This window comes from Cupressus sempervirens, chromosome 8, assembly GCF_028749045.1.
Source record: "Cupressus sempervirens isolate cs-2001-9-10 chromosome 8, ASM2874904v1, whole genome shotgun sequence".
Classification (NCBI taxonomy): Eukaryota; Viridiplantae; Streptophyta; class Pinopsida; order Cupressales; family Cupressaceae; genus Cupressus; species Cupressus sempervirens.
Window position 1 is genome coordinate 487,375,384 of NC_143125.1, and position 576,716 is coordinate 487,952,099.

At 34.9% G+C, this 576,716-nt stretch overlaps 4 protein-coding genes across 6 annotated transcripts; 1 reads left to right on the forward strand and 3 right to left on the reverse strand.

The window, feature by feature from the left end:
• The first annotated feature begins 1,676 nt into the window (after positions 1 to 1,676).
• On the forward strand, positions 1,677 to 73,827 carry LOC149543329 (uncharacterized). Of its 2 annotated transcripts, none has more exons than XM_089798156.1 (13): positions 1,677 to 2,398; positions 7,934 to 8,089; positions 17,742 to 17,858; positions 17,959 to 18,043; positions 50,081 to 50,189; positions 50,354 to 50,421; positions 50,574 to 50,699; positions 50,879 to 52,104; positions 52,812 to 53,015; positions 53,230 to 53,290; positions 60,817 to 60,930; positions 72,945 to 73,058; positions 73,197 to 73,827. In XM_089798156.1, the coding sequence occupies exons 1-13, from the start codon at positions 2,310 to 2,312 to the stop codon at positions 73,281 to 73,283; spliced, it is 2,556 nt and encodes an 851-aa protein (XP_089654282.1). In that variant the 5' UTR covers positions 1,677 to 2,309; the 3' UTR covers positions 73,284 to 73,827. The 2 variants fall into 2 exon arrangements, with proteins under 2 accessions (XP_089654282.1, XP_089654283.1); XM_089798157.1 differs by having other exon boundaries at positions 1,697 to 2,392.
• Positions 73,828 to 167,118: 93,291 nt separating this feature from the next.
• Positions 167,119 to 395,932, reverse strand: LOC149543330 (protein serine/threonine kinase). Of its 2 annotated transcripts, XM_089798158.1 has the most exons (17): positions 395,679 to 395,929; positions 359,955 to 359,989; positions 359,761 to 359,832; positions 357,362 to 359,638; positions 301,104 to 301,431; positions 300,682 to 300,897; positions 300,477 to 300,549; positions 300,139 to 300,344; positions 299,984 to 300,046; positions 299,571 to 299,806; positions 299,293 to 299,404; positions 298,542 to 299,045; positions 205,358 to 205,668; positions 171,395 to 171,641; positions 171,206 to 171,279; positions 170,794 to 170,929; positions 167,119 to 167,742 (listed from the first exon to the last, which is right to left on the reverse strand). In XM_089798158.1, the coding sequence occupies exons 1-17, from the start codon at positions 395,832 to 395,834 to the stop codon at positions 167,593 to 167,595; spliced, it is 5,196 nt and encodes a 1,731-aa protein (XP_089654284.1). In that variant the 5' UTR covers positions 395,835 to 395,929; the 3' UTR covers positions 167,119 to 167,592. The 2 variants fall into 2 exon arrangements, 1 of the variants encoding a protein (XP_089654284.1); XR_016355617.1 differs by lacking the exons at positions 167,119 to 167,742; positions 170,794 to 170,929; positions 171,206 to 171,279 and adding an exon at positions 172,054 to 172,136 and having other exon boundaries at positions 171,514 to 171,641; positions 395,679 to 395,932.
• LOC149543331 (uncharacterized) lies at positions 293,456 to 295,191 on the reverse strand. The gene is made up of 4 exons (XM_089796260.1): positions 294,651 to 295,191; positions 294,415 to 294,539; positions 294,044 to 294,320; positions 293,456 to 293,936 (listed from the first exon to the last, which is right to left on the reverse strand). The coding sequence occupies exons 1-4, from the start codon at positions 294,870 to 294,872 to the stop codon at positions 293,550 to 293,552; spliced, it is 1,011 nt and encodes a 336-aa protein (XP_089652386.1). The 5' UTR covers positions 294,873 to 295,191; the 3' UTR covers positions 293,456 to 293,549.
• On the reverse strand, positions 376,806 to 378,065 carry LOC149543332 (uncharacterized). The gene is made up of 4 exons (XM_089796261.1): positions 377,968 to 378,065; positions 377,732 to 377,856; positions 377,361 to 377,637; positions 376,806 to 377,253 (listed from the first exon to the last, which is right to left on the reverse strand). The coding sequence occupies exons 2-4, from the start codon at positions 377,773 to 377,775 to the stop codon at positions 376,867 to 376,869; spliced, it is 708 nt and encodes a 235-aa protein (XP_089652387.1). The 5' UTR covers positions 377,776 to 377,856; positions 377,968 to 378,065; the 3' UTR covers positions 376,806 to 376,866.
• Positions 395,933 to 576,716: the final 180,784 nt, after the last annotated feature.

Here is a 576,716-nt window from a genome sequence, read left to right on the forward strand (position 1 = left end):
GTGTCTGATGTAGGAACATCTTGGGTTCTTGGGCGATCTTGCATCAACCAAAAATATATCCTTTATTTTGTTCTAGTATGTTTTTCGTAGATAAACCCTTACTGTTCATATTTATTTCTTTTACAAAGTTGGTTCCTTAACGTGGAGCTAACATGGATCTCTTCCCTATATTCATAAAGTTTAATTATACTTTGTGTGGAAGTTGTCTTTTATCTTTGCTTGAGGCTTTCTCTTTGTTGACATATTGAATAACATACAAATATTGGCTTCAACAAAGTTCATATGATTAAGCAACATCCTGTGGCTTTGTGGACATCTCCTTGGATCATGTGTAGACCTATCCTTACACTCATAGATGTTTGTTTGCTTAGCTATATGGCCGTTGATTTCCCCTTTGAGGCAGGGCCTATGTTTTGTAATAAATGTATCTTACAACTGACTTGTGTGTCATGTTGGGTGTACATTTGTGATCTAGGATGTAGTGGGGTTATTAAAGATAGATATAAGGAATTAGATTTAGAAAGAAAGATCTTCTAATCTCGCTCATTGCAATTCTATTGTGAAGGTTACAACCAGATAAACCTTATGCCTGCCACACTGTAAGAGTAATATCTCAGTAGATCTGCATTGGAAAATAATTTATTTGATGTTCTTCTAGCTTTATGTTATGCTTCTGTGTGTAACTCTTGTAGGGTGTTTGGAGAGTGATTCCTTGAACAATTCCCCATCCTACCTTGCATCATTATCCTAGAAAACATTTATTCTATCTCTCCTAAATGACACAAGATAATCCTTTGACCCACTCTTGAAAAGGAAAAAGCTCTTAGAACTTTCCTAGCACCACAATCTAAGAGTGATAAATGTGAAAATATAAGTGGAAAACTATGCTTAGTTCCATGCTAATCTTATCAAAGAAAGGATATTTAGAAACATCCAAATTTGCTAAACATTTAACAATGCAATTGCTCTTTATAACAATGGATTCTAATTGTAGCCTCAATGTTGATCCCAACAACATTAGTTTTTCTAAAATGTTATTGAAGTTCTAATTTGATAAACTTTTTATTTAAAATTGATAATTTTAGAACTCTTAAATCTCACACTTTTACATTGCATTGAACTTCTAATTACTATCCACTAAGAAGTACCAAAATATTACTTCATTATTTGTCTATATAACTAAGAAACTTAAATTTTTAGAAAAATGAACCTTCTTTAACAAAATTATTTGAAAATAATATAATAAACATACAAATACCACTAATCTTAAATTATTTTTAATGACCTCATCAAAATTAACTTAATAAAATCTCCAAAAGAAAAAACCATTTACCTTTTAGATGTCTTTCTTTAATTTTAGCTTACCCCACCAATAGATAAGTGGGGTGCCATAATTTTTTAATTTTTTTAAATTTTAATTGAATAAATACTTAGTTCAAACTCCTATAAGATTAAAACTCTACTGGTAATAGATGCACAAAAACTTCACATGTTAATTTGTAATTTTTAATGATGGTCAAGTTCTTATACCAAAACAAGCAATGGCTTGAACAATTCAAGCTATAGATTGCATATAATGGAGAGCTGTTTTTAGCTTCCTTTGACTAAAATGTCAAACAACTCCACAACATAAGTACATATGATTCAAAATGAAGACACCAGCAATAATAAAGGTGAACATTCCCTATAATTTATCGAAGTGATAGTATGGTAAAACAATGAAAGGGGTTTGAATAAGCAAAATGGTTTGCCTAAAATTCGCTTTATCGAATATCAAATTTTTTTTTTTTTACCGACGAAGTACCAGAGTATTTTGAAAAAAGAATCTTTTAAAAAGCCCTACAACCATATACCTAGTCATGGATTCTTCATCTGAATAAATTTTTTCGTTTCTTGGGAGAATACTTCATCTTTCAGACGGATCATATTAACTTTTTAAACTGGTTCGCTTAACCTAGATTAACAATCAGAATAACAGGACATCCATCCCTAAAGCGGAAAGACTTCTAATTCCCCGGCAGAGCGTGAACTACTTTTTCCTTGCGTGGCCCTTCTTTCATATTTTTAAGCATAAAGCCCAGTTGTTTTCTGTTAAAGTCTGAAAAAATAATTTACCCATCATTTGCTCACTCACTTCCTCGATCTTCAAAACTGCTGCAACGAACCGTGATAAAAGAATCAAAAATTCATATGCCGAGGTTGTGAGACGTATTGATTGAATATGTGGATGTGGGTATCCAGAATTTAGGTGGATTCATTAACCCATATCCATATATTTGATTGTATTATGAGTTTTTGGGTAGATTTGGATGACAGAGAAAGAAAAGGATATGACGTCGTCATCATCACCACCAGAAGGAGAGACTGCTCCAGCGGAATGCCCGAGTGGAAGGCACGTGTAAGTTGATCCACATGAGCCCACTTCATTTTTGTTTTTGATATTACCAGAAAAAATAGGCCTTACACAGGCGAGCGCGGATTGTTTCAATGGTAAATAATTTAGATTGAGAGCAAATAAATGAAATGTTTTATGATTCCCTAGTTTTGCTCACTTACAATTATGTCCATGGTTGCCCTCATTTAGGTTTTGCCAAGTTATTTTTCTTTTCTTAAAGATGAATGTCGTTTGCGGATTTCTGTCCACATATACCCCTAAACGCTTTGTACCTCTTTTCCAGTCGGGGCATTCCAAAAAAATGGTTATAAATTTCCTTTCTCTGTCTGGCTATTTCAAACAATTCTCCCCAAAGTCTTAACACGTTGACACCTACAGAGGTAGGTTTGTCCTTGCCAGAAAACAAGCAAACAAGATTGAAATTACGTGAATGTTTACAGATCCTAAAAATAGGCCTGCGGGCCTTCTAAATAAAGCCGTAATAATTGCCAATAAAAGGAGTGCCTAATGCGTCTCCCATGAAAAGAAGAAAAAAGGTCTACCCTGATCTATGGCAATTATAGTTACTACTTCAGATTTAGTTGGCAGCTTAGATCAAATGAATCTGATAAACAGTAGTGCCATTCAATCAGAAGGTCTTTTCACTATAGTATTTTCTCAATCCTTGCGAGAAGATAAGCGACGTAAATATGAAGTGAATGTCTGCAAATAACTGAATCAATAACTCAATGAGTCTTGGAAGTATGTAGGATACACTCCAAATGGGAGCATCTCCTACAAGCAAAGCGAAAAAAGGGTTATTGAGATCTAGGAAGATATTAGCTAAGAATTTCTAATGTAATTAGCAGCTGGGTTCAAATATTATTGTCTGAGATGCTCTTCAATCAGAAGGGCTCTTGAAAACAATATTATTTTGGATATACTTTTGTTACAGAAGCTGATGCTTTGGGAAATAACTGTTTTTATTTTATTTACATCAATGTTTGGAATGCACACCATGATCCTTTTATTTAAAATCAAGATAAAGAGGAAAAGAGTGCTCTGGTGATCCATCATTAAGGTAGGAGAGGAATAAATCTTCTTGTGATCCATCTTGAGGACATTTTTAAAACAAACAATACGTACATCAATATTTTTTAATCATGGAGTGTGATCCAAAGTGTCGATGCAAATAATATAAACATACTTATTTCCAGAAGCTATCAGATTCATACTCATGGATGATAAACATCTCATGTTTGTAAAGTCTAGGTACCATCCAAAATCAATTAAAATTAAGAAAGTTATGATATAGTCCTTTATGGTCTTGACTCTTGAACTTGCATTTACCTCCAATATAGATTTTTTCAACTCATAAACAATTATAAAAGTATTGGCTTGGCCCTTGAGTTATTGAAGTAATGAACAGCAATCCTTTTGGGCAACCCTCAACCGTACGGATTGATTCATAATGGATCACCTTATCAACAACCAAATATGTGCTTAGAGTTATGATGAAGAACAGTAGTTATGTAAGGAGGCATGCTACACTAGAGGAACTACTCTACTCTACAACCATGAAAGATGAAGTTCAATTGTCTTTCAAGGTTTTTATTCTAGAAAATGTTGGTAGGATGTTTCGAGTGCCACTGCTTTTCAATTATGATACTTATTCATTTTTTTGATGCACCATAAAAAGGGAGGGCCTTGAGCATATACCTGGAAGGGGAAGACATGCTGCATAGTCCTTTTTTCATAATAGACAATCTCAAGTATTTCTTTTAAGGATAAGCTTTCTGGAGGAATCCATCTTGGATTAGAAATACTGTGATGGGAAAGAACCATGACGGGTAAATTTTTCATCGCTAAATTTGTAGTTGTGTATGGTGAGGAACATTTACATCATTTACATCCTTAAGTGTGGATTATTAAAAGGTGACATTCATGTCATGTAATACTGGATTAAATATATGCCTTAGAGTCTATCATTGGATCAAGCATGACATTGGAGGACATGAAATCAAAGAACGCATCTTATTGTGAGTGTGATGTAGCTTCTGACCACAAATTGTTTTGAACACTGTTTCGTACCAAAACAGTTATTCATGAAAAGTTATATTGGTTGCTTTGCCTGTTGAGTTCTTTATTGTGAGTGTTGATCACTATTCACTATTTAGTGTAGTCCCCTTCTTGTGTTATTTTGTTCTGTACTGGCTGACATATTTATATTCAATTTGCTGAGATAACTGTTTTGAAACTGAGGAAGATTTTTTGTTGTATTTGGATGCACGAGTGCTAGGCATACATATTTTGTAACTAGCAATCAAAGACCATTCTTTATAATCCTTTTGCAATTTTTGGGGAACTCCATAGTCGTTTAGCACATCATCTCTCTTGTATCATGAGTTGATTAATATTAATGGGCTTTGCCTAGACAATTCTGTCTGACTTGTTTCACAAGGCTGTCATTGAGCTGCAATTAAGACTATTCTTGTGCACAATTTCAAATACAACTTGTAGCCTGCCTATACTTGTTTCATGTAAGTACCTTTCCTTGTAACATCCTGTTTTTCCAGCCTTAACTAACAACTATCATATCATTGAACACAGTTACTTTTTAATATTCATGAGCATGAGAAGGCAGTTATAACAGCTATATTACATGTTCATATGAAAGAGATTAACGGTTATAACCGAATAATGGAAAAATCTTAGCTAACAATTGAAGGAGCATTTTACCAACAAATGCAATAAATATAATTTCCATTATAACTAACTGTTACTTAATGGAAAGAGAGATCATTTTCTACTAATAAAGATACATCACCTTTCATAATCACATGAAGACTGCTTTGCAACTACTTTACATGTTTAGGTGGAAGAAGATCAATGGCTATAACAGAATAACTGAAATGAAAATAACTGATTAAACGATATTAACCATCTAACATATCTTCAACTTGAAATGGAAAATTCATAAAAGTAAAATACATGTTATTAGAAGTTATTAGAATGTAGATCATATCTCTATTTTGTGCAAGCCTTGGCATTTGGTGGAGATGAGAAGCATTGTCAGCGACTTAACCTCCCAGCCGCAGACCCTTAAATAAATCCCCACACAATCTCTATTGAGAAAGTCCCTCCCTATCCTGGGATTAGGCATGGGACACCATTGTTTAGCCATTGAGCATCCTGGTGTTAGAGTGATAACCCACTGTTCTACTAGACAACAAGATCTATACAATGGACTACCATGAGCTGACCCAGTTTAGAACTTTTTTATTACTTGCTTATTTGTTATTGATTGTTCTTTGTCTCACCATTCAGGGATATACTCGTGGTTCAATGGATATCAATACACACCCTGCATCTCGACCATGCTGGTTTTCCTTGATGAATGTCTGGGGTGATTGCCTAACATTATATATTCACGGCAAATGCATTCTGCCCAACTTGGGCCTATGGCTTTTCAAATGATTCAGAATACTTGACTTTCATAAGAGTTAAGAGTGCTGAAACTTTATAAATTCACAGCCAATGCATTCTGCCTGACCTGGGCCTATGGCTTCACAAAAGATTTATGCTACTTTCTAATTATTTATTGGTTCTTCTGAAGAGTGCTGTCCCTTATCTCAGAGACATATGGAAAATACCACTGTATAAGCTTGCATTGATACGAATTCCTTTTAAACAAAGTTATGAAATGAAATCAATATTCTGATATGGGATCAATATTCTGATTTATAGCTTGCTCTTCAATACTTAAGCTTATGTACAGCCATCATGAGAAATAAAAAATACTTCTATCGGGTTTAGGTTAAAGATTTCCGTCTCTACCATTTAAGGAATCAAACTTCTTATATCTAATTTGAAAGAATATTAAAAGAATGCATGACCTGATCGCCACTTCCTTGTGATAAAGGTTGTTGTGATATCTGGTTTTTCCACTTGCAGAAATATAATCAGAGACCTTCCAATTGTGAAGCCCCAATCTTGGCTCACGACACTTGAAGCAGTTTACACAAAAATAAACTAAGAAATGGATGGATTGCAGTCAATATGACTGTGGTATGATGGGAGTATCTCCAGAACAAACTGCAATCATGAAATGCGCTTGTACAAATAGATAGAGATTGGAATTAACTACAGAGTATACCCACTATGGAAAAGCTTATGATAGCTGAGCTAAACAAATCTGAGGGAATGATAGCAATAGCAGAGTTACGGCGCCTGGTAAAATAATATGGAAATCTGTCCTTTGTTATTAAATCCCACCGCATATAACTTGCTCTTCCCCATGCTTGGTTACAGGGAAGATCAAGATAAAGGTGGCGATGAGAATTACAATGGAAAACAAGGAGCCATCGGCTTAAGTGGCTATCACATAATATTGAACTTGGTCACCGAGGTGACATAAGGCCCAGTGAGGCAATCAACTAAGTGACCACTCATGAAATAATATTAAGTCCATAGCCAAGGTGGAAAATAATGATAACTTTACCCTCTTAATTTTTTTAATACAAGGACATCATCGTACCTACCTATACTTATATGTGTATCTACACATACACATATACATTCGTAAATCCTAAACATATGTATTTTAGATATACGTTCACTTTAAGTAGGTGTATATATATTAATTGATTTATACACATATACATATATATGTATGTATGAGTATATAGGTATCATGGTGTCATTATATTAAGAAACGCTTTACACAACAAAAGGCTCCAAAAATATTCCAAAATATTAAGGTAACAAATTTGTTAATGCTTAGTGATTTTTCTTTTATTATTTAATGATATATGTTAATTGGTTAGCTCATGGTTGTCCCTTAGTATATGCCTAGCCGTTTTTCCTTGCTCGTGGTGGTTTAGGGCTCCTACCTATTTGCTCAATGGCTAGTGGTGCCCTTGTGTCTAATTCCTTATCTGGCAATACTTTCCCCCCTTTGCTGCATTCCTGCAAGAGAAATTTATCACGGTAGTAACATATTTCTCATCATTTTATGGAATCAAAATTATCATAGCATATGATCATAACAATTAACTAATATTCCAATTTCCCATGAGATCATAACCAATAACCCACACTTCATTTTCATATGAAACCATAATGAATAACTAATTTAACCAATCACTCAACTTCTCACGAAGCCTCAACGGCTATAAAGGAACATTTAAAATTGAGCCAAAAATTGGGATGTAACATTCCTATACAACATTGTAAATTTCTTGAATTGAGTTTTTCTTTACAAGTTGGAAAATTGTTGTGTGCTGAATTTCTATTGCAGGGCATCAGTTACTTGAGTTCCGATATCCTTCTCAATGTTTATTTGAATGATTAAATCCTTTTTTGTCAATTATGTGATAGAAATGTGCAAGGTATCATTCTTTGCTCTTACACTTTGTTTGATAAAGTTACATGCTGTTAAAAATACTGTTTCTTTTCACACTTTTGACATATCAGTTATGTTCGCCTTCACTTAGAAAAGCATAGCCTCTCATTTTATTTTTTCATGTCTTAATATATCTTTTATCTTTAACTTTGCAGGGGAGATAATGTTCTAAGGTTGGTAGCATGGAGGGAGATATCACCTCGTGTAAAACGGCCTCTTAGGAAATTATGGGGCGAGACAGCCAGATGGACTGTCAGTAGCTGTAGATCAAGATATGAATTGGTGGATGCAAAGCATGGCCTTATTTCATGGTAATCTCTTAACTTGTCAGCCAATCTCTTAACATCCTTCCCTTGTGCATCACTATGTTCTTCAAACATTTCTTGACACTTAAAATGCAACTTGACCCAACACAAACTTGGGTTTTACTATATTTTTTGTCTCAACAATGAGGAAGGATTGGACTAAAAGGGTTAGCCAGCTGCCAGGCTATTGATTTTTGCCAGCAGGTGTTAAAAATTACAACAGTAATAAGCTTACACATCTGATCTTTTCAAACAAAGATCATACATGTATAATAGAGATGAATGTTGGAGTCTCAGTTTTCTGAAGGAAAATTCATCTGCAATTAGATTTTCAGCATGGGATTTGTTTTTAGATCTGTTGAAAATAGTATCATGTTAGTTTGGTGCCGTCTTACCTAAACTAATGCCTTGCTTGTTTATTATTTGCAGTTTTTAGAAACTAAGTTGAAAATGTACTGACTTTTGTAATGTCCATGCAATATGGTCATATGAAGATAGCGCAATGAGATTTTTCTGAAAACTAAGTTTTTGTGTATGAAAGATTGGACCACTAAATGAATCCTCCAATAGGACACTGCTTTTAAATATCAATAAATATTAAGTAATTCTCAATTTCATGGGCAGTATCACCAGCTTATTGCTGGGACCTTCTACTCCCTCCCTTTTTTCATTGCTGAGATATTCTACTTTGGTTGCCCATTATTTTCTCTAGCACGGAATTAATATGCATGAAATAAATGCACAGATGGAGAACTTCTGAGAGAGCTGTTGATACCTGACCAAACTAAACTGTCTGTGATGCTTACTGCTCTAAGACAAACCCTTTCATATTATTCTGCTTGACACAATCCCTGGTTTGATAGTTATGTGGAGATGTGCAGTGTTTCCAGCTGCCATTTTTGAGGGCAAGTCAGCCTTAATTGCAGATGTTCAAATCCAAAGCACGTCCCTGACAAATCAGTTATTTATTCTCGTATGGTTGTCGGCTGTTGCTTTAATAAGCCTTGGTATATGTAGATAAGCTGTAATCTGAGTTGTGTGGCTGTCAATCTTGCTTTCTCCAAGGCCAGTTTGATTGGCAGAAAGACCTTGAACAGTCTCAGAACACGGAAAAAATACCAGACTCTTTGTTTAGTCAAATATACATCCACTAATCAGGATCATCTCAAAACATCTAATTATGCTTGTCTCATAAATATTTCCTCGAGTTTGGTTGTCCTAGCAATAATCACAATCAAATAAATGTCTCTGTTGAATTATACATTCCTCTCTGATTAGATAAGGAGTTTGAGGAATTGAAATGAAAAAATTATGGGATGTGTGAAGAACGAGAAGGGAAGAAAGTTGCAGATTACTGGAAGAGCCAATTTGTCCTGTTAATGGGGTAGTCATAAGATCTTTTCAATGATTAAGTGGCCTTGATATCTGGCAGCATTCAAGTTGTAATTGAGACGTCTTTCGTGACAAGATGTAGCTTTGATGATCCCTATAAGATGAAAACGCTGCAACATGTTTGGTCTTGTAACCATAAATAGTTCTGCAAATGATATAGTAATTACTAAAATGTCATGATTGAATCTTTGATAAATCTGAAAAGCTTTTACACATGCTTTTAGCATCATATCCATGATTTTACATGGCTTTTTTGCAAGGAATTCCAAAAGCAAAAGTTAAATAAAACTGCACTTAGATAAGGAAAGGACATTTTCTTCCATTATGCTAAAAATAAATTATAAAGCCATAAACTACAACCATTGTTTTTCTCATTAAGTAGATCTCTTTATATCAGATAATCGGATTTACCAATTTCAAGTTTGCAAATTTTGACAGCAAACAAAGTCTCTTTTATATAACAGAAGTACAATAAACTAAAGCAGGTGTGGATCCCTTGAAAATGGTAATCATGACAATCTTTGCATAGACTTATTTGAAATTTCTGTATTAATTAGAACTCAGGAAGTGCATTGAAGAAATAGAAATTCAACAGAGAGAATAAATTTAAACAGCAAGGAAAACGAGTGAAATAACTGCCAAAGCTGATAGTGTATCCACTTTATTAGCACAAGGCTTATTGATGCTGGATTAAGGAAGTGATACACATGCAAAATACCTTGGAACTGGGCAATCAAAATCTTCCTCGGTTAGAATGGTTAAGCTGCAGCTAATGGGAGTTTGGTGACAATCCAAGTGAGATACATGTACAAACAGTGATGGAGATAATAATAGAATTTAAATTTAATGATAATAATGATTTTAAAATTTTGATCATTCTGCATTGCTAAGAGAAAATTGCTCCTAATTTCTACATAGTATTTTGAAACTTCTATATAGAAGCTGTGTCTGTGCTAGAGAAGTTTGCTTGCTTATTGCATTTGTTGCGAGTCCAAGTGCTTCTTGAAAATTCAGGATGCCAGGCTTAGGTTGAATGATTGGAAGCAATTGAAGTTTGATGGTTTGCACTTTATACTAGCTGGGCTATATGATGCCAACTATATCATGGATGCCAAGCTGAGCTAGAATATCTAGATGATAGGCATTAGACCTACCAACCTGAGGAATGGTGAAAGGTAATCTCATAGGCACCAACTTTGGATTTAAAACTTGTTCTTAGCCTAGTGAACTCGAACCCTAATCACCAATCAGGGAGAATGAGGTACTCAATCAACATAATCTAGGTTTGGTGCAGGTGTAAAGCATGGCCAAATTTCATGTAGAAGCAGCTTTGTCTTACTCCTAGTTGATGAGACATATTTGGAGAAAGAAGAGCAATGAGGGTCTCATATGATACAAAAGGTGGAAAGTCATAATAGACATTTAAAGGAGCGTGGTTGTTGTGATACATTTAGGCAGTCTAAACGGTGGAGCTGCAAGAATCTCATATGGTGCCAATGGTTGGAACCCATAATAAACATTGAAAAGAGAGCCTCTTTGGGATATAGTGAGTTGGACTGCAGCAGCGATGATTTTAGTTGGAAGGCCTAGACGAACTGAAAAAACATCACTACCAATATGTATTCCCTAAGCTATTTTAACATTGGAGGCTTATGAAAAGAGTGATAAATATGTTGAAAGCAGTGTAGCACCAACACTGGGGTATGTCGGGACAATGGGATGAGTTTTTGGGACGGGGGGACAATTGGACTCAGTTTCAAGATGACGGGGGGATGGCTAGGGGATGATGACAAGGGGACAGTGGGGCAGGGAGGGGTGTTGTATACTTATCTTATAGAACTTGAAATGCTGATTATGAAATGATGTTTCAGTATAAAATATCAAACTGAAATACTTGAACATGGCAAAATTGCAACACGAACTAGAACCATTGAACATTCAACATAGTAACATAGTACATACCCAATAGTAACATTCAAAAAAAAAAAAATCAAATAGAATTTTTAGTACACATCTCAACAGGGGCGTGGTTGCTGAATGGCGGAGGTGAGGGTACTTGGGTACTCCAAGTGGCATGGTTGAGGAATGGCAGAGGTGGGGGTACTCAGGTACTCTAAGTACCTGGTGCACGGACATCTCGGGGATGAGTACTTTGAGGTTTGGAGGGGGGTGTGAGTCCTCAGATTTTACTGGCTGAAAGCTAATTTGCACACCAAAACATTCTTGGGAGGAGCATGATTAGGCATCCTTGAGTAGAAGTTGATTAGTGGTGGTTGGGAATACAAAGTGAAGTGAACTTGTATGATGACCTATTCCTCAACTTATAATTAAGTAATGGTGTTTGGTTGATCACCATGGTCTATTGCTGCAGAAGTTGGATTGTGTTGCTGTAGCAGTTAAGTTGCGAAGTTCCCACACACTAGAATTACTTGAGACAAATTAACCTCTCACAAGAGAGAAAACGACAAGATTAGCTTGCTTGATTATAAATGCTCGAATGATTTATTGAATATCAAATTAATAATGAGATGTTTTGCTTACAATGACAAGGTTGAGACATAGGATTAGACAAGAGAGTACGAGATGCTCCTTGAAACTATGATACGAGACAACTAACTTTGACAATTATTAAATGTCCCAGGATTCCAAATATTAAATGTCAAAAGATAAGATCTTATGACAACTAACACTGTCTTGAAAGATTTCCTAGGACCTAAGCATACTCAAGTATGTAAATATATCGTGCTAGTGAACAAGATAGGTAAAATGAGAGTGGCTGGTCCCTCCTTGATCCATCAAAATGGAACGTACAATATGCATTGTAGTTTGCAATAAGAGATTGTTTACTAACTTATGATTGATCTCTTAGTTTCCTTTTGCAAGGACACATTCCTCTAGTCTATCTTCGAATACCAATTTTCGGCTTTTGCTAAGCTGGAAGGATTGCTGCCTTCTTGAAGTTAAGGACAAGATTTTTCTTTATAAATGATCACGCTTGTGATAATCACAATAATTTCTCCATTGCAAGTCAAAGTTGTTAGATTATTAATTGAAACAGTGAGAAAATTTTTAAAACGACAAATGATTGGTTGGGCTTTAGAATACTCTTTTAGTGGTTGGCCTTTATCTTCAAAAGAAGATGGCAAGTATGCCCCAGCACTTGTGATGAGAACAATACTTCTTCTGCTTCCCATTGCGATTGGAAGGAACCAGATCATCAGTAGAGCCACGCTGAAGAATTTACATTCTTTGATGATGAGTTGGTAGGGACAGAAAAGCAGGCATATGGCAAAAGATGATGTTTGTTTTGAGATGCAAATGATAGGTTGACCTTTGGAATTCATTTTTGTTGATTGGCCTTCACCTTTAGTACAAGTTGAAAAACATTTGTCATTTATTTTAGGAAGTAATAGTGAAGAGCTCTAACTTCTTAAGAGGAACAAAGAAACACTTCTACAAACATGATGCAGTGATGATTGGATTGATCAGTTTTCGAACTGATTGCACTAATTCCTGACAAAATTGACTTGTTCCTAATACACTTTATTGTACCCATAAGGATAAAAGTACTTTTGGCTTGAAGATTGCTCAAGTGGCAATATCTGGCCCTTTTTTTTAAGCTGGGCATGTGGTTCACTTTAGGCAAGTGATTGATTGTTCATATCTACTACAACAATTATATTGCAGTGTGACTTTGTAAAGACCATATCTATCTTGAAGTGTGTCTCAATTAAAATAATATCTCCCAAGTTATTCTATTTCTATTTTAACATTCCGATCTAGATATTGTAAATATCCTGTACAATAGTTTTTTTTCTATAATTTTTATGTTTCCTATTAGAATCATCTCAGTTGTAAACTCTATAAGAAACACTTTGTTCTTTGTTAAAAACTCATCCAATATTTTACCAATTAGTTTGTCTAATATGGTATTAGAGCAGGATTTTTTTTTTTTTTTTGAAAGAAATTTTTACCCACATTCGTGCTTGTTTCTGCTCCCATGGTCCATAGGTCCCTTGGACCAATCTGCATACATCTCTTGTTCTTTGAGAGCTTCATTTTTTCCTCTTGGGAGCTGTGTATCAGCATCCATCATTAATTATTTGCATCTACAACCCGATCCCTGCAACTCATTCAATTTTTTTGCATATTTTGTCTCTGTTGTCTCTACCTTTAATGATGTTTTTTTTGAGGCATGAGTGTTTAGATGTACGAGAGTTTTTCAGATGCCTTTCACTGACCGTTGGTTCTCTTTTTCAACCATATCTGGGTTGTTTTTCTTCTGCAACCTTTTGAAGCTGCCTGGTTTTCCATCAATAGGTCTGTTTATGTTTTGTGAAGATGTCTGTGTCTGTTATTGTCCATAGTCTCTGCAACTCAATGACCATTTCCACTGGTCACAACTCCATGGTCTTTTTTTAATATGAAAAATGACATTTTCTTCAGAGTTCTACAACTGCCTAGCGTTTTTCGGACTGTCAGATTTCTTCTGTGGCTAGGGCATCCAATCTCCACCATTTTTTGGTTGGTTTTGTGCACAATTTCTCTCCAAGTCGCAGCAAAAGAGTTTCAATACCTGCAATATGTGATTCCTCATATGTTCTGCCTTCTTTTTGAAGATTTTTGCAGCCGGCTAGGGCTTTCTTTAAAACTCTCATTTTATTATGGGAATCAAAATCTAATTTCAGATTCTTGGTGGGTTTTTCAAGGCCTCAATTAGGTTGCTTTCAAATTTTTCTCAATGTCTCATTTTGTGTGCCTCAAATTTTGTGCCAGCTGGAAATATATTTTGTTTGGTGATTCTTGGTGGGTTTTTCAAGATCTAAATTGGGAGTGTCTCAACTTTTGCCAGCCCTTCCACATTGACATCTGTGCCTCTATTTGCCTTTGAAATCAGCATATTCACATCTATAGATTCAGCCATCTAGTCTTCTCGTTTTTTGTGTCTCAAAAAGCGTGCAATGGCAACTTTTACCAACATGAAGACTGTAAAAAAACTCAATGGCAAGAATTGCAATACTTGGAAGCAATGTGTATGATGACAATTTTTGAGTACAAGTGTCTTAACAAAATTGTGTTCGACACGACTAAACGTCTCGGGGAAGCATCCAAAGAGCATGATAAGTTTTGATGAGCAAATTTAGAGAAGTTCATCAAACTTTCCATCATTGATGATCAGTTCCTGCAGGTTCCTTGCTGTTAGAATTAAAGAGAGAAATAACAATTACATGTAAATATATCCAATATTAGAAAATAAATAATGCACATAGAAGAGAACACAAGACACAAAGATTTAACGTGGTTCACCCAATCCGTGGGCTATATCCACCAACGGCGAGTCCAATGTTCTTATTATCTATTGATTACAACTTGATTACAATTTGCAATCCCTTACAAATTAATACCGCTGCAAGAAGCTACTATCTCATCATACATTATGAAATCTCTAACGCTAAGGCATTTTATACAAGCTTTTTGCTGCTTGCAAAATTATGGCTAGAGTAAGTCATCCAATAAAAAAAATAACAGCCGACACCTTTTGCAATAGTAATTCATTTTTGGGGGAATTTGGATTTGCTCTGCCCTAGGACCCCGCAAGGGGCACTGCTCCTTGACCTCCATAATAATAATCTTGGGGGAAACCACGACGAATTAAGGGGGAAAATTAACCTCTGAGTCTGATTAGGCTCGACAACACGACAAGAGTTTCCTCTGGTAACCGATTTTGCATACTTTGTCGAATTGGACTTAACTAACGCTGAAGATGGTATGATGATAGATGGATAAATTAATTATAACATAATCTAAAGCCATTTCTTTTGTGCCAATGAATGTTACAAAGGACCCTGTTGGCATTGCATACATCAACAGACAATGAAAGTTAGAAGATGATCCCAATTAACTTTCGAGGAAATTCAATGAAAATGGGCAGGATGGAAAAAATAATACAAAGAAAATTAATGAAGGTATAAATCAGACTGCAAGAGAGGTGTCACATGGAAGAAACAAAGAAAAAAATAATATAGGAATATTGCTACATTATCGGATATGTCCTAAGGCCCTCTGCATTGGATGCAGATGCATGCACCTGTACGCTTGGAGGCTGATTGGTATATTAAATAATTTCTGTCATCACTGTATCCAACCACATTGATATAAAAGAAGCACTATTAACTTGATAGCTATCATGCCATCTGAATTCTGACAAAGGAGAATCTGCAAAATATATTATTTTGTTTGAAACCAACACAAGTGGGCAAGCATAAATTTTTTAATGATCAACGGGCTTCCAAATTTGAACCATTCTATGGAGGTTAAAAGTATACTTAAGCAACTCCTGTAAAATCTGGTAATTATCATTGATTGTCAGATATTATTCACTGAGTCTGTTATCCGAGATATAGTTTGTCTTATGAAATGAAGCTATAAACAATACGGCAATGACAGAAATTATTTAATATAATTTTGTTTTTTAAGTTAATAAGAATTTATCATTTTTTTATTTTATGTTTTTTAAAATAAAGTTTTGCATTTTTATTTTGCTTTTAATGTTTTTAAAAAATTAATTTAATAATTACATTTCTTAACTATCACAATTCTCTAATTTTTTTGATATGTAATACACACAGACACGTGCATGCATGTGCGTGCACACACAATTACACACATTTCTGAACTATCAGAATTCTTTAATTTTTTTGATATGTAATGCACACAGACACGTGCATGCATGTGCGTGCGCACACAAATACATCCAAATCCTCCAATTGTTTTTTCCACACATCTGCATAGTGTGTTCTCGTATCTGCATCTGAATTGGTTACTAAGGAACAGTGTTCTGCAATGGGTGGAAAAGGAAAAATTAAATAAACTTACCTCGTCTATCTATATGTAAGAAACTCAATACACACCAAGCTTCAATTGTTATACATCAGTTACCCAATCTGGTACTCATTTTGCTTTACGTTCTTTAATGCAAATTCGATTCTTATCAGATAAAAGTGTAAACAATAACTCTCGAGTCTTCAACATGTTCTTGTTTGAGCTTTGTGTCATATGACAGCTGATTGATTTGCTATTTTTGATTTAGATTTGAATGCTTTGGATGTTATATTTACTTTGTAATTGGCTAATATTTATTAATGTATTAAATTTTTATAAAAGCAATAATGATATGATTTGCTTTAAAATTTACTGATTCGAGTTTGATTTTTAATTAAGAGTTTTGAATCTTGACGCTACTTGCTGTAAGCAATTTGTTGGAGCTGCTTCTAGCATAACTCTGTACCAGTGCATCCATAAAAACATGATGCATTGTCTCTGTCCACAACAGTCTTATGTTGTCATAGTTCAATATCTTTGCTCTTTGGTATGTCTCTAGTAAAGCAACCAGCTCGAGCCAGTTAATATATACTGGAAGTGTGAATATCAAGTTTATAGCAGTCAAATTTATTTTTTTGCATTTAAGTCAAAGAATGTTAGAAAAACGATAGAGCTGCAAGTGAAAGAATATGAAATTGTTTTATTTCTCCTAATAAAACCCTAGCTACTGCAAAATTTTTCTTGGATCTCCCCACTAAAATGACAAAATACAGGAAGAATGGGGCCAAGTTGAAGTTCAAAGAATCTTGTACTTTGGTATGTGGCTGATTAAATTACATCTAGACAGTTGGGAGATCAGGGAATGTATATTGTGTCTTTTGGTAAGCCATTTATAGTGTAACTCATTTTAGTGGGGGAAAACAATAATGCCAATCATATACTAAGGGGTGGCAGCTGATAGCTCAGGTTGTGGTCTTCTCACTATCGTAGGTATACTGGTTCATAATTCCTTGTGGCAAAGAACTAAGCAGTGGTGAATTTATCTGGTTTGATATCGGCTTTCAGAATTTCACTCCTAAAAAGTGTAGTTATGGGATCTTTTCTGTCTCAGGTGTTGAAGTTGCTTCTTGCATCCTTATGGTTATTTTCCCTTTCCTGTTTTTGTGTTCTTTTTGCTTTGGATCGTATTGAAGATCTACTATACAGTCACTATGTGTCTTGATGGTGAAATTATGCAATGGTCAATGTGATGATTGTTCATTAAATTTCCGTTGCCTGTCTGAGCAATCATGTGTTACTAAATTGCAGTCTATTTTCCCTATTTCCTACTTGTGGTTAGCTGAACAGATGTAATTTCCTAGATGATTGTAAGAAATATATGATGCACGAGTGGGAAAAGCTTCAAGATCTCATGCAAGTTATTGATTTTACTGTCTTATTCCAGGACGGAGGCAGAATCATTGAGGCATTGTTCTGCTAAGTATTGCACTCTAGTACCCCCTCCTAGGTCTACAATTGCTGCTGCTTTCAGTCCTGATGGGCATAGGCTGGCCTCCACACAGTGAGATCTGTTCTCTATCAAATTTTAGATGGAAGTTTCTAGTTTGCTGTGTGTTGACTTTGATGTAACCTAATTGGTCTAATGTTGTTTCTTGCTACAGTGGTGATCACACAGTGAAAATAATTTGTTTCCAAACTGGGGGCTGTATAAAAGTTTTAAGTGGACATCGGCGAACTCCTTGGGTGGTGCGTCTTTTTCAATTCTTCAACTGTATTATAAGAACCGTGGCTTGTAATTTCATTATTAAATTATTTGTTATCTCTATGAGTGGACAGCAAACCAGAAATCAAAGAATATTTAGTATTTTGTGCAGCTTTTTGTAGCAAGAGTCTCAATCAATTAAAAGGCACTAGCAAAAGAAGATATTGAAGAAAGGAATATCTGCACTACAGCAGTCATTTTTTGTTGTCAAAGAATTAGGTCACAAACCTTTGTTATACAATTGGTTGAGTTGTAGCTATGGATATACAACGTGCTACCCAAGTAATCTTTTGAACAAGTCTTCCTAAAATAAAATACCTCCTAAATTTCACTTATGCTTTTAATTCGTGTACAAGTTTGTCCATCCATCTTTTCATTAAGAATTACATTATCTGATACACATATCCCAATACTCAATATAGTACCTGACAAGAGACCAGCTCCCAGCAGTTTTGATACTTGGATTTACATAGTTGAGGGCCCTGGTTAGTATGGGTATGACAATACTAGCGACAAAGTCAAAGCCAAAGCCAGTATCAGTTAGCGGAGAGAATTGAGGCTACGGAGTTGGTAGAGAGGTCCAGTGATGTGGTAATGCGGTTAGAGCCAGTAGTGGCTAGGGACGGATTAGTAGATCTGTTGAGAGGGGAGACAGTTGGTTAGAGATTCTCGAGGAGATCATAGTGGACTCTTGGATTACTCAGTTAGAGCTTACACCCAATGGACCTCCCTTTTCAACCTCTGTGGAGGCAGAGGCGTTTGAGAGAGTAGATGAAGTGGTGACATATATACTGGAGTTTGCAATAGGGAGGCGTGCTCAGGAGATTGAGCAGTATATTGTGAGCTAAGGATTCTCTACCTTAGAGATGCTAGAGATCTTGTAGAATGGAGAGTACCAATTTTCAACAATTCAAGCTGGATTCATGGTTTGCTTTTGTAGGTAGAGCAGAGCATTATACAGATATACTATGAGCTTGGGAGGGCTGAGTAGTTCAAAGCAGTAGCTGAGGCTAGAAGAGTGGTCAATGTAGCAGCTCGAGAGGAGCTCACCACTTAACTGGATGAGGTAGGTGCATAGTTGGCCTTGAAACTGGATAAGTTATCACATCGACAAAATCTAATCGATGGCTACTTTGGATGAGCAATACTGCCAACTAATAGCCACTTTGGAGAATCGACTTGGGGTAGCTCTTGAGGTGGTTGACAAGAAGAGTAAGGGGATATTAGAAGTCACCTACATGGTGAAGGGTGCACTAGAGCTACATAGGCGTGCTGAGAGAGACTTGCACCACAGGACGAAGTAGGTACACGAGTCAAGAGCATGACTGACTTCCTTTACACTGTCATCAATGCCTTTTTCCTTAGGGATGCTTTCTCAGTCCCCTTCTACTTCTTGAGTTGTTTTCTTTTCTATAGTTGGTTTAGTTGTCCTCATTTGTTGTATGTTGTCTAGAGGACGACTTTCTTTTTGGGGGGATGATGTCGAGTAATTACGAATTGTTAGTACTTGTTAGTTAGTTGAAGTTGTAGGTAGTTGGGATGGTTACAATGCTTTGTGTTGCAAGTCTTTAACCCTTATATATGTTGTGTATTTACATCCAAGAGACATGATATATCATATGAGAGGTGTTGTTGGCATTATTGTATTTGTTTTTTGTTTTTATACTTGGTGTAGACATTGTAAGCATTTGATGAATTAATAAAGAAGCTTGTGAGTTCTTCTGTTACGTTACTAGTTATTCTCGTATGCATCAATTGAGTCCCCACTAGGTAAACAATTGCTTCGATAACTCACGTCTATGTGCATATGATATAAATAATTTTGCATTTTAGCATACACAAAAATGCCCAAAGGCTACAAGTTCTTGTGAAAATCACAGTGATAGTTAGAGAATTTTGAAACATAGTGATAGAAAGTTTGATGGCCACCTATAATTTGCTTCAGCCAATGGGGAATCAAAATCAAAGTCGAAGTCAATGCCACTATGAGTACGAGAGGTTGGCTTATCTAATGGAGCTCCAAGTAATCCCTCTTAAGTCTTGTCCTCATCAATTTGGGTGACGTCCTCTGAATCAACTTCTCATAATAAAGTTGGTTTTGTTGATATTCCAAAGTCTGGCAATGTTGCATTTAACTCAATTGCTTTAGGCTGCCCCCCTTCAACTAATTCGCTTTCATTTAGTTCTTCCCTCCCAATATGCTCACCACTTTCTCTATTGCTGGTCATTTTGTTTTGTGTTTTTTTTGCAAACTAAAAATAAAAAATAAAAATCATAGGAAATCATACATTTCATTGATATTACCTAGATAAATAAATTGAAAAATAAAAGAGAAATGGAAGATTCACTTTCCTCTTTCACTTTTGATGCTGGTTGTTTGCTTAATGCTCCCCTTCTAATGCTGGTTGCTGCCTTAATGCTTGGTGGTTTTCCTTTATTATTTAATGATATATGATAACTGGTTAGCTCATGGTAGTCCAAGGTTTACTCTTGCTTGCCAAGTTGTCTATCCTTAGTCAAGGTAGTTAGATTCCGTACTAGATGGTTCGTCAGTGGATTTGGTGCCCCATTCCTAACTTCCATTTTGGCAATAGTTCCCCCTTCATCTTGCTCTTGCAAAAGGAAAATCCTAGAGTGATAACATATTTCAATGATTTCAAAATATCAAATAAATTTCAAAATATCACAATCATTTTCAATTTCTATAATATTCATTTTAAATTTAAGTATAATGATTAATTAACATGGCACATGGAATTCAAGTATAACAATTAACCAACATGTCATATGAAATAATAATGAACAACCTATTACAATAATAGATAAGCTTCTATTATTAGTTAATGGTTATCTAAATGTAATCTATTGTAAATATTAGAATGTTTCTGATATTAGTTAGTCTATAGTTATTTGTTAACTTTCTTTAGCTTTCTTTTAGCTAGAGTAGAATGTTTCTATTCTTTACGATCATTTCCTAAGGAAACATCGCTTTATTCTTTTGTATGTATTGACCTCTAGCTCTTTGTTAATATCAAGCATATATTTTCCAATTACTTCGTAATATGGTATCAGAGCCAATACTCTAATTTTTTTTGAAAATAATCATAATTTCTTGGTTGAAATTATTTGTGTTTTAATTTTGAAATTATTTTCATGCATATTTGATTTCAAAACCTCTGGTTCGACTAGGGTTTTTTGCTAAAAAATACGCCATTTTGTCTGTGACTCCCGCGATTTTTTCCGGTCTGCAAACTAGTGCCCTTTTATCTGCAACTAGCACGATTGAATCCTTTGAAAATCAAGGGTTATTCTCTGCTGTTCACATGGAGGTTTGTTGGGTGTCATTTCTTTGCAACTCACGTCCTAATCTATTTTCTCCACTCACGTCCAAATTTCTCTAAAAGTCGCGTGTCTATTTTGTGGCCTATTTTTTCCATTTTAAAAAAAAGTGGTATTTTTTTGCCTATTTGGAGGCCTCTAGGTTTTTAACAAACCTTTGTCAATTATTTGTGCCCAGATTTTGCAATTTTCTCTGCAAATCTGTCATTTTTCTAAGCTTTTTTTTGCAGCCAGGACTGTTTTTGTTTGAAACCCTAAATTTCTGTACCAGATCATTTTAAAAAAAGAGTCTTCGTGGGTATTTCAAGAGCTCAACTAGGTTGTCACCCTTTTTTTGGGGTGCGTCGATTTTCGTGCGTCAATTATTGAGCTAGTAGATCCAAAATCCGACAACATATTCTTTTTGGGATTTTTGAGCTCTCTTTTGGGCACCTCATCATTTTTTCTAGGTCTTTTGTTTTTTGCCTCGAAGTACGTGCCTTCACACAAATTTTCACTTTTTCATTGAAAAGCGTGCTGTGACATCTCTGACTAATATTTTGCTTGAGGGAAATCAAAAGTTCAACGGTCAAAATTATGGCATGTGGAAACAGTGGATGTTAACCATCTTTGAATATTGCAACAACGATAAGGTGGTTCTGGTTAACAACAATCTTCTCAATAGAGGTCCTCTGCTCTAGCTTCAGAAGCCTTCAGGAAAAAGAACATTCAATGCAACTATTGCCACAAGTATGGGCACCTGAAGGTTGAATGTCTATTACAAAATTTGCTATTACACTTTTTGACAACTTTGTGCTCTAGATAGATTAACTATTAACGGAGGGTATTTCAATAATAGATAAGCTTCTATTATTAGTTAATAATTATCTATTTGTAATCTATTGTAAAATATTAGAATGTTTCTAATATTAGTTAGTCTGTAGTTATCTGTTAGCTTTCTTTAGCTTTCTTTTAGCTAGAATAGAATGTTTCTATTCTTTACAATCGTTTCCTTAGGAAACATTGCTTTATTCTTTTGTATATATTGACCTCTCGGTCTCTATTAATATCAAGCAAATATTTTCTAGTTACTTCGTAATACAACAAAAAATTTCATTTCACACGATCAAATATTTCAACATCTTTACCGAACAATTGACTTCTTTACATGAATTCTCAAGGGCTATGAGATTATATTAAATTAGGCAAAATTTGGGATGTAACATACACCCCCCTCCCCTTGTGTTTCATTGTCCTCGATGAACTTTGCAAGGCAAGAAAACATTCTAACTATAACATACATAAATCTTAAGTCACAAGGTTCATGTTCAAATTCGAGTTCGACAACTATGAACTTCAAATGAAGTTCAACGAGTCAAACAAATCGAAAAAAATTTCATTATTAAATTAGCCTTATGGGATTTTCAAAAAAATAAAAATATAAGTTATTTATTATTATATGCTTGAGTTTCGTTATAACAAAACAAATTTTAATATTTTAATGTTGATAAAGAAATTAGTATTTTAATTAAGCAAATTGTAAATTTAATATTGATAAACAAATAAGTTATTTATATTTTAATTGTAAATTTAAGTTAATAATAGTAAACATAAATTAATAAAATACAATAACATAAATGAGACTATTTTACTTGTATTCAATTTTAATATTGTAAATCTAATAATAAGTTACAGTAACATAAATTAAAATAAATTATATTCAAACTAAAACACAAAATAAAAATCTTATTAATATAAGCTCAACCCTAAAAACACAATAAAAATCTTGTTTGTTCATAGCCTGGTGGCCGTCAACGAAACATGATCCGAACAGTTGATAGGGAGTTGTAGAGTGAAGAACAGGAGTCTCTGCAAACATAGGAACAACGGACAAAGTTGAGATTGCACACGGAAAAATAACGAATGGGAGTTAGACACCAAAACAGAATTGTAGAAGTTAGAGAAATGACGGATGAGAGACAGGATTGCAGAGATAGCCATCGTCCATGGTTTACAGAAGTCCATGATTTGCAGAGTCCACAATTTCAGAAGTCCAAAAGTGTCAAAGGTTTGCAGACAAATTTTGGGTGAACATTTACGATATATATATATATATATATTTAATGGGTTTGCCGAATTTTGAACCTAAAACTGAAAATTTGGCGAACCTTGTGACTTAGCATAAATCCATAACACAATAATTTGGAGTTAAATCATAATTCAGGTTCTTGGAAAAAAATGTGGAAACTTTTGGAAGATCTCATCATAATCTTCCCAAGTGGCATTTCCTTAGTATAGTGGCCCATTGGATGTTGCACTGGGTTATATCTGACTCCACAAGTGAAGCTTACGAACCTTGAGTATTTTGAATGGTTCTATTTCCACCACCCTTGGGTCTCGCACCTGCAAGAGATTTTGGTCAATAACATGCTCATGATCGGTTATATATTTGTTAAGGTATGACAGATGAAATTAAGCATTCTGGCAAGGGTTGGAAGTAGAGCAATTCTCTAGACTACCATGTTTATGACTTTTAACACTTCAAATAGTCCTACATATCTTGGGGCTAATTTGGAGTTTCTTCCAAACTTGATAGTGCTTTTTAGTGGTTTAACATTCACGAGAACTTTCTCTCTCCTATCGAGAATTCTCTAGGGATCCTCTTTGCACGTGCATAATTCTTTTGTCAGTCATTTGCCTCCTTCAGCCTCTGTCGGATTTGAACAACTTTTTCCTCAACCTCTAGAAGCATCTTGGGCTTGACGAAGATTCAGTCCTCAATTCTATTACAATTCACAAGGGTTCTGCACTTACGCTTGTAGATAGGCTTGAAGGGTGCCATCTTAATAGCAAACTGGTAAGAATTGTTATAGGAGAATTCCACCAGTGGAAGATTTCCCATTGATATTGACAATCCATACAATGTACCCTTAGGAGATCTTATGGTACTCGGTTTACCCTTTCTTTCTGAATGTCGGTCTCTAGATGGTAGGTGGAATTGATTTTCAATTTGGTTCCCAACTTTGAGAACAAAGTTTGCCAAAATTTGGATGTTATCCTTGTACCTCTATCAAATATAATCTTTTTTGGGACTTCGTCGAGTCTGAGAATTTCTCTCACAAACTTTTGAGCAATTTCTAGTGCTCCATCTGTTAAGTTACTTGGAATAAAATGAGCCACCTTGGTTAGCCTATCCACAACCACTAGGATGGTATTATGTCTGTTTCGGGTCATACGTAGCCCTTTGATAAAGTTCATGGTTATTATTTGCCATTTCCATTTTGGAACCTCATTCGGGTGTAATAGCCCAACTAGGTAACGATGCTCTACCTTGACCCTCTCACGCAAAAGGTATCTTGCCACGTATTATGTTATTTCTTTCTTCATTCCTTTCCAAAAGTCCAAGGGTTTCATATCGGCCAACATCTTAGTCACCTTAGGGTGTCCTTGGGTATATACATCCTACCTTTATATCTCAAGAGTCCATCTTCTTCTAGTTGGCATCCTCCATATTTGGGGTCTTGAGGATCCCTTTGAAGTGCTTTACAAATTTCGTTATAAAGATCATCTCTTGGCAGACCTTGTAGTACTTGCTCCTTGAGCCCAATATTTATTGCCACCATGGCTGATATATGCCTTCGCTGACCCAAAGCGTCTGCTACCTTATTCTCCTTAAATTTGATATAACTGATCTCAAAGTCATAATCCGCTAGAAACCCTAACCATCTTCTTTGACAAGCATTGAGGTTAGGCTAGGTGAATTTGTACTTCAGTCCATGATGATTTGATCGGGATTCAAATGGTTTTCCAATTAGATAATGTCTCTACATTTGTAGAGCATGAACAATGGCTGCTAATTCCAGATCATGCGGTGCATAATTTTGTTCATAATTCTTCAACTCTTGGATTCAGAGGCAATGACCCGGTCTTCTTGCATCAATACGCCTCTCAATCCTTCTCCTGATGCTTCTCTTATAACCACGAATTGGCCCTCGGGATGAGGTACCCTAAGTACTAGTGTGCTAGTCAATTTATCCTTAAAGTATTCAAAGTCTGCTTGGCATTTTTCAGACTAGATAAACATCTTCCCTTTCCTTTGAAGTGAGGTGATGGGGTACGCAGTTCTAGAGAAATATTTGGCAAACTTTCTATAAATCCTACTAAGCCCATGAAGCTCCTAACCTCTGACACATTGTTAAACACCGACCATTCTATGATTGCCTTGATCTTGGTAGGGTCTACTACCATTCGTTGGGTGATATAATATGCCCCAGATACTGGATTTCCCTCTGATAAAATGAACACTTGGATAGTTTCCCAAACATCTTATGTTTACGTAGTCTCTGTAAAACTCTCTAGATGTCTTTGGTGTTCTTCCACATTTTGAGAGTATATGAGAATACCATCAATAAAAACTAACACAAATTTATCCAAACAGTCCTGGAATATGCTATTCATGGGATTCATAAAAGCCGTTGGGCATTGGTTACCCCAAAGGGTAATACTGTGAACTCATACTGGCCATAACAGGTTTTGAATGCAGTTGTGTGAATGTCCTCTTCGTTGATCTGAAGTTGGTGATAACTCGATCTTAAGTCAATCTTGGAAAATACTATAGCTCCCCTAATCTAGTCGAATAGATTGTCAATTTTAGGAAGTGGGTACCTATTCTTGATGGTGACCTTGTTAAGCATCCTATAATCTATGCACAACCTCATAGTTCCATCCTTCGTCTTGACAAACAACACAATTTCCCAAGGTGAGACACTTGGTCGAATGGGTTTCTTATCTTGCAAATCTTGTAATTGCACTTGTAACTCCATTAATTCGGTAGTGGTCATTCGATAGGGTGCTCTTGATATGGGCTTTGCTCCAGGCACCACGTCTATGGTGAAATCGAATACCCATGAAGGGGATAGGCCACACAGATCTTCTAGGAATACAACCCGAAAACTCTTAAGATATGGATACTTTTCCTTGAAGGATTCATTTAGTTTCTCTCAATTTCTTCTTCCTCGAAAATGTGCTAATAAGTGGTTTCTATAGGGTCCCTGATGCAACGGACAAGTGTGATGTGGCCCAACCAAGTTCACAAAGTGAAAATGTGCAAGGTAAAGGCTACGTTTCCCAAACCCACAAACAACAACTATCCACTCTACAACTTCTACACCCTCCCAATGGCTATGGTGGATGTATTTCACTTATCTAAGATGGATTCGAGAGGTTCCAAGTGGTTTCAAACCACCAACCCAAACCTAGCTCTCAAATTCCTCAAAATTGCCTAGTAGGCCTAATTGCCCCCAACTAGGTCTGCAGCGAGAAAGATCTGAACTTTTCTCCAAACTTTTCCAAATAACTCCTCAAATAAAATAGGTTTTAAGATACCCATTTCGGCCTTCTTCAACATATGTCAAACTTAGTATAGGTTGTTTTGGACCAACAACCAGATCCCCAAACTTGGCACCCTTTTAGGCATAAAATATGGTGATTTTACAAAGCAAGTATATGCTGCCCATACATCCAAAGCTTTAGACTTTCAACAGTCCTCCAAAATGATCCCAATCAAAGGAAAATAAAATCAATTTGACTTCCCAATCTCTGAAAATAAGAAACCCCCAATTTGGCCTCTTACAAACCCTCAAATCTAGGGCTTTCTCAATGTGTGACCTCCCAAGTCAATATCAACCAACTGAAGGTTGATTCACCACGTACAAGGAATATGTAGATGATATCTATTATTAAAATACTCTTTTCCAATGGATAGATCTTTGGCTGCTACACTCCAGGCATGCATTTCATGCACCTACAACCACCAAAAACCCATTAGAAGCCTCCATTCATGCAAACTCCTGCCCCATCATTGTTAGAATGATTATTTACATTAGGATACAGGTTCATTCCATGGGAATCAGATTCTTACATCCATGGAATGACAAAATGCTTCCAAAGTGCCCAAAACTTGCACAAATTGTTGCAAAAGTTGCTTGAAATCAACACTTCTGGTAAAATGAAAACCTATTTGTCTTAATGCACTAGAAATGGTTTAGATATCATCCCAATAGGTTGAAAACATCAAAACAACAATTAGAAACCAATCCAAACAAAAGATCTAATGCAAAATGCTAAAAAATGGAGTTTTTATTGCATTCCAACTACCAAATCCGTACAATTGTTGTGAGGTTTTCACACCATCGGCCCAAAACTTTGGGGACCCCCCCTTTTTTTAATCGCCTTGGCAAATTGTTGGATTGTCCAACAATTTTTATTTTTTTGAGAATTTTGAGCCTTGACACCTTCAAGCCAGTGGGAGGGACTTAGCTTATTTTCACCCGTTTTCAACTTGATTTTCCAGAGCAACCAATTTCATCCTTAGGCCGAACAAATTTTAAAGAACAACTGTTGGCAGGATAAAGTTGTGAATTTTGTACTAAGACATTTTCTTTTGAAAATTTGGATATAATTGTACAAATTTGGATAATTTTCAAAAAATGAAAATTTTGTTAAATCTGGTCTTTTGGAAAATCTTCAATTTTTTGGTGAAGAGAGATTAATTTTGTGATGATGAAATCAAATTGCAAAATCGATTTTTAGGCTCTAAGAGAAATGATTTATTTGTGTTAAAATGCTAAAATTGCTTAGCTAAATCGATTAGAATTAAAATTGCAAAATTTGGCTTTAATTGGATTAAAATTGCCTTGAAAACTTTTTACTCTTTAATGAAATTAGTAATTTAATATTGAAAAATGGCTTTTGGCCAGCCAAAATACAATTTTAATGAAGTATTAATTACTAAATCCTCATTAAATGGAAATATTTAACATCTCCAACGCACCATTTAATTTCTTTTTGCAATTTAGAACCAATTGGCAATTTTAAAAGGCAATTTTCATCATGACAAAATTAATTTTGGTTAAGTATTTAATTGTGGGCCATAATTTTGCATTAATTATTTGTTTTTCTTTCCCCCAAGGTCCAAGTCGGCCAGCTTGGAGGGAGTAAGAAAGATATAAGAAGAGGCCTCTCTCCCATTTTTTCCTCACTTCTCACTTCTCCTTCTCAAGGTGTTGGCGATTTTGCAAGAGTAGATCTGCACTTTTCTTACTTGGTGAATTTTGTGGGAGCTGAATTTTGTGGAAGGCAAAATTTGTGGGAGCTAAAATTTGTGGAAGATAAAATTCTGATTTTCAAGAAGAACTGCGATTTTTGCCCTAGGTTGGGCAATTTTATTTGGAGGTGAATTACATGGTAAATTTCTGATTTGCAAGTGGATTTGAAGTTCTTGAGATCTAGTCCTAATTCCGAAAAGTCACTGTACGATTATTGTTTAAGGTGAATTTTAATCATTTAGAGTTGAAAGGGGTCCTTAAGCTGACATCCTTCTTTCGTTCGAGTCTAAGGATTGCTTCCCTTGGTTCTACTTGCCTTCTGGTCCACCACTCTACCATCTCGTAATAGGGCGACGATTATGGAGGATGTTAGTGCAAGTAAGAATCCCAAGTGGACAAACACTAAGAAAGACGGAGGATATGATGCCCAAAACACCCTTCTCGAAAATGAAGCGAATAACTGACACCAATATCGATACAGTAGACATGATACAGATGAAGGACAGACTAAAGGGAGGACAATCCCCCTTGGCAAAGAGGATACAGAAGGCGGTTGCACATCACAGTGCAAGCGTTGCCACTTCTATTGCAACCATGATGAGCGACGTTGGGATGGCACTTGATTTTGAGGACATCAGAGAAGGGATATCAATAAGACAGATTTTGGATCGAGGTTGGATGAGTTAGGAAAGGTTGCTATCAAGGAAGCATCTAAACACCCTTTCCTCTCTCAATGCTTTTATTGGATTTGCGAAAGAATATGAGAAGGATCATGAAAAGATAGTACAAGCAGCAAGTAGTGTGGCAAAGTCAGCGAAGCTCAGGGCGAAGCACATACCTTGTCCTCCTATAGAGGAAGTTAACGAAAGGCTAGCTAAGTTCATTGCCTTAGCTAAGAAAATGAAAGAAAAGGGAAGGTTTATATTAGATCATTTAATGTAAGCCCAAGTGGCAAATTTCTCTTTCTTCTAGAATAGGACAAGTGTCTATTTCTAATTGGCCACCATTTTGGTGCCTTCTCATTGGTTGCCACTTTTTGCGTTTTTTTCATTGGCCCATTGATGAGGTGGCGGCTTCTCATTGGCCGATGGGGTGGCAACCCTAATTAGGGTTTTGAGGATCCAATTTGGATTGTTGATCTTGTTTTGATCTCTACCGTTCGTTGTATTTTTGAGGCCATTTGCTCTCATTTGTAAAATGTTGGAAAAATTGTTGCTAAGATAATACCAAAATCGCTCTCTTCTTCATTGTTGTGACTTGCATGGTGATTAAGAACATTGGGTGTTATTCCATGTTTTCTACTTACACATAGTTAGATTTCCTTTCAAATTGTTAAAGTTGGTTGCATTTGAAGTTGTTTAAGTGAGGTTAAAGTAGATGGATAGTTGTATGGTAGCATTGGTAGATGATTGATAGGGATCAATACTAAACCACTAGCATCCTAGTGGCTGGTTGGGAAGCCTTGTGTGGTAAACTAGTTCATTTTCCTTAGAATCATTGCATCTATGGAGGTGGGGCCGTTGGTTAGCCTTCATTAGATTCGATTCCCGTCCATTTGCTAACCTTCCATTCATAGGAGTAGGAGTAGAATAGTGAGTAGTTGGGTAGTCGAAGCTTAGAGAAGGAAGTTAGAGAAGTAAGTCAAGTATCATAATACATCCATTCACCTTCCACCACCATCGCTTTCCCATCAACATTATCATTGGCAGACACATCCTCCATCATCACCACCATCAACATTATCTGCTCCCACATATTTCACAAACCAAACTACCATCACCTTCATCCTACCAAAGTCCAAGTCATCCTCGAATGAATAGCGTAAGGCCGCCTACGTGATTACCAACAAATCACATCGATAAAACTGAGCGAGTATCCACAAGAGTAAGGAACATTGGAGTTATTCTCATATCCCATGAGCAATAGCTTTTCAAGAGAGGAATTGTATGTTTGATACTCTGTATCGGATATTCAATTACTGTTATGTAAGTGATACAAAAACTCGCATCAACAACAATGCCTTCAATTTGATGATCCTATGCCTTTACTAGGTTGTATAAGAGGAAATACAACTTCCCCAACCATATTCCATTGGTTGGAATCCATAACAATGGTCAAAACACTCAAATACTAGTTTTCCCTCCTAATTCAAAATATAGCCGTTAAGACTTTAAATTTGAATTTAAAACCTTATTAAAATGTTTTAACTCATACTTTATTGCTTTCCGGTACTTAGGATTTGTTCTAATACCCCCCTAGGACCTATTTGATCCCTCTAACCAATCTAGATCCCTTGTTGGCACTATTGGCCACCCTTACATCATTTTTATGCCTAAATCCTTTATTAGGATCTTTAGGACTTTTCAAGTTAACATTAAATTGTTCATTTCATTTAGCCATTATAGGCTTTAATACATTCCAATCCACTTTCAAGGATACCATAGATCCTTTGCTTTTGTTTGCATCCAAGGTGTGTCTAGATGTTTGCCTAGGTGCTCTTGGATCATTCCCTCAGGACTTTTATTTTTATTGTGAAAATTTCACACCCTTTTCTTCTGCATCTTTTAAGCTACATGGCCGAGATCTGACGAGATTTTACCTCACGCTTTATTCCTTGAATGTTTATGGGATTTCCCTGATCATCTAGACACTCCACTGTCTTGGCAAGACAATCCACTTTTGCTTTGTGCTCATTGAGCCAATTGATGCAGGAGCATCCTGGGTGTAAGAGCAATCTTGCATCACCCAAAAACATTTCCTTTTTGTTTCTTGGATAAGGGTTTTCTTAGTGTAGAATTGTTATTTTTGGAGGCTTGCTACTTAGTAATTTAAGTCATACGAGCTCAGTATGTCCTCATTTCAGAGGTGGATGTTCATCTTGGATATATCAACTTACTAGTTGAGGCTCAGTGCTATATCATGAGTATTTGTGGATTTATTGTGGATTTTTGGTATAAAAACTTCAGGCTCACTGTTGAAGACCCAGGGCTCCGAAATGGGGTCGATTGAAGCTAGCACGATTTAGGCCTTGTAGATCACAAGTAGAGGATTTCAAAAAGTGGTTATAATAGCCAATCAGAGCAATGGTTCAAAATTTATGGCCTTCTAAAGTTGGGCCGACCAAAATTTCCAAAATAAGAGACAGAGGTATATTGAGCCGACTCTATATGTAATTTTAGGGTAGTTGGTCTCAAGGGTTAGGGTTTGATGTCTAGAGACTTCTGGGGTGTTGTCAAAATCCCTATTTAAGGAATGCTTGTACATTGTATAGGACAACTCTAGGTGATAGTTCGTAGCTCTGTGTTGCAAATTATTGTAAGGAAGATGCCCATGTGGGTTTGCATATTGTATTTCAAAATTCTGTAATTCCGCATTTGTGGCGATAATAAGAAGCCCATATTTTGTTCTTGCGAATTGTTGTTGTTTCTTTGTTTTTGTTATGTTTTTGTGGTATTAAGGGGAGCACCTTTCATCAAGTGGTATCGGAGTAGGATTTTCGATTGTAAGGCAGTTGCACCAGGATTGTGGTTCGAGCTGAGCATATAGATAAATCGTCGACTGTGAGGCAATTTGTAGTAGGGTTTCAGTGGAATTGGGAAAAATGCCTCTACAAAGAGAGCGTGGTGGAAGAGTCGTAGGTGTTACCCCTGAGGGTTTTAGAGCCCTCCAAAGACAGATGCAAGCTTTGGAAGAACAAATGCGTGGAGGAATAAATCTTGCCGTAAGAGATGAAAGTGAGAATGAAGGCAAAGAAGAAGAAAATGCTGAAGTAGAGGTGGTTTTGAACCCAGAAGAAGAAAGACTTTTCAAAGCCATCTCCAGATTGGAAAAAGACCTATATTTGAGGTTTCCACATTTTTGGGAAATCTTAACCCAGAGGAGTTGATCGAGGATCAATGAATTGGAGGAATACTTTGAGTATGAAGATATTAAGGATCCTGATAGGGTCAAGTTTGTGAAGGCAAAACTTAAGGTTTATGTGAACATCTGCTGGCAAAGATTCAATTTGAGCAAAATAGAAGAGGAAAGGACAAAATCATTAGATGGGACCAAATGATAGCTAAATTGAAGCGACAATTCATTCTTGTGGATTATGGCTTGAATTGCTAAAGAAAATGCAAGGTTGAAGCAAGTGGGAAGATCTGTTCAAGAGTATACTAAAGAGTTCTTCCGAGTTCTCATTAGAACCGGCCATGCAGAAGCTGATATGGAGAAAGTTGCTCGTTATCTTAATGGGTTAAGAGCAAGCATTCAGAAGGAGCTGAGTCTGGTTCAAATGACCAGTATTGAGGAGGTGTATCAGTTTGCCCTAAGAGTTGAAGAGAAGCTGAGCAAAAAGTTTGATAACAAGAATAGTGGAAGAGGTCGCGATGGAAGATATGGCAGACGGTCTTATGGAGGCCGAAATAATGATCAAAAGAAAAAGGATGAGGTGAGTAGTAGCAGTCAAAACCAAAGGGGAAGCAATTGCAATTGTTTCCATGATCAGAACAACAAAGATCAGAGAGGAAGAGGGAGAGGGCAAGTATCTGGAAGAGGAGGTTTTCATGGCAAATGCTTTCACCATGGAGAAGAAGGGCATAGAGCATTTGATTGTTCCCAACGCCAAGGAAGGAGAGATCAGAGAACAAAAGGCCAGGCTAGAGTTGCGCATGTTGATGAAGATGCCAAATCATCCCATTCTGAAGGTGCTGAAAGAGAAGTCCTAGTTAATAGGAGAGTCTTGCTAAGTGGTGAGAATGAACTTGATCAAAGGAAGAGTTTGTTTCACACAAGCTGCAAATGTGAGGATAAGTGTTGTAATGTGATCATTGGTGGAGGAAGCACTGACAATCTGGTGTCAGAAAAAGATGGTTACGAAGTTAAACCTCAAGATACAGAAACACCCGCATCCATACCGTATTAACTGGTTGCAGGATGACCACAAGGTCATGGTCAATCAATCAGTAGTGCCTAAAGAAGTTCAAGATTAGAAGCTACCAGGATGAGGTGCTTTGTGATATCATACCTATGGACATATGTCATATGTTGTTGGGGAGGCCGTGGCAGTTTGACAGGCATGCTGTATTGATGGGCGAACAAATACCTACACTCTGACGAAGGATGGAGTAAAACATAAGTTGAAGCCGTTGAAGGAGAAACAAGAAAAGGTATGTAGTGCTTCCAAAATATGTTTTGTTGATGGAAAGGAGTTTCTCCAAGGTATGAAGCATGAGCATATGTGTTTTGTCGTAATCCCAAAAGATGGTAAAGAAGAAGTGGAGGAGGTACCTGCAAAAGTTGCAGATTTGTTGGGAGAGTTTCCTGATATTGTGTCAGATAATGCACCTGATGGATTACCCCCATTGAGGAAGATCAGTCACTAGATAGATTTGATTCCAAGAGTCGGTTTGCCAAACAAGGCAGCGTACATAATGACACTAGCACAAAGTGAAGAGTTGAACAAACAAGTTCATGAGTTGTTGCAAAAGGGGTTGATTCGAGAGAGTCAGAGTCCATGTGTTGTACCAACAATATTAGCACCAAAGAATAATGGAGAATGAAGGACATGCACAAATTCGCGGGCTATCAAAAAGATCACAATCAAGTACAGATTTCCATTGCCAAGGATGGATGATATTATGGACTGTTTGAGTGGAGTTGTGTATTTCACAAATATAGATCTAAAGAGTGGGTACCATCAAATTTGCATCAGAGAAGGAGACAAATGGAAGATTGCGTACAAGACAAGTGAAGGATTGTATGAGTGGTTAGTCATGCCTTTCCAATGCACCGAGCACTTTCATGAGGCTCATGAATGGGGTACTGAAGTAGTTTCTGGGTAAGTTAGTCATTGTTTCCCTAGATGATATATTGATCTTTAGCAAGACATTGGAGGAGCATTTCATACATATTCGTAAGGTGTTTGATAAATTGGGGGAAGAAAAGTTGCTAATAAATCTAAAGAAGTGTAGTTTTGTAAAGGAGTTGGTGTACTTCAGATTTGTAGTATCAGCAAAAGGTTTGAAAATGGACCTTGAGAAAGTGAAGGCTATCCTTGAATAGCCTACTCCAAGGAGTGCGATAGAGGTAAAATCTTTCCATGGATTGACTAGTTTTTACAGAAAGTTTATCAGAGGTTTTAGCAGTATTTGCGGGCCTTTAACTGAAACAATGAGAGGAGATAGGAAATAATTTAAGTAGACTGTAGGAGCAGATAAGAGTTATAATCTATTGAAACAAAAAGTTACAAAACAACCTGTTTTAGCACTTCCTAATTTTAACAAGGTGTTTCAAGTAGACTGCGATGCTAGTACTACCTGAATAGGATCTAGTTTGAGCCAAGTAGGTTGACTTGTTGCTTATTTCAGTGAGAAGTTGAATGATGCCAAAAGAAAACATTTTATTTATGATCATCAAGCTTTGTAATATTTGAATAGTCAAGGAAAATTGAACGAAAGGCATTTGAAGTAGGTTGAGTTTTTGTAGAGTTATACATTTATTTTGAAACACAGGAGTGGGAAGTCCAACAAAGTTGCAAATTCTCTTAGTAGAAGACAAGTTTTGCTGACAGAGATGCAGATTGAGGTGGTTGGGTTCAAGGAACTCAAGAATTTGTCTCTAGAGGATCTTGATTTTGGTGAAGCTTGGAAGGCTTGTACAAACCCTGTTACACTTGACAGAACAAAGTGGCTGGATTTCATAATCCAAGATGGTATGTTGTTCAAACGATGTCAATTGTGCATTCCCATAAGTTCAATGAGAGAGAATCTCATCAAGGAGAAACATAGTGGAGGGTTGGCTGGACACATTGGTAGAGATAAGACCATTGCTTTGGTTGTTGAGAATTATTATTGGCTACAGTTGCAATAGGATGTGAAGAAGTTTGTACAGAATTACAGAGTATGTCAGATGACAAAAGACATGAAGAAGGATATTGGTATGTATTAGCCATTGCCTGTACCAGAGAAGCTATGGGAGGATGTCAGCATGGATTTCGTTCTTGGTTTACAAAGGACACAACGAGGGCATGATTCCATATTTGTGGTGGTTGACAGATTTTCAAAAATGATGCATTCCATTCCTTGTAAGAAGACCAATGATGCTTTTCATGTGGCGAAGTTGTTTTTCGGAGAAGTGGTGAGACTACATGGTTTGCCAAAGATTGTAGTTTCAAATTGAGATACCAAATTTGTTGGGTATTTTTGGCGCACATTGTGGAAGAAATTGAAAACAGATTTGAAGTTCAGTTCATCACATCATCCATAGACTGATGGACAAACCGAAGTTGTGAATCAAAGTTTGGGGAGTTTGTTGAGATGCTTGGTTGGAGATAAACCAAAGGGCTGGGATCTGATTTTACCAAAGGCAGAATTTGCATACAATAATTTTGTCAATAGAAGTACTAGTAAATTACCATTCCAGTTTGTATATGGGAACAATCCCAGAAATGCTTCTGAATTGAGGCAATTGGATAAGGGAGAAATAACTAGTGTTGAAGCAAAAGAATTTGGTGAACATTTGAAGAATATCCATGAGGAGGTGAGGAAACACATTATTAAGATGAATACACAGTATAAAGCTAAGGTAGATTTGAAAAGGTATAAGGAGTTTCAGATTGGAGTTGAAGTCATGGGTCACTTGAGAAAGGAGCGTTTTTCAGTGGGTACATATAATAAGTTGAAAATGAAGAAGTTTGGCTTGTGCAAGATCGTGAAGAGGCACTATTCTGGAAATGCCTATGAAGTGGAGTTGCTTGCTGAATTGAATATTTCACCAGTATTTAACATTTCAGATCTGACAGAGTATTATAAAGGAGGTGATGGAGATGAAGTTGTAGAAGCACAATGGAGTATTCCAACAGCTAGTTCGGTACAAAGCAGATTGAGGAGATATTGGACAACTGTGTTGGCAAAAGTACAAGGAACAAAATTTATGAAGAGTACTTGGTCAAATGGAAAGGGAGGCCAATAGAAGATTCATCATGGCTAGCAAGGGAAGAGGTTAACCTCTTTGGTTTTCCTTTGAACACCTGAGACGTGACGTGGTCACTTCTCAACGTACCCTGGAGAGAGCAATCTTTCTTCACCCAAATTTTTTTTGTTTTTGGTTTCTTGAATAAGGGTTTTCTTAGTGTCGAATTGTTTTTCTGGAGGCTTGCTACTTATTAAGTCAAGTCATACGAGCTCACAGTGTCCTAATTAAAGAGGCAGATGTTCATCTTGGATATATCAACCTACTATTTGAGGCTCAGTGCCATATCATGAGTATTTGTGGATTTATTGCAGATTTTTGGTGTGCAATTTTGTATAAAAACTTCAGGCTCAGCGTTGAAGACCTTAGAGGCCTCAGATGGGCTCTAAAATGGGGTCAACTAGAGCTTGAGGTAGGTAAACCTTGTGGATTAGAAGTTGAGGATTTCAAAAAGTGGTATAATAGCCAATTGGAGCAACGGTTCAAAAGTTATGGCCTTCTGAAGTTGGACCGACCAAAATTTCCAAAATAAGTGTCGAAGGTGTATCAGGTAGACCTTATATGTAATTTTAGAGTTAGTTAGTCTCAAGGGCTAGGGTTTGATGTCTAGAAACTTCTTGGGTGGTGTAAAAATGCCTATTTAAGGAATGCTCATACATTGTTTAGGATAGCTTTGGGTGATAGTTTGTAGCTTTGTGCTGCAAATTATTGCAAGGAAGACGCCCATGTGGGTTTGCATGTTGTATTTTAGAATTCTGTAATTCCACATTTGCAACTATAATAAGAAGCCCATATTTTGCTCTCACCAATTGTTGTTTTGTTGTTTTTGTTACGTGTTTGTGGTATTAAAGGGACCACCCTTCAACACCAATTTATCCCCATGATAATATCGTAAGACCCTAGAGGTGCTACGTACAAATTAATCTTAGTAGAGAAGTTCAGAAAGTCTACCTGACCCTCAAATAGACATTGCTTTACCCTAGTGCTTGTCTAATTTGCATATTCGATAGTCCAAGATTTGCCATAACTTCAACACTCTTACCCAATCTACTCAACAATTTTGGGAGATAAAACATTTTGTTGCACTTGTATCAATTAATATATAGATAGGGCTTCCATAAATCTTACTAAGAGTTTCTATAGGGCCTAGTTGTTGTTCAACTTGAGGTTGTCCTTTGCTTGTAGATGGCCTGCTGCAGAGGTAGTGGGGGTCATGGCTGTTTGTTGGTATTAAACTTATTGGGATATTGGTTAGCGTAATGGTCCCCACCACATGTAAAATGTCCCCTAGGTGGTCCCTTCTTTTCATTTCCTTTGTTGTTGCGGTTATTACTGGAGTTACCCTTAAACTCCTTATCGTTGTTTCCCTTGAATTTTGGTTTGTTAGGCCTGAAGTTCTTAAAACTCTTTTTATGTGGCCGTGTGTCTGGACTATCAGTGTTCTAGCTAGTATTCCTCTTGTTATCTTGAATAGAATCAACCTTTTGATTTTGTGCTCTTGTCAAGTGGCTCTCTCTCGAGCTTCTTCCATTGTTCGTGGAGCAAGGACATCGACAACTCCCTCGATCCTATTTTTTAAGCCCACGGGAACTTATTTTAGCAAACGTGTGAACTTTTCTCAGTACGTGTGTACTATCAAACCCCCTTGCTTGAGATCCTAGAAGTTGAACAATTTCTAATTGTAGAAGGTTTGGGCAGCCATCGATTTTTGAAAATGGAGACGAACTTGTCCCAAGTGATTTAAGTAGTCTTAATGTTGAGCTCTATTTTGGTGTTTCCCCAACAAGTGGTTGCTTTGCTTGAGAGATATTAAATTCCCCATATTGCTTTGGATGTCTTAGAAAAGCTCTTGATTTCAAAATATTGCTCCATTTCAGTTAACCAGGTCTTTGCGTCTTCACTAGACTCGAAGCCTGTGAACCTAGGGGGTTAGATCTTCTTGGGGGTCGTGGTTGTTGGTTGGTATTAAACTTATTGGGATATTGGTTAGCATAATGGTCCCCACCACATGTAAAACATCCCTTAGGTGGTCCCTTCTTTTCATTTCCTTTGTTGTTTCTGTTATTACTGGAGTTACCCTTAAACTCCTTACCATTGTTTCCCTTGAATTTTGGTTTGTTAGGCTTGAAGTTCTTAAAACTCTTTTTATGTGGCCGTGCGTCTGGACTATTAACGTTCAAGCTAGTATTCCTCTTATTATCTTGAATAGAATCAACCTTTTGATTTTGTGCTCTTGTCAAGTGGCTCTCTCGAGAGCTTCCTCCATTGTGCGCGGAGTGAGGACATCGATAACTCCCTCGATCCTATTGTTTAAGCCCACGGGAACTTATTTTAGCAAACGAGTGAACTTTTCTGAATACTTGTGTACTATCAAACCCCCTTGCTTGAGATCCTGGAAGTTGAACAATTTCGAATCGTAGAAGGTTTGGGCCACCATCGGTTTTTGAAAATGGAGACGAACTTGTGCCAAGTGATTTAAGTAGTCTTAATGTTGAGCTCTATTTTGGTGTTTCCCCAACAAGTGGTTGCTTCGCTTGAGAGATGGTAAATTCCCCATATTGCTTTGGATGTCTCAGAAAAGCTCTTGATTTCAAAATATTGCTCCATTTCAGTTAACTAGGTCTCTGCGTCTTCACTAGACTCAAAGCCTGTGAACCTAGGGGGTTTGAGCTTCTAAATATCAGTAAATAAGTCACTGGCTATCTCCTATTTCTTTAACTGTGGCCAAACTCTCCTCTTGGCCTCGCCCAATCTAGGCTGTCATTTCATTCATTCTCTTTTTCATAGTTTCTAATTTTGTTTGTGTATCTCTCAAAACCTAGATCAATAGATCCGAGGAGTTCTTAGGGTGGCCCTGTTGGTCACCTGATTCTCTATAGTGTTTCCGTAGCTGGCCATGGTTTAAGTTTGAGTTTCTTGAAATATAAAATTGTTTCCTAATCAATATCATGCTTGCTTTTGTTTTCAAAAGTAAAATGTATCTGACTGCTTAGAGTGATTTAAGTACAACAAAAGAAAAGAATTGCGAATTTGCTCATTTTTATTGTTTTTGAGATAATTTTGCTTGTTGCAAGCGCAATTACATTATTTACAAAATTTCGTCTTTTGAGGACACAACAAAAAAAAGAAATAGGTTAACATAAATTGGAGACTCTATTCTTGGGTATTTAGTCCATTTTCATCTTTGGGCTTATCTTGCCCTTTACATGGTTTATGATAGATCATAAGAGGATTGTTTTGTCTGGCATTCCATGCCTTAATAAGCTTGTTTCTTGTTGTTGCCTTCTTGGCAGGAATCCCCTTGACCCTCTCTTTCTTGATTCGCTGCAATGCTTGAGCTAAGGTTTTGACATGTTTCTTGCAAGGAGTCATTCGGGTGTACATCTTGCTTCACAATTAAATCTATATTTTCAGTTTTCTTGTTGGTTAAAAGTGTGATGAGCCCAAGGTTCTGATACCATATGTAACATGCTATTTTCCTGTAGCCAATTAATCCATTAATCATATGTAATACCTTTACAATCATAATTGAAGGAAAGGAGTGATAGTTATAACAATTACTCTACACATTCACTAGAAGAGGAAAATACGAGCTTACGTACACTTTATATTTCATATTACTGAAAAATAAAATGACAATTTTAATCTAGGTTCACATGAAATACAGTTAAAACTATCTAATGTAGAGAAATAACATAATTAAATTAGATGACTATATATCTATTAAATGAAAAAGCAGCGACAAGAAAATAAGTACTTGAGAGGATGCTGATAATGTCCCTGTGTTGTGCAAGCCTTGGCATTTGGAAGAGATGAGAAGCATTTTCATTGGCTTAACCTCTCAACCGCAGACCCTTTAGTATCCCCACACAATCTCTACCGAGAAAGGCCCTCCCTACCTTGGACTAAGCACATCTTGGTGAGAGTGTCAGCTGGTCAGCTGATGAGGCTGTGAACACCTTCTATCAACCTATCTTCTAACTGCTCGATCACAACAACATTCACGCCACTAACCTACCTTAGCCAAGGATTTAGGTGGGCAATATATAAGCTTGATCACCCATCGCTCGACTTGACAACAGGAATTAAACAATAGACTACCATGAGATGACTTAGTTATTTATATATGATTATTGTTACTGATTTATGTTTATCATGTAGGAGTATTTCCATTCTTACCCTTCATCTCGACCATGCTGGTCCTCATGTATGAATTCCTTGGTGATTCCATAAGTGGAAATTAGTTATTGATTATTATGCCCAATTCTGGCTATGGCATTATATATGAGAATTATAATTCTTTCCAAATTTATTCAATATCATACATATGTCAGAGGTCAGAGGTATATTGACAATACCCCTGTACAAGCCGATACTCTTTGACAGAGATCAAATAAATTACTCATGCATACTCGAAGTTGGCATTTTCTCATATCAATACAAATAAAATAAAATAAATAAGAAGGTATACACGGGTGAGAATCACTTCCAGTCCTCAATTATTAGTGATATTGTTTCTTCTTTTGATAAACTGAAATTGATTAATCTATTTCATATTTTCGGAAGAAGCACAAGAAAGGCAAACATAAAACATGACCTAAGAATAGCAAGGTTCGAGTTGAGCACAAATCAGAAAACAATCACGGCTGGATATAGGCCAGTAATCCTGTGCATAGAATGGTTACAATAGATTCATCCTGCAATGGATGCTGCCAGTAGAGGCTTCACGATAATAAGCATTGATGGTACTGCAGACTTGAAATGGGAGAAGAGAGTGATTTCCCATAATGATCGTAGAATGTAAAGGCACACCGAATGCATGTTCAGTTACAAAAGAAGTCTGAGCTGGCAAGGTGTTCAACAAAGCCATCGGTTCAAATACGATAAATTATAAGGAACAATTATATGGTCTGATGGAAAAATAATCATGAGCTGGCCACACATGAAATAATAATAATCCAAAGCCAAGTTGAAAGATTAATAATAGCTTCACCCTCTAATGTTTTAATGTAAGGACATCGTCATACTTACCTACAGTCATATGTGTATGTAGACATACATGCATATATTCATAAATCCTAAACATAAATATTTTGTGTATATGTTCAAAATAGGCGTATACATCTTAATTGACTTACACATATATACATATATATGTATGTAGATATATGAGTATATATAGGTATCATGGTGTCAGTATATTAAAACATGCTTTATAGGGCCGAAGTTTCTTAAGTTATAAAGGTCACAAATTTGTTAATGCCTAGGGATTTTCCTTTTGTTAAATTTTAAAATATCACATAATCATTTCCAATTGACAATACCCTTGTACAAGCCGACACTCTTTGACAGAGATCAAATAAATTACTCATGCATACTCGAAGTTGGCATTTTCTCATATCAAATTAAATAAAATAAATAAGAAGAAGGTATACATGGGTGAGAATCACTTCAAGAACTGGATTAGTAATGATATTGTTTCTTCTTTTGATAAACCAAAACTGATTAATCTATTTCATATTCTGGAAGAAGCACAAGAAAGGCAAACATAAAACATGACCTGATTATAGAAGGTTCGAGTCGAGCACAAATCTGAAAACAATCACAGCTAGATATAGGCCAGCAATCTTGTGCAAAGACTGATTTCAATGGCTTTTCCTGCAATGGACTCTGGTAGTCGACAAATTGGCTCACAGCTGACGGAAACAAGTATACGCCAGCTTGGATTAACAGTAACTGTGGAAATTAGAGGCTTCACGATAATAAGTATTGATGGAACTGCAGACTCGAAATGGGAGAAGAGAGTGATTTCCCATCGTGAGCGTAGAATGTAAAGGCACACTGAATGCGTGCTCAGTTACGCAAGAAGTGTGAGGTGGCAAGGTGTTCAACAAAGCCATCCGTTCAAATATGATAAATTATAAGGAACAATTATATGGCCCGATGGAAAAAGAACCATGAAAGGTGGCCACGCATGAAATAATAATAATCAAAAGTCAAGTTGAAAGATTAATAATAGTTTCACCCTCTAATGTTTTAATGTAAGGACATTGTTGTGCTTACCTATACCCATATGTGTATGTACGCATACATGCATATATGTGTAAATCTTAAATATAAATATTTTATGTATATGTTTAGAATAGGCATATACATCTTAATTGACTTACGCATATATACATATATATGTATGAAGATGTATGAGTATATATAGGTATCATGGTGTCATTATATTAAAACATGCTTTACATGACAGAAGGTTCCCAAACTATAAAGGTCACAAATTTGTTAATGCTTAGCAGTTTTCCTTTATTATTTAATAATATATGATAACTGGTTAGCTCATGGCAGTCCAAGGTTTTCTCTTGCTTGCCAAGCCGTCTATCATTAGTCAAGGTAGTTGGATTCCGTACTTGATGGTTCATTAGTGGATTTGGTGCTCCATTCCTAACTCCTGATTTGGCAATACTTCCCCCCTTCATCTCCTGCAAAAGGAAATTCCCAGAATAATAACATATTTCCATGATTTTAAAATATCACATAATCATTTTCAATTTCCATAATATTCATTTCCAATTTCAAGTATAATGATTAACTAACATGTCACATGAAATTCAAGTATAATGATTAACCAACATGTTATATGAAATAATAACAAACAACCAAAAATTCCATTTGACATGATCAAATGTTTCAACAACTTTACCGTACAACGGACTTCACATGAATTCTCAACAACTATGAGATTATTTTAAATTAGGCAAAATTTGGGATGTAACAATAACTTTCAAAAGGTGAAGTGTTGTGATTATTCATAAGGGTTGGGAATCTTCAATAGGGTTGTGACTCTTTGAAAGTGTTGTAATCATGAAGGTTGTGACTCTTCAAATGGTTTATGATTAAGGTTTGTGACTTTTCAAAAGAGGGTCAATTATGAACGGTCACAAATCTTTTTAAAGGCATAAATAATTGACCTTTCCCACACATGGGAAGATATAAAGGAGGAGGATGATCAAATGAAAGGGGCGAAACAAGGATAGAGGAGATCTAGTGCAGTTTTAGAGCAAAAGTATAAGGAGGGATCTGAAATAAGACTTGAGAGGGAAGAAACATGGGAAGATATAAAGGAGAAGAAAGATCAAATGAAAGGGGCAAAACAAGGATAGAGAAGATCTAGTGCAGTTTTAGAACAAAAGTATAAGGAGGGATCTGAAATAAGACTTGAGAAGGAAGAAGAAAATAAGAAGGGGATATGCAGATCTTAAATGTGATATGTGTTGATTTGAAAAGTAGTAAAGCCAGATTTGATTACTGAGAGAGGTGAACAGTGAATAAGAAGTGAAGGGGAAGTAATTGTTTTCAAACAGATGTATCTTTTCGTAACCAAAGGGTTTGACCCTTTTATAAGGGCATTAACAAATGAAAGTATGGGACTCCCTACACTCGAAGGAGATATTAAGGAGGAGAATGTTCCATTTGAGTATGAAATCAAAAAAGGAGAGAACTAGGAGAATATATTATTTTGAAACGCAACAATGAAAAGTAGTATTAATACCTCGCAAAATAGGTAAGTCCTGCGGTGGAATGGACCATGCTACATCATACAAAGGCAAGGGATAAGTCTTGCGGTGGAATGGGCCATGCTGCATCATACGCAAGAGTCTTGCGGTGGAATGGGGTTGAGCTACATTATACAAAGGCAAGGAAATGAGGCCTGCAATGGAATGGGCCATGCTACATCATATAAAGGCAAGGGTGCTGTGGTGGAATGGGCATGAGTTGCATCATACAAAGGCATTCTTTGTGAAGGATAGTCCATATAGATTAATTGTTGTGAGAATCCATAACTATATAGACAGATTATATTACACTAACAATATAGTCAGTTTGCATATACTTATTTCTTATTTGGTGATTGCAAGTCCTAAATCAGGGTTTAGCTTGTTAAAGGGCATTATAAATGGTGAAGTTATATCTCTAACCATCTTAAAATTCTTATTTTAATGGAATTTGTGATTCTAGATTAAAAATTAGGGCAATTCCAAAAAGGGGACGTTACAACGGATAACCATTCAGCCTACCTTATTTGAATGACCGGAGAATCCCTGGCCAAAATTATGATTGATAAAAGAGTTCTAGAAAATTGAACTATTAAAGAGCATGTTACAGCCTTCTAAGTCAGCATTAGGTATTGCACATAGAGGTATGAAATGCAGCAGTTTCACTTTGACTTTTGAAAACATGGTTTATTCCATTCTCATTAGAGATGGGTTCTTGTGAACCACTACTTCTGAAACCTGGGTCAATTTGTTTGATTCAAGACTACACAGTTGAATCCTGATAGCAATATCACAATTTGATTTACTGTGGAAAATTCTCTCCTACTTATCAATTGATGAGCTCAAGGGGCTTTATAATGAATGGTACAAATTCTGTTCTTCATGGGAAAACAGCAGGTCAACCATTTCTACTTACAGTAAGGATTTTTGTAATAACCACCCTAATTTTTTGTTTCGAATTCTTGCCAACATAAAGCTTCAACATAAACAAAGCAATAAATGATAAATGGGTATTAATTTAACAATGCCGATTACAATATCTGGGCAATACAATGACATTTACTTCAAGCTCAACACCAGCTTGCTGGATTAAAGCATTAACATTGAAATACATTAAAGCAACTTAGAACAGATAGGGAACATTGCAGGCCCATTAGAGCAGAAATAGAAGTTTCAGGACTTTTATGTCACTCTTATAGGGAAAATCTATCACTTTAAGCCTTTAGGAACTCATCTATGTCTAGTCAAACCTCTAAAACAAAAACAAATAGAAGGGAATGTGCCAAGCACTGTCAAAGCTGCCTTCAAATTCACCCACCTCCACATAACTGTTTTCAGGTCTCAAATATAACCCACAGCAGGTGATAGCACTTCAAACACTCATCAACAATGACATACAACATTACCCTAGAGCCCCAGTGACCCTAGTCACCAATCAATAGGGATGTTAACATACAGCAAGACTGATATAAATTTTCAGTCTATTCTGTCACTGAACCAACAATGGAAACAGGGGCGATAGCCTTACAAAATTCAGAACTTTGCCAAAAACTGTGAATAAGTGCCAAAACTTGAAAAATCAATTACCATAGACAAGGTATCCTCCAAAAAGAATGAATAAGTTCCTAAAACAAATTGCCCCAACTTGAAACCCTCACACCAAAGTAACGAGACTCGGACCCGGGCCTGACTCTGCAAGGGTAACTCGACTCGTGTCTCGGCTTGGACTCGCCGGTGACTTGGAAAAGTGACAAAACCCTTGACATTTAGAGATTTTTAAGGATTTAAAGAACATTCCATGCACCCATTATTGAATAAAGCTGAAAGACACAATAACATGATGAAATAGAAGGTAATTTGGTCACATACATAAACATACACTGATTACATTGATAAGTACAAAGGTAAATACTAAATTGTAGTTGAAGGAATAGCAAAAATAGATATATAAAATCCATGAAACCCATCAAAATGTATATCAAATCCTTGAAATCCATGACATCAATAGTCATCATCAAATGTTCCAAACATGCGTTAAGATAGACAAAAAGTTAAAACAAGTCTATAGCTATGATCCTAGTCCTCATGCTCGTCCTCACCCTCAGCCTCAGAATAATCTATAATGTGCCTCCTAGTAAAGTGTCAAAGGTAGGTGTTGGATGACTGATTAGCCATAGCCTCTGCCTGTGAGGTGCCACTAGGATCAGCTGTAGCTCTCTGCTCCTCTGCTGTCATTAAAATGAAACTAGCAAATTTTTTGTTTATTTGGCGTTCAGATTTGCTCAGCCGTGGCCGGGTCAGGAGAGTCATGTAAGTCTCTCAAGGTGACCTGCTGAGCCAGGGTTACGGGTCATTTTGATCTGGCTAGAGCAACCCGACTCGGTTAACTAGAAGGCGGCCCGACTCATGGTGAGTCTCGTTACTCTGCCCACACCATGACTACCAGGAGCCTGTTTGGTTGGCATAAACATTGGTGCTGCTTCCGATACCGCCAAAACTGCTCAAAACTCTCTGAAACAGCCACTGAGGAGCAATGAAAGGCTGGTGCCTGATAACAGAAATGGAAAATCAATACTAAAATCCACTCATTATACAAACAAACCCTTGTACGGAAGCAATGAAGTAAGAGATGGCTGCAGAATAGGCAGAAAAGCGACCCAGCAAACCTGTACTACCAGCAAGGCATTTCTCCAATTGCCTAAAACAGAGAAATAGCAACAGTTCTGCAAGCAGCACTGTTAAAGGACAAACCAAAACCAATCTGAAAGAAGGTGAATCATACCCAAGAAATTTACAGTTGAAAACACTAGGAAAATCTTCATTTTTGGAACCCCAATATATAACTCTGAAAATCAGTGGTGATCCCTGAGTAGAACCATTCTAGACCATCTAGATTGTCCAATGCTTATCAAATCCAAAAATAGTGATCCAATGAGGGTTTTTTGTTTCTCACAAGTTTGAAGGAAGAAGACACACGTTCAATCTAGCAACCTTTTTCTGTGTACTCTTCAACATGCAAATTTGAGCCCAAACATTCTTTAATAGCTCTGGAAGGAAAATATAGGCCCATTTGAAATTTGAAATTATTCATTTCCCACCAAAAACACATTTCAAATTAACGAAGTAATTGTGTAAGCTCCCTTTCCCTAGCTGTGCACTTGAGGGGCCATAAAGTGACTATCTAAAAACATAAATAAGCGATAAAATAACGCTAAACATTCAAACTTAAATGCATATTTAAATACTCTCATCTGAGTTGCAGAAAACACTGCCAAGGCATCAAAAACCAAATTACTGTGCCCTTAAAGAAGTTTGGAGAACATTTCGAGAGTTTGAAAATGCTTCAGAAAGTGTATGTGCAATTTATAATGTTATCTGGGCTCAAAGTCATCAACAGAAACTAAGAAAGACTGAACCTCTGCACTGCAAGAAGGTAGTTCTCCCCAGCCCTCTTGAAACTTACTGGAAAACTCAGAAACTGGGCAAAACTCGCAGAACAATCTTGCTAAAAGTGGGGAATTACAATTTTTGTAAAAATACGCATTATAGAATGGGTGAATCTGGAACACTTGCTAACTGATGTCTTATGAAATGTGCTAAGGATTATGAGTAACTTGAGCCAAGACAGAAACGGGAGTTAATCAGATGGGACCAAAGTAAATGCTACTGGAGAATGATCAAATGTTCACATGCAAGCCTTTGATGCTAGAATTGTATAGCATACCAGATATTTATGGATTGTTAATGAACAAGGAATCATAAAGAACTTCAAATAGTTAAATTCCTGTTGAATTTTCTCGCATTTAGTTGCCATGGAAGAGTGGCGAATTGAATTCTTACTGGCAGAGAGTGTGCAATGAAACATTTGATCACTGAACAAATGCAACTAATAAATTTGTCAATGTGCGAGAACAGATTTCGCAGTACATGTTTTGAGAATTAGAGAAGCATCAAGTGATGAGAATGAACAAAGGCAACCAACTGCAAAGAAGAAGAAGAAGACAATGGTGACAACCTATGTTGACAGAGTGAAGGCCTAAGTGGAAAGAAGGATTCCATTTTGACGCTGTCTTAATTGACCCGAAAGGGAAGCCATATTGTGCAGGGTTACGATCACCATTTCTCTGCACCAATAATATTGTCTAATATGTAGATTAGTCTTGGATATGCGATCTGCAATCTGGCACCAAGGTGAGAATTTTATGAGTCTTTGGTGAATGAGTTTATAATAAGACAAGTGAGTATTACTGTTGGTGCAATTGTACGTTTTTGAGTAAGTTTGCTTGAATAGTTTGGGATCCAGTTGAATATTCCCACTTTTAAATATTAATAATGAGATAATGCCTTAATTGACTCTAATTGCCTTAATATGTAGCTGTGATGCTTTTCTTGGCTTTCACTACATTTGAAAAGGTTTCAATAGAGATGGCTTCAATTCTATGTGTGTCATGTAGTGTGAACAATTCGGTATTTTTTATTACAAATCTTTTATTTTGGAATCAATGGTAAAAGATCAAGTTATAAATGAAAACAACACATGGAATCTCAGTTGCTAATTTGGATTCGGGGACAGATTCGGGTTTGGGGTTTGGGTTCGTGAGTAAATATATGTGCATTATATATACAAAAAATTAAGAGAAACCCGTGGGTCCTCCTGGGTTCGTCGTGGGTTCGCTACAGGTCTGGGCAGGGTCCACCTGGGTGGACCCACATTCCAAAACGTGGACCCTACCTGGACCCACAGCGAACCCGGACCCACACGAACCCGGATTCAGATCCAGGCAGCTGGGTCCGAACCTGGTAACTAAGCATTGAATCCATTTGGTATGAAGAGGAAGGTACAGTCAACCTGAAAACCAACAAGATTCAAAAAGGTTTGGTATCTTTGAAAAAACTCTTTGATTTACATGGAAGAGTAAGCATTAGAATGAAAATTTTGAGAAGATGCCCAAAATAATAAAAATCAACTAATTTGGGATTTGAGATAACATTGTGTGGAACCATGTAATAGATTAATATTGTAATTAGATCCACTATAATGTTCCATGGGCAATGAATTTCTAAATGATTATTGAAGGACTCTTTAAAGCAAAACTGAACAGTAAATTAAATGATATGGACACTCTTAATGACGATGGGGTGGATCGTCCTTGGTCAGTCATAGCTTGCAGAACAGAATGCAGGTCCCAATCTGTGAGGGAGAAAAAAATTGTTGCCATCTGTGCAGTTTGGTGCTTCTTATTCATCTGGTCAGAGCTTTCTTGTATGATTTGTTATCAGATGGCTTCCCATCCAATGCCAGAGGTGTTATTAGATTCATGTTGGTCCATTGGGAAAGCCATTGAAGCAGCAGAGGACTTCAAAAATATGGAGAGTGATAATATTGAAAGGAGAAGAGGCTGTCTGAACACTTGGCAAAGGAAGTCAATGCACTTGGAGACCCGGTGCTAGATAGTTATGCTATTAAAATTCATACCAGAGTTTTCTAAAATTCGCAGCATAGAAAACAAATCGAAAGGCTATCTTACTGAAACTGATGCCCTTTCCAAATTTCAAAACAAACCCTTGAAATTGCTGTTCCCAGAAGCAGCTAAAAAAAGAGAAATGTAGACTCCTCTTGAGGCAATAGAGAACTACAATGAACATGCCCAACTTAGTAGTCCACAGAGAACAGAGCCCTAATACTGAGAAGCCCAGCACATTGTTGTCACTGTTATAACTTTTGTGCTAATGGTAATAAAGATATATAAACGGTTGATGGCTTAATTGCTAAAGACTCCCTTTTTATGTGTGAGAAAATCTATGGTGACTCACGCAGATTTGACTTTCCTTGGATTTATAATATAAGGCTTAAAAATAAAGATTTTTTCTTGAAAAGTATAAATTTTCTTAGTTGTATCCTCTGGTTATTCATCAAGAAGTAGGGTAATGGTCATATAGTTCTTGCTGAATGATTTTCTTTGCATTATTGTATTCTTCGGGAAATTTTTGTTTTAAGTGGGCACTGTTGATTTTTGACCTTGCCTAGGGTAAGACCTCTCAAGTTTTTGGTTTGAATCTGTCTTTGGTTTGGAAGTGATTGCAGGTTCGTTTTCATCCATTTCGTCAGGAAATTCTTGCAAGTGGAAGTTTGGATCATCAAGTACGCCTTTGGGATGCAAATACAGCAGAATGCATTGGTTCACGTGACTTCAGTAATATAATGCGTCTATGGATTCATGTTGAGTTTTGTAATTTACTTTATTAGATTAGGTTTTACTGACATAGTGCAAGTTAGTATTTGCTACTTCAAAACTCTCATGACTTGCAGTGTTGAAAATATTGCAGTAAATAATTGGTAAATTCTGTTGTGTTGTAGATCGCCCAATTGCCTCCATTGCATTTCATGCTCATGGGGATTTACTAGCTGTTGCTTCTGGTCACAAGGTAATAGAAATAGGCATTGAATTTGTATTTCTGTAAACAAAGGCTGTCTTCAAAATCAGTAGAACATGGACTTTACTTGTATTCTTTATTTTGTTTGACTGAACTGAGTTGAGCATTGTAGTTGGATACTTACGTTTTTAACAATTCACCAGTTATATATTTGGCGTCATAGTGCAAAAGGAGATGCATCTGTACCAATGATTGTACTTCGTACTCGTCGGTCTCTACGTGCTGTGCATTTTCATCCTCATGCTGCACCAATTTTGTTAACTGCTGAGGTGTTGAAACTTGTCTCTTCTAATGTAATTTGTTATTTGAAGAAATCAATCTTGCGATAGAGTTGATAATGAAAACAGAAGGAAAATAAAGGAAGTCTGCTCAGTAATTTGGTTACAAGGAAATAATGGATCGAATCATTTAGTTTACATTTAACTAAATCTGGCTTTTTAGCTTGCAGGTTAATGATCTTGATGCTCCTGATTCTCCAATGACACTGGCTACATCTCATGGATACGTACGATACCCCCCACCTGATGTATTCTTCACACCTGTCAATATTGGCAGAGATTCTTCAAATCCCATTTCTACTCCTAGTTTAGGACCCTTGATGCCATTTCCTCGCCTTCTGTGGCCTCATGCCACTATAGGCTCAAATAACATGACTCTTTCACAATCTGATGGCTTGCGGGTTGATTCTAATGCAAGAGATTCTGAAGCTGAAAACACAGAAACATTACAATTGGTGAGAGAACTAGATTTGCAAGCAAGGGGTACTCCTATGGAAGTTCCAGAAAATGCGAATACTTCTACTTTTACTGGGGAATTGCTTTCCGAATCGCTAAATCCTGGCAGAGGTTCTGAGAACATGACTAATAGTAGGCAGCATAATGAGCCAGAAAACACTGTCTATGAGTCTGGGGTTGACATGTTGTTGAGAGCTGCAGAAAGGCATATGACGGATTATCAAAGGGATTCTGTCAGTATTTCAGATGTGTCTAATCAAACTGGAACTTTAAACAGAGCTGAGCCTGGACATGAAGAACTTGGTGAAAGCTCAATTTCCAGGTCACCTTCAAGCCAGGAAGGTCAAATGATAAGATCAAGTTCAATTCTCTGGCCCTTAAATATTTCTCAAAATGTTAATGTTCAGCTTCTTTTAGGGGGTCGGCAACTTAATCAGTTTCTTCCTCTTGGAGATCAGCCTGGTTGGGAGTTCTCTTTCCTGCAGGGGTGGGTGATGGGTCAGACACAAGCTGGTTTACATCCAGTCCTACCTACAAGTGGCCCTACACACATGCAAGCTATTCCATCCGATGTTCGTATCACTGTTGCAAATCAGTTACAACAGAATGCTTCAGTGTCATTGGCATCAGCTACACTGGCTGCTAGTATGCCCACAGACAGAATTCATGGAAGGTCTGCTGGGCGTCATCGATCACGTTCCCGATTACACTCTCAGGCAAGTAGTGGGTTGGGTTTGCATCTTGGAACTGAAAGTGCACAACCAATTTTGAGTACCGCTGAAGCTGCAGCTGCACATGAAGCTTTTGCTGCTACTGCTGCAGCTGCCGAGCTACCATGCACTGTTAAGTTAAGAATATGGCCATATGATATTAAGAACCCCTGTGCATCGCTTGATTCAAAGACATGCCGCTTGATCATACCACATGCAGTTTTATGCAGGTATTCTATCAATTCACTTCACTGCGTTTCAGTTGCTGAGAATTTTAAGTTATAATGGATAAATTTGTGATGTTAGCTATGAAGGCATTATTGGCTTTTAAATAATTGTGCAATGTCTATGCAATATGAAGCTATAAATACTTGGAAACAAGTGCTGTGCAACCATACCATATTATTGTAGAGCTGAACATCATAACATTTCCATATCCTGCATTGAATTTTCTTGTTATGTTTGATATGATTCAAACCATTTAGAAATCCCTTATTGTGCTTTTTGCAACACTGGCTGGTCTTATTATATATTAAAAAATGAATTTGTTTTCCATGTCTGTATTATGTTATGCAAATTTTTCTTTATACCGAGACTTTGAAATTAACTTTTGTAGTCAGCATATTTGATAACTTTTTCACCTAAGAAGGATGCTTCAGATGTTTATTTCTGCATTTCACAGTTTATAATATCAAAGCAAAAAATACTTGGATGCAAGGCCAACCCCTGTCTGATTTTTCTCTCCTGCTGATGAGCTACTCCTTTGAGTGCTAAACTAGTCCTATCACTTTGCAAATTGACCTTGTCTTTACATGGAATTATCTTGTAAAATGCTATTTACATATGAATGATCTGTATTACATGCTTGATGTAATTCTAACTGATAACTCATACTTCAACTTAAGGATAATTTATGTTTATAATTTGGATGATACAGTGAAATGGGGGCACATTTTTCACCTTGTGGGCGTTTCCTAGCTGCTTGTGTAGCGTGTGTACTTCCATCTCAGGAGTCTGATATGGGTCTGCTGTCTCAGTCAAATTTTGGTCCTGGAGGGACAGCAACATCTCCAACACGGCATCCAATATCTGCTCAGCAGGTGGTTTATGAGCTTCGTATCTATTCACTTGAAGAGGCAACGTAAGTGTCACAGCATACACACATGCCTTTTATTACTGATAGAAGATTAGAAAATGATACAGTAATCTGCTATATAATGTTTGCCAAAGTTGAATGCCTGCGAGTATAATTTATTGATCTGTTATTCCATTGTATGGTCTTTTCGGTTGTCAGTATTATTTGACTAATGTTGCTAACATGTGTGCCTGCCCCAAATTTATTTTCTCTGTTGCAGATTTGGAGAGGTGCTTGCATCAAGAGCTATTAGAGCTGCTCATTGTCTTACATCAATCCAGGTAACTCATCTTTGTGGTTAATCTACAACCCAATAATTTAGAATTCTCTGTTGTATTTATGTGCTTTTGCTGCTTGCTATATGCTTTCTAGGTCTTGTTCAAATGGAAGATCTTAAGTTTGTTTGATTTATGATTATGTTAATGTTTATTGTATTGGCTATTCATTGTGACCTGAAGAATGGTTTCTGAATTTGTTATTCCTGTTAAAGAACTAGCTCCTTTTACATTAAATTGTGTGTAAAGTATTTATGCAGAAATAATTAGACTGGCTTATTGATTTAGATCCTTGTGGGCTTCCCTTTTCAGTTTATTCTTTATTCATCTGTGAGTAATTGCTAGTGCTCCAATATCAACTTGATTTAAACGTATGTCAGACAGAGGCTCTGTAGAACCCTTAGGCAAACAACAGAAGAACTCACCTTGAAGAATTTCAGGAAATCCTTTACAGTGGTGCACACACAGATTATTTAAATAAGTGTTGTATTCTCAGAGTGTAATGCCCCATCTGGATCTATCCACAAAGAGAGTCATTAATGCTATTAGCTGTTTGGTATAATAATCCTGAATCTGATCTTGGTTCGTGCAGTTGCTCACAATGATATTTTCTGATCTGAATCTGTGCTTTTTACTTTACCGCTGTGCATACTTCGATGTCCCTTGATAATTTTTGCTCTTAAGCGTTTAGTAATTTGCCAATAATATCTGCTCTCAAGGTTTGAAACAATCTGCTTAAGTCTTTTTTGAATAGAAATAATATGTAATGTCCCCAGTTGGGACCTTACCGGACTTTAGAATTCCCTATTAGAATTTTGATTGGTAATATCCTTTATGAAAGTACTTATATATTCACTTCTGCCTGGTCAATATATCTTTACTTGTGTGTGTGTGTTTACTCCATGCCCTTTCCTATTTCAGAATTACTTCCTTTTATATATTTCAGTGGAGGAAGTTGCAACTCTTCATCTAGCAAAGGATGCAACTCTTCAACTAACTATGGGGTTGGCCCTAGAACATCACCTATCAATTCTGGTTGTCCCTTCAATGCATGGGGGTTTACATAACTAATTCCAAGGCAGTCCTATATAATTCGCTTTAAGTTTATTCTTTATGAGGCCGGCCCTACCGAAAAGATTGTTGCTTAGAATTTACTAAATTCCCATTAATTAGGTCTCCTAGGGTTATTTGAAAGGTTGGCATTCTATTGATTTATAGCCCTAATGTCATCCATTAAAGCTGCAACCTGTCTTTTCAGGGAAGGGGTGACAAGGTATACCCTTGGGTTCTTGAAAGTCTATTTAATCGTGTTAAATGATCTCTTGAAACATTAACAGATCTTGAGTTTAACATCCTGTGCTTCTACAAAATTTTGCTGTGCCACTATTCTATAAGAACCTTTTTTACTAAGTAATTTCTTAATCCTTTGGGAGGTAACAATTTCACTTGGCGTATCCTTATAAGTTACTTTTTTCTATTTGAACTAAAAACCATTATTAATTTTGAAAATTAAAAGACGCCATTACCAATTGTTTAAGTCATTGCACACTTAAAATGACATTTGCTTCCATTCAGGATAGCAAACATATTGAATCTAGCTGATAATTTTCCATTTACAGATTTTTTGTTTTATGATGTCCATACAACTGTGAGGAAGTCGTTTCCTATTAGCTATCATGACCTGTAAATTAGAGATTGAATACACAAATCAGTGGAGCTCATTAGCCAATTCTGAAAATAAAACAACACTAAAAACTATATTAAAAATATAAACGATGCTTTGAAGTGCAAATACAACTTTTGTGCGAGATTTTCCTTGAGAAATCATAGATTTTTTGTCCTCCAATCTCCAAGAATTCATGGTGTTGAACAGAAATACTTGTTGTTGAACACAAGTACTGAAGCGGCGAAGAAAACTGATAAATTGGTAATGATAACAATTGGAGTAGTAGTCTGGCTCATTTAGAAGTTGGGGCAAAGATCTTATAGCCCCAACATGTAAGGATACATAATCATATTTAAATACTCAAAATAGGCCCTTTAAAAGAAATTTCATAACCTCACCTTTATTCTTGGCTATTATCAGATGGTAAAAATGATCTTATTTCACCCACTTACAATTGGCATAAAAATAATGAGATGTTCCTTCAACATGCAAAAGGATAACATTTTATTTATTCAAGATTCTTTCCCAAAATAAGCTCTTTGTAACTCCCTCACAGATGCTAACTATAATTCCCAATCACGAGCTGTAATAGAATCTGTCATAACCCTATCTTACAATCTATCATAAAGTAGAGATGGCCAAATGCTTTGTGAGTTACAATATTCTCTTACGATGGACTCCCACGCCCCATTGGACAATCATTTGGTATTATTAATATTCATTTGGCTCTTTCACCATATTTGAGAAAAAAAAATTAACTCTTGTGAAACCCGGGGACTCACACCCCTCCCAAAACATTGAAGTACTTGTCCTTGGGACGTCCCCGTGTTGGGTAATTGAAGTACCCGAGTACCTCCACCTTCGTCATTCCACAACCATGCCATTCCCGGGACATTGAACTTGAATCTCTATTTGAATTTTGATTTTCGAATGCTACTATTGGGTATGTACTATGCTACTATGTTGAATGTTCAATGATCTTGGTTCGTGTTGCAATTTTGCTAGGTTGAAGTATTTCAATTTGGTATGTTATACTGAAACATCATTTCATAACTATCATTTTAAGTTCTATATGTATAGTGTACAACACCCCTTTGCCCCTTGCTGCCATCCTAAAATTGAGGCCCTTTGTCCCCTTGTTCAAAAACTTATTCCAGTGTCCACAACGTATCCCAACGCTGGTGTTACACTGATTAATTCAGGTCCATATAATTGAAATTAATTAAAATATTTTCCTTGCAATTTCCCCTTAGTAGTGTCCCCTTTTGGGATGACCATGTACCATGCCCTAAATTTTCAAATCCAAAATGAAATTGGAGAATTAATATATCTAGACATGTATTATATCGTGAATAAGATGAGATAAGCGGTATAAATTTCTGAAGTTTTTTTTCTCTTATCAGGTTTATCTCTTAGCTCAATCTCCTTTATAAAATGGAACTCTTCTAATTAGTCTGTTCCCAAAATCTGAATAATACTCCTTTATTGTTGCCCCTTTTGTTCTTGGATGAAATCTCCTTTTCTATTTTACCGGTGGAATGGTCACCACCTTTCATTATAATTGGGTCACCACTTTTCATTGTTGCCTTTTAAAATAATATTTTGCTTTCCAAATTGTTCTCCTCAAACAGTACATTCTCCCCTTTACATCTTCCAATGTGGGGGAGAGTCATACCTCTTCATCATGCCTGCCCTTTGCAAAGGTCGCAAATTTTCACAAGTATTACTCTCTGGATTAGTCACAACCCTTCACCATTTATGTGCTTTGAAAGAGTCACAACCCTCATAATTGTCCTCCTTTGAAAGAGTGACAAACCTTCATAATTATTACCTTTTCAAAGAGTCAGCACCCTTCATAACTTTTATCATTTGAAGGAGTAATTTTCTTATTTTCTTTACCTCTTCTATTAATTCTTCCTTGCTTGGCATCTTCCCTTTTCTCCTCCTTCTCTCCCCTTTTTATATCTCATGTTTGAGGGAGATAACTTTTCATTTTATGCCTTTTGACCCTTCATTAACTTAAGTAAATTTTAATTGTTATATTTTAATTTTTTAAAAATTATTATTAATAATCATTAAATCCTATTTAAAAAAGGGAACATCACATCGTCAACGAGAAATATAGGAATGATCTTTGTGCCGAAAAGATTAAATTAACTAAACAAGGGACATTACATATACTAAGAACAAATTTGCTCCTAACTTTTCAGATCATATATGGTTGTATCTTATATAAGAACACAATACTTCTTGTATCCAAAACCTAGAAGGAGAAGATAATAATACATTTATGGTTATTCACCTTGGCTTTTAAAAGACATATTGATAGGCGAGAGAGCTTTTACTTAAAGCATCTCAAGGAGGATGTGAGTGGGGATATTAGAGAGTGCATGACTTGCAAATGGAATAATTTCGAGCATACTTTCCAGCAGGTTGCTACTTCCAATCATAAATGGGAAAGTATATCAATGGATTTTATGATAAGCCTTCCTGAATTAAATATCAAGGATTGTATTTTTGTCCGAGCAAATTGTTAACTAAATACACACATTTCTTCTCCTTTTCTGTTGGGTTTTGAGCATAATAGGTAGTTAAGTTTATTTTCAAACAAGTAATTTGTCTACATGGCTCACTCAAGTCCATTTTTAGTGTTAGGGCTAGCAAATTCCTCAACAACTTTTGATGGGAGTTATTTTTGCTTGACTAGGACCAAACTTACTCCTAATACAGGACCAAGCTCACTCGTAGTACCAATTATCATCCCTGGATTGATTTTTAGACATAGTAAATATGTTTGTCTAATGGTACTTGAGGAACTATGTCAGAGATCAACAAACAACATTGATGAAGTGTTTTCATATTGGAGGGCAATGCCATAATGCAACTCACTACATGTCCATTGGCATGGCATGAAATTATTCATGACCTATAGTATGATGCATTTACCTTCGCTATTTGGTGTTCATTGAAAACATGATACTAACATTGGTTACTTGTAGTGTATTTGAGACATTTTGAGGTTTTGATGCCATTTAAAAATCATTGGTAACATGCCCAAAATCAACAGAAGCTATATAGAAAATTAATACCAAACACAGAGATCATTTGAGGTTGGATATATGGTTTTTCTCTGCTCGCAACCATGTAGGTAGACTTCCATCAAGTAGAGGTTGAAAGACCTAAATCCCACTTTTGTGGACCATACAGAGTTTCTAGGAGATTTGGTGAGATGGTCTATAACATGGAGTTGTTAGTTGGCAGTTGGATTCACAATATTTTCCTTATGTTTAACAAAAAAAGCACTAGACCAACTCATTGTACCATTAGTTGATTTGCTATTCTTAGGTGATGAAGGGAAATTCATATTGGTTAGAAAGGTTGTAATTGACTCATGAGAGAAGAAATCCTAAAATAAGATTGCCATAAGATGTTTAGTCGATTGAAGTAGCTTTCACAGGGAGGATGCTACATGGGAGGTGTTAAAAGATACTTGAACATCCAACACTGCATTGCTTGTGGGTAAGCAAGTTAGGAAAAGGTGGATTTGTAATGTTCCATAACATTGAATGTGCGCTTTGTCTGTGGTTGGAATGAAGGGGTCAATGTTGTCGATCTTTCATTTACAATGAAGCATCTAACACATTACCAATTAGAATAGAACAAACAAGTCTCTTTATAGAAGCAACTAAGTTTGTCAGTTAGGAAATCACTTAATAGAATAAGTGATTGTTTTAGGTTTTGATCTTATATCTGTGCACACATATTAGCTAATTTAACTATTTGAGGGTTATTGTTCAGTTAACTAGCAATAGTTTAGTGAGTTAGTTTTTTTGTTAGTTGATACCAATTATTGATTGATTTCTGTGATTGGGTATTGTTGGGGATTTGAGAATATAGAAATCCATTAGTTAAAAGAGAAGATATGTTCCAAAAACTGAAAATGACCAAAAATTAGCTTTAGGAAGTTGATTTTTTGCTATAACAGCTTAGTCATTGATGACAAAACCCTTTACGCGAAGCGTATGTGTAAGGTTTAGATTTTTAATGCTTCCCTCACTAATTTGCATAGTTACACCACCCTACGAGACGGGGGGACAAGTCTTCGAGACGAGGGGATAGAGGGACCTTGATTTGGGGACGGCGGGGGAATGGTGGGGGGATGATAGCGGGGGACCGGGGGGGGGGGGGGGCGGCGGGCGCGGCGGCAAGAGGAGTAGGGGTGTATATAATAGACATATGGTACTTAAAATGCTAGTTATGAAAAGATGTACTACAATTATACAATATAACTTGATATAATCATATAAAGATGTAAAAACCAGTAAACTTAAACAATAAAAAATTAAAATTGAAAATTGCATTGAAGTTTTGAACTGGAACATGATGATTCATGATCAAATGACAAACAAACAATGAACATTGACATTGAACATCAGCAAATATTAGTTTATATATCAATCTTCAGATCAATAGTATGAGTATCTAGATTCTACTATCTAAAAGTAATCAATGATCATATGAGTCATGACATAAAGATGATTACAGTAAGTATCATGTGCCATGAATCATGATATCAGAATAAGTATATAATATTATAATGCAAACAAAAACTACAAGTCTCCCTGCACCCACAATAAAGTAGACTCCGTCGCGTCCCCCCACAATGAAGGAGACTCTGTTGCGTCCCCCCGCACCCATATAGGAGACGTCTCCCCATCTCGGAGATGTCTCATTGTCTTTGGTGGAGGTGGCATAAGTGGTGCCACCTGAAATGCCGAGACGCCGTCCCCTCGTCTCGGGGATGTCCTCATCTCTGAGACGGCTCCGTTTTTTGGGGGGGGGGGGGGAGACGCGTCCCCGTGTTACACTAGATAATTGCAAACTCACCCCCCCTTTCATAGTCCTCAAGCTGATGCTCCAACATATGTCCTTTCCAATTGACACTAACTTTAATAATTATTTGTAAATTCAACATTTGTGCTTGGTAGAATAAAAAAGAGAAAGGTAGTGAGAAAGGAAGTATCTTAGAACAAGAAAAAAAAATAAAAATAGAGAGATAGACAAAGGAAATTGAAAGTAGAATGGAATGGCAATTGAAAAATGAATATATTAAGGAAAGGATACAAGGAAAGATATGCCACTTCAAATTTGCTGCTCCAAATGCACTATGGGCTCCTCCAAATGCACTGTGGGCTGCTAGAAAAATGCACATGCATGCACAATTTGATCTTTATTTGTTGTACAAATCTGTTGGCAGTGTCTTGCTACAATGTCTTCTTTTTGCTTTCTGTGATTTTTTGCCTTTGTCAAGGATGCAACTTGCAAGTGACGCCTCTTTCCTTTAAATGCATTCTTTTTTGGACTTTTCAGGGTTTTCAGTCATTTTTTTGGTAAAGAATTTTGAGCAGTTATTATGCAGCCAAGTTTGATCCATGGGATTTGTGAGGCAAGTCCAGTGAGTTATTTTGGCTTGGCTAGGCTTGTTGATTGGGCCAAGTACCTGACAAATCTTGTATTAGAAGTTAGATTTGTACTTAAAGAATTATGAACATGCTATTAGTGTATTAATTGTATGCTTTTGCCTTCTGATGTGGTTTGCATTTTTCATCTTGTGATTTTCTGTTCCTGTCAGCTCCCTGGATTAACAAAAACAAAATAAAGAAGAAGTATTAAATTTTAATAAAAATTCAAGGATTTATTTATCCTACACATTGTCTGGTTTAACTTCTTATTATAGGCTGCCAGAAGAATGACACATTTACATTTTGGTTTATTATTTTTAATATATTCCATATTTGTATTACGTTCTTGCCCTCTGTTGCAGTGCTTTCTAATTAACTTGGTTTTTGTAAATGTTTCATGACAGTTTTCACCAACATCTGCACATATACTTCTAGCTTATGGTCGCCGTCACAATTCTCTTCTGAGAAGCATTGTTGTCGATGGAACCGACACTGTACCTATCTACACAATCTTAGAGGTTTGGTGCTTTTATGTACTGTAAAAATGGAGCTCAACATCCAAACGGTGGAATATGTTAAATTGGATAAGTTACATATTTAATTATTATCAGCATTGGTTTCTTCCTTCTCATCAAGATGACACAATGAATTTCACAGTATCTAACAAGGATCATGTCATGCAGTCAAGAATTGTTGCTGTTGATTGCCTGTAAAATCAAGATTTATTGTATATGATTTTGGATGTGGTTTTGGATATGCTTTTGTGAGTGGTTTATTGTAAAAGACTTCATGTGCATTCTTGAAAATTGCTATAGATGAAATGTAGCATTTCTTTTGCATATTGGTTTGAATTAATATAACTATTTAGTTTGGTAATAGATTGGTTGATTTTTTTTGAAATAATTAATTTGTGATATCATATTTACTTGCCAAATTTGGATCCATCCCCAACATTAGTTGAAGCACCATTAGTAGTGAAATGGTAGAAATCAGGTTAACTAACAAAGAGACGCTGTTACAAATATATGATGTTGTTGTTTACATTTAAAATTATATAATTTGAGCCTGTTCATTATAGCATGAAAGATCATATTTTTAACGCTTTAGTTTTCTTTCTGCATATTGTTTTTGATTAAGGGTAAAACAGATTTTGAAGGGGCCTCAAAACACTATACTGACTTTGATGGGATTTTTAATCCAACTGCAAACGGTTGCAAAAGATAGAACACATGCCAACAACTCCCCTGCAATTAGCTAAAGAGCAGCAACCTAAAGGAAGTTAAATATGAAAAGCTCCAGTTGCAACAGCAGAATGCCGAAGCGACTAAACCGAAGGGTTTTGATAGCCTCCCACTACCTGATCAATGGGTTTTGAAAAATGCTCCCATAACTTTGATACAATCAAAAGCTCCCTTTTTATAAAGACTTCTCCTCAATAGGAGTGAAAGGGGAGAAAACAGGAACAAAACCAACATCAGCCCCCATCAGCTAGCACTCAATGAAAGGGCAGCATCAATCCGCTTGCATCAGAACACCACCTCTCCTATGCAAACCTTCTCCACTTCAATAGGAGAAGCCATGGAATGTCTCCACCTCTATAAGAGAACTCTCCACCTTTGTAGGAGACTAATTAGAAGATGATAGGGAAGAAGAAAAATAGGCCCTCAGCAGAAAATTAGTAAAGTTAGGAATGGGAGCCCTCTCAACATTCACCAAAAAAAGCACTTCTCTTCCACAATAGAAGAAGAGACCCTTAACTTAAAATAGAAATCTAGAATTGGCCTAGATGAGGCCAAGGCAATCAGATAGACCAAATCCACAGGCTCAAAATGGGCATAGAAGAGAAGCAAAAAACTATCATATCAAAGAAGAGAAGCAAAAAGCTATTGTACTTCAAGCATCAAAGCTGCTGAAAACTGACAAGCTCTTGCCGAATGACATCGGACCAAGAACCGAGGGAGAAGCACCCCTACACCCAGCACTCTATACTCACCACTAAGAGAGCAGCAAACAAGCCTGCATTAGAGGAAGAGCCAACAACAGCCAAACCACATTCAATCAAAACCAGATCAAATAATTCTCATTGGCAACCACAAACTTCCAACAAGGGTAAGGGTAAACCACAACCCTGCTACGACATGACCATTTCCACTCCAAAGAATTTGAACCAATATAATCACCTCAGATCCAACAGCCCAAGTCAAAAATAACCCCCTCCTTTCCACAGCAACAAAGAATGAAGCAATGACAAAAGCCCAAATGACCTTGGAAAAGGCAGCCTTCGCAATCTCCTCCTCTGCCCACCAAAGAGACAAAAGCACTACTGGAGCACAAAAGTATTGCCCAGGTAAGTGGTAAATAATTGAATGAATTAATGAATGAGCAATATGATCTTTTATAGTTTACAAAGGTGCTGTTTCTATTGCTAAATCATTAGAAACATTCTAATAATGATAGCATAATAACAATATTAGAAACATTCTAATATTTACAAGATTTACAATATTGATCATTAAAATAATAAACAAGATACTATGGATATTTTATTCTAATACCCTCCCTTAATGGTCAATCTGTCAACACACCAAGGAGCACCATGAACTTAATAAACTCATCTGCAATGAGGGACTTGGAGGTGAGAATATTTGCAATCTAATTCACTGTGTGAACATACTACAAGTCCACAGATCCATCTTCAACCATTTGACAGATGAAGTGACAATGAATGTCAATATGTTTAGTTCGCTCATGGGAGATTCCATTTTTGGCAAATTTGAGCACCTCTTGTTTTTCGCAGAAGGGGGGTGAAGGGCCTACTTGAGATATATGGATGTCAAGAAGCATCCTTCAAATTGAGACTGCCTCCCAACCTCCTTTGACTGTTCCCCTGTATTTAGTTTCATTATCGCGATTCTGCCCAAATTGAAGACATAACTGAAAGTGGACTTTTTGTCATCAATTGAACCTCCCAAAATAGAATGTGTAATTGATGAGTCTTGGATGCACTTCAGGTCTAGTGGTGGTGAGACATATCAAATTGCCCATTAGTTGCTTGAATGTGGATTCATTATCAATAGGAGAACCAGATTTGGCCGGCAACCCCAGACCAAACTCTGTAGGTGTAGTTGCAGGTTTGTCTAGCAAAGCCCTTGCATACTTAGACTGAGAGATGAAGATGCCATGAGATTGCTGCCAAATTTCAACACCTAGGCAATAGTGAAGAAGCCCACGTCGGTCATGTCAAAAGACTGACATAAATTCTATTTGATTCCTTGAATTAAAGATGCCTGAACTACTGGTGATTATAAAAAAATCAACATATATATCCTGAAGGATATGTCATTTCTAGTAGTCTTGACATAAAGATGGAGTCATGAATCCTCTAGTGACCCTGATTTATAAGGTACTTATCAACTTTCATGTACCATGCACGAGGAGCCTGTTTGAGGCCATAGAGTGCTTTCACCAATTTGAGTACCTAGTGTTCTTTATCGGAAACCTTGAATTGAGAAGGTTGCATCATGTAAACCTCTTTTTGAAACTCACCATTCAGGAAGACACTCTTTACGTCCATTTGATGGACCTTCCAGCCACATTGAGTTCCTAGGGCGAGGGCTAATCTGGTGGTTCTTATCTTTGCTGTCAGAGCAAGTTCCCTTCTAATCATTTCCTTTACACTGAGAGAAGCCTTTGGCAACGAGACAAGCCTTGTGCTTATCTAAAGTACCATCAACCTTGTAGTTGACTTAATAGACCCATTTGCATCTGATGGGTGACTTTATAGACAAAAAGTAGTGAAGCCTAACCAGAGTCTATTTCTTGATAGCTACGATAGGAGAGCGGTTGACAAGCTAGACAATAGCGTTGACTATGTCAGTCCAACATTTCTTTGGAACACTTTAGCAATCAAGCATAGATCTATCAACTTGGATGATTGTGCGGTTTCTTTGCTAAATAACACCATTTTGCTGAGGGGTGTAGGGTGTTGTTGCATGGTGTTTTATGCCATGTTTACAAAAATTGGAGAAGGCAGAGGAACACAATTCTCCGCCATTGTCAGTTCTAAGAGTAACGATATGTTTAACAAACTTGTTTTCTACAAATGCTTTGAACTTTTGAACAAAAGAAACACCTCTGGTTTTTGATGATGGAACTATAGCACTTTTTATGACTGAAATCAACAGAAAGTAAAAAAAGTACTCGAAGTTGAAACACTGATATGAATATGGATGAGTTGTGAGAAGCTCTCTAGGAATCACCATTTCAAAACGAGATGCGATGTTGCTTCACAAATTCCATGGCTTTGGGTTTGAGTCTCCGACAGTCCAATGACAAGATCTTCCCGAACAAGCTGAGAAATACAGTCCACATTTAAGTGCCCATACTGCTAACGCCAGTGTGCTAATAGAGGAGCACGGGGCTGCCATGGCAAGCTCCTGAGAGTCACCAGAGTCAACAAGTTTGAATAGACCATTGTCCTCAAGACCCACAACAACAGTAGACTTGGCCTCCCTATCAATGATGCTGCACTAATGTGAACTGAAGGTTGTGTCTAGCCGAGAAGAATGTTTTAGAATTTGACTAATTGGGAGAAGGTGAGTTCCATTCTTGGAACATAGATCATATTGAGAAAAAATCAGTTTCCTTTCTCCAGATTGGATTTGTATATTGCCCTTTCCAATAATGGTTTACTCTTCCCCTTGAAAAATAGCTGAATCTGAGAGTGGTTGAAAATTTGTGAGCCAATTCCGACGATGAATGAAGTGGCAGGAGGCAACCAAGTCAATATACTAGGCAAAATATTTTACATGATCTGTAGGTCTTTAAGCCATGAAAGCGTTTAAGGCAGACTCAATTTTCTCAGTTTGCTCTGCTATATTTGCTCTAGACCATGAACCAAATTGCTTGGCTTGCACAACTAAGCGTTTACGACACTCCGGCTTCATATGACCAAACTCATAGCAGTAGTTGCACTGAATATGTTTATTCTTTGAGGCTTCTAACTACCGAGCAGAGGAATTCTGTCGAGAAGATTGATAAAGCTGAGAGCTGGCTGAGAAAACTTGTTCGTGGGATGATGAACTAGTATGACTGTCGAATTGCCATTTCCAGCAGTCTTGTTGTAAATGATCAGAAAACATCACGTCAGCATGAGTGGAAGCAACGTTGAGAGGCTCAACAAAGTGTTCATAGGAAGACGAAAGGCTTTTCACTGTTATCACCACCGTGTCTTCTTCCACTCTGCATCCAATTACATTCAACTGGTCCCAAATGTCCTTGAGTTTATTGAGGTGAGCTTTCCGAGACACCTGCTCATCCAACATGATTGTGAACAGCACGTTCTTTAACTAAGTTATCGGTTCGAGTTTGATTCTATGTTCATGTTTGAAGATCTGGTTCGCTGGCACGACAAAATTTTGGAAAGGGGTCTGGGTTTGTTTGGGTTCGTTTGTACAAAAACATGTAAAAATTATATATATACATATTTATGAAGTCTAGAAGCATAAGCTAAAATTAGAATGTCAAATACTATCATAAAATCATATGATTTAAACAACCAAAACACCATAAACTTTAAACTTGTATTCATAGCATCATGAATCGTGGTCATACCATCATATATGTTCAACATCATCAAAGTTTCAAAGCATTAAAATTAAATCATGATTCGTAACAGCAAGTTCAAGTAAAATTAAGTCAAAACATTATAAAATTTGCAAAAAAATGCACTTTTTGGCCGTCCACAGTGCCCCATTCGATCAAGTTTGACCTTGTTTCGATCTGGGCAAGCCAAATTGGCCTGGGTTCAAACAGTAGAAACACGTTTGAACTGGGGGTCAGATTTTCGAACCCTGTCCCACTGGGTGGACTGTACCTGGACTAGGTACCTGTTTGAACCCAGGCCTGATCTGGAGGGTGTTTAGGCGAACCAGGGTAACTAAGTTCTTTATAAATGCTTGACTCTTATCAGAGGTTTCATGCAAATCTTTTAGATGGCTTCAAGTTTCTGCAGAAGTTTTGCCAGAGGGAACTTGCGACTAAGAGTTTATGGAGCATAACAACTTCTGATTTTGGCTCATCAAATTTTTCTGCTCCTTGCCTCTATCTGCGGGACAATTGGTCTTCACAAAACAATTTTGTCAAGACATCTATATTCAAAGATTGTCATCATATGTTGCTTTCAGGTATTGTAGTTTCTGCTGTTGATTTTTTGACTATCCTCAAGAAATTTTTTTGTCAGAGATGCCATAATTAGAGACAGGTCAAAGGTGGTTGATTGGATGATAGCATGAATATCAAGGCAGAATATGTTCATTGTGTGAGATCGTGGAATGAACATATACTGAGATAAAAAACATGCATTGATTTCAAGATTGACTAGTAGATTCCCAGAACAGATCCCAATGCTGGAATTTTGAAAGATCCAGGTTTTTTTGACAGAGACCCAGACGAGATATAAAAAATCTTAGGAAAACCCAGATAATAGATTTCTCAGAAAGTTTTCTGAAAAACCTTGCCATGGGCTTTAGAAAGTTTGCAGCAATGGCGTCTGAAAGAATTACCAAAAAATGACTTCAGAAAGTCGGTAATGGCGTCTGCCAAAAAACAATAACCCAAGAAATGTTTGTGTGAGCCAAAAAACTTAGGAAACAGGCTGGACATCGAATAAAACCCATTGGGTTGTTGCTGTACTGGCTTATCGATGTCTGTTTGAATGTAACATGGGTTGCAGAAGAAAGAAAAACAACATGCCAAAAAATGACACTTAACAGTGGTCGTACGACACGGAGAAGAGAAGAAGACACTGGCTGGAAGATGGCGGCCATGATGAGAGAAGGCACAGGACAGGGTTAACAAAACCCAAGAAAATGGAAAATGTGTTTCCAAACCCACGAGAAAAACCCCCAGAAATCTGCAAGAAAAAAGAGCCTTTAAACACCAGCAAAAGATGCTTAATTTGCAGATTAATTAAGAAACAATTTTGAAAAATTTAAAGATTAATTTCATAAAGAAATGACAATGGAAATTTTCTGAAAAATTACTTAGCTCTGATATCATATTACACAGGTGATTGATAAATAACTGAATGAATAAATGAACGAGCAAGACACTCACTTATAGTTTACAAAGATGACTTTTCTATAACGAAACAATCGTCGTTATTAGAAAGAATAATAACAATATTAGAAACATTCTTATGTTTACAAAATTTAGAATAATCCTAAATAAGATATTACGGAGATATTATTCTAATGAAGAGAGCAGAACTCCCAATGCTAAGAATGATAAAAAACAGGCAGACACCCCTTGCAATACCCTTAAAACCACAAGGGCACCGGGCACCTTGGTTGTCTAGCTATCCTGCATGTTGGGGTGTTCTAGCTTTGGAGTTGGAGGACTAGCTTATTGGGTTAGTGAAGATGTAGTACTTGGTCATTATTGGGTTGTTGGTAGTTGCTGTGTTAACTGAGTGACTCGGTTAATGAAGATGTTCGGTGATGCTTATGGTACTCGGCGTACACTGGGAGCTTGGTTCATACTATAAGGCTTGGTTATGCTTGGTTGCAGTGTTGAATGAGTAGCTCAGTCGATGAGGGGGCTCGGTTATGTCTGGTGGAATGCTGACACTCGGCATGGTTTTGCTTTGATGCTCAGTTTGGTCTTGGTTTTGTGTTAATCAAGTTGTCTGTGGTCAGCCGACTTATGCATTTAATTTGGGTTATATGTATTTAATTTCTGTTGTGAGACGACTTGTGGCTTGAGGGGTGTATTTAATGTAAAGATTTATTTAATTTGTAATTGGCTAGGACGATCTGTGGCTTAGTTGGGTATAAGTAGGGGTGTTTTGTGGAGTCTTAAGTCATTAATCATCTAGCTTGGAGAAGAGGATGTGGCAGAAGAGCAAATTTTGAAAAGGGCTAGTAGCTGAGGCTTGATAAATAAGGAGATTGTTTGGTGGGCTTGTGAGCACAAGTTTAGATCTCCTTGGGGGTTTCTACCAGAGCGTGGATTTGGACTAGCTAGTGTTGGGATTGGATCTTGAGGGATCTTGCAGAACTGTTTTTGTAATTGCTATTGTATTTGGCCAAAACTTGGAAGGCCTTATAGCCGGGCGCATTGCATGTAAATAGTTATTTTATGAATAGAGAGTTGCATTTGGTATCAGATTGTGTATCTTGTTGTTGTGTTTCCGCTATGTGATTATTTGCAGGGGTCCGGATTACCTCTAGTAGGGCTACCCTTGGATTCTCGCTGCATCAGATGGTATCAGAGTAGAGTTGTTCCTGAGTGTGTAGACTGAGCGCCGAAGTTGAGACTGTTTGCACTAGGACTTGGGTGAAGGTTGGAAGAGAAGGTTGATCAGGTGGAGCTAATTGATCTTCGGGATTTGTGGATTTGTTGTAGAGGGTTTGCAAGAATCTTGGAAGATGGCTCCAAGAAGATTGGACCCTAGAGCGATTGATGATCTTAGGGATGCTGTGGAAGAAAGGATCTCATAGAAGATTAAAGTAGAATTTAGATCTGGGATGGCACTAATGAAGAGTGATATGATAATTGAGATCATAAGTGCTATAGGTGGTGTACCTTGGCATGTGGGTACTAAAGATGGTTATGAGGATGTTGTTGAAGACTTTGAAGCGTTGGATCAAGTGGTGAGGACAAAATTGATTGTGTAGAGAGACCTATTGGAAATATGGCTGGTTAGTTTGCTAGGCCTGGACTTCAGTTAAAGTTGAAGTATAAGATGGAGGTTTCTAATTACTCAGGTGTTTTGAATCTTGAAGACTTGATTGATTGGATTGGTGAATTGGAAGATTACTTTGAGTTAGAGGATATCAAAGATCCACTGAGGGTAAGGTTGGCACAAATTAAGTTGAAAGGACATGCTGCTCTTTGTTGGAAAGAAATGCAAAGAGATAGAGAGGAGAAAAGGTGAAATGAAGATCAATAGATGGAGGTTGATGGTAACTAAGTTGAAGACTAAGTTCATTCCTGCTGATTATGAACTTGAGTTGTTCAAGATGTTGCAGAGTTTGAAGCAGAAAGATATGACTGTGAAAGATTATACCAAGGAGTTCTACAAGTTGACTATTCGGTTTGGGTATTAGGTTTGAGATTCAATATCTAAGATGAGGTTGGTATGTTGAAGATTGATTCAATTGGGGATGCTTATCAGTATGCTCTGAAGGCAGAAGATTAGTTGAAGAGGAATGGTCAAGGTAATTCTAGAGGGAAGGAGAAGCAAGACTACTCGACAAAGGTTAAATCGAGTTCAGAAGATGAACCAAAACCTGTTGATCAAAAGAGAAGGATACTTGTTTCAGATGTCATGATGGACATAGAGCTTATAATTGGCCTCAGGCTGGTGATTGAAGAGCTATTGTTGTGAATGAGGCTGAAAACCCTAACAGTGAACCTGAGCAAGGAGAGAATTTACTAGCTCGTCAAGTACTGATTGGTTAGAGGACATTGGACTCTTGTCAGAGGAGTAATTTGTTCAAGACAAGTTGTAAGTCTGGTGGTAAAGTCTATAATGTGATTGTGGATGGTGGTAGTATAGATAACCTTGTTGTTGAGGAGATGGTTCAAAAACTTGGTTTGAAAAGAGTAAGACATCCTTGTCCTTATAGGATTGGCTGGTTGCAAGGTGAGCATGCTTTGGAAGTGAGGGAGCAGTGCCTAGTTGATTTCCAGATTGGGCAGTATATGGATCAAGTGTTGTGTGATATTGTGGACATGAACAGTTGTCAATTGTTGCTTGGTAGACCTTGGTAGCATGATTGTAGGGCTGTGCATGATTGTGTCAAGAATGTGTTTGCTGTTGAGAAAGGTGGCAGGAAGCATTCACTAATTCCTTTGCAAAATGAAGAACTCAGAAGTAGGAACCTGAGTAGTGGAAGCCGAGTTGAGTTGAAGGATTTTGAGAGGGTTAGAGATCAGTGTGGAAGGCAAACCTGTAGCACACCTAGGATGGATGTGAAGAAGCAGAAAAACAAGGCAAAGAGTGTACAAGTTGAGGACTTGGAAGATATGTATGTGAAGAACCAATTTGTGATTTATGTGCTGAATCTCAGAAGATGTTCTTCCAGTTATTAAGAACATCTTTTCGAACTTGGGGTGTCTGATGCAGGAGCATCCTTAGTTGTCTAGCTATCTTGTATGTTGGGGTTGTTAGTGAAGAGGTGGTACTCGGTCATTACTGGGTAGTTGGTAGTTGCTGTGTTAATTGAGTAACTCGGTTAATGAAAATATTCAGCGATGCTTATGGTACTCGGCGTACATTGGGAGCTCGGTTCATACTACAGGGCTCGGTCATACTTGGTTGCAGTGTTGACTGAGTAGCTCGGTCAATGAAGGGGCTCGGTTATGTTTGGTGGAATGCTGACACTCGGCGTGGTTTTTCTTTGATGCTCGGTTTGGTCTTGGTTCTATGTTAACCAAGTTGTTTGTGGTCAGCTGACTTATGCATTTAATTTGGGTTATATGTATTTAATTTCTGTTGTGAGCCGACTTGTGGCTTGAGGGGAGTTTTGGCAAATTTAAGTGATTGATCTTGTATTATGGCACCACTTGATAGCGAGGTTAACATTGGAGTGTTTTCTGATGCTTAGTCTCCATGAAGCTTGGATAGAACGATTAGACACTGTGTTCAGTTTTGGTGACTAAATTGGATAATATTTTCATGATTTGTCACGCTCTTGGCATTCTCAACATCATAATATAATGGTTTTATAAGTAGCTTACAGTTTCTATCGGTACCTTACCATTCTTAGCTGACTGACCATTCTAAGTCGAGAAATACATATATTTGAGTGCAAGTTGTGGTTCTGACTCTAGTAGAGATCTACTGTGTAAAATTTGTACAAGTGCAGACCAAATACTTCAAGTGACCCATACTTTCAAGACTTAAAGGTAAGGAAAAGAGCCTTGATATTCGTAATGGATCCATAGTTTGAAATTTTATTAGTATATGTTAATGAAATTACTGTTTCAGAGCATTTCTTTTAGTAATTAGTCACTTGAAGTCTTGCATTACATATTAATACAGGAGTTGAGAGCCCACCGTCTAGGGGTGAACTGGTGACCTCCATACAGGTCTTAAGTTCCACTCTCACCTATATATGTGGCCTGGCGCACTTTTTATTAAAAAAATAAAAATACAGGAATTGACCACAAGATGATACATAGGAAATATAGCAATTGAACACACCTTTTCATTATATTTAAGACATGCCAAACTATACTGATTTAGAGTGCAATTTTTCTGTTCAATTGAGTACTCCAAATGAAATGATATATTTAACAAAATAAAATTAATTTTGCTTTTCCATACATTGTTTATAGGTCATGAATTACTCACCACTTGGATCCTTTTGCCTAGATGGAATGCACAAAATTGTTGTTCATGTGATAATTTATTGCTTCAAGTTTAGGACACAATCTCAGAATACAGGTAGATTTAAGCATGAACTGCTCTCAAGTTATAACTTGTTGGTTCGAGTGATGCATGTTTCCATAAATCTTTGCAAAGAGCAAAATGTTTCAACCACACAGGTATCATGGTGGGGAACCTCTGTAGTATTGAATTCAAGCTTCACTACTCATGAACTGGACCTCGGAAACAAAAGTCAGCTCAGTGGCCCATCATTTATGAAGCTACTTTTTATGATATGAAAAACTAGTAGAAATCTATCTTCTATTTAATGAATCTGCCTTTCCTCGAGCTTATTTGTTTAATAATGCAAATGATATAGACATGAAAGGCAATCAGGAATCACTGTAGCATACTCTTTTCTTCTTTTCTTATTGGTTATCTGAATGGTGATAGAGGTTACACTTAATGGATGTTTTTTAGATCCATGTTTTGTTTAACATTGATAATTCACTATAACATAAGTTGGTTGCTTTAATATCACCAATTTTTTGCATCAATATAGTATCAACTTTATGTAAAAATGTAAACATAAGCTATGTTCAGAAACCACGTACTGCCTAAGATACATCATGCAGATTCTCTTGCATCCCCAGTTGTAAAACAGATGGTAAAAAAGCCTGTGGGTCTACTCACAATCTTTTTTTTTTTGCTAGTACACCTTTAGACTGTTTATAATCTAGTATTTTTAAAATAGGCTTTGTTATCATTGACTACTACTAGTAATCCGGTCTTCTAAAGTCTTTTTGGAGAAGGATAATGCATGTTTTGGTAGAAAATTTAGTCCCGTTAACTTCTAGTGAAGGGTTGTATGGATTATTTTATACTGACAATTTATTGGGAAATTCATGTCTCTTCTATACGAATTAACATATTGATTGGAGGAGATACACCAAATAAAATTTAAGAGATACTTAATATGGTAAGTTGTGATGATGAATAAAGCATTTTACTCCTTAAGGGTGATTTAATAAGCAATAATATTTAACCTTATAATAAAAAAGAAAATCCATTGTGTTTTCAGTTTTGTATCATTTTGAAATTCTCAGTTGCAATAGTGCATTCACTAAGAAATATTTTATTATGATTGTTTTGCAGATTTACAGAGTTTCTGACATGAATTTAGTAAGAGTTCTTCCAAGTGCAGAAGATGAGGTTAATGTTGCATGCTTTCACCCTTTAGTTGGAGGGGGACTAGTATACGGAACAAAGGTTGAATGCAAGATTTAGTATTTCATTTTTTTTCTCAGAATTTGAACATGATTTAAAGTTGGCTAATCGATTCCAGTCACTTCTATTCTACCATACTTCCAGATATGAATTACTTTATGTAAATGCATGTCTGTCCAGGAAGGAAAGCTACGAATCATCAACAACAGTTCACTACATGCTGAAAATGGCACTGGCTATGAAGAAAATGTGTTTGAAGAAGGATGAAATGGAAGTAAACTAAGAATTCTCACGAAATTACATGTTATCGTGGAACAGAATATGTGCAGTTATATTCATATGAAGTTAATCGGCTCCTGTTGCTGCAGTTCAGCTTCTCCTATTTGACTGGTTTTTTAATCAAAAATCATGCTAGCAGTTTCCAATAGAGCATGCCATAAAATGCTGGATGAAAGCTGCATCTTTGTTTGGAATTTGGAATTTGTTGTGGAGGTTCGTAAGTGCCTCTCATTGTATCAGTAGATAACAAATTAATGAATTCCGAAAAGGAGATGGCATGATTCATAGAGGGGGGGAAAAGGACATTACAGAAATGTCTACCTGTGGAAGTCTGAAAATCTAGCAAACTAGTTTTAAGATTGTTTGTATCATTGTGTGCTAGAAATGAAATTTCATTCGCAATTGTTCTGTTGAAACTCTTCATTGTTTGCTTTTGCAGGCGACCTACTTTCGTAGATGTTGCAAAGCAATTAAAAAATGCATTTTGTACAGAATTTCATTATCAATTCTATAGTTTCCAACTTCCCTGTAAGCTACTACAGATAGAGATTATTATGTGGCTAAGTTTGTCAGAATTTTGAGGATGGTGGCATGAGAATCATTGAGTTTTTGGTTGATCTTATGTCAGCTGTATACCCTTACAATTTCAAACAGCATCACAACTTGCTCATGAGTTTGGGCTACAGCTTAAGGGGGGGGTTTAACTCATGATTCACATACGATGCTACATTGTATTTTCGTGATGGAATCTGCTTTATATTTAGAAGCATGCATCCCAGCCATTATTCGGCATGGGACTTTACCTCAAGCTATTAGAGGATTATTATGGTAAGTGCAATGATATTCCTTAGCTGGAAATACCTTTAGAAGAATTTTTCCTCATATAAAGGAAATGGATTTGTCATGCTGCTTTGACTGTTACTAGGTTGATCTTAACAAACTAACTTGGGCCATTAATTGAAAACCAACCCCGGGTTCATGATGCCTAGGCAATCTTATTGTTGTTTTCTTAGCTAAAGAAGCAATGGGTCAATGTTCATAAAGGTTCAGGCTTTTGATAACCATCACGGTGGATTTGTTTTGTGAAGCATTGGGTATTTGAGAATCATCCTGGGGGATTCAACACACCAACTTGGACTGTTATCGGAAATCCTCTGCTCTTGATACTGTGGGTTTATATTGTTGTTTCTTCATTTAAAGAGGTTATCAAGGTCAATGGTTTATGAATCAAAAATTTGCTTTATGAGATACTTGGGATTTGATAATTATGTCGAAATTCTTCATAGATCTTTACTGTATAGATTTGACTGTGCCTCTTTCATCTGATTTTCGGACCAAGCCTGCTCTACTAAAAGTTGGTAACTGGGACCAAGCAACCCCCGTGCCTCTTTCATCTGATTTTCAGACCAAGCCTGCTCTACTAAAAGTTGGTAGCTGGGACCAAGCAACCCCTGATGATATGTAATCAATTACTAGATTATGCTTTTGTCAAATCGTGATCAAAGTAAACATTATTCATACTATGCCACTTGAAATTTCATTTGACGATAGTGGAAATCCTGCCAATATGAGTTCAAAAGAATTCGAGTGTGGAGGGTGAATTACATGTCATAAACAAACATGAACAAAAAAATATCACTCTGCATAAACACTTACTATCATGGAAACTTTAAAGCAAGGAAAACGGGGAAGTGGCAATTGTACACTTCCATGGTTCCTTGGAATTTTAAACAGTTATGTCTCATTCCTATCCCCCAGTGCCCTCCACTGTCAAATATCTGCAACCATTAATCATGTGAATTGTCCCGGAACTTCTCTCTTTCTTTGTATTTTTATTCTCTTATGCTACTATTGAAGATGCTTTACCATGGATTATTAAATCCAATCTCATATGCTTAAAAAGATTTTGGATGGCTTTGTGCATAGGAACACATTAAATCAGAGATAATCAATCGTCAAGTTGTTTGTTTTATATCCTTATGTCTGCCATCAACAAGAAGCTGCCTTTCCAGCAAATTGATAGTTTTGTAATTAGCACAATAGGGAACCAGTGGTTTCTAATTGCCCCTTCACGAAATCTAGTTTTATACCACTTGGTCTTCAGATGTGTTTCGAGTCTAAAACATAAGGAGTAATTCCCCATCTTGTTGCATCTTCCTTAGATCTTTGGGATTACTTGGGCTCACTTTTTATTGAAGCTGATATTTGTTTTCTTTTAAAGTGGAAGCATCACATGTTTAAGCTATTTAACACATACGATGTTCTCCATATCAAATATATAATAAACATAGTGACAATCATAAAAATTGCAAATGTCTTAACTTATAGATATAGATTAAGGAGAAAAGGATGCCAAGTTAGCACAGCTAGTGAGATAGAAAGTCACGAGAGGAGAAATGAGGTAGGGACTTGTGATACGTAGGAAAGTGGAAATATGGTCCAATCAAGCTCTAGAGAAATTGATCATGGTTTCAAGGATATGGCAATCATTAAACCAAAAGATTAAGATCAGAAGGCGGAGGCAACGATATTTTTATTTTGTAATGTCTAGGTAAATGCATTTGATTTGGAGAAACACATAATTGGAAAATAGAGTCTACAAGGAAGGTAAAATATCTGTGTAAAGGCTTAATAGTGCTATTCAATTCTGTCAGTAAAGAAAATATATTGCAGGTGTTTCATGTCTTTGCGAAGAGTTGGTCTTTCAAATGTTGGTGTAGGTTGTATTTCATTTTGATAGTTTATCATGTAGTTTGCAAGGTAAAAATGATTGTATAAGGGTTTGTAATAGTGGTATTTAATAATGCCAATAATTGAAAATTTACATCAGTTATGTTTTTGGGAAGACTTGGTTTGTCTAATGTTGGTGTAGGTTTAATGTTTTTGGAAAGACTTGGTTTGTCTAATGTTGGTGTAGGTTCTATTTCATTTTATTAGTTCATTATATAATTTCTTGTGTCTACTTTAACTTTCTTTGGCTACTCGATGTTATTAGATAGCAGATGTAACATCATTCCTTGGAAGTTGGACATCTTCGTTTAGAGGTTTCCATATTTATTTGCTATTGGCTTAGTTTTTCACCTCTTTTGTATTTCTTATAAATGACCCTCCATTTTTTTATCTCATAACTTCATCAAGGGAATGACATTGCTTTCTTCATTTGTATTGTATTTTAGTTTCAATAGATTTGTAACTAATTTGTAGACACTCGGTTTTCATTATGCATTGTATTTTTGTTAAATCTAACATGATATTAGATCCATGATGTTTATGTTTAGTTATATTTCTTATTTTTGTTAAATCTAACATGATATTAGATCCATGATGTTTATGTTTAGTTATATTTCTTATTGAAAAACACAAGTGATTGCATTTACATGAATAATATATCAAATTAATTCCTAAATTATGTATAATCCATTAATTTAAAAAATCCCAACTCTTACAAAGTATAAATAATCACTTTGAAAATGATCTTCCATACAATACGAGTATAAAAATAAAATAAAAGATGACTGTTACCACTATCACTTTTCAATGATGCTCTAAAATAAATGGTAGAGTGCGTTTGGCATGACCATTGTGTTCTAGAGGTTTGAGATTGTTGATATGGATCTTTGTTTCATGTACATTAGACATTGAGAGGTCATCTAACATTGATTTCTCGATGCATGTTTTGTATTGCCTCTTATAGGTTGTATAAATAGAGTAGATTAATAAGTTTTTTTGCCCACTATAGAAAATCCGAAAAGGAACAAAACTTAATGGATGATTGTCTAATCGTTGGAATCCTCTAGTTCATTTGTATTGTGCACGATGTTCGATTGGATTGCATGGTTTGTATAAGGCACAATTACTTTTTGTAAATTTTTCCAAGAGGGTTAAAAGTTTGTTTGCATTGTTCAAGATTTATGGCAAAGTTTGAGATATCTACTTGGTGTATCTTGTACCTACGTGGTTCAATTATTAATGTGTGTTGTGGTCAAATCTAAATCAACAACTAGGGCTTGTCAATCACTTCATATTTTTTTATTGGTCTAAACATCTTTGAAGAAACTATTGCCAACAATTTTCTTGCTCTTGGATTTTGATGTTTTTCCTTGGCCTTATTGGTTCACCTCTTACTAGTAGAATTTGTTTGTACTTGTCTCTTGGATGTACACCATTGCCAAGCACTTGAATCACCATCAATTGTACCATCCTGAAAGGTGAGCATGTACTTGGCATCTAAAAATGTGGGAGTGGGGAAAGAATGAGGTTATTATGTATCGAATCAAGGAGAGTCAGAGATTATGTTGTCAAACCCTTAGGAAATAGATCACTGTAATGTTTGTCAAGAGTACAACCTTGACAAACTCCATTTGAACAAGAGATCTTAGCTAGATCCATCACAAATTTTGCGTTCAACTCAAATCCATCAACCTATATGAATGAGTTGCATGATCAATTGTCCTTGTAGGGATGACCACCTTAGTATCCTACATCTTTTGGATAGCTACCTAAGTAGGAGAGACAATTTAACAAGCCTTATGTTTCCATGATGAATAATCTAAATGACAGAAATCAGATTTTATGATTTATCAAGATTAAGAAAAGCATCATCAATGGTACCATATTGTTTTGATTAAGTAAAAGCAGGTTTTGAAAGGACTCGAAACCTTATACAAAGGGACAAGAAAGATATAACAATGAGAATCTTAAAACAAGTGTGAAAAACCAACTGACAAAATAGAGGGACACACCAAAGTTCCCAACAAGAGGGAAAACAACCCAAGAGTCCACAGACCACCAAGATTTACATTTTGGTCCAATTTTTTGTGAACATAAAGACATATCAAAAGAAGGTTTGGAGGATTTGCCTTTTTTTTTTCTTTAACTGAAGTCCAACCATCCTCCTTCCTTGCAACTTTCTACCAATCCTCACTAACCGCCAAAACCCTCGCAATAGTGTTTTGAACAAAGTTAGCAACATAAGGGATAGCAACAACATTCTGACTCAAAGCTTCCAAAGGGACCAGAATAGCAGAGTCAGCAGCAGGAGACAGATCAACAACAATATTTTGAGTCAAAACCTTCATAGGGACAACATGTGAATCATTGTAGACATCAATAGAATCCTCATCCAAAGTGAGATCAATATGAGAAGAGTTATCCAACCCATCCACATCCAAAGCTACTTTTTGAACCATATAGTGATCATTTGAAACCCCCAACGACCAAGAAGGTGATTTCTTTGATCCAACCTTGTCAGAGGAGCATCAAGCAATGAGATGGACGGTTTTATGACATTTCCTACGTATAAAGGGAATACCTTCATAATCAAAAAGCTGAATCCAAGAACCACTTGAAGAAGCCAACTTCAACATAGCAGGGAGCCCCTTATAGACATCCATCTCTACAAGGATGTGAGCATACGTTGTCCTGTAAACATTAGAGAAGACCAAATCAACCAATAAGAAATCTCCAAGGGCTTCCCCCACAGCCTCCAAGACTGAGTCCTGGCAAAAGTGAAGGGGAAGATTCGACAACCTAACACAAAAAGGAATCTTATTAAAGGATTTAGTAGTTGGATTAAATGTCGAATACCAAGGTTTGGCCATCAAGGGGAACCTTTCATTCCAAGAGAATCCACAACACATGATGGAATTCTTGTTATCAACATTAACAAATTTCACAATGAAAAAACCCCTTGCTACAGGGTAAATCTGAACTAAATCCGAAATGATTGGTTCCCAAACTCTGGAGATCCAAGCATGCAAATCCGAGAGAGAGGGCCAAAAACCATTAAAACGGTAGTAGCAGTGAAATCATTCACATATGTGTTGATCTCATCAACAATGTCTGAATTAAGATTAAGCACAATCATATTACTTACAAGAACATGCATAGCCACACGACTAACCATAGTCGGACAAAACCCCTTCCTCCAAACCAGAGCATTAATACCTGCTTAAAAATCAACCACATCTGCATAAGAGATAGCAAATCTCCCCACAACAACTCGAGACACATCAGGGAAGACATCCACAACATGAACAGTTAGAGAAACAGTTTTAGGTCTTGCAGCAACAACCCTAGCCACAATAGGAGGGGGCGCATGATTCAACCGGGCCACAACAGATGGACATGAAACTTCCACACCAACATTGGCTGGAGAGCAATGGGCGAGAGTAGGAGTTTGAATCACCGCATGGGCAGGAGCAGGAGCCATCGCAGAGCCACAAAAAAAAATGCTTCTCTAATTATCAATGCTACCATATTGTTATAAATTGCACTCCTATGCAATTTCTTGCTTACTTAAGCCCCATTAGACAATGCAAGATCTTTTGCATAATTTCTCACTTATTGTAGTCCAATTTTTTGCATATTCCTGATACCTCTATTGAATTAGGACCTCTACTCATTTTAAGGGTCCATTTTGAGTGGATAAGGGTGACTTGGGAGGAGAAGGGCAATTAGAGAGGACAAGAGTGATTTGAATTGTGTAATAGTTATTTGGTTTAGAGTAAGACCTTTTCAAGTTTGTACCTCGAAATATTTAGGAGAGCTATATAAATATGGGTACCTCCCTCATTTTGGAATTCGATGAACTTAATTAATTTACAAGCAAGCAATCAAGCATTCAAGCCGTTTCATACCACCACATTCTTCAATTTGGAAAGCTTCAACATCATGTATTTTGTAATTCTCTTTTATGTCTTATTGGAGTTATGCTATTGTATCAACACTTCTATCACATTCAAAGAGCAATACATAACTATTTCTTCCTATTTCATCCCAGATCTTGCATTTTTCAATTTGATTTATGTAGTTGTAGTTTCAACATAGTGAAGTATAACCCTATTTTCTTTCATTACATTTGGCAAACCCAACTTTTTACATCTTAATTCTAATTTGGATGTTTAGATTTGATTTCTATGCATCATATTATTGTTACATTTCATGCATTTAGAGATCTAGTTCATATATTGCCTTACATCGTGTACCGTCTTAAATTGGACACACTACAATTTAATGAAGGTTTAGCACCTATTAATGTGAGATCATCAATATCCGAGTCTTTCATCTCCTCTTCCCTTTTTCGTCCTTACTCCTAGGTAGGATTGGGGTAAAACCTAATAGATCTTCTTTAAAGCTCCTATTTTCATAGTGTTAAGCTCGAGGTAGGATCTATTTCCCCTAGGTCCTTTTTTTTCTTTTTCTTCTATGCACTTGGAATCCACTCCTTGCATTGAAACAAGATTTCTCAAAATCTGGACCTGATTTTGGGATCCCAAGACTTGTTTTGGTGCCCTGAGACAACCTTAGGGATTTGTGCACCTGATTATCAAGGTCACATTGCGCTCCTCACCGATTAGGGTGTAGTCTGCCCCTAATAGGCCAATGGGGGGTGCAATGCGCCCCTGATGAGGCCCTATTTTTGACCCTTATTTGGGTCACGTATTTTGGGATGTTTAGGTGTTAACTTCTAGGTTGGTCAGCCGACAGGAGTTAGTTAATTCTGAGCTCTATATAAACTCTTCCATTTCCCCATTTTTACTTCACGCATTCACAAGTACAAACACCCAAGCTCTCAAGTTCTCAAGCATTCTTGAAGCATTCAAGGCATTCAAGCAATCTTTCCATTAAAGATCAAAGATTCATGCATTCAAGCTATTGAAGGAGTTTTATACAAGATCATTTGAACTTTGAAGATCTCCCTTCATACATTTCAAGATCCTTTGTTCCATCTTCTATCTCCATTTTTTCAAGATCTACAAAGGTGGATTTCCAACACATACATTCATGAAGGTTTTGGTTTCACTTCAATTTCCTTCCTAGGGTTTTGAGGTTAAGTCAAAGCTAATACATTTACATATTTGATTACATTTCAAATTCTAGAGTACATTCAAAGATTTACATTGCTTCATGTTAGAGCTATCACTACTATTTGCTAGCATTCCATTTCAATTATTTTAATTCAAGGTTAATTCCTAAACTGAGGTTTGAATATTTTAAATATCAAGTTAGCAAGATTAAGAGTGTCTTTGGTTAGAAGATATCCATGATTTTGATATCACATTTGATATCAAGAGTATTGGTCTCCAAAATATCGACATATGATATTCACCATATACTCAATAAGGTTTGATATCACATCTGACGTTATGAGTATTGGCCTCCCAAAATATCAATGATATTCACCAAATATTCTTTGAGTATTGACCTTCCAAAATGTTGAGATGCAAGATATTCAACAAATACTATAAGTAATGACCTTTTTGAACATTAGGTTGTGTGATATTCACAAAGTACTCGGTGAGTAATGGTCTTCCAAAACATCAAGACACGTGATATTCACCAAGTACTTTGTATAATGGCCTTCCATAATATCAATATACATAACATTCACCATGTACTAAAAAATGTTTATAAGGTATGTGCACACACATTGTTATAATGGTTACCATATAGTCACGAGATATATTCATGAATCACAGTCCTCTTGTCTACATCAATTTATTGATCATTGAAGAATTACTCTCAATATGATTTACTCCCTCTAAATCAAGATGATCGAGATCACTGAATCATATTCTTTATCTACTCCCTCTCTTTCAAGGTTGCTTGAAATGTCAACCTCCCTCCGAATCTCAATCTCCCACTTTTTCCCTCAAGATCATTCTTAGAAGAAAAGATCAAGATATATAGCTCGTATCAAAATAAGAAAGAGACTACCAGAATACCCAAGGATAATAATTCTGCATAATAAGATCATTTCAATATAATATAGATACAACTTAAATCTATATTTTCAATCTATGTTTTCTTATTAATGATTATATATCCTTGATATATTCTCAATATACAAATATTCATTATAAAAATATTTTACTTTATATAAAGTTTGTTACTACCTATATTTTTAGTTATACCATCTCATATAATTTAACTACAATATAATTATTAATAATGACAGATACACTTATCAGATTGGTGTCCACTGTCTCTTTCTCCTCTTTAAGAATTCAAGGAATTTAAACAATGAAAAGAAAATCATATTACACCATAAATATACTTACCTTAATTTACCTTCTTATGAGTGGACCACAATACCCGGTACCTTGCTAGCAACCTCCACTATATGTGGCCGCGGGTCTCATTCCTACTTAATGGGGTGACATGGCATCTTGCGGTGGAGTAATTACAATCCCTGTGTCCCTGCTTCACAATTGTTGTATGAGATTTCTCAGTAAATGGTGAATACTGACGCTATTCATTCTAACAGTTTAGTGAACATTTTTCAGTACATTCAATCACCACCTCCAATTGGTATCTCGCCCCTTCATGATTTATGTCCAACGCAATTCATATGCTACGCACAATTCTCGAATAGATAAGGTGCTCTCATGGACTAAATGCGGAAATCGAACCTAAATAAGGCGGTGTAGCTGCATGGAAATTGCACTTAAATAGGGGGCTTTAAACAAAAGTGTTCGTGGAGATCACACACAAGCAAGGTGAGGACATGGGACATGGAGCAGAAATATCAATGCAATAAGGCGCCTCGAATGCTAGCGGCGATGAAGACCAGATAGGGAGCCTGTTCTAATTTCCTTTGTATATATATAATTGTTTAAGAATATCCCTCAACTTTATATATATTTTCCCTGACGTCTTGTCTGCAGTCCGTATTCACTGCTGATACATGTAATGTGCACCAATATTCCACAATTTCCTTATATCTCTCTCACACGTCAAATCCTTAGTTTACTTTTTAAGTGGTCCGGACGCTTCGTGCTTCCCAAACAAACAGCCTTCCCAGTTGTTTGACCATCGATTGCCCAATTAAACTTGTCGTCCTTGTCTGTGGTGAGCGAATGTTAGTTCCTCGTTCACCTTTGGCAGCAAACGTTAGTTCCTCGTTACTATCCTCTGCCTACGGTGATTTGCCCGCGTCTCTTCTTTGTGCGGGTTCCACACTGATTGTATCATGCTTCTTTCAAACTTCATTTCCAGGTCCCTTTTATAATGGATTTTCTATTTTCCACAAATCACAACACACATGAATTGTGCTTCTCATCGGACTTTTACTTGTCCAACTTTGGCATCCTTTCAAGCGTTGAAGTACACAACCTGCAGATGTCTGTCTGGTCTAGATGTATTTGATAGACAATGTGAGTTGAGAGGAATGTGTCAAAATAAGTGCTTACATTAAAAAAAAGACCCTTTCTAGACTTGAGTGATGACAATCCATTTAGTTCAACAACCACAAGATGAATCTGTAATTTTAAAATGACTCTACGTGAGAAACACTATTGTCCTTCGCTGGATGAATAAGCATAGTCACCATCTAATTCACTCTCTCATCTTATCCTTGACCGAAGTTTTGAATATCCCATCCACATTAATTGTGAAACCACATCTATGTCCCCTGGTCTTCCAATCATCAATGATTATCACAAAAAACTCCAATTTATTTGTGATTTCTAGATATTCGAATCTGTTTTGATACCATGTTGAGTTTTTGAGGACCGAATCTGTTTTGATACCATGTTGAGTTTTTGAGGACCGAATCTGTTTTGATACCATGTTGAGTTTTTGAGGACTGTTGCATATGCACTAAGCACTGCGATAATATTTGGTATGTGTTTTCTAAATGACTGTGACCTCTTATTTAAATGAGGACAAGCCATGTCCATTCTGAGGACATGTCTATTCATTAATTAGATAATTAATATAATAAATATTTAATCATTATTATTGTTATATATATAATATTAATTTCTCTCCTAAAACGATAAACTTATATATATACATTATACATTATAATATATAATTATATATAGGTTTATCTGACATAAGCTACCAAACATCGACAATAGAATATATGGATTCTGAGCATGGCTTAGAGTACTTTACCCAAGCTAAATGCTTGGTATGCTTTCTAAGTCATTTTCAAATCTATGTATTGTTACTTTATCTCCATCTCTCTTTGTATACAGAGAGACATGCTAAATCTCATAATGGGTAACAAATAATTTTTTTCTAAATTTCATTAATGTGTAACACATCCAGATACATATTTGCTAAATTGTATATTTGGGTAACACATATCAACTTGCTAAGTCCTAATATAGGTTAAAAAATTCAAACAATATGCCAAGTCCCATACATAGGTTACACATCTTTTACACATGACCATGCCATGGTGATATGATGGATGTTGATCTATAGATGGAAATTTGGTGGGTTGACTAATAGGTTACCACCCTATGAGACCATTCAACACATCTTTTGTAGCAACTCTCTTGCTGATTCACAGTAGGGTGGGCACTCTACCGGACGAGGTAATCATTCGATACTCTCTTCTCTCTCTTTTGCTTTCATGTAATAGAGATCGATTCAAAAGCTATGTTGATTAATGATATTGCTCTTGCATTTCTTATATCATCACTTATGCTCTTGTAATGGTTTTCCAAATATGATATTAGTGGAATAGATGTTTCTTTAGCCGAGGTTTCTCTCACTAGTTGATTTGGACTTTTTTTTTACTGACCACTTTGTTATGTGTTTGTCCTTTTATTTTTTATTTTTCTTTGTACCCTTGTGCATGGATGTCGATTTAGGACCCTTGGTCTTTGGGACTTGTTCTCTTAGATTAAGTGTTGTCCTATCTCGTCAAAATTTGTTGGATTCTTCTTCTCCTTTTCCTCTTCTCTACTTTATCACAATCGTAGCCCAATCTACACTTTCGCTAAATTGGGGGCTAAATGTACTATCTTAAATTGGATGCACTCCAATTTAATGAAGATTTAGCACCTATTTAACACAAGATCATAATTCTCCTTGTGTCTTTCATCTCTTCTGAACCCTTTTCTATCCTTCTTCCTAGTTGGAATTGGGGTAAAACCTAATAGATCCTCTTTAAAGCTCCTATTTTCACGATGTTAAGCTCAAGGCATGATCTATTTCTCCTAGATCTTTCCTTTTTGTTCATCTATCCACTTGGAATCTACTCCTTGCATCGATACCCTTGGGGGTTTGTGCACTTGATCATTAGTGCCAGAGTGCGCCCCTGACCAATGAGGGGCGCTGTCCTCCCTTGACGGGGCAATCAGGGGTGTAGTGTACCCCTAATGAGGCCCTCCTTTGGACCCCCCTTTTAGGTCCGGTGTTATGGGATGTTCGAGTGTTAACTTCTAGGTTGGTCGAACTATGAGAGTTAGTCAATTCTGAGTTGTATATAAACCCTTCCATTTTCTCATTTTCACATCATGCATTCACAAGTACTAGCACTCAAGCTCTCAAGCATTCTTAAAACATTTAAGCTATTGAAGGAGTTTTATGCAAGATCTATCGTTATCAACATTCAAGATATCCCTTCATACATTTCAAGATCCTTTGTTGCATCTTCCATATCCATTTTTTCAAGATCTACAAAGGTAGATTTCAACCACATACATTCATGAAGGTTTGGTTTCATTTTGATTTGCTTCCTACGGTTTTGAAATTGAGTCAAAGCTATTACATTTACATACTTGATTATATTTCAAATTCAATAGAATATTTATATATTTACAATGCTTTATGTTAGCTCTATCACTACTATTCGCTAGCATTCTATTTCAATTATTTCTATTAATGATTAATTCCTAAACTGGGGTTTGACCAAGGTTAACCGCCACCCCCCCAAAAAAAAATAAAATCTCTTTGTTTTATAGGTTTTAGGTATTGAATCGACGAATAGGTTGCGGATCTAGATGCCCTTTTTGGCTTTCGTTGGATCTGTAAGATCAAAATCAACGTCACACACTATCATCAAGGTTCTTGTTAAGATCCAATTTACCCCTAATAGTACTCCAAAAGATTTATGGGTTTCATATGTCTCGTAGATTCCAACCTAGATCTCAAGTTACGACAATAAATTTTCCAAGTTTATGTTCTATAAGGTATCATCTTCTCCTTTCTATTTTTATATTTTCCATTTCAACATTGCTTTATCTATATTTTAACCTAAATCCTCTTAAGGTGGGGTTGAGAGGGAAGAAAATCCGAGTTATTTATTTGTTTTGTATTAGGGTTTTCTATTGATACTTCCGTGCGTGTTGATCAAATCCAATCAAAGGGGTGTATCTTAGTCTTCCATATTTCACACTTATGTAGGGTTGGCTTGCTTCTGTTTTCCTACCCTACACATCCATATTTGCATATTTTATTAAAAAAAATACATTTTGTGAATGTAATTATTATCTTCCCCCAAATTGGATTGCAACCATGAGGCCATTGTCATGCAAGAAGACACTATTACCACTTCTTTTGAGGATATTCCTCCTAAAATGTACCTCCCTTATAAGAACACTTTGGTGCAAGATGATACTCTTCGGCTATAAGGATTTAGGATATATGATAATTCGCTTTATGAACCTCTCAATGATTCCTCTCCCGAAGTTTATACCCCTGATGAGGACATATCAATGCACTACATTATAAACACTTCTCACAATGATCTAACTATTTGGGATGAATTATTGGAGAATGGCATTGATTATTCTCTTGACACGTACCCCCTCCGCGAGAGTACCTTGGCCCAAGAAAATGATATTGTGGTAGAAGGTACTGTAATTTATAATTCTTTAAAGGGCGCCTCACTTACTAAGCATTTCAATGACATCCTATCTATAGATGAGGCTTTACCGGATTATGTTTTCCCCTCTCCTAAATATCATCTCACTCATAAGGATATTTTGAAACAAGAGGATGATATTATAAATATTAAAATAACCTTCATGTTTCTTTTTAATGCTCACTATTGTATCTTATTATATCTTTGTAAATATTATAATGTTTCTAATATTTAGATGTAGTCTAGAATAGAATGTTTCTATTCTATTCAACTCTCCTCTTTGTATATATAGATCAGTTTGATCTCTGTTTATTTCATTCAAGTATTCCGCCACTTACATTTGTAACATGGTATCAGAGCTAGGGTTTAAACCCTCTATGCAAATCGATTGAAAAATTGTGCCTTCAACTACTGGCATTCTTGGAAAATTGTGGATTTTTTTTCTACAAATTTTTTTTTCTTAGAAACCCATGGCTTAGTCTGTAAATCACAACTCTGAAGGTCATTTTTTCAAATCTGGAGGTCATTTTTTCAAATATGTTCACACCCAAATCTCAAAAAGTGGGATTTTTTTTTTTTTTTTTTCAAAAACGGGTCTGCCTATCCCTATTGGATATTCTGTTCGCGTTTCAGCTGTTGGATTTTGTTGTTTTACCTGCAAACATCATTTTTCTGCCTTTTTTGACCTCTTTGGTCGCTGACTGTTATTCTGCTCGAAACCCTAGTTTTTTGACTTAAAATTTTTTTTTTGATCACATATTCTTGGTGGGTTTTTTGAAATCTCAAATGGGTCTTCATCAAATTTTTGTGGGTGCCTCATTTTTTGTGCCTCAATTTTTGAGCTAGCAGATCCGAATTCTGACAATATTTTATTTCTGGGTTTTTCGAGCTCTTTTTTGGGTACTTTTCCAATTTTTTTGGGTCTTTCATTTTCTCACCTCGAAGTTTGTGCCATTTGAAATATTCACATATTATAAGTATCTGTATCAGCAACATCAAAAGTCAGACTCAATTAAACAACAAGCCAATGCTACCCAACACTTAGAGAAGAAAGAATCTATCTACCATGCCTTTATGGCCAGCATACCTGCAAATCATGTGAAATCTTCTGCCTGGTACATCGATTTTGGTGCCTCCCAAAATTTCACTCATAGGCGTGATTGGTTTGTTGAATTCACTCCCTATTCTGACTCAGTAATCTTTGGAGGCGGCAGAGAATACAATATTGTCGGCAAGGGCAATGTTCAGATTCAGTCTGGAGGAAGAAAACTCATGTTTTTCAATGTATGTTATGTTCCTGGCATGAAACATAATCTTCTGTCTGTTAGTCAGATTATGAAGCACTCTCCTCAGTTGGATGTCATTTTAAGTGGAAATAAGTGTTCGATTATTGATCGTGCTTCTCGCACTACCCTTGCTTTCGGTCTTGAGGATCATGGTATTTATGAGCTTGTAGATTCAGGCGATTCCCTTGTGCATGCCTTCATCGCCGAATCATCCGCTCTCAGCAGTCTTTGGCATCAACAATACGGTCATTTGAACATTCAATATCTAGCACAACTTGCTCGGGATAATTTAGTCCATGGCCTACCTAATATTCAGACCCAAAACCATCGCATTTGCAGAGCTTTCCAAGCAAGGAAGCAACATAGGACACCATTTAAGAATGGTGAATCATGGCGAGCATATAGAGTACTCCAGCTAGTCCATGCTGATGTATGTGGTCCTATGAATACTCCTTCTATTACTGGGAACATGTACTTTTTACTCTTTGTGGATGATTTTAGTCGCAAAATGTGGGTATATTTTCTTAAGCAAAAATTAGATGCCTTTCTTGTATTTCAACAATTTAAAGCTCTAGTAGAAAAAGAGTTTGGTTCCTCCATCCGTACTCTTAGGACCGATAATGGGGGGGAATTATGTTCTTCTGCTTTCTCTACCTTCTATACTACTCATGGCATTAGACGTCAGTTCACCATACCTCACACCCCTCAGCAAAATGGTGTTGTAGTGCATCAAAACCGTACCATCACAGAAATGGCTAGGGCTATGCTAGAACATAGAAATGTTCCCAAAAAATATTGGGCAGAAGTAGTATCCACAGTTGTCTACCTTCTTAACAGGTCACCCACCCTTGCAGTTAATCATAAGACTCCTGAGGAAGCCTAGTCTAGTCGCAAACCTAGGATCAACCTTTTGGAAGTTTTTGGCTCTCTAGCATATGTATGGATTCCTGATGCCAAATGCACTAAGTTGGATTCCAAAAACTTGAAACTTATGTTTACAGGATACAGTCACACACATAAGGCCTATAGACTAATTGATGTAAATACTGATCGTTTAATCTTTAGTCGTGATGTTGTGTTTGATGAGGAATTTGGACCATTTCCGCTCTTTGACTCCCCACCACATTCTGAGATTCAGTCTTCAGCAATCTCTGACTTGGGTTCTTTTATTTTATATGAGTCATTTGATGCTATTGATACACCACCTTAGTCACTTCTAGATAATACAACTCTTGCTCTTGCTTCTCATCCAACTATTTCGATAGCATCTGATATTGGCTCCTCGACTCTTCGGCCAAAATGGTAGGCTCAAACGATTAGTGATCTTCGTCCTGATGAACTCATTGAGGGTAGAACCTCCAGAAATAAGAGCCTTTAGCACAACACAATTAATATAGCTCTTATGGCCAATAGCCACAGTATCCCTGAGCCCCAAATATATGCAGAGGCCAAAGGAATTCCAGAATGGGAACAAGCAATGGATGCTACGCTTCAGAGTCTTCAAAAGAACCATACTTGGGTTCTTTCAAATATCCCTCCTAGGAAGAAACCCATTAGCTGCAAATGGGTCTATAAGGTCAAGTACCATGCAGATGGTACCTTGGACAAATACAAAGCCAGACTTGTTGCTCGAGGATTCACCCAGCACGAAGGCATTGATTATGAGGAGACATTTGCACTGACAACCAAGATGAGCACTATTCACATTCTTCTTGCAATTGCAGCTCAGTATGGTTGGAAAGTTCATCAGATGGATGTGAAGAGCGCCTTTCTCAATGGTGAATTACAGGAAGAAGTCTACATGAAGCAACCCCCAAGTTTTAAGGTTGTCGGTTCAGAACACAAAGTATGTAGACTCCAGAAGGCCCTCTATGGTCTTAAACATGCCCCTAGGGCTTGGTACATAAAGATTGATCATTACTTGGTTGCTCAAGGATTTCAGCATAGTCCCTCAGACAGTAATCTGTATATTAAACACTTTGGTAATGATATTCTTTTTCTTATTGTCTATGTGGATGATTTGATCATTATTGAAAATTTAGAACATTTGATTTCAGAAATCAAACAGGATCTATGCAGAACTTTTGATATGACAGATCTCAGATTGCTTCATTATTGTTTAAGTATTGAGGTTTGGTAGACTGACAACAATATTTTTTTGTCTCAATCCAAGTATGCCAGAAGTTTTCTTGATAGGTTTCAAATGCAGGATTGAAAATCTGCCTCCACTCCTATGGAGACTGGTCTAAAATTGTTCGCACAATCTATTTCTCCTCCTGTAGATGAAACACTCTTTAGGCAGCTAGTAGGTAGTCTCATCTACCTTACTACTACTAGACCTGATCTCAGTTTTGCGGTCAGCTACATCTCATGATTCATGACAAATCCCAAGACTAATCATTGGATTGTTGTACATGGTACTTCAGATTATGGTATTCTTTACACAAGGAGTACTACTCCTTAGCTTAGTGGATTCACCAATTCCAACTGGGCCGACTTAGTTGATGACAGGAAATCTACTTCTGGCTATGTGTTTAGTATCGGATCTGTAGCAGTTACTTGGACCAGTAAGAAGCAACAGGCACATGCACTCTCCTCTATAGAAGCAGAATATAGAGGAGCTGTCAAGGCAGCTTGTGAAGCAGTTTGGCTCCAGTAGATGCTTGCGGATATGCATATTCCTCAAGCAGGTTTGACTTCCTTATTTTTAGACAATCAAAGCGTACTCAAACTTGCCAAGAACCCAGTGTTTCATGAACGAACCAAGCACATAGAGCTTCATTTCCATTACATCCGACAATTAGTAGAAGATGGATCTATTCAGTTACGCTATGTTCCTACCTCAAAGCAATCAACAAATATTTTCACAAAACCCCTTGGTCCTGACAAGTTTGTTAAATTCAGGGGATCTATTGGTGTAGTAAATAGATTGAGCATTAAGGAGGGGTATTAAAATAACCTTCATGTTTCTTTTTAATGCTCACTATTGTATCTTATTGTATCTCTATAAATATTAGAATGTTTCTAATATTTAGATGTAGTCTAGAATAGAATATTTCTATTCTATTCGACTCTCCTCTTTGTATATATAGATAAGTTTGATCTCTATTTATTTCATTCAAGTATTCCGCCATTTACATTTGTAACAATAAAAACCTTTTTAGTGTCACTTTGCAATTGCCACATGTAATGCCCCCTTTTTATGTTACTTGGATACTAAGTGAACTAATGAATACAAACACACATATACAGCTTAGGCTATTGAATTATGAATGTTAGTTAATGCCGTATACATATGACTAGTAATTCCTAATGCTATGATAATGAGATGTTCTAATGAAGCATAATTTAGTAACACAATTTAATGATAGTAGAAATTCAAATTTGAATTATGTAATGGGAAATGAACATGTATATGTACAACTATGAATCGAATGCCACAATGGAATACAATGGATAATTGTGTGACTATAATATTAGATTGAGAGCTACACACACACACACACATGCATGTATACATATACATACATATACACACACACACATATGTATATATACACACATATATACATAATTATACATAGATGGATAATTGTGTGACTGCAATATTAGATTGAGAGCTGTGTGTGTGTGTGTGTGTGTGTGTTGATATACATTGTGGTCTATGTTGTTATTACATGATGATCTGTTGGCATGATTTCCATCTCTAATATTCTAATATAAATTATGCAATCTCTATTCTAGAGTCATATATGATACATCAAATGTATTATATGCTCTTGTTTGGTGGTCTTTGATCTATAATAATAATGCTTGCACTTTCTCGTAGGTTGCATTAACAACAAATTCTTGTGACATATGTAATTTCTAGGTTGATGTCATTGATACCCTCTTTATAGATGTTCTTCCTTGCTTCATGCATTCTTCTAACAACAAGTGTTATTATGATGCTTTAACTAGACCATTTATGCTTGTTGGTAATATTCACCTTTATCATTGTAAATTGCCAACCATACTTTTCTATGTTTGTTAACCTATTTAAAATGAGTAATCTTTGTACATATTCTTGGTGCCATGTCATTCATTGCATATATCATTTGTAATTAAAGTGACTTCATGTCTTTAGTCGATATCCTTATAAGTTTATTGTTATGGTTTATACTATTTGTACAAACTAGTAATCATGTTCTTTTCATAGGTTATTTGGCTGTGGATAAGATTAAATATTTAAATTTATTACATATTTAATTGATTAAGAAATCATAAGTTTAAATCGTAATTAAAACTTATATAATCACATTTTTTTGGGATATTGAGTTGGGGATATTACACTAACCTAAATGGCACATCTATAAATGAAGTATTGATGAGTCATGCTCATTCTCATAGGCTACTTTTTGTCAACAAGGAAAACTTTCATACTTCTATGAATTCCACTTTAGAGAGTATTAAACCCTCTCCTCACAAAGGAACATTAGTGCGATACACTAAACATGTTACTTCTCTAGATCCTTCTTCCCCTCCTAAATCTTGTTGAGATATGATTAAAAAGATAATTGTTGAGAGAGATTATTAAAAGAAGAAGATTGTTGAAGAAGACTATGTGTTTCAATCATTGTTTTGTCACTAATGTCAAACTTGCTATTTGCTGGTAAGATAATTGCTTATAAGATTCAAGTACTATCATTTAGTTGATTGATGAAGAGGATTTGATTAATAAGATGTAATAATAGCACCTAGAGGAAAGGTTGAGTTATGATTATGTAATGAAGTACAAGGATCAATTAAGACAGTGATGACATGATGTATTGATAATCTACTTAAGGTTACAAAGGCTGGTTACACTTAGAAATTTTAGAAGGACAAGCTACACAAAGTTTGTCTGCCAAGCTTGACCGAGTGGATAGTAGGTGCCGAGAAAAGTTAGTGCAAGCCAAGTAGAAAACTAGTTGGAATCAAGTAAAAGTTCATTCTAGTGTATGTCGAGAAAAAAACTTGATGCTGAGTAAAGTTTAGTTGATATCGAGCACCAACAAACTTTAGTAAGTGCTGAGTAATTTCACAATAGATGCCAAGCAACATAGTATGTGTATAGCATCAGAAGGGTGATGATGCCGAGCTACTAAATTATTTAAAAGATCAAACATTCGATGAATCTAAGCTGACAAGTTTGTTTTCTTGGATTTTGTGAACTAGGTGGAAGATAAGGTTGATGAGCTGGTGGCACAAAATTTGAGGTGAACCGTTTTAAGGCAAATTCAAAGTAGATTATAGGAGACGTTTCTAGAAGAGATATGAGATATGGGGTAGATACATTGTATCCTAACTAATACATTCAAACACTAAATTTGGATGATGGAAAATGAGTGGCAAAATATCTTAATTCTTATTTATAGGAATGTCTAGTCATGAAGTAAAGTTGTCATGTTTGAGAACTTAAGGGAGATAAGGAGTTAAGGTTTTTGCTTCATCAAGTGACCTAAGAGGAAATCTACAATGACATGATAAGCAAGAAGGCTTAATGAGAAGAATGCTTGAAGGGTAAATAAGCTATCAGAGCTGAAAAGTATGAAGGCCAAGTAGAATTGAGGACTAAAAAAAGATCTATAATCTCCAAGAGAAGTTGTAAGTTGTATTAGATCAAAGCTCTACTGTTACTCTCTAACCATTGTATCCGTCTAGAGTAAATCCTTTGGATTAAGGTTGACCTAACAATCATTTGTAAATCCTTTAACTGGGTGGCATTCCAAGTGAATGGCCTAATGTCCTATAAGAAAATTCACTTCTAACAGGGTGATTGAAATCATTTAACAAGGTCACATTTAACAATGTGTATTGTAACCTTTAACAAGGTTGGCCTTTCAAAGGGCATCACTTTAGAAGAGTGAAAACGAGTAGCATGTTACTGGTGGTTTTTCCCAAATTGGGTTTCTACGTAAATCATTGTGTCAAGTGTGTTGATGAATCTATTATATTTCATGCTTTACATTTCTGCAAGTTGATTTGATAGTAACCTACAAATTTTTAGTGATTGCATAATCTTATGGATGCATGCATGAGTATAAATGTTTTATGGGCTCACTAATCTGTGAAAAGTTTTATTTATACATCTAAACCTTGGATAACTGATTCACCCCTCCTCTTAGTTATTCTAAAGTATTCCAACAATTTGTACCATAGCCATCTACTTAAGAGAGCTAGTTTGAAAGTACTAGAAGCACAAAGATCAAGATGTCTAAAAGAGAAGTACTCAAGCTCAATATATATAACTTTCTTGAATGACAAAGTTTGATGAAGCTACACCTTGGAGAACTTGGAGATCATGCACAATCTACCACTTCTGCGGAACATGTTGATTCTTTTGGTACCCCAACTGCTGAAGATATGAGGAAGAATAAAGAACACAACCATGCAATGCTGGAGATTGCCTCTGCCCTAACTTATACTGAATTTGATGATATCAAAGGTCTTGATAGTGCAAAGAAAATGTGGTATGCACTATCTACCATCTATGGAGGAGACACCAATGTTCTTAGGGCCAAAGCTGAAAGCCTCATGGGTAAGTTTGATGAAAAGAGAATGGATAAGGTGAGAATATTGCTCAATATGTTGAAAGGATAAAAGAAGTGGTTAATGCAATAAGAGGAGCAAATGGAAAACTAGATGATGAAACTATTTTAAGCAAGGTTCTGAGAACATTGCTACCTATATATACTATTAGATTTTTTGCAATCCAAGAACTAAGATGTATTCCAGGGAATAAGCTATCACTTGAAGGTCTGGAAGGTAGACTCACTACTTTTGAGCTATCTAACTTTGATAATTACAAAATTAAAAAGATTGAATCTTCTTTCAAAGCTAAGGTGTCATTAAAGAAACTTGATGAGAAGAAGAAGAAGAAGAAAAAGAAGAAGTATGTGTCTAGTGACAATGATACAGATGAGGAGGATGTTGAATAGCTTGAAGCACTACTAGCAAGAAGATTCCATAAAGGTAAAGGAAAGTTCAAAGGTAAGTTACCAATCATTTGTTTCAATTGGAATGAGGTTGGTCATATTGCTATTAAATGCCCAACTAAGAAGAACTATAGAGGTGGTGACAAATACAAGAGTAGAAGAGATGAAGACAACAAAGATTACAAAGACAAAGGCAAGAAGTCTTGCTATATTGCTAAAGAGAATGATTTTGATGAACATAATGATGAGGTGGTATATGTTTCAATGAAGGATGAATCTGATGAAGATGATGCAACTGCACTTGTGACTTGTGTGAACAAGAATGATAGATGGATCATTGACAAAAGATGTTCATATCACATGATTGGATACAAAAGTAAGTTCATTACCCTGAATTTTTATGATGGAAATAGTGTAAGATTTGGTAATGATGCACCATGTTTGAGAAAAGGAAAAAGTTCTATCAAAATCACAAATAAAATTTCATGTGACAATGCTTACTATGTTGAAGGACTAAACTATAATTTGTTGAGTGTGTCACAACTGAACAATCTGGGATGTAAGGTTGAATTTGAAAATAAGATTGCTAAGATATATGACACAAATGGGAAACTGATTGGAAAAGGTGATCAAACTAGAAGTAATCTATTCTATCTTGATATAGAGGATGCTACTTTTCTTGTTGTAAAATTTGATGATGTATGGATATGACACAAGAGGTTATGTCATGTTACTTTTGATAACTTTTTTAGTATCGGTAACATGACTTGAAAGTTAGAGGTTTGCCTAAGTTGAAGAAGCTTGATAATGTAATGTGCAAACAATGCCAGTTAGGCAAAATGACAAAGTTAAGTTTTAAGAGTAAAAATTATACTTCTAAAGGAATACTAGAGATTTCTCATATTGACTTATGTGGACCAATTGAAGTGCAATGCTACAAGGGAGATATGTACATAATGCTATTTGTTGATGATTATTCTAGGATGATGACAGTTATGTTTTTGAAATAGAAATCTGATGCTTTTCAAATGTTTAAGCGACACTTAGCAAGAATTGAAAAAGAAATAGGTACAAGTCTGAATGTTTGAGATCTGATAGAGGAGGATAATTCACATCAAATGAATTTGAAATGTTCTGTAATGATAGAGAAATCAAAAAATAAACATCTTCCCCTAGAACCCCTTCAGAAAATGGAATAGCTAAAAGAAGGAACATATCTATAATGGACTATGCTAGAACACTCATGATGGAGAAGAATGTTGCTTTGAAATATTGGAGAGAAGATGTAAGCACAACTGTCGATACCTTGAATCATGTGCAAATCAAGAAAGGTACTCATTCAACACCTTTTAAACTATGGTATGGATACTCACCCAATGTAAAATACTTTAGAGTATTTGGAAGTAAGTGTTACATTCTTAAAGATGTTAGGAATGACAAGCTTGATGCAAAAAGTGAAGAAGGTATATTCCTAGGATACTCCACAAGAAGTAAAGCTTATAAGTGTTTGAATACTAACACTAACAAAATTGTGGAAAGTGCAAATGTGAACTTTGATGAATATAAAAAAGTATACGAGGCTGAACCTATGAAAGAGCAAGAAGAATACAAATCATTTGAATACTTTTATGAAGGAATGCTTGCTGAAGAAGATGCTACAAATCAACAGCAGGTTATAGTGACTGCCGAGTCACACCCTATGAATGTTGAGCTGCACTCAAGAGTCGAGTTACATTTAGATGCTGAGCTACATAATGAAGAGGATGCACATTCTAATTCTAAGATTAGTGTACATGGAAGAGATGCTGAGATACTTGACAAAGATACACACAATGATTTAGAAGTTGAAAGAAAAAATGAAGAAACAAGAGCTGAACCAAGATTGTCTAAGTATGTCAAAACACATCATCTTATTGCTCAAAACATTGGATATGAAAATGCTAGAACAATGACAAGAAACAAATTGAGAAGTGAAACATGTTTGCTAAGCATGAAGTAACCCAAATTAGTAAAGATGCACCAGAAGATGTTGACTGGTACAAAGCCATGGAAGAAGAGATTGAACAAATAGAGAAGAACAAATCATGGAGTCTATTTCCTAGACCAGAAAAGGAAAATGTGATTGGTACCAAGTGGGTATTTAGAAACAAAGTAGATAAAAAGTGAAGTCACAAGAAATAAAGCAAGATTAGTTTGCAAGGGATATGCACAAGAAGAATGAATTGACTATGGAGAGACATGTGCCTCTATTGCTAGATTGGAAGGAGTAAGGACTCTACTTTCTTATTCTGCATACAAAGGTTTCAAAGTTTATTAGATGGATGTCAAATCTGCATTTCTAAATGGCATATTAGAGGATGAAGTTTACATAGAACAACCAAAAGGTTTTTTTGATGTTAATAATAAGAACATGGTATGTAGACTACACAAAGCTCTATATGGTTTGAAACAAGCACCAAGAGCATTATATGAGAGATTTCATAATTATCTTGTGAAGATTGGATTTGAAAGGACTGATGATAACAATAATCTGTACATGAAGACAAAAAAATGCAAAAGTATTTTATTATCTAAAATATTCATTGATGATATCATATTTGGAGGTCAAGATGCTTTGTGTAAGGATTTTGTAAATTAGATGAAGCAAGAATTTGAAATGTCTATGTTTGGAGAGATAATTTTTTTGTGGGTTTGTAAGTATATCAGATGAAATATGGTATATATATCACTCAATCAAAGTATGTCAAGGAAATATTGAATTTTTTTGGGTAAGAGGATTCCAAACCAGTAAGTACACCTATGATGATAGGACAAAAATTGTCAAAGAATGATGATTTTGTTGAGGTGAATCAAACAATGTACAAGTCTATGATTGACAAATTGCAATATGTAGTACATAGCAAACCTGATATTGCATTATCTATAGGGATAGTTGCAAGATTCTCTACTAATCAAAGGGAGAATCATTTAATGGTTGTGAAGAGAATAATGAGATATCTAAAAGGAACAAAAGAGTTTGGTCTATACTACAAGAAGAATGAAAAATTTGAATTGAGAGCCTACACTGATGCTAATTGGGTTGGAAACATTGATGACATAAAGAGCATCGGTGGAGGAGCATTTTTTTTAGTCAAGAGACTAGTTACATGGACTAGCAAGAAATAAAGTTGTACTTTACAATCTACTGTTGAAGCTGAATATGTTGCTGCTGCTATAAATTGTACAAACATTGTGTGGATCAAACAACTACTCAAAGGAATGAAGGAAGAAATCACAGAACCAATGATATTTTATTGTGATAATACAAGTGCCATCAATATATCAAAGAATCCAATGATGCACACAAAGACAAATCACATTGCAATCAAGTATCATTACTTGAGAGAGCTAATTCAAGATAAAGAGGTGAAGATGGAATATGTTAACACAAAGGAGAAAATTGTTGATATCTTCACAAAACCACTACCTAAGGATGCTCATGAGTATCTAAGAGGTAAATTAGGGGTGATACCCCTATCAAAGGCTATTTAAGTGACAAGAGGAATGTCCTACATAAAACAAGTTGATATTCATATGTTATACATTGATGTAAAGGATCTTACTTTAGGAGCTGCCTAAAGTAATCACAAAATTAAAAATTCAAATCAGTCACAAGTAAGGTGATAGAGGGAGAAACTAAAGAAACTGCAAAAGCCTATATCTACATATTTAAGATGACAAGTTTTTGGCATATATCTTCGACATTGTTGTCAAAGAGTGAGATATTCTATTGATCAAGAGCCAGAACATATAAGGATATATTCTATTGGTCAAAGAGGGAGATAGATCAAGCCAGTATGATTAATGAGAAAGAAAGAGATATCAAGAGATTGAGATTTTTGTCACAAAGATAGAGAAGAATATAAGATAGAGGGAGAAATTAGAAATCCTAATCTACCCAGTCAAAGCAAGTTATAAGAAAGAGTGAATTTTGTAACCTAATTAGAAAATGGAAGTTGTTGATAAAGGGAGAGATATCAATACAAGTTTTCCTTTTGGTATTGTCTTATTGTTTTAACCTAGTCAGTTTGGTTGATTTGGTTGATCAATTTGGTTTGCCATTAATGCCAAAGAGGGAGATTGTTGAAATCTGATTGAAAAGATCATTGTTCAGAGAGATAATTGAAAGAAGGAGATTGTTGAAGAAGACTATGTATTTCAATCATTGTTTTGTCACTGATGTCAAACCTTCTATTTGTTGGTAAGACAATTGCTTATAAGATTCAAGTGCTATCACTTAGTTGATTGATGAAGAGGATTTTTTCAATAAGAGATAAAAATAACATCTAGAGGAAAGGTTGGGTTATGATTATGCAATGAAGTACAAGGATTTGTTAAGACAATGATGACATGATGCATTGATAATCTACTTAAGGTTACAAAGGCTGGTTACACTTAGAAAGTTTAGAAGGACAAGTTACACAAAGTCTGTCTGCCAAGCTTGACCGAGTGGATAGTAGGTGCCAAGCAAAGTTAGTGCAAGCCGAGCAAAAAATTAGTTGAAACTGAGTAAAAGTTCATTCTAGTGTATGCCGAGCAAAATAGTTGATGCCAAGTAAAGTTTAGTTGATGTCGAGTACAGTAAACTTTAGTAAGTGTCGAGTAATTTCACAATGGATGTTGAGCAACATAGTATGTGCCGAGCATCAGAAGGTTGATAATGTTGAGCTGCTGCATTATTTAAAAGATTGAAGATTTGATGAATCTGAGCCAACAAGTTTGTTTCCTTGATTTTGTGAACCAGGTGGAAGATAAAGTTGATGAGCTGGTGGCACAAAATTTGAGATAAACCATTTTAAGGTGAATTCAAAGTGGATTGTAGGAGAAGTTTCTAGAAGAGATATGAGATATGGGGTAGATACATTGTATCCTACCTAATCCATTTGAACCCTAAATTTGGACAATGGAAAATGAGTGGAAAAATATCTTAATTTCCTATTTATAGGAATGTCTGGTCATAAAGAAAAGTTTTCATGTTCAAGAACCTAAGGGAGACAATGAGTCAAGGGTTTTAATTTATCAAGTAACCTAAGAGAAGAGTCTGCAATGACATGTTAAGCAAGAAGGCTTAATGAGAAGAATGCTTGAAGGGTGAATAAGCTATCATAGATGCAAAGTATGAAGGCCAAGCAGAATTGATGACTGAATAAAGATCTGTAATCTACAAGAGAAGTGGTAAGTTGTATCAGATCAAAGCTCTACTATTACTCTCTAATAATTGTATTAGTCTAGGGTTTGGATTAAGGTTAACCTAATAGTCATTTGTAAATCCTTTAACTGGGTGGCATTCCAAATGAATGGCCTAAAGTCTTCTAACAAGGCTCACTTCTAATAGGGTGATTGAAATCCTTTAACAGGGTCACATTTAACAGTGTGTATTGTAACCTTTAACAGGGTTGGCCTTTCATAGGGCATCACTTCAGAAGAGTGAAAAATAGTAGCATGTTACTGGTGGTTTTTTCCAAATTGGGTTTCCATGTAAATCATTGTGTCAAATGTGTTGATGAATCTGTTATGTTTCATGTTTTACATTTCTCCAAGTTGATTTGATAGTAACCTACAAGCTTTTAGTGATTGCATAATCCTATGGATGCATGCATGAGTATAAATGTTTTATGGGTTCACTAAGCTATGAAAAGTTTTATTTATACATCTGGACCTTGGATAACTGATTCACCCCCCCTCTCAGTTATTCTAAAGTATTCCAACAAATCTTATCACAACCATAAATCTCTTTTGAGATAATACAATATTATGTGTTTCATTCACAATCAATCTCCTATCACAGCTTTGAGAAAAGATGAAGACCTAGATGATAGCACTTATTTTGAACCTCATACATTGGACGTGAATATGTTGATGGAAATTGAGATTAAGCCTCTTCCTACAGATCCCTACATAACACCATTCCATAGACTTTATGATGAAAATCTTCCATACCCCAAATTGACAAATGTATTATGAAAATGGTTATGCCATGAATTTTAAGAAAGGCTATAGTGGACAAGATCTTGTAAAGATGGAAGACATTCTTATAGATGTTTTAGAATATATTTGACAAGGTCTCAAATGTTTAACCCAAGAAAATATTCCAAGGTCTCCTTCCAATTTGTCATTACCGATCTTTTTATTAAAAACCATTATAGAAGATCATTTGGTCATAATAAAAAAGAATCTTTTGGAGGCTTAAATATAATAAGAACATGAAATTTCCCTTTCATAACTTTTTAAAACATCAAAAACTAACTAATAATGATGTTTAATATTTATTTAAAATTTTATTGTTATAATATTGATATTAATTATATTAAATTTAGGCAATTTGTTCAAGATTTAGAAGATAGATGTATTATTTCTCTAATAAGGAACTTTATACCTGTAATGCCCACCCATAGTTCAATTTTTGGTTTATGTTGTTGTACTCTTTTAAACTGGTTTTCATGTGTGTGTATCAATTTACCTAGTGCTATTGAGGATATATTGTACAACATTACAATATGGATACATTTATACCACAAGACTTTGCTTATATATTATATGCTTTCAGTGGTTGATTATGATTATTTTCATCATGTAGTTACTTTACATGCTTTTAGTTAATGATTAAAGTTGTTATCATGTATGCACAAGGTTTTATTGATTACCAAATCCATACTTGTATGTGGGGTTATATGTATGTTTTACTTTTTTGATTGATGTGTTTGTATGGTTGAGGGAGGGACTCGTAGTCACTTGTATGCAAGATCTACATGATGGATCACTTCTTGCCGCTGTTATATATAGATAGATATGGACATGCTTGTCTTAAATTTCCAAGATGAGCATGTCTTATCATAATAAATATATAGTAAGGAAGGGGAGATATTAATCAGGTCTAAGTCTCAACCAAAAACCTTGTTTGTCTCAAAATAGCGAACAAGTATCATTTCTACTACCTAACTGAATTGTCAAGTGACATAAAATCAATAACTTTTTCCCTTGAATGTGGTTTTGCATTGTATGAATTAGTCATCTTTCTTGCTTTGGTTTGTCAAGTGTTGTACTATTAAATATAAGATTATGTTTATTATGAGAGTTAATTAAATGCTTATATTTAATTAAAAGACTTGGTTGATTATAGAAATGGGGAAATTTAATTGTATTATGAAAATATTCAATTTAAATGCATAGTAATTTAATATGTAATACATGGTGTATTACCTATTAATGACATACCATAAATATTAATTTACAACAACAAGATATTAGCTATAAGTTGTGAGTGAATATAGTTAAAAGGAAAAATAAATCAAAATATCATCAAATGAGATATTTTTGACAGTTAAAGTCAGATTTCATCAAATGGGGTATTTTGAGGAATAAAAGTCAATAAATAAATATAAGCAATTTTTATTTTAGAAAAGTTTTCCTAGTTAGGTTTCAACCTTGGAAACCCTAAATGGTAAAGATTGTCTATCACAAAGTAATTTTGGTTCATTTTTAAGAGAAGGGAATTTTAGAGAACATTTCAGGTAACTTTGTAAGGAGGATTTTTAGAGCTTGGATTGAAGAACATGAAGAGTCCTCAAGTTTGGAAAGCTTTAGAGTTTGGGTTTGGATTTTCTTTTGTCTCATATTTTACAATTGGTGGTTTGAGGCAGACTTATATTTCTCTATTATGTTTGTAAATTTCTAGAGAAAATTGATTTTCGATTTTGATTTGTTTGAGAAAACTTAGAAGAAAAGAGATAATGGTTTCTTGTGAATAACAGTCTAATATCTGTTAGTTAAACCCATAGGTTTAATCGAGAAAATATTTGTTTCAATAGATCTATAGGAAGATTGAAAAAACAAAAAACTATATTTCATTAATTTTCTCCAAAAAGAAAACTCTAAGTTAATAAAAGGATTCCTTTATTTTTACATGGAAACCTTATAGTTATAGTTTTAAAAAAAAATATAAAAACACAAAGAAAAGAAATATTCTTCTCCTACAAACTTTAAATAATAGAGCTTTAAAAAAATTGATAATTAAAAAAATTAGTTGAATTTTTTATTAAAATATTTAAAAAAATAAAAAATAAGATAAAATTTTGAAGAGGGTTTACCCCTCTCTTGGCCCTCTCACCCATAGGTTGTGGTTGAAGTCCAACAACCATGGTTGCTACGTAGACCACGGGCTGGCCAAGCTAGTTGTGGTTGCTATAGGTCATGACAACTAGACAAGCAACCATGACTGCATATAAAACCTATGATTGCGGGGATGCGAGCCTTAAAAAGGCTATAGGCCCAATCCATAATTTTGGTTTAAAAAATAATAAATAAAGAAAATATTTTTAAAAATGAAAAATATATATAATTTAATATATATAAGTATAATATATAGTATATATTATATATATAATATAAGTATAATATATAGTATATATTATATATATAATATAATTATAATATATAGTAGACATTATAAATTATATATAATACAATTATAATATATTTTATGTTATACATATAATATAATATATTTTATTAAATGTATTTTTTTTTTTTTTTTTTTGATCGATAAAAGGCCTAAGCCAAATAATTTTATTAATTAAAAATTTATACATTTTTCCCTTGTTCAAAATGGGCACTAGTAGGAAAGAATTGAGTCAAGAAAGCCTTTAGTCTTGCTCGGGACTTTCATCCTCTTATTAGTTTACATAAAAAAGATTGGGTCATACGCCATTTTACAATTTTTTTTGATTGGGAATACCTTTCTATTTACAAATTTGTTTACACTATGAAGATTTCTTATTTTATTGCATATATTTACAGCTATCCATTATCGATGGATATCCTTCTTTGTCTAATAGATTTTTAAGTCTTTCTTAAATACTTGGTTGAGCTTGCATACACTCATTCTCGGGCAAGATCATTTCTAGAGTAATTCAATGATATGATACCTTTTTATAATTCGTGTGAAAATGAAAAGGGATTCTTAATCCATATCCACTTATTAATCTTCCAAACATAAAAAAGAAAATATCAAAAGGAATTATGTTGACATTCATTTAATATTTATGTAAGATGGTTTCTATTGTACAAGTTTAATCAATACTTATTTTCCTAATTATTCATTTAATAGTTTATAGATATCTTAATCCTACTTATAGTTTTACCTAGCTATTTACATCACTCCCTTAGCATAAACCAATTGGTATTTTTATGATTTGCCAAAATAGAAGAATAGAATTTACTTAACCTTTCTAATATTCTTGAAATTGTCTTAAAAATTGTAGTCTAAATTTACTAATTAAATAGGATCTTATGTAGTATTATATTGGACCAATAAATTTCACATCTCATCATATCTCTCTAAGTGAAATAATTTAAGTACTACACTTGAAAGTAAATTAGAGACTACTGATCTAAAGACATTTGTTTCTAATAGGTGATAAATCTTGACAAACCAAAAAAGTGATTCTCTGCTGATCCAAATATACTAATGCAAAAGCATTAACCAGTGAAGGAAAAAAAACACAATCCTTATAGAGAAGCTATAGAAATCCAAGGTGAATCCTAAGAAAGATAAGAAGAAAAGAAAAAAATAAGGAATGCTTAAAAGGAGACAATGAACAAGACAACAAACCCTACCCCACTATGCAAGAATTTACAAGAACATACAAAGACAAAGATAACATAGACTAAGACAAAAACAAACTGCAAAAGCCTCTAGAGGAATCTCAACCCTGTTAGTTAGGTTTTGGTAAATCTAGTTAAATACATATGAGACCTAATTATATCTTCATTCCTTAAGGATAATAATGGATGGGTATGCCAAGCTACCATTTTAGTCTAGCCTATTTTATGAAAATCACTTTACCAATGTTTCTAATAATGCTTTAACTAATAGATTTTGATAAACTAATAAGATTATGTTTCAAACTTTCCTATAAAATATATGTTTCAACTTCTAGTTCTTGATTACTATTTGATCCATGAAAATAAATCTAAATTTTAGATATTGTATTTTTCTTATACAATCCTTAGGGAGGTAATAAATATTACAAATATGTACTTAGAATTTCTTTGAGAAAAAATGGAATTTTCCTTAACTAGCTTAATTGTTTTAGCCCTATTTCTGTGCTACTTCAAATATTATGAAACAATTAAATATTTTAATGTATTGATTGTGTAGGTATGCTATATGTGATCAAGTATTTATCTGAACCAAACTCTTGAAATCATTTATATAAGGATCAATCATTACTTAGATATTATTGCTATGAGTGCATTTATCTTTAGTATAATCTAATGGATATGTCCATCAATGCCCTCTAATCCCTTGTTTTGTTTAAAATTAATTATTTACATTCTCAGATCTTTATAGGGTTATGAAATTTATTAAGATTAAAGGATAAATATTTACCATATTTTCATGAATATTCCTACTTTAGGGTAATCTTGTTATCATGGAATGAAAGAAGCTCTCAAGTGTTCTACTTTTTTGATTAGTTTAATACTTTTCCACTGGAACTAATTTCCTGAATTATATCGAATACTCACTTAAATTACAAGAAAATAACCATTTTATTTACTGTCAGTTGAAACATTCCATAAATAAGTTTCAACCAAGACTCGATATGTTATAGTTTTTTTTCCCTTTATAGTAGTCTAGTTGGCATTACATGGTATTGTTTAATTACAAAAAAATACTTAGTATATCTGATATACATACTATTCATATGACTAAACCATAGATGGTAGATAAGAATTGATTATATCACCAAAACCTATAAGTCACAGCATATACGTGATAATGACTTTCTACACACATACACACATATACTATCAAGACTAAAAATACCTTACTCTAAAAACCCTAAGCTTAATAAAAGCCATACTATTTATAGGACCCAAACTTAAGAGCTACCAAACCACTTCCTACTAAAGTACATAAGATCATACTAAACTTTGATAATATCAAAAGAAAAGTGCTTAATCCTGAACTTATAGATGCTTTACTATAATATGATCCTTATTCGAGTCAAGTTTGAATGTAGGGATTCCTTCAGCTTCATTAACTACTTCATTTCTACCTTTTTAAATTTTGGTAGCTTTGCATATATGTGGGATGCTTAGTTCAAGTTTTTTTGTTGTTCGTGAGATCCATACTTGGAGAAACTTTAATCCAAGATTCTTTTGCAAGCCCTCACTTCGAACCATCATTGCTCAACTGATACATTCACTTTTTATACATTTTGATTTTATATTTTGATACAATATTTGACTGATTAGACATTGATCCATATTATTGATGCCATGTGATGTTTACCATTTTTTTTTATACTTATGATGCTTTGATGACATTATATATATGCATGCATTTTGATAGTTCATTTTAGTAATATAAATTGAATCAAGATTATACCTAGTATACTTAGATGAATTATGGTTAAAATTTTAGAAATTGAATTGATGGATACGTAATGGTGTTTCAATTATGAAAGTTATTTATATTTGATCATTGTTTAGAAATGAAATTTGAAATGTTTAGAGTTGAATTTAATTATACAAATGAAATTGATATATGTGTAATCTTCTTGAGATACTGATATTCAAATTGAATGCATAGGGAATTAACCATGGTACTAAATTAGAGAACCAAAGGCTAAACCTATATGCAAACAATGAAGCCTAGGTTTAATCTATTGACAGATTCAAACCTCTTTGTTATGTATTTTAATTTATAAACATAAATTGGATGTGTGTATTAGATTAAATTTATTTTTTTAATTAGTGACATGTCCCTTGTAATGTGTAATGTGCTTTATGATTTCACTTGACACTTGTGATGTCTATGTGTAAATGACATGTCAATTAGGGTTTGGCAAGAGACACTTAGCCTAAAACTAAACCTAATAGAGTACTTAAGATAATTCCATTTGTTAAGTGCTATTATGTGGAGTCCCATCAAATAGAATTTGAAATTAAAAAACTTTGTTTCACATTTGAGGGTTAAAAAGTGGTCTTAGGAGGTCATTTTAGTGGAAATTATGTGCCCATATGGTAGTACTATGAGTTAGGGACCTATTTTTTTCTACTAGAAGACCTATAAAACTTTAGTGACCCTCCATGCAACCCATTTTTCAAAAGTTGCAAAAATGAAGAAGTCACATGACCTTACCTTTGTCCACACACTTGCCCAAGTTTGTATTTATGAGAGGAGACAAGAAGGAAGGCTAAGGACTAGGAGTCAACTCACTCTTATTTCTATTGGGTGGGTAGGAATTTGGAGGTATTTTTAGAGGGTCTTGGACAACTTAGTGGGTGTTAACCCATTCTCTTTTTTTAGACACATTAGGGTTTTGAAGATTGGAAACAAAATGAAAGGGTCTTTTCTCAACGTGTCATTTCCATAACTTTGAGAAAAGATGGTGATTATTGCCAAGACAAACTCTATTATTTTTGTTGTAGATTAGTATGTAAATGAATTCATAAACATGTTTTTGTATGCATATATTGTATGTATTGTTGTTCTTGTTAAGATATGAAAATATAGTTTGAGTTCTTGGTTTCTTACATTTTTTAGCATATTTTATTCTTGGGTTTGAAAGATATTAATCACCCTTGAGAGGGAAGACATGGCCTTGAGTGAAGGGTCTAGTTGGTGTCTCCATTGTAGTGCAGAGTCTCTTCTCATGGAGAAGAGGTAAAAGAAGCATGGACTATGAGATCTTTCTTTCCATTGACATTTTGATATAATTTGAGGGTGATAAGGAGAGAGATGAGTATGAAGAAATTTTGATTTGTATGAGCCTTGAGAAGACATGATTTTGGTTATGTTATCATTGAAATCTTCTCTTTGGTTGGCCCATCTTTGCCCTCTTTCATGGGTTCTTAGATGATACCATTGTGAAGGCTTGGTTAAGGGTTTTTTGTTGTTATTGTGACACTTTATGCATTGTGAGTTTGGTTGTGTATGTATCCCCTTGGTTATCCAAGATCAGTAAGTGGTCTCATAGAGACTTAGTGATAGACCAACATTGGGGTAAATAATAAGACAAAATTAACAATTTATGATAGAATTCAGCTTGGTCTATACGTGTCAATCCAAGAGCGTAAGCTTCTGAAAGGTGTCCAAGAAATATGCCATCAAGGGATAGTAGTTGTGAGATGAGGTATTATGAATGCAACCATGACACTCAAAAGAAAACTTGCAGCAAATCAAAATGATTTTGTGATAGGAACTTATAACAAAAATATTGTATTATAAAAATAAGTACAACTCTTAACAAATTATCAACTCACAATCTAATTCATATGAAATGTTATTATACAATCAAATACATATATTGACCACATAAACTAATATACTATGATTAAATCCATACCATATAATGCTAAGTTAATTAAAATACAAATGAAAACTAACTTAAATGCACTCCATACATAAATAAAACAAGATGACCAGGTAACTTTGGAGTGGGTCCTTCCTCTCGAGCTGCCTGGTGATGAAACAAAGTAGTAGTCTTAAGTCTCTGTAATCATATAGATATAAACTTTATATTTTAGAATGGTCAAATTGGCTATACCACAATTTATTCAGCAGAAGGATAGACACATAGAGCTACACCATATATAGACTATAATCTAGATAATAAAAATAAAACAAATAGTCTACAACCTTATTTAGAGGTTGTAAGTACTTACATTGAAATAAAAAGAACGATGGTTATTCATGCCAAAACAAATTTGTTTCTATTTGCTATAATTGTAAATTATCGAGGAGAAAAGATAGGAGATTATGCTCCAAACAAGTGTTTGCAGATTTCCTCATAATGGGAATTGTTCAATGTAAAACTGAAAATTATCATTTCATAGGATAATTATGAGGATAAGAATCAACAAGGTTATGCCTGCCTAGAATTATACCAATGTGTGGTCCAAGAATCACACATTGAGGTATATCAAAAGCATTAATGAAAATTTATTAGGAATCAATTAAGAACTAGACTAGTCAAGGAATTCCCCCCAACTTAACTTCACACTGCAAAGGCATGATAACACTAAGATAACCAAAGAAATTAGGTAATCCATTGAAAATACCTTATATCATCAATTAATCAAATATTTAAAAAATTCAATGGGTATCCCCCTAGATCATGAGATCATAGGAGAATTTAAGGACTTTAGTAATATAATAACATTTTCCAATGAATGGTCATCATAGGACAATACAAGGAATAAAAAGTGATATGGATATTTACTTTGATTATTTTTGAATTCATGATCATCCATTAATAACTTTATTGTGTTTGGCTAGTAATACATAGAATCCCATAGAAATGTGTTGAATCAATTATCAATGGTCCCAAGTCAACAAGGACGTGAGGAATACACAATTTAACCATAGGCCTCCAAAGATTAGTATGCATAAGTACAAAAGTAATAAAATATAGATCTTGGAGAATCTGACAACACATTTGTGGAATAAGGAAAGAATATGGTTTAATATTTCTCAGTGTATGATAAATATCAACACACATAGTTATGAGTTTGATGATTGACTCATGTTGAAGTATGACCTCATTTGTGTTAATTTGCAATTCACTAAGTAGAAAAGAAGAACAAGGTTGATTATAATTCAATATATTATATCATTCTTCTAATCCATTTAAACCAAAATCACATCTCATATGTGTATCAATGCATTCCAACGTTGATTTACCAATTACAAGCACATCATCAAATGGTAAAGGGATTCTTGGGAGTTTAGTATTATATTCCATTTCAACAACCTTATTATGAAGTGTGTTATAAGGCATATAGTTTCCCTTGGTGGACATTGTGGAGTGTAATGTGAATGAGATAATGAAAAGAATTTTTGAGAATATAAAGTGGATGGGATTAAGGAGGATGGGTAAAATAATGATGGTAAGGATGGATATGGTGGAATATAAGAGGGATATATAGGTTGTTTTGTGCATGCATGATTATATTCATTGTGCATACTAGGTGGAGAATTATGTTTTTAATAAACATGTTGGCTATGTAATGAAATAGAGTAACAATATATGTTACCAACATAATGCATACCTTGATCTTCTTGGGTTGGTATTTGAATTTTTTTATTGATTACAAGAAAAATTTGTCCACTTTCACCCTTATTATGGTGAGACTTAGAAATAGCTTGTATTGCATTCACCATGTTCTCGTTGTTGTTCGGGCATATGCATTGATCATCTTTCCCATAGCAATTATAACAATAAGTGGTTAGATTTTCATCATCAAAATCATATTGTTCTAAGAATTCATCAATGATATTTTCTTGGTCATACATAAAGATACAATTTGTACATACCTGTGGTGATGGAAGATCAATATCTTTTAAGATGCATTCATTAGGTAGAGAGGGTATTAAAATATCACCTTTTGTTTACATGATTTCTCCACCAATTTCTTCATTTGTTTTTAAATTTGAAAGCAGGGGTTTGGGGTTAGTAGCCACCAATGGGGTCAAGGGGCAACGCCCCTTGTGGGGTCTTGGGGTAGTGCTCGAGGTGTGCTCCTTGTCGTAGTATAGGGTGGGGTTGAGGGACAGTGCCCCCGATGCCAAGCACATTTTGCCTCTTGTGTTCCCTTCAAATTTTTCATTTTTGAAGAAATTTTCAACCAAAATTGATATACTTGAACAACCTTGAAAATGCATTACTTTTAACATTTTTCTTCAAAAGTATCTTTTCTTTACCAATAGCTCACAACAACTAATGATAATATAAAATTGAATTTAATTTATAAAGAAGCTAATGAATCTAATGTCTAAGGCCTACTTGCAAACTCTAAAACAAAACTCTAAAGCAATGCATCTATATGATTTAGGCAATGCAGATTAAGATTAATTACTTATGCAAGGCTAGTATTTGCAAAAGCTTTCATCGTAAACACATTTTTCCTACCTCAATTCATCAAATTAACATACCTTTGACACATTTCCCTAGCAATGACACCAAAATAATAGGTCAATACTGGGGTAGATAATAAGACAAATCAACAATTTATGATGGAATTCAGCTTGGTCTATACATGTCAATCTGAGAGCGTAAGATTGTGAAAGGTTTCTGAGCAAAGGGATGATAGCTATGAGATGATGGATTATGAATGCAACTATGACACTCAAAAAACAAACTTGTAGCAAACTGAAATGATTCTCATAAACTTACTGAATTGGAAACAACTCGTAACAAAAATATTGTATGATAAAAATAACTACAACTCTTAACAAATTATCAACACACAATCTAATTCATATGAAATGTTATTATACAATCAAATACGAATATTGAACACATAAACTAATATACTATGATTAAATCCGTATCATATTTAATGCTAAGCTAATTAAAATACAAATGAAAACTAACTTAAATGCACTCCATACATAAATAAAACAAGTTGACCAGGTAACTTTGGAGTGGGCCCTTCCTCCTTAGCCACCTAGTGATGAAACAAAGTAACAGTCTTAAGTCTCTATAATCATGCAGATATAAACTTTATATTTCAGAATGGTGTATTCGACTATAGCACAGTTTATTTAGTAGAAGGATAGATATATAATATTTGCCTCATATGTTGCTTATATATATAGAGCTACAATAGATATAGACCTGAATATAAATAATAAAAACAAAACAAATAGTGTACAACCTTATTTAGAGGTTGTAAGTAGTTACATTTAAATACAAAGAACGATGGTTATTCATGCTAGAACAAAATTGTTTCTATTTGCTATAATTGTAAATTATCAAGGAGAAAAGATAGGAGATGATGCTCCAAACCACTGTTCATAGATTTCCTCACAACGAGAATTGTTCAATGTAAAAACAAAAATTATCATTTCATAGGATAATTATGAGGATCAGAATCAGCAAGGTTACGCCTTCCTGGAAAGTGTTGCAACTTCCTTTATCTCAATGTTTTAGCTCATATATATTACTTTTATTGTATAGAGGTGCGGTAGACACATGAAATGAATAGATAAGAAGCTGACGATTTAAACTATTGAACAATTGTCAATAGTATCTATAGGCGATAGGAAGATTTTGAAGCAATAAGAAGATCTATGCCGCACATCTTCATATTGTGATAATAAAGATTAGTAAAAAGAAATCAATAATGAATTTTCCATATTTTGATCCAAAACTTCATTAAATGCTACATATATATATATATATATATATATATATATATATATATATATATATATATATAATCATATGCAATGTAAAATAGTAAAATGAAACAAAATGGGATGGAAATGGAATAGGGAAGTAAGTAGGAAAGTGCATAAAATGGATTAAAATATGACATTAAATAGGTTGTAATTGGCTCTCATCACCTAGGTTGGGAGGTGAACACTCTATGGTTATACTCAAGTTTTTTGGCACATTTGTAGAAAGCTTGAATTTTTTTGAATCTCTCATTGGATTCATATGAAAGGAAAAGTTCATTGTATTGTGATCAAAACCTTGTATTGAAGAGTTCTCCATTTCTTACCATTGTTTCAATGTCTTGCTATTTGTTGAGAGATAAAAATTCCTCTCTATTGTCATAACCTTTGTATGTATGTATATTTAAATTTAAAATAAAGAAGTATTCCTGTTGAAATTATTGACTTGGAAATCTCATGTAAATCTCCTTATTGTTGTAGTAGTAATGAAAGAAAGGAGTAAGGTTCCATTGTGAAATTTACATGATAATACATTGAAGATTTAAGGATGTTCATGTCATTGTAAATTATAGCTCTTGAAATGAATATAGGTGTACCTGAATTGGTTGCAATTTGGAAGTAATTATAATAAATTGATCTTGCATGTTGTCTTCAATGTTATAGTAAAAGTTTGAATATTTCAAAATATTTTTATCAAATAAGAGACTGTGTTTTAGATTAAGGTAAAAGCAAGTTTTGAAGGGGCCTCGAAACCCTTTACATCTAAGAGAAAGATAAACCATTAAGCACAACCAGGTTATAAAGGACCTGAAACCAGCTAAACAACTAAATTAGGTTATATAGGGACCTGAGACCAACAGATGAGACTAGAAAAAACAACCAAAACAATACTGGAACCTAGAAAGTCAACAGACTGGAACAACAACTTGAAAAACCTTCCAAACCAGTATCCAATGAACCAGTAATACAACTAGTTCACCATCACAAAAAACCATACATCATAGGGAAACAAAAGATTTTCCTTTTGATATGAATTTTCCCTTACCCAACCGAAGGACCCTATCTAAAGGGGGGGCAGAAGAATTAGACTTCTTCCATTTAACCACAATCCAACCATCCTCAATCTTCACATCCTCAACAACCCAAGCCTCAAAAGAAAAAGACCCTAGGAACCTAAGGGAAGCAGAAGCTGCAACAACCTCCGTCAAAGAATCAGACGACGTCTGACCCCTAGGAGGGACATCCGAACTAGGAGTAGAGACCAGAGCATCCACCTCCACCACCAGCTTGGAAAGAAAGCAAACCTTAGCCACAAAATCCTCAGTAGCATCCAAGGAAAGTTCCACTAGAGCATCCTCCTCATCCACCGACTCAGAGCTAGCCTTAGCCTCAGAATCCTGAGGAGCAACCAAGGAATGTTTCACCGTGTAGTGCTCAGAGGAGGCCTTTGACCACCAAGAAGGTGGTCACCTAGATTTGGAATTCCTAGCAACACAACGAGCAGTAACATGACCCGTCAAGTGGCATTTCCTGCATCGAAAAGGGATACCCTCAAAATCCAACAATTGTGTCCAAGAACCCCTTGGGGAATCCAAGAAAATTGCCTCAGGAAGGCCCTTAGAAACATCCAAGTCAACAAGAAAGTGAGCACAGGTCGAGTGGAGAATATCTGAAGTGTTAGCATCCACATATAAGAAATCCCCAATAGCATTCCCAATAGTTTCAAAAATTGAATATTGCCAAAGATGTAATAGAAGATTAGGGAGTCGGACCCAAATAGGGAACTTGTTAAAGGATTTCGAGAGAGGATCGAAATCCATGTGCCATGGTTTGGCCATGAGAGGAAATCTGCCTTGCCAAGAAAAATTATTGCAACACAAAATTATCTTTCTGTCATTGGTACTTTGAAACTTAACTATAAAAAAGCCTTTGGCACATGGGAAGATGTGGACTTTATTATTGATAAGTGGCATCTAGTTCTTGGAGATCCATCCATGTAGATCAACAAGAGAGTGGCAATAGCCGCGGAAGCAAAAAATGGTAGCAAGAGAAGAAAGTTCTTCTACCATATGGAAAATGTCTTCAACTGATTTTGGATCTAATTAAACCCTAATAGGCTTTAAAGAACTTATAGGAGAAATGTGAGAGGGACCAGATGAAATGGAAGCACCATGTAAACCAGCTTCATAGGCAACCAGGTCTGCAAAAGACCTACATCCAGAACCAGGAGACCTTGGACGAGGCACATGAGACACAAGGGCTAAATGAGGGGCAGACAAAGCCCTACCCCCACCCAAAGATGCAACCAAATGTGAGGTAGATAGAACATTGCCCACACCTACATCACATCCACCATTATTAGCACCTCCACCCAAACGACAGGCAGGAGCAGGGACCACAACATTTCCTGAAGGGGCGGGAGAACTATGCACAGGAGATCCAAAAATTTGAACAGAAGGAGCGGGGGCCATTGAGCGGGAGCAAATAAGAGACTGTGTTAATATGCTTGTTTTAATCTAATTCATTTCATGTCAATAGTGTAATTGAGATAGGTTATTAAATCCATCAACCTTAATAGATTAGATGAAATGAATACCATCATAGTAAGTTCATCCCTAAATTTTAACCCAATAGATTCAATTGATTAAATGGACTTATTAGACTAAATAATCAAAACAATTAAATTGTTGCATTTGGAACCATTGTTAAAATAGTGCTTGAAATCTATAGACTCCTAAAATAAATTAATCATATAGACACAACAAGAAAAAATAAAAAAAAAGAAAAAGTAATAGAAAAAAAAGAGTTGCAAAAAAAATACCCCAAACTTTTTCTGAGAAAATATGCTCTTTGGGAAATAAATTAAATCATTCTCTATCAAAAGGCTCCTACTAAGAATATTCCTAAGACATTCCCTTCTATAAGGAAAAAAAAAACCAAAGATAAAGCAAAATATACTCTAATGTTTAATATATGACTTTTACAAACTTATCAAATAAAAAATATAATATAAAATTTATTTGTAATGAATGTTGGCGAGGGGGGATGTGACTCCATGTGGGTCCCACCTAACTCCCACATCCCAACACTCTCCTTTCTCTTCCCTCATGCCATTTTCCTTGGTAGAAAGTTCAACAAAAAAAGGTTTTAAAATGGATATTTATATTATGAGGAGGTACCTTGGTTGGAGTGGCCCCCAAAAAATCCCCTTACCCCTCTTGAAAATTGGTGCTCCCCTCTCCTTAAAAAATGCCGCCCAATATTAATTGCAGTCTTCTCCCCAAAGAAAAGGTTGCCCACTTGCATTTGGGTAGGTAATGAGTTAGGGGGTAGAGTAGGGTTAGGGAGTAGATAGTAGAGTGGTGGTGGTGGTGGCGGGGAGGAGTGAGTGGTTAGCGAGAGATTGAATTAGTAAATGGAGAAATTTATTAGATTTAGTTGTTAATTTAGTTTGTTTTACTAGTTAGTTTAGTTAGTAAATTTATTGGGAAATGTTAATGGGTAATATATATAGCTTTCCTTCATCATTTGTTAAATTTAATTAATGTAATTTGTAGGTGATACTAATTATATTATATATTATAATAAGCTTCTTATTATTTAATAGAAATGTTATTTTTGTATATATATTTTTAAATCATTATTTTATATAAAATTTAATAGTTGTTTTAATACATCATTTCATATGCATTTAAAAAACTATCATCTATATACCTTTTGATACATAATTTGGGGACTAATGTAAGTCCATCTTATGCGTATTAATTTTAAAATGCAAATTATATTGTTGAGCACTAAACAATAAATCTTTTAAATTCTGTTGACATATGTTCCTATTGATGACATAGAGAGTGCCACATTAGGCTTACCACCTTATTAAGGAATGGCTTCATAAGCGATAATTACATTATAGATAAATATTTAATTGAAATTTGATATTGTGGTAAACAGGAAAACTTAGAGCATGATATTTAAACCTAGAAAATGAAAATGATGTTGAAGTTGATGAAAGATCAACCCCATAGCTCCCAAAATCACCTGCATGCAAACACCTGTCATAGAAGAGAGAAGAAAAGAGCTATGGAGGTTGAAATTGCCAGATCCATAGATGAGACATTCTTGATGAGCAAAAGGATAAATTGCTATTATAAATAATGAATGAATTGGTTTAATTACAAAGAGAGATTGTCCTTATAAAGGAGATTGAAACCTTGAAAAGGTCTAACCTAGGTTGAATCATAATAATTAATAAAAGAATTAATTATTAGATGCCTAAAGTTTAGCTTACGTAGACTAGAGTTAATTAGGAAATATCTAATTACTCTAGCACCCCCCCTTAAGATAAACTTAGGGAGTAGCTAAAAAATTAGAAAACTACTACTAAAAGTAGATTTAGGTCCTAACAACAAGGCCTAATGATGTACCCAAGCACAACCAAATTTTTGAAAAGAGGATAAATATAGAAAACCACATGGGAAAAACCCTAATCCAAAAAGAGATGGAAAACATGTTGAAAGAAACTAGTGAAGGACTGAAGAAGCCTCCAAACCAAAGAATATCCCAGAAGACAGGAACAAAAGATGATCATGAAGAACACCACTGAAGCATGTAGAAGCTGCAAAGCTTTGTCAAATGTAACTGCCAATTTGAAGAACCTCACTAAAATAGAACCTAACCAAGTAGAGAAGATTTTAATTTGCATTGAATCAGGAGGCACACAAAGGAAAAAAATTGAACTCAAAGATATAGATGACATGTAACACCAAATCTTGAAGAGCTGATCAATCGAACCAAAGAAGCATGAGAAGCAACAAAAGAACCCCCCTAATGCAGACACGAGTGAGGTGACATGCAACTGGAAAAGTAGGCAAAAAGAACTGCATGTCAAGGAACCACCATCAAGATGCATAGAAGAATACATATGTGTGTACTAAGGTGATTGATCTCAGAGACATCATGAGACTAATGTCACAAAAGGGACATTCACTAGACAAAGAAAGATGACAAACAAAGGCAAAACATCAACCCTTATGAAACTTTAATCAAAGTAGTACATGTATAATATGGCACAAGATATGGTGAATCCCAAGAATACAATAATCTTCATGAGTGTCCCCAGATGACACTGCTCGAATCAAAAGGCAAAAAAAGGCAAACAATTGAAACTAAAATACAGATGCAATATGACACTTTATCTCAGTGCATTTGCAAGAATGCATACAAATGATTTCTAAATAGACCATAAGAGACATACGACTAATACAATAGATAGTACAAGTCATAACAAATCTTTTGAAGCAATGAAATCGATCTCCAAACCTAAAACAACCAAGATATCTACTATAATGCAAAAATGCAAAAGACTGAATAGAATATTCTTGAAGAAGAATCTGGAAAAACAACCAACCTTACTGAAAAGATCTTAGATAGACCTTTCCAACGATATAAAGATTTCTCAAATTGGATATCGAATGCTCAAGATATGTCTCCTAGAGTGCAAAACTATACCCCTAACTTTGACAACAAAAAATGCCAGAAAAAATGCATCAAATCTAAAAAATCACCTGTACCATTGTGACATGCTTAGAATCAACCTTTTGGCAATATCTCATTTTCAAAAAATGGAGTCCATATGTTTATGAGATATGAGAAAAAAACACAAAGGTAGGTCCAAATAAATCTCGAGGAGGTTGTTGATGCAATGTTGATATGGCATTGATGTCAGCAAGTGATGAGCCCAAATTTGACAGTCAAATGACCATCGAGGAAAAAAAAAGTTTGAAAAATGACTCATACTGGATAAAAATATCTGATTGCCAAAAAGAAGACAATGTATGAAAAACACTGTCATTGATTAAAGAGCCAATAATGGAAAGAACTGGTCGCCAAAAATCATGTATTTGAAAAGAAAAAAAACCTGATCCACATGCATAAAGATAAAAAGAAATACCACCCTAAAAAAAGAAATACCACACATATGGGTAAAAAAAGAAATACCAAAAATATTGGTAAAAACTGTACAACCTCAAAAAATGGTGATCTCAATGTGAAAAACTGCCTATGTCATCTCCAAGCGTAGGGGTAAAAATACCAAAAAATGAAACCACCACAATAGGAGGATACATGAGAACTTATGGCCAATTAGAAAATGGCCACGTGGAGTCCAAGGTGGAGGTTGCGGGGTCACATAAAAAAGTGTGTATCATCTCCATAGAATAATGCACACCAAAAAAAAAGGTACTCCCTAGATGAAATGTGTGGGGACTACTAGCTGACATGGCACAATAAGCACTCAAAAAGACATGCAAAATCTCCAATCAGGATGGCAACATTACTGACAACTACACTCCAAAGGGGACACAAAGTGTAGGCACAAAGCTACACAAAGCTGAAGGTCCTCTCAACATTGAGAAGTCTGAAACCACCCACAAAGGGCCTAATCTACCAAATGTATGCTAAAAAACTAGGCCGTACCTCCAAAAATATGTGATAAAGATTTGTTGTAGCCAAAGAGGTACCATATGGCAGATCCCATATTTTGAGCGAGTGGCAAAAAAGAAGCAGCATGGACATAGGCATAGGTGCGTTTGGGATCAGGGGCACTGATTGAAAGGACAGATGCAACGTCATGTACAACAGGCATGGTGGGGGGCATGAAGCTATGGGCATTGGCATCAACATATATGGCATCTACAAAATAGTTTACCAATGCCAATGCCCATAGCTTCATGCCCCCCACCATGCCTGTCGTAGAGTATGCTGCGTCTATCCTTTCAATCAGTGCCGCTAATCCCAAAGGCACTTGTCAAGCTCGTCAAACATAAAATATATGCAATTTTATTGTAAATTATTTATTTTTGAAATGAAGAGGATCTATATATATATATATATATATATATATATATATATATATATATATATATATATATATATATATATATATATATATATATATATATATATATATATATATATGAGATATCAAAGTTAATATTTTACATTATAATATAATAAGATTTTATATTATAATATACATAAAAATGTATTTTATTTTTTTTAAAAATTATGTTCAATTAGAATTAAAAGTAACTAAATATTCATAAGAAATTTTAAATAAAATAAGGTGTGATTAATCTTATTCTTATAATGAGTTTGAATAAAATAACAACTTTAATTATAAGCTTAAATAATATTATATTTAAGAATTAGATTAAAGTTCACTTTTTATATTATATTTAAAATAGTTTTTCTTATATATTTAAAATTAATTTAAAAATTAGATTAAGGTTCAAGTTTTATATTATAATATTTAAATGTAAAATAAATTATGTCTATTTCATACTGTTGCAACATAACATAAATCTATAGGTAATAACATTTTGTTAACTTAATAAATCAAAGGCTGTGTTTCAACTACTATACATGGATGTTTATTTGGTTCAAGTTATCCCTTCCTTATTTAGACTTTTTTTGTTAAGAAAATAATACTTGTTAAATAGACTATGACTCCAATCATACAAATTTATGAAACAACAAGACATAATTTTTCAATTACTAACATTTAACAACTCTCCAATGTAGTCTTCAACCCCTATAAGTGAATGTATAGTTGATTAGAAGTTATCGTGTCTCTATTTAGACTTTTATTGCAAAGAAAACATTAATAACTAAGTATACTATGATTCAAACTACACAACTTTACGAAATAAAAAGATTTTTTTTTTGAATTACTAAGATTGAACCTTAAATACTCTACTAGCCTAGAATAGTCCATGCGTAAAAAAAATATAAAAAATATAAAAAATAAAATTAAATAAATAAATAAATAAATAAATAAATAAATAAATAAATAAATAAATAAATAAATAAATAAATAAATAAATAAATAAATATATATATATATATATATATATATATATATATATATATATATATATATATATATATTGGAGCATTCTTTTGATTGCTATGTATTTATAGATAGTCCTAGTTAACTAGGAAAATATTTAATAATTATAAATAATAAATTTGTTAAGATAATAACTATAAATATTTTTAAATTGATTGAAAACTTAATATTTACATATAAATAATAAAATTATTACAAGTTATTTATATAAGTTAATTATTAAAAAAAAGATTTCAGAATAAAATAAATTTTATTATATATTTAAATTTACTTTAATGAGCTATTTTTTTAAAACATTCGCCTGAATGTTTTTCTAGTTAACTAGGACTATCTATAAATACACAACAATCAAAAGAGTGCTTCAAAAGTAATTATATATATATATTTTTACACATGGACTATTTTAATATAATAAAATTTATTTTAATGAGCTAATTTTTTTTAACATTTACCTGATTATCATAAAATAACTAATTCTTAATAATAAATTGAAATTCTTAATTCGGATGAGCAGCACACATGACAAATTCCACTTTGAAAGGACAAGTGATTGGCACAAGCGTGTGAGTGGCACCAATATTCAAGGTAGAGTCCAAGGCATAAACTAAAAAATGCTCCTAATCTAGAATTCATGCCCATAAACATTCAATAAAAATATGCGCCCAACTCCTCCCAAATTGCACACTAGCCAAGAAAATATCCACGCGATCAAAAAATGCCTCCAGAGATGTCCAAACCATGTGTGACTGCCGACATTATAGGGATTAGAAGGCACCAGTCAGACCTATTGCAAAATGTGCCAAATTCCAAAACTTTGTGCCCAAGCTAGGTTGTCATTAGATATACTACATGCAATAGGGGCTTGTGAATCAAGGCAGGTGCATTGCATGGGCGATGATGGGACTCGCACACAATAGTCCAGGCCTACACATTAAGATTTACAGTGGACTATGCATCTATTAAATCTTCAAGTCCAATGATGGTAAGTGCATGTCAGATTGTAGATGCCCTCTAAACATATACGTTCTTCAAAAGAAAGAAATGATTGGGCTCGCAAGTGGAGGCTGCGAGCTCATTGAAGGGTTGTTGAGGTGGTGCTTCCATAACTTCAAAAAAACATTTACGCCTCCAAACAAAAAAGAGGCCAAGCTCCACCAAATTTTGTGTTGGGCATAAACCAAAGCTATAGGTACAAAGAGGAGACATGGAGGTTGTGTGAGGCCTGCTCAAAAATCATGCCCATGTAAAAATGACCTTAGTACAATTTTTTTTTTGCCTCTAATTTCAATAATGTCCAAACTAGATGTATTTTATATAGAAATGGGGGTTTTTGAGCACTTCGAGTTCAAAGGGGATGTTCATTTTAGCTCAAAGTTCCTAAAAAATAAGTGACCTCCTAGATGTAATAAAAAACTACTAAAAGCTCAGATCTAAAAACCGATGCCAAATCTCTCAAGAACATAATAGAGGCACAAAGATATGGAACTTTGATAACATGTTGAAGTTGATGAAAGATCAACCCCACAGCTCCTAAGAATCACCTGCATGCAAACACCTATCACAAAAGAGAGAAGCAAAAAGCTATGAAGGCTAAAATTGCCAAATCCATAGATGAGAAATTCTTGATGAGTAAAAAGATAAATTGCTATTACCAACAATGAATGAATTGGTTTAATTACAAAGAGATATCATCCTTATAAAGGAGATCAAAACCCTAAAAAGGTCTAATCTAGGTTGCATCATAATAATTAATAAAAGAGTTAATTATTAGATGCCTAAAGTTTAGTTTAAGTAGACTACAATTAATTAGGAAATATCTAATCACTCTAGCAAATGAAACTCTTCACACATGCATTAGTCCATCATCAAACTATTATCTAGCTGGTAAATGTTATTTGAAACCCAAACCTGATCTTACTTTTTTGTAGATGTCCATCCTTGAAGCTTGTAAAAATTTAATTCTTCATTAACCTAGTTGCTACTCATCCAATATTAGTGTGTAGATAACTTAGTCTTACCCTTTAAAAAAAATTGTTGGTGTGTTTTTGCCTTGCATTTTGGGCATGACATCTTTGAAGGAAATCTCCAAACAATTTCTATTATCCTCTATGATATCATGCCATCATGGAAGAAAATGTAGTGTCACCCCATCTCTAACCATGTATGATGTTGGAATAAGTATATGGGAAACAAAATAATGAGGGGGGGGGCGGGGGGAGGTAGGGAGGGTGAATCAAGATCTTAGACTTTTACCTTCAAAACCAATAACATAAATCCACACCTAATTCATCTAGTAGATCTACCATAAAAACTAAAATGTTGTAACATAAATGAAATACATCACATCCATAAATAGTATAACACATAACACAATGATTTGGTTACCCATAAACACTTCAAGATGAAGGTAAAACTGGGGTGGGGATGAAACCCACAAACCTTCATTGTTGCAACAATAACATTAACCTATTAGGGTTACAATGTTTAATCATAAAATATGATCTACCTTGTGAGGAGTCTACCTTGTTAAAAGCTTAAGAGGCTTTTAGGTCACACCTTGTTAAACACTTTTACACTGACAATGAAGTAAGGACTATGTTAGGAGGTTTACATAGATATGTTAAGACCACTCTGTTAAGAGATTTACCCTATCTCAATTAACAATAAATGATTCAGTACATGACCCTTGGTTTACTCTACAAACTGATCTTGGGTCTCCTCTTGACTGTATCTATGATTTGATCTTCTAATATGATAACTCTATTCTATCCTTCACTGCCATGATTTCTCTCTATCTTCTCTGCTTTTAGACTTTGCCTTCACTCCTTCACATGCGCATAAGGATACTTGTCCTTATCTCTTCCTTCTTCTTCATATATAAATTTATGATTATAGGGTTAGAATACACCTTAAATAGATGTCATATAAAGGTTATAGATCTTGATCGACAACTTACACTTCATCATCTTTTTCCATTTCAATCCCATTTTCTGATTAGTTGAGTTGCATGCCTTGGATCATTACCTTCTATAATGACATGTAATCAACTCCTTAGCTGGCTCTTCAAATGTTGAATGTTATAGAAAAGTCAGCGAAAAAAGTTTACATATGAGTTTGTGCCATTACAAACTTATATGTCAAAACTAAACTAGTCGGCAGGTGAGTGCTTTGATGCTTGGTCATATAAACATCTTCATGCTATTACTCAGCTTCTATATACTTGTTTTCTTAACTCTTAGTAACTTGTCAACATGCTTGGTCTCTACTATATTGCTTAACTTGTTCATCTACTCGGTCGCTACTAAATACTCTGCAATCATTGTTCTGCTCCATATAAATGTTGGATGCTCAACCTTTACTACATAACTTAGTCATAGTGATGGCCTTGTAATCTTGCCTAGTAAATGACTAAGTGTTTGGACACTAATTGACAATATAATCTTAGAGATCAATAATATGATTGAAAGCTTTAGTGCGCTTAGAGACATTTGTATGTTTTAGTCTACCAATAGGACACATCATGTAGTCTTTAGGGTGAGGTATTTCCATGTGATTATTAATATTAATTACAAAATTTCATAGTCCCTTCAACCAAATATGAGCAAAATTTTCCTTGCAAAGACAAATGATGTCCCATGGTTTAATCTTATCCCTAAAGGAACATGCTATAAAGTTGCCTATTACTTCACTATTGGATCTCCATTTCAAGTGATAGTTAAAATAGTTTTCTCCAATAGCTCTTTTAATTTCCATCCATGTAATATCATCAACCTTTTTTAATTATTATACTCCATCTCTCTAGTTTGACTATGTCAGTGAATGACATAGTCGTATCTCGCTAGTGTCGAAGAGATGGATCGTTGTTTTCATACTTGAGAACTGCAAAACCTAACATAATAAATGATACTAATCCTAGCTTGGGAGAAAATAAGAAGAGAAGATGGATCAAGTCTGTGTAGAATCTTAGAATAAATAGAAATATACCAAAACTGTCAGAGAGAACCAAAAAATTGAGATACTACCATTAAAATGAGGAGAATGTGAATTCATTGGCTCAGTAATCATGAAATGTTGGGAGATCTATTGAGTGAACAAGATTAAGAAAACCTATGCTACAAGGCATATCTACCAATGATTGCGAAGACATAATTGTCCAAAAGAAGTAAAAATAAATACTAAACTACTCTTGATATAAATAATAGTTAATAAATAAAGATTAAACTACTCATAAGAAAGCTCATAAACTCTGCACATAAAAATAAAGGTAAAGAAACATGATAACTAAGGAAAGCAAATTAAAACTAGATGAAGAAGAATAAAAACTAAAGATGAAGGTAAAAGAAAATAAAAATTAAGATAAATATTAAAAGTAAATATTAATGTTAAGCTTTTTAATATTAATATTTATTATTTAATAGTGTTAATAAATGAGATGCATTCATAGATCTAATTTTTAAAATTATAACTTGATTGGGGAATTAATATTGTATTAAGATTTATAATGAAGCTCTTTTCACTATTTAACAAATATTAATTTACATTCAATTAAATTTTTATTAAATACTAAAAAAATTCTTATTTAGTTAAAATTGGATATTTTGTAGTTTAATATAAAAGTGAATTGGACATTAATAACATTATCTTTATCCATGGTAGGTTTTTATGCTTTTATGAATATTCTAGTAAACAAACTAGTTGTGTTTAATCAACTGGTTTTGGTAATTTATTTTCTGGTACTTGTGGTTTAAGTACACCTACTAGGAAAGTATAACCAAAGGGTCAGATAAGTTTAACTATTTAATGTTATGTTTATATCTTAATGTTTTATGATGATTTTTGTATCTTTGATCATTAATCTCAACCCGCTTTGTTAAGTTCATATCATGTGAATCCATGAATTTTTTTTACGATGTTTTGGTTTAATAAATCATGTATAACTTTTCAATTGTTTTGTGGAAAAAAGATCATCGATTTGAATGAGACTTTTATATAATCTCTTGAATCATGAACCTAGATTAGGTAATCTAGGTGTATATAGGGAGAATAGCTTACATTGAGGGTCGACCCACTAAGTGGACAACCATGGAAACCCATTGTAAGTTACTTATTAAAGTGATAACACAAAACATGAATGAGTTTTAAATGAATTAAAAATATATTGTGCTTCACCCATGTCTTGAGTGCTTGTAAAGGCTAGGATGGGAGTGAGAGAAGATGCTTGACCAAGGTCTTTCATAGTTAGTAACCTTGTCCATATGAGAGGATTACTAATGCTACATAGAGGGTTACTTTATAGTTGACTCATGTGATGATATTTCCTCATATACATCTTAGGTTTCCTTCATGTGTTGTTTCCTCTAGAAATTAGAGTTATTACCTTTAGTATACTTGTAGGAACCTCTGTGTAGAAAGCTATTAGGTTTCCCATGCTTTGAAACCCTAATACATTTTGTGGATTACTATCCAAGAGGTTCTTGACGTTATCTCCTTAGCACAGTGGGAGTGGACCACTTAGGTTCACAAGGTTGGGTGATATTTGATTTTCTTACCATATGAATTTAAGATGGATTTGTAGTAGTGTCAGTGCTAGAAGATTTCATGATATATCTATATAATCATGCTCATAATACTTGAAGACAAGTTCCTTTTCTCTTGATTTATTTATTTCATGTACATTGTATAAAAAGGATCCTTATGGATATTACATTTTATGTGCACTTAGATTATTGTGGTACAACCTACGACTTGTGTAGAGGATATCATGCATGAAATTAATTTAATTATATAATTATATTGTTAATAATGGGTCATGCAGTAAGATCATATATTAGTAAAAATTTATGGTTGTGTAATAATGTTCTTGCAATTAACTTAGAAACTCAACTTAATTTATCAAAATTTAATACATGTGATTCTTTTTCTAAGAACTTTAGGGACAAATAATCTATGTTGGTAACAGAATTATGTAAATGTAATACGTTATCATTATATTGCTTATGTACTTTACTAAATGCTGTTGTATAAAATTGTAAGAAAAATAAATATTTAGTCAACTTAGTGAATTTATTAGGTTAACTTATCTCACCTCCCAAGTGACACATTACATCTGGTATTGGAGCTAAGGTTTGAAACTTTGGAAACATAGTACGCCATTACATAACAAGTTTTCAACATGCAAAAAATTAAACAAAAAAGTTAGAAAACAAAACTTGTCACTCTTAAAACTTGCAATTCAAACTTGAATTCTTAAGACTGTGCTTTTTAACTTGTTTATTTTTATTGATTTTAAGATATTGTTCACTTTCTGATTATGCCTACTTAAACTAGATCCATTATTAGAGGCCATAATTTAGGCTGTAGTAGGGATCATAGAGGAGGTGGACATTATAGATATCCTATAATCCATAGAGAGAAAACATTTCAAGAAGAGAGAACAAAGAGAAATAGTGGAGAGACATTGAATCAAAGAAATTGGAACTAGGTAGTTACTTTGTGCAAATTTGGAATGTCTATCTATACTTGAGAGAATCGATTATGGAACATCCTAACATTTTGGGAATAAGGAAAGACCTAGATGTAGAAGTCCTAAAAATATCTATATAGATGATAGAAATTAGTCTATCAAGGCTTCACAAATGAAGGATCTTTCGAGAACCAAGCCTCCCAAATTCAATGGTTTGGGAATAAGGTATGATGTAGAAAACTGGATGATAACATTGGATATGTGTTATGTCATGCAAGAATTTGACACCAATATCAACGAGAGGTTTTCCATTATGCATCTAGAGGTGTTTGTAGCTAACTGGTGGAAGTTCAAGGAAGAGAATCTTGATTTTTGAATGAAGAATGTTACATGGGAACAATTCCTTGAGAATTCTTGAGAGAGGTTCTTATCTAACTTGTGCCACCAATAGAGGGTTGATGAATTTCAAAATTTGAGATAATTGGAAATGAAAGTACAAGGGTATGAGAAATTTTTTTTTGAGCTCAAGCCCTATGATGGATCCCCTTTGATGGTTCAATACTTTATTTGTGGACTCAATGACCCTATTATTGAGAAAGTTAAGGCATTTCAGCCAAAGACCTCAAGGATGCTATTCTTTAGGCTAGATTGGTAGGATAAAATATTTAGTTGGGACATGGTGGTTTAGTGGGGGTACCATCTAGTGGACCTCCCCTCTCAAGATCTAGAGGAAACCAACAATAGAAAATAATAGTGGTAGGAAGACCTCTTTCTTCAAAGGAAATCAGGGACAACCACATAAGATATTCTTCTCTCCAACTTAGAGTGGGGTTGGTGGTTCTCAATCTAATATTTTTTTTCCACTTCCAATGTAATAAGTCTTACCAAATGAATCAACCTGCACAAAGTACTCATTTGGTTAGAAGAACAGGGAGTTGTAACACCCTGCCAAGGAACCCAAAAGAAATTAACCTAAAGTTTCACTAAGTTTGTCAAACATTTTTTTAAAGATAAAGATAATAAGCAACAATAGCAATAAAAAAAGAGATAAAATAGTGGAAACAATAACTCACATACATACAACTATCATAAATAGGTTACAACTCTTAAGGGTCCCATGACATTGGATCACATTTAAGTTTCATTAATAGTAAACTTAATATATAACAACTCCACATCATGGAATAATCACAAGTACAAATCCATTTAAACAACATACAATTATATAAGGTTCCCCTTGGCAATAATTAGAAATTCTTAATCATCTGCTGTACAAGTCACAGGGTATGATAAGATCAAAGAATATACATCATCAATAATATACAACATCTCATAAGATCTTTGATAATCAAGTATAATACAATAGGGAAAAATTATCCAACAGAAATACAAGATTAGATAGAAAGGAACAACTGCATAAGCACATCCAACAATGACACCCAATGGTTGGATCTCAATGGTATAAGAAAAATGCAATACCACCTGACTTCATGGAACCTAAATGACTCACTCCCACCATGCTGAGGAGATAAAATAAAGTCCCATACATATATCAAAATTCAAGTCAAAACCAACATCTAGGTCAAGGAAACAACTAAAAACAAACTATCTCAAAGGGTACCAAGACATAAGTATTAACTAATCCCTGAGGCATCAAGACATGTAGGAAATCTACTATGTAAGTGGGCAAGTGTCATCGCATGAGCCAACTCTAAGGTTACCCTAACAACCTCGCTAGACTTTGACCCCCTAGTGTTTCTATGCGACATCAGTATCCTTTCGTACAAACAAGACATACTAATGAGTCAACTCTAAGGTTACCCTGGCAGTCCCTTAGGACTCCGGTCCCCTAGTGACTTTATGTGGTACCAATATCTTATTAATTCATTTTAAACCCATTTAATTAAATGTTATCACTTATTAAAACAACCTACAATGGGTTACCCAAGCAACCTCTTTAGGGCTCCGGCCTCCATTGCAAGCCACTTCCTAACATGACATACAAATAAACTACCCTAAGCTCAACAAAAGCATAAGGTCTCATACAACCATAAACCAAACATCAGGTCTTAAACAAGCAATTGGAAAGTACTAAAATATCACTGACCAAAATCATAGATTTCACCAATACAATCATCCTAACAGGACTGATCCAAAATCAAGTACACATATACCAAACCATGTCATAACATGACATCATCAAAAATAAATCACATAATCACCTCAGTCCTATACAAGCAACTGGGAAGCAATCCAAAGATAACTGATCGAAGACTCAAAGGTTACACCAGAAAAGTCACACCATTTACTTCAGTTCTATACAAGAGAAACTAGAAAGCAATAACAACCAATAGATCAACCTCATCAAAGAAGACATATGGCTACGTCACAATGGTCAGGTATAAAGATCGAAACATAACATCATCATAGAACAAACTCCCCAAGCCTTTGGTAAACATCCTAATTGGTCAAAGTACTAAGTCAACTTGAACCCAACATTAATAAACCAAACATCACATACAATATATACAAAAGTAGCTTTCATAATTCATTGGGTTTTGAGAACACAAAACTTCAATTTTTACTATAGGTTTCCAAGTTCTCATTTTTTGTTTTCAAAACACAAAGATTCAATAACAACAAGGGTTTCAATTTTCTTTTCCAATTATGACTATTTATAGAGTTTTCAATTTCAATTAGGGTTCACCTTTTTGTTTCCTCAAAGTATTATAATTACTAAGGTTTTGAATAATAAAATTTCCCTAGTATTAGAAATCATTTTCATATATCTGAACCATATAAACACATCCAAGCTTATAAAAACAAACATTAATTCTCCTAATTTTTTTTTTTTGATTTTCAATTTACTTAAAATTTTTATTTAAATAATAAAGTAATAAATCAAATTTCCAAATAATCAAATTAATTTTTACAATACTTATTAAAATTATTAATAATAATTATTATTATCAATTATTACCAAAATAATTTTATATTTATTAATCTTTGGAAAAAAAAATTTAAAACATAAACCTGCTAAAAACAGAAACTTTCCAAAAATGGAAATCTGCTAAAAACAAAAACTTTCCAAAAATGAAAACCTGCTAAAAACAAAAAAAAATCCAAAAATGGAAACTTACTAAAAATGGAAACTTTCAAAAAACAAAAACCTACTAAAAATAAAAACATTCCAAAAATGGAAACCTACTAAAAATGGAAACTTTCCAAAATGGAAACCTACTAAAAATGGAAAATTTCCAAAAATGGAAACCTGCTAAAAATGGAAACTTTCCAAATGAAAACTTGCTAAAAACGAAAAAATTTCAAAAATGGAAATCTACTAAAATGGAAACATTCCAAAAATGGAAACATTCTACAAATAAAATTTTTCCAAAATGGAAACCTTCTAAAAATGCAAACTTTCCAATTATGAATCCTAAAATCCATCAAACAACGTCTTTAAATCTAAATTCATTCCCAAATGTCTTTCAAGAAACTAAGAACAATAAATTCATAAAAAAGGGTTTCAATTGTCAATTTGTTTACAAAAGTTTTTGAAAATAGAGAACAATAAAGATAGAAACAAGGGTTTCATATTCTCAATTCATATATCAAAGTTTTTCAAACAAAGGTTTCAACCCAAAGGAAGTTTGAAAATAGAAACACAACACACACAGAGAAGACATATATTTTCAATGCAAGAACTACTGCGGAAAACTCACGAGATCCTACCTGGATCTGATACTAAAAAACAAATGCACCAAACACGCAAAATTTTCCTTCTCTTTCAAAAATCCTCTTCTTGATAATCGGCTCCTCCAAACATATCTATGGAGAAATGAGCTCTGCTTTCCTAATAAAGAGCTTTTCCCCAACTTAGGGCTTTGATTGTGCAATCATGCAAAACCCCTTTTTACTTTATTAATTTATTACATTTCAATTTTTATGCACAAGCTTTATGTAATTTGATTAAAATAAACTTTATTAAATTAATGATTTCTCATTCTTATTAAATCACGAGACGTTTTAAATAATATATTTATTAACTCAACTAATAATATTATTCAGAGTTAATTATTTAAATAAAACTCCTAAAAAATTATTATTAAATTAAATAAATACAAATACGCCAAAATTATAACTTTTATCGAATATTTTAAGTTTAATTCTTTTATTTAATTAATTTCATAATTAATTAAATATAATTAAATATTGAATTTTCTTTATATTTTAAAAATTAAATTATCTTTTAATTTGATTTAATTATAACTAAAAATCACAACATACCCACAAAATTACATACGCCAACTCAACTGAAGACAAAGAATAAAGTCAAACTAGAAGGTCAAAATCACAAATTCATGTCACTTGATGAATTCAGAATGTAAACAACTCAGATACTTGTCCTACTTTCTAGGACAATTGGCTTAGGTTAGGATTTGGACTCAAGCATTATCTCCCCACTTATACCATTGAGATACTGCGATAGGGTACACTTATCCTAGCAATTTGAGGAAATCAATACTCAGAACCTATAATCTGCATAAAATTCATGCATGTACATACACATATATTCTAAACTAAACACGCAATGGCGAGGAGTGGTGCATCGTGTAGATCTTGACTAGCAAGTGACTATGACTCCCTCCCTCAACCACATCAGAAATGTCAATCATAGAGTAAAATAGACAACTACACCATACACATGTATGTATGGGGTAACCATAGAACTACATATAAATTATTCATCTTACTAATCATCATGAGATAATTGAAAATCACTAAATGAACATACATGTATCATCATTGAAATAATCATAAACAGATGAAATAACTAACTCATCGAATATATCAACTAAATATGAAATACATTTAAACTAACCTGGTAACTAACATTTAAACTAACCTGGTAACTAAGTACCGATAATCATAAACATAAATATAAAATAGGCCTAAAAGAATCTGACAATACAATCAGAAAAGTCAGCTAGGGGTAGGCATTACATCCACTCCCCCTAGACTTAGGCTTACTTCTGGAAGCCTACAAGAAAGACAAAACTAAACTAGGGGTAGGCATTATAGGAGTCATCAACCATATAGTGCACCACATTCATGAATTGATTATGATAGAGGTACTGGGTATTTTTTATGCAGATAGTTTAGGTACATTACAACTAACTTCCCTTAATGTGCTTCACAATAATCAAGACAAAAACCAAAAATATTTGAGCCTACATTAGGTGATGATGGTAGGTCTCACATAGTCTTTTTTGTAGTAAATCATCACCAAGAAGAGCATCAGGACACTATTATTGAGACTTCAACTTCTATGAGAGGTTATTTTTTAATGATTTGACTCGAGAGCTAAAGTTCATTTATATCTCCTTTGATTGTCTAAAATGTGAGATAGTTGTATTTAAACAAGACAAAGGTTGGAAAGTAGAGTTAAACTCAAGAGAAAATGTAGCCACAAGTTTTGTAGTACACAAGTGTGAGTTGAACCTAGATTCATCACTACATTCGATATTATATGATCCCTCTTGGATCACATGATTTTGTCCTAGGAATGGAATGACCTATCTCTCATATTGCTAACATAGACTATAGTAAAAATATTATTTAGTATAAGGATGATAAGGGAAAAAGAAACTTAGATTATAGGTATTCAATGACCTATATCTATTTGCAGGATCTCCACGAAGAAACTTAAGAAAAGCATGGAAAAAGGTTGTCAGATAATTGACATATCTATGATCGAACTTGATGAAGAAGAATTTAAGGAAAATACTATTGATCACCCCATACTCCAAGATTACATTGATATCTTTCCTAGTGAGATTATAGGAATGCAATCAAAGCAGGATATAGTTTTCTGTATTGATCTTATTCTAGGAGTAAAACCCATTTCAAGAGCTCCTTGTTAGATGAATACCCAATAGTTGAGTGAGTTGTGAGTTCAACTGGAGGACCTTTTGTCTAAGGGCTGCATTAGACCAAACGTTTCTACATGGGGAGTTCCTATAGTCTTCATTAAGAAGAAGGATGGATTCATTACACCTGTGCATAATTATATAAAATTAAAAGAGTAAGGATCAAGAACATGTATCCTTTACCAAGGATCGATGATTTATTTGACTAGATTAAGGGAGCCAAATCATTATCTAAAATCAATTTCAAGTTGGGCTACCATTAGTTGTGCATTCATGACATAAACATTCATATGACAACATTCCACACTCAGTATGGTTATTATGAGTTTACAATAGTTCCATTTGGTTTGAAAAAATGCTCCCTTAGTCTTCATGTGTATAATGAATAAAGTATTATATTATTACCTTGAACACTTTGTACTCATGTTCTTGGATGATATTTTGATATATAAATCCTAGGAAGAATATGAGGAACATCTATGGTTGGTCTTACAGTGCCTTAGAGATATATTAAACTATATTCCAATGTGATAAGTAGGAGATAATTTCCTTAGCAAGTCAAATTGTGATAGTGCTATGATATTGATATTCATATTGTGCCTCACCCTTGTGAGAATCACCTAGATCCAATGAGTGCTAAGTGTTCCATTTATTTCATGAGAGATGGATTCATGTTGAATCACTACTCATAAAACATGGGTCAATGAGTTTGACTCAAAGAATCACATAGTTAAATCCTGATAGCAATATCACAATATATTCCAATGTGATAAAGTACAATTTATTTTAGTCTAAGGTATAATATTTGAGACATGTGATCTCAAGTGAGAGTATCTTAGTAGATCCCTTCAAAATTCAAGCTATCATGGAGTGACTGACACCCATTAATGTCTTTGAAGTTCATAGTTTCATGGGTTTAGTTGGTTAGTAATGTATATTTATCTAGATTTTATCTAGAGTTGCATATTCCATCACTTCTCTCCAAAGAAAGGGGAAGATGTTTATTTTGAAAGAGAAGTGTGAAGATGATTTCCATAAGCTTAAGGGGTTTTTGACTAGTGCATCTATACTAGTCATACCTGACCCATTAGGTGATTTTATGGTGTGCATAAATACTTCCTTAGAAGGGATTGGAAAACTCCTTATAGAAGAAAGATATACAATTGTGTATGAGTCTCACAAGCTCAAGGATTACGAGATGCATTATCTCATGGATGATCTTGAGTTGGAATAGTTGTTCATGCCTTTTTTAGATGGATACATTTTCTTTTGGGGCATCATCTTGAGCTTCATATTACTCACCATTGTTTATAGTATATCTTTACCAAAAAATCTAAATGCTAGGTAGAGGCCATGGATGTAGTTTCTCTACATGTATGAATTTGATGTCAATTACATATATGGTGAAAAAATGTATTAGTTGATTCTTTGAGTTATATGAAACATGTTATATCAACTTTTACTCTTGGTGTGGATTTGAGGGGACATATACTCCAAGAACTTCCTATATATATACTTGGTATTCAGAAGTAAGTGCATACATAAATTTAGGTAGACCTTTAGAGGGATGATTCCCTAGGTATGTGTTTCATTCAAATTATCTTGTATGTCATAAGGGTTGGATTTATATACCCCCACTAGATGAGATTCATACATTGATTTTATTTAAGGCTCATGGTACACATTATTTGACACATCTAGGTGTCAAGAAGATGTATTTGCACCTTTGAGAACTATACTATTGGTATGATATTGTAACCCTAGTATTTACTCCACTGAAATCTCAAAATTTTAAGTCAAATGGGTAGAGAGAATTAAATACCACAAATTTTGCACTCTCTACTCGAACCAACATTTACTCTCTCTCCCCAAACCAAAAATTTTCAAAAAGGTTAAGGTTTAAAGTTGGAGTTGGGGAATTGGAGTTAATAGTCAGACTCTCTCTCCTTGAACCTACATTCACTCTTTCTCCCTAAACCTTGACATACCAACAAGTTTGAGTTGAGATTTGAATTCCACCCCAAAGTTTTCCTAATCCTAACCTGTATTTTCCAAGAACCCAAACCCCAAATGTGAATAAATACCATATGGAGTTCATGGAAGATATAGGCAGTAGTGAAAATGAAGACCACACAAATTTCATGCACAAGATCTTTCTTTTGACACAAAATTAGAGTAGGAATAATCAATTCCAAGCAATGAAAAATAATAGAACACCTACAGATAGATGAAATTCTAGTTGCTACTTTGATGAGGAAAAATATTGTAAATCTTGATATGTAAATCACTCGGTCAAACATCAATGACACTATTTTAAGAAGACTAATTTTGTATGAGAATATACGATATAAGGATAACCCAGTTGTGGTGAGAGAAGGAAATTATTTGATTACATGTAAATGTTGAGAAGAATATCAATGGTCTGAAGACAAGGTAGAAACTTTAGGGACACAAATAAATTGTTTGATAGAATGCTCTCTATTGATGAACGTGCATATGAGAAATACATACAGAAGTAGTAAAATAAAACTTGAGTAAGCACCATTTTAGAATGCAAAATAGATGGTGAAATGTGAGAACTGTAATGAGGTAGTAAGCTTCTTAATAGAGAGCCTAAGATTGAGATTGGAATGCCAAGTCTGAAAAAATATGTCTGTAGGTTTTCATGTAATACCTCTCTAACCGTAAAAAGTATAAGTAGAGTTTGATAATAGTATAAGTGAACATGTTGGGGGCTAAGGTTACTTCTGGTACTTCTTGATTTCAAAACTTGATAATTCATGCATATAGGTAGAACTATAAGAATGGTACCTATCTACTCAGAAGTCTATAATCAACTAGGTACTTATGTTATAATACATTTAGAAACATTTTTATACTTATCATACACACCCTTGTTCTTTATGATGTTAGATATTCCTTTAAATTAAACACTTGACCATTAACTATATCATTCTTTAGGATATTAGGTATATGGATTATTTGTATAATGCAAGTGAAATTTATGGAGTACAATGTTGCTAAGTAAATTGATCTATCCCTTTGTGAATCTTTGACATTTTTTCATGCAAATTGACCATATCCATTCTATTCTTTCGCAAACTAGTTGCTTTACTTGTATGACGTGAAATGGATAAGGGATTCCTTCTTCAAAAAAAATGAGTTTTGGGCTATGCGGAGCAGCATCAAAAGTGTTCTTCTGGCTTATTTTAGACCATCTTTTGGGCACTAGATCACTTCTATTTGTATGCCGATGTTAGCTTAGGTGGAATTACTTGATAAAGTATCATGTAGATGTAGTTTGAGTCATTTGCTTTTCATTCATTGCCTGGAGCACCTCACAGGTAGATTTTTTAGGTCCTATATATTGAGTACAAGATATAAGTATTAATGGAGATCATACTTTCTTCTCATCAGGTAATTCACTTAGGACTACCTAGTCATGTCCCTACATCACCTAGAAATTGATTTTCAAACATTCCCACATGGATAAGCCTTACGAAAGATGAGGAGAAAAGAAATCTAGGGGCTTTCTATACATGATCTTTGACAATATTACATTGATTTACACAAGCTAGAAATCTCGAAAGGGGGAAACTGTTGCAGATAGAGAAATGTACACCAACTCCTAGACAAAGACCATATTAGACTAGAGTTTCAAAAGGAAGACAAAAAATAACTTGTTGTTTTGGAAAACTTCCAAATAGGTTCGCATGAGAGAATTCTCCATGAGTAAAGTTTGACAACTTGATTCAAGAAAATGTAGATAACAGATGAGACTTTTCTTTTCTTGGTGAGACAATGCATTATATTAATGATTTTTTGACAAGTTTTTGGATACTATTTTGCCAAAGTCTTGCGTGAGAATAAAGAAGTTCAAAGGCGAGAAAGGACCCTAACCAAGTGAGGAAATAGAATAGAAAGTCCACAAATCTTGACTCACACAAGATTATGAAGAAAATCGAGCAAGGAAATAGAAGGATTGATAGTTTGACCAATTTTTCAGACAATTTTGATGGAATTTTTCAGATCTTAGATTGGTTTTGACAAATTTCAAAGTTCTCAGTTTTGATGGATTTTATAATGATATGTTTGAAAAGTTTCACTGGGTAAAAGCACAAACTTGTGTCTCCCTTTTGTAAAGGAAAAGGCTAACAAAAGTATAACTGTTCACCTTCATTGACATAAAATTGGTATTATTATTTTTAATACAAAAATGAAGTAAACTAATGAAATGTGTAGAAATACATGGAGTTTAGGATTCTAATTTTTAATAATGATTTGTAATAAGAATTAATAATTTTTCTTAATTTTTATAGATAATTTTTTAGTTGTTGAACAACACTAAAAAATAGGGTTCTAGTTCCCACCATAAAATTATATGGAAAAAAACTTATTTCCCTTTGATCTCAGAGTATGTTATAGATAATATATATAGCTAGAAAAAAAAAAGAAGGTTTTAGACCTATGTTTTCTCTTTTATAATGATTCAAATTTCAACTCTCCTAAAATCGATAGTTTTCATCTCCCATCACATTTTTCAAAACAAATCTATTCTAACCAGGAGAAAAATTATACATTCTAAAAGAGGACTCTCTTCTAGAATGTTATATAATTTTTAATTTTTTTTATATGATTTAATATTTTTTTCTTTCTCAAAATTGACATCTTTTCTGGTGTTAAAATGTATGCTTGTAGAAAATTTTAATTACAATATACTATATCTAATTAAAACACTATAAATTCTATATGAGAATATTCTTAACTTTGAGCTTTATAAAATTATGTTTATATGTTATTAAATAAAATATCATAAAAAATAGTAAGAGTAATTGAAATGCAACTTTTATGAAATAATTGTATTTCTTTAGTAATTGTATGCAAACTAGTATAAAACATGCATTTAATAGACATTTTCAATTAGAAAAGTGTGAGAGCATATATAACTTAGCTAGAATGAATTTATCTAGATCATATGTTTGAAAAAAAACTATTTTAGATAGAAATACTCAAATTCAATTGTTCTGATAAGTCAGCTTGAAAGGTGACACAACTTTGTACTTTTACCCCACTTTTGTAATTATTGTAAGAAAATAGTATAGACACAAGTAGTAGTCACAAACAATCCAACCTAGGTATAATATAGTGGAAAATTTTCATATCTTGGAAAATTTGAGGTTTTGTTGGTGTTATTTTTGGCAATTTGTGAGCCCTTCCATGGTTTCCCTAGTCGTCAAGCTTTTTTGGGTTTACCTCGTTGCCTAACATTGTTGGGTTTAGTAATCACCAAAGGCAAACTTTATGTTTGAGTTTTTTCCTAGCGGTATTTTCCTTTCACGCAACCGACCAGGTAATGCTAATCGGGTAATGTTCACTGAGTTTCAAGTTTCCATTTCATGTAGTATGGGGGAATTCGCCAACACACTTTCATTTTACCATGGAGGAGTCGGCTCGTTTGACCAACACACTTTCATTTTGCCATGGAGGAGTTGGCTTGTTTGGCATGGTAAATTGGTAATTGATTTGTATAAATTTGAATTCGCCCAAGCAATGAGACATTCACTAAATACCACTGGCACTCCATCAAATTTTTGGTAGCGCAGGACACATCACGAGCACGACTTAGACTCTAGAGATAGCTTCCACAAGTGGTGGTAACTGGTATGTGCTGTAAAATACTCTCCTTGAGCTTATCTAGTTTAATGTAATAAGAAGCTTATCTACAGTTTCCTTTCGTATCTCATTTTCATTAGAAATTTTTCAAAAAGTGGATGCAATGCTGCAAGTTGGTCGCGATGTTAATGGTTTTTAAAGCTTGCATGCATGGATATTGACCACCTTTATTTCCTTTTCCGTGGAATGTCAATTCACCAACTATCAAAAATCAAATTTGAAATTTAAGTTTTTCTCTTTAAGTTTCAATTCCTAGTTTGAAAGTAATACTGCTTATTCTTAGGGAAGTAAACATATTGTCAATGGATTGAGATGTGATCAAGGGAAGGTGAGTCTCTAACTAATATTGCTCAGTCTTAGGGAAGTGAAATTGAAGGGATTGTCAATGGAAGGCTACATGTTGATAAGGGTAAGACCCCCAAGGGTAGTGGAGGGATTAATCTTACATCAAAATGCCCAAAACTTAGAGATACTACCATAAAGGCTTTCTTTGGAATTGACAATGTTTTTGGTCCACCAACTTGTGCAACTACAAGTGTAGAAGGAAATCAAAATACCTCACCACCACTAGAAGATTAGGTTGTTATTCAATTAAATCAAAATACATCAAACGAGGATAACAATGTTCAAATAATAGAAGATGCTGTAATAGAAGATAATATTGATGTTGGTAGGAAGAAAAGAAAAAGGAATGTAAAAATGGGGTGGGAGTGGGAAATGAAAAGGACTTTCAAGGTTGATTGGGTAGCAAAATACTGGTTTATTGAACCAGTCGCAAACAATGATGAACCACCAACAAAATGCAGGTGTACAATTTGTACCTAGAAAATTAAAAGAGAGAAAAAAGCTCGACACTATAGAAAAACATAGTGGTAAGGTTTATGAAAAATAAATCATAGATGGAAAGGAAGTAGCGACAGTGAGATGGAAATCAAAGGAAGAATGCCTTCATGTTAAGTATACCATAGACTATGAAGAGTATTTCAAGAAAATAACGGTAATTAGTAGTAGCAGTAGGGGCAATCCAATGAAGGATGGGCTTCAACATGCAACCAATGATGCAAACTTGGTAAAGACTATTCAGATGAGTTTTATTTTTCATATTCTATCTAGAGGGTGTCCTATGAGAGAATTTTCAGAATATAGTAATTTATTATCTTTTTTGAGAGTTCCTCACTATCCTATGTCACATTGGTCAATATACGCTAGATGGGAAATGGTAAGTTGTCTTGCTGAGGTGGAAAAGAAAAATGTATAGGAAAGAGTAAAAGAATCCAAGTTCATTTCATTATCCTTAGATGAAGTCACTATAGTAGATAACACTGCTTGGGTCTGTATGCATGTATATATTGTAAAAGATCATGTCCATCAAGCTAATCTACTTTGTGTTCGTAAAATGAGGGCCAATTAAATTGTAAAAAATTTATATTTAGAAGTTAAGAAAGCTTTGAATGAAATTTTCGGTATGGATGACTTGACAATTGCAAAGAAGTTAGTGTGTGTCAAAGTTGATGGAGTTGCAATAATGCAAAGGCAAAGGACTGGTCTTTGTGCAAGACTAAAAACTAGTATTGCACCTTACATGCTTGGCATACACTGCATGGCCCATCGAATGAATTTAACATATAAGATTGTAAGTAGTTTTCCTACAATGTTAAAAGTTGAAGATCTAATCCGTGAGCTCCACTCCTACTTTTGCAGAACTCCTAAATGCTTTGCAGAATTTAAGATTTTTTCTAAGGGAGTAACAACATGAAATAAGATTCTTAAGGATGTTGAGACCAGATGGATATCTTTGCATAGACCAATAGAACGAGTTCTAGCAGAATATCAATCCTTGATTGGAGTTCTATATGAGCAATGCCTTCTAGTAGACAAAGCTCCTGATTTGCTAAATAAGTTAAGTGATATAGAGAACCTATTAACTTTAGCTAGTCTTCTCCCATGCTGGATTCAATGAAAAAACTTGTTAAGAAAGCCCAAGATAGAACTATGTATATTCATGAGTATAGTGATTTACTTAAAATGACATGCATGGCTTTGGATTCTTTGTATTCAGATCTCTTAGGTCATAGCCCAATTTTTTCAAGGTGGGAGATAATTACAGATTTGAATCATGCTAAGAATTTTTTATGATTCAATGGAAAAAATGAGCTATGTGTGTTTGTGAAAGGATTTGAAATACCAATGCACCAATCTAAAACAACCAAGAGAGGCAGAGTACTGCCAGTTAGAAAGGATGATTTTGACAAGATTGTTAAATCTGTTAGTAAAAATGTGAAGTCTATTTCCTACCAACTTTCAAGTGAGATTCGTGAAAGATTCCCTCAAGAAGAAATTCTTGAAGCCATGAGTTGTGTGTTTCTTCAATTTTGGAAACACTTCGGACATAATCCAAGTGATGTAAAGTTGTTTCATAATAAACTTGACAAATTGATAACACATTTTTCAAAGCATACAAATTGTAATGGACAACTAATACAAGGAATCTTAGATTCAAATAATCTTAAAAAACAATGTAAACTTTTTGCATCATGTATGAAACATCAGATGGAAAACTTTGAGAATCCATTCGATCCTAGTGCAATAACAAGGCTTTAGAAAAGGATAAGTCAGAGTGAATTATTGCGTACTTCAATATCAAAATATTTCAAACTTTTTGATTTATGTCAAACAATGATATTAGGGTCGGTGAAAGATGAGAGAGTTTTCAGAGCATTGGGGTTTTTGAAATCAAATGTCAAAAACAAACTAGACAAAAATTTGGAAACTTGCTTGAGGTTGTTTGTAACTCAATACAATGTTAGAGATTTTCCTTATGATAGGTCATTGGACATTTGGAATTCCACACGTTAAAAGATGAGGCCTTTGCAACACTACAAAAAATGGTGGTGCTACTGCTAATTCCAACATAAATGATGAATTTAGGTCTCAAAGTCAGAATAAAAATGAAGATTTTACAAATTTTGAATACTCGATTCAGAATGAAGAGGAACCTATTAGTACTAGTCAGTTTTAGGATCTGAAGTCCATATGGGATATAGAAGCATCACATTTGAGACTGAGTCAATGAAGTGAATCATGATTTAGCAATGTAGTATTTTGTTCTAAGGAATTTATAGCTATACTCTACTTCAGTTCTTCCATATTCAGTCATATTACAATTACAATTTACAAAAATTGAGTTCAAGATTTTTGTTACTCTATTGTTGACATAATGTTATTTTGTATATTTCTCTTGATTTAGTTGTTTGATAATAAAAATAGAGATAACAGAGATGTCTGCAAAGGCCATAATATCAACGCAAAATATGACACTTTTCATTAACAATAACATCAAACTGTGATCATAGAGAACTATTGACTAAAAAACATAATGGAAATACAAAAAGTTGGAACAATCTGTGCTCTTAAAGAAAATTATACTTAATCTGAAAAATAACAATAGATCAGACCATTTCTAAGCCTTGGGAACTCATATTTATATCAATTGAGTTGTAACAAGCTTTAGGCTTAGAAAGGTTCATTACAAAAGACAAAAGATAACAATGATTAAGGTAATCATTAAAATTTGTTGAAACCTTTTGTATCATCTTTTAACAGAAAAAGAGGAAACAATTACAAAATGTGACAAGTGGCAAGTGATCATTAAGCTTGTCTTCCAATTCTAACTGCAACATTACCCATAGTGAATGTTCTGCAAAGGTAAGGTAATATGTTATGATGAACAACTTCTCTTTGATATTCTTCTGCAATACTTGTCCTCCAATTGATTCCTCGGGGCCACCATCTTTTTTGCTAATCATCTTCTACTGAAGGGATTGCCTTGATATCTGTTATAACCTCCCAGATGGCAATATTTGTATCCACAATAGGCCATGCTGTATTTCTAATTGCCTCTAATTCACTGATGTTTTTAGTCCATTTTTCATGTGTGATGGCTTTACCCTCTCTAGTAATTTTGTTCATATCTGCTTCAATTTTGTATGTGATATCAATCATATCATATACAACTTGAGCACTTGATTCACCCCTTGAAAATGCTAGAAATCTTGGATGTTCTAATATTAGATCAAAAGATTTAGACCACTCCTACCAAGATTTGACATACCCTTCCTTGTTCAAAATTGTTCGAATGTAATCTGGGGCACCCAATGCTATGCTTTTCAATTTTCCCCTTATTCCTTGGATCTTACCATTGAAGAATGAATTCAATTCTTTAACTTGATTTATCATTTTCTTTATAGGAACAATGATCTCCTTGGGTAGTTCCTTTTTCTCTGTGAGTAAAGGAACTAACCTATCAAAGAACTGAATGTATGGCCCCCACTGGGAAAATAATGGAGATAATAGTGATAAAGCCTCGGAGCATTCATATTCATTACTTTGCAGAGTATTGTACATACTATGGACATTTACAGAGGCTCTCTTTAAAGCAGTGATCCTATGAATCAATAACTATTTCATTGTCCTAATCTTAGCATCCTTGCTAATCTCAAACTCATCCACATCCATATGTGTTACTAGATGTGGTTCTTCTGCTATCTAGTCAGTTTGAATATTTTGGTCTTGTACCTCCCTTACTGACCTTTCTTCTCTTTTCAGATCTACATTCTCCTTTTTTGATTCCTCCAAAGCCTGTTGCAGAACATATGCTTTTTTCATTTCCTCTTCATACTTCTTCCTGGTGTCAAGGCACTTTTCATATGTCTGCACCAGTTGTTCTTGAAGAATATCAATCTTGTTCTTGCTTAGCATAGCAGCAATGGTTTGGAGTTTGTAAGTTTGATCTAAAGAAGTTGAATGCGCATTCCAAATAATTGCATTACCTGCCAATGTCTCTCTAATTTCCATCAGGGTAGGCTTCTAAGATTTTGGAGCTATACTCCAAATAGGCATTGTCTTACTATCTATATTAAATCCTGCCCCCTGCAACTCACCAAATAGATTAATCTCCTCACAAGAGATTGATTTTTCTTGTCTCCTGATTTGATCAAGTAGGAATGATGAACTAATATCCCATCCTAGGAAAACTATCATACCACTCCTTTGTACCAATTTCCTAACCTCCTCTATAGTGAGGCTTTCACTGTTAGGATCATAGGCTTGGAGCTTCTGCACCATTTTAGACACTTTTTCATATGTCTCTACGTTTTACATGCAAAGGAAGTTCATTCTGTTCGAGTTTATACAATTTTTTTTTGAATTCTTCAATCTTGGTAAAATCATCATTCTTCATGAATTCCTGAGCCTATATAATTCTGTCATCCAGCACCATGGACTACAGTTCTAAACTATTTGGTCTCCTCTCCTCTTGAGTAGCTTGATCAATTAAGAACTTTTGTCTGGCATCATCAAAATACCCAGTTCCTTTTGGAAGCACTTGTAAGGATTTCTCTCTAGCCTTTTCCGGAACCTCAATCAATTTTTGTTTCTTCTTGCCCCTTTTATCCCAGTCTAAAGGGCCAGGCTGATCTTCTTTGTCACTGATTTCCAATACAACATCTGCCTCTGGCGAAGAAGGGTTTACCCTATCTCTAGCACTTTGAGGAACTTGAGCCATAATGTTATCAAACTCCTCAATACACTTATCAATTTGTAAAAAATAGGGTAAATCAGAATAGAATCCTTGGAAATTAGGATCTACTTTCATCATTTCTTCCTCTGTTGAGAGGTTTTCTCTCCACTTCTACATCCTATCAACACAAACATCTTGATCCAATTTATCCCTAGTGACATCCTCTTCCCAAAATTTCCTTCCAATGACCACATTATAACCCCTCATTTGTTTAAGAGCACTTTTAAAAATGTTATATGGGTCATAAACCCTAGTGGGGGCAATGGGGAAATTTAACTTTCTTAGGAAGGCATCAACTTCCTTAGTGGCCTCTTTACCAATTTCAAAATCCCCTACTTTGAAATTTCTACACAGAAAAGACCCCTTTTTGATGGTTGGCCCTAGATATTCTCTATTCATGGATAACAACTGCCAAATTTTTTTCACTACATCCACCCTCTCTGGTACATATCTTGGCAAGAAATGAGGGGGTTGGGAACAACCAAAAATTCTAATCAATGTACATTTTTCTAATAAAAAGGTACTGCCCCAATCATGATCAATTGGTCCCTCATCATCAAAACACATAGTTGGTCTAACAATCTTCATGATTAACCTAGGTAATCTTTCCAATTTTGAACCTAACATTCTATGAATAGTTGCAAAAAAATCATTATAAAAAGAGAGGGAATTAGAAAAAGAGTAGAACCTCTGCCATAATCTTGTCCATCTTTGAATAGGTAATGCCTCTCCAAATTCGTCCAAAGCTTCAATGAAACTGGAATCCACATGGCCCACATTGTAGAAGAGGATGAGATGCATAAGCAATGAGTAAAGTAGAAATTTGAAATTGCCAAGCTCACTTTGCTAAGCTGTCACCATCTCCCGATGAATACTATCAGCAATGAATGTTCCAAAATCATACCCAACATTAGTATGTGGGTCCTGAATGTCTAGAGCTATCACATACAATATTGGGGAGGCATCCATGGATCCATCTACTGCCAATACTTTGTTCAACCCAAAAACTATTTTTTGAAAGTATGAACAGAAATATGACAAGGGTATAAAATTAGTAACCTTTCTTAGGAATTCTCCTTTCATCTTGTTTTCCCTCGGGATATGTCACAACATTGCCTATTTTGTATAGGAACCTTTCTATCTCTGAAATGTTGCTTCCAATTTTTCCAGGTCAATAGGAACTGACATGGGACCCTACAAATCAAATGCTTCAGCAAAAGCATCCTTACTTAACGTATAGAGAATGCTCATATCCTTTTTATGAAAGGAATGAGTGGTTGGATTATATGCATTACAAGTGCCTTGATAAGGTCAAAATCCATGTATACCTCTGGCATTATCAACTTATCCAGGTTCTTCATCCATGGATTTGAGATGGGAACCTTGTTCACCCTATTCTTGTAAAAGTACCAAAACAATTCAGTTCCATTGGTGTCCGGTACTTGAGCATCTTTATAGAAGCTGTAAGGGTCTCTAAACACATGGACATTAGCACTTTGAGCATAGGAAGATTTAGGGAGAATCTTCAACCATTCTTCTACAAATTTGGCAGATAATGAAACCTTGCTCCCCTTTGCAGTACCCTTCTTTACTAATGATTTTGCTATTTCCATTCTGATCTTACTACAAATTCTTTTTGCTCTATTAGCTTTGGATATCTGAGAATTCAATTCGCCTTGTAAACCTTTTGCTTCAATAACTGGTACTTGAATAATCCTTAGATGTTCAGCTTAAAGTAGTACTAGTTTTCTACAACTTGGTGACGACGTTAATGGCTTTAAAAGCTTGCATGTGTATGGATATCGACCAGTAGTAAGTATCGCCTTTATTTCATTTTCCTTAGAATGTGAACTCATCAACTTTCGAGAATCAGATTTGAAAACTTGTTCCTTTGTCCTTTCAAGCTTTAAAATCTTATGAGTTGTGAAACCCTTCTTTTTGCACTCTATCGCAAGTAGTTTAACTTAACCTTGAATTCTTCTCGCGAAACTGTGAAACCCTTGTTTTCTTTTCTCAAGCTATCATAACCGTTAAATCAAACATTCAATTTACCCTTGCGATCCTACGATAAGCCTTATATCCTCTTCCCTTGCAACATTGTGGCCTTTTCTTTACTAAAGACATTAACCATTGCGAAACGACGAACATAAGTTATCGTGGTTTTGCAGCTTCCTTTTAACCCTCCTAGTTTATCCTTGCGATGTGGCAGAAATGGCTAATGAGATTCCCCTTCTGTTGTAGCTTCAGAACTTAAACTTTCCACATCACGATCTCACAGCTATCAAAACCCATTTCCTTCTAACTGGTGCGAAGTGGCGAAGACGGCTTCATCTTAACTTTTTATGGCTTCGCAGCATGACCATATCTTTCTATCGAAACCTTAAAACATGAAAATCCCTGCCATCATGGTCTCACAGTTGCCAAAAGTATTTTCCCTTTAATCACTACAAACATACAAAAATTGCCTGAATTAACATTTTACGATCTCACAACCAACAAACTAACTGCCTGGAAAAAACCTCTGATGATGCAATCTCCCTTTTTCGCGACTTCACAACATAAAGGTTCACCATCATTTAACTGCTAATGTCATGAAATCTCCTTTTTGCAAAGTCACAACATTAACTCCTCCTTTATCTTTTCAATTGGCAATGATGTGATCTCTGCCCTCCTCGCAGTTTTGCAACACACAAAATATTAACTTTCACTTTGACAACAACATTGCGATAGACCTGCTAAAGCCTTTCTCATGGTTTTGCAACTGCAAAATTCAAACTGATGAAACCCTTTGTGAACCTCCAATGCCATCGACTTCGCTAATTTATATATTTTCCATCTAATACAATGTAATGATTCACCCAAAAAATTAAAATTTTACTATGATTATTATTTTCTGTTTGCCAATGTATATTTTTTTTGTGGTTTTAAAATAACACAATTCACCTAGATTTTACACATTGTTTGAGAGACTGTGAATGATTCACCAATGGAGATTATTATTTTTTCTTTGTAAACTATTTTTTTTGCCATAAAAAAAATAAAATTATTGTCAGGTGTTTTACACCTTTTGCCAAGTTTTTACACCTTTTTTAAAGGAGGGGTTTCTTAAAGTATACCTTGAATCCAACTGAGGAGAAATAAATTTAGAAGGACAAGGGAGACTTGACATGATCTGGACAATTTTGACTCAAAAAAAGACTTTCTTTATCCCTTGAAACAAAAATTGATAGAGAAGGGAAAAACCTTGTCTCACAACTTGTGTATGCATTAACCTCACATAGTCATGTCACCCCCTAGAGGGTGCCTATATTTTTTATTTTCCAAGGACTCAATAACAAATATGTTCAAAGGTTTCCCTTGAGGTAGGGGCCAATTTCATATGCCACTTTCAAGCATCCAAGTGCATACCTATGGTGAGAATCTATAAGAGAGAATCTTCCCCCTCCTTGCACAAAGATTATGCCCACTTTCAGAGGTGAACCAAGTAAGAAACTAACTACAAAGTGTTTACTAGGTTTCCATTCACATTATCCCTTGGTGGCTATGCAAGAAAGATTTAGGCTTCTCAACCACACCAAAATCTAAATGTGTACACCCCTAGGAAGTAGGACATAGGAAGTGGTGCCACTTATTACAACAATCATAACTTCTTTAAGATATGAGATATCAAGAATCGAGAGGAAGAAATTAACATGGCTTTGGAATATTTATCTCTACAAAGATTCTTTATTATAGTGAGTTAGAATCACATACAAAAAGAGTGTGCTCACTTCAATCATTCCCAAAGGTTGAGTACTTCGATAGGTTTGCTAAAGGTGACTCAGAATTGATTTGGATTCAAGGTTCCAAGTTTTTGATTCTCCAAAAAGGGAGAAGAGCATACTCCTCGATCTCTTCACCTCACCCAAACACACCAAATAGATACATCTTCGAGCTAGTTTATCACCTCAAAGCATCTAGAAGCTTCTAGGTTTCTGATTTTCCCAAAGGGAATAGAGCATACTCCCCTCACTAAAATATTTGTCATGACACTCACTACCTTCCTTTCCTTCAGAGGGTACCATCATTCAAAGGGGTCTAGGTTTTTAATTTACTCTTGGGAATAATTTCCAAGTAGTAAAGAGCATAATCCTCTATCCCTTCATCTAGAGCTCTAGAGAAGTTCACAAGGCCTAATTAAACTATGTGTAGAAAGTATAAAAAATGGGACACACTATTTTTTTTGGTTTGAATTTGTCTTTGAAAAATGTCCTACAATTAAACCATTAGCAAGTTTACATATGTTTCAAAAGCCATCTTGGACATGCATCCTCTAGAAAACTGTTATTTTATTTCAAAAGTTTGAATAAACCACAAAGAAAATATAGATTAGCATGCTCAAGAAATGATAAATTAAAAAATATTTAAGTATAAATTAACTAAATCAAAGTTACTAATGCCAAGTCTTGCACAAGACTTTTCTACTTCCAGGCGAGCAAACAATCTCCCAAGCAAGACAAAAATAGGTCCTACACGAGAGAATGAAGCTCCCACGCAAGATTGTGTTCTATCGCGTGAGATTATAGAGGCATTTGTGCAAGTCAACTAAAATCTCATGTGAGGAAAGGAATTTCCAAGTGATATTTGATGATAGAGTATTGAAACAAAAAGAAGAATGATAAAAATAACTGTTGATGAGGCCAGAAAAATGATTTTCTTGCCCCACGATCGGTTCCAAAAATGCATGTGCTAAATATAGGTGATGTAACATTAGGTCTAGCTACTCCCAAATCCTTACCTTTTAAATGATTTAATTAGTATTGATACTAGCCTATTAGGGTTCCTTTAGTGCCCTAATCACCAATGGGCCTTCATTCTATCCTCTAACCACTCTCCACCTAGTTACATGAATAGTTAGGGTTCTTTCCTTACACAAACACCTCTTCACAACTCATTGCTGACCTTGTTCCTATGGTTTTTTGACCAAATCCTTCATCCATGTAGAGTGAGTATTTTCATCAATAATCTTGGACTCCCCTTGAACTTCTAGACACCAATCTTGCAAGATAAATCCAAGTTCCTTGCTCCTAAGTCAAAATTGCTTAAAACAAGGCTACTAGGATTAGCCCTCGAACATTTTGGGCTTTAGTTATGAATTTATCCAAAGGAGGTAACAAAAAAACTTGATATCCTAATATAACCTTTTAGGAAATGTTTAAGATTTTGTAAGTCTCAAATTTTTGAGGTGTCCGTACATAGGAAACCAACTTTCTAGCCTATCTTTAATGATTTCATATCAATGTTGACTAGTATGGTTAGGGTATGTTCCTTCCCCCTTCAGACCATGTTATGGAAAATTTTCCCTCGGTAGGATTTGACCTTACTCAAATCTCCTTCAACATCACTTGGTTTAAAGTATCAAACACTTTCAAACCCCAAAACTCCTCATTTGAATATGAGATTTGCCTAAAAAGTACAACAAACTTGCCTATTTAAGAAATAATTTCAAACCCTAATTAGATGAACACTTACAACCTAGCAACTGGAAGATAAAAGTTTTTCACAAACACAAGCAACAAAAATCCAACACTAGATTGGTCTGCTCAATCCATTTGTCCGTATAAGTAAATCAAATGCAACAAATTGTCATAATTTTAATTGGAAAAATGTGCATTCACTTGCTCAAACTTGCTTATTACAATTCCCAACCCTTGGGATGTTTTTGAACTGTGTTTTTATAGGGTCTCAAAGAGGTTGTAGGTGGTTGGAATAACCACCAAGTTCTCCTTTGCACTTTGCAATTTTCCTACCAAAAAGTTGGTAAGGAGCTTCTCAAAAAGTTGCACAATCTTGACAACTTTTTGGCTTCTTTGATCAACTTTTCTCTCTCACTTGGGAACCCCTTGACCTATCTAAATTGAACTAAACATGATGTCTATTTTTTTTTTCCCCTTACAACATCAATAAACATTTTTTAGGTCATTTTTGCCTATTTGATCACTTTTTGTCAATTGTTGCTCAACTTGACATCTTTTGACAACTTTTGGCTTCTTGCTTCTCAAATGGCTTACTAGGAGTCCTCATCCATACAATGGAGTAGAATCATGTCATAATTGAAAAGGTGGGTTAAGAGAACACGTTCTTCAAACTTCTCAAGGTGCTAGACCTATATCTCTTGACAAAAATTGAGACTCATCAACACACCAAAAATACCTCCTTAACAACTCCTAACTCACTCACATCCTTGACTTGGCTAGAGTCAGTACAAGCCCAAACTAAACCAACTACAAAACCCAAAATGAAAACTTGGACTAGGACTAGGTGCTCCTACGCCATACTCCCTCAAAAGAGAGAGGTTAATCCATCCTTGGATCAACGCCCAACCTATTGAATTTTGATTCTCTAACCCAAGTAGCATCAACATCACCTTTTCCCAACCACTGGATGAGATGTTCCAAGTAGGCCTTGGTCCTAGTTTTCTTGTAGACTCTAGAATCCAAAATATTTTCTTCTTGTATAGGGAAAGGAGGAATAAGCTGAAGGCCTGCTACATCTTGTATCACCTCCTAGATACTTTGATCAACATCAAGATCAAGTCCTTTGTAAGCAACCAAATCTGCAATATTAAAAATTGGTGACAATCCTAGGTCTGTAGGCAACTCAATATTATATGCATTTTCTCCATATTTGGAAAGTATCCTACAAGGACCTAACCTCCTCATTTGGAGCTTGAGTGGTGTCCCTTTTGGAAATCTTTGTTTGATTAGATGGACCATCAAAAGATCCACCTTTTGCTTTAATCTGTCAACATTTTCAGTCAATTCCTTCCTTACACTTTCACAAACTTCTCTCATTGATTGGGAAAATTCCTCAGCATAGCTACTATGTGGATTGCCATCTTTCAAGGTTCTCAACTCAAAAAATCCTCTAGGATGAAAACCATAAACTACATCAAAGGGATTCTTACCTGTTAACTTATTCACTGTATCATTATAAGCATATTCATCTTGCCCAATGAGTTGATCCCAAGTTTTTCCCATACTCCTTTGTAAGGAACCTCAGTAGGTTCCCAAGACTCCTGTTTGTAACCTCTATTTGACCATCAATTTGTGGATGATACACATACCCAAAAGACAAGTTAGTGCCCAGTCTTCTCCACAGAGTTTTCCAAAGGTGGCTCATAAACTTGGTGCCCCTATCTATAACAATACTCATTGGCAGCCCATGAATCCTAACCACCTCTTGGAATTTTTTTTTAGCAATCTAACAAGCATGATGGATAGTCTTGCAAGGAACAAAGTGAACCATTTTATTAAACCTATCCACAATCACATAGATTTTATCATATCCATGCCTTGTTTTGGGTAGACCAACTAAAAAGTCCATACTTATGCATTCCCATGGTCTACTAGGGATTGGAAGTGGTTGGAAAAGATCAACATATGAGGATGTCTTCTTGGCTTTTTGGCACACTATGCAACTCTCAACATACTGCTTAATGTCCCTAGTCATCCTAAGCTAAAAATGGAACCTAGTGACTAATTTTTGAGTCTTGTTGACTCCAAAATGACCACTAAGTTCCCCATTATGCTTCTCTTGGATCAAATTTTCCCTCACTGGCCCTCTAGGAACACAAAGTTCTAGGTCATTCTACAATGTATAATCAAAAAATTCACAATGAAAATTATTTTTAAACTCCTTGCATACCTTGTATATTTGGGAAAAATCTTCACCATCAGCATAGAGATCTTTGAAACTGTCTATACCTATGCTTTGAAGTTGAATTTCTTGTATGGTGAGGAGTCTTCGACTCAAATCATCAACTACTTTGTTATGTACTCCCTTATTGTGTTTGATTGTAAAAGTGTAGGCTTGCAAATATTCCACCCACTTCATATGATTGCTTCTTAGTTTTTCTTAAGAACTGAGGAAGCTGAGAGCTTGGTTGTTTCAATACATCACAAATTCCTTTGGGAGAAAATAGTGCCTCCACTTCCTAAGAGCTTGGACTAGAGCATACAACTCTAGGTCATAAGAGGAGTACTTTCTCTTGGCATCATTGAGTTTCTCACTGTGAAAGGCCACTGGTCTCCCTTCCTATCTTAGGATAGATCCAATGGCTAAATTACTAGCATCACATTCGACTTCAAAGAGTTTATCAAAAATAGGAAGTACTAGGGTAGGCAATTCTACTATTTTCTTCTTAAGTGTTTCAAAGCCTTGATCTACTTAAGGGGTCTACAGGAACTTTGTCTTTATTCCTTGCTTGATTGTGTCCAATATAGGAGCACATATGCCACTGAAATGTTTCATAAATTTCCTATAATACTAAGCTATTCCATGGAAACTTCTCACATCCAATGCATTCTTAGGAGTAGGCCCACTTAGGATGGAATCTACCTTCTCTTGGTCCATTTTTAGGTTACCCTGAGATCCGACAAAGCCAAGATATACTAACTGCTACTTCATGATGTCACACTTCTCCAAATTGATCATTAGTTTTTCATCATGCAACTTCTTAAAAAATAATCTGCAAAATGCCTAATATGCTCCTCTTTAGTTTTGCTAAAAATAAAGATGTCATCTAAATAGACAACAAAAAACTTACCAATATAATCTGCCAACACATCATTCATCAATCTCATGAATGTAGATGGAGCATTGGATAAACCATAATGGCATTAGAAGCCATTCATACAAACCTTCATTAGTCTTGAAAGATGTCTTCCTTTCATTGCCTTCATTTGTCATGATTTGATGATAGCCACTTTTCAAGTCTATCTTGGTGAAATACTTGGCTTCTCCTATAAAATCCATTAGGTATTCAATTCTAGGTATTGGGAACCTATACCTAATGGTGATTCTATTTATGGCTCTAGAATCTGTACAAAGGCTCCAAGTTCCCCCCTTTTTGGGTGCTAAAATAGTAATGACTGCACATGGGCTAATGCTCTTTCTAATTAAGCCTTGGTTTAGGAGCTTTTGGATTTGTTTGGCAATTTCCTCATTTTATTGAGGAGTCATCTTATAGGAAGCCTTATTAGGTAGGCTAGCTCTTGGGATAAAGTCTATTTGGTGACTAACAAGCATTTTTTAAGACAAGGTTGTAGGTTGTCCATCACTAACAATGGCCTTACATTCCTCGAGTAATTCTTGCACTTCATTTGGTATATTTTTTTTCTTGGTAGTATTCCCATCCTTAGGTTTTAAAACTAGTGCAAACAAAACTCCATCTCTTTCCTCTAGATTTTTCAAGAACTCTTTGTCACCAACCATAAGCACACTGGGTCTTGAGGCCTCCAACTCTCCTTCTTCTAGCAAGGATTGGATCTTGAAAGTTAATCCATACTTCTTGAATGAATAAGAGTTTTTAGTCCCATCATGTATAGCCTAATTATCAAATTTTCATGGCCTTCCAAGTAGAAGGTGGCATGCATCCATGGGAAGAATGTTACATAATACTTTGTCCTTGTACCTTCCTATAGTGAACTCCACCCATGCTTGTTATCCAACACGTATATGTTGTCCTTTATTTATCCATGTGACCTTGTATGGATTTGTCTGAGGGATTCTTTTTAACTTCAACTTGCTAATTGTCTCTTCATTGATTATATTATTAGTTGATCTTGAATCAATGATAAGTCTACATACCTATCCCATGATCTTACATCCGATCCTAAAAAGTGCTCTACTTTGATTGGCTCCTTAATCAATGTCCTCCTAATCATCATATTCTCCCCTTCCTTTGATTCTAGGGGTACCTTAGAGTGCTTGTTGCTGTTGTTAGATTCCTCTTGAACATAATTGACTCTCTTTGTGGCTCCTTGGGAAGTTGAGCCTTTTTAGGGCACCTATACGCAAGATGTCCTAGCTTGTGGAAATGATAACACTGCATGGTAGAAAAGTAAGAGTCTCTTCCTTGGTTTCTGCTCCTTCCTCTCTAACTTGTGTTAGAGCATCTACTCCTGCTGAAACCTCCTCTTCCTAAACTCCTTGTTGTTCAATTACTTTATTGTCTCCTTGTGTCCTATAGTTTGATCCTCTTCCTCCATAGTTTCTACCTTTTCCATCTCTTCCCTTGCCTCTTCCTCTAAAGTTTGAGTCCTTTAAAAAAAATATTATTCTCTTCCACTTTCAAAGCAAGTTGGAATCATTTATGGATTATTGTAGGAGTCCACAAATTAATCTCTTCTTGAATACTCTACTTCAAAACCCCCTAGATACCTAGCTACCTTGATGGCCTCATCTTCTTGTATTCTTGATCTTAAACACAAATTTTGGAACTCTTTAGTGTAAGTTTCTATATCCATGTCTTTTTTCTTCAAGCTTTGTCTCTTCTTATGAAGTTGAACCTCATAGTCTTCTAGTAGGTATTGCTCTTTCATTTTTGTTACCAGAGCATTCCAATTTGCAATGGGCTTCTTTCCCAAATTTTCCCTCTCTTCTTGGAGGTACTTCCACCATGTTAGGGCTGATCCTCTCAACCTACAATTGGCTACTTCAACCTTTTGTGCTTCACTCACACCTTCACATTCAAATTGATTCTTCATTCCTTCCACCCATTCCATCACTAACTCAGGGTCCATCTTCTCACTGAACATAGGAACTCCTTCCAAGGCCTTTCCACTTAGGGATTTTATGGCTTTTAGGAATGGCTCCTCATTAATAGGAGGGTCAAGTTCTGGGATAAGGTCTTCTTCTTCATCAACCTTTTCTTTACCCTTGCTGCTACTTTCACCATCCTAATCCTTCTTCTTAGCTGCCTCAACAACTTCTTCCAACTTAGTCATCATTGCTTCCAAAGCTTCCTCAAGGATCCTGTTCTTCTCCTTTTTCTCACCTATCTCATTGGCCAATTCTACATTGGTCACCATATTGGAACCTCCAAATGATCCTACAAATTAAAATATCTACCCACAAATCCCACTCTTCTTACTTCGATACCACTCTTATGTAACACTAGGTCTAGCTACTCCCAAATCCTTACCTTTTTTAGGATTTACTCAGGCTTGATACTAGCCTATTAGGGTTCCTTTGATGCCCTAATCTCTAGAGGACCTTCATTCTATACTCTAACCACTCTCCACTTAGTTACACCAATAGTTGGGGTTCTTTCCTTACACAAATACCTTTTCACAACTCATTGTTGACCTTGTTCCTATGGTTTTCTAACCAAATCCTTCATCCATGTAGAGAAAGGATTGTCATGAATAGTCTTGGAATCCCTTGAACTTCTAGACACCAATCTTGCAAGACAAATCCAAGTTCCTTACTACTAAGTACAAATTGCTTAAAATGACGCTACTAGGATTAACCCTCCAACTTCGGTTTTTGGGCTTTAGTTTTGAATTTCTCCAAAGGTGAAAAAAAACTTTATATCCAAATACCCTTTTGGGAAATATTAAAGAGTTTGTGGGTCTCAGATTTCTAAGGTGTCCATACACAAGAAAGAAACTTTTCAGCCTATCTTTAAGGGCTTCATATCAAATGCTGACTGGTCTGGTTAGGGTATGTTCCTCCCCCCTTCAAAACATGTTATGGAAACATTTACCTTAGTAGGATTTGACCTTACTCAACTCTCCTCCTTCTACATCACTTGGTTTGAAGTATCAAAAACTTTCAAACCCCAAAACTCCTCATTCCAATATGTGATTTGTCTGACCAAGTACAAAAAACTTTCCTATTTAAGAACAAATTTCAAACCCTAATTAAATGAACACTTAAAACCTAGCAACTACAGGAGAAAAGTATTGTACAAGCATAAGCAACACAAATCCAACACCAGATTGGTCTTCTCATTCCATTTGTCTATACATGTAAATCAAATGCAATAGATTGTCTTAATTTTAACTAGAAAAAAATGCATTCACTTGCTTACACTTGCTTATTATAGTTCCCAACCCTTGGGATCTTTTTGAATGATGTTTTTATAGGTTCTCAAAGAGGTTGTAGGTGGTTGGCATAACCACCAAGTTCTCCTTTGTGCTTTGCAATTTTCCTGCTAAAAAGTTGTCAAACAACTTTTCAAAAAGTTGTACAACCTTGATAACTTTTTGGCTTCTTTGAGAAAATTTTATCTCTCACTTGAGAACCCCCTGACCTATCTAAATTGAACCAAAAATGATGTCTAAACATTTTTGTGCCCTTAGAACATCATTATGCATGTTTTAGGCCATTTTTGCTTGTTTGACCACTTTTTGTCAATTGTTGCTCAACTTGACATCTTTTTACAATTTTTGGCTTCCTACTTCCCAAATGGCTTACTAGGAGTCTTCATCCATACAATGGAGTAGAATCACATCATAAATGACAAGGTGGGTTAAGAGCACACCTTCTTCAAACTTCTCAAGGTCCTAGATCTATGTCTCTTGACACAAATTAAGACTCATCAACACACCAAAAACATCTCCTTAAAAACTCCCAATTTACTCACATCCTTGACTTGGCTAGAGTCAATACAAGCCCAAACTAAACCAACTATGAAACCCAAAATGAAAACTTGGACTAGGACTAGGTGCTCGTGCACTAATAGGCCTCTACTTTCACCACACACTTCAACATGATCATTAGTTTTTAGGTACATCCAAGAATGAATATGAGATTTCTTATCCTAAATGTTTGAACAAGGTGATTTTTTGCATTCTATCTAGATAGGGTTTTAAGTTTTGCTCTTAGAATCAAGATTTCATTAAGCAAAACTATTTTAAGAATGAAGGATTTAATCTAGAATGGATGCAAGACTAAGCTAAGAAATTGAATGCAATTTAAGCTATATAAATGTGAATTAGTCTTAGAATAAAGTAAGAAAATCTAAGATAAAATGTATACGTTCGTAATCTAAATGAGTATGAAAGATAGGAAAGAAAATGATAGAAATGAAATCCTTGAATGTGAGAATATTTGAGTAGTCAAAATGCCAGAGTCTCATTACTCATAAATTGCATCCTCCTAAATGGGAGACATAAGTTCTCCTTTTATAGATTCCCAAAATCAAGCAACGATCAAAATTGAATCAAATGAATGGTGGAGATTTGATGAGAGTTCAGTCAGAATGACAAGTTTTCTTTTAGAGGAGAAGCTTTTAAGAGTTCAAAGTAGTTATCTGATTGCTTTTGGAGTAAATGATGTAGTTAGTTGATTTGTTTCCTTTTCTGATTTTAGTTGACTCATTCTTTCCAATTTTGAATTGAAGGGAGGATTTTGGAGAGAATATTTGATTTATTTAGATTAAATATGTCCTCATAAGTGCATTTTCCAAATAAGTTGAATAATGAAATTCAATAATTAGGATTAGGGCATTTAATTAAATCAAATACATTTAATTCCTTAAGTGTATTAGCTAAAGGGGTGAACCAATTTAATTTAAAGTACTAGGACTTATAATTAAATTAATTAAATTAAAGGGGTAATTTAGCCAAATTAGGTCAATTATTAGGAATTAAATAAGAGTATGTGATTATTGTAGATTAATGGTTTTCTATAATTGATACTTGGATCAAACAAAGTCAAGTGGTCATAAATGCCTAGTACATTAAGACTTTGTCAATCAAGAGATTGGTGATTTGAGACAAATGCATCAAAATTGGTTTAGATGTCAAGGTGCAAATTTTGGGGTATCACAATTAGGGCCACATAGGTATGTATGAACTAGATCTAAAATCCCATTTGTAGTATATGCTTTGTTCCTCAAAGTAGATCTTCTTTGATTTCCCATCATGCATTCTTTACATATTGCATTAGTAGGATTCATCAACTTAGGAAAATATTCAACATTGGAAAAATTGATCTTCACAATGTTATCAACATTTACATGACAAAATATTTTATACCATGGACATATATCATCAATCTTAGCAACCAAACATCTATTTTTTGCATAATTCAAATGAAAATCATTACCTCTAAACTTATTTCTAGGTGAAATCTCTATTCTATATTAATTTGTGATATTGCACATTCCATCCTTGAATTGTCAATTATATCCTTAAAAAAAAGTTGTCCAACACTCAAAATATTATTCTTTAGACCATCAATAAATAAGATATCAATATAATTTTTACCATCAAGAGTTATAGAACCTCTTTTGGTAATAAAACAGTGAGTGTTATCACCAAATCTAACAACACCATCATCATATTTATCTAGCTCCATAAATTTACCCATATCTCTTATCATATGGTGTGAACATCTATTATATATTACCCATTAATCTTTCTGTTCAACATGAGTCAATAGGGCCTTTGTTAGTAATAATAGTCCACACAACACAATTGGGGGCGAGGGGATTTAGTTGTATGTAATAATTATAAACTTCGATTTTTAAACAATCATCAACAAAGGATATAATAGTGCACAACAAGATGAAAGCCAAGACAATTTCACAAAGATTCTTGTTCTTAAGGAAAACATGTGAAGGGGAAAAACCCTGATGGGGATGATACCCACAAGATCATGCATTAATATGAAAATATCCCTATTAGAATTTAGTACAATACATCTATTACATCTATCCCTATTAATTGATAAGTCCCTGTTAAAGGATTGAACCCTAGTTAAAAGGTTCCCAACCCTATTAGGAGTTGATGAGAACAAAAGAATCACTTCCAAAGCACACCACTTGAAGAGAGAATGTTGAACCCACCTTAAAGAAGACTCATTATATGAAATGTATAGGTTAAATCCACCTTAAAAGATTTGTAAATATGAATAATGAACTTATTTATGACAACACACTTGTCTTAACAATTTCAATGAAGTAAATTTATGAATGATATCGGATTCCACTCATACATCTAGGAAAGCATGTAACAATCCTTCAACTCGTCTTTGATATCTAGCTTCAAGGCTCACACATATAATCTCATTCAATACATTACTTACATTATAATAAAGGAATTACTTTACTTTATACAAGTAATCAGGTCTACATGTTAGGGCCTCCCTAATGCACAAATAATTAAATAGACCCATGCTAAGGTACATATATCACCTTTAACAATTATATAACAATTACAATTATTAAAATACACAACATGATTCACAATTAATGCTTTCCAATTGAAACAATATGCTACACCATCATCTTGACTCACAAAATAAATAATCCATACACCACACATTAGAAATTGTCATAGCATAAACCAAATGAACCACAAATCTTGAAGCATGTACTATTCCAAGTCTTCTATCATTCTTTATACTCACAAGACTTAAGTCCATCTTGCCAATAAGTTATCCCCAAAATACAACAACCATGCATGGCATATTTCCCTTTCACTAGCCTATAACCAATCTTCACTAGAACAACTATAACTTAGATAATTACATCAAGAGTTGTGAACATAGACATAATAACACATATGCAAGTTCGCATACTCAGGAATATCGTATATTGTCTATATGGTTCTAACCAATAACATGTAACAAACAAAATCTAATTCTATCTAACTCCTTTATGAAAATCCTAAATATATGTTGACATAATGGAAAAACATGTGAGTCAACAACCATTTAACAATAATTCCAACTCAACAATCTCCCTTATCATTAAAAATATCCGCAATACTTAACAACCGTTTCTAAAATTATATGAATTTCATCCTAATAGCAATGAAATTACTTGCTTCCTCACTTTTTGTAGATTCATCATCAATAACACCTTCACTACTAGAATAATAATATTGCTTGTAATAATGATGGTTAAACTTCCTAGGTTTATGTGCAGGAACTCTCTCAAAATATCTTGATCCAAAATGACCAATCTTATTAGACGAAAATATTTTAGGGGCAACTTTTTTTCATACTTATCTTTACCTCTAGCCATCCTTTTGGAAATCAAGGCATATAGCTTTTCCATCTTCCTAAATATCTTCCAATTCCCTAGCTCAGCTACCCAATCTTTTAGAATTGGTAGAGGAATTTTTTTCTTAAATCCTTAGAAATAGTAACTTTAAAAGAAAATTCAACATTAGGTAAATCATCACATAATTTAGTCATTTCATAAGAAGATAGCTTACCAACTAATATAACACTTGTCATGGTACAAATATGTATGATCTCCTCAATAGGTGAAAATTTGGTATCATAGAGTGATGACAATGCTCTTAGTATCTTTGATACATCTTATCTTCGGTAATGGTTCCACCAACACATATAATTCTACACACAATTTCTATTACCTTTTTACATAAGTTCTGATTGTTCCATCTTCACACATCTTCAAGGATTCCATCTTTTCTTTTAGACATTGTATCTTTTCTTGCTTCAAAATTTCATCTCTTTCATAAAGTGCTTCCCATTTCGTCCATACTTCATTAGAAGGATCAATAAAGACACTGAATAATACTTCCTAAGATATCATATTGTTGTAGATTTGCTTCATATTAGCTTCAGATGAATTGTCTAGATAATTGAGAGCTATGTAAGTCTTCTTTGTAATGTTCCAATACTTAATTTCCATGCAGATTAGATGAGCCATCATCCTTCTTTCCATAGTGTATAGTTAGTTCTATTAAACTTTAGACTATCCTTCATAAAGTCTCCCAATGCATTAAATCTCTTCAAGTGGTTAAGCTACGAAAAGAGGACCAAATAATTCTAATACCAATTTTTGGGAATAACAAAGCACAATACACAACTGGGGGTGTGGGGTGTACTGAATGGGTTTTAGTAATATTAAAACCTTTAAGAATTCATCATAGCATAGACCTATACAACTAAGTGCAATGAACAAGAAATAATAACATAACACATGACAGTAGATTTGTTGACATAAAAACCTTATTAGGAGAAAAATCACGATGGGGATCAAACCTACTAGATAATATACTAGCACATATAAATGCTTTTAAAAAGTTTACAGGGAATGCTCATGCATTCAGGCACTTTCCAAAAGATCATTTCTCAAACACAATAGGGAAACAACCATAATTTGAGAAATAATTCAACTATAAGGAGGTAAACAACTCCAGTTTGGGCAACAATCCAAAAGATGGACTAAAATCCACTATGGATAATAATCCACCGGAAAAGTAAACTAATTAATAGCATTAACTCTACCAATATAGTTCCCATGAAGTGCATCATCGCTATTAGATTCGACACAAATATAAGATCATTGGCTTTCCTAGGTATCTAGGCTTTTCATCAAACCCTCATTCACAGTCCCAAGTTAGCATCATAACCACACACACACACACACACACAAACACATAGACAAACACTTAAGTCACAAAATAACTCCCTTCTTAAATACAAGTCACTAACTCTCCATTAGGTCAGCCTAATAAGAGTCCTCAACTCGAAATAGATCATATCATCTAATACAATTCCATATATGTCAATTAGGACATGTTTATATTCATTACAAACATTAATCAACACTTTACCACAACAATAATCAAGCTCATTCATCAAAGCAACACATTTCCTGATTGAGTCAACAAAGAAACACTTCACCATATTTTGTCCAAATAAAAATCTATCTTCCATGTCTTCAATTCACAAACAAATCCAGTGGTGAATGTATATCCATGGCAAAATATCATCACTAGATTTTGATACCAAGATTTGGTTGCACCAAAAATTTACTAAAAAAGTCTGATAAATTCACAGTACCATCTGCAAATGAAAACATCAGTATATGTGATGACATACTTATCATCTCAACACATCCAAGAACATAATTCGATTTGCACATGTCTGTATCCTCAAAATTGTATCTTTATCTAAATGATAGTGTAGAGATCAACTCAGAAACATTGTTTTTTAACATATATTCACATCAATGGCAAAACATTAATGTCAAGCTCCAAATTGAAGTAAAAAGAAAAAATCCCATCAGGAATATTTCTCAATATACAACAATATTGACTCCCCTCACCTTAGAACATTCTTGAGTACTTTTTTCAATTTCACTTAAAATAATTCATTTATATTAGAGAATAAAGTGACTTTACTTATTATCTTTTAATATTTTTCCTTAGTCACTTTATTAGATTTTCCAAAATTAATTAAAGATTATTATTAATCTTAAAATGTATTTTACTAGATAATATAAAATAATTGTTTAAACAATTGCTTCATTGCCAACTTTATCCTAGAGGAATATAATGAGCTAAACAATCTCCTAAAATACTAACTAAAGGGGACATTATATTGCACAACAATTATTACTTATGAACTTATGAATGCCTTATTTTAGCCATTTAATAAAAAGATAAGAACTAAATAAACCTCAAATCTTCAAAAGATATCCCTCTAAATTTTGTTCCAATCTTGTAGCACTTATAGATTGAACATAGTTAAATCCTATTTGAAAACATTAAATGAAGAATGATATTGAATTACTAGAAAAATCACCTCATTTATGTTTCTTTCATACACTAGATTTATCTTCACTAAAAATGCACTAGTCATTAGTTAATTGACTTGGGTGGTATTGATTCATATAGCAACTAGGCTATGTTAGACGAGGCCCCTACATTAACAAAAAATAAATTAGCTAATTTCAAGATAGAAGAAAATGAGACTGCCACAAATAGATCAATCAAATAAATTTAATTAGACGACATCTAATGATGTTGAGCCCAAAGGATTGTCATTACCTTCTACCTCGAGGGTGGAGTGCAATTAGACCCCTTGAGTCTATACAAATAAATATATTACAATTGTTGTGATGTCATGGAATTGCATTGTTTATAATAAATTTTAACAATACAATGCATATCAATTTTGGTATTCATATGTTGAATTGAATTGCATGTTTTATTCAAATTTTTAAAAAATGATGCAATTGTATCACGTTTTTGCCGTAATGTTTTTGTATTAATGTTGAAATTGTTGTATATTGTAGTAAGATTTTAGAATCTTGACATCGTTAAATCATCAGTTTGAGACCTTTGAAAAATGATTGTAGCAGGTGCTGAATCTAACCCAAGTGTGACTAGTCTTGCCCTTGCTCACACAAGTTTGGTCGCTAGGAAAGATCGCATGGGACACCTCCTCATATATTAAAAATACAATATAATAGGTATCTTGATAAATAGTAATGAGGAAATTTGAACTTTCTTAAAACATAAAATCTTTTTCTTAGTAAGTATACAAAAGATGCATTGCATCTAATTCCTCACATTTAGTAAAATCTATACTACATTTCTCAGTTAAACAACATTGTAACCATAATTATTTATGCATTTTATAAATACTAGATATGTTTGTATAATGGTTTTGCAAAAGACTAAATGTTTCAAGTTAAAATTAAAGTTCCATATACAAAAAAATTAGTCAAGGATAGTTAAGAGGTCAAATGACCTACGATGTTGAATCATATCAATGCTAGCATAGATGTTCATGGTGTTTCACCAACAATTACCATTCAATGTTTTCAACAAAAGGTCAATGCATGTGATTGAACAAAGTGTTGACAAAGTAAATAAAGAAGAAGCATGCACAGATATATAGACATTGTCATATAGAAGCGTTGGGATATATCTTGCCTTTGTGGAGTGAGTGCTTTGAGAGACATAAGGAGATAATCAAAGAGATAAGTAGTTGTAGAAGATGAGCACAAGAGAGATAAGGAGATCCAACGACCTGAGCAATTGAGAAAAATGGTTGTGGATGGATAAGGAGTCAAGGAGATATAAGGATGCACTCAATTGACCAAATCGATAAGAGGAAAATGTACAAATTAGCATCAAACAAATTCAAGAGATTTTAATATTTTAGAACTTGCCTATACCACCATGGGAATGAGGTCCACCAATATGACCCCACTGGTTTATGGCTTTGGAAAAAACATTCACTAATAAAAAAAAATTATAATATTCATTATTAATAATATCTATTATATAAGTAATTATTCTTCTATCTTGATGTTAAGAAAGAGCCTTAGCATGAAACATCTAAGCATGCTATCCTTAGTGGGTTAACTAATACCGCGTTTGTCAAGATTATGCATTGTAAAACTACAAAGGAGACTTGGTATAAATTACAAAGAATCTATGAAGGTGATGTGAAAGTAAAAGAGATCACAGGGCAGAATTTTATATATCAGTTTGAAGGATTAAAATTGAAAGACTGCGATAAAATAGTTGATAATATACTAAGATTGGATGAATTGATTACTGTTGTAAGAGGGCTTGGTGAGAATGTTTTAGATGAGGTTATAGTTAGAAAGATTCTAAGATCATTGACAACAATATATGATTATCAACTATTTATTAACTAATTAAATATGATAATTACTATAATAACTAATATCATGTATAACAAGGGATGCAAAGCATCAAAGTTCTTGCCTAACATGGGTAAATTTGACAAATTAATGCAATATCAATTTATATATTTTCACTTCAAAATAAATACTAAGAGCTTTCAAAATGGTATATTGGTAATGAATCAAGTTTTCAAAATGATATATATATATATATATATATATATATATTGATAATAGAGAAAGAAATGATTTTAAAAACATCTGCAATAAAATATCCCACTTAAAAAGGAGGACCAGGGTTAAACCTAACATATTATAATAATATAAGCTTAATGTAGAGAACTCATCCATTGAAACAATTGTTATAGTTCAAAATTTTGAATTTGAGCAAAGCATGTGCCTCAAAAATTTCATGCAAACACATTCTTTGAATGTATAAATCAATGCATTTTTTGACTTCAATTATTGAATGTTGTCTCCATTGATAGGATTGAGAAAAGATTAGCTTATATAATATTTTTCAAAAACTAAAAAAATAACTTATTAATTAAGTACCATAACACTATGGACAAATTGTAAGCAAGGATCCCATCTAGGATGGTAAGCAAAGAATTGATAATTTATTTAGTTGGGCCTGATTTATAATTATAATATTATAAAATTAAAAAAATTATAATATTTTTAATTGCACTTAAGCATTCCATTATTTATAACACATTATTATTCGTAGTACTGATTATACTATTTATTATAAATTATTATATTTGTTTAATAAGTATTAATTATGAGGCAAAGGCCTACAGTGCAATAGTAAATTATGAGTCTACATGAACTTAGTACATGATAATAATTAATTTCAACAAATAATAATAAAATAAAAAATTATTTATAATTATTTCATTAATATATCTAAATTATATTACATTCTTATTATAAAAACCAAGTAACTTTACCATTCACATATTGTCAAAAGCACTACATGAAATGGAATAATAAAATGACTATTGTATGACAACAAAAGAAATACACACATAAGAAAAATTGGTCAATCTATTTTAGTTCTTGTTTCTAGTTAGTTGATACTTTGATATTTAAAAAGTTATGTCATCCTAATAAGTGTAGAGTATTGTTATCTAATAGAATTAAAGATAACACAATGTGTATATTTGAAAAGAAACTTGAAAAAATAATAAACTAGAGAAAATTTAGTAAACTTATTTTAATTTTCAATGGTGATTGGTCTATACTTAGACATTTAATTGAATCCAAGAGAACACATAAGCATTCCTGCCGGCGGCTTTGCCGCACCGGCTATCCACCACTATCTCACCTAGAATCCCTTCCAGCTTGCCCCAAATTGGTATATTGGTTTGGATACTAGCTGTGTCTAAGCCTTTGTCCGTACCATTCTATAGCAAGTGACTTGGTAAAGAACCATAATTGTTGCCTCCCTATGAATATTCTGTCTATTTTGGGTGAAATTTATAATTTTTAAGAGAATGGAAATATTATTATTTGCCAAGTTTTGACTAAGTGATCAAATCCAAATCAAACTCAAGTTCGTTGAGTTTAAAAGAGTTGTGAGCTTCCAAACTATGTTATAATCAACATCTCATTAATACAAATAACACAACATTTTATTTGTAGAAGTCTTACCATTCAGCAAGGTCGGGTGGCTCAATAAACAATGCCTTTTGAGAAAAGAGGGGTAAAACTTTATTAAGCCAGAAAGGATTACAACAAGGAGAGCTCAACAAGGAACTCTGCCCTGATCAACAAGTTCATCAAATTCTCATAACAGATCAAGGGGTAGCTCCCCCCTATCCATAATATTCCAGCCCGGTGCATGAACAGAAGCCCATTTAACCAAACAATCAGCAGCTACCAAACAATGCCTTTGAATAAACAGTTGTGTACACGATATTCTCAAAATAGCAAATACCAGACTAACCAATAACTTCGGTTTTAGTACTCAATACCACTGTTTTATATGGTGACTGAATAAACAATAAGCAACATGAACATTTTATTACATTCTTATAAGTCTTACCATTCAGCAAGGCTGGGTGGCTCGATAAAAAAATATCTTGAATAAATGGTTGTGTACACCATACTCTCAAAATATCAATGCCAAACTAACCAATAATTTTGTTTTCTGTTGTTTTAGAATGTAATGCATAAGGTCAAATCTGCAGATATTGTACTTGATAGCTCTTGGTACAACTTATTCAGCGAGGAGAACATTGAACAATTAGATGAGCTCATCATCAACTTGCACAAAAAAGAACCAAATTACTGAAGTTGGTTTAATGGGAAGGTTGTCCCATAGGCTATGTTTAGCCTCATGGACGCTAAAAATTCATTGATCTATCTGTCTAAATGGTTATGTACATGATACCCTCAAAACATTAATGCCAAACTAACCAAAACATTAAAGAATACTACAGGGAAAGGCTTGCTATGGCATTGTCAGATTTTGTATTTCTTGTCATTTTATTATCTCAGCTCTCAGTTCTCAGCTCTGTACTTCTGGTCACCATGTAGTGTTGCTTGTAATCAGCTTTGTATTTGCTGATTTGTCAGCTGTTCCGGTCATCATGTATGTTCTTGTCTATGCTGTTTTATTCTTCTTTGACAGTCTTTTGAGTTTCTTTCAGTTGTAAATCTAACCTTTTAACCCGAAAAAATCATAGCTATCACAAGAATAACATCATTGTCTGAAGTTTGATCAAACATTAGGTGGATTTATGTTAAGAGGACAACATTTTTAGTCTTCTAATGTTTAGGTTTTTTGTGCATCTTTCTGCAAGGTAAGACTCAAACTGGAACATCCTATCAATAACTATAATGCATAGCATTTTGACTGACGTAAAATTCATATTCATATGAGCTTAATGCTGTATGTAACCACTGACCATGAACCATCTAATACCTGAGCCACTAACTACACCAATATTCTTAACCGGACACTTGATCGCATCCTCGTCAAGCCTCATTCAACATTCAAAGCTTGGCCTTGGGGTTATGTCATAGATGAATCATTATGTACATGATAATCTGGAAACCTCATTGTCAATGCTCTGATTTTATCAACAATAACATCCTTCAAAAGCATAATCAATCTCTCTTGATATAGTGAAATAGCTTGAAAAGCCATTATTCTCATACAAATAATACAGTATACTAGTGTACAAGAGAGTTTCAGGCACCTGCTGCACATCAATTGGACCTTTTTTAAATGAATAACTATTGCTATGACTAAATATAAAACCCAAAACACAACAAACAGCCCAGAAATCATGGAGAAAATCTCTTCGCATATGCATACAAGTGGCATTCTGTGATCAAGTAAGTCCAGACAGAGTTGGCGGATATATTTGGAGAAAAACAGTCTAGCAACTTTTTTACAAGTCAGTCTGGACCATCCAAGATGTTCAGTGGCTGCTTCCATCTTTCATTTTCTTTAAGACTAGCAACAGACTTTCAGGTAACCATCTTCAGTACCAACAAGGAATAGCCTTGAAAAAGGAAGAACATTTATGGTTGATATAGCTGACAAGTTCTTCATTGCACGGTCTGCTGAATACAATTTCTGTGGCGAAATGCGTTGCTGTTGGTGCTGCTAGATTAAACAGGATAGAAAATTAAAAGTTGAATTATTCGAGAAGCACCAAGCAATGACATAAATATTAAAAATTGAATATGATAGAAAAGATATTCAGGAATTTATTATCTCCAATACATTTGAACATTACAACAGAAAAATGCTTAAGCTTGTAGTAGTGAATTATTAGAGATAAACAACATGCGTATTTGTGTAACTATAATTGGGGAGACTAAATATCACAGCTCATAAATCAGCTTAAGATGAAGTTCTGCTGCAGTGTTTGCAGCCAAGCATGAATAAACCATGAATTCACATAACATGTAGCTTTATCTGTGGAAATTGAAAGATGAACAGACTAGAGAAACGGTTTAAAACTTTAAACAGTACAAATGAAAGTGAACTCAAGACACAGAAAATCACGTCTTTTATGAATATTTTAAAAACCTCTTCTCCTCTAATATGGTACTATTAAAGAAATTGAGGAATGAAAAAAATCAGCACCAATTAAGATTTTAATAAGTAATGCCCAAAGCTGGAGGATAATGTCACAAGAGAAGATATTATCCCCGGAGTGGAATGGCTTACCAGTATAGTTCTACAAAGTCAGCAAGGATTAGATGATTCAACATTTTAATATTTTATCCAGTTGTAACAGAAGTTCATGGAGTAAGGGCATTACAGGATCATGTGAGCAAAGGAATAGTCAAGTGATACCTCAAGAAGGGCATAAGCAACAGTGTAAGTATCGGATATCTAATAGCCTGCTAAATGCATCTAAAAAAGCTTGGCAAGGATTTTGTATTATAGGCTAAAGAAGTTTCCCCTAAACTGTTTTGATACCCAGACTAGATTCTAGAAGGAAGACATAGGGGAAAGGACCCAGTAGCTGCACACCCTAACTTTGTGCACCTGCAGATCCTAAACACTATGTTGGATTTCAACAATTTTTTCAATGTCTCTGTATACAAGTTAACTGCTTAATGGGTATTCACGGATCTCTCTGTAAATACTAAAGACCATTGAACACAGAGTGGTCAAAAAAAGGTATTTCCAAAGTGTCACCCAATACCTTCTATGTTGTTGCACCAATAGCTAGTCACTACAAAATGTCAGTACTTGTGGCCAAATGTCTCAAAAGTCCTTACGAAATGTCCCAATAGTGGTGCAAAAATGGGCCAGTTACCAACCAAAAAAGCTAAAAAGTGGTCAGCTATTAGTATGTGTGTGATCATCTATAAGTAAATGTGCTCACATTTTTGGGGCTCCTCTAATATTAGTAATTGGGGTATCAACATGACAAAATGGTCACAGTTATTGGACCTCCTAATGGTTACTGGGTCCTTTGCCCTATCTAAGGCAATGTAACTAGCAAATGGGAAGGTATTCACTAGCTAGGACAACCAGACAGCTAGGCATGGCTTTGATATATTTTGGGAAAGCCTGTGATAGAACTCAATGGGCTTTTATTGAGAGCTCATAATGATAAAATTCTATCAAAGCACTGAAATGGTGATAATGTAAGTGACTGAGGGATCCAAGTCTTTTGAACTTTGCAGATCCATATGAAAAAGTGTCCTTCAGCTTTGTCTGTATCTTGGCTAACAAAGCCACCTATTATCTTTTAACAAATTTACAGTATGCGCATTGAATTCCATTTAAATGAATAGTATTCCTTACTAAGAAAGAGTTGATTGTGCTGCAGCTCACTGATGCACTGCCCTGGATAGTATTCAAAACTGTTGGATATCTGTTGATTGGCTTCAGGCTTGAAGCTTTCAAATAGTAAATTGTATCCATTGTTCAGTTTTTTCTATGTTTGCATCCTGGACGATTCTTGGATAGTTTGTCAGTTGGGGAGGTGTTGTTTTGACTAACAACTCTTTTCAGCTACATTTTATTTATTGATCTCTGATTTTATCGTTTGATAAGTGTATCATTGTTGTGAGCATGGGTTATACAACTCATCCTTCTGTAATCATTCTGACCAAGGACAATTATTAGTCTTGGCAAAAAGCCTAAAAGGTATCCTAACACATTGTAGGTTGCTAATCTGTTGCCTTATCTTAATGGACTCATTACCGAGCCAAAGACACAATGGAAGAAATTTGCTTGCGGTAATAAGAATGATTACATCACATGTTGGATTGGTTGTAGTTTTCGAGCAACCATCTTCAAGGAGACCTAAAATCAGATTTCAGAAACCAGGAGTCCATGCATAGTTTGGACCAAAATCTTGGAGATTTTAGGGGATACACATAATCCTCCATTCCAAGATGATCCTACATCGGTTTGCCTCATTCCCTTTGATGATGTTGACAAAAGTTCATTTGATGAAAATACCTTAGACATCCAAAATTATGCAAAACTTGAGTGTCTTGATAACCTAGAGACTTCTCCTGTTGAGAGCACAGATTCATCTTTTATTGTTGATTCATTGAGGACTTCTATTAATTCACTGCAACAAGTAGCTAATTGTCTTCCTAATTGGGACTCTTGTCTATAAGACAAGGAATCTTTATCTGTGGAGTTTCACATTTCAGATTCTCATGACCAATTGGAGGGTCTATCTCTCTTCTATGATGACAGGTATGACACGACTATTGTCACTTTCTCTTTAGAGCTTGTTTGAAATTTGTTTCCATTTTTTCTTTGTTTGTCACCTATTATAATTGGGCAAGTACTTGATTGGTTTGTGACATTTTCATCATCCAAAGACTTGGCAACACATAAGTGAATTTCAAAGACATCTTCATACATTTGGATTCTTCTTCCTACCAATTCCTGCATTTGTACTTGGTTTATATTATTCTCAAGGTAAGAAATGTTGTAGGCATTGGACTATTTTTTGTCTTCAAGCACTCACCATTTTTGCAAGATATTATACATTGTGGGAGGGCTTACAGTCTCCTCTTTCCCTCTTATGAAGGGTCTCTAATTGTAATTTCATGATGGATGTAGTCCTTCGGGGGTATTAACATATGATTAAGAAATGTCCTAATGTTGTCTAATCCTATGTCTAACAAAGAAAGGAGAGTGTAAACGAATGGATGCTTGTAGATTTACCTGACCATATGGCCTCGAAAGAGAAGAAAGACCTATCTTACTTCCAGATGCAGAAAGCATATCATGACCCCAAATGGAAAAGCTAGAAACTCCATCTGAGTGTCCCCTGAAGACCTGCAGCTGTGTAGGCCAACTTCTGCAGAATGTACACAGACTCAGAATAGCGTACAAGATAAAATTAACCAATACATTTGGTAAAATATAATCCAGTTGTAACAGACAGTAGAACATAAAACCGATCATGTCTGACTGAACACTTAATTTGAATCCAAATGAATCCATTCATCTCATGAAAACATCCTCCAAAGCACAACAATTAGTACTACACTTCTCAATACTTGTACTTTTATGCAATTATAAGAAGTGTCTTGAAATGCCAGACAACTTTCATAAATGAACATGATTCACTAACCTCCTAAGGTCCCAAAGTCGCAATGTTCTATCTAGAGAGCTTGAAACTATCAAGTGTTCGTCAACAGCAGCCAGCTGTATAATTTAAGAATACATATCGTGAGGTGCCAATTGACAAAAAGGGTGTAAATTTATGTCAAACCCAGTTTTTCAAAACAAAATGGTTATAATAAATTACTTCCATCCATACCTTAGTGACAAAGCCATCATGAGCTCGCCAGTGTGCAATAATGCTCCCACTCTTTAGATCAAGTAATCTACAATGCCCTGAACTGAACCCAGCGGCTATCCAGGAAGAGCTTGATAATCCCCTCTTCCCTTCAAGTTTGTCTCGACTTCCTGAACAACAAATAGCTGAAACTAAAGAAGAAAATGAGGACTCCAATGGTTCACATCGCCATAGATGAAGCTGCTGTCCTACTTTTATATCAATAAACCTGCAGAAATTAAGAAATCATATTTATAGCAGTGGCAACTGAAACCTGTTAACTTTGATTATCTTTAGAAAGTTTATTGCCCATGCTTATTCAAAAACATTAACTACATTAAACTACATCTAGTCCCTGTGATGCAGGAAACTCTAGGTAACCCTCACATGTTTCAGGTTCTGATCCTAGCCATCGCAGAAATGGACCTACAATGTGACCAGTGATCCCAGGAATATCCAGCCAATTTCTGAACCATTTCCAGGATAAATCTTCAGATTACTTAGGCCAAAATCTTTTTTTTAAAAATGTTATTTAACCCTAAACTAAACCACCCCTGACCCTCCCATTCCATACCGTCACAAAACATATGAGCAAAACAGAACAAAAAAACCCTCTATCATTACTAATACGGAACACCTACCTCACTATTGCTTCTGCCATTGCCTCAATGCTCAGAACCACTGCTGCAACTACGTCATAACACCTAATCATAGTAATCTTTCACTGTAACAAGGTAAATCTACAATTTTGAAACTTCAAATTGATTCCCAAGTAAAATCTCATACAGAACAATATGATGATGAGTTTGTAGCACAAATCAAACTCACAGATCTAAGGAAGCCATGCAATTTTCTTATTCGTTTTGTTAATGTGACTTTACGCTGTGTTATACACATAACATGGATGTGCTTATCGTTATTTGTATTTTTGTACGTTTTAACTTCTTTAAAATATTTGTCCAGATATTTGCATACTGATTCATATCTAGGATTCCTTATAAGTAGAGTAGCTGGGTACACCTCTACCCCTCCTTGGGTACGTGTATCCACATATCAGTATCTGTAATGTCCCCTTCTAGGATTTGACCTAATTTATACTCTATAAACACAATTGCAATAACTAGGGTTAGAGGGGTGTCTTACCAAGTAAGATATTTCATCCATTGTGCTTGAATATAATTCTTGCCATCACCAAAGAAGGAACAAGTGCATATATATATATATATATAGAGGCACACACAAAAACAAAGAAAGTATATTCTTAGTGTAATATAATCTGCCTTAAGCTTTAGAAATTGATAACACAAAGAGATACACAATCCTAACCTAGACATTAGGCAGCAACATAATGCATGCATATTTGGGTTTTTGAAATAAACATACTTATGACCTTAACCATAAGGAGAAATTAGATAAGAAAGACAAGATGAGAAGCCCTCATTGTCTTTGGCATTTTCCCTAGGCCCAAGAGCAAAAACTCCATTCCCCTTGGCCTCATGTTTCATGTGATTGGCATACCTAGCAGAATCTTTACACCATTCCCCTCCATCACTCTACCTTACTCCCCTCATGTAGTTGAGGATACTTTCCTTAGTTATCACAATAGCTTTCCCATATGAATTGGAGGAAGGAATTGCAATAGGGTATCCTTAACCCAACCCTAGGACCAAAAGCGGAATCTCTCATCCCTCTTGGCCTCATGCCTCATGAGGTGGTGTACCTAGTGATGCCTCAATATTCCCCCTTATTGCAATTGCTTTCCATCCCATATGGCTGATTATTACAAATTTTAGATATTCACTAGTTATAAATACAATCAGTTAACTCCATATGGTTAAATATAGACATTATGTTTGCATTATTTTATAAACAAATATAAACATTGTCTTTAGCTCATATATGTAAACTAGAAAGCCGTGGATTCATATAAGAGACCATCTTTCCAATTTATGAAAATTAAGAGTCACCAATAATCCCATGGAAGTCTGCAATTACAATAATTATCTTTGATGTCTGCTGCCGATGGTGTTTTTCTTGTTATCGATGATGATATCCTATACCCTTAAGCAAGCAGTTGCTAACAAAGAATTTTGGTCTTATTTACCAAGAGGAAGAGTCATGAACTACACAAGCTGCTCATATAATGTAATTATCACAGCTATAGGTATATCTGATGTCTTATTAGATGTTTATTATTCGATCCCTGATCATTTGCGTCTTGGAATACTCAGTGGGTTTCTCTTATATAGTCATTGTTATGGTTGGAAGGTCATCTTTTCACATTGATTGCCCCACTACAAGAGTTGTGATTCCTTAGCATGCCCCTTGTAGTGCCTTCCCTAGTTTACATTTCTGTTATCATTTTTGAACTCTTTTAGATCAGTTTTATGCTTGATTATTAGTAGTGTTGTTTTGAAATTATCAGATATTGTTTCACATTCAGTTGAGTATATGATGAGATTACTTGGTACTCTATACTTCATGTATGCATGATGATTATTCAGTGATTTCAGTTATTGATAATGATTAGTTAGATGGATTATTATGTGTCTTCTTATGGATACTTACCCCATACTGCATGTTTATGGTGTGCGTGTATGTTTTCTTTATGTATGGCATTTCTGATGTGGTTAAGGAAAGGAGTCGTAGTCACCTGCTAGTTGAAATCTACATGATGCACCACTTTCTGCCATTGCCTATTTAGTTTAGAATATTGTTTTTGTACATGCGTGGATTTTTATGCAGGTTGCAAGTATTGGGTATCGACTTCCTTGAATTGTCAAGATGAGCGTACCCTATCACATTATCTCAATGGTAAGAGAGGGGAGATAAATTCTTAAGTCCAAATCCTAAACCTTTAAGCCATTTGTCCTAGAAAATTAAGACAAGTATCTGAGTTGTTTACCTTTCGAATGTGTCGAGTGATATTAATTCGTGATTATAACCCTTCAGTTTGATCTTGTATGTGTTTTTCTATGTTGGATTTTCGTATTTTGTTTTACAAGTCTTTGGTGGTTTTTCTATTAATTAAGTCAAATTAAATAATTTAATTAATGATTTAATTTAATAGAGAATTATTATGATATTTTAAATTTTAATTATATTTAATTAATTGGGAAATTAATTAAATGAAAAGAATTAAATTTAAAGGTAAAAGTTACAAGTTTAATTTTAGAACGTGATAATACTTATTTAATTTAATAATAATATATTTAGAGTTCATTTTTAAATAAATGTTAAATAATATTATTATTTAAGCTAGTAAATATTTTATCAATTAAATGTTTGAAAATAATTTAAGGAGTGGAATAAGATATTAATTTATTAAAAGTTTTAAGATCATGATGTATGCATGAGATTAAAATTTAATAAATTAATTAAAAGAAAAGTCAAGTGAAAATTAGATAAAGTTATTTAATAATTCAATAAACGTGCATGGAATAGGAAAAGAAAAGAAAAGAAAAAGATAAAGAAAAGTTAATTTAGAGTTGAAGTTTGGCAAGCAAGGAGTTCTCTCGGGCGAATGCACAATTAGTGCCCCGATTTTAGGAGAGAACTCCATATCACAATTTGGGGATTCATTTTCGAAGGACCGCGAATTTGGGAAGAGGAAGGAATTTCGGAAGAGAGAAGTTTCTGAGAGGAGGAATTTCTCTACATTCTTCTTGGGCATAGCGATTAGCATCAGAGTCTAGGTAGATGCTTGTGATTATTTGCTCACTTTATTATGCTCTTTCTTCCTGTCTTCATCGTGTAAGTTGAATGGCTATCTGAATATTTCTTGTGACGGGTGTTTTCAAATTTGTGAAATTTCAGTATGCATGATAATTCTTCTATGTACGTAGAGATTGAAATATCTTAGAAAACTTCGTCCAATAATTTGCAAATTAGATATTAAACTAGGAAAGGTTTGAATTTTAAAATGGAAATTTTCTTATAAATAAATAAATAAATAATATATAAAATAAAATAAATTGATGGGTTTGTTGTATTTCCCCTATTAGATTAATGTTGGAACCTGTTATAAAAAATATATGTTTTAAACTATTCATAGAGGGGCGGAGGGGGGGGGGGGCGTTCATTATTTGTTTGATAACAAAATATTTTTAAAAAAATTATATAAAAAAAAATTGATTGGGCAAGGGGTGGGAAACCCCACACCCCCCACCGATGTATGCCTTTCAACGGCCATGTACTGCTGTCGCAGTATTGCAACAACAGTGGTATGGGGTACCACTGCTAGCGCAGGCCTATGGCAGCAAGGTCCTGCATTCGTAAGGTCGACAAGCCTTGTAAAAATAAACGTCGACGATATTAAATAGTATTTTGATTTTTTTAAATTTTATTTTATTAAAAATTTCAATTATTATTTAATAAATAATATTTATTAACTATTTTTAAATTTTTAATAATTAATTAAAATATAATTTATATATATATATATATATATATATATATATATATATATTTATAATAATTAATTAATCTAATCAAATTTAAGTTAATTTATTTATTTAATAATGAAAGTTATTTAATTAGAAATGGAGATTTATTAACTATTAATATCCCTGATTTTTTTTAATATAAAATTTCAAATTGTTTTGTTTTAAATCAATGAAATTATTTTAATAATTTAAATAAATCAATAATTAACCTCTGGATATTTTTAGGAAATTGATTTAAAATATAATGGGGTAATTCTTTATTTCATTTGAACAAATACATGGGTTAAACTATAGGTTAAATGGAGAATCTTCTTACTTGAAAACATGCACTGAAACGAAAATTGAAAACCTTATATTTTACTCAACTATGTGTTTTCAAATCAAACCAAATTGTGAGATTATCCTTGTTTTCTGTGTGATGTCTGTGATTTGGGTTTGGGTTGGGTTTGGGGTTGACTAGATTGTTGACTAGTTTTAGGACGTCTACCAGTGGCTTGGGAGTTCTGTGAGTGTGATTGTATGTTGACTCGATTTGATTGTTTTTACTCAACCATAGTAATATACTGGTATGCTCAATGATGAGTGTGTTTATATTATTGGTTACTGTCTTCAGTGTCTTTGTGGGATAGCAGGATTTATGCTATGAGATATTTGACTTAACCATTTTGAGGTTTCGATTAGTTTTATTGGGATACTTTCCGGTTGCTCATTGAGAATTGATGGGTATGGTGATTTATCATTTGATGCTTTCTAGTCGCTTGTATAGGGCTGAGGTGTTTTATTATGATTCTTTGATTTGTGATTCCATGAGCTTAGGGTAGGTAATCTACATGTAATGTTGGGAAGTGGTTTGCAATGGAGGCCAGGGCCTTAAGTGGCTGCCAGGGTAACCCATTGTAAGTTGTTTAATAAGTGAAAGCACTACACTAAATGAGAGTAAAATAAACCTAATAAGAGTCATGTATGTTTTCGCCCATGCCTTGAATGCTAGTACAGACTAGGATGGGAGTAGAGAGAATGTTTGGTTGCGACCTTGCATCCGTAGTATGCCTTGTCAATACAAGAGGATACTAGTGGCCGCATAGAGATCACTAGGGGGTCGGGGTCCTGAGAGACTGCCAGGTAGCTCTAGCGTGATTCGTACGATGACACTTGCCCGCTTACACGATAGGTTTCCTACGTGTCTTTGTGTGCCTCTGGGATTAGATGTCGATTTATCTTGGAACCCTTGAGTTAGAATACTTCTAGGATTTCCTGGACCTATTTGGGACTTGAGACTATCTCCTCAGCGCGGTGGGAGTGGGCCATTTAAGTTCCACGCGGTCAGGTGGTAGTGCTTTTTACTCTTACCATTGAGATCCGTCCGTAGTCACTGTGGTTGGAGCTTCCTTGTCTGCATTTCCTTCTTATTCTATATTTGTATCATTATGATGGATGGTTATATCTTACGATGGATGTTTATATCTTTTATGATGGATGGATATATCTTTTATGGTGGATGCTTTCATTTATTGTATTGCACGTTGTATCATGAGTCCAAGGAGGATGATGTAATTCTATTATTACAAATGTATATTCTTTAAGCCTTTCATAGCTTGTGACATGTACAGTGGATGATTGAGCATTCCGAATTTTATTGCCAAGTGGCATTCGGAACAAATGTATATTATTTAAATGGACTTTGGATTTTTAATTATTCTTTCATATGGATGTGGTATTTGATGGTCTTAGTATTAATTAAATTTAAATGTGATTCAACGTCATGGGATCCTTAAGAAATGTAACTTGTTATGTATTTGATGTGTATGTTATTCTTCCTGTTTTAAAAAAAAAAAAAAATGTTTGGCAAACTTAGTAAAACTTTAGGTTATTTCTTTTGGATCCCTTGGTGGGGCGTTACAACCCTCCTCTTAATTAATCTTTTGTTTATAGAGTTTTCATTTTATCTTGGCACTATTTCCTTTCTCCTAGTAGAATAGAACATGAATGGACTCATTGTTTATTAGCAAGATTGCACGGGGACAGGGGTACTTGGGTACTTGGGTACAGGTACAACTATTTTTCAAAATAGGGGACAAATATTTGGGTATGTCAAGATTTTTATGATTATAATTTAATATTTGTAGAAAATCTGAAAGTATGAGTCATGACAATGGTTTTTCAAAACAAGAACAATGATAAAGTTCGCACATGTAATCTATTGTTTTCAGTTTCAGATTTGGTATATGTTTGTTGCAATAATACATGATAAATGTTGAAATGCATAACAGAGAAGGCAGACTTTAGACATGAACAAGAAGATCAAAAATCATATAACAATGACATATTGCAAATGATAAACTTCTGACTTGAACATTGATCAAGTTTATTGTTAATCAGTACTGTATCAAAGTTTCAAACTGATTACATATTGAATTAAGCTTGATAAACAACAAGTTGATATGCAAACAAAAAGCCGAAAAAAATAAATCAGAAATCTTAATCAAGGTCCTTATGATCTCCACTGAATTCCCAGTACTTGGGGTACATGTACTTGCTACTTGGATATGTGGGCACGCATAGCAGGGGTGTGGGTATGCATACCCATGCAACCTCGTTTATAATACTTTGACCTCTGTTAGATATGATGATGGAAATTTGCAGGCATCATACTTTGATTGCCGTAATCATGTACGTCCTCCACAATGCTTATGGAGAATAAGTTGTTAATTGCAGCATCCTCATGCACGATACATTCGAATAGATATTTAGGTTTATTATCGTGCTTTTGCAAATCAATGTTATGTCATTCATCTAATCACTGATATCTGATTAATAGTGACATTTAGTCATTGGTCGATCTAAACATTTCAAAGTCTTTGTTTAAATGGATCTCTACCCTTCCTCATGACGTAAGTATTTTCCCTTTGACCTCTTAGTTCGAGCAGTGGCAGATTTTGATATATCTTGTATTCATCAATTTGATCTTATACTATATGCAGTTTGTAATTATGTTATATTATATGTTATTATTATTTATTTATATATTTTAATATTGTTATGATTATTTATTGTTAATACTCAATTTGGAAAGGAAATATTACAATATTCGATATCCACACGTGCCCAAACTTGAATCATTTCCTTCCTTGTCTAGTACTTTAGATACATTGTTTCTTTCTCTATATTATGATCCCTTGACATAATCATCTGGAAGCTCTAGGCTATATTGATTTTGGGTTTCATAATATATAGCTTCTTTCCCATCCTTGTTCACTAACTTATGTATCTAATCTCCCCATACTTTTGATGCTATAATTCCTTGTTTATTCATCTCAAGATGATTAAATTGGATACAAGAAGTGACTCCAAAGTTTCTAACACTTAAAGTGTCGTCAGTAGATATTGTGTAGCCGATAGGTTGATGTTGTCTGTAATTGTTATGTAGCCGACGGGTCCCTTCGAGAAGGTTCTTGTTATGTAGCTGATGGACCCCTTCAGGAAGGTTCTTGTTATGTAGCCGACGGACCCCTTCAGGAAGGTTCTTCGGAAAGTATATGTACACCATCCAAGATCATTGTAATTATCATCATTGTAAGCATTGTGTAATATCTTTGGCATATGCGAATAATAAAAGGAGTACTGCTGCTACATGTTCTTGTTTCATTGTCTATATGCATTAATTCATTTACCCCATACGGTAAACATTTGGTGCCATTGCCCGATGAACTTGGAATGAAGGAGAAATGAAGACTAATGCCAAATCAGCTAAACGAGGATAGAAATAAGATAAAGGGAAAAGATGGAATATGCATCGTGCAAGAAAATTTAATTTTGGCACAACAAGCCGAGCACAAACAGAGGTTTCAGCAGATTGGTGATGGACACCGAAGTACCGAAGAATTGTTGGAAGAGACTCGATAGCGGGTGCAATTGGTGGAAGAAGCAAGGGAGGAGTTTATGAACTTGTATTCGCCGAGGGAAGAGGATCCAGACGGAAGGAAATTAGCTCACACAATTCGAAGTGCCCAGGGAGCATGAGCGTGGGGTGAACTCTTCACCTGTGATACACTTCCGGAATGGATAAGTTCGCTTAACGAAGATCCTTCTTCACCAAAGAGCGCAGCTGTTGGGAATAAGAAGATTTCCCAAAACAACGTCAGTATCGGAGACCAGAGCGTTGGTGTCAAAATACAAAGTGTCGGTGCCAGAGTGCAAAACGTCGGTGTCGGAGTGCAAAACAATGCCGGTGGAGCAGTACTGAACAATGCCCGTACACAAGATCCAGTAATAATGGTAGGACCAAAAGAGAAATTGCCAAAGTTTGATGGTGATGGAATGGCCGATCCAATCAGACACTGTAAGACATGCGAAACAATTTAGAGGCTGAATGGCATAATAGATACAAATGAATGGGTCCGACAATTTCTAGCAACCCTAAGGGGGCTAGCAATTGATTGGTTCGCCGATACAGATCCCCAAAAATTAACTAATTGGGACAATGTTAAAAAGGAGTTTATCACCGAATTTTAATTGCTACGCAACGACAATGAGATCGTAGTAGAGATATACAACACAAAGTAGGAGAAAAATGAAATAGTCCGAGAATATGCCAGGAAATTAAAAGACTTAATAAACAAGATGGAAAGTAAGTCGGCAGATGGGTTGCAAAAGAGATGGTTCATTGAAGGACTACAGCTGAAGTTATGGAAGAAAATGAAGATTGTGCCGCCATCGTCATACACTGAAGCATACAATCAGGCGATGAACTTAGAAAGTGAGCAGAAAACAAAAAAGAAGAAGAAGAGTAGCTCATCCGATTCAGATGACGCCGCGTCTTCAGAAGAAGAGAGCAACGATGACGAAAAGGGCAGCAAGAAGGTCTGAGTGCTCTAGAAGGATATGATCCGAATGATGAAAGAATTTAAGAACATGCAAAAAAAGCCGAAGGGAAATGACCTATGGTGCACAAAATGTAAGATAGAAGGTCACACGAAGAGATCCTGTCCAAAGAACCAGTTTTGCGAGATCTGTCAGATCATGGGACATTCCACAAAAGAATGCCCCTTCAATGTGAAAACAAGGGGACCTCAACAAGTGCTCCTGACCTAGGAGGCTTCCGCTTCAAGAGGGAGTGGAAACACTAGTAATGAGGGTGCCACGTCAGGAGGATATAGAAATAGTAGGCGAGGCCAAAACAACAACAATGCCAGCAATAACAATGAAAGCCGCAACCGAATTCAGTACGATGCGAATGGCAGTCCGATGGTACAATGCCAAGCATGCAATTTGTGGGGCCACTTTGCCCTACATTGTAAATTCTTTGACCGAAGTTGTTATGTAGATGGTGCGGTCTTGGAGATCATGAAGATGATAAGTGCCTGAAATCAGGAGTGAATGTGATCACCATCGGGACGGACAAAGAGGAGGTTCTAGCAATCACACACAAGCAAGCAAAACTATACCCCAACCTGACAGAGGAAAAAAAGAGATTAGAGGAAGCACGGGTGGAAATTGAGAAGGCAACGCAGGTGGACAAAGCACACTTGAAGGACACTACTGGTACCTCAGCAAGAAACTGCACGAAACAGAACATTGTATGACAGATATTACAAACCAAAGTGTTAGTCAAGATAAATGATTTGCTGCTCACAATGCCTCAACTCCGATCGACACTCACAAACATAGCCCCGATTGCTAAATTACCAGGAGAACACAGAAGCGAGAAGGAAGTGGAGCAAGTACAGCGGATGGAAGGGAAAAGGAAAGCAGAGCAAGTACAGCGGACCCAATGCTGCTAACCCTCACATTCGGACGGCATCCGGTGGTAGTCAAGATGGAAATTCTGGGAACTGTTCTCAAAGACACAATTGTGGACGGAGGGTCCGGTGTGAATGTGTTACCGAAAGATACCTGGACGAGGTTGGGATAGCCAACGTTGTGGCCACCTACATTTCAATTACTAACGACGAATCAACATAGCATTAAACCTCTCAGCATCTTGATGGCACAACCAGTGACTATTGGAACAAGCCTTTCCTACTTGACTTCGTTGTCATTCTGTTGAAGAGGAGAGGATACGATGCCATTCTAGGCCGAGGATGGCTCATACAAGCAAAGGTTAAGCATGACTAGAAGAAGAATACACTATCAATGGAGAGCAAAGGACGAAAATTCATTATTGATTTACACACGCAAATGGTGGGCGAAGAAGCCGTATCATTTGATTTTGAACAAGATGATGAAGGAAAGCAGCGATTGGAACCCAATGAGGAAGGAGTCCTACGGTTGGAAGGTGGATCGACGGACGATGATTTGGATTCGATGAACGGCCTTTTCCATTGGTAGATGGAGGATTATGAGCTCCTTTCGAGCTGTAATATGTTAAGGGTTGACGAAGGTGAGAAAGAAGAGGGAAATGAATGTCCGAAGGAATATAGAGACGCAAAAGAAGGAAAGGCGGTTACGGCTGAAGCTGAAAGGAAGAATATATAATACGAACTCAGAAAAAGAAAAGATTTCACCATACGAAACACAGTGAATGGACCGTGTGGAAAGAAAATGTTACGTTGAACCACGAATATAGTAGAAAGGTGCTGGCAGCAAGGAAAACACATCATATGGTCTACACAGGAAATAAAAAGGAAGGGTTTAATAAAAGCTTCAGCAGTACGGAGTGATGGTTCTAAAATCAAGAATGCAGTTATTGACGGCAAGGAGGGGCAGCCAACGATATCCATGGTACTGAGCTTCGAGAACAAACTGGGCGATATGAAAAACCGAGGGGAGAGATCGTGTAACTTAAATAAACTTGATGAGCGATGATTGCAGGCAAAATGGGCCACGGAGGTGACACAAAACAGGCGCAAAGCATGGCATGATAGACACCTGAAACTGTACAAGTTCCAACCGGGGCAGTTGGTGTTGAAGTATGACAGACTGAACTAAATCAAACCAGGCAAGTTTAAAGTCAAATGGGTCAGGCCATACCAGATTCGGGAAGTAGGTGATAATGGAGCAATAAAGTTGTGGACGTTGGATAAGCAAGAAATTCTGGAAACGGTGAACAGTTCGAAATTGAAAATATATCAGGTGTGACCTGTTCTGTCATCGACGAATATCAGGGTTTCATGTCTTGCAATTGCAGTTTTTTCCTTTGGTGTAGTCACTTCCAATGCCTCTGATATTTGTTGTGAGGAATGGATGTGTGAGACTCCAAATGCTATTTTTGGTTTGCAATCATTCATCTTTTGTCTTTTAAAGTGTTCATGCTTTCCACTTTCCCTTATTACATCCAAGTGATGACCTCTATGTCCTTTAGGTTGGTACTTCATCGGTAAATCAATATAGTCTTCTAGAGACATCTCATGATGTAATCTTCTTTTTGCCCAATCTTGTTAAATTTTCTTTTGTAGATTCACCAATGTTGGTTCACTTCTTTGACATCCGACTTTAGGTGGGAATGTTGATGGTACGTACTTTGAATTTCTTGTAGGAGTTTGAATAGTTGAATTTTATTAGCTCCTTTATTGTCATTATCGCATATTGGTGCAACTTTTCTCAACAATTGATTCAAATTTTCTTGAGTTTTTATTGGACTTATTCATGTGTCCATTTTCACTAATTAGATCAGTCTTGACCTATTTTGCCAAATTATTTCTTGGCAACCCCAAAGTCTGGTCCGGGTTTAGTTCTTCCAAAAGTCTATCACAGACCTTCAAAGTCTGCCCAAATTATGTCATACAAACTTGACACAAATTTTGCCATTTTTATAGTGAATTTGCGAATCTACGAAAACAAATTTGGCCAAAGAATGGATTTTTTAAAAACTTTTAAGTTCTGTTTTTGTCTATTTTAGTCAATTTGATCCTCCAGCCGTAAAATAAACCATTAGAAAGGCCAAAATGGTAAAACATGTCATTTGAACTAAACATTAATATATATATGGGTGTGCATTTTGCTATGTTGCATTATTATCAACAGAGTGGTGTGTGTGTGTGTGTGTGTGTGTATTCAAAAAATATGTTTTTAATAGACTAACCCAAAATGAAATCCAACCCTCCCCCAAAAAATTTGAACAAATTTCAAACCTAAATCTCGAACCCAAATCCAAGCATGAAGCGGAACCGGCTTAGATCTTGACACTTGTTCCTCAATTGTTTTTATCTTTATTTATTTGAAAGATTTTACCCCAATGGCTAGCAAGTTCATTAGCTCTAATACTAATGGATGTTTGCACAAATAATAAGCTACTATATATATTTATGTGTATATATGCAAGATTGAAATATTGGTAGCAATGTTTGATATATGATTATTAGATATGCTAAGAATGACATTACTTTATCACTTATAGTGACAAAGGAATAGCATTTTCTGATAAATGTTATGCTTATGAAATTGATATATATATATATATATATATTGCCTTCGGCAATGGACTTCTCTATTTGCCATGTTGATTTAATTATGCAATGCATAGATATTGCCAACACCAATATGTTGCTGTTTCAGATTAATATTTATAAGCTTGCAACTCAAGAATGGATGTTATTTACGATTTACAAATTCAAAATCTGAAATCCTTTGGTGTCATCTCTGATCTGCAATATTATTGCTTGCGACTGATAATGCCACAAGGCACTTGCTCTTATAGAGTAGATTAGAAATAAAATTCCAATGATGATTAGAAAGAATGATGGAACTGCCTTCTTATATCTTATGCTTGAGACGAGGAGTTGTTGGGTGGATATTTTGTAACTGACAGTTTTGGGTAAAATCCAGTCGCAAAATAGGATGACCACCCACAGTGTGTGAAACAAAGTCTCTCCTACCTTAAAGGGAAGGCTCCCCCTTCTCACCATTCCTTGGATCAACTCAAGGTAAGCAAGAAGTTGAGAGATTTTGTAAGGGGTGTTACCAATATTCGTTTCTCTTAGCTTTCAGAAAAGAATTCACTTACCCGCGGAGCGAGTAAGGGGCAAGATGAAACCTCAAACTACACTTCTGTCTAAAGTTGTAAACGGTGATACCGATAAACTAACACTAACTCAAAGGCCAGTTGAAAGTGCACCAGTTTGGCTCTAAGTCTTGTTTTAACCTATTCTATAAGAATAACCTCTACTACTGGGGCACAAAGACTTCCAGAAGTAGGGAATTCTAACTATTTTTCATGAATTTGAGATGGTAATACAAGCTACAATCAAAGCTCCTAGTCTATGTATTGCCACAACCGCTCCCAGTCAAAGCTTCGGCTCCGATTGCTTCTTAAATCACTATGCTCTATTATTGAACACACAATAATAACATGAATCAAAGACAATAGGCACAAATTATAGTCAAAGCTTCTAATTTGCTCTATCACAATTGCTTCCAGTCAAAGCTTCGAATTCAATTGCTTCTTTTATTCACTTTTCTCCCAAATTCATTCTACACAATCAAAGTTATGCTTGCACAAGTCTGGAAAAGCTTTCTTGCATACAACAAAAGATGATTTTTACAATTAGGGGGCACTCCTTTATATAGGCAAAGGAGTTGAGAAAAAGATGGAGGAAAAAGTGGGAGCAACTCAACCAACTTTGACCAAGTCTAACTAATGAGAGAAATTATTGGGTTACATGCAATTGCACATGCAACTCACATTACATCTAATTACACATTTTCATGTAATACATCCTCTTCAATTACAAACATGAAAGAAGAAGAAGAAGAAAGATGAAAGAGAATTGAAACAATCCTAGGGATTGTTCTGAAGGGCCTTGTACTTGGCGATGCAATCCCAAATGATCACACGATCAAGAGTTCTTGTATTTTTTGCCACTGCATTCACCTTAAAAATCATAGTGTTACGTCTTTTGATAGCCTCTAACTCTCTTTGATGAATTGTCTGTTGTCATTTGAAAACTTGATGTAATCAAATTTTTCTTGCTCAAGTTCTCGTGAATTCTCCTTTGTAGATTGACACATTCTGGAATCTCTGATACTTGAAAACCTTCTTTACAGTGTCCAAATGTAAACTTGGAATCAATTTCCATCAGCACCTTTAACTTTTTTTTTTGAAACAAAGTTCTTGGTGCACTCCATCACGAACTTGGGTTCTTAGACAACCATTGGAAAAATGGAGACTAGAAGAATTCTTGCTTCTTTGATTTGAAGCACACATTATTTACTGGATGTCTTCATTCTTTATAGAAATTTAGGCATATCTCGACTTGCTGCAGCATAAAAGTTTCAATGGGATTGAATTCATGAAAGCTTTGAGATTTGAGTTAGAATGACAAATCCATAAGGAGTGGATATTTGAAGTATGGATTAGATACTTATGGAACACATATGATGGCTGGAAATGAACCAGAAAGCATATGGTATTTGGATGGAAAGGGCCAAAGTCAGACTTGGAAGAATCGATATGCTTTGAAACATGAAAGTGGAACACATGGGAATGCATGTGAATGAAGACTGTTGACTTTAAAAATTGACTTGGGCTTTCAAGATGTCATTTTAGGGAAAGTGGATTACATGTATTTGCAACATGTGATGAAGAATGGAAAGTGAGATGACATGCGAATGCGGATGGAGAATGAGCTTACATGTAAGTGCATATGAAATGCGTTATGACAAGAGAAGTGGATTGACAGGTATTTTGCTCATGAAGTGTAAGTGCGTATGGAAGGAATGAATGCAATGTTCCTTGAGGCAAAGTGAGCTTTTATAGACGTCTTTAGGAAAGGTGAAGTCCAAGTACATGCGAATACATGCACATGACATTTTTTGAACTTATAAAAAGTGTCATTAAGTCAAAAACGGGTTTTAGAGATGCAATTACATGTAAAACTTTTCATGTAATCAACTTCCTTAAGATATTTCGTCTTGTTCCTCCTTGATCTTTTGCCCTCTTTATAACATTAAGTTGACCTTTTACTAATTTGAGTCTTCGTCTTATAGTCAATTTTAACATTATATAAAATAAGTCTTCAATCTCTCTAATGTCCCAAAAAGAGGACATTACAAGAGTATGATTATGGCGGATGTGTGTGATTTTGAGCCTCGGAAAGACATGTTTTTGTAAGTTTTTCATTGGCATCTCCTTCATGGATGTTCCACCTTCACCCTTTCGCATGGGTTCATAGGTGCAACCCATTGTGAAAGCCTTGGTCAGGTATTTCTTGTGATGTTCATGTGGTTGTAGTTTGAGTTTGAATGTGACCTGGTTGGTTATTGTTTCACCAAGCTCGGTGTGTGGCCTCCTTGAGGCCTAGGTTGGGAGGTGAGCTCTCCATGGTATTGTTCATTGTAGTTGTAGGTTTTGATGGATTCAAAGGTTGGAGCAAGCTTGTAAATTGATTTCTTGATGGTGTCTTTATGTCACATTGTGTTTGGAGAATCCTCCATTGTTCACTTTCTTGTTGCATTGTTGCACTCTTGTAATGAAGGAAATGATGGTAGTTTCATTGTAATGTAATCGATTGTTTTAAGATGTAATCGCATATCAATTTGATAGGAAATGATAGTTTCTTTAGTGAGGAAAGCTGTAATGAAAAGGTGTAACACTTCTATAATGATCTTTCATTGTGCTCTTCAACCTCAAGTTGAAATAAATGATATATTGTTTGGAATTTGTTGAGATATATCATTGTGTAAATCCATTCCTTTGCAATTTTGTAATAGTGATTAAAGAATGTTAGATTGCTTCTACTATATAGGACATCCATTTAATAACATGTAAAGTAGTCCTGCTATTGAATACATTTGCAATTGCATATTAGTAGAAATAACTCACTTTCAATCTTGATTCATAAAAACTAAATCAAATTTATCCAATGGACTATATAGGTTTGTTGACTTGATTATTTAAATCTTTTGGACAATATGTGTAAATCAAACTCGTAGTCAATATTATGCCACCTAAAATTCCTATCAAATCCATTATCCCTAAAACAAAAGAGGAATGAAGTCCTAAGGGAAAAACTCCTAATGTATGTAATTTGTCCATACATTTTCTGGAAGTGCATATTTGCTCTCTAGAAAATGTATGGAGCAAATATTAATTCCTCCAAAGACAAAAGGACAAAGAATATTTTCTCATTGATGCCTTTTTCAAATTTTAAATATATAATAGATGCTAGATAACAAGTGACACATAAATGCAAAAAAGGGGGTCAATATGTCCCCTCAACAAATTCATCATCAAACAATTTATAAAACAAAAGCAAATGGAGCAAGTAGAGGAGTGGGATGTGACCCACGTGGGGCCCACACCCCACATCCTCTCTCCCATTGAAAACCCATGCAGGCCTGTGATTTGAAAAAGGCATACTTATTAAAACCGTGGCAAAACTTGTTTTAAGGGCTTGAGTTGGTGGGACCCACAAAACCCCCTACCCAAGTTGTATGCCCTTCTCCCCAATCGTACATCTATGTAGTACACCCACTTGGTGCTGTCACAAGCCTGTCCCCCTTGGGGAAAACGCAGCTCACCCTTGGAACATGCAGCTCATGCATGGGATAGGGTGTGGGCAAGTGGGACAGCCCACTTGTGAAGTAGACAAGTGGATAGGTACGTAGACTAAGCTAGGGTAGGTAGGACATGTAGTTAAGCTTTTGATTAGATGTTTAGTTAGTAGTTTAGCAATTTTATAATGTATTAATTAGGTTGTTAGTTAGAATTTTATATTTGGATGATAATGTAGGTTAGTGGCAAATAAAGAATCAGATTTAGTGGTTATATAAATGGGTATTGTTAAGTTAGTAAAAGTTCATTGATCACAAGGGTTAGAGATGGGACATGAAAGATTTGTTATTTGTATGTGTTAGATATTTAAAATTATTTTTTTAAGTTGAATTTAGAAGGTAGGGTTTGTGTATTTTAAATTTAATTTGGTATAGTTTAATTAGGAAGTATACATTAAGGAAGGATGTTGGTTAGGTTGGTTATGTTAGGTTTTCTTTGGTTTTTCTCTATGTTATTTAGATTTGAACTTTTTATGCAATTTGAAATTTAATAATCATAATTAAGATTAGTATGGATAGTATGTAATAATAATAATAATGGGTAAAGTAGTGTAGTGACATCTATAATAAGCTTAGTTCCTTTTGGAAATTTAATTGATTATTATCTAAGTAAATTTGATAGCTTATAAAGGAAATGTTACAAGGATCTTTAGGGTATTTAATTGTGTAGACCTTAATTGCACCTTTTTAATTAGTCATTTTTGAATTAGTTACATTATAATGTTATATAATTATAATTGTTACATGTTGATTGTAGTACGGTTCTTTTAATGTCAGGGAATCAAATCCATTTATAGTTGATTGTGAAACACATGAATTTAATCCTTTAAATGATACCCTAAATAGATTGAACTTGTTTAATGAAATCAAAACCTAATTATTCCCCTATCTTAATAATCTACACGTAACCCTTGACATTATAGTTTAATCTACTAAGCCTTATCAACCTGGTATTAAGTGTTCCTATAGCAACAACATTATGGCCTTCTGAACTTAGTAAAGTATGTATTCTACACCGGCTATGAACCATCGGGAAATGTTTGATCAAATTCTTCAATATGTACCAACCTTCACGACGGGGATGAAACTCTTTTATCGTACTTTTATTTCACCTTCCAACTATCACCTTGATCAATAATGTAATTTGCATCTTAACCCTAAACACTCGTAAACTAGTCGTGCAACCTTGACACTTGAAACTTGTAAACCTTATCATTCCATTATCTTTTCTGCAACTCATGTAGTCTTTAAAAAAAATTGTTGGTGTGTTTTTGCCCTAATTTTTGGGCATGAAAAAAATGTACTATTTAAAGGCAAACACATATACATCTAAACATTTAATATCACCCAAAATCGCCACCACAAACTTGCTCAAGTTCATAACACATTTTTGAAAGGCTTTCATATGTTTAGATATGTGCAATCCTTTGGAAAAACCAAACACCAAGAATGAATAGAGAAGCTAAGTTATTAAATTTACATTTACATGTCATAATAACATGCAAATGTATTGCAAAAACCCATTTAAATGGTGATTTAAAAATACGTATGTATTTGATTATTAAAAATGAACTTCTCATACAATAACATGTGTAATCATATTTAAAAAGCACATGTTCAATGATGTTGGGACTTAAACTTTATTGGGATTATATTTTCATGAAGTATTTTGCATGTGGATGTATGCGATATGAGATAAAAATCCCCATTCTTATGCACTCATGTCATGTATTTATATCAAATATCTAGCTATAGTTTTTAATAAAGTAACATGAAAACTAGTCTAGAAATAACTTGTTTTTATAGAACATAAGCTATTGGTCAAATCAACTCAAAATGAGTTGAAATTTAAAAATGGACCATAAAATCCACTTTAGATATTAAATATAATTTTATATGGTGCAATTGCCCATAAAAAGCCCACTCTTATGAGTTTTTTAATAAAAATACGCAGTTGACATGAAACGCCCCACTTTTTACCCTTATAACTTGAGCTAGACAACTCCGACTTGAACCTAAGTTAGCTTGAATCGAGTGGAATTCCAAGGGCTATTCACCTAAGGCAAAAACAAGACAAAAAACTATTTACAACATAAAGAAAAACAAAGAAAAGATGTGAAAGTTCAACAAAAATTGAGTGTTTGGAGTGCAAGAAGGAAAACTCTTACCAACAAAAAATTGGGGATAATCTCGACAGAAAACCATTAAAATAACACATAGACAAGCCTACACAAAGAACAATTCGGAGATAATGAATTGTATTCATGATGCCTCATCAATGCGTTTAAACAAAGACGGTGCGCCTATGAATCCATGAGAAAATTGCGTAAGGTTGCCTCAATTTTGTGATGTCAAAATTGAGGACAACATAGGGCTCCCTGGATTTTTGGGCAAAATGCAACAACATGACAGAGATTAAAAACCAACTTTGGAGAGATACAAAACCTATCAAAACATGTCATAATGACATGAAAACTAAAGCATAGGCTCTCTAGTATGCATACTAAACATTCCCAAAGTGGCAGGTTATAAAAATTTACTGAGTGCAAGATATACAAATGTAAACTAGCCCTCTAAACACTTTTTGTCACTCAGGAAAATTTGTAAATTTGGCTATTGCTCAAAGCAACACCTCACCAAATGATTGGAAACTTCAGAGTAATGACTTGAGGTGTGTGAATATACAAAATGAAAGACAATGAGCACTTGAAACACATCACATGACTCAAAATGACAACCCAACACATTGGCACAAAAGGCACTTATAGGGGTTCATTTTACAAAGTTTTCAAATATGGTACTCAAAATCCTTTCGCAATTTTGAGTCCCAACACTGTCAAACACTTGGCAAGCAAACTCTAATACCCTTGTAATAGGCTACCCTATTATGCATCTGATTTTTAATGTTTCAGCTCACGGACATTTTATCGAACAGTTTGCATGCAACCTTTGAAATTGAATTTACTGATTTATCTCTGTGCTTTAGCGATCACCAAGTTTAGGACAAGACTAATCGTGCAATTCACAATAATATTTGAACAATCAAAACTTCCCAGATTTTGAATGCACAAATATTTTCCCAGAATTCCTAAAGCCAAATATATTCCCAAAACTCATGTAGCAGTGATAACAATATCATTTGCAGACCCAGTACAAATTGTAGAACACAATATTCAAATGACTGATAACCTGGGAGTTTTGTAGCAGAGCATACAACTACCAATCCTCGTGTCACCATACAATATTCAAAAAGCAGGAGTTTGCACACCCAAAGCTGAGATATTTGTGCATACAGAAGGCGAGAATTTGCAACAATCAGTGTCAACTTCTAACAGCAAGCAAATTGCAGATCGAAATTGCTCGGCCTATGTGTTGGGAAACCAATTTAACCGAGCAGCTATTAAAAACTTCCCAAATGCCTCAGTAAATCAATGCCTAAGAAGGGAATTGTTTGGTATCTTGAATGTAGATGGTATGTGATGGAAATCTAAATTTTTGCAAAATTGAGAGTCCCAACTGCCATAAACAAGAGGTGTATAGCTTTCGCCATTATTTCCTCCAGGGGAAAGATACATGGAGATGAATTTTCTAGGTGATAATCCTTTTGAGTTGATCAAGGAAAGATAGCATTCAGATTTGTGCAGACATAAAAGGGGTATGGTACATAAATTTATGTTTGTATACTTCACAAGGATCAGGAGTTACTTCTTTGTGAGAGCGCATTAGAGGATCTAGTCATAAAATTGGGTAGAATGGTTAAGCATATATAGCATGGACCAAGCAATAATGTGCAACAGACATGTAGATAGAATCATTGCTGATTCAGATTCAGTTGGACAGTAAGCCATCTGTAGACTTGTGACACAAGCTATGGAGTTACTTTTGATTGGCACACACTTGGAGCAACGGAGTGATACAATATTTCTTATATTTGCAGTCACGGGAATTGTTCATGGGTCAGATTGACGAAAAACCGAGGACAGTGAGAATCCAATACAGAAACACTGTATAGGGGCAGTTCATTGTTACGATCTTCACTATATCTGTGAAATCTAGAGATGATATCAGAAGCCTAAAAAGCTCAGAACTGTAAGGTGTGTATTAAAGTTGGGAACTCTTTAATGGTTTGAGCCTGAAGTCAGACAATTCGTGAAGTGAAAACAACTTAGAGACAATACAAAGGTCTCTGCCACAGACAATGAATATAGTTGTGTAACAAAATCTGATAGTTCATTGAGCAAGAGTTTCGAGTTCACGTACAGGATCCGAGCTTAATTACCATTTGGATGAACAGCAGTGACAAACAATATAAAGTTATTATCAAGATACCATTGGAATTCTTCAAATACTGAACACAAAATCTGAACAGAAATGTTTGTACAGCCCAGAATTAATGTATTCATCGCATTTTATGCCATTTTATATTTTCCTGAGAAAACGTCAATCTCTAAATTCTTGGAACCATATTTGAGTCTAGAAGTATAGAAGTTGCAAAGAGTGCTCTGTGAAGGAAATGTTACAAATAGGTAGAAAGACATATGTTTCCCCTGTTACCAGACTTTCAGAACGGGATATCACCAGATGATTATTGGGCCTGCATCCATAGTGCAATGGGATAAATTAGTATACCACAGTGATAAGGATAGAAATGGTCAGATACGAGTGATGGTCGTGAGAGCATGAATATATCAATGATATGGAAATCACTGTGGAAGTAAAAAAAATGGATACCAATATACATGTACGAGAAGTCTAACATTTGTTTGATTAACTGACACATATTTCTCATCTGTTTGATGCAGGTCTTCAGGCAGAGGAAGGAAATCTTCACCAAAATGATACAGGAGCCGCTTCAGATTGGAGATTAGAATTGAACCGTGACAAATATATGCCTGATGAAGGACAGTCCAAGGAATTGAAGAGGCCCAATAAAATATGAAGCATTCTAACCCTTGAAACTCAACAAACGGCTACAAGAAAATAAGGTTGAAGGATTTCTTGCAGACCTGGAGTATGAAATATTGCGAGCATGTTATGATCGTTCCAGGTTTTGATCAAAGTCTATGCAATCCAATAACTGGAAATTCGAAGGCCACCTATATCATTATCCGTGATTCTATTGCCGCTCAAAACATATAGGAATGGTCACGAGATGTTGGTGTTAACCCATAAAACAATACCAAATTATAAATTAAAAGTTCATGCTATGTAAACAAATGTTTAGTTATTTATTTGAAAGCGGTGTGTCATTTGGAAACAACCATATGACCCATTGTTCTCTACAAATAGTAGATTGAAAGCAAATGAAGATATGTAGGATACAATTCATATCCATATTTTAAAATTTTACATATCCTATGCACACTTTGATATATTATATTTTTCATTGGTAAAGGAATGAGCGATTGAACAAAGCTAGTGAATCTGAATTATTGAGTAAATTTTATGCAGTCTGGATAAATTTGCAGTAGATGGATCATCCGTAAGGAGTGTCTCTATGTGCAATTTTTTATTTTTGGCACAATCTATAAGTGCATCTATTTTATTTATTTGCATCAGGGTTTAAGATATTATTAAGTTGTGTCCTTTATAAATATTTTTATTAATTTCTATGAACATTTTAATATTCGGATAACTCAATTGGGTCATTATTGCATTTTAAACTTGATAAACATAGATATTGTGAAATCTTTAATTGTTTCCTTATTTATGTCTAGTTTGTCTCCATATCACAAGAGTTAAAGTGCATCTTAGACTAGTTTGAAATTGCGTTCATATAATTGATTTGTTGCGTCTGAATTGTTGAAATTGTTTATAGTTTAAGATAAGTACATTGAACTTTATAAATTTGTACGTTTCAACTTATAATATTGACTCTGGTTGCCCATTTAATTAAGCACTGGTCTTTATATTACTCTTGATTCATAATCCATATGCTGGCAACTATTTCATTTCATTCCATTGAGCAATTAATATATTCATTTGTTGCGTTCATTCTTTATTTAAAACATTATCACATTTATTTATTTATTCATATTCTCAAGTTTAAATTTTTTCTGTAATTCTTGTCGTTAGGAAGACTTTCATCGCATTCACATTCTAATTGGTCTTCTATAAGGATCTTGGATTTAAGTTTTTTGTCCAGGATTAGGTACACCCACCTTGGCCTTGCAGAGCCAGAAGCACAGAGGATCTAGATTGAATTGATTGATCCTGTCAAGTTGGCCTTAACCGGTTGGATATCCCAGCATCAAGCAGGCAAGGCTCGTAGGATTCCAATTTGCAATTTTGGGAACCAATAGTATGACCATTAAATTGCAGGAAAAGAGCATGTAAAAAGTAGATATATTTGGTGCACAAAGAACATAATTTCACAATACCAAACCCTTAAGCAAATATCACACAATAACAAGAATATAATTACCCAATTCCCTTAGAAAAAAGAACCGCCTATTGCAAACCCGAATACAATGCCCAACAGTAGATTAAATTGGGCTCCAACTCAAATTTTTCAATCACCAAATTCTTTAGGAATGAACTACACCTCAACCACAGTCGCCATAGTAAGAGGAAGCACCACAAAACTCAATTCAAACCACTATACTACAGCAATGGAATTGAATTCACAACCTCAAAAATCCTCACTAGAAACAATAAAAGAAAATAAGCAATTGGATGATCTATTTGCTTCATGAAGCCACCTTTTATAATGCACTTGGCTTCATCCACACAACATTAATGAGAAGCTTCTATTAAATTCTTTTATTAAATAACTTTTCTGGCACATGACTTCATGAAGACACTTTTCACTTAAGAGGCTTCAATTGTTAAATATAACAATTCCTTGCACTTTTATATTTAATACTTGTGCTTAGGCTTATAATTAATTAATAAATGGCCCCTTCCAATGATGACTCAACCCTCAACTTAAGTGAAACTATAAAGTTAAAATATAAGTTTAGAATAAGCAATTTAATGATTTAATAATAATTTGGCCACTAAAATAATAATAACTCCGAAAACACTTATCCTTTAATATGTAGTTTGAAATAGGAGTCGCTCCTATTATTTCTCCATGTGACCAAATGCAATTTCCAAATATAAAAAAGGGTCCCTCTAAATTATTGTCCAACTTGCCATAAATAGTAGGTGCATGAAACTAAGCCCAAATGAAGTTGAATCTGAGTCAAAAAAAGGCCAAACTAGAACATATTGAATCTTGAAGAGGACAAGAACCTCCCATAGCCAAGCGTCTACCTCAAAAGATCCTCTCTATCAGCAATAATTAGCCTACGAGGATCACAATAATAGGCTAATCCCTCAAACTTTGATGGTGGCAAAAATGGGGGCATTACAACGGAGCAAAAACCCACTGAACAACATACTTTCAAAATCTATGGAGGGTTTGGCGAGATACACACTCAAAATCATCCTCTCAAGAGCCAAATAACTCCACAACAAAGTCCTTTAACCATTAGTATTAGACTAAAAGGGCATAGTAATAGGCTAAATCCATTGACTTTGATACTTGCTCAAATTGGGGACATTACAGAGAGTCGACACATGACCCATAGTCTAGAAATGAGGCATCATAATTTGATATTACATGTACCACAAGAGGAGGAGAATTAGGAAGATATTGATGCTCTTATCAGCCTTTTCCTTAAGAAAGATGAGAAAAACAAAAAGAAGAAATGATTTTAAAAAAATGCTCTTTGATAAACCTTGTTTGATAGACTTTGTTGGATAATGAAAGAACATTGTTTTAAGTAATTATCTATGAATGTTGAATATTTATATTGATTTTTATTTCATGTTAATGAATATTGTTATGTATTTTTGAAGTCTTGATTAGTATTGCATATTAATGAATTTTATATCATATTAATGAATGTTGTGTGATTGTATTGATTGAATGCTATAGTTCATAAATGGATAAATGAATGAATGAAGTATGAATTTAGATTGATGTTAGCAAGAAAGAAGTAAGGCCAAATGAGCTTCCACCTTCATGTGGTTGGCCTTATTAAGTAGAGAATATTAAAGTATTCTTGAAACCAAGTGAAGCTCAAACTAACATACCTTCATTAATTAATCAATTTCATTCGTTGTAGGTCTAAAATGATGCGATGATAATCTATGGTATAGGTATGAATCTCTTCAGGAAGATTAGGTACTCAATCTTCTAGCTTCAACAACTTTACCACTTGAAGCCCACCCACCCATGGGCCCAAACACCCTAAAGATCTAACTCTCTAGTAGGAAGAGTGTAGAGAACTGTAGCATATAACTTGGTCAAAATGTGTCCCTTCATGATAGTCTTCTAATTATTGGGATCAACAACCACCCCAATCTTGTGGATCGAATGAATGATATGATGAGACCAAGTGGGAGGGAAACTCGTGCAAACCACCTAGTTGAAGAGATCCAAAATATAGGGAACCAGGATGGGGAACCCAAGATTAAGGACCTCATCTTGGAATCCTTCCACAACTACTGCTCTGCTACTAATGTTTTTTATTGCTTCCTTGATATTCGTGTGAGTAAATAAGTGGTAATGGTGAAAGGGATGACCTAGAAGGGAAGTCAGTTGGGGATATTAGAGAGCTCGATTGTATGAGAGACCACAAGATTGTGGTCTAGCTTGAGAGGGAGGTGGGAGAAGTAAGGCAAGAGAGTGCACCAAAAGGAGCAAATAAGAGAGGCTATAAGGGTTCTCCTACATTAAGAAATGAAAGAGTGTTTCTTGCAGAAAATGAAGTTTTCAGCCGTGGGAAGGAGGGGTGTTGGGCGATGAAGTTGGGTGCAACCTCCTATGGAACTCCTTTCTATCAATATCCTACCAATTTTTCATAGGGTAATTATTTCTCAATCTAGTTGGGATAAGCGACTATGTGGTGGAGTGGGGGATCGAAGGCATGGAAGCCTCCCAAAGGGGAGAGAAGAGGTGGTCAAACATGGAGTCTGCACACTCCAAAGAGGAGAAAAGGGGGTCACAAGAGAGGAATTGCCAAAAATGGAAACTAAAGAGATCTGGATCATAGTTGTCAAAGTGAAAGAGGTTACGGCTGGGGGGGAGGGGGGGACAAATGAAGGACTAGAGAGAAAGGCAGAGGACAACATGCGCAACCAAAGGGATAATGGAAACAAAGAAGTGGTGAATAGAAGGAAGGAACGACTAGCTAGAATGGACTTAGTTGACCATAGTGGCCCCATTACTATGGGGTCTACAAGTGAAAAGATGGGAGCCAAAGAAGCAATCCAACCCATTTAGGATCACCAAGTCGGAAGCATCACTAAACTAAAAAAGATGATGTACGTAGTTTGTAAGGGGGCCAACAATATTATCAGAAGATCTCTAGAGCTCCAAAGAAGTAGGACCAATATCCCTGATAGAAAAGGAGTCAATCACCTTTGTATGGATGCTATGGAGAGGAGTTTGAGTACAAGAATTGAAGTCCCCCAGAATAAGGATATCGCCGCCTGACGAGAATTGAGCTATACTATCCTGTACATCAATGAAGGGATCCCCAACATGGCCATTATAAATGGCACATGGAGCAGCAACCAGAGGAAAGTAGCACACAACAATGTAAAGGTCCTTGAAATGGGAAATTGCATGGTAAATCCGAACCTACAGGCATTGGGTCAAAGGATCTGAGTAAACCATATAACTTTGCCCCCAGAGACAATCATTGATAAGACAAGTAATCTAACCAGAACCACGAACACCACCCAACAATCTAGTCTCACTACAAAAAGCTAAAATCCACTGAAAGCTTGTAAAACCGGGACGAGGGCGAGTTGAAATCTCATGGGTCCCTGTGAGGAAAACAAGATTTGAGGAATCAAGAGCATCATGAAGTAACCCAATGAAAACCAAATGGTCCCAGTACCATTCCAACACTTCACCTGTAGTATTGTATTGACTCTACTCTTGACAGGCCCTTGTATGGCGAGAATCATTTAGACACATCGGTTGAAGGACGAGATTCCCATCTAGATGATAGCCCAGTTCCCTTCCCGTCTAGAAACTACAACAAGATCCCTAGAATGCTTAACTTCAATAACTTGTGATTTCATGAGGTCTTCATCCAGATAGACCTTTGAGGGAAGTGAGAACCTTCTCTTGGCTTTGAGAGCCTAGAGTTTGTCTACTGCGGTAAGAAAGCACAAAAACAATGTCAAGTCGTTGCCAACCCAAGCACAACAAGAATGATGCCACTGATATTGAGTTGTCCACTAAGAAAAGATTGCCTAGCCGAGATCCAATCAGTGGTAAACCGAGAACATTGAGGTTCGTCCCTCTCACTCTTCGGGTCCTCTCTTTAGTGATCTTAGATTAGACAAGCTTCTCAATGCCAACAACAAGAGGGTTGTTGCTATTATTGGAGACCTATGCCCAACTTTTGATGTGTTTCTCTATTTCAAATTTCACTAAGTCTTGTAGGTTGACCGATTTCGATTACTAACTTGAGTTCAAGGATATCATCCTTGACTATAGAGTTTACAAAGTTGGATTGAACTATCTTTTGCGATTAGTATTCTCCACCATAACCACTATGACTTTATTTGTAAGCATTTGTTGAGAGGGATGCATTCTCATACTCGACCATCCCAAATCTATCCAACAAGTCTAAAATGACACTATCAGATTTCTAAACATAAGTTGGGAAGGCCGTCACTAAAGAAGAGGATCCTATGGTGTTTCCATGGGGGAAGCATCTACAAGACCATAGGTTGCAAAAATAATAGGCACACCCACAAGGAAGAGAACACCAAGAACCAAAAGGAAACAACAATGCTACCAAGGGTCCGCAGAAATGTTGAAGAAGCCACAAGTCACATCATAGGAACCGGGAGCAACTTGCAGAAATACACAAAAGCATAACAATCATAGAAATGGTGACACAACGAACACCCAAGAGAGGCACAAACAAACAAAACTAGGAGAGAGCAGACACAAAAACACAACCAAAAATCAAAATGAGAGTGCAAAGACAATTCGTATTACAACCAAAGGCAAGGAAACCAACCAAAAGTAGTCGCAAGTCCAACAAAAGCAATAAGAAAGTAGATTGCGAAGACCAGAGATCAAGCAGATCACACCGGATACCAAGGAAACTAGACAAAAGAAGTTGGGGGCCGAACAAAAATGCAAACCCAAATAATGAGCAAGCAAGTTGTGGTAAAACGATGGACGAACCACAAGAAAGCAAAGGACAAACCAAAGGAAAACTAGGCCTAGCCAAAGCTGAGCTGATGAACGACAACAATGAGGGAAGCTTACAACTACAAGAAAACACAAGGAAAGTCATTCACATGGATGAACTAAGTCACGAGGAATGCAATCATATAATGCAGTGACAAAAGGGAGTCGTCAAGAATAAATGCAATATGAAGAAATGCCACACTTACATGGAGAGACCTCTTCAAGTCTTCATTCTACATTACCTCCATCTAGTAGTGGTACTACAAGTGAGACCCTTGGACCTCTAATTCGTAAAAAGGAATTCACACTAGATTCCAGTTTTGTTGTCCAGCCATCGCTTGAGAGCATGTTGAATAAGGAGAAGCTTGAGGCTACAAAATGGCATTGGGAGGTTTTTTTTCTACAAACACCTTATATTCAATGCAGCCAGCAACATACTTATTATTTTGATTTCTATGTCTTATTTTTCTTGCTTTCAAGACTCAAGAATATGCCACATTGATTATATTGATTTTTAATGTTTAAAGCAAAACTTAGTAGTATACTTATTTTGTTTATTTAATTTGTTCTAGGTCTCCTTATTGGCAAATTGATATAGATGTTGTTACTATTTGTGGTGTGCAATTCAGAGTACCTAATGATGAGGAGCTTTAGAAGTCCTCGTTTGACCCGAAAGGTGGCTGATGTAAAAATTGCAATTGATAAACAACGTAACATATGGAGGAAGGGTTGCACTATTGTGATTGCTGGTTGGACTAATAGAAGAAATAGAACACTTCTGAATTTTTTTGTCTCCTCATCAAGTAATTGTACACAATACAACTTGTACATAGAAGTTAATACTTACTAGTAGTGAACTATTGATTTATTGATTAAGTTTTTCATTATGATTATACTATATTGTTATTTTATCTTAGATGCCATAGTGTATTTGAAATCAATTGATGCTTTAGGGGGAAAAAATTCAAAGTATCTTTGAGAGGTATTGGAGGAAGTGTTGAAAGATGCAAGTGAGAAGAATGTGGTACATATAGTCATGAATAAGGCAGCAAATATGTTTCTGTAGGTAACTTTTTATGGAGAGGCATTCTGACTTGTTTTGGATCCCTTGTGTTGCTCATTGCATTGACGTCATGTTGGAGGATCTTGGTAAATTTCCCCAGATAAAAACATGTGTAGAGCAAGGAAGGAGTATTTAAAAAATTCATAAACAATCATACTTGGGTCCTCAACATTATGAGGCAATACATAAATTAAAAGGATTTGTCTCCTTCAAGGCTCACCCAATTTTTATCAAGTTGCAATCCTTGCTTCAGTCCAAGGCCAATTTGAAATGCATGTTTGTTTGGGAGGAGTGGACAAAATAATCATATGTGAAGACAAATATAGGAAGTGAGACGAATGATAAGATTTTTTATGAAAGTGGCTTTTGGCAACTGACCAAGGAGATTGTGCATGTAATTTTCCTTTTTGTCCTCATTTCCACTTAATTTCATCTATTTTTTCATACTTGTTTATGTTCATTGTTCATTTTTAAAAGTAAAATTTAAAATATTAAGCTTAATGTTTCAAGTTCAACTTTCACAATAATTGCAATTCATAGAGCTTCTTGTTGTTCTCCGACGAATTGTTGACTGAGAGAAGTGCTTAATGGGATACATTTATGAAGGCGTGGATAGGGTGAAAGAGGCCATTAGATCTTTTTATGTAGGGAATTGGAATAAATATGGTTCCATATGGGATGTCATTGTTCGATGTGGCACAACTTACTTCACATGCCCACTACCTTAATTTGGCATTCCAATATAGCCCAAGTTTCAAGGTTGATGATGGTGTGTGAAGTGAGCTATATGATGTTGTAGAGAGAGTGTCACCTAATGAAACAATTGGAGCAAATCTAGTCCGTGAGATAGAAATGTATAAGAAGGCACACAGAGACTTGTTCTCGTGAGACTTATGCAAGAAAAATCGGACACTACTTATGCCAGTTAAAAATCTATGATTCTATGTTCTAATTCTATTACCATTTAACATTGATAAAGTCAAAGTCATAGAATTGATTTTTAAATTTCCTTGATTCAAATGCACATCAACGGATGTTTTGTACCATGTTGCCAAATCTACAGAGGATTGCACTTCGTATCTTGAGCCAATCATGTGGTGCTTCACAATGCTAACACAATCGAAGTTTGTTCAAGCATATACACTTGAAGGAGTGCAACAAGTTAACAATGAAAAGGTTGAATGATCTTGTGTTTGTTTATTACAACCTTTGCCTTTGTGATGGATAGATCTTGGGCACTAACACATGTCCTATCACATTAGAGAAGGTTGATCCACAAGCAAAGTGCAACACTGAGATTGATGATCGTGTCTTCAGCGATGAAGAGTTGGAGTGAGTTGATAAAGTGGATTGAGCGGAAGGGGCAGTAGAATTGGCACCCAAGGAGACTAGAGTGCGAGAAGACCCAATGGAGGTCCCTAAGCCTAAGCGTGAGGGATCTGACTCTGAGGATGATGAGGATGTCACTGAGGTCGATTCCCAAACACAAGGAGAGTAGATGGCTGTAGAATCTTCTATGACCTATCTAAGGCATACTCGTAGGAAGACATAGGCTGCTATGAACCTTAGTCTTCTAGGCTCTAGCTTTTATTTGGATATATGTTTTCAACTTTTGATTCCATGGATTTCATATTCCATGAATATTGTCGACATTAGACAATGACATTATTTATATTTCTAATGTGTTATTAAATTTTTTCCTTCAAAAATTCACATTTATATTAATGTGATCTATGTGAACTTGTGTATGTATGCAAAGTAGCTTCTATTTATCTCAATTGTTGTGTATTTGATGTTAATTAACTAAATGATGCATGAAAAAAGCTTTAAAACCTTAAAAATCTTTGAATTTCTTGGTTTTTTCAATTTGCTAAGTTTGAGTCTAAGCCCAAACCTAGCTTGTCATGTCTGAGGTGAGTCTAAGTCTTCTAACTATGCTTCAAATAGACAAGCATCCATGGAAATGCCACTTTTTGAAACAAATAAGGGTAACAAAAGATGGAGGAGAAAAGGAAGCCTCAAAAGCAAAAAAATAAGGACTTGACACCATATCTCTCACTCAATTAACATTTGGTTGAAGTCAGATCCTCTATCATACATCTTTGCAAAGAGTCAAAAGAACCGGCAAAGAAAATTATCGAACACCATGTTCCCATACTCGGAGTACACAACAGTGGATCGGGAATTTTGTGACAAAGAAAATCTAAGTCGAACATTAAAGGAAATCAATGTGGCACAAGAGCATAGTTTTGAGTTAAGAGTACATCAAGCTGACTAATATATCTGATTGTGAGAATGTGATGAGCCTTCTCAAGACAATAACATCTTTGGGCACAAAACAATTAATCAGATCAAGTATTAATTCTGATTTGAAAGAAAATTGTCTTCCAAAGTAGGTTGTACTTTGGAAACATTATTCCATATACCAGCCTATATAGAAGAAGCAATGCTCAAAAAAACAGGTTGTATGGGTCAAGGAAGTGGGGCCAAAAAGTGTTGTATGAGATGTTGGTTGAATTGTACGAGATAAGGAATTTTTTCTCTAAAGAGTCGTATAGGTTGCTAAGAATGTCATTCAGGTTCAACAATCAAATTCCTCAAAGTGTCATACAGGTTACTGAGAAAATTGTATGAGTTCCTGAGAGTATTATATGGGTTGCCAAGAAGACTGTACAAGTTGTTGAGAGTATTGTGAAGCTTGCTAAGAATAATGTGTGGGTTCAATCATCAATCTTTGCTAGTGTCATATGCATGCAAACATATCACCATGTGCCCAATTCACACCTATAAACGGGTTGTACGGAACGAAAACTTGCTTGCCCATTTTTTCTTATAGATCATATGTTACAAGTTGCACATGTTATACGAGCTACCTTTGTCATACGGGTCTACATGATCACATCATACAGAGTATTGTGCTAATGTTGGACCATGTTTTGCAATATGCAACTACACATGCAGTATGAGCTACTTCTATCACACGGATCTACATCTTGATCATTTTGTATGGAGTAGTGTAACCTAAATTTGCATTGCTATTGTTGTTGTTGTTTGATGTATGAAATCCCACAAAATCGCATCCATCAACTTGGTTCTACAGAGTAAATAGGAAAATTTTGGCTTTTATGTACAATATTTGGGAGCTCCACATCAAGCGGTACCTAGCAGCAGGGCACTACGTAAAATCTCTATTTTTTGGCCTCTTCAACATTACTCCTAGACCCTCAAAAAGTCACCAAAGAGATGCGAGATGGAGTTTTGAAGATGAACCCCCAAACCCCTGCAAGGGCGCTGCCCCTTGACCCACTGGAGATACTACCCCTTGACCCTGTTGGGGGTGTTTCCCCTAGACCCCCATTTTATCATCTGGAGTACACTACAACTTTGAGTTTGTGCAGTGCTAGATATCATCCACACACTTGACATTAGTTTTCTTAGATACTACTTGATATGTACTCGTCACTTGGAAGACAACTTTTTTTTGGGAGGATGTTGTAGTGAGCATAAAATCTCTATTGTTATGCTTGATAATATTGGTTATCCAGCAATGTATTGATTATCCATTATCACTCTTGGGTAGTTGTCATGTCACATAGTTGTGTTCCTCTTGGCAACCATCAATCCTCTAAATATGTCATGTACTACCAAGGAAAGTGGTATGGTATCATCAGGTAAATTGTAATCCTTGGCTGACCATCTCTGGTCTTCCTCTCTATAATGTATTCATAAGCTAATAAAGATATATTTTACTCCTATATCTGGTATGCACTGCCATCTGTATTGTTATTCCATGTATGTAAATTACTAAGTATAGCAGTAAACAAGGTTCTAATATAAGATATACAACAGTTTAAATTAGATTCTCTACATGCCTTTCCTTCATGAAAGCCACGGACCTTTAACTATGACTTTATTGATAATAATAATATTTTTGCTTATATTTTTCCATGTGTTCAATACTAAAGCATCTAGCAAAGAACATTTCTTTCTTAATGAAGATAAAGCTACATGACAGAATGAACATAAAAAATACTTCAAATATTGACTCACTACCATTATGTATCCAACCCTGATCATTCTTACAAAGTATCATATTATAATTACTTTGGAATAGAACTTATTTGATCTTGAACCTGCAATTATTTGTAATAATTTGACTAAAGTTTGTCAGGAACAATAAGAATTTGAACACTTATTATGATAATGTGCATATGGATAAACAGGTTTGTTCAAACCAAAGACTTTCATGATAAGGATGGTGGGAATTCAAGTTGCTCTTCAGAAACAATATTTGAACAGTAATCCCTCTTTATTGACAAAGTACTAAACTTCTTGAGAACACTAAATAAATATCATTTCATCTATTGTAAGAGATTTTACTGTAAAGACAATAACATGTGCAGACATTATCATATTTCTTTTGCAATAAATTGCATTGCAGATTCTTGTTGCAACTTCATATCTTTTTTCAACTGTTTGATTAAATTTGATACTTCAAATGACTTATCTTTCTACTACAAATAAAATTACCACATCTTGTGGTTCCTTGACAATTATGTTTCCTTCAAAGTTCTAATGCTACACTACAAGAAGGCCAGAATGGAGATTACAAGCAAACAATTGTTTAAACCCCAGAAATATATTCTAGGTTCCTTTGTGAAATTCTAATAGAAACACAAAAAAGTATGCAAAAAGTTAAAAACAAAATCTTAGAAAACCAGAAAAAATCACCTCACCTTAAGTAGCCATTACCAGTGCCAGCAACAAGCTTTTCTTCCACATCCATGCAATGAATGCAAGTGTACAAACTTCCATGAAATCCAGCAGATAGCATCCCTCCAGATAAAGTTGTAGCATTTACACCAGTTCCCAGTTCAGCAGTTTCCCTAGGCATTGCAGGCAAGATAGATCCAACAGAAGAAGAAATTTCTGAATTTTCAGAAAATGTTGAAACACATTTTCCAGTCTGACTACTCCAAATATGAACAGTTCCATCACAAGAAGCTATTCTTTCACATCCCGGCAAAATGCAGATATCATTGACAACCTAATAATCCCACAATTAGACAAGAATTCAAAACTCACTTTGCTAGTATCAGTTGAAAGCAAAGATTTTGGAAACAAGTGCATCAAGAATAACAGTCCAAGATTAAAATATGTTTTTAGACAGTAGACTTAATAATTAAGCAAGAAGCGCAAAGCAACCTCAGAGGTGGCTTTGAATGGAAAGGATTGAATCTAGAAAAGCATGACATAGTTTTAAAATGGTCAATTTTACAAGCCTCTAAAAACAAGGTTCCAAATAACTAGAGAAACAACTTCCTATATGACAATCAGAAACATTCATGAGCTTTCCCTGCTCTGTCAGTGATAACAAATTTCAAATCTGGGGACATCATTATTTCTTCAAGATTTTCCTATTTTTTATTGAAGGACGAATTATGGATTTATTTTTTTACAGCGTTGTTTATTTATTGGTTCTTATTTCATAGACTAAGTTAGCAATTCTTCTCAGAATCCTCCGGATGCAGAATCCAATGCGAACAAATTCTGGATTTGTCTAGATGCCTTGATATCATATAAATTTTGAAATATCTTGAATTTTGATAGAGGATTAAGTATCATAGTCATGCTATCAAATGATTTTTTTTTGTATATTTCTTGCATTTCTTTGGATATATTATATATGAATTTCCTCCTACATTCGCATCCAAAAAAAAAAATCCCTGCATCTCGTATCCGCTTCCAGAGTCCACATCCGAATCAATAACTTAGTTAATAGAAACCAAAAATCCTTTTCCTATTAAATGGGCATGCGCATGAATCCATTGACTTAGTTTGCTTCCTTGTAGAAATCGATATAATTTCTTTCTTTCTTGGCCCTCAAATGTTGAATAATGAGCACTCTACTTTCCTTTTAGATTTATGACACATGACTTCCCTTGATCTCTATAAGATTTTCTTTGACCAAATCTGTTTAGACCATACAAAAATTGGTACTGACTTGATAAGTTAAAACAAGAAAGTTGAATGAGTCAAGAGGAAACAATCCATAATTTGGAGTAGAATTGAGCAAGCAGCCTAAGTTGCAGCCTAAATTTCAATATATGGTAAGTTGCATTTGTCTTAGAAAATGATTTTAGGTCTCCAATCTTTGAAATTACAACTATGTACAAAGGATCATGAATAATGGTGGGAACTCTTCAACAAACAGTGCATGGATATAGTCTAAGATTGTCAAATATATATTTATTGCATGTTTGTGGGATTTTACCCATGTTTATTTGATGTCATCTCAAGATGGCCTCCATGAGTAATCATTACACTGATGACATCAGTAAAAATTACACTGCAAGAAGGTCCACATAGAACAAATTGCCTTTAAGCATTTGTTAGAGGGGGAAAGAATGGTGAATCTAGTCCACAATTTTGAGCCTTTCACTCCTGGGCCTCTTTCTTGATCGGTAGAGTTATGAGGTAGTGATGCATCTTCATATTCTTCATTTCTTCCTGTTCTCAAAATTATATTTCAAAATGTGGAATTATCTCAATCCAACATTTGTTTTAAATAGCTTCCAAGAGAATTTTACATTTGAATTTTTCTTTTTAAATCTATTTTTTGTGAACATATAGTCATAGCAGCTCAATTGTGCAACTTCTTGTGTTGTGTCACTGTTGGACACAGAACCATATCAAAAATTTATTGGTTTTAGTAAGGCCATGTGGCTCCTAATTTGGCTACTTGTGTAACTAAACCAACAGGACAAAAACCAATTGAACACCAAAACTATCAGCGACTCAAAAAACAATTGATAAAATTATTTTTCCCAACTCTAATATTCCTCCTAAAATTGATCTGTTATTAGCTACAAAGCTATCCTTGTGTAAATTAGTAGTTAGACAATTTTTAATCCACACTATGATAATTGAACTTCCACTCCAATGATACTGTGATTCTTCACAACTTATTGATAAGAGACAGACTTTTATCTTGGGAACCTCAAAAAGAGGAAAACAAGTTGGATGTAGCAAGTGTACATCTTCCGAGCATTTTCTTGGAACTGAAAACAATTATGAGAAACTTCCTAGTGTTCCTATCTTCCTAGAGGTATCTTGCTTTACATCAACCTTACAACTTGTGTATTCTACCTAGAATTCCTTTCCCATGTATTGCACTCTTACTCTGCATAGTGAGTAATATGGTAGATTGTTTCCAATCCTGTAATTGATACTGCAGGGCAAACATCAATCTGTTCACTTGACAACCTTATTTCTATTGTCATGAACAAATTTGCCCCTTCATGCAGACTGGTTGCTTTGAAACCACACCAACAATTTTAAAACGGCCTACTAATCGTTTCATAACTACCTACTCAATGTTGTAACTATCCCAACAATTTTGTAACCATCCAGCAATTTCATAGAGTGTTCCTTAGCGTGTGTTTCTACACTTGAAAATTTCAATGTTACTTGGGGACATGTTTCCGGCATAATTTGACTTGTCTCAGAAATAGTGTTGTCCTAGTGTAATGTCCCCATTTTGGAGGTAATTTGATTTAATTAATTTAATTAATTAAGTTGTCCAAAATAATGAATATTTTATGAGGATGACTAATTAATTATTTTAATTAAATAAATAAATGGTATTAAGTTAATTATTTATAAAGTTATCAAATAAATAAATATAAAAAGTAACTTTATATTTAATTAATTTAATAAAATGACTTGAATTATAAAATATCTTATAAAGTCACTTAATAAATAAAATAAAATAATGTTCTAGAAGTTTCTAGAGAAAGTGGAGAAAAAAGAATAAATAGGCATCCTGCGCTTCATTCTCACCAGGCAGATTGGATGTTGATGATTGATGATTTCTTCTTGAGTATTTGTGGAGCCAAGTGATCTACAGATAATCAATTTGTCTTTGGGAACGAAAACTCCCATTGATAGGAATTTTGAGGGTGTGAAATATCACCTGAATTATTGCAGATTGGAGGTGATATTTCAGTCACTTCATTAGGGCAGAAATCTGTGGCCTAAGGCCAATTTTGAAGATCATTAAATTGGAGACTATTAGCATTGAAGAATATTATTGGAGGCATCGATTATTTGGAGAGGAGAACCAGATTTCTATTGAAGAATTTTCTGATGCTAAATCTGAAGCAACAGGGACGCCATTAGAGACTTCTTTTCTTCCGCTAGAGCTCATACTTGCATTGATTTTCATTGGAGATTGGGGTGCATCATTCCTAGGGTTATGCTGAATGTGTTAGGAGTTATTGGAGGCTGGGAAGCTGCTTAGATTATTTTATTTCCTCACTCCAGATCTGAACAGGGGCGACTTCTTCAGAAATTCGTGTGGGTTGCATATGGTCTTCAACTTCCAGAATATTCACTACTTCTTCATTGGGAATGCAAGGCGGCTCCTAAAACAGGTACTTTTGTCATTTTCATGCATGTTAGACGACATTCAGCTGCATAATTAGGGGTACGGCTGTAGGTGATAGTCTGCATCAGATTTAATCACTAATTCATATGTATTTGCCAAGAGTCTTGGCTATTTGATATTAATATTGTATTGAAGTATTCATGATAATGGAGATATAAGTAGCTGTTTTCAATAGGCACTCTTGCAAATGATATGATGCATGGCAAGTATTTTACAAAATGTCTATTTTCTGTAGCTTGTCTTTGCATACCTAATTTCCCATATATTTGCATAAAAATCCAAAAAGAATTGCATATTTGCATGTAGATCAGATTGTGGGCATTGTAGGGGTACTTAAATCAGTCTTGGCATCCATTTCTATCAAGCTACTTCAGACTGAAACACTACATCAGCAAGCTACAAGGTTGCATATAAACTGTTTGACGAAATTACAAATAGCAATTAGGGCAAATTGTGGTTGGTTTGGGCAAGGCTCATTACATCTAGAAACTCAGAAACCCATGGTTGTCCCATGAAACTAATTTAAATAATGTTTGATTTTGATAATTTGTTCAACTTCCGCTCTCATTCCCTCAGGATCTAGAGTACACTTCCTGTCATTGGTAGCATTCCCTCAAGATCCCGCTTGGGTATTTCAGAGTTGATTCCGACTACCTCCAGGTCAAGATTGACCATTTGCTTGAGAGGGGTGACAGGATTTGTCAACTTTGCACTCTGGGGGAGGTAGAGTCGGTTGAGCATTTTACCTTCTGTTGTCCTATATATTACGACATAAGAGGTAGATTCTATCATCTCTTTAGAGGATAGAGCTCCATCTCTTCCTTCTTCAGATACACACATCAAGATTGTGTGGCTCTTTATCTTTAGGAGGCTACTCAGCTGAGGGATCACTCTTCCCAACTCCAATCATGCCCTTTATTGGATCAGCTCATTACCTCCTCCTTCCCTGAGATGGTTTGCGGCACCAAGAGCCACCTAGACTCACCCTCTTAGCCTAGATGTGTGAGACCATGGAGATCTTATTTAAAAAGTCAAAGTTCTAGATCCACTCCCACTTCCAGTTTGAGTCACCTTCAAAGGCAACAACAATGTTGTCATCACCCCACTACCACTACCACATCTACGGTGTACCCCTCTGTTTAGAGGTTCTTCTCAATCTCTTTGGCTTTTAAGCTTGGTTGGCATACTGGGGCTTCCTTCTTGCCTTTCCACACTCCCCGAGTTGTCAAGGTTCCTACTTGTTCTTCTTCTTCTTGGTTTCTAGCCACCGTTTGGTGGTCCTACTATGGGCTCTTCCTTTGGTGTCCCCTCAGTCCCACTAACCCATTTGTGGTTAACATTGGACATTAATAAATTTTATCTTTTATCTTTATCTCATGTGAACTCTCAATTTAAATTATTTAACACAAGCATTATATGTTAAGGTTCTTGTTGGCTAGAATTGTTGCAAATCATGAATACCACAACTTACAAAATTGTGACTTTAGACAATGTCTAATGAGATTTCTCTCTCCTCTCAACAAGAGGGGATGCTCCCTTCTTAGCATAGGTATCTCCAACAAGGAATTAGCCGAAAATGACAAAATAGGGTGGTTCTCTCAATCTATTCCTCTTTTGATAGGAATAATTCAATAAACAGCTCGTGAACAACACTAAAACAAAAAATACTTGTTGCTAGGATAATACATGTGACCCTAGGATTAACGTAAGAACAACACCAGAGGCAACAATTTACGTTTTATATTTCTGAAATATAAAATAGGAACCCACAGTCTCCTATGATTATCCCGAATTATGATTCAAGTCGAATAACCAGTAAGGCACAGAGTTGCTTATTGGATACACTCAAACTCAATAAAAATACCTACAACTGAATGTAATGTCCCCTTTTTAGTCAATGTTAGAGGACAAGTTTTTAGACTATTATTGTGTCCCTTGTAGGCTAATTATTGTGGATAGAGGGACTTTTGAGGTAGAGGCTCGGTCATGGGAGGGTCTTGTCTTCTCCACAATTTAGTATATCCTAGTTTGGTTTTTGTTTGAATTAGATTAGACTTCATTTGGGCTTAGTTTCATGTACTTACAATTTATGGTAAGTCTAGTGATGATTGAGAGGGACTCTTTCTACTATTGAAAAGTGCACTTGGTTACATGGGGAAATAATAGGCGTGGCTCCTATTTTAGATGGCATATTTAAAGGATAGTATTTTGGGAGTAGTTATCATTTTAGTGGCCAAATTATTATTAAAACATTAAAATGCTTAATATAAAGTTATAATTTGGTTTTATAATTCACTCAAGTTCACAGTTGAGTCATCATTGGAAGGGGTCATTTATTCAATTAATTCGTGGATGCTTAAGCCAAGCTATTACTAAATGTATCAGAGTGTAATGTCCCCACTATTAGGGTTAGCTTGCAACAAGTAATACCTGCAAAATAAATGTCAGAATTTAAATACTATCAAGTCTAACTATACTATTCCACCCTCTAATTTAATCTTTAACTTAAAGATGTCTCCAGATTGGGTTTCATAACCCTTAGTTATTCCACCATTTTCTCTAAAGTGCACCCCTTAAGGTTCTTCTTGGGTGGGACATCCTCTATCCAATGCCAATTACATATGCATATGTTGATTCATTAAAATATTCTGGCCATTACCCAATTCACATCTAGCCATTTATACAAGGGTTGGATTGACCTCTCACACTGACACTATAAGCCCTTTATACGAGAGTTGTGCTAACTGTTAGCTGACTGGATGGTTCCGGCGGTATTTTGTAGCCGACGGTCCCGCGGTGTTTCTGTAGCCGACGGTCCGGCGGTAAATAGTTTGTAGCGGATAAAATAATTGTGGCCGACAGATTCCTTCGAGAAGGTTCGGTGGTACTATTTATATCCCGTCTGGGATCATTGTAAATCATCATTCATCTACTATTGCGAATATTATTCTGCTATTCTGCTATAATTGTCTGTATGTGTTGATTTCTATACCTGTACGGTAAACATTTGGCACCGTTGCCTTATGAATCTGGAAGGTGGGAGGAATGAAGATTAATGCCAAATCAGCTTAACAAGGATCGGAATAAGGCGAAGGGAAAAGATGGAATCCGTATTGCGCAAGAGAATTTAATTCTAGCACAGCAAGCCGAACGCCGACGAAGATTTCAGAGGATTGCCAACGGAAACCGAAGTGCGGAGGAATTGTTGGAGGAGACTCGGCAACGGGTGGAATTGGTGGAAGAAGCACGGGAGGAGTTCTTGAATTTGTGTTCGTCGAGGGAAGAAAATTCAGACGGGAGAGCATCAACTCGCACGGCTTGCAGTGCCGACGAAGCACGAGCGTGGAGTGACCTCTTCGTCCAAGATAGACTTTCGCGGGAAACAATTTCGGAGGATCCTTCGTCTTCACCAAGGTTTGCAGCTGTCGACACCTCCGGTGTGGGAGACCAGTCCGCCGGTGTGGGAATACAAACTGTAGGTGTGGGAGTTCAGACTGCCGGTGTGGGAGTGTCGACCACTGTAGGAGTGCAGACCTCCAGAGTTATGGCGGGACCCAAAGAAAAATTACCAAAATTTGAAGGAGATGGTACAGCCGACCCCCTCCAACATTGTAAGACATGTGAGACAATTTGGCGGGCAAATGGAATCACAGATGCCGACGAATGGGCCAGGCAATTTCTGGCAACCCTACGGGGTGTCGCGATTGATTGGTTTTCGGATATGGATCCGCAGAAGCTGGATACATGGGATAACATTAAAAAGGAGTTCTTGGCGAAATTTAAACTCTTGCGGAATGATAATGAAATTGTAGCGGAAATTTTCAATACCAAGCAAGGGAAGCACGAAACTGTTCGTGTCTACGCCAGGAGATTGAAAGACTTAATAAACAAAATAGAAAGCAAGCCAGCGGACGGATTGCAGAATAGGTGGTTTGTGGACGGCCTACGCTCGAAATTGCGGAGGAAAATGAAAATTGTGCCACCGTCATCATATGCCGATGCTTACAACAGAGCACTCGACCTTGAAAGTGCGCAGAAGACAAAGAAGAAGAAAACCAGCTCCTCTGACTCTGATGATGATGAATCCGCTGAGGATGATAGCAGCGACGACGAAGGTAGTAACAAAAAGGTTCGTGCCTTACAGAAGGATATGGTTCGAATGATGGAGTTCAAAAATATGCAAAAAGAGCCAAAAGGTAATGAATTGTGGTGCACGGAATGTAAGACCGATGGTCATACTAAAGGATCGTGTCCGAAGAACCAATTCTGTGACATCTGTCAGATCATGGGACATTCGACAAAGGACTGCCCCTTTAACATGAAAACAAGAGGATCTCCGCAGGTGCTTCTCACGCAGGAGGCCTCCCCGTCAGGTAGTAACGGAAACATGAATGTCGTCGGCGCTACATCTGGAGGCTACAGGAATAATCGACGTGGACAAAATAAAAACAATAATAATACCAATACAAGCAGAAGCCAGATTCAGTATGATGCAAACGGACGACCAATTATTCAATGTAGAGCATGTAACTTGTGGGGACATTTTGCGCGGGAATGTCCAACAGCAAATACACCTCAACTATTGTGCCGATGGTGCGGACCCGGCGATCACGATGACTCAAAATGTCCAAAATCCGGAGTGAATTTGATCACTGTTGGAGCCGAGGAGGAAGAAGTTTTGGCAATTACGCGGCAACAAGCAAAAGAATACCTGGACCCCGCCAAAGAAAAGGAGAAATTTGCGGCAACATGGGCGGAGGTTGGAAAAGTATCTCAAGCAGTAACTCCTCCGGACACCACCGCCACTTCAGCAAGAAATTCCGCAGAACAAAACATAGTACGACAAATTTTGCAAACGGAGGTGCAAGTAAAGGTAAGTGATTTGCTTCTCACCATGCCCCAACTTCGTTCTGCTCTCTCAAATATGGCAGGGGAATCGAGCCTGCAGAAGGGAAAGTTATCGGGAGAATCGAGTCGACGGAAAGAAAAGGAAATTGTTGCCGGAGGAGAAGATCAGATGTTGTTGGCGCTGACATCCAGACGGCACCCTGCAGTTGTCGAGATGGGGATACTTGGACATGTTCTCACAGACACCATAGTGGACGGAGGGTCCGGCGTAAATGTATTGCCAGAAGAAACTTGGACAGCCGACATTGTGGCCTCCAAGGTTTCAGCTACTAACCGCCGATCAACATGGAATTAAACCACTAGGTATCCTCATGGCACAGCCGGTAACCATTGGCACCCAGCCGTTCCTCATGGATTTTGTGGTGATTCCATTGAAAAGGAAAGGATATGATGCCATCCTCGGCCGCGGGTGGCTTATCGAAGCAAGAGCTCGACACGACTGGAAGAAGAACACTTTATCCCTAGAAAGTAAAGGCCGCCGATTCATCATTGATCTACATACCCAAATGGTAGGGGAAGAGGCTCTGTCATCAGATTCTGACGAAGAGGACGATGAAGGTAGACGACGGATGGAATCGGATCAGGAGGGTGTCCTCCGATTGGACGGAGGAACAACGGATGACGACTTGGATTCCGTCAACGGTCTCTATCACTGGCAAATGGGGGACTATGAATTATTTCACAGCTGTAATGTTCTGTCAATTGAGAACGAATATCCAAAAGAGTTTACTGAAGTAAAGGAGGGGGAGGCACTGTTGGATGTTACACCCGCCCGTGCATTCAGTAAAGGTCAGACAATTAAGTACAACGAAGCTCCACTGCAAACAATGAATTTGGGGGACGAGGCAGAGCCGAAGAACATACTAGTCGGAGATAATTGGGATCCAGTACTGAAGGCTGCGGCATTCAAGATATTTAAGGACTACAAGGATGTGTTTGCATGGACATACAAGGACCTCAAAGGAGTACCACCGAAATTGTGTGTGCACCGCATTCCGCTGGTGGACGGAGCTGTACCTATACGGAAGCGACCCTATAGGATAAATAAGAACTATGCCACACGCATTACAGAGGAAATCAACCGGATGCTGGACGTTGGCATCATCTTCAAAGTACAGACCAGCGAATGGGTGTCACCAATAGTCATTTCCTTAAAGAAGGATACTATTCAGATTCGGATATGTGTTGATTTCAGATGCCTAAATGCAGTAACAATCAAAGATCCTTTCCCGATTCCATTCACAGATAGCATTCTGGAGGAGGTAGCGGGACATGAAATCTACTCTTTTATGGACGGGTTCTCCGGATATAATCAGATCTCTATAGCGGAGGAAGATAAGTTGAAGACGACATTTGTTGTTGAAGATGGGGTCTACGCGTACAATTGGATGCCTTTTGGGTTGTGTAATGCACTGGCCACATTCCAGCGGATTATACTGCATATCTTCGACAAGATGTCTGTGGGAAATTTCAAGGCCTTCTTGGATGATTGGTCAATATTTAGCACAGAGGACGGACACCTGGCAACACTTGGTGAGTGTATGGAGAGATGTCGCAGGGCCCGATTAGCATTGAACCCCAAGAAGTGCCGATTCATGGTTCCACACGGCAGACTGCTCAGACACATTGTTTATAAGGAAGGATTAAAGACGGATCCCGACAAGGTGAGAGTCATTCTAGAAATGCAGCCATCTACTAATGTCACGGAGGTAAAATCTTTTCTCGGACACATAGGGTATTATCGGAGATTTATTAAAAATTTTGCCAAGTTGTCCCAGCCGTTAGATAAGCTAACGTGCAAGGAAGAAGCATTTCGATGGGAGAAAGAGCAAGATGAGGCATTTGAAGGCCTAAAGGTACGACTGGCTACGGCACCCATCCTGGCATATCCGGATTGGAATAAAGAATTTCATGTTCATGTGGATGCCTCCAATTATGCAATCGGCGCAACCCTGGCATAGACTGGTAATCACGGATTGGATCATCCAATATACTTTGCCAGCCGATTGCTATCAAAGGCCGAGCAGAACTACAGCACGACTGAAAGAGAAGCTTTGGGAATGGTTTATGCTGTGCAAAAATTCCGCCATTATTTGCTTGCTACACCGTTTGTGTTTTATGTTGATCACCAGGCCCTGTTGTACATTATTAACAAACCTGTCATCCAAGGGAGGATCAGCCGATGGTTGCTACTGTTGTAGGTATTTACTTTCAAAATCATTATCCAACCAGGAAAGAAACACGTCAGTGCCGACCACCTGTCACGGATCAAAACAGGGGAACCAGCGGGTGGTGTAAATGACGACTTCCCTGACGCACAGCTGTTTCAGATTGGGCTGTTGCCGGAGTGGTACAGGAATATTGGTGAATACCTCTCAACAGGACAGTTTCCCACGGGGATGTCACCAAATGATAGGCGCAAGTTGATAATCAGGAGTCGTACATTTCAATTAATCAATGGGTTGCTCTACAAAATGGGGCCGGATCATATTCTTCGACGGTGTGTGTTGGAAGAAGAGATACCGCAGGTTTTAAAAGAAGCACATGAGGGTCCCGCAGGAGGACACATGGGGCCTGACACCACTGCACGGAAGATATTGCTCGTAGGACTCTGGTGGCTGATGGTGTACAATGATGCACAGGAATGGGTCGTCGGATGTGACACTTGCCAACACACTGGGAAGCCGCTGAAGAGAGATTTCATGCCACTTCAACCCTCTCATGCGCAGGAACTTTTTGAGCGATGGGGACTAGATTTCATTGGACCACTGAGGGTGAGCAAGACTCGACGGTGTCGCTACATCATTGTTGCAACGGAGTACCTGACCAAGTGGGTGGAGGCCCGTGCGCTACCAGATAACTCGACCGTCAATACCGCGAAATTTATTTATGAACAGATCATCACAAGGTATGGAATCCCATTCCAATTAACAAGTGATAGGGGAGGTCATTTTGTTAATCATGTTATTCGACTGCTCACCACTCAGTTCAAGATTTATCATTCACTGTCGACTCCATACTATCCAAGAGCAAACGGGCAGGCAGAGGCCACCAATAAAATTCTGGTATCCATCATCTACAAATCCTGCGCGGTGGAAGGTGCAGATTGGGAAGAGAACTTACCTGCTGCCCTCTGGGCGTACCGCACGGCATACAAAGTGACGACTGGACACACACCATTCCAGTTAATGTTTGGACAGGAAGCAGTGGTCCCCGCAGAATTCGTGATTCCAAGTCTCCGAATAGCGTTGGAAAACAAACTGGATGATGACGGAAGCCTACAAGAGCGATTGAATAATTTGAATAAACTGGAGGAGAAACGGTTGCTGGCACAGTGGGCAACGGAAGTGGCGCAAAACAGACGCAAACTCTGGCATGATAAGCATCTGAAACGTAGCAGATTTCAGCCGGGACATTTAGTACTGAAGTATGATGGCCGTAATGAAATCAAGCCGGGCAAATTCAAAGTGCGATGGGTTGGACCGTATCAAATCCGAGAAATTGGCGACACTGGGGCAATGAAATTGGCAACTTTGGACGGACAGGAGATAGCTCAGCCGGTTAACGGGTCCAAGTTGAAACCATATCGTGTAAGGAAGTTCTCGTCGTCGTTGAATCCTGCCTTGTCGTCAGCACAACACTCTCTGGCGGCGGCTACGTCCAAAGATGCCCTAGGTACCCCTGTTATTTGAGAACAAAAAAAAAAATTGAAAAAAAAAAAAAAGCCGCGGAAAGGCCCCGCGAGCAACACCTGCCGAAGGCCCCACGGGCAGCACCTGCTGGAGGCCCCACGAGTAACACCTGCCAGAGGCCCCGCGGGCAACACCTTCCGCGAAGAAAATAAAGCCCCGCGGGTGTCGGAGAAGACTAAAGAGCTTCCGCGGGCAACAGCTTCCGCTTAAGAAACGCAGCAAACAAGCCAATGCAGCAAACAAGCCAATGGTACATTAAGAGCTATGAAACAGGGTATGGAAATTCATTGACGTGCAGTTGGCAGATAAAGGCGTCTTCATTCAACCATGAGGATGGTCTGAATTCCCTGACAACAGTTACAACAGTGCACAGAAGTTTATGAGTGTGTAGTGGCGGTCAGCGCAAAAGAAATTGAAGCTACTGGTCCGCGGGAGAAGATAAAGTCCCACGGGCCCTCAAGCCATTACGTCTCCACCACAGGGGCCGCGGGTAGAAAAGAGAATAGCCGCGGGTTAAGACACTTCAACCTCCTCCGTCTCAAACTTTCTCCGTGGGAAATTTAAATAGCCGGTGCGTGGTGTGAAGCTCTTCCGCGGCTCGTTTTTTCCCTTCCACGGATGCTATTGCGCGGATGGTTATTTAGCTAGCACTTCATTGGTGCAGCTCGCATACAATAGGAGGAATAAACCATTTTTCTGCATGGAGTCAGCGGACAAGCGAAAGCCGTGGAAGAGTCAGTTGGTAGCAAATATGGAGAAGCATTCAAGAGTTTTGGCGTCGGGAATTCAAGTTGCAGGCCCCTCCAGTTCCAGTAGCCAGAAACAGAAGACCAAGGAAGAACTCACTTATCTCACCGTCCAGTTTGAGAGTCTTAGTGGAAGCGAATGCCGGAAGTGGTGGCAGGAGACCTCGGAGGTAGACAAGATTAAACAGATTTTGATACGGGCACAGGTACATTGGGCTATTCAACTTCCCATCTTTTCCATTCGGATGTTCGAATCAGTATTGCGCACCATGATAGAGACATATAGTGTCCAGAGCAGAACAAGTACATTCTTGTACAAAAAGCAGTGGATGACGGTGTCCTTTAAACCAAGAGATTTCACCAGGGTCTTCGGCATTCCTGGCCCTGGCGGGAAGAAAGTGGAAATAAAGAATCACAAACTGTCACAGGAACGGAAGGAGCATTGGATAGCTCTAGTATGCAGGGACCTTACACCCATGGAGAGGGAGGGAGCAGTCCAGGGGACAAGGTGCAGAGGGCTTCGCAGGGACTTTATTCGAGAGGGTCATTGGCGTTGTATCATGGACGTCATCAAGAGCAGGTTGACAGGTGCCACCCGAGCTTTAGATATCGCATTGCCGCAGATTGTGTTTATGAATGGGATCATGCAAGGAGTGGTATATGATTGGGCCTCAGTGCTTGCCGACAGGATGGGAGAATTCATGACGCTCCAGCACCGAACATTTTTCATGCCGCACCATGCCATCGGGTTGTTTCTAGAGGCAACAGCTCACCAGATCCCAATGGATGGCTTTGAGGCTCCTCCACGGGGCAAGTTGGCAGACAGGGAGCCTCCCATATTCTACTGGCGACACCTAGATACAGGAGGGTCAGCAGCTGACCACAAGAAAGTACTCCGCAAATTAGCCCCTCCCGGAGAGACAGATAGCGGACGGGATGGCACTTCGATGAGTGACGGGGCTGAATCTGTGGAAGAAGAGGAGAGCACATCGGCTGAAGTTGACGGTGAGACAACAGGTAGTGGGCCCACATTCTTTACCCCGCCTCAACTGTCAACTTCAGCACACTTGACTACCTCTTCGACGGTCATTCCGGCCTTTGGTCAGTGCCATGCCTCGGTTCTTATGACTCCTCCAGCGGAGGCAGATGTCCCACGAACATTGGCGGAGGTGGTTCCACACGCAGTAACGGATGCTGTTCCACGGATAATTGCCGAGCCCCTGCCGACGGCTGTAGCGGAGGTGATTCCAGTTACACCAGCGGATGTCACTGTCGCACAGTCACCACTACCACAGTCTGAGCCGCAGGTTCGGTTGGAGGTCATTGATTGTGATGCTGTGGTCACCGTTTCATCATCTTTTTTATTAGAGGCCGAGTCAGCACAGCCAGTACCGGAGATGAACATGGAGCTTGCGCGGGTCAACCAACCGGAGGTGATGGATAGAGCTAGTGAGTTTTTGAGGCAACAGTTCCGACTCACTCCGATGAAGCGAGGTCCCTCCATTCAGTCTCCTAGGCGTTCAGAAACATGGCCAGCGGAACCCCCGCCTCAGATTCAGGAGGAGGGAATGCCACATGCCGTGGTTGCGCCAACAACACAGACGGCGGCACCGGATGTGGGCATGGCTCCCACTGACGAGGAGGGAAACAATGATGCAGAATGGTCATTGGAGGCCTTCGCCAAGGAGGACTATGGGTCAGACGAGGACAGGTGCCGGGATTACCTCAGGACTATGAAATCTGCATTGAAGAAGGGCCACGATGTGGCAATTCAGGCCCTGACTCAGCGGAGGGAGTGGCACTTGATTAGAGCATATATCCGTGGGATTTGCCCTCGGCGATTCAAGACTTGCTTTATAGACAGGGGCTGGCCGGCAATGGAGACAGCTGAGATGCTGGCCGATTGGGCCACGGAGCCGGAATTGGGACCCATTGACACTCCTATGATGAAGCTGGCACATGAGGTTGTGGGACTGTACAAAGATGTTTACTACGGTCGTCAACGTGCGGAGGCGAACAGGGTTGCAGCAGAGCGATCATTGGCAGTTGAGACTGAGGCTAGACACAAACTAGCCACCGACTTGGCCGACAAGCAGGTAGCATGGGCCACAGAGCGGGCAACACTACTGGCAGATTTGGCAGCCACGGTGCAGGAGAAGGACTTGGCTAAGCAAAGTACAGAGGCAGCGGTTCGAGATAAGGATGCGGCTAAGCACGAGATGCAGTTAGCCAGGACGCAGGCCATGGACGCGGCACTTCTTCTAAAGGAGGCCGTTGAAGTCAACTCTCAGATCCAGACAGATCTTCGCATCAGGACAGAACAGGTTTATGAGTTACGTCGCCAGCACCACACTTCTGGGACGCCCCCTTCTCTCTAGATTTTCTGTAGTCTGTAAGTTGTCTCCTAATTTTGTGAGTCGTCAGGAGACGACTGTTTTTTTTTGGGGGGGGATGGTGTTAGCCGACTGGATGGTTCCGACGGTATTTTGTAGCTGACGGTCCGGTGGTGTTTTGTAGCCGACGGTCCAGCGGTGTTTCTGTAGCCGACGGTCCGGCGGTAAATAGTTTGTAGCGAATAAAATAATTGTGGCCGACGAATTCCTTCGAGAAGGTTCGGCGGTATTTTGTAGCCGACGGTCTGGCGGTGTTTCTGTAGCCGACGGTCCGGCGGTAAATAGTTTGTAGCGAATAAAATAATTGTGGCCGACGGATTCCTTCGGGAAGGTTCGGTTGTAGTATTTATATCCCGTCTGGGATCATTGTAAATCATCATTCATCTACTATTGCGAATATTATTCTGCTATTATTGTCTGTATGTGTTGACTTCTATACCTGTACGGTAAACATTACTGTCGGCTACAAAATACCGCTGGAACCATCCAGTCGGCTAACACTAACCTCCTACATTGGCACTATGAGTTATTGTTCTTATCTAGCCATTTATATGTGGGTTGTAGGGACCTCTTGCAATGACACTATGAGCCATTTATATGAGGAAACAAACCTCACGCACTGGTACTATGAGATTCCATTAATCCCAACTTAGCTATTTATAGAGAGATGGTGTCAATTCCTACACTAGCACTATGAGAGTCCAATCTTATTATTTGTGTATGTTTAATTAATAAACAAGATATCAAAATTAAATAATTATGAGTATCATTAGAATGAATTAATGAATTAAAGACAATTCCATGATATCTATATTTACATATTTGTCCTATATTTGATGACAGATTATATAAATGCATATCTTAGAATATATATACATTACCTTATGAGTTATGTGGATGAATCTTACATATGCATTAATTTACCTTTTGCATGTGAGATCTAATGTCCTTTCACCCTTATCGATTATCCCCTGATTCTTATGTGGCACAATCCCTTAGTTTATGTGTGAGGTTCGATGTTTATTCACCCTCACCCAATCTTTATGTTGTCTTGGCCTTATCTCTTGTCCTCCAATCTAGCATCATGCATGTGCAGTCATTTAGCCCTTCATCAGCAATTTTCCTTTGTGTTATGGATTTACATGGATGCCACGTGACTCACTAGGTGCATGGATTATTGAACCTCCTTTAGCTAATGACCAATATGTGTTTGTGTTACGCCCTTTTTCATATGCTCCTCTTCGTACCGTTAATATATGGTGGGTCTGCCACCTCGCGTCCTTAAGAGAAAGGTTGCCAATGGTCTATTTTATTTATTTAAAACCTCATTAGTTCTTTACATGGGATAGTTATTATCATTCCTTCAATATTATTTATTATTATATTATGATTAATTAATATTGTTTATCCAATCATTTATATTGATTCATTTCTACATTAGAATTGCTTAACTATTACATTCTTATAGAATATACACTCCTTGATATCTATCATTAAGATATTCGATATTATAGTTATTGGTAATGTTATGTATCCAAACATTGACAAACAAGATAATAATTCAAATGTATATGTTTAGATTTAAGGTAATAGATATTTTAAATATATTTATAATTGTTACATGTCAATATGGGGTTATGACACAGAGTAAATGAATTATTAAACAGAAAAAGTATAGCCGTCTATCACACATTGATTGGAAAAGCGTGAGAGTTCTTCCACAAAAGTTATAAAAGACACGCCTGAGTTCTTTTTCATTATGTTGCTTATGTTATTGTCTATTTTATTTTGTTGATGGAAGTTAATGGGAATTGAGCCAATAAACCTAGGGTTTCTGATATTTTCAGCATTGAAGGATGCCAATTCTTTATTGTTGCAGTTTTGAGGTAGTGAGAGATCAACCATTTTGTTGCTTAAGGAAAGGTTTCATTCAGAGGTCTTCATTGTGCAGATTTGTGAAAGAAATATCAAGGTTTTGTGAATATATTTGATGCTTATTCATTGCAGAGTTGTAGATCATCATTGGAAGCCAATAAAGAGCAGATTGCAGGTTTTAATCTTGTTGCTATAGTGATGCTACAATACCCGCGCTACAGTAATTCACAAACAGTAAATTGCAAGTGTTTCGAAATTTCAACTTAAAGGTGCAAGGGTTTTAAGTGCAGATTTTTAAAGAGTTCCAAAAAATCGATTGTGGCGACCATTGCAATCATTACCAGTTCTTATCTACAGGTTCATACACTGTTGCCATACATTTCCAGATTTTATAATAAAAGCTCAAGGACCTCCGGGTATGAATGGTTAATGAAAAGAATTGTAAATATTTATATAAGAATCATTGCAACTCTATTTCATTCCCAGAATATTTTATATTTGCAATGTTATCATATTTTATGTTGTTATTTTATATGGCTTATTGCAACTCTATTTCTTACCTGGCAAAAGGTTTATTTTTTATTTTAAAATTGTAAAACAAAACCAAACATTTGCAAGTTGGAGGATGTATAACCTGTAGGGGTTACTACACTCAAGCCCAAAGTCTTCAATCCTAAGTAATTGCAGCCACTACCAACTATAACAATTTGTCCTGTAGTAGTACAAAGTCTTCAAAAGTTCAAATTGGCTCTGAATGCAATTAGCAGCTCAAAGTCTGCACGATTATATTCAAATCCCTCAAGCAAAGCTCCAAAACTCACAATCAATATCCAAAAAATCTAGTCCTATAACACCTTGAATCGACACAATGTTTGAAAGCAAGTTTCCCCCTTTATTGAAAGCAAGTCAATCTACATCTAAGATCAAAGTCTTAAAGTGCATATACAAATTGGCAGAGTTTTATTGCATAGCCAAAAGACAAAAATTACAATGAGCAACCTCCTGTATTTATGGGTGAGGGGTTGAAAAAAAAGTAGAGAAAGAAGGGGAAACCTCTAATGTCCCCTTTTTAGCATGACCATGATAGTGGATGAGTTCAACCAATTACGGGGTTTTTGTAGGCTAGTACTGGTGATTAGAGGCTCTTCTTGAGGGTAATGATTATGTTTCGTGGGACTTACTATTAATAGTAAGTCAACAGATGGTTCTAATGAGCTCAAATGAGTTAGAGTTGAATGATGCTCTCAACTTTTTATTTTTGGCTTCTAGTTTGGACTCCAAGAATCTTGGAAGAGTGTCTATATCTAGTAAGTCACCCTGTCAAGTTCATTTATCATATTTCTTCATCAGGATCATTCATGTGCTATCAGATTTTGATTTTGATGCTTCTTTGGTCATTTTCGCAAGATGGGTGAATTATAATTATTATTTAATTAAATACTCTAAAGTTGCTATTTTTGCTAGTATTGTATATTGGTCACTTGAGTGTCATAGCTTGTTGGAACCAAGTTGAAAAGTTTAAAAGCTTGGGCAGAGTAAACAATGACCTTATGTGTTAGAATATCATGATATTGATGAAAATGTCATTTTTGGAGCCAAAGGGAGTTAAATTATATAATTCAAATATCTAGGTATAAAGCAAAGCACATTTACACGAAAAGGGTGTTCATGAAATTAACTATTGGAGTGATAATTAAGATTTGTTATAATATTATAAAAGCAATGGCTTATTGCAAATGGAATCATTCTTGGATATCTTTTATTTTCATTTTCTAGAGAAGTTGGTCTTAAGGGTTTTGGGACATCTAATGCTGAAAGAATTGTAAAATCTTTTCAGACCTTGCACATCGAATTGATTTGATCATGCCAATGAACTGTGCTTGAATTTAGAGTTGGAATTTAAAGATATTGATTACGGAGGAATTCTGGAATTTATTTGTGACTGGATGTTGGGGTTTGAGGCAAAATCACTGCAATCAGCTGAGATGGTGTTGGAGTTTATTAATGTAGATCTGGTTCTTTAAGAATATCAGTGTGTGAATTGAGGAAGGCTGTGATTCCTATCAAGTAGCATTAATCATCTTTGGATCGGTGTTATTTTTCAGGTGGTTTGAATTCAATTGTGTTTGGCAGTGTCACATTTGGTTGTCTATCATAAACGACGTGAAATTAGCAGAGTTTATTGCTGTCACAAATCAGGTGCTTACATTTTGAAAATAAATTATGCTAGAGTAGTTTGGCATTGTAAAAATCTGCAACTTAATATACAAAATAATAAGGGTGTGAGCATTGTAATTGCTTTGTGATTATTTTAAATTTCTATGCATTACTTTCAACTCAAACTTTCAAAAACCAAATTCTTCAGCATAGATTAAGAATGACCCAGCAGGGCTCATTACCGTGTTATCAGAGCGACTTCCTCATGTCTTGCAAGGTTGGAAATTTTGAGTTCCCACGCTTGATTTGTGAATGATCAGCACTCTTGAAGGTTATTTCAATCATGGACACATCCAAATTATTCAATAAATATGGAGACCAGTTGAGCAATTTGTTATGTTCAGGAAATAAATGTTAGAATCCGATAAGATTAATAACCCAGAAAACTAGTGCAAAGAATAAATATCTAAACTATGAATGCAAATGATACAAAATCAAAATAGCATCATAGAGTTAGTCTCCAAGAGAGTAATGCAAATGCTAGAAGCAAAATAGCATTAAGAGGATGCAAAAACAAGCCAGGTAGCATGCTTATATAGGCTAGGAAGAGAGAGGAGGTGGCAACACCAACCAATGAGGAGCAACCATCTATCGGACTAAAGATAGCAAAGTATCTTCCCAAGATAGCTAATGGATGCTCACATGTAGGAAGGTGACAGCTCACAACCATTCACCTAATAAGACATGCTTTATTAACCTAAGCGAGATTATTAAAAGTGTAGGAAAAACCTAGCAAAATAGGAAAAATAAAAAACTACACTAACACCCTCCCATAAGTGAAGCTTAGGTGGATGTAGAAATGGGTCCCGGCAAGTCAAGCCTGATGAGGTGCCCATGTACATAAGATTTCTCAAAAGAGAGAGAAAAGAGACCCCCCCACAAAAAAAATCAGGACTCCGAGCGAGAGGAAGAGGCCCCCTCAAAAGATGAACCATCCCGCACCCCCAACAAAGCTCGTAAATGAAGGAACTTGCTCTCAGTGAAGGGTTTGGTGAAGATATTAGCAACTTGCTCAGAAGTCGGACAATAGCGAAGGTCAATGACATGACCATGGATGAGCTCCCGGATGTAGTGCATGTGGACCTCTATGTGTTTGGTCCGCTGATGATGAATTGGATTCTGTGAGATCTGAATGGCACTCTGGTTGTCACAAAATATGACTGATGGTCGTCTGATCTAGATACCAAACTCAGTGAGAAAATGTTGAAGCCAAATGGCCTCAGTGGCGGCATTTACAGCCCCCCGATACTCAACCTCAATAGAAGACAGAGCAATAGCAGATTGCTTTTTGCTCGACCAACAAACAGGACTTGACCCAAGTGAGAAGCTATACCCTGAAGTAGACTTGCGATCCTCAGAATCACCTACCCAATCTGAATCTGTGTAGCCCACCAAATCAAGCTCAATACCTGCTGCATAGTGAATCCCACAATTATGAGAACCCTGAATGTAGTGAAGGATCCGCTTGGCTGCTTTCCAGTGCAACTCATGGGGCTCTTGCATGAATCGAGAGACCATGCCTACAGCATAGGAGATGTCAGGTCTTGTATGAGTCAGATAAATGAGACTCCCAACAAGTTGGCAGTACAAAGTGCCATCAACAAGTGGAGAAGAACATTGAGCCTCAAGTTTGACTCCAGAAAGGAAGGGAGTCGGAGCAGGCTTACAATCAGCCATATGAAACCTCGAGAGTAAATCTAGAGCATACTTGGATTGTGTGATGGTGATCTCAGAAGGAGACTGAAGGATCTCAATCCCGAGAAAGTAATGCAACAAGCCCAAGTCAGTCATCAAAAAACTATCCTGAAGGGCCACTTTGACCGCCTTAATGGTGGCTAAAGAACTTCCTGTGATCAGCAAGTCATCAACATACAAAACCAAAAATAGAAGTGAATCACCCTGTTGCAAAATGTAGACATTAGGATCAGAATGGCACCAAGTGAATCCAACTGATAGAAGGAAGGAGTCCAACTTGGCATACCAGGCCCGAGGAGCTTGTTTGAGGCCATAGAGAGACTTCCAAAGATGACACACAAGTGAAGAATCCTGAAGGAAGCCCTGTGGCTGCTCCATGTAGATCTCCTCATGAAGGTCGCCATGAAGAAAAGTACTCTTCACATCCATCTGATGTACTTCCCAACGATTAGCTGCAACAATGGCAAGAACAATTCGAATGGAATTCATTCGGGCAACTGGCGCAAAAGTCTCAGAGTAGTCAATCCCAGGAACCTGGGAGAATCCTTTGGCGACCAAGCGAGCCTTGTGTTTGTCAACTAACCCATCTGCTGCAAATTTTGTCCGATAAATCCACTTACATCGAACAAGTTTTCTTCCTTTAGGAAGAGGGACAAGATCCCAAGTGTGGTTCCTCATCAAGGAACTATACTCTTCCTGCATAGTTGTATCCCACTCAGAAATACCAGAAGCCTCATGAAAGGACTGTGGATCTGAGGCAGTAGCAATGAAGACATGTGGAGCATCCTGGAATTGTGAACAAGTTCGCCTGGTGTCTGATGGATCCCCAACCCAATCACCTGCAAACTGCAAGGTCTGTCTAGCCCAAAGTGGACAGGAAGATGGAGAATCTGGAGGGGAATCATTAACCTCTAAATGATGACTAGGAGAGGAAGGAGGTGAGTTCTCTAAATCACTTTTTGCATCAGAAGTAGAGGTAGAAGACTGTTCAAGTGAATCTGACTCATCAGAAGATCTATCATGTATTCCATGTGACTCTAATGTCAAGGTAGAAGGAGTTGGAGAAGTGATAGAAAGTGAGCTTGAAGATCCCTCCTCAAATTGAACACTCCTCTCAATGAATAACTCATGTGTAGTAGGGTGGAGCAACCGATAACCCTTCACACCATCAGGATAACCTACAAATATGCAAGGTCTGCTTTGCGGATCCAAGGCCTTACGTTTCTCTGTAGGAATGTGGGCCCATGCAGGGGAGCCAAAAACTCGAAAGTGCTTAACTGATGGTTTCTGACTGCTCCAAGCTTCAAAAGGAGTAACTCCCTTCAAGGCTCAGTGAGGAACACGGTTCTGGATATAACAAGCACAGTTAATGGCTTCTGCCCAATACTGTGGTGCAAGAGATCTAGAGTGAATCATACAGTTTGCCATTTCCTTCAAGGATCTATTATTCCGTTCTGCAACACCATTTTGCTGAGGATTGTATGGAACTGAATGCTGTAAATCAATCCCCTCTGAAGTGCAAAATCTTTCAAACCGATGGTTGACATACTCACCACCATTGTCTGTGCGCAAAACCTTGATGGCTTTCCCAGATTGCTTTTCTACAAAAATTTTGAAGTCTTGAAAATGATCAAATACCTCTGACTTCTGTTTGAGAAAGTACACCCATGTATATCGAGAAAGGTCATCAATGAATGTGAGGACATATCGGGCCCTGCTGAAAGAAGGATGTTGAAATGGACCAGCCAAATCACTGTGAACTAACTCTAGTATCTGTGAAGCTCTCCATGCCTTACTTTTGTCAAACTTTTCCTTAGGATGCTTACCAAGAATGCAACTTTGGCAAACACCTCCTGAGAATTGAAACGAAGGCAACCTTGTGACCATGCTCTGCTGGTTGAGCTGATGCAAATAGCTAAAGTTAAGATGGCCAAACCGCTCATGCCATAATTTACTCACATCATTAGAGTGAGTGAGCAAAACAGATGAATGAGGATCAAGAACAAAGTGAGAAAATAGATAGAGCCGTGACTGATGATCTGCTCTCCCAACTGCAACTACAGAATCACTATGCAACTCACGTATCTCCACTGAATCAGGAGTGAACTCAACTCGCTTGCCTAAACCTATGTGAGTGATCTGGTATATTGATAGGAGATTAGTTGATAATGAGGGTACACAAAGAACATCATGGAATGTGCCATCCCCCACATCAACAGACCCTCTCCCACACACCTCAATAGGAGTGTCATCACCCATCAAAATAGAAGGCATAGTACATGGCTCCAAGGATGCAAGTTCTTCCTTAGATGAAGCCATGTGGTGTGAAGCACCCGAATCAAGAACCCAAGTGGATGGTGAGGAAGCAACTGCAACAAGAGCCTTGCCCTTTCCTTTCCCCTTGTTGTTTTCTTTTGCCTTGTTAGACTCTTCATAAGAACTTTGTTTGATAGACTCAGGAACACTAATATTATTCTTCTCAAGAATGTATGTCAAGTGATCAATTTGTTTCTTCAAACATTTATGTTCATCATGACCGGGTCTTTTACAATAGGCACATTTAACCTTTTCTTTCTTAGGCTTATCGCCCTTAAAGGATGAGGTATCAATAGTTGCTTTTGAAGCAATTGGTATCTGATCCTTCTTTTCCTCACTATTATTTTGTTTCTCATCCTTACTATTGTTGTTACTACTTTGTCCTTTTTGTTCTTTTGTGCCTTGGTTGGTTGCTAAGGCATGTGACTTAGAGGACTTAAGAGTGCCCATCTGGATTAGCTTGTCCTGTTCTCGAGTGAGATTGACAGCAAAATCATCTAGAGATGGCATGGTGAATTGAGTACCAAGTGCACCCTTAGTAGCATAGAAGGTAGAGACAAACACAGAATATTCTAAACTTAGCTTAGAGAGAATACTAAAAATCAGTTGTTCATCTTTCTTTTCAATTCCACATTGTTTTAATTGCAGCCTTAGTGATTTCAATTTGGTGAAGAAATCTTGAATTGTGTTGAAATTGCCTGGACTCAAACTAATTAATTCATTTTCCAACATATGACCCCTCATTGAATCTTGTGTGCCAAATAGTGTTTCTAGCTTTGTCCATACTTCATTTGGTGTATCCAAAGACTCAATGTGAAATAGCAAGTCAGGAGAAACCGACAAACACAATGTTCCATATGCCTCATCACATTTGTTAAACCACTTACACTTGTCTTCATCTTTAGCAGGTTCAGTTTCAAGTCCCATAGTTATCCTATTTAATCTAGCTTTCCTTAAGTGAATTGTCATGCGTGATTTCCACTCAAAGTAATTGTATGGAGTTAGGATGGGCATATTTGTTTGATCCATGATGAAGAAATGCAAAGAAATGATAAAAAGAAGAGAACCCAGCCACGACAATGCCCCCCCCCCTGTTTTACTCAATCAAAGAACCCCCCCCCAAAGAAATATGATTTGGCACTTTATTTTAGTGCATTTACAACTACCACTAGAAAGAAATACTTAGTGGTCTTGATTTCAATGCATTACAAACCCTCATGAAGAGCATATGCTAAAAGTGAAACTTGGGCACAATAATCACAAAAACAAATAGCACCACTGCAATCTACTCGAAAAATCATGCACTTTCAAAAAAAGAATCACCTCGATACGAGGTCGTATGAGAAAGTTATGATCCTCCGAAGTTTTCAAAACGAGAACTGTGCACAGTCACGGCTGAGAATCTACAATTTCTGAAGAATTCATGCATAGAAATCAAAAAATAACTCCACTAGTGGATGGAGCACAAAAAAATAGCCAAGTTCATAACAAGAATCATCAAAATCGGAGTCCGTATGAGCAAGAACGAGACATTTGAAAACTGCATTCAAATCTGCGACTGCCAACGGAGAGGGGTATGGCTGTAGCCTTTCATGCTCGATTCTGCAAAATATACAGCTTGCATGCAAAATCTAAAAGATACCCAGATGATTTTTCGGGGCTGCAAACAAAACCCAAAAAGCGTTTTTCTTGTTGATGTACAGAAGATGCTGCTGTAGTGTAAATTAGACGCCTTTCACAATAAAAAATGGCTCCAAAAATCAAAAAACGACCCCAGCAACCAAAATATGATATGCAAATGCTGGATCAGCTTCCTAAGTCCATCAATGGCATGCTAGAGCCTGCAATACTGATTGAAAACTCCAAATATGCAAGTTGGTTGTCAGATTTGAGATTGAAACCCTAGAGAAAAACCATGTTAGAATCTGATAAGATTAATAACCCAGAAAACTAGTGCAAAGAATAAATATCTAAACTATGAATGCAAATGATACAAAATCAAAATAACATCATAGAGTTAGTCTCCAAGAGAGTAATGCAAATGCTAGAAGCAAAATAGCATTAAAAGGATGCAAAAACAAGAGATGCAAATACAAGCCAGGTAGCATGCTTATATAGGCTAGGAAGAGGGAGGAGGTGGCAACACCAACCAATGAGGAGCAACCATCTATCGGATTAAAGATAGCAAAGTATCTTCCCAAGATAGCTAATGGATGCTCACATGTAGGAAGGTGACACCTCACAACCATTCACCTAATAAGACATGTTTTATTAACCTAAGCGAGATTATTAAAAGTGTAGGAAAAACCTAGCAAAATAGGAAAAATAAAAAACTACACTAACAATAAATAGGTGCTCTAGTAAATGAAATGAAGAAATTGAGACAAACATAGGAAAGGTTAAATGCAAGACTTTTAGATCTGGTGGCAGTTGATAGGGCAGCTAGGATTATGGTTTCCTTCTTCAGTAAGTTCTCTTCACAGAGAATGCAGGATGAGAAACTAGAGATTTTCACAAAGGAGACATCTAGAAGCCTTCACGATGAGTTTCCAACAGCTAGTGATCATGGTGAAGATGATCTTGTGCTTAGTGGCGCCGCCACTAGTCCTATCTATAGTTATGTTGTTGGAGATCTGTACAGGGACATGTGGATGTGTCCGTTTCATTAGAGGACAGCAGCATTGAGTTCCAACAGTTTGAGGACTCCAAAATTAGTGATTCGGAAAATTTAGAGGACATGCTAACCAACTTTGATGGCAATCTTACATCAATTGGTAGCAGTGGGAATATAGGTAATACAAGGTCTGATTTTTAGGATAGGAGTCCCTTATATGAGTATGTTAATAATGTTGCAGATAGTGCAAGTGCAAAAGATGCAGTAGCCTAGACTTTCCTGATTGAAATGCAGTTTTTTAAGACTATGAGAAGGATATGAGCACTGACAATTCAGTTTCTTATGCCAGCAGTCATAGTGTTCACTCAATGTAGAGGACACCAATCTTCTCATGTGTAAAAGATGAGGGCATGGAGTTACTTGGTGATAACACATGATTTGAGTGTTGAGGAGCTATACAATGTAGATTCATGCCATAGTGATGTTGATCCACATGTTGACATTTAGTCATGTATGTAGCGATAGGAGATAGCAAAGGAGTCTCAACTAGATGATGTGAATACTATTGTTATGGACACCTCTGATGATTTGTATGACGATGTTTCATGTTGCAACAAGTCTGGATTATCATGTCAAACATGAAGTGATGATCTGAAGCTTTCATGGGATGATGATAGGTCCCAAGATCACATTTTACGACGACTTACAGTTGAGGAGGACGCTGAGGGAGTTGGAAATAGCAACAAATTCCACTTCCGATGAGTTGTTTGTCGAGGTACCCAGTAGCATCACCTCATTGATGGACATGCTCAAGGTTGTTAGCACATAGATGTTGGTGATCATGTGGTGCGCAATGAGGATACAATCTCTCATCATAGTGCAGTTAATGAATCAAAGAGCTTACGTGGGAGACAGGGAATGTAGAGACACCCTGTGACTAGATAGTTGTAGGTGAGCAACAATGATATTTATTCAACTCTTGAGCATTATGATGTTATCCAATAGATGTTAGTTGTATTTGCTTGGGGCACTCCTATGTCAGATAAGCATGGTGGCAGTTGTCTTTCCTTATCAAAGATTCATTCACTTCGAGAGGTTGCCAAGATCTTGAAGCATAATTATTTATAGTTGGTAACTGACAAGGACTACCTTTCTAAGTGGGGTAGTTGTATTTGCTTCAGGTGCTCCTATGGAAGATGAGCACAGTGGTAGTTGCCTTTCCTTATGAGAAAGTCATTCACTTTGAGAGGTTGTCAAGGTCTTTGAGCATAATTGTTAACAATTGGTAGTTGACAAGGATTACCTTCTTGAATGGGGTAATAATTGTTATGGGGCATTGTTAGAGAAAGAGGAGGTGGTTGAGCTCACCCATGGGATTTGGGCGACTTCTAAGGTGTTGGAGAGCACCCAGTTGGCTCTCCAACAATCGTAGTTGCAGTTGTGGGTTGGAGCGTATACAATTTATGCTAGCCGCAAATCCGGTTCAGCAACATATAGTGGTGGTTCGTGGTAAGTTGACTTCCATGGATATGGACAATGGATGTGACGAGGATGGAGTTACATCCATTGTTGATATGAGTGCAATAGCTACAACTAAGATGAGTGCATTAGTGGAGGATAGTAGAGAGCTTCCTATTGTACCAAATCCCCCCAATTGTTAACACATTGCAAATGATGCGGAACAGGTTAGTGAGTCTTGATGTAATAGTAGTGGATTCTTTAGAGAGTTGTGTCAGTTCCTAACACTTCTCCCTTTTCTTCACGGGACTTGGGTAGAGTATCGTCTAATTTGAAGACTAGCTCTTATGGTGATTTGTTTCCTTTTCCCAAAAGAAAATCTATTACTTCACTCATACAGTTAATAGCGATAGTCAGTTGGTAGCACCAAAATTTCAAAGGGATCGGTTGAGGTTACATGGGAGAAAGTTGATGCATCTTCCTACAATTTCTATAGCATAGAATCATTTGTGGAGCATCTGCTTGAAAGTTCAAAATTGCAAGAGGGACCATTTGAAGCTTTTGAGGGTATTCTTGTCTGAAGTTTTCGTAGTGTTCAGGTTTTGGTGGGAAAGATTGTAGAGAATTTGATTACAATGCTACGCAATAAGGATATTGTGGTTGGGTTTGTTTCACTTAAGAACTTGTCCAGCGAGTTGTTCAAGGACAAAGATTGGAGCCATCACTTGGTTCTTGATTGATAATGATGAGTCTTTGACGAAGATTGGAGCATTTTATTGCATCTACACAGTGAGGAGTGCTCATTATTTCCATTTTGACCTATACGTAGAGGAATTGGTTTCGCGCAAGTGTGGGTTGGCTACAGGTTCATAACATCTTTTATGGAATGGGTTTGTACCATCTACAGTTGATGGGGTTAGTTGTTGCACGTTAGGAAGAGGCTACTTGTAGAGTTAGCATGTCGAAGACGATTTTGTAGAGGATGGATATTTGGATTATGGTATCGATGCTTTTCAGAGTACTAGTTCCTACTGCAAAGATAGACCGCATACTCATGGCAGATTGGTAGGGTGCACAGGAAATTTGATCTAGTAGATGATATCAGATATCCATTTTTCCTTGCTATGGATATGTCTAATTTTTATCTCTACTGGATCCAAGTGTGTCGTCGATAAATATTGAGTAGCCGACGGGCCCCTTCAGGAAGGTAATTGTTATGTGGCCGACGGGCCCCTTCAGGAAGGTTCTTCGCAATAGTATATGTACAACTTTGGATTATCATTGTAATGATCATGATAAGCATTATGTAATATCTTTGGCATATGTGAATAATAAAAAGAGTATTGTTGTTCTTGTCTATTTTCTGTGTGCATTAATCTATTTACCCCCTACGGTAAACATTTGGCACCGTTGCCGGGGATCGAACCCGGGTCACCTGCGTGATAGGCGGGAATACTCACAACTATACTACAATGATTTACCCCCTACGGTAAACAAAGTGGAGATGGGACTGGCACTGCAAATTGGGTGAGTCACCATTGTTGGTATGGTGACAATATGTTCAAGATAGCTTTTGGATAATGTTATCATCACAGAAGTTTGTTGTGATGCCCAGGATATAATAAATATTTATCCTTGGGATCCGGGTGGGTCATTGTATTTCTTTGATTCATGTGATTGCTTGAGGACAAGAAATCTTGGGAAGTGAGGACTGTAATGTCCCCTTTTTAGCATGAACATGATAGTGGATGAATTTAGCCTATTACTATGTGCTTGTAGGCTACTATTGGTGACTATAGGACCTTGTTGAGGTTATGGCTCTATTTGGTGGACTTACTATTTGTAGTAAGTCAATGGATGGTTTTGATGAACTCAGATGAGTTAGAGTTGAATGGTGCAATTTTTAGTTTTCGATTTTGATTTGGACTTCAAGAATCTTGGACTAAGCACCTATTTTTAGTATGCCACCCCATCAGGTTCATTCATCATCTTTCTTCATCATGGTCATCATGTGCTGTCAGATTTTTATTATGATGCTTCTTCAGCCATTTTCACAAGACAGGCGAATTATAATTATTGTTTAATTAAATATGCTAAGGTTGTTATTTTTGTTGGTATTGTATATTGGTCACCTTACTGTCATAGCTTGTTGGAACCGGGTTAAAAAGTTTAAATTCTTGGGATTAGAAAACAATGACCTTGTGTGTTAAAATATCATGATATTGATGAAAAGGTCATTTTGGAGCCAAAGGGAGTTAATGAATTATATTATTGAAATATGTGCCCAAGTATAAAGCAAAGGGCGTTTAAGTGGATAGGGTCTAGACACTAATAATCAAAGTGATAAGATTTGTTTCATTATTATAAAAGCAATGGCTTGTTGCAAATGAAATCATTTCTTGGATATCTTTTGTTTGCAATTTGTGAGAAGTTAGTCTTGAGGGTTTTGAGAAATATGATGCTGAAAGAAATGTAAATTCTAAAGACTTTGCACTTTGAATTGGTTTTATCATGCCAATGAATTGTTCTTGATTTTGCTGCTGGAATTTAAAGGTATCGATTAAGGAGGCATAATGGAAATCATTTGTGAATAGATGGTGGGGTTTGAAGCAAAATTGCTGCAATTAGCTGAGGAAGCATTGGAGTTTATTAATGCAGATCGGGTCCTTTAAGAATATCAGCAAGTGAACGGGGAAGGTTGAATTCCTATTAGACAACGTTAATCATCAATGGATCAGCGTTATTCTTTAGGTGGTTTGAATTCCATTTTGTTGGGCAGTATCACATTTGTTGGTCTATCATAAACACCTAGGAATGAGCACAGTTAATTGGCATCACAAATCAGGTGCTTGCATTTTGAAAATTAATTATGTAACATTAGTTTGGCATTGTAAATTTTCTGCAACTTGATATAGAAAATAACATAGTAACACAAGGACGCGTCCCCCCTCCCCCCTTCTTGCCTCACGCACCAGGGATGTGGACGCACCAAGGACTTGGGGAATCCGTTCCCCCATCCCCAGTGGCGCCACCAAATTCCACCACCTCCACCAAGGATGGGGAACATCCTAATGTTAACTATTTGTTGATTTGACTATCTATGTTCAATGTTCAATGTTCCAATTCAATGCAATGTTCAAGTATTTACTCTTTTACATCTTTATATCCTATATTACAATATATCTTTTCATAACTAGCATTTAAGTATTGTATGTATAGTATATACAAATTCCCCTGGTCCCCCACCATCCCCCTGTTGTCCCCAAAGTAGGGCTTCTTTGTCCCCCTATCCCGCAAACTTGTCCCCTCGTTCCCTCGTCCCCTATTCCCTAGGGCAATGTGACTATGGAAATAATAAGGGTGTGAGCATTGTAATTGCTTTGTAATTATTTTAAATTTCTATGCATTACTTTCAAAAAACAATTCTCCAACATAGATTGAGAGTAAGCTGCTACATGATGCTCTATGTTTGAAATGTTTAGGCTTGGTAAAAACTTCACGAACTAGAGTAAGAGCACACATCCTTAATTGCTCTGCACCATAATGGTGATTTCTTGAAAAGTACATTTGTTTCTTTTCATCTCTGACTTGAAAGCATTCTATGTGCGCAATTCTTCCCTCTCTCATCCTTTTCCTTGTATAGTTGAATAATGTTCTCATTCTGTTGTGACTAGAAAAGTCCTAAACATGGTCTTTCAAGCTAGAACTTTGTAAATCTCGAAAAGTATTTGTATAGGATATGAGTGAAAAGCCTTTCAACAAAGAAAGGGTAAGGATTTTAGGCAAAATCAGAAACAAGATTTTATGGGAGCATTGCATATGAATGGACATCAAGCTTTGAGAAAGGAAATGAGGTGCATATGTGTATATATAAGAGGAACTTTATGTTAAAGTGGGGTTGTTGTTGCACTAAAAAGACCGATTTGTCAATGCCCATTACAACCATTCAACTTATAGTACACATGAAGCGGTTAAGACCTTGTTGCGAATCCCAAGGGGAGCGCTGCACAAATTTCTAACAATCTCCCCTTCAACGTTACCTGAGGGTCTAAGGATTCAAACCTGTGACCAAGCTCTGATACGACTTGTTAGAATAGGGTTGCCATTGCACCAAAAGACTGGTATGTCAATGCCCAATACAACCACTCAACTTATAGTACACAGGAGGCGGTTAAGCCCTTGTCACGAATCTTGAGGGGAGCGCTTAACAAATTTCTAACAGTTTATTCACTCATAGGTGGGGCTTTTATGCCCCACTACAAGTCAACCAGTAGCTCAAAATAAGTATAAAGAGGATTTTTAAGTCCATTTACAGCCTTAGCAAAGAGGGGAAAGGTGCATGTAAAGCACATAAAACATGGGTTTTTTAGCTTGCATTGCATGAAGGAGATGCTTTCTCTTTTGAAGCAATTATTATTAAAAACACATTTTTTTAATCTCGACTACATATGTAACAAAAATTAGTCTTTTGAGCTTTGTCTTTCTGGGAAGAACTTGTAGTTCTATGTGCATCATTTGGGGAAGAACTCGTATTGCAGCTGCACTTCAAGGGGAAGTACTTGATTTTTTTTTTGAAAACCATTGCTCTCATTCAAAAGGTCACACATTTCTGATAATGATTTTTTAAAGGAAACAATGTATACACAAAAACTAAATCCCTAGCTTGCACCAAAAAGGACTCAAAAAAGAAAGCACATCTTTCTTAAGAATTACAAATGTAATGGAGAAAACTCAAAACTTTGAAGAGAACCTCCCAAATCCTTGATGATTTCGAATCTAGGAAAACTCTTGAAAATTGGAGCTAAATAGGCAACAAAATTCACCAAATCCTCTTGTTAAATTAATGCATTTTTTAGTCAAAAAGAATTTCATGAAAAAATATTTATTATTGAGAATAAAAATGCAGATGAATAACAATAAGAAAGAATTTGTCAAACCTTCAAATGAAGTGTTTGCACGAGGACAAGATTTTTCCTTGCAATCGCATGTCAAATACTTGCAACAAGTAGAACTTGAGGACTCCGCCCCCCCACCTCCCCCCCCCCTCTCCTCACCACACCAAAATCAAAGTACCTGTCTCTGAGGCATCCTCACACCGAGCACTTGGAGTACCCAAGTACCCCCACCTCCACCATTCTGCAACATTGTCACCGCTGGGATGAGTACCTGAATTTCTATTTGAATTTTGATTTTTAAGTGTTACTATTGGGTATGTACTATGTTATTATGTTGCATGTCCTACTGCTCTAGTTCGTGTTACATTTTGTTATGTTCAAGTATTTCAATTTGGTATGTTATACTATAACATCATTTCATAACTAGCATTTCAAGTTCTATGTGTATAATTTACAACACCACCCCGCCCCACACCCCTTGTCATCGTCCCCATACCATCCAGCTGTTGTCCAGGAATTGAGACCTTTTGTCCACACATCTCAAAAACTCGTCGCCTTGTGTAATGAACCCAACTGATTCTAACTCCAACAACATCAAATTACTTCACTTTTTGGATGCTTGACATTTTGACAAACACTTTGCATGCATCCTCTATCTCATTGTCCTTAATTTTAGATTGATAATGATTTTCTTGAAATGATGCCAAATGTGATTTTAATACTTTCAAATGGTTACTAAGATGTCTTGGCAATTAAATATAGTGCAATTGCAATTCTTTTGACCTTTCAAATGCATATAGGTATCACATACAAAGTAAATATGCACCTACAATAGCTAGACATAAATGCAAACATTTGGCATGAAAACTAAATATCATGTGATAGCTCTTGATATTTCACTGATTGTGACTCCAATGATATTAGAATTTAATGCAATTGATTACAGCTGAAATGTCAACAAAGCCAAGGACTTCCAAATATAAATTTGCAATGAATTGCTTCACAATTACAAAATTACGATCAGATTGAAATCAGCCAGTTGTGACAGTTGTAGATGTCCAATTTGCAGCGAAGGAACAATGAAAATCATGCACACTTATTCCCACATCGAACTCTCAACAAAGTGCAGATTGCAGATAGGAAATGTAGGAGGTTTCCTTGACTCCAAAATGTTGGAAACCACAAGAAGAAATACCATACACAGCATATCAGCAATGGCCGACACCAGCATATGAAACTCACGCCAAAGGCATGGATAATGCAGCTCAGAAACACCTTAACAATGACGTTGAAATGCAGACTGCCAGCTGGGTATTAAATGCCAAAATAGCAATGCCAAAACCAAAAAGAATGTCGCCCAACTTGAAGTAAATAAAAGAAATGTTGACACCAAAATGCAATGATAAATGATGCCTGCTTACAGAGATAATAGAAGCCAACTTTGCAGCACACATTCGCCTTTACAAACATAGTAATCATAGACTAGAAAGCTGAAATATAGACGTCCACTTCAGTCCAAAATTATCAATCATATTTTCTATACAACAGCAGCAAATTGGTTGTCAGATCAAAAGGAATCAGTCCTCAAGATATTCACAAACTCAAACCCTCAACAAACTTCACAAGCAATTGAAAAAAAAAAAACCAAGAATAAATATATTTGCTTCATGGAGCCTCTTTTATAAAGCACTTGGCTTCTCCAATACACCTTTTTTTAAAGTTGTTTCATCAACACATCTTTAAATTACAAATTTCCATCTAATTATTTGAAAGAAATAACTCTCAAGCAAGTGGCTTCATGAAGACATTTTTCACTCAAGAGGGGTCTTCAACACACCATCAAATTATACCACTTACATGATAAAATTAATTTAATAAGATATTCTAAATAAACAACTTATAATATAGAGCTCCATGAAATTACCCAACCAATCTCTGAAGAAGCCAAACCACTTGGTGCCTCAGCTGCATTGCTAAAAATAGGAATTGCCCACAATTAACTTACTATAAATAGCAATTCAATCCACAGAGACCCTCAAAACACACTACCAGCTAACGAAGATTGCAATGATGAACTAATGATGCAGAAGCATCCTAGGGAAGTCAGCAATCCTGTATGCAAGAGCATCCTAGGGAAGTCAGCAATCTTGCATGCAGGAGCATTAAGCTCGTATTTGTGGACCTATGGTTTGTGTAGTTGGTGATGTGTTCAAGGCCTATTGGAGAAACTTGTCCTAAGTGCGCATAAAGTTTGGAGTAATCGAGTTAGAGTTATTTTGGTGGTTGGTGGTCGCATGTTCCTGATTTACTCACAAACTTTGGAGATTGTTTTCACAAGCTTTGATCTGAGTGAATTGGCTTATGCGCTCTTAGATTTAGTTAGTTGGATGGCATGTAGACCTATGCCTAAGGCCGTGTACTTTTATGTTGTCATATGAGTTAGTTATGCATTGTAAACTTGGGGCTTGTCCTAAGTATTTAGTTATTTCATGTATTTAGTGTTTGTTGACAAGTCGATTTATGGCTTGAGAGGTTACTTAATGTGAGTGTTTATTTAATGTAACTTGCTAGGCTCACTTGTGAGTTGGTTTAGTATAAGTAGAGGGTCTTGTGATGTCTTAAGTCATTCATTTTGATAATTCATTTCAGCATGGAGTAGCTGAGAGAAATAAAGTTTAGCAAACTAGTAGCTAAATGTGGGCTTGGGAAACAAGTAGGCTGATTGGTGGCTTGTGAGCACAAGTTTTATATCCTTCTTAAGACTTCTACGAGATTGTAGTCTGGGCTAGCTGGAGTTTGGATCTTGTGAGGTCTTGCAAAACTGTTATTGTAGTTGCTTTCTATTTGACCATAACCCAGAAGACCTTATAGCTGAGCATATTTGATGTACATCTTATGATTCAATTATGACAATTGGCGTTGTTTTGGATCTAATCTTTGTGTTATTGGTTATATTTCGCTATCTGGTTATTTGTTGGGGACTAGTTTATCTCCTTTGGGGATACACCTGCCTTGCACTACATCAAGTGGTATTAGAGCTAGTTGATCTTGTGGATTTGTTGCTTTGGGTTTGTGAAGATCACAGAAGATGCCTCTAAGAAGACTAGACCTTGGGTCAATTGCAAATCTCTGTGATGTTGTGGAGAATAGGATTTCAGAGAAGGTTAAGGCAGATTTAAGATCAAAGATTGAATTGATGAAGAATGATATGGTCACTAAGATCATGAGAGCTATAGTTGGTGTATTGAGAAATGTGAGTACTGAAGATGGTTATGATGAAGTTGTTGAAGACTGAGGCTACTGTATCTAGTGGTGAAGACATACTTGATTGGATGGAGAGACATGTGGAAGATTGAACTAGTCGGATGGGTAGATTTGGAGCTCACTTGAAGCTGAAGCATAAGATGGAGGTTTCTAATTTCCGAAGTACTTTAAATCCTGAAGACATGATTAATTGGATTGGTGAGCTAGAAGACTACATTGCGTTAGAGGGGATTGGAGATCGGCTCAAAGTAAGGTTGGCAAAAACTAAGTTTTAAGGACATGTCCCTTTATGGTGGAAAGAATTATTAAGAGATAGAGAAGAGGAAGGTGAAATGAAGATCACTAGGTGGAGATTGATGGTTAAAGTCTAAATTCATTCCTCTTGATTATGAACTTGAATTGTTTAAAAGATTGCAAAATTTGAAACAAAAGGATATGGCTGTAAAGGACTATACTGAGGAGTTTTACAAGTTTACTATTTGGTCTAGGCATAGAGAACTTTCTAAGGAAAAGGTGGCTAGATATATCAATAGCCTAAGATTCAATATATAGGATGAGATTGGTATGTTGAAGATTGATTTAGTTGAGGATGCTTATCAGTGTTCTTTGAAGGTAGAAGAGTAGTTGAAGAGAACACATCAAGGCCATTCTCGAGGGACAAAGAAGCGGGATCACTTGGTGAAGAACAAATGGAATGTTGAGGATGAACCAAAACCAGTTGAATAGAGGAAGAGAACAAATAGAGGTACATTTAGGGGTACTTGTTTCAGATGTGGAGGAGAAGGTTATAGTTCTTTTGAATGTCTCCAAAAGGCTGGTGATAAAAGAGTTACTATGGTAAATGAGATATGGATTTAGTGAACAAACCTGAGCAGGAGGAAGAGAACTTGTTGGTTCAGCGAATGTTGCTTGGTAAGAAGGTGTTGGAACCTTGTCTAAGAAGGAATTTGTTCAGGACCCATTGTAAGTATGGAGGTAAATGCTAGAATGTAATTGTAGATGGTGGTAGTTCTGATAACCCAGTTATTGAGGAGATGGTTTAGAAACTTGGTTTTAAGAGAGTGAGACATCCTTGTCTTTATAGGAACAATTGGTTGCATAATGAGCATGCTTTGGAAATGAGGGAGCAATATCTTGTTCATTTTTAGATTGGACAATATGTTGATCAAGTGTTGTGTGATATTGTGGACATGAGCAATTGTCGCATATTATTTGGTAGACCTTGGCAATATGATTGCAGGGCAGTGCATGATTGTGTCAAGAATGTGTTTATTGCTGATAAGGGTGGTAGGAAGCATTCCCTGATTGCTTTGAAGAATGCAACACTTGCTAGGAGGAACTTCAGCTTTGGTAGCCAAGTTGAGTTGAAGAATTCTCAATGGTTTAGAGATCAGTATGGGAAACAAACCTGTGGCACACCAAGGAAGGATGTGAACAAGCAGAGTAAACATTTGTTTGTTGCAAGAGAAGATTTGCAGAAGTGGAACAAAGGTAAAAGTGTACAAGTTGATAACTTGGAGGGCATGTTCATGAAGAAACAATTCAGGGTTTGTGTGTTGAGACCCAAAAGATGATTTTCCTGCTGTTAAGAATATCTTTTCTTCGCACCTGAGGTGTCTGATGCAAGAGCATCCTAGAAGTCAGCAATTCTATATGCAAGAGCATTGGCTCGTATTTCTGGACCTATGGTTTGCACAGTTGCGTATGTATTCAAGGCATATTGGGGAAACTTTTCCTAAGTGGGCATAAAGTTTGGAGTAATCATGTTGAAGGTAAAGTGGTGGATGTTGGTCTTGTGTTCCTGATTTACTGGGAGACTTTTGAGAATTTTTTCGTGAGCTTCCATCAAAGAAAATTGGCTTATGCCCCCTTGGATTTGGATAGTTGGATGGCACGTAGACCTATGCCTAAGGGTGCACACTTTTATGTTGTCATATGAGTTAGTTATGCATTGTAAACTTGGGACTTTTCCTAAGTGTTTAGTTATTTCATGTATTTAATGTGTGTTGCCAAGCCGACTTGTCGCTTGAGAGCTTATTTAAGGTGAGTGTTTATTTAATGTAACTTGCTAGGTCGACCTATGGATTGGTTTAGTATAAGTAAAGGGTCTTTTGATGTCTTAAGTCATTCATTTTCATGATTCGGTCCAGCATGGAGTAGCTGAGAGAAGCCAAGTTTAGTAGAGCTAGTAGCTAAGTGTGGGCTTGGGAAATAAGAAGGTTGCTCGGTGGGTTGCCAACACAAAATTAGATTCTTCTTGGGGTTTTTACCAGATTTTAGTCTAGGCTAGCTAGAGTTTGGATCTTGCAAGGTCTTGTAGAACTGTTATTGTAATTGCTTTGTACTTGGCCATAACTCGGAAGGCCTTACAACTAGGCACTTTGGATATAAATCTTATGAATCTATTATGAGAACTGGCATTGTTTTGGATCAAATCTTTGTGTTATTGGCTAGATTCCTCTATGTGGTTATTTGTTGGGAGCTAGGTCATCTCCTTTGGGGATACACCTGCCTTGCACTACATCAATTAACCAATCCTGACTACAAGAACTTGCTAAAATAGAGACATTATAGTCCTCCCTCTCTGAGATTGCTTATCCTCAAGAAATCACTAGAACCAAAGGCACATATCGCATCCACGCAAATCCCAAGAAAAAGTATGTGTAATGTCCTTGGCATCATCTCCAAACTCATGTGATATTAATTGTAGTCATAGAGTTATCCTAAGTATACTATCACCATACCAATGATAATAGTTGACAAGCAATTCAGTTATCATAATATTTTATCACAATTGAAAATATTGAATTTTGGCTGAATAGACAATATTGAATCTCTTTCCTTTATTTATAATTATGTAAACTTCTACATGGGATTTGTAAGCAATTTAGAACCTGGTACAAAAGTAGGAATGACATGTTGACTTCCCAACTATTAATGTTGCCATTGGCAGGTCAAAAAAAGACCTTGACTATGGGACACAGGCCTTGCCAATTGAAATGCAGCCTCTACTAATTGGTCCACATGCCCAAGCTTAGCAACATGGCCTTTAATTCTTCAAAATGGCCTCTAAAACAACCACAGGCCCAAAATCTTGGCTGCAAGTCTGCACCATTTCAAACACCTAATTGTAGTTATACAGGCATCTAGATTATAGCAATCAAGGCACCCCTATCAGGTGATAAATGGCTTCCATAAATGACAAATACTCTCACAGAAAATATGCCTACATTTAGAAATAAATTGCCCAATACCGTGAATGCAATATAACCAACTTAACAATGCCCTAGTGTGCAATGAATCAAATACCTAGGCACTTATATTTGCTAGTAAAGAGTATTGGATTTGCAATAATAAATTCACTCTGCTGTCAATTATTGGATGGCAAACCCTGACAATGAATCCCAAGCATGCAAAGAGATATTTGAAATTCACTTTCAGCAGACAAGTCTTCCAAGAAACATCCAATACAGTAAGGAAGACTCAACCAATAGATATTCATTCCTCAGCCATAATTCATACAATAAGAGGTAAAAATAATGATTCTCGAAACTAAATCCACAATAACTCAATTGTGGAAGGCACAATCAGCTTCAAACCCTTATACCTCAGCAAGGGTGAATATATCAGAACTCAAGAAAAAAGCCATAAAGGCACAAAAAGAAAATAAATAATCAAGTATTATTTTTCCCAATGAAATGAGCTCTCATTTATAATCTTTCGTTGGCCCAAAGTTTCCTAAAAAAACTCCACTTCAAAAATTGTGGAAGTTTCCCAGAAGAACTCAACACTAAAAGCTTTCCAACACACTTTTTAGAAATATCACTTAATGTCATTATTATAAAAATATAAACATTATTATAATAATGCAATTTAAAAATAAATAAGAGCTCGTGCAATTATTAACTTAATTTACTGTAGGTGATGACCAACTGCCGAAACCACCCACTGCACTGGCAAAATTAGCAATTTCAAAAAAAAGACCTTAAAATAGTAAATCTACAACTAGGACCCCCCAAAACACCCTGTCATCCCACGAGGGTTGCTATGATGAGCTAACTCTATCAACTGTGTAGACCTGTGAAAAACTAGGACATTACATCGAGATTTGTGACAAGGGCTTGACCACCTCCTGTGTACTATAAGTTGAGTGATTGTATCAAGCATTGATAGAGCGGTCTTTTGGTGCGATGGCAACCCCACTCTAATAAGTAGTATCAGAGTTTGGTCATAGCTTTGTATCCTTAGACCCTCAAGTAACAATGAGGGGGAGATTGTTGGAAAAAAATTCAGCACTCCCCTCTAGATTCATGACAAGGGCTTAACCACCTCCTATGTACTATAAGTTGAGTGGTTGTATCGGGCATCGATAGATCGGTCTTTTGGTACAACGGCAACCCCACTCTAACATCCTTTATCTCGTTGTACTCAATCTCAAATTGATTATGATTTGCTTGAAATGATTCCAACAGTGATTTAAATACTTTCAAATGGTCAGTAAGATGTCTAGGCAATTAACTATACTGCATTTGGAATTCTTTTGATCTTTCAAGTGCATATAGATGATGTCATCCTACATTTTTTCACTACAAAATGTAGGTAACATGACAAAACTTTTTGAATTGAGTTTCACGTTTCTCTACAATAATTCACTATTTTGTTGGCCAAGATTGATCAACCAATCGTTCCCAATTCACATAATGAATCCTTTCACTCAGGTTATTGTCAAGTATTTTATACTTTTTCAAGTTATAAGCCTATACTTTATTTTTGAGGCCTTTAAAGTCCCTTTTTGTGTTTTTGAGTGTTTGTTTCAGTTGTTTGTCTTTTTGTTTCTTCAATCTCTTGCTTTCGATTTTCCTTTCGATTTGATATCTCTTGGGGCTTAATCGGAGTTATCAATCAAAATACATCAACGTTTAAGTGCCTAAAAGAGGGTTCTCCAAGTTCAATCGCATATTTAAAATATTGACCTTATATTCTAATATTGAGTTGCACTTTTTGAAAAATATAACTTAAAATGACTTTATGTTATGTTTTTACGATACTTTATCACTTTAGATTTATCACTTAATTGATTTAAGTCATTATAGTGCACTTTATGTTATAATTTAGTAATGAAATTTACTTTAGTGGTTTATTTTAAAAACATTTAAGTGAAATGTTACTTTTTGAAGCATATTTGCACATAATATATAAAATAAATAGTTTAAATATGATATTTGACCCCTTTAAGAGATATTTGCTCAATAAATCAATTAGGCATGTGCTAAATAGAAAACTTACGTAATGCATCTTCATTACATGTTTTTCTTAAATGGTTTACATGTAAATGCATCTAGAGGACTCGCTTTTGGCTTGGAGTTGGAGTACATTTAAGTGCATAACATGTAAATGCAAGGCAACAAAACATGGCATGCAATGGGCTCTTCCATCTAACTCCAATTTTGGTATATAGATGAGTTATATGTGTTTGCCTTGCATTTATTAGACTTGCATTTGAGCTCTCTAAACCTGATCTTGCCTTTACATCTAAAAACATAACATGTAATGGTAGGTAGAGAGTGCAATTTTGGCTTCTACGTCAAATGCATGCAGTTGTATTGACCATTTCCTTCATGCGTTTGAGCTAGGAGAGTGATTTTTCTCTATATGCAAGATTATGACATAAAAAAGGGCTTGGAGACCCCATTTTTACTCTTGGAGTGAAAACGCCCAAATGCATGCAATGCAAATGCATACCTTAAACATGCTAACACCTTCCTGTCATGTCCCCAAATTTTAATGTAATAATTTAATTTAATCAATTAATTGGTCCTAGAATTTAAATAATATAATAAAAAGACCTTTAATTAGTTACTTTAATTAATAAATATGGGGCCCAAGTTAATAATATTTGTATTCGTGGGTTGATTGATTTAGTATATATCTTGGACCAATTTTTATTTTTAATTGTTTCTGTAGGTGTTGTCGTTGGTTATCCTTGTAAACCCTCGAGAGTTCCTCCGAAGGGTATTTAAGTATGACATGTAGGCAGTAGTTATCATGTGATTTCGATTATTTTCTTTGTACTACGAATTCCTATTGGAGTTCTTTGTTGTTTGCCATTTTGGAAGTGAAAGATCTTCCCTACTTGGCAAGTGTGGTTTCGGTGGGATTCAACCATCACCCTATTCTAATTCTTTTATTACTTTGCTCAGATCCAGCAAATCCACGCACCATCTTCATTTGCAGTTATAAATATTGTTTGTAGAACTTCCTCAATTCTGTTGGCATTCATTTGCTATTACAATCTGGAGTACATAACTAATATCGCTGATCGTTTGGAATCATCTATGCACAAAATCAGTATTGGCAAACTCGTTGGCGTAAAGGCACCGTACAACTCCACATACTTCACCAAACTACCAGTCACTTCTATATGAACTCACCCAACACTATAGGCCACTCTCTCTTCACTACTCAGTACCCTCCTAATACATCGCACAAGATCGCCTTACGTATAGTTGGCAGCATTAACTCATCATATAGCCTTCTGCATTACCATACCGCTTGCACTCCACACCATAGGGACTACCTTAGCTCTAGCCGTATGGTCTCTTGGGTCAATCGTACGGTCTATTTATTTACCGTACAAAAAACATTGAGTGTTGTTTTGAAGTCTGTTGACTTGCAACCTGTGTGCTAAGAGTATCTAAGAGTGGCTTCAGATCAAGTTCCCCTTTAGACCGAGTTCCCTTTGGATTGAAATCACTTTCGGACCAAAATTCCCTTTAGATCGAGTTTCCCTTCGGATCAAGTTACGCCTCGGAACGAGATCCCCTTCGAATCGAGTTTCACATTGGGTCAAGATTCCCTTCGGACCAAGTTCCTTTTCGGATCAAGATTCCCTTCGGACCGAATTCCCCTTCGGATTGAGATTCCCTTCAGACCAAGATCCCCTTTGGACTGAGATCCCCTTCGGATTAAGATTGCCTCCAGACAAAGATCCCCAATGGGTCAATATTGCCTCCAAATAGAGATCCCCTTTGGGATGAGATTCCCTTTGGGCCGAGATTGCCTTCAGGCCGAGATAAGTTTCAAGCCGAGTTCGCCTTCGAGACATTACACTTCCAAGAACCCGAGTTGTTTTGAGGGAATGTGTTTTCAGTTTTCACCAAAAACGCAGCATGTAATTACTCCAATATAACCTGTTTTTTTTCTAAAGTCGAAACACATGACATGTAAAGGCCTCTCAAGAACACAATTTTGCTCCTTGAGGAAAAACACTTGGACTTATAGACCATTTTAAACATGCAAAAGCCTCTCACAAACCTTATTTATCTTAAAGAATTGTGTTTGCATTAATATGTGACATGCATTTTCCCTTTGAGAAGCCAATGTTGGGTATATGCATTTATCTTTCCCATTTAAAACATGTGTTTAGGCATTATAAACCAGATTTTGGGCATTCTAGGGAAAAACACACATGCAATGGGGTATTCTAACCTTGATTTTGCATAAAACGTTAGAAAGAAAGGGATTCTTCAAGCATTTGCATCAAACACATTCACATGCAATGCAGCTTGGAGACCACGATTTGCCAAAGGGAGACAATTTCAAACATTGAAATCCTTCAAGTGTGATTTGTACTTAGGATTGCATTTGCAAGATCATTGGCAACATCTTGCACATGTATTTGCATCTTCTAAACCCAATTTGAAGCCAAGGTTTGAATTTTTCAAAGAATTTGGCTCATTGCATGCAAATACACTTGGATAACTCGATTTTGAAGAGAACAGGTTCATCTTGTTGTCCTGCATTTTGTCACCACAAAATGTTGGTGGTAACACGAAACTTTTTCAAGCTAGTTTTGTGTTTCTCTTAGCTTGAATTTGATTTTCAATTGCTTAATGTTGATCGATCGATCCATTCCAATTCGCATATCAAATCTTTTTATTGAAGACCTTCGTCAAGTCTTTTTCATTTTGCCTTTTGTCGCGCCTTTGCTTGATTTTTGAAGCCTTCATCGTCCGTTTTTTGCTTTTGAGTTTGAGTTTGCTGATTTTTTGTCCATTGGTTTTGCTCATGTCATGCCTTTCGTTTTTCCCTTTGATTCGGTCTAACCTAAAGCTCAATTGGAGTTGTTAGTCAAGAGATATGTCTGTTTTAGTGCCTCAAAAGTGGACCTTTTTGGTGCAATAGCACGAATTAAAAATATGATGTTCTATTTTAAATTTGACTTTCATTTTTTGATAAATATAACTTATATTCACTTTTTGTTATGTTTTAAAGTTACTTTTAACTTAAATTTTTAACTTAAAGTGACTATAGTGCACTTTATGTTTTAATTTTGAGTTGAGTTACTTTTTTATTTTTCACTTAAAGTAACTATATAACTATATAGTTCCAGTTTAATTTTTGGTTTTTTAATCAAATGCTTATTTAAATGTTACTTTTTAAATGGTGTTTATTTGTTATATTTTTAAATATGATAGATAAGTATTGTTTATAACTCATTTTGTAACATTTTTATAATTTTAAGTTAATTTAATGACTTGAAGTCTTCAAAAGTGGACATTTTACATGTCACTGCATATAAAATTCACTTTGGTGGACCTTTTTGATGTCATTACATCAAAAGTCCATCATAAGTGGACTTTTTTGATGCTATTGTGATGCAAAAGCATCTTGCATGGGAAAATTTTAAAAAAATAAATAAATAAATTGGAGAGAGAAAGTGATGAAAACTAGAGGAGAAATAATTTTTAAAAATTTTAAAAGAGAAAAGGAGAAAAAAAGGAATTTCTATTTTTGAGGTGCATAGGTGGTGTAAGTAGAAAATTAAGTAAAAATGGTGGTTGTCATTCCATTTATCGAGGTGTGTAGGTGGAATTCTAGAAGTTTGTGGACATTTTATGAAATTATGCATTTAATATTTATTGGGCCACATAGTGGTGCTTAGTTGTATTTGGGTGGGAATTAAATCTTTGTTGAAAGGTAGTTGCATTTACCTTTTATTCCACATTGGTTGTGTTTGTAATGTCTTGGATGGTAAGTGCCTATTTAAGCAAGGCATATGAGCATTTCTAATGAAGCTTCAAGGTGTGAAAGTTTGAAGGTGTGATGAAGGAGGAAGCGAGGAGCAAGTTTTCTTGAGTCTATGGACAGAGCGCCAAATGTGAGGTAGTTTACAGCAGGATTGTGGTGAAGTTGCGAGTTTGTGAGAAGAGCTAGTGGTTGCGGTTTAGAAACAAGGAGATTGCTTGGTGGACTTGCGAGCACAAGTTTAGATTTTCCTTGGAGGTTTCTACCAAAGTGTGGATCTAGACTAGCTAGGGTTTGGATTGGATCTTGAGGGATCTTGCATGACTGTTACTGTAATTGCTATTGTATTTGGCCATAAACAGGAAGGCCTTATAGCCGGGCATATTGCATGTAATCAGTTATATTTTATGAACAAATTATTGTATCAAATCTTGCATTGTTGTTTCTTGTTGTTGTGTTTCCACTGTGTGGTTATATTGCTAGGGGCTAGGACATCTCCTTTGGGGATTGTCCTACCTTGCATTACATCAAGTGGTATCAGAGCACAATTGTTTCTGAGCGTGTAGACAGATCCCTGGAGTTGTTGGTAGTTTGCACCAGGACTTGTGTTGGAGATGTTGATCTAAGTTGATCTTGATCTGGTGGTGGATTTTTCTTCCTGGAGTCCTAGATCTCTTGGTCGTGAGGTGGAAGATCATGGTTTTGACTTGCAATTGTACAAGGCTTGTAGAAGGATCGATGGATGCAAAGATGGAAGACTGATCTTATTGAGGCATGGTCGTAGAGAGTTTCTATATTACAAATCCATGGTCCTGGACTTGTGATGTATTTCTTGATTGTTCATGCGAGGTGGCAGGTTGTGATCTGATTTGCAAACAATTCAAGATTGTCACAAGGAGTGTGGAAAGGATTTGTTGTAGAGGGTTTAAGAAAATCTTGGGAGATGGCTCTGAGAGGATTGGACCCTGAGATGATTGCGAATCTCCGTGATGTGGTGGAGAGGAATTTTTCTAAGATGTCTACTCGGTTTGAAGCGAGTTTGGTTGATCAAACTAAGAAGGTGGTTGCTTAGTTTGAAACTAGTTCGGATGATCGAGACAAGGATAGGATGAGGAAGGCATTCCATAGATGTTTGTGGAGATGGAGTTTACCGATTCAGAAGAGAGTTGTTTGGCCAGTTAAGAGACTTGTTCGTGAGAGAAGATGGCATAGCAAGGTCAAGGTGGAAGAGGTTGGTTTTGTTGATCAGATTGTGAAGTCTAATACAGAACTTGCAAAGTAGCTAGAGGTTGTTTCTGAAGATATTCCTAACCTTGTTGATGCTAGGACAGAGGTTGGTTTTCATGATCAGCTGGCTGAATTTGACATGGAAATTGCAGAGCACTTAGTCGTGGATGATCTGGTTGTTGTTGGTGGTGACTTGTATGTTGTAAAGCATCTTGTTGTGAGCAATGAGACCGTTGGTGTTGAGATTTTGGCATATGTTGCTAAGGAGTTACATATTGTTGCTGATATGGAGTTTGTTGTTGCTGGTGTGGATTCACTAGTTGATATAAATGAGGGTTTGCTAATGAAGCATTATGTTCAGTTTGTTCCTGGAAGTGAGCATGCTGATTGGATGGTTGATATTCTGGTGTTTGACAGATTGATGCATATGTGGATGATGTGCAGATTGGTTTTCTTGTCCCTATTGAGGTGGAAACCTTTGGTGAAGATGAAGATGGTTGCAGATCTTTCTTTTAGTGTCAAAGTGTGGGGCACACTTTTCTATCTACCTGGGGAGTTTGATGCAGGAGCATCTTGCATGAAAAATTTAAAATAAAAAAAAAATTGGAGAGAGAAAGTGACGAAAATTAGAGGAGAAATAATAAAACAATTTTGAAAAAGGGAAAAGGAGAAAAAAAGGAATTTTTTTTTCGAGATGCATAGGTGGTGTAAATCGAAAATTAAATTAAAATGGTTGTCATTCCATTTATCGAGGTGTGTAGGTGGAATTCTAGAAGTTTGTGGACATTTATTAAATCATGCATTTAATATTTGTTGGGCCACATGGTGGTGCTTAGTTGTATTTGGTTGGGAATTAAATATGTTGAAAGCTAGTTGCATTTACCTTTTATCCCACATTGGTTGTGTTTGTAATGTCTTGGATGGTAAGTGCCTATTTAAGCAAGGCATATGAGCATTTCTAATCAAGCTTCAAGGTGTGAAAGCTTGAAGGTGTGATCTCTTCTTAGTAGAAGCTTGGAGAGAAGGAGGTAGCAAGGAGCGACTTTTCCTAAGTCTGTGGACAGAGCGCTGAATGTGAGGCAACTTACAGCAAGATTGTGGTGAAGTTGCAAGTTTGTGACAAGAGCTAGTGGTTGCGGTTTAGAAACAAGGAGATTGCTTGGTGGGCTTGCGAGCACAAGTTTAGATTTTCCTTGGAGGTTTCTACCAGAGTGTGGATCTGGACTAGCTAGGGTTTGGATTCAATCTTGAGAGATCTTGCAGAACTATTATTGTAATTGCTATTGTATTTGGCTGTAACAGGGAAGACCTTATGGCCGGGCATATTGCATGTAATCAATTATATTTTAAGAACAAATTATTGTATCAAATCTTGCATTGTTATTTCTTGTCGTTGTGTTTCCGTTGTGTGTTTATATTGCTTGGGGCTAGGACATCTCCTTCAGGGATTCTCCTGCCTTGCACTACATCATATTGCATCAAAAGTGAAGTTTTTATGCTTTTACATCTAAAAAGTGAGATGCATCTTAAAATATGCATCCTACCCCAAAAGGTTCGATTTTACTTATGAGCATATTTAAAAACATGTAATAGCACCCAAAAAGTGCGATTTTGATAAGATACATATTTTAAAACACGCAAGTGACGCAAAAAGGTCCGATTTTGTTCAAAACATGTTTTAATATATGCAATGACACTCAAAAAGTTTGATTTTGAAGAAGAATATGTTCTTGCCCTCCAAGAACCCGATTTTGATCATAAGTAGAGATTTTCTCAATGGATTTGCATGAGATTTCTTCCATTTGAGGCATTTTTGATTGGCAATGATTTATCTTGCATTCAAAATGGATTCAACAAGATAAAAAACGTTTTTGGAGAAATCAGCAAATAAATCCATTTTTGCTTCATGTTTTGACTCCAGAGAAAATCGATTTGACTTCTTTCTGGGATTGCATTACATATTGATGCATATTTTGGTGTTTAAACAACAAAACATTTTGATCTTGCATCGTGGAGAAACACGTTTTTTGCAAAAAACATCCCAAGCATGTTTTCTTTCAAAGATTGGATCTTGAAGTGTTTTTAGGGCATGTTTTGGTATCTTCTACCAACTTCTCCTTGATTGTTGTCAGCCGACTGGATGGTCCCGGCGGTGTTTTTGTAGCCGACGGAATGATTGTCATCGGTGTTTTGTATTTTGTAGCCGACGGGTAAATAGTTTGTAGCTGACATAATGTTTGTGGCCGACGGACTCCTTCGAGAAGGTTCGGCGGTAGTATTTATATCCCGCCTGGGATCATTGTAAAGCATCAATCATCTACTATCGTTAATCTTATGAAGCATAATGTATGTCTGGCATATGCGAATATAATTCTGCTATTCTATTCCATTGTCTGTATGCGTTGATTAATTTACCAGTACGGTAATTCTGCTATTCTGTTCCATTGTCTGTATGCATTGATTAATTTACCAGTACAGTAAACAATTGTTGCCTTCTCGAATTTGTGGAAGTTTGAAAGATTCGAACATTTTTGAAGAAATTTTCAAACATTGGAGCATCTTTTCCCTTCATTTTTGGCACATGTAAGTGGACTCTTTCTTTCTTGCTTTTAATTCATGCTTATCTTGCTGATTTTATGCATGGAATTGCTTGATGATTGACCCCTGTTGAAATCTTTGCCATGGAAAGTGCATTTTTCCTTTAAAAAAGAAGAAATTGTTCAATTTTATGTTTTTGGTTCTTCCCCAAGTCTCAATTTCAAATTTATGTGTTGAAGTGCATTGCATATTGGCATGTTTGAGTCACTTTCCAAAGGTACGTTTTTTCTTTTGTGTTTTGTGCTTTGTGCTTGCTTGTTGGTTTTCTCCACTTGAAAAAATTGCAAGTTCTTTCCCAAGAACTTGTTGCTTCACTTCATGTGAAAGCATCATCACGTTCCACATTCCATTTCCCTGTCACAACACCTCACCTCTCACTCAACGAATGTGATTACATATTTTCCATCTCATTCACCATTCGCACATACATGTAATTTCATTTCCCGTTTCCATTTTCACGCATCTCACTTTTTGCAACCATTTGTACGACATGATTACACAAAATGCCTTACATGTAATTGCATCCAAAAGGTCCGATTTTGATTAAAAGTCATTTTTTGAAAAGTCAAAAAGAAGTCATTTTCATCTACCATGTACTTTGGCTTCCCCTTTTCACCAAAACTGACTATAAAACTCATTATCCCACTTCCATTTTTCATTTTTGTCCCTCCATATGCATTTGTGCCTCCATGAGCAAATACATGCTTCCGCATCTTTCCATGCTTTCCATCTCATCCTCCATTCGCACTTACATGTGAAGTGCATCCTCCACCCGCATTCGCATCTCATCTCACCTTTCACCTCCTATTACATGTTGCACTTACATGTACTCATTTTTCATGCAATAGTACTTTGAAAACCCTAAGTCACGTGTGAAATCAACACTCTTCATTTTCACACATTCCCATGCGTTTCCACCTTCACGCATTATCATTTCATTTTGTTTCATTCCATCTTCCATATTTTCACTTTCATAACACTTCATTCCGCTTTCCATTCATTTCATTTTTCATCCATTACAAATGCATAAGACTTCTTCGAGATCATTTCATTGGATCTACGAAGACTCCAATTTGTTTCCAAATCTCTGTTGATCACAAATCAACTTGTATGGCGATTCCATCTAATGATGTATTTATGTTTTGGAATTTTTATGTTGCAATTCAAGCAGAGGAAATGTCCTCACCGTCAAAATCCAAAGGCAAAATGAAATATCAATATGATAAAGAATTGACTCATGCAACTCCTTCATCAGTCATATCTATTCTAGATAACATAACCGACACAAAGATTGGTCATGTGGATGTGGTTGATTTTCTTCAGAGAGTTGAAACTCTAGCTAGTCATGAAATGAAGCGTATCAAGAGCAGCAATATTCACCTAGTGTCTACATTTCCTATGGTGGCTATAAAACTTCATTCTCGGATGTGTGCGGCGGTTTACTCCAAAGATGAAGACTATCAAAGATGCTGACAACAAGGTTATCATTAGCCTTGATCCTGAGGTCATTGAACAAATCTTCAAGGTTCCACATAAAACAGAATGTGTAGATTTGACCAAAGAATCATCTTTAACATGCTGGAATGGGCAAAGGGGTGATTATCAGAAGTATGTCAACCTTTATTGGTTAGATAATAAAAGAAGTAACTTCTCCAGATGACCAAAGAATGTTCATCGGTCCAACTTCAAGCAAGAATATAAGGATTTCATCATTCTTAGCAGAATTTGTGGTCTTAAAGATTCTACTGATTTCGAGTCATGGATATATAAGTTCATGTTTCAAATCATGGGAAATAAATAACACATCTTTTGGGGAGAGCTCATCAGCACTACACTTTGCCAGCAGATAGTCTACGTGGGAACATCAACAACCTTCTACATGAATTCTTACCTTGTTTACATTGCTGCTGCTATGGGATATTTCTCTGGTCTTTCTACAAAGGGAGATCGTCTTCAGGTTCCTGTTTGGGTGCACTATGACCAAATTACATTGGAAAACAGTAAATTCCATTATAGAAGAATCCAAGATGCTTTCTTTGAGCATTTCCAGTGCTTGTTCAATAAACATTTATCTGTCAAAAGAGTATCTGATGCAACATGGGAGAAGGTGAACCAATACAGCTGTATTTTTATTCAGTTTCCCACTTTCACATACTTGAGAGTTGGATATTTCAAAGGGAAGTCGTATATCTTACCTATGTATGCTACAAATCGAATCATTTTGATGGAGTTAGCTAGACAGCTCATGGACGTGCAGAGTGATCAGCATGCTATGCATAGGCCTAGTTCCAGCATTACCTCAGCTAAACCTTTGGCTATTCGCAATTATTCGATCATTTCTGTGTCTAAAGCAAAGAACATGGAAGCAGAGTTGCGGTTGATCACCTTGAAGAAGTTCAAGGCCAGATTTGATTTTGATTACCAAGAGATGAAGTCTCAAATGAAAAGAGCTACACTCATGTTCATCACAACGAGGACATCTGGATTGATATGAGGACAGAACTTGACATCATGAAGATGGATTACTGTAGATTAACCCTGCAACAAATAATTGATCTTAGCATGTTGGATATCCCTTCGGATTTCCAAGTTGATGATGGCGACATCCTTGATCCGAAATTTCATCAAGCCAACTTTGATAAGAGGTATCCTTTTCATATTCAATGGCAACAAAAGGAAGGTACGTCTATCATGGATAGGTTTCAATCCATCTTCGTAAACACCAACAAATGGTTGAAAAGTAAAGGCCTTAAAAGAATAAATCCTACGATGGGCTTGGATTGTGGAAGTTTTGGTCCTCCTAGCAGGAAGTCACAATTGGACATCACAGGGAAAGATGGTGCTTCCTCTTCTGATGCTAAGGGTTCCCTCAAATTCGAATTTAAGGGCAGAAAAGGAGCTAATTCATCTCAAATTCCTAAACCAATTCAAGAATCAGTGGAAGAATCAAAAGAGGAATTGGAAACAAAATCTGATAAAGGAGATTCAAATGAAGAAGGGGAAATCATGATCATATCACATCCAAATCCTGCACAAGCTTGTACATCTTCTATACATGAAAAGCCATTTTTGCATGAAGTAGATAACAATGCGGATTTATTCTCCACTATTTTCAATCCTTTAATTCTAGCCTCAGAGGTTAATACCATGGCTCTTCCTATTTCCTCTACTGCTCCTCACATCCCTGCACATGAACAATATAAACATTTAGCAAATGTGTTTGAGGATTTTCCAACTCTTACTAATGGTTAAGTTTCCCAACTTGATACATCTTTAACAAGGTTTGAGCTTTTCATGACGGAATCTTCTCACCATGTTCCTATACCTTCAACTGTGCAAACTAAATCCTGCTCTATTACAACAGAAATACAATCAGGATCAATGCCAATGGTCTCCATTATAGCTACTTCTACAGATGAAGGTTTCAACCTACCTACATGGTTGAGAAAAATAACAACAAAGAGGAGAAAAGTGGTCATTCCTTCGGACTATGTTCCTATTAAGTAGACCAAATCCAAATCTTTGAAAGATAAGATTGTTTCCACGATTTTGGTTGATTCCGATAAAACCAAATTTGTTGAAGTTGCAGAGCCATTTGTAGACAAACCTGTTGAGGAACTTACTCGTTCTAACTACAAGATTACTAAGGTTGAAACTGGAAAGCAATCACATTTGATTTGTTTGCAAGATGCTCAAGATGAATTAGCTAATGTATCAACGAGAAATCATGAGCTTTGGGAGAGGAAAAATCAACTGAAACAGGAGGTCTCTCGTCTAAACGAAGTCATTCGGAAACAATCTTCTCAGTGTGTTGTTGTTATGTCTCAAACATCTAAAAAGAGAAAGCTGGTTGAAGCCACCAAGTCTTGGATACAGGAAGTAATTTCTGAAGGAGTTCAAGCCATCACAAAGACATTTGCAGTCCTTAGGTGTGTCAAAGAGATGAATGAAATAGGGCGAAACTTAATCTCTTCTTTAACTCAAGTAGACAACTTGAAGGAGATCTTTGATGATTGGGATGAAATGGAGAAATTCGATTTGGACGCCTTGGTCTCATGTGACATTCTTTCGTCATGTGAAACGTTTTTCAGCTTTCAAGGACTCATTGGTTACAAAGAGGAGACATTGAGGAAGCTGATCACAAAGTTGCAAGTGGCCTTTGGAGAGTGTCAAGCAATTGAAACAAGTGTTACTTGTGATTTGGAGCAAATGGGATGTTGTGTTACTGATGACTCCAGTAATCTTATTGTAGCAGAGAGAGTAAATTCAGAATATACAATCAAGATCAATGCTAATGTAGATTCTGAAGGCTTTGGTTCGCATACAATGAACGAGTTTGTCTTGTATAAATCCTTGACAAAATAGTTGTTAGATACTACAGCAGTAAACTCCAAAGTTGTGTAATCAGCATATGCAAATGCAATGAGAGTAGAAGCCATATCGAATACCATGGAATTGCTGATCTTCCCACAGTGCGTGACATCATTGTCAAATTCAAGGCGCTAAGAAACAATCTCTAAAATTGTTGTTTTATTTTTATTTCATATTAGTAGTTGTAAAGGATGCATTACATGAAAAAGTGTAATTACATGTAATTTGAGTTATATGTACGTAAAAGGATGTAATGCGAGTTGCATGTGCAATTACATGTAACGCTATATTTTCTCCTGTAGTTAGACTAGGTCAAAGTTGGTTGAGTTGCTCCCACTTTTTCCTCCACCTTTTTCTCAACTCCTGTGCCTATATAAAGGAGTGCCCCCTCATTGTAAAATCGTCATTATCTTTATGCAAAAGAGCTCTGGAGAAATCGTGTCAGTAGAACTTTGTTTGTATTTAAATTTGAAGATAAAAGTTACAAGTATAAATTTGGAACGTGATAATATTTTTTTAATTTAATAATAATATATTTAGAGTTCATTTTTAAATAAATGCTAAATAATATTTTATTTTATTTTTGATCGATAAACGACCAATGCCATGATAAATTTTATTAATATAATTAAAAGAGTGCAGAACTTTGTTTGTATACGCACTATTTTGAGAGAAAGTAAATACAAAGGAGCATTTGATACTTAACTTTAAGTGAGATTGTTACTCGTATGAGTTATAAGCTTTGTCTATAATTCATTTAAGTTATCTTTGATTCATGTTATCTTGTGTTCTTCATAATTGTATCTCGTGAATTGAAAAGAAAAGGAGCAATTGGAGCCAAAGTTTTGACCAGAAGCAATTGTGAAAATATATAGCTAGAAGCTTTGTCTGTAGCCTATATTTTCTTCTTAATTCGCAAACTACTTAAGTTACTTTTACTTTTAGGAGTCTTTGTGCCCTAATTGTAAAGCTTTTTCATATACAAGTACGACCGGACTTAGAGCCAACCCGGTACATTTTCAGCTAGCCTTTGAGTTAGTGAAGGTTTCTCTGTATCACTGTTTCCAGCTCTTGATAGAAGTGTAGTAAGAGATTCACCCTGCCCATTACTCGCTCCACGAGCAAGCGGATTCTTTCTTGAAAGATAAGAAGAAAGGATATTGGTAACACCCATTTTATAAAATCTCTCGACTTCTTGCTTACCTTGAGTTGATCCAAGGAACAATGAGAAGGGGGAGCCTTCCCTTTAACGTAAGAGAGACTCTGTCTCACACGTTGTGGCTGGTCATTCTATTTTGCGACTGGATTTTTACCCAAAACTGCCGGTTGCAAAATATCCACCCAACACATCCAAACCTCTTCTTCTCACAAATTTTGTTGATTGCACTCCAAGTAAGTGTAAGGATTCAATTTTACTTGCATTTCTTGTTTGTTTTGCTAATTGCTGCATTCTTTAGCTCTTTATCATCGATTTGTTCAAATATAGCCCTAATTTTTTGCATCAACCTATTAAGTTTGAAATCTTCATTTTGATGCAAATGCAAAGCTCTTCCATCTCAAAAAGGAAATTGCATGCAAAGTAAAGTTTTGGAGTTTGTCAAAATTTGAGTCAAAGCAAGAGGTTTGTCTTTCTTTTTGTTTTAAAGTTTTGTATATATTTTCTTGCTCGTTTTGATTTGTTTTCCGAAGAAAAGTTGGAGATTTTCTCCCAAGAATGCAAGTGCATTTCCATGCTTTCATCTTCCATGTCAATCCATTTTTCAAATACATTCAAACTCCATATTCCTTCTTATGCAATCGCATTTTACAATCTCGATTACATATTTAGATTGAGTAAAAAAGATGATTTTTACCACATGTAATTCTATATCATTAACCTGATATTGGTGAAAGTTTACACATTTTAAATACCAAAACTCTCATTATGCACACATCCATATGCTTCCAACTTGCAGTCTTGCCCATCCAAAACAAAAGCTTCACTTTTCCTACAGGAAATCGATCATTCTAAACCTAATTTTGGTCATTTTTGACCAAAATACAAATTGTCCTGTTCATTTCAACACCTATCCTTCATAGATCTACCATTGTAACTCAAAATCCAAAGCTTTCATTGATCTAATCCCGCTAGACAATGTGCTCACTCTTTGGAATTTCCATGTTGTAGCACGAGATATGTCCACACCTCCAAAGGCCAAAGGAAAAATGAAGTATCGGAATGATAACGAGTTAGCTCATGCAACTCTGTCACACGTTTCATCTACCTTTGTTCAGATCTTAGATATAAAGATTGGTCATGTTGACATGGTTAATGTCTTGCAGAGGGTTAAGACATCTTGCAACCATGACATGCAACATATCAGGAGAAGTCATATTCATCTGGCATCCACCTTTCCTATAGCAGCCCTCGAACTCGAATTTGTCTGTGAATGCATGAATCATTTTGGCATCAAGTCAATTACTGTTAAAGACGTAGACAGGAAGGTACGTTTCAGCCTAGATGCGAATGTGATTGAACAAATTTTCAAAGTTTGTGCAACTCCATAATGCATGGATCTATCCGAGGAAATATCCTTGCAGCCATGGAATCATGACAAGACATATTATCAAAGGCATACAAACGACATATGGTAAATTCCTCCAAATGGCCAAGGACAATACAGAGATCTGACTTCTCTCAAGAGGTCAACGATTTGATATCTCTTCTAAGAAGAATCTGTTGTCTCAAAGAATCCAATCACTTCGAGCTCTGGATATTCAAATTCATCTATCAAATTCTTAAGCACAGACAACCTATCTATTGGGGAGAAACCATAAGCACAACATTATGCAAATAGTTGATTCATGTGAAGATGCCATCTCGTTCCACATGAATTCATGGTTGGTCTATATTGCTGCAACTATGGGGATGTTCTCAGGGCTCTCTACCAAGGGAGACTGGTCTCTAGTTCCCATCTCGAATTACTATGATCAGCTCATGCTAACACAAAACAAGCATCGGCACAGGAGGGTGCAGGATATATTTTTTGAGCATTTCAAGTGCCTTTTCAACAAGGAGTTGGTGACAAAAAGCGTATCAAATGAAGCATGGGAGAAGGTAAATCAATACATGTGTATTTTTTACAATTTTCAACTTTCACTTACCTGAGAGTTGGTCATTTTGAAGGAAAACCATACACTTTGCCAAGATATCCTAGTGATAGGATTTTTCTCATGGAAATGATCAAACAGCTTATGGAAGTACAGTCATATCTAACTAGCCAACACAGGCCAGGATTTGACATTTCCACTGCTAAACCTCTCAAGTTTGGCCAATACACACTTACCTCAGTATATAAGGCAAAAGCCATGGAATTCGAACTTCAACTCATTGCATTGAAGAAGTTCAAGGCTACATCTGACTTTGATTACAGAGGTATGCATTCAAAGAAACAAAGGGCATTCACCCATGTTCATTGCATGAAATATGTATGGATTGACCTACGAAGGGAGGTAGATATTACCAAGATGGACTACTTCAGGCTTACTTTGCGGAAAATCATTGACCTCAACAAGATCCATATTTCAAAAGGGGTTGAGATTGAGGATGATGATATGATTTTGGATCTGGAGTATCACAATAGCCAACTGGAAAAGCTCTTTCCCATTCCAATCCAATGCTAACAAAAAGAGGTAACTTCTATCTTTCATAGATTCCATTCTATGTTGTTGAATACTAACAAATGGCTGAAAAGAAAAGGTCTAAAGAGAGTTCATCTAAAAGCTGGAGTAGATTGTAGTAATTTTGGACCTATTGGAAGGAAGTCTCAGGTGGAAGTGAAAAAATGAATGTATTATCCACCTCTGGGCGAAGCAAAACTTTCAAATTGAAGCTCAAAGATGGAAACGTTGTGATTCCAGCCTCACATTCATCTTAAGCACCTCTCTAGGCGTAGAAGTCAAATGAGGAGGAAGTAGAGGGTGAAATAACGATCATATCTCCACAACTACCTAGATATCAAGGGATGCTTGCCCAGGAGGAACCATTCTTGGTTGCCATAGACCATGATGTCGGCTCATTTTCCACCATATTCATACCTACAATTCCCATTTCAGAGGTGAATATGTCAACACTACCTATCTCTTCTATGGCTCCACCTATTCTCACAGAGGACCAATGTGAAAACCTAGTAAATGTGTTTGATGATTTTCCAACTCTCACAAAGGGACAAGTTTCCCAACTTAATACCACAGTCGCAAGGTTCGAGATGTTCATGACAAAGTCATCCTAAAGAACACCCATGGTTTCAATTGTACAAACGGAGGCGTGCACTATGACAACAAAAATACAATCAAGATCAATGTCTATCATAGCCACCATCCCAATCTCAGCGGATGAAAGTTTCAGCTTGCATTCATGGTTAGGAAACATTACCATGAAAAGGAAAAAGATCGAGCTACCCCCAAATGATCTACCTGCAAGGAAAAACAAATCTAAGTTTCCAAAAGCAAAAGTTGTCTCAAGAATCATTGTTGATTCCAAGAAAGCCAAATATGTTGAGATTGTAGAATGTTTGGTTGATAAACCAACTGAAGAGCTTAATCACTTTGATTACAAATTCACCAAAATTGAAATTGGAAAACAATCACGCTCGGGATATCAACATAATGCTCAGGATGTGGTCTCTACCTTATCAAAGAAGAATGACGAGTTCTGGGAGATGAAAACTCAGTTGAAGTTGGAGAATGCTCATCCTCACGAGATCATTCGCCAATAATCGTTCCAGCCTGTACTCATCACATTACAAATGGCTCAAGTACATTAGAGGGTTGGAGCTTGGTTTGAGGAGATTATCACAGAGAGAGTCCAATCAATTAAAGATGCAATCAAAGTCCTTGAACATATCAAAAGTGTTGAAGAAAGGCTCAATGATATGATTGCCTCTTTTAATCAAGATGCCAATGTCCTAAAAAGAAGTTTTAGGCACATGGGATCAAATGGCAAAGGGTGATCTAGATGTCTTGGTCATATACAACATCGTTCTATCCATGGACATGTTCTATGAATATCAGAGACTCATGGGTCACAAAGCACAAGTAATGGAAAAGTTTTTAACAAAAAATACAAGAAGCCCTCAAAAGTTGCTAGGCAGTGGAGAGTGAGATCATGGGAGATCTGAGACTCATGGGATGTAAGCTAGTCATAGAAGATGACAACTTGTTCATTTAAGCAGACATGACTACAAAATTCATTGATAGAATTAATGCTAAATTTGATTTAGAGGTTTTTAGAGCACCTACCATGAACAAGTTCTCTTGCAGAAAACTACCGAGTTGTAAAAACATCTCATGTCAATGTTGTCGATTTTGATGCCATTTCACAAAAGAGGAAGATTATGGATCTTCCAATGCTTCATGATTGTATAGCCAAGTATATGGCTTTTGTTGACAACCTGTAGGATTGATTAAACTTTCTCCATCTTATTCTTTTAGTTTCTAGCATTTTCAGCTTTGTAGATGTAGAAGATAGATTACATGTAATCCAATTGCATGTAATTCAATTACAAGAACCTTCAATACATGTAATCTAATAAATCTTCTTTCCTAGGTTGACCGAGTCAAGGTGGTTGAGTTTCTCCCACCTTTTTCTCGCTCCATTTTACTATATAAGGAGTGTCCCCCTCATCGTAAAAATCACATTTTATTATATGCAAGAGAGCTCTGCCAAACTTGTGCAAGCATAACTATGATTGAGTAGTGCAAATTTGTGAATAGAAAGAAGCAGTTGGATTCAAAGCTTTGACTGGAAACAACTGCAATAGAACAAATTGCAAGTTGTCACTGTGATTTGTTTCTATTATCTTTCTTTCATGTTATTATTGTATGTTTAATAAAGCATAGCAAATATAAGAAACAATTGGAGCCGAAGCTTTCAGTAGGAGTGATTGTGGTAATATATAAACTAGAAGCTGAGACTATAACTTATATTAGTGTCTCAAATTCATGCAAATAGTTAAAAATTCTCTACTTCTGGAAGTCTATTCGCCCCAATGGTAGAGATTTTTCTTATAGAATAGGTAAAACTAGACTCCGATCTAATCTGGTACACTCTCAATCAGCCTTTGAGTTGGTGTTCGGTATCGGTATCACTGTTTCAAAATTCCAGATAGAAGTGGAGTGTAAGAGATCCAACTTACCCATTACCAGCTTTGTAAGTAAGTGGATTATTTCCTGAAAGAAAGAGGAATGAATATTAGTAACACCCTATAACGCATTTCTTAATTTCTTGCTTATCTTGAGTTGATTCAAGGAATGGTGAGAAGGGGGAGCCTTTCCTTAAAAGTAGGAGAGACTTTGTCTCACACACTGTGGCTGGTCTACCTATTTTGCGACTAAGTTTGCATAAACTGTGGGTTGCAAAATATCCACCCAACAACTTTCGTACATAGTAAATATGCACCTCCAATAGCTAGACATTGATGCAAACGGTTGGTGTGAAAACTAAATATCACATGACAACTCTTGATATTCAGCTCCTTGTGACTCCAATAATATTAGAATCTAGTGCAGTTGATTACAACTAAGAAGTCAACAAAGCCAAGGACCAAGAATTATAAATTTAATGAATTGCTTCACAACTAGGAAATCACAATCAAATTTAAATGAACCTATAGTGATTGTTGTAGATGTCGTATTTCCAATAGAGCAACCATGAAAATCATCCACACTAATTCCCACGTCCAACTTGTTGTCCTGCATTTTGTCACTAATATTGAGATAGTTCATTTAATTAACTAATATTGATCAATCAATCGACTCCAATTCATATAATGATCCCTTTTATTGAAGGCTTTCGTCAAGTCCTTTTAATTTTTCTGGTTGTTGAACCTATGCCTAATTTTGTAAGCCTTCAACGTTCGTTTCCACGTTTTTTAGTTTGTGTTTGTATGCTTTTGGTCTTTTAGTTTTGCTCAAACCCTTGCTTTTAGTTTTCCCTTTGATTCGGTATATCTTAGGGCTTAATTGGGCTTGGCAGTCCAAAGATATGACCATTTAAGTGCCCAAAGAGTGTTACCTCGAGATGCAATTGCATATTTTAAAATATCATGTTATATTTTAATGTTGACATTCACTTTTTGATGAATATAACATAAATTGACTTTTTGTTCTACTTTTAACTTTTTAAGTTACTTTATCACTTAAATTTATCATGTAAGTGATTATAAAGCACTTTATGTTATATTTTCACGTTGAGTTGAGTCTTAAATTTTTCACTTTAGTGACTTTATTAACTATATAGTTTGATTGATTTTTGAGTTACTTTATGTTTTATTCAAAACATCTAAGTTAAATATTACTTTTTGAAATAATATTTGCACATAATATATTAATTATATAGTGTAAATGCCTAGTTACCGGATTCGTGCCTTAACCCTCGGATCCGGATTCGGGTCCGATTCGGATCCAGATCCGCGTATGGATCCTTGAGGATCCGGGCAGGATCCTTAATCCTGCCTGGATTAAGGATCCTGCCCGGATCCTCAAGGATCCACGCGCAGATCCGCGTGAATCCACGGCAAGGTCAAAAAAAATTTGCAAAAAAGTGGGAATTGTAGTTTCATATTTTAGCCTGCCAACATTTTCAACCACCAACACCTCTTTTAGCAGTCAATTTTGTGTCAACTTCAAACACTGACACAAAGCACTATGTGACTTTCATTCTAGAAAGAGAAGGCAAGACCGTTGAAATACACTGACAGCAGCTGCTGGTGTTACTGGTACATAGACTGACAACAGCTGCTGGTGTTACTAGTACTATTGACTGTAATGGCTGGAAGGACTGTCAAAGGCTTTGTCCAGTCGTTTCTGGAAGAATTTTTTTAGCAGGTATGTTAACCTTATTGATCTTCATCTTCCCATTGGTGCTGAGTCAGACAACACTTGTTGTCTTCAACATTTGGGAACCATTGCAAATGAATTTGTATTTGAACAAGCATCCTAATGCAAGATCATTATAATGCATATATATATATATATATATATGCACGAATCCTCCACGAATCATAATTGGAAAAAAAAAAATCCCCGAATCCACGGATCGGATCCCGTGCCCGAATCGGATTCTTGGCACGAATCGGTAACTAAGTGTAAATGTTATTTTTGACCCAATTAAGTGATATTACCTCAAAAATCAATTAGACATATACTTATTTTATCACTTAAGTTGTGCATATACATGTTTTTCAATCCATCTAAATGTTTACATGCAATAGACCTCCAAGAGTGTGTTTTCCACTAAAAATGCATGTAATGGACTTCCTAGAGTCCATTTTGCATTAAAAAACCTCCTTTACATGTAATTGCATCTAAAGTCCACATTTTTGCCTTCCAAGGTCAAATTTGTCAAATGCATGTTACATGTTGCATATTTTGAAAATATGTAATGAGGGTTGGAGAGTACATTTTGCATTGTTTGTCCATGTTACATATTTTTTAAGTGCATGTAATGAGTTGGAGAGTGTGTTTTGCATAAGATTGGCACTTAAATGCATTCTAAAATATGTAATGAATCTTGGAGAGTGCGTTTTGCTGTACTTGAATTGTTTTACAATTTTAAAACATGCAAATGCATCCATATACCTGAATTTGGCATTTCAACACATGCAAATGCATTTGGAGACCACGATTTTGCATTCCCAAGCCAAAAACAACTCAAATACATGCATTTTTAGGGCACATTTTTGCTAAAAACGCCCAGAAAATTGGGGTTTCATTCACATTTTTGCATTTTTCATTCACGTTTCCGCATTTGGATCCATGTATTAGCATTTAGGGAAAATGTTTTTGCATTCACAAGTCAAAAACAACCAATATATATGCATTTGTAAGCTATGTTTTTGCAAAAACGACCCAGATTTTTGCATGAGAAGGGCACGTTTTTGTTAAAAAATACCCAAAAAATTGCATTTCCAGCCCATACATTTGGATCAATAGAGATCATTTTTGAGTTTTAATGCATGCTATTGCCTTTGGAAATCATGTTTTTGCATTCCCATGCTAAAAACATTTCATGTCCTTGCATCTTGAGACCATGTTTTTGACAAAAATGGGTTTTTCTTGGAGTTTTTAGCAAAAACGACTTGTGTTCAAGTGATCTTTAACCGCCTTTTTGGATATTCCATATGCAAAACGTCCATTAAATGTTCATCAATATCCATCACTTGCAAGATTGAACAAGTCAAGTTAGTTATTTGTGGATTCGAATTTGGAGGAGAATGTCTTCAAACCTATCAATCTTCCTATTTTGGCTCTTTGACCTCCACGTAAGTAGAAATTTTCAACTTTGCTCATCAATTCATGTTTATCGTGCTATTTCCATGCATAGTATGGCTTGTTATTGCACATTTCTCCAAATGTATGCCATGTAAAGTGCAAATTTTATTAAGATGAAAACATTCACTTTCAGGTGTTTGGAATTTCCCCAAATTCCAATTTCGAATTTGCATAGGAAAGTAGCTTGGTATTTGCCATGTTTGGGTCAAAAACCAAAGGTGTGTTGTTTTTTTGTACTTGGTTTTTGTTTGTTGCTTGTTAATATTTATTTTTTCGAAAAGCTTAAGGTTCTTTTCCAAGAATCCACAATTGTTCTTCACTATTCCACTTTCCGACCTTGCATGCAAGAGCATTACGCCATTTCACCAACACATGCCAAAGCACATTGCATCCATTCCTTTCATATGAAATTACATGTAATTCCATCCTCCATCCACATTTACATGTAATCTCACTCTCCATCCGCAATTACATGTAATTCCATCCTTCATATGCATTTACATGAAATCTCATTTTTCGAACCTCTATACATAATTACATTAAGTCCGGACTACACGTAATTACATCTAGAGAACGCATTTTGGTAGAAAGTCACTCTTTTAAACAGCATAGTCACCATTTGCACACATCCATATGCATCCCAACTTGCATTCGTGGTCATATCCACAAAAGCCTATCTTTGCCCACATGCAATCCACCCTTGAAAGTCCAATTTTAGCCCTTTTCACCCAAATACATATGTTTTCTGGTTTGATTCCAGCCATCATGTGTTTCATAAGTATCTAATCCATACTTTGAAAACTCATCCCTCATGGATTCATCATTGTAATTCAAATCCCAAAGTTTTCATAGATCCAATCTCATTGGAAGATGTTTTTATCTTCATGTTGTGGCTGGAATTTCACAAAATTCTCAATTGCGAAATATCCACCCAACAAAATTTGGCAACTTTGCTAGGGATACAACGCGCATTTGAGAGCCTCATGCTTTCATTTGATGCATACCCGTGTCCTTTTTCATTGTAATCTTATTTCTTGAAATTGTTTCACGCATTTATCAAGGACATGTAAATGGCCCAAGGTCCTTAGGGAAATGCTCTTGGATTGTTGAATCTATAGCTCCACCTCTACATGATCTTTCTATTGGCTCGCGAAAGAATTTTCCCAATTCTTCAGTGATGAACAACAACATCCTAATGAGCATATTGCTGCTTTCTACATAGCATGTGGTGTTCATGTTGTTGGATATGAGGACGTGTCTATAAGGTTGTTCATGGAAACTCTACAAGGTGTGGTTGCTGATTGGTTTTACCATTTACCCCCACGTGTTATCACAAATTAGGTTACTCTCATAGCCAAGTTTGAGGAAAGGTTCAAGCCTCCTGAAGATGCCCATTCATTCTTGGCCCAACTTGCTCAGTTGAAGAAGTTATCTCATTTGCCTATGCATGAATTTGTTTCTTATTTCAACAAATAGGCATGAAGAATTCCAGTTGCTCCTCAACCTACAACTGCCAATTTGAAGTGTTACTTTGTCAGTGCTCAAATTCGTGAAGTCTTCTATTAAGAAGAGAAGCCCTAGATACTCTTGCAGCTACACAGACATTGGCAATTGAAATCAAAGATGATCTTTTGTAGCTGGGAAGATAAGAATTGAAGGAGATGGATTTGAAGAAAGTCATCATTCTTCCAATTCATTTTCTTCCAACACAAAAATGGATCCTGTAGTGCAGAGGATAGTAAATGAGTTACTTGCCCTCAAAAAGAAAATAACTCAAGACGTTTTCTTCGCTCCTGACGAAGATGTACAAAGGAGGTCTCTTCCAATTGTTCCTCATAAATTGGTTTCACCATCAAAGAAGCTTGCAATTGAGGAACCATTAGCAAAGACAACAGTGAAGCATCCTAAATCTGAAGCTAGTGATCTTGCTATTCTCTTCTAGGAAAACAAAGAAGACATAGCTAGCAACTCTAATATCTAGTGCACACAGTCTCAGAAGGCCAAACATGAAAAAATGAAGGAAATTTTTTCTTCAAATAATCACATTATAAAAGGGGATATGCAAGCAAGTTCTGATCAAACTAAAAATGATGTATTTGTGTCTCAAGGTCATCAACTTGAGAACATTTTCCATAAATGTTCTACTCTGATGCTTGAAAAGGAATTTCTCATAAACAATAAAGATTTACTCAAGTTAGAAGTTTGTGAGCAGTATGTTGAGGCAAGCAATGTAGTCATGTCGTTATTGAAATCACATAAGCAAGGTTTTCTTGAACATCCTGAAGTGCTAGTGGTTGATGAACAAGTTAAGCAAGTTGCATTTGGCAAGAAGGGTACAAAATTTGTTTGATCAATAGGATGTCCAATCTAACATCTTGCTTGGTTGGAGGCCAAAGGAAAGTTGGGCATTCCACATGAATGTGAGCATGAAAATGCAATTCAAAAAAAAGTCAAAGAAGCATGTTTAGTTCCAAAGGAGCTGTTTCAATTCATGGATCTATCGTGGAGCAGCAGTACACACGATTCATCTCAAAATGGTGAATTCTTCCATCTCTTTCGAGAGCTTTACATCAGGCACTGACATCATTTCTCTAGTTGTTCGCATTCCATCAATATCAAGTTGCTTGTGAACATGCAAGGTGTTGTAAGCTATTGAGAAAAGGTAGCTATTTTGTTGAGCCGGTAAATGGTTTCATCTGAGAATTTGCATTTTTTGCTAGTTTTAATAAGGTATGTTTTTCTTTGTTTTTAATAAGTGTGTTTGCACATTTTTGTTTTATTTTAGCTAGATTTGCTTTGCTCTAAACACGTTAGATCTTTTTTTGTTTTTCATTGCCTGACTCTATAATCCAACGGAATGGATAAAGGCACTTAGAGAATTGGATTCTATGTCACTCGTCGTTTTCAAGAACAAACGAGTAACATTCCCCAGACAAAGCAAGTTGTCCTACATTTTGTCCCCACAAAATGTAGGTAATAGTATGAAACTTTTTCAACTAGTTTCGCATTTCTTTGAGATAGTTCATTAGTTAATTGTCTAATATTGATCAACCCCTCGACTCCAATTCACATAATGTTCCCTTTTACTATAGGTTTTCATCAAGTCCTTTTAGTTTTTTTGTTTGTTGAGCCTATGCTTGATTTTTGAAGCCTTCAACGTTCTTTTTCACGTTTTTGGGTTTGTGTTTGTATGCTTTTGGTCTTTTAGTTTGGCTCAAAACCTTACTTTCAGTTTTCCCTTCGATTCAGTATATCTTAGGGCTTCATCAGGCTTAGCAGTCCAAAGATATGACAATTTAAGTGCCTAAAAAGTGTTACCTCGAGATACAATTGCACATTTTAAAATATCATATTATATTTTAATGTTGACATTCACTTTTTGAAATATATAATTTAAATTGACTTTATGTTATGTTTTAAGTTACTTTATCACTTAAGTGAATATAGAGCACTTTATGTTTTAGTTTCATGTTGAGTTGTTTTTTAAATTTTTCAAATAAGTGACTTTATTAACTATATAGTTTGATTTAGTTTTGAGCAGGGTAGCGTGACTCGCGGCGAGTCACGCGAGTCACACGAGTCAGCGAGTCGCGCTGACCTCGCCAAGTCACAATGACTCGTGACCCGCAAGCGGCGAGTCACGAGGAGTGACTCGCGTGACTCACGAGTCACAGAGTGACTCGCCTGACCCAACTGAGCTTGACCTGGCTGCGGCAGGCAAAAATTCGACCATTAAAATATAATTTTTTTGCAACTTTTTTTAATTTTTTTTTTTACATTTCTCACTCATATAACCCTAAAAGGGCTCTCATAATAGTCTATAGTGAAAAGAAGAAAGAGAGAGAGAGATAGAAGAGAAATAGAGTTTTCTTGTTTTGCAACCAGCTGAAAGGAGGAGGAGAAAAGCTTGCATTTGTGACATTGGAGCTTGCATTTAGATCATCAAGGAGTTTATAGGAGCTCTTCTCAACACTTCCCAAAGCATTTCAAAGAGGTAAGACTTGATTGTTTAGATTTTGATGATTTTTTTGTCTATGCTTATGGGTTTTTTGCATGAATTTTTTTTGTTTGTTTATGAGTTTTTTAATAACTTTAGATCTTCATAAAATGCAATGCTGAAATGGTAATATTTGGTCTAAAATGTCTTATTGCAGCAACCTTTACATTTTTCTTTAATTAAGTCATAATGGCTTCTAGAGGTTAAAAACCCAAGCTCTCTAAAGGCAACAAAAAAGATGAGTGTTGGAAGTTCACCATAGAATTTTTGGGTAGAAAGAGAACTCAAACAAAATGCCTATTTTGCAAAACCATTAATAGTGGGGGGATAAATAGATTAAAATACCATATTGTTGGCTTACGTGGTCATGATATTGAGCCTTGTGGAGCTGCAACTATTGAGGCTCAACATTTTTGTTATGTAGCCTTGGAAAAATATGAACAAGAAAAAGAATTAAAAAAAAAACAATTAGAAGAGTTAGCTCAAATTGGTTCTAGTTCCCTTCCACACTCATCTGCAAATGTTTCTGAGTCAGTAGGGTGTGTTGGAGAAGGTTCTTCCCGTCCCCCCTATCGTCCTAGTGCTTCTGTTGCTCGTGCTTCTTCTACATCTATTCCTTGCACTTCTAGTGATGCTACTGCTGCTGCCCCTTCTAGTAGTGCTGCTATTCTTCGTCCTAGAGTTAGAAAATCTAGTAAGTTGAACAACTTTTTTGTACCACGTGCCACTCCTGGTGCACAACCCTCACTTGAGAGCATGGGTTGGAATAGGGAGATACATGAAGCTAGAGTAAGAGCAATTTTCAAGTTTTGGTTTTTCTGTAATATTCCATTTATAGCAGCCAAGTACTTCAAGTTTTCAACTTCATTTATATTTGATTGTTTTACATTTTAAGTTTTAAAATTTATATCCAATTTTATACTTTTAACTTGATGTTGAAAATTTGAAATATGCTAATTAAAATGTATTTATAAATGTAATAGGACTCCTTATTGGCAGGGGATGATTGATGCAGTTTCCATCCGTGGTGCGGGGTTCAAAGCCCCCACTGAAGATGAGTTGAGTGGCCCCCTCTTGCTAGATATGGTTGAGGAGATGAAACTTGAGTTGGAGGACCACAAAAAGATTTGGAGCCAAAAGGGGTGTACCATCATGACAGATGGATGGGCAGATAGGAGGTTCAGAACCCTCCTAAATTTTCTTGTTTCTAGCGGAGGTAATTCATCATGCTCTACTTCTTGAAGTCTAAAATTTAATGTATACTATTATTGAATAACGAAAATTTTGTTTTATTGAGTATTGATTCTTGAATGATAATTATTTTGTTTAATTTTCACTTTTAGGATCCACCATGTTTTTGAGGTCCATAGATGCTTCCTCATGTGTGAAAAATGCAAAATTCTTATGTGAGACTATTGAGGAGGTCATAAGGGAGGGGGGCAAGACAATGTTGTCCAAGTGGTGACAGATAATGCAGCTAATTATGTTGCTGCAGGTAAAATTTTAACTTCTAACTTTCTAAGTTCTACTTCTTTAATACATCAAAAAATTTCATTGTTTACTAACTAATTTAAAATTGTTGCAGGAAAACTATTGATGGAGAGACACCCAAACATCTTTTGGACTCCATGTGCGGCTCATTGCATCGACCTCATGTTAGAGGATATTGGCAAGCTTGTATGGGTGAAATCATGTGTCACCAAGGCCAAAAATCTTTGTAAGTTCATCTATATCCATGCCTTGGTCCTCAGCACTATGAGGAAATACACGAAAGGAAAGGAGTTGGCTCGTTCTGGTATCATAAGATTTGCCTCTATCTTTATCACACTAAAATCCTTGCTGAGTTCAAGGTTAGAGTTGAGGTGAATGTTTGTTGGTCCAGAATGGAGTTCCTCCTCCTTTGCGAGCAGCCCTACAGGGATAGATGCAACAAAATGCATTTATGATGATGATGATTTTTGGGAGCCATGTTCGAAGATTGTGGAGGTGATTTAAAATTTAAATTTTAAATTTTAAAAGCTTAAGTCTTAAAATTTTATAAATTAATTTGTCTCATACATATTTTTGTTTTATTTTCATTGTGCAACTTTGCAAATTTTCATCATTCACTAAATTGTTTTTTTGTTTAATTGTTTTGTAGATCACCGAGCCCCTTGTAGCCCTCCTACGAGTTATTGATGGCGAGAAGCCCTTTATGGGCTGCATTTATGAGGGCATGGATAGGGTCAAGGAGACTATTAAGGCCAAATATGTAGGAGTTGAGGAAAACTATGGCCCTATTTGGGACATAATTGATAAAAGATGGCAAAATCAGCTTCATAAGCCCATCCACGCAGCAGCCTATTACCTCAATCCGACATACCGTTTCTGTGATGATTTCAAGGCAGATGAGGAGGTTCTTAGTGGCGTATACACAATGATATCGAAGATGTCCCCTAATCCCACAGATATATTGCTTGAGATGGATGCCTATAATAATGCATCAGGGCCCATTTTTTCAAGTCAAATTTGCAAATAAGGTCGTACAAAATTGCAGCCAGGTAAAGATTGCAGCTTAAGCCTTATACAATCTAGTTTCTAAATTTCTAGTTTTAAACTTAAAGTTCAAATTTTGAAATGAGACTAATATTTTTTTGTTTTTCTTTTTTCAAAATTCAAATAGATGGTGGCAAATGTTTGGGCCTTCAACAAATCACCATCCGCATTTTGAGCTAGCCAAGTAGCGCTTCTGGATGTGAGCACAACTGGAGCATCTTCAAGCACATCCACTCGAAGAGGCGTAACAAGTTGTCTGTGCAAAAAATGAATAGTCTAGTCTTTGTGCACTACAACCTGCGCATTAGGATTAGGGAGATTTTGGATAGTGACACCTCTCCGATTACTCTAGAGGAGGTTGATCCAAAATCTGATTGGATCACTGAGGCTACTGATCCTGTCTTTGATGATGAGGACCTACAATGGCTTGACCAGGCAGATAGAGAGGGCCAAGCTAAGGCTGTGGCTATGGCAGCAGAGGACCAAAGAGCTCCAGTTGTTCCTAGTGGCACCTCACAGACATTGGCAGAGCCAGAGGCAGAGAGTACAATTGATCCTAGAGGCACCTCACGAGCTGATGCTATGGCTACTGAGACATCCAAGACCTACCTTAGACGCCTTACTAAGAGGCATTTTATAGATTATACTGAGCCTGAGCCTGAGGTTGAGGCTGAGGTTGGGGATGAGGATGAGGATGACGATGATGATGATGATGAGGATGACGACGAGGATGAGGATGATGATGAGGACTCCAACTAGGAACCATAGCTATAGAATTATAGTCTTGTTTTAACTTTTTATTTAACAGTTTAACTTAATATATGATCAGCATTTGGAACATTTGAATTTGATGATGACTATTGAATCTTGATGTGTTGGATTTCATAATGCATAAATGATAATACATATACATTTTGATGGTTTGCATGGATTTATCTTAGTTTGACTTTAATTACTAGTAATATAGTATTTACTTTTAGCAATTTACCTTTGTAAGTTTGTAACTTTGTAGTATTATACTTATGTAATCGATGTTTGACTTTTAAGTTTTAAGTTTTTAACTTTAAGTATGTGGCATGTGCATTATGATCAAATTATCTTCTATTTAATGATGTTATTGTGTCTTTGCGCTTTATTCAATAATGGGTGCATGGAATGTTCTTTAAATCCTAAAAAATCTCAAAATTTTGAGGTTTTTTCACTTTGCCGAGTCACCGCCGAGCCGGGTCACGAGTCAAGTTACCCTTGCCGAGTCTGAGTCTCGTTACACTGGTTTTGAGTTACTTTATGTTTTATTCAAAACAGTCAAGTTAAATATTACTTTTTTTAAATGATATTTGCACATAATATATTAATTATATAGTGTAAATGTTACTTTTGACCCAATTAAGTGATATTCCCTCAAAAATCAATTGGACACATCCTTAATTTATCACTTACGTTGTGCATACACATATTTTTCAACCCATTTACATGTTTACATGCAATGGACCCCCAAGAGTGCATTTTGCACTAAAAATGCATGTAATGGACTTCCTAGAGTCCATTTTGCATAAAAAAACCTCCTTTACATGTAATTGCATTTAGAGTCCACGTTTTTGCCTTCCAAGGTCAAATTTGTCAAATGCATGTTACATGTTTGCATATTTTTAAAATATGTAATGAGGTTGGAGAGTGTGTTTTGCATTGTTTGCCCATATTGCATATTTTTAAAATATGTAATGAGGCTTGGAGAGTGCGTTTTTGCACAACTTGCATTGTTTTACAATTTTAAAACATGCAAATGCACTCCTAGAGTGCGATTTGCACTTCCAACCAATGGATTTTATATGTAATGTGTCTTGGAGAATCCAATTTTGCATTCAAAACTCATGTAATCACCCTCCAAGACCCCATTTTTGCACTCCAAAGCCAAATATGTCCAAACACATGGCATGTATTATATATTTTAAATATGTAATAAGCTCTTGAGAGTGCGATTTGCACTTCCAGCCATCATATGAATACATTTTTTACATGTAAATGCATCCATAGACCTTGATTTGGTATTTCAACACATGCAAATGCATTTGGAGACCACAATTTTGCATTCCCAAGCCAAAAACAGCTCAAATACATGTATTCTTATGGCACATTTTTCCTAAAAGCGCTCAGAAAATTGGGTTTTCATTCACATTTTTGCATTTTTCATTCATGTTTTTGCATTTGGATCCATGTATTCACATTTAAGGAAGATGCTTTTACATTCATAGGTCAAAAACAACCTATATATTTGCATTTGTGAGCCAGTTTTTTGCAAAAAGGACCCAGATTTTTACATGGAAAGGGCACGTTTTTGTTAAAAACACCCAAAAAATGGCATTTCCAGCCCATACATTTGGATCAATAGTGGTCATTTTTTAGTTTTAATGCGTGCTATAGCATTGCAAACATGTTCTAGTATAGTGGTACCCACAATACTTGCTTACATTCGTACGTATACATACATATATATATGCATGTATGTGTATATTCATATATGATGTACATGTATGCATACATAAAGTTAAAATATAATGTATACAAAAAATACATATATTTAGAGTAATACGTGTATATATGGATATGTATACATACGCACACAAATATATGTAACTATAATAGGCACTATTATAATAAAGCATAAAGAGTAAAGTTATTATTATTTCCAGCTTATGTCAATGTTATTTTTCCATCAGCCTTTCATATTTTTTCGAGCGGCCTAAATCATTATTCTTTTTCCATCAGCCAATTATTATTATGGACCTTTCATTATGGCTTTTGAATATTCAAGCCAAGAATGTCACTAATGTTTGCTACCTTTCGATCATCTTGCTTGTAACCCCATTCCGAGAGTATAACTTGTGAATGGAGCATTGCTTAAGGCACACAAGATTAGTTAGCCATTTGATATCTGTGAATTGCTTCCATATTTGCGATTTGTTTTCTTATCTATGATTGCTTCTATTGCCTGCGATTATCACTTTGCATGTGATTTATGTCCTTTTAAGCAAGAGTCGACCCTTGCAACTCTCTATTATTTTCTCTTCTACACCTGCAATATATACTTCTCAAAACTGCAGATCGTTCCAAGCCTCTTTTTCTTTATAACCAATGCTCGTAGCCACAACTATAAGTTCTGATTTATACAGTCAAGGAGTTGTGCCAGGCACTAGGAAGCTTCAACCAAGCAGCCGAGGGTGACATTACCTCTTATTTATAAGCCAAGTCATGCGCTTCTTTTGCACTTCTCTTTTCTCATTTATTATGAGTGAAGGCTCTGAGGTTCAAACTTGTAGTTTGAATGAATTTTAATAACATAAAAAGAGCCAGATGAACTAGGGTCCGAAATTGAACGATTTGTTTACATAGGTTTGATTGCTTAAGTATATGCAATTGGTTTGATTTATCTGTTGTATATTTTCACGATTTTTTTTTTAGAACTTAAAATAATTAAGGAAGAATACTAGCGTTGTGCAATACTTCTACAAGAGTATCATCCATATGCCTCTGAGATAAGAAAAGGCACCATTAGAGAGTTAACAATATTGTTTAGGAGATGTCATGAACCTTTTTATTATAATATCTGTTAAAGGCCCAACTTGGGCAGAGAATTTGACTGTTGTAACAAAGATTATCCAAGTTTTATAGACAGCCATGTCGTAATTCATCGAGCATGACCAGCAAGGTTGAGATGAAGGATGTGTATTGATAACAATTGAATTGTGGGTAATACCTACAAGACAAGAGACAGAATTCGATAACAAACTAAAAAGTAAATAAACATAAGAAAATATATTAAAAATGAGTCATCTCATTGTGGTTAATAGGTATAGGTCTTGTTTGTCAAGTTGAGCAGTGGGTGATTGGGTTTAAAATGCCCATGGAAATCTTTGGCCAAGGTAGGTTAGTGGCATGCTTGTTGCTATGATCGCTAAAGGTCAAGATAGCTTGCAATAGGATAGATGGGTTGATGGGAAGGACTTTGTAGCCTAGCTGGATGTATAGCTGACGCTCTAACACTAGGATGCTTAGGTGGTAGGACAAGTGGAGTCCAATGCCTAATCCCACACAGCGAGGGCCTTTCCCAGTTAAGATTGTGTGGGGATAAAGGGTCCACGGTTGTGAGGTTGTGCCTTTGACAATGCTTCTCCTCTCCACCAAATGTTTGGACTTGCACAAGTCAAAGTCAGGATTTGCTTCTTAAGCCTTCACAATTATCAGGTATTATTCTTTTATGTACTAAATCAAGTCTAGTTAATTGTTGCAAGCATTTCTTCATATTTAGATAGCATTGAATGATCTCTCTTTCCATCAAGTAATGGTTTGTTATGAATACTCTTTTATTTGTTAGTTAAAGTTAATTCAGTTATTTTGTTATAGCCGTTGATCCTCTTTCATATTAATATGTAAAATATCTGCTATAATTGTCCTTCATAAGTATATGGAAAGCAACATATTTTCAATGATAATATAATTGTTAATTATGGTTCGGAAAATAGCATGTTACACACAGTTTTAACCTCCTAGCTCAAAAATAGGCTTTGAAGTTGCAAATGCATGCATAACTTGGGTCATTTTTCCTGTTTTTTCTGGTCAGCCCTAAAAATAGGCTTTTCTTATACATTTAAATGTGTGAATAAGGTTGTTTATTGATAAAAATACCCAAAACAAGCTTTTAAGAAGTCATTACATGCCTTTTAAATGTATAACGGGCTCTTAGGAGTCATTTACATGCAACAAATTGGTATAATGCACCAATACAAGCTTCTAAGATGCAACTACAAGGAGTTTAAATAGATTTTTTTAACTAAGTTGCACAGGTACCTCCCCCTCGGGCTTGCAGAAGTTCAAACTGATTCAAAGTTCGGGTTCGGTTCAAACTTGGTTCAACCAGGGTTCTGATTTTTGCCTGTTGGTTACCAAGTTCGAACTCGAGTGAACCAAACCAAAAAAATTGAACAAAGTTCGAACCTAGTTAGAACCACACGCTTTTTGAGCCCCTCGGATGGCAAAAAAGTGTTTTTTTTGCAAAAATTATTAACTTGTTGGCATCCACAACCCTAAAAGGTTATTACGAAATTCTTTTGGTGGCCTCTCATTGTCATTTTTTTAAGAATTTGATGCCAACAGCTTTGTTGCTCTTGCTGATCCCATTAGTCTTAGCTCTATTGTTGAGTCAACTAATGCTAGAGAAGAAGAAAATAAAGAAGGAGAAGAAGATGAATATGAAGAAGAAGATAAAGATTGAAGAACTTAGAATATTAATAGATTTTTATTCCATTAGTTGAACAATGAATGTGAAACAATGATACTTGAACTTGATGCTACAATTTATTTTTAATGTTTTGAATCTTTGATGTTGAACTATATTATTGTATGAGAACTATGACTATATGATGGTAAGATCACTATGATTACAATTTTATGGTGTTTTTGTTATTTAAATGTGTTTATGCTACTATGCTACATTCTAATTCTAACTCATACTTCATAAATATGTATATATACATATATTTTTTATAATTTTTATATGTTTTGTACTAACGAACCCAAACCCCTTTCCAAAATTTTGACAAACTTGTGAACCAGTTCTCGAACTTCGAACTTGGAATCGAACCCGAATTTGAACATGCATTGAAAAAGATGTAGCTACAGGCGAACCATATGCACTCATGCCAACTGTAACAACAATAGGTGTAGAAACATCAAAATATATGGACACAGGAACAACACTAACTGCCACAATAGAAAACTAAACCGAATCTGTAGTTGATGAAAACTCATAATCATCAACATGTGCGCCATCATCAGAACACACATCAACAACTGCATGCATACTACTAAACTCCTCGTTGGATGATTCAATTGACACAAAAGTGGCTACTAATATGACAGTATCCTCGCATGCTCCTACTCCCATTATTGCTACATCACCATCAAATACATGATCCGGGGAACTCATGCCAACAAATGCATCATCTAACTTAACTGAACATGAATTCTCATCACCTTCCACCTCAATTGTGCCCAACTCATGAAGTATTATAAAGAGGAGAGCCAAAAGAGATTAGGAAGCGTTGCCATCAATGACAAAGGGGGAGATTGATGGAAGTATTGTCATTGATGTCAAAGGACCTCAAGAGAATGAACAAAACTACAAGTATCAGGATTATCAATGTCAAAGGAAAATTGAAGATAGCATTTGAACTCTTTGTGTTTATATAGATCTAGTTAAAGATATCGTTATTTAGAAATCGATATACTCAGCAGTTTCTGATTAAGGTAGCAATGCATGATAAAAGTAAGGTACAACCAGTTATAACAGTACAAAAGTTTACCATAGTCAACAGCAATAATGTGAAGCAACTCAAGAAGCCTGATAGAGAGTGATAACATAGCAAGTCAAAGTGTCATTATTACGGACGAAGAACGAATTTAAGCAGTGTCTGTCGGCAATACACAGAGGACAATGATGGGAATCTGAATGTAAGAGTGTGAAGGTCGATCATATCAGAATGTAATATATAGTAACAAATACAAAGGACGAACTCCACAGAATGTAGACATAATAATAGACACAATATTTGTATCTATATAGAATGCACCAAGCAGAAGTATATACAGCAGTAAATAACAACAGCAAAATGGATAAATACGTAAGACAAAATTAGAAAAGTCAAACAGCAGAAAATGACAAAATAAGGAAAAGACAAATTTTATTGTCTTATCCATAAACAAAGAATTCTGAATGTTTCCTTGAAAAGTTGTTTTCTTATAAAAAGTGCGATATGGTTCTGTTTGAGCTCTTTGTTAAAAGTGCAATCCTAGTGGAAGGGAAGATATGTCCAGGTGGCAATATGATATGTCAGTTCAGAAAAGTCAAACAAATATCAATAAGACAAATATATTTTATCATTAAAATATTAATAAATCAATCAGTAAGTTAATGTGATACACAGGAACAGGTTGGCAAGAAGACAAAGTATACAAGACAAAGAAAATATTTTATTCATGTGATTACACAGCAATCAAGAATATATGCAGTGACACATTCAAACAAAGGTATTATTGAAAGGATTTATTAGCGTTGGCATCTTGAGCAAGTGTATTTAATATATTTGTCTACAACAATAATCAATTCTTCAGGCAGTTAAGTGTTTGATTCTTATATAAGAGGAAGGCAGGAATATTTGACAGCGATCACATTTGACTAAAGCCATCACGATAGATATATATGCAGCGGAGGTATTAGAGATGGTGAGAATATGGAAGCGGTGAGGTTTTTGATATGAGCAATGGTCAGATAAAAGATGCTCTCCAGTAATATAATATTCCATGTCACAAAAGAAAGTAACAATATCGCACAAGAATGATAAGGACATCTTGTTGCATAAGCGTAGGAAGACTGATAAATATTCGAAAAGCAGAAATGAACAAATACTTTTGTATGTGGCACAACAATAATAATTGGTGAATACTAAGATAATCGGATTTGAAAATATGAAAATATTAAGTGAAAAAACTATATAATACCAAAAGAATATGGTATATTTAATAAAATGTTATTTTATTAAATAGTTTGTAAGAGACATGACTTATTGAAAAGTCAGATCCCCCTTACTAATAAAGATATATAATGAGAAGTTCAAGAAGTAAGAAAAAAATGAAAAACGAATATATAAAAATATAGAATATCAGAGAAAGGTAATAAAAAGAAAAAAGCATATATGCAGAGCAAGGCAGCAAATGAAGCAATGAGCAGTTGAGAGAAGATTTAAGAACAGATATATCAGTGGAAGAAAATCATTGTAAAGATATATTTTAAAAGATTGCATGTAGAGCAGATTGCTGAAGCAGAGACAGAAATATATATATTTGAGCAGAAAATAATGAAGGCATAAAAGAAGAACATACAGATGTAAATCAAAAAGGGAATATGCAGATTTGAAGCATTCATATAAACAACAAATATAAGTAGTGATTAAAGTATCCATCATCAGTTGAATCAAGCAACATAGTTAAGGTGGAAAAGGAGTTTTTGTGCAGTGGGTTGGTGCTCACGAAGACAAGTAGAGGGAGTTGGTGCTTCCTGTAGGTCGGAGCTTGCGAAGTGTGGGAGTTGGAGCTTCCAGTGATTCAGTGCTCATAAACATAGAGGCTGTAGCCTCTAGTAGGTTGAAGCCTACAAATCATTGTAAAAGAACAAAGTTTATATAAAAGCATTTATTGTTGTGGTTTTCTCCCGCATTGGGTTTCCACGTAAATCACTGTGTTAATGTGTTCATAATTGTTCATTTTAGCATTTGAAGTTATTGCTTGGATAAAAGTTCTAAATTGGTGAATTTTTTATTATACTAATTCACCCTCCCCCCCCCCCCTCAATATAATCGTGTGCTCTTCAAGTATCTCATAAGAAATGTCCTGCAAATATGGAGCCACAATTGTGTCATCACATTTCGCTCTTCAAAAAAGCGATATCATGCTCTGCTCAAATCTTGGATTCGAAATTAGTTGGGTCATCCGTTTGTGATTTCAATTCATCTCATTCACTAGCACATCCAACTATTTCACAATACCTTGTATCTTAGAATCTTCAACCCTTGGCGAAGAAGTACGCCTTTTGTAGGTATAATGAATACCAAACCTTCTGTCACCATCCATAATACTGAAAACCAAGTCCTCTAGCTATGGGTCAAAAGAAAAGTGATGAGCACTCCTCACAGTGTAATGCCAATAAAAACTCCCAATCGCTGTCAAATACTCATCATCATCAAATTGGGAATCAGAAGATGGCTCCAATCTCTAACTCTGAACTGTTGGTCGGGCAGGATCCTGGGCAACCCTCTCAACAAACCCAACCACAAAATCCCTATTGGGAAGCATTGTAGCCAAGGTCTCTAGAATCTTCCTCGCCAATCGTCGTATAGCACGAGAGCCTCAAATAAGAGTACCCTCAGATATACTGTATGAAACCTCCTGCAAACCCAAGCTCTACTCCATGAATGACTCAATACAGTAGAAATTATATGTGGAAGCATCAATCTGCTCCCTCACAATCCATAGTTGATCCCTCTGAAAATGTGACAATGCCAATTGTCCAATGCTACCAGCTGTATGAAAAGAAGAAATTGTTTCACTTCCAGTAGAAGGAAGCAAATCACCATGAGAGCCCATCTCCACTGATACTCTCACCTCCTTTGTACATACTACACTCATATCGTAGACGAATGTGTTCGCCACATCATCACGTTCCTCATCCTCAATCGTAGAAGCAAACTCACCACCAACTACAATATGTAACTAAACAGAGTCTGGGGCTGGTGTCAAGTATACCCATTCTAACTCCACGATAATGCCATCCAACTGTGGCTATGACTCCTAAAGAGACAACTGAGTATACTAAAGAGAGTCCATGGTCACCTCAAGCTCCCAGGTGAGCTCAGGCACCCCCTCCTCTTTTCCTAACAACATCTCATAGCAGTTGCTACCCCACTCCAGAAGGTAATCCCTATTAGCAACTAACTGAGAGTAACTATGCTTCAAGATCCTAACAGCCTCTCGAAGCGCATGAACCTCTGCTAGAGAAAGAGTACTATCACCATGTTCATCAAACATAGGAGCACCCCAACCAGATGTAGCTAACATCTGACGGATAGCATCATAATGCTCAAGAGCTAAAGAAATGTTACTATCACTCACCTTCAGCTATCAAGTCACATGATACCTCTATAATCCCTGACTCCTATGCAAGCTCTTTGTCTCGCTAACTACATTGAGATAGGAAACTGAATCAAAACTCTCCACCACAAGATCACTCATACGGGTGCTATCTTCCTCACACAATTTTGCATCTGACATACAACTACCATGTACCTCAACCAACTCCTCATCCGAAGAAATGGAAGCCCTTGCCATATCAATCTCCTCGCATGTCTCAACTTCCGCCTCAATAGTAAGATCCTATAACCATCCATCTTGGGACTCATCCAAAACCTCCTCAAAGTCATCACCCAATATCTGACAAGGGGTGTCATACCAAGTACATCTCATAGCATCATCAAATGGATCATCAGATGTATCCATACTATCTGCATCAACATCTCCTGACAAAGCCTCAAATATTGTCACCTAACTCTGCACACATGACTCTATGCTAGGTTGTGAATAAATAATACTAGAGCATGAACTCACATCTACTGTCTCCATTGAAACACCCACATCACCAATATCACAGCTGAGTGACTCTATGCGTGCCTCTGTCCCACCTAAGGAAGCAACTACCTCCTGCACTGTAGCAACACCATGAGATCTCACATACAAATCTCCAATAATAACCCTGTCCTCGAGAGAGCCAAAAGTATCATTGGTAACAATTGCATCAACTGTCTTTGCACTAACTGTAGCAACAACTCTGGGAGCCTCACCCTGTTGAAGCTCAGTATCGCTAAGTCCATCATCAACTCTGCAAATAGGACTAGCTAGTGTTGTACTAAATATAGGTACATTTGCATCAGGGACTCTTGTTGGGGAAAACTCAAGCTTCCTTCCCTGCAACCTCAATGTTGGCCTTCTAAAGGTGGAAACCATATATCTCACTGCCCTTTCAATTATCTCTAGATCCGACAAGCTCTTCGTTAATCTCTGTTGATGAAGCTTAAGTCCCTCCATACTCTCCTGCAAAGCATTCATTTTCGCACTAACTTCGTCATTACTCCACTGACTTCTTGAACTGTCAATCCTCCTATGTCTGTCCATGGCTAAAAAATGTTGGAGTGCTAGTCACTCCAAATGCAACAGAAAATTTGACAATAATATAAATTTCCTACCCCACAAGATGGAAGGAAACCACTCTGATACCACTGTAATAACCCCAACCGGTTATAACTTTGTGAAACACCAAATCCTTCTCAAATTCAATTGTTCGACATTTTGTCAAACACTTTGCAAGCAAACTCTGATACCAATCTAATAACCCCAACTAGTTATAACTCCATCAAACACCAAATTGTTCTCAAATTCAATTGTTTGACATTTTGTCAAACACTTTGCAATTAAGCTCTGATACCACTATAATATCCCTTGTCAATTTGAACCTCAACTTATTGATTTGTAGGTTAAGAAAAATTATCAAACACTTCCAATACAATCTCTATGCTTGTTTTTGAGTTTCAGACTGATTATGATTGCTTGAAATGATATCAAAGGGAATCTAAAAGTCTGCAATTGATTACTACCATATCTAAGAAAAGAACTAAAACCATATGCAATTCTCTTTTGGCTTTTCAAATGCATATAGATGAATTCTAAATGAAAAATGTGCACTTACAACCAACTGGTATTTTGTCAAACACTTGCCATGCATACTATTATGTCAATCATGGAAGATATAAATATGCACATTACATCAAATATATAGACCTGCAACTTATCACTCCTTTAGTGAGATATTTTCTAATTCAATGCTTAACATAATATTCCAAGGCTCTTGGCTTTGCAACCCCAAAAAAAACTGAGTAGAAATGACATTATAAATCTGATATAAAACATGCATCTACAGCTACTTATGACAGCCACCTTTACAATGCCAAATGACCAATTTAAATAATGCAAAGACTGTAGAACCTGATATACAAATCACCCAATGAAGGAGATGACATCACAATCATAATCAAGCCAAGTACTGTAGCACGAGTACTATTCATGTCACTGATCACAGCATTGTAACAACTAGCAATAAATGTATTCTCCAATTTAAGCACAAATAGAACTCCAAAATGAAGCTCTCATGAATGCCAAATTCAATGGATATTTCACCACCTCAAATGGTTACAACACTGAAGAATTGACCCTCTCCAATAGCTAACTAAAATCAGAAACCCTTAGTTTCTTCTCCCAAGTTTATATCAAATGCAATTAACAATAATCGGATACCTAACAATGAAGCTCTCGCCTCTATTTATTCTTTTCCTTAACCCTTCTAGAAGGAAATAAAATATTATTTAATTGCGCTCTCTAGAAGCTTCCCCTTTTCCAATACAATAATTAGTTGTGTTTCTATAATATGCACTCTCTAGAAGCTTCCCCCTTTCCAATACACTAATTAGTTGTGCTTCTAGAAACTTAAATCAATTAAATATAAAGTCACCTTTAGATTTATTTATTTATTGACTTTAATTTAATTTATTTCTACTTATTTCTCCACTTGGCCTTCGGAGAATGAAAAGCTAAGAACTCCATTGAGGGCCCAAAAGATAACATTAAATAGGCAATCAAGCAGTATTTGTATTTTGCCAGATTCCTCACACAGAAGCAGGAGCACTATAGAGTGAATCTTGCACCTTAGAGACAGAGACCTCAATAGACTAATTTACATGAGGTGGCTAATAAGATGACATTGGAGCACTTAAATGGTAGTGGTAGAGTGACAGCTCAAGCTCAAGTCCATAAGTTCGACACATATTTGGCATCTTGTTTGATGACTAAGGGGGACGATATCAAATTTGGGGTGTTGCATCTTGATGGAGTTGCTCGCGATTGGTGGTATCACAAATTGGTTTCACTTCATCATGATCAAATCACTTCCTATCACAAGTTCCTGGATCAATGACGAGAGATTTGATAACAAGGATCCTGAGGTGTATTTTAAAGAGTTGACTCAAGGTGAGGCTATCTGGGGGCTTAAAGGATACGTTAGTGAGTTAGAGGCTCACAGTGATGGTCTATGATATATCAAAGCATAGACTAGTGATGTTGTTTATGGAGGGACTAGTTGAGCTTCTCTGTGGATGGGTTAAGTAATTGGACCCCTCTACTTTGTTGGAGATGATAAGGAAAGTTAGGGATCTAGAGTCATCTTCTCAAGGTAAATTTGATTCGAAGTATTATGTACCTCCGCTTGTTGATAAGGAGTCCTTGCCAATTACTGAGGACAAGGGGAAGGCGGTTGGGAGGATTGATGATGCTTCACGAGAGAACCTAAGGAGGAGACAACTTTTCTTTTCGTGCAAGGGGGCTTTCTCTAAAGGTCACACTTACACATTGAAGTCAAAGAGGGGCAGCAAATCATGTCATGTGGGTTTATATTGATGAGGTTGAGGCAGAGTCATCTTGGCAGCTTGAGGATTTTGATGGAGATGACCAGAGTGGCAACAGAGTGTATACAGTGATGAATGTTTACAGTCTCATACTTGATCCACATGTGCAGGATTTACATCCAATGTAGATTTTCTCTATGCCTAAGTTCACTTGTTGGAAGGATATTTGAGTGGATACAGTGAAGGAGAGTATGTTGACATCTCCTATGGAGTTGTCCTCTGGTGGTGCTTTAACTTATACATCTTCAGCGTAGGTTTTGGGTGCTATGCTATACGTTATGTTATTGGCTTTGATGATACTATTGGTATACAGTTGGTTCAATGATGACAAAGATATCACGTGCTTCTTCATATGGGATCCAAGTGGAGGTTAGCATTCAATATGTTGTCAAATTGCTTGAGGACGGGCTATCTTGGGGAGGGATGATTCTAATGTCCCCATTTTTGGTGAGTCTTTACAGTAAGCCATATCAGCTCATCATCACGACCCTTGTGAACTGACAGTGAGAGTTGAGAGTCTCAGTTAAGGACATTCTATTTTTAGTGAGTCTATTTTGGGACGTTGCCATATTTGGCAGTGCAGTTGATGGCGCTGGCAGTTGGTCGTCGTCTACATTGGATGGGGTTATTTAATAGATGAGTTCATATTTATTAATTAAGTATTGAGGGCTTTTTACCATAAAGGCACTTTATGATATTTAATGTTATAAAATGGAGTTGTGTAGATGAAGCTTCTTAAGTGAAAAGTGTGAAGAAGAATCCGAATGCCATAATCTGTTATAAATGAGTCCATTTGGAGAGAAAACCATCTGATTGTCTATTTTCTTTTTATTGTATTTTGTGAGGGTTCTCAGTCTGGGGATTTCAATTCCTTACTTGAGGTATAAGGGTTTAATCTGAGGTTGCTGAAGACTGAGTTTTGCATTTAATCTACTACTCTGAGGTATTGTAGATTAAGACTGAGCCTGTTGAATCTAAATTATTGTGTCTTCTTTTTGTTCAAGTTATTGCTAAGACGACATTATTATTAATTGAGCAGTGATTGCAATTGTTTTACGAATTTGAAGACACTGAATTGTGGAGATATCATTCATTGCATCTGCAATTGGGAATTCTTTTCACCAAATTGCATTTGTAGTGTTTCACTGTTGAGCATCTGGTTGTAAGTGGGAATCTTTGAGCAGTTTAACCCTGTTTACACCTGCAAGTTCTGGCGCCTGTATATCCTGTTATTGGGCACTGTATGTGTTGTGCGATCTTGGGTTGCATTTGCAGATTTTTGGGATGCTATCTATCCAACTTTGGGCAACTATTTCCTGAGCTGCAATTACACCTTGGGTGACAAAATTCTCTGCAAGAGGGCCTGCATACTGGCCACCTACCTCCTTCCATACGGACCTGCTATTGATAGCCCAATCTGAGCGTGATTCTGCATCTGCCATTGTTCATACTCCACGGGCATGTCGTGGAATTTCCTTTGCTGCTGGCAGCTTACTGTTGAAGGTGCCAGACTGACATTACAAGCAGGACGTAACTCCCAGCGTTATTGGTCTGTGCTACATTCAGAGAGATTTGTTCGCACATGCCTTTGTGGCTATCTTGCAATACCATTTCCCATAGGTTCCTCTACTGCTTAATTGTAACTTGTCTGAAATTTAGCATTGAATTTCAACAATGAATGATGAATATCTTCGGTAATTGAATTTCAGGGTTGAGTTCTATTTATAGATAACTAGTTTCATTATCCATTTTCAGTATCTCTTGCTATGTGAAAAATCTGAAAAAATACAAAAACTATAAATGTCAATAGAAGAAGCTGAAAACAGAAAATTAGATCACCAGTTGTTAGCAAATTCAAATATGATCCACATTGGGGTCATACAGACATCAGTTCTATAACATATATAATAACCATGCTTTATCCATGTTTTCATATGAAATTTAAAATTTCCTTATGTATTTTACAATTTCCCAGTTTTTTATACAGTCATCCCCACTATCATCCCCTGCTCCACTGAAGGAAAAAACACCTGTCCCGGAAACCCATTTCCCCATCCCCCTGTTCTACAAAACCCACAAAAACACAAGAAAATTCTAAAGTAATTCTATTATTGGAACAGGAAAGCAAATAAATGTTAAATATAACATAGGATAGAATGTTAATTTATTTAACATATATCTAGATAGGAAAATTATTAAAAATGATAGATTCTACAGAGCTGTCCAATTTTACTCTCATGAGTCAACTACCAACAACCTAAACCAACAGATATGGCATTCAAACAAACATTATATTAACACAATATATGCTTTTATTTAAAATATCACAAATGCCAAAAAAACATCAATCCAAATGGGGTAAATTTATATAATAGAATATTTGTGAATTTGGTCAACCACCCAATTTATCACTATTTAACTCAATACCCTATCTCCTGGAACAAATCAACTTGTGTCAGCATCTATGAATCATCTCAGTACCTAACTTTTTGCTTCGCAATAGCGACCCCTACGAAACTTGTGCATCCTAAACCCTATTGATGCAATCATGTAGAAAGTGCATCATTCAACAAGCCTTTGACAATTGCCACGAACTAGGCAAGATAACTAACATCCCTAGTGGATTATCTTAATCACAAATTAAGATAATACAAAGTCAAGAGATCACTACTTGTACATTGATCCTAAGGACCTACCTTCCCACTATCAATCAAAAGGTAGGAAACAATGTGACTTCACCTCTTTCTAAAATACTACTCTACATCAAAACCCAAAGAGCTGGAAACCAAAAACAGGAAAACAATGCAGTAGAACATCAAAGTAGAGTGAGAAACCTAATTTTTTGACAACATGCACTACAGAAAATGGAAATGCAACAGCACACTGCTAGCAAAATAATATTCAAACCATATTACCCAATCTCTAAACAAATAGCTAACTCAAGATGTGATTCAACTTCCATGCATTGGTGGGTCCTCCAACCTCCACAATTAACCCCCAAAACCCTATCCATCAATACAAGTAGTAATGGTTCTACCATGATAGGCAATGTGAATGTGTTTCCATGCCTATAAAAGATGGCATTAATTTCAATAGATAATGCACCTTTTACAATGCCTTTATCATCTAGCAAAATTAGCATACGCTCTTTAAGCAAAATTGAATATTGGGCAACAAAAAACTTTTCCCTATAAAATCTGATTGAGAAGACTCTAAATCTTAGAGATAATACTGCTAATGTATTCATACTATCCCCTAAAACCCTCAAGAAACTACCGCTCACTTTAAAAATCTTGACAAGACTTTAGTTTACTAGCTCACTTATGTCTAGTATTATAAACTATTACATTAAAAACTAAGAAGTTCAAAATTGTGAGAATAACTCCAAAAGCTTAAATCTACTAGCATTCTGACTCTGGAATCATCACTAGCTTCCCTAGTAATGTTGCCTTACATGAAAACTTCTTCTATATTCTTGGACATTTTGGTGAGCCATTACTATTACTTTCTTCCTTTTCAGCAGGTTTTAGGAGCTACTAAAATCTATAGACAATTCTCTCACCAAAAACACTACAAATCACGGAGCAATGTGACAAAACTATACAAAGATATAAAAAGGAGTTGTAATTCTGTGTAAAGACCAACCATAAGCCAGTCTATCACAAACACGAAATTGCCTCTTTTACAAGTTCCATCATTTATGAGTTCATCAATCAACAAACAAATTAAGCATATTTAAACATAATATCGAGTTCAGAAAAAATCAATGCCCACAAAAAAAATCAAAAAAATTGGCTAAAATAATAGGCTATGGTGTGCCATTTTTAATATTTGTGTGGATTCTCACACCAAATAAGCATCCATTGAGAGGGCTCTCTCTTAACATCTACTTGATGGAAACTCATTATAACATGCTTATGAACATAATTTATGGACAAGGTTACTCATAATCAAATGTACCGTGACCTTATAAAGTTGTATTTGGTGAGAGAATTGTGTGTAGATTTTAGTGGCTGCCAAAACTCTACAAATCCATAAAGTCAAAATTTGAAGATTATATGTATTTCACACTGCTTCCATTCAAAAGATCATTTGCACACATTCATCCATACAAATTTTAAACCACCTTCCATTCTCCTTTTCCTCTCATCACAAATGTAGGATTGAGGAGAACAAGAAATTACGAAGCTACAAAATAATATACAGTATTGGGACTCAATCTTATGATCTCAATTTTGACTTGAGTCTCTTCTCTTATTGAGTGTCTTGACCTAATTGTCACTCATTTATAACCAGTTTAAAAAGTCTTTGTTGGACTAACCATCAACATTCCCCTTCAGGATTCATGACATGGCTTAACCGCCTCCTTTCTTCTATAGGTCTAGTAGTTGTATTAGACATTAACAGGTCGATCTTTTGGTGCAACGACAACCCTAGCTTGTAACAAGTAGGATTAGAGCTTGGTTACAGTATTGAATCTCCTCAGATAATGCTAGGGGGGGATTGTTGGACTAACAACCAGCGTTCCTCTTCGAGATTCGTGGCATCACTTAACCGCCTCATGTGTTCTATAAGTCTAGCAATTGTATCGGGCATTAGCAGGCTGATCTTTTGGTGCAACAGCAACCCTAGCTTGTAACAGTCTTAAGTGAGTCTACCTTGATCGAAATTGCTTAGGAGCGATCCACTGTTATTCCCCATGAGCCTGTAATATGTTGCAGTTGTCAAAATCTCCAAATATGTTGATTATGTAGTATGTAGGTTAAAATATATAAATCCATGTAAAGAGCCAATGTAGTCAAGTTTCCCTACCAAGCATGCTATTCCACCTACCCTAACTTCCCATTGTTCATTACTAAGAATGATAGATTCCTCATCATAGAATGCCATTCATCCAACCCTCACTTTCATTCCACTTTTCCATTTTATTTGTCAAAAATGTCAAGACTTCCCTCTTCTTGGGTACCTACCATGAGGTAGTCCCAAACCCCATGCCCTAACATTTTCCACCATACTTTCCTCGGAATTATACCCCCCCCCCCCCCCCCCCCCCCGCCCAAGTTCCTTCTTCCCAAGTCTTAATGGTATAACTTCCTCCTCACCCTAAACCTCAACATGGTATGAAGCACAAATCATCACTATTGGTAGGAAAGCATTATGCGTTTTGTGAAGATGATACACATGAAATGTTTAAATGTGACAAAGTACAACAACATTTTCAAAATATGGGAGCACAGTGATGACATGGGAGGGCATAGAGTAAGGGGAATAAGATGAGTTCAACCGCAATGGGTCGCAGCATGTTAATGAATGGATTGATGGTCATTGGATACATCAAATGAGAAGAATAGGAGAGAAACAACAAATGCTGACCACAAAAAAGAAGCCCGACACCAAAAGAACAAAGCCACAGTCCTCACTCAGCAAGGAATTAATATTGCCAGGAATAAGCAGAAAGAATTGAAGGAGTTAGTGAGGAATTCAAACTGGAAGAAGAAGATTATAATTATTAATGGTATAACTTCCTCCTCACCCCAAACCTCAACATGGTATGAAGCACAAATCATCACTATTGGTAGGAAAGCATTATGCGTTTTGTGAAGATGATACACACGAAATGTTTAAATGTGAAAAAGTACAACAACATTTTCAAAATATGGGAGCACAGTGATGACATAGAGGGGCATAGAGTAAGGGAAATAAGAAGAGTTCAACTGCAATGGGTCACAGCCTTAGTTGCCGATTCGTGACACGAATCTGATTCGGGCACGTGAATCGGATCCGTGGATTCGGGATTTTTTTTTTTTCCCAATTATGATTCGTGGAGGATTCGTGCATATATATATATATATATTTATATATGTATGTATATATATATATATATGTATGTATATATATATATATATATATATATACATACATACATACATATATATATATATATATATGTATGTATATATATATATATATGCATTATATATACTAAAAAATAAGAGAAATATACATAATTCTAAAACTAAATCATTTCATAGTATGAATCTAGTATACTTGATCAATGACATTGATAATTAATCTATTTTCATGATTATAAAGAAAATCAACACATTCACATTGAATTACTGAAAGTGAAAGCTTGTAACATTCAAAATATAGATCATTAAACTTAAAGTTTATAACATGATTTACTCATAAAAGAGTCAAGAGTCAAAACTAAAGTTTTTTATTTAATCATCAAATGGATTTTCAAGAAAATCCGCATCAGAGGGGTACTGGTGAGCTGCAAGTGCTGCATCTGTATTAGTAGAGGAACCCAAACCACTAGTAGTAGAGGGGATTGTTAACTCATAATCCTCCTCCTCATCATCCACATCAATCAAAGTGGATCTAGCAAGATCTCGGATGGTCATATCTAAATCAGGAGTCTCGGGTGCTACATCCCAAAGCTTTTCGGGCCCCTTCTTGTACTTAGGATCCTTCCGTGACAAGTAGCACAAATTGTTGTGAATGAACACAAGGTCTTCTGATTTTTTTGGAGCCAACCAGTTGCGTTTGATTGAGTGGATAAAGGAGTAAGTACTCCAAGTCCGCTCAGCGGCAAAAGAGCTGGCAACCTAAAGAGAAATTAAAAATTATCAATACAACAATCAAGATAAATAAATTAAATAATAAATTCAAGGAATTGAGAATGTTAACCTTAAGCTTAATTTTACAAACTTACTTGGGATAGGACCTTTATGGCAAGAGGTTGGAGGTACGTGAAGGCTTGCCCATGAAGGTACCACCATTTGATGGCACCCATCCTGCTTTGGTCTGCTATGGCAATAGGGTCGAAATCCTCACTTGAGTTGAAAGCAACAAATTCACTCCTCACAATTGCCCCAATCTCTGGATCTTGGAATATCTTAGCTAGTACCCTCTTATACCCATCTGCAACCTCTGCATCTCTAAATGGTGGCACTCTACCTGGAAGGCGAAGTACATCTACACTATAGTACCTGGGGATAACAAAAGACAATTGAACACTATCAAATATCAATAGCACAAACATTGGATACAATAAGCACAAACATTTGATAAGAACTACAGTACCTCGGGGATAGAGTATATGCAAGGAGGTGCAAAGGTGTGGTCATCTTGTTCCATCGATGATGAACAATTTTTTCCACCTTCTTGTAAAGGGTGTCCTCAGGATCATTCTCCCTCCTCTGTATGACCTAAGATATGAAATATGAATAATAATTATAATTAGTGAATATGTCAATTTAAACTTTAGAATCTAGATATCTCTCAAATAAAAAATTATTGTAAAAGAGTGTAAAACTTACCATTTTAATTTTTTCCAGCATACTATCCATGGAATCATAAATATCCCCAAGGCATGGCTCATCACTATCTGCGAAGCGAAGCATTGCCATTATTGGATCGGTGATTTCCAACCCATAACTCACAAGACCCCACCAATCCTCATCTAGTATCATTCTTCTCACATTTAAAGCCCTTGTTGTATTGGAATTCTTCCAAATGCCCCATTGGGGGCTAATGACCATATGCTTCAATGCTTCTTTTACCTTCACAAGTCGTCTCAAGACGATTGTGTGAGAGGCAAAGCGGGTTTCAGCAACCTAAGAACATGTTAAACTCAAGTTAGTAAAACATTTAAAAATTAAAACATGTTAATGTAAACAACAACAAAAATTAATAATTGTGGAATCCAATAATATTCAATTATATATTAAATATAAAAATTTACCTTCAATAACTCCAGGTCCGAGAAACTCCTAAAAATTGCTTGTGACATGTGGTGATTTGTCACAAACATTTGAATCTCTTCAGCTTCCTCATATATCCTTTTCACCCAATCTATTTCAGTGCCAATTGCTTTCATCACTAAATTGAGAGAGTGAGCGGTGCGTGGTGTCCAAAAGATATGATCATATCTAGACTCTACAATTATCCCTGCAGCCCTACAAACTTTTGCATTGTCCGTGACCACTTGAACAACATTATCAGGACCCACTGACTCTATGGCATCAATGAGAATGCGTGAAATAAATTATGCATCTTTCACTTGCCCTTCACAATCAACTGCCTTCAAGAACATTGCCCCCTTAGGGCATACAGCAATAACATTGATCAATGGACGGTTTCTACAATCTTTCCAACCATCCGAAATAATAGACACACCCGATTGAACCCAAAAATCTCTTATTGGTTGAAGTTGAGCCTCTACATTTTTCCTCTCATCATGTAATATGGTAGTGCGCAACTTCTCATAACCAGGCGGTTTGTAACCATGGGGTGCATCATTTATTGCTTCCACCATCTCCCTAAAATAAGGTGATCTAGCAAAATTAAATGAAACACCATTTGCAATTAAACAACGTCCAATTTTGTGATCAGCAATGTCTCTCTTTTCAATTTGGAATGCCCTATCTAGTGGGCCTCTCTTGCGGGTGAGTGGAGATGGGTCTTCATCTTCATCATTTGTAGTTGGCATAGGCAAAAAAGGATGTGTTCTTGTGTTTGTTTGATCAAATGATGGTGTTGGTATATTTGTTTTTTGGGAAGCACCACATTTTGCTTTTGCAACTGCTCTATCAGCATCATCTTGCTCTTTTGCTAATGCTACTATTTGTGCAGCTGGTAATCCCTTCTTATCACTACCTTGACACATGTGAATTCCTTCACCCGCAGGGCCCAAAAAATGTAGTTTCACTCGGGAATAGGAGCTTCTATGTTGTATGTTGCAAAAATTACATTTCCATATGTATGCCCCACCCCCAGGACATTGTGCAACTCTTGTTGTGTGTCTCCATAAAGGAGACCCCTTATCAATTTTGAAGCTTGGTGATGCAGCCCCACCCCCACCCACTAAGCCTTGACTACTCATTGTTCTATTCTTGCAATCTAGAAAAAGTGAAAGAAAACCATGCTTCACACTTGCACAAAAACTTGAAAATTTGGAAAACTAAAAATAAATCAATAATCTATGAAAGAATTCAAGAATATGGTTGAAATGCATACCTTAAACACTTTTTGCAAGGTATTTGAAGCTCCATAACCGATCTCCTTCGAATCCAAGCACTTCACTTCAAACTAGCAAGTATGAGAGAGCAAAATAGAGAGCAAATGAACTTGCATTGTGATTTAGAGGGTCGTTTTTAGGGTTTAGGGCCTTTAGGGCAAAAAAAAAACATTAAAAAATGATAATGGGCCCACGTTTTTGCATACTCCTCCTGTCATTGCCGCGGATTCACGCGGATCCGCGCGTGGATCCTCGAGGATCCGGGCAGGATTCGTAATCCTGCCTGTGGATCCGTAAGGATCCGAGGATCCGGGCAGGATTCGTAATCCTGCCTGTGGATCTGTCGCGGATCCTTACGGATCCACAGGCAAGATTACAAATCCTGCCCGGATCTTCACGGATCCATACGTGGATCCGGATCCGAATCGGACCCGAGCCCGGATCCGGCCTTTTCCAGGCGAATCCGGTAACTAAGGTCACAGCATGTCAATGAATGGATTGATGGTCATTGGATACATCAAATGAGGAAATAGAAGAGGAACAACAGATGCTGACCACAAAAAAGAAGCCCGACACCAAAAGAACAAAGCCACAGTCCTCGCTCAGCAAGGAACTAATATTGCCAGGAATAAGCAGAATGAAATTGAAGCAGTTAGTGACGAATTCAAACTGGAAGAAGAAGATTATAATTATTAGTTATATCAGGTCAAGCAAGCAACAACATAAGAGGCTTGTAGAAAAAGAAAAACAATAAACTGTACAGCAACAAAATGATGATGTAGCCTGTTTTCCAGAAGTAAAAATATTTAGAGTTTGGCATCTTTAACCCAACTGAAAGACCTAATAGCGAAATTCAAACAATTCGGAAAGTATTGGAACAAACAAAGCTGGAAGCATGAACCTCTTTTAATCACTGCACACCTCAATGATGCTAAAATAAGCATGTAATGGAATATTTGGGTTTGGAGCTTAACATTATTCTGACAACCACTTGAGAAAGACTAGGCCATCCCAAGTTGTTCGAAACACCACAGAACATAAGTATGACAAATGGATATGGCAAGGAAACTTTGGGCTCCTACCACAGGAAGAAGAAGATCCAAACAGCTCCATTGACATTGAATTGGAGACTGACAATGACAGCATAGACAGTGAAGAAGTACTTGACGCATGGATGTAGGGTGAACGAGAATTTACTTCTCAGAAAGTTTATGGATTCCAGAGAGAAAGTTTATAAACCTACATGTGCTCAGAAAACATGATCCATGTGTGAAAGAGAGAACAAGACCAACAGGATAGATGATAATAGATCTTGATTTCCTGGCCTGCTTGATAACTAAATTCAATCTTATCATGTTTCATGAAGAAAAATAGTTCTACTGCAAAATGATTACTTTCTGTAACAACTGTCTAAACATTAATGAATAATTGCTCTCAAGCTAGCATTTAGAGTATATGCTCCCAAAAATTTAAAAAAACAACACCAAAAGGGGTAAAATTATATTACAGTCCATGAAAGATCAATGAATGTCAATGGAAGCCAAATCAACTTACAATACTTACTAAGCATGTTAAAAGTAATTCCAACAATCAAATTGCAAAAATAGAATATCTAAATTTAATCCTATGCAATAGCATGAATAAATGAGAGACAGTCCTAATCAAAACAAGCCACTAATAGTGCCAAGGGAAGGGATTCAATGGATGAACATGACTCTAGTCAGCATAAGCAACAGAAAAAGAGCTAGCATCAAAAGTTCAGATTATGAATCTAAAGACCTCTAAATATGGTAAAGTTCTCCCCCTAAAGAAGCAGAAGGAAGTGGAAGTTACAAATTAATAATAACAATGATTAAAAACACTATAGAGGTAACTACACTTGTACTGAAAATACGAAATACACTACAGTAAACAATTACATAATGGTACACTATCACAAACCAAAAAGAAAAGTAAAATTCAAAATAAACAAGAACCAACTGCCATAAAATGATCAAGTTTGCTATTTCAATGCAGATTAGACAAAATGAACCAAAAACTTTCCAATGTTGATTTTGCAGGCATCCCCAGCTAGGTTTAAATTCTATTATAACGGACTTCAACAAAATAATGATAGTGAGATTTGGATAACATGTCACGAGTGTTCATTCATTTCCAACAAATAAAGCCTCTTTAATTTTGTATCACCAACCTCCTCGTGGCCTGTATAACCTATCATGCAATCCATTGTTGATAACTGCCATTTGTATACTATACCCCTCACTCTTGGGCCAGTTCCTGCTGAGAAGACTGTACATTCATCATCTTCAACAGCCACAGCCCTCAAAACTCCTGGGTGTGCACGCACAGAATGTAGAACTGATGCTTTTAATCTCCATGGGTGCTCATCCTTCATGCCACCAAGTCTGCCTAGAAAATCTGGTCCTTCCCAGGTGTCAACAGCAGTAGGTAACCACGACCAAGGTTCATATTTGCCACAAGACACTGCCACTTCATTATTAACACTTTCTCGGTCATCTGGAGCCTTCCTGGTTATTGAAGACTTGCTTATTTTGCTTGCCTGGGACTGGGGTATTGACCAGCCTACACCATTGAGCAGCAAGCTGGCTGGATTGAAGGAAGTTTGTGGGTTCTTATTGGTACTTATCCCATGAGTGATATCTCCAATCTGAGACATCTCCCCTACACATTTCCACTGCAGTTCAAGATATTAGGAAGATATATAAGTCCTAAGAATCGGATAAGACTATCTAAGCATAGCGTGTGATTGAACTGGTTAAGAAATTAAGAACACCTATGGCCAAACATCCATTCATCATAATCATAGAGGAATTCAGACTACTAATTGCAGCCACATTGTGCAAAAGCTTCTTCCTGGTACTACAGTACAAACAAGAGTAAGATTGCTCTAAGTCCATATGAACCAACTAATTCATCCATACCTTCCACTTGTATCGCTTACATAGAACTTGCTCCAGAAGCAACCATGTGGTAAAACACTGACGGAGCTTCTCAATTCCAAGAAGTAACGCAAGGGAAGGATATAGCAAAAATCTGTATCATAAAAAAAATTTAATCCATCTTTTATGAAGAATTCAAGACACTACTTTAGAACAGCATTTTCAGCTTGAAAACATTATTGATGATTTTACAGTATCATTTGTATTTCCACATGGTTATAAGAAGCAGAATATTTCAACCTGTAGCAGTGGACACTTACACAAGGTCCATCTTTTTGTTAGCACAGGCATCTTCACGAACTTCAGAATGTCCATTAGTATTTATTCTTTGCATTCTGGATGAAGTATCATAATTCCCCATTTCATTGTCTTCAGAATCAACTTCCTGGGAAAAAGCAAGTTCATCCAAAACTGGCTTAATCTTTGGTAGCATAAATGCTGCAGTAGAATCTGGTCCAATGTGGTGACAGATTGCAAGTAATGCCTTTGCAGCAGGCTGTGTAAAATTCATACAAAAGATATCCACACATTAAATTAGAAATGACAAGAAAAAAATTGTGTATTTAATAATTTCATTAGAAGTGGTGCTTAAGTCTCTTCAATAGTCAATATCAGTATATAAAGAACTTTGACTAGCAGAACTGACAATAAAGAGGGAATATGATAATTATACCTGTACCAAATTTGGATTTAGATTGTTTTGCATGAGTAACTTTGCATGGACACTGTTTTGCTCCTGGAAAACAGCATCAAAATCACCGTGATCTTTTCATTTCTAGATATTGATATACCGTTATAAGATATTAGGGACAACTAGTAGTATCAAACCTGCACTAGCTCAGTAAGGACAACTGAACTTGGAAGAATTCTAACTAGTCCATCAAGAACTGTGAGTGCATCTATTACAGCTAGAGTATGCCAGCTGTGAAAAGGCTCCTGTTTATCTACGTTGGAGAAATCTGTGCCAGATAATATAATGTTGCGTAAAGGTGGCAACATTTGCCTTATAATAACTTTATCCCCAAGATGCCCCCCTATCAAACATCAACAAAAACACAAGAAGATAAGTTACTGACTAAGAAATCTTATATGTACCAAAGAAAAAGTTAGAAAAGCAAAAAGAAAAGGAAACTTCAAACTCTGTGCTCAAATCTGTCAAGGATTACCAATTCTAACTAAGGTTTCAATTCCCTCAACAGTGATTCCTCGTCCAAAGCACTGCATTAAGGGCAGAATAGTCTGCAGCAAGCAATAGATATTGACTGACTTATATACCAAATTCAAAGCAGAATTAATAATTTATAAAAACAAAGATACTTGAGATCAAAAGAATACTAGACATAAGCCAAGGATTAGGTGAGCCTTCTTAACCTGATGTATTGTGATAGGTGTACCAATTTCTTCACAAGAGCCGACAAGCAAAACTGATGCTGCCGCTGCTGAGTTCTTATCATATGAGATGTATAAATTTATTATAACCAATGGATGAATGTATTCTAAATATGCCTGTAACCCCACTGACTTCCATAAATCTCTTATGAACGAAATCTGAAGAAGGGTCACCTTGAGGTGTGATGATTCTGCACTCTGTCATAAATATCTGTTTATGTATCAATGAGTCCTGAAGTTTCTTTAGAATTTCAATGTAGACTATTCCACATGTCAAAGTAAAACTAGAAACATATCCATGAAATTATAGGTCATAAAAACATATAAATACAGAACTATGAAATTGAAATAGAAGTCACTTCATGGAAAACTTCAAAGTCACTTAAGTGAAAACTGCAACTGACTTGTAAAATTTTCTGAATTGAAGGCAGCAACATTGATTTTGCTGCTTGAGGTTTCAAAGATCGTATAAATTCCCTTAGCAAATGCACAGAAGCTTCAACTTCAAAATCTGAAGGAGGAGCCAAGATAAGTGGTAAACAAGATGGGAGGCACATTTCTGCAGCAAACGAGCCCATCGAAAGTAGAGCTCCTTCTCTCGCTAATTTTGCTGCATATTGTAGGCGTGAACTTTTGCTCCCCATAATGTGAACAGGTGCAAGAAACCAATAAGCTGATCTTACTGTCGAAGGAAAATATGGCATTTCTAGTAGAGCTTCTGCTGAAGGCCTCCTGAATAAATAAAGTTAAACACAAGCATTTGAAATGTTATGTCTGTCTAGCACTTTGGCTATATATGGAATGCGGAACTATATGCATAAAAACTATAAGAATTTTCCTCAGTGCCAATAAAATCCAACAGAATTCGCAATCAGAAGACATAGCAAGCAACAAAGCATTTCGATGAAATTTTGGGCTTAACAATCTTTTCAGGAACTGAGAGCATAAATGAACCATCTTTTAAAAAATGCAGTCAGTAGAATGATACCACATGAATATGATAAGTGAGATAAACCCAACTATCACAATTAAGTAGCTATGCAAATATGAGTGCATGGATGTCAAGGATTACATATTGTGTTCAAATTTTAACAAATATGCCAATTGACTATAAACAAAATTGTCCATTTTATTTATTTTAATGTATTAAAAAATGTTTTATCAGCACCTTGGAAGCTCTAACTCTGGCCTGAGTCAAGTGAGGCCACAGATGGGGACCTCATTTCCAATATGGATGCATTAACATTAATGGAAACAATGCACACCCACAAATGTAGTAGACCAACAAGGGTACAAAGCCTGCAAGAACACTAGTTCAGCAAGGGTTTGGAATACAAGGTTGCTTGATATGATACCAACACAACATCAACACAAATGTGCAAATTTGCAAGCACAATGAATGAGGAAGGGCACAATGCACATGATTACAATGGTGCAATGAGGGTTTGAACCTTGGTGGCAACACTAAAAAAGCCACAATTTGACTGTCACACTATGCCCCGAATGGCATTAACATAATATTGTTTTATGTTTTCAAATTGTGATGTCCCCACTAGGAGACTGACATATTTCAATGTTTAACATACTTTAATTCGATTTACAGAAACAATGGATGATTCATAATACATTTAATAATTAACATATCTAAGCCCCATTCCTTACTATAGAATGGATATTAATACAAAACAATGCAACATAAATTCAATAGTACAAATAGAACATTTATTACTAATACCAAAAATGGCAAGGAATGATTATTACTTTATTGATACTAAAAACATGAGTACATCATACATATTCCAAAGTTCTTATATAAAGGTTGGTTGGTTGGGAAAACCAACCGATGCATCTCCTCACTTCCTAACTACCCAAACCCAACAAAGCTTAACTAGTTCTAATTACAATATTACTTTATTATGTACTACATTTATCCCCCCAAGAAAAGAAGTCGTCTTCCAAATGACTACCCAACAAAACTAGAAAGAAAATCAGACTGCAAGGAGATTGTAAAGTCATCCCTAGACTCGAGGCTGGTCTGCAAAGGCGTAGGAGATCCTGTTCAGCAGCCTTTTGTATGGCACAGACTCCTTGTAGAACATGCAAGGCATCCATCTTCTTTGCCTACATTGTTGCGAATTTTTCCTCCTAGGCAGCTTTCTCTGTCTTCCCCTTTTCCTTCAAGGCATCCTTCTCCACCTGCCACTGTTCTTCTAGAGTAGTCTTTTTTATTGCCCAATCCTGTCAATCGGCCTATCACTTCCTTTTCCTGTTGAAGTTCCAAGTACATCCCTCTAAATGCAATTTCCATCTCTGCAAGCACCCATATGAGAGGTGAGTGTGCGTTCCCGAGGGATATGGTGTATCTAGCTATCCATTCTCTGACTATTTCCTCCTGCTTATACTCACCCTATTGTAGTAACTTCCAATCTGTATGACAGTCCTTCCTCATGAATGCTACGAAGGATTTTTATTCCACCTCTCCCTACCCAAAACCAAACTATCCTCCTAAAGGGCTATAGCAATGGATTAAGGACTAAGTTATATATATTAATATCTCATGTATTACCACTATATGTACAAATGTATAAAACATAATTAACATATATATAATTTCTGATTTCATTATTATTAATATATAGATAAACCTCTTAATATATATTACTATTCATCTCCATTATATATCTATTTATTATACACATATCCATTAAAGCATTGAGCTAAAAACTTCATTAAATAGAAGCCAAAATCCTCTAAGTCTCAGATGCCAATCTTCAATACTAGTATTCAGACTCATTCGTAATAGCTTCTAAATCACAGCCCAAACTTTGAGTGAACTCTGAGTGAATCCACAGTGGAAGGAATAGATTTTTGTACAAAACCTTCTTGTCCATGGGTTTCGTCCTTGGAAAATTTAGTCACTGATTTTCAGCAACAATGGAGAAATAGTTTCAATATTACATGCTTATAACACCCCCCAAATGAAAGGATAGGCTTGCTTATATAGCTTCTTTACTCGGTGCATGCTAGTACTTTTTGCAATGTGGGATAAAACATTCTTTACTGCAATGTCCCCATGTCAATATCTTTGGATCAAGGGACAACTAACTTAAATTCTTCATATACCATTTTTTTTAAATCCACATTATGTAATTGAAAATACATGATAGTGATATTATGTGAGGATGTTACCTCTCATAGGATATCATTATGCGAAAAAATTAAGATATTGTCACCTTTCCTAACTTTGTTTTCTTCTAGGATGAGTAAGCCTTGAGAGATATAGAGTCTCTGTCTTAAATCTCTAAGAACCACAAAATTCATTTAGAATGTCCTCTTAGTTTCAACACTCACCAAGAATGCTCTTGATCCAATCTTAACAGAACGTCTTCAACCTCAACTCTCACTAAGAATGTTCATTATGCTTGATACTCCTTAACAATGTCCTTGATTCTTGGCACTCACTAAAAACATATACTAGGATATATGAAAACACAAAACATGCTCAAAATATATATACATTAGTGTGTGAAGGCACGATGCAAACACAAAGTATGCACATTAATGCATGGAGACATGTTGTAGACACGATACAGACACATGTTTGAAGGTTTGGTATATTCCTTCCCCTAAATACAATTTTCATGTTATTGAAATTGGTGGTGACTACCTTCTTGATAGAGAGACCTACATCATACATCAATATCCAAAAACCATGATGAAAATGTTATTTAATCTTGTAAGTCATTAAAATATAAGATCCTAATTCCCAATTTAAACCTTTCTTAAGGAGAGGTCGTGATCAGATGCTTAGCTCCTGGGGGAGTGCTTCCTGGGGCTCTAATTAATAGAACAACTCTCCACTAAGCACCATCTTTTCACATACTTCACTCTTTAAGACCTTATGGATAATCAATCTTTGATATATCCATCCTTCCTAGGAGGGAGCTCTTCCTCATCCTAGGCCTTATGGATACCCACTCTGGGTGTATCCATCCTTACATATGCATATGATTTCCCTTAACAGTATTTACTATCCTTCAGAGGATATTTGACTCTCTGCCTCACTTCCTTAAGAATATTCAATTATAGAATATCTCGTGAAGTCCTTCAGAGATGTTAGCTCTTTGCCTCAATTCCATACTAGTAATTATAACATTCATTTTGAAATGTCCTTGCTTTAATCTTTATTTCCAATTTGGTGCAAATAAGGAATCCTTTACTTAGTCAATCATAACCAAGTCCAATGTGATCTGATATTTGCTATTGTCCATATCTTGCTCGATCCTTAATAGATGGTATATCTGTATAGATATCTCACTATTCCCAAGGTGTTATTCAGGCAGCTCTGATATGTATTATACTTCTGTCTATTATAGTTTGAAGAGTCTTCAATCTTTATGTGTTCTCAATGGAGGAGGTTGTTTATCGTATAGGGTAAAAAAAAGCTGACGGGTAGATTAGCATGTTGTCGGCAAAGTTATAAAATAGCCGACGAGTAGATTAGTATCTGAATGGGCGCCACGGTTGAGTCACCCTTTCGAAATGGTATATGTACACCTTCCAGAATAGACTTTGGATCATTGTGGTAATCATCATTGGAAGCACTATGTAATCTGTTTGGCATATATGTGAATAATAAAAGGAGTATTGTTGTGTTACATGTTCTTGTCTATTGTCTGTATGCATTAAACTATTTACCCCATACGATGATGTTGTCGATAAAATTATAAAATAGCCGACGGGTATATTAGCATGTTGTTGGTAAATGTATAAAATAGCCGATAGGGTAGATTAGTATCCAAATGGGCGCGACAGTTGAGTCACCCCTTCGGAATGGTATATGTACACCCTCTAGAATGGACTTTGGATCATTGTGGTAATCATCATTGGAAGCACTATGTAATCTCTTCAGCATATATGCGAATAATAAAAGTATTGTTGTGTTACATTTTCTTGTCTATTGTCTATATGCATTAAACTATTTACCCCATACGATAAACATTTGGCGTCATTGCCCCATGGACCTACAACAAAGGCAGAGGAATGAAGACTAATGCCGAATCAGCTGAACAAAAATAAGAATAAGCTAAAGGAAAAAGATGATATACGCACCGCATAAGGGAATTTAATTTTGGCACAACAGGCCGAACGCAGATGGAGGTTTCAACAGATTGCCTATTGACACAGAAGCACCGAGGAATTGTTGAAAGAGACTCGACAGTGGTTACATTTGGTGGAAGAAACAAGGGAGGAATTTCTTAACCTGTATATGCCGAGGGAAGAGAATCTAGATTCTAGACGGAAGGGAATTAACTCGCACGGCTCAAAATGCAGAGGGAGCACAAGCGTAGAGTGAAATCTTCGTCTATGATACATTTTCGAAACGAACAACTTCGCTTAACGAAGACCCTTTTTCACCAAATAGCACAACTGTGGGAAATAAGATGACTGCCAAAAACAGTGTGGGTGTTTAGAACAACGCAGGTGTTCAAAATAGTGTGGGTGCAAAGCAACGTGGGTGTGCAGAACAGCGCGGGTACACAACAAGTACCTCCAACTCAAATAGTAATGGTTGGACCAAAGGAAAAATTGCCAAAGTCTGATGGTGATGAAACAGCCGATCCAATCAAACACTGTAAGACATGTGAAACAATTTGGACGGCAAATGGCGTAACTAACACAAATGAATGGGTCCAACAATTTCTAGCAACCCTAAGGGGTGTAGCAATTGATTGGTTTGTCGACGTTGATCCCCAAAAATTAACTTCTTGGGTAGCAATTAAAAAGGAGTTTATCGCCAAGTTTCAATTGCTGCGAGAAGATAGTGAGATCGTAGCAGAAATCTACAACACAAAGCAAGGGAAAAATGAAACAGTCCGTGTATATGCTAGAAAGCTAAAAGAATTAATAAATAAAATGGAAAGTAAGCCGGCAGATGGGCTGAAAAAGAGATGGTTCATTGAAGGACTACGCTCGGAGTTGAGGAAGAAAATGAAGATTGTGCCGCCATCATCATACACTGAAGCATACAATCGGGCGATGGACAAAGAGAGTGAACAGAAAACGAAAAAGAAGAAAAGCAGCTCATTTGACTCAGATGACTTGTATTTGGAAGAAGATAGCAGTGGTGACGAAAAGGACAGTAAGAAGGTCCGAGCTCTCCAAAAAGATATGATGAGAATGATGAAGGAATTTAAGAATATGCAGAAAAAGACGAAGGGAAACGAGCTATGGTGCACAGAATGCAAGACACAAGGTCAAACGAAGGGGTCTTGTCCGAAAAACCAATTATGTGATATTTGTCAAATTATGGGACATTCCACAAAAGAATGCCCCTTCAATATGAAAACAAGAGGGCATCAACAAGTGCTCCTGACACAGGAGGCTTCCGTGTCAGGAGGAAGCGGAAACACCAGCAATGATGGTGCCACTTTGGGTGGGTACAAAAATAATAGAGGGCAAAACAACAATACCAACAATAATAATGGGGGCCGCAATCGAATTCAGTACGATGTGTACAGTCGCCCAATAGTTCAATGTCGAGCATGAAATTTGTGGGGACACTTTGCACGGAACAGTACATCAACAAATGCACAAAAGTTGTTATGTAGATGGTGCAGTCTTGGAGATCATGAAGCTACCCAGTGCCCAAAATCAAGAGTGAATTTGATCAGCATCGGCGCGGAAAAGAAGAGATTGGAAGAAGTGCAGGCGAAAATTGAGAAAGCAATGCAGGCAGAGAAATCACAATTGAAGGACACTACCGATGCCTCAACGAGGAACTGTGCAGAACAAAACATCATAAGCCAGATATTACAAACTGAAATACCAGTCAAGTCAAATGATCTGATCCTCACAATGCCTCAACTACAGACAACACTCACAAACATAGCCCCGACTACTAAATTACCAGGAGAACACGGAAGGGAGAAGGGAAGTGGAGTAGTGCAGCGGACCCAATGTTGCTAGCCTCACATTCGGACGATATCTGGCGGTTGCAGAGATGGGTATATTAGGAACGGTCTTTTTAGATACAATTGTGGACGGAGGTTCAATGGTAAACGTCCTACCAAAAGATACCTGGAAGAAGTTAGGATAGCAGACATTGTGGCCACCTACGTTCCAATTACTAACGGTAGACCAACACAGGATTAAACCTCTCGGGGTCCTAATGGCACAACTAGTGACTATTGGAACAGTCGTTCCTACTTGACTTCGTCATCATCCTGCTGAAGAGGAGAGGATATGACACCATTTTGGGCCGAGGATGGCTTGTACAAGCAAGGGTTAAGCATGACTGGAAGAAGAATACACTATCAATGGAAAGCAGGAGACGATGATTCATTATTGATTTACACACACAAATGGTGGGCAAAGAAGCCATATCATCTGATTCCGAAGAAGAGGATGAAGGAAAGCAACAATTGGAACCCAATGAGGAAGGAGTCCTACGGTTGGAAGGTGGATCGACGGACGATGATTTGGATTCAGTGAATGGCCTTTTCCACTAGCAAATGGAGGATTACAAGCTCTTTCCGACCTGTAATATGTTAAGGGTCGACAACGGTGAGAAAGAAGATGGAAATGAATGTCCGAAGGAATACAGAGAAGCGGAAGAAGGAAAGGCAATTACGACAAAAGCTGAAGGGAAGAACATAAAGTACGAACCCAGAAAAATGAAAGATTCCACTATACGGTACACAATAAACGGACCGTGTAAAAAGAAAATGTTATGTCGAACCACGGATATAGTAGAAAGGTGCTGGCAACAAGGAAAACACATCATACGGTCTGCACAAGAAACAAAGAGAAAGGGTTTAATAAAAACTTCAGCAGTACGGAGTAAAGGTTCTAAAATCAAGAATACAGTTATTAACGGCAAGGAGTGGCAGCCGACGGAATTCATGGTACTGAGTTTCAACAACAAACTGGGCGATATGGAAAACCTAAGGGAGAGATTGTGTAACTTAAATAAACTCGATGAGCAACGATTGCAGGCGCAATGGGCCACAGAGGTGACATAAAACAAGCGCAAAGCGTGGCATGATAAACACCTAAAGCTAAACAAGTTTCAACTGGGACAGCCAGTGTTGAAGTATAGCAGACGAAACGAAATCAAACCAGGGAAGTTTGAAGTGAAATGGGTCAGACCATACCAAATCCTGGAAGTGGGTGATAACAGAGCAATAAAGCTATGGACATTGGACGGAAGAGAAATTCTAGAAGCGGTGAACAGTTCCAAATTAAAAATATATCATGTGAGAAACGTTCCCCTGTTGACGAATAATGAGGAGCAGCAGTTAAAAAAAAATTGAAAAAAAAAAATTATAAAAGCACCATATGATGACTGTACGACATCACAGTGCATTCTAAGACACCGTACGGTTCTTCCCAAAATTCTACGGCATCTTCACCATGTTCTAAGGCACCGTACAACAACTTTCCATACACAAACACCATACGGTATAGCAGGCAGAGGTGTATGGACATCTTAAGATAGTGTACGAGCATTGTGAAAACTGTATGGAGAGTATTTATAAAACAAACCGTACGGGAGTTTTAAAAACTTTAATGCATACAGACAATAGACAAGAACATGTAACACAGCAGTATTTTTATTATTCACATATATGCCGAAGAGATTACATAATGCTTTCAATGATGATTACCACAATGATCCAAAGTCCATTCTGGACAGTGAACATATACCATTCCGAAGGGGTGACTCAACTGTCACGTGTCCTTTCGGATGCTAATCTACCCATCAGCTATTTTATAACTTTACCGACAACGTGCTAATCTACCTGTCGGCTATTTTATAATTTTACCGACAACATCATCCCCCCCAAAATGAAAAGTTGTCTCTAGACGACATTTACAAAATATCTAAGGCAAATTAACAAAACAGGATACATTAACTGACTGACTACAACAAGATAGATATGTTTCTGTCACACCACTTTCACATTCGTTCTGTGCCTCTACCAAACTGGTCTCCAAAACACGTTGCATCTGTAGCCTTTGCTAACAATACTATCTCCTTAGCCAAGCTGACCGTGATAGCCACCTGTGTCGCCTTCTCTGCTTCCAACTCTTGGGTACACTGAGCCAAGTGTCGCTCTTACTGCCTCCAACTGGATGATCAGCTCCTCCCGATCTCTCTATGCATCCACCAAGACAGCCTCACGTCCAACACCTACTCCAAGTGCCTCAAAGCATATCACCCCTCTCGAAAGGCTTGCTCTAGTGCTCTCTCTACCTCTGATACACAGACACTGCATGCCTACAGCAACTCCAAGTCTCATCAACTGGTCATACTTCCCATGACTGATAACTGAAGCAACTGGGGGTCTAGGGGGCAACGCCCCCAGCAGCAGCGGGGTCAAGGGGCCACACAAAATTCCATGGAATACACCATTTTTGTGATTTTCTTTCAACCCCACACTCTTCCTGGCAACTACTTATGTTTTACTACCTGTTTATGTCTTTCCCTTCCCTTGGGCATCATGCATTATTCATTCTGAAGATTTTTTATTTGTGGTCGTTTTTTTAATTTTTGGCTCCTCTTCTGACTGCTTCCTTCTGCTAATCTGTGATAGTATTATTTGCAGAGGCCACACAGATAATACTTGTGGGTGCCTACTCCCTCCTCTTCGGTCACTTGGAAGATGCCTCCCAAACCAAAATAGCTCTCCCAAGACGACAACCTCTACCTATGCACACCCATATAGTGGTAGTGCCTTCATCTCTTGTTTTGTGTGACCGTACGACGGCAATGTCTTTTATTCACTATGTTTTGCATGACCATATGATGAATGTCTGTGAAGAGATTTGACCACCGTACGGTTGAAGATCTCCTGATATCAACTGTCTGTACGGTATGGATGCCAAAGACTACGATTGTCGAACGGTCATAGCCTACATGATTAATCTACTGCCTGTACGGTTATGTGGATGTACGTACGGTTTTCCTAATTGTCCGTACAGCTTTGCAATTACTCCCTGTATATGATCTGTTTTATAAACACTCTCCGTACAGTTTTCACAGTGCTTGTACACTATCGTAAGATGTCTGTACACCTCTACCTGTCGTACCGTACGATGTCTGTATATGGTAAGTTGCCAAACGGTGCCTTAAAACATGGTGAAGATGCCGTACAATTTTGGGAAGAACTGTACGGTGTCTTGGAATGCATTGGGATGCCGTACGGTCACCGTACAATGCTTTGATAACTTCTTTTTTTCTTTTTTTTTCAATTTTTCTTTTTTTTAACTGCTGCTCCTCATTATTCATCTACAGGGGAATGGTTCTCACATGATATATTTTTAATTTCGAACCGTTCACCACTTCTGAAATTTCTTTCTCATCCAATGTCCATAGCTTTATTGCTCCATTATCGCCCACTTCCAGGATTTGGTATGGTCCGACCCATTTCACTTTAAACTTCCCTAGTTTGATTTCGTTCCGTTCGCTATACTTCAACACCATCTGTCCCGGTTGAAACTTGTTTAGTTTTAGGTGTTTATCATGCCACGCTTTGTGCCTGTTCTGTGTCACCTCCGTGGCCCATTGTGCCTACAATCTTCGCTTATCAAGTTTATTTAAGTTACACAATTTCTCCCTCAGGTTTTCCATATCACCCAGTTTGTTCTCAAAACTCGATACCATGAATTTCGTCGGCTGCCACTCCTTGTCATCAATAACTGTATTCTTGATTTTAGAACCTTCACTCCGTACTGTTGAAGTTTTTATTAAACCCTTCCTCTTTGTTTCCTGTGTAGACCATATGATGTGTTTTCCTTGTTGCCAGCACCTTTCTACTATATTCGTGGTTCGACATAACATTTTCTTTCTGGACAGTTCGTTTATTGTGTACCGTACGGTGGAATCTTTCCTTTTTCTAGGTTCATACTGTATGTTCTTCCCTTCAGCTTTTGTCGTAACCACCTTTCCTTCTTCTGCTTCTCTGTATTCCTTCGGACATTCATTTCCCTCTTCTTTCTCACCTTCGTCGACGCTTAACATATTACAGGTCAGAAAGAGCTCATAATCCTCCATCTACTAGTGGAAAAGGTCGTTCACCAAATCCAAATCATTGTCTGTCGATCCACCTTCCAACCGTAGGACTCCTTCCTCATTGGGTTCCAATCACTGCTTTCGTTCGTCCTCTTCTTCAAAATCAGATGATATGGCTTCTTCGCCCACCATTTGTGTGTGTAAATCAATAATGAATCGCTGTCCCTTGATTTCTATTGATAGTCTATTCTTCTTCCAGTCATGCTTAACCCTTGCTTGTACAAGCCATCCCCAGTGCAAAATGGCGTCATATCCTCTCCTCTTCAGCGGGATGATGACAAAGTCAAGTAGGAACAGTTGTAATCCAATAGTCACTGGTTGTGCCATCAGGACCCTAAGAGATTTAATGTCCTGTTGGTCCGCCATTAGTAATTAGAACGTAGGTGGCCACAACGTTAGTTGTCCCAACATCTTCCAGGTATCTTCTAGTAGGACGTTTACCCCTAAACCTCTATCCACAATTGTGTCTAAAAGGACCGTTCCTAATATACCCATCTCCACGACCATCGGATGCCGTCCAGATGTGAGGGTCAGCAGCATTGGGTCTGCTGCACTTGCTCCGCTTTCCTTTTCCCTTCCATGTTCTCCTGGTAGTTTAATAGTCGGAGCTATGTTCGTGAGTGTTTTCTGTAGTTGAGGCATTGTGAGGATCAGATCATTTAACTTGACAGGCATTTCAATTTGTAATATCTGCCTTATGATGTTTTGTTCTGGGCAATTCCTCGTTGAGGTACTAGTTGTGTCCTTCAATTGTAATTTCTCTGCCTACGTTGCTCTCTCAATTTTCGCCCGCACTTCTTCCAATATATTCTTTTCTTCTGTCGGGTCAGGGTACAATTTTGCTTGTTTACAGGTGATTGTCAAGACTTCTTCGTCCGTGCTGATGCTGATCAAATTCACTCCTGATTTCGGGGCACTTGGCATCTCCGTGCTGATTAGTAACTAGAACGTAGGTGGCCACAACGTCAGTTGTCCCAACATCTTCCAGGTATCTTCTAGTAGGACGTTTACCCCTAAACCTCTATCCACAATTGTGTCTAAAAGGACCGTTCCTAATATACCCATCTCTATGACCGTCGCATGCCGTCCAGATGTGAGGGCCAGCAGCATTGGGTCTGCTGCACTTGCTCCGCTTTCCTTTTCCCTTCCATGTTCTCCTGGTAGTTTAATAGTCGGAGCTATGTTCGTGAGTGTTTTCTGTAGTTGAGGCATTGTGAGGATCAGATCATTTAACTTGACTGGTATTTCAATTTGTAATATCTGCCTTATGATGTTTTGTTCTGCGCAATTCCTCGTTGAGGTACTAGTTGTGTCCTTCAATTGTAATTTCTCTGGCTGCGTTGCTCTCTCAATTTTCGCCCGCACTTCTTCCAATATATTCTTTTCTTCCGTCGGGTCAGGGTACAATTTTGCTTGTTTACAGGTGATTGTCAAGACTTCTTCGTCCGTGTTGATGCTGATCAAATTCACTCCTGATTTCGGGGCACTTGGCATCTCCATGATCTCCAGGACCGCACCATCTATATAACAACTTTGGTGTGTTTGCTGATGTATAGTTCCATGCAAAGTGGCCCCACAAATTGCATGCCCGACATTTAACCATCGGGCGACCGTTTGCATCATACTGAATTCGATTACGGCTCCCATTGTTATTGTTGGTATTGTTGTTTTGCCGTCTTCTATTATTTCTGTACCCACCAGAAGTGGCAAAATCATTACTTGTGTTTCTGCTCCCTCCTAAGGCAGAAGCCTCCTGTATCAAGAGTACTTGTTGATGCCTTCTTGTTTTCATATTGAAGGGGCATTCTTTTGTGGAATGTCCCATAATCTGACAGATATCATAGAATTGGTTTTTTAGACAGGATCCCTTCATGTGACCTTGTGTCTTGCATTCTGTGCACCACAGCTCGTTTCCCTTCGTCTCTTTCTGCATATTCTTAAATTCCTTCATCATTCTGATCATATCCTTCTGGAGAGCTGAGACCTTCTTACTGTCCTTTTCGTCAACACTGATATCTTCTTCTGAAGACGAGTCATCTAAGTTAGATGAGCTTCTTTTCTTCTTCTTTTTCGTTTTAGGTTCACTCTCTATGTCCATCGCCCAATTGTATGCTTCGATGTATGATGATGGCGGCACAATCTTTATTTTCTTCCTTAACTTCGGGCGCAGTCCTTCAATGAACCATCTCCTTTTCAGCCCATCTGCCAACTTACTTTCCATTTTATTTATTAATTCTTTTAGTTTTTTGGCATATACATGGACTGTTTCATTTTTCCCTTGCTTTGTGGTGTAGATTTTTGCTACTATCTTATTGTCATCTCGCAACAATTGAAACTCGGTGATAAATTCCTTTTTAACTGCTGCCCAAGAAGTTAATTTTTGGGGATCGACGTCGGCAAACCAATCAATTGCTACACCCCTTAGGGTTGTTGGAAATTGTCAGACCCATTCATTTGTGTCGGTTACGCCATTCGCTTTCCAAATTGTTTTGCATGTCTTACAGTGTCTGATTGGATCGACCATTCCATCACCATCAAACTTTGGCAATTTTCCCTTTGGTCCAGCCATTACTATTCGAGTTGGAGGTACTTCTTGTGTACCCGCACTATTTTGCATTCCCGTGTTGTTTTGTACACCCGCCCTGTTTTGAACACCCGCGTTGTTTCGGACAGTCATCTTATTTCCCATAGTCGTGCTATTTGGTGAAAAAGGGTCTTCATTAAGCGAAGTTGTCCGTTCCGGAAGTGTATCGTGGACGAAGAGTTCACTCCATGCTCGTGCTCCCTCGGCACTCCGAGCCATGCGAATTAATTCCCTTCTGTCTAGATTCTCTTCCCTTAGCGTATACAGGTTAAGATATTCCTCCCTTGTTTCTTTCACCAAATCCAACCGCTGTTGAGTCTCTTCCAACAATTCCTCGGTGCTTCTGTGTCTGTCGGGAATCTGCTTAAACCTCCGTCTGCGCTCGGCCTGTTGTGCCAAAATTAAATTCCCTTGCACGGTGCGTATTTCATCTTTTTCCTTTAGCTTATTCTTATTTTTGTTAAGCTGATTCAGCATTAATCTCCATTCCTCTGCCTTCGTTCTAGGCCCATGGGGCAACGGCGCCAAATGTTTACTATATGGAGTAAATAGTTTAATGCATACAGACAATAGACAAGTACATGTAACACAATAGTACTCCTTTTATTATTCGCATATATGCCAAAGAGATTACATAGTGTTTCTAATGATGATTACCACAATGATCCAAAGTCCATTCCGAACGGTGTACATATACCATTCCAAAGGCGTGACTCAACCGTCACGCGTCCTTTCGGACGGTAATCTACCCGTCGGCTATTTTATAACTTTACCAACAACATGCTAATCTACCTGTTGGCTATTTTATAATTTTACCGACCACAGAGGTCTCTTCTCATTTTCCAAATATATGAATTTGTTGTCAATCTAAATGATGATAATCCGCACCCATGTCACTAACGCTTTCCATTGCTTTTAGTTTTTTACTTCATATATTTGTCATCTAAAATAACTAGTTTCCCTTATTATTGCTTACTATTTGGTCTATCTATTCAACACTGTTGTATATTCTTCCTCTTGTTCGTTGACTGTACATATCTTCTTTCATCCTTCTTCCACATATCTTTGATCACAATATTTGTTCTTAAATGCTGATCATTGTATAAGATTCGCCCTACAGGATGGCAAGATCATGCTCTGATACCACTGTAATGTCCCCATGTCAATATCTTTTGATCAAGGGTCAACTAACTTGAATTGTTCATATACTATTTTTTAAAATCCACATTATGTAATTGAAAATACATGATACTGATATTATGCGAGGATGTTACTTCTCATAGGATATCATTAAGTGAAAAAATTAAGATATAGTTACCTTGATATATTGCTTAGATTATATGCAGGGATGGTTTGGTCCTGATTTGAGCAGTTTGATTTATGCAATCGATACTGATGACTCTCTGATATGGCTCTTAAGTTGATGCTATCAATTGGAAATTATGCTTCATAAACAAATAATCTTTACCCCGCCAAATGCTTTATGACTATGATGGATCTGAAGGTATGCGAGGTCTTCTATATCATGCTTATTTATTAAATTATCTGCGGACAACATCTGATCTGAGATCTAATGTCAACTCCTATATATAAGGTATTACTTAACTGTATTGATCCAATATAGAGGATGTATTAATTCGTAAGTGATGTTGAATAGGGATATTCAAATATTGAGATATGTATGATATGTCTGATTTTTCAATAAGTGTCCATTCATTAAAAGAATTCAAATAATGGTTTTAGAAGACTGGTATGGATATGTTGAGTGTCTCCTCTGTGCTTTCCACCCAATATATCTCTCCTTTATTATCTTATTCCTCTCGATCTGCAACTTCGGATATGGATAAAAATAAGTCCAGATATATTCACTTATCTGAATGTTTATAGAGCCTTCTCATTCGCTAACTCTGATATGGAGTCCTTACTGATTCTGTTCTTGTCTCTGTAACTACTGTAAACACTTCATATTTCCTCCGTAAATCTTTTACGTTCTTCCTCCATCATACTTAATCTGGCTTCAATGAATATTTGGTATCTGTAAACCTTTACTGACTTGGTCACGTGGAGTATTGATTTGGAAGCTTGGATGGTGGGTTAACTACGTAGAAGTTTGGAACAGCAATTTGTTTGGATGACTTGCTCGCCTTTCTCATATACTCCGGTTAGTCATTCAGACGTAGATGCCCTTCCTCAATCTCTGACTATGATGGCATACTCGTCCCTGCTCTGCCTATCGGAATTAGTTAGGTATCCTTTATTTCCTCTAATTCTAATCATGTAGAGTGGTTGTGCTTCTATATCAATTTGGAGTCTATGCTACGATGATTGGTTTTGTTGCCCCTTCCTTCAATCGTATTCGTTCTTGCTACTGTTGAATCAGATATATGTGCGACTGCCACATGAGAGGCTCTTTCTGTTCTCACTGATCATATAAGACTTTCTGTTCTCTCACCATCTCTCTCCCCTTCTGATTCGATACATATTATGGGATGCAACCTTTATCTTAATGCTTTCCTTTGTCTCACCTCATCTTTGTATTCTGGTGTAGGATTGAGATTAACTTATTCGCTGACTGTGGTTTCCGAGCAATCACTTCCACTGGCCTCTTTTGTCTTCTTCCTGACTATCCATATCCCCCGTGTTTTTTACTTAATGCCATATCCATATGAGCAATTCATGGCAGATTAAAAATATCAGATATCACTGCTGCATACATCCTCTAGGTAGCATCGTGCGGTACTAGAGATGTTTAGAGATGTGGAGAAATCAAGGATCCATATGGGTGTCTTCAGAATCTGATATTCATTTCTTATGGGTGTCTTCAGAATCTGATTTATTTTTTCTATAGCCCGGATTCAAGTCTGGTTCTTAAACAATATGAATTGGATATATGGTTCGTCTCTGATTCCATTGTCTTTGACTTGCTGGAGTTGACGTTGGTTACCCTGTCCCTCCTGTATTAAATTTCTCGTCTTTTCTTATCTCCCCCCCGTATTTCATTCCATATTCTTCTTACATATGAACATTGCTAAAAGATTCTGACCTTTCATTTTGTTGGTTTAATGATAATAAAAACATTTGATTAATATATATTTATATTTTAAATTTTATAGTATATAAAATATTTGTATTATTATATTTAATTTTCATTAAATTAATGCTATATTATATTATAATAGTAATAGATTTAATATATTTGTTTATATTTTAATTATAATGTATTAATTCAACATTATAATTAATTTTATTTTTACCATCATTATATATTTAATAACTTTTATTGTAGGAAAATAGGGGACATGACATTTACCTTTTAATTCCTCCTCATGAAGTAGGTTCTTGAACAAGCTAGAGAGCTTTAATAACTAAAGTGACTTAAAAATCCATCATTAATATGCATTTTATAATTAAATATTATTAAAGTATTACTAATAATTACAATATTTTAAGTCCAATAATCATCTTAAATCAATATTGACTTCACCAAATGGTAGCCACTGTTTTCTGTTAATCGGGGTGCCTTACTAAGAGTAGTAAGGCTACATCTCTATCAAACCTTCATTCACTATAAATAGTAAATCCTTGAATACTCGATTAAAACAAACGTGCCAAGGGTCATCATGTTGGAGAGTTCGAACAACTGAGAGGCAGCATGAACCAGTTATTCCACAACCCTTTCTAAAACTTTTATGTTGTCGCTAAACTCACAAGTAATAACAATATCAACTTCAGGTCTATTGATAATTATCTTAAAAAAACATTAATAATAGATGTAAACATGAAAGCAGAGAAAAACCAACACAAAGAACACCAGAATTTACATGGAAATTCAAATTGTGAAAAACCATGGAGAAGCTAAGTCTAATGAAATGAACACTGCTTAAGGTGTTTTTAATAAAGGTTCACTACCGGTTTGTTCACTGCAAGGTGACTCAATGTCGATTGGGTTAACTACCCTTAGAAAAGAATTTGACTAACTACCAATACAAATAGGCACACTACTAAAAACATATGGAAAAAGATTGAATCCCCTGCTGAGACTATTGTCACTGAGTCTCTGCAATATCGAATGATATATCAGTACACTATTGATTCATCCACACACAAGTCTCTCATTATCAGCATCATGCAAGCCACTTGCAAACAACTGAAATCCTCGCTCTTTTTATACTGCTTGATGCCATCAACCATGCTAGCCAAAACAAATACACCAAAAACATTCCCGTCGTGGTAAGAAATGAAATGTCAACCAGCTTGATCAGTATAACATGCCAACACACAACACCATCTCCAAATCTTTCGGTACCAACGGATATGATGAACACGTTGAATTGTTATTGCTGGGACAAAACATAAATGAGTACATTCCAAATAGGATTGAACCCGAACAATCGATCCACTATATATTGCACACTAGATAGAACCACCATCAAAAAGGATAAGGATAATCAATTAAGGCACATCCTTCAATGAACATCTCTAGTGATCGCCAACATCAACCGATACAATCAAAACATAAATATGCATAGGATATGTTAACATCAATGACAACCATCTATGATAAAAACATGAACAACATCAACTTCACATGCTAACAATCTCTCCATTTTTCATTGATGGAAACATTCATCAATAACAAAGCATCCTTGTCCTCCATTTTTCTCCCCATTTGACAACAATGGAAAAGGACCAAAAGCTTTCCCTTACAAACTCACTCCACTCCCCTAAGAGGAACCTTGCAAGCATTGATCCAAAATAGAATAAGCATGCAATTCACAAGATCAATGCACATACCTAGTGAACACTAAGAAGGGACAGAACGCCCAACTTTCCCCTGAGATATGCAAAAGTAACCTTGCATAAAGGTTTTGTAAATATGTCTTCTATCTACTCTAGAGGTCTGGAATGTTGCATTGGATTCTTGGACATACTTAACAGCATTGATATTATTACACATGATTGACATCAAAAGTGATTTCTATATCCTTCAAAGTCTTATATATCCACAATAGTTGAGCACAACATTATTAATGTTGCAATATACTCTGATTCAGCAATTAATAAAGTTACAATATAGTACTTCTTGCTTGATCAAGCAACTAACAGGAAGCCAAGAAAATAAGCTCCTCTACTGGCGCTTCTCTAATTACCCAAGCAGCCTACCCAATCTACACTTGTGTAAGCTGTCAGCACAAAATGTGATCGGTTTGGATACTATAACCCAAGTTCTTCAGTTCCTTTCAAGTATCTGAAAATCCTCTTTACTGACATAACATGTGATTCTTTTGGTTCTTGCTGAAATCTGGCTGCTAAACACGCTGCATACCTGATATTTGGTCTAATAAAGTCAGGTACAATAATCCTCCAATCATTCATCTATATTTTCTTGCATTTTCTTTCAGTAAATCATTCTCCTTAGTCAACTCATAGCAAATAACAATTGGAGTACATATTAGTATAGAGTTTTCCAAGCCAAACTTTTTTAATAATTCCTTAACATACTTGGACAGTGAAATGAAAACACCTTTACTGCTCTGACTTACTTGCAATGCAAGAAAGAAATTGGACTCATTAATAATAGAGATTTCAAACTCTTTCTGCATTTCCTCTGCAAATCTTTCGCATGAATCATTTTTTCGTCCAAAGTTAATGTCATCAACATACACAACAACATTCACGAACTAATCTGAATAAATCTTGTAATATAAGTTGGTGTCTACAAAACTTTTTTGAAACCCTTGTCTAACCAAATATATGTCTAATATGCCATACTAGGCTCCCAGTGCCTGCTTCAAACCATAGAATGTGTTCTTCGGTCTTCATACTACTCCTAGTTTCCCCACTGATCTGACTCCTCATGGTTGCTCAATATAAACTACTTTCAATTCTCCATTCAAAAATGTTGTCTTCACATCCATCTGATAAACTTTGAAATCCATATTTGTATTGCTTCCATCCAAGCAACAGGGGAATAAGTCTCATCAAAGCCAACTGCTTCAATCTGAGCGTAAGCCTTGCAGACTAACCTGGGCTTGTTCCTTATTACCTTACCATTGCCATCCAACTTATTTCAGTAAACCCATTATGTACCAATTACATTCTTATCAACCGGATTGGGCACATGTTGTCAGGACTAATTCTTCTTGATTTGATCAAGTTCAAGTTCTTCCTGTATTGCTATTAACCCAATTCTAGTTATTACATGCTTCTACAAATTTTGGATTAATTTCCAAAAGCAAACAAAATATAGCTTATTCTCATATTGCTCTGGTAATAACTTTGCTTTTATCACCAGTAATCTAATTCTCAAAGTCATTTTTTTGTACATACCTTGGTGTCCTGTCCTAGATGTCAGAACCTGCACTCTCTCCTTCCTCTATGTCTTCCTTTGCTTTATCTTCTGTATCTGACTCATACTCAATGTGCTTATCAGATTTCTTTTGGAAAAAATCATTAACCTTCACATGCACACTTTTAAATATCTTGTTCAGTCTCTTGTTGTAACACCGGTAAGCTTTGCTCCTTGTAGAATATCTCACAAATATTCATTCATCGTCTTTGCTGTCAAATTTTCCAAGATTGTCTTCATCTTTCCAAGGACCAAATGTAATATTTGCTTCCAAAAAAATTTAAGTATTTCAGAGTTAAGTGCTCGTCCATGCCACAATTCATATGATCTCTTGCCATACTTCTTTCGGTACAGAACTATATTCAGTTTGTACACAAAAATGCATGTTGCCAATCTCCAATAAACTTCAGGTAAACATGCTTCTTTCATCATTGTCCTTATTGCTTCTTGAATTCTCCAATTCAATTTTTCCACTACATTTTGTTGTGGTGCTCTAGCCGCTGAAAATTGTCTCTTAATACCATGTTTCTCACAAAAAAATTCAAACACATCAGAAGTAAATTCTCCTCCTTTGTCAAATCTCAATCATTTAATCTTTCTACCACATTAATTTTCAACTCTAGCCTTGAAAATCTTTGATTTCTCAAATGCTTCTGATTTTTCTCTTAATAATGCAGCACAAGTCAATCCTGAATAATCATCAATGAAAACTATAAAATATCTCTCACCTTGTAAACTTCTTGTTCTGGAAGGACCACAAAGGTCAATGGCACTAACTCCAATAAATCAATAGATGAATAGTCCTTTGCGTTGAATGATTATCTTCTTTGTTCTCCTTTCTAACATCCCTTATAGATCATATTGTCTAGTTTGCACAATCTAGGTAAGTCTCTTACTGCATGGGACGAATATTTTCTCACCACATTGTCAAAATTGATGTGGCACATCCTCTAGTGCCAAAGCCAACTGTCAACAACCTGAGATGGTAAACATCCTTTTGGAGCTCCTTCAAGTTGGTCCATGTTTCTTCTAGTCCTTTTGCCAACTATAATCACTACTTCAGTTCTCTTCCGAATTTTACATCCTTCATTCTTGAATACATCATCATAAGTAATTCTCACATATTTGTCCAACACTTACAAGATTGTGACACAAATCCTTCACATAATAGATGTTGTCAAAGTTATCCTTTCGATCAAAAGTAGTAGTCTTTTCCAACAATATATGTTGCCTTATCATAAACAAATCTAGGACCACCATCATATTTGTCAAATGATACAAACTTACTTTTATCTATAGGCATATGATGAGACCAACCACTATTAATCAGCCATCAATTTTTGTTCCTTCTAACATACAAAGCAATTTCAACATTTTCATCAAATTCAGCGCAAATATACAAATATCAATTACTCGTTTTTCATCTTCTTCTTCAGCATAGAACAAACACTCTTCTACTTTTGACTTATAAACCGAAGTAGTAGCATCTTCATCAACATAGCAAGCTTTCTTATTGAACTTCTGAAACTTTTGTCAAGGACCTTTCTTTGGGCATCTAGAAGCCAAATGACCAATCTCACCACATCTAAAACATTTTAGGGTAGCATACCTTTGTAATTGTTACTTTTCTTCGGTCTTCTTGCAAAACTTGCTTCAAATTCATTTCAACCATCATCACCGTCAAGCTATTCCAATTTTCTTGCCCTGAATGTTATTTCAAATCTGTTCTTCTCTCTTCCAAACTGTTGTGAGGTTCTGACACCATTGCCCCAAAACTTTGGGGACCCCCTTTTTTTCGGTCGCCTTGGCAAAACTTTTTGAAGTTGTCCAAAAAAAATTTTGATTTGATTTTTTTGAAAACTTTAAGTCTTGGACACCTTCAGGCCAGAAGGGAGAGGGCTAGGTTTATTTTCACCCGGTTTCAACTTGATTTTCCAGAACGACCAATTTCATCCTTAGGCTGGACAAATTCCAAAGAGCAACACTTGGTAGGATAAAATTGTAAATTTTGTACTTAGATGATTTGTTTGAAAATTTGGATGTAATTGTATAAATTTGAATAATTTTCAAAAAATGAAATTATGTTAAATTTAAGTTTTTTGGAAAATCTTGAATTTTTTTTTTTGCTGAGAAAATTAATTTTGTGATGATGAAATCAAATTGCAAAATCGATTTTAGACTCTCGAGAAATGATTTTTTTTGTCAAAGAAATTAAAATTGTGTAGCAAAATCGATTTGGATTAAACTGCAAAAACTAGCTTTAAATAGATTAAATTTGCCTCGAAATTTCTAAGTCTTTAATGAAATTAGTAATTTAATATTGAAGGAATGGCTTTTGGCTTGCCAAATCCGATTTTTAATGATATGCTAATTACTAAATCATCATTAAATGAAAACATTTAGCATCTCCAAGGCATTATTTATTTTATTTTTGCAATCTTGGTCTAATTGGCAATTTAAAAAAGTAAATTTCATCTTGGCAAAATTAATTTTGGGCTAAGCATTTAATTGGGGGCTAGTTTTGTGTTCTAATTAATATTTTTTTTGCTCCCAGGGTCCCAGTCGGCCAGCTAGGAAGGATAAGCAAGTGGGGTATAAGAGGAAGCTCTTTCCCTTTTTCTCTTGATTCCTCACTCCTCTTTGGTGCTTAGGCGATTTTGACTAAGAGGAGATTTCTTCTCCCTTGAGCGATTTTACAAAGAGCAGATTTCTTCTTCCTTGGGCGTCTTTTTTTGAAAGGGCAGTTTGGCATTGTGTTTGGCAATTTCTGGAGCAGCTCTATGTGCTTTGGCAAATCCTCTTGGAAGAGCAGATTTTCATTGCTCAGCGATTTTGCTTGCAATTGTGGACATTTTCGGGCCTTGGTGATTTTTTTTGTGGAGGCAGATTTTTGCATTGTTGGGCCATTTTTCTCCTTCTATTAGGGCTGCGATTTATGCCCTAGGTGACTTGAGGGGGACAGATCTGAAACTTCTCATTGCTAGGCAATTTTTTTGCAAAGTCTGATTTTTTCTAAGGAGCCGCGATTTCTGCCCTAATTTGGGCGATTTTATTTGGAGGAGGTTATTGTAATCAAAGGTCTGCTTTTTTTGGGCAAATGGTGGACAGTTTCAAGGGATTAAAATTCTGATTTTTCTGGCTAGGGCATCAAGATTTGCAAGGGATTTGAAATTCTTAAGTCTAATCCTAAATTCCAAAAAGAAACCCAGCCATTGGTAAAGGTCAAGTTCAATTCATTTAGATTTGAAAGCGTTCCTTAAGTGGATTTCTCTCTTTTGCTCTTGTCTAGTTTTGTTTCCCTTGGTTCTTCTTACATTCATCATCCACCACTTCATCATCCCATCCTAGGTTGAAGATTGGAGATTGATAAGGGTAGAATCCATGATAGAACATTTGAAGAGGCAAAAATAAGCTAGACCACCCTCGGTTGAAGTTGGGAGATATAAGTGTAGTCCATCCTAAGGTAACGGCAAGACAGAAATAAGTGGTAGTCCCACCCCTAAGTTGAAGATTGGAGATTGATAAGTGTAGTGATAGAACTTGGCGAGGCAGAAATAAGTATAGAATCCATCAATAAAAAGAAGATTGGAGATCGATAAGGGTAGTCCATATCATTTAGAACGAAGGGGCAGAAATAAGTGTTTAGGATGGTAGATGTTAGTGCAAGCAAAAACCCTAAGGGAACAAACACTAAGAAAAACAAAGAGGATATGATGCCCAAAACAACTTTCTTCTTGAAAATGAGGCGAATAACCGATACTGATGTCGGTACAGTAAATATGATATAGGTAAAGGACAGACTAAAGGAAGGACAATCCCCCTTGGCAAAGAACATATACAGGAGCGGAATTGTACACGCAGCAGCCTTTCCTCCTACCATGCCTTGTCCAAAGTTAGTTATGGAGTGCGCATCCAGGTTTGATTTGATCAATAAATCCATCATTTTTATGAAGAAAAGAGGGTGTTGGCCAATATTAGGGGACAAGCGATCGAAAAAGCATTTAGCATTCCCCAGTACAAGAGCATGACAGTGGTGATGATGGATCAGGCAACCAAATCTTTTCAAGATAACTAGGAAGCTTATTTTACACATCTAAAACAGGATTGGCTACACGAGGGAAAGAAAGGAGTAACCAGATCATTGAGGCTCACAGTGGCGGATTTCAAATCAGAGTATGGCAATCTCATTGTGCTTCTCAGCCGGATCATGGGCCTAGCTCAAGGTATGCAATTTGAAAACTGGATGTACTCCTTTATTGATGAAATTGAAAAAGGAAAAAGAAGATTTGATTGGGCTAGGATCATAAGCGAGAACCTAGAGTTGCAACTTAGAACCGTACAAAACCAAAAGCAATTCTACATGGGATCCTATCTGTTTTACCTAATTGCTAGATTGTATAAGAGTCCAGGACATAAGGCCTTGGGAGAGGTTGGCAATGGGCCAGGGCAATATTTGGTGCATGAATGCTATCCACAGCTTCACTTGCACAACAACAAGGACTACAAAATGTTTTGTGATGCCTTTACCATGAAGACAATAAGGATATTACAAGGGACACCTGCTAAGAGACTCTCATCGGAAGCAAAAGCAAAGATAAAGAAATATGGAAGTTGGTTCATCCAATTTCCGCAATTCACCTACATTAGAGTAGCAGGAAGCATAGTTTGTCCCAAGAGGCTTCCAAAATACCCACCTGACAAGGTAGTTTTGATGGAATTGGCTAGGCAACCTAAGCATTATGATAGAATAATGAGACTCGAAGGTAAGACGGGAATTACCTTCTCATTCGGAATTGGCAATGATAGTTGCCCCAATCGGGTCGCCTTTACAGCTACGGAGAAGGAATTGAAATGGTATCATCTAGGATGGTACAGAGCAAGGCAAGGATTCGATCCTAATGGTCTTATCAAGGTATCTCATGGAAATGCGTTTAAACATGTTCCCACTATAGAAGACTTTTGGGGGCCAATGCCAAGGATGACTTTCATGTGAAAAGCTAGCTTTCTCAAGGTTGTCGGTGAACATGATGAGAGATATCAAATGGAGAGGCCTTGATATTCCCGATCAACTAGAAGATGATGGAAATGTGTTGAGAGAAGATTTTGATACAGTAGAAGGAACGAAGTTGAATCTAGTAGATTGGGATGATCATTAAGATCCTTCCTTGGAGGCAGTTACAAGAGCAGTTGATTTGCATACCAACCCGTGGTACAATGAAAGATTAAGGAAGCTACAAAGTCAACGGATTCCCCTTACTTATGAGAAGATGAGTCCAAAAAAGGTCCAACACAATCAGTCGAACAAAAGGGTGAAGGAAGTAGCTAGCAACAGGAAACAGTTAGAAGCAAGAAAAGAGCCTTGGAGGTTGAGAAGAGCAAAGAACGTCTGGAACCTCCAGCCAAGAGATAGCATACAACACTGTCAAGGGAAAGCATAATTGAGGCTAGAAGCCAAGAGGTCAATTGAAGTGATAAAGGGGTCGTGGTAGAGGTGAGCTCTGATTCATAATCAAGTGGTTACAGTGAGAGCACCGAGTACTCTCCTCTCTTAGAAAACCAACAAGGAGATGATATGGCAGTAACTAGTGGAGAAGAAGATGGACCGATTGACATTGAGGCAATAAATCAGGCACTCGAGGCCGTTGGTGATGCTCTGTTAGTCAAACCGAATCCAGATTTGGGGAGATGCACCGCACCACTATGGTTAAAGTAAATGCTTATGCCAAGAGGTGAGGTAGTAACTGCCCGAGCAGTTGAAGACATACAAGGACTAATAGAAAAGGATGATAGCGAGAACCAAAAACAAATGGCAAAAACGGTGGCAAAGGTAATCAAGAGCGACAATAATGGTCACCGAAATGTTCAGATTGCTATACCAACAGTCAATAAGGCAGTGGATGAGATTGCGGCCCAGGAATATGAGATAGTGGAACACAACTTGGGAAGAAACACAGATGATATGTAATGTGATGAGATCCAGGAGGGTATAGCTTCAATCAGAGAAAGGTTGAGAAAGGCAAATGAAAGGATAATAAAGTTGGAGGCCGAGAAAAAATATTGGAGAGACTGTCAGCCTATCCAACAGCTGCACCAGGCAGCCCTTCCTCAAGATAGCGGGAGCAACCTAGAAGAAATATCAGCTTAGCTACATGAAGTTAGGGATTGGATCCATGATACAATCCAAGATGGGCGAAATTTCTTGCCTTCATCTCGACGTTCTGGTCATTAGTGACTTTTAGATACAAGTTCAGAATATTTGAAGAGGAGTGGAAGGATTTCCTTCTAGTCAAAGATCTAGCTATTCCCAGGCTACAGACATTCATTGGGCTACCAGAGGCATATTTGGAAAGGGCCAAGTTGGTTGATGAAAGAGGATTGAGTACGGTTGAGTCTTGGTTTGTCGCCTTGACTACCAGATTGAGAACGCTCGATGAGATATAGAATGCAGTTGCACAGCACAGCCCAAGCGTCGACACTTCCATTTCAACCATGATGAGCAACGTTGGAGTGGCACTTGATTTTGAAGACATCAGAGAAGAGGACATCAATGAGACAAGGCTTGGATCAAGATTGGATGAGTTAGGAAAAGTTGCTATCAAGAAGAAGCATTTTGTAATGAACCCGATTTGGGGGTCCATCGTTTATTTCTAACTTAATCTCTTATTTGTATCCTTTGCATTGTATTTTCTCCGATGATGATCAACATAAGAAAGGATTGCCATCTTATATATCTCTTGCTGAGCAAGACAGGTCGTGTGGAAGAGACGCACCTGTTCTAAGAGATTAGTTAGAGTCTTCCAACCCTAACAAATTGTCTGAGTCGATAATCAATGTGGAATAGTTGATGATTGGATAGTTGCTAAACTCACTTCTCCATTAAATCTACAGCTCCTTTTTGTCTTTCCTTTCATCAACAAAATGAATGTTCATTACTTTGAACAGGAGCCGTTTAACACTTTGATTGGGTGTGACATCCAGTGGTCTCTTGCCTGGGCTATTCTTGAGCCGCAAATATTCTATGGTTAATATGCATTATATTGCGATGGATTGTATTTTCAATTATATTTTAATGATGTTTACTACTGAATATATTTTATAATAGATTCAGTATTATTAGAATATTTATTATTTAATTTATTCATTACTTATAATATTTAATAATTCAATAATGGTATTATCACTTAGAAAATATATCTTTACATTTGTATCACAATGATATAATATAATATTATTTTCATAATATATGTTATAAAATTATTTTTGTTATTTGATATTATTTATAACTAATATATTTATTTGTTAATTATTATATGTTTCATAGATTATATATATTATCTTTACATATATATATTATATTAAATGTACCAAAATATATGTATTAAATGATCTTATATTTATCCATTATTATTATTTAACTCATAAAATCTTTTCTATAACTGGGGACATCACACATTTGGGCACCCTTTCCTCCCTCAATGCCTTTATTGGATTTGCAAAAGAGTATGAGAAGGACCATGAGAAGACACTACGGGCAGCAAACAACATGGTGAAATCGGCTGAGCTCAAGATAACGCATACACCTTGCCATCCCATGGAGGAAGTCAACGAAAGGCTAGCTAGGTTTATTGCCTTGGCTAAAAGAATGAAAGAAAAAGGGAGATTTATAATAGATCATTTGATGTAAGCCCAAGTGGCAATTTCTCTTTCTTCTAGGGTAGGACATGTGTCTAATTCTGATTGGCCACCATTTTGGTGCCTTCTCATTGGTTGCTACTTTTCCACTTTTTTCATTGGTCCATTGACAAGGTGGCGTCTTCTCATTGGCCGATGGGGTGGCAACCCTAATTAGGGTTTCTAAGATTCCATCTGGATCATTGGTTTTGCCTTTTTATCTCTACCATGAGTTGTACATTTTGGCCTCTATATAAGGCCATTTGCTCTCATTTGTAATGGTCGGAGAAAATTGTTGCAAAGATAATGCCAAAATTCGCTATTTCTTTCTCATTGTTGTGACTTGCATGGTGATTAAGAGCTTTTGGTATTGTTGCATGGTTTCTACTTCCAATAGTTAGAACTAGATTTCATTTTGAGGTTGTTAAAGTAAATTTCATTTCAAGTTGCTAAGTAAGAGTAAAATAGATGGATAGTTGCACGGTAGCATTAGTGGATGTTTGATAGGGATTAATAACTAGACCACTAGCATCCTAGCGGCTTGTTGGGGAGCCTTGTGTGGTAAACTAGTTCATTTTCCTTTGAATCATTGCATCTATGGAGGTGGAGCCGTTGGTTAACTCTCATTAGATTCGATCCCCGTCCATTTGCTAATCTTCCATTGATAGAAGTAAGGGTAGAGTAGCAAGTAGTTAGGAGTTAGAATTTTGAAGAAAAAAGTTAGAAAGACACAAATCATAAGACCATTCACCCTCCATCACCATCAGCTTCTCCATCAACATCATCTAGCATTCACACCGAATCACCATCAACATCGTTCCACCAAAATCCAAGTCATCCTCAAACAAACAGCGTAAGGCCGCCTACATGATTACCAGCAAATCACATCGATATACTGAGTTAGTATCCACAAGTGTAAGGAACATTGGATTTATTGCTTATGTCTTCGTAAGTATTAACTTTTCAAGAGAGGAATTGTGTGTTTAATACTCCGTATCAAGTATTCAATTGCTAATATGTTATGTAGTGGTACAAAAATTGACATCAACACAAACTTACTTAGCTCAAATGTCACAAAGGTACGAAACAAGTGTTCTTCAATAAACTTCTTCGGATTGAATACATCCTCTATATAAGAGATCTTGTCACTACAATTATCTGATAATATCATTAAGATCTTTTCCATGAAATGCTCATTGATAATAGTGCCTCCTTTGTTCTTGAATTCATTTACTACATTCTCAACTCTCTGAAAATAATTTCTAATGTCTTCACTATCTTCCATTCTTGGATTTCCATAGTGTCATTTAGTTGCTAGCTTCTTAGATAACATAACCCTGTCATTTCCTTCATAAATCTCTTCCAAATTTTCTCAAGCTTTATAAGCAATTTTTAAAGAAATGACTTTAGCTAATTTTGTTTTTGATAAAGCACTACTAATAGCAAACCTTTCTTTCTCATTCTCCTCATGGGCTATGATTTTATTCTAAGGAAGTAAATACTTGGTCTCCACATACTTCCAGGTATTGTAACCAATTGAAACCAATTATCCTTTCATCTGATCTTTCCATGTATCATACTCTGATCCATCAAACATAGGAATGTAGTTTGTTCCGATCTTCCTCGAGCAGTATAGCTCTATACCAAGGAGCCAAGCTCTAGTACCAATTGTTAAACAAGTCAAATAACTTATAGGGGGTTGAATCAGTTATTCCACAACCCTTTCTAAAACTTTTACTTTGTCGGCAAACTCACAAACAATAACAGTATCAACTTTTGATCTATCAGTAATTACTTTAAACATTTATAACAGATGTAAACATGAAAGCACAGAAACACCAAGACAAAGAACACCATAATTTACATGGAAATCTAAACTGGGAAAAACTACAAAAAAGCTAATTCTCATGAAATGAACACTGCAAGTTAGCTCATTGTCAATTGGGCCATCTACACTTAGAAAAGAATGTGGCTCACTCCCAATACAAATAGGCTGACTGCGTCAGAGGAAACTTTCCAATATATGAACATTTCAATTTATCTTGCAAATCTTATAAGGCAAGCATCAACATTATAGATAAAATATAAATATTATTGTTCAAAGTCACCACAGTTACTGAGGGATTATTGGCACGATAACTATAAATCAACCATAATCAACCAAAGCTATTAGCCTAGTTAATTATTAGGTCAAGTCTCTTCAAATCCAACATATAGACAACTATTTATAGGTAGTGATAAGGGGGAAATGAATGGCAGAAGATACAGAATTCATGAGGAATCAAATTTTTATATTTTCATTTATTTGAACCTTGGCAGCTAAGATAAAGTAAGATAAGATAAGATAATGATATTAATGTCCAACTAAAGACCAACAAAAGGTCTATGGGACTAGAGGATTACAACAATGAGGCCGACAGCAATAGGATCACACAAAGGTGTCCGAAAATAAATACAAACAACAACAAGAGAAAGCAAACAAAGAACCAGAAAGGAGGCCAATAGAGAGAAATTAGGAGTCCTTTCTAGGCGAAAAGAAATTAGTCACTGAATAATATGTACGTCGATGAGTAAAGGCCCCGCTCTGTCTATGGCCACTCATAGAGGAGTGTCGCCGATGCAAAATAGCCGATCCAAGACCTGACGCATCTGGAATGCCTAGTACAACTAGTGGAACTAGAAGGCCTTTTCACCCACGCAAAGGAGATAATGGTGTGAAAAAGGCAGTAATAAACTGAATAGACGAGAGAGAAGCAACAAGAAGTCAATGGAGATCACAGAGGGAAAAAAACATACAGTCCATTGACAACGTGAAATTATGTCGTCCACGCAACAATAATGAAAAGGGAAAAAAATGAGCATCATGAAGTACACAATACAAAAATGACAGTCATTGAAGTTTAAGGGGATGTTTTTGATTTGGAACCAGTAGAATGTTACGCAGAAAGAGGATTTTTACAATCTAAGAGGATGGGCCATAAGGGGTCATATTTGAGAACTATGTTGCGCGAATAATGATTATGGAACTATTCTCTATTAAAGCCTCAAATAATTGTTAAAGATGTAGCTTTCAGTCAGATTGAAGCATATAGTAAAATCATGATTAAATTGATATATATATATATATATATATATAACAAATATATGTGTGTGCTTGAATGTAAATTATATATATATATATATATTCATATTTGTGTTTACATACATATATATAATATATATGAAATGGTCTAACTTATTAAATGATTTACTATTCTATTATCTGCTTACAGCAAATCACACTTCACCTTGTTTATATTTTTGTGCATATATCTTATGCCTCAATTGGGCTCTGTATTATATGATTGATGAAGATATTGATCGTGCCCTTGTTTTCATAACAGTCAAGCCTTTCTAATAGAACGGATGAGTCACTATTTTGATCAGACCATTGTTTTGGTCAAACAATTAACAAACATGATTAGCGAACAATCATGACCATGTAGGGTCATGTCCCTACGCGACATAAGCCACATAGAGTCATGCCCCTACATGAGCATGACTATTCACATATGTATATATGTGCTATTTCCACTGCAGAGATGATATCAATCACAACGACATATTATTATCTGTAGTATAATTAAAGGATATACTTATCACAGCGTTGTTTATATATACAACAACATTTCCAATATATATAATTGTAGTCATATATTATTGAAGTTAGCTTTTCTTAGAAGATTCTTCTATTACATTCCTTCCATAATTCGCACAAAATAATTGAGGGAGCAATTATCCATAATCCGAAATAGATGCTACTCTTTTTTAGGAAGGACCGACTTTTTCGAAATTCTAAAATGGAGTTGGCAAAGGCAGAAGACCATCCTACCTAAGAGCTAAGCAATTTCCAACAGTGATCTGCATATAAACATTGGAGATAGATATGATCTATAGTTTCCGCTGCATTTTCATAGAGAGGGCATTTACTAGGTCCTTGATAGCCCATCCTCTAAGTTTTTCCGTTGTTAAAACTTTCTTATTGAGAACAAGCCATGAGAAAATACTAGCCTTGGGTAAACAAAGTTTATGCCAACAAATTTTAAGTGGGAGGTGAGACTTAGGGTAGAAATGCTAGTTAGACAATAGAGAGTATCCGTCCTTAGCTGAGTATTCCCTACAGCTATTACCGTCCCAAACTAATTTGTCATATTCTAAATTCAAAGGAATCTTCCTAGATTTTAGGGATTCCTCAAGAGAAACTTTTTCTAAGTATCACTCACTCCAAATCTGTAAGACATTACATCAATCTTTCCAGGCAGCGACACTCTTCTAGTAGTTCTCAAAGATGATCCAAGACTCGTGATCATCTGCAATTATACCCTTTTGTGATCGTTTTATTTTTGCCAAGGAAGGACCCCTAGCTCTTGCCTTGGCTTTTCTGTTCTTTCTTTTTTGCTTCTTGTCGGACACCATTTGGGCTCCCACTTTTGTCAACTCTCTTATTTGTATTGCTTAATCCCATAGACCCATTGTGGTCTTTCGTTGGACACTAATATTATTATCTTATCTTATCTATCTAAGGGAGGAATGTCAATATCTTCCAACTTCTTCCATCTCCACTTGTTACATCAAGCATCCCATTCTACGTAGTCCTTAACTTTAGAACCACATTCAACTTCCAGAATTGCTAGTGTTTTTCCACTTTTGCTCATTTTCCAAAATTCTATACCCTCCCCACGAGTCAGACCAAAATAGAGCTTCATCCCCATTCCCGATGTTCCAAGTCAGCTTATCCATAATAATGCTACGACATTGCAACATAAAGTTCCAAATTCTAGAGCCCTTAGGACGAGTTTTTTCTCTAAAAATATTAATAGGGTTCTCATTGCTAAGGTACTTCTAAATAACGATCCTAGCCAATTTAAGATATGATTGTCGATACATTCTCCAAACCAATTCGGTTCCCACATCTTTCCCTTGGTCCTTGATATATTTTATGCCTGCACCCATCTTTTTTAAGCCTGCAAACTTTATCCCACGCCATAAGAGACATTTTTTCTTCGTACTTCCACCTTTCCAAAAGAAAGAACATAGACAATTGTTAAGTTCTATCCTTTTATTGGTTCGGAGATTGAAACACTATAGCTAGAAGATGGGATCCGCTGGAAAAATGTTCCTAACCATAGTGGCTCTATTTTTAGCCGAGAGCTATTTCCCTTTCCAAAACTCAATATTTTTCCTTATCTTCTCTATTGTTAGGTCCCAAATCTTACTTGATCTACACCTTGAGTCTAATGGTAGACCAAGATACTTACATGGTAGGCTGCCCTTTCTAAAACTAAGGATGTTGCAAATACAATTCTCTAAATCCAGGGAAGTGTTGAAAAAGAGAATTTCTGACTTGGCTAGATTGATCTCCTAACCCAATGCTCTAGTATAAGTGCTTAATGTCTCCTTAAAAACTTTTGCTTACTCAACTGTGCTCTGTCCATACAGCATGGTATCATCCACAAATTGTTGATGAGTCGTAAGGTCCATGTTGCACGTAATACTTATACCTTGGAGTTTCCCCTCCTCTCTACCGTTGGTTATTGATCTCCCCAGGTCCTTTGCCATGATGATGAATAAAAAGGGAGAGATTGGGTCCCCCGATCTTAATCCTGTCAAAATCCCCAAAGAATCATTCAAAGAACCATTAACAAGGATTGACATTCTAGGAGCAATGATACATTCATAAATTAAGCGTATCCATTGCTTAGAGAATCCAAAAGCTTCCATACATATGCACAGAAATCTCCAATCCACTCTATCATAAGCTTTCCTGATATCTAATTTTATAAGCATTGATGGCATAAGGTTTTTCTTAACCAAGTGAATTGCTTCTTGTGCTATAATTACTCAATCGTAAATCGATCTACCAAGGACAAACCCTGTTTGTTCTTCGATAATAAGTGAAGGTAAAAGATTTTGGAATCTACTAGGTAAGGTCTTAGTAAAGAGCTTATACAAGGTATTACAAAAAGCTATGGGTCTAAAATCATCAAAACATTCCATGCCCAACTTTTTTAAAATTAATGCAATAAGCATGTTGTCAACTTCCCTCAGCAGATTTCCAGAATTTCTTACACCTTTCAAAGCATTAGTAATTTCCATACCCATGAAGTCCTTGCACTTTTGGAAGAAGCAAGCAAGGAAACCATCTGGGTCAAGGGCTTTAGCCGGGTTCATTTCCATTAGTACAGATTCCACTTCTTGAACAAAAAAGACTTTAAGAGACCTTCATTTTGCTCCTCCGTGATTGATTTTGGTATATGTTTCAATACTAACAATTGTTCTTTTAAAAGGGAGCCCTCCCAATTATTGAATATTTCTTCAAAGTATTTGACCGCATTAGACTCAATTTGTTCTGGATCCTCCAGGAAATTTCCACTATTATCCTTTAATCAAGTGATTTTGTTAACCATCCTTCTTTGTTTTGTACTATTGTGATAATATTTTGAGTTTTTGTCCCCTTCTATCAACCAGACCTCCCTAGATTTTTGCCTCCAAAAGATTTCTTCCTTTGCTAGAAAATCCTCGTAATTATTTAAGAGGTTATTTTATTGTGATGTCCCCTCTTTCAGGATAAGGAATAAATGCTGGAACCTGCAACATGTCATTAGTACATGATAGGATATATGTGTGTGTGTGTGTGTGTGTGTGTGTGTGTGTGTGCGCGTATAATTTGTATTAAAAAATATTGAACTCATAGTATAAAGACTACCCCGACTAACCCATCCTAATCCTTCAAAAGAAACTCCTTTCAAATCACCTAACGCTCTAGTGAGAATTGCTTGCTGATTAGGTGATCGTCATATAAAAAGCATCTTCCTAAGGCCTCTTTCAAGATCTCAAATTAATCACTTGGTAGAGATCCCACCTCTACCAAGTCTCTCATCTCTAACATATGCATATGTTTGACCACTACAATATATATTGCCTCTAATGGATCCTCTATAGATCCCTCTTTCGATTCCAATTTGGAAATTTGGCATTCGGTTTAGAATGCCCTCTAGAGCTTGACTCCCTTTTCAAGGGAACTCGAGATCCATAATGGATGCTCTCTAATAATTGGATTTCTATCAATCTCTTCTAAACTAAATACATTAAACCTCTGGATGTCTCTGAGTTTGTTCTAAATTCTACAATATCTTTGTGTCTCTGTGTTTATTATGTTCAGAGATTCTATTGTTATTTTTGTCTATTATCATAGCATGTGATTTGTTACAGTTTATTGGAACTATCTTCTAGCTCTGCTCACTGTAACACCTACTTATTATTCCCCTGTCTGATTGGTCACTTCTCCTTCTATAGTTTGCAGATGTTCTTCGTTTCTTTGTCGTTTTCAAGTTTGATAGTCTACAAACTCCGACTCTCTATAGTATTGCCTTTGTGTCTAGTAACATGCCTATTGTATCTCGTGCTTTCTCTGATGATGGTCAATCTTTGGTCTGTGTTAATCTTGCTTGTTATCGTTCGCTGCTTCTTCCTTCCATGTTGGTAATGAAGGTTTGTTGATTATCTTGCTTGGACAGTGAGAACTTTGTATAACTGTCCCGCTCGTAATGTTGGCCCAAATGCCACGTTCTAGCAATCTCCTTTTAAAAATACTTATGTAATCTATGTTTTCCTTTGTAGTCATCTTTGTGGTGTCTTAAAAAAAATTATGAGATCTGAATAAATGTTTTATTGCTTTCTTCTGCCCAATGATCTCGTTCAATCCTCCACTAACCATCTTGGCTTTATTCAATGAGTTGTTCTTTTCTGAATATACTCTCCCGATAATTGTAATGCTTAATATAAATATATTTATATTGATTGAAATCCTTACTCGATGGGTTGAGCATTGTCTAACATCTGTGTTCTGATTGCTACCTCCTTCTATCTCCTCTCTCCCTTGTCAGTCTTCTTCCCTCATATTCACACTTTATTGGATTTAAATCTCCTCTTACAAAGGTTGCGACTTTTCACAATAGGAAAAATAACTAATGATTATTTTATGATTTAAATTTCTTTTATAAATTTTATTATTCATTCCTAGATCATATATATTATAATCCAATATCATGAACTTATTATTTATTTATTCTAGTATTACTACTCTTTTAATATCTTATGATATTAATAACTTCTTTCATTATTATAATGACTCAGATAATTATATATTGATTAAATTATTTATTTAATTTAAGCAATATAATTATAATAATCATAATTCTGTTTTTTTTATTTTTTTTCTTAAAGTATATTTAAACTCTATTATTATTAAAATCTATCTTTAAAAAAATGGGGACATTACAGTCCGCCCTTCCCCAAAATTGCTTGCCCTCAAGCAATTCAAATCCTTCAGTGCAAGTAATGTTTGCTATGCCATTGATATCCACTCAGACGATCCTAAACTGGTAGATTCAACTTGAGGTTAGAATTGTAAACTTATCAACTTGAAAATATTCCATCATATTATTCACATGATGTATTATCTCAAAACATATACTCAAAATCCCTCTTTGGTATGGATTATACAATGAGGCACTCAATATTCTTTCTATTATCTATAAAATTTCTGCAAATTCTATGACTGAATATAGACTAAATTCGAACTTCTTTTCTCTCCTTGAGACTTGTTGTATGTTTAATAGCATCTAAAGGATTGGTTGGTTCTGCTTTGGACAAATCATTCATGTTTGTTGTATAACTAGAAAATCTTTTAGGTTTTTTGCTTTCTTTGACTATTCCAAAAGGTGCAGCAAAGTCTTGTGCTTTCTCGACTATTTTAATGGCCCAAAGTGGTCTTTTCTTTGAATTTTGGGTTTCTCCAAGATTTAGATTTTGAATTTCATCTTCAATTTCTTCTATGTTCTCCCTCTGAGACTCAGACTTAGTATTTCTTTCAGAACTAGGTAAAGGAGAAGCTTCTTCAGAACTTAGGGCTCTTTTGAATGCTAGATCTTCTTCAAAAATTACATCCCTACTAAGTTCAATATTTTTCTTTCCACGTATGAAAATTCTATATGCCTCAGATGTTTCACTATACCCTACAAAAATACCTTTCCTCCCAAAGGGTTCTAATTTGGTTCTCTTTTCTTTTGGAAGATGGATATATACAAGGCACCCAAAAATCCTAAGATGACTTATATTGGGTTTAACCTTAGTAAAGACTTGTAAGGTAAGAGTGAGGGCTTCGATCTTGAATATAAACAGCAGTACAAGAGGCTTCTGCCCAAAGATAATATTCTAGGTTTTGATCAAATATCATAGCTCTAGCAGCTTCTATAATTGTTCTATTATTTCTTTCTGCTACCCTGTTTTGTTCTGGATTATAAGGAATGGTGTACTCCCTCCTAATTCATGTTTTTTTACAAAGCCTTTTAAACAAACCTGAGGTGTATTCTCCTCCATTATCAGTTCTAAGAGTTTTAAATTTATGTCCTGATAAGTTTTCAGTTAATGTTTTGAATTCTTTAAATCTCTTTAAAATTTCTTCTGATTCTTTGCACCTTAAGAAGTAAATCCATGTTTTCCTAGAGAAGTCATCTATGAACAAAATATAGTACCAAAATCCTCCAAGAGAAGGAACAGACATAGGTCCACATAAATCTAAATGAATTAATTGCAAAACATTATTTGTTTTTCTAGTACTATCATGAAATGGATTTCTGGTGTTCTTACCCAGTGCACACCCTTTGCATATGCTTGAGTGGTCTTTATTTAGTTTAGGTAGACCAGTAACCATCTTCTCCATAGTTGAAAAGGTTTTGAAATTTAGATGCCCTAATCTTCTATGCCATATTTCATTTATGCCTGCAGCTTCATGAATTAAGGCTTGAATAGGTTGACTAGATTCTGAATTCAATTCATACAAATATCCTTTTCTCTGACCAATCAACTTTGCTTTCTTGATTGAGGAGTTCTTTGCCCAAGTTATTACTTTCCCGTTCACGAATGCAACATTATGCCCATCATCTTCAAGAGTTGTAATTGAGATTAAATTTCTTTTCATTCCTAGTATATAGAGTACACCTTTGAGAAGAAGAGAAATTGTTGATTTTAGTTTCAAGGTGCAGTTTCTAATTCCTTCGATGAAATGTGTTGAATTATCACCAATGGTAACTTCGCCATTAACCTTTTCTAATATAGAGTCCAGTGCTTCTTTGTATCCCATTATATGTCTTAGAAGATCCACTATCAATTACCCATGCTTTACTTGAGATTTCATTTGATAGTGACGAATACAATACACGATTCTCGGGATCACAGTTATCTTCTTCCTTAGTAACATTTGTACAGTTTGCTTGTTGTTTAAAATTCTCAAGACAATTAGATCTGTAGTGTCCAAACTTTTCACATCTGAAACATTTTATCTTGGATAGATCTTTCTTGGGTTTCCCATTCTTTTGATTTTCTTTTTTCCTCTTGAAATGCTTCTTCTTGCCCTTATAGGAGTTTGTATTAAGAACATGAAGTTCTTCATCTTCTATTTTCAATTTCCTTCCTTTCTTTAATTTTCTGGATTCTTCGTGAAGACAACCCCCCTTAAGTCTGTTGAAGTCAGGGAGTTTATCTCTAGCACTTATTCCTTGAGCAAAAGTTTCCCACAAATCTGGCAATCCATCTATAGCCATTAGTGTTAGTTCTGTGTCACTAATAATGGTTCCTATACTTGACAATTCATCTCTAGTGCCAGCAACTCTTAGGAAGTAAGAATTCATTGATTCTCCTTTCTTTATTTGTATGTTATTTAATTGCCTTTCCAGTGCAAGAACTCTAGTTGCATTGTTGACCTCATATGCATTTAGTAATGCATTCATCATATCAAATGTTGTTTGATGTTTTATTAAACATGAGTACGATATCACTTTTTACTCCATCTAATATGATTTGAATGGCTTTCCTATTTCCTTGGCTCCAGATAGATTTATGAGGTTCAACTAGAGGTTGTTTAGATGGTTTATCAACAAATTGTTTTACATCATTTTCTTCAAGAATCATCACGATTCTGAATTTCCAAGCATCAAAGTGTTCTTTCCCATCAAACCTATCCTCAGGTCTGATTGTGTATGCCATTGAAGATAAGAGATAGTTGCTAGATATACATAAAGTCTAATTACTGAATTTTGCAGACTCTAGGTTCGACTACCAGAGCTCTGAGACCATGTAAAATTTCTGCAAATTTTATGACTGAATATAGACTAAATTCAAACTTATTTTCTCTCCTTGAGACTTGCTATGAATAACTTCAAAGTATTGCCTTCAACTCAATTAGAAATATAATTCTGAAATATGTCTTTACTTCTGCAAATCGTATATGGGTAGTATTGACTAAGGAGCAAACTATTTTGTATTTTGTGTGCTCTTAGACTTCAACCATACCCATTATAAATAGAGAGACCTAGGGACATGTCCCTTCCAAAACAATCTTTAACCAATCTAGAAGCCCGCAAATTTTCCAAGGAATAATAAGTTCTAAAAATTAACTTAACACAAACTGAATTTAGTTAACTCCAAACTAATCCTAAGTGAAGACGCCGATATCTATAAGAGGAGGGTGTAAAGATATTTGGATTACTCTAAGTCATGTAAGAACAGATCAGACTGATCTGTAATCAGATCAGTGAGATTATAAGTTACAGATTTAACATTATCTAATAATAGAGTTTGCATGTACGCTTGATGTAGTATTGATATTTGAGCGTTTGTGTATATTCATACAATTGAATTGTCTTCGTATGATAAGAGATGTTAGTCTCATCTTCATTTTCTTTTGTCTATGTTAAATGATCATAGCTTCATAATATGGTATGATCCTAAAATGGATAGATTGCCCATCAATCGTATATGATATAAGTTTTTGATAATCAAGTTGACTATAATTGATCATTGAAAATATCATCTCACTATTATTAAATACTATAATTAGGGTTTCATATAAGGGATATGACATTCCTTCCCTCCTCAAACTACTTGCCCTCAAGCAATTATAATTCTACACAAATCGTGTAATTTGTGTAGCTATTAATTGGCAGTTTTAATATTAAGTGTTTAGCTGATTTTTTCTGAAGGCAATATTATAATGGTTCCTATAAAATATGTTGAGCTCATTTCCTTCAATTCATTCTATTATTCTAGATTTCTCAAAATTAGAAACCTACTTATAAAATTTGTATTGTTTTTTATAAAGATGAACAAGGTATGCATGACAGTTTCTTGTAATTGAATTATTCACTATTTCATCTTTTACCCTTCAAGATGGCAAGATCATGCTTTGATACCACTGTGATGTCCCCTCCTCCGGTATGAGGAATAAATGTTGGAACCTCCAACATGTCGTTAGTACATGATAGAAAATATATATATAATTTGTATTGAAAAATATTGAACTAATAGTATAAAGACTACCCCAACTAACCCTTCCTAATCCTTTGGAAGAAACTTCTTTCAAATCACCTAACCCTCTAGTGAGAATTGCTTCCCGATTAGGTGATCGTCATATAAAGAACATCTTCCTAAGGCCTTTTTCGGGATCTCTGATTAATTCCTTGGTAGAGATCCGACCTCTACCAAGTCTCTCATCTCTGACATATGCATATGTTTGACCACTACAATATATATTGCCTCTAATGGATCCTCTATAGATCCCTCTTTGGATTCCAATTTGGAAATCCGACATTCGGTTTAGAATGCCCTCTAGACCTTGACTCCCCTTTCAAGGGAACTCGACATCCATAATGGATGCTCTCTAATAATTGTATCTCTATCAATCTCTTCTAAAATAAATACATTATACCTCTAGATGTCTCTAAGTTTGTTCTAAATTCTACAATATCATTATGTCTCTGTGTTTATTATGTTCAAAGATTCTATTGTTATTTCTATTTATTATCATAGCCTGTGATTTGTTACAATTTATTGGAACTATCTTCTGGCTCTGCTCACCATAACACCTGCTTATTATTCCCCTGTCTGATTGGTCACTCCTACTATCGTTTGCAGATGTTCTTCGTTTCTTTGCCCTTATCAAGTTCAATAGTCTATGAACTCCGACTCTATTATGTTGCCTTCATGTCTAGTAACATGTCTATTGTATCTCATGCTTTGTCTGATGATGGTCGGTCTTTGGACTGCGTTAATCTTGTTTGTTATTGTTCACTGCTTCTTCCTTCCATGTTGGTAACAAAGGTTTGTTGGTTATCTTGCTTGGACTGTGATTAGTAATGTTCAGGACTTTGTATAATTGTCTCTCTCGTGATGTTGGCCCAGATGCCACGTTCTACAATCTCCTTTTAATAATACTTATGTAATCTATGTTTTCCTTTGTAGTCATCTCTGTGGTGCCTTAAAAAAAATTCAGATCTGATTAAATGTTTTATTGTTTTCTTCTGCCCAATGATCCTGTTCAATCCTCCACTATCCATCTTGGCTTTATTCGATGAGTTTGTTCTTTTTTGAATATACTCTCCCAATAATTGTAATGCTGAATATATATATTTATATTGATTGGAATCCTTACTCGATGGGTTGAGCATTGTCTGGCATTTGTGTTCTGATTGCTGCCTCCTCCTATCTCCCCTCTCCCTTGTCGGTCTTCTTCCCTCCTTATATTCACTCTTTATTGGATTTAAATCTCCTCTTACAAACATCATGACTTTTCACAGCGGGCAACATAACTAATGATTATAATATGAATTAAATTTATTTTATAAATTTTATTGTTCATTCCTAGATCATATATATTATAGGCCAATATCATGAACTTATTATTTATTTATTCGAAAATTACTACTCCTTTAATATCTTATGATATTAATAACTTCTTTCATTATTATAAATATATTGATTAAATTATTTATTTAATTTAATCAATATAATTATAATAATCATAATTCTATTTTATTTATTTATTTTCTTAAAGTATATTTAAACTATATTATTATTAAAATCTATCTTAAAAAATGGAGACATTACAATCTGCCCTTCCCAAAAATTGCTTGCCCTCAAGAAATTCAAATCCTTTGGTGTGAGCAATGTTTGATATGTCATTGATATCCACTCAAACGATCCTAAACTGTTAGATTCAACTTGAGGTTAGAATTATAAAGTTATCAACTTGAAAATATTCCATCATATTATTCACATAATGTATTATCTCAAAACATATACTCAAAATCCCTCTTTGGTATGGATTATACAATGAGGCACTCAATAGTCTTTCTATTATCTAATGATAGAGTTTGCATGTACGCTTGATGTAGTATTGATATTTGAGTGTTTGTGCATATTCTCACAATTGAATTGTCTTCGTATGATAAGAGATGTTAGTCTCATCTTCATTCTCTTTTGTCTATGTTAAATGATCATAGCTTCATAATATTGTATGATCCTAAAATGGATAGATTGCCCATCAATCGTATATGATATAAGATTTTGATAATTAAGTTGAATATAATTGATCATTGAAAATATCATCTCACTATTATTAAATACTATAATTAGGGTTTCATATAAGGGATATGACATTTATTTCTAGTGTAAAGATTCATCCATACCTCTTAACATTACTTCATTATTAATTTCCTCCAAGTTGGCTTCTAAGGTTTCTTTAATCTCAAATATGTTACCAAAAGTATTATGTTCTTGTTCCATTCCTTCAAATTTTTTTGGTCACCTTTAGTTTATTTACAACCACAAAAATTTTAGAACATGTAAAATTTGCTTCTTGCTACCATTGTTTGATAAGACTGGGGCAATTTTTGTCCCTTAGCCACATTTTTTCAAACTTAAATGGGCATTTGTTTGGACACGAGTCAAAAACCAGCTTAAGTTCCAAGGAAATGATTTGAACCTGAGATTGGCTTTACTTCACAAGCCATGGAGAAGGAATAGTCAACTAAACTACCCCTTATGAAGAACCTATCTAATTTCTCTACTATATTAGTAAAACATTTTCATCTATCATTCCATGTAAAAGGTCTATTTGAGGTTTCAATTTCTAAGAGGTTATTTCTTCAGACCTAATTGCCAAATCTTTCATTGCTTTTGAGAGCTTAATTATACCACCCCATGTTTCAAAAGGTTTAATGATCACATTAAAATCTCCCCCAATAATACATAATTCATTGCTAAAGGTTGAGAAAAATGCTTCAATGTCATCCCAAACGAGGATTTTGTCCATATTTTGAGCTGGCCCATAAACTTTGACGATTCTAAAAGAGGTTCTTAGCTTAGGGCAAGAGACCAGACCACTAATCCAGTTTTTATGAGATTCCAAGGAAGATATAGTTAGATTCCTGGGATCCCATATTATTGCCAATCCACTAGAAGCTCCCAAAGTAGAGGGCTCCCATATTTCCTTAAATCCTAATTTTCATTTAAGACCTTGAATTTTTTGTGTGTCAAATTTCATTTCTTGGATCATTATAATGTCATTCTTAGTTTTAGAGATGTAGTGTTTTAGTAGTTGTTGCTTGTTAGGGATATTAAGGCCCCAAACATTCCATGTTAGGATGTTCAATGCTGATTGAAAAGAAACTTCCCCTTCCCTACATTCAGGACGTCTGTAAGTTTAGACTGGCCATTTGCCTCCTCATCTCTAGTTCTAAGTTCAAGATTTGATTTCCTCCCTCTTCTTTTTAAAGGTTTTGCACAATCAAGTACTAGCTTGCTTTGATTTGTAGTAACTAACCCAAGGGTTTCATGGTTCTCCTATTCTAAAAGGCGTAAATTTGTCAACAATTCCCCTAAATCATTAATCCTACCGGCATTATCCATCCTTTTTATATTTTCAATTAGGAGTTCCTTTAGACTTTAAAAATGTTCCTCATCACATATTTTGTTTATAGAAGTGTCCACAAGTTCATTTACCACTAGGTCACTAAGGTCCTCAAAAATTATGTTTACCTCTATTTCTACTTGTTGCAATGCATCCTTCATCTTAGTTGCATTAGTATTCCCTAGCAAGCCATCTTCTTCTGCCAAATAGCCACCCTCCTTAGAAAAAATGTTGACAATATTAGGTCCTATTGGAAGGGTTGTTTCTAATTTGGGGCATTATCCATTTCAAGATTTAAAGGTGTCATCTCAAGGTTGTTAGGAACAAAAATAGGGCACCTAATCTCTGCTTCAAGGACATTACCTAGGACTTCTTGAGGACAAATCACCCTCTCCCTAATTTCTCCTTCTTCTAGGGTTTCAATGTTTTATAGAAAATCCCCCCGCAACTATATCCAAAACCACTTGAATAATCGTAAGCAAGATTGGTAGGTTTATTCACATTTCTCTTTATTTTGGAGTTATCCATTCCCTTAGGTTGCCTTTGTAAAATTTAGGTTCTATGATTATAGACTTGTTATTAACCTCGATTTCAATTTTTGGTAGGGATTTGATTAATTATATATTTATTTTATATATTTATTTTAATCAGATATTAGATTTTTATCATTTTAGCAATATATCATATTGTTATAACCAATAATATAATTTTTATTTGTTTATATAATTATTTATTTTTAATTGTTTACTATTCAACCTTATTTAGAACAGGGGACATTATAGTTGGAATCTTGAAAAAACAGTAATAATAGTCAAATCGGATAATCAAGAACCTGAAATACAATTATGAACTTTGTTGTGAATTCACCACAGCTAATGTTCAACCGGGTTTGCATCTGATCCACCACATGAACCTTAAGTTTTTTGTCCTTGTGATCCATTAATGAAGTTGAAGCTTCCCAAAATCTCACTAAGAGATATCTAAATCAAATCCCAAATCCAAGCATAGTTGCAAATGAGCTCCTCTCCTTCCTTTAAGCCTAACCTAGTGACTCTTCACATTCCTCCTTTTGTCCTTCGCCTTCATCACTTTCGTCACCTTTTTAATATTAAAGTGGCTTTAGATAATTTTCCTTAAACTCCATTTAAGTTACTTTCTAATATCTTACGCATTTGTCTTAATTTTTGCAATGTCCCAAAATGGGGACATTACAATCCTCCCTCCTTGAGATTGCTTGCCTCAAGAAATCATGAGTCTGTAAACCAATACCAAGGGTCCATATTCATCTGCAAGTTGCTCCATAGCTCATGCTAGTAACTATGTAATCAGGATGTGTCGTACTATCAAGCCAAAAATAAGGAAGCAGCTCATCCAACAGTAAGATCCCTAGACCCCATGTCAATCTATGAAACACCATTGCAATTGTATGTTGCAATGCTCTGATCATAATTACATCAAATCTCAAATTGTGAAGTAACTCAACATAATCCACAAGGAGAAAAGCATCTATCCCGTCAAAACCTGAATCCCAAATCAGCCTATCGACTAAATCTTGGGAGCAAAAAAAGTAGTTTGTCCATCCACTAATCTCTTGTATCAGCCAATTGCACAATTATAACACTCAACCCATGCCAAGAATACCTCTAGTATGCATGAAGATCAGCCCATTAAGCCACCATATGTTGCTGCTATAGGATATCATCATCATGTAAAATTTCAAGACTAGAACCACTTGATTTATCCTTATCCTTATGCAGAAACGTTGTTAACTTATAATAATGTGAAGGCTTACAGCCGCTATTGTAAAAATCAAAATTCTTGAATCCATCTTTTTGCTGGTCCTCTTGATCATTAATAGGCTAATATGACTCGTTTGAATAGGAAGAGGTGGGAATCATATGCCTTCATCTTCACAAATGGTGTCGATTCCTTCAACCATTTGTATGATCTGCTTGGTTTTTGAATTAAGATCATCATCTTTGTAAGTGGCTGCCATAGAAGTCTGATTTTCAGTGTGGTATAATGAGTAATGTGCCATACTTAGTTGAAGCCAAAGTCCATCTACCTCAATTTCCTTGTCTTCTTCAAATTTGATAGCTAGTTCCCTATCCACTAAGAGCTGCAAGTAATCTGATTTCATTCTTTCAAATGCTTCTCTGATTGTTTGTAGTTGTGCACTAGTAACTCCACATCAAAAACCATGTTGTATTTCAGCACTTTGAGTTTCCCGCACAAGTTCTTCAATAAAGTTGTGAGTCATATATCCTTGTTAACACTTGTACAAGTTTTTCTTCCATAATTAATAACCAGCCCATCAAATCTTGCAGCGATAAAGATTTGTGTTCACATTCACCTAAGGAGTGAGGGTTGTCACGCATCAAATTTTCTGATTTGGCCTCAACTACTGGAGCAATTTCATCATCACAATTAAGTTCTTCTATAGCTTGTATCATGCACTCATCATAAAGTGATATCATGCATCCATCGTGAAGTGATAATGGAAAAGTATAATGTTCATAAATGGATTCATCATCAGAGTTTTCCTATTCACTAGTTTTGTCAATAGTAATCAAAAATTCACTAATTAAGAGCTTAGAATACCTCTGATTAGTAGCAATGGGTTTTTCCATAATATCGTCCTCAGCTGGTTAGAAGTCAACATCTGGTTTTCTTTTGGGTGCATTTTTCAGCTGTCCCTCATGAATCAAGTCTTCACTTATATATGCTTCCAACAAATATTTGGCTGCATTAGTTCTTCTTTATTGACTTTGCAATGATGATCATGTGTCCAAGACTCACGACATGTAAAGAAAATGTTCTATCTTCTCATTTGGTTCTTGCTCATTTTCAGAGATCCTACAACTTGTACGCCTACTAACATTAGCTCATTTTCAGTCATATTTTCCTTTAACCTGTCAAGCTTATGTTCAATCAATTCCTCCACAAGCTAATAAAACATGGACGAGATTCTATACTCCTTCCACCATATAGCCAACAAATTTGACTGTAATAGTTTACATATGTCATCATCCTCATCTACTGTTAATGACATGATTTTTTTATGCAAGATCTCACAATCTCCGGATGATCTTTGCTCAATTCTCCTAACAAGCATTAAAACAATTGTCAAATCATCTTTTCACAACCAAAATCAAACATGAGAATAAATAACCTCGTTTTTGCCAATGAGTCCTAAGATCTTCACCTTTTTAACAAAAGTCCCTTGACATTGTGCAGCCCACATAGGCTGTCCACAATAAGTTGTAAGACTCCTTTTAATATGTTCTCATTGTAAGGTGTAACTGGTGCCGAAATTCTGATAATTTTCTTGAGGCAAGCAGCAGCTATAAATCTCACATTTTCACATGGGTGCTCCATCATCCGGTGCTAGACTAAGGTAACCATTGAGGGATGCAAAGCTCAATTCAATAATCTCCAATAGGACTGATCCACTTTGGGTAGATATGAATCCAACACTTCCAAATTCGAAACTATACCATCCAAAGATTTCATGGAACCCAGTTGCAATCCAATTATATAGAGCCCATTTCCAACTTCTTTTCTTTCTGCAAGACTCTTAATTGTTCATCACTAAAGGTCTCATTATATTCTTTTGAAAAAACACTTCTTTTCAAATTCTCCATTGTATTTCTTTAAAAACTGAATGTCTTCAAATGATGCACTATTAGATGTTATCCCTCTGTATGACTAGATTTTGCACCAATTTTAATATGTTGCTTATGTGTTTATCAAGAGAGATGAATAGAGTGCTTCAGATAATGTTTCAATTCTATTGTAATTTGCACTACAGTCCTCCATATTAATATTTGTTTAAACAATTTGATTGTGTCCCAATGGCCCAACTCACTCCTATCGGAACATTTGAATATGAATTTCTTTTCTCTGCAAATTCCAACAAAAAATGACTCCAACCTTAATGTCTTGAATTCTCTATTAAATATTTCAGAAAAAACAATCAAAAGTTTGGCAAGATTGCTTGTGAAATTGTTACTCTGAGTTATAACGACATCTTGACCTAGACCCGACTCCTATAAGCATATTCAAAAAATCAACCTCTTTATTCCTCTGTGCTTAAAGATACATTTCTTGCCTCAATAGAAATTGCTTGCACACGGAATAAAATTGTCTTTTGTACTTGGAAAAAATGAGTCCTTCAATTTCTTCTTCACTTTTGCACTAACTGAAGGTTGTCATTTCTCGCACCAAACATGATATGAGTAGTAGTTGTTGTCAACAAGAACCCCACAAGTGCATATGTGTTACTTCCTAATGTTTTATCCTCAAAATATATTAGAATTTTTGCAAACATACTCAAAATCATATAACACTCATTCTCATAAGTCCATTCAAAACCACGTAACACTAAGTCTAGTAGTTTCATTCTCCACATTATCAATAATAATTATTCTTCTAGGGAGCACTACAAACTCATGTAAATGAATAAAAAACCAATTGTCATCTCAAAATGGCTCATCAAGATTTAATCAATTTAAGCTTTCTTCCGCTATTACTCCACTTGTGAATTCTCTTTCACCTACAAGACCCATTGGAAATAATCACATGCTCACAGGTCATGGTGGTGTTTCAAGGATTAACTTGCAGTTTGGTCTCGTTTGTATCCGCTAGGCACTCTCCCAACATCATCTACTTCATTCTCTGTTGTTGATTTCCTAAAAGTCAAGCGTCGAAAAGTAGTCTCTGCAAACATCATTTCCTGAGAAACATAAAATATTTGCATCAAACTTTAATAACCAATCCATATTTGCCTTTGTCTAAAGTCTCCCAACATATATCATGCGTGTGTCAAATTGGAAATGATAGAAACTGCCCAAATATTTTGTCTTCCAAAATAGGTGAAGTCTAAAGATTTAATCAAACTTAATACAAAGTTCCCTCTAACCAAGTTGAGTGTGATATTTAGTTCCATGATACTATATTAATCAATCTTCGCTATTCACATCCATTGTATATTACAGTGGTCAAGGTCCACCACTATCCTTAATCGTATTCCCATAGCCACAATATATTAAAATTGAATCCTTTGCGAACTAAAATTTATGTGACGCAAATATTTGCCTATAAAATATTTAGAATAAACAACATATCTTCTCAGCCAAAATACCTCGGACACACTAAATCCTTCTTCAAATGTTTATTTCTTAAGCAACTAAAAATCCTTACAAATATCTCTAACTTCAATTAAAATATCAATCTACACATATGTTGCTTCAGGTATCTCTGATTAAGACAATCTTTGAAATTAACTCCCTTAAAGCTTAACAAGCTGACAAGAAACCATCATTGACACCACTATAATATCCCGCTTGAGTTTTCTCCCCAAAATTTGCTCAATAAATTTACAGAAATATTAACAGATAATTTCATGCATAGTTTTCAGCAAATACCACAATAACACCCAAATAAAATATACTCAGAAAAAGTTATTGTATTAAGATATTTTGAAATACAATAACTTCAAAAATGTTCCAATCTTAATAAGTAGTAACAACACTCCAATCGAATAAACAAGAACCAAAAATACAATTGTGAACTTTGTTGCGAATTCACCACAGTTGATGTTGAGTCGGGTTTGTGTCTAATCCACCAAATAGAACCTAAAGGTTTCCATCTTCAACATCCAAAAATGAAGTTGAAGCTTGCCGAATTCTCACCAATAGATACCTGAAGCAAATCCCAAATCCAAGCATAGTTGCAAATGAGCTCCTCTCCTTCCTTTAAGCTCAACCCAGTAACTCTTCACATTCCTCCTTTTGTCATCCACCTTCTTCCCCTTTCATCACCTTTTGATCACCTTTTTAATATTAAATAGACTTTGAATAATTTGCTTTAACCTCCTCTTAAGTCACTTTAAATATTTTATCCATTTGGCTTAATTTCTCTAATGTCCTAGGACATAACATAATGGAGCTCTAATTAGCATGAGAAGGCATAATACAAAATACTGACACCTATCCTTGAAAGGTGAACACCTAACATTTGTATTCGAATAATAATATTTACTTTCAATTGGAAATTCACATATCAAAGAGGTCACAATGAATTGGCCTATATTGAAATAGAGGAATCAAAACAATACAATATGGGAAACTATAATGTCCCCTAAATAACCATTCAATAAATAATAATGTTACTTATTTATATTAGTTCTCATAACATAAACTAATATTAAATAATTGATTATTAGAGTCCTCAATAGATAATATTCATGTTCCTGTACCAAAATGCATCATACCCAACAAATTAAACTACCATATCCAATCCTATACCAAAGCCAACTACTTAGAATGAAAGCAATATGGAAGATTTTAATCCAAATGTTTTTAGTAATCACACAATCATGACTATTGTTCCTTTAAATAGTGATTAACTAAACTTATTAAGTCAAATTAATACATCCTTGAGCTTTCACAATGAATTTTTAGGATTTTGCCTTAATTACTAGCCTAAGCCAAAATAGGAAATGACAAGGTATTACATAGTATTTGCATAATATATAGCATAGCTACAATGGGGCTACCCATATCTCTACAAGACATTCACCAATTAAAGTTTGTGAGAAGTTTAGACCTATGGAACTACAAAATATTTGTTTTTCATTTCAATTCCATATACATCCTATGAACAAGAGAAAGATAAGTACTTTTTCTTTTGTGCAGAATTTGGCCAAGCTTGCCACTAAAATTGAAACATTCTTCAACTAACTTGTCCTATTTTACACATACAGAATGGTTTGTATTGTGTAAAGATGCAAGTCACAATTTAATTATTTCTCATTCATAAATTAAACCTAAATCTTTAGTTCTAGTAGTTGTCAAAGTTGTCATTCTCAATAGTTAACACCTTTTCCATATACATCCTATGAATAAGAGAAAGACAAATGATTTTTCTTTTGTACAGAAATTGGCCAAGCTTGCTGCTAAACTTTAAACATTCTTCAACTAACTCATGCATATTTTAGACATAATGAATGGTTTGTATTGTGTAAAGATGCAAGTCATAATTTAAGTATTTCTCATTCATAAATCAAACCTGTCTTTATTTCTAGTAGTTGTCAATGCTGTCATCTTCAATAGCTAGCACCTTTTCAAGGCATACAAAAGAAGGATTTCAAGCATGTCAAGCAAGGGTGGAAACCCAATGGGAAAAATCCACAAAGAGTAATGCAGCTAGGATCTGCTGTCCTAATCCAGCCTCACAAATTGAAAATTGTACAGCTGTTTTGAGGGCATCAATCCAAGAAGTCACCAAACACCTCTCTTCTAAAGAGCATCAACTCTTTCGCCACATTAGCACCAACTTATACAATCTAAGTATCTACTCAACTATTCTTAAGCATCAACTTTCGTATACATAAATAATCAAACTGAGAATTGACTCGGATTATTCAAGAGTAATAGATATAATACATCTAATTTGCCTTTCTACAAAATTGAATGAATAGGAACTTCATCTTAATAATAGTTCTTATTGAGGAAGAAGGATTAGTATAATTGTAATGGCACTGCCTACAATTCTGTGTTTTCCAAATGCAAGGATCTCTCTTGCATTTATATTGAAGACGAGGCAAGGAGAGATATGCCTTCATGGCACATGTCTATTCATTAGTATGGGATTGATATAATGACAATTGATTATGTAACTCCATACACACACACATATATATCTTTAGTTTAATTTCATGAGATTGATCCGACAAAAGCTACAAAACATCAACACTCTCTCTTAGCTAGGGAGGATAAACACTGGATATGATATTACCTCAACGTAATATCAAGAATGGCATGTTTAAGAATATCCTTGATCAAAAGATATTCACCATTAGATATCATCTCATGATATCAAAAGCAATGGCCTCAGAATATGAAGTCGCATGATATTCACCAAATACTCAAAATGTCCATAAGGTATGTGCACACGTATCCTCAATGACATTTACCATAGGAACATTATATTCATGGTATGTTAAGGAAATTAATCCACCATGCAAGATATAATCTATCATGATCTACTTAGACATCGTAAGATATCCATCCTAGTAGAAGTTTGGACTATTGTAAGATCGTCACCTTACTATAGTAACCACAAGGTCATCTAGTAACTCGCATGACATCCACCATGCCTCAACACATGGGGTGGATCCACCATACCTACTTGCAGAGGGTGGAACAAGGGATTTCAACTTCAACTTCTCTCACAGATAAGAACTCATTAACAAATATCAATATGCTGATCTTTTCGTCCAAGATTGCTTATGATAAATTGTCAGACTCCCTCTGAATCTAATTCAATCTTTTGAGGTCCTCATCCAAAGTTAACTCTAATGAGGTGTCAAACTCCCTCTAAATCTGATATTAATCTTCTTTTCCTGCAAAAACATCGTTGAAGAGAAAGGGAAAGAACAAGGCAAAGAGCTCTTATGGTACATACATGGATACAAAAAAGAGATTAACTACAAAAAATATAAATAAAGGTAGTTATCAAGATATAATAATCAGAAAATACTTATCTCTTGTAGTCAAAGGATGATGCCAGAACGATGAATCCCGTTAGGATTTGGGACTGATTTTCTTTTAAGCTCAAGTGTAAGAAAGTTCCTCCTCATCAATACTCTACTTCACATACTAGATTACAAAACTATATATAGATTTGCTAAATATATTTTCATATTCTATTAGGTAAATGTAAAGTTTTCAAAATTTAATCTCTCTATCCTCTTATACATTCCTTAAAACTTTATTTATTTATTGCCCCCGTCACCCTTAAAGCTTGGTTTAATCCAATTTTTCTGCACACATATATTCTTTTATATATTGAACTGATAATGCACCACTCTAGGGTGGGGACAATTAATCTACAATCTTTAAGGTTATCAACTACCTTGTCCTATCTCACATCCTCCTTTTCGTTGCTTATAGTTTATTTTATTCCTTGCTGAGGTCTTATTTCTTAGGATGTTATTTGCTATTCTATTAAATTTCCCCTAATATTGCTATAGCTCTTACTCCTTTTTCAATATTCATTATATGTCTTCCAATGCCTTTTATCATTTTTGAAGGCTCTCTATACTTCCATTTGATCTATTCGTTAGCAGTGGGATTCTTTATAACTATTTCTCAGTTTTTGCATTCCCTTTGCATTTCCTTGTTAGATCTGTCGATCACACTTGAGGAATATTTCCTTTTTTATATTTACAAATCGCACTGTAAGCACAATAATGTGTGCGCCCAATGACTTTTCAATATAATTTCTGTCCTATATAACTGGCCTTATTATCTCGTCCTCCGCATCATTTTGTTTCCATTCAATGGACTCTCCATCCTCTCCTATTATATGTTCTGCAATCATATTAATTGCAGGCTTCATTATAAACTGCGATCTGATATAGATACGTTAACTCTTCAACATGGACTGCAATCTCTTTCCAATTTCGGCTCCAAGCTCTGTAATTTCTCCCTCCTATTCATCTCTTATTCTGCCATAATCTCCTGCAACGTGTATGTTGTCCTCTAACATCGATCTCTAAATCGTTTTTACTTTACACTGCTGATTAGGATTTCTGTTCAATGCATAAAATGGTTGGCATATTAATATCTCTCATTGTCCCTTACGCTCTTACTTTGTTGTTTTTTTCTTTCCTCCAGCTAATATATTACGAAACACTCAATGCCAATTTTAGATTCACTCCCTATAATATATTCAACTTAAATGTAAAGTCATTTGTGTATTTGGTTTGGTCAAACATTTCTATTCTGAATGAAAACCTAATAGAGGAAAATGCCCAATTATGTTCCTGTGTATCTGCGTCTGTGATATATTATTCCTTTTGAATCATTAATCCATCTAAAATATAAATATATTGTTTTCTATGATATATTATACTCTGCCTTAATAATATTCTCTACTTAGTATCTTACTAATTCCTCCACAAACAAGTATATGCATTCCACATTATCATTCTCTCCGATTTTCTTACATTTGCAGCCTAGCTCTGATACCAAGTTGAGGAAGAAGGATCGCTGCAAATGTAATGGCACTGCCTGTAATTCTGTGCTTTCCAAATGCAACAATCTCTCTTGCATTTATATTGAGGATGAGGCAAGGAGAGACATGTCCCTTCAATTCTGTGCTTTCCAAATGCAACAATCTCTCTTGCATTTATATTGAGGATGAGGCAAGGAGAAACATGTCCCTTCATGGGACATTTATATTCATTATTAAGTAATTAATTATAATATAATGACCAATGATTATGTATATATATATTGAGGATGAGGCAAGGAGAGACATGTCCCTTCATGGGACATTTATATTCATTATTAAGTGATTAATTATAATATAATGACCAATGATTATGTATGTATATATATATATTCAGTTTGGTTCCATGGGATTTATCCGACTGAATCTACAAAACATCAACAGTTCTAATTATGCCTCTATGAATTCCCCCAGACTGAATTTCAAAGAAGACAACTTTGTATATCAATGAAACAAATTAACCACAATTACTTTGTAAACAGACTGAAGAGTGATCTGCTCATCTATCCTAAAGAATCTCTGTTCTATAGTTTGAAACTGAACTGAAAGAATCTATGCAATCATGAACTAATACTCTGAATACAGTAATACTAGCATTTCCACCAAAAGCAGGTGCAATGGTTATGCCAATAGTAGAATATACTTTGAGTTTGTAGACAATTTGTCTTACCTTTTAACGCCTTTCAAATCTCAATAGAATATCTATATATGCTTAGAACACATGCTTGTACTTAATTAAACACACACTAAAATTTCAAAAATACATTTTTTTCTCAACTTCAGTTTTTCTATTTGCATGAACTCTTTTTCAACTTCCATTTTTCTCCCTATTATCCACCCCCTCCTAAATCAAACAAATATTAGCATTGCATACAAATACACCATTACCATAAAATCATATTATTAAATAAAAGGGTTCCCCATTTCCCCATATTTAATGGGTCATGTTATAGATAGATTTCTCAGCATTGGAAAATTGTTAAAATGACACCTAAAACGACACAAAATAAATTTTATATGTTGTGGTTCCTCTGGTTAATTTTTCACATATTCAAATTTTCGTGGTTTCAAAAGCTGTTTTCTGTATACTTTAATAGCTTCATGCTGCTTGCTTAATTTCTATTTGCACAAGATCATGCTCTTCCTCTTCATGGAAAATTTGGCATTGTTGGTATATGAATATCTTCCTACAAACTTCATGTTTGCATAAAATCATGTTCTTCCCCTTCATTAAAATTTTGGTATCGTTATTTTATCAAGTGACACATTGCGAATATCAAAGATGAAGAGTTACGTGTTCAACACATTGTACTATAACATGGCTGTAATGCTGCTATAAGTGAAGAGCAGCATGTCAGTAGTATAAAATGCAAGGTATAAATTGGGAGTTAAAATATCTTCAAGATACCATCAACAATGCAGGGCAAAACAAACACATATATTTTTCAATAGAACAGTAACTTGGTATATGTTATCAATACATCCTGCCTGTTGTTCATGCTGTGAAGTACCCTATTTGGACATAATGCAAGGCATAAATTGGGAGTTAAAATATCTTCAAGATACCATCAAAAATGCAGGGCAAAACAAAAACATATATTTTTCAATAGAACAGGAACTTGGTACATGTTATCAATACATCCTGCCTGTTGCTCATACTGTAAAGTACCCTGTTTGGACATACTATCATATTCTCCAATGAGTCCTAAATATCATCTTGATATATTTTTGCCTTCTTATACACACATTCAATCATTCAACCCCCATCCTATCACACAAATTACTAATGTCATTATATTTGTAGATTTATTGTTTCTTGGTTTCAATCATTCGATCCCTATCCTATCAAGGAATTACTAATGTTGTTATATTTCTTGATCAATTGTTTATTTCAGTTGATAAGAACCCTTTTCTTGATCATTTTCTAGACAGCAATATATCATCCCATAAAACATTGCATCATATTCATAAGATTAATAAATTAAAGGTTTCTAAATTCCCCTTTTTAAACATGTCTACCAAAACATTTCCATCTAAAATCAAATTTAACTAGGAATATAAGAATATAAATATATGGTTTTAAGTAATATTAAAAATATGCTATTAAATTGTATTATTGAATAGATATATCATATAATACATAAAAATATTTACAAAAATTTAAATAGAAATGGTTTTATTTATTATAAATATTAAATTAAAAAGATTTTATTTATTATAAATATTAAATAAATAAATGTATATACATAATGTTTAAAACTTTAAACATTATACATAAAATACTTCATTCTTCGGCCTTTTTGTGTAGCAATTGCAAGTAATGTGTACTGTTGACAGAGAGCTTACATTAACAGAGAGCTTACATCTTTAATGTGCAGTTTGCCTTTTCAAATTATTTCCAAAAAGTAAGTCACACTCTGTGACTTACTTTCTCATGATGCTCTCTTTCTCTTATCCTGATGATGGATCACAGAGTGTGATCCGTAACGTCAATGCAAAAATACTCACACAATCGAATCCAGAAGCATAATTGAATTAGTAATACATTTACCTTAGATATCAAGAAGGTAAACGTCCAAAAATACAAAAATATGTAATCACTTGAAAAGGGAAAGGTATAATTGCTCAGAATGAATACTGTTAAACATAGAAAATTTGTCATTATTAGAAAGCTTCAATTAAGTTTGATATTTAGATAGTGGAAAGCTCCACAATGAAAATTACTCAATCTGTTGTCAAAGATGACAATCTGTCCTTTAATTAGAAGGGTTATGACTCTATTTTTGTACAGTTGCAAATACCACAAAGCATACTACACGAGCCCAAACAAAATTCTACAAGCAAAAAAACTAAGAAGTGCCATGTAGAATTGTAATCTGAATTATCACATCAAGTTTCAGATGGAGAAATTTACTTAGAACTGTGAAAAGTCTTTCAACCAAGTATTTTAGCGGTAAAGTCGCTAAAAAATATGACCAGAACCAAGCATATGTATTTCAAAAAAGAGACTCCACACCAGCTCCCTTAGTATCAGTAGATAAAATTGGGATCTCAATCGCTCTTCTTGTTAGTATATAAAAATAAAATGACTGTCATGGAAAGAAGTTCAGTTACCTTCTCCAATCTAAATGGATTGCTGATTCAATTAGGGATTGCAAATATGGGGGAAGTTTTTTGAGCAGTCCCGGTAGTATGCCATCCTTTATGTATGCAGCCAAAGAGACTGGGTCAAATAGTGGTCTGTGCAAATGTAACTCAGCAATTATACACCCCACAGCAAAGATATCATTCGCCAAAGTTTCTGATGGTGATGTCAATTGAGAAGCCTTATTCTGCCAAAGTAAAAAGTCTTGAAAGGTCATCTCTCTTCCATCTTCTTCAGCTTCTAAACAATCAAGAAACTTTTTATATTCTCCATTATGTGAATTTGAAAAGGTGCTGAGCAAGGAATCTGTAGGCCTTTCCTCCAATTTTTGTCCTAGCAAGCTGTGGAAATTGAAATTGCTATTAGAGTTAGTTGCTAAAGTAGGATTATAACATGGAGTCAAATGCCTTGAAGATTCAATGAACAAAGCTAATTCCTCCAGCTCTTCCAAAGATGAAGGCACAGAAAGATTGTCCACTTGAGATATAAAAATGTTGTTGCTGCATATATTCCCTGTGAGGGAAACACTTTGCCTAACCATTTTGGATGCACTTTCATTTGTGCATTCTTGTAATTTGCTTTCAGTTTGAAATTCTGGTGGATCCTTCGATGAACTTTGCTGTCTTCTTAAAGAGCATTTGCGCATAGGATGAGGCCTGGAAAACAGTTGACGTCGTCCCATTGACCTTGGTACAGTTGGCAGAGAGGTTGACAAAGTTACATTCTTTGCTACAACAGAAGCCTCACCACTTAACTTATAACCAAATGTCAAGTCAATCCAATGATGCAGATTCATAGATACCCGATCACTTTCTAAAGCTTCGCGATGTAATGAAATAAACTCTTCAGGTGTGGCTGCCCATGATGGTATTACAAGATCACTCATTCCTTCGTGAATGGAATAGAAAACCCGTGGATCGGCATAGAACTCAGGAATACATTCATCAGGAGTCCACTGGTACAAACGTTGCATGCTGGCAGGATACTCATTCGGTTCATAGACCGAACGCACAGTTCGCCGTAAAACACACAAAGGCAACCTTCTTGCTTTATAGCTACAGACAGCAAGCTCGGAGAGACACTCATCTGAAACATGGTGTGGTATTTCAGAGCTTGCATAGGTAAAATCTAGTTGTTCATCTCCCTTTGCTAAATGCCACTTACTCTTCTTCAGGTCCCTCCAACCAGTATTGGTGTTCACATCAGGCCTTACACTGAAATCTATAACCCAAGGCATTACAATGTGAAATGTTCGGTCACCCCATCTTCTCCCAGCCAATCGATTCAAAGCAAGGAGATATTCAAAATTACTTAACTCTCCTTCCCACCATCTCTTAAAATCTGATTCCCAATCCATGAACAAGGACAGCTTCAATTCCATAAAATGTGCCCGACAAAAACAGTTCTCTGTGCATGTGTTTATCTTATGACCAAGTGCCATCGATAAATTAGTCATTTTTAAGCTTTCTTGTACTTTTTGTATAGAGTGCTCCCCAAATCCACTGAGCCAGCACCAGAAAGTATCTGTCAGCAGTATGTGTGAAGGGCTCAGACCTCCATGAGGAATTCCTTTCTTGTGACTGTAGGCCAATGCTGAGAGTATTTGATATGTAAGAAATCGGAGATGCCAATCAGTTTTGAGTGCCGCTGGGCTGAAATGTAAAATATTTTCCAGAGTAAAAGGAGCTTTTGGATGTACAAGATACATATTTTCAGTGCTCTTAAGTAAGCCGAAGATTGGAACTATATTGGGATGTCTGACAGATACATTGGATACATCTTCTCCACAAGATAAAGGCATACCAACTGATTTAATAAATTTTATTGCATATGAGTCCATGCTTTTCTCCTCAAGAAAGCAATTCATTGATGACAATACATTTTCCTCCAAAGTGCCAGAATTTAGACTCCAGAAAATGCCCTCTAATGCTGCATAGCATGCAGTTTTAATGGTAGTGGGAGACAACGCAATGATGTTATCTATGACTACTAATTTCAAATTCCCAGTGTCTTCTAGATACATCAAGATTTTATCTATTGAAGCATTTGGGGAATTTTCTGAACTTCCAATACCACTTCTCAAGCAAACATTTGATCTTGTTTCCAATAAATCACATCTTTGCATCTCTGATTCGCATTTCCTCCCTGTACCTTCCACCTGCTCATCAAGATCTGACAAATCTTCAATACAATCTCTCACCTCTGCTTCTAATGTTGACTCCTCAGCTATATTTACAGCCCTGCCACTGTAACACAAGGTTAGATGAAAGATTAGAGCTTGCTCAAACTGGTAACTAAAACTCTAATGTTCGACATTCATCTAAAATGTCACTTCTCTTTTGGGAAAAAACAGAGATGCATGCTTTACCTGTCATTTCTAAAGGATTCATCGCCATGCTCTGCTATGACCTGTACTACAAATTCTGTAGTGTCATCCTTGCTAAGACAATATAATAAAATTGTATTAATATTTTAAGAGAAATCAGAATAAGCACTTTAATTATTATGAAGAATCTCCACAGAACAGATATCATTGATTTCAAAGAAGTGACAGCAAAATACCATTGTAAATTATCTTCCTTTCCAATCAAGTCAACCTGCATTGTGAAATTTTCTTATGTCAAAAACAACAGATCCAAAGCCACAAACTTAGACTATCAACACAGTCCAAGCATAAATATGCAAATAGATGAGCCTCTTCAAATAAGGTCACCCCACCTTAAAGGACATGCTGCATTTAATACTATAAAGAAAGTAAGGAAATGCAAATCAGAGAATACAATTAGTTTCTCACTTCATTATTTTCAAATGATAAATATTAAAATAAAATATGTTGTCTCTCATGAAGGTAACAAGCTAGTGTGCAACAGCACATCATAGTAGGGATGAACCAGAGTATTCTGAACTATAGATAATAAAAGCTTTTATAATAAACTCTTTATGAACTTTTATCATACCTGGAAAAGTCCCTTCTCTTCACTATCAAATCCCAGCAGAAACAATATCCCATATAGCAAAAGGCATTCAGCTATCTTTTGTTTTTCTCCTTGACAGTTAAGGACTGCTTATCTCTCATCACATTAACTGTTTTGCAGATTATCTATCATTTAGAAGACTCCAACTAAAACACTGGGAGAACTTCTCAAAGTAGGACTAGCCCATGGGCTACCTAATCCTCAAGATGACAATTTATTTCATTCCCATGTCCAACGCAGTAATGTATTGACGCTGCATGCAGTTTGCATCGATAGAACAAAAAATACAAAAGGGAATAACCGTAGCTATGTAAAATTAACTATGTCAATTCATAATAAAGAAATCTCTTCCTTATGAGCTCTCATACGTTCTATGTAAATGCTACTTCTAGCCTGTAATTCCACAAAATTCTCAATCACATCATAAAAATCTTTCCTTTTCCTTCATCATTTATTCATCTTCTACAGTTGCACTAAACATTGGATAGCTGGTAAGGAAGAATCAAAGATAACAAGCATAAACAGTTTGTTTAGAAGTGTGCAATATATCAGTCTTCACTTATCATCAGAGTCAAAGAGCAAAACTTATAACTTAGTTATCCAGAAATATTATCAATCAAAAAAAAGAGGAATTGAATCAATAAGCCAAAGACGGGAAAGGCTAGTTACATAATCTCTGAAAGAAAAAGAAAAAGTAAACAGAGGTGAATGGCAATATATATGTAGCTTCAAATCAAACTGTTAATCAGATTTATCTATGTTAACAATCAAAACAAGAACAACATAAGAGATCAACACATAACACCATTATTACATGGAGAAACTCTTTCAGGAAAAAACTCCACCAAGAAGATGAAAGACTTGTAGTATCAGCATAATAAATCAAAATACAACTCTCAAAATCCACTCAATCTATAATCCAGCAACATAACCCCTGTGCAGAAAGACTTGAACAAACTCATACTTGTCTCTAACTCATTCTCACAATATATAGACCCTTGGGAACTCAAAAACCCACCTTAGAACATTACCATGGGCCAAAACTGTTGTCAGATAAATTAGTTTTGTTAGTATTTGTTAGTATGTTCGAGGGGTTGGTAGTTGGAAATGGTTGTGCTGGTTGGCACATGCAACCCCTTGACATCTATATATGTCATGTACTTGCATTTGAGACATAGCATTGTTATTGTTGGCATTGTGGTGATTGTTGTCATAGTACTTTGGTGTCATTACTGTGATACATTGTAAACATTGATGGTATAAATGAAGAAGCATCTGTGAGTTCTCTGGCATTACTGTGTTCTGTTAAATTTTCTGTATACTCTTGTATGTGTTAAACTTTATCATATGGGGCAAACAAAAACAATGTTCTAGAAAACCATAGTAAAAATGGATTCGATCCCTACATGCCAAACATAGCCCCTTACAAGACATTACACCTTACAAGTTGTCATAAGAGTTCCCTAAATATAGGAGATACTTGTACATGTGTTATAGACTATTAATAACAAATGTAAGGATCCTCTTATGCATGTCATAATAACAGATTCTCACGTCCATAATGATTCCCCCCAAATTTAGCCCTTATAATTGTCGTAGAATTCATCATAACATCCCTCAAAAGAGGTCCATGTTATACAACTTTATAGGCATCTTTTGACAACAGAAATTTTGAGTTTTGAGGCAGTGACATATGGCAAAAGTGCCAACTAACAAACCCCATACCCCTTATGATGGAGTGCAAGTATTTAATTACAAGAATGCCAAAAACCATAAGAGAACATAAAATAAATAAATACATAATTTGGAATTGCCAAGGTTGAGACAACTTAAATCCCAATATTCTTCCACTTGTCGAATAACTTGCAAGAGTGAAGAGAATCACACATCATCGAATCAACTAAGAATAAGACACAAGGCCGGTGGACTTTTTGCACTAAGTAAACTTCTTTATGCTCACAAGTTTGGTGCTAAGTTACCTAGTTCTCCCCCTCGCCCTTTGGACCAAGGGAATTTTGAAACGATTCTTGGTCTTGGTCCCAATTCACTTGTGGCTTCCACTTGGATTTGAACACAAACAAGTTGGTTCCTCCAAGTTGAACGATGGTCAAACCAGGACAGACCCAAGAATACCAAGTACAAACCTGGTATAGTTCTACTGCTAAGAATTATATAATTCAGTGCAAAAAAAAAGTATTACAGAATTTGAATAAGATCTTCAACATTGCAAACCAAAAGTTGTTGAATTTCAGATTCTTGAGTGGATATTTTGCAACCAACAATTTGTTCAAATCCAATTGCAAAATACGCATACTAGCAACTGCGAATAAGGCAAAGTCTCTCCTACTTTAAAGGGAAGTTTCCTCCCTCTCACCGTTCCTTCGATCAACTCAAGGTAAGCAAGAAGTTGAGAGATTTTCTAAGGGATTTTACCAATACTCTTTCCTCTTATCTTTTAGGAAAGAATCCACTTACCCGCAGAGCAAGTATTGGGCAAGATTACGTCTCTATCTACACTTCTATTGTTACATCCCAAATTTTGACCTAATTAAAATAAGTTTATAGCCATTACAATGATTAGTTAGAACTATCAAATATCATGATCATGTGAAAAGGGAAATTATAGTTAACCGTTTATTTCATGTGAAATTTAATTGTTATAATCTAATGAATTTGAAATCGATTAACTATTTATCATATATACTTATTGATGATGGTAGTTAGCCACTGTTACATTTATCAGTTAATTCTGATGTTTGATTTAAATGAAGGAACTTGTTATTATTGTGGAAATGTTGCACTGACGGTTGCAGGAGCAAACGAAGGGGAGAAAGCATTGCTAAATGGGATTCAACGAATGGAGCGCTATCCTAGACTATTGTTAAATCATCGGGTATGACCTCCAACTATCTTGATGAAGGATTTAGCACCTTCGCAATAGAGTACACCATTGGACAATCATGAGCTACTTGCTCAAACATTTGATATTAGAATAGTTTTAAAAATGAATACATCAAGTTCATATTGAACTGTTCATCATAAACTACCCGAGCAACAATCAATTAAGTACTATCAGATCATTAGTAAGCATGACATACAGGGTAGTCAACCTCTATGTATCACATAACAACTAATCAAAACAGTATCAAAGATATTCAGATAAACTAAAACTAGAGAAAAGTTGTCCCGATAAAACAAGCTGATCAAAATTGCTGAATATCAAACTATGAAATACTATGGATTAACATTCGGACCCAACCATCATTAGAAGCCAGAGATTGAAGAAAAGCAGCATCAAACAACTCATCATTCCATCTTGCTAAAACAAGATCACTATCATTAGCTAGCTGAACCTGTTCACCAATAGAAACTTTTGCAGCAAATTGTTGAGTGCTAGGAGAAATGTGTAGATCCTTCATCATTTTAACAATTTGTTTTATGTCTTTCGGGTCCATCGTATCCTTAAATTTATCAAGGTATTTGAAAGTCTTGATTTCATCCTTGTGAATAAGTAACATACCATCCCTATCCAGTGTCATGAATTGAACCATAGAGATTTCCAAAGAGAGTGAAACATTACATAATGGAAAAATATGTGAGTTTACAAGTAAACACAGTAAGTCCTCTATCCTTCTATTGAAAAACCTCTTCATTTCTCGCTTTCCAAAGGAACCATAAAATTTCACAAGATAGAGCAAACCAAAAAGAGTTAAGCTTAGAGTCAAAAGCTTCAACATATTGTAATGTCCCCACTATTTGGGTTAGTTTGGGACAATTTCTACAAAATAATGGTTAGAATGACAAGAATAAAAAAATAACTATACTATTCTACCCTCTAAGTTAACCCCAATCTTAAGGACGTCTCCAAGTCGAGCTTCCTAGCTCATAGCTCCCTTGTCGTCTTCCCAAGAGCGCAACCCTTAAGATTCTTCTTAGACAGACACCCTCTATCCAAGGCTACTCAAATATGCATATGTTGACAACATCATAATATTCTAGCACATCGATTATTGGCCATGGCAGACAATGGAGATCTTAATATCTCCATGCTCTATGCTTCAATATTGATTCTTGGCCATTGCGGACAATAGAAATTTTAATATCTCAAATGCTCCATGCTTCGAGTTCACATTGATTCTCGGCCATGAAGGACAATGGATATCTTAATATTTCACATGCTCCATGCTTCGAGTCTCATTAATATTCATGGTACTAACCCCATAGGTTAACACAATATTATCCACAAGTATGATTCATTAATATAAATAAAGTCACAAATATAATTAAATATATATAATCCATAAACATACCTTTCTTACCTTATTCTTTTCTTGGTCCATGTGGCTCTATCCTTAGTCGGCCCTTCAATGAATTATTCCTTCTGGATTATCTCAACTCTATATTTATTTTCCAAAATTCTTCATTTTCTAATTATAAGGAAAGGTAAAAATATATTTTTCCATTTCTTCTTTTCGAAGAGTCACAACCTTTCATAATACAAATCCTTTGAAAAGTCACAACACTTCATAGTTATAATCCTTTCGAAAAGTCACAGCACTTCATAACTAAAATCCTTTGGAAAATTCCCAATACTTTATAATTAAAATATTTTTGAAGAGTCACAACTGTTCATAATTATGACCCTTTCAAAAGTTCACATCCTTTCAATATCATTGATATCTTTTCAGAGAAGTTACTTCCTTATTTTCTTCATATTACTTTGCTCTTCAATTTTTCCTTTTGAACTACTCTCCTCTTCTATGTTTTTTTTCTAATCTCTAAAATAAACTCTCCTCCCTTTTATATCTTAATTTTAAGGAGTCATGTCCATTTGTTAAACATCTCTTGATTTTTCATTAGATTTTGATAATTTATATTATTCTATGTTATATTATTTATTTACTTACTTATTTGTGTTTATTTTATTTATTATTAAATTCTATTTAGAAAGTTAACATACTTTCTACAATATTGTCTCTTGTATTAATTTTCTTTCTTTCTTTACTCACTGAGATTTTATTATTTTTTAATTATTTAAAATATCATACTAAATATTATTTTATTAATAATATAGATTAAATAATTATTATTTCCTTGTTTTAAATTTTAGTATTAGTTTTAATATAACTTTATTATTTATTTAATAACAATTTATTATCTAATTATTATTAAAATTCTATCTAAAAATGGGGATATGACAATCCACCCTTCCTCAAATTGCTTGTCCTCAAGCAATTAGATATTTCTTTTGTTGAGTTGAAATATATATTTCTTTTAGTCCAAATTATTAGGTTGTTATCATGGATATGTTTGAATCGTTTCTAATAGTCATTAACTTTCTACATTAGTCCTTCATATAAATTATTTTTCTAGATCCTCTTTAACCCTACAAAATGGCAAGATCATTCTCTAATACCATTGTAATGTCCCCACTATTAGGGTTAGTTTGGGACAAGTAATTTTTGCAAAATAATGGTTAGAATCACAACAATAAAAAAATAACTATATTATTCTACCCTCTAGTTAACCCCAATCTTAAGGGCATCTCCAAGTCGGGGTTCCTAACTCATAGCTACCTTGTCGTCTTCTTAGGAGCGCACCCCTTTAGATTCTTCTTGGACGGGCATCCTCTATCCAAGGCTACTCACATATGCATATGTTGACAACATCATAATATTCCAAAACATCGATTATTGGCCATGGCGGACAATGGAGATCTTAATATCTCCATGCTCCATGCTTTAGTATCAATTCTTGGCTATTGCAGACAATGGAGATCTTACTATCTCACATGCTCCATGCTTTGAGTCTCATTAATATTCATGGTGCTAACCCCATAGGTTAACACAATATTATCCACAAGTATGATTCATTAATATAAATAAAGTCACAAATATAATTAAATATATATAATCCATAAACATACCTCTCTTACCTTAATCTTTTCTTGGTCCATGTGGCTCTATCCTTAGTTGACCCTTCAATGAATTATTCCTTCTGGATTATCTCAACTCTATATTTACTTTCCAAAATTCTTCATTTTCTAATTATAAGGAAAGGAAAAAATATACTTTTTTCCATTTCTTCTTTTCCAAGAGTTACAACCTTTTATAATACAAATCCTTTGAAAAGTCACAAAACTTCATAGTTATAATCCTTTCGAAAAGTCACAGCACTTCATAACTAAAATCCTTTGAAAAAGTCTCAATACTTTATAAATAAAATATTTTTGAAGACTCACAACTGTTCATAATTATGACCCTTTCAAAGGTTCACATCCTTTCAATATCATTGATACCTTTTCAGAAAGTCACTTCCTTATTTTCTTCATATTACTTTCCTCTTCCATTTTTCCTTTTGAACTCCTCTCCTCTTCTATGTTTTTTTCTACTCTCTAAAATAAACTCTCCCCCTCTTTATATCTTAATTTTAAGGAGTCATGTCTATTTGTCAAACATCTCTTGATTTTTCATTCGTTTTTGATAATTTATATTATTCTATGTTATATTATTTATTTACTTACTTATTTGTGTTTATTTTATTTATTATTAAATTCTATTTAGAAAATTAACTATAGAACATTGAATGTGATTTCTGATCAAAACTTTCCAAGGCTCATTACCATGGATGGTCTTAACAATCCATTTAGAAGCAAGAGCAGAGGCATTCTTTTTTAGATCCTTCAAACCCAATCCACCATACTGTTTGGGTTTACAGCACCAATGCCAATTCACACAATGTCTCTTTTTATTACCCATTCTATCAAACCACAAAAAATCTCTCAACATTTTTTCAATTTTAACCATTTGTTGGTTATTCATTAACCAGGTAGAAGCAAAATAAAGATGATGCGAAGCCAAAACTTTCTGCAAAATTTGCATTCTTCCTGCCAAAGACAGAAAATGAGTTTGTCATTTCACATGTTTCTTTTGAATTTTATCAAAGATCCACTCCCACATTGCTTTAGTCAAAGGACTAACAGCAAAAGGAATTCCAAGGTATCTAACAATCTCTCACTAGGACTTTCCATTGCCGAGACATCGACAGAACCCACTTGGGAGGAGAGTCCGAGCAACCTAAGACTGAAGATTTATGAGGAGCAATTTTAGCACCACAAGCTAAACAAAAGAATTCAATTCTATCCAAGGTATTACGAAAGTTAAGTTCCTCAAGTTCCAAAAACAATGTCATCGGCAAATTGAGAAATGGGCAGAGAATCATTGTTAGGAAGAAGGAGACCTTTCACAGGAGGACCAATGGAGGGCTCTCTAAGCACATAGAATAAAGCATCAGCAGCAATCACAAAAAGGGCAGGGGCAATGGGACAACCTTGTCTAATTGATCTCCCTAGAGGAATAAAGCTGGAGAGATTGCCATTCACATCTATGACTGTGGAAGAGTCTTTGAACAACACTTTAACCCAACTACAAAAAAACTTAGGAAATCCAAAAGCCTGTACCATACCAATAACAAAAGGCTATTAAATTCTTTCATAGGCTTTTTTAAAATCAAGCAAAACCATAGCCACATTTTTCTTACTCTCCTTAGCCCAATGCATTGCTTCTCAACTAGTAATTAGATTTTCCAATATATATCTACCTTTAATAAAACCTATTTGTGTAACTGATATGAATCTATCGAGCAAACTCTCAATTCTTTTAGCCAACAATTTAGCAATAATCTTATAAGATATGTTCAACAATGTAATTGGCCTCCGGTTTTTAACTTCAGCTCTATCACTAGCCTTTGCTAGCAATTTGATCATGCCTTTATTAATGTTTTTGCCTAGGGATCCTCTATTACAAGAGTCATCATAAAGTGCTAACAACTCACTGGAAATCTAATCAATATTATATTTATAAAATTCAGCAGGAAGACCATCACACCCTGGTGATTTATCATTGGCTAAAAAGTTGATGATCCTATTAATTTCATCCAAAGTAATAGGAGTGCTTATATTATAACAATCTTCTTCAAACAATTTTTTGGGAATCAGTAGCAGACATTTATCAAGTGCCACATAATTAGCATCCCCCATTTCAGATGAAAAGAGTTGAGAATAGTAATCAAAGAAAGCTGAGTGGATTAGCTCTAGATCCAATGATTTATCACCATTAACATTAATGTGCTCAATAAGATCTCTTTTATTCTTTGTCTTAATGATGTTGAAGAAATACTTCAACCCCCTATCCCCTTCCATATTCCAGTTCAATTTGGATCTGGTTCTCTGTCCTTGAATATTATAGTTTCGAATCTTCCTCAACGAATGCTTAGTCTTAATCAATTCAGCTTCTAAATCCAAGTCTTGAACTCTCACCTACAAATCTTTCTCAACCTTGATCTATGCCCTATTTTCTTCAACATTTATATCCATACTTTTTTTCTTACCAATAATCTGAAAAATATTTTGCCATACAACAACTAGTCCTTCTCACATGTCTCTAGGTAACACATCACCACTAACCAATTTAACCATGTCAATGACCTGCCTGATAGTATTAAGAGTATCCTAATCTTTACGAAGAGAGAGATTAAGTTTGAAAGGCTTGATAATCTTAGCACTAAAACCTGGAGCATCACCATGCAACCCAATCCTTGTAGAGATAGGAGAATGGTCAGCAAGAGAGGCCAGAGTAACTGTGATAGGTGAATGGACAAGGTCAGAGAAAAACTACAAAGAGCAGAATTTGCATAAACTCTATCCAACCTACAGTAGACCCTTTGAGAGCCCTTCTGATTAATACACTAGGTATACCATATATCTTGAAATTCTGATTTCCTATCCTCAAGAGGATCTAAAACATTAAATTTCCTTTTGAACTTGTTCCAGAAGAATAGTTCATTACCTTTCCAACTGAAAGAATTACCTCTAGTTGTATCCTCCCTATGCTCCACCATATTAAAATTACCAATGAAAATCCATCTAGTGCTAGGCAAATTATTTGAAGCCCATTCCCACAATTCAGCTAGGTCTCTATAATCATTAGGTGCATAAAAGTTACACAATCCAAGGCTTTGACCATCTTTAAAAAATACAATCCATAGGGCCTTATGACATGGAGAGACACCTCTATTCACAATATAGTCTACCCAATTAGATCCCACAAGAATAGCAACTCCCCCCTTACCTCTTTCATGATTGGAATAAAATGCAGTAGCTTGATCCCAGAGCACTTTTAAAATAGTATGGGCTTGAAACCCAACAACTTCAACTTCTTGTAGACAAATAAAATCTTTTGATTTCAGAATTCTGCACCATCTTTTGACAATATACTTCCTATCATTCATCTCCAACCCTCTAACATTCCAGCTATAGATGTTGATCATTTTCATGGTTTTTAGGGTTACTCTTACCATTGTTATACAATCTATTAAAACAATTGGTGATATCTCCTTGTTTACTTTTATAACCACTAGAGTTGGTTAAGATCTAATTATCATTACCCTTTCTTTTCTTATTCCTTTTATTGGATACATCAAAAAAGGGGAGCTCATTATTATTTTGAATTGGAGAAATTTCCATCCTAGAAGACTTCAAACCATTCAAGTGCATACTCTTATCAATCAAAGTGTGACTGGCATTTTTAACCAGCTCTGCCCTCTCAACTAGAGAATTCAAAGCAAGTTGTTGAGCATTAAGTTTGGTGGGGGTTTCTACCAAAGGTACAACAGGAATACTATCTTTAGGGGAAATAATAGATTTTAACCAGGTAGAACCACTTGGAATGATCTTAGAAGTAGAAATGGAATCACAAGTAGGAGTAAGCTCAATGTCATACAAGGGATTAACAATAGTCTCAAACTCCTCTCCTAGACTATCATTAACATCTTTATTTGACTCAACATTCACAGGCTTCTCTATCCCTAAGATGATCTCAGGAAGGTGCTGAGGGATTCTCTGATTCAAAAGTAGAAGCTTTATTAGCACTAGCTTTTGAAACCTCAAAGTTAGCAGTTTGGGGTCTAAACAATTCTGGACAATCCTTTCTTGCATGTCCATTCTTTTTACAGTGAAAACAAGCACCTAAATTACCAAAACGAGATATTTTCCATGAAAAAGCTTCAGCATCAATATTAAAAAAGATATTATCAGGAAAAATAATTCCAAGTTCGAGAGCAACCAAAACCCTAGCGTTTAAATGCGGGAGAGTGGTCTTGGATTGCTCAATTTGCAAAACTGAGCCGATGGGCTTCAACAACTGATGGATAAAATCCCAAAATTCCACATTCAAGTTCTCAATTTCTACCCAATTTGGTGAAGCCTTAGTAGACACTTCTTCTACATTCCCATTTGGCGACCATTGGAAGGCTCTGAAAAGAGATTTACCCACATTCGAAAATTTCTTATCAAGTATTCTTTCTTGCATGCTATGAGTCTTGACAAAAACAACAAACTTTCTTGCATGCTATGAGTCTTGACAAAAACAACAAAAAGCCCTCTTTGAACCATTCTACAGAAAGTCACATGAATCCCAAGTTTCTTACCCCAAACATTAATCATCCATTCATCAAAAAAAATTCGTGAGGGTACGAATCCTTTATCTAAACATGCAAAAAAACTGAAACATTTTTTAATCGTGATTGCTCTGACTTAATGGCTCTTACCATATCCTCATTCAACGAAAGTGAAAGGGTCTTCAGTTCATGGGGCGGGATCTTACCTTCCTTATTTCCTCCAACGCTACCAAAGTCAAACTTGCCTCCATCCCCGAGTCTATCTCAATTGGTTGGGGCTCTAAGTCCCTCGTTTCGAATTCCATCTTGATTAACCCTACAAATTTTACTCGAGAAGAAAGCAGTCGACGGGCAAGAGTTGAAGACTCTTCCACCATAGCTTTATATGATAATTTCTCCAAAACTTCCTTCGGTTGGACATTAGATTTATCATGCTCAATATTGTAAACCTCATCAACTTTCATCATATCTCCAGACGCCTCTCGTCCATCATCTGCCATAATTACCAATCCTAAAATCCTTACGAGTGATCCAGGGTGGGAGAATGATGGCGAGATGGGGTATGAAAAAGCAATCACACTCAGGGAATCCCAAGCGACACCCAAAGACACAAAGGTTACTCAATAAAGAACACCCACAATGAGAAAACAGACGCCAAAAATAGTAAAAACAATGAAAACCACAGCATAAAAGGTAAAAAGGTTGCATAGAACACATAGCAGGGTACGGAAGCCGAGGCACATAGGTGTCCGACTGTCGTACAAGTTGCAGAGCTCCTCTTTTTTTGATTAAATCAACCACTTGCTCAAACATTTAAAAACAGTAAACATCTAAATATATTGTTAAGAGCAATTATCTCTTTGTCGATCTTAATTTCCAATAGTGTTATCATTATAGGTTATTATATATGTGTGTGTGTGTGTGTGATCACCTTGACACATGGATGATACCTATACTCGTATATGTTGTCTTGCATTTTGTCACTACAAAATGTTGGTAACAGCACTACAATAGGGTGTCATAGTGGTTCTACCTTTTGTAGACTCCGTAGGAAAGCTTCTTGCATCAAGGTACATTAAGTTGTCTTTCCCTTAACTAGTACTAAAATAGAGTTCCCTAGCGGTTCTCCCTTTATCACAAAGTAGTAGAGTGTTTTCTTAGCAGTTCTCCCCTAACTATTTTTGTGATAGGGTGCCCTCATCGTTCTCCCTTTATTGTAGACTCCATAGGAAAGGTATTTGCAATAGGGTGCCCTAGCAGTTCTCCCTTGATTGAATAGCAATAGGGTGCTTCCACTGTATTTCTCTCTTAACTACCCCAATATTAGGGTGCCCTAGCAATTCTCCCTTGATTGCATCTCTTTTATTTCAATTTATTTATTTCTTGAATACAATATGATCAAAATTAGGTTACATAAATAAGATATTAATACATTACCAATAAAAATTGTTTTGAATTAGTATTGCAACTAGGGTCAAACTTCCTCAAAACTCCATTGGCTTTCTTCTTTGTTTGCTGATTGGATGTTGTTGAGATCCACCTTATTATATCTCATTTTTTTCCGACGATGTTCCTTTTGTTTTTGTGTCAAGCATTTCTTCTATCTTATGAACTTGACTTCTTTTTATGTCCTAGTTCCAGGGTAATCTTTTAGAAACCCCCGGCCAAAAAAAGATATAAAATATTGGTGAATCTTTGATTATTTTGAAAAAAAAATAATTTATTTCTATTCATGAATCTTTCAATTTTATTTTAGAATCATAACTTTTGTATAGAAAATATTGGTGAATCTCAATAATAATAGAAATTTCATTAATCACCCTAGAATATTACAAATGAAAATTGAATATTTTTTAACTCATGGAATATTATGAGGATTGTTGCATTATATTTTAAATCAATAGCAAAAACTTAATATTGGTGATATATCCCTAATGTAACTAATAGTTATGCTAATTATTGGTGAATTAATTTTAATCTCTCCAATAATATATAATATTTAGGTGAATCAAATCTAGTTATATATCAAATATAATGGCGAATCTTTGAATATAAATTTTTTAATAAAATAAATTATTGAGCGTTTTTAAATATTTTAGAGCTAAAATTTATAAAAATATAGCAATTTAGGTTGCACTGAATCTTAAATTATTAGCCAAATTACCAGCCAAAAGTTTTGAAAATTAGCCAATTGAAAAATATTAGCCACTAAAAAATACCTTGCCTGGTTCCCATGATTCTTCGCATCGAAAAACATAACTTCCTCTCTCAACTCTTTTCATTGTTTTTGGGCCTTCTCATCTCAGCATATGTCCGTGTTCAAAGTTCTCATTGCAATGGAAACATTTTCTTTAACGAAATTCTTTTGTATGTCTTTTATATATACCATGAAATTGTTTTGTGTGGTTGCTTAAGGGTTTGTTGTTTGCTGGTGAGGTATCTAAATTTAGAGTTGCTTCAAAGCCATCTTCAAGGGATTTCAGTTTTAACGCATTTACCAACCCTCTTAGTATTTCCTTCAACCCGTAATGGAAGAGATAAGTAAGTCAATATTCATCTCTTCTTTTTACTCAAAGTGAAATTCTTTGGAGCTCATTAATATAACTTTCAATTGTCCCTTGTTGCTTAATATGTGCTAACCTTTTGAAGTCTTCCAGGGGGTGTCTTCTATCAAACCTTTTGAAAAGTCTCTATGAAAATTCCTCATAGGAAGTAACATTTTGGTGTCCTCGAGTGTGAATTCCATGGTACCACCATTCATGCGCTATGCCCTTTAGGTGTAAAATAGCAAATTGAAGTGGATCTTCCTCCATCATGGGACTAAGGGTGAGGCAAGTGTTAGTGTTTGCGGCCAATCATATGTTGTGATTTCTCTTGTTCCATCAAAGCTTGGAATATTAACTTTGTTTACTTTGTGTTTGAGATCCTTGTTTGAGTCTATTCTTTTCCGTGCTTCTTTTTCTTGGCCTTCACAAAATTTGCTAAATGTTATAAATTCTCTTATCTCTGGTTCCAGGCTAGCATATGCTCTAGCATTTTCTATAGCACTATTTGTAGGTTGCTCAATTCTCTCTCCCTCTCTTGATATTTCCTTTCTTGGTATGAAGTGAGGTCTAAGTACCTCGGTCGACAAACATCCATTATGATTCTTTGAGTGATTAGAACTTGTGGGATTATTATTATTTCTTAGACTATCAATTGAGTTCCCCATGTTTTGTAGTGCTTGGAGGAGTGCTTGGTTTGTTTAGGTTGCTCACTCCATGAAGGTAGTCAATTCATTTCTCATTTGATCACTCGTAGTGGGGGTGGATTTCTCTCTCTCTAATGCTCTTTGGTTTCTTTGGCTAGCTTGCATTAGCTACCTCCCACAGGATGGCAAGAACAGTGCTCTAATACCACTTGTAATGTCCCATTTTGGGATTTACCCCTTTTATTCCCTTCTAATTGTTTGGAGTGGATTTTTATCCCCCTATCGTATCTTACTTGCATTTTAATTAACAGTTTATAATCTCCCTTTGATGCCCTGTTTTTATTCTTTTAATTATCTTCGCCCATACACATTTAGAAAGCTTCTTTTACTCCTTTTTATATGGCCTTATACATCTACCTTTCTTTTACTAAATTCCTTCATAAATAATACATTAGAATTAGCCCATACCTTATACAAAGATGGGACTAATCCACCCCCTACAATTTCGGCCTTCTACCCCTTAAATAGCCCTTACTATGTGACTTCCAAAATCATTTGTTATTTATTGACTTTGTCCCTTAATATTGTTCTCTAAATTCATGTGGGAAGGATTAATACAATGTCTTTCCCCTTATTTCAGCACCTTTATTGTTCATTTGATCATTTCTTTTTATATTCCCCTTGCCCTTGGCAGATACCTCTATGCACTTTATCTTCGGTGCTTTCTAATCTAAGTAATTTGAATCTCCTCCCTAGGTTATTGGACCCTCTTCAATTCTGATGTTACCTTTTCTAATGGCTGCTGCTATACGTGATTGAAAATCAGATTTATATGGTTCAAATGCTCTTTTATCACCATTTTAAATCTATTTCTTTTTGTTCATATCCTTCCATTTACCCTTCTTGTGTCTTTTGGCAATTTTCCTCCCCTTAACACTATTGGATTCCTCTTATAAATATGCCCCGTGCGGTATGCCAAGGGCGGCATCCCTTTGAATATGGCCCCCCCAACCCAGAATTTTATTTGAATACATTGCAGTTTAATATGAGTGTAAGTTTATATGTTTAATTATGAATAATTAAACATATATACAAATGGATAATATGGGTGATAGAATATTATTTTGAAAATATATGTTAGAAATAATCAGTTTTGAATAATAAAATTGATTATGTATAAATATTCATTTATTGATGATATTAATGTAATTATTTAATGACGATTCCTTTCTCCTATGATCTAGGATAACTTGTAATGGTCCATGGCATAATCAAGGCGTTATGATTTTCCTCTATCGACTAAACCATCTTTGTAAGTTTATTGACTCATTATTTAAATGATTTGATTGTCTGATATATTCAAATAGTATTAGTAATTGTATAAGACAAATGAATGATGTTTTTATATATATAATGAAGTAATATCTTAATCAGGTGTTATATTATTATTATATATTTATTTAGTTTTTAATCATTTATAATCGTAGGGTTCCATTTAGGTCAGGTCATGACAACTTCACCTTCAACCCTTCATGGCTTATGGATGATTAGGTTTTACTTTCATGACAACCACCCTATCCTCGAAAGTAAAATTATGTTCTAGGAACTGAAGCAATGGGTTTTGGAACCCAAGAGAACGGCATCATTGCTGGGGAGAGATCTTGTTTGCGTAACTTGGTGGGCTGCCAATTCAATAAGACATTCATGGCTTGCTATTGATTTGAAGACTGTGTTGGTGCAAAGAATCAAATTTGTTAGCTTTAGTGGTTTTGTTTACTCTGAGGATTTCCTCCTTTATGAGGTGGCAACTTTCTAATGTCCCTTCCTTAGGCTGCTCTGTAGATGGCAAATGCTTGCCCTATTATCTGAGCTTCCATAGGTCAGCAGTATGGTTATGGGAATCATCTAGAAGCATATGGAATTGTGTAGGGTTTTTGTGAGCCCTTTTGAGTGGTTTGGGATACTCTCCTAGATTGTAGTAGGGATTCCTATATTTTAGGGATAAAGTAGAGTTGACCAGGATGCATCAGAGAGCTTATGGAATTGTGTAGGGTTTTTGTGAGCCCTTTTGAGTAGTTTGGGATACTCTCCTAGATTTTAGTAGGGATTCCTATATTTTAGGGATCAAGTGGGAGTTGACAAAGATGCATCAAAGGACCTCCAAGATCATTCTGGAGACTTTGGTGGTAGTTTCTATATTTTAGAGAGGATCGCTATTTTTTAAGGGAGACTATTAGTTGACTTGCACGACTTAGGCTTTTTCCATGAACAAGTGGCTTTAGTTAAATTTTAGTTCTAAATCCAGTGAGCACTTTATGTATAAATTTGGGAAATTTTAAAATGTTTCCTAAGTTGTATTTAAATAAAATAATAATAAAGTGATTATATTAAATATAATAAGAGCATGGTACATTTACCTAGGAGTTGATGGTTTATAAGCTTAGTTGTCGATTCGTGACACGAATCCGATTCGGGCACGTGAATAGGATCCGTGGATTCGGGATTTTTTTTTTTTCCCAATTATGATTCGTGGAGGATTCGTGCATATATATATATATATATATATATATATATATATATATATATATATATATATATATGCATTATATATACTAAAAAATAAGAGAAATATACATAATTCTAAAACTAAATCATTTCATAGTATGAATCTAGTATACTTGATCAATGACATTGATAATTAATCTATTTTCACGATTATAAAGAAAATCAACACATTCACATTGAATTATTGAAAGTGAAAGTTTGTAACATTCAAAATATAGATCATTAAAATTAAAGTTTATAACATGATTTACTCATAAAAGAGTCAAGAGTCAACACTAAAGTTTTTTATTTAATCATCAAATGGATTTTCAAGAAAATCCGCATCAGAGGGGTACTGGTGAGCTGCAAGTGCTGCATCTATATCAGTAGAGGAACCCAAACCACTAGTAGTAGAGGGGATTGTTAACTCATAATCCTCCTCCTCATCATCCACATCAATCAAAGTGGATCTAGCAAGATCTCGGATGGTCATATCTAAATCAGGAGTCTCGGGTGCTACATCCCAAAGCTTTTCGGGCCCCTTCTTGTACTTAGGATCTTTCCGTGACAACAAGCGCAAATTGTTGTGAATGAACACAAGGTCTTCTGATTTTTTTGGAGCCAACCGGTTGCGTTTGATTGAGTGGATAAAGGAGTAAGTACTCCAATTCCGCTCAGCGGCAGAAGAGCTGGCAACCTAAAGAGAAATTAAAAATTATCAATACAACAATCAAGATAAATAAATTAAATAATAAATTCAAGGAATTGAGAATGTTAACCTTAAGCTTAATTTTACAAACTTACTTGGGATAGGACCTTTATGGCAAGAGGTTGGAGGTACGTGAAGGCTTGCCCATGAAGGTACCACCATTTGATGGCACCCATCCTGCTTTGGTCTGCTATGGCAATAGGGTCGAAATCCTCACCTGAGTTGAAAGCAGCAAATTCACTCCTCACAATTGCCCCAATCTCTGGATCTTGGAATATCTTAGCTAGTGCCCTCTTATACCCATCTGCAACCTCTGCATCTCTAAATGGTGGCACTCTACTTGGAAGGCGAAGTACATCTGCACTATAGTACCTGGGGATAACAAAAGACAATTAAACACTATCTTATATCAATAGCACAAACATTGGATAAAATAAGCACAAACATTTGATAAGAACTACAGTACCTCGGGGATAGAGCATATGCAAGGAGGTGCAAAGGTGTGGTCATCTTGTTCCATCAATGATGAACAATTTTTTCCACCTTCTTGTAAAGGGTGTCCTCAGGATCATTCTCCCTCCTCTGTATGACCTAAGATATGAAATATGAATAATAATTATAATTAGTGAATATGTCAATTTAAACTTTAGAATCTAGATATCTCTCAAATAAAAAATTATTGTAAAAGAGCGTAAAACTTACCATTTTAATTTTTTCCAGCATACTATCCATGGAATCATAAATATCCCCAAGGCATGGCTCATCACTATCTGCGAAGCGAAGCATTGCCATTATTGGATCGGTGATTTCCAACCCATAACTCACAAGACCCCACCAATCCTCATCTAGTATCATTCTTCTCACATTTAAAGCCCTTGCTGTATTGGAATTCTTCCAAATGCCCCATTGGGGGCTAATGACCATATGCTTCAATGCTTCTTTTACCTTCACAAGTCGTCTCAAGACGATTGTGTGAGAGGCAAAGCGGGTTTCAGCAACCTAAGAACATGTTAAACTCAAGTTAGTAAAACATTTAAAAATTAAAACATGTTAATGTAAACAACAACAAAAATTAATAATTGTGGAATCCAATAATATTCAATTATATATTAAATATAAAAATTTACCTTCAATAACTCCAAGTCCGAGAAACTCCTAAAAATTGCTTGTGACATGTGGTGATTTGTCACAAACATTTGAATCTCTTCAGCTTCCTCATATATCCTTTTCACCCAATCTATTTCGGTGCCAATTGCTTTCATCACTAAATTGAGAGAGTGGACGGTGCATGGTGTCCAAAAGATATGATCATATCTAGACTCTACAATTATCCCTGCAGCCCTGCAAACTTTTGCATTGTCCGTGACCACTTGGACAACATTATCAGGACCCACTGACTTTATGGCATCAATGAGAATGCGTGAAATAAACTATGCATCTTTCACTTGCCCTTCACAATCAACTGCCTTCAAGAACATTGCCCCCTTAGGGCATACAGCAATAAAATTGATCAATGGACGGTTTCTACAATCTTTCCAACCATCCGAAATAATAGACACACCCGATTGAACCCAAAAATCTCTTATTGGTTGAAGTTGAGCCTCTACATTTTTCCTCTCATCATGTAATATGGTAGTGCGCAACTTCTCATAACCAGGCGGTTTGTAACCATGGGGTGCATCATTTATTGCTTCCACCATCTCCCTAAAATAAGGTGATCTAGCAAAATTAAATGAAACACCATTTGCAATTAAACAACGTCCAATTTTGTGATCAGCAATGTCTCTCTTTTCAATTTGGAATGCCCTATCTAGTGGGCCTCTCTTGCGGGTGAGTGGAGATGGGTCTTCATCTTCATCATTTGTAGTTGGCATAGGCAAAAAAGGATGTGTTCTTGTGTTTGTTTGATCAGATGATGGTGTTGGTATATTTGTTTTTTTGGAAGCACCACGTTTTGCTTTTGCAATTGCTCTATCAGCATCATCTTGCTCTTTTGCTAATGCTGCTATTTGTGCAGCTGGTAATCCCTTCTTATCACTACCTTGACACATGTGAATTCCTTCACCCGCAGAGCCCAAAAAATGTAGTTTCACTCGGGAATAGGAGCTTCTATGTTGTATGTTGCAAAAATTACATTTCCATATGTATGCCCCACCCCTAGGACATTGTGCAACTCTTGTTGTGTGTCTCCATAAAGGAGACCCCTTATCAATTTTGAAGCTTGGTGATGCAACCCCACCCCCACCCACCGAGCCTTGAGTACTCATTGTTCTATTCTTGCAATCTAGAAAAAAAAAAGTGAAACAAAGCCATGCTTCACACTTGCACAAAAACTTGAAAATTTGGAAAACTAAAAATAAATCAATAATCTATGAAAGAATTCAAGAATATGGTTGAAATGCATACCTTCAACACTTCTTGCAAGGTATTTGAAGCTCCACAACCGATCTCCTTCGAATCCAAGCACTTCACTTCAAACTAGCAAGTATGAGAGAGCAAAATGAGAGAGCAAAATAGAGAGCAAATGAACTTGCATTGTGATTTAGAGGGTCGTTTTTAGGGTTTAGGGCCTTTAGGGCAAAAAAAAAAATTAAAAAATGATAATGGGCCCACTTTTTGCAAGTTCCTCTTGTCATTGCAGCGGATTCACGCGGATCCGCGGGCCGCGGATCCTTACGGATCCACAAGCAGGATTACGAATCCCGCCCGGATCCTCACGGATCCATACGTGGATCTGGATCCGAATCGGACCCGAGTCCGGATCCGGCCATTTCCAGGCGAATCCGGTAACTAAGTTTATAAGTTGTTTTGGAAAAGAGGCCATTTTTCAGAAAGTAAAATGCTTCAAGTCCTTATGAGAGGGAAATAATCTAAAATAAAGTTGATTAAGTCATTGAAATTAAAGCAATTAAATCCTAGGAAGTTTTAACTAGATGGAGAGAAGAGAAATGAATTAAAAAGTTATTGAGACAGCATTCTTCAAGTCATTCCAGGTTAATACTTTCATCAGCATATTTGGATTTGAGGGTTGCAGCCAGTTGCAGCAACAGATCATGTTCTTTGAGGACAAAAACCCTTGAAGAAAGTGTGAATTGGAGGAAAACCCAATTTACAGTTAAGAAAGATCTACACAAGGTCTTCATCAGAGCATTACTACATTATTCCTAGAAGTGTTCTGCAGATATTGAAGAGATATATATTGTTTATCATAACTGCATATCAGAGGTATTTGCAGTGTATTATGGTATTACAGGGAATCCATCCTTAACTATACTGCAACATTGATTATTGCAGATTACAGTTGATAACAATTTTAGAGAATATCGTCATTGAATCAGATTGGATCAGGCAGAATTGATACTCTGAGTTGCAGATTGGTGTTGGACAATAATTTCAATCATTTCATGAGCATCTAGGGCCTACCATATATCCCAGGTTGAGACCGCATCCCTCCACTAGCTACACGCCTAGTAGAAGAGCTGCTTATCACGTAACAATCAGAATTCCTTCTCCACCTTCCTGTGCGCCTCGGCCATGTTTGACCACCTTTCCACCACCATTTGCAAGGTTGCCCTCCTTTCCATCCCCCATCATACTGCTTCAATTGACCCCTTTCCCAAGTGTGAGAACACATGCCCTATGAATAGTTGGTTCAATGAGGACTTCAAGCACTTCCACTGCACTCTGCACACTATTTCATCCCTCCATTTGAGCTTCTCCACCTGTCTTAAGAACCCCTACTGCCATTTCCTTGGCTATAAGAAGCACATGTTTATCACATATCGCAGTAGGATGTTCGCGCCTCACTCTTGCTGTGCCCCAAGGCCTTATGTCGCACACTCTTTCCTCCTTGGTCCTCACTTTCCCCCAATCTGGACGGCAACTCCTAGCTTCCCCACCCCACCACTCTGTATGATCTTCCTGGCCAGCCCTCTATCCTTGTCACCCCTCCCACCCACTGCGATCTTTCACATGCACCAATGTCAGGGAGGCTGTTAGATCGATGAACAGCAGTAGGGTAGCGGATGAGGAAAGGTTCCAAGCAGAAATCTTCAAGTTTGGCATCACGGTTTTGGGTCCTTTCCTCACTGAGCTTTTCAACAAGGTGTGCGCACGGGGTTTCCCCCCTCTTGGTCAAGGTATACTATCCACCTGATTCCCAAGGCTGGACCCATCTCAGATCCCAACAATTTATTGGTTTGCAGGGTGAAGAACAAGAACAAATAATTAGTTATTTTGTTAGTAGAAATAGAAGGGCAATTGAAGATTGTGATCTTCACTGGAAGTGCCTCAAATTTCTGAGCTAACAAAGAGGATATGGAATTGAATTTGAATCAAATTTTTTATTCAATAATGGAATACATCAACGTTTGTGGTACACATAGGTTGCAGGCTTTGGAAGACCAAGTGTGTGTACATGATCCATCCCAGCTTGAGGTTTTATACTGCACGTGATGCTTTTCAGATTGATGTTCAAGAAGACATTCTTCTCCATGTTGATTTATTTGTAGGTCAAGGTATGCTACATGCTAGTGAGGAGATTGCAAGTATATGTTTTCACACAGTTGAACATGTGTAGGCTACTTGTGATTGCCATGTTCAGATGATTTCACCTCCACTGCCAGCGTGACAGCCAAAGCGCTAGCAGTTTGCACGTGCATACATTCAAATAATTTGTTTCTCTTGCAAATCAGAAGAGGAAATATTTGTTTGAGGGAGATCAACTACTTCAATAGACTGTCTTTCGTAGAGGCATATGTTGGGCTTGTCTATAGTCTTGTGCCATGGATCTTCTATGTAGGGTTTGACCTGCAAGTGTTTGTAAGTTTGGATTATCACCATACCTCCTAGTGTCTATGTGCCTTGATGTCATTGGTTGTAAGTTGTTTTTCCTTGTCCACATTGTGTTTGTCTTGGTATGTACCACAGGATCTACCAGGGGATCTTTGCGTAATCTCGACCCCTGCATTGTCATGATGGTGTGTTGATGATTTGATCTCATCTGTTGTGTCCAATTTTTGTTTTTACTTTAAGAAATATGGATTTTTCATCGTGCTTGCAACATACACAAGTCCCCAACTAGAGCCACTGTTGGGACTCAAAACTGTGAGGTCTCTTTTGGTAAAGGCCCTCACATTTTGTGTGTTGTAGTCATTTTCTTCAAGGTTTCTCGTCCCTTGTTTCTGCTCCTTCACTAGTATCTTCCATTCATTACATTTGTCCTTGCATGCCTTGATTTTTCAATATATTTTCTGTATAGAACATGTATCTATTATTTGTTACATCACATAATGCTTTGAAATTCACAATCAAATGCCTTTGATCTTTCCTCATGAATTTGAACATCTTCACATTTTCTTACAGATTTTTAACCTCTTCAAATATCATCCCAGAAACACCAGTCTTCCAGTTTGTTTTCTATAAAATCCTCTTTTTGGTTGTTTCTATATATGTGGATCATTACTCACTGTGTCAAGATTCAGGCATGCCTAATTTAAATTCAAACATCTTTCCTTATGCTGTGTAGTAACTATCATGTGATTTCTTGTGGCTACAAATGTGCATGCAAGATACGACACATCCTGTAAATGTGGCAAGTCATGTCTCTTGGTCATTACAATTAATTACTAATCATGTCATTAATTAGATATATAATATTTGATTTCTTTATCGACTGGATATTCCAAATACTGATAAGTCATGGAACTCCTTCCATGATTGGATTTTCACTGTTGGTCCACTTGTGTCAATTTCCTCCCATCCCCAATCACTCGTTTGGAAATGCTAAACCTATTTGCCCCAGAGTGTTTTTTCAGAGATCGTAGCCAAGCAATGACAAATGTAAATAAGCTGTTGCAGGTAGACTGATATCAGCATTTATATGTTTGCAAGGGGTAAAATTTTGGATAAGTTAGTAAACCTGCAATAACATTAGTTATATCCGACCTCAAAGATCTATATTACTGCATGAGAGAAATAAACAATGAATGAAAAGCAATATAAATAATATCTATTCAATATTAAATGCAAACATTCAATCCAAATTGATCTCCCTTGGCCCTCTCCTTTTCATGCAATGTGGACTCTCAGATATTGCTCCAATTATGACAACATGAAACTCAAAGATTGTGGTCGTCAAATTATGAGAATTAAGCCTCATTATATAGAATTTTAGGCTTCAATCAAGGCTGGGTGATTGAACAGATAGATGAAATATTCTAGACAGATGACTGATCGTGATTAATTAGAAGAGTGGGGTTAATGGACAGCTAAGTGGTTGCATGACAGAGTTGATTGGATAGTTAATTGATTGAGAGTAGATTGGATTGGATGATCAGAAAACTGACTGCACGATTGAGAAAACTAAATTGATTAATAGTCAGACTGAATTAAATGGAAAGAAGAAATGTTAATCAGTGACAGTTAAAAGAGGTGGAACAGAAGGAATAATTAGCATTAAATAAATTCAATAGTTTATGTAATTGTGCACGGAATAAATAAATTAAATAATGTCTTTATTTTCAAAAGAATAAGTTTGCACTAGGGAATTGAAAAATTAATAAATTGGTGATTTATTTAATTTAAAAACACAGTTAAGCAATTACTTAATTGTGGTGATAAAAATAATGAAGAATATTTTGAATTAAATAATGCAACTATTGAATCAAATTTAAGTATAGAGATTAATTAACTAATAGCCACTATTTTATTAATTTTCAGAAGAATTATTAGGGAATCTTGACAGAATATTAATTAGAAACTAAATAATTAAATAATGAATTAACAATATTCAACTATTGGAACTGGAGGGAAATGATGAATTTGAAATTCGAGTTAGGAAGAATGACACAATTTAATTAGATAATAAAGATTACTTAATTTATTAGGGCAAACATTAGTAAAACTGTGTACAATATCAACCACAAGATTGTAAAAGAGGGAATTGTGTCATATTTTTGTTTCATTGTTGGATGATACCACTTGGTGAAGTGCAACGAACACCCCCTACAATGTAAAATACATTTATGTATAAGTATTAAGATGAGTGGCATTACCATTAACAAGCTTAATAACTAACATAGAAATTGTTGAGAATTAGGTGTCTCGAGCTTCACAAATCCAGATTATGTATTTATTATTTATTTACATGTTTCCATGATTATTTGGCATTCTTGTAATTCAATAATTGTGCTCCATCATAAGGGGTGTGGGTTTTATTAGTTGGAACTTTTGCCACATGTCAGTGCCTCAAAATCAAGTTATCTGTTGTCAAAAGATGTCCATCAAGTGGTATAACATGAAAAGCCTATTTTTAAGGATGGTATGATAGATTCTATGACAATTGCAAAGGCTAAAAGCGGGATGATTTATGGACGTGAGATTCAGTTATTAAGACATATGTAAGAAGATCCTTACGTTTGTCATTACTAGTCTACAACAATGCAAGCGCATCTCCTATATTTGGGGGGTCTTATGACAACTTGTAATAAGGTTTAATGTCAAGGCTATGTTTGGCATGCAGGGTTCGAATGCATTTTACCATGGTTTTTCAGAACCTTGTTTTGGCCCACGGTAATGTTTTAAGGTGATTTTTCGAGCCCCAATGGGTCTATATGTTGAGGGGTTGAGTTGGAGATAGTTACAAGTTCATTCATGTCTTGTTTTGCAAGGGTTATGCAGCTGGATTACAGATTGAGTAGAACTTGAGGGTTGTATTGTAATTTTGTATTGCTGATAGTACAAGTTTTTCATCTTTTCATGGTAAAGTATTTTTTTCCTAAAAGGGTTTTCTCCATGTAATTCCAGTGTTATGTGTTAATCTCTTATGCTGTTCTTATTTTCACTGTTGTAGCTATATTACATCTATTTGATAAACACACATAAATCTAATTTATGGTTTGATTTGAAGCTACATATATTGTTGTTCACCTCTTTTTTTCCTAACGTTTGCTATAAGAGCCTGGCTAGTTCTATATCTTGGGTGGTAGGAGGTTTCTTGAGCTTTCCTAAGAGTTTTTGTTGATCTGTTGTTTGCAAATTTGTGTGATATCATGGCTGCAACTTCGTCTCATTTGGACAAAGAGAAGTTCAAAGGAATGGATTCTGAGTTGTGAAAGCTGAAAATGGAAGTATCCTTGAAGGAAGAGAACAATAAGGTTGTAAACACTTAATAATGGTTAAGAGCAAATATTAATTAAATCCAAGCAGTTTAATTAATTAAATCAAAATTCCTTTACTATGTAATTAAATTAAACATTTAATTGTATAGTTCATCATCAATTAATTAACCCTTCCAATTAAACCCAAATTCCAACCCGTTCATGTCTATTCACCTCACCACATGACACATCACCCACCTATGGCTAAATTAAAAAATTCTTTTAAATTAATTAAATCCTGAAATCTCTCACCAACCACAAAAGGATAAAATATCAACAACCAATGAGAGACAAGGAATAAGCTCTCATGGATCACTGATAGCCTTTGCTATTTTAGTCTTCATTTTTATCATGCAAACTTGACTATTCATGGAGAACACATCATCCCCATAAACTATATCTTGATCATTTGTAGTCATAACTCACCCCCAAACCCTTGGGAAAATCCTATAAATAGGGTGTATTCCTATTTCATACTAATCCATTATCATTCTAGCAATTGCATTATTGCAGTTTTGGCATAGCAAAGTCATTTGAGCATTGTCATAACATTGAATTTTCATTGCATCATGCTTAGTTCAGTTCAATTTCATAGATCAATTGCATTATTCTCCATCATCTTAGCTTAATTGTGCATCCATTTAGCTAGATCATCACTCGTATCATACTTCCTCATTTCTTAAGTTGTCACCTATGAATCTTATTTGCAGCTGAGGGCAAACTATAATAGGTCCTTAGGATTAGAGAGCAATGAGACACTCTTGAGTCATTATTTCATGATTTTATCTAGTTCTTTATCATGTTTTAGATATAATGCTCATACTAATATTTCACTGTTGTATGTGACAAAGAATAGACATACACAGCTGTAACAAATTAGAAGAAGCTCGATAAACTTTCTGATGAAGTCAGGGGGAGTATTAGAATATTATAATGTTTCTTTAATGGTCATCTTAGTTAGTCTATAGTTTATTATGTAGTTTCTATTATCGTCTTTAATTCATGATGGTGTGTTTTAGAAACATAGTCTCTGAAAATCTGTATAAGAAGATTTCATCTCCTCTGTTTAATAACAACATCGATTTATCATAACATGGTATCAGAGCGGATCAATAGGATTTCATAAAGTTTGCCAGAATGATTTTAGTCAAATTTGAGCATCTTCTAATCTGGAATTTTTTCTAGAAATTTGTTTATTGATTTTTTGAAATAAAAATTGTCAGTGATATTTTAGGAAGATTTTATGGTTCGTCTTCAAAGATTTTTATTGAAAATCGCAAGCCCAGTCAAGAGTCTTGATTGAGCAATTTCTTGGTTTCAGCAAGAGTCTCTAAGTTTGAAGGTTGCATGTACTTGCATGTGCTTTTTATGAGACACATTCTTGCATGTGCTATTTTACCATGAGAAGTCTCATATTTAGCCGCTTAAAGGTTTATCTGGTGGGTTTATAATGTTTTCCTCAAAATTTATTTGATGGGTTTGTAATTTTTTTCCCTCAAAAATTATTTTATGGCCGACAAAAAGGAAACTTGGTATTCTTTGATATGTGTCTCAGATTATGTTGTCTAGTTTTGATCCATTTTTTGCCTCAAAAATCATATATGGTTTTTCCATTTTTTCTCCTAAAAAATAATGGCTTTTTGCAGTCTATTGCGGGGCATCATGCTCATCTACAAAGTTTGGAGCGTTTGTCGATTTTTCCACATTTTCAGTGTTTGTCTCTAGCTATAGGGAAGGGCAGCAACATTATCCAACATCAGGTTGGATGTTTTGTGATGATTTTTGGTCAAATGTTTTGTTGATTATGGGAGGGTTAGTGGCAGAGTCAATGGCAGGCTCTTGTCTCTTGTTGGAGAGTATTCTAAAGATGGGGGCACCCTTCTCTATTTCTTTTTTTTGGGGATGGCTTCTTGGTCATTAACATTTAGCAAATCCAAGGATGGTTTCAGCAGGAGCAGAATGTTTTGAGGAGACTAAAAGACAGCAATTAAACAACGACCACTAAGGGAGGGTATTAGAATATTATAATGTTTCCTTAATGGTTGTCTTAGTTAGTCTTTAGTTTATTAGGTAGTTTCTATCATCGTCTTTAGTGTATTAGGTAGTTTATATTATCGTATTTAGTTCATGATTGTTTCTTTTAGAATTTCTTTTAGAAACATCATCTTTGTAAATCTATCTCAAGAGCTTTCATCTCCTTTGTTTAATAACAACAAAATGATTTACTAAAGCAAGGATAAGGATTAGGTAGTTTATATTATCGTATTTAGTTCATGATTGTTTCTTTTAGAATTTCTTTTAGAAACATCATCTTTGTAAATCTATCTCAAGAGCTTTCATCTCCTCTGTTTAATAACAACAAAATGATTTACTAAAGCAAGGATAAGGTGGATAATAAGGCATGGGGTATTACATTGTGTCTTTCAAACTTTGTTCTCCTAAATGTGTCAAAGGAAAAAATTGCATATGCCTTGTGGAATTTAATCGGTGAGATCTACCTATCCAAAAGTCTTGTGAATAAAGATTACTTGTAATGAAACATTTTCTCTCTTAAGATTAAGAAAGAAGATACAAAAGTAGAGCATTTAACTTCCTTTAATTTAATTTTCAGCCAACTAGGTTCTATACGTGTATCAATTGAAGAAGAGGATAATGGTCATGCTTCATTGCTCATCAAACCTGGCTCATCAACAACGGGGCATGTGGAAGGCACGGAATTCCATAATACAATCAATTTTCTCATTCTTCACCGTAAAAAGGATGTGTATTCAAAGATCGTAATTTCCCATTGGTAGATATTAAATGCATAAAGGTGGTAGTCATAATTAACTCTGCCTAAGTTTTTTTGAATTATCTTGGCCATTGATTTAGAATCAATCTGGGCCCTTTATTTGTAATTAGCTCTACAAAAGGATTGGCTTTTACATTTGTAAAGGTTAAGATATGAGGAATATATAGATTAAAACAAGAAAACCCCCTTCAAATTTAGTTCTTATGCTTTCCTTTCTTCTCCATAGAGTTGATGTTGGTGTAGCTCCAATTGACAAGATGCACCTAAAATTGTAAGCAAGATGATGATATGATAGCAAGAATACTTGAATCGTGGTTAGCCAAAACATATATATTAGGAGCAAGCAGTAGGAAGAGGAGATCAGAAATTATTGTCAAGACTATGTTGAAATTGTTAATGTTGTTGTAGCTATGGTTGAATTCCTTCAAACCGACATAGATTACATAACAAGCAGACAAAAGCGGCACCTTGTATTTAAAGACACTCCCTCTTACATAAGCAAGCATATGTTAATTGATGTCTTACATAGGCAAACATTCAATGACCATGCAGCAATTTCTAATCTAGGTGCAATTAGTATGATCGAGACATAACACTCAGTCAATCCTCTATATGCAATTATATTGAACAAATGGAGCTTGAATAAATATTTGCCTGGGAAACTTAAATGTTTCTAATGTTGGCCACAAAGACTTCATTAGTAATTCCTTATTGTTGTGAACAATATTGTTGCTATCTAATTCAACGCACAGAGGCAAGCTTTTGGTATGCACACACGTTTCCTCCTGAGCAGTCAAAATATACAGCAAAGGGGTTTAACGGCTCAAACAGGAGGTCACTAGCTTTCAATGGAAACTGGCCCGTGAGTGAAGTGCATATGTTTTACTGTAACCTATGCATATTCTAAGGGCATATGGTTGCTAATCTTAGCAGCATGCTGATATGAACCAAAGAAGTCATGAGCCACCAAGTATCTATCCAAAACAAAGCTAGAACCAGTGGAGATTCTCCCTCTCTATAAACACTCTAAAATCTAGATTGGTGGTCCAATCTATGAAAAGATTTAGGAACTACGTTTCCTAGTTTTGGTGTAGATTAATATTCTTCTTGCCCTACATTTCATCTTTTGGATGAGACGGTATGATAATTGTCTTCAAATTGGAGAGTGAGGGGCCTACACATGTTGTCCTTAAGGACTGAGTTGAGACATCTCTCGAATAGAGAAAATATATGATCAATTTCTTCGAAGAGAAGGAATTAACATTCAAAGGGAGTCTAACAATCCATTAGAGGCAACCTTGGATAAAGAGGTTAGGAGGTTGGTGCAAGAACTTGAGCTTCAAAGGAAGCGGGTAGAGGATCTACCTCGTTTGTATTTCCATTCATGGGAGTGACCTTGACAGACCTACCCTCTAGGAGTAGCCATGATGATGGTCGTGTGAGAGACTCCATGACTCGGCACTTGTGTTGATTCACCATTTGGGAGTAGCCATGGTGAACATCATGATGAGATGACAACATCGCATTGAGTGATTCTGTGACGAGCACTTGTTTCATTTACATTTCCATTCATGACCCACCCTTTGGGAGTAGCCATGGTGGATATTACTAACATAACTCGAAAATTTGAGAAGGATTCCTCCCTAGCTAAGGATCCTTAATGTTATTGTAGTTATGGTTGAATTCCTTCAAGCCGACATAGATAACATTAAGGTTGTGATAATATAATTATTATGATATAATAATTATATTATATTATTATTGTGATGATATAATCATATTATAATAATTGTTGTGATAATTTAATTATATTACAATATAGTATAATAATTGTACTTATTGTGATAAATATAATTATATATTAATTAATTAATTAATTAGATAAGAGATATATAATTAATTAGATAAAAAATATATAATTAATTATTTAGGCTAACTTGGAAGAGTTGGTGAAGGGGTGCCTCTGATTGGTATAAAAGAAGAATGCATCTTTCTCTCTTAGAAATGAAATATACACACAATTTGTATAATTGAGAAGAAGCAGTGCTCAAGGGAGATAATTGGGTATTGTTTATGGTTGGGAGGGAAAATCATTTCCCGTAGTTAAACAAGCACGCAAAATCAACATAAATTAATACAGATTTTTCATTGAAGATATGGTACATTGTTGTTTTGCATGGTTTCTACTTCTCAAGTTTTAGTTAAAGTTCATTGATTTTAATGGAGATATGCAGAGATATTTGATGAATTCCTTGGTTCATACCATTTGTATCGTGTTGATTGCAAGTTACCTTGCATGGTTAGTTGAACCTCATTATGGCATAGATCGATTGTGGATGTTCATTTTGATAGCGCCAACACTGGTTATTTGGATGGATTATTTACAATATGAAAATATTTCACTACCTTAGAAGATTGTACTCTTTCTATGTCATTGTGAGCTCTCTCTAGCTAAGTAGAAAGTAGTTCCATATGGAATTTGTAAATCCAAGCATTATCCATTGTTATCATTGTTCTTAGTGTTGCTTAGATTCCCTAAGCCTTTCACTTTTGTCTTTTGTTTTGAGTTTAAATTAGTTTAGGACAAAAGCATCATTTAAATTGCTATATATTAGATGTTCAAGTTCCATGTGCTTTCTAAAATGATTATGTAAGTCCATTTGTGAGAACAGGAAATCACATCATTCACTAAGTCTATCCATTGTAAAGCACATGGTTCACATAGTAAACCTTGGGGTTACCTTAATTAATCACACTATTTAGCATTTGAGATTTCCTTGATCAAGAGAGGATAGAGTACTTGGTATTCGATTTTGTGTTAGCAAGTGTGACAAAACACACATTAATGCAAACCTACCAACAATTATAACTTAGTCAACATTTCATAAAGTTCATCAACTAGTAAACTTCGCAATATTCATGTCTTGGACCTTCACTCATTTCTTTGACAAGGTGTTGGGAGGTTCACAAACTTGCAAACTTCCTGACTTTTGCAATAAAAACACAAAGGCAAACACTTAGCGAAATTTGAATTTTGATATCTTAAATTATTGACTAATGTATAAGGGGGGAATAACACAATAGAAAGATATATGTTTGAAAACAATAACCCATGTGAGATCCCTCAAGTCAATTAGAAAGAATGGTTCAGAAATGACTATGACACACAACAAAGAATACTCAAGCCAAAAGGACACTAGATTTGAGTCCCAACAAGCCCATTAGAAAGGTATTTCAAAATGAAGTGAAAACATTGCAAATGATGATATTTTGTAATGCATTTATGCCAATGGGAGTCCTTTTGATCTAATGATGTCACTAAATTGGTAGCAAACAACGATGCCAATTAGTCAAACACTTGCACTTACACAAGCCTTTGTCTACAGAAAGGTGTATGTCACCTTTTTGGCATAAGGAAAAAGTATTTGTAGAGGCAACAATGTAGTCGATGAGCAATTCATCAATTGAAAAAGGTGTCTATCATTTCTAATAGATAAAAACATTGCAAAAATACACTCATAACTAATGTTATTGTGAAGGAGCAATGTTATTTAAGGCAATGTTATTTAAGGCAATTTGTTTGAGTTTACGGTAAGAAAATGAAAGCAAGGATTTAATACATAGAAATTAGCCACAAACCCTATTGTGACTCCAAGGCCACTAAAATCAAGAGGTAAAATATCACTAATCCATTAACAAGTGTTTATATAAAACAAAGAGGATGAGTACAACTAATGCAAGGGGTGAGGGCACTTTCAAATCGATAAGAATGGAAGGAGTACCTATATAGAAGAGTGAGACCTTTCACCCTATGACTCTCACTTTGACTAATCTAAGAAAGCTAACTAGGTGAAGTAAAATACATAATAAACTAAACTAAATGAAATAACTTAAAACAGCCCCATCGCTTACGGTTGGCTCAAATAGGAGGAAATGGGTCTCTAAACATGTAGAGATATGTTAAAACTGATAAACAAAAAACTTTTCCTCAAGAGAGAAAAAACCTAGCTTATCCACCTCCTCCCCTGCTAAACTGACCAAAAGGAGCAAGAAACACCCTCCCCCTAAAGAAAAGAGAGAAAAGCCCCCAACAAGAGAGAGAGGACTAGGTAGCTCCCCACCAAGGAATAGCCTCTCATACCCTCAACAAAGCTAGTCAATGGAGACATTTGCTTTTTGTAAATTTTACGAATGTCTACTATTTGCTCAAAATTATGATAGTACTAAATATCAAAGATCTTTCCTAGATCATCTATTTGATTTAATGGTGTTGCAAAAATATATATAACACAAAATTTTAATATCATATTAATTAACATGATACAATTAAAATGAGGTTCACCTTCTTATATGGCTATTGGAGAATGAAACCATCTGAACTAATAAACATTACATGATTCACTTAAAGCTAAAAGGCAAACTTAAGAAAAAAATAGCAAAAAAACTTGCCGCTAATGTGACTTTATCACAATTGTAAGCCTTAACTTTTAATAATTTACTATTATTCAAATATCCCTCTTATGGCTAACTTCACTAAAAACAAAACGTCAAAAACTAAAAACATCTTGAACCATGAACAAACCTTTATTGCGGTGTAGCTCCTGAGTTGAATTTTAGAGTTCCTAGATTACCATTGTTAGAAAGAAAAATAGAGAACACAAACCAAGGTACTAAGCCACAAATATTTTTTGTATGGTATATTTATACCTTAAATATGGTTACAAAAAGGGAGCAAGGATTTAATCCAGACAATGTGTCAATTAGTCAACAAAAATACTAAAGCAAAGAACATCCATAAGACATAAATATTATTTATGGAACTCCAGTATATTTGCATCATCAAAAAACATTCATATACATCTACATTTTCCTCATATCTCCTTCATACAAACTCTATCACATATAAATCGTTCATATAACTTCTACTATCTACAGTCTACCTTATCCTATTCCTCATCATTGTTATGATATAGCTGTCCCTATACAGATACATATTTAATGGGATACGACCCATATATGATATACACTAAACCTATTCTAAATTATTCCTTTTCAATACGAAGCTCCACAAGCTCTTTGCAGTGAAGTCTAGTAGGATCTTTAGTGACTACACCTGAACTTCTCTTTCCTGCCAACACCATCCCCCCTTTCAACATGTTGGCTTGTCCTCAAGTCAACTTGATTGGGTAGGAAGAATACCCTGGTGAGCACAAGTGCTATGCCATAGTGTTTTGGCTTGTTGCAATTGTTGGTTCTGCCCTTGAATATGAGTGAGCAGTTAATCTGCTCCCTAAAATATTTTAGGAATTTGGATCGATTCCAATAACTTCTAAGCCTCTTGAAGAATTCCAGTGATAAGGTTAGTCTTAGACTTACTAATTCCCTCAACTAGTAAAATTAATGCCTTGTTGGGTCTCAATGATCCTGTTGTTGTTGAAATTGTGCATGGAATATTTCAATTTGCACCTGCAACCGTCCATCTACAACTACTGGTAAAACTTTGAAGTATCTGCATCAACAATTGATCAATTTTTGCCTTAATAGAAATTGTCACCATATGCCCCTGCAAGCAAAACTGATAGAGGTTATCGATAACTTCCTATATATTTTTGAGTATACTGATGTGTTCTTCTAAAGCAACCTGTGTGGTGGCATAATTTTCCCTCTCTTTTTCCATTCTTGTCTTTTATATTTCCACTAAACTTGTTGCCACATTGTTTTCTTCTGCAACTGTATCCTATACAACCTCCTCTACCAAATTCTTCAATTACACCGAAATGGATTGAGAGGAGTCCCCTTGTATCCAAGAGAACTTATTTGATATATCTTTCACCAGTTCCTCCAAATACTTTGTGTTATTGACATATTGCTTCAAAATTTATTTTGTAGTTGTTTGATGAGGAGGTCCCCCAATATAAACTTGTGCAAGAGACAAATACTACCTATATCAACTTGAGATCCCACCAAAGAGAATGCTGATGTGAACACTTGTATTTTCTTCTGTTGGATCAAAATGTCCTTAACGGACTGCATAGGTGAGGTTGCGGAGAAGATGGGCCATCTGATTGCGTTAGCGGAGAAGGGATCGCATGTTCTAAATGTTCTAATTTAGAAGAAATACCTTTACCTATTTTGCTCCTTCCTCGTTGATTTTTTGGTAGGTTTTAGTTGTGGCTTCCTTAATATTTGTTTGATCTTGATTAACTCTGGCTTTCCCAACATCAGGTTATCAAGTCTTTGTTTAGACCACAATTCTTTGGTCTAGATCTTGAGGATCTTTTGTTTTTGAAAGAGTAGAAGTAGGGGCTATCTTCTTGATGGCTATTTCCCTTCGTTTCTTTTCTTACTTGGCTGCTTGTTCCTTCTCACCGTGAGGACGTTAGCCAGCTAGTCCGGAAGGCAGTCCATTAGGTCCTCAAGTGTTGTTGTTTATAAACCAACCTATACTTTATCAAAGCCCTTTCCATGGTGAGTTTGTTGGGGGCCGCCATGTCTATGTAATTTCCAATGTTTTGTCGAGCACCTCTTTGGTGACCCAACCTCTGTGTGGTTGATATTCATCGACCAAGAGCGCTTCTTGCTTCGGGACAAAAATGTCCTCAGACAAAGCCTGCTCCTCTTCTTCCTCCGACAAGACTTCCCAACTTTCTCCTTTCTCCGCTTTTGTTCCCACCTGCACTCATTCCGAATAGAGCTACAGAAGTCAATTCTTTCGATTGTTCCTCCCATGATGGTGGGGTAGGTAATCTCCGTTTTCTTCTAAAGCTTATCTCTGAATGAGCTGATACGGTTCAAGACGTGCCAACCTGCGAGCATCCAGACCTCCACGGAGTGCTAGTACTTTGTTACCCTGGTTTTGCTTTAAGAAGGCCTCATTTCTCGTTTATTTTTTCTTCGGGTGCTCTTCTGACTTCTTTTTAGCCACGTAAACTTCTCCGCCTTGGGATCCTTGGGAGGACAGAGGAGTGTGGTTGCATACGAATCTATCTCCGAATCAGTGGCTTGAAAGTTGTCGCTAATTTCACCGATGAAACTAATTTAGCAGTTATATCCACAAACACGACCACACCCTAAACAACCAAATCGCACACCCCACAAGGCCGCTCTAGCAATAGTTGCAACGAAATCTTCATCAATAGGATTCAAATTATGCAAATTACCCACAACGACGTCTCTCCGGCAGAGCACAGCATAAATCAAGGAGATTGTCCTCATCACAAAGACAATTCCAAGCAAAGTTAATAGCTATATTCCGTTTCCTATTCGGATAAAATGATCGCTTATTCTGACCGTGCTGATTCATTTGGACGGGATTCACTTCGTAACAAGTTCAAAGGATTTGTTTGTCTTTAATTATGCATTCATTTTACTGTGTAAATTGATTTGCAAAGCACTCCGGGCACAAATATGAAGAAGATTAGCTAGGGCTAGTTTTAAAAGAATTGAAGATAAAAATGAGCTACCTCGCAGACAATCTTCGAACCAAAGGGGCGGGCAGAGGAGAAAATGCCGTACGAGACAAGCACCCTATCTGACAAGTCCTTGCGAATACACCGCTCTAGACCCTCTAAGCACATTTCCTTCCCTATTGATACTTTCGTCTCTCCTTCTGTCTCCATCTCATCCAGTTCGACGGAGTTCTTCAGGACTCTCGGTATATGCAGACTGCAGTATACATGCCGACGCGGCTATCCTCCTACAAATTCTACTATTGAGTAAATTTCAAAAAAACAGTATTTGGTCTTTTATTTCGTGACCGAAAATAACAAAAAAAAATTGAAATCTTTATTTTGTGATCGAAAGCAAAAAAAAAAAAAAAAAAAATTTGAGATCTCAATTTTGTGATCAAAAATAACAAATTTTTTTAAGAAAATTTTGATTCAAAAAAAATCATCATGTTTGACTTTTTTTTTCTTTGGTGTATTTTGTCTTCAAATTAGCTAGCACTGTTCGCACGGAGTTGAAAAGCTTTGGCACCAAAATATTTACTTGGCTCTTTAGCGATGATTTTTTAGTTCATGTCATAGGGAGGATAGAAGAACAAGAAGAAAATTTTAACTAAACATAGTCTATTGGACATAAAGGATACTAGATGTCACTTCTTCTTTTTCGTGTGAACCAATGAATGAATGAATGATTAAAAGTTTTAAATAACATTTGTAAGGCTCGAGTAGTCTATGGGACCACCTAGAAACAACCAACACCCAAAAATTTAGTTCTTTTGAAACTATTTCTTTAGATGTGTTCTTTGACAATGAATGTTGACCACTAAGTGTGTTGACCTGTCAAGCTACATTTCCTCGAAAAGAGTAGTTGGGTTGCTCGTTTCGAAAATATCTCCATAGTTGGAGTGGATGTTGTTGTAGGCTGGGTAGTCTATGATCAAATGTCGCTCTATCTCCACCACTCTCATGCTACAAAATAGACAAACTCTATCTTCCCATTCTTCTTTTGGAATCATCTATCTCCCAGTTTCACACTTGAATTGATGTGAGCTCGTTCTAAGTTGTGTTGTGATCATTTTGGCTTCCCAACTAATGTTTGCTCCTATGTATGCCTTTTCTTCAAGATCCCTCATTAGGTTAAATTCTTTAATATAATATTAATTTTTGCACCCATTTTGATTTTTTAAAGTTTTCTTTTGTAAACTTTTTTATTCCATCAATGTTATCTAGGCAATCCTATAGACTAATATTCTATTTTTCCATCCACTTGATATTTTTTTTCATCCATGTATTTTTTTCTTCTATCCAATTTTTCCTCTATGATCAATTTGGGCCATCGATGAACTTCCATGCCTTGAGTTTTCTTTAAGTAGCATACTAACTAGACCATAGTTGAAGCCTTTATAGCAAGCATACATGTTCCACCAATAGGATCCCATTGGGAACAATAGGCTTAATTTGGAGACTATTGGTGATTAAATGTTTTTGGATTCTTTCCACCTATCTCCATTTTTTATTTGACAAGTTGTTGCCCCATATCTCGCACCCATAAAGAGTCATCGGAATGACCAACAACCCGAAGAGCATCTTTTTGGTTTTCCAATCCCATAGTTCTACATTCTTGCATCTATTCTGAAGTGAGTATAATGTTTTTTATCCTCCCTGAATTCTTTTTGTTCTACATGTTTCCCAGTTGAGCTTGTTGTGGAAGTCAATGCCAAGATATTTGTATTCCTCCATTGTCTCTAAAGGGATGACCTCAAAAAGTTAAGTGTTCTATTGTTTCTTGGTATGTTTCAGAGAGAAAACCATCACTTTTGTTTTGGTAGTGTTCACCTACATCATGATTGAATGACAAAAGATGTCTAGTGCCCTCAAGTGCTCCCTCAACCCATCAGTCATTTTAGTAATCCGAATGAGATCATTAGCATATAGGAGAAGTTTAATCACACGATTAGCTAGTTGAACCCCATCGTCGTTGTTCTTATCCAGGCATTCTTCCAACTTGTCAATATATAACCCAAATAAGGTATGAGAGAGGGGGCAACCTTGTTTAACTCCTATATCACTGCCAAAGCTCTCTAACATCCCCTCCATAGTTCTGATTTTAGTTGTTACCTGCTCATATAGTCTGTGTGTTGCAGTTCTAAGTTCAATCAGGATTTATAGTTCTTCCATTCTCAACCGAAGCTTGTCTCACGGTAATATGTCGAAGGACTTTTTAAAGTCAACGAAGCAACAAAAAGCCTCTGCACCTTGTGTGTTCCATATATTTTCAACCAAAAATCTTAGTGTTGCACCATGGTCAATTGTGGAATATTTAGGTCTGAAATTTGACTGCCCCTTAGCTCTTTTATGCTTGATTCTGCCCATTTGCTGATTTTGTGATCCACCATGCTACCAAAGAGCTTTTCCAAGAGGGGATTGATCATTATGGTACGATAGTTTGATGGATTATTTATATCTCTACCTTTATGAAGAGGGATCACCATGTTGGTTATTCAGTTTTTAGGGAAATTCTCTTTGTCAATTTCATTGAAGATGCGACCTATATGAGGTGTTAAAATGTCGTTGCCCCACTTTAGATGTTCAACTTACAACCCATTTATATCTTGTGCCTAATGAAATGAATTTTTTTTTCAAAATAGTGTTCTAATATAATGTTTGTATATTGAACTTTTATTTCGTTATTTTCTTTTTTTAAAAAAATTTAAAAATTCATTTGCTCATATAGTGAAAAATCTTTGTTTTGGGATTGCATTTGATTTTTTGTAGATGGTGTTCGATTTTTAATCGATAGTTTCTTTAACTAATGAATGGAAAATGTAGACTCTTGTAAATGTGTTGAGAAAAAGACAAGTTTTGTCCTATCTTTTTAATTGTTAGTGATTTACTTTTAATGCTCACAATAGGTATGTACAATAAGGATAGACATTTTAGGAATAGGTAGATAGGTATGTGAGTAGAAAAAACATTTAATAAACCTTAGTTGGAGAATTGTGCGACTCCTTTGCCATTGTAGTTGTCTTGATTGATCTAATTGTATTGAATGCGGCTTGTCAACAGAGGAAGAAACCTAGAAAATACACATACCTTATTGCCTTATATAATTTTGTGATGTCGAAAAGATGAGTGCAAGTCATTGCTTATTGTCAGCAGAGAAAATAGGTAAGGCCTCCTCTGAATTTCATTTGTTTTGCAATTGACAAAAAAAATGGTTGTATTGTTCTATCATTTATTAATTAGTTTCAGAGTAGGGTACAAATTTAGTCTACCATCATGTTCATACGAACAATTTTACAAGAGACTTAATAGTTACCACAGTAAATACAACAAATTTTGACACTATAAAATCCTCTAATGAACGTTAAAATCGTATGGACTCATCACATTATTTTGAATGTTGGTGTCGAGGAGTTACAAATGCACATATCAACCAAGCTTTAAGGTTATCCAACTCTGAGAGGGAAAATTCTTGAATACTTTTGTATGAGTAAACCCATTCTATATTGTATAGTAGAAGCCTAGGTAACAATGATAATACATATTTGGGCAGCTTCGTTCTTGTCAGGCAAGCAATTTTTTGTGTTCTCATTTGTCTTAGTGGTATCCTTCAAATTCTCATGTGTGGCTTGTGATTTTTTCCTAATTTTTACAAGAAAACGCTATTTTCATCATAGTTTTCACTTTATTTATTTTTTTCCAAACTAAATTTTATGAGAATCACCTTAAATGGGAGTCTGAGATTTGTAAGCATATATTTTCTCATATCTTTGTATGATTGTAAAAAAAATTGATTGTGAGCAATCATGTTACTTTTGTTACCACTATGTTGTAAGTGTGATCATTTTGTAGTTGTTTTCAAATACACTAAATATGTTGAGAGCTTATAGTTCCCCTATTTGTCTGTTGATATTCTACTCTTTACCATTGAATTCAATAAGTGGTAGTCATTTTCTTGTCCACTCTTATTTTTCAGTCATTTTAGCTTGTAGAAATTGTTGTCTCCAGTAGCTTATTGAACATTTGTCATTCTGTTTACAAAGACTGCATACGAAGAATACCACTGGCTCTGAGCTATGGATGCCCTCATTTTGTTTGAACCCCCATCACCCTCAACGATGCTATCCACCTACTTCTCCACATTTTCCACCAAGTTTCTACCCTTCTCCTATGCATTAGACCTCAAAAGCTCCCATAACCTCACCACGAATGCATCAAGGACCATTTGCGCCCTCAAAACTAATGTTATCTTGACAGATCTCGTAGCCTTGGATGGACCGGCAGATGGAATTCTTTCGTCCAATGACACACATATAAGGAGCCTCGCCCTGTGTTTTGAGCACATGTTTTTTAATGCTCTTTGGATGGAATCCCTGTGCTATGGACGACAGGGGAATCAAACCTACAATTGTGAAATTCTCGTCGATCTATATGAGCATATGGGTTGTTAGCATTAAGAGGCCCAACTTTAGAACTACGTATGCTTGATTTAATTCTATTTTGAAACCGACTCCATCGAGACTCAAATACGCAACCTCGCATGTCTGGAATATAGGTCTTTGTTCGTTGTTAGTTGTAGTGAAAGTAAGAGCAAGGCCAGGTTGTGCCACAGAGACATTGTCCACTACGTGTTGCTCACCATATAATTGCTTAATCCTCTATGGATTCTTGGAGTAAAATATTTTATTTGTAACTACTGTCCCTTTTGTTTTTAAATTGGTACATGATGCCTTCATTGTGGATTATGTGCAATTCTCCTATCCAACATTGCAGTAAAATTATTAGTTCTTATATTTGTTTCATGGTGCATAAAATAAGGTTTTTTATATAAAAAATGTCCACTTTTTGGCTCACTTTTACGCTATGCACATAATTCTGTTGATAGTATTAATTATCTTTCCATGGTGCATTTTCTAAATTCTATGTTGTTTTTGGCGATTGACAATAGTTGTTGAGTTGTGGGTTGCCTAAATGTGATATTCAGATTTCAGTTAGATGTATTGTTTTAATAAAGTTATATACTCTATTTAAAAATCGCAAATAATTGGTTCTCCAATTTCAATTTGATTTGATAGACTGAATTTTATTTCTTGTGTTCTGTAGTATGCTTTCATTGTTTTGCCACACCAAATCTATAGAAAATAATCACAAGGTTATGGTTTCTAAAATTTCCAACGCACTTTTACACTAAAGGATAATTTTTTGTTTAACAACAAGAAACGTGTGAATCATTGTCCAAATCATGAAGATGCATTGTGGCTAATATTCTTAACATAAAAAACCATCAATATATCTACAGTAAGTTACCACATGTTAAGATAATGTCAATTGTGCTCGATTTGGGGAAAATGTCATTATTCTAAAATGTGACCCCTCTTCACTTTGTTTTTAGGTTTTTGGTAGTGTATACTCTCCAGACAAAGTCCAGGTTTGACGTTAGTGCTTGCTTTGGTTAAATACAAACTAAAAATAATTAAAAACATTTTTAGCATTTATGATCAAAGAGTGAGAAACCATCAAACCCCTCATTTTTCTCAACTTGGTAGGTGTAATCACCTAAAAATGGTCATCTAGGCTATTAGCCCCCTTCTTAGCATTGTGGCTAAATTATTTAATAATTTGCCTAGGTCAAATTGCTAAAAATCAATTTATTTAATTTTAACCTATAGTTTGAATACAATATTCTAAGTCCATATTTGATTAAAAGAATATGTCCCCTTTTAATTAAATAAAAGACTCCATTCTTCTAACCCACTCTAATGTGCACAAATAATTTTTTTCCCTATTTACAAATTAAAAGAGAAGAAGTTTGTCTCACATGAAAAGTCAACTCTTTCTTATTGGTCGAAATGATCTTGCACATGGATCATGCTAAAAGTCAACTCCCACCCTTAATCATCCACTTCTTGATCTTGATCTCAACCGTTCATACACCTTTAAAAGGGAGAGCTCTCTCCTTCTCTAAGGATTTTGATTTTGAGCTATTGTTATGCTACAAATTTATTTATAGGTTTTCTTGGAGCATTTGTGGAGAACTTCTATCTTCTTGTCTCATTCTCACATTCTCGTTCTAGCTTAGCTTCATTTGCATTAATCGAGTTTCCTTTTGCAATAATATAGTTCACCTAGTTTAATTCGCATGGCTTGGTAACACTATCATATTTTTAGCATAGTTGCATTATGCATCTCATTTAGCATAGTTTCATCTTTTTATTGCATACTCAAGAGTTCTTTGACACTAGAACTCTTGCCCTTGTCTAAAGAATCTCTCATTTCATGGTTTACTAGCAAGGGTTTCATTCCTAAGGCTCGGCTGAGAGTCCTCTTTATGCTATGCCTCTTGCACTCCATAACTAGGGAGCTCTAAGCCGCCATTCAAGATTTACAATCTATGGAATACATTAGATAGAAGGGATTAGAGAAGTGCATAATTCTAGTGTACATTTTTGGCACCCACCATGGGGATAAACACTTTTGTTTTGCCTCTCTAGTTGCATTTAGTCGTGCATTGTTGCTTGTTGTTTTTGTACTCTCTTTTTTCTTTTGTAGACGAAATTATTGTGTGATACTTTATCAGTATCGTATGATATTTCTTAGTACAACAATGCAATACTTTACTAGTTAAAGTATTGCATGACTATTTAGGAAATTGTCACACTATTGTTGTGAATTCTATTGCACGGGCATATTGAGAAGTATTGTATAAAGGAAAAGTATCACCTCTGTATACTAAAAATTAGAGTATGATACTCTCTCTATCAGCAAAAAATATCGCCATGTTTGGAACTGACTATTGTTTGATTTATTTGATCAATTTTGAGTCTTTAGCATTCTATTTTTGGATTTCACGGGTTTATTCATTGTCTAACAAAGGCTTATTGTAGGTTTTTATCTCATTTTGGACTAACCCTTTGATGACCCTTTGATGAACTAACACATTATTTTTTAGGGTTGCTTCAAAATTGCTTGCAAATTGCTATAAAAGAACGCATGTCAAAGACCTTATGCTAAAAGGCTACTAACTCTTGTTTGCAAGCCTACCTAAAAGCAGAAAATTAAATTTTTTTTAAAAAGTATGCTTGTATTTCTTTCATTTTATATGTGGCAATATACTAGTTGTTTATTTTTCATAGGAACATAATCATTCCACTAAAAGCTTGTCACTTGGTAGGAAAGTATGCTCTTCACCTTTTGGTGAATTAGAAATCTTGACCCATTTGATATGCCAAGGTGAAGTAAGGGGTAAACGAACTTGCTTGGTGTGTTTGGGGGAAGCGATTGGAATAGGAGAGTATGCTCTTCATCCTTGGGATAAATCAGAGTTCTTGACTTCCAAAAGTGGATCCATTTTGTTGCTAGGGAGAGATTACCTTTAGCGGGCCTTCTCTGGAGAGATCAAGAGGAACGACCCAAATGAGGACAAGTGAACCCAACTATTCCAACCTACTATAAACTCAAGGCTAGATATACTACTTGTCTCCATCTTATGAAGGTACTTATGGAATTATGAGCATGAAAAAATCACTAGGTGGGAATGCTTAAGGTACTCTTGTGTCCATGAGGTATGTTACTTGCCACAAGGTAAGGTGTCCCATATTGGGAGCAAGGGAAGTGCTATGAACAGAAGCCCTTTCTAAACACCATAGGTTAGAAACTACCTTATTTATCTCCTCAACATCTTGGTGCAAGGATCGATCCTAGTGGACTACCTGGATGACCCCAAGATTTTACACTCACCATTTGTGTCCCCTTGGTTGTGCCAATGGAACCTCTATGACAAAGCCAATATCTGTCGTGGGCAACCACTTGGTGGGAGGTGAAGGGGCATCAAGCATGGACTAAGGTGTTGAGTAATGAACCATGACCTTAGGTAGAACTACTTGGAATGCGTCTTTGAATATGAAAAGGCTTGTGTAAATGCTCTCAAACATCAAACATCTCATTAACATTCATAGGATTTTTCTTTTGATATCTTGATTACTTGTGTTGGCAAGGTTTCTATGTCCCTTGTCTAACTGTTTGAGACATGTTCATTTCCCTTACTATTTTCAAACCATGGTGTTTTCTACTACAAATTGAAGTGTTGCACTGTCAATACTACACTTGGTTTGAGATGTTCAAGAAATCAAATTGAAACATAGGTTTTCCAAGCTTTAAGTTGTATTTTGTATAGTTCACTGGCCTTGTATCACACAACCTTTTGAGAAATATCGTGCGATATTTTGCACCTACTAAAGTATCACATGACTGTGATAAACTCTATTACACATTGCTTCTTAAGTCTATTGCACTGCTTAATGAAAACTATCACATGAGTTAGAAGTATAGCTCAATTGTAGAAGGTTTGATTTTATGATAATTATTGTTGATCTTGTATCGCCTGGCTTTTTGAGAAATATCGTCTACCTTCTATCGCTTCCAAAACTAAGCCAAAATTGTGTCATAGTTGATTTAGGGGTGTCGTCACCTTGTCCTACATGAGTCTGGTTTAAAATCTTCATGCCAGGTGTTGTTTTGAGTTAAAAATATGGGTCTAGTTTATTAGATATGAGCTAAAACGTCACTAATGATCACTTGTCAAAATCTGGTTGCCTCACTATTCTACCTACTTGCTATCGAGCTTCTTGCTCAACTTCTTGGCTCGATTTGTTAGTGTTGTAAGTTCTTGATCACTCTTAACAAACCACTTGCTTATTTTATCTTTGACAAGTGATCGTTCTTGACCATACAAACTCTAAATCTTAAAAGCTTTATTTCATCCCATTAAAGGAAGACATATCCTTACATGTTGGTTGTGACCAGGCTCCAAGTCAATCAAGGAAGTCATCCTTCATTCACCTTTGAAAAATTAACAACTCCAATTAGGCATCCTTGTAGACAACCTTGCAAGGAATAACCCGTCTCTAATAAGTCGAAAGAGGCTAACACTTGGCATAATCCACTCTACAGCTTTGAGAACCCTTTTGATACTCCCTTTGATACTTCTAGGGGTGAAGATAACGTTTCACTCACCATGCATCCCAAAGAGAGGAATCATTGACTCTAAGAACAAGCACGCTTAGAAAAAGAAAGACTATAAGAGGCTATATGCATGGCCACTAGGGAGAGATCTTATCATCAAGCCGAACCTAATGCTCATGCATATAACATTGAGAATAGAAATGCACATGGTTACTATAGTAATCCTTTCGATAGCCATCCTATTGGTGGCTATGGTGGAAACAACACACCACCTAGGTCTCCAAGAATACACACGGAAGCATGTCCATCACCACCTAGACACTCATAATCACATCATATTAGTGAGGTCAATGATGAGGTCACTAGCGAAGATCTTATGCAATTTAAACAAGATGAGGTTGCCCAAAGGTTGATGCTAAAAGCCTTAGAACAAAGTGGTGACCAATATTTCCAATATATGACATCTAGGGGGTGGGAACTCCCTCAAGACTTTGATGTGCAAAGGATCATTCAAAAATGAGAACCCACTGAGGCTGATATCTTGAGAGAAGAAATGCGAGAACTAAAAAACCAACTTTCTCAATTGTAAGTATCCAAAGAACAACTTGAGACTTCTTTTGTGGAATCTATATGTGCTCTTCCATTTAATAGAAGTTTATACATGGTCCCATTTCCTAGGGATATAGAGGTTCCCAAATATGACAAATATGATGGATACAATGATCCCCATGATCATGCAAGACACTTCTATGCTCTTAGCATGTATTTTATGCACAAAGACAACTATCTCATGAGGTTGTTTCTTAGGAGCTTGAGAGGCCAAGCTATGGAATGGATCACAAAGTTGTCACATCCTCTCAAGTCATTTGACGAGCTTGCACAAAAATTCATTCAACAATATTCTTACAATATTCAACATCCTATCACTATGCTAGATTTGTGCAATATTAAACAAAGACAAGGTGAGCCTTTTTCTACATACCTCCAATGTTGGAGATCCTTACACTCAAGGTACCCTCAACAGATTCCTAAAACTGAGAAAATTGACATCTTTGTCAAGACACTTGTACTTGAACTATACTATGACCTTATAAAGCAATTGTTCACATCTTTCAATGACATGATCAAAAGTGCTTACCATATTGAAGATGTTATCATTAAGAAGGGTGACATCGTGCTAAACAAAGACAAAAATGCCAATGGCAATGACAAGGACAAAAATAAACCATGGAACAAGAATAAATATGTCATCAACAATGGAGTAGTGGATGCTTCTAAAACTAAGGAATCAACCTTCAACCTCTCTCTTGCTATCTATGCTTCTAAACAACAAGAGACTTCAAAGTCTCAACCCTTTGACAAAACCAATAAGTCTTCCAAACCAAAACATGTCTATATACCAATGGTAGAATCCTATGAGGTGGTCCTAAAAACCTTTCTTGCAAACAACCTATCATGCTACCATATAACTACCGACCCTATGACCCACCCGTCAAGCCTACTTAGTGGAGGGATGACCACTTTTGCAACTATCATAGGAGTAAGGGACATAACACCAAAAATTGTTTCAAGCTTAAGGATGTTATTCAAGACGTCATTGATGGAGGCAAGGTTGTTACAAATTTCTTTAGTTAAAAATTCTGATCATAAAGCCTTTAAGAAACTATTACTTGCATACGAAAAAGAGGAATTGCCTCATGCTAACACAGAAAATCATTATGCCAAGATCAATTACACATACACTGATATAGACAATGTCATCAATATGTTGGAGCCTATTGAACATATCTACATGATGGGTCCTAAATTTGATAAGGAACCCAACTATGACAATGATGGTGAGAAACCTAAGGTAGTCTTGAGAACCTGTAATGCTCAACAAAACTATAGAGACACTAGGCCTAAGGTAACTCTTAGGGTGGCAGAACCGTCCTCTTCGCATGGTGAGACACTTAATGTTGTTACTAGGGGGCAATCCAAGGTTTTCCTCAAAGTAGCAAATGATCCTAAGAACGCCTCCTCTTCCAAACAGGTAGTTACTCCAACCATCTCTAGTTATGATCTTGTTAGCCAGTTGCAACAAACCCTTGTGAAAATTTCCATCTTTGAGTTGCTAGAATTGTCTCCTTTGCATAAGGAAATTCTTGAAAAAGCTTTATGCACATCCAATGTTCCTATGGATATTGACATCGAGCGATTCCAAGCTATGGTCAACCAAATTTCTTCACTCCACTATCTCACATTCACTAAAGAAGATGAAAAATCTCTTAGTCATCCCCACAACCTAGCTCTCCACATCAAAGTCCAAATCTTTCGTAGTCCTGTCCATTGGGCCCTGATAGACAATGGTGCTGGGTTAAATATTATCTCCTTCAATATCATTCAAAAGTTTGGCATGTATGAATTGTTATTGATCCTAGACAAAAAATCACCATCAAGGCATATGAAAAAGTTGAACGGTCTTCCAAAGGCCTAATTGTGTTGCCTATCTGTGTAGGTTCTATGGAAAAAGATGTGGTCTTTTGAGTCTTAGACATTCTACTCGCATATAATCTATTGCTAGGAAGACCATGGATCCGTGACATGCAAGTTGTGCCATCAACGTACCATTAATGTATAAAGTTCCCATTCAATGGTGTCGAGATCATTATTCCAGGGGACAATTCAATATCTATCAACATGCTCACTACTACTTAAATGTTAGTTCCTCATAATCACTCTTCTTGTGAGCTCAAACCATTCCTTAAGGCATGTGAACAAAAAATGAAAATGATGAGCCTTGGTATGGGAGTGTACACTCTAGATTCTATTTTCGCCTTGTTGGTTTCTCCAAAATCTTATGGGAAACCATAGGAGAAAATGAAGTTTTGCCATGACCATCTTTAGGACCTTTTTTTAGTCCTTCATTCCTCTAGAAGTAGAAAAGGAAAATCAAGCCATAAGGGATTGGATTTATAGGGAAGAAGAAGATGTTGAGGAGGTTACAGTCACTACTCCCATTTCTCCCAAATACTATGGAAATGGTTATAAATTTCTGAAAAACATGGGCTATCATGGCCATGTATCCCTGAATGGTGATATGAAAGCTCTTGTAGAACTCCTAATTCATACTAAGGGTCAAAATGGATGAGATAATGCTAGTCTAGGCTTTGGGATAGAAGATGAATAACCCAAGTTTGACAAAAGGGCCCTTGTGACTAGTGAATTAGAGGATGATGATCCACCTCTTGCTACCACTACCACACGATAAGAAGACTTCATGCATTCTACTCTCCTTCTTTTGGGAGAAGAACCAATGATCACTAGTAATGATGTTGAAGCTTCTATGTCTAGAAAACATGACTCTGATGAATTTGATAATGAAGATCCTAACAAAGGAAGAATATGAGAAAACATTGCTTGATTGCTAGCTCAGAATCAAAGTAACAATTTTGGTGAATATGAATGGGAATCTCTTTCAGACACCTCTTGTGAATTAGGAGTGGATATCATACATACCTATGTCACCCAACCCAATGTAGTCAATGAGTCTAGTCTAAGATCTAATGAGTTTGGTTCACAATTTGCTTTAGTGGATCATGTTGATCCCTCTAGGTCTCCTCCTGACTTGGATCCCTTTGGAAATCTCTCTATGGACTCAACTTATCTTTTCACTAGAGATAATTCCCTTCACATCAACAATCTCAAAGCTTCCACTCCCTCTCACTCAGATACCTAGATCTCATAGACTGGTATGTTCAACACCAAAGACTAGAGCTAACATCTTTTCAAAATGACTATGAGATCGCCTGCTACCTAAATGTCATTGAACTCATGGTGTCTTCTGCTAGCGAACCAATGATTAACATGACAGAGATAAATATCAAGTACCTTAGTCACAAAATAAAGAAAAAAATGAAAAACAAGCATTTAGACAACAAAAACCACTTTGTAGCAATGTCTGAACTTCAAAATAATAAAAATAAAGATGTATCCAAGGGTGAAAACCTCTTCGAGGCACCCAAGGATGAGGTTCTTGGTAGTCTGTTGAGCTATTTCCAAGATAGATCTTCATTTCTTATTGAACCTACACATCATATAAATCTTGGTACAAAAGATTCTCCCAAGATTGTTCATGTTGTTCAATCACTATCAGCTAAGGAAAAAGAGAAATTCACTAATTCTTCCAAGAAAAGAAGATAAACTTTGCATGGTCTTATTTAGACATGCCTAGCCTAGACACAAATCTTATCATGCATAACTTATCTATTTCTCTTACTGGTAAATCTGTCAAGCAAAAACTAAGAAAAATGCACCCTCCTGTGGCATTGCTAGTAAAAGTTGAGCTCAAAAATTTGTTAAGTGCAAACTTCATTCAAGCTATTGACTATGCAGAATGGATCTCTAACATTGTACCTATCACAAAACATAATAAGTCCATTCGTGTATGCTCAAATTTTAGAAATTTGAACAAGTCATGCCCCAAGGATGATTTTCCACCTCCTAACATAGACATGACAGTGGACATGACTGCAGGTTATGAAATGTACTCCTTAGTGGATGAATTTTGTGGATACAATCAAATTAAAATTGCCCTTGGGGATCAAGAGAAAATGACTTTTACATGTGCATGGGGTACTTTCTATTTGAATGTCATGCCCTTTGAGTTAAAGAATGCAAGAGCTAGTTACCAAAGAGCCATGACTACCATCTTCCACGACATGATGCATAAGAATATGGAAGATTATGTTGGTGACACATTAGCTAAATCCCATAAAAGAGATATGCATCTTTATGACTTGAGTTTTATATTGGACCACATGGAACATTTTCAACTTGGGTTAAATCCCAAGAAGTACACTTTTGGTGTCACATCAAGAAAATTTATAGGCTACATCATATATACAAAAGGTATAGAAGTTGATCTAGAAAAGTGAAAGCTATTATGGAAATGCCTCCTCATAAGACAACTGGTCAACTAAGAAGTCTTCAAGGACAACTTCAATCTATTAGGAGATTTATATCATAGCTAATGAAGTACAACCATTCAACAAAAAATTACGCAAAGGATCCACATGTATTTGGAGTGAAGAATGTTAGAAGAACTTAGATCATATCAAAGAATACTTGGCTAAACCACCAATATTGATGCCACCTATACTAGGGAAACCTTCGATTTTATACATATCAACTACATATTCTTCCTTAGGAGCATTACTAGCACAAGGTGATGAGGATGGAAAGGAATGTGCTATATAATACATTAGCCGCACTTTGGTGGCCTATGAAGTGAACTACAATAATATTAAAAAGGCTTGTCTCATAGTGGTATTTTCATCCTAGAAACTTAGACACTACATGCTTGCTCACACAATGCATCTTATTGCAAAAATTGATCCTCTTAAATATCTACTAAGTAAAGTTGTGCTTACTAGATGGCTTGCTAAATGGATGATGATTCTTTCATAATTTGACATTCAGTACGTCGAACATAAAGCCATTAAAGGACAAGCTATAGTTGATCAACCCTCTGAGTTTTCATTACATGGCAATGCTCCAATGGAGATTGGTTTTCTTGATGCCTCTATTATGTATGTGACTACGAGGTCATGGAAGATGTTCTTTGATGGCTCACACACCTAGAATGGGGCTGGTCCAGGGATCTTGTTTGTCACACCTCATGGTTATACAATCCTGAAATCTTACAAACTCTTGTTTCCATACACCAACAATATCGTAGAGTATGAGACTTTGACCAACAGGATTAAAATGGCTCTTGAATGGAGAATTACAAAATTGCACGTCTATGGGGACTCCCACCTTTTCATTAATCAAGTCAATAATGACTATCAAACCAAGGATGAAAAGCTCATACCTTACAAGAAATTGATTGATGCCTTAAGGAGCTATTTCACATTTGTAACATTCCACTAGATTCGTAGGGCATAAAATAAGGTTGTAGATACTATGGCCACTTTAGCATCTATTCTACAACTGCAAGAACATGAGTCTCGTTTTGAGTTCCTGGTAGAAGAATTACGACACCCTATCTATGACTCCCCTGACAACCATGTAATCTACACCATTGTCAGTCATGAATCCTCTCACTATTACACCATCTTTTCCTATCTACATGATCAAATCATTCTTGAAAATCTTATGCGTAATTATAAACAATAACTCATTCACAATGCCTCACACTATACCATTGTCTTTGGTGATTTTTATAGGAAGGGTCTAAACAAAATGCTTCTAAGGTGTCTAGAGATAGAAGAGTCTGAAAAGGCATTGATCGAAGTCCATGATGACATTTGTGGGGCACACTCTAATGGCCTTGCACTTGCTCAAAAAATACTTAGGAGGGGTTACTATTGGCCGACTATGCAGGCTGATGCTATCCAATACGCCAAATCATGTAAGAAGTGTCAGTTACATGGAAACTTGATTCATGCTCCTGGGAGTGAACTTATCCCTTCTATCACATAACAACCTTTTCAACAATGGGCCTTTGATTTGATTGGTAAAATTCACCCAATCTCGTCCAATGGTCACAAATTTATCATTACAGTGACTGAGTACTTCACAAAATGGGTTGAAGTTGTTCCCTTATTTGCTACTAGAGGAAAACATGTTGCCTTTTTCATGCTCAACCACATCATTTGTCGCTATGATATCCCATCCTCCATGGCCACTGATAATGGAGGCCAGTTCAAGAATAAAGACCTCAAGCAACTCTGTAAGAAATTCAAAATCAAGCAACATTGGTCCTCTATATACTATCCTCATGGGAACAACCAAGCTAAGGCCTCCAATAAGACACTGCTAAAGGTCTTGCATAGAACAATCCACAAATCAGGTAGAGATTGGCATTTGTAAATCAATCTAGCACTATGGGCTTACAAGACTACTATACACACTCCTACATGAGCACACCTTTTTCACTAGTCTATGGTTCTAAAGTTGTCCTCCTTCTAGAAGTCGAGATTCCCTCCTTGTGAGTCTCTCTACATGGTTTAATTACTGATGAGGACTATAGAGCTATGAGGATACACGATCTAGAAACCCTAGATGAGTTTTGCAAGGCCACTTTTGATCACATGAGGGCCTATAAAAAAAAGGATGTCTACTAGCTATACCAAAAAGGTTAATCCCCATTAGTTCCAAGTGAGTGAACTTGTTCTTCGAGAGAACCCTGAGAATCAATAGTATAGGTAATAGAAGGGAAAATTTGATCCTAATTTGTTGGGTCCTTACATCGTCATAGTAGCATTCAGATCTGGGGCATATCAGCTTTCTACTCCTGAAGGGGAACAACTCTTTGAGCCTATCAATATCCTACATATGAAGACATTCTATGCTTAAGGTTTGCATGGATCAACTGTTTGTACATATCTTATGATTTTGAAAAAAAATCCAAAAAATCATATATGATGCTGGAAAAAATCCTTTAAAATATTAAAATGTGTTGAAAAAATGATCATCTCATTGAAAACATAGCAATAGGTGCTTTGATGTATCACCAAAAGAATCAAAAAAATATTATAAAAAATAATTTAAAAAAAAAAAAAAAAAAAAATAGTAAAAAGTCCTAAAAAATATGCCAAGTGGTGAAAACCTGGAAACATGCGCTACTTGAGACCCTTATACCTATGTCTATCAAGTCTCAATTTACACTCATTCATTTCATAGTACCTTTCCTAGTTTGGAATCTACTATTGTCCTTATCTAGGGGCACAACTACTTAGCTTACCAGGGTCTTCTTGTGCATTAGGGTTTCTCTGTCAAGTCATCCAAAACAATTTTTATCAACACTTCTCCCTTAACATCGAGTGTTTCTCAAAACTTCTCCCTTGACATTGAGTGTTTCTCAACACTTTTGAAATATCTTACCTACAACTTAGGATGCTACAATATTTCTCACTATTAGATGTGAGTCTTAAAGAAATGACCATGTGACTTACACACACACACACACACACACACACACACACACACACACACACACACACACACACACACACACACACATAAACATTAAACTTGTTAAGACATGATGAACTTTATCTTGTTTGTGTGTTGTCTATGATGATTTCTTTGTTGAGTGTTCTATCCCTAATATTCTTTTGAGTATGTCATGGACTTAAAGGCTGGGGGCATGGGGCATGTTTTACTTATTTTCTTCTTGTGGGTATACTTTTTTAGTTTAAGGTGTTGAGAGCTTTTGTACTTGTCCTACTTGACACTTTGGGCCTACAATGTATCATCCTTGTCTATTTTCGTAGGACCGCACTTGAGGGTTATCATGGTGCTTATGTCTTGATATAGTTGTAATCTTGCTATGCTAATACTAGGGAATATGATTGCATTAGTCAACTTGACCTACATGTCTTTGATGCTTAGGTTGGATTCCCACATACCTATCCGATATAGATCATATTCATATCCTTGTCGTTATACTAGTGAGCATTGAATGATCTTCTGATGTCCCTAATAAAACTCAATGATGAAATTAGAGTAATGTTTTTGTGTCCCTTGTAAGTAAACCATTTTGCATACTAGTTTGCATCATAGGCTCATTCTAGCTTAATCTTTCATTTTGCATATAGAGGGAGCTCTCTCTTCATCTTTCATAGACATGTCAACTAACTGCATTAATCTCTTCTTACTCATTCTCTCGATTGTGTCTTTCATTCCTTGTCAATTATGTCTCACTTTCTTGCTTCTTCTATACCTATCATCACAAGGGGTTAATTTGATCATCACATCTAATCTATCCAAGTATCACATTTTCAAAACATGAGTCTACACCATAAACATGAGAGTTAAAACATTTATGAGAGAGATCCATGAGCATATAAACATAAACATGAAAATTGAGCATACATAAACATGAGCATGAACATACATGAGAAAAACATCACATGTAGATATATACACAAGTGTTGAAACTTCCATATAAAACCATCACATGAGCATAAGATGAGACAAGAACGCAATAATGATCAATCAGATCCAATATCTCATATATATATCAAATGAATCAGAGTACATGCACATGTGAGATCCAAAATCTAGATTATTGTCTCAAAATACATATATACATCAGCAAGTGTCATAAGGACATTAGCCTAGATCTAGTCCTAGACCTAAGACTAGCTCCCCCTCTCATAAGTAGGTTGTGTCTAGGGAGGAGCCGCTTGGTGCCCTCAGTGGTGGTTGATATGATCTACTAGCTCTCTCAAAATATATCAGTACCCACTAACCCAAAGGAACTACAACAATATAAACCCCATGGAAGTACGATACCCTTGCTTCCTATCACTCCACCTCACATTAGGCCTCTACTAGATCACCTCTCAAGGTGCACTCTCATCTTTCATCCTCTACTTGTACATCCGCCAGTTGTTGGTCTTTGACCACAATGGTCATCCTCACCCCTGTATCTTTGCCTTCAATGCTTGAATCTAAGCATCCTTAGGATCCTCCCCATCTCCCCTTGTTGGTCACTCCTGGTGAGGCTCCATCGTCTCCACCCTCCTCTACCTTAGTGGCCACTCTACTTCCTTAGGGCCCTCCTCCTTCTCCTCCTCCTCCGCCCTTGTGGCTTGGCTCTGTGCCCATGTCCATCTCCTTATAGCCCCTTGGGAGCTACTCCCCACCTCCATCCCCGTCACCCCTTTGTCTCTACCTCCTCCACCATCCCCACCATCATCTCCCTAACCTACTACCTTAGGAAGTGCATCTGGTCATGTAAAATGAGGAAATATATGCCTCTACATCTCATATAGATAGGTTGAATTGGCACTTGCGTCTAATAGGTTTAGATGCTAGTCCTAAGGCTCTTATTGCAAGGCTTTTGTATCTCTTAGTGTTGCTTGATAGTCTAACATCAACAACCATCCTTGATCCTCCTCTCCTCGGAAGTGGGTATATGCGGTATTCTCAATAGATATCCCCTATCTCTGCCCAAACTACCTCGATACCCTACTACTCACAAAACACTCTACAATATCAGAGTGCCTCCCCATGAGTGGTCTATTGTAGTGTATATACTCTAACTCCCATACATCAACCCATCTCATGCACTATTGGTATGACCTCCACACAAGCAATGTCATCTCATCAAAGAGCCTCTTATAATATGTGACATCCCCACTGTGTGTCTGGGGGATGAACTCTATATACCTGTAAATGAATGGATGATTTTGCTCTCATGGTTGCACTCAGGGCCGCACCATTGCTATGTGCTCCCATGCCCAAATATGGGCCAAAAAAACATCACAAGCCCACATTTCCCTTGTCGGTATGCTATCTCATGGAGCTCGTGGTACATGTCTATGAGGATCATCAGTCCCCATGCCATCCTTCAAACCTATCCAATAAGATATGCCACTAATCGACCCCAACCTAAAGGGAAGCCCTTCTAGCTCCTATCCATGATAAGGGCTTGGACAACCAATGAACAAACAAGGGAAGCTAAGAGATACTGATCCCTATACTCATCTATCAGTCTCTCCCAAATAAGATGGTGGTCTAGGATGGTGATATCCTCAAAAAGTTGTTGTATCGCTAATATCCCTTTTTTCGGGGTCTGATCATAGCAAACTTGTGACATGTAAATGTTCATATTACTATGCCTCATATGTAAAAAAAAGGCACAAATTTCAAGACATATCTATCATACTCACTGGATCACCATGGCATGGTACATGTAGGATGTGATATACATCCTCGAGGGTGATCGTGGCCTCACCAGTGGGCAAATGGAAGGTGTTATGCTCACTATGCCACCTCTCAACCAATGCTATCAGTAACCCCTGGTTCACTCGAACATGGGGCATGTGCAACAACCAACTAAAACCCATAATCTCTATAGTTGCCATCTCATCATCATCTAGGTGGTGAACGACACATAACCCCACCATCTTAGGGGATCTGATTAGTAATGACGAAAAAACAATCTGCATAACCAAAATGAGAAACAAAAGAGCATCAGTGCCAACCATAAAGGATCAAGTAAAGCTCTAAACAATTAAGCATGAAAGAAAACAACAATCACATGCTCAAATTTTGCCTCTAAGTATGAAAAAATGCTTTAAAACAAGTTGTGTGATACTTCTTTTAATATATGCGTGATAGATACAATATCGTGTGATACTTCTTATAGTAGGTGTGTGACACTTTTGTGTCTTGTGATACTTCACATAGTGTCGTGCAACTGTTGGGTGCCTCCTATGAGATACATTTCATAATGATTGTGTGATACTTTGTGACCATCAAAAGTATCATGTGATATCTCACACAAAAAGCATAAAAATATGCTAAAAAAACATTAAATGACTCAAAAGCTTGAAATGTTTGAAAACTTACCGGGGCCTCATACTTGGGTGGTTAGTTGTGCAACCGGTTGTGCTCAAAATGGTGTCGGTGGGTTGAAATGCCTACCAAAGCCATCATTCTCTCTTAGATCACTCAAAATCTCTCAAATTCACAAAAGACATAATGAGTTGGAAATGACCCTTGGACCCCTTATATAGGCCTTTGACTCAATTTTGACCCATTTTTCAAACTCCTCAGAATTCTGCAAAAATTGCACCTTCGGTTAATTTTAATGTCCTAGATCCATTTTTGGGATCAAAATTAAAATTTGAGTTCATCATGCTAGTCAAAATTGCATTTTAAAATTACATCTTTTCCATGCAGTTTGCTAACTGTTTGATGTCTACTCTTTGAATCTTCACTGGGGCATCTTCATTTCTTCATGTTTTCATTATTCCTACACTTCTTACCTATTCCAATTCACCTCATTTCATCTTTCTACACTATTTAACCTAATTTTTATACTATATCCTTCATGGTCAACTCTAGTCAAATTGGGGCATTCGATCACTTCTTTATGGTCACTCTTTGGTTTTAAGCACATATCTATCATCATGGACATTGTTCTATCTCAATTTGATCATATCTTGCTCATTTCTACATCCTCTTTACTTCATTTTTATCTTGATCCCAAGGGGGCAAGAATATTCTACCATTGCTCGCTTGCTAGATCTATCTATTTCTCAAGAGCATATGCTTGATCCTTTCATTTGCTCGATCTATCTACTTTTCTTGGTGTTAGTACTCTTCTTGAGTCTTGATATCATTTCTCTACTAGTGTTTAGTACTATTGCTACCAAGCTGTACATTCAAGACTTTCTATCTAATTCTGTAATTTGTTCTTCATAATCATATCTCTCATTCTACCACTGCCTACTTGTCTTCTTTATTCTTTGACATTATGTGTCCCCAGATTGATTACACATTAGTCAAAGAGGGGCATGTGTAATCACCTAAAAATGGTCATCCAGACTATTCGCCCCCTTCTCAACATTTTGGCTAAATTATTTAATCATTTTCCTAGATCAAATTGCAAAAAATCAATTTATTAATTTTAACTTATAGTTTGACTACAATATTCTAAGTTATTAATGAAGGATTTGAGCAAATACACAAATCAAATCCACGAAGCCCTCGAATACCTGCATGTAGAAAACCCGTCCAAAGAAGAAAAAGACAAGAGGAGGCAACAGTTTGCTATGAAAATATAAAAATTGTATTCTTAGATAAAGAAAAGATACAAGATAATTACAAATGATCAATCCTTATAGAAGGAGATTGAAACCCAAAAAGGGTAACCTAAAAGGTAAATTCTATTTAATAATTACTAATTAATCATTAAATAAGAATGCAAAAGTTGCATAAAGTGAAATCTTAAGAAGGGAGAAAAGGTAATTTAATTAATAAACTCAAATTAACCTTTTTCTCTAGTACCCCCACTTAAGATGAGCAACAATGTAGCTACAAACAATGCAGAAAGAGCAAGGAAACTACAATGCAACACAGAAAGCAAACTTGGATCCTGGAAACAAGTCTTGATGAGGTACCCAATCACAATCAAATCTCTATGAAATGGAGAAATAGAGAAAACCCAGTGGGAAAAACTCTACTTCAAAAAGAGATAGAAAAGAATGCACAAATGAAACATCTCAAGAAAATCTCTCAAGACCATAAGTACAATGAAAGCCTCTATGATAGAAGCTTGAGACTCCATAACTCCCCTAGAATGGCAAAACTCTTGTGTCGATGAACATATCAATGTGGTTCCAATATGAAGGAAACAAAGGTAGTAGACAAGGATGATAAAACCCATGTATGTAAGGTACAACTGGAAGTCCTAGCTAATGATTAAAGGAGAAAGCATTAGAATCCTAAAATGGAATCTCCAAGGGAGGTGGAATAATAGGTGTGTACTCTGATATATCCTCAACAATTGCAGTAAGTGGCTTGATGATTGGAGTTGAAATAACAGGCAATGTTGAAGAGTAAGCTTGACAAGAGATGTAATCTGAACAGGAGGTGGAGGTGTAGAAGTCACAACACTAGTCTCAAGAACAACACATAAAGTTCAAGTGACCTGACTTCACCTTAGTAGACTCTTGTGAAAAAAAAGAACAAGTCTCCGATAGTGGAGATGGTGGACCAAAATGTGAGAAGGAATATAGGTAGGATGCATGATCAACAGTCCTTGTAGCAATGATATTGCATGCCTCACTATCTTTGATGTGCATTGAATCCTGTGCAAACTCAATTGTCTTCCCTATTCCACTATTTTTAATTTGATAAATAGAGAGAAGGTTAGAGGAAAAAGATGGAACATAAAGTATATCATTAAATATGCCATCATCAATGTCAATAGAACCTTTCCCACATACAATGAAAATAGTGTTGTTCCCCATCAAAATGTGTGGAGTAGGAGAAGCCTCAAAAGAAGAGAACAAATCCTAAGAAGATGCCATATGGTGTGAAGTACCTGAATCTAATAAATATCTAGAAGAATGAGGAATAGTACTTGCACATAATGCATGACCCTTTCTTATATCTTTACCATCTGATTAAAATGATGATGATGAAGAAGGTCTGTGAGAAGTAGAAGGAATATCAATGTTGCTCTTCTGAAGGAGAGCTGTCAAATCTGAAACCTGTTTGGCATAGCCATCTAACTTCTTCTCATAGAAATGTGACTCATCATTATTAGGCTTATTACAATAAGCACATTTTTGTCTTTCTGGCTTTGATTTACTCCCTTTAAGAGGAGGTGGCCCTAATGAAATGTGAGTGCTAGAATTTGAAAATTTGTAGAATGAGACTTCTAAGTCTTCTCCTTCATCCCTAAAGATGATCAAACTACCAATGCATGACTCTGTGGGCCTGTGAGAGAATCCAACTAAGAGAGCTTAGCTTGCTCTCGAGTCAACCGATCACAAAAACCCTCAAAGGATGGCATGGTAAATCTATTATCCAAAGAATCTTTGGTGGAATAGAAGGTAGAAGAAAAAATCTAAAAGTTTCCATGAAGCTTAGAAAGAATAAGGTAGATACACTTAGTGTCAGTCTTTGTTTTCCCACAACCCTACAATAAAGATCTCAATTTCTTGAATTTCATCAAGAAGTCCTCAATAGAGGGAAAATAATCTGGTATAAGTGAGGTAAGCTCTACCTTAATCTAAAGTGCCCTGAACTCATTCACTATACCAAACAAGCCTTCAAGCTTGGTCCACATAACTAGAGGGCTATTACATCCATCAAGATGAAACTGTAGACTATCAAAGACCTATAAAGCAATCAATCCTATTGCTTCATCCATCTTTTTCCTATGCTACATGACCTCAAAATACCTCTATAAAATTGGTTGCACTACATCTAAACAAGATCACAACCCTTTTGACTAGAGAAGCCATGTCATCAAGGTTTTCCATGTGTGATAATTATGAGGGGTCATAATTTCTAGACAAGAAGAGGTCTTAGTCATTATTTTAGAAGGTGTTGAATTTTTTTTCAATGTAGTTTTGGTTTACATAAGTATTTATGACATAAACAATATGACAAAACACCCCCCCACAATGCAAAACACCAAACCCCAGCTGCTAGAAGGAATGCATAAATGAGAGAAAAGCAAAAAAGCTTTAGATATGAATCATAAATACCTATTTTTTGTAGGCCAAAAAATGACCAAATGCTAAAAGTACTATGTCTACTCAATATTATTCCAAACTGATACTAGATCTGGAAAGTAGACAATAAGTCATGTACTTTATAAAAAAAAACACTTGAATGTGTGTCTATATGAGCCCGAACAAAGCCTTTGAAGTTGCAAAAATTGGGATTTGAAATTTTCAAATAACTTTAGAAATAAAGATTATAAACAACCTGTTCCAATGTGTAGATCATGAAATTCTACCCCAAAACAAAAAAAATTGCTCGAAAAAAGGAGTTCATATGAGTGAGATATCATTGTTTGAAAATCACCTTTGTAATTATTTTTTCTAAATCGCCACTGTCGCACCTCCAAAAATCAAAGAAAAATATGCCCAAAAAATGTTAGATCTATTCTGTCAAACCCTTGTTCTCCTTTTTCTCCAAATACTGAACAAGCTACAACAGATCTGACTTTGATACCATGAAGGATTTGAGAAAATATGCAAATCAAATCCATGAAGCCCTCAAGTACCTACATTTAGAAAACCTATCACATAGAAGAAAAAGACAAGAGAAAGCAAGGGTTTGCTTTGAAAATTTGCAAATTGTATTCTCAGATAAAGAAAAGATACAAGATAATTACAAACGATCAATTCTTATGGAAGGAGATCGAAACCTGAAAAGGGTAACCTAAAAGGTAAATGCTATTTAATAATTACTAATTAATTATTAAATGAGAATGCAAAAGGTACATAACGTTAAATCTTAAGAAGGGTGAAAAGGTAATTTAATTAATGAAATCAAATTAACCTTTTTCTCTAACAATTAAAAGAACATGTCCCCTTTTAATTAAATAAAAGACCTTATTCTTCTAACCCACTCTAATGTGAATACATAAACTCTTTTACTTATTTAAAAATTAAAAGAAAAGATTTTGTGTCACATGAAAAGTCATCTCTTTCTCATTGGTTTGAATGATCTTGCACATGGATCATGCTAAAAGTCAACTCCCACCCTTGATCATCCACTTCTTGATCTTAATCTCAACTTTTCCTACACCTCTAAAAGGGAGAGCTCTCTCCTTATCTAAGGATCCCAATTTTGAGCTATTGTTATGATGTAGGTTTATTTACAAGTTTTCTTGGAGCATTTGTGGAGAACTTATATCTTTTTGTCTCATTTTTTCATTCTCATTCTAGTTTAGATTTATTTTCATTAATCTAGTTTCCTTTTGAAATAACATAGTTGACCTATTTAATTAGCATGGCTTCGTAACACAATCATATTGTTAGCATAGTTGCATTGTGCATCTCATTTTAGCATAGTTTCATCTTTGCATAACATATTTAAGAGTTCTTTTAACACTAGCACTCTTGCTCTTCTCTAAAGAATTTCCCATTTCATGGTTTACTAGCAAGGGCTTCATTCCTAAGGCTTAGCTAAGATCCATCTTTATGCTTATTTTGTATGCTTCTTGCACTCCATGACTAGGGAGCTCTAAGCCGCCATTCAAGATTTCCAAACTATGGAATACCTTGGATAGAAGGGTTTAGAGAAGTGCACAATTATAGTGTATAGTAGGGTAATAGAAATAGTTCGCTCTAAATTGTTTCTATACAAATCATCTTCTCCCCATAGTCTTTTGAGTAACATTAGAAAAAATTAACTTTTCCTTATCAAATTATTTTGGCATTTTTTATTTTTCATATTTTCTCATTTACTTACATTTTAAGAAAAAAATAACAATCTTATTATGCTCCGAATTGTTTCAAAAGTTTACAATAAGTGAGAGGGTGGGTAGGGGGGTGAATCAGTTACTCAAGGTCCATAAGTACCATTTGAACAATTAAACATAAAAATCTTACTGTTATGCTTATTCTACTATTGCTCAATCTCTAATGTATTGATAAACTAAGACTACTATTTCAAATATAACATACATTGTTGAATATAAACTGTAAAAGATATAAAGTATTCAACACAACTTTGACACTAGGATTTTATGTGGAAGCCCAATTTGGGAAAAACCACTAGCAACATGTCACCACTTTTTCACTCTTTCGAAGTGAGCTCTGTTAGGAGCAAACCCTATTAAAGGTTACAATACACACTATTAAATGTGACATGGTTAGAGGATTTAAATACCTTGTTAGGAGTGGCCTTGTTAGAGGACTTTGATCATTCCATTTATAATGTCACCTTGTTAAAGGATTTACATAGACTGTTAAGTCCTTCAAATGACCGTTAGGTCAACCTCTATTAAAAGGATTTCAATACAAACCGTTTACAATGATTAAAAAGAAAATAGTTGGTTTTTGATCTATATGATTACAACTCACTTTACAAGTTCAAATATCTACTCAATTCGGGTTTTGATTCACTAATTAGATCTCCACTATCATCTTTGTTCTTGATTCACCTGACAACCCTTCAAGCAATCAATCTTCTCCCTTTAATAACACTTAAGCCTTCTTTCTCAAATTTCACTTATCAATATCAACAACATCTGCAAAAGCAATCTCATTTAGCTTTGCATTCACTCTCACACTTGTGAGTCTCTAATCCACCTTTCTCTGTATGTCTCTCTCTGTCATACACACCACACTCACACTTTCTCATTCATCTTTGTACCTCTTTAAATAGGCAATTCTTACTTTACCATTTTCCACGACCACCATAGATCTTAGGGTTTACAATCAGGTTGAATACAAATCATTATATTTGTCCATCTTTTTGATCTTCCTCAAGAAAATTCTCTAGAATCCATCTATTAGGTCTTTACCTAATCCTCGCCTTGAATTTAATGATCCAACTCATCAGCCTTATCTTCAACACAATTTACATCTCCTAAGAAATCAATTGAGTCAGCTGGGAATCATGATATCCTCAAATTCATCTTCAATAGTGTTACTCAACAATTACTAAGTTTTGACACTTAGTCATCACTTAGCACTCGGTCAATGTAAATATTTCTGGCTCGACATCAACTATCTTGCTCGATTGACACTAGCATCACTCAACATTCCTTAAACATTTACTCTATTACTTAGCTTAGCTTAACTTTCTTGATATAAATAATCACTTTATCTCATCAAAGTATAACTAATCGAATATGCATTGCAGCTTTCTTTTCATAACTCAACCTTTCCTCTTAATGCTATTGTTATGAGAAATTTCTCAAATCCTCTTCATCAATCAAATAGATATGACATTTAGATTGGGTAATAATTTATCAATAGATTTGACATCAATGGCAAAACAACAATTGTTCCGATTGTTAGTTTTCAACACGAACATGTGTTGTCCTATTTTTTTTTATATAGTCAAAATTTGAATTATTATAATGAAAGTTAATAAATTTTTTGACATCTATGTAAGATTTCTCCTATTTCATCTTATTAATCTAATGTATATCAACACAACAAATATATAAAATTAGAAATAAATAACTTGGATCTTTGGTTGTAGAGTTGAGTTTTCCTAAAAAAGTATTGTATTGTTTGCACTTGCTCCAAACTAATTTTTGGTCCTAATAACTCCACGTGTAGGCTTGGCTATCTAGTTTTAGGTAACTATTCATTAGGAAAGAAAGACATTATTTAAAAGCAGAATCTGGTAAGCGTAAAAGCCATAGATCTATATTCCTTTTTAATGTCATGTGCCATATTAGAATAAATAAATATAATTTTGCATCTACTCAATTTTATTATACTTTTCCATTTTCTCTTCAAACATTTATCTATATTAGAGTAGATCTTTTGTACTCTTTTATGTTTAACTTTGCAACTCTATTTAATTATTTTTCCTTGTGTGAGATTATACAAGAAACATTTATAGTACAAATATTTGATTGTTTTATCTTGTTTGTAGATGTTTGAAGTCTTACATCCTCTCCACTTTGTTGTTGCATTCTGTAATTTTTTATTTTAGAAAGAAAATAAACTTTGGGTATTTGTGCTTATCATATTTTTCCAAAATAATTTTTAGGAAAAAAGCTTAACTTCATGTGTTTGTGCTTATCATATTTTCGCAAAAAAAATTCTTCTCCAAAGTTGTTGTAATCTTTGTTTCACAAATTTTTGCTCCATTTTTTTGTAGTTACAATCGTCTGTTTTAATTTTTTCGTTGCTTAGGTGCCATTAGACATAGTGGAAAATAAACTTGAAATATATAACTTCACTTGGTTCATCATAACTTTACTATAACATTCAAAATTTCAATTTAAACCCTTCAAAGACATAAATTGTGACCATGTAGAAATCATGCATTGCTTTACTTTGCACATGAACCTATGAACCTAAAATTTTAATTTATATCAGTCACCTTGCATGATTCTTATTGGTTAAGAAAATCAATATATTTTGAAACTTGACAGTTGAAAAGAATTTCCAAAAATATAGCTTGATTAGGTTCATTGTAATATTACTATACCATGATATCTAAATGTTCAAAATTTTCAATTGTAACCCTATGGTAGAGCTTGACTCTAGAGAATGTATGAACAAATCAATATTCCAAGTCCTGACTGGGACTATCCAATCATTGGTATAATTGAGTCGATAACTTTGGAGCATGTGTTTGTCATAGAATGCACAAATGTTGAGCTATCATTGCGTATGGTACTCGAGGAATATTTCTTGGAAAATAAATATGGGTCAACATGAACCTTTTATAAAATAGTGAAATTGTAAAGCAGTTGGAAAACACACATGTAAAGCATTACTTCAAACCTCCTAAAGACTATGATGTGTATATTAATGTGTATGTGGTGGAGAAGGATAATTCCCTCCTTGGTAGGTTGTTCTCCCTTGAATCTCTTAGTACATGTTATGTTACGACCTATGTTTATTATTCGCTAAAAATGACAATAAGCAGTAAGTATATGTTGGAATATATAGTCCACAAATATAACTAAGACAGGGGTGGGGGGGTGTGAATCAGGTATCCAATTATTATCAAAATTATCAACCTTAATCAAACTTGAACAAGTGAACAATATAATAAAAAACCACAACAAGATACTCATACACAATAACACCAAATACATTAACTAGGGAAACCCTTGATTAGAGAGAAAACTCTAGTGGGGATGATACCCACAAGATGATGTACTAATATAAATATTCCTTGTTAGAGGATGGACCCTGTTAGGAGTCTATAAAAACATTCAAAACATATCAGTCCCTCTTAGGAGATTCCAACCATGTTAGGAGTTGTGCCAACCCTGTTAAGAGTTGTGGAAGGTAGATGGACCCACTATCCAAAAAAATTCAAGGGCAAGACCAATGAACCCATTGTCCAAATGATCTTTGTATTATTCCTTGTAGAATAATAGAATAGAATTATATTTCCTTTCTCTTTCTCTGTCTTGTCAACCGGACTTCTGCTCCTTCTGATCTTAGTACCAGATCACAAATTTTGTATCCAAATAATCCCTTGGATTGCTTACTCGCATTTACCAAATACTCTACTCTTGTTTAGACTTCCTTGATCACTTCACAAAACACACACACTTACAAACAAGGAAAACATCTTTCCTTTATGCCATATCTTCAAAATAATTCCTTGAGTTGGCCTTGAGGATTTTCCAATAAATTATAATAAGATAATTAATTAATTCACAATTAAAATAGCACTGTCAGTCCACAATATATATAAAATTTCACACATGGGACTTTAGGACCTGCGCTCTTGTTGAATTCACAATCAAACTATCTTTTGTTACTGGCTAACCATGTATCACCAAATTATATCTCTGCTAGAAGATATAATACGATCATCAGAAACTACTTTCCATGCACTCTATCTCTGTACTGCTCTCTGTAAATCACTTATAGCTTCCGTACATCATTGACTTAGTCTCTGTGCATTTAACCTCATCATCAAGACACAAGGTACAACATGTCCTTGACCACACATTAATAGACAATAAAAACCTTGTGTGTAGAGCTATGGTTTACGTATCCTACTTTGCCAATCTTCACAGACTTATTGCTATGTTGACATCAATGACAAACACAATCTTGAATGCAACATGTCAATATTCTCTAATGCTTAGGATACTCCCCTAAAGTAACACCATCAAAATTCATGCTAATAATCTCCCCCTTTGGCATTTATGGCAACATAGATGAAAAACATCCAAGCTTTAGGAATACCAAATAGTACTCTACTTCTACTATTCTCATCTTTTCAAATCCTCTTCATCAATCAAATCTGAAAATCCTTTGGAATACAGCTTTGATCTGTAGCTTCATTTTGTATATCTCCCCCATAGATATATTCATGAATCTTTCTAAATCTCGCTAATAAAGTAGATATTTTTATGCACTCTTCTCTCCCATACACACTTAGGAGATGTTTTTCATGTACTCTTCTCCTGCATTGACATCAATGACAAAGACCTCGTTATGTCAAGTGTTGCTCAAAGACTTTGACTAGCTCAAGTATCCACATACACTATTCAATACCAAGTACCAAGAGTCCTTAATGACTTAGCTCACCATAGATACTCCTCCATACAAGAAGCATCAACATTTGGTCTAGTCTAACAATAGTGGTTTACATCATCTATTTTGAAGTAGGTAGGGGTATAACCCAAGCATACCTCTCAAGTACTCAAATGTATGTTTAGATAAGGGCTTCATAAAGATATCTGCAATCAGATCTTTAGTACTCACATACTCCAATCTAATATCCTTTTCTGCTACTTTCTCTCTCAAAACATGATACTTAATTGATATATGCTTAGTCTTAGAATGCAATGCAAGATTCTTAGACATACTCAATGTACTTGTGTTATCATAGTATATGATAACATGCTCTAAAATTTCTATCCTAATGTATTTCAACATCTGCTTCATCCACATCACTTGATTATAATTATTTGTTGTAGCTACATACTCTACTTCAACTGTACTCTATGAGATACAATCTTGTTTCTTGCTTAGCCAAGAAACCAATCTTAATCCAAGAAAGAATGCTCCACCATTGGTGCTCTTTCTGTCATCTATACTACCTGCCCAATCCACATTAGTATATGCACATAGAGTGAAATCACTCAATTTGTCATACCATATTCCATAATCAAATGTCCCCTTCAAATATTTGAATATCCTTTTTACTATTTCATAGTGATACTCCTTAGGATCAACTTGAAATCTAGCTACAATCTGAACTACATTTGCTATATCTCGTCCACTGTGAGTCAGATATTGCAAACCTCCAATCATGGATATGTACTTCTGCTCAACTGTAGGTATCTCATCTTTGCTAGATAACTTGTGACTAGTTATCATTGGTATACCAATAGGCCTACAAATTTCCAAGCTCCATCTCTTCAACGAGTCTTTCAAATACTTAGCTTGTGAAATAAAAATGCCATCATTATTTTGCACAATCTACAAACCTAGAAAAAAATTCATTTCTCTTATCATACTCATCTCAAAGTCATTCTTCATTTTTTCAACAAACTTATTACTTGCTTCATCATCACCTCCAAATGTTATGTCATCAAAAAATATTACTATTATCAACAAACCATTCTCTATTTCTTTCAAGTACAAGTTACTATCTTTCGTACCTTTAGCAAATCCGAGCTTTTCCAAATAGTTGTCCAACCTTGCATACTAGGTTCTAGGTGCTTGCTTCAGACCATATAAAGCTTTCTTCATTCTACATACCATATCATTTTCTTCTATCAGAGGGAATCCTTCAGGTTGTTCAATGTATACCTCTTCTTCTAGTTCTCCATTTAGGAAGGCTGATTTTACATCCATCTGATACACTTTGAATTCCTTATTCACTACATAAGCCAAGATCATTCTTACTACTTCCAGTCTAGCTACAGGGGCATATGTCTCTTCATAGTCTATTCCTTCTTGTTGTGAATATCCTTTTCACACAAGTCTATCCTTGTTTCCTACAACTTCACCTTGCTCATTCATCTTGTTTCTGAATACTCATTTTTCTCCAATAACATTCTTATCTTTAGGCCTTGGAACTAATTCCCATGTTTCATTCTTCGCAATCTGATCTAATTCTTCCTTCATTTCTTGAATCCAATGATCATCTTTACAGACTTCATCTGCACTCTTAGGTTCAAATTGAGAAATCAAACATATCTCTTCATTAACTCTATTTCTTGTCATTACTCCTTTGTCTTTACTTCCAATTATCTACTCTAGAGGGTGATTCTTTGTCAAATTCCTGTTAGAGGTAGGAGTTGCTAACTCAACTCTTATCTCTTCTCTTAGTTTAGATCATTCTCCTCTTTTCTCAACAATTTGCACATTATTCTATATATCATTGTTAGTCTTAAAGAAAACTTCTACATTCTCTCTATTAGTCTTTGGATTACAATCATCAATAATAGCTACTAGAGACAACTCTTCTTTTACTTCCTCTTCCTTAACCAATTTAGGCTCATTATCTCTATCAAAAAGTGAACTCTTTCTAGATTTTCTTGCTCTCATAAGACATCTTGATGAAAAATGACCAAGCTCTTTAGATGTCCAAGAAATGAAAATTTTCATACCTTTTGGCTCTCTTTTCATAAGTAGATCAATTCCTTCTTTGATCTTCATGTCTTTTTTGGATAATGATTTTCTTGTGCTTCTATTCTTTTGTTTGGAACAAAAGGATTCTAGATCAGGAACCTCAATGTTTAGATCTTTACACCTATCTAATAACTCACCAAGAATTTCTATCTTCTGTGTCAAAATTTCTTCTATTAGACTTGGGACTATCTTTTCTGAAAAGATTTGCCATGGATCTCTTAAAGCTATTAAGCTTTCTCTTCAAGGACCTGATGCTCTAATACTAATTGTTAGAATATAAGTGGGGGGGGGGGGGGGGGGTGTGGTGAATCAGTTATCCAACTATTATCACAATTATCAACCTTAATCAAACTTAACCAAGTGAATAATATAATCAGAAACCACAACAAGATAATCATGCACAATAAGACCAGATATGTTAACTAAGGAAACCCTTGATTAGAGGGAAAACCTCGATGGGGATGATACCCACAAGATGATATACTAATATAAAGACTCCTTGTTAGAGGATGGACTTTGTTAGGAGTCTATAACAACATTTAGTACATATCAGTCCCTATTAGGAGACTTTGAATAACTATTTGGAGATTCGGACCCTGTTAGGAGTTGTGGAAAGCAGATGGACCTACTGTCCAAATAGTTTCAAGGGAAAGACCAATAACCCACTATCCAAATGATCTCGGTATTATTCCTTGCAGAATAGAATTGAATTATACTTCTTTCCTCTTTCTCTATCCTGTCAATCAAACTTCTACTCCTTCTGATCTCAATACCAGATCATGAATTTCACATCCAATAATCTCTTGGATTGTTTACTCACATTTACCAAATACTCTGCTCTTGTTCGCACTTCCTTGATCACTTCGGAAAACACACACACTTACAAACAAGGAAAACATCTTTCCTTTATACCACATCTTAAAAATAATTCCTTGAGTCGGCCTTAAGGCTTTCCCAATTAATTATAATAAGATAATTAATTAATTCACAATTATAATAGCACTATTAGCTCACAGTATAAATAAAACTTCACACGTGCAACTTCAGGACATGTGCACTTGCTAAAATCACCATCAGATTGTCTTCTATCACTGGCTGATCATGCATCACTAGATTATACCTCTGTTAGAAGATATAATAGGATCATCATAAACTATTTTTCATGCACTCTGTCTCTATACTACTCTCTATAAATCACTTGTAGCTTTTGTACATCTTTGACTTAGACTTTGTGCATTTAACCTTATCATTAGGACACAAGGTACAACATGTCCTTGATTACACATCACCAAACAATAAAAACCTTTTTTGTACAACTATGATCTCTTTTTGCTACTCTACCAATCTTCATAGACTTGCTACTATGTTGACATCATTGACAAACACAATCATGAATGCAACATGTCAATATTCTCTAATGCTTAGGTTACTCCCCCAAAAGAATACTAGCGACATTCAGGCTAACAATATAGACATATTATAGATCATGCTTTCTATGCTCATTGTTCCATGTTCTATGAGCACAATGCAACTATAATCTCCAAAGTTTGGAATGTAATGATATTCGTGCAAATGCATATGTCTCCTCTTGTAGGTTCACAATTTGTACCTACCACATGCTCCACCATACTGCCTAGTTTTGGGGAGCATATGTAAGCTGTGAATGATTTCGAAAAGGTCAGTTGTAATGGTTATGCATGTAATGCAAATATGTAGAATGTTTCCTTTTAACACTTTTGCAGAACTATACTTTAATTCCAGCTAATACTATGGAAACTTCTCATGTAGTCAAAGTTTTATTTAGGTCCATGTTAAAAAATTTAATAAATGTTATTTCAAAATGTATTGGAAGTGCCCTGAGTTGTCTTTATATTATAGTATCTGAATCTTGCATTTTATTGTTTATAATGTTAGGCCCTAATACACATTAGGCCATAATGATACTGTAATTATTAATACAAAGTTTAAATACTCAAGTGACAGGGTGGACATGCACTTACATCTAGATAGAATTGTCCTCAAAACAAATCTATGTCCTGATCTCTAACAATAGCATGGTTTTCCCTGAATTAGTCATGCTAGTAGAAGTGTGCATTCTTGTGGTACTCTTACTATGAAGGAAACAAGTTTGTTCATATTTATGTTGGCTTCCAACATAATACTCTTCTATATAATTTTGTACATAATTGAGAAATACCTGTAGTGTGTAGAAGTTGAAGCGAAATAAGCTAAAATGAGCTCTACATTACAGAATTAAAAACTACTACACTATATTTTAGTTATGAGCAAAGGGTAGATATAATTAAATTAGAAGAGAAAATCAAAGTTATACACTTTATAAAGAATTAATTATAATGGTATAGTCAGTTTTCTATTTTGTTTGGTTATTTTAAAATTCCCCTTTGAATTATACACTTGACTTCAAGGATGATTAAAATGTCCTTATATAAGAAGAATGGATAGTTCGGTCTAGTGGTGCCCTTAATTGAAATATGAATTCTATTACTACTTGCTATCTTAGTGAATGATAATCCATGCTTTATCCTATTCTTGACATGAAATGTAGTATTATTTTGTACTTTTATTCCTTGTGGAATATAAATATTTCCTATACTAACACTAAAATTTGTACATTTAAATACTCTTAACAATTGTTATAATGCTTTTTATAATGTTAGGCCCTAATTCACATTAGGTCATAATCAGACTATAATTATTAATACAAAGTTTAAATACTCTAGTAGGGTAGACATGCTTTAAAGACACAAGTGGTATATAAGTATGATGCTTACATCCATATAGAATTATCCTCAATGGAAATCTATGTCCCAATCTCTAACAGAAGCATGGTTTTCCCTGAATAAGTCATGCTAGTAGAAGTATGCAGTCTCATGGTACTCTTATTGTGAAGTAAACACCTTTGTTCATTGTCAGCTTCCAACGTAATACTCTTTTATGTAATTTTGTACTTAATCGAGAAATACATGTAGTGTGGAGAAGTTGAAACAAAATAAGCTAAAATGAACTATACATTACAGAATTGAAAACTACTACACTATGTTGTACTTATGAGAAAAGGGTAGATATAATTAAATTAGAAGAGGAAATCAAAGTTATACTTTTTTATAAAGAATTAATTATGATGGCAGTCATTTTTCTATTTTGTCTGGTTACTTTAAAATTCTCCTTTGAATTAGACACTTGACTTCAAGGATGATTAAAATGTCCTTATATAATCATAATGGATAGTTCAGTCTAGTGGTGCCCTTGATTGAAATGTGCATTGTGTTACTACTTGTTATCTTAGTTAATGATAATCCATGCTTTATCATATTGTTGACATGCAATGTAGTATTTTTTGTATTTTGATTCCTTGTGGAATAGAAATATTTCCTATACTAACACTAAAATTTGTACATTTCAATACTCTTAACAATTGTTACAGTGCTATATATAAATTAACCATATAATATTGCATCTTTTAAATTTTAATACATTCAAGTGTGCTAGAAATAAAAGAAAGAATTACCTAATTCATTTCATCTATTCAATTCATCATGTTTACCTAAATTGCTTATTCTCTTTAAAGAGGTAATTACAACCATGACTAGTTTGACACCATGAAAAATTGTTGAGCTAGACAATGAAGATAATTCCACTGCAAAAAAAAATGATGTTGATTTCTACCAAAAGAGGAAAATGTTCCAAGCATAGAAAATACAAGGGTGTCAGAAAATGACCTTGGGGTCACCATGTTGCAGAGATAAGGGATCCAGAGACTGAATGTTAGCAATGGCTTGGAACATTTGAAGCTTAGGAGGAAGTTGCAAATGCATACAAAAAAGAACCACTCTCCATGAAAGTCATAATAGACTACATAGACTGTTATACTAAATTGTTGGGAGAAAATAATGCAACAGTATACAGTGGCGAGTCATTTATAATGACAATTTTGTTTGCAAGACCTAGGAGAATGAAAAGAATTGAAACAACCCTTATTATGGAACATTGTTGGATATCCTTGATGGAATAATATCATAATTTCCATCACTAGATGATATCCCATTCGATGCAAAAGTTGTACCTAATGCACAATGTGTATTGAGATCCACCTATGGGAATCACTCTCTACCCCAACATAGAAAAATATGGAATCTTCAAGAATTTTTGCCAACCACTATGAAACAAATTGTGTCTCATCATATACTTGTTCATAACTAGGATTATTAGAAAATATAGTTACCCAATATTCACCAGTCAATGACACCAAAGAAGCGGTATATGACTTATACAGTAGTTTGAGTATTTATAAAAAATTCCAAAGGAAACCAATAGTATCATACAATTGCAATGGTTGTGATTCAAAAAAGTTATAAAAAACTATGGGAATATTGAAATCTCAAGACATATAGAATACAAAAGTACATGGAATTAGTAGTATCCCATCGTACCAATTTGACTACTTGTTGTATTCTTAGTAAATGGAAAACTTAGGAATCTCTAGCTAATTAATTAGATTAATGTGCATACATGCAATGTGCAAATATGCCTTTCCATTTGATAAGATATCTAATTACATCTTTTGATATTTTATTGTAGGGAATGATAACATTACTAGGTCCACTTGAAAACTGTCCTTCCATGCACACCCAAAATCCCACCCATACAAGCAAATTCAAGAAATTATGATGTGAGCTTGAGCAATATGAAACCCACTATGCACTATAAAAGCAATTATTTCAATGGAAGGGAAACAAATCAATGTGGTTTACATTTGGACATTAGCTACTTATAGAAAATGACAAAAAAAAAACTTTGTGCTATACAAGAAGGTAATTTTGGAACTTGGTAATTTAAAGTACAAGATAATAGAAATTGAGGAAGTTGTAAGTAATATTGAAAACACCCTCTTCAAGGATGTACATAGAAATATCCATCCAATATGAAATAGTTTTGAATATACAAACATATCCTTTGAATAAGAAGAATTATAGGTACAGGAGGAAGTAATTTTGTAACTTGGTATCTAGAGTGCATGGTAGCAAAAATTGAGGAAGTTGTTAGCAGTATTGAATGTACATAATTCAAACACTTATTTGATAAAAATGTTGTTGCCTACAAAACCAACAAACAAAAAAGTTGAAAGTGGGTTATGGAGAGACATATTTTGCATTCATTAGCTTTCAAGTGGTTAAATATTTGAATTTGCATTTTCTCACTTAAAATAGGGAAATAATACCTCAACTTCAATCAAGCATTAAACACAAAACCATATTGTATATTGTTCCATAATACAGATCCAATCAATGGAAAATTTGAACCGTTAGTGGAATTGGATAGGGTCCAATGTAGTCACCAAAGTCTTCAACTGCAAAAGCTTAAGAAAATAATGAGGACAAATATGGAGACCTTGAAAACTCCAGAAAGTAAACAACAAAAAATGAAAATAATTGATTATAATTACAAGAAAGAAAATGGTATAAGCATTCTTGGAAGAATATTTACATCAAGTTTGAGGAAGATAAAAAAATTCATTCATATGAATATGATAAGCACTAACGAAAGAAGTGTAGAATTTGTAAAAGATGCCCTAGATAGTAATGAATACCAAGCCAATACTAATGGTCACTCTACATCTAAAGAAATTAAAAGAATAAAAAGAAAGTGAAAACTAACAAAGAAAACAAAAATAGAAAGATATGAACTCACAGTACAAGACACACCCAAATACATGTGTGTAGTTTGTGATACTTTGTATTTCAATAAAGGTATCAAACATTTGAAGAAAAAGGGAAAATATGTATACACCAACCTAACTCAACATAACTTCCCACCTAACACTAACTACTTATGCAAAACTTGTCACATAGCTTTGAAACCGTTTATTCTCCCCAAGTTTGTAACACCCAAAAATATTAAAACTAATAATCCTTTGTAGTATGTGCAATTGTTATCTCAATTAGAGGAAAGGATAGGCTCTTTGAGAATTGCATTTGCACAAATATGGGAACTAGGACACAAAAGATCACAATTGGGCCTAATTGGATCTATAATAAATGTGCTTGTGAATATCAACTATTTTCATCTCTTGAAGAGGCATTTGGAATATAATAATACCTTTCAAAAAGGAATGGTAAGACCTAATATTATAATGCAGTTTCTTCATGAGTTTACAAAAATAAAATTGTATATGACAAAAAAGTCCATTTCAATGATTCTTGGATGCAAATACTAGAAATAGGACAATGAGATGAAATAATGAGTGAGAGTATTTCAAGTGATACCAATTCACAAAGTGATAGGGACAATGATAACCTGTCAGAGATAGATGCATGGATTTATAGATGCTAGAAGCATACAAAACATGGAGGAAAAAATCACTAAAATAGTACCTACTAAAGATTTCTATCCAATTGGAGATTCAAAGATAAACATGCAGAAGAGATGAATTTTCCTACATTATTCTTTGGGGAGCCCAACAATAGTCATATTTTAGAGAAATCTAGTTATCCAAAAGTGGCACAATGAGTTCTTTTAAACTCTTGTCATGATTTCATGCTCCATACAACAAGCCTCTTTATTAGAGCAATAAAGATACAGATACACCAAATTTTGTCAACAATATGGGTGAGAATCAGAAAAGGCCAATTAAAAGGTAGAAAAATTATGACTAAAGATGTGAAGAAAACCTAACTTGGAAAATATTTTGAAGTCTGACATTGGCAATGTTGATTTCAAAAGAATTAGAATATCTCCAGATTATTGCCAACAATTGAAAAAAAATGTTTTCGCTATGATACGACAACTAGGACCCTCACTTTTTTCCTCACTTTTACAAGTGCAAAACAAAATTGGGAACCATTAACATAGACTCTAGATGACTTGGACAAAGCACTCTAGACACAAGTAATAAGAGTAGAACAACATAGTATAGCATATAGAGTACTCTCCCATACAAAAACAATTGAAAAACTATACTTGGTCAAACCTCTTTCACATAATTTAAAAAAAAATCTAGAAATGGACTAGCTATAAATAGTTGCACAATAATAGGTTTAAAATCACTAGATATGCTTAAAATCCTCACTACACTTGATCATGTATTTACTAAACACTCGCTATTTCCATGCACATATGGCCTATCAAATGATTGTGATGTCATGTCTTCTAAGATTTTATGCTTGCATGAAGTTCACGTGAAACATGAACAAGGTATCCCTTTCATTGAAAAACACAACATCTTCTTAATTCATGGAATCCATGGTTTAATGAATTTAAAAAGGAAAAATATATCTACAAACCAAATCCAACAACACATTAAAAAATATGTATAAATAATGATACTGAGAATACTAGTATTCAACAATGTAATAAACATCACCAATTTCTATGCAAGGACAAATTATCAACTAGATGAGATACAAAGAGCTATAGATGATGTAATCAATAGCATAGAATCAAATATCACCTTATACATACTAGGAGATTTCAATATTAAAATGCAGACAACAAACAAGACAACTAGAACTATTATCACTCATATGCAAAACCACAACCTAAAATTCCTCCTATATCATACCCACAACATTAATCATCTAGTTATTGATCACATATGGTCGAACTTAACAACAAACATGTACTATATCTACAAATCAAAAGCATATTGAACTGACCACTTTCCAAATTTACTAAAATTCCATCCAACAAATGACAATAGCTCACCCTAGAGAGTAGTGCAAAAAAAGTAAAATTGCACATCAATTGTCATTGGTTCAATACTCTGAACATTAACTCTCTCTCAACAGTTATATTGACAACAACAATCATAATATGCAAGGAAAAATTTCCATCATGCATTTTGAAAAATATAAAACTAAAGCTTTCCAACAATATTTTTTCAATTTGCAAGCAATAATGGAAACAACCAATTTGCAAAATGTGGAGGCAACTGATTTCCAAGGAAAAGTGGAAGCACCTAAAAGAAATGAAAATAAAACATAGCTAAAGCAAGACCAAAATGCCAAAATGTATTAATTTATTTTTTGTTAATTTTACTGCTACTTAAAAAACTATTTGTATACAACTTGATAATGTCTACCCATTTATAGGTCTAAGGTAAAAACAATTGGGACTATTTCAATTAAGGAACTCAATGAAAGGAAAAGTGGCAATATATTTGAAGGGAATATGTTGGTTGTCTACAAATTCATCTTGTTGGTGTTTTTAAACTACTAAGCAGAAAAATACTTAATACCAACATGGTAAAGCTCCAAATAACCTAAGGATTAGCTATCTCCCACGATCAACTAGATGACCTTCACATCTGGACCCAATTTCGACAAAATCATAAATGACTTTCTACTCTTCTGGCTCTGCAAAACCAAGGCGGGTGCACTTGAGGGATAAAGAGATTCACAACTTAATACTACATTTACATTTCATTCATTCCATGACATTTTATAATAATATTCATCCATTACAACAGACTGGTCACAATTCTTCTCAAATCTGTAAATAATTCTGGGCAATAGTAGCTAACTAAAACTCAGAGGTTAAATGTAAACAATTGCTGACTAGCTATGACATTCTTCATACATTTAAAGTAAAATTGATTTTGATTTTAAGATTGTGCTTAATGCTCATCCATGTTTTCTCCATATGCAAACTGAACTGAACTAATTAGTGCCTTATCCATTGGGATTTAGAGTCTCTCCAATTTCTTGACCTAATTGACTACATTACAATCAATATTATCAACAATTCTCTCTAAAACTCATTTTTATGCATATCCTTATTATTAGCTAGAAATCCTATCATATCACTAAAGTATTTACTTAACTCATTGAATTAAAAGCAATAGTGATCTGATATACAACCTATCCTAGTTGCATTGAATTTGAAAAAGGCTTTACCCATACAATTTCAAAAATTACCACTAAATAACAATAGAGACAAGATTCAGAGAAGAAAGATATGGGGATAGTTCATCTTTGTATTTTTTTTTTTTGAAAATTATATAACATTGGAACAAGACTCAAAACCATTCGAGATAAGACACAATGATCTTGGAAAATCAATGCATTCTCAAATTTGTAGAGAAATACAATAGAAAACTTGCATCTAGGACTAGATCGATTGTATTCTAGCAAAACTAAAAGTTGCATAATGACTCAAACCCTTTCTCTAGCCTTGGAATCTCACTTATATAGTGTGAGATGCAACAAGCTTCAGACATAGAGAATACTAATAGTTGTCCTTAAGACATAAAATATTTACAAATTTACTGTCACAAAAGACAAAAATTAGTGCAACAAAATGTCTTTCATCATGAATATTCTCTTGTAGGACCACTTTTGCTACACCTTTTGTAGCTGAGGGGTTTCATGATTGGCTTTGTTGCTGTTGTTGTTCTTCTTTGGAGTTTGTGACCATTAGATTTGTACATGATGGGTCTTGTTTTGGCACTTGAAAGTTGAGCTGAACCTGAGGTTCTCCATCTATGTCATCTTCATTTGATAGATTAACAGTCACATTCAGTTGTCCTATTGCTAGATCATCTATTTGGACTTCTATGCCGGTAACTGCAATTGGTTGCTTACCTCTGTCCTCTTCTACTTTTATTGATGTGTCAATTATTTGCACTTCATCCAATTCCACTTCATCATCATCAGTCTCACCATGTTCCAATTGCTTTGCATGAACAAAATTTTCCATCTACTTGTCAAAGAGTGTGTCATTTGGCCAATTAAAATTCAGAATATCATGTTATTTTTTGATCACATATTCTCCAATTTTGTCAATTTCAATAAAATTTGTTCTCAAAGAATCATACAATAATTACACTTTTACAACTTCTTCAGTTGTATTTTCCCACCATGCATTTCCCTTCTCATTTATGACTTTATTCATTTGAAGGCATAATAGTTCATTCAATTCCTGGGCCCATTCCCCCTTATCCTTCAACTTATTCTTTTTATCTGTGGCATGTGGGAAGAGTTCAAAATTAATACTCTTATATTTTTCAAGATAATTTATGATCCTCTTTTGTAACACAATTCTTTTATCATCAAACTCAGAGATATCATTGGTCAAGTCATAAGTCTTTTCTATATACTCACAGGATAAACTCATAATGGAAAAACATAGAAGAGTAACACTTTTATCCCTTCCACTCCATTTATTAACAATTGGCTTCAGGGCATCATTATATGCTTTTAGCTCATCCCATATATTTATTACCTTTGCCAATTTCTCATCAAATGTTGGTGAATCAATCTTATTAACTAAATACATGATGGCTTTCCTTAACCTATCCTCGTGTTGGATATCTAACTCTACACACAATGCCCATAGTTTACTTTTTTCTTCTTCAAAATCCTCTATAGTGTATACTGAGGTCTCTGTGGTGTATCAAAAATTTCAATATGAGGAGTAGATTTAAAAGGCTCCACTGGTGGATAAGGATAAGTGACTTTAGGCCTACTAGACTACCCTTGGTGTCCCATCAACTTATTTTCAAGTTTAATTCTCTTTTGAACTTCTCTATTATAAGTAGCTAAATTTTTTTCTTACTTATCCTATAATTCCAACCTTTCTCTTTTATCCCTCTGAGTTGTGGCTAAGGTCAAGTTGGCTGATGCAACACCTATTTCTATAGCCTCCTCACTTGTTGTATCTTCCACCATTTTCACAATTAAATGTCCTATTAAGCTGGTATCATCAGGTTGGGAAGAGCTAGTTTTGGATCCCTTTCTCATTGACTAGATTACTAATATGGCATGATCCTCACTAAATTTGACACCTTTCATCTCTTTCTTCACATTCTCATCTACATTTAATTTTTTGGTGACAAAATTAAAAACCATTACATCAGCAATATCCCAATTTGGCAGCAACAAAACCCCAAATGATTTTATCATTTTCCTTCCTTTTTCAGGGGTTAAGCTTTTAAATTATTGCATCATTTCCTCCTTTATTTGGTTCTATAAATCTGCCTCCTCCATCTCAGGGTGTTCTATTTTCATTTTATTATATCTCTCTTTAAAAAGTCCAATATTTGTCCTCCAGGCAAACTGATAAAAATATCTAGACTTAACAAAATTATTATCAAAAATAAATTCATGTCTAGCCTATTTTACAATAGGTTACAAGTCTCTTCCTCTATAATCAGAAAGAGTCAACTCAAGGCTTGGCATAGGAGGTTCTTGAGGATTCCCCTCTTCTAACTTTGATGTAGTAATGAAAACTCTCCCTTGGGACCCCAACTATTCCATTTTCTCCATAGTGAGCTATTCATCTCTTATGTGTAATGGGGACTAAGTGGGTGAATACTCCTTTGTTTGAGGCACATGTTTTTCTTCTACCTTCTGCCTCTTGGGCATGGACTCATTAGGCCTCTCCTTCATAAAAGCACTAGTTGACCCAATTATTTATTTTCCTTTATCCACTGTAGGACTTTAATTCTGAATTATATTGTAGCCAGGTCTTCTTTGAATAACTAATTTCCCTAATCCTACTATAAGGGTGAAAGACAACATTCTCATGACCTCTCAGGCCTTATCATGAGGATAAGAATTAATAAAGAGTAATTTTTTTCTCATTCATAACTTGCATAATCTCAGGAAAAGTAATCATTAGTTTATTTAGCTTGTCTACCTCTTTCTTTGCATCATCTAGAGGCTTATAATCTTTATCAAAAAAATTAATGAATTCTAACCCTAGAGTACACTCTCCACTTTTCCTTTTTAATCTCTTGCTCCTGAAGAGAGAATTCATTTCTTATTATGTCTTCAAGAAAATAGGGCTGATGATCCTTGGTACCAGTCTTTGCCCTTCGTCTAAATATATCAAAAAATCCCTGACTGTCATTAAAATGAGCATTGGAGACAACCATTTTATACCGATCCAAAAATTTATACAAGAACAACCAACCACCCTTGGTGATTATGAACTGGTGAGAAATAGTACAAGAGGGGAAAATTGAGCCCCTAGACCTACCAGTCAATTGTGCTTCCTCTAACCCACCTATCTTCCATAGTATTTCAACTATTCCTACCTTTAGAGGCACTTGGTGGGGAAGTAAATGGGGAGTCCCTTGGAAACCATATACTCTAAAAACTATAGAAATAGGGTAGGGTATAATATCTGCCTAGTTGTGGGATACCTTAAAACCAATAGGGTTGTCCATAGGCATGATAAAATCTAGCAGTGCCTTGGGAATTTTGGGATTGTCCCTTAATATGAGGTTTCTCAACCTAGATGCAAAGTACTTATCAAATCTAACAAAGCTAGCCTCTTTTGCATCCCAAGTCATATTTGCACTCCATAACTGGATTGGCAAAGCTTGCCAACTTCTCCCTCAATTTCTCTGTTTAAACCATCTCTTTTTCAAAATAGGTAACACCTTTTAATAAGAACATATGTATCAACAATGAATAATGACCAAATTTTTTTTCCACTTTACTCTTTGCAATCCCATTTAGACCTATGTGGATTTCTTTCGCTAAGTAAGATGCAAAATAAAAAATGATATCCATACCAAAAGAAGAAATTTGTGTCATCATATTCATGAACTTTATTGGCATAAAATATTGTTCATCCTCACCAAAAACCCTACATAAGGTCATGTAAATGTCTATGGCCCTAGTAGTGAAAAATTGCTTCTTGAAAGGCTCCTTAGTTGATGCTGTGATAAAGGTTAAATTTCGAATTGTGGCTAGGTGTCCTCTCAATGCACCTTGCCTGACTTGATCCTTTTTAGAAAAATATTCGTTCTCCAACCCCTACAAGTCATTGCTGTCATGGTAGTTTGTGAGTGGCTCCAACCCAAAAACCTCTCAAATTTCTTTAGCATTAATTCTTACTACGCATTCCCTATCTACTCTTCTCACTATCCTAGCTACTAAGTCATAATTTAGGCTATGGTTGTGAGAAGGTCTGAATCCATGAAAACCCTAGGGACCACTAATTTACCCAAATCAAAATTCTAGATATTTCTATGGGGGGCAAACAACTTCCTTTCTAAAAACCATTTCTTAAAAAGTTGGAGCCCTATTTTGGAAGTAATAGCATCTCTAACCCAATTCCCTTTATCATATAAACCATCTGTAATCTTCAGCCTAGGGTTCATAGGAATTCACTTTTTAGTTTGGGTTGACTCATTCATGGACTTAGTTAACTGTTCCAAAAAATCATCATGTATATTCCTACTGGCATATTCTATTTTTCATGAGAAACCCTTCTTAGGAGGCATATTTGATGATAATAATGTAGAAAAACTAGAAATCCCTAAGTGATATGTGAGCTGAGATACTTACTTGGTTCTCTGCTATTTCTTCTTTGAATTTTGTAATGGACAACCGATACAGAAAGCTCTTTCATAATTCAACTAGGTGGGAAAAACTCTTCAACAAGTTCTTGGCTCTCAGAAAATTAGAAACTCGTTTGCATGGAGAAGAGTTTTGAAATGCTACACTATATCTCTGGTTTTTCTTCACATGGGGAGCCTTAAATCTCATAAATGGATAGTAAGGAAAATAGGGTGACATCACCCTCAATTTAAAAATAAGTCATCGATTTGTGAAAAATCCAATCATTGAGGGATTAAAACTTTAATGACTCAACTTCAACTTTCCAAGTTGGTAGTCAAACCAATTGAATCTATCCACATAAGTCTCTCTTTTTACTACTGGTGAATTACACTGGACCCACTTGTGCCCTTGGACACATGTCACATTCTCACTATGTCACCAAGGGTAAACATTGAGCAACTCCTCATGGCGACATAGTGACCATCATTGATGATGCCTTGATCAGATGGTTAAAACTTTATGATCATTCCATTGTAAATGTGGTGGGCCTACATAACTTCCCTTTGGTTGCCATGTTACTAGAGGCAAAGTTTGAGCAAGTTGTCATACCAACATAGCGACCACCGTCGATCTTGAAAAGATTTGATGACACAAATTAGCGAGTAGATTTCCTTGAGTGTGGATCCTTAGTGTCATATTACATCATACCATTCTGACATGCTGACATAAACAATAATAACATATAAATTTTTGGTGCCACCTTTAAGTTTGGTCTTGTCGTATTCTCTTTTTGCTGATAGTCGTTATGTCATATCGATAAAGTTCATACAACTTTCAGTAGTGATAACGCGACCACAGTTAATCTCAAGGAAATTTGATGGCACAAGTAACTGAAACCATTTCTTACTCACCAACTTGGTCCCACTTGTAACCATACTTTGGTTGCCATGTCACTAGTGGTAAAATTCATGCTATTTCTCATAGTGACAAGATGACCACCATCAATCTTGAAGAGATCTAATGGTAAAGAATATTTCAAGAACTTTAGGAAATAATGCGACCCATCTTAAAAAGGTTCTCAAAAATATAAAGGGGGAATTTAAAATTATTTCTCCCACTCAAAATAAATTGAAAATGCACATAACCCAAAAATATTTCTAGGGTGTATTTTAGTGAAACAAACTTTAGGGTTTTTGTAGGGTTAACAAAACTTAAAAGACCAAACCCTAAAATTTCACAATAGGAACTTGGAACAATCACTTAAATGTATTCCGATAGGCTTGAAGTGGAAACATGACCAACCCATCCTTGACAAGACCAACAAGACACATTAAGTGCTCTGTACAGACCTAGTAGATATAAAAGTAGAAATGACAATTACACTCAATGCCAATGGAAACTTGGTGCAAAAAAATGAAGATAAACTCATTGCAGGAATGGGCATTCACATTACTGGATTTGAAGTTGCACCAAAAACTTACTACAACCAAGGAGAGTGTGACTATATTATTGCATTGAAAGAGACAAGCACTATTGAAACAATTCCTCATATTTCTGGTGAATACAATTTCATTCGTAGTACTACAATACAACAACTCCTAAACAATTGTAATGAGTATCTAATTGGAATTGTTGGAGCACTAGTTGTTGGAACCAAGAAAATAGGCACACTAGCAAGATTTGAACATAAAGATGGGTGTACTTAGGAGGATAGGGTGCAATTCATTATTTTATTTCAAGTTATTATCTTCGTGGCAAAAAATATTTTAGTCTATTGACACTAGTAAAAAAAGATTTATTTTCCAATTGAAAACAACTAACGTTTAGACACTAATGCAGCTTGAAATACATCCATCCTTGGCTCAACACTACATTGCAGTAGATGAACAATTGTAGCCAAATGAAACTACTACACTTCTCTTTTGAAACATTATTACCAAGGTGGAAAAAAAATACATTCTACATAGGATTTTCTATGTACATCTGCAAGTTAAATGAAAACAAGACATTGGAAATGTTGAACAAATAGTTACAACAAACATACGAGGCAATCAAAACAATTGTTGGAGGTTTTTATTTCTTAAAAAATTGAAACAATTCTTGTTGACATTATAAAATTTGGAACAACTACATGACACTTTGAGGGTTCTCAATCCTTTCAATGCATTATGCTCACAATGCAACTATGAGCTTTATGGTTTCTGTATTCTCAAAGATGGATATGGGCATTACATCAAGTGTGACCAAGGTGTCACCTATGTGCACAAGATCCATCTTAAAACAATGTTGATTACTGAAGATAAGAAATTAATTAAGTATTCAATTGACCACTCAATAATTGAAGACTTCATGTCTTCCATTGCAAATATAAAATATCAAGACTACATACATAACAAATCTAAGGTTGTGTTCACCCTCCATGGAATTTAGTAAGAGACTAGTTTGCACTAACCCAAAAAAATGTTGTCACACATGCCACTCTACTATTGGATTGTGAATGGGGAGAAAAGGTAATTTTTTTTGAATTAATTTCATTATTACTACAAGTCACGAGATTGTTAAATAAGGTTTTGTTTCTTCTAATGTTCAAACACTAACAAAAATTATTTCTTAAAAACTATTGCAGGATGCTATCTAGTAGTAGGAGTCTACTATACTGAGCTGAGAAATTCATAACATAGAATTATTGTGACATGACATGATTGACTACTTACTACTATAACAAACTAGATTAAAATATTGATATATTATGCTATACAAAGCTTTGATATAGTATGTCAACCATGAAAACAATGTGATAATTGCCAAACATACCACTTTGTGGTGGAAAATCTAACATTTCAAATTACCCTACATACCTATAAATAATGTGATTGAAAATCCTTTTTAAATCTTAAATATTATCATATAGATCACAAAATAAGATTGAAGTTTGTGTTGGAAATATTCAAGACTATGCTTAGTTACTGAGAGGGAGGGGTGAATCAGTAACTTCTAAAACTTTTACAATTTCAACTCTTAATCCAATAATCCAATTATCATTTAATCCATCACATATAATATGATCTAATTGCATGCATAAGAAACTGAAAACATGAAAGTATTCATAACACTATAACACAAAGATTTGGTGACCCAAAAACCTTCCAAATAGAAAGTAAAATTGGAGTGGGGATGATACCCACAAGATTTAGTACTATAGTATAAAGTTAGCCTATTAAAGCTTACATTGATCACTTCTGATGATCTTCTCTGTTAGGAGTAATAAGGACTACTAGGTCCACCTTGTGAAAGGATTTACAAACATACAATGAAATATGCACTCAATAAAGATATTTACAAAAGACTATTAGGTCTACCTTGTTAAAGGATTTGACTGATCCACTTGTTAGGATGAAATAGTAGATGATCTCTGATCTACAACTTGGTTTGATAAATGAGATTCTTTAAGTACAAATCACCTTACTGTGATAGATACGACTTTTTTGCTCCTTATGCTGCTGTAGCCTTTTTAATTCTCTCTTTCTACTCTTCTCTGATGATTACATTAATTCCACACATATTTCACACCTTCATCATACTTGGATATGATACAATACATTACATATATACCAATCCAATTATACAAATTACAAAGTCAGCCGCAATACAAGTTAACACAAATATTACAAAGTCAGCCCACATGAAGACACTCAGGTTTTGAAGACTAAATTGGTGAAGTTCTAATGCTCAACATCCACTGTCAATGCTCAACATTGTCATGCACTCGATAAATGTAGAAGCTTGGTCCATACGAATCACTTCCAAGTAGTCTTGAACTCGGTCTACACTGGTGACTCGATAGATACTATGAAACTTGTCATATAAACTGAGTCTCTTGGTTTACATTGTATGAATCGATAAACACTATTTCCTCGATCTCGGTATAAACTGAGTCACTTGGTTCACATTGAGTAGCTTGGTTATCATTGGACTCACATCACATATACTAGGAACTCGGTGAATACTACATAGCTTGGTTTGCATTGGTAAACTTGACATACACTAAGATGTACAATTTACACTGCTAATCTTCACTATAACTGTGATTGCTCAGTAACCACTAGGATTTTTCCAAAGGACTCGGTAGAAACTGTAGAACTTGGTGGCAACTAAAATACTTGGCAAACACTATGAATTATACACTAAGATTAGTAGCCATATATAATCTGAATAAGTGTGTGACACTAATAAAAAATTTGACTGATATATCAACAATCTCCCCCTTTGGCATTAGTGACAAAAATACTTATCATCCAAAACTGAATTCAAAAAGAGTTTCCTGAATACCTTTACTCATCATCTTGTGATACCAGCTCGGTAGAGTATACTGTTTTTGAGATTTTTCAAATTTTATTTTGTAAGATATATATCTATACATGGTAAAGTTCTTTCATATAGTATACTGTACATCTTCTTGCTATATACAACATATCTTTCTGTACATATCATTCTCCCCCATTGCCTTTACAACTTATTGCATTTTCTCTCCCATAACATGTATCTTTCTCCTCCTTTTTGACATTAATGCCAAAGATTTATTCTATTTATTTACATGGTAACACCAAAATGAGATAAAAATTCTGAATGTACCTTGAGAATGATTGCCAAAGTTTTATCCCAATTGTCTTGTAGGACCTTACATGTGTGAAGTGCAATCTATACTTCTACTGATAATTCTATCGTATGGTTTGCAATGGAGAAGTTATTGTCATGGATGAGAGTTTTTGAATGTATAATGTGCTTTTGTAGTGCATCCATGTTGGAAAGAATCATATTCTGTATATCTATCAATGTGGATCTAATCCTTGCTTCTTCTCTAAGAAATTCTACTTGCATATCTAACAAAAATCTTATCTTTTGGAAGTGTGCAGAGCTTGAACTAGGTTCAAGTTGCAACTACTGAGTGCTAGCTTTAAGATCTTCATCAATTTTGGACAATTAGTCCTTTATTTCCTTGGTAAACTCAAAAACATCACATAGCTTTCTAAAAAGTGATGACACATTTGTACAAGATGCTTCTAAATTACCCAAAATTGTAGAAAGTTCTACTTGATAAATAGCTATTTGTTGAGCAATGTGCTCCAACACTTTATTATCAAATTTCTTTTTTACCTTCTGCACTAGCTTATCTTGTCCCTCAATATCTTCATTAAATTTTTGTATTGCCTCTACTAGCTGATACAAAATTGGATGTGAAGAATCAACCTCAATATCTATGGCCTTTGCCAAAATGTTCTTTGCATCTTCAATAATTTTGAATTTCCTATCTCTCTCCTCTCTTAATCTTTTCTGTTTAGCCTTCTTTTGGAGGAGTTCACCAAATGACTACATTTGGTTTAGAGTAAGCTTAGAAATGTCCCAATTTGGGATTACAATTTCCTAATCTAAATCAAATTCTTCCTCCATCTCTTTTCCTTTACCCAAAATTTTTGTGCTCGGTTGAACCTTGGGCTCAACTGTCCTTACACTTGTTACTTGTGTGCCCATAATAGAAATAATAGTAGACATGCTAGGACTTTCTATAAAAACTAATACTGTACTTATTGAAGGAATATTTATAGAATTACTCAAAGAATCCAAAATTGATGTGCTTAAAATTGAAGTACTTAAAAATGAAGTAGCCAACTCAGTTGAAGAAGGAAGAGTCCACAACTTGGTAGATGAAGTGGAGGTCACTTCTGTCAATGATGTGCTGAGCTGAGCAAGAGCAAAGAGTGATTGGACATTTGTATTCACACTAGTAGTCACAATCAAACTTGTTGGGGCTATCTCCATGCTTGATATTGTCACTGGTTTGCTTGGAGAGTGAGGAAGTGAGGCAATAATTGTTGCAGCTATCTTAACTAGATCAATTTCCTCATCATCTTGCTTTGCTTCCTCGGTAGCCTCTTGTCCTTGTTCCTCTTCATCTTCTTCGTTGTCAAAATGAGTTGCTTCTTCAATATTTTTCTCTTCATCTTTCTCCTTATCCTTATCATCATCATCATCTTTAACATCGACTAGAAAATCACTTGGTTTATGTAGAAGATAGATATTCTTCCAAGTGTTTGTTGCATTCTTCACAACATGTTCAATATCTTTCATCAAAATTAGGCAAGTATTAAATTTTAGAGTCAAATTTTCTTCATTTTTCTTCAGTGACTCTTTTATCTTAGCATCTGATATGCTTGGTATAAGCTACCTCAAGGTTTGGCCATATATGTCTTTGATAGTTTGCATGGCAAAATCCCATCTTGGCTTGATTTTCTCCAACAAATCATTAGGAATATGAGAAGCAAGCTGGTCAAGTGAGTATTTCTATTTTCCCATCTTATCCATTACTAGATCTTCAATCTGCTTATGCTCTTTTGCTTTCTTGATTTAATACTTTAATGATTTGAAGTTGGTTATATTGGCTCCTACTTCAAGATCTTTCAATCTGTCTTGGAAGGTGGGTGGAGGTTTTTTGAATATAATGTCTCCTCCTTCCTTGTCAGATTTCTTCCTAGAGGGCCTTCTTGTGAATACTGCAGTGGATGGCTTTTGTGTCCTGGTGATAATCATCTTGCCCTTCTTCCTTAATGGATCTTCTTCCTTAGATTCTACCTCCTCCTCTACTTCCACATCCTCTGATTCCTCATCCTCACCTTTTCCCTTATTTAACAAAAGGGTAGAACTAGTTTTTAGTTTAGCAATCATTTTCTTTCCTTCGTTGACCACCTAAGGGAGCTTTATTTCAAGTTCAATCCTAGCTTTTGCTTCATCGTATGTGCCAAAATATGTAGCCTTAGGATCAAATGGCTCATTGACAAGAGCTTCAATGAAATCTTTGGTTTCATCAATATTAGCCTCATATCCAAGAGGTTTTACCCATGCAATCCTAGGCTTAATTGCTTGAATGTAGACTTTGTCACAATCCACCATGAAACATACATCATCCTTATAATCTTAAACTAGTTTCTTGGGGATTCAGTATCTAGTGTTCATTTTCTCCTTAAATGCATCAAAATAACTATCCATAATACTATTATAGTTTTCAACCATTTTAGTAATATACTCAATTATTTGATAAAGTACAGGTACATCTTTTCTCCAAACAACAGTGCCTTTTGAAGGGAAGAATTTATGAACATAAAAGAATAGACAAGTTAACAAGGAACCAAACTTACATGGGTTATTCTTTGATGTCCTTATGCTTTCCATATTCTTGTTGAACTATTTCAATAGTAGCTTAGCAAGGTCAAAAGATAAATTGTTCTTCACTACTTTGTATACCAAGTCCACAACTTCACATGACACACTATTCAACCTGCTAGAGCTGTATATCTTATGTGCAATAATGTGAATACCAAACTTCAATTCGATATATGAAACACTACTAGTTTTCATTCCTTTTCCATCCCATTCTGCTAGGGTTTTCTTTTCAAGTTCTGCCCGACCTAGGGTTTTTGTCATTTTGACTTTGGCTAGCATTGGGAGACTAGTGATTCAATGAATCATCTTCTTTGTGATCAACATTGGTTGTTCCAACCACAACTGACCATTATGCACCTGACTAAGGATAAACCTAATCCATTTAACTTGAAATTCATGGGGTATGTGAGGGATGTGAGTTAACCCTTTGGTTTCTAGGTGTTGGTTCTCGAGTTTCAAAACTTCATTAACACACAACTATCTAGGGCATTGTCCATTTCCAATGTACCAATCTCTTGAATAACACATTTGAAATGAGTTTGAATATCATTGATTAGAAGTACCTTTGGAGGGATTTGTGACTGTGCTCCACTCAGATCTAAGGTTTCAGCGATCATAGGAGTGAGCTTGAAATTTGGTACCTTCCATTCCACTCCATGAACCAACATGTTAGATCCTCACTTAACCTTATTTCTGCTGGATGCCATATTCACTCGGTAGGGTTTGAGAGAATTTGAAAACTTTCACTGAATATTAACTCCAATCACTTGGAAGCTTTGAAGATCGCACCTTCGCAATAGCACTCAAAATTTCACAGTAAGAAATGACTTCAATTTCATGCATTTTGTTAAAATTTCACCATAAATGCTCAGTATGAAAGGTCAATCAATTGACATCATATTTGATAGACTGTCATCCATTACTTTTCTTTGAACACTTGGTGAAGTCTTTGTGACTCGGTAACCATATGCATCTTCATCACTCCCAACCTTTCTCGGTAGAGTCTATGACCCAAGCTCACTCGGTAGAGAAGGTAACTTGGTAGACACTAATCCCTTTGTATCCTAAATACAAATTTGGATCATTTTGTTCTTTCAATCTGGAACTATTTTGGATGTCTTCTTTGATAGCATAGTTCCAGTTTCTCCTTTGAGAACGTAAGTAGAAATCGTAGAGTCACCCAATTCTTGAGTGACTTGATCACCACTGCTTGGACTTGTATCCTTGGTAGACTTTGGAACCTATTGCTATCTGATCTATTTTTGGATGTTATCAAACTTTTCCTTCTTTTCATCTTCAATTCTACTAGTATTCATGTAGTTCTTGGAAAGATGACCAAGTTTTGTACAAATGAAACATCTTTTAGTAGTATCTATTTTTCTCAAATGACGCTTTACATAGTTCATACCAATGTGTCCAAATTCTCCATAGTAATGACATCTACACTAGGGGTTGTAGTCCCAACCAAATATTGCTTTCACAATCTGCTCTGCTGGATTCAATATCTTGGTTTTTCTTTTTGATGACTTCTATCCATGTTTCTTGCATTTGTGACATTTACCTTAAAATCTTGGTTTCTCTTTTCATTCATTAGCCTTATGACCATGCTGATTACAATTATAACACTTTCCATTGAATTTTGCTTTTCCAGTACTCCAAAATTTGTTTGAAGTATGACCTATCTTACCACAATAATTGCAAGTAGGTCTTTGATTCTTTTGAGTTCCTTGCTTGGATGATTCTCCTTCTTCTATATATCTAATTCCTACTTTTCCTTTTTTCTATAGAGATTTTTCTCATTCAATTGATTCATGTTTGCTTGGGATTTCATCATTCTTTCATTGATTTTCCTTTTAAAGTTTAAATCATTTCGTAATCTTTCATTTTCAAATCTTAGGCTCAAGATTTCCTCATTTTCATTGAAGAGTTGATCAATAAGATTTGCTTGCTAAAGGGATTGGTTCTAAGTTTCATTGTTCCTTCCATCTATCTCTTCTTTTATCTTGTTTTTCTGCTCCATGATTTCACATAACGTTATTGACTGAATCTCTTATTCTCTTCTTAGTTTTCTTACTTGTTCTTGCAAGGAACCATTCTTTTCTAGGAGTTCTTTGATTGCTTCATTGGCTTCATCTGAATTGCTTGAATAAATGTCTTCAATTCTTTCTTCAATGTAGAGATGATCATTCATTTGAATTACAAGTTCTTTTCTTCTTTTTAGGGATTGAGGGAGTTGTTCCTTTGCTTTCTTGAGTTGGGTAATGGCCATTTCCAAATCTAGCTTCTCATTGCCAATAGTTTTGTCATGTCTAAATATCTCCATGGCCTTGATCTTTGCTCATGTTGTTAAGCTTTTCTCCTGAGAACCACAATGCTCTGATACCAATTGTTGGAAATATTCAAGACTATGCTGAGTTACAAAGAGGGGAGGGGTGAATCAGTAACTTCTAAAACTTTTACAATTTCAACTCTTAATCCAATAATCCAATTAGCATTTAATCCATCACATATAATCTGATCTAATTGCATGCATAAGAAATTGAAAACATGAAAGCATTCATAACACTGCAACACAAAGATTTGGTGATCTAGAAACCTTCCAAATAGAAAGTAAAATTGGGGTGGGGATGATACCCACAAGCTTTAGTACTGTAGTATAAAGTTAGCCTGTTAAAGCTTACATTGATCACTTCTGATGATTTGTCTTGTTAGGAGCAATAAGGACTGATAGGTCCACCTTGTGAAAGGATTTACAAACATACAATGAAGTCTACACTCGGTAAAGAGATTTACAAAAGACTATTAGGTCTACCTTGTTAAAGGATTTGACTAATCCACCTATTAGGATGAAACAATAGATGATCTTTGATCTGCAACTTGGTTTGCTAAATGAGATTCTTTAAGTACAAATCACCTTTCTATGATAGATATGACTTTGCTACTCCTTATACTGTTGTAGCCTTTGTAATTCGCTCTTTCTAGTCTTCTCTAATGATTACATTAATTCCACGCATATTTTAGATCTTCATCATACTTGGATATGATACAATACATTACATATATACCAATCTAATTATAAAAATTACAAAGTTGGCCACAATACAAATTAACACAAATATTACAAAGTCGGCCCACATGAAGACACTCAAGTTCTGAAGATTGACTTGGTGAAGTTCTGATACTCAGCATCCACTATCAATGCTCGACATCATCATGCACTCGGTAGACATAGAAGCTCAGTCCATATTGACCACTTCCAAGTAGTCTTGAACTTGGTCTATACTGGTGACTTGGTAGTTATTGTGAAACTCATCATATAAACTGAGTCTCTTGGTTTACATTGTATGACTCATTAAACACTATTTCCTCAGTCTCGGTATAAATTGAGTCACTTGGTTAACAACAAGTAGCTCGTTTAACATTGGACTCACATCACATACATTGTGAACTCGGTGAACATTGCATAGCTTGGTTTGTACTAGTAAACTCGACATCCACTGAGATGCACAGTTTACACTATTGATCTTCACTATAACTATGACTGCTTAGTAACCATTGGGATTTGTCCAAAGGACTCGATAGCAACTGTAGAACTCAGTGATAAATGAAATAATTGGCAAACACTATAAACTATACACTAAGCTCGGTAACCATATATAATCTGAAAAAGTGTGTGTCACTAATTGCAAACTTGACTGATATGTCAACAATTTGTAGTTACATTCAATCGATAAATTTGTAGTAAAGATTATAGTACTATTCAATTTTTTATTTTCTATTATTGTATTTGATTGGTCCACTTGTCCTAACACAATAGATCATCAAATTTATGTTTTTAGGTGTAGAATTAGGAATTTGGCACAATGACTGCTTTGTGATTTTTTTTTTAAATGACCTCTATTTGATGTTTGAATTCATTGATGCAAATGTAAAGTTCAAGTATTTGTAAAGTTTTCCAAGGAAACTAACAATATCATATAAGTCCAATGTTAGTTCTTCACATAGGTAGTTGATGGTTTCATTTCCAAGGTAAATCATTAATTTTTTATTTAAATCATACATTGATGCAAATTAATTACTACTCTTTCTTTAGAGTTTACATTGATGTAGCCTATGGGTTATCAAAATTAATGTTGGTATTTTTGTGTTCTGGCCAAAATTGCCATATTTTGATTCAAATGTAGTAATGTTCACATATTTGAAAATTCAAATAAGATGGGGCACAAAAATACTTTATACTAAAACCTTAGGTTTTAATTCAATTCCTAACTAATTGCACACTTTAATATTTCTGTGGTACCGCAACTTTCCTATCGTCAGATCTTTTCATGATCTACAGTCTTTGCTATGTCACTATGCAGAGATGTGAGGGAGTTATTTTATGTGATATAGTGACGGCTCGACACATGGATTTTGGTGGACCCTTTCCTATTAGAGTAGTCGAGTAGTTGTTAGAACACATTGACAGTTTTTTAGTTTCTCATTGACTAAGGTAATGATTGTGCAAGGTGTGGGCTAGTTCCTTTAATGTATTTTATTCACCATTAGATCAAGGATCATTCATGGTTGTTTCTTTCTCACCTTGTGGAGTTACAATGTAGTTATTTCATGTGACATAGCGAGCACTTGCCACATAGATTGTGGGTCATGTTTCCCTTGGCGGGCCACAAAAGTGAAGACTTATTAGACAGGTTGGTATATGGATGAGTTCTAATTGGTTTGGATTCTGGCATGGTCAGTAAATTGGTTGCATGTTTCTAGGCTATCAGATGGAAGAAAATTGACATCTCTCGTTATGTCACTATGGGAAAATGATCAATCTTTAGCTATAGTGACATAGAAAGGATTTTCCATGTGTCCTAGCAGGCCCAGTTTGGCAGGTGTAGTTAGGTTGACATCATGGTTAAAATTGACAATATTGTAAGTTGTCACAGTTATGTTTATGTTTTAAAGGATGGTGCAGTTAGTTAATGATGTGGTCAAATGAGTGAAGACTCCATGAGGTGGCAAAAAAGAAATAATATGGTCGGTCCACATCGAGGTTTTTGGTTGCTTGACCAGGCTGACTTGCTGACCTTGCTGATTTCATAAGCTAGAAATGAGGAAAGATAAGGTTTCTTGCATGATTTGATCTTTTCAGTCGATCCCAACCACTCTAGAGTTATTGTTGCATTATGAATGATGTTGAGGCACTCTTTCCACCACTTGATTGTCCATTTTGAGGAATTCTAGCATTGATTGGCATCATTTCTATCACTTTAGGGTTTCCTCCATGTCAAGGTTTCATGATTTTCATGCCTTTGTAAGTTTACTAGATCAGATCTATTGTTTTGATTGCCTTGATTGTTCTCTAAGCACTTAATGGTAGTGGTGGTGGAATAAATTTCAGTTAAAAAAGAATATCTTAGTTATGCTTGAACTATAAAGGTAGATTGTGATTTATTTCTTAGGGTCGACCCTTCTCTATTTTCTCTGGCATTACTCTAGCATGCTACTGTAAATCCCCTTTTCCTGTGAACTGTATGGCATTCTGCCTTATCTCCTTTGGCCATTGATGTATTGTGTAAGACCTATTTGCATCTCATTAGTGTATTATGGATATCTACAACTTTGCATGACTGTATCTCTTTGACCTATGAATGATATATAAGTGAATCTCATCTTCCTTATGTCATTTATTTGGGTTTTTTGATCTGCATGTGATTGTTAGATTAAAAAAAGTTTGGATGTGTATATCTTTTGGTGTCATGATGGTTCAAATGTGCATGTATGGGTGAAGATTGGTTTGAACACTCTATTTTGGTATATTACCCCTTAGGTTAGAATAGGTAGATTTTCTTTCATGAATTCCTTCTCCCTTTTCCTCTCCAAGAGTAGTTAGGTGCATCTTGATAGCAAAGGAAGTTGGCCTTCTTTAGAAACTCAACCTCATAGTTCAATTCCCATAGCTTGAAGGTTGTTTCCATGTTTCACAAGGTTATCCTTAGGTAAAAACTTTGGACAAGGGTGCAAAATTTTGTGACAATAGTTTTGGTACACCCGGTGGGAGAATATTCAAAAGATTTCAAAGCCTACTAGTGTCAAAAGAGAATAATTTAAAGTTGATGCTAAGAAGATAGTGTTGCTCTCAGTATTCCAGGCATTCAAGAGGCTCATTTCTACAAAACACTTGGTAACTCTACACCCTTTATATCTGGTTTTAGATTATAGTTGCATGATTCATGCCCAAAGCTAAAACAAGGGCATCTTCTAGAGGTAAATTTTAGTACCAAGAGCTTTCATTTTCCAATCCTAAAAGAAGAAGGGCTAGAGTATCTTTATCACTAGTTAGGAGTAAATAGGAAATACATACCCCTGCAAGGTCAATCTCCCCTCCTCTTGTTGTCATATCTCAACCTAGAAAGCCATCAACTCATATTAATAGACCACTTGCTTCTATGGCCAATGCTCATGCTTTTTCCACCTTTAATGGTGAAAGTCCTCTTTTGTTAGCCCAAAGACATGACATACTAGTAGTTGCACTTAAAAGTATACTTGAATTAACTAGTGAAACTTCTATCTCTCCCTTAGAACATATTCAAGAGGTTGCAAATGTCTGCAATATTCATGGTATTATAGAAGATGATGTGGCCATTAGACTCCTAGCTTCATCTTTAAAAGGGAAAGCCCCACAATGATACATGGTTCTATCACATCGTTCTATAATGGATTGGGATGGGTTAGGAGCAGGACTATGTAAACATTTTGAGGATAAGAGTGACTATTTGTCACTTTTAGAACAACTGACTACTATAGAAAGAGCCCCCCATGAATGTATGACTAATTTCAACTACAGATTTCAAAAGACATGGAAAATAATACCTACTTTAGTAAAGCCTACCCCTAGTAATGCCTTCTTACATTACCTCAGAGCTTTTAATAGTGATATTGCCACTACAATCCAAACCATGGGAGGAGATACCTTACCTAATGCTTATGGAATAACTATAAGGGCATAAAACATATTGATACAAGGAGGAAAATTAGCTCCAAGGCCTCCTATGCATTTCTTCCCTGATATCCCAATCACCAACCAACAATGGCCCCTATTCCCACAACTTCCACATCACAACCCCTTGCTCTAGCCCCTCAAGCTTCCACATATTCAAATGGAATAGATGAAATCAAGGAGATGATGTAGTTTATGATGTTGGACATAGATAAAATATTGCAAGGTTAGGAGAGGAACTTGGAAGATAGCTTCTCTGTGATGCAAAAAGTAAGCAACAAAGTGGTGACTTTGGAGAGACAACAAGCTCAGGGTAATAAGGCTCCTCAACTACAATATCATAATCCAAATAATGGTAGGCCTCCAAATCATAATTATGGGAATACTTCTTTTGATTAGAGTAGGTAGAATAGTCATGCCTCTACTTCAAGTACAAATCAAAGTAGGGCTATAGTCCCTCAAAATAATATATAGGTCAAGTTCAAGTTTTTTGTCCCTCCTGCAACTACTCCTATGCCTATTGCATGTGTCAAAAGGCTGAATCTTATTTGGCTTTGACCACTTAGGAGCTTGCATTAGGGCAATCATATAATGAGAACCAATCCAAAGATGCCTCACATATGCAAAGACAAGGTGATTCATCCTTCATGAATCATCAGGTGGAGAAGCATTGTAATGTAAATCAAGACCCCATTGCTCACAATACTAGGAGAAAAAGAAGAGTTGTTGAAGATGCTACCCCTCCTCCTCCTAATCAAGCTTCAACATCAAATGTAGTACCTTATGTATACATGGCGAATGATCAAGTCAATGCCCCTCAACAACAAAGACAAAATAATAGCAGAGGAGATATGAATGGCCCCCAGGTTATTCCAACTCAACCCCCTACACATGCAGTTCCCAAGGCTTATACCGAAGCACCTAATGCCTCATTCAATGTGGTAGGGTAGATGAAGAAGACAAATGTGAATATTTCCATGTGGGATGTTGTTGCTACAATAACCATGCAAAAGAGGCTGCTACAGCAAGAATTAGAAAGTATTGAACCAAAGGATCAATCACCTAGCATGGAAAGTGCCACAAGACTAGTACAACCATCTTGGGGAGGTAGAAACAAGTGAAAATGTTAAACCTCCTCCATTTTTATGTTTCTTTAATTATAGGGAAGAATCTAGTCCACAATTGCATGATTGATTCAGGGGCCAATAGTTCAGTGATGCTTAGGTGTGTTGCTGATGCTTTAGAAATGAAATATGAACCCATTGTTAAGGATGTATTATATTTGGATGGTAGTATTGTCAAGATTGTAGGGATTCTTAGGAATATTGAAATGGCCCTACATGCATGTCCTGGTTGTACTGTAACTCAAGATATATTAGTTGCTGAGGTCAAGCCACACTTTGCCATTTGTTTGTCAAGAAACCTCACTACCCAAATAGGTGGTTACATATCTTATGATTGGTCATATATGTTTTTTAGAACAAGATATGGGACCAAGGCTTTAATCAAAGCAGAGCCTCTAGCCCTCCATTATATTGAGCCCTACACACCTAATCTCATCAATATGAACTGCACCATGTTAGAGATAGATGAAAATGATATAGTAAATGAGCCTACCACTTCTCTAGTAGAGATACTTGATTTTCTCTTAGATGAATGGGCTAATGCATATCAATTTGATCCCATATCAAAAACCCTTGAGACAGGTCTTGGTACATACTATGTGTCAGAAAAAGATGCTCTTGTCCTTAACCTTATGAAAACCAGAGAAGACACAAGTGGGATATGGAGTATGTATTTTGATGGATCAAGAAATAAGAATGGATCAGGGGTGTGTGTGTGATGTTGATTTCTCCTACACAAGTAAGGTACTACTTCTCCTTTAGGCTCCAATTTAGTTGTACCAATAATGTGACTGAGTATGAATCCTTGATCCAGGGTCTCCTACTCGCTCAAAAAAGAGGAATTCAAGCCTTAAGTGTATATGGAGATAGTGAGTTGGTGGTTAATCAGGTAAGAAAATATAATATCACTAAGAATGGCTTTCTCAGGTCTTATAAACATAGAGCATGGGATTTTCTTGAATGTTTTAATGCATTTAATATTCAGAGCATCCCTAGAAAAGAGAATAGACATGCTGAGATCTTATGATATCCCAAAGAACCTTGAAGCTGAAGAGAAGCAACAAATTAGAGTGGTAGTTAGACCTACCATTCTTGACAACAACACCAATTGACAAGAATTTGAATCTGATGCACAAATTGTAAGTTTCTTGTAGAACATAGCAAAATTCTTAGAGAGAAACCAATTTGGATTGTATGACTAGTATGGGGATCAAATAATCAATCTTAGTTCTAATAAGTTTCTTGAGGGTCTCATTAATTTAGAGAGTGTCTTCACCCATGATGACCAAGGAAGAAACAAAAGCATGAACCTAGCTATTGAAAAAGATGATTATACAATAGTTATGATTGCTAATGGAAATACTTTAAACATGGGAAAGGTATGTTCTAAAATTGAGCAAGAGAATTTCATTCATCTATGTCAAGAATTTAATGATATATTTTCTTGGACATATGATGATATAATAGGTTTTGACCCAAGCCTATTTCAATATACCATAGATCTAATAGAAAATGTCAAACCAGTAAGACAAAAGCAGAGGCCAATGAATCCTAAAATTGAACCCTTAATGAGAAAAGAGCTATCCAAGCTGATTGAAGCTAATATAATTTTCCTTATCAAGCACTCATCATGGGTAGAAAACATTGTCCCTATCAGGAAGAAGAATGGAGAAATTAGATTAAGTGTAGACTTTAGGGACCTTAACCAAGCTTCCATCAAAGATCATCATCCTCTCCCTTCCATGGAAAAAATGTTGTCCAAGGTTAGTGGTTTAGAGAGGTTCTCATTTCTTGATGGATTCTTTGGTTACAATCAAGTGCTGGTCAAGGAGGCCAACAAATACAAGACTACATTCACCACCAAGTGGGGCATCTATGCTTATAGTAAAATGCCATTTGGGCTAACAAATGTAGGTGCCACATTTCAAAAGGCAATGGAGATGGCCTTCAAGAATATGACTGAAAAAATTGTATTGGTCTATCCTAATGATATTAAAGTATATTCCAAGAGAGCAAAAGATCATTTTGGCCATCTCAGATAGGTATTCCTAAGATGTAGAGAGTTTGGGGTATCCCTTAACCCAAGCAAGTGTGTCATTTCCACCAATCAAGGAAAATTATTAGGACACATTGTATCAAAGGCTGGTCTAACCATTGATGTAGAGAGAATTAAAGCCATACTCGCTCTCTCCCTTCGTAAACATAAGAAAGGGCTGCAAAGTTTCATTGGTAGAATAAATTTTGTGAGGAGATCTATCCCTAATTTAGCTACCATGGTGAAACCTCTTATAGCCATGCTTAAAAAGAATATTGTGTTTACATGGACTAAGGAAGGGAAGGTAACTTTTGAAGAGATCAAAGTAGCCATAGCCTCAACCCTACTCTCATCAATCCAAATTTTGAGAGGGATTTCATTCTTTATACCTTAGGATGTGAGTCAAGTAGCTATGTTGTCTTGACTTAAGCAAATGATAAGAATGAGGATCAACCTATTGATTTCTTTAGTGAAGGGATTAAGGAATATGAAGATAAATACAGTTATATAGAAAAGAAAGCCCTTGTAGTCATAAGATCTTTGAAGAAGTTTAGACACCTTCTATCTCATAACAAGATCCATTTGTTAGTACCCCATGCCAGTGTGAAGGAATTTCTTTTGAGCAAAGATATTAGTGAGAAGAGAGTAGGTTGGATCACTAAGTAAATGGAGTATGATGCTGACATCCAAATTACCAAGTTGGTAAGAGGGAAGGGATTGTGCAAATGGATGATATCATCTTAGGAGCCAGATGAGGAAGTCACTATGATATTGACAAAACAAAAAGAAGCGAGAAATTATAATCCAAGGAATTGGATGGATGACATGATGACCTTCTTGTCAGGCAATGGATATCCTCAATGGTTGTAGAACTAAAAGGAGATAGTATAGGTTGCAATTAATTCCTTATGCCATTGTTGATGGTATCCTTTTTAGGAGGTATTTCAATGGAGCCCTATTGAGATGCATTGATACAAACCAAGCTAAAAGAATGATCAAAGAGATCCATGATGGTCCTAATGGTGGTCACTTTTTAGCAAGAACAACTGCAATGAAGATTATTAGAGTTGGTTACTACTAGCCATCCTTATTCTGTGATTTTCATAAGTTGGTTACTACTTCATCCCATTTAGGTGGATCAACCTTTTACTCAATGGGGATTGGATTTCATAGGCCTTATCAACCCACCTTCTAGTTCTAGGCAAATGGATCCTAGCTGCTATGGATTAATTTAACAGATGGACATAGGCAGTTGCATTAAAGGATGCCATAGAATCTTTAGTTGTTGAATTCCTTGATGGAATTGTGACCAGGGTTGGTGCCCCTTTAACCATTATTTCAGTTAGTGTAAAATCTTTTGTAGGAGCTCAGATTTGTGTATGGGTAATTGATCATAATATCTACTTGAGTACATCCTCAAACTATTATCCTCAGGGTAATGGATTGGCTAAGTCATCTAACAAGAACCTAATTAGGATTATGAAAAGGACTATAGAGAATAACCAGAGGTGTTGGCATGAAAATTTGAAGACAACATTATGGGCTAATAGAATAGTACCTAAGAGGGAAATTAGAAATTCACCCTTTATGTTGGTATATGGTAGGGAAGCAAGGCTTCCAATTTCATTAGATTCCCATCTTTGGAATTGGCTCATCAGTTGGAGCTAATTTAAAATGATGCCATGTCTATAAGAATGGTAGAACTAATGGAGTTGGAAGAGAAAAGAAAATAGGCCATGTAGACCCTAGAAGCACATCAACAACAGATGAAAAAGAGCTTTGATAAGAAGGCTAAGGTCAAAATTTTTAGAGAGGGTGACCTTGTGCTCAAATGGGATGTAGATAGGGAAAAAATGGGAGGTACTCAAAATTTGATGCACTATGGAGTGGTCCCTATGTGGTTATCAGTTGCAAACAAGCCAATGCTTTTCAATTAAGAAGGCCCAATGGTGAAATTCCACCTATTATAGTTAATGGAATATATCTTAAGTCCTGCTTTTGAAAAAAGATGAGTATTTCATGTATATAGTTAGGTTAGTTTCCTTCCTATGGTTTCCTATTTTCCAAGAAGTGCACAAGCACATGTGTTTTTTGCAGAGGTTGTAGAGGATTTTGGTTCCTGGTTACAGTTGTAGAGAGGTAGTTTTAAGGTTCTCGGGCATGTTTTCTATGATTTTAGGGTTTTTTACCAGGCGGATCTTCATAATTTTGATGACTCCATTGCCCAATGGATGCCCACGCTACTGGTCTATGCATAACTAGATTGCATTCCCCCTGAGTCACTAGATTTGTTGGTCATTTTGTGTTCCTTCCAAATTTGCCATGTTTTCATTCAAACATAGTAACATTCACATATTTTAAAATTCAAATAAGATGGGGCACAAAAATACTTTATACTAAAACCTTAGGTTATATTTTGATTCCTAAGTGACTATGCACTTTAAATATTTCCACAAGCCCACAACTTCCCCATCGTCAGATCTTTTCATGATCTACGGTCGTTGCTATGTCGCTATGTAGAGATGCAAGGGAGTTATTTTATGTGACATAGCGATGGCTTGATGCATGGATTTTGGTGGGCCCTTTCTTGTTAGAGCAACTGGGTAGTTGTCAGAACATGTTGGCAGTTTGTTGGTTTCTCATTGGTTAATGTAATGATTGTGCAAGGTGTGGGCTAGTTCATTTAGTGCATTTTACTCACCGTTAGATCAAGGATCATCCATGGTTGTTGCTTTCTCACCTTATAGAGTTGTAAGGTAGTTATATCATGCAACATAGTGAGCACTTTCCACGTGGATTGTGGGTCCTGTTTCCTTTGGCAAGCTGCAAAAGCGAAGACTTATTAGACAGGTTGGCATACAGACAAGTTCTAATTGGTTTGGATTCTAGCATGGTCAGTGATTTGGTTGCATGTTTCTAGGTCGTTAGATGGAGGAAGATTGAATTCTCTCATTATGTTGCTATGGGAAAATGATTGATCTTTAGCTATAGAGACACAACGAGGATTTCCCACGTGTCCTGGTGGGCCCAATTTGGCAGGCACAATTAGGTTGACATCGTAGTTAAAATAAAAAATATTGCAAGCCATCACAGTCAAGTTTTAAAGGGTGGCATAATTAGTTAATGGTGTGGTCAAATGAATGAAGACTCCATGAGGTGGCAAAAAAGAAATAACATGGTTGGTCTATGTAGAAGTTTCTAGTTCCTTGACTAGGTTGACTTGTTGACCATGCTAATTTCATAAGCCAGAAATGAGGAAAGATAGGGTTTCTTGCATGATCTGATATTTTCAATTGATCCCAACCACTCTAGAGTTATTTCTACTCTACAAATGATGCTGAGGCACTCTTTCCACCACTTGATTGTCCATTTTAAGGAATTTTGGCATTGATTGGTGCCATTTCTATCACTTCAGGGTTTCCTCCATGATAGGGTTTCATGATTTTTATGCATCTACAAGTGTACCAAATCAAATCTATTGTTTGGATTGCCTTGATTGTTCTTTGAGCACTTAATGGTAGTGGTGGTGGAATAACTTTCAATTTTTTTTTTTTTGCTCAGTTATGCCTAAACTATAAAGGTAGATTGTGTAATATTTCTTAGGGTTGAGCCTTCTTTATTTTATTTGGCATTACTTTGGTATGCTACTGTAAATACCCTTTTTTGTGAATTGTATGACATTTTATCTTATTTCATTTGGCCACTGATGTATTGTGCAAGACCTATTTGCCTCTCATTAGTGTATTGCGGATATTTGCAATTTTGCATGACTATATCTCTTTGACCTATGAATGATATATAAGTGAATCTCATCTTCCTTGTGTCATTTATTTGGGTTTTCTAATTTGCGTGTGATTGTTGGATTAAAACAAGTCTGGATGTGTATATCTTTTGGTGTCATGATGGTTCAAAAGCCCATGTATGGGCGAAGATTGGTTTGAATACTCTATTTTGGTGTATCACTCCTTAAGTTAGAATAGGTAGATTTTCTTTCATGCATTCCTTCTCCCTTTTCCTCTCCAAGAGTAGTTAGGTGCATCCCGATAGCAAAGGAAGCTGAGCTTCTTTGGGGACTCAACCTCACAGCTCAAGTCCCATAGCTTGGAGGTTGTTTCCATGTTTCACAAGGTTGTCCTTAGGTAAAAACTTTGGACAAGAATGCAAACTTTTGTGACAACAATTAACATGCATGACTTTAGAACTGGGTATGCTTGATTGTATTCTATTTCCAAGTCGCCTTCATCAAGAATCAAACACTCAACCTTGTCTTCTAGAATATAGCTCTTTTGTTGGTTGTTAGTTGTAGTAAAAGTAAGAAATTAGGCCAAGTTATTCTGCATAAAAAATGTCTAATATGTGTTTCTTACTGTTGGAATTCTTTAAAATAATTGAGGGGGGGGGGGGGGGGGGGGGTAAATTAGTTATCCAAGGTCTAGATGTACAAATAAATTTTTTCACACCCTACTGAACCCATATCTATAAAACATATTCATGCATGCATTCATTAGATCATACAATCACTTAAAATTTGTAGGCTACTGTCAAATCAACTTTGTAGAAATGTAAGCATGAAACATAACTGATTCAATAACACATTTGACACAATTATTTTACGTGGAAACCTAATTTAGGAAAAACCATCAGTAACATGCTACTCATTCTCACTCTTCTAAAGTGATGCCCAGTGAAAGGCCAACCCTATTAAAGCTTATAATACACATTGTTAAATGTGACTTGGTTAAATGATTTCAATCACCCTATTAGGAGTAAGCCTTGTTGGAGGACTTTAGATCATTCACTTGGAATGTCACCTGGTTAAAGGATTTAAAAATGATTGTTTAGTCAACCTTAATCCAAAGGATTTACCCTAGATTGGTATAATGATTAGAAATTAACAAGAAGTCTTGATCTGATAACAACTTACAACTCACTTGTAGATTATAGATCTCTATTTCAGTCCTCCATTCTGCTTGGCACACTTCAACTCTGATAGATTTTTCACCCTTTAAGCATTCATACCCTTAAGCCTTCTTGCTTTGCTTGCTAATAATAGTCTCTTTTGTCTGGTCAATGAATGAAGCAATACTCTAGACCTCTTGTCTAACTTAGGTTCTCCAACATTGATCAACCTTGCTTTTGACCAGCCATCTCTATAAATAGAAATTTAAGATATTTTATCATTCATCCTCTATCGTCCATTTTAGGGTTAGGTAGGATTAGGTAGGATTCAATGAATCTACCCATCTTTTCATTTTAGTCCCTTCTAGAAACTTCTCCTTCAATCCTCTTTGAATTCACCTCAAAATAATTCACCATGAATTCTAAGCCACCAACTCATCATAGTTATCTTCCACATGCTTCACAAAATTCAAGAAAATAAAATAGTCATCTCAGATTCATCAAATCCATGGTTTAACATGAATAATGGTGCTCAACATGAATATGCTATCACTTAGCTTCCATACTGTTCTTCTACTCGTCATCCAATAGATAACTCGACAAACACTAAAATTTATTGGTTCTTGGCATCAACTAAACTTTACTCAGCTTACACTATATCACTCGACATACATGAATTTTGAATTTTCTTGGCTCCAACTGATTTTCTACTCAGATTGCACTAACTTTTCTCCACACGTACGATCCACTCGGTTAAGCTTGGTAGACTTAATTCTTCTTACTTGTTCTTCTAGACTTAGTCAGTGTATCCAACCTCTATAACATTAAGTAGATAATCAATGCACTATATTATCATTGCCTTAATTGATCTTTGTACTCCTTTTTCATACCATAACTCAACCTTTTCTCTAGGTGCTTTTGTTATCTCATTTGATCAAAACCTCCTTATTAATCAAACAAATGATAGTAATCAAATCAACTAAATAATTATCTTACCAGCAAGTAGCAGGTTTGACATCAGTGACAAAACAATGATTGAAACACATTGTCATACTAGTATCAATATATTTTCAACAATCTCCCTCTTTGGAATCGATGGAAAACCAGTACAAGTAGTACAACCAATAATAATACAAAAAAGAAAAATAATTCCTTGTATTGAAATCTCTCCCTCTATCAACAACTTTCATCTTTTGTATACATTAGAAAATTCTATTATGATCAACAGACAATCAACTCATCCTTATAAGCCCCTCTTGATCACATCCTCATGTCTCTCTTAGCACTATCTCCCTCTTACTAGGTAGATGTATGTCTTTTAACCATTTCTCTCTGTGTAGTTGAATCATCAGATACACTATCTCCCTCTGAGTAGATATTCCATGAATCTTCCTTTCTATTCACTCTCTTTATATCTTTCTATCTGTTTATCTCCCTCTTTGACAAAAATGCCAAAGACTTGTCATCTTAATATGTAGATATGAACATTTTTAGTTTCTCCCTCTGTCACCTAGCTTGTGACTTATCTATAGCTCCAACTCTTTGATTACTTTCGGCAACTCCTAAAGTAAGATCCATTGCATCAATGTGTAACATATGTCAATCATCTTAGTTGATTCAGGGCACTTCTTATATTTCTTAAATAGCCTTGGATAGGGGTATCACCCCTATTTTACCTCTTAGATACTCATGAGCATGCTTAGGTAATTATTTTGTGAAGATATCGACTATTTTCTCTTTTGTATTCACATATTCCATCTTCACCTCTTTGTCTTGAACTAACTCTCTCAAGTAATGGTACTTGATTGCAATGTGCTTAGTCTTTGTATGCATCACATGGTTCTTTGATATATTTATAGCACTTGTATTATCACAATAAAGTATAACAAGTTCAATGATTTCCTCCTTCATACCTTTGAGTAGCTATTTGATTAATGTAATGTTTGTACAATTTATTGCAGCAACAACATATTTGACTTCAACAGTAGATTGAGATATGTAGTTTTGTTTCTTTCTAGTCCATGTAACCAGCCTTTTTCCTAAGAAAAATGCTCCTTTGCTAGTGCTCTTTTTGTCATCTATATTTCTAGCCCAATCAACATCTATTTAGGAAACCTAATTTAAGAAAAAAACTGCTTACATGCATAGTCCATGTAAACTATTTTAAGACTCCAGAGAATTTGGTGTGTGAATGCTAAAATTATTATATTTTTATCATATTTTATATGTATACTTTAAATGGGTTGCATCAAATAGTCCTTTTTATTAGTAAAGAAGAATGAGAAATGTGACATGTTCTTATTAAATCTTCTTTTTATTTATAATGAAGAATTCTGAATAGCATTGATATTGGTGACATCTAAAGAGTAAACTAAAATATATATCTTATCAAAGGGAACACCTGGTATTTTTTTTTTAAATCTCTTTATAATTTTTACTTTTTAGGTTTGGATATCCACTACCTCCCTTCTCTCTCAAATGATCCCTATTTGCATAAATGACCAACAGCTTGGGGAAGGACCTAAACATGTATTAAGAAAAACTCTAGATGACTTGTACAAAGCACACCATACATGAATAAAAAATAAAATGAAATGAATTTCTATAATAAAAGTTAAAATTTTTTAAAAAAATCAGGTTAATAATAGATATCAAAGTACACATACATGTCAATTACACTCTTTGTACTTAAAAGGAACTTGATGACTTGAAAATTTCTTTGAAGGAAAATAAAAAATGCAATTGTGAACATATAAAGATCTACAAACCTATCAACAATCTTATTACTTCACCTTCCCAAAACTCAAATATGAACCCATAGTATGTGACCAATGCAATTACAAATACAAAAACAATGGGAACTAGATGCTATGTGTCCTTGTTTTATCAAGTAGGTTGCCAATTTTGTTATTTCCTAATTTTTCCTTTTAAGTTTTGACTTTTAAGAAGGCTAAGTTTGAGATAAAATGTCCCATTGATCAAATTTCAAAAAATAAAAAATGTATATAATGTTCTTGAAATTTTCAGTATTTGTTCTTCATGATCTACATATTTTGTGGTTAAAAATAGAAAAATAATAATTGTGTTTTCACGAATGTGCGGAAACAAATTAATGAATTTTTTAAATTTTATTTTTAATCTATGATGTATTTTGTCTAGAGCTTAGCCAACACCATTTTATTGCACATATGTGTATCCTTCAGTTTTTTCATTGATTTTGATTAGTATGAAATTTGGTATCGACTTCTTCTATAAAAAAAAAATGAGGGCCTTTTTAAAAGAGAAGCCTCCTATTTTAAAAATTGGTCTAGTGGTGGAAACTCATGTTCTTGATAGAGAGGTCACAAATTTAAATCCTACTAATGTTAATGTATGTCTATCTCATTTGTAGTGTAGATAGGTGCCTCCCGCAAGGAGTACAAGGTACTCTTATATTACTATAAGTTATTTGTAGACCCATATATGGACTGATCAATATTGTGAACTATAAAGAATATTTCTTTCATCTTCTTTTGTTACATGTGTTATTAAGCTTACAACTAAGTAGCCCATATCAATTTTTTGGTTTCATAGAAACACAATTTCAAAAGAAAATAAACCTAAGCCTCATAGGTTCTTTTTCCAAAGGGGACATTAGCTTATAGTGTATCCGGAGATTGCAATTAAAGAAAGTAGTTGAGGACTTTTAAGAGCAGGTTTTTCCATAATCCTTTAGTGGGATCTAGTGTCCTCAAGGAAGCTTTTTCTATGTTAGTACTTTAATAGGAAAATAGTAAAACTTCCCTTTGTTGTTGTTCTCTTTCATATTTCATATTTTATATTTTGGAAAATAAAGCACCAACAAGCATGTTAACAGAAAAAAAAAAAGAATTTTCAATCTCATTACGCAATCCATTTAGATCAAATGAAAATTACATCTTCAAATGAAAATTTACAATGGTTTTTGGGTTGATGCAAAGTAATTTTAGGGAATCCTAAATTGTAGGTTTTCTTGTTTAAATGAGCATAATCAAGAAGAATGCAATCTAAAAGTGTGAATATGAGGAATCCTATTCAACAAGGTAAAACTCTTTTAGAAAAATCTCTATTCTGAGGTGGTTGTGGTAAAAGGTTCAAAGAAAAATGAAGTGACGAAGAATGTGACAATTATAGTCCAACCTCTACACTAGATACTTGGTTCTTAAACCTTTGTGTTTAAGAGTTACTAAATGCTAAGAAGAGGTTGAAAGATTTTGAAGTTAAATGAGAAAGAGAGAGACTACAAATTCCATGAGTTTGGATTAGCAAATTGTTTAGGGATAAAAATGGAATCAACCACCCTAAAAACTAATGAAGGGGGAAAAATAAGATCCACCTCTTAATATAGGTTTGATCAATACAAGAGGAAGTATCGATTCATAAACTAATACAAAAGGGTGGATTATTTGGATTTACTTTCCTCTCACCTACACCTTAAGAGGGTTTAAGAAGTAGATATGCAATGTAAGACAAACATAAAAGAATAAGTAGATGAAAAAGGGGAAGATGTTATACCTTACAAGATACAATCCTTAAAATGGGCTACCAAATGACCTCTAAAAGGTCTAAATCTCATGCTCTAGGCCAAAAATAACAAGGTAGAGAAAAACTATAAATTGTTCACCAATCTAGCTAGGTTGAATTTCTCCTAATCAAGGGCGACTTCCATACAGGGATGACTTTCTCCTAAAGTAGGGGAGGAGCATGTCTCTGATCAACTGTGTCTGAACTTGATTTTGATTTCACTATTTTGATGAATGATGAAAATGGTGTTTGAATCTACAACCTATTTATCCTTCCAAGATTTGAAACTTAAAAAATAAAAGTTTTTTTGTTTGTTGGTTGGGGGTTTACCTTAGTCAACCCCCATTTTAGGAATTAACCTTGAATTGAGATACATAATAGAGAATTCTAGTAAACAGTAGAAATAGATCTAATATGAAGCAATGAAAATCTATGAATATGCTTTAGAATGTAATCAAGTATGTAGATGCAATAGCCTTGACTCAACTTAAAAAACCATAAGAAAGGAAATCAAAATGAAACCAAAACTTCCGTGAGTGAATGTATTTGAAAATTTCCTTAAGAATAAGTGTATATCATGAGGAGATGAATGTATAAGATGTAATAAAGGACCTTGAATGTATGAAGGGACATTTTGAATATTGAAAATGAACTCCTTCATTTTCTTGAATGAATGAATCCTTGATCTTGCTTCAATACCTTGAAAGCTTAAGGAGTGATTGAGTGTTAGAGTATGTAAATTCTTGATCATGAACTTGGTGGATGAAAAATTAATAAAATGGAAGGTTTTATAAAGGGCCGAAATTAACTTTCTCCCATAGGCTGACAGTACCTAGAAGTTAACATCCCAAACCAATTTGAACACAAAACCTAGGAAGAAGACCCAAAATAGGGCCCAAGAAGGGACACATTGCATCCCTAATTGAATCAGTAGGGATGTACTACTTCCTTGATTTGGAAAGAATGTAATACAACCCTATCAACCAGAGCTGAGGACTCTTGACCCTCGGGGTCCCAAAACAAGTCTTAGATCTTGAAAATTAGGTCTAAAAATCAAGATATAATTGTTATGATGCACAAAATAGATTATGAGTGATCAAACGAAGGAAATGAAGAACTTAGGAGGTTAGATTGTACCTTGATCTTTAAACCTTACAAATAAGAGCTTTAAAGAGGATCTATTAAGTATTACCCTAATTCCACCTAGGAGAAATAAGAAGAAAGGGGAAGAAAGGAGGAGAGATACAAATGAATGATGGAATTGCATTAAATTGGTGCTAAATCATAATTATATTAAGCTTCTTCCAATTTAAGACAATACATTTAGCCCCCACTTTAGCAAGAGTGTGGATCAACACACACTCATGGTAAAGTAGAGAAGGGAAGAATTCGAGGAATCACAATGAGATAGAACATCGCTTATGAAAAGGGAACAAGCCCCCAAGGCCAAGGGTTCTAACCCCACATCTATGGATGAGGGTGAAAAAGTAATGAAAAAATTAAAAAAATCCAAAAAGGCAAAGACATAACAAGGGATTAGTACTAAAACAAACCTAAATCTACCAGTGAAAGAGATCATAGTTGAAGAAATGTCTCACCCACTAATATCATATTTGGAAAGCTATTACAAGAGCATTAATGATAACATAAGAAATTAAAAAAAAACATCATTAATAACATAGATTTAGGATATATCTCTACTAGGGTGAAAGAAAAAGAGATAAAAAGGGAGGTAAAAGTGATTAACTTTCCCAATAAGGTGGCCACCCTACTATGAATTACAAGAAGAGTTACTTATAAATATGACATAGAATAATCTAATTGGGTGGTAACCTACTAGTAAACCCACTAAAGTTCCATCCTTAAATCAATGTCCTTTGTATCACCATGGCATGGTCCTATAAAAATGTGTTACCCATGTATGGGACATATCATGTTGTGCTTGAATGCGTTACCTACGTATGGGATTTAGTGAGCTTGTACATGTTACCTATATATGAGATTTAGCATATGTGTGTGCAAAGGAGTGAGTCTCAAGGATGCTCTCTTCCTAAATTGAAGGTGTACATGGAAAACCCATTCTTTGGGACCATGCATATCCATAAAGGGATTCGCAAGATGTGTGCAAAAATAAGAGATGAAGAAAAAATGCATAGACTTGAGGATAACCCACAAAGCATACCAAGCGTCTAAAGCTAAAGTACCCTAATCTATACCCAAAACTTATATTTACCACTTCATGATTGTTAGTAAATAATATGTACATGGAGGGTGTACATATATTCCCCTCCTTATCATGTCTATATAATAGACATGAGAAGGAAGATAAAAAGGATACCTACTTTACACAACAAGGAGATATCCTTAAAGTAATAAGGTGGACTATATTCATAGAAAAGGGCTTTAGACCTTACAATCTAAGAACATAGGAAAATGTGAAAATGATATATTACTCATAGAATGAGGATCTTCGAAAGGGAGAAATCTTAATGGAAAGACATCTACCTAAGAGGAGTTCTTGATCAAGATAAAATCTCCAAGAAGAGGGGAAGAATAAAAAGAATGCACCTATTTAGGCCCATATGTATAGGTGGAATAGGGATTCCTTGATGAAGGATGGAAAAATTTAACTCCAAGAAAGGAAAAGTGTTTATAATGAACATCACTTTACTTGATGAAGAAGAGGTGATGACGTATGACATACACCTCTTGTGAAAGAGAGAATCCATAGTCATGACACAATTCTTCATAAGGAAAGAACAATGCAACATAATAAAATAGTTCCACTCTCTCAAGCCCAAGGAAAGTAGATCCTTAGAAAAGAGATAAACAATATACAAATCCTCTCCCCCCCACAAGTGTGAGATAATAAAAGGAAATCTATGGTGAATTATATAACAAAATATCATAAGATATAAGGATGAGTCATAAGAAAAAAACTAATAGCCATGCACAAAACACAAATATCCCATAGCCAACAAGAAGTATTATAATATAATGTGACACCATTGAGAAAATAAAAGTAACAAAAATCATAGGATAATTGATTCTAAAGAATATAAGATGCTATAAAAGATATTACATGTGAAGTAAACTATAGATGATAATTGAATTAGAAGCATTAAAATCCAAGACATGGAAATACATTTTCTCAACAAAAACACATGATCATGCATGTAATAAAGCAAGCCATACCAATAGGTAAGAACGTTGTTACAAAAAATAATACAAATCTATAGAGAAATGAAATAAAGAGATGAAAAGATACCATGTTAGGACTACTTAGTTATCACAAAAGGAACAACAAAAGGATAATGGATCGTTGAGAGAAGAGAGAAAAAAGATCCAATATGTGCTCTAAATGATATATTCCTTATAATAAAGATTCACTTACAAGCATAAGATTTAACTTAGGATGTTAATCCTTATGTAATACAATAAATGCATGCAAGTGATAACATTGAATTATAAAAGAATGCAAATTCATAAAAGGATATTGGATATGTTGAATAAGAGGACACATTATGCCTCCCTAAGTGGCTCCAATTTATAATAGACATGTAATTTAAAGAAAACATAAGATTGTACTTGGGATTTTACTCCACAACTAATCATAATAAATAAATTCAAGAAAAGATGTCATCATATAAAAGGAAAACAAGTCAACAAAGGGAGATAATGGATCCGATGATATAGATAGAAAGAGGAAATAGGGCCCTTTCCCTTTAAGTGAAGAGACAAGGGAAATGACTAATATTACTCACAAATTAGGACAATGATCCCCCAAAATATAGGCTAACAATGTCACATAGATAGGAGTAACATAATAGGGATGTAAATGTATCAAGTAAAATTACCATGAAAAAGATACAACTCACTATTGCTAGAAGAAATAATACTATCATCAAAGTATGTAAAATTTGTCTCATGAGGAAGAGAGTAATCCATATCCTTAACTAAGGGTTCATGCCAAATGGTAGAAACATCCAAGGAAGGAAGAAAACACATATTCGAGAGGAATAATTAGGACACAAAGAAGTCTCATGAGGAAGAAAATAGTCAATATTTGTATCCAAGGGCTCATCCCAAATAGTAGCTCTATCAAGGTTATGAACATCATGAATCACTAAAGGTTAATCAACATCATATTTTTAAACTTTACCCTTTGAAGGGGAATACAAATAAATGAAGGGAAAAAATAGGTGCTCATCATATACATGAAATGGAATATCTTTAAGATCATGAATGAAACTTGAAAATAAAAGATAAAAAGCACATGGAAATGAAATGCAATGACTATAAATGAAACTAGATGCAAATTGTTTTTTATATTTTCATAATGCAAATATATGAAATGAAATCTATATGAAAATAATGCAAATATATATCTAAATACCACTAATGAAAATAATAATATTAAAAGTAGATGTAGAAACACCAACAAATATAACTCCAAAATATAAGAAAGAAGTGCAGTAGTCAGGTTCACCAAATCAAACAAGAGATGGAAACACGTCAACTTCACCAAAGATGTGTAGTTGTGGGGGGGGGGGGGGTGGACAAAATCAACCACCCTAACAACTTATGAAGGGGGAAAACCAAGATCCACCTCTTAAAATAGGTTCTACCAATACAAACAAAAGTATCAATTTGTAACATAATGCAAAAGGATGTATTACTTAGATTTATTTCCCTTTCACCTCCACCTTAAGAGGGTTCAAGCAGTAGATATGCAATGTACGACTAAATATAAGAACAAGAAGATGTAAAAGGGGAAGATGTTATACCTTACAATATATAAACCTAAAAATGAGCTACCAAATGACCTCTAGAAGGGTTGAATCCTAAAATTTGGGCTAAAAACAACAAGGCAGACAAAACCCAAAAATCGTTTGACTATCTAATAGTTCCAAAGCAAGGGAGCAATATGTCCCTAATAAACAATGTATGAACTTGATTTTGATTTTGTAGTTCCGATAAATGATGAAAAGAGTGTTTGAATGTATAACCTATTTTCCCATCCAAGATCTGAAACCTACAAAATAAAAGGTTTTTGTTTGTGGTTGGGGGGGGGGGGGGGTGGTGTTTCCTTAGTTAAACCCTACTTTAGGAATTAGCCTTGTATTGAGATACAAAATAGAGAATAATAACAAGTAGTAGAAATAGATCTAACATGAAGAAATATAAATTTATGAATATTTTCTTGAATTTAGATTGTAATGAAATATGTAGATGCAATAGCCTTGAGTCAATTTCAAAAACCATAAGAAAGGAAATTAAAGTGAAACCAAAACCTCCATGAATGAATGTGCTTAAATTTTGCCTTAAGAATGAGTGTGGATCTTAAGGAGATGAATGTAGAAGATGCAACAAAGGATCTTGAATGTATGAAGGGAGATCTTGAATATTAAGAATGCTAAATCTTGCATGAACTCCTTCAATTTCTTAAATGCATGAATCATTGATTTTTCTTTAATGCTTGAAGAATGCTTGAGTGTTAGAGCGTGCGAATGCTTTATCATGAACTTTGTGGATGCGAACTAGAGAAAATGGAATGGTTTATAAAGGTCTCATAATTAGCTTTCTCTTAAAAACTAATAATATCTAGAAGTTAACACCCTAGACCAATCCGAGCACAAAACCCAGGAAGAAAACCCAAAATAGGGCCCAAGTAGGGACACACTACATCCTTGATTAACCTATAAGGGACACACCATGCCCCCAATCAGCCCAATAGAGACACATTGCACCTGTGATTGGGTAAGAATGCACTAAAACCTTGGAAACCAAGGTCAAGAACCCTTGGGGTCCCAAAATAGGCCTCAGATCCCATAAATTAGGTTTAGAACTTGATATATGTCTGTTACAGTGCAAAAAATAGATTTTAATTGATATAATGAAGGAAAGGGAAGACCTAGGTAGTTATATCCTATCTCCTTCTTTATTCCATGAAAATAGGAGCTTTAAAGAGGATATATTAAGTCCTACCCTAATTTTTCCTAGGAGAAATGAGAAGAAAGGGGAAGAAAGGAGGAGAAATGCTAATGAATGATGTAATCACATTGAATGGATGCTAAACCATGTACTGCCTGCCCCTAGTCTACATTTTTCCTAGTTTACCTTTTTGCTATTAGTGCCAAACTCTTTTAGGCCAATTTTATGTTTGATGATTAGTAGCATTATCTTGAGATTATTAGATATTGTTTCAGACTCAGTTGATATATGATGAGATTACTTGGTACTCTATACTTCATGTGTGCATGATGATTATTACAATGCTGTTAAGTTATTGATAATGTTTAGTTAGATGGATTATCATATTTGTTTTCTTATGGATACTTACCCCATACTGCATGTGTATAGTGTGCGTGTTTTTTTTCTTTATGTATGGCATTTATGATGTGGTTAAGGAAGGGAGTCGTAGTCACCTACTAGTCGAGATCTACATGATGCACCACTTCCTGCCATTGCCTATTTAGCTTAAGTATATATTGTGCTTGTACATGCATGGATTTTATGTAGGTTGTAGGTATTGGGTATCGACTTCCCTGAATTGCCAGGATGAGTGTACCCTATCACATTATCTCAATGGTAAGAGAGGGGAGATAAATTCTTAAGTTCGAATCCTAAACCTTTGAGCCATTCGTCCTAATTGACAATTAGGACAAGTATCTGAGTTGTGTACCCTTCGAATGCATTGGATGATGTTAATTCATGATTTTAACCCTTTACTTCGATTTTGTATGTGTTTTACTTTGATTTTGTATTTTACTTTATAAGTTTTTGGTGAATTTTTTGTTAATTAAGTCAAATTAAAAGATTTTATTAATGATTTAATTTAATGGAAAATTTATATGATATGTTAATACTTTATTTTATTTAATTAATTGAGAAATTAATTAAATAAAAAGAATTAAATTTGAGGATAAATTTATAAGTTTAAATTTAGAATGTGATAATATTTAGTTAATTTAATAATAATATATTTAGAGTGCATTTTTAAATAAATGCTAAATAATATTATTATTTAAATTAATGGATAGTTATCAAAATTAATGTTCAAAAATAAATTTAGAAGTGGGAAAAGAAATTAATTTATTAAAAGTTTCATGATTGCATGATACATGCATGAGACTAAATTAAATAAATCAATTTAAAATAAGTCAAGTAAAAATCAAAGAAAGTGATTTAATTAATTAATGTATGTGCATGGAAAAGATAAAAGAAAGACAAATAAAAGATAATAAAGAGTTAAAAGGTTGTGAGCAAAGAGTTCTCTGGGGTGAATGCACAATTAGTGCCTTGATTTTAGGGAGAGAACTCCTTATCACAATTTGGGGGTTCATTTTCAATGGACTGTGAATTTTGGAGAAGAAAGAAATTTTCAAAAAGGAGAAGATTCTCAGAGGAGAATTTCTCTCTACAGATTTATGGGGCGTAGCGAATTAGCATTAGTGTCCAGGTAGATGCTTGTGAATTTTGCATAATTTAAATACACTCTTTTCTTTCCTGTCTTCTTTGTGTTTGTTAGATGATTGCTTGGATAATTCTTGTGAAGAATATATCATGATTGCGAGTTTTGGACATTTGGAAATTATTCTCTATATATAATGTTTTTATTTGTTCAATATAATTTTTCCTTCTAGTAGATTCTAGATTGAGAAATTTACTGGGAAGGGTTTGAATTTTAAATGGAAAATCTTCCTAGAGAAAATAAATAAATATAGAAATAAAGGAAAAAAAAATGGGTACATTGTATTCATTTGTCAGATTTATTTTGAGTTTTGATAATAAAAAAAAAATAGTAAATATATATTCATTCAAAATAAATCTAGTTTTTACCAAAAATTCATTATTTTAATTTATGAATGAGATGAATTTCTATTTTTACAAGGGAAACATTTTATTAAAATCATTTTATAAAAAAATAAAAATAAAATATAATATAAAAATTGAATGAGGAGGTGGGTAGTCATATCCCACCCCCCTACCGCAGGCACTATCCACAACAGTGGACTGTAGGTAGCCTTAAAGGCTATGCGACAGGCCAATGTCATGGCAGAGCTGCCTCGACTTCCCTATGACAAGGATGGCGACTATTAAAACAACGCCCAAATTAATTAAATTCACAGGGGGGTATAGACTTTGAAACTTGCGCTTGCAACAAATTAAAATCATAGGGTATATTAATTGTAAATTGGTTTTTTATTTAAGATTTTAACTTTTATTAAATTAAATTAAATTAAAGTTTTTTTAATATATTTATTATAATACATTTTAAATATTAGTTTAATAACAAAGTTATTAAAAGTTTTTATTTTATGAAATTAATAAATGACATTTAATATAATTATTGAGTTATTTAAAATTAATTTATAAATATTAATTAGACATTGTTAAATAGACATTAGTTTATAAAATTTAATTTAATTAATATGAGTAATAATTAGCAAGATAGGGAATCTTTTAAGATGATTAATTTGACTTCAGTAGAACTATGATTCAACATGAATCTTACCTTAGCAAACTTGAAATAGATATAATATTTACCCTTAGTAAATTTAGAAAATTGATTTTCAAATTGTGGGGTAAATCTTTATTTTACTTAAATAAATGCTTGAGTTAATTATAAGATAATGAAGGATATATCTTACTTGATAACAACTCTGAAACAAAAATTGAAACCTCATATTTGGCTTAACCATATGATTGTAAAAGCAAACCCAAACATGTATTTTTATCTTGTTTTCTTCATGCCATCTGTGTTTTGGGGTTGACTAGATTGTTGACCAGTTATAGGACGTCTACCAGAGGCTCAGGGTTTTTGTGAGTGTGGTATCATATTGACTCGATCTCGATCATTTCTACTCAACCATGTATGTGATGGTATGGTTATGACGAGTATGTTTATATTGTTGGTTATTATGTTTCAGTGTCTTTGTGGGATAGCGAGATATATGCTATGAGATACCTGATTTAACCATTTTGAGTCATTGATTAGTATTGTTGGGATACTTTCTAGTTGCTCATTGAGAACCGATGGATACTATGATTTATCTTTGTCATGTTCCAGTTGCTCATTGAGAACCGATGGTTATTGTGACTTATCTTTGTTGCTTTCCAGTTGCTCATAGAGAACTGATGTGATTATTATAATTATCTTTATGATGTTTCCCAGTCACTTGTATAAGACTGAGGTGATTTTACTATGACTCTATGATTTGTGATTTCATGAGCTTAGGGTAGGTTATCTATATGCAGTGTCGGGAAGTGGCTTGCAATGGGGGCCGGGGACCCTAAGTGGTCTTGAGGGTAACCCATTGTAAGTTGTTTATTAAGTGATAACTTTACACTAAATACTAACTTAAATGAACCTAATAAGAGATAATTGTATGTTCTCGCCCATGCCTCAAGTACTAGTATAGACTAGGATGGGAGTAGAGAGAACACTTGGTTATGACCTTGCATTCTTTAGTATGCCTTGTCAGTACGAGAGGCTACTAGTGGCCGTAGGGATCACTAGGGACCTGAGAGTCCTAAGGGATTGCTCGAGTAACTTCAAACATGATTAATGCGATGAAACTTTCCTACTTACATAGTAGATTCCTACGTGTCTTGTGTGCCTCTGGGTCTAGATGTCGATCTATGTTGGAACCTTTGAGTTAGTCTACTTTTAGGATTCTTGGACTTAGAGAGTACCTATGTTATGTGATTTGATATCCTGTTTGGGACTTGAGAGTATCTCCTCAGTGCAGTGGGAGTGGGCCATTTAGGTTCCACATAGTCGGGTGATAGTGCTTTTTCACTCTTACCATTGAGATCCGCCCGTAGCCACCATGGTTAGAGTGTTCTTTGTTGGCATTTACCGTCATTCTATTCATGGATCATTATGATGGATGGTTAGATTTTATGATGGATGTTATATTTTCATTGATGTATGGATGTATCATGTATGGTGGATGATTTTATTTATTATTATACGTGTATCATGGATCTGAGGAGGATGTTGTATTTCTATTTTTACATATGTATATTCTTTTAAGCCTTTCATACCCTATGACATGTACAGTGGACGAATGAGCATTCCGAATTAATTTGCCAAGAGGCATTCAGAACAAATGTATATTAAATGGACATTGGACTTTTTATTATTCTTTCATATGGATGTGATTTTTGATGGACTTAGTTTTAGATTAGATTTAAATGTGATTCACCTTAATGGGATCCTTAAGGAATGTAACCTGTTATGTATGCTTTTAGTTGCATGTATTTTTTTGCTTCCACTACTATGTTTTTGATGTGAATGGTTTATCTTTCATGTTTCAAAAAAAAAAAAAATACTACCAAACTTAATAAAACTTTAGGCTATTTATTTTGGATCTCTTGGTGGGGCGTTACAAACCATCACTAAGTTAAGGTGCTTCCTATGTAAGATGGTACACAAATAAATTATTAATAAAAAAAAAAAAAATCTTTAAAAGAAGATGTGGAAATGTTGCAAGAAACCCTTCTGGTGGGGAAGTTTGAGTGGAAAATGTTGAGAATAGATTGATACAAGTATGTTAAATATGTTTCAATCATTATTTTGTTACTGATGTCAAACCTGCTAGTTTCTGGTAAGACAATTGTTTATATAATTTAAGTACTATCATCTATTTGATTAATGAAGAGGATTTAAACATATGAGGTAACAATAGCACCTAGAGGAAAGTTAAGTTATCATATGAAAAGGAGTACAAGAATTAGTTAAGACAATGATATTATAATGCATTGATAATCTATTTAAGGTTGCAAAGCTTGGCTATATTGATTAAGGTTAGAAGAACAAGTTAAACAAAGTTTTCTTGCCAAGCTTAACATTTTGCATAGAATAGGTACTGAGAAAAGTTAGTGCAAGCCGAGAAAAAAATTAGTTGGAGCCAAGCAAAGTCAATTTCAGTGTAAGCTAAGTGAAACAATGTAAGTCGAGTAAAGTTCAGTTGATGCTGAGCACTAGTAAACTTTAGTTTGTGCCAAGTGATTTAATAGAGGATGCCAAGCAACACAGTATGTGTCGAGCATCAGAAGCCAGTTAATACCGAGTGTTAGCATTATGAGAAAGATTAAGAATTTGATGAATCTAAGCTATCAAGTTTGATTTCTTGGACTATGTGAAAGATAAGGTTGATGAGCTAGTGACACAAAATTCATGGTGAACCATTTTGAGGTGAATTCAAATAGGATTGAAGGAGAAGTTTCTAGAAGGGAATGAGATGAAATGAGGGGTAGATTCATTGAATCCTACCTAATCCAACCTAACCCTAAAATGGATGATGGAGGATGAATGACAAAATATCTTAATTCTTTATTTATAGAGATGGCTGGTCAGAAACAAGGGTTATCATGTGCGAGAACCTAATAAAGACAAGGAGTCTAGGGTATTGCTTCATTGAGTGACATAAGAAAGAGACTACATTGGCAAGAAAAGAAAGAAGGCTTAAGGTTATGGATGCTTGAAGGTGAATAAGCTATCATAGATAAAGAGTGTGAAAGCTATGCAGAATGGAGGATTGAAACAAAGATCTATAATCTACAAGTGTATTGTAAGTTGTTATCAGATCAAGCCTTACTGTTACTCTCTAATCATTATATCGGTCTAGGGTAAATCCTTTGGATTAAGGTTGACCTAAAATTCATTTGTAAATCCTTTAACCGGGTGACATTCCAAGTGAATGATCTAAAGTCCTCTAACAAGGCTCACTCCTAATAGGGTGATTGAAATCCTTTAACCGGGTTACATTTAACAGTGTGCATTGTAACCTTTTGCAAGGTTAGCCTTTCATAGGGCATCACTTTAGAAGAGTGAGAATGAGTAGCATGTTACTGGTGGTTTTTCCCAAATTGGGTTTCCACATTAAATCATTGTGTCAAATGTTCTATTGAATCTGTTATGTTTCATGTTTACATTTTTGCAAATTGATTTGATAGTAACCTACAAGTTCAAGTGATTGCATAATCTAATGGATGCATGCATGATGAAAATGTTTAATGGATACGGGTTCACTAAGCTATGAAAAGTTTTATTTGTACATCTGGACCTTGGATAACTGATTCACCTCACCTCTTAGTTATTCTAAAGAATTCCAATAGAAAAATATGTCATTAATTTATCAAACCATGAAAAATCCCATAGTGGAAAATAAGAAAGAAATAAACTCTAAAACTTCTCAAGTCAAGGGGCGTATTTCTTGGTAAATAAAATTTCAAGGAGTAAAGGCAAAAGAAAACAATAATGAAAGTATATCAAAAGAAGTCACACATGGGATCATTTAGTAGAGATCATACTAATGAGGAGATAAAATAAAAATCTAAGGTTGTGTACTGTCATGAATTACATCCTTATGCAATTTGTTGCTTACTTAGACCCCATTTTAGCTTGTAAGGAATCCCACATTGATTCTCAACAATACAACTCAATTTTGTGTGTTATTTTGGCACATTTTCATCAAATAAAACCTATGGCCCCAATTAGGGACCACATTAATGGGAATAGGAAAACCTATTCATCCCATTCCCCAATGATGGGCCCTAAATTGAAATAACTTAACATTATTTAGTTCTTAAAGGGATACAAATCCTGCATCAATCCACTTCAAGTTTTATATCCTAAAATGATGTGAGAGGTACATAAGGATGAATCCCTTATTATGGGACATATTATCTATAATTATCAATCAAGAAAGCATCCAAGGCATTTTTTCCCACCATACTCTTCATTATGGAAAGCTTCAAAAAGCATCATGCATGCACGTATTTATGATTTTCTTTTTAGTTTTTGTAGAGTCATCCTATTGCATCAACACTTATAATCACATCCAAAGAACATTGTATCATTAGGTTATAAGACATATTATTTATCAAATACAACCTATGATACATATCATCATGCTTTTCTATCAAGTATATTTCATTTATATTTCATAGTTGACTCTAAAACTAGGGTTTGACAATGGGAAACTTTGATTTATGCAAACTTTTCTCTCTATTCTATGTATAGGAATAGGCGGTTACACTAATTTTGAGCAATATTCAAGAAGATTAGACATTTTAATGTCCCCACTTATGGGGTTGAGTAATAAGGTTGTAACCTCTAGTTTTCTATAAAACTCTTTATAATAATGTATATGTTATTTGGTTCTTAGTCTTCCCTCAATAAATATTACTGTCAATTATGTTCTTCCCTATCTTGGGATACTTATTGTTTGTTCTTTTATTCTATAATATGTACTCCCTCTGCCACTACACTTTAGTCTTTGTAATGTTTTAGCCTTATGTTTTCTTATATTCTAATCTCTACTTCTTATTCAGTGCTAGTAGACTGTATAGTGACTACTTGTTGGCATTGTGTATCATCGCTTTATTGGGTCTAACATTTTCCTTTTCTCTATGTATTAAAAGTATATTTTTTAACCTTTTCTCCTCTTTTTTGGTACCCTCCAATATGAATAATGGATTGGACCCTATTTGATTATAATCTCCTTCTTGTGGGTGTCATTGACTATCAAATCTCCAAGTCTTACTACAATAGAATTAATGTTCATTGTTTGCTCTAAGAAAATTGTATTACTAATTTCACTATCCCGTTTCCCCATATATTCATTTATTATTGATGATCATTGATCCTTACTCAAATACATTAGCATGGTCGACTATTTGAGTTGCTAGCTGTATATCTCAAAAATGTCAAAAATTTCCATATCATGACCACCTTGCAATAACATGTGCGAAGTTCCAAAATTTTACCATTTTGTAAGCCATATTGTGTCTCTCTTCCAAAATTGTGACTTCTCCCCACCCGTGTTAAACTCCTTCTGAAATAGCAAAACTTTCCTTTTAGGATCACCTCCTGATTGCCCTCCGCGATATGGAAAAGTTTCTATATTTTGCACCACCCTTCATATAGTGCCTAAAAAGATCCAAATTTTCATTGTTTCAATAACCTCCCACATACGCTCTTCCAAAATGATGAAAATATTTAATTGATGAATTTTTTATGTTTTTGGATAAACTTGAGGGTTCCACTAGTGGCTCTTTCTGGGGACACATATTGCTCAAAACTATGATGAGAATCCAACTATCTATTGGGAAAATCAAACACAAAGAACAAAAAAATAAGAAAGTTAAACAAAATTAAAACTACCTAATTATATAAAGAAAGAAGGATCCAGATTGAACTAAGGGAAGAAAGGGTTGAGGAATTGTGCATGCACAGGGAACTCTTGAATGTTTCCATTTGTCTTATGTAAGAAACATGAATTTTCTCCTACCATGTCAAATATAACAAAGGGGCCTTATCATAAGGCATCAAATTTTCCATGCTTACCCTTTCCCTGCTCTCTAACATCCCATTTTAGCACCCAATCTCCAATTTTAAATGATTGCTCATTTGATCTCTTATCATGAAGGGATTTGACCCATTTTTCCCTTATAATGTTATGCTCTAGTGTTGATCTTCTAGTCTCATCTAGTTCAACCAATGCATTATCTTTTCTTCCATAAAGTCAATGTCCTCAAGTTGTTCCTCTATAATAAACTTATATACTAGAAATCAATTATTTCAAGAGAGTAAGGCTTCTTTACCATAAACTAGATTAAAAGGAGAAAAATATGCAAGTTTCTTAGATATAGAGATTATTTTAGTGGCGAATCATCACCATTTGGTGATCTTTTATCATTAGACGATTATCATTTGGTGAATAGAGCATGTAAAGTTGGTCAATCACATTGCCAAAAATTTACAAAATTAGGGTCCAAAGCTCATGCTAATTTCCCATTATTTTTCACATGATTGGTCGAAAGTCCTAGTCCAATTGCCAATTTAATATACCTTTTGGATACAATTATTAAAATCTTGTTACCATCCTTTACCTATTGTTTTCTTATTGGAAAATTTTATTTCTCCATTAGTATCAAATTAATTTTCCCTTGGGTTGGGCATAGCTTACCATTTTCCCAATGCATATCACCTACCAGCCTCGTTTAGCCAATTGTTTTATATTTTGGGCTTACATAGGAATTATCATTTTGCCTACTTTTGACATCCACACTTGTTAATCCCATGTAATTTTCCAACCTATTTTGGTATATATGCATTCATAAGATACTATTATTCTATGCAATTCACTCTTTTTGGGTCTGGCATTTCTTATTGTTGTCAAAGTTTCAGAGTGTTGAGTGCATTACCCATTGAGCAATCGTGACTCGTGGTTTTCCTAAAAGGTAAGTGATTTTAATTTATTTTTTATGTGGTTACATTTTACTATCCACTAGGAGGTGGTAGTAGATACCCTTTGGACATCTCACATGCTCATATTGGTTTGCGAATTTTATTGGGTAGTACCATAGACTGTAGTAGGTATACCCTTTTTATGTGAATGAACCATATTATTGTTGTTATATATAGTCTAAGTAGTCTACTGATATGGTATTTTATTCAATAAGTTGATATTTTTTTTGTAGCCTTTATTGGTTTACAATGTCAAACAAGAGGGGTTCTAGTAGGATCACTAAAAGCCAAGAGAGGCCACCAAAATGCAGAACCTTATCAACATACTTTGGTGGTGGAAATGTTGGTAACCTACAAGATTCAAAACCTACATCTCTAGTGCATATTGAAAAAGGAGATTCATCACAAGTTGGAGACCATTTTGAAGAAGTTCAAGTCAGTGAACCTAATATCTCAGTCGAGGATGAACTTGAACATGATTTTGAAGTAGTTCCCCTAAGTAGGGAGTCACAAAATGATATTATAGACTTGGATGATAAAATTTAAAGTGATGCCATAAATGATGTTTGTGCATAGAAGGGGAAAAGAAAATTGGAATAAAAAAGATCAAATTCACTGAATCTATCCAAAAGGAATTTTGATTTAGAATGGGTGGAAAAGTTCTGGTTCATTGAACCAACACCCAATCCAATCGATAATGAGCCTCATGTAGAATGCAGATGTAAGATTTACACAAAGATATCAAAGAAGGAAACAAGGTTCAACTTAAACTTGATACCATAGAAAATAATATCAGTAAAATTTACAAAAAGGAAACTATGGATGGAGTTGAAAAACCTATTCTAACTTGGAAAATGAAGGACAACTATATGCATACCAGGAATGCTAAATTATATGAGTTACACGAGCAATTATAGGAGAAGAGTTCTGTAGTAAAAGGTTCTATTGAAGGTTTCATTGGGAAAGCAAGTGGAAAATATGGGACAAGTTGTTTAGTTAAGTGTCGTCTTTTATATTTTGAGTAGAGAGTGTCCTATGATAGACTACCCTTCAATTATTGGTTTATTGCACTTTTTTAAAGTTTGAAACTATTTGAATAGTTACTAGTTAGTAAACAGTGGATGAGAATGAGTTATTTGTCTTGCAAAGGTGAAAAAGGAAGATATGAAGGCAACAATAAAATAATTACATTTTATTGCATTGTCTCTAGATGAAGTTACAACAATTGATAATACTTTTTGGGTGTGCATGCATGTTTATAGTATAAATTATCTTTGTTGTCAACCCTTTCTACTATTTTTTGCTAAATTGAATTGTAGTGTGACAACGAAAAAATTATATGATTTATTAAAGAGTACTCTAATTGATTGTGGGGGTATGAATAACATGGAGATTGCCAAAAAGTTGGTGTGTGTTGGAGTGGATGGAGCTTTGGTTATGCAAGGTCATAAAGGTGGTCTTTGCAAAAAGATCTAGAATGATTTGGCACCTTATGTTATTCCCATTCATTACATGGCCCATAGAATGAATATGGCTTTTGGAATTTTGTGCAATTTATGTTGTGTTTGTAAAGTAGAATCTTTAATCAATGAGATTTACAAATAATTTTGTCAAAGTTCAAAATTAGTATAGGAATTTCAACACTTTTCTCAAGGACTTACTGATGGGAGGAAGCTTCTTAAAGACAATGATACCAAATGGATTTCTTTGGATGGACAGACACATCAAGTATTCTCTGAATATCCGTCATTGCTTGGACTAATCCACTCTATACGAGATAGATTCCCTTAGCTATATTCGAGTCTAACTAATGTTAAGATACTCTTAACTTTAGTAGCTATTCTCCCCATGCTATATGACATGTGAAATATTATGAAACGTGGTCAACAAAGAGCTATGTACATTGCATAATATAATAAGCTATGTAAAATGACATGTAATAGCCTAGATACTTTGTATCGATTATAACCATTAGATGAATCAGAGTTTGTAAAGTGGATCAAAATAAAAAATTTGAAAAATCATGGGAAATTTTTATATATTGGTGTAAATGATGAGGTTGTTGATAATAGTAATTCAGTTGTATATTTTCATTGATGTTACACAAATTTTATACTCTAACTGAGCATTGCCAGTTGGAACTGAGTTCAAAAGACTCTAGTATTAACCAAGCATAAGTTTAGACGAAGCAAGTTTAGAAATTCCTGTGTAAACTGAGTTAGGTTAGTTACCAAAGGAGTTTAGTGTAAACCGAGTTAAGTTGGTTCTCAAGGAACTCAATGGTAACCAAGTGACCTAGTTTTAGCCAACCTTCAACAAATTAGTTTTATTTATTAGTTGATTTATGCAAGCTAACTCAGTAGATGTTATTTGTTTATTTGAAAGGGTATTCAAGTCAACTTGACATTGGATTTCATATATATGAAAGGTCAAGATGTGGATTGAAAAATGAGAAAGTGGAGAAGAAGATAAGATGCAAATAGAGAAGGATATATGATTTAGAGAAGAGTATCCAAGGAGCTACAAAAAATATTCTAATCAAGGAGGATCCAGAGGACAAGTTAGAATAGTGATGTGAATGTGTAATTTAGTTTCTTCATCAATGAGGTCAATCATTGTTACTCTCTATCAATTTTAGTAGTGAAGAAATCTCTTAACAAAGTTGACTTAACAAGCATTTTGTAAATCCTCTAACCATATGGCATTTCTAGATTGAAGTGTCTTAATATCTCTAACAAGGCCACTCCTAATAGGGTGATTTAAATCCTTTAATAGGGTCACACCTAACAATTTGTTTTGTAACCTTTAATAGGGTTGGCTCCTAATAGGGCTCACTTCATAAGAGTGAAAAGTTGTAACTAGTTGCATTGGTGGTTTTCCCAAATTGAGTTTCCATGTTAAATCTTGGTGTCACATGTGTTCATGTTATTTTCTTATTGCTTTATATTTCTACAACTAAGTTACTAAAGGTTAATACACATCATTATCTTAAGATTTCTTTGTTAGCCAAGTTATAGTGAATGTCTAGTTCCAACTGAGCTGTTAGTTAGAAGGAAGTTTGTATTGACATCTAAGGGATTTGGAATTATTTTAGTGGTAACTGATTCACATCTTCCCTCTTAGTTACTCCTCTTATATTTCCAACAATTGGTATCAGAGCTCTTGGTGCTTACAGGAAAGGTTTCAAGGACCTAAGATAAAGATCAAGATGTCTTATAGAATAGAGATTCCTAAGTTGAACAAAGATAACTTCAAAACATGGTAGGATCTCATGAAGCTACATTTGGGAGCCATTGGAGATACAAACCTAAAATTCCTAGAGAACTAGTATGTGTCACCTCTTGATCCTTTGACTATGGATCGGATGGTAGATAAAATAATCACAACATAATGATGATTGACATTTCTTCTACTCTCAATTATTTTGAATTTGATGAAGTCAAAGATTTTTCTACTATTCATGAAATATGGAACAAGATGCAAAAGATCTATGGAGGAGATGAAAATGTGAGGAGAGCCAAAGAAAAAAGTTTAAGAGGCCAATTTAATCAGATGAAAATGAGAGAAGATGAAAATGTTGCAAAATACAATGAGATAATCAAAACAAGTGCGACTGAAATTAGAGCTTCAGGAGGAAAAATAGAAGATGAAATAGCCTATGTCAGTTATTCAAGGTCCAAAATGTCCTATTCAAACTTTTCAGTAAGTGTAGTGAATCCATTCAACCATTCATTCACCCAAACTATAACTTATCTAATTAGCAAGTTACTATAAATCAACATGCAATCATAACACATAAGAAATCAACACATGACATAGTGATTTATGTGGAAACCCAATTTGGAAAAAACCACTAGTAACATGCTACTCAATTCTCACCCTTCTGAAGTGATGCCTTGTGAAAGGCCTACCCTGTTAAAGGCTTACAAACTCACAGTTAAATGTGACTTTGTTGGAGGATTTAACCACCCTATTAGAAGTGGGCCTGGTTAAAGGACTTTAGAACATTCACTTGGAATGCCACCCTGTTAAAGGATTTACAAATTGCTATTAAACCAACCTAAGTCCATAGGATTTTTCATATCTAATACAATTTCTAGAGAGTATTAGAAAATCTTGACCTGATTACAACATACAACTTAACTTGTAGATCTCAGATCACTTCTCAGCTCATACCCTTGCCTAGCCTTTAATCTTTGTAACTCTTGATAGCTTTCCCTCCTTTCAAGCTTTGTCCTCTTGAGTCTCCATACTCAATATACCAGTGCAATCATCTCTTCATGACCACTTGTAGAAGTAGAGCCTTTGTGCTCTTCCTTCTCCTAGATCTCACCTCCTTGACACCCTTTCAACTACTTCACAGATTTTGGCTCTTCAGCAACAACAATATCAACAACTCTTTGCTTCTTGGTCTACAACTTCTTAAATAGAAGTCTTGGAGTCCCTTTCCCTGCTCAATTCATCTTTTCTTCAATTTTAATTCACATGGATTAGGTAGGATTCATTGCATCTAACCCATATTCTATTTTCTCCAAAAACTTATTGAATAATTCTTTAGAATTCACCTAAAAATGACTTACATAGGATTCTGTACCACCAACTCATCATCCTTATCCTCCAACTTGTTCACAAAATTCATTATAACCACTAAGTTAGCTTAGATTTGGCGAATCTTTGTCATTTGAAATAATGCAGTAGCTCGACACTATTGAAATACTGGTGCTCGACACATACTATATTACTCGGCATCAACTAAGTTTTTCCTGATGCTCGACACTTGAAGAATTAAAATTTTTCTGATTCTCAGCACCTAATCTTCACTTGGCACACACTAGATTTTTCTATTACTCAGCTCCTACAGAGAATTTTCTCGGCTTCAACTAACTCGCTTGGCATCCACTAAAGATTTTAGTCTAAACTTTGTAGTCATCCTTGTTACAACTTCTTCCTCTAATGTTTCTAAGTGTGACCAACATTTGTGTCTTTGAATATGTCATTAATACATTACTTAACCATTGTCTTAACTGATCCTTGCACTTCATTACAACATCATAACTCAACCTTTCCCTTAGGTGCTCTTGTTACATCTTGTTGATCAAATCCTCTTCATCAATCAAGTAAGTGATAGTACTTGGATCTTATAAGAAAATATCATTCCTACATATAGAAGGTTTGACATCAATGACAAAAAAATGATTGAAAACATTCTTTTACAACAATCTCCCTCTTTGATCTTCAAAAATAATAAGCTTTTCAATCAGATTTCCAACAATCTCCCTCTTTGGCATTGATGGCTAACCAAACTGATCAACCATCAGACTAAACTATTTAACCAAGTTAACTAGGTTAAAACAGTAAGTCAAATGCCAAAAAGTAAATTGTGTCACCATCAGTTTTCACATCTCCCTCTTTGTTGTTGTATCCTTTTTCTTTGTCTTTCTCCCTCTGTATTGTTCATCTTCTACTGTTATGATCAACCTCTAAAATCTCCCTCTATCTTTATTTGTTCAGTTGTCTAGTCCCCCCTTTGTCTAAATATTTTTTCTTCAACAATTGTTGATTAGTTGTTTACTTCTCCCTCTTTGACAACAATGCCAAAGACATATTAGCATCTTTAATATGCAAGTGTAGCTTTTACAGGTTTAGTCAATTTCTCCCTCTGTCACCTTGCTTGTGACTAATTTGGAATTTCAACACTTCTACTACTTCAGACATGAATCCCAAAGTAAAAATCCTCTGCATCAATGTGTAAAACCTTCAAAAATCAACTCATTTGATGCAGGGCATTCTTGCTTTTGCTTTAAGTAGCCTTTAGGGGTATCACTCTTAACTTACCTCTAAGATACTCAAAAGAATCTTTAGGTAGTACCTTTGTGAAGATATCAACAATCTGTTCCTTTGAGCTAACATATTCCATCTTCACCTATTTGTCTTCCACCAATTCTCTTACATAGTGATACTTGATTGCAATATGCTTGGTTTTGGCATGCATTACATGGTTTTTTGATATGTTAATAGCACTTGTATTATCACAGTAGAGTATCACAAGCTCAATTATCTCTTCCTTCATACCTTGCAAAAAATGTTTGATCCATACAATAATGGTACAATTTATAGCAGTTGCCACGTATTCAGCTTCAGCAGTGGACTGTGAGGTGCAACTTTGCTTTTTGCTTGTCCATGTAATCAACCTTCTTCCTAATAAAAGTGCTCCTCCATTGGTGCTTTTTCTATCATCAATGTTACCTCCCCAATTTGCATCAATGTAGGCTCTCAATTCAGATTTCTCATTCCTCTTGTAGTATAAACCAAAGTCATCAGTTCCTTTTAGGTATCTTAGTACTCTTTTCATTTCCATTAGGTGATTTCTCTTGGATTTGTAAAAAATTCTAGCAATATTCCAACATCTAATGCAATGTCTAGTCTACTATGTACAATATTGTAGCTTTCCAATCATTGGCCTATACAATATTTGATTTACTTTAGCAGATTCATCATTCATGGATAGCTTATGTCTAGTTGCCATTAGTGTGCTAATTGGTTTTGAGTCTTTTAGCCCAAATGTTTTGAGTACTTCCTTGATGTATTTGGATTGAGTCACAGATATGCCATGCTTTAATTGATGTACTTGTAATCCAACAAATAATTTGATTTCTCCAAACATTGACATCTCAAATTCATTCTTCATTTGATTAACAAAATCTTTGCAAAGAATATCTTTTTCTCCAAATATTATATCATCAACAAAGATTTCTGAAATCAAAATATCTTTACCTTCTTCAGCTTTGATGTATAAATTGCTATTGTCATCTATTCTTTCAAATCCTATCTTCACAAGATATTTGTGCAACCTCTCATACCATGCTCTTGGTGCTTGCTTCAATCCATAAAGTGCTTTGTGTAGCTTGCAGACCATGTCCTTGTTCTTCTCATTAGAAAATCCTTCTAGTTGTTCTACGTAGACTTCCTCTTCAAGTATACCATTCAAAAAAGAAGACTTCACATCTATTTGGTAGACTTTGAAACCTTTATATGCAGCATATGCAAGTAATGTTCTTACTCCTTCCATTCTTGCAATAGGGGCAAATGTTTTCCCATAATCAAGTCCTTCTTGTGCATAGCCTTTGCAAACTAGTCTAGCTTTGTTTCTTGTTATCTCACCATTCTCATCAAGTTTGTTTCTAAACACCCACTTGGTACCAATCACATTCTTATCAGTTGGTATAGGAACTAGAGACCATGTTTTGTTCTTCTCAATCTGATCTATCTCTTCTTTCATGGCTTTATACCAGTCATCATCTTGTAGTGGATCTTTTACTATTTTTGGTTCAACCTTGCTCAATAGACATGATTCACTTCTGAGTCTATTCCTTATCATGGGTCTGGCATCCTTGTCACCAATGATTTGATCTACAAGGTGATGTCTTCTCACATACTTGGCTAATCTGGGTTTAATCCTTCTTTCCATGTTTGATCCTTTAGCTTCAGAGTCATTTTGTTCTTCTTCATCTACCATTGCATCATTCCTTTCTTGCATACTATTCTCAGAACCAGAATGTGCATTTTTTACATTCTGCAACTCAACTTCTGAATGTAGCTTGGCATTCACAGGTTGAGACTCGACAGATACTGAAATTTGTTGTTGGTCCCCAACTTGATTTGTAGTATTGTTTTCAACAGTCATTCCTTCATAGAAGTATACAAAGGATCTATAATCCTCTAGTTGCTTGGACTCATTAATCTAAACTTCTGCATGCTCATCAAAATTTACATTTGCACTCTCCACAACTTTGTTAGTGTTAGTATTCAAACACTTATATGCCTTACTTCTAGTGGAGTATCCAAGGAATATGCCTTCATCACTCTTAGCATCAAACTTTCCATTTCTAGTATCTTTGACAATATAAAATTTACAACCAAATACTTTGAAATGTTTAACATTAGGTGAATGACCATACCACAATTCAAAAGGTGTTGCATTAGTACCTTTCTTAACTTGAACTTTATTCAGTGTGTAGACTGCAGTACTTACAACTTCTCTCCTGTAGTTAAGTGCAACATTTTTCTACATCATCAAGGTTCTAGCACAGTCAATCACTAACCTATTCCTTCTTTTAGCAATACCATTCTGTGGTGGAGTCCTTGGTGCTAACGTTTGCCTTTTGATACCTTTATCATTGCAAAATACTTTAAATTCTCTTGATGTGAACTCACCTCCTTTGTTTGACCTTAGGAATTTAAGATTCTTTCCTGTTTCCTTCTCAACTCTAGCCAAATACCACTTGAAAATTTGAAATGCATCAGATTTTTTCTTTAAGAACATAGCAGTCATCATCCTAAAATAATTATCTACAAATAGCATTATGTATCTATCTCTTAGGTAGCTTTGCACTTCTATTGGGCCACATAAGTCTATATGAACTAACTCTAGTACCTCATTGGAAGTGTATGTTTTGCTTTTAAAACTAGACTTAGTCATCTTCCCTAGTTGACATTGTTTACACATTGTGTTTTCAGGTTTCTTCAACTTGGGCAACCCTTTGACTTTGTTCTTCCTGCTAATTCTGATCAGATTATCAAAATTAACATGACACAACCTTTTATGCCACAACCACACATCATCATGTCTAACAATAAGACATGTTGCTTCTTCCATATTAAGATAAAATAGATTACTCCTAGTTTGTTCACCTTTTCCTATCAAATTTCTATCAGTATCATAGATTTTGGCAGTTTTGTTTCCAAATTCCACTTTGCAACCTACATTGCCTAACTGAGATACACTCAACAAGTTGTAGTTCAATCCTTCAACATAGTATGCATTATCACATGAAATTTTCTCTATAAGTTTGATAGATCCTTTTCCTTTGATTTGACATGGGGCATCATTACCAAATCCAACACTATTTCCATCATATTGAGTAAAGGTAATCAACTTACTTTTATCTCCTGTCATGTGATGTGAGCATCCACTGTCTATGATCCACTTGTCATTCTTGTTAACATAGGTAACCAATGCTATTGCCTCATCTTCATCTTTGTTTGATTCATCCTTCATAGCTACATAGAATACTTCATCATCATTCTCATCATAATCTTCGTCAACAATGTAGCATCTCTTACCTTTCTCCTTGTAGTCTTTGCTATCATCTTCTTTCTTGTTCTTGTACTTATTTCCTTCTTTGTAGTTCTTCTTCTATGTACATTGTGCATCAATATGACCTACTTCATTGTAATTGAAGCATATGATAGGGAGCTTACCTTTGAATTTGCCTTTTCCTCTATGGAATCTCCTAGCCAGTAGTGCTTCTAATTGTTCCACATCTTCTTCATCTATGCTGCTATCACTGGATGCATGTTTTCCTTTCCTTCTCCTTTTTATTGATGTTTCCTCCTTAGTGTCTTTCATTGTCATCTTGGCCTTGAAAGAAAATTCAAGGTTCTCAGGTCTATAGTTGTCAAAATTGGATAGCTCAAATTTAGTTAGTCTTCCAACTATTCCTTCAAAGGTTAGTGTGTTTCCTTGTACACACCTCAGCTCTTGGATGGCTGAAACTCTTATAGCATAGATAGGGAGTAGAGTTCTCAAGTATTTGCTGATGGATGTTTCTTCTTCCAGTTGTCCACCTAGACTTCTTCTTGCACTCACCACTTCTTTTATTCTTGCAGCATACTGAGCAACATTTTCACCTTTCTCCATCTTCATGTCATCAAACTTCCCTCTTAGGCTTTCTCTCTTTGCTATCTGGACATTCTGATATCCTCAGTAGATATCTGATAAAGTTTCCACATCTTGAATTTAGTGTCATAGTCTTTGACATCATCATATTCAACATAGCTAAGTGCAGAGGCAATCTCTAACATTACTTGATTGTGCTCCTTCTTTTTGTTCAAATCATCTGCAGTAAGAGGTCCTATATGAGTTACATGTTCTATTCCAATTGAAGTTTTTGCATAGTCAACTATTGATCCAAGGTGCAATTTCATCAAACTCTGCCATGCAACAAATTTATCTTTGTTGAGCTTGAGAACTTCTCTCTTGGACATCTTGATCTTCCCGCTTCTAGTACCTTGAAACTAAATCAGTAGATGGCTCTAATACCAATTGTTAGAATTGATTTAGAATAACTAAGAAGGGGGGGGGGGGGGGGGGGGTGAAGCAGTTATTTAATGTCCAAAATGTCCTATTCAAACTTTTCACTAAGTGTAGTGAATCCATTCAACCATTCATTCACCCAAACTTTAACTTATCTAATTAGCAAGTTACTGTAAATCAACATGCAAGAATAACACATACGAAATCAACACATGACATAGTGATTTACGTGGAAAGCCAATTTGGGAAAAACCACGAGTAACATGCTACTCAATTCTCACCTTTTTGAAGTGATGCCCTATGAAAGGCCTGCCTTGTTAAAGGCTTACAACACACTATTAAATGTGACCTTGTTAGAGGATTTAACCACCCTATTAGAAGTGGGTATGGTTAAAGGACTTTAGAAAATTCACTTGGAATGCCACCCTGTTAAAGGATTTACAAATTGCTATTAAACCAACCTAAGTCCATAGGATTTTTCATATCTAATACAATTTCTAGAGAGTATTAGAAAATCTTGACTTGGTTACAACATACAACTTAACTTGCAGATCTCATATCACTTCTTAGCTCATACCCTTTCCTGGCCTTCAATCTATGCAACTCTTGACAACTTGCCCTCCTTTCAAGCTTTGTCCTCTTGAGTCTCCATACTCAATATACTAGTGCAATCATCTCTTCATGATCACTTGTAGAAGCACAACCTCTGTGCTCTTCCTTCTCCTAGATCTCACCTCCTTGACACCCTTTCAACTACTTCACAGATTTTGGCTCTTCAATAGCAAAAATATCATCAGCTCTTTGCTTCTTTGTCTACAAATTCTTAAATAGAAGTCTTGGAGTCCCTTTTCCTGCTTAATTCATCTTTTCTTCAATTTCAATTCACATGGATTAGGTAGGATTCATTGCATCTAACCCATATTCTATTTTCTCTAGAAACTTCTTGAATAATCCTTTAGAATTTGCCCAAAAATGACTTACATAGGATTTTGTGCCACCAACTCATCATCCTTATCCTCCAAATCATTCACAAAATTCAATGTAACCACTAAGTCAGCTTAGATTTGGAAAATCTTCATCATTTGAAATAATGTAGCAGCTTGCCACTATTGAAATACTGGTGCTTGACACATACTGTGTTACTCGACATCAACTAAGTTTTTCTTGATGCTCAGCACTTGAAGATCACTCGACACATGAAGATTACTCGGCACACACTAGATTTTTCTGTTACTTAGCTCCTACAGAGAATTTTCTTGGCTTCAACTAACTTGCTCGACATCCACTAAAAATTTTAGTCGAAGCTTTACAATCATCCTTGTTACAACTTCTTCCTCCAATGTTTCTAAGTGTGACCAACATTTGTGTCTTTGAATATGTCATCAATACATTACTTAACCATTGTCTTAACTGATCCTTGAACTTCATTACAACATCATAACTCAACCTTTCCCTTAGGTGCTCTTGTTACATCTTGTTGATCAAATCCTCTTCATCAATCAACTAAGTGATAGTATTTGGATCTTATAAGCAAATATCATTCCTATAGCTAGCAAGTTTGACATCAATGACAAAAAAATGATTGAAAACATTATTTTACAACAATCTCCCTCTTTGATCTTCAACAATAATAATCTTTTTAATCAGATTTCCAACAAGTAGTCAACAAGGTATTAAGAAATCTTCTTCCTATTTATGCAATTAGATTTTTAGTTATTCAAGAGATGAGATGTGATCCCAAAAGTGATATAACTTTGGATACACTAGTGGGAAGGTTAATAGCTTTTTAGTTGGATAACTTTGATAACTATCTTCCTGGATCTCACAACATAGAATCAACATTCAAAGCAAAACTAACCTTTGGTAGAAAAGGAGGATTCTCAAAAGGCAAATAGTTTGACAGTGAAGAAGAAGATTATGATGATGACCTTGAAGCCATTGAATCCCTACTTTCAAGAAGGTTACCAAAAGGAAAAGGTAAATATAAAGGAAAAATTCTATTGATTTGTTTTTCTTGTGAAGAAGTTAGTCACATTTCTACAAGGTGTCCAAACAAGGAAAGTAAACATGACAGAAAATCCAAAATCCAAAAAGTTCAAAGGAAAGAAAGATTTAAAAAAGCTACAAAGACAAAGGTAAGAAATCTTGTTATATCGCTAAAGATTCTGATAGTGATAATGAAGATGAAATGGTATATATTGCTATTAAAGATGAACCAGATGATGAGGATAATGAAAAGATGGCACTTATTTATGATGTTAGTAAGAATCTCAATTTTGAAGAAATCTCGAAACTAGTTCATATAGATCTTTGTGGACCAATAGGTATAGACAGCTACACTAGAGAAAAATTCTTCATTTTGTTTGTTGATGATTATTCTAGGATGATGATTGTAATGTACTTGAAGGATAAATATGAAGCTTTTCAAATATTCAAATGGTATCTAGCTAGTGTTGAGAAAGAAACATGTTAGAACTTAAAATGCCTTAGATTAGATAGAGGAGGAGAATTCATCTCTAATGAATTAAAAAAATTCTACAACGAAATAGGAATCAAAAGACAAGTATCTACACCTAGTACACCTCAGCATAATGAAATAGCAAAAAGAAGAAATAGATCCATCATGGATTGTGCAAGAACACTAATGATAGAGGAAAATGTTTCCACCAAATAATAGAAGAAATAAATCAACACAATAGTTCATACCTTGAATAGAGTTCAACTAAAGAAAGATATAGATCAAACACCTTATGATTATGGTATGACTATAAACCTAATGTCTATTATTTCAAAGTATTTGGAAGTAAGCATTATATCCTGAAAGAGTCAAGGAAAGGAAAGTTTGATGTGAAAAGTGATGAAGGCATTTTCCTAGGATACCCCAACAAGAGAAAAACATATAAATGTTTAAATCTTTCTACTCACAAGGTTATAAAAAGTGCACATGTAAAAATTGATGAGTTTGTAGAAAAAAAATGAAGAACAAAGTAGAAAGGAACCTAAAGATTGCAAAAAATTTGTTTACTTAGAGCCTAATACTTTATCCAACATTAAATAGATTACCTCACTTGAGTCATCCAAGGCTAGAGTGTCAACTGAGCTACATCTAGTGTCAACCAAGTTGCAACTAATGCAACCTGAGTTGGAGATAGTTTAAACCAAGTCTAAGACAAAGGAACCTAAGACACAGTCTATGGGAACCGAGTCTTAGACAAAAAAAATAGATCAAAATTTGGAAATTTATAGAACCTTTGAGTAGTCCAATCTAGAATCTAGAAGTAAGATACTTGTACTTGTTAGATATGTTAGAAGGCATCATGCACCTAAGAAAATAATTGGAGATCAGAAATGAGGCACAATGACAAGGAACAAATACATGTTTGCTTACTAAATTTGAACCTAGAACTATTAAAGATGCATTCAATAATGAAAGTTGGATAGAGGAAATGACTAAAGAGATTGAGAAAATTAAAAGGAACAATACTTGGACTCTTGTTCCTAGACCCAAGGATAAAAATGTAATTGGTACAAAGTGCCTATTCAGAAACAATTTGAATGAAAATGGTGAAGTATCAAAGAGTAACACAAGAATAGTGTGTAAAGGATACACTCAAGAAGAAGGCATAGACTATGGAGAAACATTTTCTCCTATTGCTAGACTTGAAGGAGTCAGAACACTACTCTCATATGTTGCATTTAAAGGATTCATAGTGTATCAAATGGATGTAAAATCAGATTTCTTGAATGGAATTCTAGAAGAGAAAGTCTACATTGATCAGCCTGAAGGTTTCATTGATCCAAATAAAAGAGACATGGTCTATACGTTACACAAAAAATTATATGGTCTAAAGAAAGCTCCTAAAGCATGGTATGAGTGACTTCATGGATATCTGGTGAAGATTGGTTTTCAAAGAACCAATGATAACGAAAGTTTGTATATTAAAGAGGGACCATAGAACAAGATTTTATTAGCATACATATTTATGGATGATATCCTACTTACAGGTCACGATGACTTATGTGAGTCATTCTCTAAAGAAATGAGGATATAATTTGAAATGTCAATGTTTAGGGAAATAAATTTTTTTGTTGGTTTACAAGTTCATCAAACAAAGGATGGAATTTACATTACTTAGTCAAAATATGTCAAGGAGATAGCGAACACCTTTGGAATGGAAGATTCCAAACTAGTTGGAACACCTATGTCTACTAGAAACAAGTTATCCAAGAATAATGATTCAAAAGAAGTAAATTAGACTAGATATAGATCTATGATTGGGAAAATTTAGTATGTTGTTCATACAAGACCTAACATTGCATTAACAATTGGTATAGTTGCATAATTCTCTACAAATCCTAGAGAAAATCATATGATGGCAATCAAAAGAATTATGAGATATCTAAAAGACACTCAAGAATATGGTCTATGGTACAAGAAAGGAGGAAATTTTGAGTTGAAATCCTTTATTGATGTTGATTGGGATGGAAGCATTGATGATAGGAAGAGCATCAGTAGAGGAGAATTATTTCTTGGAAAGAGGTTAGTATCTTGGACCAGTAAAAAGGAGAATTGCATCCCTCAATCTACAACAGAAGCAAAATATGTTGCTACAATGGTTAATTGCTCCAACATAATATTGATCAAGCAACTATTATTAGGAATGAAGGAAGAAATCAAGGATCCAGTGGTTATCTATTGTGATAACACAAGTGCAATCAATATATCTAAAAATCCAGTGATGCACACCAAGACAAAACACATTGCACTCAAGTATCATTTTCTGAGAGAATTAGTTCAAGATAAAGAGGTTATATTGGAATATGTGAACACAAAGGAGTAATTTGCTAACATATTTACCAAACCATTACCTAAGGATGTATGTTTGTATCTAAGATGAAAGCTAGGTGTCATTCCCCTATTTGATCCTCACTAGAGTATAGATTAGTGATGCATCAACAAAACTACTTTGAAGATCTATCAAGTTGATGCAAAGAAATCATAGCTCATTGCACATGAATTAGTACATCAGGTACATTGTATAATCACTATGTCAAGTATTTAGCATTTAATGTTAAAGAGGGAGAGAATCATGTCATATATTCATTAAGAAAGAGATTGATGTAATCAAAGAAGAATTAAAGGCAATAATCGACAAGAGGGAGAACTTGATCTGATGGAGTTTGAAGATAAGTTGACAAAGGAAAAATCTCAAAGGGATTTCTCATGGATGGATGGAGAATAAGAATGAAAATAAGGATATTATAAAATCTTACAAAGCATCCTAATTGATCTAAGTTTTTCTTTCTTAATGACATGTTATGTTTCCATCAATGACAAAGAGAGAGATTGTTGATAATAATTATTCAATTGTATATTGTCATTGATTTTACACATGTTATACTCTAACTGAGCACTGCTAGTTGGAACCGAATTTAGAAGACTCCAGTATTATCTAAGCATAAGTTCAGAAGACTCCAATATCAGCCAAGTATAAGTTTAGAAGAAGAAAGTTTAGGAATTCTTGTGTAAACTGAGTCAATTCAGTTACCAAAGGAGTTTAGTGTAAACTGAGTTCGGTTAGTTACAAAGAAACTTAGTGGTAACTGAGTGACATAGTTTTAGCCAACCTTTAGCATATTAGTTTTATTTATTAGTTGGTTTATGAAAGATGACTGATTGGATATTATGTGTTTATTTGAAAGGGTATTCAAGTCAACTTGACATTGGATTTCATATATAGGAAATGTCAAGATGTGAATTGAAAAATGAGAAAGTGGAGAAGAAGATAAGATGTGAATAGAGAAGGATATCTAATTTAGAGTAGAGTATCCAAGGAGCTAAAAATAATATTCTAATCAGGGAGGATCCAAAGGATAAGTTAGAATAGTGATTTGAATCTGTAATTCAATTGCTTCATCAATCAGGTCAATCATTGCTACTCTCTAACAATTGTACTAGTGAATAAATCTCTTAACATAGTTGAATTAACAATCATTTTTAAATCCTCTAACCAAGTGGCATTTCTAGATTGAAGTGTCTTAAGACCTCTAACAAGGCCATTCCTAATAGGGTGATTTAAATCCTTTGACAGGGTCACACCTAACAGTGTGTTTGGTAACCTTTAATAGGGTTGGCTCCTAACAAGGCTCACTTTAGAAGAGTGAAAAGTAGAAACTAGTTGCATTGGTGGTTTTACCAAATTGGGTTTCCATGTTAAATCTTAGCATCTCATGTTATTTTATTACTACTTTATCTTTCTATAACTAAGTTACTAAAGGTTAATACACATCATTATCTTAAGATTTCTTTGTTAACTAGGTTATAGTGAATATCTAGTTCTAACTGAGTTGTGAGTTAGAAGGAAGTCTGTATTGACATTTAAGGGATTTGGATTTTTTTTAGTAATAACTGATTCACCCCTTCCCTCTCACTTACTCCTCTTATATTTTCGACAAAGGTATGTGCTAAGGTACATGGAGTTGATATACCAATGTAATAATATGCTTGCATCAACCTCGAGTTGGACCCTAATGAATCAGAAAGCGAAGTAAAATTTGAACTAGAGAAGGTAATTTCATGTGTTAAATTGAATACTTCAATAAGATTATTGATTCTATGCTTGAATTTTTCAAGTGAGTCTTCTACAATCTTTCGTCACAAATTAGATACAGATTCCCTCTAGGGGAACTACTATAAGCAATGTCTATAATTTTTCCTCAATATTGGTCTCTAAACTATTTGAGTGATTTTTGAAGAAGGATGACAAATTTAATTAAGAATTTTTGCAAAACTAAATTAATCAATGGAGTAACTATAAATGGAATTTTAGATGAATCTCGACTGAGAGATTAATCATATTATTTTTCAAATGTAATGAGGGAATAATATAATCTTATGGAGAATCCAAATGAAGAGGGAGTAGTAACAAAACTTTAGAAAAACTTTGGTTAGAGAAATCAATTGAGAGAGTCAATACCATAATTTTTCAACCTTATCGATTTATGTTTGATATTGATATTGGGTTCAGTGGAAGATGAGAGAGTTTTTAGTACTTTGGGCTTCTTGTACTGAAAGGTTAGAAACAAATTAGACATAAATTTAGACAAATTAGATAGGGCTCTCAAAATTTGGAGAAACAAATGTCAAAGAAGAGGGATGACTAACATTTCAAACATAAGTGGTAGTGACAGTGGTGGTGACAGTGGTTCATGTCTTGATATTGGAAGCAATGACAATGAAGTTGACTTTGACATGCATACTGACAGTGAATCTAAAGAAAACACAATGAACAATTAAATGTTATATTAAATAAATGATGAGGATTCTGATGATAATGATGCTAAGCTAGTCCAATTGGAGTGACAACTATAGCAACTTCTTTGTGAGTCAAGTATTAGACTAGTAGCTCTAGTCTTACCATTTCAATTCAAACTAATTTATGTGCTCTGGTCTTACCAATTTCTAAGACTCTATCTACTAATTATTTATGTTTGTAGAAGTCAATTTTTATCCTTATAGATGCTAATTTAAAAAAAAAACATGTTGCATGTTGATATTTTTATTGGAACTAGTTTTTAGAGTCTAGATATGTTGAGATTTTTATTGATTCTAGTTTTTATAGATGTTGAGATTTTCATTAATTTTATTTTTTAAACATGTTGAGATTTTCATTGATTCTAGTTTTTATACATGTTGAGATTTTCATTCATTCTAGTTTTTAAACATTTTGAGATTTTCATCCATTCTAGTTTCTTTAAGAAATTATAACATAATGCATTTTACATAATAAAATTTCTTTAAAAAATCATATTATAATTTATAAATTTATAAATCAGCGTGTAACATAATACAATATTCATTTAAAAATTACAAACAAATATACAAATTTAGAGCCTAGAGAAGTAGAATATTAAAATCCTTTGCAAATGAGTCAATGACCCTAAATTCCCTTTTACTACTATAGATTACTACTACATATAATCAAATTACTACTACATTATGTGTGTACAATCATATTTCAAATTGGACTTTTTTTCAAGTCAGAGTAGGGAAAAAAATTCCATCTACTCTAAGTAGTACTAGTAGGCTATCCAACTATCCTAATAGGCTGGTTCTTGATTCCTGTAACAATTAACATTATTTTTTTTGAAATTAAATTTGAAATTTGAAATTAAAGATCAACAATTAATAAAATGTTTATACTACTATCACTTACTAAGTTGTTACTTGTTAGTGCTATGACTGACACTAATAGATTGAGTAGATGCCCCAACTCCAAGGATGTTCTTTAGGGTGCTCCATTCTGCATCATTTGAATCTCTATTTTATTTAGGCTACACATAAATAGTTGTAAGCTCATCAACAATGAATACTTTGAAGAGATATTTGTATATGAATCAAGGAATTTATCTATAACTATGTTCATTATTGATAGTGGTTTGATGCAACTTGCAATTCTTTTTGGAGTGATTTCCTTAGGCAAGTTGCCTAAATCAAAGTTCATGATGTTGTGCAATTATTTCATGTAATCTTCTTTTACAATGAATTTACCTTCTACATAGTTGGATTTGGTAACCCAACATTTAGCAAGTGAAGTATGTTGTGATTCATTTTCATCAAGTCTCTGAAGTAGATTTCATAGCTTTGTCTATTTCCATTAATTTTTCACAATTTTAATAGATAGCTAAGACCATTACAAAGGTATCACAGTGGTTATTGATTACTTGGTTTGCCAATTCCTTGTCAATGGATCCTTGTTCTTTATGCAAAATTTGTTTTGGAATATTTTCTAAGGAACTGGTGAAGATACTTTTTTTATCCTCAACACTTTTTTTTTACATTTTCAAAAACACCTATGATATTGCTATTTAAATCAAGCCATTCAAAAAAGCTATCAGTGTTCTAGATTAATTTCTCCTAATTTTCTTGTTTGATACGCTTAACTACATTTCTTATACTATCCTTGACATGATGGTGTTCAAAATATGTAGTTATATTTTATACAATTGCATTCTCCATGTTTTTCTTCATTTCAAATATCTGAATTTCACTCTTTTTCTATATTTCTCTACTTTCTTTTGTCAATTAGTTGCTCTTTTCCTCTCATCCTCCAATTCCTTCTTCAAATCTTGGATTGTCTTTGCAGTAGTTACCTCTTTTTTTTTTTTTTTTTCATCCTTGAGTTCCCTTTTCAAATCATGGATTATCTTTGTAGTAGACTCCTTTTTCTTCGCATTGTTCAATTCCTTCTTCAAATCATGGAGTGTGTTTGCAAAATGAATAGACTCTTCTTTCTTTACATTCTCCAATCCCTTCTTCAAATCAAGGACTTTTTTTGCAGTTGACTCATCTTTTTTCTTTGCATTCTCCAATTCCTTCTCCATATGATGGATTGTGTTTGTACTAGATTCTGTTATCTTCACATTCTCTAATTCCTTCCTCAAATCAAGGATTTTCTTTGTGGTTGATTCCAGTTTTTTCTCCATATTCTCTAATTTCTTCAAATTATGGATTGTGTTTGCACTAGACTCCTCTTTTTCTTCTCAATCTCTAATTCCTTCTACAAATTATGAATTATACTTGCATTAGACTCCTCATTTCTCTTTTCATTCTCCAATGCCTTCTTCAAATTATGGATTGTATTTTCAGTAGGGTACTTTTTCCTTTCATTCTCCAATTCAATCTTTAAATTATTATTGTCCTTGATAATAGAGTCCAAGCCAGTTTTCAATTTATTGTTTACATATGCACTATTCTCTATAGACTTGAACAATTGTGTAGTAGAGGCTTTTTCATTCTCAAATGTTTTTTTGCACTCATCCAATTCTTTAGTCATATTTTTTAGTTTTTCATTCATTTTTTCTTGCTGGATAATTGCCTTTGTAGAAGAAGAATTCTTTATCCTATTGTATAACTCTTTGAGCCTATTGTGTACTTCTTTCTCCTTGGCCTTTATATTATCAAGGTCTGCCTATAACTTTTCTATTTTCTTTGCAAGCCTTCTATTTTCCCTCTCCACTTTTAGAAGTGTAGAGTAGACCATTTTGTTAGTCTCTTTTGATATATTAATTTTTTCAATATTTTTCACTTTCACAAAATTCATTTGAAGACTAGTAACTTCTAAGTCATTACGATTTATTAGATTTTCTGGCAGATTATTATCTCTAGCTAGGGGCATAACAATGATGAAGTTTATCATTTCAATGTTTGGGTCATATGTTGGAAATATACTATTACTATTAGATCCCCGATGTTCAACAACTACATCACTTTTAAATGTCTTCAAAATTTTCCTATTTCTTTTGTTTTCCTGATTAGATTTTGTTGCAAAGTCATTTAAACTAAAATTTGGGTTTGTAGACACAATTTAGTGTTTGAAAGGTGAATTATCATTTGTATTTCTATATGCTCCTCCAACTCTAGTTATACTTACTCCACCTACTATTGTATTTTGAGGATTTCCAACAACCTGAAGATGACCCATTCCAAATCTTGGTGTTTTAGGACTATTTGTAGGGTTTTTTTCTAGAAGATACTAGTGCATAAATTGGTGAAGTAACCACTAACATTACTTTTGTTGTAATTATCATAATTTTTATCTTTTTTGCACATGGTTCACCCGTGTTATTGCTAGTGCTAGTTCTAGTGGGATCAACTTCAATTGGATTTGAAGATTTAACAAATATTGTATTGGGATGACCTTTAGAAGTATAATGTTTTTTTCCCTTTCTAAATAAATCATCTTCAATCTCATCAGAGAGTCCAATGACTAGTTGACTTCAACTTTTGGGTGGATCTGGTATTACAATTGGATTCCAATTCCTTCACCACTTGCACCAATGGGCCCTATACTTGCATAACCCATGTTTTGTATCATAACTTTTCCCATTTAGTATATGTTTGTTTAATATAATCACTCATTTGAAGTTTAACAATATGCTTGGTTGACCTGAGATCCTAAGTACCTTGAATGTATTCATAGAGTTAGAGTCCTTCTATCTTATACTATTATTATCACTATAACTGCCAGATTAATATACTATAGATGGATGCCCTTTATTCCAATAATTACTAAAATGTTCATCCTCCTCAATTTCTTCAAAATATGCTTAGGTCTTTGATTCACCCAAATTTTGCCTCATTTCCCAAAAATCATTCATTTTGATTTGAGACCATAATTTAGATCTGCATGCCTCTTTAATTGATTTTGACATAGATCTCTTAGAAGGTTCAGAGGATTTCTTGTAGAGATTGAATTATTTCACATGCTTTGATTTGTGTGACTCTAATATGTACAATTTCTTAATTTTGAATGACAATTCTCGCATTGAAATATTATTCCCTATTGCATGTTTCTCCATCTCTTTCTTAACCTCATCCCACAAATCCATGTTTTTAAACTTTTCTATCAATGACACATCCTAATGTTGATATTTTATTATAGAGTTCCCATTGGCAATAAGTTTTTCTTTTATTATGTTTAGTGGATCATAATTCTAGTGATTGACAAAATCAAAGCTAAACAAATTCACCAATTCATTTGCCACTTTGAAAGCCTTTCTCTCAAATGTGAGGCCTCTAATTGTGAAAGGTGAGTAAGGAAATATCATTTTCTTTTTCTTTCCACTAAAAATTTCATTCGTACTCTCCATCTTCTATACATATTCCAATGCAAAAACCTTTTCTATAACATGCATTGGAAATTTGCACGGTTCAACAGCTGAATTGTAAAACCTTAACATAGTGTAGTCTTCCATGAAGAACTAGTCAGCCAATTGAATTTGACTTCCCACTTGAATACAATCTTTACAAGACACATGTAATCTAGGCATCAAAGTGCTCATAATTTTTTGGTAGATAGGTGCCAAAAAGAAGTCTACAAAATTTTTATAGTTATTATTGCTACTAGTCATCCTCATCTTATGGGAGCCCCTATAATCAATACAAAGTCCACTCATATACTAGACTTGGCATCTCTAATTTCTTCTAGATTTTCTCATCAAACTTATAGACCTCAATACCAAGCTTGTTCTCAGTCTCAAATATTGATCTGGTGGATACTTATAGTGAAAATTGAAGTGTCTTCAAATCTCTAGATTTTTGCACCATCAAAAAGATCTCAGCATCCTAATTCCAACACAACTTGAATGGACAAAAATGGAGTCTGGATGCAAAAGTTAGGCTCAGTCAAAGTTTTGGTCAATAGGTAGACCAAAGGGCTAGATAAGGAGAAAAACTAGACCATCTCAAAAGTGGTCAACAATGGATTTTAAAATGAAGATCTCATCAGAAGCTTTCCAACAACATTCGTTTCGTCAAAAATGAACTTCATATGTGAAAGTTATACTTATTTGAAGTTGGAGGCAAAAGTTTAAAATAGTGACAACATCATGATGTCATCATTTGACATGTGGCATTTACACGTCATTGGCAAGTGGATTGAAGACTTGGGCTAGTGGGGGTCGAACCTCCAACCACCCCTTTACCAAAATAAGGAATGGTCATTGGGCCACATAGAGTATTCAATGTACAAAACCTCCAACCACCCCTTTACCAAAATAAGGCATGGCCGTTGGGCCACACAGAGTATTCAATGTACAAATGTCAAATATTCTATTTGAATTGTGAATGCCTCCAAATCCATTTGAAAAGGTGCGTTGACGGGGGTTGAACCCCGAACTAGCCGGCCCGTAAAATAGTTAAATGCCACTGTACCACACACGCATCTTAACATTTGGATGGTTTAAAACATATTTGTCATGTGACCACTGACTGAGCCACCCTTAAAATAGATTTATTTGTTATTTTATTAATAACTAAACCCCAAAAATGAATGTAATGCCAAAATATAAAAATGGCAAATGAGTTATTCGAAGGTGTTTATGGTTAAAATGCCTAATTATGGATTAATTGGTTTTGAGCCAATTTAGGCAAATTATTTTGTATAAAAAGTGAGGTGGATGTCATTTAAAAAAAATGAAAATTAAGGGTAGACTTGGAGAGAAATTGCTCTTGGTGAAGTTTTGAAGGATTAGGGAGATTTTTCTAGGAGATTTTTGGAGCCATTTTCGTACTTTGGAGTATTGTTATGCTATCAAAGTGCTAGAAGAAATGGTCTTCTTGGTGCATAATTGTAATTGATTTTTGGAGATTAATCGGATCGGTTGTACTCTATTGGAGCCGACCTGGAGATGTAGTCAAATTTGTGGCAAACTCCGAAATCAAAATTTGTTTGCACTTTCTATCTTCTTCTCTCTCTCAATTCTATTTATTTCACCTCAAGTTTTTGAGTTTTTGATGCTTAATTTCATTTATGTATAAATATATTAAGACTTCTGCTGAGTTGTGTTTTTAATTAAGCATTCAATACTATAATTAGTCTAGATCCATTTACAGATCAAGTGGTATCAGAGCCCAGTTGACTATTATTGCAGTTGTTTTTTTGAATGCTAACAAGATCCAGGATTCACAAGGGTGAAGACAAGATTGAAGAATTTAATCTTGAGATCAGGAAGCGAAGAACATTTCCAAAGATTTTTATTTCTGGAATGGATGTTCCTGATGAGATCATTGAGCAGGAATTTCGAAGAGCATTCCTTGAGATGAAGGCTAAGGTGGACATTCCTTTTCAAGAGAGACAAGAACAAAAGGAATATGAAGGAGGTTCATTGAAGCAAGAAGGTCATGGAGACAAGAAAGGGAAACATCATGGAGATGGTGATAAGCAACTAGATCCACCCTCTTCTTCTTCTCCTCCCTCTTCTCCTTCTTCTTCATCTTCTTTGTTTACTTTTACTTCCAAAAAATCTGAGCAAGTTAATAAGCCTAAGATCAAATTGGATGTAAAATTTGACTTGCCTAAGTATTGTGGTGAACTTGATGTTGAAAAATTGGATGATTGGATTCAACAAGTTGAAGTCTATTGTAGAGTCTAGAACCTATTAGATGATGTTGATAGGATCCAATTAGCTACTCTTCAGTTAGGAGGTACAACTTTAACCTGGTGGGAGAGTAAAACTAAGGCAGAAGTTTCACGACATGGTAGAGTCAGTTTAACTTGGGAAGAGTTTGTTAATGCTCTTAAGAAGCAATTTTATTGCTTAGGACATATTCAACAATTAATGATGGACTAGCAAATGTTTAGGCAAGGGAAAGGTCAAACTATCCAACAGTACACCCATGAATTTAGGAAAAGAGCTATTGCTTTGAATGTTCCTTTGTACACGGATGATACTTTGTTGAAGTACATAGGAGGTCTTCATTCCTACCTTAGACATTCTATTTTGGTATTGAACCCTTGTAATTTGGATGAAGTGTCTATTCAATCTACACACTTAGAGTCAAGGGGTAAAGGATCTTTTATTGATAAGTTTGATAATGATGTAAAGAAATCTTCTAAGAATGTAGAGACAGAGAAAGGAAAGAAGGTAGCTACAGTCAAGAAGGATGAGAAACATTCTTGCACTCATTGTGATAGGAAGGGTCATGATGAAGAACATTGTTGGAATTTGCATCCCGAATTGAAGCCTAAGTGGGCTCATAAACATGATTAGAAACCAGAAAGGTAAGGAGAAAGCCACAAATGTTGTTATGGATCTTGGTTCAGATTCAGATGATGAGACTAAGATAACAGCTATGGGTTTGAAAAGTAAAGCTCCTATTTCTAGTGTTTCTGTTCATAGTTATGCTTCTTCATCTATAGTTAATGATTTCCCTGAAGATAAGAAAAGGAATGAGCTATTTCATTTAAGGGTTGTTTCTAAGAACACTAAAATTGATGCACTCATAGATAGTGGTTCTCAAGTGAACTTTATTTTTGAAAGTATTGTAAGAAACTTGGGATTGAAAACTACATTACATAAGAAAGCTTATCCACTAGGCTGGATTTGTGAAAATGATAAGTTGCAAGTAATAAGACAATGCACCTTAAGATTCACAATCACTAGTAAATTTGTGGATGGAGTACAATTTGATGTGGTTCCACTGGATATCTGTGGGATAGTGCTTGGTAGCCCTTATTTTTATGATCGAAAAGTAATTTTCTTTAGGGAGAAGAATCATTATCACTTGTTTAAAGATGGCATTCCGTATATTGTGCATTCTCATAGGTTTAAGACTGATCATTCTTTTGCAACACAGGGCAGTTAAAGAGGGTAATTAATGCAAGTAAAGAGTTAACTCTTATGTCTGTCAGTACAGGTGATTCTACACTTGAACTTGGAGTAGCTAACCAGGGTCAGATGTTGCAGGATGCACCCACAGTACAGCATGAGGGAATGATGATTGAAAGCATTGATGGTTCCTTGGGTAAAAATGTTCCTGTTGTGAAGGATTGATATGTTGTTGATTTATTCTCTTTCATTTCTGCATTATCGTTTAGCTTGATGCTAGTCAATGTTTGTTGGTTAGTGGCTATGACAATTGATGTAGATACTTATGGAAGTGATAGAATAATGTTTATGATCAAAAATGTTGTTGCAGTCTTCATTGTGCTTGTGAGCCAAGTATTCAGATGTACAGATGATACATGACAAGTGGGGAGGCCAAGTCCTCACTTTATGTCAAAGTAAATGTCACTTTTGGAGGTCCAAAAGGTCTTCAGTGGGGAGGCCTGATCTGGTGGATACTTTTAGTGAAAATTGAAGTGTCTTCAAATCTCTAGATTTTTGCACCATCAAAAATATCTCAACATCCTAATTCCAACACAACTTGAACAGACAAAAATGGAGTCCGAATGCAAAAGTTATGCTTAGTCAAAGTTTTGGTCAACAGGTAGACTAGAGGGCTAGATAAGGAGAAAAAATAGACCATCTCAAAAGTGGTCAAAAATGGATTTTAAAATGAAGATCTCGTCACAAGCTTTCCAACGACGTTCGTTTCATCAAAAAAGGACTTCATATGTGAAAGTTATACTTGTTTGAAGTTGGAGGAAAAAGTTTAAAATGGTGACAACATCATGACATCATCATTTGACATGTGGCATTTACACGTCATTGGCAAGTGGATTGAAGGCTTGGGTTGGTGGGGGTGGAACCTCCAACCACCCCTTTACCAAAATAAGGCATGGCCGTTGGGCTACGCAAAGTATTCAATGTACAAAACCTCCAACCACCCCTTTACCAAAATAAGGCATGGCCGTTGGGCCACGCGGAGTATTCAATGTACAAATGTCAAATATTCTATTTGAATTTTGAATTCTGCCAAAGCCATTTGAAAAGGTGCACCGACGAGAGTTGAACCCCGGACCGGCCGGCTCGTAAAATAGTTAAATGCCATTGCACCACACACGCATCTTAACATTTGGATGGTTTAAAACATATTTGTCATGTGACCACTGACTGAGCCACCCTTAAAATAGATTTATTTGTTATTTTATTAATAACTAAACCCCAAAAATGAATGTACTGCCAAAATATAAAAATGGCAAAGGGGTTATTCGAAGGTGTTTATGGTTAAAATGCCTAATTATGGATTAATTGGTTTTGAGCCAATTTAGGCAAATTATTTTGTATAAAAAGGGGGGTAGGATGTCATTTAAAAAAAAGAGGAAATTAAGGGTAGACTTGGAGAGAAATTACTCTTGGTGAAGTTTTGAAGGATTAGGGAGATTTTTCTTGGAGATTTTTGGAGCCATTTTTCGTACTTTGGAGTATTGTTATGCTATCAAAGTGCTAGAAGAAATGGTCTTCTTGGTGCATAATTGTAATTGATTTTTGGAGATTAATCAGATTGGTTGTACTCTATTGGAGCTGACCTGGAGATGTAGTAAAATTTGTGGCAAACTCTGAAATCAAACTTTGTTTGCACTTTCTATCTTCTTCTCTCTCTCAATTCTGTTTATTTCACCTCAAGTTTTTGAGTTTTTGATGCTTAATTTCATTTATGTATAGATATATTAAGACTTCCATTGGGTTTTGTTTTTAATTAAGTATTCAATATTGTAATTAGTCTAGATCCGTTTACAGATCAAATATTGAGCAATGCTTTTCTAAAAGAAGGTAGCACAAGTAACTTGTGAACCTAAATGTCTTCATCTTTCTTGTAGTTGTACTTTGTTTAATCATTAGTAATTGTTCTTGCATAGATTCAACAATGTGCTGAACATAATTATATCTTACTTCTAACTTGTCAAATGACTAACCTTGACAATGGATATTATTAATCATTTCAAGAAAACTAGCCCCCACTTCCTTATTACTATCCAATCCCAGAAAAAATGATAACAAAGAAATAGTATTCTGAACCCATGACACAAAAATATCATACCAATAAGGAGGATTATGATCTATGTCCAGTGTAACAGTAACATTAGTATGGTTAGTAGATGACTCTAAGTTTATTAAACCCTTAATACATGATTCTTGAAAAACTCTATCCAGTTTCTTATAAGCCTGTGCTAGTTTATCCAACTCAATATGCTCATTAAAGCTTTCTTCTTTAAACCCTATCTCTAGGTATAACAAAGTGAAAAATTTACTCTCAATTATGGATAAAATTTCCTCCTTAGTGTTTTGGTTTACATTCACCTTTATATTTTCATCATAATTTTGAGCACATAGTATTATAATCTTAGGTTAAGGAAATACTTTAGGTACAATGAGGTTTGCTAATCCACTAACCAAAGCAACTAGTTTATTTGTATGTATGCCAATACTTGTGTTATATTTGAAATAATTCCTCCCCTTATATGGATCTTTCCACTTATTGAACAATGAATGTCTACTTACCATGATTCCAAAATCTTCATAGATAAAATGATTAAAAATATCATGATATTTATTGGTAAATCCTAGATTTTTTTGCACTTGCTTGAGTTCTATAATGTATTTCTTTTCCTTTTTTCTTGCATTCGCACTGGAGGTTTTTGACTTTGTTTTTCCCATGCCTACTACTCGTATTAGTTATTACGTAAAATTATTCTTCAAGCCCTAATTTAACAAATTGTAAAGTGTAAACCTAAGAAAATAAGATTTCTATTGTTACAAGTGCATTGCAAAAAAATTTGAAAAATTTAAATACCTGGAATCAAGATTTGATAATATCGGTGTTAGCAGAGATTCAGATAATTGGTGCTCTCTTGGGGTACTCAAGTTTTAGACTTTCAGTCTTCAAAATAGAAAATAGAATTTAGTCATAGCCTTTGAAAAATTGAATACCCTACAATATTAGACTCTCAAGAACTTCATACTCTAAAAACATAAAAGAAAATTTTTAATAGTTAAAAGTTAAAATGTAAGTAACTAATGGTTTAAAGTACTATACTTTGCACAATGTACACATGTAAGCTACTATTGTCAATAATGTACATAATGATAATAATAAAAACTAATAATTAATTACTCATAATACATTTATACATTTTAAATTAATTAAATAATAAAAATCAAACTTAAAAATTGACGGCCCTCGCTCGATATGATTTTTGGGTTGATTTGTGGAATGTTATCATTGTTGTCAAGAATCATCTAGAATTGTGACACTTGTCATAGACATGTGTTATTACACATGTCATGATTCCTAATGATTCTTGATAACAATGACAACATTCCCAAAATTTACCTTAAATCATACTAGGCCGTTGATCTTTCTTTTACTTAACATTCAAGATTAAAAAAGGTTAAACTTAATAACTTAATAACTGACACTTTATCGATCAATGATCAAACATGTGTCACAATTCTAGATGAATCTAGGCACATGGGAAAACATTCCCCAAATTGATCCAAAATTCATAGCTGATTATCGATCTTTCTTTTGGTCAACGATTGAGCATAAGAAATACTACAACTGTCATATTTACTCTTGATTGATTTTGGGACATGTGTCTTGATTTTGGGTAGAAATAGAATTTAACTTAGATCTTTTAAAATTAGGTCCAAAATAGAGCCACGATCATTGATCTATCATTCATTGGATGGTCCAGATTAATTCATTAAACCTTTCACATAATAAATATTAAATTATAATTTATCTTATTGTTGTAAATTTAAATTTAAATCACAAAGTGAAGTTGCACACATTTAGTTAAAACATACAAATTATTTGAATTTCTTGACAATTTCAAAAATCCCTCATTTGGATTAGAATAAAATTAAACATGAAAAATAAATGAAACATAAATTTTTTGAAAATATAAAATTATAATTTATAATTATGCATCGACCAATAATTGCTTGATAATGATAACTTAATTTAATAATTGCATCACAAAATTTTAGAATGGCCATCTGAGTAAAAGAATGGGAATTACCAATGGATGGTTCGATTTTAAAACAATGTTTAAAGGATGTATTCATGGTAGAATGCTAGGTCTATAAATAGAATATATGTTGCATATTAGGGATGAAGATTATGTATCTAAAGGAATGTAGGTTCACCTTCCCATCTCAATTGGTATCGATCTTTTTGTCCAATATTGTTGATTTTCTACAAAGCATACACCAGTTGGAAGTAGTTCTTAGAAGGATAATTCATAGAAATTTGGTGTCAGATGTTGAAATCGTAGAGGCCTGATGAGCCCAATTTATAGTTATTTAGTTTATAGTTTTCTAGTTTAAGACTTGGTATTTCATAAACTCTCTATATTTTTACGCTATGCTTATGTGTGTATTTGATACTTTAAAGACTAAAGGAATATGTTGAATATATATAGATTATGTGGTTATGTATGATGAAATATGGTATTATTTCCATTTTGTATTAATGGGGTAACACTCCTACAGCCATGTGATGAGGATAATGTTAAAGCTGGGAAAACTTATTATGAATCTTTATCTTTGGTATGTGTCATGATTTTTGTGTACACTATTCTCTTGCAAAAAAGAACAAGTTAGCAGAAAAAGAAGACTCAACATCAAAGTGACATCATCAAGAAAACAAACTACTTTCAGGATTGATAATGATTCCATTATTTCTAGTTAGTGGTGGTTTCTATTGTAGACTAAGTCAATTTATTCAATGGCTATTTTGGAGAAAATCTAGTAGTCATGCGTTCCTATATTTTTTTGTATTTGAATGTAGTTTATTCCTGCATTAGATGTTGTTGATTCTCCTATAACTGAAAATTGTTGTATTCTTGAATGGGAGGATCCTAGTTCTTACTAGTTCAATTTTATTCTTGTTTATAAGTAAGTTGGAGTTCATGATTTTAGAGGTGAGAGATGTTCAGGAAATCCTTTTTGTAATCTAGTACTTATTGAATACAACTTTGTTATCTTTACCTTGTACTTATGTTTCCATGAATGAATGAATGATATTTTCAAATCTTAGTCTTTGAGTTTCCAATTTAGCCACTCTTCCATGGGGGCCCATATGGAAGGTGAACTTAGCTCATGATTAAGTAGAAATTAGACTTAAGCTTTCTTGAAGTAGTTATACTTTGTTGCTCCTACAACCACCTGGTAATAGAACCATTGGTTGTTTCCTGCAACATAGGTGCACAACTAGGTTTACCATTTGCAACATTATCTTAAGTTCTAAGTTAAGTTGTTATTTCCATTTCTAGGATAGGTTTCCTTCAACATTGTATTTGATTTAGTTGTAATGATTTTAAAGGTGAATTATAGCATATACTTTGTAGTCACCATTTCAAGTTTACACTCTCGGATTGATAAATCAAATGAGTTCAATATACCATTTCAAGTAAGACACCTGACGTTGTTTGACCATAGAATCATTGTAAAAGGATTCCAATCCTTCATTACTAGAGTATTATACTGACCAATTATTTTTGGCACCATTGCCAGGGATGGTGTCAATCTAGCTCAACCCTGAAGTCAATATGTTAGTTTAAATTTTGTATGCATAGAAGAAGAGACAATCTTGGGAGAATCCCTCCTCGCATTAGTGAGGAAGAACCATTTGAGGTTTTTAACCTAGAGTCTAAGGAACCCCAAGTCACAAATATACAAGAAGAAGAACCATTTGAGAATGTATTCACTGATGCATATGAACAATTGCCTTCACCTCCATCCTCTGAAGAATCATTCCATCTGAATGACCTTTTTGCTGACCCAAAGTATTAGGCTAATCCACTTGCCCTTATTGTTTTCCAACCACAACAACTAGGACCTCCTCCAAAGATGGCCCAACCTACCTTTCTTTTCCCTATTGCTACTCATCAAGGTAATCAAAATTTGAAGAATATACCTACTGCTACATTACCTAAATTATATGGCCTCTTCATAGAAGACCCTGAGACATTCCTCTTTGAGTTTTACATCCTTTGCAAGAGTTATGACTATACAACTAATGGCCACAAGCTGAAGTTGTTTCCATCTACTATGAAGGAAGTTGCTTTGAGATGGTTCATGGGGTTGGGTGCCAACACTGTAGTAAATTAGCTTGCAATGAACAATCTGTTCATTTCAAAATATAAAGAGTACTGTAGGGGAAGAGATTTGAAAGGAGATGACATTTTCAAGATGTCCTAAAAGGAAGAAGAAACCTTAGAGGACTATGTCTTAAGGTTCATGTTCAACCTATATCACAGTACACAACATCAACTGACTGAGGAGTCTCAGAAACATCTTTTTCTTAGAGGTGTAAATGATGGCAACATTGAAGCTTTGGATCTCATGGCAGGTGGTGATATCACTCAGAAGAGTTGGAATGGCATTAAAGATATCCACCTAAACAATTCCAGAGCTATTGTAAAGAAAGGAAGAGGATTAAGAGAATTAACTCACAAGTCTAATGGCTTCAGTGTGTCCAAGGTAGAGTTGTCAAACCAGTTGTCAGATTTCAAACAAAACATCATTAATGATGTAGCTATGCAGTTGGACACCATGAAAGCAAGAAGGAAGAAGGATGAAGGTGATGCCATGTTAGCTAAATATTGTCCACATTGCAGAGAGAAGAAAAGGAACTATAGATGCAATTTTGTTGCAAGCCTAGAGTCACAACCAATGCTTACTGAGTTTAAAGCCATTGATGAAAATGGAGAGGTGCTCTACATTGCTCAATGGAGGCCATGAGCCTAAAGACTAGGTATGCCACAAGATCCTCTCCAAATAGTAATAGTAACAGTCAATGGAAAAATCACTAGAATATTGGTTTTAGTGGGTATAATAATTGGAAACAACAAGGTTGGGAACAACCTCAACAAGGGTGGCAACAACCTCATAATTGGAATAACCAATTTAGTCAACAAGCCTTAATGCCACCACCTCAAAAATAGGCTCTAATGCCTCCTCCTATAGCCACTAATACCCCCCCTAAGCAAAATTAACTGCCAGCTTAGCCTAATCCTAATCCAAACTATACCAAATAGCCAACACAATAATAAAGCTATGCTATTTCCTTGAATGACATCCACTTAAGGTTAGACACCACTCTTCCTTCACCACAAAATCCTATAATAACTAAAGTTGAAAATTCCCTAGATGAACAAGTGGATGTGTTAGTCCAACAGACCTCTCCTACAACCAAAGAGCCCCCATTTCCTCATAGGTTGGTAGAACAGGGTCAGCGTATAGAAAACCAAGTAGTAACTTATTTTCTCAATCAATTGAAGCAAATGAAAGTAAAAATACCATCACTTTATGCTATTAAGGAAGTTCCTATTTATACTAAATCCATTAATGAAGCACATATCAAATAGCCAAGAAGAAAGAAGAAGGATCCAAAAACTATTCATGTCTTAGGACAATTGTCTGACCTGATGTTGGAAAGGCTAACTGTACCCGAATATTCTGACCCTGAGAACCATGTGGTCACTGTCACCAATCATGGAATGAAAGTCCAAAATGATTTAGTTGATCTAGGAGCATCCATAAATTTCATGACAAAAGAGGTATTGTCTCAAGTGCATATCATTGGTTTCCAAGAAACATCAACCATACTTCAGCTTGCTGACAATTCTACTATCAAACTAGACGAGATGATAGAGGATGTCATAGTAACATTAAATTCTTGGAAATATCTGGTAGACTTTTTTATCCTCTCCCTAAAGGATAACATGGGTGGGTATCCTTTAATTCTAGGGAAACCATGGTTATCTACTATAGATTCCTATCTAGTTTGTTTGGGAAGATGACAATATCCGATGGTATCCATACTAAGAACCTAACTTTATACTCCGTTTCTTAGCCACTGTTGCAAGATGATCAATTAGTCTAGTTAGATTTTGGTGATGATGATCCAAAGGTCAATTCCATCCATCAACTAGTGATGATAGGTTGAGAGTCATTTGTAGCTTCTTAAGAAGAAGATGAGATAATTTCATCCATCCTCATGAATGGGTATGGAGTAGAGTCTCAAGTTTGTCCCCAAGAGGATTGTATCTTGGAAACTATATTACCACCTTTGAACACACCTCAACATTCAAAAGCCTCCCAAATCCTTCGCACATTATTACCTCATGAGGTGGAATCTTCTCTAGTTTCTTAGCTATTCATGGAAGATAAGGTCATCAAGATGACAGTTGGTCCAAGGAGAGAGCTAAATATCGGTAGTGTTTTATCACTTCTCCATCAGTACATTGTACTATGATTATTTTAGGAGAATCAACAAGCATTTGATTGTGACTACAAAGACATGAAAGCATTGGATCCTAATCTTTGCACTCACATGATCTATATCAGTCCTAAATTCAAATCTGTCTATCAACCTGAAAGGATTGTCAACCCTATTTTGAGGGATATAGTTAAGAATGAGCTACAAAAGTTGTTAAATACTGGTTTTATCTACCCCATCTCTGATATTCAATGAGTCTCACCCTTGGTTATAGTACCAAAGAAGGAAAGAAAATGAAGAGTTTGTGTGGATTACAGGGAGCTCAATTTAGCCACTAAGAAAGACCACTTCATATTGCCATTTATAGATCAAGTTCTAGATAATCGAGCTGGCAAGAAATATTTTTCTTTCTTGGATGGTTCTAGTGATTACAATTAGATACAAATAGCTCCTGAGGACCAAGATAAAATAACATTCACATGTCCATGGGGAACATTTTTCTACTCAGTCTTACCTTTTGGCATGTGCAATGCTCCAGCCACATTCCAACCAGCTGTCATAAGTATCTTTTTTGATATATCTGCTAACTGTATAGAGATTTACATGGATGATTTTACTATTTATGAGACTACTTTTGATGAAGCAAAAGAAAACCTAGAAAAAGTACTCAAGAGATGCCAAGACTATAACCTTTCCCTAAATAGTGAGAAATGTTTCATGATGATGGAAGAAGGAGTTGTACTTGATTATTTCATTCATCACAAGGCATCCAAGTAGACCCAACAAAGATTAAGGTAATAAGTACCTTGCCCATGCTAGAGAAGCAGAAGGATGTGCGAAGTTTCCTTGGACATGTTGGGTATTATAGAAGATTCATAAAGAACTTTAGTCATCTTGTAGCACCCCTTTATAACCTGTTAAAAAAGGATTCTAAATTTTCCTGGGACTCTGAGTGTACTTCATCTATCCTACAACTTAAAGAGGTTCTCATCACAATACCAGTTTTGAGAGGGCCCAATTGGGGGATGCCTTTTCACATTCATATAGATGCCTTAGAATATGCTACAGCTATCATGCTAGGTCAAAAGATAGACTCAACTGAGCATGCTATTTATTTCATCAGTAAAAATCTACAAGGTGTAGAGTTTAACTACACAGTCACTAAAAAGAAGCTGCTTGCAGTTATATATGTATTGAATAAATTTAGGCACTCTATTACTGGATATGCAATATTTGTTCATATTGACCACTCTGCTATTAAGTACTTGATGAATAAGCCTGCAATATTAGGAAGATTGGCTTGTTGGTTGCTACTTATGTAGGAATTTGATATCACAATAGTAGATAAGGCCAATGTAGTAGCTTCCTTTCTCTCTTAGTTGCATGTCCTTGATGATCCTACAACCATTGATGACAATTTTCTAGATGAAAATCTCTTTTTGTTGTCAACACAAAATCTATGGTATATAGATATTGCTAATTACCCAACCATAGGAAAGACACCAGTTCACTTCTTTGCTAAATAAAGGAAGTTATTAGTTGAGAAGAGCTTTAACTATTCTTGGATTTCTAGATTTATGTTTTATACAAGTCTTGATCAAGTAATGTGGAGGTGTATAAGAGAAGATGAAACATATGATATCTTAAGGGCATGCCATGACGATCTCTGTAGAGGTCATTTTGTAGCCAAACATATAACCTTTAAAATATTAAATACTGGGTACTATTGGCTAAGCTTACACAAGGATGCAACTCGGTACACAAAAAAATGTGATAAATGCCAATGCATGGGGCAACCCAATAAATCAAATGAGATGCCCATGTAGCCTCAGATAGTTGTTGTACCCTTTGATAAATGGGGGATTGACTTTGTAGGTCATATTGAACCCTCTTTACAAGGTAAATCCTATATTTTAGTTTGTACTAATTATGTCACAAAGTGCGCAAAGGCCAAACTATGAAGTATCCAAGAGATAAAAATGTTGCTAAATTATTATATGAATTCATTTTTACAAGATTTTGGGTCCCCAGGGTGTTGACATCTGATCAAGGAGCTCAATTTACCTCTAATATGATAATTGCTTTAATGGAGGAATATACCATTCAACATGGTAAATCATCACCATTCCCACAAGCTAATGGCTAGGTAGAGGTTACCGATAGGGAGATGGAAATCATTCTTACCAAAATAGTAGCACTCCATAAGAAAGATTGGGCCATGTCTTCCTGAAGCTCTTTGGGCTTATAGAACCACTTGGAAATCTACAAAAAGCTTCACTCATTTCGAACTAGTCTATGGTAGGTTAGCTGTAATGCTTATGGAGTTTGAACATAAAACATTAAGGACTACTCTAGAGCTTGGTATGGATCTTACTCTACCCAACAAGAGTGAATTATGAGTTTAAATGACCTTGATTAATGACACAAATCTACATTAAATAATACAAAACTCATCCAACACTAAAGGAAGAAGTGGCATGATAAGTTTATCAAGGATAAAATATTTGTTGTTCGAGATTGAAAACTTCTTTATGATTCCAAGTATTAGCACAATCAAGGGAAGTTTTAAACTCACTAGTTAGGACCATATGAAATCATTGTGGTGTTTCCAAATGGAGCATTCCAACTATCTACTGTTGATTTTGTTCGATTCAAGTTACTACTCAATGGTCAAAGGTTGAAATTGTACCACAAACTACAGAGTAAAGTAGAGTTCCTGCAACAATTCTCTTTTTCCATAAAAAATATCTCTCCTACAACCTCTGGAAATGAGCCTTCCACTCATTTAAGTTCTTCTCTTTAAACAATTCTTGACACCCCATAATAAATACTTTCTTCATGAAAGAAATTTCTCCGCAATAAATTTCACTTCATCATTTCTTGTGTTTTCACCCATCCACTTCATCATTCTCCACCCATGGATGATGACAAAAGATGTCCTCAATAAAATTTTAGGTTCATACACTACCCAAGGTATTTATTTCTTTATTTTTTTTTCAAACTTTTAGCTACGCCTCATCACATGTGCAATTGTGGGACCAATTGCCAAAAAAAGTTAGGGGGAAAGATATATCCTTTTTTTTGTCTTATGTATTCATAAAATTATTATATTTTATTCTTATATTCTTTTCAAATATTACTTGTACTTTTTCACACTTCTTACCATCCTTTGCTTTGAGTGATGTGATAGTCTTTAAAGAGCTATGATTTTATTTCACACATATCATGCAAGGATGGCTAGTACGAAATATGTGGTTATGTAATTATGAGTAGTTAATGTGTGATATATTCTTGATTTGCACTCATATTTACTTAAGAGCTCATTTTCAAAATACCAGAACCTTCTACACTTTGAAATTTTCCTATTGCTTGCCATTTCAAAAACTCCTTGTCCGAGCCTTGTTTTAGTGTGTCTAAGTTTTCTGCAACATTATTTTGGGGTAATTTGACAATCTAAAGATGGGAGGTGACCTTATTTGGTTTGAACCCAGAGTGTATGAGATTTTGTTAAATTATCAAGCTTGTATGCCATACTTCCAAGTAAGAGGGTGGCTTGATTACATTTAGAGGCTCACCAGTTAGGAAAATAAGGTTGCATTTCAATTTATGAGCACATTGAAGAAATGAGTGGCCATAGTAAAGGGATAAAAGGTACCATTTTTACAAGCAATGGTGGCTAATGTTATGGGTTTTCCATAGGAACGAGAAAAGTATTCATAAAACCTTGATCCAACAATGTCTAGGGCACAATTTACCTTGCACTCAAACCCACCTCTAGATATTGACAAGAAGCAAGGTATGCATAGAATGTCCTTTCTAGACCCATTTAGGTGTTGTGTAGTCCATATTATCAAATATTTCACTTGTGAGGGATGGTAGACATATTTTCATTTTGTTCATTTCAAATTTTTAAGCTATCTACGACATGAAATTGGGCCATAAATGTTCCCAACTTTATGTTCAAAATTTTGAAGGAGGCTTCTTTGGTACAAGAAGGTAAACTTAACTTTGTTTCACATCATTATTTAGTAAAGATAATTGTTGAAAAGGCTTTGAGAGAATAGTAGGAAAAATCATGGGAATAATTTCTATTACAAGGATTAAAGAACAAATCATAGAGCCTATAGGGTGAAGAGTTGGGCAGAGAATTCAAACTGAACAAGGGGTTAAGAAAATTATTGTAGAACTTGAACTAGGACCTTCTTCTAAGAAAAGGTTTAGGACTCCTAAATGTTCCTCTTATCTCCCTACTTCTAGGTCAGCCCATAATAAGGACGAGGAAAATACCTCTACAAAAAAGTTTATCCCTATGTCAAAAAGGGTTTCTTAGAGAAATGTACATAAATAAAGAAAAATTTAGTCCTTGTTAGCAGACAAAGGAACAATCTCCTATAGCTACAAACACTTCTAGGAAATAGAAAGTTGTAGTGAAAAAGGAAGAAACTCTATTGAGAAGGAGTAGTAGAAGGAAGAAAAATGTGACTGCAAATATATCACTAGAAGGATTAACTGTTGAACCTGAAACCTTCAAGAAAAAGGCAAAAAGAACCTAGGTATATTCAGCAGGAGTCATTTGAGAAATTTCCTGAGAAAGGAAAATAATAGGTTCCTATGAAAACAAATGACTGAAGAGTTTATAATAATTGGTGATAACTCTAGCCCTGAAGAGAAGGCATTTAGATCCCAGAGAAGAGGTTCATCCTCTAAGGGTCCTCAGACAATAAAAAATTGCAGTGACTCAAAAAATGATGAGATGACCAAGGAATGATTTATAATGGAAGAAGATGAACTAGGACTATCTCTTTTGGCAACAAAGAAGAATTTGTTTGAAGGAAACCCCGATGTTAACTTGGATCTTGTTAACAAAGTAGTAGAGCAAATTTTAAGTGAAGGGTTGGATGCATTAGCCTCTTCTGCACAACAACGAAGTAACACTAAGAGATGCATTGTGTTATGGATGGATCCCATGAAAGGGATAAGTTTCAAAAATGGTAAGTCCCTTGTTCTTCATTTAGTGGAAAAATCTTGTATCATTTCTATGTCAGATAAGTCTGGTTTTGTATCTTTGTTATCTATTATTTTTTAGTTGTCCAATCAATTGGTTTTAGAGAGAGAACAATGGAAACAACAAAAGAGAGAGTTGAGTAGGGTCATAGATGAGAATTATCAAGAGACCCATGAAAATGAAGAAAAAGTAGAACAATTGCATGTAAAACTCAACAAGGTAACATCCCCTATTCATGAGTTAATGAGTTGTAGGTCCTTGTCTCCTGTACATGCCCTATTCCTTAAGGAACAATTTTTGAATTACTAGATGACTTGCATCATGCAAAATAGGCCCTCATAATTACAAGATCCTCTTTAGTTTTTCTAGGCTTTTCATAATTCTCTTGTATCCATTAATAATTTTCTGTGTGAGTTCTTTCTCCATAATTTAGCAGTTCCAAATGATAGAGTTTGGAATCCTTTATTGAACGTTGGGGATATCCATTTGAGAACTCTTATGTCTTGGATTCAAAATGAAATTAGTCAAGAATCCCAAGCCAATATATATAGGGAATTGGAGGATGAAATTCCCCTCTATCTGGGACCAAAAGTTAAGGACCCTAAAACTTGTTATTACAATTGGTTAAGGATTACACCTTCATACTCAAGCAGTAAGTGCATTTACATACTTTAAAATGCAACATTTGATGAGTATGAACACTAGTTAATGTTGAGTTTCCTAAAGCCATGAACTCCATCTAGTGGCATTGGATGAGTTTAACCAAGAAACTAAGGAGCCATATTATCTTAATTTTAGCATGGTGAGTAGGTGTGCACCATGGTATATCTCCTTGGGAAGAGTAAGACAGAGTTTTTGGATCCCAATTACATTTCAGCCACCTTTTCTTATGCCTCCTCTATTAGAAAATTCAAAGAACTTAGACAATTATGATATGGTGGAGGAAGTGAATAGGTGGGAAAGGTACATGGAAACCAAAAGATTTTACTGAAGTTCTACCAAGGGAGGTGTTGGAAAAAATCAACTTCTGACTATAGGATGACAACTAGACTAAAGAACTTTATGTTTTCTATGGGACCAACAAAAGGTCAAGTTGGGGGGCAATGATGAGCCCAATTTATGATTATTTAGTTTATGATTTTTTGGTTTAAGACTTGATATTTCATGAGTTTCTTATAAACAATATTCATGCTCTCTATGTTTTTATGCTATGCTTATGTGTGTATTTGATACTTTTAAGACTAAAGGAATATGCTAAAGTAGGGAAAAATTATTATGAATCTTTATCTTTGGTATCTGCTGCAGTTTTTGTGTGTGCTGATCTCTTGCAAAAAAGGATAAGTTAGCAAGCATAGAAGACTCAATATTGAAGTGGCATCACCAAGACAAAAAAATGCTTTCAAGATTCATAATGGCTCCATTATTTCCAGTCAGTGGCAATTGCTATTGTACACCAAGTCAATATACTGAGCAATTGTTTTGGATGAAATCCAATAGTTATGCACTCCTATATTTCTATGTATTTGAATGTTGTTTACTTCTCCATTAAATGTTGTTGTTTATCCTATAACTAAAAGTTTTTGTATTCCTGAGTGGGAGGATCCTAGTGCTTAGTATTTTAGTTTTCTTTTTGTTAATAAGTAAGCTAGAGTTTGTGGTTTCAGAGATGTGAGATGCTCAGGAAATCCATTTTGTAATCCAACAAGTATTGACTACAACTTTGTTATCTTCATCTTGTACTTATGTTTCCATGAATGAATGAATGATATTTTTAGATCTTAGTCTCTAAGTTTCCAATTTAGTCACTCTTCCATGGGGGCTTACATAGAAGGTGAACTTAGCTCATGAATAAGTAGAAATTGGACTTAAGATTTCTTGAAGTAGTTATACCCTATTTCTCCTATAGCCACCTGGTAACAGAACCATTGGTTTTTTCCTGCAGCATAGGTGCACAAATAGGTTTACCATTTGCAACATTATCTTAAGTTCTAAGTTAAGTTGTTATTTCCATTTCTAGCATAGATTTCCTTTAGCTTCATCTTTTCTTTAGTTGCAATGACTTTAAAAGTGAATTAGAGCATATACTTTGCAATCACAATTTTAAGTTTATGCCTCCAAATTGATAAATCAAATGAGTTCAGTATACTATTTCAAGTAAGACACTTGATGCTGTTTAACCATAGAATCATTGTAAAAGGATGTCCGTCCTTCATTACTAGAGTATTATTCTAACCAGTCAAGGCCCTTAGTTGATATGATACAAGTTTTGGGCCTTCTTTGATTGGTAGTGTTTTAGACCAAAACATGGTGTAGATGGTAGGGGATTTTTCCCAAATTATGGATGGGATTAGGGATTCACTAAGAATGGGTTTCATTAAGCCCCTTGAGTAGGTAATTTGGAGACTAGAAGGAGGAATCCATCCTAATGTGGTAGGAAACATCAGAAATAAGGTTTTGGCCATTTTAGATATTCTAAACCATCCTCATCATGACTTGGGTGTAGAAATGGTGGGTGGGATAAATGGAGATTATGGTATGCATTTTGGTACCAATGTTCAAAACATGGAGATAATGCGGATTGAAAAGCTACTCGAATGAATTGAGTTAAATGATGCTCCAGGACCAATTCTTATGGAATGGGAGATGAGAAATATGACATTCGCTTGAAGACATGATAGATGGAATTTTGAAGGTATATGATAGTCATATTGGTGATTTTGATGTTGGTGTAGTGATGAAGATAACCAACATGTTTTCAAGGTCAAATATTTTTGAGGACAAAATCTGGAAGGGTCCATGATTCGTAGAAATTGAGGACTATAATGTACGGCATGTCAAATAGATGGCTATAAAGTTATGTCTTTTTTGTATAAAAAATGTAATAGTGATATCATAATATGAAGATGTAAAGAAGTTGTGTAAAATAAACTTTCATCTTATGGGGGTACGTTATTATGTGTCTGTTAGAAGTAGTAATCTTTCCTTGGTTGTATTTATTTATTAAATGGGATAAACCAAGGTATCCCTTATGTATTATTTATTTGTCCTCTAGTTCACATGTAAAGGACATGTCATTCTTTTCCTATTGTCCACTTGTGAGGACAACTCATTTTTTGTATTTCCTTTAATAAGGAAAATAGATATTCCTCCTTAAGAGGATATTGACACTTTGCACACACTTATTATAAATTGTGGCATTCATAAAAATGAGAGTTACACATGCAAAGACATGCAACTCCTTTCTCATTTCTTTAAAAGAGATGCTTCTCTCTCTCATTTTCATCTAATCTCCATTATTCACATCAAGTTTTTGATGCTATTGTAAATGAGCTATTTTGTTGCATTTATTCTCTCTCTCTCTCTCTTTCTCATTCTTAGGCTTTTACCTCATTCATAATACTCACAAGGGGTTTTCTTTGCTTTCCCCTTATCAAATCCTTGTCTCTTGTGTTGCTTATCTTTGGTATTGCTCCATTGATGTTGTATCATTTGTATGGTAAAACTCTTCTTGCTCTTTTGGATTAAATCTATTATTTCATGCAATTTTATTTTATTATATTTTATCATTTCAATCACTTTTTCTAACATGGTATCAAAGCTTTCTAATCCTTGTTTTGAGCTTTTGTGAAAGTTACCATATTGGAGAACTTTGTTGAGAGGAGAAGTGAAGAAAAAAAAAATTCGTTCCTATTTTTTTTGCAAATTTTTTATTCAATCTTCAAGTTTTTTTTCTAACCCTCTTTGAAAGGTTTACCGCCAAAGAGTTTTTCATTTTTTTATTTTTTCTAACCTCCTTTGGAAGGCTTGCCGCCAAAGGATTCTTTATTTTTAATTTTTTTTAATTGTATCTAACCCTATTTCTGTTGCAAGTTTTTTAAGTTTTTTGAAATTCAAGTTTTTTTCTGTTTTTTGTTTTAGAAAGGAAAGTACAACAGTTCGTATTTTTCTTATATCTCATAATCTATGATCTGGGTTTGGTTGAAATTTTAACAGCATTTAGAAAATATAAAAAAGAAAAAACCCTTTAAATTTCATTTTGTTTTTCAAGTTTTAAGACAACAGTTCATGTTTTTATGATATCTCTTAATCCGTGATTTGAGTTTGGCTGAAATTTGAACAACATTTAAAAGACATAAAAATGAAAAAACTCTTTAAATTTAATTGAAAATAGAGTTAAATTAAAAAAGTTATTGCTCTCTATGTGTAACACATTTTTTTCAGTTTTTCAAATCTTTATTTTTCCTATTTTTTCAATCTGACCAGTGGTTTTGCAGGGAACATTTTAGTTTTTAATTTTGACTCTCTAAATCTTTTAATAATTATTTAACATTCTTGTGGATAATAAGTCTCACTTTTTTTATTTCAAATCTATTATTTAAATTTTGAACGTAATTTTTAAATCATGTCGACTTTAATTCCAGAAATCAAGTTAAATAACTCAAACTATCATGCTTGGAAAACTCATCTTTCATTTATATTTTGTTTTAAGCATATTTTAGATGTTGCTACTGACCCTTCTGTAGTTCCTGGTGCCTCAGCTACACAAGATGAACAAAATGCATGGAATACTAAAAATGAAGAAGCCCTTGGCCTCATTGGTATATCTCTTAGCCCAGATTTATATGTTCTAATTTTTCATTGCACTAATGCCCATGAAGCTTGGAATATTTTAAAGCAAACGTATGACAGGCCATCTGAATCACGCAAGATTCAATTGCAAGACAATTTGGAAGACTTAAGGTATATTGATTTCAAATCTATGGATGAATTTTTACTTAAATTTGATTATATTAAAAGTCAACTAATTGAATTAGGTGTTACTCTCACTGATATTAGATTAATTACCATTATTTTAAAGAAATGTCTTCCTAGACAATTTCAACAATTTATTACTAATGTTCATTCTCAACTTGCTATTCCTACTTTGTCTACTCAATTAACTTATAGTATTTTTCAAAATTTGTTACGTCAAGAGGAAGCTAAGTTGTTACAATTTGGTACTCTTAGATCTAATGAACATGCTTTTGTGTCTAAAAGTCAAAATCAGAATTTCAAATCTTCTAATAATGATTCTCCCAATACTTATAATAATAATAATCACAATAATCATCCAAACACTTATCGTAATAATACTCATCCTAATCAATCTAATAAAAAACCTCACTATACTTATTGTGAGAAAGATGGTCATGTAACTAATAATTGTTTTAAAAAATAAAAAGATAAGCAACTTATGAATAACAATAATCAAAAATCTCATCCATCTCGTCATGCTTTTACTGTTAGTTACAATGTTCCTAAAAATTTAGAATAGATTATTGATACTGGTGCGTCTCAACATGTTACTTTTCATAAAGAAGTGTTTGATTATTTAAAACCCGATCCTTCTAATATTCCAATTCAATTAGCTAATAATCATAGTTGTAAAGTTGAAAGATTTGGTAATGTTAGTATTTCAAATGGAAAATTACATGATGTCCTTTATGTTCCTGAGTTGAAATGCAATCTTCTTTTTGTTGTAAAATTATGTCAAAATTACAAAGTTGAGTTTCATAGGGACATGTGCTCTGTTATTGATCCTAACACTAATGAAGTTGTTGCTAATGCTAAGTTAGGCCATGATAACTTATTTAAATTTTCTAGGTTCACCTCTTCTAAACACTCTTTGCACAAAGATATTACTTTTAATATGGAGCATGAAAGGCTTGCTCATTTGAAAAATGAGCATATCTCATCTAATACAGTTGAAAATTTACCTCCTATTGCTTCATCTAAGATGGCATGTACAAAGTGCATGAGTGAAAATATGCAAAATACCAAAAGTTATCAAGCTTATAATCCTATTACTAACAAAGTGCACATAGCTCGAAATGTTTGTCTTGCAGGAAATGGTGTGCATGATTCTTCTAATGCTCAAAATGAACAAGTTTATGGAAGCAGAATTGTGTTAGTGGAGGACCAACCTCCTTCTCTAAACCCTACTCCTCATATATCTACCTTTATTCCTCCAATTCTTTCTTACAATGGTAATGGTAATGATGCATTTATAGACCATGGTAATAATGCTAATATTGATAATGGTAATAATGCTAATATTGAAACAAATGATGCATTCATACATCATGGCTTTTCCTCTAGTGATAAATTTGCTAAGAGAAAAAATAAATGGTTTCAAAAAGTACTTAGTAAAAGCGATCAATTTTTAGAATGGGTGGACTTCAACCTAGGAGGATTAATTACTGCAAATATTGTTTGATGTTAATAATTCTCTTTCATCATCTTTGACATTTCTCTTTAGTATGTTGCCTAGAAATTATGTTCTATATATGATCGTAATGCTATTTGCATGATTTCATACCATGATAGTTTAGGTATATTTATTCATTTGTATATATGAGGGCCCACATATATATCCTGATAAATATACAAATTATTATGTCTCTTGTGACTTATCAAATATGAGTGCATTCTTTATTTCACATAAGTAAATTTATTTTATTTATTTTTCTTATTCCTTGGGATTATGAGTTATTATACACTATTGTCTTCAACATTTATTTTGTTCTACTGATTGGCACATAAGTGCAGTTTATGCTTTTTTAGCATCATTCTATTGCCATATTGGTACTTTATGGTTAATACCATTTATTATTGGAGTTTCCCTCCAATTTTAGTTAATTTGACCCATTTTGAAGGTATTTTACTCTTATTTGAAGACGGTCAATTGTTAATACTCATACTCCTCCCCTTTGATATCTTTGAAAACATGCCATATAATGTTATGTATACTTCTTTGCTTAAATCATGAGTCATGCAGGTTATGGATTGATCACCCATTAACTTGCAGTACAATGACTTATTAGTGGACTGTCTATATCCATGTGATTGAAGCATTGTTGATGTTGGATTCATTAGCTAGCCTTTTCTATGGTCTTTTCTTGAAAGTTTTGATAACACATTTGTTCTTTGCAAAATATGATTTATCTTGATTTATTTGCGGTACCAAGTTACACTTATATTTACTCTATGAAAATTTACTTATACATAAAAAGTTTCTAACTTGAATATAAGATGAAATTATCCTTGTGGATAGTTGCCTTTGTTTCTATGTTTTAGGTAATCCATCAAGACACATACAAGATATCATTATTTGTTGTACAGATCCTATGCCACATGAATCCACTTGAAGATGTAACACACTTGAAGAATTATCAACTTCTCTTGGCTCTCCAATGATGTACCCATGATAATAAGAGACCTCTAGCACAATGAAGATATTTCAAAAAAACCAAATTACAATTTGATTTTGACAACATCTCTCCAAGTAAAGATTAAAGGGGGGTGTTGGAAGTAGTAATCTTTCCTTGGTTGTATTTATTTATTAAATGGGATAAACCAAGGTATCCCTTATGTATTATTTATTTGTCCTCTAGTTCACATGTAAAGGACATGTCATTCTTGTCCTATTGTCCACTTGTGAGGACAACTCATTTTTTGTATTTTCTTTAATAAGGAAAATAGATATTCCTCCTTAAGAGGATATTGACACTTTGCACACACTTATTATGAATTGTGGCATCCATAGAAATGAGAGTTACACATGCAAAGACATGCAACTCCTTTCTCATCTCTTTAAAAGAGATGCTTCTCTCTCTCATTTTCATCTAGTCTCCATTATTCACATCAAGTTTTTGATGCTACTGTAAATGAGCTATTTTGTTGCATTTCTTCTCTCTCTCTTTCTCATTCTTAGGCTTTTTCCTCATTCATAATACTCACAAGGGGTTTTCTTTGCTTTCTCCTTATCAAATCCTTGTCTCTTGTGTTGCTTATCTTTGGTATTGCTCCATATTGCTCCATTGATGTTGTATCATTTGTATGGTAAAACTCTTCTTGCTCTCTTGGATTAAATCTATTATTTCATGCAATTTTATTTTATTATATTTTATCATTTCAATCACTTTTTCTAACAGTGTCATGGTTAAGCATTTTTTTACTACACCTAGCCATGAGCTAGGTTAGTGGGTTTGTTTTATGTTTTCTTATTAGAACTATAGTTTAATGCAGTTACATTTGTATTTGGGCTAGGATTGAAGGGTTTCTTATTGGTTTCTTCCCTTCATGAGCCATTGAACTAGATTATTATTATAATATTCATGTGGCTAAGTCACTTTCGCCAATTTTTTATTAAAAAAAAAAAAAAAATCATAGCATTTTTACTTAATTAAAAATAATTTAGATTATAGTCAATATTTGCTTGATAATGATAACTTAATTTAAATTTTAATAATCGTACAACATTTTTCAGTTAATTCAAAATATGATAAAATTAAAAATATTATGACGATCATGATATTTAAATAAATTTAAATTTGAAAATAGGAAGCAATGAATTAATAAATTAATATTCAATGTTTTATATGAACATCTATATATAAGTTATAATTTTAAATTTTTATTTTTCAAATCAAATTTTAATATAATTTATACAATTTAAATTGCACGATGTTACATGTATCATAACTTTATCTTTAACAAACTATTTATTTATTTATTTAATGTTTAAATAAATTAATATTAGCTAAAAATATTATAACTATTAACTACAAATTACAATAATTAATAATAATTATTATATAACCTGCATGGCCTTGTGTTCATATATTGTCAAAATTTATAGGCCATACATGTTCATATTACAAATTTTCATTGGATAAATTTCAATTGATTAATTTTTTACTATAATTCATGAAGCAAATATGAAACCATAAAGGGATTCTTGAAATCCTTTTTTTGTTTCTATCTTTCTAACAGTTAATTTTTTATAACAGAGTCGTAGACTAACATTTGATCAGTGCATTTCATAAAATCATAATTCATCAATATAACTATATAACAATTTTCAATTACAGTTGAAACCAAATAATTTAAATACCCAAAATCAAGATTCAATAAATTATAATAATGTAAAAACAAAATTGAACAAAAGTTCACAAATTTATAGGAATAATGAATTGAGAAGCCAAAAACTATTATTTTCATTGATTATATTCAAGATTGTATAATGTAAATATTCATAGCATAGATATTCAAAATAACTGATTAAATCAGTCTGAATTTACTATTTAGTCAAGGGCAAGGTCCAATCCAAAGTTCAAGTAACTACAAATCAATTTTATAAAATATAATAATCTTAAAAATATATTTTTTCTGAAAGTGGAAGGGTCAAGGAACAGAGTTTAGTGGAACATAATTTAGGAAACATGGAATAGGGAGTAGGCTAAGGGCTTGAAGCCTTCAATCATAAAGGTCTTCAAGCCCCTCCACAAGGAATCTCTTGGAGATGATAATGTAACTGAACTCATGCAATCATGTGAAATCGATGTCACTGACGTCGTCTAAAAACAACCACTTCCACAAAAAATTCCTCCCCCACTTCCAATGGTGAGTCAATTAACATTCATTCATGCCAAGTTGGAAAGGATGCTTCTGTACAATGCTCCCTATGCCTTTCTCCCAACACTTGTTTTCTACATCTGCAAAAGGGATACCAATACCTGACCCCAATACCTACTTGACCAATACGAGGATTTTGACATCATCTTCTAAAAATGTTTCCTTAAAAATGTTATGCAGAAGCATCAAAATGTCCACTTGATTGCCTCCAAGGTTGAGAAGAGTGAGGAAGTGGGAGGTAATGCCTATGGACATATGGTACCTCTTCTCATTTCTTAAGAATTCATGGCTGAGGACCATATACAAAGCATAGTAGAAAAAAGGACCTATGGAATCTTTCTTGCAAACCATTGATAGGACATCCTCAAGTATCATGTCCAAAAAGGGATTTTGCAGAGTAATTGTGGTGCATTTCAACCGAATTGATGTATCCATGATAATTACAAACCTAGGTCCTAAAGTCTACAAAAAAATCTACATATTCTACTGACTATACCTAAGAAACTCTATAAACTAATAGAATTGACTCTTGAGAACCAAAAAATAGAATTGCGGATTTGAGAAATGACAGTGAAAGAGGAATTGAAGAGTCTCTTTAATAGTAGTTGCATTAAATTGTTTGCAATCTTTCATATCTTTTTTTTTTCGTATTCCTATTAATTTGCAAGTCTGGCAAATGTACCCACTTTAATGTTAGACAATTAGAGTGCCTGTGAAGTTGGTTGTAAATGGAATGTATTAATTGTAATTGTCAATCCCACATTTATGATTTTAATCTTGATATGATGTTCACTATATTCTAGTTAATGGTTACCATGCAAAACTTTCTACATGTCTCCATTCCTGAGAATTTCATGCAACTCTAGGTATTTTCAAGAAACTAGCCCCAAAATGCATCTAATGTCATTGATCTATAATTAATCACTGATCAATAAAACTAATGTATTAGCAATACCAAAGTTATGGTAGACAAGTTGGTAATGGTGACACTAACGTTATTAATAATAGATAGTACACTAGTTAGTGCACTTGGCAACCATAAAGCCTTAAAGGTTACCAGCCAATAAACTTGGCAAATTCACTTTCAAATTTTTTTTTTTTTCAGTTTACTTCTAAAGATTGGACAAACCATTATTATTCATTTCCCTACAAAACAAGTAATTTGCCTCTAACATTACAAACTAATTTTTGGCAAGAAAAAAAATAGCCAACATTTATTTATGTGTTAGCATGATTTTTTTTAATTTGCCACATTTAAAATGATTTTTGTTAGGGCAAGAAACAAAATCACCAACATATAATAATTTATTTCCCTACATGGAACAAAAAAATCTCCCTCGACATGAAAATTTTCTTGCTAATAAAATCTTGGGTTTGCCAGCATTTTAGATATTTTTTTTGGGATGGGTTTCTTAAAGTTATCCTTGCTTAGATGTGGTTTGGTTAGCCCATACTACCAAACTTATCTTAGTATCCCAAGCCTTTTTATTGTTTTCAAGCATTCTCTTGATAATTTTTAATAAATTCTTGTTATTTGATTATGCTTGTCCATTTACTTGAGGGAGATATGGAGAAGAGTATGACATGCCTATACCATTCTTATTACAAAATTCAAAAAATTGACCTGATCTAAAGCACGTACCATTATCCATATGTAAGTAAACAAATTTGTGTTTTCACAAAATACCCTTAAATTGATTCCTAAATGCCCAACTCAAGAAGATAAATATCTACAACTAATATTTGGGTTTCTTTGCAATCGAAATACATAAGCACCCTCTGAATTGTCTTGGGTATAACTCCATGTACGCGATTTTAAATGAATCCATAGATAGATAGATAGAGAGATAGATAGATGCTTTTGACCCATAATGATAAAGTTAGCACAACTCATTCTTAGATGAGAGGTTAATGATCTATTTTTTTAGGATTAATGAGTGAAACATGAATATAACAAAGCCCTTCAAGTGTCTTTAGATTTAGAACTTATTAGAAGATCAACGATAACACAAGAACTAGTTGAACAATCATTTTTTAGAGATTAGAATATCATTTGAAATATAGAGAGCAAACATTCACAAAACAAAATTTCTCAATCTAATCACATATAACAAAGATCTAGATTATTTTCATAAAACTAATTCAGCTTGCTCTAATTAAAAGCCCAGAAACAAAATAACCTCTAAACTATCAGATTCCATTCCATTCATGTATCACTGTTCAAAAAGACAACATTCAGTAACCACTAACAAAGAGAAAATAATGAAATGTCTTTCCTTTTCCTCTATCTTCTAATCTCCCCCCTCCTTTTTGTAGCTCACAAGTCTTTATAATATGTAGTATTTCTAGGTTACTATTGAATTTTTGTAATTGATTCTTGAAAACTATTTCCTCTTTAATGTCTATTTTCTTTTTCCTGTCATGATATTCACTCATTTATATTTTGATATCCTTATAAACTATTTATTTAGGAGTTTATAAGGATACAAATTAACATATTCAAATGATATTTGGAGAAGTGGCATTTGAATATATTATCCCAAATTGAAATATTCTTCATGCTAGGCAGTTAAAAAAGAGTGTAACTTTTTATTACATCATTTGATCTTCCTCAATTGTGGATATGTTTTCACAATCCAAATTTTATACATTCTCAAAAAAGAGATCTCTGAATTTATTTCTCATTCAAAAGTATAAGACCCTTCCTCTTATACATTAAATAAAACCATAGTTGTTCGAATCCAAATGATAGTTTTGGTAACAACGATCTTACATATAACTTCATGGGAATTGTCATAGAGGAATTCAAAACCCATGACGTGATATCCTAATTTTAGGTGTTAAGTATAGTTAGTGAGCATCAAATTTGTAAGGCTACTTATGGTAAAATGTTATTGTGCTATACTATGGTGAGTATCGATTAACTATGCGGGAATGCTAACTAAAAGTAAATGTTAGTCCAATGCTACTTTCATATATGCTTGATAGAGTAGATGATTAAATTATGATAGAAATCAAACTAGAGTTTAACTAAAATAAACATGTGAATTAGATATTTTGGTTGAAGTTATTCTCATCTGCCCTAAATGCTATGACTCATTACCATATCAATGATGACATAACTAGTATGAATCTTGATTAGTTAACTTAAGTAAATTTAGGGTTATGCCTCATCTTAGGATAATAATGAGATGTTTTAGTAATTACATTATAATAATTAATTTGGAAATGGAGCATGACAAGAAGAATGTACACTAGAAGGAAGGATACTAAAACATAAATGAATTCAACATTATGTGAGATTCTAGTGTGAATTATTTATGTTGTATTTATATATTGGAGGGTAGTGATATTTTGCTCATTTAGACTATGTGATGATCCCAAGTGATGTTATTTAGGACATATTATAGACATTGATATTTTAATCATTTAGACTATGTGATGACTCTATGCGGTGTTATTTAGGACATGCTTATCCATTTTGGCTTATGGTCTATATGTGATGTTGATACTAATTTGATACATTCACAATGATACTTTGATTATCATACTATATTTTCCATGCGATGTTAATTAATCATGTTTTAACATACTTAGGGTATTTGGGGTTATGATTCATAGGACATGATTATTAATGGGAAGAATTGAAATTTTGCATTTATAGTTGATTTTCCTACATTGGTGTATGTGGATTAACTCCATAATTGAGTTAAGTAGGAATGATCACGATGAATTATGTTTTATAATATAGATTTGAGAAACTCCATGAATGTGAAGTGCATAATGTTAAGTTATGTGATTGTAGGTGAATATTTACATATTGTATTTCACCATGCAAATTTATATATTGTTATCTCATCATGGACATTAGGATTTATGGGTTTAATATTTATGTTACCATGTATGTGATTTTATATATGTATATACCTCATATTGGACTGCTAATATTTGCATGAGTGTGTAGGTAGTAAGCCCATGGACATATGGAGAACCTTGCTAGGTTAATTATTGTGCTAGTAATTGTAGAGCCAAGGTTAACCCTAAGGAGGGTATAACCTAATTATAATTGTATTTTTATTTGTAATTATGTTTTGGAATGCATTGTGTAAATTGTTAAATGTAATTTTGTATGTCCATGTTAGCATGCCAAGTGTTGTAATGTGATGTGTTTTAGAAGTGGTGTCAATTGACACATGTACTGTGATGTAGCATGCCAAGTGTATTGGGTGGGCACTAGAGTGACCCTTCAGTAACCATGTATGAACCCTAGGTGATTTTCCTTGTTTATAAAACCAAGTGGGTTATCCCCACTCAAAATCCGAATGTAGACTTTAGGAGAGTTTTTGAAGGGTTAAAATCACCCCTAGGGCTAGTTTAGGTTCCCCTTAGAGGCCCACATGGTACACCTTGGTGTTAGGGGCATTTTTAAGCCTAGAAATCATCCCTATGCACCTAGGAGACCACCCAAATGTGGGGTTCTATAAGTTGGTCGAATTTTAAAAGGGTAGGCATCGGGAACATCTTGGAAAAAGAAATCAAAATAATTTCTTGTAGGATGTGTAATTTGGGAAGTGTGGAGTGAGATTTTTTAAGGTGAATGTTAGAAGACCACTAGGGGGGAGTAGAATTAGAGAGCTTGAGAATTTTGGCTAAGGGTGGGAGAGAGCTTGAGGAAGTAGATGAGCCTTTGGTAGGAGAAGAAGGGAGTTCATACAAACTTGTTCAAGTTGGAATAAGGTTAGTACCTAGATCTTGTGTTTCTATGTTATGCAAAAAACCATGGTGTGTTCATTCTTATTATAGTATAGAAATTTTATGGCTTGTAATTGTGTTGTGGTGTATGTTGGTGTGTGTAAGTGTTCATGTGTTCATGATGAATTATTGAGTTCTTTGTCTTCTTTTTTTCCCTTTGTGTATGGGTGTTTACAAGGTGAGCCTCATCCTTGGGAAGGGAGAGAATCTTGTGGGGTGAAGAGTGTATGGGGAATGCATTAGGTTGATATTTTCTCCTTGTAAAGGATATGGATGCTATATGAGTATTATGGGCCTCATAAGACACATTTCTTGGGGGTCATAAGGGTCTTCTTTACTTGCAGGCCATAAGGGTTGTATGTAGCCTTGTGAGATTTTATGGAGTGACCTTGTGAAGGTTTGTGATGGGATATGTTTGGCCTCATAAAGGCATGTGTATGATATTTCAATGTGGAATTCTTCCAAATGTTCATTTCTATCTTCACCATTTTAATGGATCAATAGCTGATCCTAAGTGCAAAGCCTTGGGTTTTGGGAGCATTGTGTACAATTGTGGCATGTGTATGTGTTGTAACAAAATCTATTGTGTAAACATATGTGTGAGTGAATGGTTGTTAAGTATGTGTTTCCTCACCTAGTTAGGGTTCTCCTATCTCAAGGGTGGCATTTGGAAAGGCCTATGGTTGGGAGGTGAGCTTCCAATGGGCATATGCATATTTTTATTGTAGGTCACTTATGAAGTTTTGAAGCTTGGGAGAAAAGATTGTGGTTATTATTTCTATTTGTTCAAGAGAAGCCCATCCATTGTATTGCTAAATGTAAAAGGGAGAGTCTACCATTGTGTACCCTCATTTAGTGTTTGTTGAGTCTAGTTATATATTGTAAGGTCCCACCTCGTATGTAATTATCAAATATGAATTCTTTGTTAAAACCATTATAGGAGATTGAAATGGATATGAAGTAATGTTTTATGTTGTGAATGCCCTAATGAAAATAAAGATTAGTTGATACATCCATGTTTTAATACCTAGTGATTCAAAAGCTACTACATTATCTCGACTATTTAAACTTTGAAATTTCACTAATGATGATACGAGGTGTTTTCACCCAATGATGATGACATTGATTATGGTACCTTGATGATTGGGTTATATGCAATTCAAATGGTTCAGTATGCCCTATTGGTGATGTTATGATGTATAGGTATATGCATGCCTAATGATGATTATTCTAGTATTTTAATCTGAATTAATGAATAAGTTATGTTATATTGATTATGTGATTTCTAATGATTAAATGTTAGTAGAAATAAATTAAACAATTAGTTATATGAAAGAATCATGTTTTAATTTATGAGATTTCCCTGATAAGTTATATATATATGCATGAGATTTTCTTGAGCTACTGATGTGTGCAATGAGTGTGCAAGATATTTTAGCCAAAAAATCTAACGGAGAAATAGAACTAAACCCTATGTACCAATTGTGGAAACTAGGGTTGAGTTTAACAAAAGATGCAAACCCTGTTGTTCGTATTTTATTTGTATCATGGATTGAATGAATGTATCTTTTTGTAATCCTTAAGTGTTAATGTCTTGTAACAGTGTCACTTGACACTCATGAATTGTATATGCATTCCAACATGATAGTTAGGATTAACTGAGTAACCTAAAGGTCTAAGTTGGACTAAGTTAGTGACCTTTTTGCTAATTAGATAGTAATTGAGATTAATTACCCTAATCAGGATTAGTGAGTAATTCATATTTTTGAAGGTTGTTAGAAAGTCCTAAAATTTTCAAGCTTTTTGATAGGTCCCTTATTAGTCATAAAGGCCAAAAATCATGAAATCTACGTACCCAAGGGGTATGGGTATGGGATGGGGGCATTTTCCACCCCCCTAGCCCCTTTTGTTGACTTTTATGGTCAACCAAAAACCCCATTTTTTGCTTTATTGCGAAAATTGAATGTTTTCATCATGAGATGGATAACTTTAACTCCACCTTAAGGTTAGCCTTATGACTAGTTGAGTTAGAAGACTCTAGAACTTTTAGGCAAGTGGGGGAGTTATTACATTTTGAAGGTGGTTGAGTTTAGGATCTTATTTAGAGGCAAATTTGAGAGGGTTTGAGTGTTCACCCAACCTCTAGTTTTAGAGAGCAATTCAGGATTGAAGGAGAAGGAGAGGAAAGCAAGCTCATCTCAAATTTGTTCAATTTCCATAACCCTATTGTGAAGGTAGGAACCATTCAAGATCTTTTGGTTCATGTTGTGTTCATGTTAAGTCATTTTGTTTGCATATGTATGTTCGTGTGCTTGTTGAATATGTTGGGAGGGATTGAAATGAGTTTTCTTAAATGGTTTTCCTTTGTATTTTGCTTTGTTTTTTGAAGAGATTATATGGGTTGTATTGGCATTACTCACCCTCAGATAGGGTAGAAGTGGCCACGTACAGGAGGAGGTCTTTAGTGGGACTCCGACAGTGCATAGTCTCTTCTCAGGATGAGAAGAGGGAGAGTAGGGTGTTATGGGCCCCTACTCGTCAACACAAACCATGTTTTGAGTTTTGGAATGTAAGAATGGAAGAATATAAGTTCTTGAGTTATAGCCCCGAAAGGGCACCTATTATGGTGTTGTGTCTAACATCTCCTGTTGGAAAAATCCACCTTCTCCCTAGTTTGGTTCAATGTCGAACCTGTTGTGCAAACCAAGATGGGAGTGAATGTTTGATTTTTTCTTCATGTTACGTTTGGTTGTTACCCAGTTAGTTTTCATTCTCTCCATGATCACCATGATGTGTTGTAGACTTTGTAATGGTTTCTCGGTTGTGGAGCCAAGAAGGAAATTCATAATTGTTATTGAAATTAAGTTATGTTGGGATATTTCTCCTCGGGATATTAATCCTATGTAAAAATGTTATATTTAAACTCTTTGTTGAAATGGCTACAAAGTTGAGTTTTCTTCCTAGTTCCTTCCTAGTGGAGCCTCTGAATCAAGTGGTTCAATAAAATAAATGAAAAATGACTGAACCACATTGTTGAGAAAAATTGGGTATCATTCTTGCATATGAGTTTGCTAGTTTTTTAGTTTTTGCATATGTTACATAAAAATAAGATGTGATGATGTTTATCTTATTGTGGCATTTGTATGTCTCGTAATCATATTCATTGATTTAGATTAATTAGATGAATTGATGAAATATAATTATTCAATTATAAGTTCAAAATATGTTAGAGGAAATTTAATGTTATGATTGGGACATTCAATTCATTTTCGTGATTGTTAGGAGACAAAATAATTCTTACATTGTTGTTGAAACAAATTATTCAACCCCTTTGTTTAACTAAGTATTTGGTAATTCCAATTAGAAAAAAAAAAAAAAAAACCCCTTGGTTAAATAGTTATGTTTTGCACAAATTTAACATTTAGTAAAAAAGAAAAAAAAAAACAATTCCCCATGTCTTTGAAAATATAAATTTCATTCAAAATTCCCTACTTAGACAACAAAATGGCCTTAAAAAAAAAGTGTTCCCAAGAGCAAATATTCTCTAGATTTTGTATGGGAAATAAGTTTAATGTTCTCTTGGATAGAGAATCTTAAAAGATTTTCTAAATATCCAAAAAACATAGAAATGATTCAATTTAAATAAAAGAAAAATAATAAATAAAATAAAAAAAGAATACATAAAATCTATCCTAAAATATCCTACACTCACCTAACTAACTTTATGCTCCTTCCATATTAAATGGAAGAAGTTGGGCAGCTAGGTAAACTTGCACACCTTTTTAATTTAAAAAAAAAAATTTCCTCCATCATCCTTGGACCGTGTGATGAATGGATTGAGCTTAATTTGGGCAGGTGGGATTTGAGATTAAAAGTCTTCAAAGAAAATAAATGTTAAATGTTTACTTTGGTCACCTTTTTATCAAGTCAACATATTTAGTGTGGGGATAATTTTTCAGTGATCTTATTATTTTTCTCCCCATGCAATTTTCTTCCAGCAACATAAATCTGCCGCCATGTCTCTTTAGGATCACGTGCAGCCATGTCATGCATGGGGAAGTGCTTGGGAAAGTACTAAGGAGAAAGGTTAGGGTGGGTAGAAAATTAGGGCACCAACTACGGTGCAACATATTTGCACCGGCCAGGCCCCTCCTCCATCCTTCGACTCCATCTTGACTTTGCAGGCGTAGGTACAAATGGGCAGGCGCAAGTACAAACGTCTCTTCTACTGCGCCATATGTTATTTGACGCTGCCCTCCGCCATCCAACTTGTCCAACAAGCAATATATCCCGCTAGCTTTTTGCAATTAATATCAACCAAACTCATAAATGCTCGTCTCGCCATTTTTCTCATGGAGTCTGTATCAATGGAGCCAGAGTCATTTTCATATCATATTTGCTGGGTGAATTTTCGTCTGTCTCGCTGTTGCTGAATTTTGGGGTCATTGTTCTCGCCGCTGGGTGAATTTTATCGCTTGTTGCTGGGTTCTTTGCATTCATAGGTAAGTCTTTGTTCATTTAAATTTTCATTCGCCTTTGTTCGTCTGAATTTGGTACATGGAAGTTCTACATTTAGTGTGAAAGGTGAAAGAAATTTCAAAGTTTTCCTTGTTACCAAGTGTTACGACTCGAATTTTTGCAACTAAAATTTTAGTTGAAAGTTTTCTAATTCATATAAATTGTTAATATTATTATATACATATATGTTTTGAGACTTTGGATTTCATTGTTTTATAGATAAAAAGTAAAAGGGCCTGCAAATCATTTATCATATACTGTTACCTCGTATTGTGCTGAATGTTGTTTAGGAAATTGGAAAAAAGGGTATTTTTGTATTAAAGAAATGAAGAAAACATTACATTTCAGAGAAAAACATCATAGTTTATTAACATCTATCATGTGAAACAAAAATAAAATAGAAATATTTGTACATAAAAAATACAATAAATTACTATAAAGTAATATTTGTACATAAAAAATACAATACTCATTAAAAAAATTATCAAGTAAAATCAAATTTTTATAGTACATTTATTTAAACTTTTTTCCTCTTCTCTTATTTGTATAAATAATTATAATTATAAACTTTTATTTTTTTTAAAGGTAAAAAATATTGTGGAGGATTCTTCTATTTAATTTTGTGAGATGTTATTTTAATTAATTAATTAATTTTTAATATATACATTGTAAATAAGATTAAATAGTTTCTATAATTTTAACTTATATAAATATTAAAAAAGAGAAAATTAATTTATATAATTTTATATCTATTTATTTTATAATTTTTATAAGTGAGATTTCTATAATTAGATTTATTTTCTATAATTGTTACAATTTTGATTTTTAGTCTCTCTCGATGAATTAGAATTAAGTTCTAATATAATTTTTAAACTTAATAAGAAGAAGTGTGAAGAGTGAAGAAAAAGAAGACTATTACAAAATTATTACTATACAATATATGTCTGAAATACATTAAATTAGTAAAACCTTCTTTGTTGAATAATTTATAAAGATAATCTGGAAAATAATAGAATTGATAAAATTATAAAAGATAGCATAAACATTAAATAAATTCACTCAAATAAAAATTATTTTAATTTCAAACAATAAATGCTCATTTTAATTAAACAAAGAAATGTGTTGTTTCTAAATTCCTTTAAAAGAAGACTATTACAAGATTATTAATATACAATATATGTCTAAAATACATTAAAATAGTAAAAACATCTTTGTTGAATAATTTATAAAGATAATCTAGAAAATAATAGAATTGATAAAATAATAAAAGATAGAATAAACATTAAATAAATTCACTTAAATAAAAGTTATTTTAATTTCAAACAATAAATGCTCATTTTAATTAAACAAAGAAATGTGTTGTTTCTGAATTCATTTAAATTAAATATAAAAAAGATAAATTAGTTTTATCAATTTATGTAAATAAAATAATTAAATTAAATCAAATAATTGTTGTGGATACTTCAGGCATCTTAAATAAAATTGTCACCTGAATAGTAATATCAAGTCAAAACTTTCTTAACATAATACAACAAGGCTTCGAAGGATTGAGTGAAGATTTAGATGTAATTTTATATATTTAATGGTTATTAATAATTTATGATTGTTGATTTTTATAGTTTTTTTTCCTATTTTTCAAATAATAAAATAAATGAACTTTATAAATAAAAGTTCAATTTGCATAATAAAACAGAAATAAAATAATCTTATTTAATATTTATAAATTTAATTTCATATATAACATCATTTTAGTCTTATAAGAAATAATAATTGATTTCATTAGTTTTAGTTTAAAAATAAAATTATTAAATAATATAAATAGCCAAAAAATTATTTTTAGTAAATAAGATATTAAAAAAATTTGATAGATTTATAAAAAATTAAAATTATTTAGATTAAAAAAATTAATACATTTATCAAAAATTTAAATTACATATAATATTACTTTAGTATAAAAGAAATAATAATTAATTTTATTAGTTTTGATTTAAAAATATAATTGTAAAATAATATGCTTTTAGCTTAGGTGAATGTTTTTAAAAAAAAATTATGGAACAAACAAATCGGAAAAGCATAGAGAAAGAAAGTTTGGAAAAGATATTAAATATAGATTTTAATTTTCTTTTTAGATGATGAGTGAATGAGGCAGTTTGTCAATACGTGTTGAACGAACTGAGGAGTGCGTACAATAAAGACTGACACTGACACTATTCATGCCCATGGGATGGGATGCCATGCAAATGGTGAAGGCTGCCAGTGCAAATAGGTTGCACCATAGCCAGAGCCAACTAGAAGTTGTCTTGCCCAATGAAAATTTTAGATTTCAACATTTTCAAGAAAATTTAGTCTTTATTTTCTAGTAGACACCACTAGACATTACAATTTGTGCAAAATATTCACTGTTTCTGAGGCAAACAAATGCTCAAATATGAGGCAAAAACAATAGTCTCGCTTATAGATAGGCAGGATGAATAATATCACCTTTTACCTAAACAATAAGATGATGTAATATAGGTCCAGAGATTTCCAAGTGTGAATATTCACCTGGCAAATAAAAGAGCTTCAAATAGAAATTTTGCAGTCTCAAAAATAAAAATTTGCAAAAGTACCCTTACTTTTGCAAAACTGGAAGAAATTATTATTATTACATGGGGACCAAAAACTATTAACGTCTCTTGTTTAAAGCTAAAAACATTAGAGGAAAAATGAAATGTCTCTTTCCTCCTCATTCAATAGGAATTTAGTTTTTCTTAGATATTGATCAAACTGTTTTAGATATCGTTTTAGATATTTTTATTATACAATAATTAATATATATAAATAAATATAATATATTTTATTATCATTTATAATTTAATAAGAATGCATATGTAATAAAACAAATTTTATAACTAATAGAATATAATAAAGTTAATTTTTTATCTTCAATATTTTACTTTTTAACTTTCTGAAACATTAAAAATATAATATCCTAATTAAGTATAATTATATTAAAATATATATTTATTAAAGCACTTGATGATAATAAATTGAATTATTTTTTCATCCTTTTTCTTGTTGATAATATTTAATTATGTCCATAATCTAAAGTCTTTTAGCTAATAATAAAACAATTTAAAGAATAATTTGTAATTAAACTAGGGGAAGAGTACCAAGAGCTACTATAGTAATTTTGAATCCTAAGCTACTTAATGATGCAATAGATTTTGACCATTTGCTTAGTCTCATATTTAACTCAAGTTGTTGATAAGTGATCTCTGAACTTATCTATCATGAGATTCTAGCTTGATCTCTAATTCAAAAACTTTAATGTAAATTAGAATGACACGTTTCAAAATTTAAAAATTGTAATGATTTTCTTTGCCATACTTATAGGTACATGACATTGTAAACATAATTCTTTTTTGAGTTACTTATATATATATATATATATATATATATATATATATATATATATATATATATATATATATATATATATATATATATATATATATATATATATATATATATATATATATATGCACAAAAAATGTACCTTACCTACTACATGTTTTTTTAATGCACAACTTTTGATTTGACAACTTTGTATATAACTTAATTACTAATAACTATTGATTTAGCTTTTAGATGAATTTTGTGGAATCCTTCATGCGTGCAAATGTTAAAAGTGGTCATAATGCTATTTGAATTGTATTTTATATCGTTGTATTATCCACTTACTTTGAAGCCAAAATAAGTCGTACAATTGATCCAATACTTACATAAATGTCACATGCTTTATTTTATAAGAAAATAGATTATTTTACATTTACATTAAATAAAAAACCCCTCATCTTATAATTTTTATAGAGTTTTACACTGAGAGTGGGTCACACCTTTTCATTTAATTTTTTCTAATTTGGAAATGCCTCTTGGCTTTGGTATATATATTGCATATCTTGTGTTTCTTTGTTTTGCTTGTTGCTTTGTTCATTGTGAGCGAGCGTTCAAGCATAAACGAAAGGTACAACAAAGAAAAATGCGTTGCAAGGATTACTAGGTATTTTGTTGGATCTCTATAACATTTTGATTTGGAACTAAAATGAACATCTCATGCGTTTTGCTTGAGTGTTTTTACATGCTTTCATAGATTCACACTTCATTTGGTGCTTTAAAATTGGATCTAGATTTTCTTTCACGCATATATGTTTCACATAGTAATTAGGCCCTATGAACACTATTTGGGAGATCTTGAGAGATTGAGCTTCATTCGTTTGATTTACATGCGAAGCTCCTCTTGATGATGGATCCCCTTGTAGGTAGGGAAGGATATTTGTCATTGTCTCACTATTCTGCTTGGGTTTGTCCTCAACATCCATTAGTACTTTCTCTTTTGAGACTAGTGGTGTTTGTTGTTGGATTTTTCAAAAAGTTAGTGACGTGATTTCAAATTAGCGTGTCAAAAAATCTTGTTTGCTATGTTTGGGTAAGGTGAAGAGGCTAGAAGAGTATGCTCTATTCCCTTTTGGGCACATCAGAAACTTGGAATCCTTGAATCCAAACCAAGTCTCCATGTGGTACAACTTTGTGAGTCTTTCTTGATTAGAGAGGGTTAAACCATAGTGACATTCCCTTTATTGGGTCAACCACGTAGATAGTACCTCAAGCGGTAATAGCCATTTTTGACATGGTAGTAGCAACCGCTATATAAATGTCCTTGTGGGGGAAATCCTCACGGGTGTAGTCTTTTGTTGGGTTGTCCGATCTCCTCAGTATCTCCGATTGATTAAATTCTCGAAATATGTCAAAACCCTAGTACGCCAGGATTGGATTTCGCCCACTCTAGATTGCAAAAGTTGCAGAGTTGACCATTACTAAGAACCTTAGTGCTGCCAAATTTTCTTTTCTAAGACTATGTGCATGATTGAAAAATATTTTGAGAACATACACAGTAGTGGTTTTAGGGATTAGATTCATACTACGACACTATTTTTGTTCATGTGCAAGGTTGCTTTGTCCCTTGCCCATTGCTTGTAGACGTTTTCTTGAAATTCCTAATTGTTGTTCTATGTGCCTGATTATTATTTATAAATCTAAAATTGATCTTAGTTGGTTAAAAAAGGACAATTCATCAATCATCATTTGGACTCTAGGGTAACCGTGTTTTTGTTATTCCTGAGTTTATTTGACCATTGTGGACCTAATCTTGAGTGTCTAAAATTGTTGTCACTTTCGATCCTTGCATCATAGCTATTTTTGAGTTAGTAAGTGAAGAAAGTTATCTCATATCAATTTATCTCATATTATTATATTTTATTATAGAACATTATAACTCTTGGATAATTCCACAATTGTGAGACCAACAATGGCATATTGTGTTAACCAATCATGAGACTTATATTGGCACATTATGTTAACAAGAGTGATAGACAATTACATTATTACACCTTATTAATTGGACAAGTGATTACTTTACTACCCAAGAGTGATACCAACGCTTCTTGGAGTCTTCCTATTTACTAGTGTTTTCCCTCTCATGCTGGTTATGACTAGGTTTCAAGTGAGTCACGGTAAACAACCTTAAGTTAAATTTGGTCAATTACCCTTAGTTCCAACTTGTCAAAGATGTAAAGGAAAAGAACCTATCATGATCAAACACCTAAGGGAAAAATAGAAATTGAGTTTACTCCTAGCAATCTTAGTAAATTGAACATACCTAGGCCCTCCTCACTTTTTAAGCAAGACATGTTATTCACTAGAAGCAAAGATAAAAGCATGGATGAGTTGATAATTGATAGATTATTAAGGCAAAATGAGGTTGAAACATTGAGATCTCACATAACTCATGAAGATATTGATGGAACTACTTTAGCAAATGATTTTTTTGGAAGAAATCAATACTGCTCTCCATTTCTTGCTCCTCCTAGATTATCACCTAAATCCTCTCACCCAATGGATGATAAAATCAAAGAAGATGAATTGGAAAAGATAACATACTTGGAGAAGAAAATATTGTGTAAATTATGTGTACTTCAAAGATTTTTATCACATATTTGGAGATGTCTTGTCATTGATGCCAATACAATTCTTTCCTTTTGTCATTATTCTTGCCTCTCTTGGTCATCTCAAAATTATCTCATTGAGATTACATCCCATGTTAGTTGTACTCAAGTTCATTCAAAATTATTATAAGCTTAAATTAATGTACATACATAACACATTTCTAGTGATCAAAGGAGTACGGTTACACCGAGATTGTCAAATGAATATAAATCTTATATTGAGTCATTGTTATTCATGGGTGTGGGGTTTCCACAATATGTGAGCAACATTATTTGGATCTTGGTTATGAAGTTAATGAATAAGAGGGACACGTTTCTGTTAAGAAAAGATGTAAAGAACACATTGAAAAGGGTGTGTTCCCTTCGATCACAAAACAATGAAATTGATGCCAAAAGTTTAAGTTTATGGCATGTAGAGGAAAAAGACAACTTCTTCTACTATAAAACACCCAATAGTGGAGAAAACTTTCCATTTATTATAGGTTTTCAAACACCATGGATGCAAGAGATGATGGTGAGATATTCACATAACTCTATTATAGCACTAGATTCCACTTTTTCAACAAACAAATATGCTGTGAGTATACCAATGTCAACTATATTAATATATATTGATATCCAACTATACCAATGCCAACTATATTAATATTAATTTCTAACTTTTGGATCCATGCTTGTACTGAATCTTTTTTTGTATCATCAATTGTTGCTAGTGTCAACCTAGACATCCTATTCTACAGATCCTTGTTGAAAAAATGGTTCGTTTGACTTCCCATTGATCCATTCTTTAAGTTGTGAAACTGGATAAATGGGAGTTGTTATCTTATTTTTGGATCAATCTTCATATAAGCCTCCATGTTGGCGTCAAGATATCCTTTCACAAGCCTTAGTTCTTTGCCTCCATTACTAAGGACTTGTTTGGGTATGAATGAAGGTTGTGTACGGTGTGTGCCTCCTATCCTTGATAAATTCATTGTTGCCTTCTTTTGTTCTCTTTCAAGAGTGCATTGATCTCTTTGAACTAATTAGCCAAATATTATACAGAATGAGTAGGGGATTGAAATGGGAATTACTCATTTGATTACATGTCCAAGACATTCCAAAAAAATGAAATCTTTTTTCAATGAATGATCTTGAATGGATACCTATCGGAAATGAAAATATCTAGGAGCTTGACTTATGTGCTGCTATCCCTCTTGGGAGACTTGTTCACTTTATCAAAAGAGAAGGTATATTGTAGGATGGCATCAAGACAACATTTCTACATAAAGCTCATAGAGAGCCCAAATTGGAAAACCCTACTAACCATAGTACCATAATGTATTCAAAGTATGCTTAACATTTTCCATATAATTAAGCATGTCATATATATATATATATATAATTTATCATGTTGATTAATATATTGTTTTCTACATGTCCTTAAATAGATATCATTGTGCTTTTGAGCCCAAGGATAATTAGAAAAAATGTAAAGACATTAAAAAGGTGAAAAAGATATGAAAGTTTATACAAAAAAGGGGTTGCCAAATGAAAATAATGAGAGCATAATAAAACATGACATATGAAAATACATACAAAGTTTATTCCAAATTTTTTTTAACTATTTCATTTTGACACATGTTGGTATATTTACATCCATGTAGAATTACTAAGATACTTAAGATGTATATAAATTTTTTACATTCATTCTACTTTCATAAATTTGTACTTCCTTGAAGTAAGAAATGGAATTGAATACCTATGTTTTCATAAATTTTTTGTTTGATTTAGAATCATCTTGGTTTTTTTTTTAAATCTTCAAATTACATTTACTTTTGTGTACTTCAAAAAATTCATGTATTATAATATAGATTTAATGGTACCACTATAAAAACTTTTTTACATATTTAAACAATATTAAGGGTCACTAACAATATTAAAAAATTTCAGGATGGGTAGAAAGAATAAGTGGGAATCACTTATCAAGTTAGATGTGCAAGACATCCCAAATGAAGGAAATCATTTCTCAAGTTGTGAATTTGAATGGACACCTATTGGAGATGATAGTAAACAACAAATAGATTGGTGTGTTGCTATCCCTCTTGAGAGGCTCCTTCACTTTGTCAAAGGGGAAGGTTTATTGGATAGTACTGAAACAACATTTGTGCGTAAAAGGATTTTGGAGAGTAATTTGATAGAACCTACTAATCATGCCACAAAGATGTATTCAAGGTTTGTCTGCTTTAATAAATTAATTAAGCATGTCACTTTTTTTTATATCCATTAACTTATATTTTTTCACATGTTTAAATAGTTATCATTGTGCTTTTGGGCCACTAGATAAAAGAAATGTACCAACAAGTGAGGAAATAAGTCACAATTTTATTCAAAAAAGGGGTTGTCAAACTCATTTTAATGTTAGGGTTATGTATGGTAGACCAGATGTTGCAATAATTACATATAATGAATTTAGTCATCAAGATGCCAATGGTGAATTTTGTCATGGAAAAAATGACCCTTCTGGTGATCCAAGGAGTAGTTTTGCACCAAGGTTATCAACTGAATGTAAATCATATATTGAATCCTTACTATTGATGGGCGTAGGGATTGACGCAATATGTCAACGAAATTACCTAGATTCTAGTCTAACAAAGTTGATGAATAAGAGGGATACTTGTTTGCTAAGAAAGGATGTGTTAAATGCATGGAAAAGAGTGCGTTCCCTACATTCACAAAAAAATGAGGATGATGCAAAAAGTGTATGTTTGTGGCATATAGAGGAGAAGATAACTTCTTTTTTTATAAAACACCAAAAAATAAAGAAAATATTCCATTTATCATAGGCATCCAAACACCATGGATGCAAGAGATGATGGTGAAACATTCACATGATTCAATTATTGCGATGGACTCCACATTCTCAAAAAACAAATACTGTGCGAGTAGAACAATTTTAATTTTTTTTATGGATTTTAATTTAGCAATTAGTTTTATTTTTCTAAAAAATTAATATATTGTTGCTTTTTTAATGTGTAGTATCAACTTTATACTTTGCTTGTATTTGATGAACAAGAAGCTGGTGTACCGGTTGCATGGGCCATATCCTCAAGAAATAAAGTTGAGGATATAAATGAATGGCTAATGGAGATTTATGAAAGAGGGAAACAATATAGAGAAGATTGGCATGTCAACGCATTCATGACAGATGATGCTAGTGCCGAGATTGAAGCAATAAGGTTTTCTCCAACCTTAGTTTATAGTTAGAAGAATGCAAATTTTTAATGTTTAGTTTATACATATATATGTTTTCCAATTTTTAGCATAAACAAGTTTTAATTTAAGAATTTTTTTTTTTTAGAATACTACTTATGAACTTTGATAATTAATTATCTTGTAGATTATCCTTTAAGTGTCGAGTGTTGTTATGCATCTGGCATGTGCGTAGGGCGTGGCTGAAGAATGTGTACAAGTAAGTTAATATTTTATTAGAATATATGAAAAATCACATACATAACATCATAACTCTATATTGTTGTATATAATCCAGATTTGTTAAAAATAAAGATGTTGGAACAAGAATATTTGATAGATTGGGTGAGATAATGTATGCAATGCATGAAAATGAAGATGCCATTACTGATTTGATAATGAAGTTCATAGAGGAATTTAAAGAAGAGAAGGAATTCATTACTTACTTTCAGAATTATTAGTGCCATGATGAGAGTCGCATTGGTACGACTATCAAGATTATCTTTCATGATGAGAGTCGCATTGGTATGACCATCAAGATTATCTTTTATATTTTATTATGAATTTATATAATTTAAATTAATTATTCTATATGCTAAGATGTCATGTTTGTTTTTCTAGCGATGTGGGCAAAAAGCTTTCGGAGCTTCCCTCATGCAAATCAAGAAACTAATGCTTCGATAGAGTCATATCACTCCCACATCAAGAGTCAACATCTAAGTGATTGTTCTAGGAAATGCACAAGAAGAATGGATTGGCTCATCTATACACTTCTTCATAGGGTAGAGCCATTGTATAAAAATAAAAGATATTTGCAAAAATCTGGATTTTTAACCAACTTCAAAAAGAAAAGATATTACATAACTGCATTAGAAAGATCAAAATTAATACCAGATACTGATTGCTATCAAGATGACCAGCTACCAAACACATATAAAGTTAGAAGTCAAACTATTCCAGCAAAATGGTATTTCGTAAGGAAATTTGGATGAAATTTGCATGTGTGTGATTGTGAATGGGCAAAAAGAGGAAACACATGCAAGCATGTGTTGAAGATCTTATATATTATAAAGAAAAACACACACGATAAAGTTGTCGGTAAGTATCATTTAAATTTTAGCATTAATTTATTTACATTTTATTAAAAAAAATCTATGTTAACTATATTAGTCTCATTTAAAATTACAGAAGCTTCTACTCCATTGGTCGTTGATGATGAGGAAGTCATAGGAAGATCGAGTCATGACATTAATGTCATTGGTAATGATCAATATGATCTCTATAGTTAAATATTAAATGATTTTATAATTCTCAACATTAATTACGTAATATTTCAATTGTAGATGATTGTATACTTTCTGGAAATCAAGATGTGCTTGAGGTTAACGTTGGTGAAGGTGACAAAACTGGTAAATTTCATAACTATCATTTTTAATGAAATTTCAATATTTATCAGTAATTTTGACTTTGTCATTACATTTGTATTGCAGATAGTTGGAATTTATCTACTACTATCAATGATAAGTTTCAAAAATCTGTTGATTATTTAAATTCATTGCTCGAAAATTTACCAACTAGTGATTATGACAAAGACATCTTTAGTCAATCTATTGACAAATTTAGAGAAATTCATGCATCTCTTGCTTCATCTTCCAAATTTAAACCAATCCCTGGCTCAGATAACATATCTATGAGACGAATAGCACCATGGTTTAGTCCAAGTAAAATGAAAAAAAGTCATTCCATTCACAAAAAGCGTAAATCCCTCTCTAGAAACTTAAATAGTAGAGTTGAGGAGAATGAAAATTTCCAGTTCCCCTCTATAGGATGCAAAAAGAAAAAGAAAAAGAAAAAGGTCATAAATCGCTCAAATATAGCTATTCAAGAAGAAAGAGATATTATCAGGCAACAAGGTGAGTGTATTTTTAAGAAAAAGTATTTTTATAATTACGTAGCAATAATTCTTATTTTCATTTCATGTATTAATCATATTTCATTGTAGGTTTGGGTGATCGAGAAAGTATTCCACAACATCAATTACCTTTCTCCATTGATCTAAACCATACAACAATTGGTGAAGTGAAGTTTCCAAATGGTAAGCTTTTAGCTATTAAGTGTATTTGTTGCTTTTATAATAAAATACTTGGTTCATAGTTATAACCACTTCTGTATGTACAAGATACAATTATTAGAGATCAACCGTCATTGATCAATACTATCCCTATCCATACCTTTGAACAAGTTATTGTAGGTAGATAGTAATTTTAATATTGTTTAGATTATTTACATAAATTAATTTTATACTTGAACATTTTATATAAGTTAAAATGTTAAATATAAGTTTTTAATGTAGATTTGGATGATCAACAAGACGCTCAACAACTTACGTTGCCCTTCTCTATTGATCTTAACCAAACATTAACAACAATGGATGTGATAGATACTAGACAAGGTAATGACATTATATAAATCAATGAATTATGAGTCTTTAGTTTGTAAATTTATTTTGCCAAAGTTTACATACTAAATGTTCATATTATTGCAGGATTAGATGATGAACAGAAAAATCAAGAATACATGCAACCAGATTTCATTGAATCTAATTAGGCATCAACAAAAAATGATGCAATAGAAGCTAGATATGGTAATGAAGTTATGAAATAAACATAATTATGAGTATTAAATTGACAACTATATTTTAAATTTATTGATGATATATATTAAATGTTAATGCTTTTTTTGAATTAGATGATCAACAAAAAATTCAAAAAAGCATGCAACCATATTTTATTGAGCTTAATCAAACAATAGCAAGAACGAACACAATGCAAAGTAGAGATGGTAAGGAAAATACAAAATGAACTTCAATCAATTGTGTCTTTAGTTTGATAATGAATTTTATTATTAACACAATATATTTGCAGGTGTTGATGATGTTTATATGGAGGATGGTGATCAACACTTTTTTGTAAATTTATCAAAGTGATAAAATGGTTCCAATTAGAAGAGAGGTCAATATAAGTCAAGACTAAGAGCTTCACTATGAAATATTTTCAAAACATATTGTATTATTTTATCATCCAAATATTACATCCTTGATTTTGTGCTTTTACAACGAATTTGATTTTGTCTCGTAGTGAAAGCATTATGATGCTTTGAGTTATATTTTGGTAAAATAGTTGTTCATCATCTTCATATATTTATGTTGTCTTGAACTTTCCATGTGTTATTTGATTAAAGTTAGCATGTAACGTTTGATCCAACATTAGTATTGCAATAACACAAATGTTGAAATAACATGTGTATGGTTATGAATAACATGGTCAAATTAAACAAATTTTTTGTAACATTTTATGTGGTTAAGAATCATGTAATTTTTCTCATTCTTACTTAGAAGAAAATAAGATGACAAGATATAGAATATATAAAATGAAACGATTAAGTAGGTTAACTATCTAAGAAATTATATTCAACATGATTGTCTTATGAATTATTTTGTACAAAAAATTGATACTTGATAAGTAGGAGATCATTTCCATGGATGAAACTCCATAATTAAGCACACTCAAGCTGGAGTAGTACTAGGATGGGTGACCTCTCAGAAAGTCTTGGTGCTTCACCCTTGTGAGCATCACCTAGATCCAATGAGTGCTAAGTGTTACATTTATACTCATGAGAGATGGATTCATGTTGAATCACTACTCATGAAACATGGGTCAATGAGTTTGACTCAAAATCACACACTTAAATCTTGAGATGAATATCACAAATTGATACTTGCTTAGTTTGTTGTCATTAAATAAGTTTAATAAATAAATGAGGAACTATTAATGTTACATGACAATGGAGACAACACATAAACATCTATGTTAAAAAATAAACAAGTTTGAAAACATATGTATTTTTATGTTGTATTTATAAAAGAAATAAAATATTGTTAAATTTAATTAATTAATTTATTATAATTATTAATTTAAAACTATTTCATTTCAATTTTTAAAATTATTTTCTTTTTCAAAATCAATTAGAAATCTTAAATATGTTAAATATAACTATGCAAAAATATTTTTTTATTTTTTAATGTACTAAATTATTAATTGAATTTCATAATATAATTAATATAATAATCAATTGATTTAATCTTATCTTTCAAGCAACTAATTTTTCTTTAAAAAACTTATTACTTCTATAAAATAAACAACATTTATTTTATTTCTATATTACTATATATTTAAAAAAAAAATTAACAATATAATTATTATAATAAAAATATATAAATTCTATTTACTTATTTAAAATAACTAATATTTATTATGGAATGAGCTCTCAGACTCCACGAGAAAAATGGCGGAATGAGCATTTATGGGTTTGGTTGATATTAATTGCAAAAAGTTTGGCGGGAAATATTGCTTGTTGGACAAGCTGGATGGCGGAGGGGATGGCGGAGGGCAGAGTGGATAACATACGGTGCAGTAGAAGAGACGTTTGTACTTGCACCTGCAAAGTCAGGATGGAGTCGGAGGATGGAGGAGGGGCCCGACCGGTGCAAATATGTTGCACCATAGCCAGTGCCAAAAATTAGTAGGGTAATTAGGTTTGTAAAAGGTTGAGAGTTTGTGGTTAGTCGATAGGTTAGTTTATTTTAGATATTTGTTAGTATTTTGTTTATGTTAGAATTTATATTAGTATTGGTCAAATATAATTTAGTGTTAGTTTTAAATTATAAAGTTTAATAATTTTTAGTTAGTAATTGTTATTTTAGAATGTAGTTATTAAAGTTTAGTTAATAATGTTTTTAAATTTAGTATATTTTAATGATAGATAGTTATTAGTTATTTTAGTAAGTTGGTTTTAGTTATTAGTGTGTTTAAAATTTGACCTTAATAAATTTTAAATTGGATAATGATTATAGTATTTAAGTTGTAAGAGTTTAAGTATTATAAAAATTAGTTGTCTAACATATGTTGAATTTTAATTAGTATTTGTTAATTTGAATTTTAGCATTTTAAAATTAGGATTATTATTGTTAGATTTTATTTGAAATTAATTAGCTATGTTATTTGTTCTATTATTTAGTTAGTAACTTTTGATAATCAAAAGAGTATTAGAAATTTATACTTGATTTGTGTTAGGTTGAAATTAGTTTTTTGTTAGTTGTATTAATTATTATTTAGTTTAACTTAAGATTTATTTGATTATTGTTTTGTATTATTTTTATTTATGGGGTAAGTATAAAGAGAATGAATGGATTTAAATTAATTGTAAATTATGTTTACTAGTAAGCTTAGTACTATTGTTCCATGGATGTAATATCTTAAGGGTAATTAAAAATAATATAGTGTTAGGTCTTTTAATTGATTGAATTTAGTTTGCTTAATTTAATTAATTGATTTAATAATAAACGTTTAAATTTATCAATCTATTCCTACATGATGTTTTTAAACTGAGTTGTAGTCTTAAGTTATTGCTAAGAGAACCTGTTATGTCTTGCTAGGTACCTATGCTTTAACTTTCGAAAAATAAACATATCAAACTTAGTGGTGTGATTAGCCTTAAAATAAAATAAAAAATTTACATGTTTTTTTGCCCTTGTATTTTGGGCATGACATATATGTTATGTGAAACAAATGTAGTAGAGAAATATGATATTCTTTTATTTAAAGCGTAGCTGCATATTCATGAGAAAAAAGTAATGATGTATTATTATTCCATCTTGTTAAAATTGCATAGTTGAAGATTTTCCATTAAAGATATTTCTATTTTTAGTGTAAAAATGGTTGTATTATGTTGTTACAAGAATGCAAGAAAAGAAATGGAAGTTCTTTTGAAACATAGTGTAGAGTTAAAATAAACATGCTAGTGTAACCTTGCTAGAAATAAAAGTGTTGTTATTTTAATGTTATTTTGAAAGGAAATGATTAAGCTAAAATGAATATAGATTTATATTTACATTGAGTGCCAAATAATAGTTTGGAAAGGAAGAAAATGTTAATTTATGAATTCTATATTAATTTCAATGAGTTAACACACAAAATTATGAATGTATGGGAAAGAGAATAAGAAAGAAAAAAAGCATGTGTCTGTGGCTAAGATTGTGAATGTTTTGTGTGTTTTTGGGTTTCAAATTATAGGGATGACATATGGTATTAGAGCACTAGGTTTAAAGCTGGGCATTATTAGGCCCATGGTTTAGTCAACTATTTCATTTATTGGTCAAACTAATTTATGTTAGATATTATCTTTCTAGCTAGTAGGAGAGCAAGTAGAAAGTTAAATTTCAATAGATGTTATGTTAGAGAAAAAGAGAAAAGTAAGATATATTTGTTCTTAGTTAAAGAAAATTAAAAACTTGCAATATAGATCAATAAAAAATGGTTAGAAATCATAATATAAACATTGAGAACACTAAGATGTAAAAAATAATTAAATCCGAGTTTTAGTTAGGCAACCGTATTAAACCTGCGTTCTCTTTTAAAAGAGGAAAATAATGCATGGAACCTAGTTATTTAAATAGAGAATCAATAGCTAATTATGTTAATCTAAACTTGCAATTAAATATAATAGACATACAGTTCAACATAAATGATCTTTATTTACAAATAGATAGAAATACATGTTAATCTTGAAAAGCAAAACAACTTGAAATTTTCTAGACTCCCATTTAAATCCAACATGAAACATAAGTATACATATGGATATCAACAAAAACTCATGTATTTATATATAATTTATCCCTATATGTATATATGCACACATATCTACTAACACAACAAAAGAAAAAAACTATGGATACAATGCATGCACTCATTCTAATATTCTTATATATTAGTTTTTATTAGAGCTATTGGGAAGAGGAAGAGGAAGATGTAAACTAGTTTCATATTGTACTTGGCATTTGTATTTCTATATCTTTTTATAAAGATAATTTGCTATTTTTAATTTTCTTTAGAGTATAGAGTCTCTAACTATGGCTGCTAGCCATCACCATTCCTCATGGGGATGCAATATATAATAATAACAATAACAACAACAACAATAATAATAATAATAAAAACTACATCTAACATAAGCCTATATATTAATGTGTATATGTAATATCATAGTATGTTTCTTAATTATACATGCATATTTGAAATATATATTTATATATAATAATAAGTGTATCATCAACTAAATGTATTAAATACACTAACTTTATAAAAAGGAATTACACACTAATTTTTTTAAATTTTTTTTTTTTTAAAGATTGGGAAGGGAAGGTTGAAGGCCTACCCCAACCATAGTGTGCTACACGCACTTGGGAAGGGTGGGTGATGACCCCCTATCCTCCATGTTTTGCCAACATGTAGAGCCACCAACAACATGCTAGCCCACACACGTGACATGGTTATAATGCATGGCCATAACCAAGGCCAACATAATACATTTGTTAAAAAAGAGGCACCACCTCTATAAACATGCCCTCCCCCATTTTCTTAGAGCCATCGAATAGCTAAAAAAAGCTTCTAAATTTGTAGATCCATAAAAGGGATTTTATAAATAGATAAAAACAAAGGACCCATTTTTAAAAACAAATATATACAATCATTCAACAAATTACCATATCATAAATCCTTACAAATGGAGGGATATTTAAAAAAACCTAAAAAAATTGCAATAAACATATAATAGAAACAAAAAAAAAAGATGGATAACCACATGTGCAATCAATATAAAGTACTCTAATAATTAGAGAGACATGGATGGTGGTTGTGCATGACTCTCTTAGTGAAAAACTTTAGTTAACTGGATGAATAATTCTAACACATATACACATAAAAAATGTGTGTATATATGTTTGAGACATACATACTCAAATCCTTCCATGAATACCTATAATTTGCAACAAGATGTGTACAAAAAAAGAGAGAAGCAAAATCATAGGGCTTGAAAACTCATAGGAGGAAGAGGAAAAAGAAGCGTCATCTATCCTGATGCAAAAAGCAACATGGTAGAGGCAAAAAATGACACGATGCATACGTAAAAATGCATTCTATGCAGGAAAAAGAGCATGCCATTCATTCCATCCATTGCAAACAGAGTAATTAGAGGAGTAAATTGCTTTGTCAACAATGACAATTTGTCAGTACTTTATACTTTTAGTTGATAGAGAAGACTGATTTAAAAAAAATCTTTCCAGCTCACTTATCTTTTACTCTATTTAAAAAAATCTAAAATGTGACTTTAATTCAAATTTTATTGCATATTTAATATCTTCTATTTTATTTTTAAATCTATAATATTTTATGATTTATAAATAATAATATTTAAATAGTTTTAAAAACTTTTTATATATACAAATATATATAAAATATATTATATGTTATTTAATATGTATTAATAATATAAATCAAAATTATATTGTCTTATAATATAGTATAAATAATATAAAATATTTGTATGCTATTTTCAATTATATTAAAAAAATTAGAATTTGAGAGAATAAATATAAATTAAATGATAAAATAATAATAAATTGACCATTCAAGAAAATAAATAAAATAATTTCAATTAAAGCTAGATTTGTATAATATGTATATATATTAATATTATAATGATAATTAAATATATTTTAAATTATAATAAGATGTATATTTTTTGTTTTTGTTTTTATTTTCGATAAGTATATAAACAAAATTTAATCTTATATTTAGAATGGTAACTAGAATAATTTTTTACAATCTTTATTTTTTTATATTTCAAAATCTTTCTTTATATTTTTGATATAAGTTTGATAGTAAATAAAATATGTATTATAAATTTTGTCAAAGTGCTATATTTAATTCTTAATGATTTTATATAAAGATTTATATTCCTATCAATGATCTACTTATCTACATCTAAATTGTTAACAAGTAAATTGACCATCCAATATAACACTTATTGAACATTTTTAATTTTTTTTTTTTATACTTTCAACATAATTAAAGTGGTATTTTTAAGACTTAATATTCAATTCTTATAATGCATGTTTAATTTTATATATATATATATATATATATATATATAAGTTTTAGTGAACCTAAATAATACAATTTATTTATTTGTTATTTTATATTTTTAGGAGTTAATTATATGAAAGCCATTATCTTTAAAAAAATTATACTATAGTTCAAGGTGGTTTGTTGTTGGATCGCAACTTGAAAATAAATATTATTTTTAATTATAGTTTATTAAAAAAACCAATTTAGAGTGAAAATGAGTTGTGATAATTATAGAGAAGATAAGTACACAAAATTAGTTAAATTTGGGATACATATAATGCTATTAACATTAACAAACAATTATTGAAGGCACAATTCATATTAAATTTAGAATCATCATTAACTTTTTGAATTTGAAATGTATATTTAGAATTGTGTATTTTAACATTAAATTTTAAATTGTAAGTTCAATAATTATTTTTAAATCATTATTATTTTAATAGTTAAATTTATTTTAATATATAAGAAATTTTAAGAATTCTCTTATTAAATGAAAACAAAAAATTGAAATATAACCATTGTTAAAGTATAATCCTAATTAAATCATCACAACTAAAACCCTAATATAACAGTAGCTTTAAAATTATAATTGTCACCTTTTTAAGCCCTAACCTAAGTTGAACCCTAATTAAAAATGAACTTGGTTGATACATAAGCTTAATTAAAGTCTTAAACTAATTAGAAAATTTAATAAATCTAAATTTGAAATTTAATTCTATTATATTATTCAATTAGAACTGTGGTAAATGATGTATGTGATTTATTGTTATGATGCTCATTGAATTCTTAATGTTAATAGCATTATATGTATCCCAAATTTAACTAATTTTGTGTACTTATATTCTTTATAATTATCACAACTCATTTTCACTCTAAATTAGTTTTTTTAATAAACTATAATTAAAAATAATATTTATTTTCAAGTTGTGATCCAACAACAAACCACCTTGAACTATAATATAATTTTTAAAAAGATAATGACTTTCATATAATTAACTCTTAACAAATATAAAATAACAAATAAATAAATTATATTATTTAGGTTCACTAAAACTTCTCTCTCTCTCTAGAGCAAAGTTTTAGTGAACCTAAATAATACAATTTATTTATTTGCTCTCTCTCTCTCTCTCTCTAAAAAATTTAGTGAACCTAAATAATACAATTTATTTATTTGTTATTTTATATTTTTTAGTCAATGTTTTAATGAACCTAAATAATACAATTTATTTATTTGTTATTTTATATTTTTTAGGAGTTAATTATATGAAAGCCATTATCTTTTAAAAAATTATACTATAGTTGAAGGTAATTTGTTGTTGGATCACAACTTGAAAATAAATATTATTTTTAATTACAGTTTATAAAAAAAACTAATTTAGAGTGAAAATGAGTTGTGATAATTATAGAGAAGATAAGTACACAAAATTAGTTAAATTTGGGATACATATAATGCTATTAACATTAACAAACAATTATTGAAGCCACAATTCAAATTAAATTTAGAATCACCATTAACTTTTTGAACTTGAAATGTATATTTAGAATTGTGTATTTTAACATTAAATTTTAAATTGTAAGTTAAATAATTATTTTTAAATCATTATTATTTTAATAGTTAAATTTACTTTAATATATAAGAAATTTTAAGAATTCTCTTATTAAATGAAAAAAAAAATTGAAATATAACCATTGTTAAAGTATAATCCTAGTTAAATTATCACAACTAAAACCCTAATATAATAGTAGCTTTATATTAAAATTATAATTGTAACCATTTTAAGCCCTAACTTAAGTTGAACCCTAATTAAAAATGAACTTGGTTGATATATAAGCTTAATTGAAGTCTTAAACTAATTAGAAAATTTAATAAATCTAAAGTTGAAATTTAATTCTATTATATTATTCAATTAGAACTATGGTAAATGATGTATTTGATTTATTGTTATGATGCTCATTGAATTCTTAGTTAGCTTGAGAGTTCAATTTGGTTTAGTTTAAGGACAAAGGATTTGTTCTAGTTTAGCATTTAATTAGATTGGTGTAGGGGTGAATATTGTTTAGATTAATGTTTAGTTTGATTTAGTATTAGGATAAGGGTTTGGTTTGGTTTAGTTTTATTATTATTTTTAATGGTAGGGGTTTTATTACATAAATTTAGATTGAGGATAGGGATTAAAATATTAACTGTATATTAGTAATGATCATGATTGGGTTGTGTTTAGTGTTGAATTAGGTTTAGGGATGACTTTGACTTGTTATAGTGTTCAATTGTGTTGAACTGTAAGATTGAAGTTCAATTAGGAAGATGTAGGAAAAAGGAGAGAGGGGGAAGAGAAAGACTAGAAAGGAGATGGTGAATAAAGAGAGAGAGAGTGAGAGAATAGGAAGGGATGGAAGGGGTAAATGATTTCAGGTTTAGATATTTTGGTTATCTACGTTCTATGACCTATGGATTAGGTCTTGGATTTTAGGGTTTATAGAGGGTAGGGGGGAGGTGGAGAAGAGGGAGAGAGTAAGAGAGGGAAATAAATATCGAAAAGGGAGAATATATTTAGGGTTTAGGGATTAGGGAGAGAGAGTTAGGTAAGGAAGAGGGAGACCCAAGATTAAAAGGACTCAATTTAGGGTTTGATACTCCTTTGGAAAATTCTTGAATTAAATCCCACAAACCCAAAATAAAGGATTAATTCATGTCCTAAAAGGTTAATAGGCCTTGAAAGACTTAACTAGGAGATTGATAAGGAAATATTGATAAGACTAAGTAATTTTGTATTGGATCCAAGGTTTCTAAGTAGATTTTGAAGCCTTTACACTCCTGCATGATAGTTTTCAAGAAAATGGTGTTTATTCGACAAGCTTGTAAGGATGAATTTGCCAATAGGATTGAGGAACCTTATGAATTGATTTAGGAACTCTACTAGAGAGTGTTTCTATTAAGCTAACCACTCTAATCTTGAAGAATTATTCCTTAGGATGGTCTTGTAGGATTCAAGATTAAGAAATTGATTAAGAAAACCAAATAAATGATCTAGGAAATGAGTGGAAAGAGGGGTAGGTCATAAAATAGAGAGTAGAGGAAATATAAAATGAGATGAAATTAGGGGAGAGGGTCTCTCCTCACTCCCTCCCACTCTTTCTACTTCCTCCTCCTCCTCCTCTCTCTCTCCCCCCCCCTCTCTCTTACCCCTAATATCCCTTTCACCTCTCCCTTATCCCCCTCTCGCCATTTCCATACCACTTTATTTTATACGTCTACCAATTGTACCATTAATATTATCCTAAAGAGAGATGAATAAGGGAGGAATAAACCTAGATATGGAAGGGAAGGAGAAGAGGAGAGACAAACTAAAAAATATAGATAGAGGAGTAAATACAAAGAACTTGGAAAAATAATAAAATGATGAATATAAAATATAAAAAAACATTTTTTTTCCCATCCCCATAACACTATCTCTCTTACCCCTCTCTCTCCCTCACTTCATTTTTTATCTCTATAAATTATACTATCAACAAGGGAATGAGAGATAGATATGTAGATAGCTTAAAGGGAGGAATAAAGGTAGATATGGAAGGAAGGGAGAAGATAAGAGACAAAGGACCAAATATTAATAGAGGAGTAAGAAGAAATTGAAAGATAGGTGAGAGACCAAGGGAGAGACAACTAAGGTTATGGTTATGGATACAATAACCGTATCACACTCCCTTTCTCTCTACCCCATCTGCTTTTCACTCTCTCACTCTCTTCCCCATTTCCTTACTACTTGATTTTCTATCTCTATTAGTTGTACCATCAATCTTTCCATATGGAATAGAGAAAGAGAGGTAAGGAGGGTGGGGTAGATATATAGGGGGAGAGGAATAAGGTAGGAGGAATCCTATTCCTCACTATTTAATATTTTCCCTTTCCTTTTATCTATCTCTATATCTAAAAATCTCTCCCTCTCTTCCTCTCCCTAACTTCTCTCCCTCTTTCCCCCATCATCCTACCATACACTCTCTCTTTCCTTAATGATCCCTTTCCCCTCTTTCTTTACCCATCTCTCACTTTCATCCCCATCATCCTACCCTACACTCACTATTTCCTTGAAGGTCCCTTTACCATATTTATTTCCCTCCCCTTGACTTTTAATTTGAGATATCCTAGTGCTTTGGGGCTTTTCTCTTCTTTGGCACTTTCAACCAATGTCTCTAACTTGATCTCTTTATATTTATCATCTCTCCAATTTTTTTCTTTCCCTCTATTTATTTTTATTTCTCTTTATCTAAATCTCTTTCCCTATATCTTTCTATCACTCCATATATATCTTTATCTCTTCAATATACTTTTCTACCTCTTTATATCATCCTCTCTCTTTCACTCTACATCTCCTTTTCAATCTCTCTCTCTCTCTCTCTCTCTCTCTCTCTCTCTCTCTCTCTCTCTCTCTCTCTCTCTCTCTCTCTCTCTCTCTCTCTCTCTCTCTCTCTCTCTCTCTCTCTCTAAGCTCCCTTTCCCCTCTCTTCCCCCTTTATCACTATCTACTTCTCTCCCTCACTCCCCCTCTCTCCCTCTCTCCTCCATAACTCTAAAATACACACATTCTCTCTTTCTGGAAAGCTTCATATATACACTCTTTTCCTTTCTCTCACTTTGTCCCCCATGCAATTATTAAATTCATTATTTGATACAAAAGAGTAGTTTTTCCCTTTAAGCACCCACTCCCTCTCTCTCTCCCATCTCCATTTCTTCCCTGTTCCTTCCCCTCTCTTCATTATTACTCTCTCTACCTCCCCCCCACCTCCATGTTGTCTTAGTGTTAAGGATGAAGGTGAAGAAAAGAAAGAGAGAAGTTGGATATTACAACCTCGTACTATTATATTATATGTTGATTGTATTATATTAAAATATAGTGAAAATGGAGGAGGAGACAAGGGGATATGGAAAGGGATATAGAGGGGGTGGATGGAGAGTCCAAATAAATCTAGTGAGAGAGAACTAGAGAGGGGGTGGATAGAGAGTCCAAATTATCCTAGAAAGGGATAGAGACATGAGAGACCAAGTCTCTCTCTCTCTCTCTCTCTCTCCCCCCCTCATTTTCTTACTAGTCTCTCTCTCTTCCCCTTCTCTCACTCTCTCCATTTTTCACTTTAATCCCTAAAATATAAGTCATTTCTCACTTTCTCCCTCTTCTGCATATTAATCACCCCTATATCACCCTCTCCCTTCACTCCTTATCTCCCCACCTCCCTATCACTCTTTACAATTTTATCTTCTTGAAAGGGTTGGGACTACTCTCACATATGTAAGCCATAACTTCCTTCAAGATGAGAATTTTTAATCCATGGTAAAATACAACCATTTTTTGGAATAATTCAACAATATATTCTTCTTCTTTAGTGGCAAGGATATCTATGAGACCTTTCTTAGAGGTGATCTAGAGAGAGAGAGAGATATTTACATCATCCTCTCTCTTCCACTCCTCATTTCCCTATCTCCCTATCCTCCTATTCCCTCTAAGGTCCCTTTCACTTCTTTCTTTCTACGTATCTCATTCTCTCCATCTTTCTGCTTATTATATTTATCTTTCCCACTACATCTCTCTATCTATCTCTCCCCCTCTCTGTATAGCTCTATCTTTGTCTATGTCTATCTATCCATCTCTCTATTACCAACACTTCATTTTCCTATCTCTTATTATCTATATTCTCCCAATACCTTTCTCTATCTATTTATTTCCCTTTCCTAATAGATTTGTCTATATTTGTATCTCATTGTCTATCTTTATCTCTAGATACACTTTATAATTTGACATCACAACATGGTTAATAATATAAAAAGGATTTAATTCATAAAAATGGATGATAAAATGAAGCATGGGGGATAGATAGAGGCTTAAAGGTGGAGGGAAAAACTAGAGAGTCATATGGGCCTCTCTATTTAACCTACCTTTCTCTCTCCCTCTTCCGCTCCCACTCCCCTTGTCTCTCTCTCTCTCTCTCTCTCTCTCTCTCTCTTCATCCCCTCTACCTATCTCTCTATCTTTTGTTTTCTCAAAAATATAGAACCTAATTCCAAACCCTAATGTAGAGAGTATTTTCCTTCTTTCCCCCTCTCACACTATCTCCATAATTTTGTGTAGGTTGTACAATACAATGTGTAGTTCAACCTAGTACTTTATATTTATAGTGAAATATCCTTGAGGTATGGATACTTACCTAAAGAAAAATGATGTTATATCCAACCTTAAATATGAGGTGAAACAAGATGAGTGAGGTAAACATGTAGGGAGTGAGGGACCTAGGGAGACACAATTGTTGACATTTTTTGCCTCTCATTCAGCCCATCATTTCTTGTTATGAAAACTATATCTTTAGTATAAAATGCATGAATGATAATATAAAATGAGGACCTTCAATGAATTCTTTCTTTCTTCTCTTGAAATTCTTGAATGCACCTTGAAATATCTCTTGTAAATGTGACTTATGAGCTTAACTTCTTAAATAATTTCTAATGCAAAGACTTGATGGCAATAACCATCTTATGGATTTATAATAGAAAGACTTGATGGATTTGTGTCTACATGGGTCTATCCATCTATTTCCTCCTCTCCCACTCTCTCCCTATTTTCCATCCCCCCCTATCTCCCTAATGAACAAAGGGAGACATAAGAGTAAGATGAAAAGTAGAAGAGGTAAACTTAAATAGAGCAAGAGACCTAGGAAAAAAAAGATAGAGTGTATGAGATATGACATGTATCTAGAGGGGGAGAGATAGGAGAGATGGGTTAAGTGTTATAGTTATGGTTAGTGTGGTGTGGTTCACTAAGAAATTAGATCTTCATCAACCATGCATGAGCATTCAAGTATTCAACCCTTTGATCTTTCAGTCTGAGGTGAAGCCAAATGAACGAGATAAACATGTAGGGAGTGAGGGAATTAGATCTACATCACCTTATTTATCTAACCCCAATGCCTCTATGTCTACCTCACTCTATTTATCTATAATTAATTATGTCTAGCTCTTGTATTCAATCCATCTCTCCCACTATTTCACTTCCTCCCTATCATCCTATATATATATCTCTCTCTCTATCTATATATCTCTCACTCTCTCCATCTTTCCCCTCATTTCCTTACTACTCTCTCTCTTCCCCTTCTCTCACTCTCTCCCTCATCTCTATACAACAATCCATTCCTTCCCTTCATCTCCTCCCCCCACTCTCTCTCTCTCCCCCTCCCTGTACCAAACCTCTCATCCTATCATACTCCCTCTCTTTTATCTAAGATACCTTTTCCCTATTTCTTTCTCCATTTCTCAGTCTCTCCCTTTCTTCCCCCTTTCTCACTCTTTCCTTCATATTAATATGTTAAGAGGGTTAATGATTAAGAGAATTGGATGTGTGTGTGTGTGTGTGTGAGAGAGAGAGAGAGAGAGAGAGAGAGAGAGAGAGAGAGAGAGAGAGAGAGAATTCAACAAGCATCATAACACTAAATCAAATTCATCCTCTACCATAATTCTAATTGAATAATACAATAGAATTACATGTCAACCTTAGATTTATTAAATTTCCTAATTAGTTTAAGACTTTAATTAAGTTTATGTATCAACCAAGTTCATTTTTAATCAGGGTTCAACTTAAGTTAGGGCTTAAAAAGGTCACAATTATAAGTTTAATATAAAGCTACTATTATATTAGGGTTTTAGTTATGATAAAATTAGGATTATACTTTAATAATGGTTATATTTCAAATTTTTGTTTTCATTTAACAAGAGAATTCTTAAAGTTTCTTATATATTAAAATAAATTTAACCATTAAAATAATTATTGAACTTACAATTTAAAATTTAATGTTAATATCATTATTAGTGTAAAATACACAATTCTAAATATACATTTCAAATTCAAAAAATTAATGGTGATTCTAAATTTAATTTGAATTGTGCCTTCAATAATTCTTTGTTAATGTTAATATCATTATATGTATCCCAAATTTAATTTCTTTTGTGTACTTATCTTCTATAATTATCACAACTCATATTCACTCTAAATTAATATAATAACTATAATAAAAAATAATATTTCTTTGCAACTTGTGATCCAACAACAAACCACATTGAACTATAGTATAATTTCTAAAAAGATAACGACTTTCATAAAATTAACTCTTAAAAAATATAAAATAACAAATAAATAAATTGTATTATTAAAGTTCATTAAAACTTTGATATATAGATTTATCTTTTTTTATTAATTATAATTAAACATACATTATAAGAATTGAATATTAAGTCTTAAAAATATCATTTTAATTATGTTGAAAGTATAGAATAATTTATAAAAATTAATGTTCAATGAGCATAATATTGGATGGTCAATTTAGTTGTAGATAAGTAGAGAATTGATAGGAATACAAATCTTTATATAAAATCATTAAGAATTAAATATAGCACTTTTGACAAAATTTATAATACATATTTTATTTACTATCAAATTTATATTAAAAATATGAAGAAAGATAAATTTAAATTAAAAAAATAAAGATTGTAAAAAAATATTCTATTTACGATTCTAAATATACAATTAAAATTTGTTTATATACTTATCGAAAAAAAATCTTATTATAATTAAAAATGTATTTAATTCTAATTACAATATTAATATTCATTCCATCAAAGAACATAATATTGCAGCCTTTGTTGCCAAATTAGATATGACAAAGGCTTACAATAAACTAAATTGGTCTTTTCTTCTTCTATTCCTTCATCAATTTGGTTTTCTTCTAGGTGGTGTAAATGGATTAAAGCTTGCATTTCTGGTGCACATTTTTCTATTCTCATTAATGGTGCACCAATAGGTTTCTTTGCCTCTTCCCAAGGAGTTTGTCAAGGTGACCCTCTTTCTCCATTCTTGTTTATCATTATGGTAGAGGCCTTCAACAAACTTATTAACCCTTTTAATCAAAAAGGGTTGTGAAAAGGTATCAATATTGAGGGTACATCTTTGTCTATACTCCCATTCTCTTTTTACTGACAATACTTTACTCTTTGGATCATCTACATATCAAGAAGCACAAAGTATGAAGAAATACATTGACCTATATACATAAGTTTCAGGTCAATGTATCAATGCAACTAAATCTAAAATTTATGATTTTAAAAGACATCCCAATTGGTTTCTCAAAGACTAATCCATCTTCTTGGTGTTCACCATGATCATTTTCCTTCTACTTATATTGGTGTTCCCTTTTTATAGGATTAAACAAACCCTCTTATTAGAAATCTGTGATTGATTGTATCAAAAGTAGAATTAGTGCTTGGAAGGTTCGCTGGTTATCCCTCTTTGGTAGAATTTTGCTTATCAAAACTATTTTTTCTACCATTCCTGATTGTTACTTCTCCATTCTACAAGCCCCCAAAGGTATCGTCTCTCAAATTGAAACTTTAATCCACATCTTTCTTTGGTTAGATAATATGAATGGTTAGAAGAAAATATCATCAATTTCTATTCATGCCATGCTAACCTCTTATAGAATAGGAGGTGTCAGACTTCCCAACATTATCAATAGGAATAAGGCTTTTGGTGCTAAACTTGTTTGGAAAATGTATGAAAAATCCTCTGCCAAATGGTGTTGCCTTTTACAAGAGAATTATTTAGATAACTTGGAACCTTCCAGAGTTCTTACTATGCTAGACCCACCAAAGGGGTTTGTCATTTGGGATTTCATGATGGCTTCTTAAGAAGTTATTACTTCATTCATATCATGGCAAGTGAACAATGGGGATAGTGTCAATTTTTGGTTTGATTCATGGAATGGGTTGCCCCCTGCCACTATTGATTCTTTAAAGGATTTCTCAAACATAATGACTTAAGCTTGGGGGACATCTTTTTCTACTTATGTCTTAGCTATTCATAGATTTATAGGACTAGTCATTTGGAAAGATCCCTCAATTCTTCCTATATCCCACAATCAGATTGCTTCTTTCAAACAAGTACTAGCTAAAAGGAATGTTTTTATGTCTTATCAACCATATTGCCTCTTTTGGGTTCCAGATAAAGATGGTAAATACTCTATTAGAATAGGATACATAGCTCTCCAAAACAACTAGTTTAATTAGACCACATATCATGCTTTTGAATTTTTCTAGAATAGCTCAGTTTTGCCAAAAGCAGGATGCTTTATATGACTTCCATTAAAGAACCAAATTTTAACTAGTGATCATCTTCATAGATTAAACAATTTTGTTCCCTTTAACTGTGTGCTCTACCTACAAGTTATAGAAACAATAGACCACCTCCTCTTAAACTATCCTTTTGCCCAAGATTGTTGGCATTTTGTCCTTAATAAGCTTAATTTCCATATTCCATTACCTAATTCTCTATAGGATTTATTAAAAGCATGGCCAATCTTATACTTTGAATCAATGTTTTCATGTCTTTGGAAGTGCATCCTTGCATATGAAGCATGGACAATTTGGTGGGAAAGGCACAATAGAATTTTTAGATAGATGCCATCTCCAATCCCTCAATTTTTGGAAGGATTAGAGAGATCAATTGTTGAGCTTGTTAATGCTTTAGTAAGTAAATATAAGGGTAAACATGTTCTTTCTCCCCAGGATGGCTATGTTATTTATCAGTGGAAGGGTTTACTTTTTCCTCATCTTCTTGCTCCATTGCATCCATCCAAGATTCCTCTTATCTAAGCACAAACCAAGTGGATTCCTCCAAGTGAGGGTTATTTCAAACTCAATTTTGATGAAGCCTCTACAGGAAATCCAGGCAACTCTAGCTATGGTATAGTCATTAGAGATTTTAAAGGTCATGTGATTGCAAAAAAATCATCTTCTCTCCCTCAGTGTATTAATAACAAAGTTGATGCCTTGGCCTTGCTTTTTGGTTTGGATCTTGCAAAATCACTTTCTATATCTAAGTTACATGTTGAAGGGGATTCATCCATTATTATTAATGCATGTATTAAATGTCATGTATATAATTGGTCCATACAGTATATATTACATCAAGTATGGTCTCTTCTTGATTAAATATTTGAATGTTACATCATGCATACTTATAGAGAAGACAATCTTTTAGCTGATTGTCTGGCTGATTTGGGTACCGATGGGGTTTATATTAACTCTTTACTTTCCCCACTTAACCTCCTTGATCTTCCCAACTTGGTTAATATTATGACAAAATAATATGTTTAGAATAAGGTTGAGTCCTTCTCATATTTTATTTGATAACAAATCACAACTTCTCTATGGTTTCACATGTTTTTTCTTTTATGGATCTCACTTGTTTTGAGATTTTGTATGCAGGTCAATGTCTTGGATTATACTTGCATCATATGGATTTCTAATATCATGGTCTCAATTGGGGTTTTGGATGAAGTTCAGTGATGGTAATTTTTATTATAGTTTTTGGCTGGGCTCTTGGTTTTGTCTCTGGGACCAAACAATGAATTGTATTGATATGAGTTTTGGGCTCTATGTAATCACTATATTCTCAATTTGGGAATCTCTAGGACAAGATTCAGCAGTGTTGTTAGATACTCTCTTTTGATGCAGTATTTCTTCTTCTACATCTTTTTTGTATCAAGCAATGACTAGAGTTTTTGTTTTTTGGTTCTTTTCTCTAGGAGATATTTTGAACTAGAATTTATTAATATAAATATAATATTTTCCCAAAAAAAATTCAGATATTTTATATTATTTATACTATATTATAACACAATATAATTTTGATTTATATTATTAATACAAATTAAATAACATATAATATATTATATATATATTTGTATGTATACAAAGTTAAAAACTATTTAAATATTATTATTTATAAATCATAAACTATTTTATAGATTTAAAAATAAAATAGAAGATGTTAAATATACAATAAAATTTGAATTAAACTCACATTTAGATTTTTTTAAATACAGCAAAAGATAAGTGAGCGACAAAGATTTTTAAAAAACCAGTCTTCTCTATTAGCTAAAAGTACAAAGTACTGACAAATTGTCATTGTTGACAAATCAATTTACTCCTTTGAGTTACTCCTCCATTTACAATGGATGGAATGAATGACATGCTCTTTTTCTTGCACGGAATACATTTTTATGTATGCATCATGTCATTTTTTTCCTCTGCCATATCACTTTTTGCGTTAGGATAGACAACACTAGGAGGAAGTATTTGAAATCAAAGGTTTCTGGATCAAATCTCAGACTCATCATTTTCCTTTTTACTCGTCTACATTTAGTTAATATAATATTAGTAATTAAATTTTACAAATTTTATTAATATTAATATTATTACTATTATTAAAATTAATAATCAAGAAATGATTCTTCATTTAAAAAATACACACTTTATAAAATAGAAAAAAAAATATTAAATAAAAAACAATTCTATTTTATGAGATAGTTTCCTTTTTTAAAAAAATAATTAAAAAGTTAAAAAGTGCACAAAATTTATAAATAAAAGATTGGTTTGGTTAGTTCTTGCTATAGGCTTTTGGAACTATAGGTAATGATAATTTTTATCAAGTGATTAAAAGTATGTAATTTATCTAATAAGTTTCATCAATTTTTTTAATAATATCATATTTTGATATTTGATATAGTTGAGTTGCAAATTTTTTAACAAAATAAATATTAGAAATTAGTTTTCTAAAATGAAATTGGCTAAAAACATTGTAGCGAAATGAGACCTTTTTTGAAAGAGAGCTTCACAAATAAAATTTTGAGACTAGATAAGCTAAAGTACAATGAATAATCTTCTTGATTTAGAGAAAAAAAGGATAGAAAACTTTATGAACTTATACTACATTTATGTAAGTTAATATAGAATTAAATTAATTATTATATAAATAATAATATTTTTTATTAAATACATAAATAAGATATTAGAAAGTAAAATATTTTATTGATTAAATTTATATTTTACTAAATATATTTTAACAATTTTTAAATTTTTTTTTTGTATTATATATCAAGAGCTCAAGGATCTAATACAACAAAACAAGGGGGAGGTCAAGCCTCAACCCACCAAAAAAAAAAAAAAAAACCAAAGCAAGCTAAAGAGTTACAAGAGATGAAATAAGTACATATAAAAGATCAGAGTTTGAGTAAGAATGATAGAAAACCAAAAAAAAATAGGGGAGGAGCCTCCTAATGAAGAATCTCATCAAGATTCTCAATCCAAGTAGTCTAGCCTAGAAATCTCTCCATCCAGACCACCTTCTTCTACTCCAAGATCTGAGTGTACATTTCAAACTTATCAAAGTTGGGGGCTTTGTTATCTCTGATGTCTTGAATCAACTTCCCAAGCACCTTAACAAACACAGTCTAGTCATCCACAATGTTGGCCCATTCAAAGCCATCTTTCATCTCATAGATGAATACGATGGCATGTCCATCTCTGAGAAATCTCAACAACTTATCCCATTTCAAATTCATCACACAACAAGCCTGAGAAGCAATTTTGAAACGAGTGAGTTTTCTGAAAAAACCTAGTAAGAGTCCTATCACTGCCTTGGAATTTAGCCTCATTTCTTAATTTACAAATAAACCAAAGGATGAAAGATGACAAAATTTTCCAAAATAGGTTAGCATCTTTAAGAAGACCATGTATATAACCAATAATGATCTCAAGAGTATAAACATGTTTAGAAATAGAAATTACAATCTAAGAAAATGTGCCTTATAGTCTCAGGAACTCTGCAAATAGGACATGTATCAAGGGTGGTTTGGTGATTCCTAATAGGCAATCTATCAAGCAAAAGTTTCCATTTGAAGCATTGAATTTTAGACGAGATGGGAGATTTCCAAAGTTTATCAAAAAAATTATGCCATTCAGTAAGGCTGGCATTACTATGCCAAATGAGGTTAATGTGGTCAATCACAAAGGTGTCAGGATTGAGGAACATGTATATATCTTTAGCTTTTATTTTAGTGAGGAGGGAACCATCCTTCCATCTAAATGTGAGGTAGCGATGAGAGTCAACATCATTGTTCCTAAGAAGGTTAAGAGGAGCACACATGGTCTTGATTAGGTTAATAGTTCTAATGTGGGAGACTAGGAGATCAAATTCTTAGGAGAGAGTATCCCAACTAATAAGCCTATTATGTTCCATAATGTCCATGATACAATTAACGCCTTTACTAAGCTAATATCTAGAAGAGCATCCTTTAGTAAGGGCAAGAGGTTTATTCAAATGAAAGAGATTTCACCAAATAGAACATTTCCCATGCAAGGAGTGATTGTAATCAAAATTGGAATTGTTAATGAAGCCACGAAAAAACTCCCAAAGATGGATCTAAAAACCCAGGTGACTTGAAAAATCACAGGGAATTGGCTAGCAACCAAATCACAGAAAGGAAGACCTTTCCAAGATTTGGCTGCCTTAGGAGCACCACTGTATATGTTATTTTTGATAAGAACCTTCCTGGGTTCATTTCCTTTAAAAGCTTGGAAGATCCTTTTGGAGGCAAGGGACATCCCTTGAAGTCTAAGATCCTTCAAGCTAAGTCCACCAAACTTTTTATCTAAATGACACCAACTCCATTTAACCACATGAGCTTTCCTATTACCCTTACCATTAGACCAAAGGAAGCGACAAATAGCCTTTTGAATTTTAAACATTTGATAGTTGCTAAACATCCAAGTAGAGGAATAATAGATATTATAGGAGGAGAGGATTTTCTGGAAAAATTAAACCCTTCTAGCAAGAGACAAAACTCTATCGTTCCATTTGTTGAGCTTTTTTTCAATCTTATCTTTGACCCAAAGCCACATGTCTTTTAGAGAGGGGGAAACTGAGAAAGGAGTACCAAAGTATGTAACAATCATGTTAGGTCCCCCCCAGGTATAACCAAAATGTTCAACCCAATCTGAGGGTTTCTTTTTCCACCCAAGCACAATGGATTTTGAGCTAGAAATACATGCCCCAAAAGCTTTACCAAAGAGATCAAATTTTTGATTAAGGCAATGTATGTTATGACGAGAGAGTTCTAAAAAAAAAAAGGTATCATCAACAAACTGAATGTTAAGCAGCTTGAAATTATCAGGCAAAGCAATCCCATAGACTCTAGGGGAAAGGGTGTCATCTCCAAGGAGGTAGAAAAGAGCATCTGAGGCAATAAAAAATAGGGCAGTGGTAAGGGGACATCCCTATCTAATGGACCGGGAAAGAAAGATGGGCTAGGAAAGATTACCATTGATCTCAACTAGAGCAGAGGCATCCTTGAGAAGGACTTGAACATACTTGTAGAAAATTCCAAGGAAGCCAAAGGCATTAAGAATCTTGAGGATAAAGTCCTATTCCACCCTATCATAAGCTTTCTCAAAGTCGACAAGGAGCATAACAACATCTTGGTTAGAGGACTTGGTCCACTCCATAGCCTCCCAACTAGTAACAAGGTTTTCAAGAATATACCTACCCTTGATAAATCTAGTTTGAGTGGAGCAGATGAATTTGGGAAGAATTTTTTCAAGGTGGGAGGCTAGGACTTCGGCAAGGATCTTATAGGAGATATTGAGAAGGGTGATAGGACACGAGTTTTAGGGATAAGCTTGATGATTCCCATGTTAATAGAATTCCCCAAGGTGTCATTAACAAAAGCTTCCGAGTACAGATCATGAAGGTCTTGAGTGATCCAATCAATATTGGTTTTATAAAATTCAATAGGGAGCCCATCCAGGCTAGGAGCTTTGTTGTCTTTAAGGTTCCAAATGACATCAAAGGTTTCTTGAGGAGAAACCATAGCCTGAAGAAGGAGGGAGTCACCCTCAATGATCATTTTGGGGATAAGGTCTATGCATCTGTTCCTAATATTTTACATAATATTGTAGTGCCTGCCCCTAAGTCGTATTTTCAGTTATCTTGCCAAACTCTTTTAGGCCCATTTTATGTTTGATGATTAGTATTATTATTTTAGAGATTATCAGATGTTGTTTTACACTCAATTTATTATATGATGAGATGACTTGGTACTCTATATTTCATGCATGTATGATGATTATTCAATGTTTTCAATTATCGATGATGATTAGTTAGATGGTTTATTATCACATGTGCTTTCTTATGGATACTTACCCCATACTGCATGTGTATGGTGTGTGTGTTTATTTTCTTTATGTATGGTGTTTCTGATGTGGTTAAGGAAGGGAGTTGTAGTCACCTGCTAGTCGGGATCTACACGATGCACCACTTCCTGCCATTGTCTGTTTAGCTCAAAATATTGTGTCTGTACATGCGTGGATTTTATGCAAGTTGCAGGTACCGGGTATCGACTTCCCTGAATTGCCAGGATGAGCGTACCCTATCGCATTATCTCAATGGTAAGAGAGGGGAGATAAACTCTTAAGTCCAAATCCTAAAAACCCTTTAGCCAATTGTCCTAATTGATAATTAGGGCAAGTATCTGAGTTAAGTACCCTCGGAATGCATCAAATGATGTTATTTCGTGATTATAACCCTTTTTGTTTGATTTAGTATGTATTTTTCTATGATGGGTTTTCGTATGTTGCTTTATGAGTCCTTGATGTATTTTCTATTAATTAAGTTTAATTAAAAGGATTAATTAATGATTTAATTTAATAGAAGATTATTATATTTGATTATATTTAATTAATTGAGAAATTAATTAAATAAAAAGAACTAAATTTGGAGATAAAAGTTTAAGGATAATTTAGAACATTATAATATTTATTTAATTTAATAATAATATATTTAGAGTTCATTTTTAAATAAATGCTAAATATTATTGTTATTTAAGTTAATTAAATATTTTATCAATTAAGTTCTAAAATAAATTAAAAAGTGAAAATATATTAATTATTAAAAAGTTGTAAGATTGCATGATGCGAGCATGTGTTGAAAATAAAGAAATTAATTAAAAAAGATAAAATAAGAGGAAATTATAATGTTATTTTAATTTCATAAAGTGTGCATGGATTTAAAAGTAATAAAGATTAAAAATAGAAGTCAAGTGGAATATTAAATAAAGTTGTTTAATGATTCAACTTAATGTGCATGAAAAGATGATTGCAAAATAAAATAAAAGATAATAAAAGTTAATTTGAGAGTTAACTCAGTGGAGTAAAGAGTCTTCTTGGGTGAACGCACAATTAAGTGCCTCGATTTGAGGAGAAAACTCTTTATCACAACTTTAGGGGTTCATTTTAGAGGACGGCAGATATTGGACACGAAGGGAGGAAATTTGGGAAAGTATTTTTGGAGACGGAGAATTTTTGGGGAGACAACTTTTGGAAGTGAATTTCAGAAGAAGAATTCTAGGAAAGATTTTCAGAGGAAAATAATTGAAGAGGAGAAAAATCTCTCACGATTTTTCGAGGATTTCATATTAGCATCAGGACCAGGTAGGGTCTTGTGCTTTGATTGTTGATTAAATACACAATTACTCTTTCCTGTCTTCTTCGTGTTTGTGGATTGTAAATCCAAATTTTCTATGATGATAGTTTAAACTTTTCAATACAGTGAATTATTAATTGCTTTTCGATAATTTCTGTATACGTAAAGAATAGTAGAGTTATCAGAAACCCTCATTTTCTAGAATAAAGAAAATTAGAATTTAACTTG

Coding starts and splice junctions, on each gene's coding strand:
- LOC149543329 (XM_089798156.1), top strand. CDS start 2,310: ATGACAGAGAAAGAAAAGGATATGACGTCGTCATCATCACCACCAGAA. Junction 2,399..7,933: donor TGCCCGAGTGGAAGGCACGT/GTAAGTTGATCC, acceptor TTAACTTTGCAG/GGGAGATAATGTTCTAAGGT. Junction 53,016..53,229: donor TATTCACTTGAAGAGGCAAC/GTAAGTGTCACA, acceptor TCTCTGTTGCAG/ATTTGGAGAGGTGCTTGCAT.
- LOC149543331 (XM_089796260.1), bottom strand. CDS start 294,872: ATGGTCATTAGCCCCCAATGGGGCATTTGGAAGAATTCCAATACAACA. Junction 294,540..294,650: donor TGCTGGAAAAAATTAAAATG/GTAAGTTTTACA, acceptor TTCATATCTTAG/GTCATACAGAGGAGGGAGAA. Junction 293,937..294,043: donor CCATAAAGGTCCTATCCCAA/GTAAGTTTGTAA, acceptor ATTTCTCTTTAG/GTTGCCAGCTCTTTTGCCGC.
- LOC149543332 (XM_089796261.1), bottom strand. CDS start 377,775: ATGACCACACCTTTGCACCTCCTTGCATATGCTCTATCCCCGAG. Junction 377,638..377,731: donor GCATATGCTCTATCCCCGAG/GTACTGTAGTTC, acceptor TGTTATCCCCAG/GTACTATAGTGCAGATGTAC. Junction 377,254..377,360: donor CCATAAAGGTCCTATCCCAA/GTAAGTTTGTAA, acceptor ATTTCTCTTTAG/GTTGCCAGCTCTTCTGCCGC.
- LOC149543330 (XM_089798158.1), bottom strand. CDS start 395,834: ATGGAGACAGAAGGAGAGACGAAAGTATCAATAGGGAAGGAAATGTGC. Junction 171,280..171,394: donor ATGATGGCTTTGTCACTAAG/GTATGGATGGAA, acceptor TAAATTATACAG/CTGGCTGCTGTTGACGAACA. Junction 170,930..171,205: donor CGACTTTGGGACCTTAGGAG/GTTAGTGAATCA, acceptor TACATTCTGCAG/AAGTTGGCCTACACAGCTGC.